This window comes from Rhineura floridana, chromosome 3 (assembly GCF_030035675.1).
Source record: "Rhineura floridana isolate rRhiFlo1 chromosome 3, rRhiFlo1.hap2, whole genome shotgun sequence".
NCBI classification, from domain to species: domain Eukaryota; kingdom Metazoa; phylum Chordata; class Lepidosauria; order Squamata; family Rhineuridae; genus Rhineura; species Rhineura floridana.
In genome coordinates, this window is record NC_084482.1 from 91,584,227 (window position 1) to 92,160,942 (window position 576,716).

The 576,716-nt window shown below is 41.7% G+C and overlaps 3 protein-coding genes across 7 annotated transcripts; all 3 read left to right on the forward strand.

The window, feature by feature from the left end:
• The first annotated feature begins 105,011 nt into the window (after nt 1-105,011).
• On the forward strand, nt 105,012-195,150 carry CPEB4 (cytoplasmic polyadenylation element binding protein 4). Of its 3 annotated transcripts, XM_061616921.1 has the most exons (9): nt 105,012-105,504; nt 105,836-107,884; nt 131,905-131,986; nt 181,260-181,433; nt 183,648-183,737; nt 188,102-188,220; nt 189,959-190,073; nt 190,318-190,499; nt 194,112-195,150. In XM_061616921.1, the coding sequence occupies exons 2-9, from the start codon at nt 106,760-106,762 to the stop codon at nt 194,337-194,339; spliced, it is 2,115 nt and encodes a 704-aa protein (XP_061472905.1). In that variant the 5' UTR covers nt 105,012-105,504; nt 105,836-106,759; the 3' UTR covers nt 194,340-195,150. The 3 variants fall into 3 exon arrangements, with proteins under 3 accessions (XP_061472905.1, XP_061472906.1, XP_061472907.1); XM_061616922.1 differs by lacking the exons at nt 105,012-105,504; nt 105,836-107,884 and adding an exon at nt 116,581-116,600; XM_061616923.1 differs by lacking the exons at nt 105,012-105,504; nt 105,836-107,884 and adding an exon at nt 116,671-116,752.
• An 18,402-nt stretch (nt 195,151-213,552) lies between these two features.
• LOC133382221 (uncharacterized) lies at nt 213,553-234,102 on the forward strand. 2 transcript variants are annotated; one of them, XM_061621896.1, is made up of 6 exons: nt 213,553-214,266; nt 218,693-218,781; nt 227,054-227,156; nt 231,129-231,178; nt 232,763-232,795; nt 233,703-234,102. In XM_061621896.1, the coding sequence occupies exons 1-6, from the start codon at nt 213,792-213,794 to the stop codon at nt 233,727-233,729; spliced, it is 777 nt and encodes a 258-aa protein (XP_061477880.1). In that variant the 5' UTR covers nt 213,553-213,791; the 3' UTR covers nt 233,730-234,102. The 2 variants fall into 2 exon arrangements, with proteins under 2 accessions (XP_061477880.1, XP_061477881.1); XM_061621897.1 differs by lacking the exon at nt 232,763-232,795 and having other exon boundaries at nt 213,555-214,266.
• A 16,218-nt stretch (nt 234,103-250,320) lies between these two features.
• On the forward strand, nt 250,321-354,336 carry NSG2 (neuronal vesicle trafficking associated 2). 2 transcript variants are annotated; one of them, XM_061621898.1, is made up of 4 exons: nt 250,321-250,449; nt 297,462-297,581; nt 352,739-352,849; nt 353,670-354,336. In XM_061621898.1, exons 1-4 carry the CDS (start codon nt 250,321-250,323, stop codon nt 353,859-353,861), a joined length of 552 nt encoding a protein of 183 aa, XP_061477882.1. In that variant the 3' UTR covers nt 353,862-354,336. The 2 variants fall into 2 exon arrangements, with proteins under 2 accessions (XP_061477882.1, XP_061477883.1); XM_061621899.1 differs by having other exon boundaries at nt 297,462-297,545.
• Nucleotides 354,337-576,716: the final 222,380 nt, after the last annotated feature.

The window sequence follows — 576,716 nt, forward strand, 5'->3', positions numbered from 1 at the left end:
CAAGTATGCATAAAATTGCACTGTAAATCTCACAAAGTAATTTGTAAGGGCTAGGTAGTTTCATGTATTCTACAATTCCTTAATTTCCTTAGAAAAATGGCTGAAGACCCATCACATCTCATTTTCATTGATCTGTTTTATAGAGACAAAACATATTAAAATAGGGAAGAATTACATTCTTTATTAATTAATTAAAGAATTTATTTATTTATTTATTAAATTAAGGTACAAATGTATAGAATCAATGCAACAAGGTTTTTTCCCTAGGAAAATTGACAAAAACACATTCATATAATTATTGAACATCATTGGTATGAACACTTAACATACCTCTTGCCATTTTGTTCGGTATGTTGCATCTCCAAAAACTGTCATGCCGTCTGGTGAGAGCAGCAGCTTTTTGTTTGTTTTTTAAAAAGTGATGGGCCATCATCACATCTGTAGTTTAAAATGATTGCTCATGACCAGACCAAAAACAGCAAGATATTATATTGGGGTCATATTAAAACCTTTTGTATCATTAGCTTTTGTAACACAATATAGATTTAATTTTTTTGATACGTTCTTTAAGAGTAAATGTTTTCTTTTTCTATTCCACGTTTCATTTGTATACCAGGCAGGGCGTAGTTAGGGGTTTTTTGCACACCAGTACAAACCCTGTGTAAAGAATTTTAGCTGGTCTGCCCTTGCTGGGGGCCCCAAAAAAGTTTTTTCACTGGGGCCCAAACCCGCTCTGGCAGCCCTGGTTATTACTGTATTTTTTACTGCCAGGGACTCAGATAAGCACTTGTAACATTTTCTGCCCAAGGAGCCAAAATAACTTTACAGGCCCTTAAATACTATGCACTTTGTTTTGGGGAGGGAGGAGGTGCCATTTGCTGCTCCACTTCAGGTAGCAAAGTATCTTGGGCTACTGGCCCTGCTAACATTTGTCTAAATGCCCAGTGTATATTGACAAATTTTCCCTTAAGCAAGAAACCTACAAAAGAGAGAGGATAAAGAAAACAAACCAAAGGTCAGATTCTTAGGACTCAGTGGAAAGTAAGTGCTTTATTCTGCATCAGAAGCTGACACATTGAAATAGATGACACAGACATTCCTAGACCTTTCATTGTACAGCCCTGCTCATCTGTTGGATAGGCACCATTGGGTAACAAGTAGTGAAATTGCCAGTCCAATGATCCAGCTAGCTAAAAGGCAACTGTTCACATCTGGGAGCCTGACATAGTCCTGGGCTAAAATCCAACACAATGTTAAGCTCTCTGTATTGAGTAGGCTTTTACTGGCCTGAGGCCCTGATGTTTAGAACTAGCTCTTGTTTTTTTTCTAAATGGAAAATGGCTATATCATTAGAAGAGGCAGTTTACTGATACATTTCAGGTTTTAATTTTGCTCTCTGTTTGGAAATTAATTGTTTTTTCCATTTTAGAATTGTCGCTGAAGGTCTTTATGCTGATCTGCTACTCATGGGGCCAGTAGCCCTCCAAAGAAGTTTGTATACGATGGCTGAAAGCCTTAAATAGTCTGATTTCATGGGATATTTTCTTTACTCTTTTCTCCGATATTGTTGTGCCATTTGTTTTTTGCTGTTGCTTCATAAGCTCGCTGTTGTGTTTGAAAAACTTACAGTACTCTATTTCCACATGTGTAAAGCAGAAGGGGAATAATATAGCAACTTTACTGTTGGAGAAACCTAAATGTTTTGTAATACACCAATTAATTTGCCGTGCTTATAATAATAAGCATTTACAGAGTCTCATGGCCACAGTTAGGCCTGGGGCTGCAGTGATGCTTGCCCTGTGTTACCAGAAGGGGCTGAATAAAGCAGACTGAATCCAGAAGGCAACCTTTACAGAGTCATAAACAGAGAGGCTGACCAGTACTGTAGTCATGCCCAAGTACAGTTCCCTGCTTAAGCAGTCAGACATATTAAAGAGCAGATCATCTCAGAGCAGGCATCTGACAGAATGAAACCACTGCCACTACACATACTGAATATTCTAGTCTTTTTACATACTGAACATGAGAGCCAGTGGTTGGATTAGGGCCTGGGAGATCAGTGTTCAAATATCCACTCTAACATGAAGCTCATGGGATGACCTTGGACTAGTCACTGTCTCTCAGCCTAATCGTCCTCACTGGGTGTTTTGTGACAATCAAATGAGAAGGAGAAGGATCACATATACCACCTTGAACTCCTTGGAGGAAAGCTAGATAATAAATGTTATAAAAATAAATAATTGAGAACATGGTAGCCACTTCACATTCCAGAATCCCAGGCTGAAGGAAACTTCTTTGGCTCCACCTGGTTGTGAAGCTCCACCCTCCCAGTGAGCCCAATTAGCAGCCAGGGATCTTGGGATGCAACCAGAACTCTTAATCAGCTCTACATCCTATGTGACCCTTCTAGCTGCTTTAACACCCTTTGCTTTTACTTTTTGGAGTGATCCCCTGCCAGTTTGATTCCAACACCCCAAACTTCCCTTCTATAAAGTGGCTGGGTCTGGGAGATGCTATTTCAGTTTCCCATAATGCCCCTGACATAGCAACACTATGATGCATTGAGGGAAATTTAAACTGCAGCTTCCATCCACCAGGGACAGCATAATGTTATTCTGGCAAAGGAGGTGCTACAAGTTAAAATACTTTCACTGAAGTAAATTCACTAATAGGCAAAAAACCTTGCGGTTTAAGAATGTACCTATAGCCCACAGATATTTCTATCAAACTTCAAAAAGCAGGGAAATTAGGCAGCTATAGCGAATGCACCAGGGGAGGATCTCCAAAGATGGAGAATTATATTTTTGTATGTTTGTTGGTGTTCTTACTTTGCTTCTTTCATGTGTTACTAATGTTTCTACAGAGAATCTAAACTAGAAAATTTTATTTCCTTCATTATTCCTCCTAGAAATCTGTGTCAAATTTATTTTTATTAATTTCAAAGCCTTTTTATTGGTCAATGTCATATAATGGTGAAGACAGCCTTTTGTATTTTAAATTGTTGGTTATGTTCTATTTCTATTTTGAGTGCATTAACAGTTGAATCTGAAACTGCAGTTTGATGTAAAATCAGACTGATTACAATATGTTGCTACTTCAGCAATGACTCTAGCTGTTGGAAAAAAGAGGATGCATGTTTTCAGCCTGCTATGTTTAAACCACTTCATTTAAGGCAAGGTGGGCACGGTCAATTAAAAACGTACAGCACACCTAGAATTTTGCTAGAATATATTTCACCTCCCACTGTTTTAAGAACATAAGAACATAAGAAGAGCCTGCTGGATCAGGCCAGTGGCCCATCTAGTCCAGCATCCTGTTCTCACAGTGGCTGACCAGGTGCCTGGGGGAAGCCCGCAAGCAGGACCTGAGTGCAAGAACACTCTCCCCTCCTGAGGCTTCTGGCAACTGCTTTTCAGAAACATACTGCCTCTGACTAGGGTGGCAGAGCACAGCCATCATGGCTAGTAGCCATTGATAGCCCTGTCCTCCATGAATTTGTCTAATCTTCTTTTAAAGCCATCCAAGCTGGTGGCCATTACTGCATCTTGTGGGAGCAAATTCCATAGTTTAAATATGCACTGAGTAAAGAAGTACTTCCTTTTGTCTCTCCTGAATCTTTCAACATTCAGCTTCTTTGAATGTCCATGAGTTCTAGTATTATGAGAGAGGGAGAAAAACTTATCTCTATCTACTTTCTCAGTGCCATGCATAATTTTATACACTTCTATCATGTCTCCTCTGACCCGCCTTTTCTCTAAACTAAAAAGCCCCCAATGCTGCAACCTTTCCTTTCCTCATAAGGGAGTCGCTCCATCCCCTTGATCATTCTGTTTGCCCTCTTCTGAACCTTTTCCAACTCTATAATATCGTTTTTGAGATGAGGCAACCAGAACTGTACACAGTATTCCAAATGCGGCCGCACCATAGATTTGTACAACGGCATTATGATATTGGCTGTTTTATTTTCAATACCTTTCCTAATTATCCCTAGCATGGAATTTGCCTTTTTCACAGCTGCCGCACACTGGGTCGACATTTTCATCGTGCTGTCCACCACAACCCCGAGGTCTCTCTCCTGGTCGGTCACCGCCAGTTCAGACCCCATGAGCGTATATGTGAAATTCAGATTTTTTGCTCCAATATGCATAATTTTACACTTGTTTATATTGAATTGCATTTGCCATTTTTCCGCCCATTCACTCAGTTTGGAGAGATCTTTTTGGAGCTCTTTGCAATCCCTTTTTGTTTTAACAACCCTTATCTTGTGCAAATTGAGACACTCCTGAGGTCCACTGGAGACTATTCTGCAAAAGTGCCATTATTACACAGTTATGTTTGGAGTTTTTTTAGTGTAAATTTTGCAAAGTGTTACTGTACTTCACATATTCACAGAAATAGAAACAAAAGAAAATGATTTTCTATAGGAAACTTCACTAAAATTGCAAAGTAAATCAGACATATTTAAACTGACCATCTGAACTATATTAACTGTCTTAATAATGTTGCTTCCTCCCTGCTAAAACAAGATCAGCACAGCACATGTCTTCTTTCTATTATTTGGGCTGATTGCAGGTGTTGCCACCACTCACCATATGCTCAGAGGCACATGTTACCAAATTCTTCCAAGCTACACAGCAAGTGGATTGGACTGTGAAAGACCAACCCAAATTGTGTTTGCATTTTGGCAACTTTGTAGGGCAGTACAATATCTCAGAGAGGAGGTCAGGTCTCCTGCTCCCCTGGTGCATTCACTATAGCTGCCCAATTTCCCTTCTTTTTAAAGTTTGACAGAAATAGCTGTGGGCTATAGGTACATTCTTAAACTGCAAGGTTTTTTGCCTATAAGTGAATTTACCTGCTTTTTAATCTGGGAGGTAAGAAATGGGATCCTGTCCAAGTTTGCTGATAATGGATTGATCAATTGCATGCTTATTGAGTTCAGTGGGATTTACTCCCCTGCAATCATGCTTAGCATAGGTGAAACTGACCACAGGGGATGGGGGGGAGGAGGAGGAAGAGGAGGAGGGAGGGGAGGAAAGGCAGAGGGGAGGACTGGGATGGGAGCAGGGAGGAGGGGGAGGGGGGGACGACAGGTTTGATCATTTGCATGTTTATTGAGTTCAGTGGGATTTACTCCCATGCAATCATGCTTAGGATAGGTAAAACTGACCAGGGGGAAGGAGGGCTGGAGTGGGCAGTGGAGGAGGAAGAAGGAAAAGGGGGGAAGAGGAAGGGAGAGGAGAGGGGAAGGAAGGGAAAAGCAGGTCTGATCATTTGCATGCTTATTGAGTTCAATGGGATTTACTCCTATGCAATCATGCTTAGGATAGGAAAAACTGACCATGGGGGATGAGAAGGGGAAAGGGGAAGGAGCGTATTGGAGGGGGGCAAAGGAAGGGGGAGGGGAGGGCAAGTGTGGTCATTTGCATGCCTATAGAGTTCAATGGTATTTATTTCCGTAGAATCATGCTTAAGAAAGGTAAAACTGACCATGGGGAGGAGGAAGGGGAGGGGGAGGAGGAGGAAGGGGAAGGGGAAGGGGGGATTGGAAGGGGATGGGGATGGAGGGGCAAAAGAAGGGGAAGGGAAGGGGCAAGAGGGAGGGGATAGGAGGGAAAAGGGAGGGTGGGTTTGATCTAGGGTTGCCAGGCTCAGGGCCTGAGAATGATTCTGTATTTTTAAGAGAAGAGAAAATTCAGCCAAGTACAGGTTTTCTTGCAACACTGTAATGGGAAAAACCACAAGGTGAAATTCTCCCTATCCAATGCACAACTTTTAAAGATACAGAAGACCTCTTGGAGGCTGGGCCTGGCAACCCTAGTTTGATCATTTGCATACTTTTTGAGTTCAATGGGATTTATTTCTGTGCAATCATGTTTGAAAATGGAAATGGAGTGCCTTCAAGTCGACCAATCTTATGGCGACCCTTTGAATAGGGTTTTCATGGTAAATGGTATTCAGAGGTGGTTTTACCATTGCCTTCCTCTGAGGCTGAGAGGCAGTGACTGGCCCAAGGTCAGACAGTCAGTTTTATGGCTGTGTGGGGACTCGAACCCTGATCTCCCAAGTCCTAGTCCAACACTGACCTGGGGGAGGGGTGGGGAGGGGAGGAAATTGGGTGGGTGGGCACTGGGCAGAGGGGAAAACCCTTTCCTTTCCAAAAGGAAAAGATTGTGGACAGTATCATTGGTTTCCAGCATTTCCCTCACCTTTTTATTCTACAGCAGGCACATCTAGCTTCCCACCCAAATTTAACCCAAAGCTGTCCCTGGCCACATCCACACCAGGCCTTTATTTCACTTTGGAGAGTCATGGCTTCTCTCAAAGAATCCTGGGAAGTGTAGTTAGTGAAGGGTGCTGAGAGTTGCTAGGAGACGCCCTGTTCCCCTCATAGACCTTCAATCAGAGTGACTGACTGTTAAACCAGTCCGACCACTGGAGCTTTGTCAGTGGAATAGGAGTCTCCTGTCAGCATCTTTCACAAACCACACTTCCCAGGATTCTCTGAGGGAAGCCATGACTGTCTCATGTGAAATCAAAGTTTGGTGTGGGTGTGGCCCCCTGATTAGGCAAGCCCAGCAGCTGTGAGGCTTTTAGAACACTGACAGTTGGTTCTTACTGAGCATGCCCCGCGTTATCATAGGCTTCCAGCCAAAATTACTTAAATTAATTAAAAACAGCCAGGCATTTTTTTAACTTTTAAACTGCAGAAGATGAAGGTCAGAGTATGGGGCAACGTCAGTACTAGGAATACAGGTACTCTGTGAACATGGATGATTTTTAATTAATTTCAACAGATTAAGAGAACTCTCAGAGGAAAAAGTCCAAAAGGGCTCTGTTTTTTCCCCCTCTCTTTTTAGACTTTGAACTCTCAATTCTCTCTGACTGTTTTGTGTATCACCATGGAAATTGAGAGGGTTGTTAAGCAAGCGTTTCTGAGTTCAAGACTGTAAGTTTTGTAAGGTTTTATTTTGAAATGAGCTTCTGGGAAGCATCAGAATGGCATGGGGGTATTTTCAATTTAACATTGTGGAATGTGAAAAATCCACACTGGCTATGGTATACAGCCACTCTTGTGGCTGTATAATGAAAAGACTGCCCTCTCACCTTTTCCTGCTACTAGATGTGCCATGATGATGGAGCTGTGTCTGCTAGGTTGTGTTCTGTCTGTGTGCACTAGGTAAAGTCACACTATTTAATTTTTTTCAAACACATAAACGTTAACTTTTCTTTTTTCTTTTACATGTTCACAGTGGTTTTCACTGGATCATTTAGCTGTTGCCATACCGATTGGTTCCTCCTTCTGGTGGATAGAAGTGGTGTTGCTAAATTGTGTCATTGAAAGTGATATAATTTTGCTGTCAAATTAGTTGCCTGGATTGCATAGTATCCAAGTTATATTGATGTTATGCCATCATTAGTGGCATCTTTAACATTTCTTTAGGAGGGTTGCTATGGGCTATTAACCTTCTATCTTGCTGAGATTTTAGTCTCACTTTTGATGGGTTGGTTATTTGTTTATAACCTCTGCTAATAATTTTATTTTCATATCTTTTGGCTGATTCTGGTGTTTTTATTTATTTATTTTAATAAAAAAGCTGCTGGCTCGATATTGGCTTGGTTTTTAATAATAATAATAGTAATTGTAACAACAACAACAACAACAATCCTACCCTGTACAGAAAAAACAGTTTGCCAAAATGTATTGATAAAGCTCAAGCACATTAGACTGTCCTGGTTTGATTTGGGCAGCTCTGGACATGAAGTTCCATTTTGCTCAGTGGAGCTTGTTCCCTACTACATATGCTTAGGACTGCACTGTTAGACCCTTGAACTCAAACTGCAAAACTTGTTTTGTTCTTCTGGAATGTCTTCACTGAAAAAAGTAAACATCCTAAATGCTATTAGGAAAACAATCTGACCAAAAGATCACTTGTCTTATTTGTAAAGTATATAAGATGAAAATCTGATAGAAATTATAGAGTTAAAAATCAAGGGCTCACCTGTTGTGGCTTGCAACTGTTTTGTATTCAAAGCATGTTTCCAGTGCTAATCAGGTACCAATAAGATTAAACTCATCCATCTGACTGATAACACCTTGCTTTTATGTTCTCCCCCAAAAGGTAATAAAACCCATGATCCTATCTCATAATCAGTTCGGCATATATCCAGGCACCGTCTGCATTGATGTTCTGATACTTTTCTGATAAGAATGCATCCTTTGTTTCCTCTGTGAAGGTTACTGAATATTTCACAGGTGTGTCCGAGCCCTATTGAAGTTAATTATGTCAAAGAGAGTAAGAAAAAATGCCACTCGGGCTGAAGAGTATGATTAATATATTAATGAGCTCAAAAGAGGCATTTTAGTATGTGTAAAAATTGTTTTTTAACTTTTTTAAGAATTTAAAATTTTTAAAGTTGTTTTAAATTGTCTTAATATGTGGTTTATTGTATTTGATGTATGACTGTTGTGAACCGCCCAGAGAGCTTCGGCTATGGGGCGGTATATAAATTTAATAAAATAAATAAATAAAACCACACTATAAAACATCATAAAAACACATTAAAATATGTTAAAACAAAACATCTCTAAAAACAGCTTTTTAAAAAATGCTTTACAAACATCTTAAAAAGCAATTCCAACACAGACGCAGACTGGGATAAGGCTTGTTGAAAGAGGAAGGTCTTCAGTAGGCGCTGGAACAGATAACAGAGATGGTCCCTGTCTAATATTTAAGGGGAGGGAATTCCAAAGGGTAGGTGCCACTACACTAAAGGTCCTCTACCTATGTTGTGCGCAACAGACCTCCTGATAAGATGGTATTGGTAGGAGGCCCTCACCTGCAGAGCATAGTGATCGATTGGTTATATAAGGCGTAAGACAGTCTTTCAGGTATCCTGGTCCTGAACTGTACAGGGCTTTGTACACCAAAACCAGAACCTAGCTAACAGGCATAACATAGGTTTGTGTTAATGTTTAGATTACTTTATATAGTTTTATTACTTATGTATTTTTTAAAACCTTTTTATGTTGCTTCTGTTTAAAACAAAATAAAGCAGACACTGAAATGTGGGACAGATTTTTGTTTTTTATTTAACAGAGCTCCCCCTTTTGCATCAGACCCCCAGATTGTCTTTGGTTAACATTAAATTCTGTACATCCCACATTTCAGTTGTGCTGATTTTTGATATGCCAGATCTAAAATCTTTTCCAACCTAAAATATATATTGGCTGTCACAGTCTGACTGTTAAAAAGACAATCAGCAACTGCCCTGTATGTAGTGTTCCAATAAGTACCTGCAACTGATTCCAAAGAGCTCCAATGATTAAAACTAGTTCTCATAACAGGCAAAGAGGACAATAGCTACAATGGAATAGCAAACCATTTAAAATTACTGCATACAGAGGTCCTGCTGTGTATTTTATATTTTGTTGCTATTTTATTCTGTTCATTTTGTTGTTAATTTGGAAATTACCCTTCAGTCACTCCGTAAGCTCTCATATGTAAGCGGAAACTAGCATTGGATCTATCTGATTGCTGCCAAATTCATGCTTGCTCTTATGAATCAAGGGCTGTTGCTTCTGCTGGGATCTGCCTTCAACTGTAAGTTTTTCCTCTAGTATGTTTCCATAGAGGAAAACTTGCCCCTGGAGATAATTCATGTGATTTTTGTAGACAGTCAGCATGTGGTTCTCTTGATCCACCTCAATGAGTCATGGCACTTGGTTCAACTTGTACTAGCCCATGATCTAAATTAGTGGGAAAAGCTGTTTCCCCATGGGCAAAATTGCAACCTGTAGGTCAAGCTGCTAAAAGGATAAGGTAAATTGGCCCCATATTGTATGTTGCTAAGGCTAGCATCACTTCCACATGGCTCTTACTAAAGAGATCAGGGGTGCTGCTTCAACACATCGAGTTTTACCCAGTCTACTGTGTTTCAATGCCCATGGTGGTCCTTCACTCACCCACATATCTGATGAAGATTATAATGGGCCCAGCAAAAGCTATAAAACAGGGATGGGGAACTTCCAGACGCTGTTGAACTACAACTCCCATTATCCCTGACCATTGGCTTGGGCTGATGGGAGTTAGGGTCCACCAACATCTGAGGGGTCACAAATTCCCCATCCCTGCCATTCAACCCACACGGCTAGTTACCCACAGTCAATAACAGGGCATTTGGGAGCTAAAGGTACCAGATACTTCACAGGATACACCTCTCATGCTTACAGTATATGTAGGCATTGCTATGTCCAACTGGCAATTCTACGGCACTTGCAAAATAAGGATTCCAAGGTGCCATTTCTCTTGGCTGCCCCTTGCTTACTGGTGGTGAGGCAAACTGCCTCACGGTGGTAGTTAGAAGGGAGAGGGACACTTTCTCATGCCTGGCCCTTTCCTGTAGTGTCATACCAGGAGCAGTCCTCAGTCACTGATGCAGCATTTATGATCTTAGACTCCAAAAGATTCAGATGTTCAGATGTGAAAAAGGCAAATTCCATGCTAGGGATCACTAGGAAAGGTTTTGAAAATAAAATTGCTGATATCACAATGCTCTTGTATAAATCAATGGTGTGGTCACATTTGGAATACTGTGTACAGTTCTGGTCACCTCACCTCAAAAAGAATATAGCAGAGTTGGAAAAGGTTCAAAAAAGGGCAACCAGAATGATCAAAGGGATGGAGTGACTCCCCTAAAAGGAAAGGTTGCAGCATTTGGGGCTTTTTAATTTACAGAAAAGGCGAGTCAGAGTCTACATGATAGAAGTGTATAAAATTATGCATGGCATGGAGAAAACGGATAGAGAAAAGTTTTTCTCCCTCTCACATAACACTAGAACTCATGGACCTTCAGTGAAGCTGAATGCTGGAAGATTCAGGACGGATAAAAGAAAATACTTCTTCATGCAGCGCATAGTTAAACTATAGAATTCGCTCCCACAACAGGCAGTGATGACCACCAACTTGGATGGCTTTAAAAGAGGATTAGACAAATTCATGGAGGATAAGGCTATCAATGGCTATTAGCCATGATGGCTGTGCTCTGCCACTGTAGTCAGAGGCAGTATGCTTCTGAAAACCAGTTGCCGGAAGGTGCAGGAGGGAAGAGTGCTCTTGCACTCAGGTTCTGCTTGTGGGCTTCCCATGGGATCTGGTTGACCACTGTGAGAACAGGATGCTGAACTAGATGGGCCACTGGCCTGATCCAGCAGGCTCTTCTTATGTTCTTATTCCATTTTCTCCTCACAACAGTCCTGTGAGGCAGGTTAGTTGGGAAAAGTAGCTCATTGAGTTTCAGAGGCAGCTGAGCAGGAACTTGAACTCAGATCTCAATGGTCTAACACTCTAACCAGGACACCACATAATGTGTGTTTGATATTGGTATTGGCTTCTTTCCACAAAGCATATTCCAGTTGCCTTTGCCTTTATTTGCAGCTAGAGCTTGCTTTGTTCTTTGACTGGCTCTCAGGGCCCAGGACAGACCATCACTTTTTTTTATTATAAGTTTCACAGTCGGAAAAACAAAGAAGAGTGCTCATGATAAAAAATATTAACGTATTATTTATTTATTATTGTCAGGACTATTTTGGTAAAAAAAGAGGTTCTGGTACTCCTATCTTGATAAAAGTGCAGTGGGTGCCAGCACTTTATAGTTGCCATCACGAACCACTCCCCAATTATTATGTATGGCATTTTACAGCAAGGATTGGGAACTGTGGGATTTCAGATGCTATTGGACTCCAACTCCCATTATACCCAGCCAGCATGGCCAATGGTCAGGGATGATGGGAGTTTGAGTTCAACAACATCTGGAGGGCCACAGGTCCCCCACCCTACTTTACAGCATAAGCATAAAAAGGCATGTCCTTTCTGCAAGGAGCTTAAAATACTGAGGTTTGAGACAAGCTAAGAGTAACAAGGAATGAAGGAAAGCAAATGCAATTATATGTTCATTGAGTTCATGCAGTTGGGGACTTTGGAACAGATGTCCACCACCCCCCTCAGCTAAATGAGCAGGAGGGTCCCTAAAGGCAGCAGAGCTAGCTTACCAAATTTTGAAGTAAGTGACATAAATCACATGATCATCTAAAGGGGATGTGGGCACAAGACTATTGAGTTCAAACTGCCTCCCTGCACCATTGAATGTGACTTCTGAAGAGGAATTTTGAAAGAACAGCAGGGGCCACCACTGCCATTAGGCAGAGTGAGTCAGTAACTTCAGGCAGATGATTTTGAGTGTCAGTAAATGGTTAGTTATTTAATTTATTATCATTGTATTTTTACTGCCATGGAAGGGGACATACACTTCTGGGAGTTTCTGCCTTAACGGTGTCAAAATAACTTGACCAACCTTGGGTATAATTCAATTGTCTGGGTGGAGCATTTGCTGTTTCTGAGGAACAGACACTGGTGGTGGTACATGGGTGTTCTGGGAAGGAGTTAGGAAGCTGCTTTTTACAAAATCATATCATTGCGTCATCTAGCTCTGTACTGTCTGCACCAGAGATAGCCAGCACAGTGGCCTCCAGTTGTTGCTGGACAGCAACTCCCATCATCCCTAACCATTGGTCATGCTGGCTGAGCTAATGTGAACTTGAGTCCAGCAACACCTGGAGGGCACCATGTTGGGTACTCCAGCTGACAATGACTTTCAGTCAATCCCCAGGGTTTCAGCCAGGGGCCCTACTCAGCCCTAATTGGAGATGTTGGTATCAATTACCTAGAGAGGTAGTGGGCTGTCCGACACTGGAGGCATTCAAGAGGCAGCTGGACAGCCATCTGTCGGGAATGCTTTGATTTGGATTCCTGCATTGTGCAGGGGGTTGGACTTGATGGCCTTATAGGCCCCTTCCAACTCTACAGTTCTAGTTCTATGATTCTATGTTGTGGATTGAACCTGGGACCCTCTGCATGCAAACCATGTGCTCTACCACTGAGTTAATGGCCATTTGCCTAATTCCAGGTATAATGGGCAGCATGGAAAAATAGGCAGAAAAATTAGTTGCACCTCAGTGTTTCCATTTTTGAATGTACGTTTTCTAGCTAGTCTCTGATCACCCAGCATCACTGGAAAATGTCTGCTTAAATTCTGTAAAGAAATTCCTATGCTTATTAATAGGCATCTCAGCCTCACTTCTAGTACTGGCAGTTTTGCTCCCATTTTCAACACAGTTCTGGAAGTGGCACCCACATAAAATGCTCTGCTTTTAAAGAATTATGATTTTGCACCAAGGGAACAAGGGTCCTTCTCCCCCCACACCCTCACCCTGTTTTCTGGTTCCTCATCCTCCAGCTTATCTGCCTGAGTAATGTTCAGGGAGAAAAAAACCCAAACTCTTCCTTTTAAACTAATTAAAACTGTACGATGTGTCCTTGTATAGTTCTGGATGCTTTTCTGGTTCACTCAGTTTCAATAGCTACATAAAAATTGGAGCCAGGGCTCCTGAATGACTAACTCAGAACAAAAGCAGGTCCCCTGAGTATTCCTGAGCAGTCAGCAAACTGAAGGAAAGTTATTTCGTGTTAATCAATGTACTTCATTTACAATCATAATTAACCCTCACAGTAAAGAGGTCTACAAACGAAAAATTACTAGGCTTGGAAGGTATCATTTGCCAGAAGGCTCTTCTCAAATGCTTTTATACTACACATGCACACACACATAACACACACACACACAAGTTATCATGGCGTTTTCAAGAAACTGGTATTCAAAATCTAAGGAAAAATAATCATGGATATTTGGAAAACCTTCAGCAGGTGTGCTTCATTTTCATGTCATAAGAACATAAGAAAAGCCTGCTGGATCAGGCCAATAGCCCTTCTAGACCAGCATCCTATTCTCACAGTGGCCAGCTAAATGCCTGTGGGAAGCCTGAAAGCAGGACCTGAACAGAAAAGCAACCAGACTTCCTATTTAATCACAGTATTTGGGATATATATTTACACACTTGCCTATACATTATACAGCCACGAGAGTGGCTGTATACTATAGCCAGCGGGGATTTTTCACATTCTGCAATGTTAAATTGAAAATACCCCCCATGCCATTCTGATGCTTCCCATAAGCTCATTTCAAAACAAAACCTTACAAAACTTATAGTCCTGAACTCAGAAACGCTTGCTTAACAACCCTGTCAATTTTCATGGCGATACACAAATCAGTCAGAGAGAATAGACAGTTCAAAGTGTAAAAAGAGAGAGAGAAACCTCAGAGCCCTTTTGAACTTTTTTCTGTGTTCTCATAATCCGTTGAAATTAATTAAAAATCAGCCATGTTCACAGAGTACCTGTAATCCTAATACTGACGTTGCCCCATACTCTGACCTTCATCTGCTGCAGTTTAAAAGTTTAAAAAATGCCTGGCTGATTTTTAATTAATTTAATAAATTTTGGCTGGGATCCAATGACAGCGCGGAGCATGCTTAGTAAGAACCAACTGTCAGTGTTCTAAAAGCCTCACAGCTGCTGGCCTTGCCTAATCAGAGGGCCACACCCACACCAGACTTTGATTTCATGTGAGACAGTCATGGCTTCCCTCAAAGAATCCTGGGAAGTGTAGTTTGTGAAGGGTGCTAAGAGACTCCTATTCCCCTGAGAGAATGGTTAACAGTCAGCCACTCTGATTGAAGGTCTGTGAGGGGAACAGGGCGTCTCCTAGCAACTCTCAGCACCCTTCACTAACACACTTCCCAGGATTCTTTGAGAGAAGCCATGACTGTCCAAAGTGAAATAAAGGCCTGGTGTGGATGTGGCCAGGGACAGCTTTGGTTTAAATTTGGGTGGGAGGCTAGATGTGTCTGCTGTAGAATAAAAAGGTGGGGGAAAACCTGAAAAAGAATGATTTTGTTTACAATGTTTTCCTTTTGTAAAGGAAAGGTGCTTCCCTTCTACCCAGTGCCCACCCACCCAATCTCCTCCCCTCCCATTCCCTGCCCCTTCCCTGGGTCAGTGTTGGACTACGACCTGGGAGACCAGGGTTCGAATCCCCACACAGCCATGAAGCTGACTGGGTGATCTTGGGCCAGTCACTGCCTCTTAGCCTCAGAGGAAGGCAATGATGAAATCACCTCTGAATACCGTTTACCATGAAAACCCTATTCAAAGGGTCGCAATAGGTGGGGATTGACTTGAAGGCAGTCCATTTTCATTTTCAAACATGATTGCATAGAAATAAATGCCACTGAACTCAAAAAATATGCAAATGATCAAACCCACCCTCCCTTCTCTTTCATCCTATCCCCTCCTCTTGCCCCTTCCCTCCCCCTTCCTTTGCCCCTCACTCCACATCCCCTTCCAATCTCCTCTTTCCCCTTCCCCCTCCTCCTCCCCATGGTCAGTTTTACCTATCTTAAACATGATTGCATGGAAGTAAATACCATTGAACTCTATAAGCATGCAAATGATCAAACCTGCTCTCCCCTCCACCTTCCTTTGCCCCCCTCCAATATGCTCCTTCCCACTCCCCCTCCCCCATGGTCAGTGTTTCCTATCCTAACCAAGATTGCATAGGAGTAAATCCCATTGAAAATAAGCATGCAAATGATCAGACCTGCTTTCCCCCTCTCCTCTCCTCTCCTCTCCCTTCCTCCTCCCCTGCCCACTCCAGCCCTCCCTCCCCCGTCAGTTTTACCTATCCTAAGCATGATTGCACGGGAGTAAATCGCACTGAATTTAATTAACATGCAAATGATCAAACCTGTCCTTCTCCTCCCTTCTCCATCCTGCCTCCTCCCCTCCCAGTCCTCCCCTCTGCATTTCCTCCCCTCCCTCCTCCTCCTCCTCCCCTCCCCATCCCCTGTGGTCAGTTTCACCTATCCTAAGCTTGATTGCAGGGGAGTAAATCCCATTGAACTCAATAAGCATGCAAATGATCCATCCATTCTCAGCAAACTTGGACAGGATCCCATTTCTTACCTCCCGGATTAAAAAGCAGGGAAATTCACTAATAGGCAAAAAACCTTGCGGTTTAAGAACATACCTATAGCCCACAGCTATTCTATCAAACTTTAAAAAGCAGGGAAATTGGGCAGCTATAGTGAATGCACCAGGGGAGCAGGAGACCTGAACTCCTCTCTGAGATATTGTACTGCCCTACAAATTGGTCAAAATGCAAACACCATTTGGGTTGGTCTTTCACAGTCCAATCCACTTGCTGTGTAGCTTGGAAGAATTTGGTAACATTTGCCTCTGAGCATATGGTGAGTGGTGGCAACACCTGCAATCAGCCCAAATAATAGAAAGAAGACATGTGCTGTGCTGATCTTGTTTTAGCAGGGAGGAAGCAACATTATTAAGACAGTTGATATAGTTCAGATGGTCACTTTGAATATGTCTGATTTCCTTTGCAATTTTAGTGACGTTTCCTATAGGAAATCATTTTCTTTTGTTTCTATTTCTGTGAATATGTGAAGTACAGCAACATTTTGCAAAATTTATACTAAAAAAACTCCAAACATAATTGTGGAATAATGGCACTGACTTCTGCAGAATAGTCTCCAGTGGACCTCAGGAGTGTGTCAATTTGCACAAGATAAAACAGTGGGAGGTGAAATATATTCTAGCAAAATGCTAGGTGTGCTCTATGTTTTTAATTGACTGTGCCCACCTTGCCTTAAATGAAGTGGTTTAAACATAGCAGGCTGAAAATATGCATCCTCTTTTTTCCAACAGCTAGAGTCATTGCTGAAGTAGCAACATATTGGAATCAGTCTGATTTTTTATCAAACTGCAGGTCCAAATTCCACTGTTAATGCACCCAAAATAATAATAGAACATAACCTCCAATTTGAAACACAAAAGGCTGTCTTCACCATCATATGACACTGACCAGTAAAAAGGCTTTGAAATTAATAAAAATAAATTTGACACAGATTTCTGGGATGAATAATGAGGGAAATAAAATTTTCTAGTGTAGATTCTCTGTAGAAACATTAATAACACAGGAAAGAAGCAAATTAAGAAGAACACCAGCAAACATACAAAAATATAATTCTCTATCTTTGGAGATGGCAAGTGTTGCCACCACTCACCATATGCTCAGAGGCACATGTTACCAAATTCTTCCAAGCTACACAGGAAGTGGATTGGACTGTGAAAGACCAACCCAAATGGTGTTTGCATTTTGACCAATTTGTAGGGCAGTACAATATTTCAGAAAGGAGTTCAGGTCTCCTGCTCCCCTGGTGGATTCACTATAGCTGCCCAATTCCCTGCTTTTAAAAGTTTGATAGAATAGCTGTGGGCTATAGGTATGTTCTTAAACTGCAAGGTTTTTTGTCTATTAGTGAATAGATATCTTTTCAGTGCTGGTCCAAGAAGCAGAGCCTATCCTGCCCTGTGCACACACACCCCAGGAGCCAACACTTCAAAAAGTCTTTGCTGCACCACTCAAACACCAGTCTTTGTTTTTATGTATTCCCCTCCACTTTCTAACCAGATTGCTTTTATCTTATATTTATAATATTTATATTACCTTTATTACATTATATCCTGCTTTTTCTCCAAGGAGTTAATGCAGCCTATATACATCCCTCACCCCCCACCCCACCATCACAACCACACCTGTGAGATAGATTAGCCAGACCCTAGTTACCCACTCAACTTCATGACTGAGCTGGGGTCTTGCCAGTCCTCATCCATTACTCTACTATTATTACACCATGGTGGCCCTGTAATTTTTGCGTCAGGCTCCAAGTAGGCCAATAGGCAGGTTTGGCAGCTGCCTAGGATGACTCAGTTCAAAGAGACTGCCATTCTGTCTTAAGTTTTAGTTCTTACACTGCTTTTCTTGTAGCTTTTTTCCTGTTCCAGGAGCAGGAAACCTGTGGCCCTCCAGATATTGTTGGGCTCCAGCTCCCACCAGTTCCAGCCAGCATGGCCAATGGTCAGGGACGATGGGAGCTGTAGGCCAACAGTATCTGGGGGCTATCATTTCTCACACCTGCACTATGCCATCTATCCCAGAATTCTCTGGGATGCATGTTTCCAGTTCACATAGGGAGCTGTCCACTCCAGGAGCAGCACCTGAGCCTGTATGCAGCTACCAAATACACCATTCTGTGATGATGCAGTGAATACTGAAACATCTCTGATTGCAGAGGAAACCTACTCCACAGAGGCTGGAGAAAATAAACAAAGAAGCAAACATTGAGCCATCCCTGAATGGTGAGCTGATAAGTGCTGCTGAGGTGTTCTAGGCTTATGCTCAAAGAGAAGGCACGTTCATCAAAAGCTGTCTCCAAAGCTATGATACATCTGCTTTAATATATATTTTCCTCTCAGTGAAGATCAGGAGACTGAGCTGGAAACTGGAGTTTCTGCTGTTGCAGTGAACCACACCTAACAAAAGGTGCTGAGTCACAATCCTTCAGTCTTAAGCAGCCAAACTCTCCCTTATTAGTATGGTATCTGCCTCCACTGCTGCTGCTTGTGAGCCAATCAATAGCTCTGCTCTACACCTTCTTTGCTGTTAAACTTGACAGCTTATTTCTGTCAATCTAGTACGCTAGCCCAGCCCCTTGTCCCCACCTTGCCAATCTGTTGTTGCATGCAGCTTCTGTCTAACCACATGTATTTCTTCATATTCATTTCCAGTGTTGGCATTGGCTTGAATGTAGCTTATAGGCATGCCTGGGTAGCTCTGGGTACCTCTCATAGCCATGTTGCAGAGGACCTTGGTGAAATAGAAAAAGGTGTGTGTCATATATGATAAGGTACAGTCAGTAATACTTAGATTCAAACATTTGTAGCCATGTGGGCATATACCACACCCTCTGTTTGCGTGGAAATAAATGATGAAATATGGCATAAATATATATTTAAAATAAAATGAACTGAATACATCAGTAGATCTGAAGTCTGAGTAACATAATGCCTAGTCAGTAAAAAAAAAAGAGAGAGAGAGAGGGAGAGAGAGAGACTGACTGACTGACTGACTACTGGGAAATATATAGAAAGAGACGTCAAGCCTTTTCCACCTATGTTTCCCAGAAACCAAGTCAAAATAATTACCGAGGGATGAATGTGTGTCCGAGGTCTTCAAGCAGAGGTTGGACAGCTGTCTGTTGACCATGTTCTAACTCTGGATAGGAGGAGATTGGACTAGTTCTTCTCTAACTCTATCACTCCTTCTCATAGCAAGCTCAGGTGGTAAGTAAGTGCCAACAGGATGGTTTTGTAGCCAAAATGAGGCCACTGAGAAACAAGAGTGAGGCATCAGTCTGCTCAGGGAAATGCCAAGGTTTGCAGTAGTACAGTAAATCTTTAGGAGAAAAAAAACGTAAGGGAGCCCTCCCCCCATAGGGGATTGAGTGGCTGTTGGAAGGGACCTAGAAAACTGGAGGGGGGAGGGGGAATGGAATGAAGGATCCTGGAAGAAGGCATGTCTGTCTGGAACACTGAATAGGAGCACTCCACAGAGCAATGTTTTGTTGCAGGTCCCACTTGTAAGTCTATGTAGAAGCCTTTCCATTCCGACAGAATATGGATATCATGAAAGTTGCTATGGGTTGGTGATTCCCGAGTTCGGATAATTGGTCAGTTGCCTGCTTTGGATGGGGACGTACTCCCTCTGAAACAGCAGATCCGTAGTCTGGGGTGCTCCTGGATCCATCTTTGCTGCTAGAGGTCCAGGTGACCTCAGTGGCTAGGAGTGCTTTTTACCAGCTTTGGCTGGTAAGACAGCTGTGGCCATTTCTGGACCGGGATAGCCTGACCACTGTTGTCCATGCACTGGTAACCTCCAGGCTGGATTACTGTAATGTGCTCTATGTGGGGCTGCCCTTGAGGTTGGTCCGGAAGCTGCAGCTGGTGCAAAATGCAGCGGTGAGACTGCTCACTGGGGCAGGGTATCACCAACATGTCACCCCGCTGCTGAAAGAATTGCACTGGCTGCCCATTTGCTACTGGGCCAAGTTCAAGGTTCTAGTTTTAGTGTACAAAGCCCTATACAGCTCGGGGCCAGGATACCTGAAAGACTGTCTTACTCCTTATCTTCCCAGTCAATCACTGCACTCTGCAGGGAGGGCCTCCTGCAGATACCATCTTATCAGGAGGTTCGTTCTGCACATAGGAAATGGACCTTTAGTGTGGTGGCACCTACTCTGTGGAATTCCCTCCCCTTGAATACTAGGCAGGCACCATCTCTGCTATCTTTTCGGTGCCTTTTGAAGACTTTCCTCTTTCAACACGCCTTTTAAGTTGAGACCTATCCCAGTCAGAATTGCTTGTTAATATGTTGTTTTTAATAATATGTTTTAACCCTTTTTTAAAAGATGTTTTTAAAGCTTTTTTATGTTTTTAACATTGTTTTGTTTTAATGTATTTTAAAGTCTGTTTTTATGATTTTTAAAGTGTTTTTAGCATTTCTGTTTGCCACCCTGGGCTCCTGCTGGGAGGAAGGGTGGGATATAAATCAAATAATAAATAAATAATAAATAATGAAAGTATGCCAAGAGCAATTTTTTTTGTAACCTCATCTGACCTATGTACAATTTTATTTCCTTGAAAACTCTTATCAGAATAGGCAAATATATCAACAGTTTTGGTGATTGTTCTGCTAAGACCTTTTGGGAAGCAATGGAAGCCTGACTGAGTCAGGCTCTAACACAATATGATAGGAACAAGACCTGTCCTGGTCATATATAAATTGGGGTGAGGTGGAGATTGAGAATCTGTTTTTAGATCAAATGGGTGGGTGGGGTGCAAAAAAGTGATACAGCTTATGATCTGCATGCAAAAGAATCCTGAGATATGCAGACTGGTGGACTGACTTGGTCTACGGTAGCTATCTACGCTCCTTCCTGTATGTAATTAGGGCAGACTTGTGTTGAAACAAAAGAGCCTGCTGCTGTCAAATGTAATTTCAGTTTTAGTTAATGTATATGAGCACCTATTCACACACATTCTAAAGAGGCAACAACATGTTTGTATTGCTAGTGATGCATTTATTGAATTCAGTAGGACTCCTTTCTTATCCTGGGCTCCCATGTAATTGAGCTTGATTGTTGTAAGACTAAACCCAAAGGTAATGTTTCAATGCAGAGTTCACAAACATATTAATGGATTAAATTTCTTCTCTAAGCGCTGTGCATCTCAAGTATTATCATTGACCAGACAGACTTGTGGGTTTGTTTCTCATCATTTGCATGGTCCCAATCCCAGATATTGAAGATCAGTGCAGACAGCTGAAAAGAAATGTGTCTAATATTGCTATCTTCAACCATCTTGAAGTGCCTCTCAGCTCATTAGCAAACTATAATGGAATCTCTCTCAGTCTCTGTTTTCTAAGAGGCCAGTCCCTTCTGACATGACGTTTGTGAAACATATACAGTATTTTGTGTCCTTTAAATATATTGGGAGGGTGGTAATGAACATAGCATTAGCTACAGCTGGTCATTTCTCATTGTCACTGGGCTTTAAACATCCTTAAGTTATTTTCTGTGGGAAAAACAGGCAAAGAATTAGCAACCACTTGGATCTACAAAGTATTTTTAAGAATATAAAAAGAGCCCCACCGGATTTGTCTCAGGGTCTGTATCTAGTCCAGTCTCCTTTTCCCCAGTAATGGTAAGCCAGATGGCTTCTGGAAAACATATAGGCAGGGAATCATCATCATCATCATCAAAATAAATAAATAAATAAAACAATTTAAAAACACATGCTGGCATTTGTGGGTATTTGAGGTCTAAAATTTCCACCTGAGAAAATGTGTTTTTAAAAATGTGTTTTTAATGGGCCGATCAGTTGCCTAGCAATGGAGAATTGGCCAGGAAGACCCCTTTTGTCATTTTAAACTCTGCAAGAGAGCCTCCCCCCCACTCCTGGCAGCTAGCAGAAGTTGTGCTTGTAGTTTGAGTGTGTCTAGAGAATTGCTGGGAACTGGAAGGCAGGCAGAGAGACTGGCTCTCTGCACCATGGCCTTTGGGGCGCCTCCTGCAACCCAAATGAAAAAGCTAGATATTGGACTGCTGATGCATTGAATCCCTCCATTCTTAAGCTCAGGTTGGAATGTGTGTAAATAAATAAACCATATTTCACAAAGACACCACAGTCTCCGCTGACCTTCTTCCCAAAGGAAACCAAACCCTGGATGGGCGCAGGGACTCCGGAAATCTCACCGCTCGGAGATTGGCAGAGGCGCACAACAGTATATTTGTTTTTAATGTTTTTAATTGTCGTAAACCGCCCAGAGAGCTTCAGCTATGGAGTGGTATACAAATGTAATAAATAATACATTAATAGTAAAATGCTAGGGCTGCTTAGGAGTTTGCCTTGAGCATCCTGCTCTAGTTTTTGATGCCTCATCCACCTGGAAGATATATTGAAATATTTACCTGCTTCATTGCTGGTATAAATAAAGGATATTTGAGTAAGGAAAGAGAGGTTTCCATGTAGCAATATCTTTTGATTTTGGGGGGTGTCCATATTAACATGTGGAAAGACTTATATCTTTAAAGAACATGAAAGTGTTTCTCAATAAAGTCACCAAAAAGAAATATAAAAAATCTCCCCCTGAGAGTAGTTGAATTCAGGCATTGTTCAAGTCACTTGACCACTGGCAATGGTTCTCGGAGCATACTTTGTTTCAATGCATTAAGAATATGGGTAATACATAGCACATCTTTAGCAGTGATGTTGCTTGTACAGTATTCAGCTGCAACCTTAAATGAAGAAGAAGTTCTGAGTAATCAATAGAACAGCAAATGTTGCCATACTAGGTTGTAGGCAGGGTTCAACAGGTTGATGCAAACCTTAAAGGTTTGAGTTTCACTGAATTAAATGAACACTGAATCATGTTCTTTATGGAATAAGCATAAATTCTACAAACTCTGCATATGGGAGACATTCTATGTGAAATATTCTGTATGTAGTGATTTGAAAAATATTTCAAATTTAAACCTAACCAAAGTTGCACCAATGCATATATTAAGAGTAATGTAAGTTGATCAGCTCATGTGCATAACAACCAGTCTTTGTGCACATTCACTAGGCTTCATAAAAAAAGTGCAATAATCTGTCCATGAAGGGGGAACTGTACATTTCCCATTTAATGTACATAATCTCCAACAGGCCTTGGGAAATGGGCATATTGACTTCATTTGGTACATTCTCTGGACATTATACATAATCTCCTACAGACCTTGGGGAATATGCGTATCTCAACTGCATTTTATATATTCTCCAGCCAGTGTGAATATTCTCTGGACACATTTCTGATACATTGCTTATGCAATGCCATCTCCCCACTTAACAATAAAATATGCATGATAGTTCTGAATAATAGGTGACAGAGTGTTGTGGTTATTGGCTATGTCTCCAGTTCTTCATTGATGTGGTATGTTGAACAGATAAGGTTTGACAATTGGGATGCCTCTGTTTGATGAAGCTTTGGAGATTATGAAGATACTATACAAGAATACTATAAGGTTTTCAATTTTTTTAAATAGTCCACACAGGTGTTTATTTAAAGAACTTTCCATGAAGCATTATCTACTAGCATTTTTTAATTCAGATCAGGCTTTCTTTGTCCCTCTGATTCTTAAAACAATGAGCTCTTTATCCCAGTAAGAAGCTCTAGTTAGATTAATGTTTCTGCAACTAACAGTTCAGATGTCTCCACTGAAATAGATGTCTGCATTCTTATTGTGTCTTTATTATTGGATTAAATTTTGATCCCGGCAGGGATACTCATCTTTCCTGGCTCATGTTGAGAGAGGGGTGGAGAGGAGGATCACCGTATGTGAAGGTAAGATATAGAGTCATTGGCCACATTCACATGTCATCCTAAGGCAAACTATGGCTTAGCACCAATATGCAAATGTGCTGGCTCCTATGGAGGAGACTTCAGCCACTTTGTTCCTCCTTGGGATTTTTAGGTCACTGCAGCAGCTAAGACAAAGATTGGCTTAGCATGTCATCTGAACTTGGAATTGTGATGAAGGTCTCTTTTCTAACCATGATCTGTAGCCAAAAGTTGTCCCATGGTTACAGGTCATGGTTAAGGAGGAGAGACTTTAACCATGATCCTGGGTTTGGATGACATGCTAAACCAAACCCTGGCTTAGCTGCTATCGCATGCTGAACTAGAGAGGAGGCACCATGCAGGAGTTAGCTCCTCACTGGGAGCCAGCACATTCACATGGTCACAGTAAGCCATACTCTGGTTTACTGTGATACTCTGCCATACTTTGGTTTACTGTGATGTGCAAACCAGACTAGTGTGATGCAATGGATAGAGTGTGGGCTAGAACCATGAATATGTGGGTTCAAATCCCAATTCAGACTTTAAGCCCACAGGGTGACTGGATACCAATTCTTCTCTCAGCCTAATCCAGAGATAAGTAATTTGTGGCTCTCCAGATGTTGCTGAACTAGAATTCCCACATCCCTGACCTCTGGCTTTACTAGGCTGACTGATGGGAGTTGGAATACAACATCTGGGCTATATGCTCTCATCCCTGGCCTAACCTCTTTCATGGGTTTGTGATTATAATATGGAATAATATGTTCCTTCTGCTCTTCTTTGTATTCCTTGGAAGAAGGACAGGATATAAATGTGATCAATATTAACAGCTACTACTGTTAGCTAATACTTGCTGTGTGGCTAATACTAGCTTCTGAGTGAAAATTTTATAATCATCACCATCATCATCATCATTTATATCCCACCCTTCCCTCCTGTTGCCAGATGATATACGAGTTCCTATGGTCTAGTACTATGGGGTTCTGGCCTCCATAGTACTCATGCACAGCACAAACATGAATGAATATAATCTCACTGATCCACCCATAGTTGTTAGTAACTAGAAGATAATCTAGGGAGAGTGAATGTGAAGGCCTCTTGGAGGCCCAGATATGTTTCTTTAGAGCCAAGTCTTGCAGGTGATCAAGACTATGATCAGGATTGGGAGACAGAAAAATCTGGCCCACATACAGCACAAATTACTACAAAGTATTCATGTACTGTATAGCTCTCAGTTAAATGAATGGAAGTTGTTAAAGAGCACATTTTCCATTGTTGTGGAACTCCTGCTCATTTCATTGAGGATTGTGTGGGAGAATTTCCATCTTGATTGGTGGCAGGCGGTACAATGTGTATTTTCTGTCACAAGCATCTAAATATCATGGCTTCCTTCCATCCTCCTTTCCAGCTCCTCCTATCTCTAGTTCCTACATCAGTGAGGGTTGTTTTCCCACCAAGCAAAGTGAATTTCTCTCATATGAAGCTGGTTTACACCTGGTCAGACTATTTGCCCATCTAGCCCAGTATTGTCTACTCTGACTTGTAGCAGCTCTTCAAGATCTCAAGCAGAGGTCTTTCACATTACCTGCTGCCAAATCCTTCTTTGTACATGGCACTGGTTAAACCTACAACCTTATGCATACAAAGCATATGCTGTGCCATTGAGCTATGGCCCCTCTCTCTTGTGGTCACTGAACTGTTCACAGATATATATATTGCTGTTTTCATTCCTTCCTCATCCATGCTTTCTCTGGACAGTAGTAGCTGGTGTGGTGGGACAGAGCCATGGAGCCACACTCCAAACACCAGTGTCACTACAGCTTACCTGGATGGCGCTAGGGCAGGGCAGTGAGGCTGAGGCTGTGTGGAGCCAATGTAGCACTCCCACTAGTATATCCCTACAGCCCCAACCTCACTACCACCTGCCCTGCCCCAGCACCATCTAGGTAAGTTGTAGCAACACGAGTGTTGGGAGGGTGGCTCTGTGCCTCTGCCCCACCACACCAGCCACTTGTTTTGGATGTTCCAAGAATTCACTGTTTTTCAGCTAAAGGCATCCCATTTTGGTACAAGACTTTATCATATAGATGGGCCTCTGAGAAATAGTTGGAAAATAAAACAATTGTTTTTATTTATTCATTTATTTATTAAAAAACTTATGTCCCTTCGTTTATTGGAAAACCTCGGGGCATTTTACAACAAATACATTTTGGTAAGCTAGTATCAACCTGTTTTTTAAAGTAATGTCATTTGTTCGATGTTGACAATCCCCATGATATCTCTACAGCACTGCCAGTTTTTATTGTATTCACTTTTGAAAATATCTGGAAAACTTTGCCAGGTTTCCTTCTACACCACATCCTCACCAGTGATGTGTATGTGCGTGCGTGCGTGTTTAAAAAGTGTGTTTTGGACACAAATCTAATTTCGGGTTCTCCAAGTAATTTTGCAGGAATGTAAGCAGGAGCTTCTCCATACCCACCCCCAATACCTTTGTTAATTTGGGTTGATTTACTGTTTTTCTTTTGTATCAGTATTTTTACATTGATATTTTTACACATGCACACACACACACACACACACCGATATTGAGGGAAACACCCTTACTAGGGGGGAGTTTACACTGAACTTACACAACTTTTAGTGGTAATTTTAACATTCTAATTCTACCTGTTATATAGATATCTTAAGTTATGTACATCATTTTTGTTGCTTCTGAAATCTGTTGATATAAATGAACTGCAACTATCTAGTTAATACTTTCATTATAGTGGTGTTGGTGGTTCTAGTACAATTATTTATTTTTATTATTTTATTTTATTACATTTCTAGACCGCCCTATAGCAGAAAGCTCTCAGGGCGGTGTACAACAAATAAAATCACAATTAAAATATGAGCAAGTGTGAAAAATATAACATGATAAAAATCCGAAATAGAATTGCCATGAGTTTATAAATTAAAATCCGTATTAGGTTTAAAATTAAATTTAAAATGTTTAAAAAGCCTGGGCGAAAAGGTAGGTTTTTACCTGGCGCCGAAAAGATAACAAAGAAGGCGCCAGGCGTAGCTCGTCTGGGAGGGCATTCCATAGTTCGGGGGCCACCACCGAGAAGGCCCTAGATCTAGTTGTTGATCTCCGGGCCTCTTTATGAGTTGGGACCCGGAGAAGGGCCTTCGACGTCGAGCGTAGTGAACGGGTAGGTACATAGCGAGAGAGGCGTTCCACCAGGTATTGCGGTCCGATGCCATTTAGGGCTTTATAGGTAAGAACCAACACTTTGAATCTGGCCCGGAAACATATCGGTAGCCAGTGCAGCTGCGCCAGGACAGGTGTTATATGGTCAAATTTCTTTGTCCCAGTGAGAACTCTGGCCGCAGCATTTTGCACTAGCTGAAGTTTCCGAACCGTCTTCACAGGTAGCCCCACGTAGAGTGCATTACAGTAGTCCAATCTAGAGGTTACCATAGCATGGATAACTGAGGCGAGATTCTCCCTGTCCAGATAGGGTCGTAGTTGGGCTACCAGCCGAAGCTGGTAGAATGCATTCCGTGCCACCGAGGCTACCTGAGCCTCAAGTGACAGGAGCGGATCTAATAAGACCCCCAAACTACGTACCTGCTCCTTTAGGGGGAGTGTAACCCCATCTAGGGCAGGAATTATTAGGAATTGTGTTTTGATCTCTGACTGCTAGTTTTGTTTGTAAGCATTTTTGTAAGGAAGGGCTCCTCCAGATGACCTTTTTGTTGTTTAGAAAAGGGGAAAAGGGGGGAACCCCAAAATACTAGAAAAATATGTATTTTATTTGTAATCCAAATAGGGCTTGGATTACAAATAAAATACATATTTTTCTAGCATTTTGAGGTTCCCCTCTTCTTTTTCCCTTTTCTGGTTTTATATGCTAGCCACTTTTAGCTGTTGCTTTTTATTGTTCATTCATCCTGATTTGTTTGCACAAAGCTTACACTGAGGTTGGACTATGTCTGGCCTTTATTAAGCATTCATTCTGATTTGTTTGCAGGGAGGTTTTATGAAAATGAGCAATTCATCCTGATTGGTTTGCGAAGTGGTGATATAACTTCCAGTTCATCATTCATTTATTCATCCCACACCTTTTAGTGCATTTCCTGGTCATTTTCTGAACCACAAAAAGGTTTTTTTAAGGTTGATTTGTTGTACTAGAGAGAGAGAGCATTTTAATCCACTTTAATTGCGCAAACCTAAACTTCTGGTATGTGCTTGAACCCCTTCCACACAACACTGCTAGTTTGGAGGCAACCAAACTTAATTTTTCTATCACTGTTGTGAAGCCTCTTAGGGTGCCTCCACGCTGTCACTATTTTGCAGGAGAGATTTGAATGCATTTTGAAACTTTAGGTCTGCACAATTTTGTTTATTTATATATTTATTAAATGTACATCCTGCTCTTCCTCCCAAAGGTGACAAGTAGATTAAAAGGTTCTGTAGCCCTAGCACTGAATAATACACTTTAAAAAAAGAATCAAACTTTTTGTAGATTGGACAATGATGGGGAAATGCATTAAAAAGTCAGGGATGAATGAATGACTAATGGGAAGATGTGTAAACACTCTGCAAACAGGATAATGCTTATTGTCATGATGACATGGACAAGGTGCTTGTGACAATGCAGCCAGCAACATGTCCTCTTGACCCTTGCCCTTCTTGGTTTATTAAAGCTTGCCAAAGGGGTATAACCAAGTGGATCCAGGGTGTGGTCAACGCATCTTTGTGGGAAGGAGTGGTCCCAGCTGTCTTAAAAGAGGCGGTGATCTGACCCCTCCTGAAAAAGCCCACCCTGGATCCATTTGTTGTGACAACTACCCCCGGTCACAAATACCCCCTTTTTAGGGATGGTGTTTGAGAGGGTTGTGGAGCAGCAATTGCAAGTACTCCTGTATGAAACAAATTATCTGGACCCATTCTAATCTGGGTTTGGGCAGGGTCATGGGACTGAATTGGCCTATCCACTCTGTTGGATAACTTTTATCTGGAGAAGGCCAAGGAGAGTGTGACCTTCTTATTCTTACTTGATCTCTCAGCAGCTTTTGATACCATTGACCATAGCATCCTTCCGAGACAACTTGGTTAGATGGGTATTGGAAGCACTGTTTTACGGTGGTTCTGCTCCTATCTCCAGGGCTCGTTTCAGAGAACAGCACTGGGTGATTGTCTTTCAGCCATTGTGTTGTGGGATGCTGCAGGGTACCATCTTGTCTCCAATGCTGTTTAACATGTATATGAACCTGTGGGAGCAGTGATCAGGAGATTTGGGGCAAGGTGTTAGCAGTATGCTAATGATACCCAGCTCTATTCATCTGTAACATCTGAATCAGAAGAGGCCGTGCAAGCCTGGACCAGTGCCTGGACTCAGTCATAGGCTGGATGAGGGCCAATTAACTTACTCTGAATCCTACTAAGATGTAGGTGCTGTGGGTAGGTTGTTCCTGAGTACAAATAACTGGTTAATTGCCTGCTTTGGATGAGGTTGTACTCCCTCTGAAAGAGCAGGTTCATAGACAGGTGGTACTCCTGGATCCATCTTTGTCACTAGAGGCCCAGGTGACCTCAGTAGCTAGGAGTGCCTTTTACTAGCTTCGGCTGGTAAGATAGTTTCTGGACTGAGATAGCCTGAGCACTGTTGTCCTGATAACCTCCAGGCTGGATGATGATGATGATGATTTGATTTATATCCCGCCGTTCCTCCCAACAGGAGCCCAGGGCGGCAAACAAAAGTACTAAAAACATTAAAACATCATAAAAACAAACTTTATAACACATCAAAACAAAACAGCTTCAAAAATGTTACTTAAAAAAAGCTATGAAAACATCTAAGAGTAAAAACATTTTTAAAAAGAAAGTTTAAGAACATATTAAAAAGCAATTCCAACACAGAAGCAGACTGGGTTAGGTCTCAACTTAAAAGGCTTGTTGAAAGAGGAAAGTCTTCAATAGGCGCCGAAAAGATATGGCGCCTGTCTAATATTTAAGGGGAGGGAATTCCACAGGGTAGGTGCCGCAACATTAAGGTCTGTTTCCTATATTGTGCAGAATGGACCTCCTGATAAGATGGTATCTGCAGGAGGCCCTCACCTGCAGAGCGCTGTGATCGATCGGATATATAAGGGATATAAGGTATCTTGGTCCCAAGCTGTATAGGGCTTTGTACACCAAAACTAGAACCTTGAACTTGGCCTGGTAGCAAATGGGCAGCCAATGTAATTCCTTCAGCAGCAGGGTGACATGTTGGTGATACCCTGCCCCAATGAGCAGTCTCGCCGCTGCATTTTGCACCAGCTGCAGCTTCCAGACCAACCTCAAGGGCAGCCCCACATAGGGCGCATTACAGTAATCCAGCTTGGAGGTTACCAGTGCTTGGACAACAGTGGTCAGGCTATCCCAGTCCAGAAACGGCCGCAGTTGTCTTACCAGCCGAAGGTGGTAAAAGGCACTCCTAGCCACTGTGGTCACCTGGGCCTCTAGTGACAAAGATGGATCCAGGAGCATCCCCAGACTATGAACCTGCTCTTTCAGAGGGAGTACAACCCATCCAAAGCAGGCAACTGGCTAATTATCCGAACTCGGGAACCACCAACCCACAGTGCCTCTGTCTTGCTAGGATTCAGACTCAGTTTATTGGCCCTTATCCAGCCCACCACTGAAACCAGGCAGTGGTCAAGGGCTTGCATGGCCTCTCCCGATTCAGATGTTACAGAGAAATAGAGCTGGGTATCATCAGCATACTGCTGACACCTTGCCCCAAATCTCCTGATGACCACTCCCAAGGGCTTCATATAGATGTTAAACAGCATGGGGGAGAAGATGGTACCCTGTGGCACCCCACAGCACAACTGTCAGGGGGCCAAAAGACAGTAACCCAATGCTATTCTCTGAGAACGACCTTGGAGATAGGATTGGAACCACTGTAAAACAGTGCCTGCATTACCCATCTCACTAAGTCGGCCCAGAAGGATACCATGGTCAATGGTATCAAAAGCTGCTGAGAGATCAAGTAAGAATAACAGGGTCACACTCCCCCTGTCCTTCTCCTGATAAAGGTCATCCATCAGGGTGACCAAGGCCAATTCAGTCTCATAACCAGGCCGGAACCCAGACTGGGATGGGTCAAAATCAGGGCTGTGGAGACTTCCGGGAAGGGTGACTTAGCCTGTGCCTGCTTTTGAGACGGGCTCCTGCCTCAAAAGAAGCTTATTCAGATATATCAGTCAGTTTTTTCTTTTTTTTTGACTGATTAAACTTCTCCCGGGTAGGGAGAAACGAAGAGATTAACCTCAAAGCCTATTTTTGTTGGGACGACCAGATCTCATTAATTTATGGGACGAGGTCCAGCCGACGAAGGTGGGACGGATTTTTAACAGCAAGCTCTATCTGATAAAGCGAACGTTCACCTTATCTTCTAAGAGAGAACGCACTAACAGGCAAGCACCCTTCTTTCTATATTTTTCTTTTACTTGACTTAAATTGTTGCTGTTTAAAAGAGATTTGCCAGATTGATCAGTTTTTGACATCTCACTGGGGAGCCGTAACTTCTCTCTGCTACGCACTAATTAATAGCTTATCTCTGTTTTTGTTGCAAAAAGCTGTCCTGGATTTGCATTCTAAAGATATACACAGAAGAGGGATTTCTATTCCAGATTTTTATTTTGAAAAATATTATACTGTTTTGAGACTACTCTCTTTTTGGTCTATTTTATTTTGACGAATCTGTTTCTTGACGATTGCCATTAATTGTTTCGATCCTGGGAACTGCATTTTGTTTACTTAACTATTGGAGAGATAAGGCTGTCTGCTCTGTTTATACTGTGATGTCACCAAGTTTGGAGTATTAACCCAATTGTTGCTGAAATAAGAAGTGGTTTTCCTATATTTTTCTTTTAAAATGGCAATTAAGAAAGTGGCTGAAAATCTGGAAATAACTATGTTTCAGAAAATAATGGATGAGATTGAGATAATGAAAATTGAATTGAGTAAAATGAAGCAGGAGATTAAAGATATAAGGGTCCCTGTGAGAGAGGTGACCCTGGAAGGGGTCCCTGTGAGAGAGGAGACCCCGGAGATTGGAACAGGGGTCCCTGTGAGAGAGGTGACCCTGGAGACTGGAATAGGGGTCCCTGTGAGAGAGGAGATCCCGGAGATTGGAACCAACGTGGAACAGGAACAAGATTTGGAGTCTATGGACTTTAGAAATAAAATCTATTGTTTGGAACTCAATGTTATCTCTGAAGAAATGAATGAAGATTCTAGAGATAAAGTTATCAATGGCATGGATAATCTTCTGGACTGGAATGATGTGATGGAGCCCAATATAGAGAAAATCTATGGAATTAACTGCAGCCATGTGACAATGGAAAAACTTTTAAGAGATGACCCAGTGTATTTTGAAAAAAAGAACAGAGATATGATTTTACAGCAGTATTTCAGCAACCTATTCAGAATGGATGGCAAGAAAATATTTGGGATAGAGGTAATCCCCATCAGACTCTTACTATATGACTATGGCTTTGACAGCAAGATTATTATGGAATACTGATAATGGAAGATTGGATATTGAAATTACTGGACTTAACAAGACTACTGAAGATGGAAGATGGAAAATGGAACTAATAGAGATAATAGAACAATGGCTACTGAAATTATTGAACCTAACAGATTCTGATGTGATGGATTAATTGAAATGTTTATTTTGACTATGGTTATGACAATAAGATTATCATAATTAGTAATGAGATGGATTAATCGATATGCTTATCTGGAAAAAAAAATTGATAGATATATTTCTTAAAGAATTGAAACCTCTCTTTGACTTTTTGTGGAAAGAATAAAGTAATGTTTATGAGATTTGATGATTAAGTAAGATAACTACTGGAGGAAAGTGATTTTATAATATGACTTAAGAGACAGGATTGTTATATATTATAGACTTATAACTGATTTGATCTTTGACAAATGGGAAGTCAATATTTTACTCTTTATTTTTTATTTTTGTTTTTTTTTTTTCTCTTTTTTTCTTTTTGTTTAACTATTTTTGATTTTGTTTTTTGTCTTTGAATGTTTTATGATTTTGTCTTGTATGTTTTATGAAAATCTGAATAAAAATTATTGAAAAAAAAAAAAAAAATCAGGGCTGTGGAGTCAGAGTCGTGGAATTGGAAGCAAGTCTGGGTGGAGTCGGAGTCGGTAGAAATGTACCGACTCCGACTCTGGCTTCAAAAAAAAAACTTTCATAGGAATTTAGGAAAGTTTTCTTGTTCAGAAATTTTAATCAAATAAATATATTTTATGTTCTGTCAATCTAGCCTCATGATTCACGTGGTGGTGATGAAATGCCTTGTGCTACCATTTTACTACAGTAAATTTGTTATTACTAGTTAATATACATTTGCCATTTATGAAGGAGTCGGACAGTAGAAAAATAGAGGAGTCGGAGTCGAAGGTTTGGTGTACCGACTCCACAGCCCTGGTCCAGATAATCTGTTTCATCCAAGAGTACCTGCAACTGCCGTGCCACAACCCTCTCAATCATCTTCCCTAAAAAGGGGGTACAGCAGGGCCCCACTCATACAGAGGGTTACATTCTAGACCGCCGCCTAAAAGTGAAACCAGCCAAAAAGCGGAACTCCATCAATAAAATGGCACCCGACGCCCAAAAAACACTGTAAAAGCAGAACAAGCGTCATATGAATGGGGCCTTACTCTAATTGAAAGCCGCTGTATTAGTGGAACACTGAAAAGCGGGCTGCCGAAAAGCGGGGCCCTACGGTATTTGCGAGCGGTCAGTAGTTGTCACAAACCAGGGTGGGCTTTTTCAGGAGTGGTTGGATCACCACCTCTTTCAAGGTAGCTGGAACCACTCCTTCCCGCAATGATGCGTTGACCACACCCTGGATCCACTTGGTCAAACCCCCTTGGCAAGCTTTAAGCCAAGAAGGACAAGGGTCGAGAGGACATGTTGCTGGCTGCATCAACGGAAGCACTTTGTCTACGTTTAGACAAAGGATTAATTTAATGTGTTCTTGAGGTTGGTCCAGAAGCTGCAGCTGGTGCAAAATGCAGCAGTGCAACTGCTCACTTGGGCAGGATATTGCCAACATGTTGGTGCTACTGAAAGAATAGTACTGGCTGCCCAGTAGTTACTGGATCAAGTGCAAGGTGCTGGTTTTGGTATATAAAGCCCTATATAGCTTGGGCCTAGTATACCTAAAAGATCATTTTACCACTTTATCACTGCAGGTGAGGGCCTCCTGCAGATACCATCTTATCAGAAGGTCCATTCTGCACAACAAGGGAAGAGGACCTTTAGTGTTGTGGCATTGACACTTTGGAATTCCCTTCCCTTAAATATTAGGCAGGCACATCTCTGTTATCTTTTTGGCAGAGCTTGGAAAAGTTACTTTTTTGAACCACAACTCCCATCAGCCCCAGCCAGCATGGCCACTGGATTGGGCTGATGGGAGTTATAGTTCAAAAAAGTAACTTTTCCAAGCTCTGCTTTTTGGTGCCTACTGAAGACCCTCCTCTTTCAACAAGTCTGTTAAGTAGAGACCTTATTCCAGTCTGCATCTGTTTTGGAACTATTTTTTAAGATTTTTAAAAAAAAACATTCTAAAAAAGATGTTTTGTTTTTAAGATTGTTTTAGTGTTTTGTCCCTTGTTTGCCTCCCTGGGCTTCTTCAGGGAGGAAGGGCAATATAGACATATAATAAATAATAATATAACTGCACCACAAGCAAATTAGAACAAATTCTCAATAAAGCTCAGATATAATCTAACCTCCGTATAAACTTTGTGCAAGCAAATCAGGATGAATGCTCAATACATAGGTTGTGTGGAGGACCCCTTGGAGTGCAGAAACCACAGAAAAGGGGGATATAAATACATTTTACTTGAGCAAGCATGCTTAGTAAGTGTGCTGCATATCTTTTGTATATGTGTGGGTGGGTCTTAGTGCAAGGTAGTGTGTTTCAGAATATGATCCACAAACTAACATACACCTGCAAGTATAATTGGCAGCAAGCAACCATAACATTATTCTCTGCTGAAATAAGCACCAGATAGCGATGATTACTGATCCATCAGATGGTGTTTTACAGCAGTTGATCTAATGACATGTTATCTCTGATCAGAATCACTCACAAAAAGCAAAGCTAACTGAACTTTAACACAATAGAAGGAGAATGAATCACAGTTATTACTGGAAATAAGAGGTTCTATGACTGTACTTGCAGTGAGAACAATGCAAAGATAACTTCTCAACACTTGCAAAATATGATCAGGTGGCTGACCAGACAGAAGACGTCACTTTTTCCTACTCATGACTAGAGTTGTCAACATGCCAGAAAAATAAAAAATACAATCACCCCCCCAAAAATGGCCTTTTTTGTTTTACTTTTGTTTTTAAGTCAAACTGGTTACCAGAAATGCAAGAAGCAAGCCTGTTTGATTCCTCCTCTCTCACACTTGTCTTGCTATGGAATCCCCTCGCTGGATCGTCACCTTGATGTGGTGAGTGGGCTTGCGTGTTCCAATGAACCCTATGATCAATGCTGTCGGGAGTCATGTACTCCCAGCAGGGTCACCCATGGCGGTAAGGTCAAGGGAGAGGAACCAGACAAAGAATGATCCAATAATGTCCTCAACGGCAGAACAGGTGGAGGATAACAATGTGTGTTACAACGGCTGTGAAGGTGGATGAAGGCTGCAGCAGATAAAGGACTTCCAATCATCGTGGTACCCATGCCATTGGATCAAAGCCTTTTTCTGTCAAGATTGTGTGTTGATCGTGGTGTGCCAATCTCCCCACGTAAAACAAAATCACACACAGGTGTCTTCCATAACAAAAGTCCCAAGGAAAGACTTCATTTTGTTTTTGTTTTTTTACAATAATTTTTATTCAAATTTTCATAAAACATACAAAACAAAATCATAAAACATTCAAAGACAAAAAACAAAACAAAACAAAAATGATTAAACAAAAAAATAAAATGTTGACTTCCCATTTGTCGCAGATCAAATCAGTTGTAGGTCTACAATATATAACAATCCTGTCTCTTAAATTATATTATAAAATCACTTTCCTCCAGTAGTTATCTTAATTAATCATCAAATCTCATAAACATTACTTTATTCTTTCCACAAAAAGTCAAAGAGAGGTTTCAATTCTTTAAGAAATATATCTATCAATTTTTCTCCAAATAAACACGTCGATTAATCCATCTCGTTAATAATAATAATAATCTTATTGTCATAACCATAGTCCAAATAAACATATCGATTAATCCATCTCATCAAAATCTGTTAGGTCCAATAATTTCAATAGCCATTATTCCATTATCCATATTAATTCCATCTTCCATCTTCAATAGTCCTGTTAAGTCCAGTAATTTCAGTGTCCAATCTTCCATTATCAGTATTCCATAATAATCTTGCTGTCATAGCCATAGTCATATAATAAGAGTCTGATGGGAATTTCCTCTATCCCAAATATTTTCTTGCCATCAATTCTGAATAAGTTGCTGAAATATTGTTGTAAAGTCATATCTGTGTTCTTCTTTTTTACAAAATGCACTGGCTCATCTCTTGAGAGTTTTTCCATTGTCACATGGCTGCAGTTAATTCCATAGATTTTCTCTATATCAAGCTCCATCACGTCATTCCAGTCCAGAAGATTATCCAAGCCATTGATAACTTTATCTCTAATATCTTCATTAATTTCTTTTTTTTTTTTTTTTTTTTCAATAATTTTTATTCAGATTTTCATAAAACATACAAGACAAAATCATAAAACATTCAAAGACAAAAAACAAAATCAAAAATAGTTAAACAAAAAGAAAAAAAGAAAAAAAAAAAAACAAAAATAAAAAATAAAGAGTAAAATATTGACTTCCCATTTGTCAAAGATCAAATCAGTTAAACTCCAGATCTTTTTCCAATTCCACATTTGTTCCAATCTCCAGGGCTTGTATCTTCCCTTTATTTTTTCTTTTCTCATCTCTGATCTCATTCTCCTCTCTCACAGGATCCCCTATTTCTTTAAGCTCCTGCGTCATTTTGCTCAGTTCAATTTTCAGCTCCTTACTGCCCTGTCGCAGGGTTTGTTTCGTTATCTCAATCTCATCCATTATTTTCTGAAACATAATTACTTCCAGATTCTCAGCCACTTTCTTGATTGCCATTTTTAAAACCACGAAAACAAAACAAAACAAAAATAAAGAAGAACCACTTCTTATTTCAGCAACAATTGGGTTAATATTCCAGGCTTGATGACATCACAGTATAAACAGAGCAGCCTGCCTTATCTCTCTATGTTCAAGAACACAAAACAAATTTAGTTCCCAGCATCAAAACAGTTAGTGGCGTCGTGAAGAAGCAGATTCGTCAAAATAAAATAGACCAAAAAGAGAATAGTCCCAGACAATATAATGTTCCTCGGAATAGAAATCCCTCTTCTGTTTATATCTTTAGAATGCACTTCCAGGACAGCTTTTTGCAATAGAAACAGAGATAAGCTGTTAATTTCGTGAATAACAGAGAAGAGTTATAGCTCACCCAGAAGTTCTTTAAAGCTGATTCATTTGACAAATCTCTTTTTGCTGCAACAATCTAAACCAAGTAAAAAAAATAATAGAAAGAAGGGTGCTTGCCTGTTAGTCCGTTTTCTCTTTGAAGAAAAGATAAACGTATTGCATTAATCAGATAGAGCTTGTTTGGAAGTCCGTCCGGCATTGCTGGCTGGACCTTTTCTCATAAATTAATGAAATCCAGTCCTCCCAACAAAAACAGGCTTTTGAGGTTGATCTCTACGTTTCTCCCTGCCCGGGAGAAATTTCATCAGTCAAAAAAAAATGTTCTGACTGATTTATATCTGAATAAGCTTCTTTTGAGGCGGGAGCCCGTCTCAAAAGCAGGCACAAGCGAAGTCACCCTTCCCGGAAGTCGGAAAGACTTCATTCTGGAAGACAATCTTACTCGGTCACAAGTGATCGCCAAGCTAAGCAAGCTATGGAATGGCCATTTGTAGTCTCCATGGGCTCTAACTTGATGTTGCTGACCTGGAGTAAAGCTGAAGACTGACCAATGAATACTCTGGATGAGGGTTACCAGGTCAGAAGCATCCCAAACCCTGAGATTTCAGGGGCAGGCCCTAGTGATGTCATGAGGGCATGCATCAACCACAGTTGCTTGGAACATACCACTCACACAAAAACAATTCTCTGATTGGAAATTAAGATAGAAATCTTAGCTAAATAATGGTGCTTCTAGGTCCAGCTGAAGTGATGAGATCATTCCTTCTCATCTGCTTAGACAGCTTGGGTAAGAAACATTTAGTCTAGCCTACTTGCTTCTGGCAAGAAGGGTTTAAGTGCCCTCAGGTCAGGCCAGTCACCGGAAAGCCACTGTAGGAAGAAGGGAGTCTAATGTTGTGGAGATATTAGATGGGAGCACTCAGTAGTAAAGATGGATGCCCCTGATGACTGCCATTCTAAACACACTTACTAAGGGACTAAGCCCCATAGAACTCAATAGGACTTACTTCTGTGTAGATATTAGGGTTGCCAGGTAAGAAGCATCCCAAAACTGAGATTTTGGGGGTGGGTCCAAGTGATGCCACAGGGTGGGTCCAAGTGACATCATGGGGCAGGTCCAAGTGATGTCATTAAGCATGATACATTAAGCACCAATCACAGTTGCTTGGCACATATAATTCATAAAAAAAATATCTAATTGGAAATTAAGACAGAAATCTTAGCTAAAAGATGGAGCTTGGGCAGGGAACATTTAATCTAGCCAATTCGCTTCTGGCCAAAAGGGTTCAAGTTTCTTCAGGCCAGGCCAGGCCAGACCGGCCACCAGAAGGCCATTGTAGGAAGAAAGGAGCCTAGTGTTGTGGAGATGTTAGATGGGAGCACTCAGGAGTAAAGATGGATGCCCCCAAAGAGCTGCAATTCTATATACATGCACTTGCTAAGAGACTAACCCCCATAGAGCTCAATAGGACTTACTTCTCAGTAGATATGGTTTGGATTGTGTTGTTAGTAAAACTTGACTAGGGATCCTCTGCAAAGATATCCATATCCAAGTAGGGTTGGCAAGCACCTGCCTTTTAACATCCAAATTTCTTTACAGATTTGACCCTTCACTTCAGAAAGAGATCTGGGTAATGAGTAAGAAGATTTTCTACCCTTTTCTGTCTCCCCTGTGGGCTGCTATAAACTCACTTTATCAGCCAACCCAATTCCAGTGAATATAATTGACAGAGAGAAAGCACACATGATTTGGTCTAGGCAGCAGGTTGGGAAAAACAATTGCAGCCACACTGCCCAGTATGTGAATTCTCTTTTACCACTATTGGACAAGAAACAAACAACAAGGTGCATCATCAGTGGGTTTAAGAAGGTTGAGCGGAGTGCATGGAACCACTGTTGTTGCTTCTATGGATGAAAGGGAGTGAGGATAAAGGTAAATGAAATGCAAATAGAAAAAGAAAAAAGACAGTGATGATTTCTTAAATGCAATACCATACCAACCACAAGACGATTCCTATGAGTAAGGCAGAAAACTAAGCATCCCACAACCAGTCAGGATTCCTAACCAAAAATATGAAAAATAAAGAAATATTTGTATAAGCCTGACTATCAAATATGTTTATTATTTACACAACCTGTAAAGATATTTATAGTGCAATCCCATGTTTATTTGTTCAGAAGCAAGTCCCAATGTATAACACTGCGGCATGTACACTTATTAAAACTTCTGTTCCAAAATTAATTGAAAGATAAAAAGTATCATATGCCATTTTTGCAAGTAATTAAAAAAAACCCTGCACATACACTTTTATGCCTACCAAGATCCTGCTGTGATCTTCTATTGTGATGCAACCCTATGCATGTTTACTCAGAAGCAAGTCCAAATCCTGTACAGAGAAAGTACTCTTCATGCTGCTGAAAGCTATATATTTACTGAATTCCTAATGTGAGACAGGCAGGAAAAGGAAACTCTTCTCAGAACTTGAAATGGAATTTAGCTATTGTTATTGTCAATCACAACTCTGACTTCACTTATTGGCTAAAAATCTGAAAGGGGAGGGATTAAAGCAGCAAGTACAAACAGAAATTGGGGGGGCGCTGACATTTTGGTTTATATGATTTGAACCAGACCACCTAGAAACTTAATTTCTTTTTAAATGAAAGCTAAGAGTCCAGAGATTAAGGTGACTCACCTGGAGACCTGCAGAGGACCCCCAAAATCCAGAGTCTCTGGACAAAAACCAGAAACCTGGCAACCCTACTCTGGACTAGAGTTACCAGGTCTCTGGTTTTCGGCCAGAGCCTCTGGTTTTTTGGGGGGCCCTCCGGCTCTCCATCAAGCACCCCTTAATCTCCGGACTCTCAGCTTCAATTTTAAAAAAATTAAGTTTCTAGGTGGTCTGGTTCCCGAGATATACACCAAAACGTCAGCCCCCCCGCAACTGTTTAATCCATTTAACTGATATGACGCTGAAGTTGGTTCCTAGTTCCCAGTTCCTTATTTGCTTGAAAGTTCAAAACTTTCAAAAAGTTCAAAAGAAGAAGAGTTGACAACTACAGCAACTTCAAACCAAACTTAACATGTCTCTGGACCCCAAAATATATGTTGGGGTACCCTGTGTTATATATAACTGTGATCAGGGGATGCTCCCCATCAAGAATAACAATACATTTATGCAATCAAAATCATCAGGCGTCTGATATTATCATAAATACATAATGATGTCATAAAATCATAAAAAATAAGTAACTGGGGGTGCCCACCCCAAACTCTGCTCTAGGACAGGACAAATCATATACCCCAGGAAAGGGGAGGATGTCCTCTACGAGATGCCAGTGTGTCCCGCCTGGCCCAGAGCTTCTGCTGGGCGCAGGGCACAGAGGAGGGCATCTATGCAAAATCAAAGCAGACCAAAACATACAGGAAAAAATAAGTAACTGGGGGTGCCCACCCCAAAATCTGCTCTGGGACAGGACAAATCATATACCCAAGGAAAGGGGAGGGTGTCCTCTATGAGATGCCACTGCGTCCCTCCTGGTCCAGAGCTTCTGCTGGGCGCAGGGCATGGAAGACGGCATCTATGCTAAATCAAAGCAGACCAAAACATACAGGAAAAAATAACTAACTGGGGGTATCCACCCCAAAATCTGCTCTGGGCCAGGACAAATCATATACCCCAGGAAAGGGGAGGGTGTCCTCTACGAGATGCCACTGCATCCCACCTGGCCTAGAGCTTCTGCTGGGCGCAGGGCACAGAGGAGGGCATCTATGCAAAATCAAAGCAGACCAAAACATACAGGAAAAATAAGTAACTGGGGGTGCCCACCCCAAAATCTGCTCTGGGACAGGACAAATCATATACCCCAGGAAAGGGGAGGGTGTCCTCTACAAGATGCCAGTGCATCCCGCCTGGCCCAGAGCTTCTGCTGGGTGCAGGGCACGGAGGAGGGCATCTATGCAAAATCGAAGCAGACCAAAACATACAGGAAAAAATAAGTAACTGGGGGTGCCCACCCCAAAATCTGCTCTGGGACAGGACAAATCATATACCCAAGGAAAGGGGAGGGTGTCCTCTATGAGATGCCACTGCGTCCCTCCTGGTCCAGAGCTTCTGCTGGGCGCAGGGCATGGAAGACGGCATCTATGCTAAATCAAAGCAGACCAAAACATACAGGAAAAAATAACTAACTGGGGGTATCCACCCCAAAATCTGCTCTGGGCCAGGACAAATCATATACCCCAGGAAAGGGGAGGGTGTCCTCTACGAGATGCCAGTGCATCCCGTCTGGCTCAGAGCTTCTGCTGGGTACTGGGCACGCACGGGTGCATCAATGCAAAATCAAAATGGACAAAAACACATAGAAAAAAATAAGTAACTGGCGATACCCACCCCAAAATCTGCTCTGGGACAGCACAAATCATATACCCCAGGAAAGGAGAAGGTGTCCTCTACAAGATGCCACTGTGTCCCGCCTGGCCCAGAGCTTTTGCTGGGTGCAGGGCACAGAAGAGGGCATCTATACAAAACCAAAGCAGAAAAAGACATACAGGAAAAATAAGTAATTGGGATGCTCCCTGTCAAGAATAACAATACATTTATGCAATCAAGATCATCAGGCTTCTGATATTATCATAAATACATAATGATGTCATAAAATCATAAAAAATAAGTAATTGGGGGTGCCCACCCCAAACTCTGCACTGGGCCAGGACAAAGCATACACCCCATGAAAGGGGAGGGTGTCCTCTATGAGATGCCACTGCATCCTGCAGTGGCAGGGGAAGGATGAGGGCATCTATGCAGACAGAAAGGGTAGAGAATCTTCTTACTCTTACTCATTTCTCAGACCTCTTTCTGAAGTGAAGGGTCAAATCCGTAAAGAAGTTTGGAGCAGTCACATTAAAAGATAAGGGCAGGGCATTCCAGGCAGAGGATCCCTAGTCAAGCTTTACCAACAGCACAATCCAAACTATATCTACTCAGAAGTAAGTCCTGTTGAGTTCTATGGGGCTTAGTCCCTTAGTACGTCTGTTTAGAATTGCAGCCTTCAGGGGCATCCATCTTTACTCCCCAATGCTCCCATCTAACATCTCCACAACACTAGGCTCCTTTCTTACTACAGTGGCCTTCTGGTGACTGGCCTGGCCTGGCCTGAAGGCACTTAAACCCTTCTTGCCAAAAGCAAGTAGGCTAGATTAAATGTTCCCTACCCAGGCTCCATCTTTTAGCTAAGATGTCTAGCTCAATTTCCAGTCAGATTTTTTTTAATTGTACGCTCCAAGCAACTGTGGTTGATGCTTAATGTATCATGCTTAATGATATCACTTGGGCCCGCCCCGTGACATCACTCGGGCCCACCCCGTGACATCACTCGGGCCTGCCCCTAAAATCTCAGGTTTTGGGATGCTTCTGACCTGGCAACCCTACTCTGGACCCAAGAGAGAAGGGATCTCCTTTTTAAAAGTTTCCATAGGGTAGCAGTTCATAGAGCTGTGGGAGAAAATGTCTGCTGTGGTTCTTTTCAGTCACCACTGTGGCACTTTATTCTCCTCTTTTCTGCCATTTGTAGGTTTCCTTCTACTACCCTGCAGCCTTCCTTTATTTCCTGACTCTGTTTCTCATATGAAGGTTCTTGGTATGTATGTACATGAGGGTGTAGGGCAAGGATGAAGAATCTGTGGGCTTCCAGTTGTTGGTGGACTCAAACTCCCATCACCATCAGCCATCAAGGCCGATGTTCAAGGATAATGACAGCTGAAGTCTAACAACATCTGGAAGGCCACAGCTTACCCACCCCTGGTGTAGGAGGTTCTGGATGATTCACAACTGTACAACACTTAATTTCCTTTTATGTAAATAGGCTGAGGACATCTCCTGAATGCTCTGAGGCTAAAAGGTGTGGTGAGGAAGATTTGCTTCCTCTTTGGCACCGCAATGCATTTTGGATTCATTGTGGCAGTAATAGGTGGAGGAGTTGACTATTCTGCTATTAACGAACAGGCTTACCTGGATTTTTATTGCACAGCATGCTCTTGGGGATGTTACACACATTGCTGCATCTTTGTGTAGGGTGCCAACTATAGGCTTTTTCTGAGTTTGTCATAATAAGAATCACCAGTGATTATTTGGGTGGGGTGTGTGTCAGTAGGAGGATTAGTTTAACACAACAAAAGCCCATATACAAGAACATGGCATCACAGGAAAATATTGGGAGAGGGGGAAATCTGTGGTTGCTGGTCAAGCTCATTGTGTACAAAACACCCTTTGTTCCTCTTTCAGTAGAAAGCTTCCTACATTATAAATGTAAACTAGTTTCAAACTGGATCAGCTGTTAGCACTGTGCATTGGAATGCTGGTAACTGGTTCATTGATAGGCTAGGGATTTCTAACAAACAACACTAAGAGCATTGACAAAGTGACTCTCCATACAGGTGTTTCATTGTGGGTATATTCTGCAACATGTTCGTGGCAAAATAATAGTGTATTAAAGGTAAAGGTGTCCCCGCACTTATAGTGCGAGTCGTTTCCGACTCTTAGGGAGACATCTTGCGACGTTTACTAGGCAGACCGTATATATGGGGTGGGATTGCCAATTCCTTCCCCAGCCTTTCTTTACCCCCCAGCATATGCCGGGTACTCATTTTACCGACCACGGATGGATGGAAGGCTGAGTGGACCTCGACCCCTTTTACCGGAGATTCGACTTCGTCCTTCCATTGGAATCAAACTCCGGCCGTGAGCAGAGCTTCGGCTGCGTCACCACCGCTTACCACTCTGCGCCACGGTGTATTAGTGGTGGATTTATTCTGCTTTATTAGTTGTTCCGCTATGCTTCCCCATTGCTTCCCCATTATTGCTGTCTGGAGGAGGTATAGCACAACAAAAGCAGGACAAAAAACAAGAATATTTGTGGTATGGAAAGTTACAGGATTCCAGCAGAAAGGTACAGGATATACACTGCTTGGAAATGAAGCGGTATGACAGTCCCCAAAATTTTGCAGGCACAAATAGTACTGAAAGTGGGAATGACTGCTGCAATCGCATTGTGAGCACTAATCATCATGAATGCACAATAAAAAGAAGGAGGCCAAAATGAAAGTCCTCAAAGGTGCTTAATGTGAAAGACGCATAACATGTAAAACTGTTTCAGACTGGTTTAAATATGTAGTGCAGATGCCATGGTTGTAACTTTAATGGATGATGTGCTGGGGTAATTTTATGTTTTTGTTTGCGTACTCTGGTTTCTGTACAATCTTTATTTTATAAATAAACAAAACAAATGGGGAGAATTGTAGTGTACATCTTTTTATTTTCTTGCTTATTTTGGGATAATTATCAATGACTAAACATTTCAAAATACAGTAGGGCCCCACTCATAGAGCGGGTTACGTTTTGGACCCCCGCTGTAAAGCAAAAACCGCTGTAAAGCGGAACTCATTGAATAGAATGGCACGCGATGCCCGAAAACCTCTGTAAAAGCAGAACAAGCACCATATGAGTGGGGCTTTAGTCTAATTGCATCTAATTGAGACAGCTGTATTAGCGAAGCGCTGTAAAGTGAAGCGCTGTAAAGCGGGGCCCTACTGTACCATAGCAGCGTACAACAACAAAAGCAATAAAAAGTGCAATGTGTAAAAACAGATAAAACAGTTTTCAAAAAGAAAAAATCAGATCCTGTCCATGAGTCAACTTATTCTTCTGGGAAAGCCTGTAAAAATGAAGTTTTTAACATCCGTCAAAATGTGTACAGTGTCAGAGGCTGCCTAACTTCAGTGGGCGAGTGGAATGAAAAAGCTGGGCACTGGGGCTCAGTGGAGAATAAAAGGCTTTAAGCCTCCATTGTCACTAACCTTCCACATTTTCTGGTCCATGCTGAGCTCTGGAGAGCAGAATTAAGTTCACTGCTTAGCCGTGCTTCTGTCTGCTGGTTGTCTGAACTGGCTCTGAGTGAGGTAATGTGGGATGTTTTGCTTAAAGAGAAATGTCGGGTGCAAGAAAACATGCCACTCTTTGATACAGGCTCTAACACAGAAAATAATACCCTGGTACAGTTTGCAATATCTGTAAATAAAATCAAAGCTATCCTTGTGTGGAAAGGACTTTCATTACCTCAGATGGCTATTCTAGTCAGTTTGGAGGCTAATCAGTGTTTTCCTTAAATGGTGAGTACTGTTGTGACTTTGCATAATTATGTCTGGACCAGTGCTCTGTAATTTTAGTTGCACTAAAGCAGGAAGAATTCTACCACACCGCATTCTCATTCAGAGTCTTTTTCTAGTGTCAGCTTAGGCTTCCTTGATTTTCCTCTAACTTTCATGAATAATAATAATAATAATTATTATTATTTATTGCATTTATATACTGCCCGATAGTTGAAGCTCTCTGTTATATTAAAAACAAATATACACATTTTAAAAACACATTTTTAAAAAGCAATTTAAAAACACATACTAAAATGCCTGGGAGAAGATCCATACAAAGTTGAAATGGTATCTTAATTGCCTTTTCAACAGAATCTCAGGTGGCCAGCCAATAACCTCAGTTGCCCAGGAGGGATGGAAATATCCGTCAAGTCTAGGTCTCTCAGTTTCTCATTTTTCCAGTCTAAAATTCAGTTCTGTATATTCTGCAGCAATTTGCAATTAAAAAAAAAATCCTAATGAAAGTTGTCTAGTATTTTAATATGAATTTATTCTAATAAAAACATTTTTTGCATGCAGGTTTGACCAATGTATTTTTGTATGTTATTTTCACTATTATATTCATTTTTATGCAAACTTTCCCCTAATATATGCATTTTGTAAACACTGCTTGGTTGGAGAACTGCAACACAAAATTCAGATAAGTGTGAATTTCAAAGCATGGCTGTGTTTCAGTTCTCATATTGTTTCGGAAAGTAGAGATTTGATAGATCTAGCTTTAAATGCAAACTGAATCAAATTTCTTCCCCATTCCTATTTTAAATATCCAGCCATTTTTCTGCTACTGTCATTGCCAGATCAACCATTAAGTGACAGAAGCTTTCAGAAGATACCTTTGAACTCATTCAACCATTTGTGATAAGGGCATGGTCTGAAGACACTTGGTGTTCTTCAGGCATTCTAAAGAACATGTGTGGGCTTAAAGTGGGAGGGGTCATGCAGGCAACACCTGCCCTCAACATCCCTGCATGTGCCAACTCCTCTCCCAGCATTTACACATTGAGTACAAAGATATGAAGGAGGATTCTAACAGCAGCCATTATTAGAATCTGCCTTGTGTTTGGGAACCTTGTACAATCAGATGATAAGGAGGATTCTGTGTTCAGCTGAATGGTTAGAATCTCCCTGTAGACCTACAGGGAAAGGCCATAGCTCAGTGGCAGAACATCTGCCTTGCATACCAAAGGTGCCAAGTTCAATCCCTGGCATCTCCCTGTAGGGCTGGGAAAGACTCCTGCCTGAAACCCTAGACACTCCCAGTCAGTGTAGACGATACTGAGTTAGATGGACCAATAGTCTGACTCAGTGTAAGGCAGCTTCTTATGTTCCTATGTTCCTTTACACTGGACACACAAAGATCAGATGAGGAAGGGGTGGGGCGGCATGCACACCTACCCTGAGGGATGGGTGGGGGTAGCATCCATGCCTTTGTACCTCTTGCTCAGTTTGAGCCCTCATTTGTTTGTCTGAACATTTGAAGAGGTCTCTTACTGAAGCTAAGCAGGTTTGGATCTCGTCACTGTCTGGATGAGAGATCACTGGCAAACCCCATGTTACCCCATCTTAACTTCCATATTATTTTATGAAGCAGAGAGCCACAGACAGTTTGGGATTACTTTTCATTAATAGATGCCAAGATTACATTCGGTAAACAGGAGTCTGAAATCCTAGACTACTTTCTTGGAAGCAACTTCCACAGACATCAAATGAAATGATTTCCATGTAAGATGCTTAGGGCTGGAATGTTTCCCTCTGGTGTTTCTATTCTGAAATTATTACTCTCAAATCTTAAAATGTGTGTCATCTGTTTCTTTGACAAGTCTGCATATTTGAAATATATGAAACCATTTCAGTTTCTTTTTATGTTTCCAGCCTTTTAATAAATATTTTGTCTATCACTGTCAAATGTGAGTTGTATTCAACTAAATCCTACTCAGAGTAATCCCATTGAAATTAATGAACCTAACTTAGTCATGTCTATTAACTTTAATGGGTCTACTCTGCGTAGGGCTAGCATTGAATATCACCCTGTATGTCTGCAACCATGAAACTTTCCATTGCTTGGGTTATGCCTTTGTAGCTTCTGTCATCCACATATCATCCTTTAGAAGGGAAAGTCTAGAATTGTCTTGATATGGAAGGCTAAAATAGCATGGTGTTTGCTCTCTTTAATTCTAATTTTTATTAAATAAATGTTGTGGTAGTAATAGCAGAATGGGCCTTTTGATGTCTGGGAAATGGGCGTGTCAGCTGCCAACTTGAGGAGCAACAAGGGATCCATTGAAATACTTTGATGGTTCAAGAGAGGTATAATATTTGATATTAGGTGTCTGAAGCCTTTTATTAGTTCATTTTGACCCAGGATTTCAAAAGAGCTCCCTGTTTAATTAAAGATCGCCCACTTTGTAATAGTCAAGGTCTTCTTGAGAGGCAAGGTGCACATTGTTGCTGCTGTGCCATTTATGTAACTGGTTTGGCTGTTGTAATGGAAATTTAACTTTATATAAGCATGAGGTGTCTGTCTGTCTTCCAAATGGCTTTGAACAGGGCCCTTTGCAAAGAATAAGAGAACAGGTTCCCTACCCCAATGGTCTTACATTTTAAAATTCAACACAGTGGGGGCAACAGAAGAATGGGATAGAAGTGGAGACAGAAGTAAATATGGGAAGAAGCTATAACTATTTCATGTACTTCTGCTCAGTTTGTGTAGTGGGCATTGAGGCTAAACGTGAGTTATTCCAAAGGCTTCAAGGAAAAAAGCATTTGAAGTAAGTGAGAGAGATAAGTGTCATGCAGGTGTTCTGGGAGACAATTCCTAGCATAAGAAGAAGCAAAGGAGACAGGGTGAAATCTTTTGAGGGAGCAGGAGATCCTCAAGTGGCTGAGGGTGGTGGCGCTGCAGGAGTGAAGGTTAGGGCCTGCCCACATTGAGTTTAAAAAGTGGCACGATGGAGGAGGGGCAAGGAAGATTTTGAAAGTAAAGAAAAGGTGTTTGTTCAGGATCTGTGAGGGATTAAAATATTTATTATTATGAGTAAATATACAGCCACAGGAGTGGCTGTATACGATAAGCATGGATTTTTCGAATTCCTCAGTGTTAAATTGAAAATACCCCCATGCCATTCTGATGTTTCCTATAAGCTCATTTCAAAACAAAACCTTACAAAATGTATAGTCCTGAATGCAGAAACGCTTGCTTAACAACCCTCTAAATTTTCATGGCGATACACAAAACAGTCAGAGAGAATCGAGAGTTCAAAGTCTAAAAACAGAGGGGGGGAAACAGACCACTTTTGGACTTTTTTCTGTCAGAGTTCTCACAGTTTGTTGAAATGAATTAAAAATCAGCCATGTTCACAGAGTACCAGTAAGCCTATTACTGACCTTGCCCCATACCCTGACCTTCATCTTCTGCAGTTTAAAAGTTAAAAATAAAATGCCTGGCTGATTTTTAATTAATTTAAGAAATTTTGCATTGAACTCAATGATAAGGCCAGGCATGCTCAGTAAGAACCAACTGTCAGTGTTCTGAAAGCCAGACTCACCGCTGCTGGACTTGCCTAATCAGGTGGCCACACCCACACCAGAACTTTATTTCACTTTAGACAGTCATGGGCAGCCATAGTGAATGCACCAGGGGAGCAGGAGACCTGACCTCCTCTCTGAGATTTTGTACTGCCCTACAAATTTGTAAAAATGCAAACACAATTTGGGTTGGTCTTTCATAGTCCAATCTACTTCCTGTGTAGCTTGGAAGAATTTGGTAACACTCTTGCACTCTCTCTCTCTCTCCCCCTCCTCCACCCTGCCAGCTGAGATGCATAAGATCGAAGGCTGGTCAAGTTACTTTGGTACCTGATGCAAAAACCTCCACAAGCACCTCTCCCTCCCTGGCAGTAAAAATACAACAAGAATAAACTGCATAACTAACAATTTGCTGCCTTTTAATGACATCCAAAGTCATCTGCCTCACTCTGCCTAATGGTAGGGCTGACCCCGAATAGCACTGTCTTGTAAATGCTACTAGGTAGCACACATTCACAATCTAAATCTAACAGCCATTTGTGACAATTAATGGTAATTTGTGGCTGCAGATGATAATATAGAAATATTTTGGGCAGTACAGCTCAGATATCCTTAAATCCGTTTTGTTTTCATGTCTTAGTAAGGGGTAGCTAAATTAGTGAGGAGGCACAGATCATTTTGTACTGACTGGGACAATAGTTTTAATCATACAAGAACATCTGTTGCCATCCTCTCCAGCAATGATTTAATCTTTCATCCATGCAAACATTATGGTCTATTTCTCTACATGTAAGCCAAGGGAGGGAGACAATGCTGAGATAGTAACACCTAGAAAGCAATCATATTTTCTTTGTAAGGAATTTCACTTTCTGTATACGCTGGCAGAGCACCCAAAGACATTCATGCTTTTCAAACTGTCAGAAGGTTTTGACAGAATCCATGTTTTGCAACAGAAAAGTTAAAAAGCAAACAATAGAAATCAAATGGACTCTTGTTGTATGGAACACTTGCTTTGGAATGTGAGCAACAAATGCAAGGAGCACTCATGCTAATTTTAGTTATTTATTACATTTTGTCCCACTGTTCCTCCAAGGATCTCAGTCAGAGCAGCTGCATGATTTTATTTTCACAAATCCCCTCTGAGGTAGGTTAGTCTGAGAGACAGTGGCTGCATTTGCATATCTCAGTAAACCTCAAATGCAGAGGGCTCCTTCACTTCTTCCCTAGCAGGAGCAGGAGCAACAAGCCATGATCCTTGCTTCATGTTTGTCCGAACCAGAGATCATTTTTTTGCTCTAAACTAGCCATGATGTGAAGCCCAGATTTATTCTTGGCCTCCCAATTGTAGTTTGATCCACAGTTTGGACCAGATATAATGCTAAGCCAGAGATTGTAGTTTTGTTGCTTGTCTAGGGCAAGAATGAAATGGGAGCCATTTGTGCATTTATGGTAAGCCATTAAGTATGGTTTACAGTAGGGCCCCGCTAATATGGTGGGTTAGGGACCAGGCCTCCACCGTAAAGCGGAAATCGCCGTAAAGCGGGGGCCCATAGACTATAATGGGCCGCGTCACGCGAAATGACGTCAAAATGGTGCGCGATGGAAAAAACCCGCCATATTAGCGGAACAAGTGCTGTAAGAGCGGGGCCTTTCCCTAATTGAAAAATGCCACATGAACGAAGCGCCATAAAGTGGAACGCCGTAAAGCGGGGCCCTACTGTACTGTGATATGTGACTGTGGCCAGTGAATGGCCTGCTCCAGGGTCACCCAGTGACCTTCTTGGTGAGGGTGGATTTGGACCCAGGTCTCCTCAGTCCTACTCTGACACCATGCCATCTTTCATAAAAGGTGTCCAAGTGTAAATTATATGGAGAATCTAGCTTCCTTTATACAATATACCTAGCTTGATTTAAAAAATAATAATTTACAAACATTCACAGAGTAGAAGATGCCCATTTTATAGATAGCTCTTTGCCAGAAAAACTCAATAAAACTTCCACTCACAAATTGGGATAACCAGGCAAACGGGAACCTTTCTCTGGGGATGTCAGGCTTGCAGAGATGTAAAAATCTGTTATTCTTTCTGTTGCTGAAAGGAGGGGCAGGGAAAATGAACTCTATTTAAAGCAAATTGGTTGAATAACAGTAATTCCATTTGTTTACATTGGCATTTTCAAGCTCAATTTTACCAGATCAAGATTCTTATTGTGGTATCCATTTCATAAAAAATGAGCAAAATGCCCATCTTCATGATGGGTGCTGAGAGTACACATATACACAGAGGATCACAAATAGAAAGTAAGCAGGGTTGTTGTGTTGGTGCCCTTGACCCTGCTTCCTAGCCTCATCCCCATGAAATATGTGCATTGAGAGTGAGGGCTTATCCACACAGCGATTTACTGTGTGTGGTGCTATTTGAATCCCCTTTTGATTTGCATGGTTCACATGACATTACTGGCAAACAGAAGCTATTACATAGTTACCCCCTGTAAATCCATACTAACCCAATCCTCTGATAATCTGAAAAGGGAAGGAAAAAAGTCTCCAATCCATATATCTAAGGCTTGCAGATGCTTTGCTCCGATGCTTTTAGGTGGGTGTGTCAATTGTTCCCCTCTCTACGCCCACTCCCTCCTCCTCCCTTCTTTCATTTCATTTCCTGTAAGCTAAAGAGAAACTCAGTTTCTCTACCCTGTTCTGTAAGCTTCTTTTATGTTGCTGCAAATGGTGCCCTTATTTTCTCCCCCCCCTTAACTTGTGCACAAAAGCATAACACTGCTCAAACAAAGATTTGCATTTCATCTCTGTTTTATCAGTGAAAATACAAATAATTGCACTTCCGGGTTGTTGTTGTTTTAAATGAAACTTACTGGTAGAACAAACTGAGCATACTCAGTTGCCAGGTAACGAGAGGGAGTGGGAATATTAAATTAGAGGGTATGGTCTTTAGGAAACTGTGTGATTGATGCTTCCCCTCAAGTGTGACTAGAAAACACTGTGCTTGCAGTTGGCATTGATCCCTTACTGTAGACTGTGCAAACAGAAAACGGAGGTAAAAACAGCATGAAGTTATGCTCCCATGTGAGTAAGCCCTGAGACAGGGGTTTATATCTTAGTGCCCCATCATTTCCTTATAAGAGCCCTAATCATGTCCTTTCTGGATGTTCTGGGTTCTGGGGTGCTATACAGAAGAAGCAAATCCACCTATTGTATGAACCAAAGTTTAGTTTCAGGAAGCCATGATGATGATTATGCCTAGCTGAAGACTGGAGGAGCAGAAAAGGTGCTGGTTAAACATCCTTGAATACATGGATCATACAAACTTTGAGATACAGCAATGAGCCCTATATCTTCCTTTGAAGATTGATGTCTGGATGGTTGACAGTTCTTTGATAGCAGCACAAATGGGACCTATGTCTCTTTTTGATTAAACTGGGAAACAGCTGTTCAAGAAAAAATGTCCCACTTATAAACTAAGGGGGATAATAAGATATGACTGGCATGGGCACTCTTAAGGTTGTGGTGAATGATATCTTCTCTTCTTGTCGCCCAGGTATTTGCTGTTATATTATATGTTTGTTACATTAGAATATTATATTTCTTTTAACCAACATTTTTATCCCTGTTTAGAGATAGAAGCCTTTGTTCTGGGGCAATTCGTTTGAGAAAGTAGGGTACAATCTTAGCCAGAAACCAGGTGGTTTCAAAGTTCTTTGTCCAGGCTTGGGCAGAATTTATGACTTTGTTTTGATAAGCAAAGCTGAAACACTCAGACTTGCAACTAAAGAGGCACAGAATTGTGAAAGTCAAAAATTAATGAAGGACTAATTTTAACGAGTAGTCAAATTACTCAGGGGTGTTAGTAGAGAGAACCAATCAGAGTGTGGCTGGATATTTGAAATGAGAAATGGTTTGTGTTAGGGAAAACACTCAAATAAATGACACTTAGGGGCAGGGCTGTGGAGTCAGTATGCCAGACCTTCGACTCCGACTCCTCTATTTTTCTACTGTCCGACTCCGACTCCTTCATAAATGGCAAATGTATATTAACTAGTAATAACAAATTTACTGTAGTAAAATGGTAGCACAAGGCATTTCATCACCACCACATGAATCTAGAGCTTGGAAAAGTTCCTTTTTTGAACTACAACTCCCACGAGCCCAATCCCTGGGGCTGATGGGAGTTGTAGTTTAAAAAAGTAACTTTTCCAAGCTCTGGATTCACATGGTGGTGATGAAATGCCTTGTGCTTCCATTTTACCACAGTAAATTTGTTATTACTAGTTAATATACATTTGCCATTTATGAAGGAGTCAGAGTCGGAATCGGTACATTTCTACCGACTCCGACTCCACCCAGAATTGCTCCCGACTCCGACTCCACAGCCCTGCTTAGGGGGCACTTTTTTCTCTCTGGGTGTGTCTTACCACTTTTCGCTTACACTGATGCCCATCCATGGATATGCTTCTCCTTCCTTCAGCAGCACCTTCCTTGAAGAAATGCTGGCTTGGTGTCTTTGGGAGATGGGGAGCAGGTCTGTGCTTTTTGTATTTCTTTGGGGAAATGTGTCTGTCTGCTAAGAGGAGACTTGTATTTCCAGTTAAGGTTTCATAGATAATTTTTTCTTACCCCCCCTTTCTCATTATATATTTCATTTTTTCCTAATCCTCATGTTTTATTTTTGCTGAGGAATCTTCCAGTGGAAACCAGTAGATCTCAGCACAGCAAGTCCGGTAGAGATAGACCTTTGACTCATTATTTCACAAAGCCCCACTTAAGCTTAAGTAACTTTTCCTATATTTTTTTAGAATGCCTTTCTTCTTGATTTTGCTTTTAAATTAGCTGGATTAGAGGGGAGTGCTAGGAAAATAACTGCTTTCACATATTTAATCATTTTTGTATCATGCTTTCACTGTTTTAAATAAATATTTACAATTTTTCACAATTTGTTAATTATTTTAATACCATTTAAATTCACTTTCTTTTTGGTGCAGTTCTGGCTCTTTGATCACTATCCATATGATTACTGGAGCAAATTAGTATAGACTGAATTTAGAACTCATTTTGCACATGACTGCACCAAATAGCCCTTCCCCTGAAGCCCACGCATACAGCATAAATGTTGAAAGGGAGGGAGGGAACCCCTCCCACACACAAATGATAAGGGTTCCAGATTGCATGAAAGCCTGTACACATAATGGCTCTTTTCTTTCGTCAGATGTTTTGCAATGTAAGCATTGCATGGATGCTAGGGGGAGGAGCTACTAGGCACAGGTCCACTTCCCACTCATATGAGCTCCTTGACCATGAGTAAAGCTATCTGAATGGGCTAACATCTATCATCTATGTTGGCCTGGCATAGGCTAATAATGCTTGAAGAAACCTGTTACAGATGGCTACTACTACTACTACTACTACTACTACTACTACTACTACTACTACTACTACTACTACTACTGCCTGGGAGAAGAGGGAAATCTTGACCTAGTGCCAAAAAGATAACAGTGTTGGCACCAGGTGCACCTCCTCAGTAGAATCTTTCCATAATTTGGGGGCCACCACTGAGAAGGCCCTCTCCCTTGTTGCCAGACTCCCAGCTTCCCTCCGAGTAAGCACCCAGAGAAGGGCTTTTGATGTTGAGAGCAGTGTATGTGTGGGTTCGTGTCGGGAGAGGCGTTCCATCAGGTATTGTGGTCCTAAGCCATGTAAGGCTTTATAGGTTAAAACCAGCACCTTGAATCGAGCTCAGAAACATACAGGCAGCCAATGCAAGCAGGTCAGAATCGGTTTTATATGTTCGAACCATCTGGTCCCTGTTACCAATCTGGCCGCTGCATTTTGCACAAGCTGCAGTTCCCAAACCATCTTCAAAAGCAGCCCCTCATAGAGTGCATTGCAGTTATCTAACTTGGAGGTTACCAGAGCATGGACAACTGAAGCCAGGTTATCCCTGTCCAGATAGGGGTGTAGCTGGGCCACCAACCAAAGTTGGTAGAAGGCACTCCGTGCCACCAAGGCTACCTGAGCCTCAAGTGACAGAGATGGTTCTAGGACAGCCTTTCCCACCTAGTGGGCCACCAGATGTTGTTGGACCACAATTCCCATCTTTCCTGACCATTGGCAATGCTGGCTGAGGCTGATGGGAGTTGTGGTCCAGCAACACCTGGTGGCCCACTAGTTGGGAAAGGCTGTTCTAGGAGAACCCACAAGCTATGACCCTGCTCCTTCAGTGGGAGTGCAACACCATCCAGGACAGGTTGGACATCCACCATTCAGTCAGAAGAACCATCCACTAGCAGCATCTCAGTCTTGTCTGGGTTGAGCCTCAATTTATTAGCCCTCATCCAGTCCATTGTCGCATGGATGATGATGATGATGATGATGATTAATAATAATAATAATAATAATACTTTAATTTGTCAGTTGCCTCATACCCAGTGTTCCCTAGCTGACTTACAACACAAACATGACTAGGGATTTATTTATTTATTTAGTTTCATTTATAAACCGCCCATAACCAATGGCTCCCTGGGCGGTGTACAACAAACAATAGTACAATAATACAATAAATCAGCAAAATCACTCAATATAAAATACAGATGCACTAAACAATATTAGAAACAACAAAGCAATTAACACATTGGAATACATAAAAATATATTAAATATATTTAAAATGTATTTAAAATGCATTTAAAATGCCTGGGAGAATAGGAAGGTTTTAGCCTGGCGCCGAAAGGATAACAACGTAGATGCCAGGCATACCTCCTCGGGGAGACTGTTCCACAATTCGGGGGCCACCACAGAAAAGGCCCTGGATCTTGTCATTACCCTCCGAGCTTCTCGATGACTCGGTACTCAGAGGAGGGCCTTAGATGTCGAATGAAGTGCACGGGTAGGTTCATAGCGGGAGAGGCGTTCCATCAGGTATTGCGGGCCCACACCGTGTAGGGCTTTGTAGGTCAATACCAGCACCTTGAATCTGGCCCAGAAACAAATTGGCAACCAGTGCAAACGGGCCAGAACAGGTGTAATATGTGAGGACCGACTGGTCCTTGTCAATAATCTGGCTGCTGCGTTTTGCACTAGCTGCAGCTTCCGAACCGTCTTCAAGGGCAGCCCCACGTAGAGTGCATTACAGTAATCCAATCTAGAGGTCACTAGAGCATGAACAACTGAGGCGAGGTCGTCACCGCCAAGATAGGGGCGTAGTTGGGCTACCAAACGAAGATGGTAGAATGCATTCCGAGCCACCGAGGCTACCTGAGCCTCAAGTGACAAGGAAGGATCGAAAAGAACCCCCAAACTACGAACCTGTTCCTTCAGGGGGAGTGTAACCCCATCCAGAACAGGATGAACATCCTCCATCTGTGCGGAAAAGGCCCTCACCAACAGCGTCTCAGTCTTATCTGGATTGAGTTTCAGTTTATTAGCTCCCATCCAGTCCATTATCACGGCTAGGCAGCGGTTCAGCACATCAACAGACTCACCTGAAGAAGATGAAAAGGAGTAATAGAGCTGCGTGTCATCAGCGTACTGATGGCAACACACTCCAAAACTCCGGATGACCATACCCAGAGGCTTCATGTAGATGTTGAAAAGCATGGGGGACAGAACCGATCCCTGTGGGACTCCACAATGGAGAGTCCAGGGTATCGAGCAATGCTCCCCAAGCACTACCTTCTGGAGACGATCCGCCAAGTAGGAGCGAAGCCACTGCCAAGCAGTACCCCCAACTCCCAACTCCACGAGTCTCTCCAGAAGGATACCATGGTCGATGGTATCAAAAGCCGCTGAGAGATCAAGGAGAATCAACAGAGTTGCACTCCCCCTGTCCCTCTCCCGACAGAGGTCATCATACAGGGCGACCAAGGCTGTTTCTGTGCCAAAACCGGGCCTAAAACCGGATTGAAACGGATCTAGATAATCGGTTTCATCCAAGAGCGCCTGGAGCTGGCTGGCAACCACCCGTTCCAAGACCTTGCCCAGAAATGGAACATTCGCTACCGGTCGATAGTTGTTCAAATTATCTGGGTCCAAGGACGACCTCTTCAAAAGAGGTCTCACTACAGCCTCCTTAAGACAGCGAGGGACAACTCCCTCACTTAAGGAGGCATTGATCACTTCCTTGGCCCAGCCGGCAGTTCCAGCCCGGCTAGCTTTAACTAGCCAAGAGGGGCAAGGGTCTAGTACCGATGTGGTTGCACGCACCATTCCAAGCATCTTGTCAACTTCCTCAAGCTGCACCAACTGAAACTCATCCAATAAATGCGGACAAGACCGTGATCTAGGTACCTCAATGGATCCAACTGTCCTAACATTAGAGTCGAGGTCCCTACGGATGCATGCGATTTTATTTTGGAAGTGCCCTGCAAACTCGTTGCAGCGGGCTTCGGATGACTCTATGATATCGTGAGGGCCAGAGTGTAAAAGCCCACGTACTATCTTAAAAAGCTCCGCTGGGCAGCATAGAGATGATCTAATAGTGGCAGCAAAATAACACTTTTTTGCTGCTCTTACCGCTTCTATGTACAACTTAGTGGAGGCACTTACCAAAGCATAATTGCATCTGTCGGGAGTTCGCCTCCATCTACACTCAAGCCTCCTCCTCTCTTGTTTCATCACTCTCAGCTCCGGGGTATACCACGGAGCTGTATGAGCTCTACATCGAAGGGGGCGTGTGGGAGCGATCGTCATTTCTGTATTCCACAGTTCGACCAGGGCCTTGACAGGAGCACTAGTCTTATCAGCCGGAAAATCTCCCAGAGCCTTCTGAAAACCCAAAGGATCCATTAGTCTCCGGGAGCGGACCAACTTAATAGGTCCCCCACCTTTGCAGAGGGAAAGGGACGCTGTAAGCCTAAATCTCAGCAGGCGGTGATCTGTCCATGACAATGGGGTAGATGAAAAACACCCCACCTGCAGATCACTATCTCCATGTCCAGTGGCGAAGATCAGATCAAGAGTGTGTCCCGACACATGCGTTGGACCAGCAGAAACTTGAGACAGCCCCATTGTTGTCATGGCAGCAATGAAGTCCTGAGCTGCTCCAGATAAGACAGCCTCGGCATGGATGTTGAAATCCCCCAGTACCAAAAGTCTAGGGGATCCCAACAGCACCTCCGAGACTATCTCAGTCAGCTCAGTTAGGGAAGCTGTTGGGCAGCAAGGTGGGCGGTACACCAACAGAATTCCCAATCTGTCTCGCTGGCCCAGCACAAGGTGGAGGCACTCCAATCCAGTCACCGTCTGGACAGGATGCCTGGTGAGAAGAAAAGAACTCTTATAAACCACAGCGACCCCCCCTCCCCGGCCCTCGGATCAACCACAGTGCTGAACCTCATACCCGGGTGGGCAAAGCTGGGAAAGGGCAACTCCTCCCTGCTCCCCCACGCAGGTCTCGGTTATACATGCCAGGTCGGCGCCCTTTTCCACAATTATATAGGATGGGGTTCACTGCCTAGTTCCAATCCATTTGTAAGCGTTATTCCATCCCAATCTACCCTTTTTTTGTTCCCTCTTGCTTTGGTGCTTGCCGATTCGATCACTGTTTGGGTTTTGTTTGGTTGTGAAAAAAAATTCTTAATGTAATTCTTAATGTAAATGATTACGGTGTTCCACATGGTTTATTTTTTCCTATTTATTACACCTACACACTGTTACGAATGCATCATCTTAGATGAAGTTACTAAGATAATTATGTAAAATAGGGAAAAAGTTAAGGAAAAAAAATCTGTGCCTATTACTGCCGCAGTCTGCCGCAAGAAATCAGTGCTGGTCTGAAAAGATAGCGGACTGTCAAATTCAGTTGGAATCCGGTACTAAGTACAATTTAGTGGATATTCTCCCCCATCCCTAATTGTGACCTTTTTTCTTTCTATTTTCCACCTTTATTTTTAAAAACATCATTTAGTTATCACAGTGCTGCTGCAACAGTCTGAATTTTGCTATGAAGGACGATTTAAAAACAAAATGAAACAAAGAAGGGCAAAATTATGAAAGGGGAATTCATAGTTTCTACATAAGTGTGGCTATTTTTAATGAAGGGGAGGAAATTATATCATTCGTTTTTGTTTCAAAAGGTGTTTGCTATTTTATAACAGTCAATCACAAGACATATACATATACTATACATATACGTTTTTCTTTTTAACCATGCCTGCTAAACTGCCACTGCTCTCTCTCCCTCTCTCTCACATGCACACACACACACACACACACACTCACTCGGCTATTCTGCTGAGTCACTTCCAGGTTCTTGTTCACTTATTTCAGTCTGCGTCTCTCGGTGTCACGGAGTTAATCTTCCTGCCTGCTTTTCTGACTGAATTAAGTTCTGCTCATCCCTAAGGCTATCTTAATCAAAATTAAATTAAATTAAAAAGAAATGTAAATTGTGTGTAAAACCTTCTGCTCAGTATCACTAAGAAAATGTTACTGTCTGGATTTGTTTTGATTCTTTGCCATTCAGTGGTCAGAAGTAGAGGTAGGGAAATCACATCCTCGATGAATGAGTGAAGCTTTGGATTTTGAATTCAACTGGCACGTCTGAGTCACTGCTTCTTTCTCCAGTTTAAGCCCGCCAGTTACCCATGCCATAAATTCAGGAGCATTGGAGACATGTTATAGAAAAAAGATAATTCCCTGTTTTAATGATAGCCCAGAGACCATACTATAAATATCAACTAGAATACTGCATGACGTTGAGCAAGAGAATATAGTCTTTACTTAATGACCACATTTAAATAGAAGATCATTACTAGCATTATTATAATGTTTCACTGTAGTATACTGTACATGTATGCTATTAAGGGTCATTTTCAGATGTGATATTGAGAAACCCATGGGTTCATACATGGATCTGCCCCAGTCATATAGGCTGGGATCCATTTTAACAGAAAAGGAAGTACATGGGTGAGGAATATTAAAGTCTCTCCCTGCCTGCAGCTTAACCCTACAGCTCCTTCCCAACAAATGCAATTGGTTTTCCTAGGCGATTTTTCTCCTTAGTTGAGTCTGAGCTCCAATACAGGAAAGGTGCTTTGCTCGAAGATCTCTAGGAAAGAGATGTGGGGAGACAAACTATGAGCAGCAGAAGGGTTCTGCATTCCTCACCTACACCCCCTGTTAAGATCCTCTCCATTTTCCACATATTTGGGGCAGATCCAGATTTAAACCCTGTATACAGTACTGTTATCATGTCTCGCTTGGTCTCTAAGCAATATGCCCTCTACTTTAGGAACGTAGCACTCTGCCTTATACTGAGACAGATTATTGGTTCATCTAGCTCAGTATTGTTTACCCTGGTTGGCAAAGGCTCTCCAGGACTTTCAGCCCTACCTGGAGACATTGGGGATTGAATCTTGGACCCTCTTCATGCAAAGCAGATGCTCTACCACTGAGCTACAGCCCTTCCCCAGACTATCTTCTCTGCCCTTGGTTTCAGTTCTCTTTCTCCCTTTCTATTAATTTCCGTTCCCTCTTCTATTTCCAGGAGACCAAGCAGAGGTAAGAGGGGTTCAGCAGAGATAAGAGTGACAGATGATGGAAGAAAAAAGGAGAATGGGGAACTGTTGATGGAAAGGCCAACATGAATAACAGGAGTGTTGTGAGACAATTTTCATTGGGTGGGCAGAGACAAAAATTGGGGGGGCAGAAGGGTTGGGCAATTGGTCGCTACAAAAGAGGTTTCTGGGGAAAAGGCTTTCTTAGATAATGGCAAAAATAAACCCCAATTTATGCATTTAATTAGGAACCATGATTTGTGAAATTTACAAAAAAGCAAATCAAATTAAAATACTATATTTTCAACATGCAAAATAGTTATGTAAACTGAGTAACAGGGAACTAGGAAGAAAATGTATATTGTGCAAGTCATGATGTGTATATTGTGCAAGATCTGAACTATTAATAAAGTCTAATCCGCTATGATTTCTCTGAACTTGCAGAGGAACTGTTCACTTGAAATTCCTTCAAATATGTTACTTTCAAAAGCCAAGGTTACTAAGTTTGCTGCCTGGAGACAGCAGAAGAAGCCAATGCGGCTTCACAAAAAGCTTAGGGATAACCTAAAAACAAAAAGGACACACAGAAAATAGAATGATGGCCAGGCCACAAAGGAAGAGTACATACATGAAGCACGGAATTGCAGGGATGGCAGCAGGAAGACAAAAGCTGAGAATGAGTTGAGGTTAGCAAGAGGTGCTAAAAGCAAGAAAAAAGCTTTCTTCAGGTGCATCCATAGTAAAAGGGAGAGAAAAGAAATGGTGGTACAGCTACTCAATGAGGATGGCAAAGTGATAACATATGACAAAGAAAAGGCAGAAGTTCTCAATACCTACTTTGGCTCAGTCTTCTCCTAAAAGAGGGTCTATGACCCTCCTAGCAAATGTTAAGTTGAAGGGGCACGATTGCAGCTTGAGACTGATAGACAAACGGTCAAGGAATATCTAATCGCTTTGAATAAGTTCATATCTGCAGGGCCCGATGAACTGCATCGTAGGCACTGGCCGAAAAACTCTCGGAATCACCATCTATTATCTTTGCAAAATTGTTGAGGATGAATGAAGTGCCAGATGACTGGAGGAGGGCTAATGTTGTCCCTGTCTTCAAAAAGGGCAAAAAAGAGGAACCTGGGGACTATAGACTAGTCAGTATGACATCAATCCCTGGGAAAATTCTGAAGCAGATTATAAAGCGGTCCATCTGTAAGCACCTTGAAAACAATGCTGTGATTACTAAAAGCCAACATGGATTTGTCAAGAACAAATCCTGTCAGACTAATATTATTTCATGTTTTGATCAGGTAACCTCCCTCGTAGACTGTGGAAATGCTGTGGACGTAATGTATCTTGATTTCAGCAAAGCTTTTCACAGAGTGCCCCATGATATTCTGATTAGCAAGCTAAAGTGTCAAAGTTGAGAATGAATTTTCACACACAGTTGTAGAGGCACCAAAGGTGAGTCCTGCTGAATACAAAGTGTACCTGTGTGGAAAGGCTTCCTTGTACAGGTACAATGTTTTAGTAAGCTTGTGAACTGTGAGTTCAGTTCTCTTGAGGCAGTTGCTTCCTGGAACTAATATGCTGGTCTCCTTTGCCATGCCAAGAGAGCAATTAAGAAAGGTTAAACTTTAAAAATTAAATTACTACCTATAAACATCAGGAAATGCTTGACAGCATGTCACATAGGAACTATATGTCTCTCTGAACTACAGGTGCTAGAACCAACTGTACAAGCACACAATCTCTGTTCTACAGAAAGGCCCTGAATCTGCTTCTGATGACTACCAGCAAATCTCACACACCCTGTTCTGGTAATACATGTTCACATGAGAAAAGATAAATAAGGTGCATTATTATTTTTCAACTTTTTTAACAAACTAAGAAAGAAATGCCTCCCAACATGCACACACACGATATTCCAGTTCCCCATTACCTGAGATAAGTTAGTAAGGTCTTGTTAGGCTTCCTGGGCCTTGGAGAGCCAGCCTCGCTCACCTCTCTGCTTCTTCTTCGGTCTTGCCCTGGACTAGGCTAGGCTCCTGCACAGTCTAGGCCCAAAAGGCCAGACACACCCAGCAGATGCACTAATTACACCCACTACCTCCAGAGGCTGGTTGAGCATTACAGGGGGAAGGAAGATGCTCTGCAGTGCGTAACAATGTTGTCCTTCCCACCTTTTCTTCCTCCAATTGCAAATAAGTTTGCCAATTCCCTCCCACATTCATCAAGACTTGTGTTCACTTCACACTGTGTTCGCATTCCCTTGTAACTTTGCCCTGCCCCTCTCTTTGGATGTCTAAACTGTATTTCCACAAGCTCAACTTAAGTTTTAAGTTATTGCAACGCTAGAAATTTGGGGACTGAAGAAATTTTCATTGGGTGGGCAGAATGATCATTTGGGGGGCAATGTCCTCATTCCCTCACCCCGTCACTACCCCCCTGATGAATAAGATGTCTGAAGGCAGCTTTGCATGTGGTGATGCAGGTGGAAAAGTGAGAGTAATGTGGAAGTAGCAGGCAATCTGGGAAAAGGCTTCATGAAAGCAGAAAGAAAAGAAAGCTGCCCTCCAAGGGATAGAAAGTGAGCAAAAATGCAAGGTACGGTAGCAAGTAGTAAACAAAAAGCAAGCAGTAAACAGCAGGGTTTTAGGCATATCAAGGAATATATATTTATAAAGGAAGGGAGATTGCTTCCACATCAGAGTCCTTTAGCACTGTTGATGTATGCGTCTCTGCAGTCAGAAGTAGAATTGAAATCCAGGGTACCCACAGCACTTGATCTAATGCTGCATTGTCCAGCACTATCTTTCCCCCGTGAGCAAGATCTTTCTATAATGTTTAATGAGAGAAAACCAGTGAGAACAGAAATTGGAATTTGAGAAACTGAGATGCTATTAATAACTAATACATGTCCCACCCCACCCCCAGCCTCAATCAGCATGAAACAATCAAAAGGGCAGACTTTGTAAACAGGATTTTTAAAAATTTAAACGAACAGAAGCCCTCAATAATGTTTTGTCTGTTCACACAGCAAAGTTGGTGATGAAATTGGATTTTATTGCCATTTTTTAAACAAGTGAAAAGTCATGAGTGCACAACACAGAAAATACTGGATTGCAATAATTTTACAACAATGCCATTGGATTCTCCATAAAAAGTGAATGACCAAAGAGTGGAAGTTCTAGAGGAGAGGGTTAGCGTAGCAGCTACCTTGGTCTTAATTTGTGGTGTACCTGTCCTGAGCTGAGTCAAATTCCCTTATCAGAGGCATTAAATAGCTGAAAACAGAAGCTTGGTTTCAAAATCATATTACTGCCTGTGAAAAGCTTATCCATAATAGAATCAATCTTGTAAATGGGTACTTATCCTGAAACATAATGATGACTAATTAAATATTAACTTGGTCAATGTGGCTGGGCTTTGATACTTCTTACAAGGTGGCTTCTACTTGCTATGCTATTATGGCATGATAGAAGAAGAAGAAGAAGAAGAAGAAGAAGAAACTACAGTATATTTTTCTTATGGATCCTTGATAAGCCATAGAATAATACTGTAAAACAGTTTGATTGGGATAAAAAAACTAAGAGGATTGAAATTGCCCCAAGCCTTAAAATACAATGTAGCATGTAGACTAAAGGCTATGCCAGTGGTTCCCAAACTTTTTTCCCCATGGACCACATGAAAATTCCTGTGGGTGTTGGTGGACCACTTAGCAATTTTTCTACCTGTTGTATCAATTGTAATTCCATAGAACTCAGATAGTAATACAATAAAATGCAATATAAGAAATATGTAACAGAATTAAATACAATATAAAACATAAAAGCAGCAATACAGTGAAAAATCAATAAGAATATTCAATAAAGTGGATGTGTCACCTCTCATCTTCAGCCAAAAATCTGCAGACCACCTGGATGAAGCTCGTAGACCACATTCTGGGAACCCCTGGGCTATGCTGATCCTGTTGTGTTACATTTGTCAGACATGCCGAGCAAGACTGAAACAACTATCTATGCCCCTCATTTTGAACCACAGTCAGTAGAAGGACATCATTAGTTTGCAGTGTACCCCTTGGCTGTTACTGACCCCATCTCAGATCTAGATGTCTCAGATCAGCCACCCCTATAGGAATGAATAAATACACCAATACAGCTATGGCGCTGCATGTAAAACTATTCCATATATTATCTCTCTGTATTGGCTGCATCACTATGTCTGTTTTTGTGTTAGCTGCTGGATTTTAACCATGGCTGCTTTCGTGTGTTAGAGTGCGTAGGCAGAATGCTCTGTACCAGATGCAGCAAAATGACAGCCTTTGGATATACAATGCCTGCAGCTTAGAGTAATGGCTCCATAAAGCCTCATGGAAGAGCAGCCTTTCCTGGAACATCATCATATCAGTTCAGTGCCACGGCTTGGCTTGGGCTCAAGTGTCTCCTTTCCGGGAAAAACTGTTCAATGATTAATCAGGGTCCTACTGCTGTCACTGGTGGACAATGGAAGCTTTTGCTTCCTTATATTTAATCCTCTTATTCAGCAGACCTCTCTCACTCACTCTTTTTTTTTTACAGCTCAGCAGATTCATCAATGCAGAGGCATCAGCTGATAATACAGCATGCATGCCTTAGAGAGTTAAAAGGGAAATACAACTTAACTTCTATGTACTGAAATATTCAGGAGGAAATACACACATTTTACTGCTTTCCTTACATTCATTCCACCACATCAGGTTTCCTTTGCTGCTAAAAACATATTGGGGACTGGTGGCAAGTGGGGCTGTTGCAAAATGCTGCCACCATATTCGCAGGAGGGGAATTAGGGATGGGAATTTCATTAGTTTTCAGGGGTGGGAAATTGTGTGTGTGTGTGTGTGTGTGTGTGTGTATGTGTGGCAGGGGTGGGGAGGCTGTGTGCTTACCATAGATGCATGTGGTGTGACAAGCAGTGGTAGGTGACAGCTTTCTATTTCTCCAGGGTGGCCATATCTTCTATTATACAGGGGACAGTCCTCTGTTTGAAGGTATCCTCTGTTAGAGGGCTGTCAGTGTGGCAAAGTGGTTAGAGTGTTGGACTGCGTCCTGAGAGACCAAGGTTCAAATCCACACTCAGCCATGAAACTGGGTGACCTTGGGCCAGTCGCTGCCTCTCAGCCTAACCTACCTTACATGGCTATTGTGTGGATAAAATGAGGAAACATGCATGCTACCTTGAGCTCCTAAAGGAGGGATATAAATGCAATCAGTCAACAAGTCTGGGTAAAAGACAACCCTAAGAGGGGAGAACAGCAGGGGCCTTGCAGTTGCCTGTCAACAGTTAGCACCTGGTCAGTAGATGGAGTAGGCACACAAGTTAGCTAATGCCATCCCTGCTATGGTAGGATGTATTATATTTCTATTTAAATCATAGCAATTATTTCTAAATGTGTGCCCATTTATGCAAATTTATCCTCTTTTTTTGGTGATGCAAATCCTCTCTCAAATCTTTCACCCTATACTTTGTGTCCTCCCTCCCACTTCCTTGTCCTGGCAGGGGTAGGAGGGTGGAAAAGCGAGGTAGCTTACCCAGACAAGAAAAGCAAGAGCTCTTTTGACTGCTAGCCACCATTTCCCAGATCCAGAAAGCTGCTTTACATCAGGCTTAATAGTTGTGACATGGCAGCCTCCCCAAGTGCTATCCTTGCCTCTAAGCACAAGAGAAGCAAATGACTGGACTAGATGTGATATCAGAGCACCACCATTTCTGTCATGGGTGTTTCCCAGAGACCCATAAAAAAGCCAGAGACTCTAGACTCGGGTAAAATGTGAATGCTTCTGTTCCAAGGCTGTGCATTGTGCCATCTCCCAACATCCTCTGTGACAGATGTTGAGAACCTTTGGTCTACTAGATGTTGCCAAACTACAACTTCCATCAACCCTGGACATTGGCCATGCTTGCTTGGGCTGATGGGAGTTGTAGTCCAATCTAGAGAGGCAAACGTTCATCACACTTGCTGTATGGCCACTGCATGATTGGGTTTCTTGGAGTAAGGCAGAAGCTTTTCTAGAACAGCAGCAGACCCTTTGATAGGGAATCCCATAGTTGTCATCAGGAAGTGTTGGCAATCCAGTCAGATTGGAACAGGGCTTCCCTGGTCTTGGACAAATCCTTTGTGGCCCACACCAGCAGATAACAGGCTTCAGAGGGCTCCTACTCAAAGTTTACAGTGGCTGGCCTCCTGAGCCAAGCCTCAGGTGATAAAGGCCCCTAGACTAGAGTCACACAAGTGGAGGAATGTTTGTATTTAAAGAATTTGTATACTGTTCAAATAGTAAAAAGAAACAGTTTCTCCTAAAGCTATTACACCACTTATGTAGCTGGAGGTAAATAGAAGGTTGCTATTACTACAGGGGTCACAGATGCATAGGTTATTCAGCTGGCCATTAAGAAGCATTGTGTCCTGAAAGTAGCAACCCCAGGATGCTACTCTTACAATTAGCAACAAGCAAGTGCAAACACAACCAACACCAATTACATACCAGGTGGTTTCAGAAATGTGTAAGCAGCAACAGTTTTTCTGCTTAAAGTACTAGCTGTCGAGAAGGATGAGCATGAAAAAAGGAAATAGACTGCTTTCAAGTCGATCCTGACTTATGGCGACCGTTTTCATGGTAAGCGGTATTCAGAGGGTGTTTACCATTGCCTCCCTCTGAGGCTAGTCCTCCCCAGCTGGCTAGGGCCTGCTCAGCTTGCCACAGCTGTACAAGCCAGCCCCTTCCTGGTCTGTAACTGCCAACTGGGGGCAACTGGGCTCCTTGGGACTATGCAGCTTGCCCAGGGCTGCACAGGTGGCAGGGCACGTAACCCCTGAGCCACTCACTGTGGGGGTGATCTTTAGCTGGCTCTTGACATCCAAGAGACACGAGCGGGGATTTGAACTCACAGACTCTGGACTCCCAGCGAGGCTCGCCTCTCCATTGTGCTATACCAGCTGTTAGGAGGAGCATAAATACCTTTTAGGTTTATATCACATGACCTTGACAAGATTGTTTTCTTCTGTCACCCTCAGACAAATGGCAGATTTAATAACAAGCAAGCCTGCTTTTCTTTGTTCTGTGACATTACTTTATGGTGGCTTCCTTCAGGGCTGAGGACCTTTCTTCAGGGCTGAGATGGATTTTCATCCTCCAATCCATTTGACACCTCTCCTTTCAGTATTTCCAGGGCCCACAGAACTTCCTATTTCCCCACAAACAGTGCAGCCCTAACATTTAGGCTCCAATCCTATGTAGACTCATTTGGGAGCTGAACTAAGTGGGACTTGCTTCTATGTAAACATGCAGGGATCAAGCATGTTCACAATGTAGTTTCTCTATTCCACACTGATTTTCAAGCCTTCTTGATTCCTTTCTTTAGTTCTACCTTTTTAAATTTAATTTAATTTTAATTTATTCCATTTATATCCCACCCATCCTCCCAAGGGAGACCCCTCACGCCATTGTCTGTCTCAAACTGCATACCTTCTTGACACTTCTGGATCACTGATAACTCCCTCCTCTCTGCCATATCTTTGTACACAGTTGCTCTGTTTCTGGACTTGATGGTCCTTCCCTCTCCACTATTAGGCATTGGCCTCCCTTAACTCAGCTGTTATGTCAGCTTGCCCTTCTCCTCAAGATGATTCCCAGCTATTGTGTCTCATTGCCCCTATACCTCCTTCCCTCACAAATACACATGGTTTCCTCATAGCTTCTTGTTCCTCACCCCAGCTTTTTCTCATTACCCCTTCAATTGTGTCCACACTCAGGCATGGCTCACAACATGTTTTGTCAATTCTAACAATCTGTAAAGTCACTGACAAGTTGCCCATGCTGTAAAAGAGGGTAAGCTTAGAATTACTGGCTCAGTTCAGATGTCACAGCCAAGGGTGTCAGGAATGTGCTCTCAGCTATTCCTTCACCCCTCAGATGTTCTGATTCCATCTTCTGCTTACTGTATTCCAAAGTTTGCCTCCCAACAAGAATCAGAAAGCATGATTTTGAAGTGGGTTTCCAATTCTGATTTGGACAGATAGAGTATGGGTAGCAGGTCCCATAGTTTGCCTCTGGATATCATGGCAAACTATGGTGACAGCAAACCAAGAAGGGGCAGAGAAATACAGAGGAGGGAGCACATGAGTCCGCTGCCCATTCCTGATGGCCAAACTATTATCATCCCCATGATCACCCAGACTTGAACCTAGAACTCCAGCACTCTACACAACCAACACTGTGTGGTGGGAGTCCTGGTTCTATAGATAAAAACAGTGAGTCTTATTAGAGATGTATCTCACTGTGCTATTATTCATCATAATCGTCTCGATTATATTATTATCCTACTCTTCCTTCTAGGAAATTAGGGCAGCATACAAGGTCCCTGCCATTTTGTCCTTACAATATGTCCAAGTAGATAATCCTGGGCTAGATGGACAAACAGTTTGACCTAGTAAAAGGCAGCTATCTGACAACCTTCTGAGATAGATTTAATTTAATTTTTAATTTCAATATTTATATACCACTCAATAAAAAAGTTCTCTGGGTGGTTTACATGTAAAAAGAAAATCAAAACTATAAAATGTAAAAATACAACATGAAAATAAAATCTACAACAGAATAAAACTAGCAAGAGAATACAACTAGCAGGAGAAAAATAAATCTGTACCAAAGATCTAAAATGAAGGTTTGGATCCAATATCCACTGCTTACAATCTTCCTTAACAAAATGCTACATTTTTCTTTACCAAAACTTTACCATAAAGCTTCTATAAATTACTTTCAAGTAATACCTGAACTCAGGAATTAACTCAGCTGACTCTACCCCCTGATGTGCACAGCATCCTCCCTTAGCTCCCAGGACCCTCCCCCTGTGCCTCAGAACTTTGGAAGATTTGGTCATATGGCTAGTGGCAAAAAGAAACACGGATAATCAATAAGATTCTGATCCTTAACAGCTCAGAGTTGGCTCCAAGATAACACCATGCAAAACTATTGCCAAGGAAATGACAAAGACTTGAACTTTGCCAAGATAACAATCATTCTAACATCAGATTAGTAAAGCCTTAGAATTAAAACCACCTCTGTACCATGTGTTCATGAGATGAAGTTTCAAGTCACAAACTACAAAAGCTGGCATGAAGAAAAATGAAGGTGAGTGGAAAACAAATGCCATGTCTTGTGGCCTTCTTATGTTCTCTGGCATTATGCTTTTTGAATTGACCACCTCAGTCGTCTGTCTTCTCCACCTCACTTTTCACTTTCTGATTTCTTCCTTTCATCACCTTGTAATGTTTTATCTTTCTGGGAGGAAGCCCTTCTGAATTCAACAGGGCTTACTTCTGAGCAATTAGAATAGACATGAGGCTTTTTCAGCATCTTCCTCCCCTCAGCATTGCTATAGATCAAGTAGCAGCAAGTGGTGAGAGATTGTGGGTGGCCTGGAGTGGACCAGGGAGAAGGGAGGAAAAAGAGACAAGTAGTTTCGTGCCCCTGGAGTGAGAGTCTAACCCAGCATTGAACTATGTCCTTCCTGGGTGGGAGGTGGGGGGAGAAGAGTGATGAGTTGTATCCCAGTGAGAGCTGAGGTGTGAGTTGCTTCTGATATTTTTACATTGTATGTATCTCCTAGTTTGAAGTCCCCTGACGTTATTTACTTGCTGTACTCTTGTGGGTAAGTGCTATATTCTAGAAGTGGGCCAGGGGAGCGATGTGTCTCGGCCAGGGACCAGATGAAAAAGGAGCAAGAGATTGCCACCCCTATGATGGTAGTTAGTGGGAGGAACGGAGGTGGGTGGAGGTACACAGAGGAGGGCTTGTTATGCCATCAAAGCTCTTCCTCCCTCACTTTGCCTGCTGTATTGCAGAATCTGGCGGTGCCAGTTAGTCAACTCCCTGTTCTTGCATTGATGTTAAACACTAGGTCCGTATAATGAAGACCTGGTGGATAAGCTGGATGGCCCTCTGTTAGCCCAGATATGTCTGCCTAGATACTCAGTGCAACACCATTCCAAGTCATTGAGGTGGGAATCACGATCACCCATAAAAATTCCATCTCCCCTTACCAGGAAACCAATCAGCACTGTGTCTGGGTTTGAGGAATTGTTCATGGTGTCAGGTCAGAGAGAAAGATTGGGGGTGTTGTTAGTGTACTGTCTACCCTGCTGCACTAAACCTCCCTGGATGAACTGGTCGAAGTAATTTCAGACATGGTGTTGAAGAATCCCTTCACAGTGCTGCTGGGGGACTTCAACAGCCACATCAAAGTTACTTCAAAAGAATCAGATTGGAACTTCATTGCCTCCATAACCATGGGGTTGTCTCAATATAATGTTGGTCCGACACATGTCGCTGGACATACCCTCAACTTTTTTTTTTTTTTTGCCACAGAGTGGAATGGAATGCTCTTTTGGCCAAATGACAAAAGCCCATCCACCACTTGTAAAAGATACTTGCAGGCGCAGTGGCGGTGAAGTAAGATTCCTTCATTCCCATCACTGCCACGATAGCCACAGTAATGGACCCTCATTTGTATTTGGTCAGGTTTGGATCAGGATTTACACACTTTTATGAGACTATGCTCTAGACTTCCATTTCACTGCAGCGAAAGATTATAAGGAATCTTATAATTCCTTATAATTAGGGGGAATTATAAGATTTAAATGTACTGATAAGCAAAATTAAAAATTTGGCCACTGAAAGACTTATACAGTAGGGCCCCACTCATACAGCAGGTTACGTTCCGGAACCCCGCTGTAAAGCAAAAACTGCTGTAAAGCGGAACCCATTGACTAACATTGACCAAAATGGCACCGATGGCAAAAAAATGCTGTAAAAGCGGAACAAGCGCTGTAAGAGCGGGGCCTTTCTGCAATTGACAACCACTGCATTAGTGGAACACTGTAAAGCGAAGCGCTGTAAAGCAGGGCCCTACTGTATCTGAAAGCCCTTTACTTGGCACTTTAGAACTTGACAGGCAGGAGTCAGTGTCAGCCCCTTTCCTTTGACCTCTGATCCCTCCAGAAGTGTTCGACAAAATCAATTTTTTTTGTGTTTTTTGTTTGTTTTAGACAGTAAAAACATACTATAGCATAGGTAGAAACCCGAGGAAAGCAATTCCCACCAACAAACATCCATAAACAAAGTATGAATGATAGCATTTAAATGGGAAAACCTAGCTTGATATGCACAGAAGTTTCCAGTAATGAATGCAGCAGAAAATAGCAAATGTAGAGCTCTGCTCAAAGAGCCACTTCTGGCATTAGTGGAAGTGGCACTGCAGATAATTGCATATGGCATTCATTACAGATGTGTGTTATTGTTTGCATATTCTGGCATCTGTGAGAATACAAAACTGAAGGAAGGACAAAACCTGTAGTTTTTGTGCAAATATGATCATTTGAATGGATTTTTTAAATTAGCATGTTTGATATTATCACCCAATACTGCCAAGAAAACTAAATTACTAAACCCAAGGGGGCTACCAGAATCTGTTAGGCTTAAGGGGACAACATCTTCATGAGGCTGGCTTCTTATGCTGAAGTGGTGTCTTGTGAGATTTTTGTGCATATCACCCTTTCTCTAAAATCCTCTTTTTTTGTTTATTTATTTATTATTACACTGATGTCCCACCTTTCTTTCAAGGAGCTCAAGGTGACATGCATAGCTTTCCCTTTTCCCATCTGTGAGGTAGGTTAGATTAAAGAGACAGTGACTGGCCCAAGGTCATCCACTGAGCTTCATGACTGACTTGAGATTTTAACTCTGGTCTTCCAGGTCCTAGTCTGTCACTCTAACCACTACACCACACTGGTTCACACCAGCTTTTGAGATGCTAATGGGTTGAAACCTGTGTCTTCCTGCCACAACCCACACAGTGTGCATGACTGCTTCAAAGTTCAACTGTTCATGTTAAGAGAAATACAAAAACAAAAATATGTGGGAGACCTCCTGTGATCCTGAGAAGAGCAAACACTCAGAACAAACAAGTTGTGGTGTGTTTTCTGACATCTCTTTTCTTCAAGTTGGCTAACATGTATAGTCTGTGTCTGGTCTTGCATGGGAATCTGGGACCAGATGAGAGTTTTGGTGGAGAGAAACTGCCGTGGAGCCTCTGGAGAACTTATCCTTTAAGGAAAGCCCAATGAGCTTGGGCATGAGAAGGCTGTCAATGGTTATGTTCTATGAAGGAACTCAATCCTTCCTAGAACATACCTGATCAGGGGGACTAGCTGTGGTGAATTAGTAGTAGGGAAAAGACTTTTAGCACATTGTATTATTTAGATTCTCCTAGAATGAGCTCTGACCTTAAGGCCTGAGTTTCTGAGTCAACTTAAGCCTGAAAGGCAGGAATTTACTATGGTCATTTGTTCCAGCCCCTTTCCCCTTTCCAGTGATGGCCGCAGGGGGCTTGGGGGGGCCTGGGCAAGGTGTCCTCAGTGTCCCCCTCCTCTTCAAGGACCTGTTCCCTACTTTCTTATTCTTTCCTTCTGTACAAATGCCCAGAGGGAGTGGCTGCTTAATCTTCTAACTTTAGTCATTGTTTGCATACTTGGGGAGGGCAGGTGAACAGGCACTGATAGCAATGAGAGGGAACTGCAGGACCCAGAGGCTCCAGACTCAGAGAATGATAGTTCACTTTTTATAATAAGAAATATTTTCCCCGTATAAGAATACCTCTCATTTATACAAGTGCTTTTCACCAGATGTGGGGAACCTGTGGCCCTTCCGATGTTGCTGAACTCCAACGCCCAGCAGCCCCAGCCACCATGTCTGTGGGAGTGTGGGCTTTGGCGGGTGCCCAGTAATGTCTGTCTCTAAATACTGATCCAGCCCCTTTCTGCCTCCCCACTTCTACTACCAGCTTCTTGTCCCCAATCTTTTACAAATACAAGACAAGTAAAATCCAGCTGGAAGTTTTGGCACAGTGCTAGCTTCTACATCAATCCTCGTCACTTCCTGCCTCTCTGCCCTGTCTCCGTAAGCTTCTATGCTGCTATCAAATGTACCTTGGAAAGAAGAGAAGTAAGACTACCAATCCATGCTGGTGTCATCTCAAAATGGATACAGAATCAGAGGTCTGTGTGGGTTGCATTTGCACAATGGGAGGGAGGTGGTCATGCAACATGCAAGTACCCTCCTGCCCCCCCCCCGTTCTGCCATCCTTCTCATTTTCCCCTTAGGTGGGAACTTGTGGCTCTCAATATGTTGCTAGTCTGATCATTGGCCATGCTGGGTGGTGGGGCAAAGGCTGATGGGAGTCCACCAGGTTGGGGAAGGCTGCCCTGTAATGACCCGACCAATGTTCCTTGTCTAGAATGGTCAGAAATGAATCCTGATTTCTGACAAATCTAGAGGGAACACACTGAAGAGACTATGAACCTAGGAAACAACCACATTAAATCTTCTGACATTCTTTGTTGACACATCATGACAGTCACCAGAAACCTTCCTGGTGCCCCCTCCCCTTCATAATGTTTAACAGTAAACAAAGTGTAGAGAATATTTGCTTTGTCATTTCAGCAAATGCAGAGCTGGATCAAGATGGACAGTTCTAACTCACCTAATGTAATCTGCTCCATCAGATATTGAAGGTACGCCCTGTTACAATGCATACACAGAGTTTGAAAGACAGTAAGTTATGGCAAACCAGCAGGGCAAGCTAATGTATTCAAAAGGGAAGCTAACACCTAGTTGTTGCTCTTGTTGTTGTTTTTTCTCCTCACATTATTCATAGACTCATGCCCATAGATGTTCAAATTTTCTTAATCATTGTAGAAGGGCAAGTAAAGCTGCATTCTGATTTAACATAGCAACTAAGCAACCTCATTGAGTTGGTGTTCAAAACAAACCTCTTCACATGTGACTTTTTTCTTATGCATGTAGGAAAATATGTCTATGCACACGACCACCATTGTGTATGCTGTGGTTACATGTATTTGGAAATCACTGTCTTGTGTGGATTCCAAATAAATGTGATGAATACAGCACAATTGACATTTGCACATTCTTTACATATGTTCATGGCTATTTCACCCTATTTTTCCCCTTCAAGGTGAGAGATGCATCATTACATTTTGTGCATGGTTAGTTTCAAAAGTGAGGTGAGAGATGTGGGAGGAACATTATGGGAATGATAAAACATCTATTGTTTACCTCACTAATAAAACAGGATCCAAACCAGTTTCCAGTCTCTGGCAACAGTGTTGTTGTAACAAATAATGTTGCTCTTCAAGTACATCTGGTCTAGTGATTTCAGCAACAATTTCCTTCCCGCATCTGACCTGTGTACCATTTGCACTTTAAACTGATGTGTTACTTATACTCATTGAACATCTGACAGTAGTCTTCTGATCTCTTGACCTCCAAGACACATAGATCCTCCCAGATTCACTCAGTTTCCATTTGCTTAAGCATTCTGTCACTTGAAAAACAGAACTCGGTGTTCAGGATAATGGATTGAAACATTACCTTATTTTAATACATCCTAGGTTTGTCTTGTTGCTTTAAATGTTGTTACCATATTTTATGCTTTGGCAATAAAGCAGTTAGAAATGTAATTATAATATTTTAAAAATATATTTTTCAAAGTTGGTGTAAATTTTTTAAAAAGAAAGAAAAGAAAAGAAAAACAAGATAGAAACACAAAAATAAGTGAGGAGGGACTGTAGCTCAGTGGCAGAGTGCATCCTTTGCAAGAAAAAGGCCACTAGTTCAGTCCCTGGCATCTCCAAGTAGGGCTGGGAAATACCCCCATCTAAAACCCTAGAGAGCTGCTGCACAGTCAGTGTAGACAATACTGAGTTAGATTATCTGACTCAGTATAAGGCAACTTCTTATATTCTTAAAAAAATGAATGAATCAATGGAAGTGAATGAATGACTTATGGTCAAATCCTAAGGTTTTTCACATTGCACCAATGTTACAGGCAAAAGTATCTACATGAATCAAAATCTATCAAGGAACCAAGATGGTATACATGTGGTTCCCAGGCAGTCACCCAACCAGGCACTGAGCTGATCCATACCTGCTCAGCTTCAAGAAGGTAGTAGTCTCAAGTGTCTTCAGACCATGCCCTGGAATTTTTATATTCTTTATCAGCCTTCTGTGATTTGAACAATAATTTTTTTACTCAGCTTTTGGAGATTGGAAGCAAACTGGAAACAGAATAGCAGTTGGATAGATAAAAAACTAGGAAAATGGTGGGACAGAGGGAAGAATATTCAACAAATAAGTTCTTTCACATGCAAAGACTATAGTTTGCTTCAGAAATGTTTGCACCTAATAAGTACAAAACATCAATGTATTATTTATTACACAAATTATGCATACAGTCCCTAGAAATTGAGCATAGCGCTCAGCAAAGTATTTGCTGTAGTTGTTATTAGATGCAGACATTTCTGAAACAAACCAGAGTATAAACAGCTCACATCCCTCCCTCTCTCCTCTTCCTCCTCCTTGTAATGTGAGTAGGAACTCAAGTGAATTAGAAGTAATTGTATGGGGGAATCAGTTGGGGGTGGGACCAATATAGGAAAACAAAAGTAGAGTTTTTTGGTTATGCAACAACACACTGTGAAGTAAAGTTTGTTCCTTCTAACCAGTATTTGTGGTTCATTTCAACACTTGCAAATATTACATGGTGTCAGAAGACTACCTAAAAACATAAGGCAGTGAAAAATGGACCAGCTAAGGCCTCCAGGAACGTTGGTGTTTGAAGGAAATGCAGCAGAGAACTGGAGAAGATGGAAGCAAGGGTTTGAATTGTACTTAGGGTTGCCATATTCCAGTTCCACAAATCCGGGCAGGTTAATTTGCATATTATGCAAATTATTTGCATATTATGCAAATATTTGCATATTAATATTTGGATTGTCCAGTTTTATTTTTGTGCCTAGGAATTACCACCAAAAACTGGGGAAAGATGTGAGAAATCTTTTTTTTAAAAGCAACATTTTCAGCCTTAAATGCCTAGACTCTAGTGTCCAACACTATGGAGTATTTATTGATTGATTAAGAGAATTTATATCCTGCCCTTTTGCTGTTAAAAACAGAGCTCAGCACAGCTTACAAATATAATAAAAACAATAAAAATACACAATCAATATAAAAATATAATAAAAACACAAAATAGCAACAAACATAAAGTAAGTCAGGGCAGCAGCACGGTTAACCATAACATATACAATATATTTCAGAGATGGGGTGGGTGGAGAAAAACAAGCCAAAATGTTAGGAAAAGGAGTCTTTCACACCACATGCTCAGTTCTAAATACTGTTGCAGCAAGTTTTACAAGTTCCTCCAGTATTCCACTGGTGCAGGCACTCAGACATTCAAAGTATCTTTATGTTTCTTAGGTTTTATAAAAGCAGAGCTTTGCTTAACTCAAAATTTCTCAACCACATCTACACAGGTTCCACTTCCATACTCAAAATGAAACTGGGCCTGGAAGTGTGCAACAACCCCACACATACCTTGCTAATTAGATTACCAATGCCAGGATGTCTGTCTTATCGACTACTCTCCTGCTCCCCCACACACACCGGGCATCATGAAAGACCCAGTCCTGGGCTCAGAAACAAAATAAATATCTGGTCCTCTTCAAAGTATTGATAAGCCTCTTGTTTTAATTGAAATAATAATTATAAATTCTTGTTCTTATCACTAATGGGAGTTAATTATCTTGCATATGCTGCTGTTGCTTCTATGGCTGTAACGGAGTGAGGTTAAAGATAAGTGAAATGCAAATAGGAAAAAAAAAACAGAAGGCAGTAACACTTTCCTAAATGTAATACCATACCAACCACAACAAGATTCCTATGAGTAAGGCAAAAAACTAAGAATCTCACAACCAGTCAGGATTCCTAACCAAAAACCAAAAATATGATAAATGAAGAAATATTTATATAAGCATGACTATCAAATATAACAACCCCTTTAAGACAGCTGTTGGCCCAAGATGTTGAATTTTGCTGGATGTCAGTTCATGAAACAGCATTCACACAGTTGAAAGAACTATGAACAAAAACTCCTGTTTTGAAATATTATAATGTTAAAGAACCTGTAACTCTGTCAGTGGATGCTAGTTCTGCAGGCTTAGGTGCTGTACTGTTGCAAAGAGGTACACCTGTTGCATATGCTTCTAAAGCAATGACTGCGGCCCAACAGAACGATGCTCAAATAGAAAAGGAAATGTTGGCAATAGTGTTTGGATGCACAAGATTCCATCAATTTCTCTATGGCAAAAAGTGACTGTGGAAACAGACCACAAACCATTGGAAGCAATTTTCAGAAAACCTTTGCATAATGCACCTCCAAGAATCCAAAGATGGCAGTTAACACTGCAGAAATATCAATTACAAGTGCACTATATACCAGGTAAAGAATTAATAATTGCTGATACCCTGTCCAGGGCATATCTTGAACAGGGTAAAGGAATAAGTTCTGAAGAAGCTGAGGTTGCTGTTAACCTCATGTTATCTTATTTACCAATCTCTGAATCAAAACTGAAAGAATTTCAGGTGGCTACTGAAAATGATAGCATTTTGCAAATCCTGAAAAATGCCATTTTGCAGGGGTGGCCAGATAGAAGAGTAGAAGTTCCAGAGTGTATACGTGTTTATTGGAATTACAGAGAGGAATTAAGTGTTCATGATGGACTCATTTTTAAAAGTGACAGAATCGTAGTACCACAAGATCTGAGGAAAGAGATATTGAATATTATACACAAGAGTCATCTGGGTGTTGAATTATGTAAAAAGCGGGCATGAGAAGCTGTATATTGGCCAGGTATGTGTGCCCACATTGAAGAATTGGTACTGTCATGTACCACATGTCACACCTTCAGAAATAAAAACCAAAAAGAACCCAATGTTACCTCATGAAATTCCAAGAAGACCTTGGCAGAAGCTAGGAATGGACTTGTTTGAATTTCAAAGAAAGGACTATCTACTTTTGGTTGATTATTATTCAAAATATGTGGAAATATGTTTGCTTTCTTTGAGAGTGTCAACAAGCATATAGATAGAGGTGACCTAGTGGACATAGTGTACTTAGACATTCAAAAAGCGTTTGACAAGGTACCTCACCAAAGACTTCTGAGGAAGCTTAGCAGTCATGGAATAAGAGGAGAGGTCCTCTTGTGGATAAGGGATTGGTTAAGAAGCAGAAAACAGAGAGTAGGAATAAATGGACAGTTCTCCCAATGGAGGGCTGTAGAAAGTGGAGTCCCTCAAGGATCGGTATTGGGACCTGTACTTTTCAACTTGTTCATTAATGACCTAGAATTAGGAGTGAGCAGTGAAGTGGCCAAGTTTGCTGACGACACTAAATTGTTCAGGGTTGTTAAAACAAAAAGGGATTGCGAAGAGCTCCAAAAAGACCTCTCCAAACTGAGTGAATGGGCGGAAAAATGGCAAATGCAATTCAATATAAACAAGTGTAAAATTATGCATATTGCAGCAAAAAATCTGAATTTCACATATACGCTCATGGGGTTTGAACTGGCGGTGACTGACCAGGAGAGAGACCTCGGGGTTGTAGTGGAGAACACGATGAAAATGCCGACCCAGTGTGCGGCAGCTGTGAAAAAGGCAAATTCCATGCTAGCGATAATTAGGAAAGGTATTGAAAATAAAACAGCCGATATCATAATGCCGTTGTATAAATCTATGGTGCGGCCGCATTTGGAATACTGTGTACAGTTCTGGTCGCCTCATCTCAAAAAGGATATTATAGAGTTGGAAAAGGTTCAGAAGAGGGCAACCAGAATGATCAAGGGGATGGAGCGACTCCCTTACGAGGAAAGGTTGTAGCATTTGGGGCTTTTTAGTTTAGAGAAAAGGCGGGTCAGAGGAGACATGATAGAAGCGTATAAAATTATGCATGGCATTGAGAAAGTGGATAGAGATAAGTTCTTCTCCCTCTCTCATAATACAAGAACTCGTGGACATTCAAAGAAGCTGAATGTTGGAAGATTCAGGAGAGACAAAAGGAAGTACTTCTTTACTCAGCGCATAGTTAAACTATGGAATTTGCTCCCACAAGATGCAGTAATGGCCACCAGCTTGGATGGCTTTAAAAGAAGATTAGACAAATTCATGGAGGACAGGGCTATCAATGGCTACTAGCCGTGATGGCTGTGCTCTGCCACCCTAGTCAGAGGCAGCATGCTTCTGAAAACCAGTTGCCGGAAGCCTCAGGAGGGGAGAGTGTTCTTGCACTCGGGTCCTGCTTGTGGGCTTCCCCCAGGCACCTGGTTGGCCACTGTGAGAACAGGATGCTGGACTAGATGGGCCACTGGCCTGATCCAGCAGGCTCTTCTTATGTTCTTATGTTCTTGAAGACACTACAAGTAGATCAGTAATTTTACACTGCAAATCTATATTTTCAAGACATGGTATACGTGAAGAGGTTGTCAGTGATAATGGCCCTCAGTTTTGCTCTAGAGACTTTAAAATGTTTGCCAAAGATTGGGACTTTGTTCACACAACATCCAGTCCACTGTTTCCTCAATCAAATGGAATGGCAGAAAGAGTGATCCAAACAGTAAAGAGGATTCTTAAGAAATCTAGTCTGAATAACACAGATCCTTATCTTAGTTTATTGGATTACAGAAATACGCCTACAGTAGATACAGCCTCACCTGCACAACTGTTAATGGGGAGATGTTTAAGAACCAGGTTGCCTACCTCAGCACCGTTGTTACTACCTCAGCAGGTAAAAGGTGACATACAGACACATCTGAAGAAAAGTTTTTGGACTCTGAGTTACCTGTTACTACATCAAGAGGCAGAGTGATCAGAAAACCAATTCGATATAGACAGTAGTTTCTATCTTTTTCTTTTTTTAAAAAAAGGGAGATGTAATGTGAGTAGGAACTCAAGTGAATTAGATATAGTTGATGGGGGAATCAGTTGGGAGAGGGACGAGTAGGAAAACGAAAGCAGAGCTCTTGGTTATGCTGCAACAGACTGTTCAATAAAGTTTGTTCCTTCTACACAGTGTTTGGAGTTCATTTCAGCACTTGCAAATATTACACTCCTCCTCTGGGGGAAGACTGGAGCTAAGTATCTTGGTCTGACTCTACGGGCCCCGGGAAGGGAGTGAAGAATATAGTCTCAGGGGACATAGATCTTGACACATCCTCATATGCCCTGAGAGTTCTTGGACAATGATAATATGGACAACACAAATATTTCTGATACTGAATCAAAAGACTCCCATATGACTAAGAAAGAAAGAAAGTAGAGAGAAAGCATGATGATGTCAGGGGTTTTGTATTCTAGGTCTTGTTTATTTGACCAAGCCACACACATACATGTATGGAGATTGGATTGTCTGAATGGCTGCTGGAAAATGATAAGTACAGAATTGCACTTATACTCTGTCACCTATTGTATTTTATTATCACAGAGACTATAGCGGCCCTCCAGTTTGACTGACTTCCCTGTTGTCAAAAATGAACATGTTATCAGCATTTTTCATCTATTTATTAGGCCCAAAATTACTAAAGTCTATTTTATAATGCTGAGTTTCATGAAAACCATGCACAACTCTCACTCCGGAGCCAGGACAAACACACAGACTTGCACAATCAATTCATAGTAAAATCCTATACATGCTTACCTGGCTGCATTCCACTGTGGGCAATGGAGCTTAATCCTTAGTAAGTATGTTTAGGATTGCATATGGGGCCCACTGAATTCAGTGAGACTTAACTTGAAATATACATTTGTAGGATCTGGCTTCCAGAAAATATAATTTTAAGGCCATATTTCATACACTTTGGTTGTAATCCTAATGTCACGTGGGAGTGGAAGTGGAGAAAGATATTAAATTCAGTTCTCATTTAAAGTTGAATTAATCAAATTTCAACAATCTTTCTTTGAAATATGCACACATCCAAATTTTGCAGTTCTCCAACCAAAAAACATTTACAAAAATGCATATATTAGAGGAAAGTGTGCATAAAAATGAATATATATGGGGAAACAACATATAAAATGTTATATTAGGAGAAATCGCTTACAAACATGTTTATTTGTTGTTATGTGCCTTCAAGTTGATTATGACTTATGGAGACCCTTTGAATCAGTGACCTCCAAGAGCATCTGTCGTGAACTGCCCTGTTCAGATCTTGTAACTTCAGGTCTGTGGCTTCCTTCATGGAATCAATCCATCCCTTGTTTGGCCTTCCTCTTTTTCTACTCCCTTCTGTTTTTCCCAGCATTATGGTCTTTTCTAGTGAATCATGTCTTCTCATTATGTGTCCAAAGTATGATAACCTCAGTTTCATCATTTTAGCTTCTAGTGACAGTTCTGGTTTAATTTGTTCTAGCACCCAATTATTTGTCTTTTTCGCAGTCCATGGTATGCACAAAGCTCTCCTCCAACACCACATTTCAAATGAGTTGATTTTTCTCTTATCTGCTTTTTTTTACTGTCCAACTTTCACATCCATACATAGAGATTGGGAATACCATGATCTGAATGATCCTGACTTTAGTGTTCAGTGAGACATCTTTGCATTTCAGGACCTTTTCTAGTTCTGTCATAGCTGCCCTTCCCAGTCCTAGCCTTCTTCTAATTTCTTGACTATTGCCTCCATTTTGGTTAATGACTGTGCCAAGGTATTGATAATCCTTGACAAGTTCAATGTCCTCGTTGTCAACTTTAAAGTTACAAAAATCTTCTGTTGTCTTTACTTTAATCTTCTTGACGTTCAGCTGTAGTCCTGCTTTTGTGCTTTCCTCTTTAACTTTCATCAGCATTCGTTTCAAATCATTCCTGGTTTCTGCTAGTAGTATGGTATCATCTGCATATCTTAAATTATTGATATTTCTCCTTCCAATGTTCACACTTCCTTCATCTTGGTCCAACCCACTTTCCGTATGATATGTTCTGCGTATAGATTAAACAAATAGGATGATAAAATATACCCCTGTCTCACACCCTTTCCAATTGGGAACCAATCAGTTTCTCCATATTCTGTCCTTACAGTAGCCTCTTGTCCAGAGTATAGGTTGCGCATCAGGACAATGAGATACTGTGGCACCCTCATTTCTTTTAATGCATTCCATAGTTTTTCATGATCTACACAATCAAAGGCTTTGCTGTAATCTATAAAGCACAGGGTCTGAAATTCCTTTGTCCATTCCATTATTTATTATTATTATTATTATTTTAAAAGTTTATATCCCGCTTCAGTTCCAAAGAATTCTAAGCGGCAAAAACAATAACATAATATAAACACCTTATACAATATACAATATATAAAATCAATTATCTCTCACATTATAAATTAAAAGCTAACCGAAATAAAAAGGTCTTAACTTGGCGGCGAAAACTAATCAAAGAAGGGGAAAAACGAATTTCCTGCGGAAGAGAATTCCAAAGGGTTGGAGCTACCACTGAAAAAGATTTGTTCCTAATGCCAATCCGATGAATTTGGGAGAAAGGAGGAATATTAAAACTGGGGTCTAATGAAGATCTTAAAGGACGAGTAGGCTCATAAAACGAAATATGATTAGATAGATAGCTAGGGCCTGAACCAGATAACGCTCTGAACGTTAACACCAAAATTTTAAACTGGACTCGATAAGAGATTGGGAGCCAGTGTAGCTGTTTTAGAAGCGGAGTGGTGTGGACTCGCCAACCCGCTCCTGTTAGCATCCTGGCGGCTGCTCTTTGGACTAATTTTAATTGATGGAGTGTTTTTAAAGGAAGTCCTGTGTAAAGCAAATTACAATAGTCCAGCTTAGACATAACCAGGGCATGGGTAACTGTGGTTAGGTCAGAAAGCTCCAGAAAAGGGCGCAATTGGCGAACAAGTTTTAGGCGGGCCAAGGCGCTTCTGGACGTTGCTAAGACATGGGCCTCCAAAGTCAAGGCCGAATCCAGGAGGACACCCAGACTACGGACCTGGGTCTTTAAAGGGAGTAAAGTTCCATCTAATAACGGTACATTCCCTATTTCCAATTTGGTTCGGTCCCCAATCACCAACACCTCTGTTTTATCTGGGTTCAGTTTCAGCTTGTTCTGCGTCATCCAGATCTTAACTGCTGTTAGACATTTATTTAAAGGGAGAATGGCATCTCTCATATCCGGAGGGAAGGAAAAGTAAAGCTGGGTGCCATCAGCATATTGGTGAAATCGAATTCCAAAACTCCGGATAATCCCACCCAGCGGCTTCATGTAAATATTAAACAGCATCGGTGAAAGCACCGAACCTTGTGGTACTCCGCATGACAACAGCCAGGGGTTAGAGCTAAAGTCCCCAAACAGTACTCTCTGTGATCTGCCCTCCAAGAAAGAGGCGAGCCACTGAAAAACAGCGCCTCGTAAGCCCATCTCAGAGAGGCGTCCCAAGAGAATATCATGGTCAATCGTGTCAAACGCCGCAGAAAGATCAAGAAGGACTAACAGAGACATTCTCCCCATGTCCAACTCCCTCCGGAGATCATCTACTAAGGCCACCAATATGGTCTCAGTTCTATGACCCAGCCTAAATCCGGACTGAGATGAGTCATAGTAATCTGTCAGCTCCAGAAAACTCTGGAGCTGAGAGGCCACAACTGTCTCAATAATCTTACTTAAAAAAGGTAAGTTGGACACAGGGCGAAAATTGTCCAAGCAAGAAGGGTTCAAAGAAGGCTTTTTAAATAAGGGAATGATAATTGCTTCCTTTAGGCTTCCTGGGAGGCGGCCTTGCTGGAGGGAAGCATTAATCACCTCGCAGATCCGATTTGCAAGTCCCTTCCTGGACTGTTTTATAATCCATGAGGGGCATGGATCCAATAAACACGTAGTGGGTCTCATCCCTTCCAGGAGATTGTCTATATCAGCAGGAAGGACAAGCTGAAAAGAGTCTAAAGTGGAGGAACAAACAGTCACCGTAGTCGGGGGCATAACATCGGTTAAAGTGTTATTAGAGTCAAGGTTAGAACGAATCTGGGTAATTTTAGTACTAAAATATGTGGCTAATTCTTGGTAACGGGAAGCTGAATATTCAAAATTCGGTTTATGTTGGTCTTGGTTAAGTAAATTCTTAACCACCCGGAAGAGTTCTTTAGGTCAGTTGTCAGCAGACAAGATGGCAGCCGAGAAAAAGGCTTTTTGTGACGTTAGTCTAGATGTCATATAATACTTCAAAAAATTCCTAGCTTGAAGTTGGTCAGAAAGACTCCGAGTCTTCAGCCATCGGCGCTCTAAGCCTCTATAAGTCCGTTTCATATCTGCCAATTCCTTGGAAAACCATGGGGCAACTTTAGAACAAGAATGAGTGAGTGGACGTAGAGGGGCAATAGCATCTATGGTCCTGGACATTGTATTATTCCAAGAATCGACTAAGTCGACAATAGAGTCACTGGTTCGGGGAACAAATAATTTTTCAACAGTTGATAAGAAGACGGTTGAATTTAACAATCTTTTTGGGCGAATCATTTTTAAAGGCTTCTTTCCTTTAACAGGAATATGTAATGGTGGTATTTTGAATTTAATCAAATAGTGATCTGTCCAAAGTAATGGACGAATAGATAGATCACTAATTGCGGAATCCTCTGTGTCAGAGCCAGTATAGAAAACAAGATCAAGAGTATGGCCAGCTCTATGTGTAGGTTTGTTAATTAATTGAGATAATCCCAAAGTGGTCATAGTCGTCACAAAATCACGAGCCGTTCCATATAAAGAAGAATTAATATGGATGTTAAAGTCTCCCAATATTAACAATTTAGGGGACACCAGCATTAATTCTAATATCAAATCTGATAGCTCTTGCAAGGTGGTCATAGAGCAACATGGGGAGCGATAAATCAGTAAGATTACCAAGCCATCCTGACTACCAGATTTTAAACTAAGGGCTTCAAATCCTGACAGAGGTGGAAACGGTATTCTAGTCAGAGAGATAGTCTCTCTCTATATAATTGCTACTCCACCTCCAGGGGCTCCAAGCCTGGGTTGATGTAAAGCCAAGAAGCCAGGCGGGCAAAGGCTAAACAAATTCACTCCACCAGCTTCATCTAACCAGGTTTCAGTAATGCATAATAAATCAGCTTGTTCATCCAAAATAAGATCTTGGATAATCGCAGATTTCCTATTCACAGATCTTGCATTAAGAAGCAGGATCTTAGATCCGAAGAAATTAATTGGAGAAATAGTCTGTCTCTCTTTTTGAGCTCATTGTGCGGGGGTTATTAAATAGCGGTATGCTCTGTCCTCCTTGTGGCGAACATATGGTGTCGACTGATTATAGTTCCCTCTGCCTGATATCGTGAAAATAGGGTTTCTATCAAGGATCCTCAATGAACATCCCCCCGATTCTCTGGGCAGGTGTATGAACAGAAAGGGGACAGATCTGATTGTGATGAAACTCAAAAGGAGACGGCATCAGGTTCTAATAAAGATCTGCGTCTAGGGGAGTCCATATGAAATTGATCCCCAGGGGTTGTGGGAAGTGCCGAATCCATCGTAACGTTTTTTTTTTATAGGGGAACCACAGGCAGTTTCAGCTACTAGGTGAAGATTAGAATTTTTGTATTCTGTGACAGTCTATTATTTTGCAATAGCTTAAGAAGATTATACAGATCATCAATGATATCTTGTTGAGCCATGTCAGAGAAACTAGGGAATTTATTCACTAGTTCATCAACATGAAGCCCTAGGGGTATATGAAGCTGACCAACTGACTCTATTCGTTTAGGGTACTCAATTAAAGATGGAGAAACAGAAAGAGAAGACGCCGATACTTTATGATTATTACAATTAATTAAAGGGTCCCTAGGACTCATCAGAACATCTGGGTTAAAAGGGGGGTAGCGATTATCCAATGTATGTTTGCGATATGATTTCTGGTGCCTCTTCCCTTTCTGAATCCAGTTTGGACATCTGGCATTTCTCATGCCATATATGGTAAGAGCCTTTGGTTATGTATACATAACCAAACAAAATTTTCAGCCACTAACGAGAAACAGAAGTTAATTGCAGAGAAGGTCAAGGAAACACTTTTAGCATTTTTAATTTCCTTTTCCTCCTTCCACTAGAGAAGTATGCTGTTTTTACTTCTGTGAATTACTATTGATATTGTTCTGCAACTGGTAATTAAGGATTTTTTTCATTAAATCTATCATTCTATTGCAGTTAACTATGGCAGTCCTCCATCAAACTATGGCAGTCCTCCATCACCAAAAGAGTTGGCATTGTAGCATGCCCCAAGGTGATTAAAGAGGTACTTCAAAGGTTACATTTGGGAATAAGATTTCTTGCAGCAATCAAACTATCAGGTATTAAAAAGTTAAATCACATCAGGAAAAGCCACTGGGTTTATGATTCCTGCCTTCCCTGTCAATCCTATATGACTCTGCTAGCATATCTACACAAATGGCTTGCACAACATTCTTGCAATAGTTATATTTTGTTGTGCTAGTGCAGAAATAGGCACACCCAATTCTAAATGTGCACAAACTGGCATAGCAGGTCCTGGGATCAGGCCACAAAACTCGTGATTTAGTTGCTAAATAAGGAAGAAGCAGTTCTGGAAAGATCTATTGTCAACCATCCTTAGTATCCAATGGGCACATTCCCTTCTCTTTGCTACTGATTCACTTAGATTACATTTGCCCTCTATCAGTCATATTTTAGTCCCAAATGCATTACTTATATTATTGTATAAGAAAGATCTGGCACAATCTAGATTTGCTTCATTTTACCTGGTTCTAAAAATAACCTTAAATTTAATATCAAACAGTAGAGAGGCGGTGTGTGTGTGTGAATCCCATGACACACTAACTTATCTCTCTAGATCATTTTGATGCTTCCATTTAAAATAATAATCTGCAAATGACTTATTATCAAGAAAAAGTTATTTGTTTGCACTAATCAAGCCTTAAATTTGGAGCGTAATGCAGAACTAATTCCTTTTAACTAACTAATCAACATGTTTCATTCATAAGTTGGGATTTATCAATATAGCACATGAAAGGAGGGAACATATTATTATTTCAATTTAGATAATATGCAAAAAGCACTGTGTTTGTAATGACCTGCTTTCACTGAATATAATCAAGTTGCAAAGCTCTATTACAGGCTGGAAATAGCAGCAGCTTACTTTAATGAGATTGCTGGCTCTGGGCCCCAGCTGTTCTGAGCAGGGCTGTCCCCTTGCTCTATGACCTACCAATATGCGCTGGCACCAGTAATGAGACAGACCTGGTTCTCTAACATGGGGAAAACTATTAGGCATGTGCACTTTCTACCACCTCAAATCTTTTTTTCCCATTTTACTGAAGGGAAAAGTGGAATATTAACGTGCAACATTCCTACCGCAGCCTTGCCTTTGTTTCCTGAAGTAAACACTGGAAACCAGAAGATTCAGAATCTTAAGCCCAAGATTTTCATTTTGCTGCTCCAAAGTGCATTTAGGAATTGCTGCTTACTGGGTATTATGTGCCATTATATGCCAATATAACACAGTTTTATATGGCTTTGTCCCCATAGGCTCCTGAACTGCAGCGCTCTGATATTTAGCAAGGCATGGCAAAATGAGTGATTATACAAATTTTAGACTAGAATTTGCATTCTATGAATTTTTTGGGTTTATGATAGATCAAAAGCTGCAATGGGAATGTGCCAGGAGCTGAAAAATATGCACCTGATCTGCATAAAACACAGCAGATTGCAGATCCTCTAGTTGTTAATACAAAGATACAGCCTAGAGATTACCAGTCCCAACAAGCAATTATCCATCTTCATCACAGCAACCATCTCAGCATGATCAAGAGAGAATCTAGGATTTTCTTATATATAGCCTCTGAATGCTCCAGTGTTGAAATCTGACATTTGAGCATCTTTAAAGTCTTTGCTGGAAAACACCGAGATAAATCGGCCATAATTTATATGGAATTCATGGGACCTTCATTCATCTGATGAGATGCAACCTTTTGTCTCCTATGTCACACGAGGGGGTATTTGGAGAAAAATCAAATCCAATGTTATATTTGTTTGCTGTTTCAATTACTGCATATTTGCAGAAAGTTATAGGCTCCCATCCGACACACACAGGTTGCAATCCTACACACTTACTTGGAAGTAAGTGCCATTCAGCTCAATGCAATGTACTTCTGAGTAGACATGCACTGTTAGATATCACTGGTATATAAAATCAACAGCATTCCCTAATTTTCTCCAAGATATATTTGCTAAGGCTGAGTGAGATGGGTGGCTTCCGTGGAATTAATCGCCAGACTTTTATGTACATCGGTGTGAGTACCACCACTCTTCAAATGCTACCTATTTCTGGGCCTAAATTATTCATACATTTGTTATATATTACATGAGCTGTTAAACCTGGGGCATTTTTGCAGCATTAGGCCATTCTCAAGAAGCACATTACGTACAATGAATCTCTTCCACTACATTAAAGGACTGGCAAATACAACTGCATGTGATACCGTTCATTAATATTACATAATTACTACATCTGAAACAGTTCTTTGGGCACTGATGTCTTTTTTAAAAAACAGAGAGAGAGAGAGAGAGAGAGAGAGGGCTCCAAGGCAGTAAATTCTATTAAACGCTTGTTTAACATTTGAGGGCATATCAATACATAGTACCTTAATGCTATGCAACCATAGAAAAATAGCAAAGACGGCTTTATTAAATGATGCTATTAACACATATAATGTGCTCTATGCAGAGTTTAAATGGTTTACTGAACTTATAGAATCAGCCTTTGGTAGGTCAGAGGATGATCAGAGACACAACACAATGTAGGAATCCAGAACTGTCTTTGCAGTTTACTTCAGAGAAAAGGCTCTGTGTATTCAAAAGAGATAATATATAGTGTTACTGCAGTCCTACACACGACACACACTTAGCTGGGACTGGGAGTAAGACCCCATGGATAAAAATATACCTTATGTGGTATTTTGAAACAAAAATATACTCCTTAAATTTGGTCTATTTTACATTAGCTACTGCTAATAACTCAAGCAGAGATGGCTGAAGAGGACAAAGCAAAATATGAGTCTTCTATCAGTTGTCCTTTCTGCCATTGTACACAAAGACCCCTTGTCATATGTGATACGTTAAGTGATGTCACTCAGAAATATGAATCATTAACATAGTGGCCTCCCAGTCAAAGCTACACTGTATTACTTGTATTCTAATAATTTATTCTCCCCTATTTATATTATTATTTATATTATTATATTATTTTATATTATTTATTTTGTAGTTTTATTTTCACTGGTCACAAGTAGATCTCGCAGGACAAAAAATATTGATTTTAGGTAAAAGAATGTCATGCCACTGTTATCTGAATTTTATTTGTTTGTTTGTTACATATGTACCCACCATTCCAGAAATGTTCAAGGCAGTTAACAGCGATAAAAACAGAAGATAAGAAATAATATGTTTAAATGTCTTAGTAAATGATCAAGGACAAATATCAGGACAATTTGGATTTGTAAAAAGGTTACTAATGATGTAAGTGATCGAGGTAAGTGACCCACAGCATTTTGGTAAATTATGTTACCAGACTTTAGTTAACAGTATATATACTTTTAAAAGATCTGGAAAGATGGGCTACAATGAATTTGTGATGGCTCCCAAAAATATCAACTATTGAGATGGTGGCTGTTCCCAAATTTCTATTTTTGTTTATGTCTTTACTTTTGTTAGCAGATTATAGGGAGATTAACAGATGAGAAAATATACTTACAACATTTGGAATAAGAAGCCTTCTAGAGTTTAAGTGGATACTTTGCAGGCTTCTTACACAGACGGTGGACTGGCTTTTCTTAGGCTTTTGTCATATTATGAAGCACTTCAGCTTTCCTGGATGAAACTTTGGTTTTCAGAAGATATGTGCAGTAAGGAATATCTATTGGAACAAGAATTAAATTAAAAGATATAGGGATAAACATTGTAAGATCAAAATCAACACCAGGATAAATAACGAAAATATGGCTGAAACTGGATTAGAAAATAAGCCTTAATGTGTGTCCATTTCCCCAGGTCAAGAAGACTGGAGCTTCAGCAGTGAAGCAGCTCAGACTAGGGATTTGTATAGGAACTGGAGCTCTATCCCTGATCCATACCAAGATCTGCTGGAGGGTCCAGTTCTTATTGCTCCTCTCTGAGGAGACCTCAGGTTTGAGGTCTGGGCAGGTTACACTATGAATATATTTCACCTTTAGGCTACTGCTAGGCAAAATAAGTTTGTAATAAGACAAGATTAAAGATTATGAGCAGTGGAGAAAAATAATTGTCACAGATGTAGGGAGCTGATCTCAGGATCAGAACTGACCTCAAGAGAGCAACTCACAAATAACTTGAGTGAGTACCCCTGTGATATCAATATTTCCAGATTAGGCATTTTATTGCACAGGCTTTGGGAATAAGACAATTTAGGAAGTTCTCCCCTTGAAACAATTTTGGCAACAAAATCGGAAGATAACTGTATATACTCTCACATATATAAAATGGTAAGATGTTTTAGCAAATTGAGAGAGATTTAAAAGATGTTATAGAAAAGAAACCTCGGAATTTATATTATAGAGAGGGTATGGTAGATAATATACTGTATGTCAAGCATTTTTCTATAACTACCATGAAAGAGACTCAGTTTAAAATTCTGGCATAGTGGTTAAGGTGTTGGACTATGACCTGGGAGACCAGGGTTCGAATCCCCTCATAGCCATAGCCATGAAGCTCACTGCGTGACCTTGGGCCAGTCACTGCCTCTCAGCCTCATGAAAAACCTATTCATAAGGTCGCCATAAGTCGGAATCGACTTGAAAGCAGTACATTTACATTTTTACGTCGACAAATGAACAGAATGTATCAGACTAATAGTTTCAGATGTTGGACATACCATATTTCTTGGACCTGTCCAAATGTTCAGAACTGCTGGATTCAAGTTTTGTATACAATCAATTAAATAACAAGAATCATGATGAAATTTGATTCTTTAACCATGTTACTAAACTAATAGATGGGCCGAACACAGCATGTCTGATTGTGAACTTGTTGGTTCCATGCAGCAAGGATTGTTCTTGGTTGACTACCAAAAAATAGTTACACAATTCCACCTACCAAAGGATGACTACTTAAAACATTGGAAATTTCAGGTATAGAAAAACTAACTGATTTGGCCTACAAAATAAATTATACTGATCCCCCACTGTAATATGGCATTCCTTTGTATCTAGGCTAAGGAGATGGAATCCTTTCATATTTATGGAATATTAGAATCTACGTGGATATGTGTGTAAATATGTAAAATAAATAAAACTGATAAAAATAGCAATGAGTAAAATTATTTCAGCAAAACAAATAAATAATCGTATGTGGTCATCATCAGAAATTAAGAAGTCACAGGTTTTTTTAAAATGCTCTGTGGTGACTGACAAGGCTGAGGGCTCAGCTTTCCTCTAGCCAGATGATACTCTGACAGTTGTAATCCACAAAGGTATCTCAAGTTGCCTCCCCCCTGGCTTGAAAGGAAAGGCATCTTCTGGGAGACAGTCTTCATCTTTAAGGGATATGATATTAGAAGTTTACAGTGGAAGTGGAACAATGGCAGACATGGATATCAAAAGAGAGGTCTGGGAAAGGCCTATATACCAAACATAACTATAATGCGGATTTTTGTGGGCACATTTTATCTTTTGTTTTAAAGTTCCTGAGGCAACATGTCAGACATAACTGTGCTTGCACTGCCTTTTATCTCACTGAATCTTATTCACAGTAGCTGCCAGCAAGAACAAACCCCCTTGTCTTGCACTGATACCAGATGGCACCTAGTAACTATGTGTGATAGCTCCTGAACCAAAGCCTAGTTTGGCAGGTCAGGGTGTTATGGTGGTGGCCATTTTTCTGGGTGAGTGCATTGAATGGAGTGTGCTCTGTGACCTCACTTGAGGAAGCTAGTTGGTGCTGCATAATATGATTCTTATAAAATGTCATGCTGTTGGGCAGCATTCCAAAGAGAACTGAAACAGCATTTGACTCTAAGAAAACCTGCCTGATAACATTCGAGATCCAGACATTTTGATGCAAATAGAGTTGCTGGGCAAGGCAATAGGACTGATGGAAAGGACTACTTTCAAAATAGGGAGAAAGGGCTAAAGAGCTTGGAGGCAAGATGGGCCTCTAGTGCTTTCCATCTTGTCCTCCACTTCAGGGTTGGGAAGAATGCCAGTTGTGGTCCACTGATGAATTTCTGTTGGACTATACTGTTGGGATTCTTGGAAAGAATTCTGGACAGGTGAGCCTTACCTGTTCCAGGAAGGCACCTCTTATGTTCTTAAGTGAGATTGCATCCTTAGGACCATTGAAATAGATACATTACATTTGAGGTCCTGCGTATGCACTCTTGCTTTTTTACTAGAATTCTTTTTAAAAATAAAAATCTAGCACAAGACTGTCCAGCACACCCTTTTTCTAAACTAAAGCCAAAGCACTTCTTTAGGCGTGCTTCTGGGGAGTTGTCAGATGAGAGAGACAATGAAGTACAGTGACACTGTGGGAATGTTGGGATTGGATATGGGAATACCAGGCACAAATGATCTCTTAAATTGTTACACTCACTGAGTGGCTTTGGGCTATCCACTGATCCACAGCTTACCCTCTCTCACAAAGAGAGGGTTGTTGTAAATCATAAGTCATTCACACCATACATTTAAAGCACACTCATGGCTTCCCCCAAAGAATCCTGGGTACTGTAATTTACTCCTCACAGAGCTACAATTCCCAGCACCCTTAAACGAAGGTTTCCAGGATTCTTTGAGGGAAGCCATGTGCTTTATGTGCTTTAAATGTATGGTATGAATGTGACCTGACAAAGTTGGGTATTAATGTAACACATAGATCTTGGAGTAGGCAATTTCCTGACCTTCTTAGTTGTTACGTTAGGTCTCCTGTTAAGGACCATATAGGGAGGGGCCATAGCTCAGTGGCAGAACACATGCTTTGCATGCAGAAGGTGCCTGGTTCAATCCCTGAAATTGCCTGCAAAAAAAATAATCAGGTAGCAGTCAATATGAAAGATCAATATGAAATACTGTATGAAATATCTCTATGCAGAACATAGGAAGCTGCCATCCTATGGTTGTGAACACACTAGTCGCCTACCCCAAGCATTTCCATTAGCCACACCTGAAGGAGGAACGGGTTGATCTCCCAATCAGTTGCAAAATCTCTTTGAAGCTGAATAATAATAAAAAAATGCACTCAAGCTGCTCCCACCAGGTTTTATAATAATACAGGGCAGGGTTTGATTAGCGTCGTGTGCCCGCATTTTCAGAAGAGGGAGGTGGAGACGCAGTAGAACCAGAAGAACAGTGAGTGTGTTTCTACCCTTATACTGAGTCAGACCATCTAGCCCAGTAGTGTTTACATTGACTGGAAGCAGCTCTCCAGGGTTTCAGATGGGATTCTTTTCCCAGCCTCTGCTGGAGATGGGATCTTCTGTGTGCAAAGCAAATGCTCTACCACTGGGCTACATCGCTTTCCCCAATGGGCAGCCATTGCTAGTCAGAGTAGCAAAACTAGGCTAGATGGGCCAGTTGTCTGATCTAGGTTACTGCTGCTTCATATGCTCCTGGGACAAACCTGGGATTGGCTTCAGCCACCCAGAATTGCTGTTTCCAGTCAGCATCCCACCTCCATTTTAGAACTCTCACGGCCATATAATACATGGCATATTTCTTACATGGGAATCACTTGTGTGTGGGAAAGTACATGTTATAACCATCACATGCCATTAACACATGTACATAGTCATTGAGTGTACACATTATGGTCATCTCCTGCATATCATGATGTCTCAATGGGAATGCACTTCAGATGTAATAGTGAACATGAAGCATACACACAATTTCCTGTATGAAAGTTATAGTTATGTAGGAAATTTGTCACATACTTCAAAGGTTTGCTGAGTGGTTTATGTCAGAGGGAAGAAAGTATGACTCCAGAAAAATGTTTACAATATTAAATTAATTTTGAGTTACTGAACATTCATAGTGGACACTAAAATCACCCAGGTACATCATCCATCTGTTTCACCATCATTCTTTGGAAAAATATGGAATGTCTGGTTTGAATAAACATTCAAGAATTGGATCTAGGATTTCTGGCAAGACAATGCAAAAAATGCATGAACATATATATATATATAAGACAGTTTAGAAAGCAACAAACAGAACTATATATTAAAAACCCTATTTGTGTGCTTTCTGTCACAGAATTATGAACAGAATATTTGAAGAATAATTTGAGGGATGTTGTGATATGTATGCAGGTGCTGGTGGGAATGGAGAAGAAAAGCAGGAAAGCTGAAGTAGGCTGGAGCAGGTAGGAATGAAGAAAAATGGAACAAGGATAAAAATGCATCTGACACAGCATCAGGGTACAAAGGTTTGCTTCAGCTTTGCAAATTCACTTTGCATAATAGAACCCTGTTTCCAAATTTCCTGGTATACTGCAGTATTCTTCTACACTTACGAGCTCTTTGGGATGGGCTGAGAAAAGGCTTTAAGGATTATTGGTTATGCTTGTGAATTGTTAAAATAGCTTCTTTTTTTTACAATTGCCATGTAAGCAGTTTCTCCCCCTCTTTTTCAGCAGTATTCAAGGGCTACAGGTTTCTGCACTATAAACACACCCCAACAACCAAATCTGAAACCAGAAAATCCAAATGTCCATGTTTCATGTTCCTAATTTATACTAGTTATAATATCTGGGGATCTGTACAATAGTGCTGTTATTTGCTTCCCCAAATGGTGAGCAGTTCTAAGTGCAATCTAAACCACAAGGTCTAGTTCCCTTTGGAAGAGAAAGACTTGTGGAGACCTATGGCGCATTTGTAATATTTGTTTGTAGATGTACAAGCAGAGCATAAGTGGAGATAAGCAGGCACTTCAACAGCAGGCAGCAAATACGCTGGCCTCTGCATCAGATTTCCAAAGAGCAGCTGCTGTATCCTCTTCTCTAAGGGTTCACCACAGTTTAACTAGTTCCAGCTAAAGCTTCAGTGATTTCTGTTCACCAAATCTGCACTGCAATCCTATGTGTGTCTAGAAGTAAGACCCAATGGGTTAAGAGAGCCTTACTCCCCAGGTGAGTGTATATAGGATTGCAGCCTCAGACACTTTAGTCATAGTGATGGACCAATTCAAAGTAATCAAGACAATCTATTATTTTTAGCAATGGCTAAGATGGTGCAAATGTGGTGACGAAACGAGCAAAGGGATTGTGAACATTCTATTTGGATTGGCACAGTGAAGGAGGATGGAGAATTCTAGGAAATATAGGTGGCCTTGGGAAAATATAGGTGGCCTAATGTAACACACTGTTGTTGTTGTTGTTGTTGTTGTTGTTGTTGTTGTTATTATTATTATTATTATTATTATTATTATTTCAATTTATATACCGCCCTTAGCAAAATAGCTCTCAGGGCGGTGATCAAACAAGATAAAATACAATATATCATAATAAAAATACAAAAACATATACAAACAAACAACAAAAAGCACAGCAAAAACAATAAATACTACAAAAATTAAAAATACAGATTAAAAGATTAAAAAAGATTAAGAAGATTAAAATGCCTGGGAGCATAAAAAGGTCTTTACCTGGCGCCGAAAAGATGGAAGTGTAGGCGTCAGGCGTACCTCTTCGGGGAGGCTGTTCCACAGAAAAGGCCCTAGATCTCGTAACCACCCTCCGGGCTTCCCGATGGGTTGGTACCCGGAGGAGGGCCTTAGATTCTGAACGAAGTGAGCGGGTAGGTTCATAGCGAGAGAGGCGTTCTCCCCCTCTTCCTTTCAGCAGTATTCAAGGGCTACAGGTTTCTGCACTATAAACACACCCCAACAACCAAATCTGAAACCAGAAAATCCAAATGTCCTGTTCATAGGTACCTGTTCATAGGATTTTAGGTGGTTTACCATTGCCTTCCTCTGAGTTTGGATGTACCTTAGTCTGGTGTTTCAGCTTTGACCATTCTGCCTTGGGTGCCCCTGCTAGGAGTCTAGCCTCTTGGTCTAGACTCCTGACGGCATTGCTCTCAGCTTCTTCAACACTCAAACCCCCTCACCACGTTAAGGTGTGCATCTGAAAAGGGTAGTTCACGACAGATGCTCTTGGAGGTCACTGATTCATAGGGTCGCTATAAGTCATAGTCTACTTGGAGGCACATAATAACAACAACAATGTAACACACAATGAAATTTATACTCCTGTTGCCCTGCTGAGACCTGTGAGTTGTCATGTTCTGAAAAGATGATGAAAGAGAGACTGACCCAATTCTACATATGATTTAAAGTCTCCTTATGTGGCAGAGCTTAGTAAGGATGCTTCCAGACTGTCACTACTTTCAATTAGGATTCAGTCACCTACTGGCAAATTCGGGTTGTGCAATTATAGTTGATTGGGAGGTCATGCACAATAATCCCACTTCCACCTAAGATGGGACTTTTTGCCATAAGGAAAGTGTCAGAAAATACACAGGAAAGTGTGGGATAACATCTGCTTTGACCTCCCCACAAACAAAAGCATGAATCCTCGTTAAATAGCCAATGTCATCTAATATCCCTACAAAAACAAATCAGGCTAATGCTCACTTTAAACAGGTGGTGTGGAAGCACCCTAACTATACAGGCCAGGCAAGACCCTTTGAAAATGGAACAATAATAAACTGCACATCGTTGGCAAAGGGTGGGGGGAGAAGGGAGCAGATTTTCTGGACAAGTGAGTGGAACTGCTTAGTGCAAAATGGCTGTTTGTAAAACACACTGTTACACATACTATGGATGTGGGATACTATAAGTGATCCATATGATGCCTTATATTCACATCATTGTCTGATAGTTTATTTATTTATTTATTGCATTTGTATACCGCCCCATAGCTGAAGCTCTTTGGGCGGTTTACAACAATTAAAAACATTAAAAACAAACATACAAATTTAAAAACACATTTAAAAAAAGCAATTTAAAGACACATGCTAAAATGCCTGGGAGAAGAGGAAAGTCTTGACCTGGTGCCAAAAAGATAACAGTGTTGGTGCCAGGCGCACCTCATCAGAGAGATAATTCCATAATTTGAGGGCCACCACTGAGAAGGCCCTTGCCCTTATTGCCACACTCCCAGCTTCCCTCCGAGTAGGCACCCGGAGGAGGGCCTTGGATGTTGAGCATAGTGTATGGGTGGGTTCATGTCTGCAGAGGTGTTCCATCAGGTATTGTGGTCCTAACCCTTGTAAGGCTTTATAGGTTAAAACCAGCACCTTGAATCGAGCTCGGAAACATACAGGCATACTGTCAGAGTTGCTTATGCTGGACAACAACAAATTGGGATTGACAACAACAAATTTCTCTTTTGGAAGGAAGGGTAGGATATACATTTAAATTAGGATAGAGGTATACTTATTGTTGCATTGGTTCCAGTGCATCTTCACTCTGTTTTTTGAAAATGGGGGCAAAGATGCTGGTCAAACCCTGCCCCTTTTCACTCTAAAACTTGGTTGGATGTGAGTGCATTTTTAAAAAAACAGCTTCAGACAGATATTGCAACTGATTGGTTGATCAACCCATTGCTCTTCCAGGTGTGGCCAATGGAAAGTTTTCTGTAAGCTCAGGCAGAGACAGTGATTGGCCCAACGCTATACTGTGGACAGTCCTGAAAGATCTGAAGCCAGCAGTGGGGAAGAGAGGTGTGTCCAGCCAAGGGTAAAGTTGCTTCAAAACACAGCCAGAAAACCATTCTTGCTGCTTTTGAAGCAACTAGTGTGCCCACAGCCTTAATAACTACAACAGATACTGTCATTAATTGCGATGATGTGCAGCCTAAGCCAACGCATGCTTTCATGGAATTAAATCCCAGTGAGGTCAATGGGACCTACTCTCAAGTAAGTTTGCATAGGATTGTAGTGCAAGCATGCTTGTTGTAGGCAAAATGAATTTGTACCAATGTTTCTGGATTATGAGAGTGCACTGTGGTCTGGTTTTATAATTTTTAGAAATCAGAGCATATGAAAATCACATTCTTACATGACACTCCTACAAAACATACTGCTTGGAACTCAGTTATGTGTTGCAACAGCAGTAGAAAGACTTGATTCTATATCTGTTAATTTTTGTATGCAAGTATAGCCACTTTATGTAAGAATATTTATTTAAATGAATCTGAATATATTGCCACTATTTGAATAACTGAATGATTGCTGGGTTAAAAATACCAGTGCCATAAAATGCAGAGAATGAATTATCATCTAGTAAATGTCCACATCAACAGTCACTGCAGTGATGTCTTCTTGCAGCAGGATTTTGAACTGGATAGTGGAGTTTTGTTCCAGGAAAATTCTGTTTTTGAATGTTCAGGAATGGAAGACATTTTCAAAACTGCTTTTGAGGAGATTAAATGTTTAATCTTTGTATATGTATGATGTTTAAATTAGCATCTTAAACGGGGGAGGGGGAATCCACTGCCCTGCTGTATATAGTTGGGCTTACTTCCAAATAACTGCATAGGATTCATTGTCTTTACCATAACCTCTACTACCTTCTTTGGAGACTAAAGATTGAACTTGGAACCTTCTGCATGCAGTGCATCTAATGTCCATGCTTCTACGCTACCACTGAACTACTTTCCCTTAGAAAAACTGCAACCGTAAATGCTCCAATTTCTTTATGCAGTGCAAACGGAGATAGCTATCCTCAAAATCTTTTGTTTGTTTGTTAATATAATAAGAATGGTAGTTTTATTGAAGAATGCCCTTCACTGAAGATGCTTCTAATTTCTCTTGAGGATGCAATTAGACGTAGCAGTGAGTAAAATCACATTTATTTACTTTTTGGCACTCTGTCCTGACAAGAACATCTACAAAAAAAGCCTCCCTTTTGTGATGTCACGCAGGCCTGTAAGCAGAGAAGCGCCAGAAAACTATATTTTGTCCTTGTGATCGAATCAGGGGGAAGGGACGTGTTGGGTCCACGGGCCTCACGGGGAGAAGCAATTAGCGATGCTTTTGCCAACTTTATTTTTCCACCCGTTACATTCACGCGACGGCTTCTGTTTGTGCGCTCCCCCGTTTAGTTAGTTTCACTAGGGAGCTTCTGCACCCTTCTTCCGAGGAGGGGCTACCTCGGGAAGCTACGCTACCCTTAGGGAAGTGGGCCTCTGCGAACCGCCTTGGCTGAGTTCAGTCCATCACTCACTGTTCCCGAGAGCTGCCAGGAGCAGACTCGTCCTTTCTCCAGGCTCCGAGGTCCATCTCCCAGCAGCCCTCGTGGCTGCTGCGCCCACCCTCGGCCAAGAGAGCTGCTCCGAAGGGTTGTCAGGGATGCTCTGCTACCCCTCTCTGGTCTCTCAGTAAGAGCCGGTAGGTAAGGCACATCCTGCCCTTTCGAGGCTCTCTTCTCGTTCCTTCCTCTCTCCTCCCTGCCCCTTTCCTATTGTCAGTCCTGCTTCTCCTTTTCTTCAGGGTCAGCATTAGAGTCTCCCGTCAGCTTTCCTGGCGACAGGGTCGCCTTGCCTCCCAGGGATTTGGGGAGCAGCAGGACTTGGACCCCCTGGGTCCCAAACCGAGGGCTCTCTTGGCACCTTCTGGTGGTACCTCATCCCTTGCCTACCTCCTTGTAACCCCAGGCTAGTGGGACCACTCCCTCCCTGCTCCCTTTGTGGATCCCAGCCAGTCACCTTCGTGCTTGCCTCTTTATCCCCGCCGCCCAGCCTGCTGCCTGCTTCCGTGGATTTCTGCCGCGGCAAATGCTCTCACAGGCAAAAGCCTTGGCTAAGGCAGAAAGCTAGGCTGCCACTGGTCCCCTCAAGTTCAGCCTCCCTTACGTCCCTCCTGGAGGACCACCCATCCCTCTTGTAGCAGCAGAGCCCTTATTAGGCTCAGATGCATCCCAGAGTGGTCCGAGCCAGCTGCTGTCGTGGATTCCGTCAAACGGGAACAGCAGCGGGATCAGCTTTCAGCTGCTGTTAGATCAAGCGAGGGCGCAGCGCCCGCCCCGGCGGCTGACAGTCATGTGAACACGTTTGAAGGTTCTGTTATCACCCTTGCTAATCTTTGATTATCTTAACAAACACGCTGTAAAAGGTTTCAAACCATTTCTTCAGCAACTGCATAGAGGTCTTAATTCAGAATATGATTCATTAATAATAATGGATTGCCTTCAAGTCGATTCCGACTTATGGGTGACCCTATGAACAGGGTTTTCATGGTAAGTGGTATTCAGAGGTGGTTTACTATTGCCTTCCTCTGAGGCCGAGAGGCAGTGCCCAAGGTCACCCAGTGAGCTGGGGTGTGGGGATTCGAACCCTAGTCCAACACCTTAACCACTACGATACTACTGATGATTCATTAGTAATTGTTAAACTACCAATGGTGATTTCTATCACTGGTATGTAAACAGGTAAATTTTCATATGTGGAAACAGATGTACATGAGTGTAAGCCAAAGAGGTTGGTCCATAATAGAGCATTTTGTTAACTGGGAAAATATTATCACTGTCATACGATAACTGTCTGGGACAAAACACACCCAAGCTCCTGGCTCACACAAAATAGCAAAGGAAATGCTTTTTGGTTTTCTGGTGGTGCAACGTTATTTATTTATTTATTTATTATTTCAATTTATATACCGCCCTTAGCGAAATAGCTCTCAGGGCGGTGAACAAACAAAATAAAATACAATATATCATAATAAAAATACAAAACATATACAAACAAACAACGAAAAGCACAGCAAAAACAAAATAAATACTACAAAAATTAAAATACAGATTAAAAGATTAAAAAAGTTAAGAAGATTAAAATGCCTGGGAGCATAAAAAGGTCTTTACCTGGCGCCGAAAAGATGGAAGTGCAGGCGTCAGGCGTACCTCTTCGGGGAGGCTGTTCCACAACTCAGGGGCCACCACAGAAAAGGCCCTAGATCTCGTAACCACCCTCCGGGCTTCCCGATGGGTTGGTACCTGGAGGAGGGCCTTAGATTCTGAACGAAGTGAATGGGTAGGTGCATAGCGAGAGAGGCGTTCCACAAGGTATTGAGGTCCCACGCCGTGTAAGGCTTTATAGGTCAAAACCAGCACCTTGAATCTCGCCCGGAAGCAAATAGGAAGCCAGTGCAGACGCGCCAGGACAGGTGTTATATGCGAAGACCGACTGGTCCTCGTCAATAATCTGGCAGCTGCGTTCTGCACCAGCTGAAGCTTCCGAACTGTCTTCAAGGGCAGCCCTACGTAGAGCGCATTACAGTAATCCAATCTTGAAGTTACCAGAGCGTGGACAACGGAGGCAAGGTCGTCCCTGTCCAGATAGGGGCGTAGTTGGGCTACCAGACGAAGATGGTAAAACGCATTCCGTGCCACCGAGGCCACTTGGGCCTCGAGAGACAAGGAAGAGTCGAGAAGAACCCCCAAACTACGTACCTGTTCTTTCAGGGGGAGTGTAACCCCATCCAGAACAGGGTAAGCATCCACCATCTGAGCAGGGAAGGCGTTCACCAACAATGGCTCGGTCTTGTCTGGATTGAGTCTCAGTTTATCAGCTCTCATCCAGTCCATTATCGCGGTCAGGCAACGGTTCAGCACATCAACAGACTCACCTGAGGAAGATGAAAAGGAGAAATAGAGCTGCGTGTCATCAGCGTACTGATGGCAACGCACTCCAAAACTCCTGATGACCGCACCCAGCGGCTGCATGTAGATGTTGAAAAGCATGGGGGACAAGGCCGATCCCTGGGGGACTCCACAATGGAGAGTCCATGGTGTCGAGTGATGTTCCCCAAGCACTACCTTCTGGTGACGATCCGCGAAGTAGGAGCGGAACCACTGCCAAGCAGTGCCCCCGACACCCAACTCCGCGAGTCTCCCCAGAAGGATACCATGGTCGATGGTATCAAACGCCGCTGAGAGATCAAGGAGAATCAACAGAGTCACACTCCCCCTGTCCCTCTCCCGACAAAGGTCATCATACAGGGCGACCAAGGCTGTTTCGGTGCCAAAACCGGGCCTGAAACCGGATTGAAACGGATCTAGATAATCGGTTTCATCCAAGAGCGCCTGGAGTTGGCTGGCAACCACCCGCTCCAAAACCTTGCCCAAAAAAGGGACATTCGCCACCGGTCTATAGTTATTCAGATTATCTGGGTCCAAGGAGGGTTTCTTTAAAAGAGGTCTCACTACTGCCTCCTTGAGGCTACCAGGGACTACTCCCTCCCTCAAGGAGGCGTTAACCACTTCCTTGGCCCAACCGGTGGTCCCAGCCCTGCTAGCTTTCACTAGCCAAGATGGGCAAGGATCCAGAACAGACGTGGTTGCCCGAACCATTCCAAGCACCTTGTCCACTTCCTCGAGCTGCACCAACTGAAACTCATCCAATAAAGAAGGACAAGGCCGTGCTCCGGACACTTCAATGGATTCATCTGTCACAACATCAGAGTCAAGGTCCCTGCGGATACATGCGATCTTATCTTGAAAGTGTCCAGCAATTTCGTTGCAGCGGGTCTCAGATGTTTCCATAGTATCGTGGGGGCCAGAGTGTAAGAGCCCTCGCACGACTTTAAAAAGCTCCGCTGGGCGGCATAAAGATGATCTAATAGAGGCAGCAAAATAGAGCTTCTTTGCTGTCCTTACCGCTTTTGTATACAACTTATTGGTGGCACTTACCAAAGCATAGTTGTATCCACTGGGAGTTTTCCTCCATCTGCACTCCAGCCTCCTCCTCTCTTGTTTCATCGCTCTCAGCTCCGGAGTATACCACGGAGCGGTATGAGCTCTACACCGGAGGGGGCGCGCGGGAGCGATCATGTCAATAGCCCGGGTCATTTCCGTATTCCACAGTGCGACCAGGGCCTCGACAGGAGCACCGGTCCTATCAGCCGGAAAATCTCCCAGAGCCCTCTGAAAACCTACGGGATCCATCCGGCTCCGGGAGCGGATCAACTTAATAGATCTTCCACCTTTGCAGAGGGAAAGAGCCGCTGTGAGTCTAAATCTCAACAAGCGGTGATCTGTCCATGACAATGGGGTAGATGAAAAACACCCCACCGCCAGATCACCATCTCCATGTCCAGTGGCGAAGATCAGATCAAGAGTATGTCCCGACACATGCGTTGGGCCAGTAGAAAATTGAGACAGCCCCATTGTTGTCATGGAGGCAATGAAGTCCTGAGCTGCGCCAGGTAAGACAGCCTCGGCATGGACGTTGAAATCCCCCAGTACCAAAAGTCTAGGGGATCTCAAGAGCACCTCCGAGACTATCTCTGTCAGCTCAGCTAAGGAAGCTGTTGGGCAGCAAGGTGGACGGTACACCAACAGTATTCCTAGTCTGTCTCCCTGGCCCAATACAAGGTGGAGACATTCCAGACCAGTTGCCGTCTGGACAGGGTGCTTGGTGAGAGGAAAAGAACTCCTATAGACCACGGCGACCCCCCCTCCCCGGCCCTCAGATCTACCACAGTGCTGAACCAAATACCCGGGTGGACAAAGCTAAAGACATATTTTATCGGTTTGGGGAGTTTGCCGAAGATTAGCCAAACAGTTCATGTCTACGTAGGGTTGCACCTTCTCACAGTGAAATATGTCCCATAAAAGAGATACAAAGTCTCCCTGCCAAAAATATTTTTCTGGGACTGAGGGCGGAATATATATATATTAATTAATTAATTAAATATCAAGTTAGAGTGTTTTCTTTACCTTTTCCGCCCTCTCCCCAAAGTCGCTGTAGGACGGAAAGTTTAATATTCTAGCAAAACAGTTTTATCAAGGTATCCTCAAGGCCTTCGCTGAACGGCGTACAAATCAATGTCTGCGGTTTAAACCGCCCCCCTTTTCCTTCGAGTAGAGGTCGAGTTAAAGGAAAAATAAACTGTCATGGAAAGCGAAACATTCAAAATGCTAGTTCAAAGTGACCTGAAAACAAATGAAAGGGTTATTCTTAAAAAGCGTTTTGTGTCAGTCTCGTGATGACTTCAATGAAGTAGTTTTATTTGGGCAAAGTTCTCTCTGACTTCGACGGAGAGCTTTCCTTAGGATAGGTCGCTTAAAAATATACGATGCAAAATAGTAATATGCCTATATCTATACACACACGATGCAACTTTAATTTCCAACATAGCAAACTAATCTTCAGGGAGACTATTAACCAATGAAAAGCTTACATCTGCCATATTCAAATATGGCTGTTTTAAGCGAGACCAACCACAATCTCACCTGTCATTGCAGTTTATTGACCTAAACCAACATGTCTGCTTGGGTTGCTGTGAGGAAAAGAACACTACCCAAAGCAAAAATGGCGAATGCACTAACCAAAGTGCCCTCATTCAAAAGGGCCACCCACTCCCGCAGTCTCTCTTCTGGCTAGGAAGAGGCGGTCTAGCGGCCGTGGAAGAGAGGGAGGGGCGTGGTGACTGCTAAAGAAGGGAGAGAGGGGGGAGGCGTGGCTTCTCTGAACCGGAAGTGCCGCGCTGCCTCTCTCCAGCTGGTTGTCATTTCGATCGGAGGCTCGGTCTTGTGGAGACGACGACGGTGGCGGCTGAGGCGGCCGGGCCGGAGTGGCGAACCGGCGGATCGACGGAGTAGTCCAGAGCCTCGTGACTATACACAGGACCCACCCCCTCCTCCCGCCAGAAAAACGATTGTTTTACATGAGGGGAAAAGAACGACGCCGGGAGGAGCCAAGGCGGAGGAGAAGCAGCAGCCGCCGCCGCAGCAGCAGCCCCGGAGCATCGGCAACGGGAGGAAAGGCAGGACCCCTGGGAACCGCCACCGCCGCCTTCCTCGCCTCTTCTTTAGGAGCCAGGATTGATACCGCCCCTCCCTGCTCTTTCGCCAGTAAGCGATCCTCGTGACCCTCCTCCCTTGAGAAACCGGCTCCCATGGGGGAGAGAGGAGTCCGACCCACCGCCAGAGTTATCCCTTCCCCGCCGGAGACTGCTTCCCTCCTGAGGTAAAAGTCCTTCTGCGGGGGTGGGGGTGAAATCCCTGCTCTTTTTATGCTCCCCTACCTTCCGAGAGAGCAAGGGCGACATCAGACATATTTCCCTCCCCACTTCCCTTCTGTTTTGAAAGAGGCTCATCAGAAGAAAGCGTCTCCCCCCCTTCTAAATATTCCCAGTCCAAGGCTGTGAGCCCGGTCCCCTCCCTCGCTGTCGCACAATAAATCATCTTGTTGATGGCTTTAAAAAAGTCTAATCTCTGCTCTTCATGTATTATTGCTCCCCCTCCACCCCCCAACACTTGACTGCTGATTTTTCTGAGGTGAAAATTTTCCTCTGCAGGCAGCCAGGATTCATCTGAAGGACACACAAATATCGGATCATAATAGGAGGCGAGCTCGGAAAAGCAGCAACCAGGAACCCACCCAACCACCACCACCAGCAGCAAGAATCCACCCTCCTGCACAACTCAATCCCTACACATACACATAGCACACACTGAATGCTGATATCTAGAGATTAAAAAGGAACAAATCTTCACACCCTTCCCCCTCCTTTATATGGAAAAGACTTGTCAGAAGGGTATCCGCATAGAGCATATTATACATATAGTCCTACAAGGCAAAAGCAGTAGCAGCACAGGTGGGGGAGGGGGGGAGCTCTCCTATATAACTTGCTTCTCCATTGAAAACGTGAGGTAAAATCTTTACATTTTTAGCAGCAAAGACTGTTAGAATAGGACACAGATATATATTAGATTATATAGAATGTATTAAATTATTCCAGATTTAAATATATTTTTGGAGCTGTGAAGGAGTGAGGCATACCAGATGTTATGGTATCTTTTCCATTAATGTGTACATGGGCAGGTTGAAGCGGCTGATAAGGCAAAAAAGGTTTTTTTGAAATCTTTTATTTTTTAATTCCCAGGAGCTTTCTTTCATCCCCACTTCATTCTTGTGCATTTCCTTTTAGGAAAAGGAAACCTCTTGTTTTGTTAACCAAAGATTTACTTTCTATTCCTTCTGGATTGTGGAAGGAAGTCAATACAAGTTGACCCATGTCAATATTTTAAGTGATCTCATTAGTAAGTATCCAGGAATAATATCCAGATTGGATATCTCAAGTAGGTAGTTGGGAAAGAAAGGGTGAAAGATCTATAGTAAAAGATAGTTTCAATTATCTTGCTTTATTAGACAAACAAAAACATTTCAAGGTTTTGGTTTTTCTTCATTCCAGGTGGAATTAAAATCCTAATTAAAATAAATGGGGGATTACGGGTTTGGCGTGTTAGTGCAAAACAACACTGGGAATAAGTCAGCTTTTCCAGTCAGATTTCATCCACATCTGCAGCCTCCACACCACCATCAAAATGCAGCCCCCAGCCCTGCTGCTTTTATAAATAACACAGCTGCCAATGGCAGTAGTGCTGGGTCAGCTTGGCTCTTTCCTGCTCCAGCTGCCCGTAACATTCAGGATGAGATTCTGGGGTCAGAAAAATCTAAAACTCAGCAACAGGAAAAGCAAGACTCCCTAGAAAAACAGCAGCTTTCCCCTAATCAAAGTCAGGAAGCAGGCATGCTGCCTGAATCAGAGAAAGCTAAATCTGAAGAAAGCCAGGGGGATAATTCTTCTGAAAATGGCAATGGGAAAGAGAAAATAAGAATAGAATCGCCAGTGTTAACAGGATTTGATTATCAAGAGGCTACAGGGCTGGGTACTTCAAGCCAGCCCTTGACATCTTCTGCATCTTCTCTGACTGGTTTCAGTAACTGGTCAGCAGCTATAGCTCCTTCTTCTTCAACAATAATCAATGAAGATGCGAGTTTCTTTCACCAGGGAGGGGTTCCTCCTGCTTCAGCTAATAATGGTGCTCTGCTGTTTCAGAATTTTCCACATCATGTCAGTCCTGGTTTTGGGGGTAGTTTTTCCCCTCAGATTGGACCCCTCTCTCAGCACCACCCTCATCACCCTCATTTTCAGCATCATCACAATCAGCATCAACAACAGAGAAGGTCTCCTGCAAGCCCTCATCCACCTCCATTTACGCATAGAAATGCTGCTTTTAATCAACTGCCTCATCTTGCTAATAATCTTAACAAACCACCTTCTCCATGGAGCAGCTACCAAAGCCCATCACCTACACCATCTTCTTCATGGAGTCCTGGTGGAGGTGGTGGATATGGTGGGTGGGGAGGGTCCCAGGGGCGAGACCACCGGAGGGGACTGAATGGAGGAATAACACCCCTGAACTCCATCTCACCCCTGAAGAAGAATTTCCCAAGTAATCATATCCAGTTGCAGAAGTATGCACGGCCCAGCTCCGCTTTTGCTCCAAAATCTTGGATGGAAGACAGTTTGAACAGAGCTGACAATATCTTTCCTTTTCAGGTGAGATTATTCTGCTAATACTAGATAGAATAAACATAAATATGCTAAATAGTGTATGTGCTAAAGTCTCATTTTTGCTTGGTTTCTATGATTAGAGCTATGCAACTGAGGACTTAATTTTAAACATACATCTCTAATATGTAGTTTATTCTATGACATTTCAAGCTTCTGTGAATCACAGATGTTCTGTATAGTGTTTATCAGAGAAATAACTATAGCCAAAGAGCACATCTATTATGTAGTTAGTTTGTTGTCAAGTAAATGCACCTGATCAACAAAACAGTTGCAAGAGTGATTATTGGAATCATTCTTTTGTGGAGTGAATAAGTCTTAAAATACTGAGCAGCCTTTTTTTAAACCATATGGCAACAATATACTGTTTTTTATGTGTGATTATTGGGTCCTAAAACTGATCTATCAGAAAATGTGTCTATGGCTTTGTATTGTAAAATTTCTCTTTGGTTCAATTGGAATGCATCTATACATTTGTTTTAAGCCCATTTGAATTTAGTTTTTCTTACAAAATGTTGAGCTGGTTTCCTTTAGCAAGGGCAATAGATTTTGGTAGATTATAAGTCATTAATAAAAATAGATGTGGACACTTCAGACATTGGCCTAAACTGTTCAAATGAGGCCATATGCTGTTAGGAAATACGCAGCGTGTGCTTGAAATGTATTGGTATTTTTTCTCCAGTTTGTGAAGATTAATTGCTATTAAAAACAGCAACCAGGTAATCAGTGAAAGTCTGGACAATTACATTTTTTAATTTGTCTATTATCTGATTAAGTTTGGTGTTTTTAATGGTTTATAGATGGGACTTCACCTAAGAATTCATGGGTGGGATGTGAAAAAGCAAAGATTGCAAAATTATTGCTGTATTTCTAGGCATGATATAAGTAAAAACATGATGTGACCTACTTCTGTTGTAATTTGGGATGGAAAAACTGGTAGATCAGAAGTAACCTATACAGCCTTAAATATCAAAATTTATTTTATACTCTAGTTATAGCATGTAGAGAATGGATATTTCTCTCATGTCTGGCCTATGCATTTCTCTGGTAAGCACGCGTTCATTAGTGAGGCTTTTTTAGTTCATGCTGTATAGCCGGCAGTCTTGAAATAATTTTAAAGACTGGAAGCAGTGTTAAGGGCTCGTGTAGAAGACCAAATTTAACCTTGGAAACCATTAGGACAAGGAATCAGCTGGAATAGGGAGGGGACTGGCGAGTCTCACTGCAGCAAGATTTGGTTCCCTGTATAATTCATTCTGTGTCGGTAATGTAGCTACACTGTGACAGAATAAGACTGTGTCTTTACTCCTATAGTTGAGCCCTCAAAGCTATGAATGTTGGAAGCTGGTATTTTCTGTACTGGCTCACTGTTCCTTGGTTGTTACATTTGGAGTTATGTTTCCAATCTTGATACATGCTTCTCTGGTATTTTTTTGTGATCAAAAATAATTTGGTGTCTGTTTACTTAATCAGTATACTGCAGGCTGTGGCAAGACCAAGTCTAATGTTTCCTTGTGCCTAGCAAAAGAAAGGTATTTTAATGAAATGGTTTCCAGTTTGTCAATGTTGCATGTGTTCTGTGATGAGCAAGATAAGTGCAAAGCTTCAGAAAGAAGATCCCAGCACTGCAGATCTGGCAAATCCTCCTGTGAATTTCAAAATAATCTTGGACGTTTGCCTTTTCCAGTATAAAATCCATAAGCATTTTCTTTTCATAGAACCTTTTGGGGATGGTTGCTTTACAAATAACAAAAAATAAATGATTTAGCCCCCGCTATTTAAGCAAGCATGCAAAGTATATATGTAACTCAAAGCAAAATGTGTGCCATGTAAGGTGTGTTTACAAAGCTTTACAGAAATGAAGGGCCTAAATACAGCAATTCAGTTCTGTCTCTGAAACAGCAATTGCCTGAATCTCCTTGCCCCCATGTTTATTATCACTGCACAAACTATCTTGGCTGCTGTAACAAAATGGCTTAAGTAGATGGCAATGTTACTAGTTCTTAACTAACCCCCTTCACTGGGTGACCTCTTGCTATTTTAACATGTCTATTTATTTATTTATTATTTGCTTTATATCCTGCCCTTCCTCCCAGCAGGAGCCCAGGGCGGTGTATATCCATACACAAGATCCCTAAAGAGGGATTTTGCAATTTTTATATAAATATAATAATTGTAGAATCCCTTGTTAGAGAAGCTGTTATCTGAATGCCTTATGAAATATAGAAGCCCATATCCTTGAGAGATTGTTTCTTATGACAAAAGATCCTCTGCTAGAGATAACAAATTGCCTTTCTTTCTGAAATAGGTTGGCTAAGGTTTATGTAGATATTTTGAAGGACCTAAGTTTAAATATATGTATACCCCTGTACATATCATGATGCATAAATCTAGAGTATTGTAAAAAAGAGAGTGGTCATTGACTATTATGATGCACTCTTGATAAAAGTACGGTAGTCAGAGTGTTGGACTTGCATCTCTGAACTATCAGTGCCTAGGCCTAGGTTCGTCTGTCACAAAACAGAAGGATTTCATGCTCAAGGGTACTAGAGAACAAAAAATTCTACCCACCCTGAACCTTAGCCTTGGCATGGCAGTATGTAAGACAACTGCTTGACAACTGATCTTGATGTGATGCCAGAATGGATGTCCAGTGACAGAACTTAGTCCTGCCCCTAGTAGCAGCTGCTGGCACTGCTGCATCACCGTTTTTTTCTGGATGGGATGCTGCAGTGCTGTGTGAAAGTTCATGTACTGTGGTGGTGGGGAGGAGATGGTACAATAATGCAGCATTTGCTGGGCTTTTTGGGACACCTGGAAGCCCTTACAATGTTTACCATAAATTAAGAGTCCTGAGGATATCCCTGGCAGGATATTGAGAATAGCCCTAGTGCTAGCTTATTAGGTAGGACACCACTATATCTGCAGCGATGCAACTGAAGCAGACCTATCGACTTGGATAGGAAATAAGTGCATGCACACACTTTAAAGCAGTTATGCAGGTTACTTCTCGTCTATATCCAGAACCAGTTGCCCCCTAGTGAACAGATAAGGGGTAAGAAGCAATTGCTCTCTGATGGTTGGTTTTCCTTCCTATCCATCTGCCCACATTAAAGGTGTGTATAAACATGTGGATTGTCCTGCTGTGGTTTCCAAACCAGAAAAACAACACAGAGCAATGTGAGCTGTGCTTGTGCCTCTCTAGTACCCTTGTACTGGTCTCTTAAGGACACAAAGGGAGAGAAAACTGCATACAGAGCCAATGTAGCCTGCAGTACATTTCCAATCCAGAAATGCAGCACAGAGCAATGGGGCTGTGCATGTGGCTAGCTCTCCCTTTTGCCTTAAAAGGGCCCCCATTCTTTTTAAGATATGGAGAGCATACATACATCCGGCAGGGCAGGACACTTCTGGCTTTATAGTGGCAGTGGCTACACATACTGGGGCTTGGTCTTGGGGTAGCACTGATGGATAATGGCTGGAAAGATAGGTGACCACTCCATATTTATTTGCAAGCCTGTTGGAAAAGTAAAACCAACATTCCAGTTGCAGAAATAATGCCCAGTATGGGAGTATAACTGACTAGATTCTGTAATATGACCTTGCTTGTAATTCTCAAAATACAATACAATATTCTCAATACAATACAATATTCTCAATGCAATATGCTTTTACTGAGAAGATGTATGCAAAACACTTTGAACATTTGAAAAGCAGGATATTGATGATATAAGAAGTATTGTTTCTTTGCAATATTTCCATTTTTTGAAGGGCACATCAGAACAAACCACTTAGCAGAAAATGAAGGCTTACTGCTTCGACTGAAAATATTGGTTTCACTTCACAATAATTTTTTTAAAAGTTTAAATGTTCACCCTTCAGCTTAGTGTAATATTTTGCTAATAATTAATTGAAGAATAGAAAGCTGCTCTTAAAAAAGAACTGTATATTTCATAACGATGATACTATTTGAACTTCTAAGGAAAAAGTTGGAATTGCTATGATACTTTCCTGAAAGTATGTTCCATTGAACTCCGGAGGTTTTATTTCTGAGTAGACATGGATAGGATTGCACTCCTGGTGTTTTCTTTTAAAGATCTCACTGTCTTATTTTCCATTGCATCACTGTTTTAAACCAGCTGTATAATGGGCTTGGTCATAGCAACTGTTTTTTGCTGATGCAGTGCCTTCAAGTTTACAAATACTTTCTTCTGTGTACTTCCTTGTAGAAGTGGGACACCTTGCCTTTTCCACAGTCAAGAAGGTTAAGGTTGAGATAGGAAAATATATTCTTGATGGTAGGTAGAAGACTAAAATTCTAAAAGTAGCAGTCATATACTTATTTCAATAGTCTACTGTAATGTGAGCTATCCTGGAGGAATCCATTAACTGAAAATATGTATCTGTTAAACATACTCGCAGACCTCTTGCTGTTAAAGCAACATTTCAAGCAAAAATTCACTCCATCCAGATTCTGATCTTTTTTCTGCATAATCCCACTGAAATCAGTAGGGCTGTTTTCTTGTAAATATTTTCTCAATAGCAAAGTGTTAATGATGCTGTTGGTAAGGCCTTTGAGAATCTGCTTGAAAGGCTTTTTAAGCTTCTGGTGCATTACACAATTGAATTTTTACTGGATATTTCAAAATATATGTTTAAAACTCTTGTTTATTTGTCCCATGCCCCTGGTATAATACCATACATTCGAAGAAATACAAAATGGAGTTATATTTTCATCAATTATGAATAAGCAGCAGGTGGTTAGAAAAAACAATTTGGTTTGCACTTCTACCAAAGTCCTATCTATCCAACTATTAGGAAATGTTATCAGGATAGCAGATCTTGTTCTTTTCTCCTGCTCTACCTATTTATTATAAAATATAATTTGGATTAAGATATATGAAAACAACTTTAGAATTTTTATCTCATCTGATTGTAATTTTCCTGTTCTTGAACACATTCCTGAAATTTTGAAATGGCCTTTATAAGGAAGCTTTTGGAATGATTATCATATGTAAATAAATCATCCATTCAGATGGATAGTGTTGAGCTAGGAGCACAGCAGGGAACAGCATTTGTTTTATATGCTTCCCAAGTAGGCCCAGTTTTGGTTTGGTGCATTTTTAAAAAAACTGACTGTACCGCTGCAACATATGTCTAGAACCAGACTGTGGCTACATGGACATGTCACTCCAACCCACAGAACTCGACCCTTTGCCTGGGTTGGTAGAAACGCAAATTTGTTCAACAAGAATGAGATGTATTTTATTTAAGCAGTATAGGCTTTTCCAATGTTTTCCCTCTCTCTTTAATATAGTGCATTGTTTCAACTCATGTCATTGAAGGAGTTGTAGAAGGAAGATAGAACATAATACTAGACACAAAGTACCATTGGGAGAGTGGCTGAAGCAGTATTGCTGCTCTATAAAAAGACATGTTTATTCTCCCTCAGGCGTTCTAACTCCTGCTCCTTTCCCTATCCTGCATTTTTTCTGAGTGGTACACCTGAGTGAGGAAGAACCACTTATCTAGGGGGTGCCTGTCAGGTGATAAGGATTCTTTAATAGTTTTTAGATAAGTTTCAGGACTTCAGAACTCATTCTTTAGTATTCAGGTGATAATGTGTAGAAGATCACCATGTCATGCAGTGCATAAAACATGATGCATGACCATATGCTAATTCTCTCAACAATGCTTCAGTTAAATTGCTTGCATCATCAGTAAACATTCTTACCAATGCCTTAATCTTCAAAGAACTCTCAGTTTAAAAGATGCAGCGCAGCCTTTGCTACAAGCAAGTTTGTCACACCTAGACAGGCTTTTGATTCTACCGTGTTTGGCGTTCATGTTGGCAATTTATGCACTAGATTGCCTCACCTTGGGAAGCACAGTATAGAAACATTCAACAATAAATGTTCAGGTGATATGGATGCAAACTGTCACACACCCAAATCCTTAGTCTGAGTGTATTTAGGGTCTGTCTAGGTAGGAGTAGAAGCATAGGAATACAAAAGGTAGATGTCATAGTCTTATGCCCTTCCTTCTTGCACCACACTGAATTTGTATACAACTGCAAAACCTAATGCCAAGTGTTTTTGCTCTGCTTCTTCACTATGCTGTCAGAGGGGATGGGGCCAGTGCTTGAATTACAGTGGTCAAGAACCTTTACTTTAAGTGACATCCTCTTAGTTTACTGTTTTTTTAAACATACAAGGACATGATTTGGCTAAAAATCAGAGGGTGGAGTTTGGATTTCATTAACATTCTCCCCATCTTCTCTCTGCTATCATTTGAGCACTGGAAGGGGCTTTCCATTTTAGATATTTTTTGTGCTTGTGGAACACCAATATGAAGATGACAGTTTTGAAAGTGCAGCAGGAGCACATGCCATTTTCAAGCACTTTGTCTGTACAGACAAGCCAGAACAAGATATGGTTGCAAAAATTGCTGATGTTCCAAAGTTGTATTTACACCAAAGCTTTTGAAATCAAAGGTGGGCCATAATTATTTGTGCATCTTATTTCTAATATGTTCAAGAGTATGGCGGTGCATGCTCTGCATCCTGCAAACCTCAGGAGTATGCAATCTTGAGTAGTCCCTTTGGTCTTTTTCTCTTTTGAAGAGTCTTTATGAAGTTTAAACTATGATTCAAGCTGATGTATCTTCAATGAATTTAAAAATGAAATTATATTATGGATTGGTACCACTGAGTAGAACATGAACTCATGCAAACGGGAGACAGTTGTGCAATCTATGAGTTAAAATATGTCCCCTTGTCCTTCTGGACACTCAGATAAGCAATGGTACATGTTTCAAAACGATTTCTAAGCAACCTTGAGGAAAAACACCAACTGTTTCATTTCTCTTTCAAATGGAGCTTTCAAACTGAAGTGCAGAATAGTAACTGAAACTTTTTGGTATATGTTAAAAGAATAACTGGTGATTATAACCATCAATTTTTCCTTTTCCAAAAATAGTTTTTAAACCTGTGATGTTTAATTAATTTTTTAGAGCTTCTTGTGGACTAAATGTACAAAGTAGCATTATGACACCGGTATGTTTCTGAGAAACAGCTGCTATTTCCTTATATGTTGACAGCCTTCTATTCTTTAATAGTATTTAAATAGCAGTTATTTAGTAATGCAATCTTTATTAGCCAGGTTCTTATTAGCACAATTACTTGCTTATTCTTTGCAGACTTTCCAGTTCAGTATCCTTTGAACCATTGTTACTGTGCTCCTGGTCACCTGTTTACTTATTTACTATGTCCATTTAATCACCAGACTTGATGAATTCATTTGTGTAGGTATTCTGGGGTCAGAACAAGGACTGTTCGACTTGGTGCTGTGTTTCATGAATTGTTTGTGGGGGGAATGGTGCCATGATTACTAAAGTACACAATATCTGTCAATGAAGGGTGTTTTCATTCCCACTCCCAACAGAGACAATCCATGTGTATTTTAAAGGGAAGCACATTTAAAAAGTGCAAATACTCCTCATAGTTGACACAATGCATCTGTTTTTATACTTTGTTGTCCATACTAGAGTACAAACAATCCCATAGAAATGGCCCTTTGAATGGGAAAACCTGGCTCAGCTTCCTGGGGACCTAACAAGAACACACTGTTCCTGTCTATATTAAAGAGAAATAAGAGCCAAACTGAGCATTCAGGTGTGTTGTGTGGTAGCCCTCCTGTACTGTACTGCTTCAGAATGAACACGTGAAGCTCCTCATTGGTGTATTGAGCACAGTTCTGCAACCTCCAGCTAGGAGCAGCTGTCCAAGGTCTCATCCAGAGTTACCTAATCTTCTTTTAACTGGAGATGCTGGAAATGGAAGAAAAGCATGTGCTGTGATCCCTCCTGTGATGAAGCAAACATTTGCTTCACAGAGATAAATGAGTTTACTTTCTGAATGTTAAAACATGAGACAGAAAGTAGAATTTCAACTGACTTGTACATCTGCTGTTTACTGTGTGTTATAATGTGTGAAGTCACCCTAAGGTTACTCCTGGACACCCAGTTTTATGAGAACAATACTTACAGGATAATACAGGACAAAAGGTCTCAAAGCAAAAGCCTACTTCTATTTAAGACTTGGGGTTAATTCCTTCCTTGTACCTCTAGCAAAATTGCTTGATAGCCAGTTCTCATGGTTAACTGTGTATTTGCCAAAGCACAAATGAGTTAAAAGTATAATAGTAGATTTATTAACCAGATTTGCTGACCTCTTAAGGCTGCTTCACATGACAGCAAAGTTACATACCCAGATTTCTACCACTGTGGGCTGTATTCACTTAACTTGTTGTGCTAGCGGAAGCCAGCACAAGGATTCCCACTAGCGTAACAGGTCCCCCCTTCCTCAAATCTGTTCCAGAAGATTGAGAGAACCCCTAGAACAGTGCATGGTGGAAGAGAGGGGCGATTGTTTTTTTGGGCAAGCAGAAATGCTTGCACTGATGGAACAATCTCCTTAGCTCTACATTGAATACAACCCAATGTCTTTCTGTGATGCTTGAAGGGACCATTGATGTGTTGGAAAAGTTGCAGGAAACACAGCCCTGGGGCTGGTAGCTGGCTTAGGCTTCTGGGTACATGTTTACTACATGTCTTCAGACTTATCCCTTCTTTACTTGCAGAACGTATGATGGCCTGCTGTAGAGATGAATGGACTCATGTGTAAAGCAGCTCTTCTTGAGTAGGGGTAGGAGAGACACACTGTATCCCATTTCTTCTTGGCCACAAAACATGTTTTATTTTAGAGCTACAGTATGCATATGACAGCTTTTCCTATGAAGCTATCCAGGCTTTAATTTCAAGATATTGTTTAAATATGAAGAATCCACCTGGAAAGATGTGAGTTATTTATTTATCTATTTGATTTATATCCCACCCTTCTTCCCAGCAGGAGCCCAGGGTGGCAATGTGATCTGTCTATCGAGCATGTTTAGAAATTATTATGGAAGGATATAAATAGCTATGACCGTGTCAGCCTCCCTGAGATAAGAAAATTGGTTGAAACTTTCCTGTTGGTGGGCAGAATAGTTTTGAATATGAGGAGATTAAAGTTGAAATGAATGGGAACAGATCTACTCTGGTTCAATGTGCTCTAAACTCAGAAAGAAGGAACTGTGTGAAGTTAAAAGTCTGTCAAAATCGACAAATGACCTAACAGTATCTAGTTTCTGTAAGTCAGATAGAGAGAACCTGCACAGCATCCATCTTCTCAGGCAATCATTGTATGCATGTGTAAGTTAAGTTTGGTGAGAGACTGGTTTTAAGACCAGCCTGCTGTGTGCTAAGAGTGATCAGACTCCCATTGAGCACATTGGCTTTTAAGAATATGTCTCCTGTAACAAGATTTAAGAAATGGACCATCCATTATGCATCATCACCTGTGTTGTCACGGGTCTTCTTGTGTTCTTAGACACGGACTGTGACTGAACGACTACAGAACCTGTCTGGATACATCAATGCAGATACTGTTGCCAGATGTGGCAGGACTAAAACTAGCACCACACCTACCTGATGTAGACAACTCTAATTATGACAACTGGATGGCTAATTCCAAAGAGTTTCAAACCTTTTCTTGATGGTCTGATTTAATGCTTGATGTTTTAATATTCAAAATTAAATAAGTATTTTTTTTCAACTACATGTGAGTTTTGGCTGGAGCAGGAATTTGTAAATGCTATCAGTTGGAAGAGAAGTCGGCACCCTGCTTTTGCTAAATGGGAGCATGATAATGCCTATCAGTAGTAGCACAGACATGAGTATTGCCGACCCACAGAATTAATTTGAGTTCTTCACTGATAATACTTGGCATATGTGAGAAAATAGCATTCTAAATAAAGTGAAGTGTAAAATGAGAATTAAAATAGTACTTAAAACTTAGTTATGTATTGCATTGGAATACAGACCATGCTTTTACAGTCTTTTTGTTATCCTGTCAGACAGATAACTTGTTTCCTTTTTTCCTGATGGGGAACTGACACTGCATTGCCTAGGGTTACCCATTAAGTCTATGCCTGGTTTAGAAGATGGAACCTGTATAGTATGCTCCACTTGACTGACAGGTAGTGGACATCAATAAAGTTCTCCCCTACTTTTTGCAAGCCTTTGACTTCTCCCTTTTTCCTGAATTTTGAGCATACTGATCACATTCTGGTGAAAGTCCAAAATTGTCTATCAGGCTACATTACCTTCTCTAATGGAAATACAAGAGCTGATGTCTATTGACTTGCTTTCCAACAATGCATTCACCTTTAAGTGTGAACATCTTTAAAGGAAATGACCCCTTCATAGGATCCTGTAATGCTAAAAATATGTTCAGCTCTGCTCACCCTTGGACTTTTCCAAAACTTTGCAATTGTAGTATATTGTTCCATATGCGTGTTTCTTCCATGGCCATAAAAAGCATTTGGCGACTTTGAACTTGCTTATAAAGTCCCCAGGTGTGTGCAAAACAAATTTAATCTCTGTACATAATATATTAAATATTTTTTAACTCAGGAAACTGTTACTGTGAGATGATACGAACAAAAAGTATGCGTGTATAAAATAGGACAATCTTATTACTTTAAGGTAGGCTCTTTCAGTCTGGTTTTCAGCCTGGCTTTGGAATGGAACCTGTCTTTGTCACTCTTATGAATGAATTTGCACTAGAAGATGGATGGGGGAGTGTGGCCCTGTTTGTTCTACTGGACTTCTCAGTTGCATTCAACACCATTGACCAAAGAGATAGGGCTTGGGGGTGCTGTAAGTAGGCTCTGCACATTCCTTCTGAGACAGGGCCCAGATGATGGTGCTGGGCAACTACTTATGTTCTCCTTGGACAGTTTCCTTTGTGGTTCTTTTTTTTTCTCCCATACTCTTTAAACATCTACATAAAACTTCTGGGTGAACAGACAACGTTGATAAAATCTCCCATTTGGAGATCTGGGCTGTGTAGTTATCAAGATGCAGATGATACCTGACCCAATTTCTCATTTTCATCTGATCCTGAAAATGGACTGCCTTCAAGTCGATCCCAACTTATGGTGACCCTATGAATAGGGTTTTTATGGTAAGCAGTATTCAGAGGTGGTTTACCATTGCCTTCCTCTGAGGCTGAGAGGCAGTGACTGGCCCAAGGTCACCCAGTGAGCTTCATGGCTGTGTGGGGATTCGAACCCTGGTCTCCCAGGTCGTAGTCCAAGACTCTAAGCAGTACACCACACTAGCTCTCTCATCTGATCCTAGGGAGGCAGTAAAAACATAAGAGCCTGCTGCATCAGGCCAAAGGCCTATCTACTCCCAGTGGTCAACCTGATGCCTATGGGCAGCCTGCAAGCAGACATGAGTGCAATAGCACTTTCCTTACTTGTGATTCCTAGCATCTGGTATTCAGAGGCATATCGTCTCTTGCAGCGGAGGTCACAGTCATTGTAGCTAGTAGCCATTAATAGCTTTATCCTCCATTAGTTTGTCAAACCCTGTTTTAAAGTCATCCAAGTTGGTGGCCACTACTGCATCTTGTGGAAGTAAATTCCATAGTTTAGCGATGAACTGTGCGAAGAAGTACTTCCTCTTAGCCATGCTGAATCCTCCAATATTCAGTTTTATTGGGTTCTAGTGGCACGAGGGGGTAATTTCTCTTTATCTACTTTCTCTACACATGCACAGTTTTATACTCCTTTGTTCTGTTCCCCCCTTACTTGCTTTTTTTGAACTAAGTAGTTGCCCTTTTCTGAAACTTTTTCAGCTCTACCAATATCTTTTTTGAGGGAAGGTGATCAGAACTGTAAACAGTATTCCAAGTGCAGCTGCAGCATAGATTTGTATAATGGCATTATGATATAGTTTTATTTTTAATACCTTCCCTAATAATCCTTAACATGGAATTAGCCTTTTTCATATTTGCCACATACTGGGTCGACATCTTCATCGAGCTATCCACTATGACCTCAGGGTCTCTTTCCTGGTCATTTACTGCAAGTTCAGTCCCCGTAAGCATATATGCAAAACTAGGATATTTTGCTCTGATGAGTACCACTTTATACTTGCTTTCACTGAACATATTTGTCATTTTACTGCCTATTCATCCCAATTTGGAGAGATCCTTTTGAAGCTTGTCACAATCTCTTTTAGGTCTTGCTGTCCCAAGTGATTTGGTGTAATCAGCAAATGTGGTCACCTAACTACAATTCTAGGTCATTGATGAACAAATTGCAAAGTACAAGTCCCAATACTGATCCCCTGTTGATGCCAGCTCAGACTACTGTAATACAATCCTACGTAAGGCTGCCCTAAAAAAAAAGAAAAAAGTAACTGCAACTGGCACAAAATGCTGTGCCAAGAGAGCTGACTGGAGCTAAGCGTTTTGACCACATTACACCTCGTTGTTTGGCTGTGTTTATTGATTTATTTTTGAGCCCAATTCAAGTTGCTGGTGTTAATCTTAAAAGACCTAAATGGCTTGGGACCAGGGTCCTTTATGGACTGCCTTACTCACATGTTCCTCCCTGTTTGCCATCTGATGTATTACTGCATATCTCTTGACCCTGTCAAGTATGGTGGGTAGCTACAAGGGATAGCCCTTTTCCTATAGTGGTACCCTCCCAGCTGGATACACTGCCAACTGAGATCTGTTGGTCTTTGACCCTCAGTGTTAGATGACTGGCAAAAACATGGGTATTCAAAGAGAATTTTGGCTGAATGCCCTCTTGGTTTATTGCTGCTTAACATTGCTCCCATTTTTGGCTATTCCTAGAAGTTGTTGTTGGTTTATTATGTTCATACTAGTGTTTTTTTGGGGTGTCATATCCACTCAAACATCGTATTATGATTTCTGCTTTGTTAGCTGCCTCTTTGTTAGCAGATAGCAAGGTCTTATTCTTTCCCACATGTTGAAATGCTACTTCTGTTTTGATTTAAATTGGCCTCTTCCTTTTCTGTGTATGTATAGGATACAATTTTGAGGAGCAAACAGGCATGTTTATGTGCCTAGTGGATTTCACATATGGTGTTCAGGACCTCCAAATGTGTATCAATACTTCCAGAGTACAAAATAAAATTTGGGAATTTGGTGTAAAAGGTTTCAAAAGAAGATATGGAGAAAATAGCATGCATGTGTTAGCAGTATGTTTTTGTGCTCAACCCCATCCTGCTTTTTGGAACTTGGACATTTTTAAAGAGTAGATTGAGGAGTTTGGGAGAGGTGAGGGCAAGCAGCTTTTGCAAAGACAATAAGAATATGCATGATCATAATGGATCATGGCCAGATCATAATACCGAAATTACTTATGTTATATTAGGTTTCAATGAATGAGAATCTTTAGATCTTATTGAGCATTTTGAGCACTTCACTCAAATGCACATGGGTTGTAGAAAGTAACTTTCTCAGAAACCTCCTGGTTCATGCCTTGCAGACAATGGCAGCTGAAGGATCAGCTAAGCGTTTAAGATTTTGGGTTCTTCACATTCTCTGTGACTTTACGCAGCTATCATGCAAGGTAGTGCTGCACTGATGAAGCCTGAACTCCAGAGTTCTGTTTGTCAGAGGTGCAGAGAGGACTGTGTTATCTGGCTGCTTTCATAGTTGTGCAGTTGGGGGATATTAAGTAAATGTGGCTTTTCATCACAGGAGGACAGCAGTGACAGTAAAAGTTCTGCTTGGTAACTTTTGCCCTGCCACTTTAAAGCATCACTGAAGGCCAGGTATGCAGCATTTATATAGCTAATTTCCTAAGTGCTCAACATTTATAAGGTAGGGCAATATTGTTAACCCCCTATTATGAAGCAGAGAGATATAAGACACGGCTAATGTGTTTGCGACTGGTTTAAGATGTGAATTGAGGAGTTCTAGACTCAAGGCTCATGTTTTTCATCATTAGGTTAGCATAAAAAAGTTTGCATTCATAAAGAAGTAGTATACAAGAACTAAAATTCACTAATAGGCAAAAAACCTTGCGGTTTAAGAATGTACCTATAGCCCACAGATATTTCTACCAAACTTTAAAAATCGGGGAAATTGGGCAGCTATAGTGAATGCACCAGGGGAGCAGGAGACCTGACCTCCTCTCTGAGATATTGTACTGCCCTACAAAGTTGTCAAAATGCAAACACAATTTGGGTTGGTCTTTCACAGTCCAATCCACTTGCTGTGTAGCTTGGAAGAATTTGGTAACGTGCCTCTGAGCATATGGTGAGTGGTGGCAACACCTGCCATCTCCAAAGTTGGAGAATTATATTTTTCTCTGTTTGTTGGTGTTCTTCTTACTTTGCTTCTTTCCTGTGTTACTAATGTTTCTACAGAGAATCTAAACTAGAAAAATTTATTTCCCTCATTATTCATCCTAGAAATCTGTGTCAAATTTATTTTTATTAATTTCAAAGCCTTTTTATTGGTCAATGTCATGTGATGGTGAAGATAGCCTTTTTTGTTTCAAACTGGAGGTTATGGTCTATTTCTATTTTGGGTGCATTAACAGTTGAATCTGAAACTGCAGTTTAATGTAAAATCAGACTGATTACAATATGCTGCTACTTTAGCAACGACTCTAGTTGTTGGAAAAAAGAGGATGCATGTTTTCAGCCTGCTATGTTTAAACCACTTTATTTAAGGCAAGGTGTTCACGATCAATTAAAAACATAGAGCACACCTAGAATTTTGCTAGAATATATTTCACCTCCCACTGTTTTATCTTGTGCAAACTGAGACACTTCTGAGGTCCACTGGAGACTATTTTGCAGAAGTCAGTGCCATTATTCCACAATTATGTTTGAAGTTTTTTTAGTATAAATTTTGCAAAGTGTTGCTGTACTTCACATATTCATAGAAACAAAAGCAAAAGAAAATGATTTCCTATAGGAAACTTCACTAAAATTGCAAAGTAAATCAGACATATTCAAAGTGACCATCTGAACTATATCAACTGTCTTAATAATGTTGCTTCCTCCCTGCTAAAACAAGATCAGCACAGCACATGTCTTCTTTCTATTATTTGGGCTGATTGCAGGTGTTGCCACCACTCACCATATGCTCAGAGGCAAATGTTACCAAATTCTTCCAAGCTACACAGCAAGTGGATTGGACTGTGAAAGACCAACCCAAATGGTGTTTGCATTTTGACCAATTTGTAGGGCAGTACAATATCTCAGAGAGGAGTTCAGGTCTCCTGCTCCCCTGGTGCATTCACTATAGCTGCCCAATTTCCCTGCTTTTTAAAGTTTGGTAGAAATATCTGTGGGCTATAGGTACATTCTTAAACCACAAGGGTTTTTTTGCCTATTAGTGAATTTCCCTGCTTTTTAATCCGGGAGGTAAGAAATGGGATCCTGTGCAAGTTTGCTGAGAATGGATTGATCATTTGCATGCTTATTGAGTTAAGTGGGATTTATGCACACACACCAGGCAATCATGCTTAGGATAGGTGAAACTGACCACAGGGGATGGGGAAGGGAGGAGGGAGGGGAGGAAAGGCAGAGGGGAGGACTGGGATGGGAGCAGGCAGGAGGGGGAGGGGAGAAGAAGGACAGATGTGGTCGTTTGCATGTTTATTGAGTTCAGTGGGATTTACTCTCGTGCAATCATGCTTAGGATAGGTAAAACTGACTGGGGGGAAGGGACGGAGGGCTGGAGTGGGCAGGGAAAGCGGAAGAAGGAAGAGGGAAGGAGAAAGGGAGAGGAAAGGGGAAGGAGGGAAAAGGCAGGTCTGATCATTTGTATGATTGAGTTGAATCGGATATACTCCTATGCTATCATGATTAGGATAGGTAAAACTGACCAGGCTGGGCCTGCCAACCAAGACGTCTTCTGTATCTTTTACAGTTGGGCAGGGGGAAGGGACAATTCTACCTTGTGGTTTTTCCCATTACAATGTTGCAAGAACACCGGCACTTGGCTGACTTTCTCCTAAAGATACAGGATCAGTCTCAGGCCCTGAACCTGGCAACCCTACCTCCCACCCAAATTTAAAACAAAGCTCTCCCTGGCCACATCCACAGCAGGCCTCTATTACACTTTGGACAATCATTATTTATTTATCTATTTATTTAGTGTATTTATATACCGCCCCATAGCCCAAGCTCTCTGGGCGGTTTACAATAACTAAAAACATTAAAAACAAATATACAAATTTAAAAACACATATTTTAAAAACAATTTAAAACAATTTATCATGGCTTCTCTCAAAGAATCCTGGGAAGTGTAGTTAGTGAAGGGTGCTGAGAGTTGCTAGGAGATGCCCTGTTCCTCTCACAGACCTTCAATCAGAGTGGCTGACTGTTAACCATTCTCTCAGGGGAATAGGAGTCTCAGCACCCTTCACAAACTACACTTCCCAGGAGTCTTTGAGGGAAGCCATGACTGTCTCAAGTGAAATCAAGTCTGGTGTGGGTGTGGCCCTCTTATTAGCCAAGCCCAGCAGCTGTGAGGCTTTTAGAACTCTTGACAGTTGGTCCTTACTGAGCATGCTCCGTGTTTTAATAGGCTTCCAGCCAAAATTTCTTAAATTAATTAAAAATCAACCAGGCCTTTTTTTAACTTTTAAACTGCAGCAGATGAAGGTCAGAGTATGGGGCAACGTCAGTATTAGGATTACAGGTACTCTGTGAACATGGCTGATTTTTAATGAATTTCAACAGATTATGAGAACTCAGAAAAAAGTCCAAAAGGGCTCTGAGGTTTTTCTCTCTCTTTCTAGACTTTGAACTCTTGATTCTCTCTGACTGTTTTGTGTATCGCCATGAAAATTGACAGGGTTGTTAAGCAAGCGTTTCTGAGTTCAGAACTATAAGTTTTGTAAGGTTTTGTTTTGAAATGAGCTTATGGGAAGCCTCAGAATGGCATGGGGGGATATTTTCCATTTAACATTGCGGAATGTGAAAAATCCCCGCTGACTATAGTATACAGCCACTCTTGTTGCTGTATAATGCAGCATTAATGATTTGTCTTTGATGCTGTGGAAATTCATCATGCACAAAATCGCTAGTAATTACTGCTGGTCTTGACCATGCAAATATTATTTTAAAGAAGAGTACCATTATTGAAAACCATCAAGAAATTGTAAAATATTTGTCCCAAGCTGTTGCCCAGACTGGACCCACAGCACTTATTCCAAAACTGTATTTGTAGGAGTTGGCAGCCAAAGATTTCTGCAGGTGGAAGCTGCATTATTCTGAGTCGGGCCATTGGTCCATTTAGCTCAGTATTGTCTATGCTGACTGATAGCAACTCTCCAGGGTTTGAAACAGGAGTTTCCTAACTGGATAGAGACTGAATCTCTGGAGTCTTTTGCATGAAAAGCGTGTGCTTTACCATTGAGCTGTGGCCCTTCTGCCAGTGTTTTATAATACTAGCCATTCAGTACTGAGAAACTGCTGCATTTCAAAGTGTGGCAGAATAATAATTTCCAGTTCTTAACTGTTCAGTAGTAATAAGTTGCCTAATTCTTTTTAAAACTGTGTGTGTGTGTGAATGACAGTCCATGCTTGCACGCTCTTAGTTAATAGACATGATACAAAAGGAAAAAGGAATTGGGAGGGAGGAGGAAAGCAAGTTGCTCCTTCACTGGCTGTTGGATGAGGTAAGATTGGGCTTGCCATTGCTGTGATGATATTCCTGGGAGATGGTATGCTCTCAATGACCCTTGGTGCTCTGGCCAGGGTATGCCTCGTTTTGGTTCTGCAGTCCCAGGGCAACTGACAGCTGAAGCAGAGTGTTCTTTCTTGCAAGGATGGAAAGCTAATTCCCTGCAGCTCCTTCTCTGGCTGATGGATGGAGTCAGGTTGGTCTGCCTCCTACTTAGGTAGATATTATAATGAAGCTAGAAGGCTAGAGAGAAATAACAGGATTTGTCTAAAATAGGATTCTCGAATGGAATCAATGCCAATGGTTTGAAGCATGCAAATACTTCTTAGTATACAAGTTAAAATTGTAGTGACCATGCCTAACATTATATTTCATTTGGATTATTAGTATGCTCTCCCCGAGGAAAAGGAAAGAAGGCGGTTAAGAAATGAGATGTATATGCTTTTTAAACCAATACTCTGAGCTCAGTGTCAGAGAGGCCTGTAGCTTCAGATATTGCCTTTACAATTTACTTTCCATACTCTCCCTTATTGTGCCGGCCTGTAGCGGGGGGGGAGAATGCCCCCCCAAGGACCCCAAGGATTTTTTTGGGGAAATTGTCTTTTTAATTTGTGACATGATAGACAGTGACAATCTCCATTTAAAGAATAACAGAACAGGAGCCATTTCAGAATAGGTCCCTCTGAAAAATTCAGTGCATAAGGCAGGGCGAATGCACAACAAAAGCCTCATCTGGAAGAGCCCCCCCCAAAGTCTGCTCCCTCAAGATTTTCCCTTATTGAAAGTGTATTTTTCTTGATTACAGTCACCCTATAATTACTTAAGTGATCCTGGAAAAAGCAGCCAGTGTAGTAACATGACGGTTGAAGAGTTTAATATTAGAACTTTGTCTTATGGGCTACAGACACCATCCCTCATACTTTGCTTTGCTCTGCTTTTCATTTCAAGTTGTGTTCTCTACCCAGTCAGCAAAGAAGAAGCATGTTTGTTTGCCTGCAGTAATAAGAGTTTGTTTATATAATAAATAGAGCAGGATTAGGTGCTTATTGCTAAAGAGTGAAATAAATAACTTAAAGTGATCAGAAAAAAATGGCTACCCTTTACTCTTTTAAAGCACTCGCTGTACTCATAATCATAGTGGCTGTTTTTTCTTTTTCTTGAGTACTTGATGGCTAAAGATGAAAACACCTCTAGAGGAATAGAAATACGGCTGTGTACACTACAGTTAGCTAACTAGCTGGCGGGCTGGCCAGCCACCTAGACTGTAACTTGGGCCTAATTTTCTGATTTTCCCAATATGTGCAGCTCAGCATGATGCCTTTTCAGGGTTTGTGGACAGGCAAATCAACCCAGCAGTCAGTAAAAAAAAAATTCCAATTGCTTTCCATAATTACTTTACAATTGCATAGTTAATCCTTTATACAGTGGCCAGTTAAGAAGCTTTCCCTTGTTTGGCCAACAGGAAGAAAAGCCTACAGGTGAGGAACAAAACTAGAAGGAGGGTCTCTCAAGGAGGAGTTAATAAACACACCCTAAAGTATTCATTTTCTCTCTGCCGTCCCCTAAACTTGTAGTATGGACAAGCAAGGTGGAATCTAAAACAGATACCTCAGAAGCTCACTGTCATTATCAAAGTAATTCAGTTCATGAAGAATCAGAACACAGGGACAGATCACAGGTGAAAGAGGACTGTATCTATAGGCAAAGTCAAGCTTTTGAGTCTGGTATTCCTGGGGATCTCTCAAAAAAGCGTGAGGCAGTTCAACCAATTGAACGTCGTTCATGTAAGTTAACACACACTCTGGATGGAGGAGGAGTGATGGGGAAGGTCACTTTACCTTTCCTTTCCACCAGTGGGTGGCGGGATTGGTTGGCACTGTGCATCCCCCCCTGCAAAAATGTCACACCTAGAAATGTGGTTGGCCCACCTAATAAGGATGGCTGGCTACAGGGCTGTTATTGTGGGAGTTACACAGATGTTTGATGGAGAACTGTATATATATATATATAAAATTTTCATTTGAGTATCTCAAATATTGGAGCACCATGTTTTAATTACTTTTATTACCTAGCCCCTTGAAAATGGGTATTAGAGTTGAGCTGGTATTCAGACTTCTAATGTAGCATGGTGTCCTAAATACATGCACCACATTTTATTCTGTCTTGGTGTTGAAGAGTTCCATGATACAAACAAATGGAATCTTCTTCTGCCCTTCTTGGTAACTCTGGTCACTGAAATTTAGTCTGAATATTGTTGTACATCACTTCTGAAAGTGGGGTTTGGAGAGCCTCCAAGGAAGTGACTTTGATAATTTTGGAGCTGACGCATGCTGTTCAAATTGGGTACATTTGTGACATTGGCAAGATGATGTGCTTTGACTTTTGATTATACATTATATAAGGCAGAGGTGACTTTTAAGCAATATAGATACCACCGTCCTAAGGGAACCCTTAGTACCACAAATATTATACATCCAGTATAAATACACATCAGTAGTAGAGCACATGCTTTGCATGCAAAAGGTTCCAGTTCTATCCTTTGTAGGTAGGGCAAGGAAAGACTCTTCTCTTAAACCTCAGCAGCTGAGTCGGTGTCAACAAAACTCAGCTAGATTTGATGTAAGACAGCTTACTATGTTCCTAGTAGTAAAATAATGAAACTGGGGCTGAAAGAGGTTTATATCTTGATCTTGTTTTTACTTAGAGCAGTTTGCATCAGAAACACATAAAATGCATAATACATAATGCTTTTAAGTTTTGTGACTTAAATAATTTTGTATACTGAAACCTTTAATACTTTTGGTAGCTAACAAAAGACTGCATCTGTACCGATCACTTCTAATCTAGCAGACAGAGTTTTACATTCAGTTACCAACAGTATTTCCTACTGTACCTTTTTTTAAAAAAATCCTATTTAATAAACAAGCACGTCTCTACTAATCCTGGAAAATTACAGCTTGACCTCAAGAGTACAGAGGCAAGAATTGCAAGGAAGACTTGTGTATAGTTAATCAAAGTTTTGTTGCTAATCCCATGTTCTGAGTAAGTTCATTATGCTTTCCTTTAGGGCAGAAACATGTTTCTTTTAATTTTAGGGAGGTGAGCTATAGAATAACTGTTGCTAATGTTACATTCATTTAAAAAAAGAGAAATTGTAAATATAAATCAGTGAGTGCAGCTTGGAAATGTGCTCTTGGAATTTGGGGAGCTGCTTTTAGGGGTTACTCAACAGGACAGTTAGGCTTGATTACTGGACTGTTTTTCCCCTGAAAAATATGTTAATGTATGTGTGCATTGTGACATTTAAATAAAGTAGGTATAATTTTTTATATCATATTATGTGCCCTGATGGAAGGATCTTTGCTCTTGCGTAGGCTTCTGTGAACAGACGGGGAAGGGATGTGATTTTTGCAAAGTCCCCCTTTTTTCTGCACATCCCCACATCACCTTCTGTACTGCTTCAAAGGGTCCTCCAACTCTCTTGAGCAGATTTGAGGAGGTTGGGCGCAGGGGGCTGCAGAAGGAACAGGGAATCAGCCAAAATTGCTGCTTCTCCTCCTTTTTTCTAATGGAAGCTTCCACTTCATCAAAGAGCCTTCTATTAGCAGAGGGGCACAATTGGGTACAAACCAGTAATTCTTTATTGTTAATTATCAATCCAAGCTACATACCAATAATGAAACTTAAAACATATCTGAATTTGAATAACCAGAAAGGGTGAACTTGGAAGATGTGTAGTCTTTGATCTTTTTCTTTAGTTGGGTATTAGTTGTGGTCTAGAAAGAGTGAACCATGAAAAGATGTGCTACAGTTGGTTTTGGCTATTCTATGATTCTTTGTGAGAAACACTTGGGAAGTGTGTTACCGATGGACTAAGATGACGAGATGGTAATGTCGATAATGCAAATAATCTTGCCTCAGTTAAATATTTATGTAAATTCCAATGTTCTCACTACACTGAGTGGAATTTCAATGTGTGCAGTGTAATTTTGTTATCTGGAACACCAGGCAATTTGGCATACCTATATTTGAAGTAAATAGAATTCCAAGACTTGCAGTTTTTATTGTGCAGGATCTGAACTGAAACTACTGATAACTGTATAGCACAGAGTAAATGACATTTTGTACTGCATTGCTGCATTAAGGTTAGTCACTTTTTCAAATAAATGGATAAGCTCTGGGCTTTGAATGTTAAGAGGACAGTTTTGCGGCTGCAGTCATAAAGAGTTGTTTAAACATGCTTCTGATTTAAAAAGCATTCTTTATACGTTTGTATAGCATGGGAAAAAGTACAAACCTGAATATATCCTGTTAGTGGAATGGGGGGGGGAAAGGGGGGGAAGACATCAGCCAGCAAGATAAGAAATGTGGTAGGGTAGAAATGTAGTCCAGTGAGGACGTTGCCTACTTAGCTTTGGCTCTTTCACTGCTTAATTTATATAAATATTAGTACTTGGAAATGTATAACTGATTATGTTTTCCTCTTACTGTATAAAGAACTAAGTTTAATTCTTCTATGAAACTTCTTTCACTGAGGGTTTTAAGTCTGTGGTTTTAAATCAGGATTTGAAGGGTTAAGCTGATTAAATTTGGCAAACAAGGCCGTGGATCAGATATGCTCACATTGTGATTCTGCTTTCCAGTCAAGACTGCCATGGCTCTTGAGCACCTTATAATATTTTAAGCTACATTTCTATAGTGAATATGCTTAAGGTAGCGTATAACAACCTAACAAAACACATAGCAAAAAATCCATGCAAAATGTCAGTATATTAAGATACGATGGCAATAAAACTATCCATACTGGCACTGCAGAACTAAAATGTCTTTTATAATAAATAGGTTTTCATTTGGCATCCAAAACTACATGACATAACTGAGCAGGCCTCCTGGGAAAGTATTGCAGGGCTGCCACACTACCATAGGAAAATCTGCATTATTGGGTACTTGTATCTTATTCTCCATAGAAAGGGAATAGATCCCCAAAAGTGGTGGGATTTATATGGCAGAAAGTGTTGTCGAAAGCACACAAAACATATTTAAGACTATCCATTTAGTGATGGTACATTTTGAAATACTTTTTGGTAGGTCTTGATTTACCTTAATTAAAAGTAATAGTTTATTTTTGAATTATAGTAGGGCCCCGCTTTGCGGCACTCCACTTTGCAGCGTTCCACCGATACAGTGGTTGTCAATTGCAGAAAGGCCATGCTCCTATGGCGCTTGTTCCACTTTTATGGCATTTTTTGGGCGTCAGGCACCATTTTAGACAATGTTAGTCAATGTGTTCTGTTTTATGGCGGATTTCGCTTTGTGGCGGCGGTCGGGAACGGAACCTGCCGTATGAGCGGGGCCCTACTGTATTGTGAGGTTGTATTGAACTGCATTAATTCTTTACTGAATTGTTTGTTTTATTTATATACTATTGTTTTTGATATGATTATATTGATTGAAATGTATGATTATTTTTAATGCTTTTTTGTTATTTTATTGTTGTAAAGTGGCATGCAAATATGAAATCAAATTTAGTCAAACTAAATTGCACTGTAGTCAGCAGGGCCGGCTCCAGGAATGCAGGGGCCCTTGGGCATTAGCCTGCCCTGGGCCCCTCTGCTTCCCTTCCGCTATCCCGCGGATCGCAAGACGAGCTTCTGAACCGCCCGCCATCCCCAGCACTTCACCTACCTTTCTCTGCTGTTTGTGCAGGGTTGCCATCAATAAAGATGGCAGCCGAGGTTTCCGTAAGGGACTGAAGCCTTTGCCGCCATCTTGGTTGATGGCATGCAGCATGCGCATTGCTGCCATCAACCAAGATGGCGGCAGAGGCTTCAGTCCCTTACGGAAACCTCGGCCGCCATCTTTATTGATGGCAACCCTACGCGAACAGCAGAGAAAGGTAGGTGAAGCGCGGGGGATGGCGGGCGGCTCAGAAGCTCGTCTTGCGATCCACGGGATTGCGGAAGGGGAACGGAGGGCCCCTCAGGGGCCCCCCAGGGGCTCCTAGAGCTGCGGGGCCCTCAGGCCAGTGCCCAACCTGGCCGCCCTTTGGAACCGGCCCTGGTAGTCAGTCTAATGCCACATGTGAATAATAATTACCTAAATGATGCAGACGTGTTTGTTTTGAAATTATTATGGTACTGTACTTCCTTTGCTTTGTTAACATCTTGTTTCTATAAAATGTTATATTTACAATCGTACACAGGGTTACCTGTGGTCTCTCATCCAAAAGACTGATGAGATATATACCCGCTTAACTTCAGCAAATGCTGCAGACTCTAGTATGACAGACACCCCCCCAAGCATTAATCGTTTCCTTTGATCTAATTAATACAAACTGCTTCAGAGAGACTTTTTTATTGCTGCTTTAATTAAAAAAGCTTTTTGGGTAGTTGTGGGTAGCATTCTGTCTCTAAACTGGTATTTGTTTTATTTGCAGGATCGTACCAGAACTTTTGACATGCATTCACTGGAGAACTCGCTAATTGACATAATGAGAGCTGAAAGTGATTCACTGAAAGGTAAACCTGGATTAAATAAACCTGCAGTAAATAATTAGGCTGACATACTTGCACAAAGTATGAAGTTGAAGTATTTATAGAATAGCTGAAGCAGTTACTTCCCCCTCCTAATAGTTAGTTTGTCCAGACTCCGGACCTCCTTTTTCTTTTACCTCAATAGGAAGCCATCAGTAAAACATTTGTGTGTGCCTAATCTCCTCTTTGGCATAATAACACTTTGAAACACAAACCATGTTTTCCACTGTTCAAGTGGCTTCAGATTATTAAGATTTTTAAAGCATGTGATTTCAAACTGAAGCCTTGAGATACGTAAAATGCACCTATCCAGTTGCTCTGTTTTTCTCCATATCATACCTTATATAATCTCGGCAATTCGTTCCTTCTAATATAGCACAGATATAATGTACAAACGGTGTTTGCGTATTAGAGGTTTTGTTGGAGTACAAGGAGACCAAATGAACTAGCCCTAGAGCTGTGTAGGTGTTATCTGTCTGGTAAACTGGAGGAATATGTGGGCTAGGCATTTATCTGTTACAGAAGTAACCCATTTTGGTTTGGATGAAGATTCCACTCAGTGTTGTTTCATTGTTAATTATCAATCCAAGCTACATACCAATAATGAAACTTAAAGCATATCTGAATTTGAATAACCAGAAAGGTTTATATTGTGATACTGCTGAAGTACAATATGATGCAGATTTTGCCACTGAATAGAAGTTTCAGGTTCAGATAACTAGGGACAGGTCATATGTACTGGTTCCACTCCATAAGCAACCTGTTTTCAGTGCCTCTTGGAATAATGTGAAATGTAATTCCTATGTGCTGTCTCTGCTGCAAGGCCGAGTGATATGGATGGCTACCTTGCCCTTGGTAACCATATTTCCTGTGAGGTTGATTGGCCAAAGCATTCCTTAGAATACCCAGGCCCCAGAATAGGCTGAGGCCTGCACTGTGGGGAACTATGCTTCTTCTGTTTAGTCATCTGGAGTGCAGAGGTGGCAGTAGGAGGGTCTGATTCCCCACTGTTCAGGCTTGGACCTGGTCAGATGTTTTTTATCCGCTGGCACATATAATGACAACATTGGCGTTTGTTGGTGTGCATCTTATATTCCTGTAGAGTCCATTTAGTCTTGGTTTTATCTGGAATGGATGATGACCTCCTAGCCCCAAATTCCGTGCTGAAATCTGGTAAACCCTGATATTGGCACCATTCCTATCGAAAACCTTATCAGAAACATCTCAGTGGGTATGCATTCTGCCTACACTGGATGTAGAAAATGAATTAATAAATGTCTGCTGTCTGACAAAATGTACCATGTTTCTTTCAGCTGAAAATGTAAGCCAGAGGGATTGATGAAGTCACATAAATAACCATTCTTCTGATTTGAAAAGGGTTTGAATCAAAACATACCTGAAAGATATTAATGTACAACCGCCTAGAAGCAGCATGTTATGCAAGACATTTGTCTTGTTTGGGGTCAGTGCTTAAGCAATAATCTTAACTTACATGTCTTGGGGGTTTATGTGGCTGACTCTCTATCTACTTTGTCCAAGACTTTTGCTCTAGTTCATCACTGACCTTGGGATGGCTAGAGCAGATTTATGGCCTTCCTTGAAAGTAAATTTCTTCTATTGTCGAGGTTGCTGGTAGTATTACCTTTTAATAGTGCTTCTTGTCTCAAAGAATCCCAAAATGCTTGACAGACTGGCTAGCCAAAGTTACTTCCACCCACTTCTGAGGTGAAAGCAGTAGTTATTATTGTCACCAAACTCACATAGTGATTTAGGGTGGGAAATAAATTATTCAGGTGAAACATGTGGGGAGACCAAAGAGAAGAGCCAGATCCAGGTTCAGCTAGCTTCCCTTGCCTTGGGCCTTAAAACATGTGAAATGGAATATTAATATATGACATGTTGCTTTGTGCGCAAGAACAAAATCATCCTATCTTTTCCATTAACTACTCTGCAGGCATGTACTGAAATCAAGAATATAACTTAAATTATGCTAGGTGGAACAAGCTTACAGAAAAGGTAACTTATCAAGTAGTGTAATGTAACCATGGCTTGAACAATAACAATGTACATAAGTTATTGTTTAATTTCACCTGGGTATTACTGGGGTTGGCTTCCAGAACCTTTCCAAAGACTCAAGGCCCTAGAACTTCATTCTCCCATATTATGTGTTTGTTGAAACTAAACCTTTTGAATCTAATTTCTTTGGAGGAGTGCCTCTGCATAGGTTCAGACAATTGGCACCTCCTCTCTTGAGTATGCACAACTAGCTCCCGTGGTCAGTGGGTTGGTATTCCTGCTGATGTATAGTTTTCCAGACAGGTGCAGAATCATAGGGTGTGCAGAGATGCCAGTTAATCCCAGTTCTTCCCGTTCTGCAAATGACACTTCTCTTCTGGTGTCAGTGTTAAAGCTAATATATATTTAATAATTAAAATGATGGAATAACACCTCCTTGGGTATGTTAGTACTTAAGGGTTTGGCTTGGCATTACATCTGAACCCAGGCTTATGATTTGTCTTCCTCCAGACAAACCATGAGCCAAGGTTTATTCTTGGTTTACTGTTCCTGGTTTGTCTTGTGGAGACAAACCATGAACCCAAGTTTAGATGTGATGCTAGACCAAACCATGGCTTCGCTGTAGGTAGCATGGCAGCAGGAAGACCACAGGAAGAGGCAGGCTGCTGAGCTCTTTACTACGAGTACTTGGACGCTTGCACATTTATGTTTAGCCATGGTTTGGCTTAATGTCACATGCAGACTGTGACAATATTGTAACAATCTGTGTAGGAATAAACGAAAATAATGCTCATCTGTGTCACTATTGGAGCCACCTTAGAGATATTCCCTCTTCTCTCATTAGTTACCTTAAGGTAGCGCCTGCCATTCATGTGAATGAATTAAAAAAAATTGAATTAAAAATAATTGTGTTTATCGGCTGTCTCATGATTTGATCAGTTGAGTGAAGCTTGGTTCATACATTGCAGCAGACTATGAACTTGCAGTTCTCCCTCCTCCTTCCAGGCACTGCAGTTATCTTCTTCCCCGATTTACAGCAAACCATATTTGTCATTGCATCCAAACATTTTTTTGCCCTGCAGACTAGCATTACAACCTGATATACCATTTTGATTTCAGGGCAAATGCAAACCATAATTTTAAAAAAGTTGTTGAGTCTTCATACTTTGAGAAATAGGGTTCTTTGGTAAAAGCAATTCTGCTCTTAGTACCATTTAATAATAATTATATGGATTAATTTGGTTTTTACTTGGTAAAGAAGTAAAAAATACTGTAGTTAAAGCAATGCAAATTGTATAGCTAACACAAGGTAGCTTTCACCTGAGTTGGAAGATTAATCTAGTATGGATTTATTTTTTGTTTAAATAAGTATAGCCCCATGCAGGGGTTCACAAATTACAAGCTTGCCATTAGCTATGGCTGCTACTAACCCTTCCCTTCACCTTCCCTTGACACCCTTAGAGTGAGGCAGAATCTTGTCTCATTCATGCAAGAGTTATGGAGAAGGTAAGCTGGAGTCTCTGCCACTGCTCAGAAGGGAGTCCTATTTAATATCACTTAGATTGCTCAGTGCCAGTGGCCCAGTTTATATGTAGCATGAAACCATGGCCAATCTTTAACTGAGAATCTCGAAAGTCCCTCCTTCACTCCTGTCCCATTTTGCCACACTGAGGAAGCAAATCTGAGGTTGTCTTCACGTTACATGTGAACTTGTCCTTGTGGTTTGTTTCTCTTCAAACACAACAATGAGTGGTAAGCCTAGAACAAACCAGGACACTGCTTGATGTATTAAACCAGTGGTTCTCAAACTTTTTTGGTTTGCGGCACACTGTAAAACATAAATATTTTCTGGCGTACTTCGTGTACAAAATTATATATAAATATATATATATAAATCTCTTTACAAATGGGTTTCTTCTCATTTTTAAAACATACTTTCATAATATTCGCGGCACACCTAGTCACCTCTTGCAGCGCACCAGTGTGCCGCGGTGCACCGTTTGAGAATCACTGTATTAAACCATAGTTAAAAATTAACTGTGGTTTAATGTTACAGGCGAACTAAGCTAATGAAAGGAGAATGTAGCTGTTAACCATGGTTAAGAATGAAGGTTCCTATTGTCCCTGGGATTTGCAAAAGTGGTTCATAATCTTGATTTCATCAGATTTGCTTGTTCTGGGAAATATTCTGATTGGTATGACAAAAAATGGAAATGGACTGCCTTCAAGTTGATTCTGACTTATGGCAACCCTGTGAATAGGGTTTTCATGGTAAGCGGTGTTCAGAGGGGGTTTACCATTGCCTTCCTCTGAGACTGAGAGGCAGTGACTGGCCCAAGGTCATCCAGTGAGCTTCCTGGCTGTGGTCATGGCTTCATGGCCAGGTTGTAGTCCAACACCTTAACCACTACACCACACTGGCTCTCAAATGGAATTGGACTGCCTTCAAGTCAATTCTGACTTACGGCGACCCTATGAATAGGGTTTTCATGGTAAGCGGTATTCAGAGGGGGTTTACCATTGCTTTCCTCTGAGGCTGAGAGGCAGTGACTGGCCCAAGGTCACCCAGTGACTGCAAATCCATTCACCAGCTCATAATGGGTGAGAGCTCCTGGACATGTGGAATGCAGGGTGCTTTGCAGAAATGAAGATCTCAGAAGAGAGCATGTGGCTCTGTAGCCTGTTCAAATGTCTTAGCTAAGATTACCTATACTCATTGTAACCAGAAGTGTTACAATGAGTTCTCATGACTGCTTCTCCTTTGGTGTGTATTGGAGTAAGTAAACATATATACCCCTACTCTCTCAAATGTGTTTGCTCAGCAAGAAGGGACAGTAGCCTAAGTTCAGCTTTTAAAACGCATAACCAATGGATTAATTGAAAGCTGAAGAAAACAAAAAAGCTTGTATGAAACGGTGATGTGGGTTCACCTCTTGTTGGTCTTGGGGGTAAGTCACCATTAAGTGTTAGCAGTGAAAGAGTATGTTTTGCTATGTATGGGTGGTGACATCTGAAAAGCAATGGGAGTGACTTCCCTCTTAATACTTTAAAAGCGTTGTTGTTGTTGTTATATGCCTTTAAGTCGATTTCAACTTATGGCGACCCTATGAATCAGCAACCTCCAAGAGCATCTGCCATGAACTACCCTGTTCAGATCTTGTAAGTTCAGGTCTGTGGCTTCCTTTATGGAATCAATCCATCTCTTGTTTGGCCTTCCTCTTTTTCTACTCCCTTCTGTTTTTCCCAGCATTATTGTCTTTTCTAGGGAATCATGTCTTCTCATGATGTGTCCAAAGTATGATAACCTCACTTTCATCATTTTGGCTTCTAGTGATAGTTCTGGTTTAATTTGTTCTAACACCCAATTATTTGTCTTTTTTGCAGTCCGTGGTATGCACAAAGCGCTCCTCCAACACCACATTTCAAATGAGTTGATTTTTCTCTTATCTGCTTTTTTCACTGTCCAACTTTCATATCCATACATAGAGATTGGGAATACCATGGTCTGAATGATCCTGACTTTAGTGTTCAGTGATACATCTTTGCATTTGAGGACCTTTTCTAGTTCTCTCATAGCTGCCCTCCCCAGTCCTAGCCTTCTTCTAATTTCTTGACTATTGCCTCCATTTTGGTTAACGACTGTGCCGAGGTATTGATAATCCTTGACAAGTTCAATGTCCTCATTGTCAACTTTAAAGTTACATAAATCTTCTGTTATTATTTTAGTCTTTCTGACGTTCAGCTGTAGTCCTGCTTTTGTGCTTTCCTCTTTAACTTTCATCAGCATTCATTTCAAATCATTACTGGTTTCTGCTAGCAGTATAGTATCATCTGCATATCTTAAATTATTGATATTTCTCCCTCCAATTTTCACACCTAAAGATCACACATTTCTTGGTCTGTGTAGATAGTGTGATGTTTTTTGTTGTAAACAAACATGTTTGTGTGTTCTGTTTTGTTAAGTATTGCAGTTTTATGTTTCGACAGAAGCAGAAGAGGTACAATGCCCAAACAATTGTCCACTAAACTATTGTCAAATATTAAGGGATGTTGTTTTTGTAGACCATCTTCCTGAATCCTCCCTTATTTGTCTGTCTTGAGCAGCTGTCATTCTCAGTATGATATATATATCCACAAGAGTGTCTGCAGAACTCTTTCTCTAGAGACTTGATTGCATTTCCTTTATGAGAGCTTTGACTTTCATGGACTGAGCTTCTCACAGAGAGACCTGTTTTCTCTCCTCCTAACTCAAGTTATTTGACATGGCAATTTGAGCATTGCCAATGCTAATGATGAATCAGACCATATACTTTCTTGTTTCTCCATAATAAAATACACTGTGTAGTCTGGACTGGTCATCAGTTTGCCTGGAAGTTGTGCAGAAAGAAGCTGATTAATTGAAGGAGGATAGTGGCATAATGAAAAACAAAGAGCCCTGCTAGATCAGATCAAGACTTTATTTATTCAGCATCCTGTTTTCCAGAGGCCAACCAGATGCCTTCAGAAAGCCCTCAAGCAAGTTGTGGAACCAATAGCCCTCCACTGCATCCATTTCTCCTAACTGGTATTCAGTGTCATACTGTTTGTGAAAGTGGAATTTTCACTTCGCCATCCTAGCTAATAGCCACAGATAGATTTATAGTGAATGATTTTATAAAATTCCTGTTTAAAATTATCTAAAGCAACTGTTGGTAACAACATCTTGTGGAAGCGAATCCATCAATTTATGCATTGTGTAAACAAGAACTTTCTCTTGTCTGTCATGAATCCATTGGGTGACTTCAAGTTCTAGCATTATGAGAGAGGGAGAACACTTTCTTCAGGCTGTGCATAATTTTATAAACCTGTTCCATAAAAACCCTTTAGATATTATTAAAGTCCCAAGTGTGTTAGTCATTCATTATAGAGAAGGTACTCTGACCACTTGATCACTTTGGTTGCCCTTTTCTGCATTGTACCCAAGTATATAGGATGGGGTGATCAGAATATATTCAATATTCCAAATGCAGTCATACCAGATATTTTATATAAAGGCATTACTGTACCAATAGTATTATTGTCAGTGCCTTCCCTTAAAATCCATAGCATGGAGTTTTTCTTTTTTGCCACCAGTGCACATAGAATTAATGTTTTCACTGAGCTCTCCATCACAATATTGCTAAGTTACTAACTATCATTTCAGGCCTGATTGTGAATTTGGGATTAAGTCATCAGTGCTAGAAAGCTCTTACATTGTTGCATTTTATTTATTTATTTATTGTATTTGTATACTGCCCCATAGCCGAAGCTTTCTGGGTGGTTTACAGTAACTAAAAACATTAAAAACAAATATACAAATTTAAAACATATCTTTTAAAAACAATTTAAAACACAATTGAAAAATTTAAAACAATTTGCATGAGGTTTATTAGAACAAAGCAACCAAAACAAAGTCATGAAGTGCTCTTAAAATGGTAAAATGTTTAGGATAATGATGCTGGAAAAGAATAAAACAATTCCCTTTTAGATGAAATAATTTTTTATATTTTAAATTATGTGTATATACATATAAATATACACATACATTTAACTGGATATTTTGGGTTTCCTTTTCCATTCATAAATGTGTGCACTTGAGTATTAGAGATGAAGAAAGTGGCAATAGTATTAATGGAAGCAAATTAGGTTAAGAACATAAGATGGGCCTGCTGGATCAGGCCAGTGGCCCATCTAGTCCAGCATCCTGTTCTCACAGTGGCCAACCAGGTGCCTGGGGGAAGCCCGCAAGCAGGACCTGAGTGCAAGAACACTCTCCCCTCCTGAGGCTTCCGGCAACTGGTTTTCAGAAGCATACTGCCTCTGACTAGGATGGCAGAGCACAGCCATCATGGCTAGTAGCCATTGATAGCCCTGTCCTCCATGAATTTGTCTAATATTCTTTTAAAGCCATCGAAGCTGGTGGCCATTACTGCATCTTGTGGGAGCAAATTCCATAGTTTAACTATGTGCTGAGTAAAGAAGTACTTCCTTTTGTCTCTCCTGAATCTTCCAACATTCAGCTTCTTTGAATGTCCACGAGTTCTAGTATTATGAGGGAGGGAGAAGAACTTTTCTCTATCCACTTTCTCAGTGCCATGCATAATTTTATACACTTCTATCATGTCTCCTCTGACCCGCCTTTTCTCTAAACTAAAAAGCCCCAAATGCTGCAACCTTTCCTCATAAGGGAGTCACCCCATCCCCTTGATCATTCTGGTTGCCCTCTTCTGAACCTTTTCCAACTCTATAATATCCTTTTTGAGATGAGGCGACCAGAACTGTACACAGTATTCCAAATGCGGCCGCACCATAGATTTATACAATGGCATTATGATATCGGCTGTTTTAGTTTCAATACATTTCATAATTATCGCTAGCATGGAATTTGCCTTTTTCACAGCTGCCGCACACTGGGTTGACATTTTCATCGTGCTGTCCACTACAACTCCGAGGTCTCTCTCCTGGTCAGTCAGCGCCAGTTCAGACCCCATGAGCGTAGTATATGTGAAATTCAGATTTTTTGCTCCAATATGCATAATTTTACACTTGTTTATATTGAATTGCGTTTGCCATTTTTCCGCCCATTCACTCAGTTTGGAGAGGTCTTTTTGGAGCTCTTCGCAATCCCTTTTCGTTTTAACAACCCTGAACAATTTAGTGTCGTCAGCAAACTTGGCCACTTCACTGCTCACTCCTAATTCTAGGTCATTAATGAACAAGTTGAAAAGTACAGGTCCCAATACCGATCCTTGAGGGACTCCACTTTCTACAGCCCTCCATTGGGAGAACTGTCTGTTTATTCCTACTCTCTGCTTCTTAACCAATTCCTTATCCACAAGAGGACCTCTCCTCTTATTCCATGACTGCTAAGCTTCCTCAGAAGTCTTTGGTGAGGTACCTTGTCAAAAGCTTTTTGAAAGTCTAAGTACACTATGTCCACTGACTCACCTCTATCTATATGCTTGTTGATACTCTCAAAGAATTCTAATAGGTTACTGAGACAGGACTTTCCCTTGCAGAAGCCATGCTGGCTCTGCTTCAGCAAGGCTTGTTCTTCTATGTGCTTAGTTAATCTAGCTTTAATAATACTTTCTACCAGTTTTCCAGGGACAGAAGTTAAGCTAACTGGCCTGTAATTTCCAGGATCCCCCCTGGATCGCTTTTTGAATATTGGCATTACATTTGCCATTTTCCAGTCCTCAGGCACGGAGGAGGACCTGAGGGACAAGTTACATATTTTAGTTAGCAGATCAGCAATTTCACATTTGAATTCTTTGAGAACTCTCGGGTGAATGCCATCCGGGCCTGGTGATTTGTCAGTTTTTATATTGTCCATTAAGCCTAGAACTTCCTCTCTCGTTACCACTATTTGTTTCAGTTCCTCAGAATCCCTTCCTGCAAATGTTAGTTCGGGTTCAGGGATCTGCCCTATATCTTCCACTGTGAAGACAGATGCAAAGAATTCATTTAGCTTCTCTGCAATCTCCTTATCATTCTTTAGTACACCTTTGACTCCCTTATCATCCAAGGGTCCAATCGCCTCTCTAGATGGTCTCCTGCTTTGAATGTATTTATAGAATTTTTTGTTGTTGGTTTTTATGTTCTGAGCAATGTGCTCCTCAAATTCTTTTTTAGCATCCCTTATTGTCTTCTTGCATTTCTTTTGCCAGAGTTTGTGTTCTTTTTTATTTTCTTCATTCGGACAAGACTTCCATTTTCTGAAGGAAGACTTTTTGCCTCTAAGAGCTTCCTTGACTTTGCTTGTTAACCATGCTGGCATCTTCTTGGCCCTGGCGGTACCTTTTCTGATCTGTGGTATGCACTCCAGTTGAGCTTCTAATATAGTGTTTTTACACAACTTCCAAGCATTTTCGAGTGATGTGACCCTCTGGACTTTGTTTTTCTTTTTACCAATCACCTCATTTTTGTTAAGTTTCCTCTTTTGAAGTCAAATGTGACCGTGTTGGATTTTCTTGGCAATTGGCCATTTACCTGTATGTTTAATTTAATAGCACTATGGTCACTGCTCCCAATTGGTTCCACAACACTTACATATCGCACCAGGTCCCGGTCCCCACTGAGGATTAAGTCCAGGGTTGCTGTCTCTCTGGTCGGTTCCATGACCAACTGGTCTAGGGAATAGTCATTTAGAATAGGTTATTAGGGGAGATACATTTAATGTATTGAACTCAGTTACTTGTATCATACTAAACGGATGAGACAAGTAACGTGTTTTGTTATACATTGATTTCTCATTGAGGATAAGATTCCTATAACACTTTATTTTCCAGCATGAAAGTAAAAAGATGCCACGTAGCAGGAACAGTGAAGTAGCAGCAGACTATGGAATAGTGTATGTTAAATAACAGTGGTAGCTTTCTTGAAACAGCAAGCAAAGTCCATAAATGGGGATATACAGAAATGTTCTGCTTATGTTTTTCTTGGTTCACCTCTATACAGGGAAGAGCAAGAATGCAGTATAGTGAAGTTCAAAGCTCCAAGGTGTCCTATGTCTTCTCAGCCTGTCTTTCTGGAATTATAAAATGCTGACTCGAAAGCTGGTTGGGTGACATTAAGTGCTGTGTGTAGCAAGCTACAGCACATTATTTTCTGCATGAATTAGGGAGGCTGTTGCAAGTATTGCAACACATCTACCTTAATATAATTTTGTAATATGGAGAAATTTTAGATTTTTATAAGGACCCTATTTGGACAGAGTAGGGGAAGTTAAGTAAATGAATGCTTTAAACTTCCCCTTCAGTTACTGCTGTGATGGGCCCATTACTCTTTCAGATGCTTTTGAGTTGCTGCTGATTTTTCTGAAGTGCTTATTATACTTGGAACAATTAATCCACGTGTGAAGGTTTTGTGGTCCAAGGACTTGTCTCTTGAGGTTGAGGTCACATGTGTTCATTTGCAGTAACACAGCAACCACTGACTAGTTGAACATCTTTTGATGGGGCTTTCAGAAAGCCACAGCCACTAGTGTGCAAGATGGAAAGCAAAGGAGTGGCTTATTTTGGTATCTTGGGCAAATAACAAAAAGCTCACTGAAACTCTGCTTAAAATAGAGCCTTGTTCAAGATGGTTGTTCTAATGTGACTTAAAATAGCTGTCTTCTTTTCAAATAAGGCACAATGCTAGCTAATTACCATTTGAGCTTGGTTTGAGAGAGATTACAGAGGCAGATGATCTCTTCTGTTGGAGAGGCTGTGAACCTCCCAACTGTTTGCTTAAGATGCTAATGTCTAATCAGAAGCCAAGTTTTTAAAGTTCAAAATGTAACCTTACTGTGGTAAGTGGTTACCAGCTTTGTTCATTTTCAGGAATTATACGATAGCTGAGTGTCAAAATCTTTATTTTGGAGCTCTCTCCCCTCACTGGTGATACTTGAAGATAAGCACACCCATGGAAGTGAGTGCACTAGCTCCACAACTAACCTTGTCATCCTTTTGATTTCTTGCCATGAGTTGGAAAACCAGGTTTATAAAATGTGTAGGAGCCTCCATGAGTAGAGAAGGCTCCCTCTTCAGAAGATTGCCTCCAACCCATGGAGCGAGATCAGAAGAGCTGGTGGTGATGGAGCTAGCATAGTTGTCCCTGTGCCTCTCTCTCATGTGTTTACTAAACACACACAGAGAATGCCTGAAGGAGATTTTAGTGTCTTCTGCATTTTCTGCCCATCTTAATCTCTTCCAGGGGTAGGTAGTTCCTCTTGGGAAGCAAAAAGGAAAGTGGAGCACTTTTGGGAAAAGTCCATGTAGGAGGGGTGTGTGTTTATATTGCAGGGGTAAGAAGGGTGCTGGGGAGCTTCTGCAATGTGTGAGCAGAGAAACAAGAAAATGGCTTTGGCAATGGCGTAACTGTAGAAGGCGGATGGGGTAGCTTGCCTTTCCCACTGGGGGAAAACTGTACTGGAAAGGGGAACTTAGAACGAGGATTTGGCAGGGGGTTAACTCATAAAAGCTTTCCCGAGAGTGAAGAAGTAGTCTGATAATGGAGTTGATACACGTGATTGTAGCTGTTCTGAAAATAGAGATGTAACATTTCTGGAATTTTTGAAGCCATGGACTCTCTTCTAGGGAAAAATGGAAATATAGGCAATACTTTTATATACCAAAGTATATTTTTTGTTTTGCCGGTTGTTCAAATAAGAATAAAATAAAAGTTGACAATGGAAACATTTGCTATTGTAGTAAACAGAAGGGAGGTTTATTATCTGGGCTTAGTGAGGGTGGCTTGTATCCAAAGAACTATGCAATTAGTTCTGCATACCAAGGAAGCTTTGCCCTTGTTTTTTTCAAACAGTAGTTCCCCTCTCTTGATTAGGACAAACCTCTTTTGAACCAGAGGAATTTTAAACATAGTTTATGATTTGGCATTGTAGTTTCCCACTTTAAAGGGAAAAGGTGTGTGTGGGATAAAATCCCAGTTTGCACTGGTCAGTATGTAAGCATTATCTTGTAGAAATGGAACTGTAATTTTGTTATAGGGATGTTTATTTTCTAACCTTTTCCTCTAAAAATAAAGGTGTAGCAAAAAAATTGGATATCCTTTTAAACTTTGTAATATTGTGCTCTTTAATAATACATCATCCTCATACACAGGCTGCAATGTTATGCATACTTACCTGGGAATAAGCCCCCTTGGACATAGTAGGACTTGTTTTTGAGTAAACATGCTGTTGAGGTGTAAGTGTCATAGTAACAAATGAGCTATTCTGAACCTATATTTATATCAGCCTTGTATTTAGCCACTCTCCTGGTATCCATAGGCAACAAGGTAATGTACACAGGCAAGTGAACAGCCTGGTGGAGGAGGGACAGAGCTCTCAATTTCTCCTCTATGTCTAGCATAGAAACCAAGTGAGCTGCAAGAAGAGGTAAACCCTCTCCTCTGCCCCCAGCACAAATGCAACAGGGTGCTGGGTGAGGGACTGTGCCTTTGCAAACCCCATCAAGTTAGTAAAACTTTTTTTTGGTAGGCTTATTTACAAGGTTGACTTTACTTGAGTAAGTAATACATATCGATTCTAGATGATCAGAATCGGTGTCTGAAAGATCCATAACTTCTGATTCTGAACTTTCACTTTGAGTTTCATGGAGTCCTGGAAATGTAAGTTAGTATAAATTAAAATAAGCTTCCCAGCCCTTTCACATGTTTGTTTCTTGGTTGATTGTGTGTATTTTCAAACATTTATCAATTGATGCAGAAAAAAGAGGAATCTGTGGCAAGTGAAAAGCAAGAGGAGTGAGATGCTGTGTTGCATAAAGGTATTGCCATCAGTTGCAGGAACAATATGTGCAGTAGACTCATAGATCTTACCAAATACTTGAAGATGTTCTGCATTCTTCTGTACTGGCTAGTACTCTTTGAATACTATTCTAAGAATGTTCTTTGTCTAAAAATCCAGTCAAATATAAAAGTAATACTATCATCTCGAATATACCTCTGAATCTTGGATCTAAGAAATTTGAATTGGCTGTAATGTTAAAATACTGCCTTAAGTATTTTACTTATCATTTCAGATATCCTTTCAGTTCCTCCCTTCCCCCAGTTTTTTTTAATGTGTCCATTTCAGGACCTGCATGGGATGGAGAGAAGGAGTTTTAAGATTTTCTCATCACTTTCAGCCAAAAGTGCTGGCCCAAAGCATTTTGCTGTCTTGAGCAGAGCATACCCCCTAGAGCCAACACTTAAAACAGGAGCGAGGAACATGGTGTTCTCCAGATATTGTTGGATTTCAATTTCCATTAGCCCCACCCTGCACACCCAATTATGGAGGGCCACATGTTCCCATCCCCAGTTTAAAGTCTTGCTGCGCCAATCTGACATCCTACTTTCACAGCGCCACCTGAAACACCCAGCCTTGCCCCAGGCCTTCACACGTCAACTTGGAACAGGCAAGATTCATGGTATTGCCAGCTCAAAAATATCAGTAATTAAAAACCCTGAAGTTTCAAGGTAGTGCTGCTCATCAAATTTAATGAAATTATAAGAATGTTCAATCTCTGTTCGATATAGTTAAAAAAAATCATGCTCATTTTCACTTTCATTGGTTAATGCTATAAGACCTGTAACATGCTGGACAGAAATTTAAACAATAGCTAGCTCATGTACATATAGTGTGGGTATATATATGTAGCACGACTAATGTGTAACTTACCCATATATAATTTAGGAATGTTCCGGTATTTATACACGTCTGCAAGTTTTGTGGGTATAACTATTTTATCTTGAGCTGACCCTTGTTTAGTTATAGCCCAGCAGAATACATAATTTAAGAAACAGTGAAAAAAGACCAAAGTCGTCTTCTCTAACCTGGCACCCTCCAGATGTTGCTGGATTCCAACTCTCATCAGGCCCAAATGGCATAGGCAGAGATCAGCAATGATGAAATTCTAGCCCAAAACAACTGGAGGGCAGCAGGTTAGTGAGTGGTGAACATTTGTTCAACCCAGTGACTGCATTCTGTACTGGGCAACCTGCGAAGGGCCACATGCCAGTGGTGGGTGCGGCCAGAGGCAAAAGTAGGTGGAGCAGCACAAGTAAATTTACCTTTGCACAGTTGCCTAGTTTCTGCACATACCTTTCTATCCTCCATCCAGGCAAGCAAATGGCATTATTAGAGTTCAAGGACATATCCCAGCCAGGCAATAATATTTAAGGAGGTACACAGCAGGGCCAGTGAGGGGCATGGCCTGTGGAGAAAGGGTGTGACTGGCGAGTAGGTGTGGTGTGAGGAAAGTCTGGAAGGCCATATAGAGAGGCTTGAAGTGCTGCATTTGACCCCTGGGCCTAAGGTTCCCTACCCATGAGCTTACCTGAGGCAACGTAGTTGTGAACAATTAGCCCTTTCACTGAATCCTATGTTCTGTAGTTGAGGCATCACTTTCAACTGTAAGATAGCATTCTGTGAAATGGCAATTTGGTTTTCAAATGGGTTTGCTTCCTGACAGTAGCATATCTCAATATTTTGGATAACTTCTTAATGAATGTTATTATTGAATTGATGTTTGGCCACAAACCTAGCTTGCGGGAGTTCACTTTAATGTGACTTATGTAGAGGACTCTGGATAAAGGGACATGGGAGGTGCTGTACTTCACTTCAGTGAAACAAAAGATAATAATGCAAGTACAGAACCAAAATAGCCACAAGAATCCTTCAGAGTTGTTGAGCAATAACCACTGTACAATAGTTTGTGAAGAAAGAAACTGCTGATGTGATGAAACCTACTTCTCATTTCTAGTGTCTGAAGAATTTCGAAGTCTCTGCCAGAGGATGCCACTGTGTAACAAACTTCATTCTGAGGTGTTTAGAAATGGTGGATGAGAAATGACATAGTTAAGACAACTGTTTTTCGTTGTGTCTCTTTTTCATTATTAATTTCATTTAGTTTTCAATCTGGTCTAGCTGATGTACCTTTCTGGACAGCAATTAAAACTAACAGAAATATGTCGATTGTGTTTCTGCTGCTGATTTCCTGATCCAGCTTGCTATGATTTTGCTTGATATAATTTGATGTTTGTGTAGTTGCAAGCCGCTGACTGCTCCTTTCTTATAAAACAACTTTGTTTTTTACAATGGAACATGGGAAGCTGCCTTTATACTGAGTCAGACCATTGGTCCATCTAGTTCAGTATTGACTGCACATACTGGCAGCAGCTTTCCAGAGTTTCAGGCAGGGGACATTCCCAGCCCTGCCTGGAGATGCCGAGGATTAAACGTGGGACCTTCTGCACCCAAAGCAGATGATCTACCACAGAGCTGTGGGTCTTCCCAAAGGTCTGCTGAAAGGTTCCCAAAATGGAATGGGAGAGATTGCAAAGGTCTGAACAGAAACCAGACAAATTAGTCAAAGTCACCTCAATGCGAAATATAACTTACAGAGACCCTGCAAAGCTCTCGTTATCTCAAGCTAGTTGCTTTTCCCCCAGTGCCTGATACAGGCAGAAAGGGGACTTTGGATGGTCTTCCCTTATGCTAAATTATTAGTTCATTGCTTGTGCAGTTCTGATCAGTTTGTTGCTCATTAACAGCAGTGTTTTCTTTGTGGAAAGGCCTCTGTTCCAGCAGTGTTTCCTTTTCTCAGAACTTACTCAGCATGTGCTATATCATCCTTCCCTAACCAAGTGCCCTCCAGATGTTTTGGGGTGTAAAACTGCTATGCTGGCTGAGCTGAAGAGGGCACCAGGTTGGCAGAGGATATGTTATATTTCATTTTGGCTTGTTTTTCTCCATCTGTTGCTATTGCAATGGCCGTGTGGAACGTATTGGAATGTCTGACACTGCTTGTTGATTGACACCATGAGTGACAAAGCAACACAAGCCCTGCCTACACGCTAATGCCATTTTGTGGTCATCTATATTTATGGCTTCTTGCTGACTGCCAGCTGCACTGCTCTGCAACCACTGCTTGATTGCTCAAGCAGCAGTATTGAAGCTATTCGGCTATTCTTTCTTTACACGCTGTCATTGCAGAACTTTTTTAGTTTCTATTTTCCCCCTATTTCTTTGGCTGTGCACAAAGTACAAAGCTGGAGTGCTAATCATTTAAAAAGTGAACCATAGCAAGCGTTATCTTCCTCTCAGTTACCCACCCATGGCATGATGAAGACAAGATAATCACATTGTAAGTACTGGCCTAGGTCATGTGAATACAGTCCACTAAAGATGAAGCTAAGTTAAAATACACTTGTTTATTTGACTAATGCAGAAAGACCCTGTTGTTTCCCACACTGATATTCCTGATGCAACTTTTGAAAAAGTGTGGAAGAGCAGGTGTTGAAGGAAGCTTCCTCAGAGAATGTATGCTTTCAAAAAGAAGCAGTGGGGAAAAAGTGTTATGGTACCGGAAGAACCTCTCCCTGCCTCCTGGCTACGATACACACGTACAGAGCATGCCTTCTGTAGGCTGTCCTTGGCCCAGATTTGTGGGAAACAGTCAAAAGCTTCACCTTGAACTGTGGAATTCCACCGTGCTGCTGTTTTTAACCTTTCTTGTTGTCTGGCTGAAGAACTTCACAGGAACTGTAAGCAAGGAACTGTAGTACAATCTGTTCCCACATGCATGATCAAAATAAGACAATGTAGATGATTTGATGATGGCAAAATTCTTTGATAGAAGTCTTGCTGTCAACTGTAGCCAATTCTGTGAATCTGTTGCAGCTGTTGGATTTTGGCACTGAAATGTTCTTCAGGATAATTTTGCCTTATGAGGGAGTCATTTTATAGGATACCTATAGGATCTTGTTGAAATCCAGTTCAAAGAAGCTGGGTTAAGACAATGTTGAAAATGAAAAGTGCTAAAATGTGAGAAGTGTCTGCTACCAGGAACAATCAATTTTCCTGGAATGCCTAACACTGAATGTGAGTTAAGACTCTTTTTAACCCAGGTTTAATGTCATGCAAAAAAAAAGCAATTTCTTTCTGAGTACGAAAATTCTGCTGAATTTGGATTTAGTACCAGATTTTTCAAGGTCTGTATATTCTCCATCTTTGCAGAGCTATCCTGTTTGTTCTGAACTTCAGTGGCTGACACTGGATTTCCCCCCATCAAATTTTCCCTCAAATATATAGTTTCATTGATTTTACTCACAGCACAGCAGTACATCTCTCTCTCTCTCTGCCACCCTTCTCAACTTGAATAATCCAAGCTCAAAGTGGAAGGAAGAAAGCCAAGTCTTGCCCATGTTAAGGACTCAGGGCTTGCCCAGGTAGGAGGAGGGGGGGCACTGGAAGCTGCTTTCCTCCTTTCCAAAAGGGAAACAGTTGATTGCTGCTTGCTAACATAAAACAGCCTCAGTCACAGCAGAGGAGATGGAGGAGGCAGTGGCAAACCAGCTTTTCGTTTTAGATATTTTATTTCAAAATATCAATATGGGGGGGGATCAGACTGGTAAAAGCAGCAGATAGTGGGCAAAAAACGAATTCAAATTGATACTGCCTCTTAGGTTGACGGAATGTTTTTGAAGCAGCACTGGCCAACAGATCCCAACTTTAATATGTAAAAACCCTGTTAATGCAAATAAAGTTTATCATTAATGCATCATATTGGAGGGGAAGCATTGTGACTGAGACAACATGGGTTATGCCAGTCCTGCAAGGTAGCCCACTGTTGTTCTTAATGTGCTGGGAGAGAGTAGTGTATGACAACCCTCCAGTGTAGTCCTTTTTAGAGAAGTGCAAGTGGAGGTGAGATGAAGCTGTATCAGCAACATTTGAGGAGGGGTATTTAATTGGTTTCCCACCCATGGGGGGAGGTATCAGAGGATTCTTATAGGTTGGTAGCTACAGTTGGTGTAAACACTGAAATGAGTATATTTTTACCAAAGGCTCAAACTTTTTTTGCTCAGGCAAAGAAAAGGGTGACTATAAAGGTGAGGTATAAACAAACAAGCACAACATATGCTTTTAGAATACACTGCTTACTTTTTAACAATTTAATATTTAATTTATCCAAGCATGTGCATTTGAACCTTGTTTTCTGTAAATCCCTTTTGCCCATCCACCCCGCTCTTCTGAAATAACAGGCCTGGTGTTGCATTGAATTCATAATTGCCATCCTGAGATAAATTGAAGAAAGACCTACAGTGAGCAAAGTGAACCTCAGACTAGGGGGAGACCTAGATCTCCCTCACTCATGATTTGATTGTGGATGAGGCAGCCGATCTGGCATGTATAACCGAGACCTGGGTGGGTGAGCAGGGAGCAGTCAGTCTCTCCCAGCTATGTCCGCCAGGATACGTGGTTCAGCATCAGGGTAGACCTGAGGGTTGGGGAGGGGCAGTTGCTGTGGTCTATAGGAGCTCCATCTCCCTGTGCAAGCACCCTGTCCATGTCACTACTAGTCTGGAGTGTTTGCACCTTGTGTTGGGTCAGCGGGACAGATTAGGGATTCTGTTGGTGTAATGCCCACCCCGCTGCCCAACAGACTCCCTAGCTGAGCTGACGGAGGTGGTCTCGGATGTACTGTTGAGATCCCCCAGATTGTCGGTTCTGGGGGATGTCAACATCCATGCCGAGGCCACCTTATCTGGGGCGGCTCAGGATTTCATGGTTTCCATGACAACCATGGGACTATTCCAACATGCCATTGGCCCAACACATGTAGCAGGGCATACTCTAGACTTGATTTTTGCAACTGGACATGGATATGGTGATCTGAATGTGGGGGGCCTTACATCAGTCCCTCTGTCATGGACGGATCACTGCTTGCTGAAGTTTAGACTTACAGTGACTTTTCCCCTCTGCAAGGGTGGGGGACCTATTAAGCTGGTGCACCCCCAGAGACTAATGGATCTGGATCGTTTCCAAAGGGCTCTGGGGAGTTTTCCGGCTGATAGGGCTGGTGCTCCTGTCGAAACCCTGGCTGAACTGTGGAATACAGAAATGACCCGGGCGGTTGACATGATTGCTCCTGAGCACCCTCTCCTATGTAGAGCTCCTATGGCTCCATGGTATACCCAAGAGCTGAGAGCGATGAAACAATGTAGGAGACGGCTTGAGTGCAGATGGAGACAAACTCTTGGTGGATGCAGTTACACACTGTTAAGTGCCTATGGTAAGCTGCATTTAGGGGCAGTGAGGGCAGCAAAAAAACCATATTTTGCTGCCACTATCAAATCATCAATTTGCCGCCCAGCGGAGCTCTTCAGAATTGTCCAGGGGCTATTACACGCTGGCCCTAAGGACATGGTAGATCCATCTGAGGCCCACTGTAATGAATTTGCTAGGCACTTCCAGGATAAAATCTTTAACATCCCCAGGACTTAGATTCCAGTGTTATAGCAGGTAAATCAAGTGGGGTATCCAGAGCACAGCCTTGTCCCGATTTCTTGGATGAGTTCCAACAGCCTGAGGACATTGACAAGGTGCTTGGACAGGTTCGTGCAACCACTTCTGTGCTGGATCCTTGCCCTTCTTGGCTAATAAAAGCTAGCAGGAATGGAACAGCCGGCTGGGCCAGGCAAGTGATTAATGCCTCTCTGTGAGAGGGGGTGGTCCCTGGCTGCCTGAAAGAGGCGGTAGTGAGACCACTCCTGAAGAGACCCTCCCTGGACCCAGAAAATCTTAATAACTATAGGCTGGTAGCAAATGTTCCATTCCTGGGCAAGGTCCTTGAACAAGTGGTGGCAGGCCAGCTCCAGACACTCTTGGATGTGACCGATTATCTGGATCCATTTCAGTCGGGTTTCAGGCCTGGTTTTGGCACGGAAACAGCCTTGGTCGCCCTGTATGATGACCTTTGTCGGGAGAGAGACAGGGGGAGTGTGACTCTGTTGATTCTCCCTGATCTCTCAGCGACTTTCGATACCATCGACCATGGTATCCTGGGGAGACTGGCTGAGTTGGGAGTGGGAGGTACTGCATGGCGGTGGTTCCACTCCTACTTGGCAGGTGGGCTCCAGAAGGTGGTGCTTGGGGAACATTGCTCGGCACCCTGGACTCTCCAGTATGGGGTTCCACAAGGGTCAGTTCTGTCCCCCATACTGTTCAACATCTACATGAAACCATTGGGTACGGTCATCCTGAGCTTTGGAGTGCGTTGCCATCAGTATGCTGATGACACGCAGCTCTATTTCTCCTTTTCATCTTCTTCAGGTGAGGCTGCCAATGTGCAGAACCAGTGCCTGGCTGCGACAGTGGACTGGATGAAGGCTAATAAACTGAGACTCAATCCAGACAAGACTGAGATGCTGCTAGTGGGTGGTTCTTCTGACTGGATGGTGGATGTCCAACCTGTCCTGGATGGGGTTGCACTCCCCCTGAAGGAACAGGTTTGTAGCTTGGGGGCTCTCCTAGAACCATCTCTGTCACTTGACATGGTTTCATGAGGCTCAGGTAGCCTTGGTGACACAGAGTGCCTTTTACCAACTTTGGCTGGTGGCCCAGCTACACCCCTATCTGGACAGGGATAACCTGGCTTCAGTTGTCCATGCTCTGATAACCTCCAAGCTAGATTACTGCAATGCGCTCTACGTGGGGCTGCCTTTGAAGACGGTTCGGAAACTGCAGCTTGTGCAAAATGCAGTGGCCAGATTGGTAACAGGGACCAAACGGTTTGAACACATAAAACCGATTCTGGCCCACTTGCATTGGCTGCCTGTATGTTTCCGAGTTCGATTCAAGGTGCTGGTTTTAACCTATAAAGCCTTACCCAGCTTAGGACCACAATCTGATGGTCCGCCTCTCCCGACATGAACCCACCCATACACTACTCGGAGGGAAGCTGGGAGGGTGGCAACAAGGGAGAGGGTCTTCTCAGTGGTGGCCTCCAAATTATGGAAAGATTCCAGTGACGAGGTGTGCCTGGCGCCAACACTGTTATCTTTTTGGCGCCAGGTCAAGACTTTCCTCTTCTCCCAGGCATTTTAACATGTGTTTTTAAATTGTTTTTAATTTTTTTAAAAAATTGTGTTTTAAAATTTGTATATTTGTTTTTATTGTTTTTAATTGCTGTAAACCGCCGAAAGAGCTTTGGCTATGGGGCGGTATATAAATGTAATAAATAAATAAATTAAATAGGGGCCCAGTGAAGCCCTCTAGGTATCTCTGGCTCCCAGGACTCTCCCTGGGCCATACCCTTCACTAGCCCTGCTCCCACCCCAAGTGCTTTTGCATGGCTGGAATTTGTCCTTGAACTGTGATAATGTTGCTTGCTTGAATGGATGGAGGTTGGAGAGACGTGTTTATGTGGGGTGTGCATGTCAAAACATCTCATTTTGTACATTCCATTCACTCAGAATGAAGAGTCACATTAATCGCATGCAGCCTTTGGAAGATTGCTCATGTGGGAATGAAAAAGATTCCCCAGTCCTGGCCTCCAGTAACAGAAATATTTTACCACTCATGAAACTCAGGGTTTTTTTGTATGATTTAGGTTGGTATTGGGGGAAGAGCAGGGTTCTTCTGTTTTTAACTGCTGTGTGTCAGGTAGAAATTCAACTGGTTAACTCTTTTCAGTATGGAAATACAATCATGGGGAGAATGTCACCTGTTCAACTTCTGTCTTTCAGACATCATACTATTTATGCCTGGCCCTTGGTTTATTTTTTTTCTGTAGGTCATGGTCTTTTATAGAAAAATGTTTTCCCACCCCTGGCTTATATGTACCAAAGCCAAGGGGTTCAAGTGGGCAAAAGGTCACAGACCTGGTCATGTTCTTCCACATTATTATGAAGTGTATTTCTAAAGTTGCATCTGTATGTATAAATTAGCACATAAACATTTTTATACAAATTTGTGCTCTTTTTTATGGGTGAGGTGGCAGCACTCATCCACGTGCAGTGTACTTGGCCCTGAAAATCCTGTTGGCATCCCTGGCTGCCACTCTCCTTTATGTGTTTGCTTTTAATCTGGGCCAGTATTCTCCATAGAAATGCTTATTTGCATAGCATGCATACTGTATTTGGCCAAATCCACCTGCTGAGCACTGCAAGCCATTTATTTCTTTTGCTTCCCATTTATTTTCCTGAAAACGGTTCATTCAGAATCCTAAGTTCCTGCCTCCTGCACTAAACCTGGAATTGTAGCAGTGCTGAGCTGTTGGTTTAGACCAGGCATGGGGAACAGAGTATAACTCCATCATTACTGACCAGTAGCCATGCTGGCTGGGGCTGATGAGAGTTGGAGTCCAACAATACCTGGCCACTGATTTAGACAGGGCAAGAGGCCCATTCTCTTGAAACTGCCCTAAAAGTCACTTGGATGCCTTCATTTGGATAGGTCACATTTCATGTTGTATTCAAGTTCACACACTTCTAGTGATCACACACTTCTAGCTTTGTGGTTTGCCTCTTGGGAGAGTTTGTAGATCTTTTCTAATTAAGCTGATAACCTGTAGTTAAAGACACAATCCCTTTTTTATGATGGGATTTTCAGTATTCCTTAATTCTATGGCAAATCAAGTTCAAACTTGGAAACTCAATATTTAGAATTTCTGAACTGTAAGCTCAGCTCTCTCATGTCCCCTTTAAGCTAAATGTCAGATCACTATTAGCATTATAAACTATAAATACATTTCAATTCTTGTTTCAAAGCTGTCTGGTTTTTATTAAATAAGTATTAAGTACAATAAAAATACTAAGTAGGCATTAGTTTATGAAATAAACCATAGTGTAAGCTGATTATTTGTAAAGCTGTATATTGAACATTCCATCTGAAGTTTAGTTTTCCAAATAGTAAGCAACACTGAGGCGTCTCATTCAAATCAGCAAAAGGTGAAGTGATTCTGGACGACTTTGTTTAGAATAATATGTTGTGAAATGTTCAGATATACAGGTGCATTCAAAACAGCTGTGAATGCTCTGCCTAGAACTGTGAGGTAGTGGCAGCTCTACATCAAAGTGAGCAAAGAGATGGGGATGACAGGCAGGAGACCGCAAAAGTTCTGAAGCTGAGCTTATAAGAGGCTCCCATCCCCTTCATCTGCTATGGTTGTCCCTTTTTGGATTTGCTCCCACTCTCTTCTTTGCATTCCAGCTCCACCTTGGTTCTCGTTCACCACGTTATGCACTGGAACAAGGGTAGGGCTAGGTGTGCACAGTGCAGGCAGGGGGAACAGTGCAGGAGCAGGGAGCACTGAGCTACAGGAGCATCACCCCTTTGAATGGCAAGTACTTTGTCCTGCTTTCTGGGGAAAAGACAGTATGTTCAGTACATTTATTTAAAGTGTTGCAGAGCTTGGAAAAGTTACTTTTTTAAAACTACAACTCCCATCAACCCCAGCCAGCATGGCCACTGGATTGGGCTGATGGGAGTTGTAGTTCAAAAAAGTAACTTTTCCAAGCTCTGTGTTACTGTTCACCCTTGCATCTCTTTATCACTATATGATAGACAATGCTAGATATGGCAAACTATTCTTTACTGCAGACAAAAGGAATTTATAGGAACATTGCATAAGGGGTTGGAATTTGGTGCTGCGATACTGGACCATCCTACAAATCAAGGAACCAATATCTGCAGCAAATCCCATGAGCAGATTGGTCAGTTTTGGTTCTCTCAGTTTCTCATTTTTCAATCTTAAATTCATTTCTTACATTTCTGCAGCATTTTTTTAAAAAAAAATCCTCATGAAAATTCTTCAGAACTTTAGAGGGAATATATCCTATTACATATTTTGTATGCATTTTTGTATGTTATTGTTAGCAATATATTCACTTCCCTGATACATGCATTTTTGTAAACATTGTTTGGTTGGAGTACTGCATTGTAATATTCAGATAAGTGTGGATTTTGAAGGATGGCTGTGTTTTGGTTCTCATATTGTTTTGGAAAATGTGAACTTGATAGATTCATCTTTAAATGCAAACTGAATCTAATTTCTCTCCCATCCCTACTAGCGTCTCTCTCCATCTGTCTATTCTGGCCACAATGTTGTTGGACAGTAATGTTGACTATTCTACCACTTTTCTTGTTCTGCTGCATGTCCAGTCCCATTGTACATGCGATCCTGTGCCTGTGGTGCCCTAGAGCAGTCTCTGGGTGAGCAGGTGAACAAAGAGAACTGGAAACAGAAACACCAATCAACAAATATTTCATTTATTGTTGATGCTCCATTTCTTACCAGAGTCTCAATATTCACAGCTCATGAATCAGAAATAACTTTCTTCAGAGTTTGGGGGCGACTCTTCTGCTCAGGCAGTAGCCAAATGGCCTCTTATCCCCTTATGCATGTTGTTCAGTGCATCACTGTCACATGTGTTTTACCTTTGCTTTTTACCTTAAGCTTAGTTTTCAGCCTGTATTCATATATACTTCAACCCTTCAAAACTTACCTTTGCTCATCTTTATTGGGATGGGGCAACATTTCCCAACCTGGTGTCTTCTAAATATTTTGGAGTTCAACTCCCATTATCCCTGACCATTGGCCATTTTGGTTGGGGTTCACATCTGGAGTGGTGAATTACAAATGTCTCCTGTTGAATTCTTGCCTGTGCCATAATCTTACTGGGTGCCTTTAAGGATTTGTAGACTTCTCCAGCAAGCTGGCTGCATTAGGGGACATGTAGCGCTGAGCAGAATTTTTATATGTGTTGGTTTTCATGCTGAAATTTGCATGAGGGGAGCCTTTTGCTAACAGGTAAGCAAATCATATGAAAATAAGCATTCTTCAGCTTGTCATCCAAGGCCTGGACATTAATCACAGCTGAGATAGATGTATAAAAAGCCTCAAAGACTTTTTTAAAAAAGGCTCTGCGGAACTTGCAATCCCTGACTGCCCCACAGTGCATAGTTGAAAGGAGCTTCCAAACACTGACATAAAGCAGTTATATAAGCACTGCACATATGGCCAAACTCAGCAAAGCTACCTGACCACAACTGAACTAAAGTTTATGCAGAGAATCCCTTTTCATGGTCCTCCAGATGCTGCTGGACTACAACTTCCATCAGCCCCAACCAGCATAGCCAGGAGAAGTGGCTCACCCAGTAGGATGAAGCCACAATGCTGGCTTCCTTTCAGTGGGAGGTGCAAGATGGCAGAGAGATTAGTGCAGCGTGCAAGCATGCTTGACTGGCTCTCCTGGTGTACCTGCACTGTTGTAAATCTCCTTGCCTCTCACCCTCTCTCTCCTCGTAAATGGCAGTGACCCTGTGCTGGGAAGCTAGTGTCGCAGCTCAGCCCCACCAGCTGAGCTGCTTCTAATAGCCAGTGGTTAGGAGTGCTGGGAGTTGTAGTCCCAACAACATCTGAAGGGCTATTGGTTAGCCACTTGTGCTTTATATAATATTTGTAAGCTCTCCGCCCATCATGTGACTGTGATTAGACCATGGTATGGGCTTTGGGCGGGATTATCATCAGTCACATGGACTGGGGAGGGCTTGGGGTATATATAACTTTTTGCCATAATTTTGGGATGTGTGCTGTCTGTTGAACCTTGTTTGGCGATATCAGGCTTTACCCAAGGAGTTGTATATCACCTTGTGAATAATTTAGCCAAGTTACCAACATCTATGTTGATAGCAAAGGGAGTTCTCCACGGTGAAGGAAATGCTATATTTTTTGCAATCTGCTATCATTGCGGTCTGTGAATTTACTGCACAACCTTCATTCCGAAGTAAGTCTTATGTGGCTTACTCCTGGGTGTGTGTGCCTAGGATTGGAGTCATGGACCACAACTTTATGCATGCTTACTTGGAAGTACATCCCACTATGTTCAACAGGGCTCATTCCTAGGAAAGTATGCAAAGGATTTTAGTTTTAGTTCTTCATTTTTAGTGCAATACTTCTGACATTCAAGCTCATAAGAAATATTTGGACCAGTACTAGCAAAGCAATTGTCTTAAACTGCTGATTTTGGTGAAATCGGTTTGGTCAGAAAAAATAATCCTTGTATGCTCAGTCTTAGCTAATTTTTAGAATTTAATTTTTGTCAAACAAGATACTGTCTTTTACAGCTTTTTCTGAAAACCAGTAAGCTAGACTCTTACTTAAATCTATGGTAGTGCATCCTAAAGTTTTTCTCCCATGGACCACATGAAAATTGCTGACAGTCTTGGTGGACCACTTAACGATTTTTCTACCTGTTGTAGCAATTGTAATTCCACGTAGAATTCAAATGGTAATACAATAAAATACAATATAAGAAATAAAAGAAACAATACAAATACAATAAAAAATCAATATGAATATTCAGTGTGATGGATGTGCTGTCTCCCATCTTTAACCACAAATTCACAGGTATGCTGCAGACCACTTAATGAAGCTCATGGACCACTGGTGGTGTATGGACCACAATTTGGGAACCCCTGATTTATAGAATGGTCAGATATAGCAAGCCTTTGTTCTTGTATGAACCTACTGAAAACCTTAACAATTACATTTTTGCTTGAATTAGAGGGGTGCATGTTTTTTTATATGGTTTCCCATCATGATATAATAACCCTATTATCGTACTATAACAGGGCCTTTAGCTGCAAAATGGTGAACATTTGACTCTGATACCTCAAAATAAGAGGATTGTTCCTTTCCAAGCAAGTGAGTTGAAGGACTTAATAGCATTCCTAACGCTGTGTGATCATTTTTTCCAGAGACAAAAAAACACAAGAGATTTCCTTGAATGTATTGGCATTTTCCAAATGAAATTCACACTAGTTTATATCTTGTGGCATGCTTGTACATACCGGTATAAATCTAGCAACAACCTTTGTGAATGAATCATGTGTAGGAACTGAGTTTCCACTTATTATCAACACTTCTGAAGGGCATTGTCTTCCCATGCATTTAAATGGCTGAGTTCTAGTATGGGAAGAGACCTGCACCTGCTGGAGGGGAAATGCTCACATTATCCATATCCAAGAATGGTTGATGTTTGTGAAGCAACTTGAAAGCTTTTCTAAATGCATTTTCTTAGGTTCCTCAAACATGCCAGGCTGAGTTCAAGCTAGCTGACATTTCAAATAGAAACACTTCCTGTTCAAAGCTTTCTTTTTTTCTTTACTTATCTATTGACGTATGGCCAAAACTTAATTTCTGTTCTATAGTATATTTAGAAAGGTCAGTAGCTGGTTAATTGAACTGAAGTGCACCCAATGTTTAAAACTCAGTTTTAACTAATATGCAGCTCTCGCTGTTGTTTTCTTACTGAGAATTGAGTGTTTGAAGAACTTTTCTTTCCTCTGACCAATATGAAATTGAAGGGTGGTGAACAAAAGTCCTAGCTGTCTTCTTAGGGACCATTATGAACATGTGAAGCTTGAGTCAGATTGATACATCTACTCTGACTGGCATCATATCTCCAATGTTTCAGGGCTGCTTTTTAAAATACTTCAACTGAAGATGCCAAGGACTGATGTAGAGACCTTTTGTGTGCAAAAACATGTACTCTGCCATTAGCTATCACCCCTCTCTCCCATGTCTACCTGATTTTAGTGATTCCACTCTATTACCAAACTGGTATAGCACAGTGGGGAGGAGAGCCTGGCTGGGAGTCCAGAGTCTGTAAGTTCAAATCCCTGCTCATGACCCCTGAGTATAAAGGGGCAGCTAAAGATCACCCCCACAGTGAGTGGCTCAGGGGTTACGTGCCCTGCCACCTGTGCAGCCCTGGGCAAGCTGCATAGTCCCAAGGAGCCCAGTTGCTCCCCAGCTGGCAGTTGCGGACAAGGAAGGGGCTGGCTTGTGCAGCTGTGGCAAGCTGAGCAGACCCTAGCCAGCTGGGGAGAACTAGCCTCAGAGGGAGGCAATGATAAATGCCCTCTGAATACCGCTTACTATGAACACCCTATTCATAGGGTAGCCATAAGTCGGGATCGACTTGAAGGCAGTCCATTTCCATTTTCACCCTATTACCAATTTATTCCATGGCAGTGTCTTGAAGTCAGTGATTTTAGCTGAATTGACCATAATCCTTGCCTAGGTAAAAGCTTGTTGTATGCAAATGTTCAACCGGGGTACGTGGATTCATTAACAAAATGAACACAATGCCTCTGTCCGTAAGTGCTACATATTTATTCAAGCAACTTCTAGAAATTACTGATTTATCGTTCCACACTACAGAAACAGGAAATAATTGTTAGCTAATATTTGAGATGTTATTCCAGAGTAGTCCACTGGCTTCTTAGGAATTGCTTAGAGGTAAATGGATTGATGATAATTGATTGAGAAGGGCTGCTGATGTCTTCACAAAGATAAAAGATTGAATGTTTGGGCAAGTTTTGGTTTGTGTTCTGACATTTTGAAATGAGAGTGCATGTTGCAACAGTTTTAGTTTTAAAATAACTTTGATATTGCACAGTGACTGTTTCTATTTATTGCCAAAGTGTTTCTTGCAAGGTCCTGTGTGCTTGCTTTTTATACACAAATTTTAGTCCTTAATACAAAAAAGGAGTGTGTGTTTGTAGTCTAGATCAATTGTAAACTATCAATATGTATAATAGGATTAGTTGTTAAAACTGCCTGCTGACCTTCCCAGTGTTAGCTTTGACACTTTTTAATATGTCCTCATATCTGCTGGAGATTTTTCCTTAGTGAATTGAATGTAGGGCCAATTATTCTGTATAAGGAAAGTTGCACAGTGGAAATAAAATGCAGTAATCCATCAAATTCATTCTGATGCCTTATCTTCAAGCAGTGATGTGACATTTAAGGGGACAAATAGGAAAACGATAGTTGGAAGACAGAACTATGGAACATAATTGGCTCGGAAATATGAACATATGACTCCTAATTCCTTAACCAAAGGTTCTTGGGTTTGTATAGCCTGTGGCAGCCTTCCCTAACCTGCTGCCCTTCAGATGTTTTGGATTACAATCCCATCATCCCAGACCATTGGCAATGATGGCCAGAACTGATGGAAGCTGGAGTCTAAAACATCTGGAAGAGACAAGTTGGGGATGGCTCGGCTATGTTCATTAAGTTGATGTGGCACATAACAGACTAAGGATAGGAGGGTTCAAGACACAAGGATAGGATAATGTTCACCACATTGTTCAAATGAAATAGTTATATAATTCATGATTATATTATTCAGATAATATAGGGCTGTCTCCATATCAGCTGTATGGACAAGTTTAACAATAAAACACTTTAGGGACACCATGGGTTGGATCTGGAGAAGTGCAAGTACAACTCGATTTGTGCAGTAGGGCTTTTTTTGGCTTCTCATCACACCACCTGTATCCCCTCCCAAAAGCCACTCTTGAGGGTTGGAGGACCCCCTAGAATGGTATAGGGACTGCAGCGGGACAGAGAATCAGCAGAATACCCTGCACTTACACAGTGCACCTTTTGCATGCATTCTTAGATCGTAATCCTATGCACACTTACCTGGGCATAAGTGCCATGGCACTTACTGGGACTTCTGTCTGAGCAGACATGTATATGAGAGCACTGTTAGTGCCTAAGTAGCAGATGAGGATTCCTATTGCAGGAAGTTCTTTCCCAACCATGCAGTGCAATAACACTAAGATGCAGTTTTTTTTAAAATCCTAAGGTTACTGGTGTTTTCTCTAGTTGTAATGCATTATAGGTTCTGTTGCTGTTACTGTTGTTATTAATTATTCAATTTATTACCCACCTTTCACCAGCAGGTCCCAGGACAGATTACAACAAAAGTACTTAAAGTTACTAAGTTCAGAAACATGCATCATTGTAATATTTAAGTCAGCATATGACCCTTGCTTCCATGTGAATGGACAGTGTTGTCTGTTTGACAAGCCATGTGCTGCAGAAGACTCATCTAATTAGCTAGTAGTGTAGTCAGTCCCTGGGGAAAATGTCCCTAATATCTTTATCCTCAAACTTGCCAGAACTGGGTACAAACTGTAACTACCATGTTTTTCTCTTCTCAAGGTATCATCCACAGATGTCAGAGCACACCAAATACATGTGTGGGTTGGCACTATACTCAATAGGGGTGGAATTTTCTATAAATGTCAAGCTGATTATTCACAGCAATTTCTTCAAATTCCTGTCTTGCTCCGTGATCTCGACAAGAAGTGTTATTTTTTTACCCATTTCACTAAAACTGCAAACAGTTTTACTATTATTGCAGGGGGGCATGAAGGAAGGGAGAATCTTGGAGGTAAATATTGTCCATTCCACTGGCAGACTGTCACAGTTGAATATCGCCCAATAAAAATAATTTCTGTCATGCATTGCATTCATTCAATTCAATTTTTGAAGCCCCTAATCAACCCCTAATAAATTCCACAATTGAAAGTACTCTGCATGTTTGTTGATCTATAACTTTAATTATTAAATTTCTGCTCTGGCGTATCCTTTGGCCTCGGGGTTCCTTATGTGCACATGTTTAATCTGGCTGTTAAATGCCAGCCCCAAGAGGAAAATTTTACAGTGTTTCTGGAGAGTATTTTACTTTGCTGTTCAACAAAATTTCTTGTCTTCTTTTTTAAAAAAAAAAAGTAATGGAAGTGGCTTTTCTTATTGCATTATCGTTAGGGTTGCCAGGTCTTCAGTTTTGCCCGGATACTCTGGTTTTGGGGGGTCCTCTCCAGGTCTCTGGGTGAGTCACCCCAATCTCTAGACTTTCAGCTTTCATAAAAAAAAGTTTCTAGGTGGTCTGGTTCAAGAGATATACACCAAAATGTCAGCCACCCCCCAACTGCAACTTCTGTTAGTACTGTCTTCTCTAATCCCCACCCTTTCAGGTTTTTAGCCAACAAGTGAAGTCAGGGTTGTGATTGACAAGGGATTTGCTGACCTCCAGGCAATAGCTAAACCCCATTGCAAGTTCGGAAAACAGTTTCCTTTTCCTGCTTGTCTGAACATCAGGAAGTTAGTAAATTTGTAGCTTTCAGCAGCTTAAAGAGTACTTTCCCTGTGCAGGAGATTTGAATACATTGGGACTTGCTTCTGAGCAAACATGCATAGGATTGCGGTAGAACAGAAGATCACAGCACGAAACAATGCACAGTAACCAATTTCAGTTATGATGATAATAAAAGTGTATATGCCTTAGTTGCTGTGCATTCATTAGTGCATTGAAAAGAACAATTTTAAAAGATACTTCTTTAAACAGGGGAAATGCTGAAGCTCGGTGGTAGGGCACATGTTTTGCATGCAAAGGTTCAAAATTCAATCTCTGGAAAAGACTATTGCCTAGAATCCTGGAGAGCCAGTGCTAGTCCATGTCATCAGTACTGAACTAGATGGTACCAAATGGCCTGAGCTGGTATTAGGCAGATTCTTTGGTCCTAAAAGAGGAAAGAGACCAAGGGCCACAGTGACTCTGAAATTTATTTATGTAATTTAGTTACATTTATATACTGCTTTATTGTAAAAAAAAAAACCCTCAAAGCAGTTTACAGAAGAAATTTAAACAATAAAATTATTGACAAAATTGTAACAAATCGTCAATCAGTACGGATTTCAGAGCAGAGTTATTATGTGCTGACAGGCTCTTACTCATGTCAACAATCGTGTCACAATATTCTGCACTAACTGAGGCCCTCGGGTCAGGTTGTACTGCATGGGGATTTCTGTGACCATGGCTGACTGGCTGCGAGGATTTTTTTTGTTTTGGTTTCTGGTTAGGAATCCTGACTGGTTTTAGGATGGTGAGTTTTCTGCCTTACTCATAGGAATCTTCTTGTGGTTCGTATGATATTTAGGAAATCATCACTGTCTTTTGTTTTCCTTGTTCTATTTGCATTTCATTTACCTCTGACCTCATTCCCTTACATCCATAGAAGCAGCAACAGTGGTTCCATGTGCTCAGTTCAACCCCCTTAAACCCACTGATGATGCATCTTGTTGGTTGCATGATGGTTTGTTTCTTGCCCAATAGTGATAAATGGGAATTCACATACTGGGAACTGCGGCTTCAATTGCTGTTGTTCCCAAGCTACTGCCTATGAAAGTAGATCAAACCATGCGTGTTTTCTCTCTGTCATTTATTACTCATTGGAATTGTGTTGCCTGTCAAAGTGAGTTTATAGCAATCCACTTGGTAGACAGGAAAGGGTAGAGAATTTTCTTAAGTCTTATTCCTTAAACCACTCTGCAGTGAAGGGCCAAGACTGTAAAGAAGTCTGGAGCAGCCATTTTAAAAGGCAGGGACAGGGCATTCCAGGCAGGGTGTTGCCAACCCTGCTTTGATATGGATATCTTTGCAGAGGATCCCTAGTCAAGCCTTAACAACAGCACAATCCTAACAATATCTACTGAGAAGTAAGTCCTGTTGAGTTCTATGGGGCTTAGTCCCTTAGTAAATGTGTTTAAAATTGCAGCCTTTGGAGCATCCATCTTTACTCCTGAGTGCTCCCATCTAACATCTCCACAACACTAGGCTCTCTTCTTCCTACAATGGCTTTCTGGTGACTGGCCTGGCCTGATGGCACTTAAACCCTTTTTGCCAGAAGCAAGTAGGCTAGATTAAATGTTCTCTACTCAGGCTCCCTGAACACGTGAGAAGGAATGAACCCGTCACTTCAGCTGGACCTGGGAACACCCTCATTTAGCTAAGATTTCTGTCTTAATTTCCAATCAGAGAATTTTTTTGTTTGAGTGGTATGCTCCAAGCAACTGTAGTTGATGCTTAACATATCATGCTTAATGACATCACTGGGGCCCACCTCTGAAATTTCAGGGTTTTGGATGCTTGTGACCTGGCAATACTAATTATAGCCCAAATGAATGAGAATCAGCCATCTTAGAAGTTAACTGTGCCATAATGTCTGATATTGTGAAAGTCTATGTAAATTTGTGTGCAGCATACAAACTTTAGCTTGTATGTATATAAGTCAATATTTTCAGTACTTAACAATGTTTTTATAGCCATTTTGCATACATTTATTTCTCTTGTGAGTAAAGTTTATTTATTTTATTATTTGATTTATATCCTACCCTTCCTCCCAGTAGGCGCCCATTAAATTCCCTAAAGAGATTGCTATCCAGTGATTGCAAACATGTTACCAAAAGGTTGTAGCTGTGGCTTCATTTTTTGTGTTTGTACAAAACTTTCAGATCGTATTTAGTACAATACCTCAAACCTGAGGTATTTTAAAGTGTGGCACCTCCAACTGCTTTGTGGTTGCTGTTTCTCACATTAGTTTCATGGGAGCTAATCACATTCACATTAGCTACACCTGAGCCACTTTCTCACGGTAGTGTCACATGAACTAACTGATCTTCCCATTCTGATACTGTCAGTTTAAAGGAGGGCATTGGAGTATTTGTCATGCATGAGTTTAAGGGGTTAGAACCTTTTTTGCTGTTCTCAAATGTGGCAACCGGGTTAAGAGAATTTGGGTCAGATATTTTATGTTATAGCATATATATTTCTATAACACAAATCAGAGGTTGATAATAAAAGGAGGATAGGGGAGAAGACAGTGATGCCAACAAATTCCTAATTGCTTGAACTATTCTTTATTTTTCGTCATTCTAGCTTCACCAGGAACAATTTTGCAAATTGACTATTGAGCTCAGAGGCTTATTCAGTTCCATCATGATTCTTGGTACTTGTGGTTGATTGTTGGCTCAGTCTCTATCAGGATGACTTTCTAGTACAGTGTACATTCAAAATTTGGAGTTGAGAAGCACATTGAAAATCTTAGCTCAGTCGACTGAGCCAGTGAAAAAGGAAAAATCAACCACTGGGAACCTATGCCAACTTTAAAACATCCATTGGGTTCCAGTTTTTTTCTGGGTTTAATCAAAGTGTTGGCAGACGTATAGAAGCTTGGCTTACTTTGTCTCATATGAAGCTACATATACTTTAAGATCTTCCCCAGGGGGCCTGCTCTAGGTAGATCTGGAATACAGTGCTTGTGGGGGTTTACCTGGGACAGGACCTTTTCAACAGTGGCACCATGACTGTGAAACTATCTCCCTGAGGACGTTTGTTCCATCCAGGCCTGTAGCCAGAGGGGGGCAAGTGGCGGTGCTGACTTCCTTAGAGTTGTGCTTCTCCCCCCCCAAGGATTTTTTTGTAATGTTGATACATTCCATTCCTTGCTTGACAATTTCTAACTTTCCCTGGTTCTTGCTTCTCACATTCCATGTTCCTATTGTATGCGTCACACAACTCCAGATTCTCCTTTTGCATCTGTGCACATCAGCCTCTGGGCTTCCTTTCGGCTTTGACCCAGCTGCGTCATTAGTCACAGCGCTACTCGTACTTGTCCTTTGTTCTTCCCCAGTAGCTTGGTGAGTGCCTTCTGACCTGGGGGTCTCATCTTCCAGCACTATCTCATGTTGCATTTTGAATACTCTGTTCATAGGGTTTTTGTGGTAAGAGATATATTCAGAGGTGGTTTACCATTGCCTTCCTCTGAGTTTAGATGCATCTTAGTCTGGTGTCTCAGCTTTGACCATTCCGCCATGGGTGCCCCTGCTAGGAGTCTAGCCTCTTGGTCTAGATTCCTGACGCATTGCTCTCAGCTTCTTCAACACTCTCAAACCCCCTCTCCACGTTAAGGTGTGCATCCTATTAACATAACCATCATCCAAGTCTATGCTGCAACGACAAATGCAGAAGAAGAGGAATTGGAGAGATTTTACGCAGAAGTACAGGAAGAAATTGATCACACACCAAACAAGATGTGCTGATAATCATGGGGGACTGGAATGCAAAAGCAGGGAACAGAGAAGAACTAGGAATTGTGGGGAAATGGGGCTTAGGTGACAGAAATGAAGCAGGAGAAAGACTTATTGAATTCTGTGAAGCCAATGATTTGTTCCTTGCAAACACATTTTTTGAGCAGCCAAAAAGACGACTGTACACGTGGACATCACCCAATGGTCAATATAGGAATCAAATTGATTATATAATTGGTAACAGAAGATGGAGAAGTTCCATACTTTCTGCAAAAACAAGACCAGGAGAAGACTGCGGTACAGAGCATGAACTGGTCGTATCGAAAATCAGAGTAAAGCTAAAGAAGACCAACAAAGCAATCATAATGCCAAAATACAATTTAAATAACATGCCAGAAAAATATAAAGACCAAATAAGGAACAGGTTTGAGGCTTTCAACTTAGTTGAAAGAGAACCAGAAGAACTATGGAGTGAAGTCAGAGATGTTACCGGGAAAGAATGTAAAAAGACAATACCTCTTGTTAAAAAGAGAGAAAGACCTCAATGGATGACTGACAAAACTTTTAAAATGGTTAAAGAAAGAAGGAAAGCAAAAGCAAAGGGAGATAGAAACACGGTCAGAACCCTAAATGCAATAAATAATACAGCGACTAGTACATAGGGACAAAGAGAACTATTACAGTAGTTATTGTAAAGAAATAGAAGAGGACAACAAAAAGGGTACAACAAGAGCCCTATTCCAAAAGATTAGAGAAATGAAAGCGAAATTTAAACCAAGAGTAGGGTTGTTGAATAATCAACAGGGGAACACACTGACTGACCGAGATGAAATAAAAGGAAGATGGAAGCACTACACTGAAGAACTCTATAAAAGAGATGCCAGGATGACAGACTCATTCATGGAGGAACTGTATGATGAAGAACGAGAAATTTTAGAATGTGAGGTGAAAGCTGCTCTTAAAATACTAGGAAGAAACAAATCACCAGGAATAGATGGCATACCAATAGAGCTGCTACAAGCCACTGAGACTGAATCTGTTCAAACTTCAACAAAAATCTGTCAAGGAATATGGAAGACTAAACAATGGCCCACAGACTGGAAGCGTTCCATATACATCCCAATTCCGAAGAAAGGGGATCCCAGGGAATGCAGTAATATCGAACTATTGCCTTAATATCCCATGCAAGTAAAGTAATGCTCAAAATTCTACAACAAAGGCTCTTACCTTATATGGAGCAAGAAATGCCAGACGCCCAAGCTAGATTTAGAAAGGGAAGAGGCACCAGAGATCATATCCCAAACATATGTTGGATAATGGAATGGACCAAGGAATGTCAGAAGAAAATCACCCTGTGCTTTATAGATTACAGCAAAACCTTTGACTGTGTAGTTCATGAAAAACTATGGAATGCTTTAAAAGAAATGGAGGTGCCACAGCATCTGATTGTCCTGATGCGCAACCTATACTCTGGACAAGAGGCTACTGTAAGGACAGAATATGGAGAAACCGACTGGTTCCCCATCGGAAAGGGTGTGAGACAGGGGTGTATTTTATCACCCTATTTGTTTAATCTATATGCAGAACATATCATACGGAAAGCAGGATTGGACCAAGATGAAGGAGGTGTGAAAATTAGAGGGAGAAATAGCAATCATTTAAGATATGCAGACAATACCATACTACTAGCAGAAACCAGTAATGATTTGAAACAAATGCTGATGAAAGTTAAAGAGGAAAGCACAAAAGCAGGACTACAGCTGAACGTCAAGAAGACTAAAGTAATGACAGCAGAAGATTTATGTAACTTTAAAGTTGACAATGAGGACATTGAACTTGTCAAGGATTATCAATACCTCGGCACAGTCATTAACCAAAATGGAGGCAATAGTCAAGAAATTAGAAGAAGGCTAGGACTGGGGATGGCAGCTATGAGAGAACTAGAAAAGGTCCTCAAATGCAAAGATTTATCACTGAACACTAAAGTCAGGATCATTCAGACCATGATATTCCCTATCTCTATGTATGGATGTGAAAGTTGGACAGTGAAAAAAGTGGATTAAGAGAAAAATCAACTAATTTGAAATGTGGTGTTGGAGGAGAGCTTTGTGGATATGATGGACTGCAAAAAAGACAAATAATTGGGTGTTAGAACAAATTAAACCAGAACTGTCACTAGAAGCCAAAATGATGAAACTGAGGATATCATACTTTGGACACATCATGAGAAGACCTGATTCACTAGAGAAGACAATAATGCTGGGAAAAACAGAAGCGAGTAGAAAAACAGGAAGCCCAAACAAGAGGTGGATTGATTCCATAAAGGAAGCCACAGACCTGAACTTACAAGATCTGAACAGGGTGGTTCATGACATATGCTTTTGGAGGTCGCTGCTTCATAGGGTCTCCATAAGTCATAATCGACTTGAAGGAACATAACAACAAGGCAAAGACTGTGTTCCCCCTGAGGGGTTCTCTGAGTTTGAGAAGATTTATTTGTCTGGCTGTTTTTACAGTTTGTTTAAAAATATTATTGTTTAATTAAGAAGTTACTCGTTTTGCTTCTAATCTGCTGTTTTGCTTAATCTTGTCTGTCATTTTAACATGTGCTTCAATTTTACATGTGAGCTACATTATAGATCTTCCTAGTTCAAAATACAGTGTCAATTTATGAATAGGCAAAAAACCTTGCGGTTTAAGAATGTAGCTATAGCCAACAGATATTTCTATTAAACTTTAAAAAGCAGGAAAATTGGGCAGATATAGTGAATGCACCAGGGGGGCAGGAGACCTGACCTCCTCTCTGAGATCTTGTTCTGCCCTACAAATTTGTCAAAATGCAAACACAATTTGGGTTGGTCTTTCACAGTGCAATCCACTTGTTTTATAGCTTGGAAGAATTTGGTAATATGTGCCTCTGAGCATGTGGTGAGTGGTGGCAACACCTGCAATCAGCCCAAATAGCTGAGCATGTCCAGCCTTATCATTGAGTTCCATGCTAAATTTCTTTAATTAATTAAAAATCATCCAGGCATTTTTTAACTTTTAAACTGCAGAAGATGAAGGTCAGAGTCTGGGGCAAGGCAGTAATAAGATTACAGGTACTCTGAACATGGCTGATTTTTTATTAATTTCAACAAACTATGAAAATTGACAGAAAAAAGTTGAAAAGGGGTCCGGTATTTTCCTCTCTCTTTTTACACTTTGAACTCTCTATTCTCTATGTCTGTTATGTATCACCATGAAAATTTAGAGGGTTGTTAAGCAAGCATTTCTGAGTTCAGGATTATAAATTGTGTAAGGTTTTCTTTTGAAATGAGCTTATGGGAAGCGTCAGAATGGCCTGGGGGGTATTTTCACTTTAACATTGTGGAATGTGAAAAATCCATGCTATAGTATACAGTCACTCTTGTGGCTGTATAACTAAAGAGAAAAAGTAAAATACAAATAAAAATCATATTCACCAGTCCATCTGTTAAATATTACATACAAGACCAGGTTGCTCTGTTCACAACATGCATATACACACACAGCCAATCAGAAGGCCTGGTGGAAGAGGAAGGTCTACACCTGGTGCCAAAAGATAAACTAGATAAATTCATGGAGAGGACTAGATAGATACATGGAGATTAGACCCGTCAGTAATTAATAGCAATAGTAGCTAATGAAATGTGGGTAGTCTATCTGTTTAACAAATAGGAGCTTGCTGTCTTCATCATGCTGTGCTTGTGAACTTCCTGTGGCATCTGACCAGTTACTGTTAGAAACAAAGTGCTGGATTAGATGGATCTTAGCTACTATGATCCAGTTAGGCCATTCTTATGAGAAACTTAATGAGAATCAGTAAACTTTTAATGGAGAAATATGGGACCCTGTAACATTTTGCTTGATTGAATGCTGCTTGGTGCTTTTATAGCTTCTTTTGTCCATTTAATAATTGTGCCCTTGACCCAGGAATCATCTTTACTATGGGTACACAAGTGTTTCCTGCAGGGTTTCCTATAGGCATCTGGTTGGCCGCTGTGAGAACAGAATGCCGCACTAGGGGAGCCTTTGGTCTGATCCAGCAAGGCTCTTCTTTTGTTCTTGTATTGTGAATTACTAACATGTCTTTAAATGTTTGTGAAAAAATGAAGCTGCCTTACTGAGGCAGACCATTGACCAAACTAACTCGGTATTTGTTGTTCCAGCAGCACTGGCTTCCTGAGGTCTGAGGCAGACATTTCACCCAGCCCTGCTGATATCTGGAATTCTTTTTAACTGTGTATGCCAAAATCGAATCTGGGAACCTATGTATGCAAAACGCTTACTCTAAATGTCTTGGAAAGTTGTGGTCCAATTGGGGCTCCCCTGCATGTTGATACAGGTGTTTTATGACACATGTCGTTGCTTTCACACTTTATGTGTTTGCTGCAGGAAATATTGATGTAACACAGTGTACTCCTGGCAAACATGATGGCTGTGGTAAGTGTGGAGCTGCTCAAAGTTATAGGTGGGTGCAATATTACATAATGTTTCAGGTAATGTTTCAGCAAGGTGAGCTCCAGCTGCCTTAGGGAAGCATTTGCCTTCTTTCAAAGTTTTCTCCTCAGAACTTGCTTCTCCTGCAAACCTTTTCTTGCACCATCATAACAACAACAATGGTTTATTACGGACAGTGACCAGAAAAGAAAAGCATAAAAATAACATGTATATTGCATATCTAAAATATATAATTGGCTATACAGACAATATTTAAAAGGGGCAAATATAAAATGATTTAACAAATAACATAAAATGTAACCATCCCTAGTTTACAAATATTTTACAGAGATCCATAGCAGCAGCAAAAAATTGTGCAACTCTGTACGTGATAGAAGGATCTAAGTCTGCAAATAAAAAACGCATAGAGGAGGTTACATCCCTACCTGGCAGTTTCTGAAGCAGAGGAGAAATAAAGCGATTGGGGAGCTCATTGTAAAATATGCAATCTAACAATACATGAGTTGCCGTCTCAATGGCACCCGAGTCACAAGGGCAATAATGATCAGATCGTGGAATTTTATAATATCTACCCTCCAAAAGGGAAGATGGAAGAACATTGTATTTAGCCAGTGTAAATGCCTTTCTCAATCTTGGGTAATGGAGAGAGATTAAATACTGCGCTAAGGAAAAAGGCTTTAAACTTAAAGTGCAAACAGAATTATTATCAACAAGAGATAAATGCTGTTGGAATTCCATATCAAGGATTCTCTGCTTGATACCCGTCATGGCCTTTGATGGACCTGAGGCTAGGATAGATGGAGGGGAAAAACCTAGGTGTGCCAGTTTATAAAATAGAGATTTCTTCCATTTTGATTGGTGAGAATCCAGCAACACAAGGGGGGCCAATCCAACTGGAGCATAAACCAATTTAAACCAGTACCTGAATTTAAGTATCCAGATACGAGCCACAATAGAAGGGAGGCCAGCCTCTAGACGGAGCTTCACATTAGAAACACATGGGGGAGTACCAAAAATGCTCCTAAGAAATTTAGACTGCACGGTTTCTAGGGGAGCATAGGAGCCATAAGTGCTGACCTGTGTGCCGTATAATAATTGGGAAATCACCTTGGCAGTGAACACTTGAAGCGCAGAGGGCACATATTGCCCCCCATTCGAATAAAAAAATGATAAGAGGGCCTTGGAAGTCCTGTTAGCAGTCGCGCTGGACATTTCTGCCTGACGTGCACCATCATAACCTCACTTTTTCCTGTATTGTTTGCTGCCACCAATTTATCCCTTTTGGGGGGTTGGTCAGACCCTGTTAACTTCTTTGATCTCTCTCCTATCTGGGTTACCCAGAGCCCTATAAACAGGGACCATGCCACTCCTTCCTTCCATATAGGCCTTTAATTGCTGGTCCTTGATAAATGAAGAATAGCAGCTGAAGTGGACATTATCAGGCCTGGCGCCAAAGGGCAGCCAGTTCAGGCCCTGGCCGAGGCCCCCGTGACCCACAGGGGGCCCTGAAGGGCCCCTTGTTAGGGTGGGGGAGTAGCGCTCCACTGCCGTGGATAGCAGGGAGGGAGCTTCTAGGCCACCCGCCCATTCGCTTACTCCACCTACCTGTCTCCCGTCTTCTGCCGCTGCATGTGCTGTGCGCACAGGGCTACCATCAACCAAGATGGTGGCGGAAGCTTCTTTAAGGTGCTCATGCACCTGCCGCCATCTTGGTTGATGGCAGGCATGTGTGTGCATGTAGCATATCGCACATGCGTGCCATCAACTAAGGTGGCGGCATGGGTATCAGCCCCTTAGAGAAGCCTTCACCACCATCTTGGTTGATGGCAGCCCTGCACAAGCAGCACATGCAGCAGCAGGACACAGGAGAGACATGTAGGTGGAACAGGCAGGAGTGGCACGCCTGGGGCAGGCTGGCGCCCAAGGGCCTAGTTATGCCTGGCTGCATGCGTGGGGGTACTGGGGCCTTGGACAGGCTGGTGCCCAAGGGACTTAGCATGCCTGGTGCCGGCCCTGGGCGTTATCACTAATTTTGGAATGCTCAGTAGAAACTAATTTTTCAGAATCCATCTTTGAACTCTGTACCCATTTCAGTTAATACCTGAACCTATCTGTCGCATGAACTTAATGTAGCTTGTAATATTTTTCTTTCAAAGTTCTTCTTATTCTAGGTTTGATTGGTTTTAAACTGGGTTTCTTATTTTTGACATCCAGCCATTATTTTTAGCTCATTTTTGTGGCAGAGATGTGTGGAAATTACTCTTTCTGTTGGAATGGTGGCCACCTTGACTTACTAACAAATATGCTTATATGTCTACAAATATGCTTCTGTGGTCCTGGTGACTGTTGAAACTAATAGATGTGGAAATGTGTTTGGATTGTGTGGGTGGATATTTACACGTTGCGGGTTTATTGCAGGAGTAAAATAATTCAAATTACTTTAATGGCATACTAAACAGGTAACAGGGACAAAGAAAAACATATATGTTGAGATTGCTAAGCCCCCAGTTCTATAATGTGGTGTTTAGTAGAAAATTAGAATATTTGTACATGAGAACTTTAACAGTCAAAAATTCACTAAAATTTGGACACCTCCCCTTTAAATCTGAATTGTGCCAAATGTTTCTTAGAGTGGTTCTGCTTCCACAGGTTGTACATTCCGTATAAGAGGGTTGCAATTTGCTGACACAATGAATTTACAGACCATTTCCCCAGCTGTGATCCATTCATGAAGTTTCAAATTAGGATTGGGGGAAATTTAGGAATGAAAGTTTTATCAGCAAAAGCTGCTCTAGGTGGTGCTAAAATGGCCTGATTTTCATCCAGACATAATTTTTCTCCGTGGATTTTAGAACCAATCTTTCTTCACTTTTAGGCTACTTCTTTGATGAAAGACATATTTTAATGTAATCTGAACTGGGGCACTTCTAAAGGAGTAGACCTCTCAAATATATAACAAAAGTACTGGAAAATGCTTCAGTAAATAGGGTGGATATTCTTTTAGCCCAGGATAGAGATGCCAGGCTCAGTCTAGAACTGGCTCACATTCCACAGGTCACTTTAGACAGGTGAGCGTGTCCACCCATGTGTCGCTCAATTCCAAAGGAAGAGCTGGGAGAGCACTTTTAAGTGTGTTCCTGATTCTTCCTTTGAAGCCCCACTGTGAATTCAAGCCATAGCTGCAAATATCCCTGATGAAAGCAGGGCTTGCAGTCAGTGCTGAATTAAAATACAGTGCTGAATACAGGCCCCACTTTCAACAGCGATCTGCTGCACTTGAGAGTTCCAATTGGGAACTCTTGAGTGGAACTGATCCCACTGGGCTTGCATTTGGTGCCAAATTTAAAAGGTGCTGGCAGAGGAACAACTGGGAGTGCCTTCTAAGGCTGCTGATTATCCCTCTGTAGCTCTGGCTTTATCAGCCCCACATCTCACACAGGTGGGTGTGGTGGTGGTGAGGGAATGGCTTTGCAGGCCAGATTTGCTCCGCAGGCTAGAGCTTTCCCATCCCTATCTTAATCTGTTAAACATCTTTGTTAAGCATCCTACAAAGATTACCATTGGAACAAGACTGCATTTGAGCCCACCCACTAGTTGAAACTTCAGTCTGTACTTGAGTTGGAAACACCTACAACTTTTGAAATATTTCAGACAGGGATAATGCTCCTTCAGACCAGGAATGCTTGGAAACAGCACTTATAGCATGGTCCAGAGATTATATAAATGTAGATGACGAAGATGTCACTGTATTTCAATACTTGCATAAATAAGTCATAATACATTTAAAGCCATTTTTAAAGTTGTAATGTTTGGCTGAAGTTTCTCTGAGAAATCTAGGTTAAAGACATCTTCAAAAACTAGTAGGAAAGCCCACTGCAAGTCTGCATTATTTTATTGGTACCGTTTATGTGAAAACCAGAAACTTAGTGACACATAAGTGACAGAACAGGGAGTCTGCCAATTCAACATCACTCTCATGGGCCTCGCTAGGAATTGCAGCTATGTTGACCAGCTTGTCAGTTCACCAAACAAGGAAAGTTGTGTTGTATATTTGGTTTTGTTAGCCAGTTATAGACCACAAGCTGGATTTTATAGCTTTTTAGGCACTCTGAAAACACTTGAGGCTGTGTCAGGCAAACACAAGGCAGAGTAGTGTAGCTAGACATTTTACTCCAGGAATTACAGAAACACCCTAGGCCCTTCTGGATTCATAAACAATGAAATAGTTGATGTTTCACAGGAACTATTGTCAAGGGCTCCCTTCCAGTTCCTGAAATTTGAACTTTCCTGTCTGCCAAACAGTTATCAGTTGTCTCTAGCTCCTGCTCCTCTGACAGTGCTGCTGGATTTGCCTGATCAGCCCCTGATTGTGTGAGTGAGAAGCATTCTAGGTTGTTTGAAAGGAGGAGAAAGGAGGGAAGAGCTGTTTCCAAAAGTTGTTGTCCTGTGGGAAGTTGGTCAATTAAATGTGTTGGGATTGGGGATGTTGGAAACAAAGGCAACAAATATTTTAGAAGAAAACAAATGTTTTGCAAGGTTCATTTTTTTTGTTGCTGAAATGCTTGAACTTTCAGGGTTAATGCAAATGGTTCTTAAATAGTGGCTTGTAACCTTTGTTGGATGGTCCTGGTAGTGAGCAAGTGGTGAAGACAATATAATGTAAGGCAGTCACTGCGTGGTTGGCTATCCCATGTTTGGGAAATGGGTGGGGGGATCCTGTTTGTGGGTTTAATAGGTTAAAAAACATTGTTGGTTGTTGCTTTGTGCATGAGACGTGTGCTGATGTGTGAAAGGTTTTTAACTCAAAAGCCATAGCATAGCAGTAATTTCTTCTTTGTTTCCATTATTGAATGTGTACCCATTTGTCAGGGACACAAGCTCATTGGAGCAGTTTATTCACCATGGCCAAAGCTGAGGAATAGCAAACTAGAGGGAGTGCCAGCGATGTAGGTAGAAATCAGCCAGTTTTCATACATCATGCCTAATCTACAGAGCCCTTCATTGGTTTAGCTCACTGGATAATGTGCTTATGAAATACTCTGTAGATGCTGGGCTAAATTGGATGTTGTAGGCCCCTAGACATTAACAGTCCTATGTTTGGCTTCGTGGTAATTGTACAGTCCTGTCAGTTTTTCCTGTGTAAACCTTTAACTGGGGAAGCTGGTGCATTGTAACCAAACATCATGACACTTAGGAAATGCATGGAATGCTTGAATTGAAGTAGACGGATGCAGTGTCTTAGCAACGTGAGAGGAACAGTCGCTGCTAATAAAGTTGCAGGTCTGTAGGGTGCCCTAGCGAGCACAAAGCAGCTAAAGATAGAATTTTCAGAATTAGATCTCTTTGCTAGCCTCTGTCATGTTGTTGTGTACCCAATAACAAAAGATGTGGATATGGGTGGAAGGTTTCTTATGTGGTCTGCAGTGCACTAAAGCCTAAGAACCACTGAGCAACCATAAGGGAGATGAAACAGTATATCTTTTTTAAAAACAATGTTTGAAAGGCTGTTTTTCTTCTCATTTGACATGCAGCAAGGACATATGGGAGAAGGCGAGGTAACAACATTCCTCTTTAATTTTCTGATGTTTAAAATGTCTCATGGCACAGCTAATGCACAAGATGCTTCTGTAAGGAGGACTGGAAGCAGTTAAAAAAAAATTCCAGGCTTCCTCAATTTGCATGCTGTGGTAACCTTTAATAATTGAATGTAGTTCTCCCAAAATAAGACTGCCTAAGCAGAATTAGTATAATTATATCAAGTCATGGGGGTGAGGGGTTGTCAGGTTGAGTTTCTACAATGTAGAGCTGAATATATATTTATTAAATGATAGGTTTGACTGTATGTGTGGTGGTGGTGGGGTTGTTACCTAGAGAAGCACCTAAATGACTTGGACTCCAGGTCTTTTTTTTTTTTCAAACGTGACTTTGGCCATTATCCATGGCAGTTGGGGGAAGACAATGGTTATATGCATTGGATCGCTGAGTGTGACATGGGTGGTTGCATAATTCCTCTACTTCTTAAGTAGTGTGTTCCTGTGGAATCAGATTGCTAATCTGGTTTTTTTCTGTAGGGATGGAAGATTCATTCAGTTTTGGTTTTCTCAGTTTCTCATTTTTCAAATCTTAAATTCAGTTCTCCACATTTCTACAGGAATCTGTTTTTTTTAATCTTGATGAAAATTCCTCATCATTTTAGTACAAATTTCTCCTAATAAACACATTTTTGTATGCAGTTTTGACTTATACACTTTTGCAAACATTTCCTCCTAATATAATGCATTTTTGTATGTTAGTTTCACTAATACATACATTTTCATGCACATTTTTCCCTAATATATGCATTTTTGTGAACATTGGTTGGATCACAAAACATCACAAAACTCAGAATAAGTGCAAATTTTGAAGGATGGCTGTGTTTCAGTTCTCACATTGTTTCAGAAAGTGCAAATTTGATATATTCAGCTTTAAATGTGAACTGAATTGAATTTCTCAACCAACCCTTCCCTTCTGTGACCAAGCTAAAGCTGTCTGCGCTTGGGAGGTTCCTGAAGGTTCAGAACTGTATTTGTTTGTTTTGAAGAGCTCATCAGCATCACAAGAGCTGGCTTGGGAGGGGGCGGTTCTAGCAAGATAGTTGAGGTTTGGGGGAGTTTGTCATTTATGAAAATGGGACCTGGCAATTAAGTCACTTAGGTGCTTTTTAAGAATATATGGAATGAGTGAACTGCATCCTCAATATGCATGCTGAGTCAATAATCTTAGACATATGCCACTTTGCTAGCTTCTTCAACACTTTCTGGTTTAGGATAGCAGAAACATTACTATTTAAAACCTTTCTACAATAAGATTAGAATAGTAAGAGGACTTAATAAAAAGGAGGGGCTCTGCATAGTGCAGAAAAATGGGTCTGCAGCTGCAATATTTTCAGAGAATTGATCCCTCTCAGTGGCTTTCAGATCATTCCATTAGAAAGCAAGTGTTATAGAATGCAGGTAATGAAAATGTGATTAGAAGATAGTACTAAACAGGAGCTGTATTTTTTTGATACATTGTAAAGTGTTTATTAGTGACTAGAATTTTGTTGCCACTTCCCATGTGGAAAGAAGCCTGTGCCATTTATGTTGCTGTCTTGTTGCTCACAGTGTGTGTGTGTGCGCTGGAATTCAGAGATGGAAGTGTCACAATGCCATTGCTAATGTCTGAATTTCAGAGCTCTTCATACCTACTTGCAGTACTTGTTGATAACATGTACGCCTTTCTGTATTAAATCTATAGAAATGATTTCCGAAGCTATATTTAAAAAGATTTTATGCTGATATATTTTTAACAGTCTTGGTGTACTTTAAACAAAACTGCATTGTGATGATTCTTCAAAAGAGAATTTTTAACACATTTTTAACATTTTTTTTCTTCAGTGTGAACATTAGTCTAAAATGAACTAGAAAACTAGTCAGAAAACACAAGTTGTTTTCAGCCTATCTTGAAATGATATAGGAAGGCATGGACTAAAGTGATCAGTTTTGTCCACATGTATGTTAAGTGGGTATAAAACAAAGTGGCGCATTCCCAGTAATATGCACAGTGAGTACTATAGTAAGGGGAACCTTACATAATTACTAGCAGAAGAGTACTTGCTTTCCTAGAGAATCCATTAATCTTATTTAACATCAGATAATGGTTACTGCAAGAGACAAAACCACATAAGGTCTCATTCTCTCTGCGCTGATAAATCTGTCTGGGCTATACCGCTTCAGTTTGTAAGAGGTGGGGGTCACGTGACCAAACTGCTTCCTCTGCAAAAACATCCTTGCACGTAGAAAGCTAGCATGTCAGGGGTGAGGCTAGGCTAGAACCTTTCGCCCTGTCAATACTAATCTTGTATGTGTGGGGACTTTTTTTATATGGAGCAGAGCTTGGAAAAGTTACTTTTTTGAACCACAACTCCCATCAGCCCAATCCAGTGGCCATGCTGGCTGGGGCTGATGGGAGTTGTAGTTCAAAAAAAGTAACTATTCCAAGCTCTGATATGGAGGAACATACAATTATGTAAGACCTCACCTCTAGCCCATAGTGGCACAGGAAACATTAGTGATAGTGAGCCCCCTAGCTTGTTTCCAGTTAGCTAGGAAATAGAGTGAAGTATTTCCCAACAAATTGAGAAGTAGTTGGCTCATTTCTGACCCAACTGCCCCTCATTTACTGGATGTTACTCATTTACCAGTGGTGGTCTGGCTCTTGCAGTAGTGGCAGCAAGTTATAGGGAGAGGCAAGGGAGGGAGGGCTCCCTCTGCATTTCTTTTCCTTTGGCAATGTCTGGCCAGGCCAAAGTAGCTCCCGGGAAATGTAGTTTTCCCAACCACAATTTTTGGAGATCCTGGGAAATTTGTTTTCCAGGAGCTACTTGTGGTCCAGATACGAAAGAAGACAGATGAGGGAAACCTCCTTTCCTTGCTCTCCCTATAGCTTGTCGACACGCACTAGTGGGTTTGAAGGGAAGGACCTCAATACTGTTTGTATTTCTGTGTTTTAAGCAAATAAATTTTAAGCAAATACATTTGACTGACTGACTGGAAGAAATTTGAGGGATCGGAAAGGGGTAGAAAGGAGTGAGTGGGTGGAGGTTTGGGTGCTGATTGGAGGGGAGGGGAATTCTTCTGTGGATAAGAATAAAATCTGAGCTGAAGAAGAATTACGGCTTATATTAACATTTGCTTCATGGTTGAGGCAAGTATTAAACTTCTGTCCTGCATTCCTCCAGGAAGTCAATGAGGCATATATTGTTATTACTCCCCCATTTTATCTTCACAACAACCTTGTAGGTTAGGTTGGGAGATATTGACTGTTCCAAGGTCTCCCAGTGAGCTTCATGGCAGAGTGAGGACTGGAATATAAATCTCCCCAGTATTAGTCCAGTAAGCTAATAACTGTGCCATGCTGACTGCCCAGTATTAAGAGACCTATAAAACTCATACTTCCAGGAAGAATTATAGCAACATCACTAGTTGATTCACTACCTCAGTAAAAACTAGGCTTAAAGAATTTCAGTGTGTGTGTGTGTGTCTTTGGTAGGATGTTTTATTACTTTTATCACATTGTGACTGTGATTTCAAGCGTCTGTGAGACTGAAGCGTAAATTATGCATAAGATATTTCATTTCATTTGAACTACATAGTCATATGGGGGTGACTAAAATCTTGTAACTTGCAATGCCACAGCATTTTTTTTTCATATGACACTGGGGAAAGATACTGGGAATGATTCTTAATATAGTTTATATAGTATTTCTCTGGCATATATTTAGAAAAGATCTTGGTGTTTGTTGAGAAGGAAATTGGGGGATACTTGACTGTAGAGCTTTTGGAATAGTTGGCCATTTAATTATTTTGATTGTGTTTGTATTATTATGGTTGTACTCCACTTTGAATTGGCCCCATAACAGATGGTGAAGAGATATTTTAATAAATAAAATAAAAATGACATTTTCCTATACAGTACGTATGTTTTCCTGTTTAGTTTATATCAGATAATGTTAACTCGGGATCTTTGTGTACCAAGGTGTCAGGCTGTAGGAGTAAGGAAAACATGTAGCTAATGTTAATTTTATTTATGATTGTAGAAGAAAAAAGCACTGACATTTCTCACGTTGAAGTAAATATTAATGAAACAGTTATTATTGTTATAAATAGATTTTTCTTCTGTTAGTATGTTTTGCATTTTTTTTGTCTTTTCCATTGTAGGCCAGTCTTCACTGTTCCCAATGGAAGATGGGTTTCTGGATGATGGACGTGGGGATCAGACTCTCCATAGTGGTTTAGGATCACCACACTGCTTTTCCCACCAGAATGGCGAGCGAGTGGAACGGTACTCCCGCAAGGTGTTTGTAGGTGGTTTGCCACCCGATATTGATGAAGGTATACTTGGATATCAGTATAGCCAAGAATACCCACAATAACCACTGTCTAACACTTAATTGTGACATGGGGAAGGAGTGGAATAAGTATACCAGATTGCATCATTCTCATGTCTTGACTATTGGACAGCTTTTTTAGGCTGTGAAAACAATTATCTAAACTATGAGCTGCCAAACATGCAAGCTGCTGGGTTATGAACTGTGAGAATAAGGAGTTATGAGCTGCAGAACTCATGTGATAGGTTTTCTTTCCATATGGTTCAGTTAGTTGCATATTATATGGAATGACATCATAAAACTCTTTATCAAGGTCTTTTATTTTTGAGATGGCCGTGCTCAAGACTTCATGTTAAAGGCATTAATATCAGTACAAATTTAGATGTAGAATGCAGTGCTTTAGTTGCTTTAGGGAGCAATACGTAAAGTACTGCCTCTGTGCAACCTCCATATATTTCATTGGGGGAATGAAATATATGTATTCCTATATGATTACACCCCCCCCCAAAAAAAACTGGTTTAAGCATAATGAACAGGGTCAGCAGCAGAAGGCGGCCAGGTCAGGCCCTAGCCGAGGGTCCCTGTGGCCCGAGGGACCCCTGAAGGGCCCCTCTTTAGGGTGGGGGGTAGCACTTCTGTTCTGCAATCTGCAACAGCATCAGGTCCCAACCCTGCCACAGATTGTGGAGAGGGAGTTGCCAGTCACCTCCAATACAGTCAGTGTGGGCTTCAGTAAGCCCGCACCCATGCCCCACCTACCTTTGCAGTCCCTGAGAATGATGTGCATGTTGTGCATGCCTGCCTGCCATCAACTAAGATGGCTGCAGGGTTTTTTCTAAGGGGCTGATGCCTCTGCCGCCATCTTGGTTAATGCCAGGCATGCATGCTATGTGTGCATGTCATTCATGTGACAATGCGAGACAAGGTAGGTGGGATGCGCAGGTGGTGCCGACCCTGATAATGAACACTGCTGGGGGTATGACTGATAGGTGAGAGTTATGGCAGTATATGCCTTTTTTGAGAACAGTGTTAAGTAGATGGATTATCATAAGATCCATCAAGGTAGCTAGTTGGAACAATAAAACAAGGCTTCCTTTTTTACAAGAATGTTAAAGGAATTTCTTGAGTATATCTAACCTAAAATCTTATTTTCAAATTTTGTTAATCTGGAAAACAGTTTCCAGTAAGCTGCAAGCATATCCCAGTATCTCTCACACCTCTTTTCTCCCCCGAGCACTTTGGTGGCTTGCATGCACATGAAAGGATCTGGGTGGCTTGTGACTAGGTCAGAGACCACTGCCTTGTAAATGCTTTGGGGAAAGAAATCCTGACACAGGAGTGTGAAAATCCAGAGGCTAGCTTTGGAGTGATTTAAGGAAAATAGTAAAAGAATGAAAGTGGGTAGATCATGTATTTTTAATTGTTCAGGGACTGTGTTATATATAAGCACTAAATTTTCTTATTCTTAAAATAGCTTTAATTCTGAGTTTCTTTTAAAATTAGTCTGACTGTAAGAATTCCATTCTGCTCTTTTTAACAAGAACTGTGTAGTAATTAGATTTTTGTAACGTTAGCGTGTCAGTCACCAGATCTGAATTTTGAAATGGAAGGAGGCTTTGAAATGGCTGCAGCAATTGCTTTCTGCTAATGTGCTGTATGCATACTGTCTGCCTCCTTGTCTCTATGGCTATTACATAACCACTTTCTGCAAGCACTGCTGAAATTAGTCTGAGGTCAAGCTCCGATAATGTGCACAGATGTGGCATAGCATGTGATGTGAGCAGGCACAACTAGACCGTGTGATATTCTTTTCCCTTTCTCACAGCCTTTAGCAAGGTAGCTTGCAGAGCAGATTGCTCAGCATCCTGATTCAGACTCTGCACACTATCTGTAGCGGAATGCCTGAAGCTAGGATGTGGTAGGTGTTTAGGTTCAGTGATTTCACTCCTTTGAGTGGGCTGCTGCAAATCTTTATTTGTAACCTAAAAGACACAGCTTTGATATCTGAACTGTTTTCTTCATTATTAAACATATGTTTTGATTTGTCAAGCCTTTCCTTTCAACAATAAAAACATTATCAGCTGTCTCAGTCTGTTAGGGTTCCAGTAGAGATTTGAAGGCTAGACCAAAAGTATTGTTACCAACTTACATGAAATTGCTTTACTCTGGGTGGTGTGTTAATGCTTTTTCTGTTTGATTCCCCCTCCCTGATCTGCAGATGAGATCACAGCTAGCTTTCGCCGCTTTGGCCCGTTGATTGTGGATTGGCCTCACAAGGCTGAAAGCAAGTCCTATTTTCCTCCTAAAGGTAACCATTATTATTTTGTTACATTTTGAGTCCTGCCCTTCCTCAAAACAGCTTGTGGCAGGTAACTATCACCCTGTGATCTAGGCTAAGCTGAGTTATGATGACATCTCATTTCACCCAGTGAGCTTCATGGCTGAGTTGGGAATCTAGCATACTTGGTTTGTGCCCAACACAGTGCCCACTACACACACAGGATTTTCCTATCATGCAGACATTATCTTAGTAATGTTGCAAATTATGAAGTATTTTTGAGTATTATTTTTTCCACCTCCTTTGTTTGAAATTGTTCTCCATTGTTGTACTTTGGACCCTCCAGCGGGACTGCAGATAGAATGATCTATTTAGTCAAGAGTTTAAAATTATTTTCCATTGTGTTCCCTTTCTCCCCCACCCTTTTTTCTTTCTGTTCCATTTCAATAACTAATTTAGTTTCTTTAACCCAGAGTTAAGGAACCCGTGGACCTCCAGATGTTGTTGGACTCCAACTCTCATAGTCTTAACCAGCATAGCCAGTGATAGTTGATAGTTGTAGTCTAACAACATCTAGAAAGCCACAGGTTCTTCATCTTTGCTTTATCTTTGCTTTAACCTCTCTCTCCCCACACCCTTGTTCCACTTAAATCATTCACAATGACTGATTAAAAACTTATGGGTTACAACACACGCTATCTAGGAAGTTCACCAATGAAGTTGCAGTCTTCAGATTAAGCTCCATTATGGGCAAGAAATGGAGGCAGCTTTGACTGTTGTAGTTTATTCCTTATCTCATTACTTTATTTTAAATTAGTAAATACTGCTGCTATAGGGTACGGAGGCGGGTCTCCGGACTAATTTTATTAGGGTGGGTGGCCTGCTGATAAGCAGATAGGGATTGAGGCATGTGCAAGCCGGAGAGGGAGGTGGGGGGCCAAGTTATAGGAAGTTTGGGCGGCAGGCGCTGGAAGGGTGCTGCTAGCAGACCACGCCGGAATAGGGGAACACGGGACAGATGCATTATATCCATCCCATGTTCCGGGTCTGCTCAGAACCAGATGGAAACTGGGGGACGCAAGGTTCCTACCGACCTTCGACTGCTGTTATGTAATGCCAGGTCTGTGGCTCAGAAAACCTCGCTCATCCATGATATGATCTTGGATGGGTGCGCAGACCTGGCATGTATTACGGAGACTTGGCTGGACGAAGCCTCTGCTCCAATTCTAGAGGCCATGTGTCCGCCAGGTTTCCGTTACGCACAGCAGCCGAGGGTGGGAAGGCGGGGAGGGGGTGTGGCAGTCATCTATCGAGAGTCCTTGGTTTTTGCCAGACCTCCCCTCCATAGGACTCAATTTGTTGATTGTATGTACTGGAGGTTGGGCCCGAAGGGCAGTTTAGGGATCTTGCTGGTGTACCGCCCACCCCGCTGCACGGCAGATTCCCTGGCCGAGGTGCTGGAGGTGGTCTCGGCTGTACGGGCATTGTCCCCAGAGCTGTTAGTTCTGGGTGACTTTAACTTGCATGCCGAGGCTGCTCTCATAGGAGCCCCTCAGGATTTCCTGGAAACCATGGCTTCCTGGGAACTGTACCTAAGTAATACTGGGCCCACCCATGTATCCGGTCATGCTCTCGACCTAGTATTTGTCCTGGGAGAGGAGAGAAGTGGTCTGAAGTTGGGAGTGATTCTTGCCACTCCTGTGTCATGGTCAGACCACTACCTGGTAAATATGGACTTCTCGTTGCCATGCCCCCTCCGCAGGGGTGAAGGACTTATTAAAATGGTCCGCCCCAGATGCCTGATGGATCCGGATGGATTCCTGACTGTGCTTGGGGAATTGGAACCTGCTGAAGGTCGCCTGGTCAAAACCCTGGTGAAGGAGTGGAACGTGGGGATCATCAGGGCATTAGACCGGGTGGCTCCGAAACGTCCTCTCCCCCTGAATAGAACTCAGCTAGCACCATGGTATACACCGTGGTTGCGTAGTCTGAGACAGGAGGTGAGACGACTAGAGCGCCGGTGGCGGAAATCCCGCTCCGAAGATGTCCGGACACAGGTTAGAGCAGCAGTAGCTGCCTACCAAGTGGCAATAAAGGTAGGAAAGAAGGCTTTCTTTGCTGCCTCTATTGCGTCTGCGCAGTGCTGTCCCAGGAGGCTGTCCCAAGAGGCTGTTCCAGGTGGTCCGAAGCCTGGTCGGTCCAGTTGCTCAGGAACCCTTGGAACAGTCAAAGGCCTCCTGTGACTTATTAGCAAAACACTTCGCCGATAAAATCGAACACTTACGGAGCTCGATCCCGTGCGCCGTGGACACAGTGGATGAACCAGAGTTGGCCAGTTGCATGCCGGTAAATTGGGATCGGTTTCGGCTTCTCCCTTCTGAGGAAGTGGACAAGGTGCTTTCATCTGTGAAGCCAACCACTTGTCTTACTGATCCTTGCCCTTCGTGGCTCTTTGTGAGCTGCAGAGAGAAATTGGGCAAGGGGATCAAAGCGGTGGTAAACGCATCCTTGAAAGAGGGTGTGATGCCATCAGCCTTCAAGGAGGCAATTGTAAAGCCCATCTTAAAGAAGCCCTCCTTGGATCCCCAAGTATTCGATAACTTCCGCCCAATTTCGAATCTACCATTTCTGGGCAAGGTCATTGAGCGAGTGGTGGCCAACCAGTTGTCAGCACACTTGGATGAAACGGATTATTTGGATCCATACCAATCGGGTTTCAGGACTGGTCACGGAACTGAAACAGCCTTGGTCGCTCTGGTAGATGATTTGAGGAGGGCATTAGATAGGGGAGAATCCACCTTTCTTGTCCTCCTCGATCTCTCAGCGGCTTTTGATACTGTCGACCACAGTATCCTTCTGCTTCGCCTGGAGGGATTGGGAATTGGAGGCACTGTATTACAGTGGTTCCATTCCTTTCTCTCCGACAGGTACCAACAGGTAGCGTTGGGGGAGGAGGTATCAGACCCTTGGCCTCTCAATTGTGGTGTGCCACAGGGCTCTATCCTCTCTCCCATGCTATTTAACATCTATATGAAGCCGCTGGGGGCAATCATCAGGAGATTTGGGCTGCAGTGTCATCAATATGCGGATGACACTCAGCTCTATCTCTCGTTTAAATCTTCACCAGAGTTGGCTGTGGAGACCTTGTCCAAGTGCCTGGAATCCGTGAGTGGATGGATGGGAAGGAACAAGCTGAAGTTGAACCCTGATAAGACCGAGGTACTACTTGTGGGGGACAAGAGAAGGTTGGGCGACATTGACCTGAAGTTCAACGGGGTGAGTCTACCCCTAAAGGACCAGGTCCGTAGCCTTGGGGTTGTGCTTGATTCCAGGCTGTCCATGGAGGCTCAGATTTCGGCAGTGAGCCGGGCAGCCTGGTACCAACTACACCTCATACGAAGGCTGCAACCCTACCTTCCTGTTCACCAGCTCCCACTAGTGGTACACGCCCTGGTCACCTCTCGTTTGGACTACTGTAATGCGCTCTACGTGGGGTTACCCTTGAAAATGATCCGGAAATTACAACTGATACAAAATGCGGCGGCTCGACTACTTACGAATAGTCGCCGCCGAGATCACATCACACCAGTGTTGTTCGACCTACACTGGCTACCAGTTGTTTTCCGAGCCCAATTCAAGGTGTTGGTATTGACCTTTAAATCCCTACACGGTTTCGGCCCAGTTTATCTCACGGAGCGCCTTCAACGCCACCAATTATGCCGCCCGACAAGATCGGCCACACAGGGCCTTCTCTCAATCCCACCAACAAAAACAGCCAGATTGGCGGGTACAAGAGAGAGGGCATTCTCAGTGGCGGCCCCCACTCTTTGGAACTCCCTCCCACAAGATCTCTGGCACGCCTCTTCCCTAAATGTGTTTCGGAAAGCCTTAAAGACCTGGCTCTTTCAGCAGGCCTTCGGGGTATCTGGGGAGGGTTAATTGTTATAACTGTAATGCCTCCTGCCCAGTTTTAATATTGTTGCTGCAGATGTATTGTTTTTATATTGTATTATTATATTTTATCAATTGTATTCTAACAAATTTGTAAGTCGCCTAGAGTGGTCATCGGCCAGATAGGCGACGAAGAAATTAAATTATTATTATTATTATTATTATTATTATTATTATTATTATTATTATTATTATTATTATTATTATTATTATTATTATTATCATCATCATCATCATCATCATCATCATCATCATCATCATTAGTAAAAGCAATTTGACAGCTTCTCCAAAAAGACTCCAGACCCCTCAAATATGTGCTACGGATTTTTTTTTCTTGGTTATTTGGAGCCTAGGTGCAAAGATTTTTATAAACAAAATAGATAACTTCAACTCTCAGTAACTCACAGAATTTTTGCAAGGCTTGTCTCTGTTTCTTTATCTAGGGTATGCATTTTTGCTGTTCCAAGATGAAAGCTCTGTACAGGCTCTGATTGACGCATGTATTGAAGAGGATGGAAAACTTTACCTGTGTGTTTCCAGTCCCACAATTAAAGACAAACCAGTAGGTGGAATTGTTAGGTATAGCTAATTTGGTAGAAAGTGTACACACAAAAATTGGATGCTTAGGAGATACATTTTCTAGAGGCAAAGGTTGGCATTACTTGCTTTCTTTCTACATGAGCACATAGGTCCATTGTTTTTCACTAAATGTGCATGGACACCTGTTTTGTTTGGGATGAAGTAAAGGTTATTCTTCCATAGTGTATGATGTCAGTCATTAGTCCAAACTTGGCTAGCCTCTACTAATCTAATTCAGATACAAGGGCCAAATCCCAAAGGGTTCATATCTGATCTCCAGCATAGCCCCTGTTCGCAAAGAGACCCTCCTGTGCACATTATTATCCACTTTCTCTCAAGATGAGATCAACTCCCATCCAGGGTGAACAACAGCAAAGGGTCTTCTGAAGATCTCACCTTAGCAGCTCACTTCCATGCATTAGTGAAGACCTAGATTAATATTGGGAGAGGCTTGCCAACAGATATTGGGGTCTTAAGCCATAAAGAGCTTTATAAGTCAAAACTAGCACTTTGAATTGGATTTGGAAGCATACAGAGTACCACTGCGCTATGGCCCTTTCCTGTTTCCTCTTCAAAGTGGCTAATTATTACTGTTAATCAGCTGATAGGAGGTTACAGAAAGACCCTTTAAAGTTGTCATAATGACATCAGATGATTGACATGTCCCACACCTGTCAATGTTGGCCTATGGGGTGGAGAGGAAATGTCACGGCCTGCCGAGCAGATGCAGTTCTCCATCCCTACTTTAGGGAAATGCTGAGGACTAGCCCGCTTTCCCCATGGAATACACTCATGTGAAAGTGTGTGTGTGCATGCATGCACTCACATTCACAGACACACATGTATACACCACATGCACTCCCAAGGCACTTGGGGGTGGGCCCTGTTGACTAATGTAAACCACTTCTATGGCTCCTGCTGGGACTTCTAATCCTGCACTTCTTGATAATTTAGTGTATGGACAGAGGTTTGTTGATGGCTGAGGCATATTTGAGTAAAGATCTCTGAAACAAAAACAGTTGGTGGAGAAGACTGCTTGGTGGGTTACAAACACACACATAAACAAGTAATATAAACCCACTTTAACAAGCTTTATTAGATGGGAATGTTACAGCACTGTTACTAATCTGATTTAACCAACTGCAAGTGCTTTGTCCCCACTGCTGTCTTTCCTGTTATTGTTGATTAATCTAGGCTGATCAGCAGAAGCATCATAGCCTGGTTCTGTAAAGAACTTCTGAATGAGGTCCTCATGGCACTGATGAAGCATTAACTATTGAGGAACCAAGTTCCTGGGCTGATTCCAAGTGCCCTTTTCCTTTGCTTAACAGCTGATCAGTGAGAGGCATTCCTCAGAAACTCCTTGCAATCCTCTTCTTGCTGTTTAGGAATGAACAATGTGGAGGCTTCACGTCTCCTAGACAGATGTGTCAGCAGTTGGTTAATGACTGCCCTCTCCCCACTCCAGTAGCCTGTTATGCACCTGCTTCTGATATTTTGCATGTGGAAACCTGGCAATGATATTGCTTGATAAGATTAGAATGATTGCTAGGAGAGCAGGCTCTAAAATCCCGTGGATGTGCCATACATGAATATAGTTTCTGTCTTCCATGGGAAACACTGTGTTGTTTTAACATGTTAATGATGTGTGTGCTGGGGGGTGGAAAATAATTTTCAAATGCTTGAATTGTGAGTGGTAAAGTCTTGTCTTCTACTTGTAGGTTCAGATCCGGCCTTGGAATCTTAGCGACAGTGACTTTGTGATGGATGGCTCCCAGCCTCTAGATCCACGGAAAACCATTTTTGTAGGAGGAGTTCCACGACCCTTACGAGCAGGTGTGGTATGCAAAAAGCAAGGGAAATGGCTTGTTGATTCTGCCTGACTGCTGTGAGGGAACATTATGTCCTTATTTCTATTGCAGAAGTATGCCAGGGCTTGCTAAATTTAACTTTGCTGACACTCCAATTATTTCCAGATACAAGACTACAAATAAACATGCCTTTGCCCAGGGCCTAGAAAGAGAGAGGATTTGTGTGTGTAAAATATCTAGGTAAATTATTTGTTGCTACTTTATTTTAGTGGAGCTTGCAATGATAATGGACCGGCTGTACGGAGGAGTTTGCTATGCTGGAATTGACACAGATCCTGAGCTGAAGTACCCCAAAGGAGCTGGGCGTGTTGCATTTTCTAATCAACAGAGTTATATAGCTGCTATCAGTGCCCGCTTTGTTCAGCTGCAACATGGAGAAATTGATAAACGGGTAAGGGCTAGAGTACATTCTGTGTATTACTCAGCATTCTTTCACTGGCTTATTTCCATATAAGTGCCCATGTGCAGCAGAAGATTATGCTTTATTAAATGAAAAGTGTTTTCTTCCCCATATATTTAGCATATTTTTTAAAAACCCACAAAAAACCTTCAGTCATCCCAGAGATTGAAGGGCATCTGATTTAACACTGGCTTTTTTCATGCCTTCTGGCACCTTTTAAACCAGTTGTTCCCTCCAGAGAAAGTTCCTGTAGCACAGCATAAGCCTGTCTTCCTAATGTTATCCTATTACATCTGCATGACTTGCTTTACTGTTGGTCTCTTTTTCACCCTGCCTGTGTGCTGGAAGTAGAATAGTGAATTGGTTTATGAAAGTAGAGTGCACACTGCTGCACTGTCTCCATTCATTTCTACAGGATTTGTGCGAGTCTCTTCTGCAAGTCCTCTTTCAATTCAGTGCAGGTTACATAGCAACAACACCTAATAATCATTTTATGTTGACGTTACAGCAAGCTGCTTAATAGCGTATTTTTGCAGCCCAAGCCAACAAAAGCAAAAATACCTTTGCCACAAATGTTCCTATTTCCCTGTAGGTCACTGTCATACTGGTGATGGTGGGGATTAAGAAACTGGCCTTATTTTGTCATTGTGCAAGATCTTCTGAGCCAGCTCTGTTACTGTTACATTGTTTTGCCCTTTCTTAGCCATTTGGCAACTTGTCCTCAGGAGTTCTGTGACTCAGCAATTTGAATGTCATGGTTTACCTGATTAGATTTTTAGGGAGGAAAATGAACTGAGCAAGTGGTGAATATTTATTTATTTATTTATTTATTATTTGATTTATATCCCACCGTTCCTCCCAACAGGAGCCCAGGGCAGCGACTTGTGGTGGTTGATCCTTCTCTGGGTTTGGAAGAGCAGTTCTGTTTTAATTCTTGATACACAATACTGATGTACAAGTTAGATTTACTGTTGCTAGCAGACCTTACTTAAAATTGGAGTGAGAAATGAAAATAGGTCTGTATATGTCCTCCAGCAAGATTTAGCCATGTGCAGATCCTTTCTGGAATGAGCCCCCTTGGAAGAGAAGTCTGATGCATAGGCAGTTTCCCTTGCTGGATTTCCATGTTCTGAACTTGCCCCTGTATGTATGTTTCCCCATGGAGAATAGAGCCAAAGATTCAAGTCAAGCAGACTGCTTTTGCACAATCACATGTTCACTGGCCACGTTTGCACAATCAAATTCTGGCTTAATAAACCAGGGTATGTCCCTTGTTGCCACTTTGTGCCTCCTTTCACATGAGCAGCCAAAACAAACCATGGTCACCTGTTACATGTGAAGCAGGAAATATGACCATTGACTTGCAAACAAGCCAGATTTGCAAGGCAACTTTAGATGCAGCCACTGTCAGTTTTAACAATACCAACAATACCAATAAAATCGGTTTTAATGCTACCAGGTGGTTTTTGGTTTTGTTGGAGGGGGAAAGGCTAACTTTAGCCCTTATTCAGTGAGGGTTGTCACACTTAAAGCTGAGAGTAGCAGCCATTTGTTTGACACTTGTGCATCCAGAGAATCTTGCTCAAGGTAGTATATGTGCTCTGGTACATGAAGATCTCTGCACCAGGATGTGCTCTCACTTATGTAGAAATCTAGACTTTTTTGACATGTTTAAGCATTTAATGCTCACACACATTATAAAATTGCATTCATAGCAAATACTGTGGCAGCCTCTGAAATATATTCCTCCACAAAGCATATGAAGTGAAATAAGGAGTTGTTGACTCCATCTTCTTGTACTGGACTCTTCTTGCATTGGTTAAAAAATGGTTGAACTTTCAGCTTTAAAAAAAAAAATACTTGATACAGCGTGCAAGGTGATGTGAGATTCATGTTTACAAACATAGGAAGCTGCCTTATACCAAATCAGACCATTGGTCTGTCTAGTTCATTATTGTCTACACTGACTGGCAGCGGCTCTCCAGGATTTCAGACAGGGGTCTCTCCCAGCCCTGCCTGGAGAGTTCTGAACCTGGGACGTTCTGCATGCAAAGCAGATGCTTTACCACTGAACCATGACTGTTCCCTTATAAATTTCCCAAGTTTTAAAAGGCAAATTTAGTTGGGGGATGGGCTTAAATCAGGCAGTGGTGGGAGGGTGTTTTGAAAAATCTCTCTCCCCTCCCCATAGTCCGGATTCAGATTGTTCCCCTAGAACTGGTATTAGCCTGACATGTGGCAACTGTATGTTTTGCTCTGCATGGCAAATAATTACGGCAGGGACGGGCAATTTGGGTTAAGAAAATGACATGGCAGAGGAGGGGGGAATTAAAGCCTTCTCTCCCTGTGCTGCATTCCTGATCCAATTCATGCCTGTTAAACAATAACAACCAGCCTGAAGATATCCAATCACAGATCTCTCTCCATCTTGTGTAGTTGTTTCCCTAGTCTCTTCCCAGTAGTAAGGTGTAAGCAAATTGTAAATGGTTTTATTTCAGAAAAAAATCTCTCTCCTGTTCTTATGAGGCATCTCAGTAACTTTAATTTAAAAATATTTTCACATGATCAAAATTTATTTGACATGCTGCCAATCCAGGTCAAATACGTGTGTGTGTGTGTGTGTGTGTGTGTGTGTGTGTGTGTGTGTGTGTGTGTGTGTGTGTGTGTGTGTGTGTGTGTGTGTGTGTGTGTGTGTGTGTGTGTGTGTGTGTGTGTGTGTGTGTGTGTGTGTGTGTGTGTGTGTGTGTGTGTGTGTGTGTGTGTGTGTGTGTGTGTGTGTGTGTGTGTGTGTGTGTGTGTGTGTGTGTGTGTGTGTGTGTGTGTGTGTGTGTGTGTGTGTGTGTGTGTGTGTGTGTGTGTGTGTGTGTGTGTGTGTGTGAGTTACTAGGAACATAGAACTCCCTGATTATAATTAAATGTTTTGGCACAATCAAAATTTCACTCTGCTAAACTGGGAAGCAAATCCTCTTAGTTTTCTCCCTTGCCAAATGTTTGCCTTACACATACCTTCCTAAGCTGTGTGTCTTGCATAAGCTGAAACCAATTCTTAACATGTGCAAGCACCCTAAGAAGTATTGGGAAAATATGTTCTATAGACGTGTGGTGTCTCCTAGCACGTTTCCACAGGATATGGTAATGACCATTACAGCTTTAAATGAAAATCAGGCAAATTTATTGGTAAGTCTAAGCATCTATTAGTAATAGGAATTGTTGTTGTAGTAGTAGTAGTAATGATGATGATTGTAATAAGGGATGATCATCATCATTCTGTTCTTCCTCCATAGAGCTCAGGACAGTACTATATGGTTTCTCTCTGTCCTCCACCCCCTTTTTATGCTCACAGCAACCCTGTGAGCTAGGTTAGACATGGAGAAGGTGACTGGCACAGTAACTCAGTAAGCTTTGTGTCTGAGTGAGAATTTGAACCCAGGTCTCCTTAGTCCTTGTTGGGCTAGTTGGACCCTCCATCTGATTCAGCAGGGTTGTTCTTATAGCACAGCGGAGAATCAGTTGAGGCATCTGTATAAAGAGTTGGATTGCACTAATAGGTAAAGAGGAAAAGCTTTAGGAGTGTAAACTTTTTCTCTCCTTCTTTCAACACAGGTGGAAGTTAAGCCATATGTCTTGGATGATCAGCTGTGTGATGAATGTCAGGGGGCCCGTTGTGGTGGAAAATTTGCTCCATTTTTCTGTGCTAACGTTACCTGTCTGCAGTATTACTGTGAATATTGCTGGGCTGCTATCCATTCACGCGCTGGCAGGGAATTCCACAAGCCCCTGGTGAAAGAGGGAGGAGATCGCCCGAGACATATTTCATTCCGGTGGAACTAAGTGGTTACTGCAGCGTGTTCATATGCAGGCCTCAAAATAAGTGCACTCTTCTGTTATCCTGATTCCCATGCCCTCCCTTCCTCGTCTCTCTTAATCAAGATAGCATGTCCTACTGTTGTAGTCTGTAACTTAACAATAGTGTAACAAAAGAATGACCTATAATCATATAGGTATTTTGTAGAAACTTGTCATTAAACTGTATTGGGAACTCCTATTCAAATGGATAACACAGTGCATGGAAGCCAGGTTCTCTTACCTTTAGTTACCCAGAGGACACTGCTTTCCTGCTCTCTTTTCTTGAAGGAAGAGAGAACAATTTTAAGAGAAGATAAATGAAACAATAGAGTATTTTGTTTTTTAATTAAATTATTGCTAATAACAAAATCAATAGAATACTTTTATTAAAGTAATCATGAGATAGGAACACTATGAATCTATTCTGACACTTTGTCCAACCCACCCTTCCCTTCTCCTCTTTCCCTACCCAAACCTCTGGGAAGCCTGTTTTCTTGCCGCCTATGATTTTATAGCAATGGAAACAGTTAGCCGTTAACCTAGTAACAGGAAAGAGCATGTTTAAAGCAACAAAAATGCATGAACAAGGTTTAAAGCAGCGTTAAGTTAAAATTTTTATTTAAGGGATCCGAAGCTATTTTTTTAGCACAGTACGTGTGTCTCACCGTGCCTCCAACTTCCCACCACATTCAAACTTTTACTAATTGAGTAGGCAGAGCTTAGATCTGTGTTCTTCATCCAAGCAATCACATTTTAAAAGTTCCCGAATGTAAATCCTGGGTCAATTTATTACTAGGGTGGGTGGGTGGGGAGTGCACTTATTATTTGTTGTTGTTGTTATTATTATTATTGTTATATATTATTTTTAAAGAAGAAACTTCATTATCAGAATACAGCCCTAGAAATCCTACCAAAGCTAAAGTAATGACAACTAGTGAACTGGCATGTCCTCTCCTGAAGAACAAATATATAGATTTTATTTTTGATGGTTATATAGAACTCTATATCCTAATTTACTAATGTTAATCAGGGGCCAGCCTTTGCTCTCCATTTTGACATGAAATACAAGAACCTAAAGATATACCTCAAGTTTATGATTTTGATTTCCCCTCTCTAAAACACTAGTAATTCACTCTTAATACCACAAGTCAAAATTTGGCTGCTTGTTGGGCTTACTCTAGGATGTAAATGAATTTTAATCTCCTAATGAAACTGTATCATAGAAAGTATAAGAGGGACAAAGTGAAGTTTGTTTCCAGGGAAGTTTTGCGTTGTTGGCTGAATGAATATGCATGCATATTTGCAAAGAAGAGTATGCTTGCCTTTCAGCAGAGAGCAAGTGAATAAGGAAATCTCAACAAATAATTCTTTTTGGAACTCAGCACAGAAAATAAAGAATTACAGGGCTTTAAAGTACCAACTTGCTGAGAAATGCACGGGTTGTTTTAACCATATAAGTGGGAACACTGTACATGTTAAAGCTAAAGTGTAAGGTGGTATTGGTTAGCTTGAAATAGTCACTTGATGCTCTGGAAAATTGATAGGAGTGAATAAATTCAGCTCTTAAGAAATGATTTTGTAGCAGCGTGCAACACAACCCAGTCCATTGGCAATCTGAACTGGCATGGTACCACCTTAGACTCTTAAACCAAAGATTTGCCTTAGCACAGCTACAGAAAAAAAGGCCTCTTCCGTAAGCCCTCTCCCTCCCCATTCCTTCCCTCCCAATTATCTTTGAGAAGCAGTTTTGATTTTCAATACATAAAACATACCTTGTTATTTTCCAAAGGTCAAAATGGAGACATTTGCTGTCTACTCGTCAAAGTAGAGAAAGGGAGCTGCTTTTAATGAAATCCCTGCAAATATTGACAACAGTAAATGCAAATGGAGAGTGCTCTTTTGTAGACTGTCAGGGACCTTTTTCTCTGAAGTACATAATTATAGTTGGAATATTCGTTTTAATTTTTTAAAATGCTTGTAGGTGGCTTGGGGTGTCTTATTGTGCCGATCCTACCCAGTGAACAGGTGAGATGGGTTACCATTACAAGAAATAACACTGTTTGAGAAGTAGCTTTGAATAATAATTTTTTCCCTTTGTACATGACCTGCTGAATTTCGGTACAGTGTTTTTGTAGCTAACTTATTTTGTCATGCACATAATGTATATTTGTTATGCACTACTTTTGTATATCTTGTTTTTCCAACAGTGAGCATTTTTAGGCACACTTTTCACTGACGGGATATCTCTTTATGCAATACCTCAATTTTTCATATTGCAAAGAGTAGCTTTTTGTACTTTTATTACTGAGAGATCTTCATATACTTCATTTTTTAATATAAATAATTTTAATAAATTTTATTTTCTTATATTCTGCTTTTTATACATTTCAGTGCTCTGCATACATTTTGAATTATGGATGTTGTGCACTGGCAATGCTATTTTAGAATTTGCAGAGAAAAGAAAGCATGTTGCTTAAACATCTTTAGCCCAGCACCAGGTATTTGGTGTACATATAATTTAAAAAAAAATACTTATATGTAAAGTTGAGACTTAAAAAAGAAATTTTTAAAAAGCATGAAAGTGACAAATGAGAGTTTGTCTTTAGACCCTTGAAATTTAATGCATAAGCATAGAGTAGAAGTTTAAAAGTAACATCCCAAATTGTCTACCGCTTCTTAATAGGTTTTTAAAAGTAATACACAAATGCAGATGTTTTTTGGTGAATGTTTAGCCATTTTTAATCTTAACAAATTGATGTTAGGTGTTTGCAGAGATGTGTCTGCTCTTTTAAATCATATGTAAGGAAATAAACCCAAGCCTGCCCAGTGGTGGGCATGTAATGTTAGTATGCATGACTAATATTAAAAAAGAAATAATGTTATTCTACTAATATTCACTTGTGGTGATTGTGTGAAAAGCTTGTTTACAGATTATTTGGTTACACTTCAATTTACAGGGCATAAATGATTATCTATATTACTCTGTACTCTAAATAGTGCTAATATAATATGTCCTTCTGATTACATGGGAGTGGAGTTGCCATGTCACTCGAAGCATAACTAACATGCAATTAGTTTAAAAATCTTAGGGTATCACATTATTTAAAGGGGTGTAAACAAGCATGCCATTTTCTCTCACAAGCATGGCACTGGCCATGTACTTACAATGTAGTTACAGAGTAATTACATGGTTATTTTTGCAATGTAAAATAAAGTGTTTCTGATTATTTTATATGTAAAGGAATCCCCACTGCCCCGTGCTTTTTTGGTATATAGTATCTACTTCTCCATACACAGACCTCTGCAGAAAGCAAATCTAAAACTTGCAGTGAATGACTTTAGTGTTTTATAAGGATGCTGTTGGAAAGACTTGATAATTCACCCCTTTTTGTTTCTTGAAGAGTTAAAGCCTTCTGTTTTAAAAGGTGATTTAAAACTTGAATGTGATGAATTGTGGCAAGTTAACTTCAAGTTATGTGCAATACTTATTTCAGACTTCTGGAAGATCTTTGCAGTGTAATTCTTTGTTTTTAATTGCAGACATTTAAAAATGTCATTTTCTACTGTTCTAGTAAATCCTCTTTCTTGCTGGTGTTTCTAAAGAAAAGAATCAGAAATCAATCTTTCTACTAATGTAAATTTGAGATTATTTTTTAAAAAAAGGAATAAAAGAGGTTTTGGTCATTTGCTTTATTTTATTATCTTATTTTAAAGCTACTGTGATTGATAGCATTGTAAGAATTGGGACAATATTGTATTCAACTGTTTTATTTTTTATATTTTTAAATTTTAAAGTATAATTAGTTTTTATAATTTTCATCAGATTCTTTTGTTATATTTTTTGGAAGTGAAACTTTTAGCAAGTGGGTGTCTAGTTTTTACTAATCCCTAATATGTTTTCCCCCAATGTAATTCTCATATTATCAGAAGGAAACGTTATTTAAGTATGTCAGTTACTTGTACTACTTGGCTGAATTTCCATATAGTTTTTACTGTGTATGGGGAGGTTGTAGTATTTATTATAGCATTTTAAATAAGGGTAATTCATTTTTTATTAAAGTCATTTTCACATTTTAAGTTCATATTTTTGTATGTTCTACTCTAAGTTATAACACAAGTTTCTTTTTTAAGAGTTCATTTGTTGAAGTGCTAGTGGAAAATTAATGTTATTAAATAGTTTGCAAATGACTATTTATACCAGTATGCATATAATTTTTAAATATTTGTAATGTGAGATGTTGAATGAATAAAACTTTTAACTCAATGACTACTCCATCTGTTATTTTGTTTATTTATTATTGGATATATATATCCCGCCCTTCCTCCCAGTAGGAGTCCAGGGCAGCATTTTGAATTCTTCAGTATCAGAACATAACAACTACTCTTTTTTTGACTGGGTCAAGAATCTGTCTAGCCCATTATTTTATGAAGGACCAATGTGGCAGAGTGGAATGGGGGGAGTTGTAACAGCAGGAGTCTCAAATTCAAATCTGCTCAGCCATGAAATGCAGTGGTTGACCTTAAGGAACAGTCATGTCTCAGCATTATTCATAGTTACATGATTGGTGTTAATGAGAACAGTTGTAAAACACTTTGTATATTATGAGTGGTATTAATCACTAGGTCTACTCAGAGTAGAACTACTGAAGTTAACAGACATGAACTTAGATTCATTGATTTCAATGGGTCTATTCTGAGTAGGCCTTAGCTGAATACAGCCTTATGTTCCAGAAACTATTAACATCTGGCCTTTGACAATGATCCACTCTCAGCTTTAAAATGAGTATAAAAATTAGGCAAGAATTCTTTCTTCTGTCTAGTTTAACTTTGTGATCTGAAGTGCCAGTGCAGCATAGCGGACAGAGATTTGGACTTAGGCCAAAAAGGCCAAGATCTAACTATCTGGTTAAGGAAGGAAATGAGAGGAGACCTGAAAGATGCACTGGGTTTATTCAGCCCAGTGAGTTTCAAGTCTTAAGACTCTTCTTCAGGCGCTGAGTTATTCAAAGCTATCTTCTGTACTATCTTAGATTAATCCGCTTTTTTATCTGTGAATTTCCTGAGTCATTCTTGAATTCCACAATATTAACTGGTGTTGATTTTTATTTGTGTCATAAGCAAATCTGCCATTTTCACTCATGCCAGAACCCTTGTGGTATTGTCCTGGGGTGGTTTTGAGGTTTTAACTTCCTAGTGATGTCAGCTTTGGTGGGACAATATATAAGTCCTAGGCATAGTCAAGCCCAACAATAGGGGATAGTCCTAAAGGACTTTGTTTTCAGACATCATGGAACATGAATAGTGTGCTGTGAGGATAAGCCTTCAGCTGTCTGCTCAAATGTCACGCTGGGGGAAGAGCCAAATACTGACTATTTATATTTTGTAAATTTGGTACTTGGGGAAGATCTGCTGTCTCTGATCGGAGTCTCATGTGACTTTGGCATGAATCTTCAGCAAACTCAGCATCTTAGCATCTATTTTTAAATATACAGCCTACCGTATGTCAGCTAGGCCAAAAAACAAACAGCCAAGTGTTCAGTCACCTGCTTCCACTTACTGCTCTTCTGCTACTTAATCATTAAGACAAAGGGAAGCCCAGTGTGTGATGCTCAAATTATGGAATGTTGGATGAGTGGTAGGACTACTGGGGTGGCAACATCTCTGAAGGCAAGAATGCAAAGCATTAGAAAGCAGAGCGACTTGGCAGACGGTGTAGAAAAAGTTTGGCCAGCTTTGCCAAGCCTGGGTGGGGCAGGCCTGGGTTCTTGTGGTTTTCTCCCTCATTCCCCAAGCACACTTAGAATCTACTCTAGGGAGAAAGTGGAAAGCTTTTATGGAATGTTCACAGCTGAGGCTTTGAGCTACAGGGTGTTCTATATTACAATGTCAGTCAGTCAATCACTCTGTATTTATAACTAATGCCCATTACAAACTAAATAGAAAAAGATGATAAATGTAAACAAAGCAATCAAAACTTTGAAAATGTTAATCATTAAAACTAATGGTGTAAAAGTCTCTTGTTTGTTGTTTTTAGAAACATTTGGCAATCAATACTGTTCCTTGCTGCTGGTTCATGTAAAACTACCCTACAGATAATCAGCATACCTATAGCAATCATTTCGTTTTTAAATTATCTGGTTGACTTAAGAAACTAAAAATTGATATAAATAACAATACAAATTACTGTGCATGATGTAATCACTCTGACTTGGCCTGCATACACAAAGGTGATAATTTGTTGGCCTGTTAAAAAAAAAATACTAGCCAGTAAGCACACATCTAACAGGCGGGGGAGGGGGATATTAATTCCCACAAACAACTGCCCTTTTAAGATTAGATCTAATCTCTCCACCAATTTAATTTCATTTATGAATCACTTCCCATTAAATATCCCAGAGCAATTAACAATAAAACATTTAAAAAACTTTTCAATCCAATACAGATACAGACTGAGATAAGAATCTGCACTTAAAAGGCTTGAGAAAGTTCCAGAAAGACAATAGTGAAGGCACTTGTCTGATATGTAATAGAGGGGAGTTCCAAAGGGTAGTGTCACCACACTAAATGCCTGATTCCTACATCATACAGAACAGACATCCTGACCAGATGGTACTAAAAGAGTCCCTCTCCTGCAGAGCGCAATGATCACTTGGGCATATAATGGGTGAGACCATCTTCTAAGTAATTTTCATATACCAAACTGTGGACTTGGAATTCTGCCCATATTCAAAATCTATTTTGGCATCTTCAGCAAAACTACCACATTTTGAGATTATGTTACAGGGGAAATTGAATAATCCCACTCTAAACAATTCCAAAATGGTGTGTGCCTTCTCAATTCTGCAGACCTAAAAAACATAATTTGTTACATGTTGACCTGACACTAGTAAATGTTTTCCCAGTTTAGGATCATAGATTTATGAATGTGTGCTTTTAAAGAAGGAAGACCTGCTTCTATTCTAAATAATGTACCAGGTACACTACGTGAGACTACCAGTAACGCATGCAAAAACAGAACTACCCCAGATTACTGCACAGATGAGATGCAATTTTAGCAACAAAAAACTTCACATCAGTTCTAGCAGACAATGTGCCTTGCTGAAATAAAGTGTTATTATAGCCCCAATGAATGGGCAGATAAAACATTTATTGCTTCAAAATGAGTGTGTCATAAATTGTTTTTTGCAAAAATAAAGTCCTAAATACTTAAATGAATGCTACTGTTTGACTATATGACTATACAAGAACCATTTATGCTGTTTACGCCTTTTGGCAAACTGCACCACTTCGATCTTACTATGACATATAAATAAACCTTACTGCATGCAGTAAGTCCCACACGTAGAAAGCAGCCTTTTTATACATACTTGGGATAATGAAATAAAAGCCCTATCAGTTGCATAAAGAAGCACTGGGATTTTTTGATCACCAATTGGGGGGGGGAGGAGAAGAAGCTTTTGAACTGTGTAATTTATGTTAAGCTTAAATAATAGAGGTGTCAAAAATGCAACCTTGTTTTCTTTCCTTGATAGGAACATTGAATCTGAAAGCCACAAGATCACTTCAAGATTTAGCATCAGCATTTAGTACAGAGTTGCTGTGTAAGAAACAATAAATCTAGCAAGATGTTTCATGTTTGCATTCTCCACTTCCCAAAGTGTATCAGATGATATTACTGATGCACAGCATTCTGTCTGAAGATCTGAAGTTGAAAGAATGTAACTGGTTGATGTAGGAGCAGTTTTTCCCCTAGTTTTTTAGAATAGAAAAAACTTTTCCCAAATAGCTGAAGTTAAATTTAATAGACAAGTTCATGTGTGGGTGTGTGCCACATACACTCTTCTTTTAGGCATATGCTTAAAAGAATTGTATGTGTACACCTTTAAAACAATAGTGAAGTGGCCTTTATTCTATCTGCGAAGGGAACTGACGTGTTCTTTCAAATGCATCTATTTCCTGTGAACCTCAACTATGAATTTCTTATGAATGGCTAGTACACATCTGAGTTGTTCCCTACCTCATCACCTCTATAAAATACCTAGGATGAGGGCCTATCATGACAAGGGCTACACACCTTCAGTAGGTTCTTGAGGGTTTTGCAACTCAATTGGCAGCAGAAATTGCTCAACCGTTTACTGAATCACATGGTATTGCTGATTTGCAACATACTAGCTATCTTGCAATAGGCTTCCTACCTCACAACCTGTGATAAATATGCAGTCCAATATATTGTCCACCTCCCATATTTAACTCAGAAGATATGGTTGCCATCTCTCAACTTGGGCACCATTTTCAACCCCCTGATGGAGCAGGCAACAATACAAAACCAATACAATACTAAACCACCCTGGTCCTCCCACTCATTCACTCCATTATTTTCTTCTTGTGGCAAACAGGGTACAGTAGGGCCCTGCTTTACGGCGCTTTGCTTTACGGCGCTTCGCTAATGTGGCAGTCTCAATTAGACGCAATTAAGACTAAAGCCCCACACATACGGTGCTTGTTCCACTTTTATGGCAGTTTTTGGGCATCGTGCGCCATTCTATTCAATGAGTTCCGCTTTTCAGCAGGGGTCCGAAACATAACCCGCTGTATGAGTGGGGGGCTACTGTACTGCACAGCAAGTGAGGGACTGTGGAGGGAAGAAGGATGAGCCACTTTCCTGCTGCATTGGGATTTTACAGGTACGTATCCCAGTTGAGCGGCAACTCTGTCTTCCAAATTAAATGTGAGGTATGAATATGCTTGCTCTCTGAAGTCATCTGGTGCTGAGGTCTTTCTGAACTGCCTTCTGAGCTACAGCTGGTGAGGGGACATGTGCCAGAACAGGCTTTTTTGCTGTGGAGCTCCCTGTCCCGGTCTGTCAGGTGACCTCCCATTCTGCCAGTGCTTGAAGATAGCACTTTTCCAACTGGCCTTTAATTTACTTGCTGCATGAATTCCCCTCCTTTTTTTTGTTTACCCCTGGTTCTTTCATATTTTTAATGTTATTTGTGTTTTTGATATTTTTATTAATTTGTTTTATCTTTTTATGATATTTTTATTGGCTGTTTTGGAGTAAGCGGCTATGTTTTGATTGAGTGCTTCCCTGTTGGAGTGGGGTAAACAGGACAAATGCTTACATATATATCTTGGCAGTGTGCTAGACTGCAACTCCATTGCAGCCTGGTTTGGCAAAAAAAATCTATAATGAACATGCCTCTTCTAGGATTCAGTAGTTTTGGACTATTCTGAGCTAAATTATGGACTGCAGCTTCTTTCTGCAAGTCCCTACAATATTTCTTTTCTGCCATGGTGAGATTAGAACAACTGCATCAAAATACTGGGTGGTATGTTAGGAGAGTTTGTGCAAACATGGTAGTGCTCTAACTGTCCTTCCAAACTAAATCCTTCCAGACACTATCAAAACAAGATTTCACAGCCCATGCAGGTTGTTTATTTTGGCCTGAAAAGCCTTGATGTGAGAATCTACTTCTCCCTCCATTGTGGGGGCAAAAGATGCATGGTTAATCTTGAAAGGATAGTTTAGGGTGCCCAAAAAGGAAAAAGGATGAAAAAGCAAAGAAGAACAATGTCAACACTGATTTTGAAAAAAATTATTGCTGTTGAAGTCATGTGGATTTAGTGGCTGGCAATATGGTTTCTCCTGAATTTCCTGATGCTTCAACATATATAACCTCAGCAAGAAGCGGTAGGCATCCCAACACTGTGGTTTAAGTTCCTCAAAAAGTAAGGCTGCAATCCTAGATGCATTTACCTGGAAGTAAGGTCCACTGAGCTCAATGGGACTTACTTCTGAGTAGACACACCTACAGGATTTCACGGATACCTCTACTGTCTTTTTGGTTGTTGTTCCCTGTCTTCAATCACAAAATGTGCTAAACTCTGGCCAAATAATAGTATGTGCGAGCACAATAAAGCTTGTTCAGAGATGGTATCTAATGCCATTAAGGCTAGCACAGACTTCTAAGTCAGATAGGTCATTCTGTCGGAGGCACTGCAAAAACAGGGGAACATGTTGACTACATATGTTACCATATGGTCTGGGAATGCAGACCAGAGGCTCAGTGCTGGGAGATACCGAATGAGATTGGTAAAATAATGAACCAGACTATACAAATTACACCAATGTTGGCCCTTTTGAACATTTTGGGGCACAGTAATGAGGAGGTCATGCATAATTTTTATATTAATTGCAGCCAGATTAGAATTGGCTAAAAAAAATGGAAGACAGCACTCCACCTGACATTGGACAATTTGTAAACATGACTTTGGCTGATTGCTATGGCTGAAAACTGACACACTGAAAGTGGCAAGAGGGATTGGAGGTGTGTTGGACTTTTATTCAAAATGGTTGTGTTTTATCCAATTTAGTAAACAACATGGTTTGGACTTGCAATTAATACTGGCATTTCAAAGTCTTTAGGAGATGGCATGGGGGATTTTTATACTGTCTGGTTTCTTTTGTAGAGGAAGGGGGTTATGAAGACAAAACTGAGAGTGAGTGCCCGTGTGATTAAGATATGACTTTGAGGCTTAATAATTCTTGAACCTTGTGGTGTTTGATTGCATATGATGATAAGCCTAACTTGAACACTTTTATTCCTCTGGTTGCTGTTCAATATTGTTCTTTTGTGTTATGATTTATTTTTGTTTCTGTATGTTGACTTAAAATAAAATAAAAAATATTGCTTCTAGCGATTTACAAAATGCCATGTGTATTGTCAGCAGATCAAAACTACCAGTGATCTAGCCAGTTCTTCAATATAATTAAAATGACATCTTAAAAATAAAGTATAACCCTTAGTAAGCTTGCTTCTGTTCCTTTATACTATTTCTGAGGGTACTATTAAGCAGCCTGGTGACTTCTTGGTGATACCTCCCATTTGGAAATTACCAATTAAAGATGTTGGGTGTAGTCAAGTGTGGCATGATTCTAGGGTATGATCTGAAGGCACATGATGCAGCACTTTGGTGAAGTTAATTACATTTCATCTAGTCAGTACTTGGAGAGGAGACTTTTACATGGAGGCTAAGGCTATCAATGGCTACTGGCCATGATGGCTATGCTTTACCACAGTCAGAGAGAGTATATCTCTGAATACCAGTTGCTGGAAATCACAGAAAGGGAGAATGCTCTTGAGCTCAGATCCTGCTTGTAGGCTCCCAACATTGAGCCACTGGTCTGCATTCCCAGATCATATGGTAATATCTTCTATTTTTTGCAGTGCCTCTGATTGGCCGCTGTGGGAACAGGATGCTGGACTAAGTGGGCCATTGGCCTGATCCACCAAGCTCTTCTTATGTTCTTATTCAGGAACTCTGTGTATGCTGCTTTCCATCATGGAAGAAATGAGGGATATTATTATTTTATTGTTAATAATAGTAATAATAATAATAATAATAATAACTAATGTTGCATTTGTTTTTATTTTGCCTACAAAAGTGGATTGTCAGGTGGGGTGTCCTCTCTTCCCCTATTCCTCCAGGTAAGCAACAGTGACTCACCTGTCAGGAAGTTAGCATAATTGTCCATGTGGCGAGCTGTTTCTGTTTGTATCCCCTCCTAAGGTAACTTGGGGAAAAGGTGCCTCAGAAAGAGAGAGCATCACATGGCCCTATTGTTGCCCTGTGAACTATCAGGATTGTTGCCCCATCTGCATGATGCATTTAAAGCACTTTATACCATTTTAAATGGTCATGGCTTCCTCCAAAGAATCCTGGGGAGTGTAGTTTGTTAAGGATACTGAGAATTGTTAGGAGGCTCCTATTCCCCTCACAGAGCTACAATTTCCATAGTTCCATGACAGACAGATTGATTGTTAAACCACTCTTGAGAACTGCTTTAAGTGTATAGTGCAGATGGGGCCTGTAGTTTGTACAAAGGCTTTCAACAGGAGTTGTTTTTCCAGCAGGTTGAAGCTTGTCTTTTTATCAGGTTTGGAAAGGATACTGAAAACAAATTCTGTTTAGGCTGCCTTTTAAAAAAGTACAGTTTAGGTAGTGGGGACATAGGTTAGAACACTGTGCCATTCTATTCATAGCACATTCCACATTGAACATTTCCCATTTTGTACAAACTGTTAGAATGCATGAAAACCATCCTTTTTTTCATTTGGTTTTTAGTTAGCGAACTGTCCATTTTATTCCTGACTGTGCATGCCTGCTCTCTTTTTGGGAATGGAAGCAGAATAGATCTAAATGGAATGCTGTCTCCTCATTGCTTTAAAACGGATTGGTTGATAGGCATTTGCTGGGCAGCCAATATTCTATGAGGCAATTCCTCAGCTGCTCTTTATTCAGTGTCATGAAAGCCGGCTAAGACAAGAGTCCAAAAGGCCCACTGCCTGCTTACAGGAAATCGGGAGACAAATAATGGCCTCAGAAGGGATAGCCGAGCAGGAAACATTGACATCTCTTCTTCTCAGTAAAATAAGCCGATTCAGTCCGTCAGCATGAAAAACACTGTCTGAGATGAGGTTCTGTATGCAGCTGCTTTTCAGGAGATAAAAATGAATCCCCCCCCCAAAAAAGACACACATTCAAGTGGCTTAGGTAGATACCTTTCAGCTTGAATCACCACAATGTGATAAAATGATTGTTTACATAATCAAAGTAGTATTGCCTTTTTAAAAAAAAGCAATTTGTTGAAGTGAACATTTTTACCTATCACACAGTCAGCTGTTTTTTCTGCCTTTTGGTACCAAAAGGAAACCACCCACCTTCTCTCTGTGTATAAAATTAACAGTGTTGTACTCCCTCTGCTGGGCCTCCTGCACAATTCTATCAATACTTTTTCAGGAGGTATGTGTGGAACATGGGACACTGCCTTACACTTCTTTGTTCATCTAGCCGAGTATTATCTACTCTGACTAGTGGTGCCTCAATCCTTTTTAACTGGAGATGCCAGGGATTGAACCTGAGACCTTCTGGAAGCAACCCACATACTCTGGCACTGAGCTATGGTTCTCCCTGGCTGTCCTCCTAAAGTAGTAGGTGAGATGGCTGAAGGAGGCATGGTATGATGTACTCGTTCAATATAACCTACCCAACAGACGTGCAACTGTGTTTGATACATGCCAGCACAATTGTCTGTTACTAGGAAGGTAACTTTTCTCCCCTCACATAATCAACTGGATATTGTTCTCTTTTAACTGATGTTTTGATTATTTTGTAGTTTACAAGGTGACTGTTAGCCACTTTGAGCACCATTTGTCAAAGAGGTGTTACAAATTTAACAAAATGAATGGTGGAAAAGTATTGCAGACCAAAATATGTTAATGGGACAGAAGAACACATTATGAATGGTAATGAATGGACTATTCACTGCAGGACCCTATGCTGTCCTCAGGCAATGTTTATATATGATATCTGAATAATAAGTTTTTATTAAAGATTTAGTGGGAATAGTAAGAGGATGCAAGGGACCTCTTAATAATATGGGTTTTTTAGTTTTGGACATCCTTGTGCTCTTTTGAAATCTGCCACCAGTTTCAAAGACCAAAAATCAGTCAAAGGATAAGACTCCCCTTCCTTTTTTAAACATTCCTCCATGAAGTTTGGGTTCCTAGTTTCTGCTTTTTGAAGAGGATAAGACTGAAGCATTGCAGTGTTTTTGCATGTGCATTGATCAATATCATCTACTAAGTAAGGTCTGTCCAAATATTGTCATTAGCACTTTTACATAATAGCTTGTGAGTGGGTGTCGGTACCTTAGTAGGGCATCTGGTTATTCACAGCACTGTTGTTGGCCACTTCATGTACAACGAGGTTTCACAAGCTAATTCCCACTATTTGTGTCCTGGTGATCAGATCCATGTTTTATATGACAACTATCATCAAACCAGTAGGAGTCAAGGAAGCATCACCAGAGAAGAGAAACAATCCTGTTGTGGGCAAGTTTAAAAGGCAAGTTCTTCCCTGTGATCATGTATGTGGGTACAAGACCTCAAAAGGCCATTGTGAACTTGATTGTACATGTGCGGAGCTGGCAAATGTGGCTGAATTTTCTCCAGAATGTGGGATCACAGTAATAGCTTCCCAGCACCTTGTGTGTACGTCCTGCTAAATTCACACTCATCTTGCTTCATCAAGTACTTGTGAGCCCCACATACATGCTTGCATTAAGGAATTCAGTACCACAAACTGGCTCTTAGTCCCATTTTGTTATACAAATGCTTCTGGAACAACTGAGCAATGTGCTGGATATAAGCATACATGTGCCTTCATGACTGATAGTGAATCTCGCTTTGTAGGATATCTGTTCCTATTGAGAGGAGAATGACACATAACCTTTACTGGAAATAAAATATACCTTGCTGGAATGCTTGGGGCACTTCTAGATGGCCCCAAACTGGGGAGATAGAAGAGCTAAGGAATCACTTTCTCCAACAACTCCTCAAGAGTCTGGATCCAAAGGACACTTTCTGAGTGCCCAAGTATTGATGTGTGCCCTAGTGCAATCCTGATTTCCTGCTTTAATTGCAGTATCTCACACTATATTGGAGGCTACTCCCATATATCACCTCCATTTGGGGAGCAGCTTGTTGAGCAAGGTGAGGACCGTCATAGAACAACAGGGCCTCTGAAATTTTCTGCGCAAGCAGGCACTCTCTGTGTGGCACTTTAGATCCTATTCTAGATGAGCATATCTCAAAGATGTGTATAGAATTTTGTCACTAAAGAGGGTGGCCTAAATTGCTATCAAGGTGTCTCAAAGTGCTAGCCCTGAAGGTGGATAATCTGTTCTGTCTTGGTATTATAGCAGACTGAAGAAATTCTGCTGTGCCTCAACTGCCGATTTTCCTTCCTATGTACTCTTTGCCTTCCTCTTTGCCCAGGCATTTTAATATTTTTAACATTTTAGTATTTTAGTATTTGTATTTAATGTTGTATTTGTTAGTTATATGTTTTATTTGTTTGTTTAATTGTTGATTTGAGAATTAGATGGTTCTTTAATATTGAAATGTAAAGATATATTTTTATTTGTTGTACACCGCCCTGAGAGCTTTGCTATGGGCAGTATAAAAATTGAATTAAATAAATAAATAAAATAAATAATAAATACTCACAAATATAAACTAGAGAGGTCCATTTGTAACTGGTTTAGAGCCATGCGTTAAAAAAAATCTCCACTAAGGGACAATAAAAGTTCCATGGTCGTTACGCAGGCTGAAATTACAACTTGGCTCCTCTGTGCTTATCAAATACTGGACATATTATTATTACAGACTTCTATCAAACTAGACAAGGCAAGTGAGCTTGCTCCAAGGCTGTTAGATTTGTAGGAAAATCTCATAGGACAATAGCATCACTTGAGCAGTTGCAAATTAATTAATACATTTGCAAGCAAAAGTATTTCTGTAATACCTAATATCTTCACTGAGGTACTTAACATATTTTGATAATAAATTGATGGTTGCTCTGAGCTGCTTTGGGCACAGCACATAAATAAACTAAAAAGTAAATTTAATTGTTCCTTCCCATTGCTGTGAACTGGTCACCCATCTCCAGGAGATTCTCCATGGACTTTCTGCCACACTCCACAGCAACATGGAGCTTCTCATTTTTATTTTAAAGCAGAGATGGGGAAAACTGTGGCCCTCCATGTTCTGCTGGACTGCAACTTCCATCAGACCTGATCATTGGTCATGCTGGCTGACGGGAACTGAAGACCAACAATATCTGGAGGGTCTCACAGTTTCCCCATCTCTGTTTTTAAGGCATCTATCTCTCTGTCCTGCAAGTAGATGTCTTCCTTTGCATTGCTTCTCACTGTTTCTATTCTACACAGACTCATCTGCTATTACCTTTCCTGCTCATTCTGTATCTGTTCCAGTTATAGGAACAGTTCTAGCAAGACAGAAGCATAACCTCCCTTCTGCCATTAAGCCACTTCTCTCTCCTCCTGTAAATTATTTGCCATGCTCTTTAACTTTCTGAGCTATTCTAGTCTTTCCATGTGACTCTTGCTCTCTGACCTTACTCCATACCAGCCTGATACTCATTTGCAGCTGATTTGTTTTTTGTCCCACACATTTTGCCTGCCTAATGTACACTCTGAACCCCCAAGGATGCCATTGTCAGTTGTATGTTCTCACTGTGTATCATACTGTTGCCATTAAGCATTGTAATGGCTAAGCTATATCAGTCATGAAAAATGTAAGAAAACCACAGTTTTCTTTGAGAATACGTAGGAACATAGGAAGCTGCCTTATACTAAGTCAGACCCATTGGTCCGTCTGGCTCGATATTGTCTACGTTGACTGGTAGTGCCTCTCCACTCTCAGGCAGGGTTCTCTCCCAGCCCTCTCTGGAGATGCTGGGAGAGAACCTGGGACTTTCTGCATGCAAAGCAGATGCTTTAACACTGCGGCCCTTCCCTAGAGTAAAAGTGACTGGCTAATGTGGACATTGATTCAATGGCAAATTAATAGGCACAAGACACTCTTGCATGACCACCTGGAATGCAGAAGTGAACCAGAACTGTAGCTGGGGACATTGTTTCTAGGACTGTGGTACCTTTCCCATTTGTATAGTATACTGGCCAGTAAAAAGAGCATAGTATCATCAGATGTGATTAACTGCTTTCTTCTCTCACTTAAGCTGAATTACAGTCTTGTTAACCTGCAGAACAGTTAGCTTGTTTGGTTTCACTCCCCTCCCCACTCTTTTGTTTCTCACAGACACACATTTTCCTTGGAGGGGAAAGGTTGTTCTGAACATATTTAAATATACTGACAAGTAATTTTATTCTTAATCATTCACTGGTTGTTATGCTCTTTGTATGTGATCTCATTTTTTATTGAATAAGTATCTCAAGGTTGCAATAGGTCCAACTTAAGTCTGTAAATGATCTATCACTCATGGCAAACCATCCTGCTTTGTGTGTGCAAGTTGCTCATGCCAGCAAGCCGTTTTACCTGCAACATAAACATACATTACTATTCTGGAATGCCTTAGGGATGGGTTTGTTATAATGATTTTTCCCCAGATTCTTATTGTGATGCTTTATTTAAACAGAAAAGGTATGTGTGTGCGTGTGTCTTTGTATTTTGACAGCTAAGACTGCCATCTTATGGTTTATCTTTGAACAACAGCTTGTATCCTTTAATGCGGTGACTTTTTTAACAGTGAAAACTACATTATATTTAAAGAAGCTTTTTAACCTGAAGAAAACACTATGCAAGCATAAGCACATGCAGATGGTATTGTTTTTTAAACATTTAAATAAATAAATGCTATCCCTATTTCTAGGAAATGCTGTGACAGAGCCAGGAGTGTAGTCAGGGACTTGGGGTTCTTAGACCCCTTAGTTTTTTGGGAACAGGGCCCAATGTTTCCACCATCTTATGAGCCAATCATCATGAAAGGGGAGTTTGTTAGCCACTGGGAAGTATCTTCTGTGTCCTTGTCCTTTCCTGCTGATTGGAGCTAATCAGAGTGAAAGGAAGTGACCAGCCACTGAGAAGACTCTTCTTGGTAGCTAAGACTCTTCTTGGTAGCTAACACTCTTCCCTTTCATGCTGATTGGCTTCTAGAGATGTCTGTTGCTGTGGGAAAAGAATTAACAAGGATCTAATTCTCAACCCAGCAGCAAAAAAGGGGGGGTGATGGGAGTGGGCATGGATATAACTATCATGAAGGGACCCTGCACTTCTGAATTTGCCACTACACTACTGGATGGAGCCCATTCTGATGTCATGAAATGCTCAATGTGAAAAGCACTTAAAAACATGCTTGGTTATTGGACAGGTACTTAGGTTTGCTTAGCAGAATTCACTGTTGAAAAATGCTATCTGCCACTTTTTTGTTTTGCTCCTCTTTTAAATCTGAATTAAATACTGAATAATGAGTATTAAGGAGATGTCTGATTTGTACATTATGAGCCCATGATTTGTAGAAGGTAGCAAAACTCCAATGTGCTCCAGTAAGAATGTTTTCCATGTGATTTTATGAACTGGCTTCCTCCCGCCGGTCTTTTGTGGCAATTTAATAGGCATGTTGTAATTCCTCAGTGGCCCAGCGCATTGTTCATTCCGTTCCTGGTAATCCTCAATCATGATATGCTTGAAGGGCAAACTAGACAATTACAGAGAGCTGCATATAACCCTCTACAGTTCAAGGACCTTTCACAAGTCATATGGTCCCAGTACCCTGGCTGATGATGAAGCTTACATGTCAGGGGCTTGATTAGAATAAGAAAACTAATGTGTCAGTGTAAGTCTTGATGGCTGACAGAGTGAGTATGAATGAGAAGACGGTGATGATGCTTTTGTAAGGAAGGTGTTTGTTTTGTAGTGGGATTTTCTATAGAAAGATGGTTTGAAGCTGTGTAGGTGATTTGAAGATCCTGTCTTGTGCATCTGATATGTGGGTTTCTGTGTGTCTGGTGATTTGCGTGTTCCCTGGAGGGTGAAATACCATTTCTATCAGGCCCTTCAGGCTGCTGGTGCAGCAGCTACAAGCCCTTCTGCCTTCCCACTGCCTATGAACCTGAGAAACTGAAAATCTCTTGTGCAAAACTGTTTCAGTCTCAAGTTATCCTGTAAATTATGAGAGATCAATTAAGAGTTTATTTTGCCTTCTGATTTTCATACAAGGCAGCAGCAGAATAAAAGCATGTCGTATTTATTTGAACATGAAATGGCTGGCCGACAGCAGCCAAAACTCTCCCTGAATATGATCAATTGGGCACTGCTCCCATTGTCTCCCCTTCCATCCTGGCTCCCCTTCCTTGTAATAAATCTTATCCCTTGAGCATCTACAGAGATGCTCAGGAGATTTTTACAGCAAGACACTGAAGTTGTTGTTTGCAAGTTTACCAGATTGGACCAGGAAAAAAAAGAAAAGAAAAACCTTTACTGCAGTCTAGATGTCTCTACTTAGTGCATGGTCTCTGTGTTGCTCGGATAACACTGAGATGATGCTCTAAATATAAATACAGTATGTGTTTTCTTCACTGCAAGAAACGGAAATATTTTGACGTTAAGTCCCGTCTCTCCTTTCTTCTCCCCCTCCCTAGAAACAAGTTGCTCACTCACTGCAGCCTGCAGTATGAGTCACTTATGGATATTCTTAATGCAGCCTTCTGCAGCCTCCCAACTCCCATCAGCCCCAGCAAGCATGGCTCTATGCTCAGGGATGATGGGAACTGTAGTCCAAAACTTTTGGAGGGTATCATCTTGGGGAAAGCTGTCTTATGATAAGTGTATTCATTCCTCCCCCCCCATGCACCTAATGCTGAAGTCAGTGTAATTTTCAGGAAGCCCCCTTTCTGTCTCTCTCTCACACCCCACTTCATTTTCCTCTCTTCCAGAGCTGTCCCCTATTCTTCAATGGTTCAGTCCAGACTCCTTCCTGTTGTATTCAAGAGGAAAGAGGTATCTTAGTCAAGTGTAAGGTTCCACCTGCAGGGCTTGGCAGACGGCTATCAATATGAAGCCCAGTTCTGGCTCCAGACGGGGGAGATTCCGAATTGTTTATGTGAACAGATTTGGAAGCCACCGTTCTGGTACTGTGATTCATTATGGCAGCGGCGGCAGCCTCCTGAGGCATCATGAGAAAGTGGCTCGGGCAGACACCCACTTCTGCCTTGTGGACAAGTCTCCCCCTACCATTCCTGACAGGAAAGGTTCGGAGGGTGCGGCCAGTCTTTCACCTAGGGAAGGAACGAGCCCGTCCTTTATCCCTGAAGCCCCTCCTAAGAGGGGAACTAAAGAGATTGGAGGGTGTGGTAACCAGCCACGGAACCAAGGAGTTGAGACCAAGGGGTCCAAGACCAGAAAGGTTGCCAAAGCCAAGAAAGCCCCCAAAGTCAGGAAGGCTGTGACGGAGTCACCATTATCACTAAAGTGGAGCAGCAAGATGGTAGCTGTAAACCCTACAGTCGCCAGCAGTCAGAAACAAATTGGTATGAGCAGAGAACTGAGGCTACCGTGTATTATTGCTATTCTTGTGGTTAATTACGAATATGTACATATCCACTACCATATCGGTTCTCTCTGGAGGTGGTGGTCAACTCTGACTAATGTGGATGAATGAACTGGGTGGAAGATTTTATTTTCTTTGCAAATTTTGAATTGGAGAAGGTGTGGAATTTTCCCTTCATAGTTGCAAAGGGTTGTACTATCTCAAGTAATGTAAAACAATTCTGCTGACTAAGAAGTAGGAGATTATACAGCCATGAGAGTGGCTGTATATTATAGTCAGCATGGATTTTTCACATTCTGCAGTGTTAAATTGAAAATACCCCCCCATGCCATTCTGATGCTTCCCATAAGCTCATTTCAAAACAAAACCTTACAAAACTTATAGTCCTGAACTCAGAAACGCTTGCTTAACAACCCTGTAAATTTTCATGGCGATACACAAAACAGTCAGAGAGAATAGAGTTCAAAGTCTAAAAAGAGAGACCCCCCCCCCCGAGAGCCCTTTTGGACTTTTTTTCTGTCAGAGTTCTCATAATCTGTTGAAATTCGTTGAACATCTTCCATGTTCACAGAGTACCTGTAATCCTGTTACTGACCTTGCCGCATACTCTGACCTTCATCTTCTGCAGTTTAAAAGTTTAAAAAAATGCCTGGCTGATTCTTAATTAATTTAATAAATTTTGGCTTGAACCCAGTCATAACTTCGGGCATGCTCAGTAAGAACCAACCGTCAATGCTCTAAAAGCCAGACTCCCAGCTGCTGGGCTTGGCTAATCGGGGCGATACCCACACCAGACTTTGATTTCACTTGAGACCGTCATGGCTTCCCTCAGAGAATCCTGGGAAGTGTAGTTTGGGAAGGGTGCTGAGAGGAGACTCCTATTCCACTGACAGAGCTCCAGTGGCCAGACTGGTTTAACAGTCAGCCATTCTGATTGAAGGTCTGTGAGGGGAACAGGGCGTCTCCTAGCAACTCTCAGCACCTTTCACTAACTACACTTCCCAGGATTCTTTGAGAGAAGCCTTGACTGTCCAAAGTGAAATAAAGGCCTGGTGTGGATGTGGTCAGGGACAGCTTTGGTTCAAATTTTGGTGGGAGGCTACATGTGCCTGCTGTAGAATAAAAAGGTGGGGGAAACACTGAAAAGCAATGATACCGTTTACAATGTTTTCCTTTTGGAAAGGAATGGGGCTTCCCTTTTGCCCAGTGCCCACCCACCCAATCTCCTCCCCTCCCCCTCATCCTACCCTCCCTGCCCTTCCCCCGGGTCAGTGTTGGACTACGAACTGGGAGACTAGGGGTCGAATCACCACATAGCCATGAAGCTGACTGGGTGACCTTGGGCCAGTCACTGCCTCTCAGCCTCAGAGGAAGGCAATGGTAAAATCACCTCTGAATACCATTTACCATGAAACCCCTGTTCAAAGGGTTGCCATAAGTTGGAATTGACTTGAAGGTAGTCCATTTCCATTTTCAAACATGATTGCACAGAAATAAATCCCATTGAACTCAAAAAGTATGCAAATGACCAAACCCACCCTCTTCCCTTCTATCCCCTCCCTCTTGCCCCTTCCCTCCCCCTTCCTTTGCCCCTCTCTCCCCGTCCCCATTCCCTTTCAATTCTCTCCTTCCCCTTCCCCCTCCCCATGGTCAGTTTTACCTATCTTAAGCATGAGTGCACGGAAGTAAATACCATTGAACTCTAAGCATGCAAATGATCAAACCTGCCCTCCCCTCCCCCTTCCTTTGCCTCCCTCCAATGTGCTCCTTTCTCTTCCCCCTCCCCCTCCTTCTCCCGCATGGTCAGTTTTTCCTATCCTAACCATGATTCTATAGGAGTGAACTCAATAAGAATGCAAAAGATCAATCCATTCTCAGCAAACTTGCACAGGATCCCATTACTTACCTCCCGGATTAAAAAGTAGGGAAATTCACTAATAGGGAAAAAACCTTGCAGTTTAAGAATGTGCCTATAGCCAACAGATATTTCTATCATCTTTAAAAAGCAGGGAAATTGGGCAGCCATAGTGAATGCACCAGGGGAGCAGGAGACCTGACCTCCTCTGAGAGTGCCCTACAGGGGATTTCCCAAGATGGGAAGGGGAGGAGGAAGATGGGCAGAGGGGAAGAGGGGGATGGGAGCAGGCAGGAGGGGGAGGGGAGGAGGAGGACAGGTTTGATCATTTGCATGCTTATTGAGTTCAGTGGGATTTACTCCTGTGTAATCATGCTTAGGATAGGTAAAATTGACAATTGGCGGGGGAAGAGGAGGGCGAGTGGGCAGGGGAGGAGGAAGAAGAAAGAGGGGAGAGGCAGAAGAAGGGAGGAGGAAGGGAGAGGAGAGGGGAAGGAGGTGAAAGGCAGGTCTGATCATTTGCATGCTTTTTGAGTTCAATGGTATTTACTCCTGTGCAATCATGGTTAGGATAGGTAAAACTGACCATGGCGGAGAAGGAGGAAGGGAGGGGAGAGGGGAGCTGAAAGAGGGGGAGGAGGAAGGATGGAATTGGAAGAGGGGGGAGGGGCAAAGCAAGGGGAAGGGAAGGGGCAAAAGGGAGGTGATGGGAGGAAGGAGGAAGGGAGAGCAGGTCTGATTATTTGCATGCTTATTGAGTTCATTGGGATTTCTGTGCAATCATGCTTAAGATAGGTAAAACTGACCGAGGGAGGGGAGGGGAGAGGAGGAGATTGGAAGGGGAGGGGGGAGGGGCAAAGGAAGGGAGGGGATAGGAAGGAGGAGAAGGTGAGGGCAGGTTTGATCATTTGCATGCTTTTTTGAGTTTAGTGGGATTTACTTCTGTGCAATCATGCTTAGGATGGGTGAAACTGACCTGGGGGAGGGGCAGGGAGGGGAGGAGAAGGGCAGGAAGCGGAGGGAGGAGATTGGGTGGGTGGGCACTGGGCAGAGGTGAAGCCCCTTTCCTTTCCAAAAGGAAAACATTGTGAACAGTATCATTCTTTTTCAGGGTTCCTCTACCTTTTTATTCTACAGCAGACACATATAGTCTCTCCCCCCCCCAATGTAAACCAAAGGTGTCCCTGGCCACATCCACAACAGACCTTTATTTCACTTTAGACAGTCATGGCTTCTCCCAAAGAATCCTGGGAAGTGTAGTTAGTGAAGGGTGCTGAGAGTTGCTAGGAGATGCCCTGATCCCTTCACAGACCTTCAATTAGAGCGGCTGACTGTTAAACCACTCTGTCCGCTGGAGCTCTGTCAAGGGAATAGGAGTCTCCTCTCATCACCTTTCATAAACTACACTTCCCAGGATTCTTTGGGGGAAGCCATGTTTCTCTAAAGTGAAATAGATGTCTGGCGTGGGTGTGGCTCCCTGATTAGGCAAGCCCAGCACCTGTGAGTCTGGCTTTTAGAACACTGACAGTTGGTTCTTACTGAGCATGCCCATGCTTATCATTGACTCCAATGCTAAATTTCTTAAATTAATTAAAAATCGGCCAGGCATTTTTTTAACTTTTAAACTGCAGAAGATGAATGTCAGAGTATGTGGCAAGGTCAGTAGTAGGATTACAGGTACTCTGAACATGGAAGATTTTTAATTAATTTCAACAAATTATGAGAATTCTGACAAAAAAAGTCCAAAAGGGGTCTGTTTTTTCTCACTCTCTTTTTACACTTTGAACTCTCGTTTCTCTCTGTTTTGTGCATTGCCATGAAAATTTTGAGGGTTGTTAAGCAAGCATTTCTGAGTTCAGGACTATAAGTTTTGTAATGTTTTGTTTTGAAATGATCTGATGGGAAGCATCAGAATGGCGTGAGGGAGTATTTCAATTTAACATTGCGAAATACAAAAAATCCATGCTGGCTATAGTATAATTCAATCTAAAACAGGATATATATTTTCGTACTAGTTACTAGTTCTGATCAAGTACTAATTCAGATATACGTTTAAATCACCAAGATGTTCCCAAGGGTATGGATGACACTGAGATCATTACAAAAAATTATTTTGGGCATATTTTAAAAGCACATTTTTTAAAAACCTCATTTGTACTGCCGTCAAAAGGCCTTATCACACCAGCAACAGGCAAGATATTGGATTTTACTCTCCAACTCCCCCCTTGTTAGTTCTGATTGCCATCTTGCCTTCAGTTCCAGCTACTGTCTGAAGGAAGATGAGCTACATAAGGCAGCATTATACTGTGCCCTCTGGAAGGCTGACATTCATGCTTTCAAGTGATATGAAATATTGATCTTTCAAAGTGGCTTGTGAGAGATCAGCTCCTAAATTTGTGCCATGATTGCAATGGTGGGGGGAAAATAAGACTTTAATTAGAGCTGTGATGTCTAATTTAACTCTGTGATCTTTCACAGCCACATGGTAGCAGTTTGATATCAGTAGCTTAAATGGGAACCCAAAGTAAAAAAAATCCAATTGTTTTAATAGGTGGCTGCCAAGAAACTCAAAGAGGTACATTTGAATTCCCTTCTTCCTTGGAAGATGCTAATAATGTGATCGGACAAAGAAAGAAAAAGGTAAAAAGAAAAAGGAACTACAGCATAATAGCACTAGAACTAAAACATGAAGATGCTTTGGATTCTCATTTTCTATGCAGCGTGCTGCTTCAGAACAGGATAATATCTTAAGGAAACAGTTCATGTTTTCACTTGTGGGCAAATGTACATACTGCTAGGTACAACGGTGAGATGATGAAATTCCAGGGTTTAAGCTTGCCTAGAAATAATTTTGGTGATCTGGAAGCTCCTTCCCTTAATCCCAAATCTGATTAATTGATGATAAAGGGAAAATACTCTGTACATGCTCAAAGGCACACACATTTCATTTCTCATGTTGCAGAATTACATCCAGGCATTGAAAACAGCTTCTAGGGGGCTTTATAATAACAGGCCTGGAATATTAACTCTTTTGTTGGTGGAGGAAAAAAAAAAGAAATAGACTGCCTCTAGGTTTTGGAACAGTGGTTAATATCAGAAATTAAAGGCTTCTTTTGAAAATGACAACTAAAAAAGCAACTAGGGCCCAGGAGCGAAGAGGTTCTATTGACCCACAGGAAGGGGCTATACCCCCAGATATGTTTCAAAAAATAATGGAAGGGATTAATGCTATAAAACAGGAAATGAAAACTGAATTGATAGATATAAAAGACTATATTAAAACACAAGTGGATGAGATTAAAGGGACAATTGGGCAAATAAAGGAGGATGCAAAAAATACTAAAGAAAAGGTACAAATCTTGGAGAATAGAACAGATATATTAAATCTGGAATTAGAAAAAAACTTGGACTATTTGGCTGTGACTGAAATGAGAAATAAAGAGCATTGTTTGAGATTCCGTGCAATCCCTGAGGAAATAGGTGAAGACATCAGAGATAAAATTGTTAATGCTTTAGTAAAATTTCTGGATTTGAATGAAGATCGGATGGAATTTGAAATAGACAAAGTTTATAGAATTAATTCCAGATATGCAACAATGAAAAAAATTCCAAGAGATGTGCTTGTTCATTTTATAAAAAAGACGACCAGAGATATGGTATTACAGCAACACTTTAAAAATACCTTTAAAATTGATGGTAAGGAAATACTGGTGATGAAAGAAATTCCTATTAGACTTCTACGTAAGAGAAAAGAATATGCTTTCCTTACAGAAAAACTTAAGCAATGCAAAATTCAATTTAGATGGGATGTTCCAGAAGGAGTGATCTTTACATTCAGACAACAGAAATATAGATTGAATACTGTTCAAAAAGCAAGGGACTTCTTGAGAAAAGCTTTAAAAGATATGGAAGAAGATAAACTCAAAGATATGGATATAATTCCTGGGAAACAAAGTCAACAAGGATACGCAGAGGAGGGGAAGGAAGATGATGGATTAAAAGGAGCATCAGGCACATTTTAAAATACACGCTTAAAGATGGATTACAAATATCTAACTTGGAATATAAATGGAGCCAACACGGCGCAGAAGAGAAAGAAAGTGTTTCATTATTTGAAAAAATTAAAATTGGATATAATTTGTTTACAAGAAACTCATATTAAGAAGAAAGATTCCAAATATTTGATTTGTAAAAATTTGGGTGAAGAATTTATTTCAGCTGGACCAAAAAAAAAAAATGGAGTTGTTCTTTACATTAACCCACAATTGCTTCCTAAATTGGTATTACTGGATGATAGTGGTAGATTTGTGGGGGTTGAAATTACTTTACAGGGTACAAACATTTTGATAGTGGGTATTTATGCTCCCAATGAAGATAAAACAAGGTTTTACACAGGACTTATGGAAAAATTGTCAGAGTTTTCATATGATCATTGGTGCGTCATGGGTGATTGGAATGGGGTAATCTCACCAAAAATTGATAGGCTTTCTGAAAAAAATATCAAAGAGACACAGGGTAAATTACCGAAGATTTGCTTTGAACTGATGGAACATTTAGAATTGGTGGATACCTGGAGATATATAAATGATAACGCAAAGGAATTTACTTATTTTTCAGAAAGACACAAAACATTCTCGAGGATTGATATGATTTGGATGTCTAAAATTTTAGCGAAGGATATTTTTAAAATGGATATATTACCAAAAACTTTTTCGGACCACAATCCTGTGATATTAACCTTAAAAAAGAAAAATCTTGGATTTAGATGGAGACTAAATGAATCTTTACTTCAGAATGACAAAGTAGTACAAGAATGTAAGAAGAAATTAAAAGAGTTTTTTGAACATAATTTACATAAAGGAACAAGTGAAAATATCGTTTGGGATACAAGTAAGGCATTTATGAGGGGATATTTTATTAAATGTAACTCTGAATTAAAAAAAAAGAAACAACAGAAAATGCAATTAATTTTGGAAGAAATAAAACAAAAAGAGGAAGAATTGAAAAAGAATCCAACTAAAGTTTCTATTGTAAATCAAATTAAAATGTTACAGAAACAAGTGTCAATGTTGACAGTTAGAGAAATTGAAAGGAAACTAAATTTTGCTAAACAAAGGACTTTTGAATTTGCAAATAAACCTGGGAAATGGTTAGCATATAAATTAAGAAAAGAACGTCAAAAAAATATTATTTTAAAGATACAAGAAGGAGATGAGACGCTGACAGATAATGTAAAAATCAAAAAGATTTTTCATCAATATTATTCAACATTGTACAAGTGTCAGGAAATTCCATCTGAAAAAATAGAAGAGTATATATCTAAACAGAATTTGCCTAAAATTACAGATTTTCAGAGACAAGCTATTAATGGCCCTATTACGTCAAGAGAGATATCTGAAGCTATAAACAAAATTAAATTAGGAAAGGCGCCAGGACCAGATGGGTTATCTGCAATGTATTATAAATGTTTGGAGGAAGAACTCTTGCTACCTTTACAGTCTACAATGAATTTTATTCTGCAAGAGGGAAAGATACCGGATAGTTGGAAAAATGCTAATATAACATCAATACCTAAAGAGGAGCAAGATTTAACTAAAACAAAAAATTATCGGCCAATATCTCTATTGAATAATGACTATAAAATTTTTACAATGATCTTGGCAGAAAGATTGAAAATAATATTGCAACAATTTATTCAGGAAGATCAATCAGGGTTTTTACCTAAAAGACAATTACGTGACAACGTCAGGAATGTCTTGAATGTGTTGGAATATTTAGAACAACGAAATGATAAACAAGCAGCTTTGATTTTTTTAGATGCTGAAAAAGCATTTGATAATTTGAATTGGAAATTTATGTTTCAGGTTTTGGAGCAAATGGATTTTGGAGACAATTTTATAAAATGGATTAGATCGATTTATACATCTCAGAAGGCCCAGATAATTGTTAACGGAGACTTAACGGATTCATGTGAAATACAAAAGGGTACAAGACAGGGATGTCCATTATCTCCCCTTTTATTTATTCTGGTCTTAAAAGTGCTGCTTAGAGATATAAGGCAAGATAAAAGGATTTCGGGATTAAAGATAAAAAAAGAAGAATATAAATTGAGAGCATTTGCTGATGATTTGATAATTGTACTAGAAAACCCTTTGGAAGGAATTCATATATTGATGGACAAATTAAAAGAATTTGGACCGTTAGCAGGATTTAAGATCAACAATCAAAAAACAAAGATGTTGGTGAAAAATTTAACTTTAAGGGAACAGAAAGAGTTAATGGACAAGACAGATTTTACAATAGAAAAAAAGTTGAAATATTTAGGTATCATTATGACAAATAAAAACTCAAAGTTGTTTCATAATAATTATGAAAAATTATGGACAGAGATTAAGAAAGACTTGCTAAAATGGGATAAACTACAACTGTCATTAATGGGTAGAATATCTGTGATAAAAATGAATGTATTACCGAGAATGATGTTTTTGTTTCAAACAATACCTGTAATATCCTCTGATTTACCTTTTAAACAATGGCAAAAAGATATCTCTAAATTTGTATGGCAAGGAAAAAAACCAAGAGTTAAATTTAAACTACTACAAGATGCCAAAGAAAGAGGAGGACTGGGATTACCAAATCTGAGACTTTATTTTGCTGCCTGCTGTTTAGTCTGGATAAAGGAATGGATTTTATTGAGGAATAAAAGACTATTGGATTTGGAGGGCCATAATTTGAAGTGGGGATGGCATGGATATCTATGGTATGACAAAGTAAAAGTAAATGTAGACTTTAACAATCATTTTATAAGACGTCCTCTGTTGAAAATATGGAATAGATACAAACCAAGGTTTTATTCGAAAATACCATTATGTGTCTCAAGTCAAGAAGCGTTTTATAGAAGAGAAATGACTGGAAAAGAGAAATGGTTAACTTATCAAGAACTATTAGAAAATGTACATGGAGAATATACAATGAAAGAGAGAGAACAACTGACAAAGGAAGGATATAGTTTTCAATGGTTTGCCTATTTACAATTGTTAGAAAGATATAAAATGGACAAGAAAATGTATGGGTTTGAAATAAGTAAATCTGATTTTGAAATAGGATTGTGTACAAATGATGAAAATATAATTGCGAAAATGTATAAACTCTTATTGAAAATGGATATGGAGGAAGAACAAGTAAAAGAGTGTATGGTAAAGTGGGCAAAAAATTTTGGTCATAACATACAAATGGATCAATGGGAAAATATGTGGAAAAAAGGTTTGAAATTTACACTATGCTATAATCTTAAAGAAAATTTTTATAAAATGATGTACCGTTGGTACATGACTCCAGAAAAGTTGTCAAAAATGTATAGTAATGTTTCTAATGTTTGTTGGAAATGTAAACAACAAGAAGGATCATTTTATCATATGTGGTGGTTATGTAAAAAGGCAAAATCATTTTGGGCACAGATAGGTAGGAAGATGCAAAAAATTCTAAAGATAAATATTCAGTCAAAACCAGAATTTTTTTTATTGGGTTTTATGGATAAACAAATAGAAAAGAAATATGGAAGAATAATATTATATATGATTACGGCAGCAAGATTATTATATGCACAAAAGTGGAAAATGGAATCAACGCCAACAACGGAAGAATGGCTATTGAAATTAATGGACTTAGTAGAGATGGATAAATTGACATGTCTACTTAGAGAAAAATCGACAGATACATTTCTTAAGGAATGGAAGCCTCTCTTAGACTTTTTGTTGAAAGATCAAAATAAAATGATGATACTGGGATTTGACGATTAATCAAGACAGCCTATGGAGAAAAGGGATTCTGTATGTATACATTAAGGGACAGGTTTGATGTATATTATATACTTATAGCTGATCTGCGACAAATCGGAAGTCAACTATTTTATTTTCATTTTTTGTTGATGTATTGTTATGTTTTTTTGACTTTGTTTTGTTTGTCTTTTGAAAAATTTGAATAAAAATTATTAAAAAAAGAAAAAGAAAACAGCTTCTAGGGGGCTAAGTTCAGGCAAAGTTCAAGTTCAGGCAAAGATGTGTGTGATGAGCCAAGATACTGTGGAATTAAGATCAGAACTACACATTATGGGATACCTGGGGATGCAATGAAACATCCCCATGCCAAGTTTTCCCTCTTTCTTCTGCAGTTATGTAAGAATATTTATCCCTTTTTGTAAAAATCATCATATGTGTTTCCCATTCACATCATTTGCTGTTGGTGGTGAAGTGGGGGGGGGATGCACAGTATGATGCTACTAGAACACAGTAAGCGTTCCTTCATGCTATTTGGGAAGAAGCATAGCTGAATTCCTAATCTTAACCATTCATTTCAAGAATTTTTTAAGGCTCCCTCGTGTGTAAATAAATGTGTTTGTGGTATGAGTTGTATGTTTGTGGAGCATGATATGTTTGTGTGAGAGAGTGTGGCCATACCCATTTTTGTTCTTACTCTGCCCACCACTAGCATGTGGCCCCTGTGTTGAGAAAGGTTCTCTCTCTGCCCCTGGAGTAAAGAGGGAAGATGTAGAAGCTGGATTAAACGGCAATTAAATGCAAAATGTATAGTCTGTGGCTTTTCAATTGGGTCTAAATATGTGCAGAATAAGCACAATGACAATTCATGGCAGCAGTAACTACTGATTACACAGTCCATTCACCCTGACCCACAGATTCTCACATGTAACAGTGGGATGCCTGTCTATGCGTGAGAATCTCCACATGCTCACCTGCTAGAAAGACAGTTGATGCAGTTTTAATGGGGAGGAGATCTTAGGAGCTCCAGTATGTTTAGAAGAGGTCTCTGTTCAAAAAGTTTGGGAAATCCATTGAATATACCTTAAAAAAAAGGTTAAAATTGTTTGTTTTTTAAAAAAGAAGACTAGAGACTATATTAGTAGAAATACACATTTCATTCTGTATCATAAATATGATTCTGTGCTCTCTGAAAAGTTCACCTAGTGCTTGAGGGTAAAACCAGACACGTTTATTGAATTGACAACTGATTAATAGTTTTATTATGTGTAAAGTAATCAACTCAAATTTAATTTATTCAAATGTCACCAATCCATGATTTTAATTAAGGAGGAAAACTACTGCCTTCAGAGGAATATTTTAACATCTTGTTATATGGCATCTATTCAACATTTTGCAAAGAATTTGCCTTGTAATTCAGCATCAAAAGTGGGACAAACTTGTAGTGTCTCTTACTATCATAAGGCTTCTGCCAGTTTCGCTGATGGCATTTCAAACTGTGTAATTGAATGTATCACAGAGCAGAAATTTTGATTGTGTTAACATCCAGTTTTTGCGTTTTCAGATTTGATGTCAGTGTCAGTTTTCATTTTAGTTGCATTGGTTATAAGGAATTTTGTGTATTTACCACTAAGGGCTGCTTTAAGAGCTATACTGTTAACATGTACACACAATACACGTGTTAAACTGTTACATATGAGGAGACATGTACATGTCATTTGCAACATATCCCCATGCACCTAGAAGCACTATGGGATGTTTGCCAAGCATATGCCTATGTTAAAATAAACAGTTGCCTGTGATAACGTGTGAAGTAACTGAGAATATGTCTGGTTGTTCCTGCTTTTTAAGCAATCTGCTGCTTCATGTGAGAAGATGCTGCAGTCCACAATACCTTCTACAGTCTTTTTGCACTGACTTTTTTCATGCAAATGCTTGCATCTCATTAAAGTACAAAAATATGCTGTTAAAGGAATACAAGTTCTGGCATAATTTGACTAGATATAAGACTTTTAGTGGATGCTTCAGTAATCATTGACATGGCATGTGTTCTTCATTATTCATACCTTTCCCTTTTGTTCCACTGTCCCCATGTAGCTAAACACTGATAATTTTGTATGTTGTTTTAGCAAAAGTCAGGCTTGGCTATGTCATTCTGTCTATGTATCTTCCTTCAGAAAGTTCAGGGTGGTGTAAATGGGATACATTTTATCCTTGCAACAACCTGGTGAAGCAGGCTAGGTTAGCTGGAGAGTGACTAGCCCAAGTTCATTCCTCAGTAAGGAGTTGAACTTGAGTCCCACCCATCAATAAGATCACAACAGGATGACTATTACACTGTCTCTTTTCACAGTCCTGGAGCCCAGCTATTGCACATCCTGTTTCATTGTTCCCTTTACCCCTTTTTTGACCAAAATGCATCACATGTATCCTGATGTGCATGCATGCAAGGAATGCAATTAAACCAATCCGACATTTACTAAGGGGAAAAATACTTAGAAAAACAGCATATACTGCTGCAATTCTGAAAAGATGAAGCAAATATGAATGGGTAATATACAAAGATTGCTACTGGAACAAAAGGGAAGAAGTGAAATGGAAACAAGAATGCTGACCAGCAAGGTTAGCAGACAACACAGTAACCATCAATAGTGACATATCAATACTGGCTGTGCTATTGCTAATCCATGATGTGAAAACTGGTTCTAAATAGCTCTGAAAAATATTGTTAGGAAGGAGGGTTTGCCTCAAAGAGAGAGAGAAACAGAGATATCTTTTATCACTTTTATACTAAACAAGTTACCACCCCAGAAGATAGTATCCCTATTGATCAGCATCTAGCTTGACTTCACCTACTGAAGAAACAGATTCAGAGATGCTAGTGCATAAGAAACAGTGTGTGTGTGTGTGTGTGTGTGTGTGTGTGTGTGTGTGTGTGGGAAGATTATTAAAAACAATGGTGACATAATTCATTAGTGGGATTAGATCTTTTAACATAAGTTTAAAGACTAGTCATTTAAGCAAAGTTGTAAATAAACACGAGCTTGTTTGCTCTCTAATCTCACATCTCAAAAATTCTCGGTAATAGATAAGGCAAAGTGGTTTTGTTGACATACCTCACATATATTTATTTCTAGTCTGCAGTGTGGCTTGGAGTTTGTAAAGTAATTTCTAAAATGGTAGAAGAAAATGGACACTTTAGAAGCAGACTGATGTCATGTAGCCAACTTTCAAGTGAAGGTAGGTAGCAAGCAACTTTCCTGTGGTGTTCCTGGCTCTGTTGCTGTACCTGGAGTATAAGGCTGTGGTGGTAACTGGACATACATTTCACCAACATCATTGGATAAAGTGACTTTGGGTAAACAGCATTTGCTCCTTTGTTTCCTCGGGACCTGAAAGCTGTGGCTGTAATCCAACTAAAGTTTGTTGTGCTTAATCCCACTAAAATCAAAAGGACAGGGAAGTCATGAATAATTGAATCCTCGTTTATTTGAATGGGACTTAAAGCAAAGATAACTTTAGTTGGATTGGATCCTAATCTGAATTGTTCCATGAGGGATCCTTATGAAAACTGTTCTGATGCTTCAGTGCAGTAAATACCTCTCTTCTAGGAAGAAGAGATCACAGTGAAGAACCTTTGGGAGTAGTTTGCACAGGTGCTTCAAAATCTTCCTAGGCTTCCTCTAGTCTTGCAGGCAGAACTCAAATTAACTAGTTTGGACCATGAATGTCTTAACTGCTTCAGGCTTCCACAGTCACTAAGCCTGACTCAATGCTTCTAATGCCATCCATAAATTATATTTGAGTATAAGGGATACATATTCCTTATTCTTGGTACCTACACCACATTTATAGAACTCTTCCTTTTGACATTTATCAGAATAATTGTCTGGAAGCAGAATAGTATTTATGTATGTGTTTTGACATGTATTTATTTATAAAAGTATTTATATACTTTCCTCTTGCAAAACAGGGCAGAGTACAGCAGCATAAAACATTTAAAAGAAATACAAAACAATCATTAGTGTGGCGGCACCTACCCTGTGGAATTCCCTCCCTTTGAATATTAGGCAGGCGCCAGGTCTCTGCTATCTTTCTGGCGCCTTTTGAAGACTTTCCTCTTTCAACTAGCGTTTTAAGTTGAGACCTATCCCAGTCTGCATCTGTGTCAGAATTGTTTAATAAGTTTTTTAATAATGTTTTTAACCCTTTTTTAAAGTTGTTTTTTTAAAAAAATGTTTTTAATGCTGTTTTGTTTTAATGTATTTTAAGATCTGTTTTTATGACATTTTAAAGTTTTTTAGTGCTTTGTTTGCCGCCCTGGGCTCCTGCTGGGAGGAAGGGTGAGATACAAATCAATCAATTAATTAATTAATTAAATAATAAATAAAAAAATATCTGGCTACTAAAAAAACATTTTAAACAGCTGCATAGGCGTGTTGGTACAAAAAAAAAGACTTCAAGAGATGCCTGAAAGTCAGTGTAGTGACTGAGGTTTATCTATTTTTTAATTGTTTTTAATAACAATGCCACTCCTTTTCTCTGGAGCTTCTGGGATGCAGTGGAGGGCACAATTTATAGTTAAATTTGCCTAACAAAGGGAATGCTTGTTACCTTTCCAGAGTCATTAAGGCAGTCATCATCTCTGATACCATTAACTCTCTTCTATCCAAACTTTCAATCTTACAACACTATGAATAAGAGATACACAAAGGGCCTACCACGCTCCTGTTTGATAAAAATTCTAACATGAAAATGAGTTTCTTCTGTAAAATTAGAAGATTACTTCCTGTAATATGTGTGTACTACATAAATAAATGAGATTCCCATGTATGCTGGCTGTGACTTACAGTAATATAATTTTAGAATATTTGCTGCCCAATTGTGGACTGGGTGCAGCAATTTCATTACATGAAAATGAAGCATGAATTAAAACTGACACTCTATTGATGCAGTTTCCATTAGAGCTTTGTAGTTGCTGCACAATTCAAAGTAACACAATATTATGTTTACAAGCATAATTGGAATTTCTGGCTTTCACAGTTTAATTCGTTTTAGGAAACAGATTTGGCAATCCATTAAGTGTTGTCTGTTAAATTTAAAGTGACACATTATCTCCCTCAGTTTGTCTGGCTAGCTCACATTAATGTTAATACAGGTCTGCAGACTGTGTGAGTATAGAATATATATTGGGTATTTGCAAATAATTGTTGGTGGATCTTGTTAGAAATATTTTGTATTTCTCTTCATTACTCATATGCTGTTTAAACCCAAATACCCAAATTTAAATTAACTAAAATTTCTAATTATCTGTTAGAGAAGGCTAATATTGTAGATTGGTTTTAACTTTAACTTGTAGATTGGTGTGACACGAACCCACCCGTACACTACACTCAACATCAAAGGTCCTCCTCTGGGTGCCTACTCCGAGGGAAGCTCGGAGGATGGCAACAAGAGAGAGGACCTTCTCAGTGGTGGCCCCCAAATTATGGAATGATCTTCCTGATGAGGTGTGCCTGGCACCAACACTGTTATCTTTTCGGCGCCATATCAAGACTTTCCTCTTCTCACAGGCATTTTTAACAGCATTTGAATAGCATGTGTTTTAACTTGCCTGTCAGTTTTTATGGGTTTTAATTTGGTTTGGTTTAAATATACTTGTTTTTAATGTTTTTAATTGTTGTAAACCTCCCAGAGAGCTTCGGCTATGAGGTGGTATGTAAGTGCAATCAATAAATAAACTCTACTAAGATAAACTATGACTGCACCATTATATTCATGTTATGCCAGTGCAAACGCTTGCAATAAAATTTTATTTATTTATTTATTTTATTTATTTGTTAGATTTATATCCCGCCCTTCCTCCCAGTAGGAGCCCAGGGCAGCATGTTTACTTATGTATGTTTACTTGGAAGTAAGTCCCTCTGTGTTTAATGGTGCTTGTTCTAGGTAAGCGTGTATAGGATTGCAGTCTCACAATAAGAATAGGGTATTAAACCTACATCTAACATAACTCAATAAGCCCAGAAAAGTAGACATCTAAATAGTCAAAAATCAGCAAAAGTTAATTTGTAAATCACTGGGTACTTGTATCCAAATCCTAATCATATCTACTTGATTGAAAGTAAATCCCATGGTTGTGAGTGGTCCTTACTTCCAGTTCCTATTCATGTTTACTCAGAAGTGAACCCGACTGAGTTCAATGGGAATAGCTCTAGGTAAGTGTGTATAGAATTGAACTATGTCAAATAGGGCTTAGTCTTGCTAGATTTCATCCTCTTAGTATTACTCTGATTTAGTATTACTTACACACCTACCCTGTTATTGATATTCCCATACCACTGCAACACCTCTATATGTAATTGTGGCCTTTGTAACTGAGGTTTTGTTTACCCAGTCTACAGCTGCTGCAGCTGTGATTCATGAGAGATTTCCCTACAGCCTTTTCCTGTCTTTCTTTTTCACTAAATTATAGAAAGACATAGGAGTTTTCAGAGCATTTATGTTTTATTTAAAAACAAAAACAAACCCCAAAGCTAAAATTCTGTCTTGATGGATACAAAGCACTTAAAAATGCATCCCTCTTCCAGGGGCTTTGATAATGGTAAGCACTGCCTTGTGAAGAGTTTTGTTTGTACATCAGGAGGAAGAAATGGGCAAGAATATTTTCCCCTCATGTGCTTTCTGATGCCCATTTCTGTTATCATCCATTAGGAATTACATAGTGGCAATTACCTATGGCTATAAATTGCTTCTTTTTGAAAGGCACCATTATGTTACCCTCAGTGCTAATTGTAGCTCATTTTTTCAGAGCTTTAATTGTAGTTCACTTATTAAACTCTATTTAGCTGAAAGCACTTGATTCTAATGCCTTCTTTCTAATTAGCAGATTTTGCACAATATTGCACCAAGGAGATAAGTCTCCTATTGATCTGAATTCTTTATCAGATAAGTAGTAAAAATACATTGGAGAAATCATAGTAGAGCTGCAAATACAGAACAACAAATCTGAACCAACAAACCTCTGTTTTGCACCAAAGCTGTTTATAAAAGCAAGATTATTAATGCCATGCTTTGTTATTTCTGTAAAGTGTTTTCTTTAAAGTTGATGGCTGCAATTTCAATAATATACATTGCTTCTCATGAAATGTAATGAGAGTCCCTGTGCAAATGAAAGTTTCATTTGTTCCCTCTCATGAAATTGTTCCACAGGCAAAGATGTAAACTGGAATGTACAAACTGAGATTTCCTCAGCTGACATTGTAAGTAAAACACAGTTTCAATTGAAAAATTGAGATGTAAAATTATTATTACATAATGCATGATACAATATATGTTGTGTCCAGTTTTGTTGAAGTACTATAGGGGTCTTAGGCTTCCACTACTAGTGGAATCCATATCTTATATAAAGAGGCTTCATATGACTCTGCTTCTTTAGAGTGGAGTTACCTGGCACTGATGTCATGTAGGCAAATATTAGCAGTTAGGGATCTGGAGCTCTTCTAGGGCAAATAACAGCAACATAGTGGTGGTGGTGGGGAGCTTTGGTCAGATCATATTGTGTGGACAGGTTAGAATTTAGCCTCTCAAGGCCCCTACTGTAATTCCACTGCAGCTTCCTCCCTGTGTGACATATATGTGCATGTGTGCATGTGCATGCACACATACACACTTATCTATTTATTTATTTATTTTAAAAAATGAAGCAAGTGCAAGCCATGCATTTCACATATGGCCCTGAATCATAGCATCTATGAAAGCAGTCTACATGTCTGTTAGAGATGTTTCTCTTCTTAAGCTAACACATTTGTTTAATAAGAGCTAAAAGTTTCACAGAGAGGTAAAAAAAGGTTGTGGAATCAACGATGGCAATAGATACTCCATGTATTGTATTGCAGAAGTTGATGCTTCTCCTGAAATGCTCCAGAATTTGTTGAACAGTTGAGTGATTGTTACAGCTGTGGTGAAATTCTATGGGAGCTAATTTATCATTTCAGCTGACACACAGGCATCATCAAATTATCTCAGATATAACAGAGGCACTTTTGATGGTGAATTATGCTGTAGGCATTTTATGAAGGTGCCCCATAGGAAGCTTTGCTTATTGGTAGGAAAGACATTTTTTGTTTCGTAAACCACCTGAGTCATAGACATACCTATGCAATGGAACTGCAGATGCCAAAACCATACAGAGTTGGGACTTATATTTATACCATACTTCAATTCTTTGACTGTCAAGCCAAATAGTTTCTCACAGTGATATTTTATAGGTATAGGAGCTCAATATTTTCAGATATTGCAGTGTACGTTTTTAAAAATAACAGAGTTAGGTGCAGTTAGTACATTTTCTGGATGACAGGGTTTCTAAACAAGGAATGTAGTCCCTTGTGATAGACTTCAGTGGCGGTTAAGCATTTCTGGTAGGGTCAAGCTGTAACATGTAGGAAATCTAGGATGCGAGAAGAACACCACTTCTATCCTCCATCTAAGCTATGGATGTGCCACAGTTTGACTATGCTTGTGTTTGCAGTTTATTACAATTTCATCCTAAGAGCTGATGGTTGACAAAACCAAGCAGACTTCTGTCCATATGCCCATCTCCTCCTGGCAGGCAACTGCTGTAAACTGTACTGTGAACTAGGAACCACAGTACAGAAACTCAGTTTACAGGCCTGCTGAAGGACATAGGCATTGAGGAAATAAGCAGCTGCTTTGCAAAGCAGGCTTCTTCTACAAACATTTTCCCAAAAAGAGTCATCCTGTAATTCTTCTGCACTTATTCATTCTTATAGTTGTGCCTCCACATAGTGAAACAGAAAAACAGTGATGCATTGTTTTTTCCTCAGGCAGATAAGGTGAAGCTTTTTCCTGCTGTGGAGGTAAGTGGTGGGAAGAGCTTCACCTGTTTAAATGTTGTATGTCATACTGCTGTGAAAAGTACAGGAGTGTTGAAAAGGATGAAGCTATAAAAATGCTCACTGATAAACAGTCCACAGTTTCAGTAACAATAATAGGGAAGAACTAGGATTTATTTCACCACCTGGGTGACATTCACTTGGAAAAAGTGAATTGTATAAACTCACCCTCTGGCCTACATATGTATAAACACATACCTTATTCTTCTTCCAAGGAACTCTTTCCCCGCATTATATCTTCACAACCTTATGAGGTAGGTTAGGCTAAGAGATAGTGACTGGTTCATGGTCGCCATGTAAACTTCATGACTGACAGCCAAACTAAATGTGAAGCTAAACATATCGCTGGGAAGTATGGCAGGGTTTTAAAAAAATGGTGTGGGAGAATCCAGTTTTCCCTGGGCAGGAGGGGAAGTTTAACATTTCCCTTCTCAGTCATGAGCCAGATCAAAATTCTCTCCCCTACTGCTATTAGTGCCAGTGGGAGCCTTTTTCCAGGGAAGAATAGCAACATGGGGTGGGGGTGGGATTGTGGCTGGAGATGAAGGAGTTTAACCTCCTCATGGGCTGTGATATGATGGAAATTGGGACCTTCTATTCCTGCCATGAGTTTAAAAATACACTTCAGGGTGATGTAACATATTTAGGGTCATGCTTTGTTTGGCCCTCAGTGGGCCTTTGAACTGAGCTTTCCATAGTTCAAGTCTAATCATTAGAGCACTTTGGCAGTTATATACACATGCACACACACATTATATAAAATATAGAACTTTGCAAATGGATAAAGTTAAAATAAAATCTTTTGCTTTTGACATGTAGTGAAAGTAACGAGATTAATAACCAAGATATATTAAACTTCTTTTTCCATTAGGATGAAGCCATTTTTGGATGGGTGTAGACAACAAAGCAACAAGTAAATGAAGATTTAATTCAGGCTTTGCGTTAGATTGTTTTTTAATTCTAGTTGTTATCTTTAACCTTGGAGGAGAACCAGATTGTTGGTGTCAGAGGTGCTGTAGTACAAGCACTATACATATTACGTGAAACATATTTCTTTTTTGTGTTTCTAATCTAATAATTGTAATGCAAGTTTGATTTTGTTTAAGTGCTGATTAAGCAAATCAGCATTGCACTTGTTACTATTTGCTGTAGGTGCTCACAAAGGAATACAATGTAGTATAATTATAACACAATAACATTATTTTTATGTTGCTTGTATGTGTACTGTACTAATTAGCTTTTCAGAATAAAGGATGGATCTGTGAAATAAATGTACAAGCCTAGGGATTTACATCTCCAAACTTTATTCCTGTTGCAATGAAATGATATATTTGAATCTCTGCATGTCTTTCAAAAAAATACAGGATAGCCATCCTCAAGCACAGCTGACTATGGGTAATACTTGCAGGATCATAAAAACAATGCATTATGAATTCATGATGGTGATGAAGTTAAGATGCAGTGTCAATGTTTTATTAGTGGAGACAGAACTATTCAGCTTAATGAAGCCTACTGGGAGTTAGAGGAAAGCTTCACCTCCTCCAAACATTCATTCTTCCATAACATAGGGCCTCCTTCCTTCTTCAGTTTGCATGCGTCTCTTTGTCCTTTGCAGATCCTGGTAAGCCTCCCCCCCCCATTTCCAGATGTACTGGTTGCCTGTTTGGAATCATGTGTTCCCAGCATTCTTTGCCTCTGGCATTGGCAATTCCATTGGATAGAGAGGCATTTTACTTGCTCTCTTGCATAATGCTAGAGTCCAGGCTCATCCAACAAAGCTGAATGGTGAGAGATTCAGGACAAGAAAAGAAAATGCTTCTTTATACAACACATGTGAATTCCAAAACTATTGAATTCACTACCATAAGATGTAGTGATGGCCACCAACTTGGACAGCTTTAAGAGTGTGTGTTATGTGCCTTCCAGTAGATTACGACTTTGTGCTTTCCTTTTTAACTTTCATCAGCATTTGTTTCAAATCATTACTGGCTTCTGCTAGTAGTATGGTATCGTCTGCATATCTTAAATTATTGATATTTCTCCCTCCAGTTTTCACACCTCCTTCATCTTGGTCCAATTCCCCTTTCCTTATGATATATTCTGCATATAGATAAAACAAATAAGGTGATAAAATACATCCCTGTCTCACATCCCTTCCGATTGGGAACTAATCGGTTTCTCCATATTCTGTCCTTACAGTAGCATCTTGTCCAGAGTATAGGTTACGCATCAGAACAATCAGACACTGTGGCACCCCATTTATTTTAAAGCATTCCATAGTTTTTCATACACAATCAAAGGTTTGCTGTAATCTATAAAGCACAGGGTGATTTTCTTCTGAAATTCCTTGGTCCGTTCCATTATCCAATGTATTTTTGCTATATGATCTCTGGTACCCCTGAATACCAGTTGCTAGGGAGCACAAGCAGAAGAGTGCTATTGCCCTTGTGTTCTGTTCTCTTTCTATAGGCAACTAGTGGACCACAGTGGGACCAGAATACTTGGTTAGAAATGCCTTTGGTCTGATCCAGCAGGGCTCTTCTTATAATGTTCTTAATGCCCACTCATTAGTTATCTCAGTATCTTGTAGATCTCTGGTTCTCCCACTTCATACTCTGATACATTTCTCAGCTCCTTGCAGTCTGTCTTTGCAAGGTTTGTGGGAGAGACAGGATGTAATCTCTGTAACAAAGTGACAATTTAAATAGAAGTGGAGTTTGTACCCACCAAGAGAAATGTTTGTTCTTTTTAAAATACATATTATAAAATAAACTAGGATTAATCAATTAAACTCTAGGGCAGTAGTTCATAGTACTGACAGTTAAGGAGGAAACTTTCCCTGAAGTTTTTTGAGTAGGTGGTGTCTAGCCAGCTCCAGGTTCTCTTGGATGCCACTGTTTTTTTTTTAAAAAAGATCCATTTCAATCAGGCTTTAGGTCTGGTTTTGAAACAGAAACTGCCTTTGCCCCCCTATGAGATTACCTTTCCCAAGAGAGAGCATAGGGGCTGTTGATCCTCTTGAACCTCTGGCTAGGCTGTCAGGGTTGGGGGCTGAAGTCATTGCATTGCAGTGGTACTGCTCCTACCTGAATGATCAATTCCAGAAGGTGGTGTTGGGGGAATATTGCTCTGCCCATTAGTGGTTACATTATGAGGTTCCACAGGGCTCTATTTTTGTCCCCCATGCTATTTAATATTTTACATGAAACTGCTGGGTGAGGTTATCCAAGGATGTGGGCTGAGGTGTCACTAATATGCAGATGACATCCAGCTTTAAATCTCCTGTTCATCTCATCAAGGTGAGGAAGTGGATATTCTCAAGAGGGTGTTCCTGGACTTTGCAGTAGACTGGATGAAGATCAATAAACTGAAACTTGATTCAGCAAGACAGAAATGCTGTTAGTGTGTGGTTTACCTGGCTAGTTAGGGAGTGTTCAACCTACTTTGAATGGGGCTACTCTCCCTAAAAGAGAAGGCTCATAGTTTGGAGGTGCTTCTAGATCTAGCATGGTTGCTTGAGGCTCAGGTTGCCTTGGTAGTTGGGAGTGCCTTTTATTGGCTTTGGCTGATCCACCAACTGCAGCCCTATCTGGGCAGAGGTAGCTTTGCTACAGTTATCCATGCTCTGGTAACTTCTTGGTTGGATTACTGTTTTATGTGGTCTAGAGACTCCAGTTGGTCCAAAACAGAGTAGCTACATTACTGATATGGTCAGACAAGTATGATCACCAATGCTTTGTCACCCACATTGGTTTTCAGTCTGTTTCTGAGCCCAATTTAAGTGCTGGCCTTAACCTTGAAAGCCATAGAAGGCTTGGGGCTAGGTTACCAGAAGGACTATCTTCTCCCATATATTCTCGCCAGATGTTAAGATCTTCATTAGAGGCTCTTCTACAAATTCCCCCACCTAGTGTGTGTGGCTGCTAGAAAGAGGGCCTTTGTGGTGATGTCATCCTGTCTATGGAATGCCCTTCCTAGAGAGGCTCACCTGGTGCTGATTGTCTTTTAGGTGCTAGGTTAAGACCTTTCTGTTTTCCTAGGCTTTTAAAAATCTTTTAACTGTACTCGCCCACCCCTTCTTTGGATCTTGTGTTAAAGTTGCTGTTGTTGACTTGTGCTGGTGCAAAACCTTTAGCTGTTGTTTCATACTGTTTGAAATGTTTTGCATTGTTGGGTTTTTTATGATGGGGTTTTACTGTTTTTAGCATGCTGTGCACTGCCTAAAGAACACTGTTGGATTGAATTGAATTGAAACTTTATTTTTACCCCGCCCTTTTTCCAAACTGGAACTCAGGGTGGCTTACAGATAGAACTACATGTAGTTAAAAACATAGAAAAACATACAATTAAAATACAATTAAACTATGCACAACCTTAAAATCATAAAAGGCACTTAAAAATCTAAAAACAATTTAAAATAATACAAATAATAATATAAAACAATAAAACAAGCCTTGTAAAGCCCAATCCTAAACACCTTCTATCCCAAAAGCCTGTCGGAATAAAAAAGGAGGTATAAACAAACAAATAATCTTTCAGCAGGAATAATTACTAACCATGCTTTAGAGAGGATAACATTTTGCAGTTTCTCTCTAGAAACTGGGTTAGTGAGTCAGTTAAGTGGAATTTTGATTTAAAATGTAGAGTGATGTATAAACAGTACTAAAATACAAAAGAACAAAACCCAAAGGTATGTATCAAGCCTGTGAGATTAATATTGAAAGCAATGGCAGAGTAAATATAGTTATATTTAAAATAGTAGCTGTGAATTGGGTTTTACAATCTTAGGTTTATTTTGCCTATTTAAAAGTATATGGCTGTATTTTAGTATAAAAGAGATTTTTTGGTTTCAGAAATGAATTTTTGCTAGCATATAAAAACCAAAATGTGTGTGTGTATTTACTTTTGATCGTACAATTTCTAATCAAGTTCCATTCTGGCAGCTTCATTATGAACAGTCTAGCCTAGCTATATGGAATCAATTTCAGTTGATGTGGTCTAAGGGCATGGACACGTGCTTAGCTTGGAGGAGTTTGGCGTTACCTCATGCTGGAGGGGATTAATTGTGTGGGCCCATGAGGTGATTACTAAGAGAGAGGATATCCTGCCACCTTAAAAGATGTGGTGATGAGTCCATGTGATAGGACTGGGTGGGGGCTTATCCCTACTGGCTGACCACTTTTTTGGGTATTATAAGTGTTACCCCAAAAAGAATTACTATAGTCTGTCACCAGATAGGATGAACCATCTGCTACACCCTATTACAAGGGGAATCTTTTTTTCTGAGGGCCACATTCCCTTGTGGACAACCTCTAAACTAGTTTTATGGCCTCTGCTTTATAGTTTTTCCAGTTTGTTGCATCTTTGTTCTTAGTGGTATATGAAGGAAATTGTTATTTTGGTTTTATTGCACTGCATTGCATTATTTTACTTATTTTTGGCATTTGTATGCCACCCCATTACAAAGTTTTCCAGCCAGCTTACAGGTGGTGGTGGTGGTAGTAGTAGTAGTAGTAGTAACTCTATATAAAAAAATCAAAAGATTATATAACTACTACCCAATACTACATAAATACTACCCAAGCAAAGTTCATCACAGCCCCCAAATTAAAACACAGATTTGAAAACTGGGAGACCCAGTAGTGGCACATGGAGGGGGGAGTAATGGAGCAGCAACACTGCTGCCCACTTGGAGCTCTCCTGACCATGCTGCTTCCTTGCCCTTTCCCATCCCTGTCCTGGTAAATGTAGCACTGCCATTGCTCTGTTCCCCTTCATGTGCCACTGACTACCTTGCATGCTACTGCCCAGACAAGGTTGAGAAGGTCTAGATGAACAGAAAGGTCTTGTCACCTGGTGCTGAAAATGTACTTCTGTATACTGCCCTGGATGTGTATTTCTGTACACTGCCCTGGAATCTGCAGAGATGAAGGCCAGTTTAGAATGTGCACTTGGCACATTTGGGATTAGGAGTAGCAAGGCTCTTTCAGCATATATTCTGGCTAGAAGACTCATAATCATGCCTTATGCAATGACCAAGCATCCAGAAGGACAGCTGTCGGTATGTGAGGGCAACCAGCAGAAACTTTGGGAACAGCATTATGTTGTTAAGCTTCTAGCACAGAACTAAGGAACAAAGAAGTCTCTGTGTTGAAATATTGCCTGTTCTATTTGCTATCCTGCTGTGCTGATGATACTCCCTGCACTGATTTGTAGAAATTTATACTATGGAGAAACCGATTGGTTCCCAATCGGAAAGGGTGCGAGGCAGGGGTGTATTTTATCAACGTATTTGTTTAATGTGTACACAGAACATATCACACAGAAAGTGGAGGTGTGAAAATTGGAGGGAGAAATATCAATAATTTAAGATATGCAGACGATACCATACTACTAGCAGAAGCCAGTAATGATTTGAAACAAATGCTGATGAAAATTCAAGATGAAAGCACAAAAGCAGGACTATAGCTGAACATCAAAAAGACTAAAGTAATGTCAACAGAAGATTTATGTAACTTTAAAGTTGACAATGAGGACATTGAACTTGTCAAGGATTATCAACACCTCGGGACAGTCATTAACCAAAGTGGAGACAATAGTCAAGAAATCAGAAGAAGTCTAGGACTGGGGAGGGCAGCAATGAGAGAACTAGAAAAGGTCCTCAAATGCAAAGATGTATCACTTAACACCAAAGTCGGGATCATTCAGACCATGGTATTCCCAATCTCTATGGATGGATGTGAAAGTTGGACAGTGAAAAAAGCAGATAAGAGAAAAATCAACTCATTTGAAATGTGGTGTTGGAGGAGAGCTTTGCGGATACCATGGACCATGAAAAAGACAAATAATTGGGTGTTAGAACAAATTAAACCAGAACTATCACTAGAAGCTAAAATGATGAAACTGAGGTTATCATACTTTGGGTACATCATGAGAAGACATGATTCACTAGAAAAGACCATAATGCTGGGAAAAACAGCAGAGAGTAGAAAAAGAGGAAGGCCAAATGAGATGGATTGATTCCATAAAGGAAGCCACCGACCTGAACTTACAGGATCTGAACAGGGTGGTTCATGACATATGCTCTTGGAGGTCACTGATTCATAGGGTCGCCATAAGTCGTAATCAACTTGGAGGTACATAACAGCAACAATTCTATAAGTCCCCCCATGTTAATTATTACATTTTTTGATTGTGTTTAAAAAATCTATATCAAATTATCTTTCGCCTTTCAGCTTCCCCAGTCCCTCAATAAACCCTTCATTGTCTGTTGAGACAGTGTGTTAGGTCTACCTGTGATGGTGATATGTTGCATGAGAAGCAGAAACAGATAAAAAACAGACACTATATAGGGAAAACAATTTTTACTTGTTTGCATTCTCACTTTTGTTAAAAATATAATGTAGTAGTTCTTTTCAAACTGTGTATGGATCAGTTCACAGTCTGATTGATTATTTGTAGGACATGCTAAGTCTCACATTTCCAACTTTCAGGTTATCAAATGTCAAACTTAATTCACAATTGTCTCAAATTATTATTATTATTATTATTATTATTATTATCATTATCATTATTATTATCTTTATTCATACCCCGCCATTTTTCCAAAACTGGAACTCATGGCGGCTTCCAGATAAAAAATACATATAATTAAAAACATACAAAGTCTACATTAAAATAAGATTAAACTATTTCCAATATTAAAACCATACACACATATAGCTAAAAGAGTTCAAACTAGTTTAAAAATGATATAATAGACATTAGCAATGCAGCACCCTTCACGCCCTACCCTTAGCCTTCAATTCCAAAGGCTTGTTGGAATAGGAAGGTCTTTGCTTGTCGGCGGAAGGACTGCAAAGAGGGGGTCATTCTTACCTCCCTAGGAAGGGAATTCCAAAGCCTAGGGGCAGCCACCGAGAAGGCCCTCTCACGTGTCCCCACTAGTCATACTTGAGAAGATGTGGGTATTGAGAGAAGGGCCTGTCCTGAGGATCTCAGGGCCCGGGCAGGCTCATACAGGGAGATACGGTCTGATAAATAGCCTGGACCTAAGCCATATAGGGCTTTATAGGTCATCACCAGCACTTTGAATTGTGTCTGGAAACAGACTGGCAACCAATGGAGCTTTTTTAACAGGGGGTTAGTACGGTCCCTGTAACCAGCCCCAGTTAGTATTCTGGCTGCAGCACGTTGTAACAACTGAAGTTTCTGAACAGTCTTCAGAGGCAGCCCCACGTAGAGCGCGTTACAGTAATCTAAACAGGATGTAACTAAGGCATGTGTCACCGTGGCCAGATCAGACAGCTCAAGGAACGGGTGCAGTTGGCGCACTAATCTTAATTGTGCAAAAGCACTCCTGGCCACTGCAGAAACCTGGGACTCCAAATTTAACGCTGAGTCCAGGAGCACACCCAAACTGCGAACCTGTGTCTTCAGGGGGAGTGTAACCTCATCCAGCACAGGCTGTATCCCTATTCCCTGATTTGCCTTACGACTGACCAGGAGCACCCCTGTCTTGTCTGGATTAAGCTTCAATTTGTTCACCCTCATCCAGTCCACCACTGATGCCAGACACTGGTTTAAAACCGAGACAGCTTCCTTGGAATTAGGTGGAAAGGAGACATAGAGTTGGGTGTCATCAGCATACTGATGGTACCAAACCCCAAACCCCCGGACAACCTCTCCCAGCGGTTTCATGTAGATGTTAAATAGCATAGGGGATAAAACTGAGCCCTGAGGGACCCCGCAGGTCAATGGCCAAGGGGTCAAACAGGAATCCCCCAGCACCACTTTCTGGGTTTGTCCCTCCAGGAAGGAATGGAGCCACTGCAAAACAGTGCACCTAAGTCCCATCCCAGCAAGGCGGCCCAGAAGAATACCATGGTCGATGGTATCAAAAGCCACTGAGAGGTCCAGCAGAACCAACAGGGATACACTCTCTCTGTCCAGTTCTCTGTGTAGGTCGTCCACCAAGGCGACCAAAGCCGTCTCCGTCCCATAACCAGGCCTGAAACCAGATTGAAATGGATCCAGATAATCTGTTTCATCCAAGAATCCCTGGAGCTTGGATTTGTAGACATGGACATCAGTTGAACCTGTCTGAAAGAGCAACATATCCCTTCAGTCCAGGCCTTTGAGAGGTCAGGCTAATATTTGAAGGGAATGTCAGCAATGCCTTAAGCAATGTCTATGAAAATAATAAAAAGTGGTGATGGCATCTGACTAGCCCATGCTGTGAAGAATATTCTTTGAGAGATATGTTTAATATGTCTTCCAATTTTGATGGATCTTTCACCATAAAGAATCAATCCTATGCACATTAAATTGTGAGCTAACTTCCATATGAATGTGACATCCACCTACAATATTCAACTGACATCCAAAAGTGAAATGTAAAATTGAGAGTATGGCTGTTTCTTTCTTCCAGGCTCTAGTCTAGTCCAGTGAACTCTAGTCCAGTGAACTCTAGTCCAGTGAACACATAACACTCATTGGCTGTTCACTTCAATAGAAGGAGTATCTCTGGGCATGGAGGGAGATGCGAATGCACAAAACTGCCACCTAAAGTGAATTGGAAAGCTCATATGTGCAAAAGTTCTGTTTGTGGCATAGCTCACAAGGACCTCTGACATGGGACAATTGTGGCTTGCAATAATCAGTACATTTAGATTTTCATTAGGAAGTTGTAACTGATGAGAAAAAAACAAAATTAGATTAGCTACTGAGAAATTTAGATATACTTTGTAAGAGATGCTGATTGCTTTTGTCACTCCTTGATTTCAGCATCTCTCAGGACTGGAACCTTTTACTTATTATGCCTTGTATATAGCATGTAAATGAGTGTCTGCTTAGAACCAGCATTTTAAATCTGTATCTGGAGGAGTGGGGAGTATTTTCTGTAGCAAGGATGTTATGGAGTTGATTATTTGCCTGATTTGTATGGTAGGGATGAACCATGATGGAATGGATAACTTTTGTTCTGGGCACGTTTGGAATTATTGAACAGTGAAATAACAGAGAGAGCACAAAACTGAGCCAATATTCAAAGTTTGATGGGGAAACAGTCTATACTTAGTCTGAATTTTCTCTCTAATTTATGTTGGAAAAAAACCCATTTAAACATTTTCTTGCATTTTTCCTTTCAGTCCTTTTAATCTTATTTGGATGTAGCAATCTTTGTATCTCAGTCACCAGATGAAATCTGGGATACTTGCTTCTTTGGATTGTGTTGAGGATTGGAGGGCTCCTTGTATTTACTCCTACAATTTGGTTTCCCCTGTGGGAACCCTGAACATGCTAGGATTTTTTTTTTAGACTTAGTTACAGTGTGCACCTTCCTTTGTAATTATTATCTCTTACCCCTACCTAAGATGGCAGTTCAGTGCAATTTTCTTCAATCATAATCCATTGTTGAGAGGTTCAAGGTGACACCAGTTCTGTTCCAATTACACTGGCTGTCTGTATGCTTCTGAATCCAATTCAAAATGCTGGTCTTGACCTATAAAACTTTTTACTGTTCAGGACTCCAATATCTTCTGGAACATCTCTTTCAATATAAACCTACCCAGATCCTTAGATCTTCTTCTCAAGCCGTTCTCCAGGAGCCTCCTCTGAGGGAGGCTCGGAGGGCAGTTATAAGGGATAGGGCCTTTTCAGTTGTGGTTCCCCATCTGTGGAATGCGCTCCCCAGTGAGGTCTGCCTGGTGCCTTCATTGACATCTTTTTAGTGCCAGGTAAGAACACATCTTTTCCCCCAGGAATTTAATAGACTGAGAGGATGATTGCATTAGTGTGCTGCCAAAGCTTTCTGTGGCTGTATGGGTTTTTGTTGTTGTTTCATTGTCTTGTTTTTTATGGTATGGTATATTTACTTTTGTTTTTAACAATGTTGTAAGTCACTTGGAGACCTTTGGATAACAAGTGACTAATACATCTAAATAACAACAATAATAATTTATGTTTGATAAGGGATATCAGAGTTTAAAGATATAAATAATTATAAAGAAAGGAAGGGCTGAAGAGGGGAGCAGAGCTGACGAATGCTCATGTGCATCTTTTGGAGCTGGAGCAATGTTACGTACACTATGTGGAGGCTGTTGGAAGTGGCCTCTGTGATGTCAACCTCTGCTGTAGCCACAGGATGTGAGCTGTTTTGCTACAATCATCTACACCTGGCCACAGTGAATGTGTCTCAGCTTAACCTCAGCAACCCTTTTGTTTGTTCCTTTGTGGCACAAACCTTAGTATACTAAGAAGTTTCTGACTGCACATAGCTTCCCAATTTGTCTGAATCATAAAACTATGCTTAATTAGAAACGTCCTGATGTATAGGTTTAGGCTTATTGAATTTAAAGTGACATAAATTTATACATCACTTTCCATTACAAAGCAATTTACACCAGAATAAAAATACATAACATATTAAAAAACACAATCAGAATAAAAACATAAAATAACTGGTGCTGTGCAAATGCCTGGGAAGCAAAAATATCTTTGCCTGGCACCAAAACAATGGCAAAGTTAGCACCAGGTAGGCCACCCTGGAGAGAGCATTCCACAGATGGGGAAACGGAGAACCAAAGGTGCTGAATGCACAGGCAGAGTGTGCATGCATATCTTAGCTTATTAAGATGAGATATGATTGTCTGAATTGGGCTAGTGAGTATCAGCAACACTTTCATGAGTCTGTCACATTTAGTACAACTCACTGCATGAGTTTGACCCATCATGTATTGAATTTTCCCAAGCCTCATCCATATCAATCACATTTGCCCTTTGGGACACTACATTGTGGTTATTGTTCAGTGGCAGAGCACATCCTTTGTATACAGAAGTGTCTAGATTCAATCTCGAGCCGCTATAGTTAGGGCTGGGAAATATCCTTGTCTAAAACCCAGGAGATCCACTGCTGGTCAGTGTAGACCACAGATGGGGAAATTTTTTTCAGCCTGAGGGACACATTACCTCATGGGGAACCTTCCAGAGGCTGCATACCTGAGGTGAATGAGGCCAGAGTCAGAAGTGAGGAGAGCAATGGATGTGACTCTTACCGTTGTGCAACATTCCACCCATGCGGAAGTCAGGTTGCTACTCTTTCTCCTTCCTCCCCCACATCTCTCCATTCTTCATGCAGGGAAGCAAGAAGCATTGTCATCCGGGAAAGACACATTCCAGACACACCAAAGCACTCAGTAGCCAATGAGGGATGTGGTCTGGGGAGAGGAGGGGCCCAGAGACAGTCCCAAGGTCCTATCAGAGAAACCTAAAGAGCTGTATTCAGCCCCCAGGCTTGAGGTTTTTAAACTAGTATTCAATGATACAATGTGAATATGCGCTGTGTGGATGCCAACTTCTGTGGTGAGTAAAATGTCTAGGTTGGCTTATAGTTTTGGTGATTACATATGTCTCAATCCTGTTATGGACAGTTCCCATGCCAATATGGCATTGCCTGCCTCCTTGAACCAGCAGGGCAGCATGGGAACTCATTACAGCCATAACAAGACTAAGCCATCATGTAAAGCAGGGATGGGGAATTTCCTGCCTGTAGGCCAAAGTGTCGCCATCCTCCAAGTGTTAGTGTTGTACCAGAAAAACATTGTTGCAATGTATGTGATTATTAGTATTTCTAGAGAGGACAGAGAGTCTCAGAATTGTGCTAAGCTATAGCAGGACTGAGCTGCTTGTGCTTTTGCTGGCATAAACACAAGCATATTGCCAGTGTAGGCATTTTAGATGTATACTTTACATATGCTTCAATTAAATAATGTTTTGTTTTCTGTAAATGTGCACAAGAAGGAAAAGACTTATTTGGAGTCCTAAATGCATTCACAAGAAGCAAGAGAATGTGTTTGCTTATCCATACTTCAGTCATGGCTGGGAAAGCTAGGGACATAAACATAATATTCAAGGTAATATATTTGTCATCCATGCTAATACTGGACATTAAAATTAGGCAGAAGATGAGGTTCTTGGTTGCTCTGACCATTTGCTCACATGTATCACAGACAATGAAGATTCAAGGCAAATGTCACCTCATATGGGGGCCCAGACCCCTAAGCATATGGGACCATCGGAAGTGATAGTGAAAACAGCAATTTTCCTTTGATTTGTTTAGCCTGAAAAGAAAAATTATACACAAACACGTATTAAAAGACTTAAAACACAGACACACTTTTCTGTTAGTAGAACAAGTCTTGGCTCTGTGTGGGTGGATATGTCAGATTATATCTAATATGCAATAAAATCTCCCAAGTGATTTATTTATTGTTTCCAACTTGATTTGCCTTCTGCTGTCTTAACAGTGTCCCTACTGAGATTTCAGTTGTTCTAAGTCTCTGGCCACTGCTGACAGCTTTAAACATGAAGCACACAGTTTATACAACTCATTAGTGCTACTTCATATAAATGTGCAAAGAATTGATTTGGCAAGTTTCAACGAGAAGGTTTTTCAACTCTATAATCAACCTTTTAAACTTTCTACAACAGCTACAGGGGTTGCTACCGCCTTAAGAAGAAAACCCCCGGTTATTTTTCTTATGGAATTGTCATGCTTTCCCTTCTCTCTGTCTGAAATTATGGAAATAAGGGATATTGCTACATGTATAGTTCCGGCCTCTGAGTAATAATTTTAGCCCACAAGATACATGCTGGCTGGAACGGCTGTTTTGTCCTGTGTTAAGTACCTGAGAGATGTCTCTGTTCTTCTCTTTGCTTATTGTTTCCTCTTACATGCATTCAGATATCAGGAGAGTATGAAAGAAAGAGGCAGGCTCATATCCTTTTGTCCTCTCTTGCTTTGCTCCTTCTTTCACTGCTATTCCCTTGCTTCTTAATTTTCAAATCTTCACAAAAGGCAGCAACATCAAAGCTATGACTAAGGGGGAGCCATGCCTCTTCAGATATGTTTCTGGATATCGAGTCTAGGCTGAATATCTAGATATTGTACCTTCAATATAATAGCTGAAGATATCTTCAGTCACCACTCATCAATCAGTTCACCTCAAGCTGTGAGGGCCCCTTTACCAGCCATGTCAGCCCACTCCCTCTATTCCTCTACAGCATGCATGGGGAGCCTTAGGCCGAGGGGCTGAATGTGATCCTCCAGACATCTCCTTGTAGTCCTTGTGGCTTGCCCCAGCGCACCACGTCCTTCATCGACCCTGCTCTGCACCCTCTCACATACTTTTGCCTGGCTAGAATGTGTCCTTGAACCATGATATTCCCTTTTGCTCACCTGGATGGGGAGGAGAAAGGTGTGTGTGTGTGTATGTATGTATAAATATAAACTTTTGACTTTGGCATGGCTGGAATGTAGTCTCCTGTACAAAGGCAAGAGCCATTGCTGTTGCTCAGCCCACTTGCCTCTGGATCTGCCCATCACTGGCATGTGGCCCTCGGAAGCTTGCCCATGGGAGAATGCAGCGCTTGGACTGGAAAAGGCTCCCCACCTCTCCTCCACAGATTAATTAGCCAAATGGAGCCACCTTTCTTTAAAGTGTTCTGTACATGGCAGTGATAGCTTACCTATCCAGTGTGAGTGAAGCTTTGTTTCCTATAGAACTCTCGGGGTATTCCATGCTCTGTATAACAATGTACCCAGGCTTACCATCAGGTTTACCATCATCAGGGAATTACCAACCCAAGCTCTTTGGTTATGGTGGTACCCTGAGGATATACATGTATTCAAACACCTGCCTACCACATTCACACTTTACACAGTTAGGTATATACTTTAATTCACAAAACAAAACAAGAAACCTTAGGTGTGCTACTAAAAATGCAATGTGCGACCAATAGTGTAGTTGCAAATTCAGATGGGCAGAGTCCCTTCATGATAGTCACACCACACCCCCTCACAGCAACTTTCCCTTCTATGATTATATGACCTTCTAAGATGATACAATAAAATAAGCTTTCATTATTTGGAGCACTTTCCCTTAGTGATGCATTGCAACAATCAATGCAGATCTCCCTGTGTTGCCTTTCAGCTAGATCTACTATTTTCTTTACTTGTACATGGCCAAATGTATTACGATGCTGTAAGGTAAGGAACTTTCTTTACTGTGTTTGCCTTTTTGGTTGCCATACTAAGAATAAAGGGAAGTATGTTAGCTATTGAGAAGAGTCTTCTCAGTGGCTGACATGCCTTCTTTCACTCTGATTGACTCCGATCAGCAGGAAATGACCCTGATGACATAGGGGCCCTGCTGGGACCCTGCTCCTGAAAAAGAGGTCTAAGATCCCCTGGGATCCTGGAAGCCTACCTCCCTGTGTGCAACTGGAGGGTCCCAAAGTAGAGGAAAGTAAACTAATGATTTTTTTTACACAAAGCCTTTAATTGCCTTTTTTCATACGACACTCCATTGCAAATATGAAACCTACACTGGCAAAAATGTACATGCAATTTTTCTTCTTGTCCTGCATCAAAAATATTTACATTTGGTGCAATTAGCATGACAGAGACTCAAAGGAGATGTTTGGTGTTACAAATAAAAACAACATCAGTTTGTCAGTACTGTGGGACTCTTAGCAGAAGTGGGGAAATGGACTGGCTCCTTTGTCACATTTTTCCCTTCAAGGAAATGGGCGTGAGATTCAACACTGAGGTCCAGGTCAATGGTTAAAAGCCCCTGCTACATTGTTCAATTATGAAACATAACTGCATTTGGGGTTAGGATGAAATGTGGTGCAGTAAGATAGATGACCGGCTGGCAAGAGCAATTAAGTCGGAGCAAATATACTCCTTGACATCCTTATGTCTGTGCCCTTATCTAATTTTACAGGAAAGCCAACTTCTTCATCTTATACTCTGAGCATGTTTACGTGGAAGTGCGTCCCCGTCAGTTCAACTGATGTCCTAGTATGTGTGTTTAGGATTACATCAACACATGCCTTGTGTTACAGCAGGAATCCACATCCCCCACACCCATCAAAACATATTGTTTGAGAGGCTAAATGCTAAATTACTTCACATTTACTCATTGTTTTCCAATAGATATTGTCTTCCGTTTATTTCTTGAGATTTGGCCCTAGTTTGCCTATTGCTCACGATCAGTAAAATAGCAAACTATCACTCTTCACCGTTTCATTATTCGCCACGGAGAGGGCGCTCTGATGGAAATTTCTGCTTTATTTGGCGATAAGGCTCGCCCCTCTACAGCTACGGATATTGTATGTTGTCTTGTTTAATCTTGGAGCCGTGCCCCTTTGAAAATGACATCATCGCAGACAAATACACACCCAAGGCGGCCACAAAACGACTGTATTGTTGGGAACACGCATGCGATGCCGAATAGAAATCTAGTCTAGCGTTCTCTGAGCAGCCTCTAGGTGGCGTTGTGCATAAATGCCTTGCAAGCGCTTGCGGTGATGCTCTGCAAACAGCAGGTGGTGCCAGATCTCGTCTAGAAGCCGCCGCCCCAGTTTGAGAGTGCGTGCCGCAGGCTCGAGCTGCTCTCTGCACTCGGTCCCTGATTCGCTTTCAGTAGCATTTGGAACCTGCTGGCTGAGGAGCGAAGCGCTGTCCATTCAGCACCACCAAGGACAATAAAAACCCCCAGCCCTTTTCCGCAATCCGGCTTGAGACTCCCTTCTTAGAGCGTGGTGTGCCCTGCAGTAAGTACACAGCGCAGAAGACTGATGAGTTGGGAGGTGGGGTGGGGTGGGGTGGGGTGGGGTCGGGCTTGCGTGGGCTTTTTGTTTGGTCCTTCTGGTTGTGAAGCCTGTGTGTACTTGTGTCTTCCCGTCCATTACTACTGGTACAGATTTGTCAGCATTCAGAGAAAAGGAGGCTCTTCAGTTACCATCCTCAATGTGACTATGAAAAATATAGCCCTAGACTAGCATATAACAGTATCCATCCTTTCATGACAGACATCTGGTTTCTGGTTTCTCTGTATATTCCAGTTGCTATGGCTTGTGGCTAATGCTGATAAAGGACTTTGACTTTGACACTATTAGAGCAGAGTGTTGCTAAATAATGATTCTTATTTAGCACCCCACTCCAAAGGTGAAGGCAGCAGTTGTGATTAAAACAAGAAGAGGCACAACACACACAACCCCTACCCAAGTCTCAGGCCAAAAGCATCCCTTGTACAGGTCTACTGGTTTCCTTGGCTTTACAACTAAGCGCTCAGGTGGAGGTCGCTCATATGACATGATCTTGATTTATAACATTGCTTGTTATGTTTGGATCTAAACAAGGGGAGACTTGATCTGAACTCTCTTGGAGGGTGGTTTCAAAGCTTATATTATAATTTTAAATTGTGACTAGAAATGAAGTGCTCCAAAATGTCAGATGCTCCCCCCCGCTCCCCAGAAATCTAGCAGAGACATTCAAATGGGAAGGAAAATATGACCTGCAAGGCTGATTGAAGCACAGCAAGGAAACATATGTTGGTCTTGATTTCCAGTCTTCTGACTCTCTGTCCATTCTCTTAACACTGGTTGTCTCTGTATGTTTTAGGTCTGGAAAGTGAGGTCTAAGGATGGTGAAACTGGGGAGCAATTTGAATGATAAGAACAAGCAGCAGCCGTCCAGTGAGGATGGTTTTCAGACGGTTCCCTTGATAACACCCTTGGAAGTAAATCATTTGCAGTTCCCAGCTCCGGAAAAGGTAAACGGAACAGTACAAAACAAAATGGGAGCAGACAAAAATGTTTTCCCATGGTTTTGTTCTGTTGTCACCCAGAAGCATTTTTTAAAAAAATGTCCATTGTTCCAATTTAATGCTATCTTATAAAAAGGGGTCGACTTTTTCTGTGTGTTTGTGTGTGTTTTAAAGCACAACAGATTCCATCACATAAACATGATGAGAATCTGTTCAATTGATTATTCCCTAAAATCTAGTGGGAGAAGAAATTAAGCTGCAACTGAACCACTAAAATGATTTTATGAATCATTGTGTTCTCTGCCTGCACTGAGATTGTGATGTTTTGGGTATCTTATTTTACAGTTCTCAAGAGTGTGGTTTATATCTGAAATCCATACTGGTTATTTGATATTAAACTAGCCTTCTATAGATAAGCAGAAGAATTGTCTTCTAGGTAAAATGATGCATAGGGACATTCTGTGCCTTCATCTCCTCCCTCCTCCATAAATGGGCTTATGGGAAGTGATAGCTTTTGTAGAACTCATAATCAAAGCCCACAGCTTTCAACTGGCATGCTCAAAGTGGGTATCATTGATTAGCTTTTCATTGATCTGTTATCTTTTCCATACACATGGTTAACTCCCATCAATATTGTCACTGGGAAAAGTAATGTGATGCCATAAACACATCTCATCTCAAGGCTATGTGCCCAGAACATCTGTGTGATATTAATTCTTATGGGAAAATTAGAGTTACTGCAGCACTGCATCTGTGTATTTCAATGTTATATATACAATACACAGACGGTGTAGCTCTCTTGGAATAACAACAAAGTAAGTACATTTGACTCTCAAATTGCACATGTCATAAATATGCAGAAAAACACACTGGTGTGGATGATATAATGCTAATATATCTATAGGCTCAATTATTAGTTCACCTCAGTAAAATCAGACTTGTGCCAAAACAGAAGACTTTATCATTTTTCTAGTGCATCTTTATAATGAATTAGAGGAATTTTATTAATGTAATTTGGGGCAATGGTTAGTGAGGGTTGAGATTGGTATGAACGAGAAGAGACAAAGACAAGCTGAACACCCATATTTCTGGTTGCAAGGATATAATTCAAAGTGATTTCTCAGAAGCAAAGAATGCACAATTTGCAAGATGGGTGTTCCTTATGTGATGTTAAATTTCTGGAAATAGATCTAGTGCTGGGATTTTGAAATGAATATTTTCCCTCATTTAAAACAATAACAACAAGGTAAAGGATTGTTTCCTAAGTGCTAGTATTCTGGAGTTCATTTTCCCTCCTAAAGCATTTTAAACAGGAGTGCAATTCTTCCTCTTTCTTCTGTCTCCCAAACTGTACACACCAAGACAAATAAGATTCACATATTTTGCCAAGAAGATTAAACATTTCAGGAAAAATAAAATAACATTTGGAAATGCAAATCTGCTCCCACCCCAGTCTTTCCTTTTCTAAATGAAAATAGGCCTCCTGAGATCCACAAAAGTAGCCTAGTGACTAACATATTGTAGCATGAAGGGGAACCTTGCCTACCAAATCAATTTGCAGTAGTTTCAAATAAACCTAACTTGTTGGCCCAGTAAATAGCATGTTTTGCCTGGGAGTTGGAGATCTTATGAGTAGCATTAAACAAATTATCACCCTCATATCTCCATGTGTCAAAATGGGAGCAGCAGTCACTGGCTGTTAGGTTAGGCCTGGTTCTATTTGGGCAAAGAGCTCTTAGGGCAAGTGAATGAATGGCTGGGGCAAACAAGATCTCAGAAGAGCAGTCTGCTGTAGGTTGTGCAGTCCTAAGATCTGGCAGGCAAGTGCTTAAGCAGGTATATGAAAAAAATCTTCAAGGTCAGCATGGAAGACAGGAGCTTAACTAGAGTTCAGGGACCTAAGCTAAAATAAGTTGTCGCACAAGCAAGTGCTATGTTCATACTGATTGCCTTTATAGTGCTGCAGCTCAGCTGTGTGCTGTGCTTTTCTCACTGGTGATTGATGACAAAATGAGTGAGAGCTGAATCAGAGCAATCATTTACCAATTGTTGCCTCATGGATAGATCAGATTCACTTGGCCTCCAGGGCATGTAAGACATAACATCCTGGTTCTTTTTTTGGAGGGGGAGGAACAGGATTTTCTGTGGCAGAATCTGAAGGTTGGAGAAGAAATGTTTTTTGAGGAAGTCCTGCACCACACTGCACCTCAGTATTCATTATGTGAGGACTCGGTGTCTGTTGTGGAAGCAACAAGCCGAATATTGCAGGAGGGTGTTTTGGAAGAGGATGTTTTGTAAATCAAATAATTTCTCAGATAGAGGCAATCATTTTATTATTACTTTCCAAAACACTGGTTAACCCTCTTTTGTCTCACTCTAATGATTCAGGGCATGAAAGCATCGGCACGTATACACAGCTCAACCATTGATAAGGACACTACACCTTCCATTCAGTGGGCATGGGGGGGGACACTGTATGAACAAAAGGATAACACATAAAGCTAGCTCACCCGCTAGGATGAACACAGCACTTCATTTACCTTGGAGCTCTGTATGCACGTGCGGAGCTCTGGATTGAGAACTGAGCAATCATGAGCAATCATGATGGTCATGTGTATAACAAGCAGCATTATGTTGCTGTTATATTTTGATATGAAAATTTAAACTTCTTCTAAGAAGTGCTTAGGGAAGGAAACCTTTATTTCTTTTGATGGCACTAGAAAACAAAATAAGGTATTAGATACATCACATTTTAAAAACAGATTAGCAGGTGCTGCTGCTTGAAAATGGAAGAAAAGGCCCTACTCTGTGCAATCAGGCCACTGAAATTTCTTACGCCTTTGACAAGAAACTACTGAAAAAGGATACTGCTGGAAAATTCTTTGAATAATATGGATCTCTCATCTGATTCCCCACTCAATTTGACTTAAAAAAATAAATGTGTCATTCTTATGTTACCTTTCCCATGGATGTGTAGTTAATCAGTTTATATTTCTTACAGCTAGTAGAGAACGCTTTCATATGCAGTGTACTAGAGAAAGAGCTATAAATAAGAGGTCAGCTCTTAAAATATTAACCAATTAAAAATAGAATGTGGGATGCATTATCCTGGCCCACACAATAACTTAGTTAAAATGGATTAAATTGATCAAAGAAGACAGGCAAATGAATGGTGACCAACCGAAGACTGAAATTATGATGGAGCAATCACTGTACATTCCTCTAGTTTCCTTTTCTTCTGAAAGATCTGAAATTGGTCATTGAAGAAGGCATGGTACTAGTAGGCAAGACAGACTTAGCTTAGTATAGCTCTTATCTTTCTTACAAATGGAAATCCTGGAACTGTTTGAATGTAGATTGGATTGTTTTATATTGAGGGCTGAATAGTATCAGTTACCCAGGAGACAGATAGTAAACAAGTTTCTATTAATTAACTGAGGTTTTGTTCAAGAAGAGGTCAGGTGATGAGGGAAAAGTTCTCTAATTCACAAATCAGTACATCCTCCAGCAACCTCTTGATGTCAATGAGAGCTTCCCTAGGGTTGAGCTAAAATGGCCTCCCCAAATTCTCCATGGATGGCACAGATTGTATGCATGTGGAGAACAAATTCTTATGAGACATTTGGCATGCTTAATATTGAATGAAATTATGCAATTTCAGGTAGATGAGGAAATGATGACCCAACAGAGAGGACTAAAAGGAGTTGAGGCCAAGTCCATTGCCTCCTTCAGTGATATCAAAATAATATCCAGCAATATTAAAACAGATCTGTAGTTGTGCCTAAAATTCACAGACGGCAAGATTAGGGACACCATTTTGCTGAATATTCTCTGAGGGGGAGTGTAAGGAAATAAAATGAGTAAGAAAATTATTTTAATGAGAAATTTCAGCTCTGATGTCTCACTGAGAAAGGATTGGATATGAGACCCAAGAGCAGTTCCTTTATTAATTCAGGCTTCACTCAGATAGATCTCAAATATGCCTATTATGGATTCCTGAAAATGCCTCAAAAATAATAGATTCCATGAATTTAGGTTACTCAATACATCCTTTTAGTATTGCTTTGTGAAGACCATCCAGTTTGTCTGATAGTTTGTCTCACACAGTCTGTAAAGTTTAAGGGCCGGAGGGCACATGAGACTGCCACCGTGCTGAAGCTAAGGAGGTCTGGGACTGGTCAGTGCCTGGATGGGTGACCACCTGGGAACTACATGTATGCTGCCTTGGGTTCCAAAATGGAAGCAAGGTGGAATATAAATGTAAGACAACAAATAAATAAAGTTCTCCATTCACCTTTGAAAATGTTCAGTACTGAAGATCATCCTTCCCCAATGCTCTCCTGATGTTGTTAAGACTCAAGTTTGTTTATACATTTATTTTATTTATTTATTAGATCTATATCCTGCCTTTCCTGCCCAGGGTGGCAGTTCCCATCAGCCCCAGCCAATGATCAGGGGTGTAATTGAATTGCTGTCCAAAATATCAGGGGGGCCCTAGGTTGGGGAAGGCTGCTATTCATAGATAAAACCCTATACAGTGAACAAAGCGTCTTTTTTATTTATGGAATGAAAGGAGAGCAGCCTGCTGTTCAGCAAAGGAAGCATGTGTCCATGACAGTAGCGAAACATGAGCACACAAATGAGCAGGATCTTCTTCTTCTTTGGGGACTTTGCATCATGGAAATCATAGTAAGGGTCTGGTTTTGCTCTGAGTGGGAAGCTAGGCAATAAGTAGATCAGGGCAAATGCCCATGACATCTTTGCAAGCTTAGCATCACTTTTTTTTTAGAAAGGATGTCCATCATTATATTGCTATAAAAGCATGCAATATTGTATGGAAAGGAGAATTCTCTGTTGAGTGATTGCTTGGATTTTCTCTGCTTTCTAGTCTTTAGGACTATGCAGAAGAGCATGCTAATGTGTGTGCAGTGATTAGTGAAATTATAGAAAATGGAGGAATCTTGGGTTGGAGATCCAGTGGTCAAGGGATGCAGTTTAAGAAACCTGCACACTTTGTTTTTTTTGGGGGGGGCATGACTCAGTGGCAAAGTACTTGCCTTGCATGCAAGATGTCTCAGGTTCAGTCTGTGACATCACCAGTTCAGGGGTGTAGCTGTCCAAGGTCTTAGACCCTTTACCTTTTTGGGAGCTGGGCCCCAATGTCTCCAAGGAAAAAGGGGGGCAAAAACCAAGATGCTAGAAAAGTAGGAATTATATTGTATGTTTAAACCCAATGCGTTTCAGCCTAATGTTCTGTTCTTTGAGGCGTTTATACTGTTGCAAGCGGTCTGCTCATTTGAACTTCTCATTAGCCTGCATTGTAAGTCATAGACTGATTTATAGATTTTATATGTATGATTTTATATGTTCATGTAAGTAAGTGTGTCCTTGCTGTTTTATTTATAGCCCCTGATGAAGGCCTGAAAATCAACAGGCTGAAAGGTGTTCGGTTTAAACATACAATAAATTCCTACTTTTCTAGCATCTTGGTTTTTGCCCCCCTTTTTTCCTTGGTTTAGATGCTAGCCACTTCCTACTGTTGTTCCCCAATCTCTCTAGCATCCTGGGAGCACTTCAACATGAAAAGATAGTGTGTTAGCCACTGAGAAGAGTCTTCTACCATGCTTCCTTGTCCTTTCCTGCTGATTGGAGGCAAGCAGAGTGAAAAAAGATGAGACAGCCACTGAGAAGACTCTTCTGAGAAGACTCTCACCCCTTTCATGCTAATTGGCTCCTAGGGATGTCTGTTTTTGTGGGAGAAGGCATTACCAAGGATCTCATTTGTAGCTCAGCAGCAAAAAAGGGGGAGGGGGCATGGCTGTGACTAACATGAAGCGACCCTGCGCTTCTGAATTTGCCACTACACTATTGCACCAGTTAAAAAGATTGAGGAACAAGGAGTGGGAAAGACCTTCTCCCAAGACCCCGGGGAGCCACTGCTAGTCAAAGTAGTTAACACAGGACTAGACAAAATAAATAATCTGACCTGATCATAGTCTTATGCTCTTGCTTCTCCCCATTGTTACTATCACTGGGCCTCTGGTCTGCAGACCTATGACCCATCTATTTCCTTCTTTTGTTCGGACAAATCATTCCATATTTTTTAGAAAACTTTGGTCTCATGAACAGAATGAGTAAAATAAAAATAAGCCGATGCATGCATGTTTTTAAAATTTGCATAATTGATTGCAGTGGCTGATGCAAAATGTTTGCAGTCTTGGAGGAGCTCTGTATGCATGCAGGTGGACTCTACGCACCCCCCACCTTTTAAAGCAGTGTGCTGAGGGCTGCTTGCGCCACCCTGTGATGCATGTGTGTAACTGAGCAGGAGGCTTGGGTGGACTTTTTGTGAGCAGTTTGACATGATCATGTGAACAAACATGTGGCAGCCAGTGAAGGAATGGAAAAATGAAGAGAAAATTTGAGCATGAAGTGGGGAAAAGAGATTGAGGAAAAGGAAAAAGAATGAGAGAAATACAGTGGCTTGTTTAGGGTTTTGTTTTCTCTTTTTACTTTCCCCATGCAACCTCTACTTTCCTGGGAGTAACTCAATGGGGCTTATTTTTGAATAGATCTGTATAGGATTGTGCTGTTAGAGTACTTTTTGAGGTTTCATAATCTCACTACCCCCCTGACAATGTGAGTACTTTGTAAGCTTTTCTTTTTTAAAATCCATATAATTTTCCCAGGGTATCAGGCTGTTGTAAATGCATGCAATAAATTGGACACAGCATTATCCCCAGGGCATTTCTGAATGTGGATTTTAGCTGATGCATTAATTTTTCATCTTGTCTTAGTGGGGATTGTTTCCTGCAACCCCCTTCATGTATCCAAGCAAAATGATGACAATCCAAAAACATTTCTTTCCTCAAACAACTTCAAGAGTTTTGTTATGAAGCCAGTGCCACTTGATACATTTTGATGCAGGCTGTAATCTGCTGGGTTTGCTTGTGGGCCTTTCTGCTGGGCTTGTTTATGTGTTAATGCATGGGCAGGGAAACCTCTGGCCCATGGGCCAAAGTAACTTGGTATGGGTCCCAATTTTGCCCATGAGGCCATTTTCCCCAAACCATGCCCACCTGCCCCACGCCTGACTTCATAGATGATGCCACACTGGGGCAGATAGAGATGTAGCCAATCCCTGCAGAAAGCAGGGTTGAAGTCACCACCCATCAGTTGATATATGTTTAAAACAAATGACATGCACACTGGAGAGGATCCTAATATATATATATATATATATATATCAGTGTCAAAGGCCAGGGTGAAGAGGTGCAACTTCAGCATATAACAAAAGCTATACATCGAAGGTGCCAGACATACTTCTTTGGGGAGGGAATTCCACAACTTAGGGCTGCCACAGAGAATGCCCTTTCCTGGGCCACCACCATCCTCTGCTGTTCTCAACACCTAAGAGAGTCTGTAGGGAAGGAGGCAGTCTTTCAGATATTTGGGACCTAAGTCATTTAGGGCTTTAAACACAAATGTGAGCACCTTGAATTGGGCCCAGAAACAAACTGGCAACCAATGCAGCTTTTTAAAATAGTGGTTATATGAGATCTAAAGGGAATCCCAGCCAGTAATCTAGGCACTGCATTTTGTTCAAGTTTCTGAGTCATCTTCATGGGCAGCCCCACATAGAGTGCCCTGCAATAATCCAATCTGGAAATTAAATGTAAGAAAATAATCTGAATCAGAAAGCAGCTTTGCCAACCCAATGGTTTGGTGCTTGGGAAGTACCAGGCATAGGACTGGCAAAGCCTCTTGTGTTGGAGCTGCCAAGTGCCCAACAACCCACTGCACAAGATACTTTGACAGGTGGCTGGGACAACCCACATGACAATCATAATGATGTCAGTTGATTGACAGGTAGATTGTCCTAACCACCTGTCAAAGTTGGCCTGTGATGGTGGGGACAGATAATGAACTGCCAGGCTAAAAAGGTATCCCTAGGTTATTGGAATGGTTTTATTGAAATGCATACTTTTATATATTATGCCATTCTGGCTTGTAACCTTCTTGTAGGTCATTTAGAGACTTTTTTGTACTGAGACTAATAAGTGAACAAGCAAACAAACAAACAAACAAACAGACTTAGTTCAGAAATCAGACCAGTTGAAATCAGTGGAACTTCATATATCCAGCTAACCACTTTTAAATCTCTTCCATTTCAATAGAAGAGATTTAAGTATGTGCTTAACGTTGACTAAGTCTCACCCATTGTTAGAACTGGGCTCTTAAACTGCAAGATTTTCAGTGGCAGATAGCGCAGATATATAGGGAACCAATGTGGTGGTTAGGGTACTAGACTAGGACCTGGGAGACTGGAGCTCAAATCTCATCCCAGCTGTGAAACTTTCTGGCAATTTTGGGCCAGTCACTGTCGTGTCTCTCAGTCTAATCTACCACACAAGGCTGTGAGGATAAAATGGAGAAGGGAAGAACAATGTTCACTACCCTGATCTCCTTCGAGGAAAGGTGGAATAGAAATGTAATAAATAAATAATAGGGAAAGTCTCAAATAAATGATTCCAATGTTCTGCTTGTTTGAAGCGAGAATTAATGAGAGCAGTGCCTGATGAATTTTGTCTCCTGGTTTAGTATGTTTGGGGATAGTGCCCTTTGTTTTGGTGGCATTAAATGCTAATATGGCATGATAAACGACCAGTTCACAGCTAATGTGCAACATACCAGCAGGCCTGTGTAGGCAGTATTTGACACTGGTTGGTCACCTGTGGAATACAGACAACTGCATGACAGAGAGAGGGGAAACTGAGCCTGCCCTCAAAAGCTTTGCATACCTACCAGCAGCCAGTTCCAGGTTTTGCTGGATGGGTGCTGGGGCAATGTGCTCTCGCCCCACTCCCTGAGTGCTCCCATCTCCTCATCCTCACTACCAGTGGTGGCTGGTGGCTCCATGTCAGTGGGGCAGTGAAGTCTGCTTCGGCTTTTAGCAGGTGAAGTGTAGCCAGCAAAAGCAAGTGACTTCACTTTCGATACAGTGTGTGTAAGCAGTGCAAGATTTTCATTCGGCTGGGGTTGGTCTGAAGCAGAAGATGCACCTGGAATGGCTTTGTATTCACTGTGGACATACGAAGGGTGGGATATGCAGCACCTGACAGCAGCTCCGCCTTTGATGCAACTCCCGGGGAATAAGAATTCTGCTTCAAAGAGGACTGTCTGACTTCAAAGAGCACTGTCTACCAGGTGCTGCTATTTATATCTTCACTTTGTTTAAGATGCAGGGATGTGTGTGTGTTTTCAGGATAATACTGTTCTTGGGATGTTCTGCACATGTTCAGATACACCCCACCCCTTTGTATGCTTCAGGTATTTAAGTTGCTTTCTGTCAGATGAGGAGGGCTCCCTGCACATGTTTAGAGACATTTCTTTTTTTAACCTAACTGGGTTCCTTTCACAATGGAGAAGCACTCTGTTCATTTTTTAAAGAAACCTTTATATTCCCTATGGGGAAAATATTCTGTGCATGCCCAGAGGCATTCAGCTTGAGATATTAATTGGTAACATGGGTTGGCAAGCCTATTCAGCCAAAGGCACATGCCTTCCCATGGTGAGAAAGGGATGTGCGCTCGATTCCCTTGAAAGCAAGAGATTAGCAGGCATAGAGGGCCAGGTAAGATGTTAACTAAGCTGCATCTCAAAGCTCATAAAAAGGGCTTAATTTCCCACCTGACCCTTGTATGCTCTCAGTAGAGAGAGTGTGTGTACTTCAGATTTGCAGAAAGTGGAAGAACAGGTCTCAAAATGTTAAATAAATCCAATGCTAAAAAGTACAAAGTACTTGAGAAAAAAAGAAAAAGACTGCCTGCAACCTAGTTACATATCAATGATGATTGCCCATAAATTAGCTGTTGCCCCTCAAAAATAGGCCTTAAACAACTCACTGAATGTGTTAGCTCAGCGTGTTGCAGTCACCAGAAACCTGAACAAGCTGTTAGGGACAGCTGGAAAAAGTGACATAAAAATGACCAGATCAGAAAAGCACCTGAGTATCTATTACCTAGAGTAGGAATGGGGAACCTAGTGCCTTCCAGATGTTGCTGGGCTACATAAGAACATAAGAAGAGCCTGCTGGATCAGGCCAGTGGCCCATCTAGTCCAGCATCCTGTTCTCACAGTGGCCAACCAGGTGCCTGGGGGAAGCCTGCAAGCAGGACCTGAGTGCAAGAACACTCTCCCCTCCTGAGGCTTCCAGCAACTGGTTTTCAGAAGCATGCTGCCTCTGACTAGGGTGGCAGAGCACAGCCATCATGGCTAGTAGCCATTGATAGCCCCGTCCTCCATGAATTTGTCTAATCTTCTTTTAAAGCCATCCAAGCTGGTGGCCATTACTGCATCTTGTGGGAGCAAATTCCATAGTTTAACTATGCGCTGAGTAAAGAAGTACTTCCTTTTGTCTGTCCTGAATCTTCCAACATTCAGCTTCTTTGAATGTCCACGAGTTCTAGTATTATGAGAGAAGGAGAAGAACTTTTCTCTATCCACTTTCTCAATGCCATGCATAATTTTATACACTTCTATCATGTCTCCTCTGACCCGCCTTTTCTCTAAACTAAAAAGCCCCAAATGCTGCAACCTTTCCTCGTAAGGGAGTCGCTCCATCCCCTTGATCATTCTGGTTGCCCTCTTCTGAACCTTTTCCAACTCTATAATATCCTTTTTGAGATGAGGCGACCAGAACTGTACACAGTATTCCAAATGCGGCCGCACCATAGATTTATACAACGGCATTATGATATCGGCTGTTTTATTTTCAATACCTTTCCTAATTATGGCTAGCATGGAATTTGCCTTTTTCACAGCTGCCGCACACTGGGTCGACATTTTCATCGTGCTGTCCACTACAACCCCGAGGTCTCTCTCCTGGTCGGTCACCACCAGTTCAGACCCCATGAGCGTATATGTGAAATTAAGATTTTTTGCTCCAATATGCATAATTTTACACTTGTTTATATTGAATTGCATTTGCCATTTTTCTGCCCATTCACTCAGTTTGGAGAGGTCTTTTTGGAGCTCTTCGCAATCCCTTTTTGTTTTAACAACCCTGAACAATTTAGTGTCATCAGCAAACTTGGCCACTTCACTGCTCACTCCTAGTTCTAGGTCATTAATGAACAAATTGAAAAGTACAGGTCCCAATACCGATCCTTGAGGGACTCCACTTTCTACAGCCCTCCATTGGGAGAACTGTCCGTTTATTCCTACTCTCTGCTTTCTGCTTCTTAACCAATTCCTTATCCACAAGAGGACCTCTCCTCTTATTCCATGACTGCTAAGCTTCCTCAGAAGCCTTTGGTGAGGTACCTTGTCAAATGCTTTTTGAAAGTCTAAGTACACTATGTCCACTGGATCACCTCTATATGCTTGTTGACACTCTCAAAGAATTCTAATAAGTTACTGAGACAGGACTTTCCCTTGCAGAAGCCATGCTGGCTCTGCTTCAGCAAGGCTTGTTCTTCTATGTGGTTAGTTAATCTAGCTTTAATAATACTTTCTACCAGTTTTCCAGGGACAGAAGTTAAGCTAACTGGCCTGTAATTTCCGGGATCCCCTCTGGATCCCCTTTTGAAGATTGGCGTTACATTTGCCACTTTCCAGTCCTCAGGCACGGAGGAGGACCCAAGGGACAAGTTACATATTTTAGTTAGCAGATCAGCAATTTCACATTTGAGTTCTTCGAGAACTCTCGGGTGGATGCCATCCGGGCCCGGTGATTTGTCAGTTTTTATATTGTCCATTAAGCTTAGAACTTCCTCTCTCGTTACCACTATTTGTCTCAGTTCCTCAGAAACCCTTCCTGCAAATGTTAGTTCAGGTTCAGGGATCTGCCCTATATTTTCCACTGTGAAGACAGATGCAAAGAATTCATTTAGCTTCTCTGCAATCTCCTTATCGTTCTTTAGTACATCTTTGACTCCCTTATCATCCAAGGGTCCAATCGTCTCCCTAGATGGTCTCCTGCTTTGAATGTATTTATAGAATTTTTTGTTGTTGGTTTTTATGTTCTTAGCAATGTGCTCCTCAAATTCTTTTTTAGCATCCCTTATTGTCTTCTTGCATTTCTTTTGCCACAGCTCCCATCGTCCCTGACCACAGCCACATGCACCATACCACATAGACTGGTGTGCAACTCATTACTACAGGGGCAGCCAAAAGCAAACTGGATGGGTGAAAATAAGTCTTAATAAATTCATTGGGAATAGGAATAGTTAGCCTGGGTGACCATTCTTGTGCTTAAAGTGTCTCTGCATTTTAGAAAATCCTATCAGAATTTTGGAGTGTTCTTCTGCGGTCTCTCTATCCCTGCTCTCTTATATCTGGTGGTGGTTCCTCTTAGACTCTAACAGCTGACTGTTGGTGTAGGCAAAAGTGGGTCCCCTGATGTCATTGTCATGATGGGTGACTGGCCTATGGGGGAGGGGATCCAGTTGGATCCAATTTCCCAACACTTTGTTATGGAGTGGTAATTGGCATGGAGGGACCAATATGTTCTTCATCTGACTTTGCAGTGCTGTCTGTACATTGTTATCATGTGGGAAACATTTTAAAAAGTGTTTTTTTCCCAGCATACAAATGTTCCAGCTGGCATGAAGTTGCATTTAAAAATATGGGAGTATGGATTTTAAAATGGCAGTATTGCTTGAGGTGATGTCTTTTCATATGAATAATTTCTAACTGTGGGTGTACGGGGTTGTTTGGGTCCTGCTTTAGATATGCAGTAGAATGACTTGGTGGGATGTCAAAGGGATAGAGTGCACTTTACCACTTCTGTTGATAATGGGGGGCCTTTTTTAATGCTTCCCCCATGTACAAGACACACACACCACTCCTTCCTGCACATAGCACATCAAGGAGAAAGGTTCTAGCCTAGCCCACTCCTTTCTGTGTCTGTCTAACAGCAGGACTCAAAAAATTGATCCCCTCCCCCCAGTAGCAATCTGAAGAGTAGTCCATCACCTTAGGACTCCATACCATACCACCTCATTCTCTTGCATGCTTAGACCAGTTCTGAGTCTCTATAGGCGAGTCATGAATATTAATGCCAGGGCCAGCTCCAAAGGGCAATGAGGTGGGGCCCTGGCTGAGGGCCACATGGCCCACAGGGGCCCCTGAAGGGCCCCTTGTTATAGTGGGGGGAGTAGTGCTCCTCTTCTGTGGCAGGCTCCCTGCCGCGGATCACAGGAAGGGAGCTGCCCGCTCCCTCGCGGGCACACCCCTGCCCCCTCACTTGCCCTCTCCTGCCCCCTCACTCCCCCTCCCCCTCACGTGCCCTCTCCCCCCTGCCTGCTTACTTGCCCTCTCCCCCCACTCACTCGCTTTCTCCCACTCCACCGCTTGCTTGCTCGCCCGCCCTCGCTATGGTGGGGGAGTAGTGCTCCCCTTCCACGGCAGGGAGGATCTCGGGGAGGGAGCTACCCGCCTGCTCACCAGTATACCCATGCCCCCTCATTCGTTCGCCCTCCCTCTCCCCCACTCCCTTGCTTGCCCGCCCTCCCCCCCACTCACTCACCCTCCCCCCACCCCTGGCTCGTTCCCTCACCCTCTTTATGGTGCTCCCCTTCCGCTGCAGCCTGCCACCGATTGTAGGGAGGGAGCCGTCCTCCCGTGACCGCTTGCCCAACCTCCTGCCCCCACAACCTTTCACCATCACCTGCCTGGTAGGTAGGTGGGGTGTGCGTGCATGTGTGTGAGTGCCAGGGCCCAGGGCAGGCTGATGCCGGCCCTGATTAATGCAGCCACTATGTGCTATCACCCAGATAAGAACATAAGAAGCTGCCTTATACTGAGGGAGATCTTTGGTCCATCTAGTTCAGTGTTCTCCCCTTCCCTGGAAGACAAATGTATTTCAGCAAAACTATGACTCTTCATCAATAGCCACACTCAACAGTCCTGTAGCATTCTGCTCCATAGATAGTTTACAGAAATGAAGGGGAAGAAAATAAAGCAGTATGGAATTATGTTCAAGGAAGACTACAGTATCTGAAGCCACATTTTAACTCACTTCTGTTTGCCACTGTACTGTGTTGTTACAAAAAAATCCTATCTGGTTGTGAGCATTTTCTAATGCTGCTGTAACATAATACATGTCCTGTGGCTATAAAGGGTTGGATTATTCTGGAGTTGCTGCTGCTCAGGGTAATTTAGGGATGTGTGATTTGTCTCATTCCCTTCACTGAGGCAACATTTGCTAGACCTAAACATACTGTATCTGCAAAATAAGAAGTATAGTTTCCAAATCACGTGAAGTACTAGTGAAGTACTAGGCCTCATCTTGAATACTGCATCCAGTTCTGGTCTCCACACTTCAAGAAGGATGCAGACAAACTGGAACAGGTTCAGAGGAGGGCAATGAGGGTGATCAGGGGACTGGAAACAAAGCCCTATAAGGAGAGACTGAAAGAACTGGCCCTTTTTAGCCTGGAGAAGAGAAGACTGAGGGGAGATATGATAGTACTGTTCAAGTACATGAAAGGTTGTCACATAGAGGAGGGCCGGGATCTCTTCTCGATTGTCCCAGAGCGCAGGACACAGAATAATGGGCTCAAGTTACAGGAAGCCAGATTTCAGCTGAATATCAGGAAAAATGTCCTAACTGTTAGAGTGATTCGACAATGGAACCAATTACCTAGGGAAGTGGTGGGGTCTCCAACACTGAAGGCATTCAAGAGGCAGCTGGACAGCCACCTGTCATGTATGCTCTAAGTTGGATTCCTGCATTGAGCAGGGGGTTGGACTCGATGGCCTTATAGGCCCCTTCCAACTCTACTATTCTATGATTCAGAAACTAGTATCAATATTCTGAATGTTAACATAGCACTGAGGGTGCACTGGTGCTGATGTTCATTACATGGAAATGCCTACAGTCTCTTTCTAGAAAGCATAGCATCTACATTGGTTGGACAAGACTGAAGGAGAGGTTAGGGAGCATCAGATGGCAAAGAGAAGGCAGGCAAGATAAAGCAAGGGTGATGCAGGTATGGAGTTAAAGAAGTGGTCTCTAGAGAAGGAACATGGAGGAGAAAAAAAGAGTGTGTGAGTGAGAAAGTGCCTGATGAAGAGAGACAAAGAGGTTGCTCCAACCATAGGAGTACACATGCCAGATGACGTGGTCATGGAGATGGAGAAAAAGGGGCTCAAAGATATGAGCTTGAGAGCAGAAGAGTGTGAGAAGGGCAGGGCCACCCCAGTTACTTTTGCTGCCTGAGGTGGAACACTCCTCCACCCTGCAAGTTAAGATACAAAGTACCCAAGGCCAGCCAAGATACTCTGGCATCCAACAAACACCTTTCATACTCCCTGACAACAGCAAAACAACAACAATAATAAATTTACTGCCCTTTCAGGACACCCCAAATTGGCTGCTTTGAGGTATCTGCATCACTCTGCCTAACGATAGGGCTGGCCCTGGAGAAACGATGTAAGAAGAAGTAGGAAAGAAGATGTAGAACTGACCCACTATACACCTTCAGACTGCAGATGGTCTACTCCTACAGGTCTGAATGTTCTCCTGTTATCCAAAACATACTGCCTGTGGGAAGCTTGCATGTCAAAGGATCAGGTATTTCTACAGGCAAGGATAGCCTGATGTAGGAAAGCATTTCAAATACGCAGTCCATCATTTGCAGTATGAAGTGATGTACTCTCAGGAGGGGCTGTTCTTTGTGACATTTCTGAATGTATAGTTCAGTCCATAGCAAGGGCCTGAGAAGTGGAGATTTATTTATTTATTTATTATTTGATTTTTATCCCGCCCTTACTCCCAATAGGAGCCCTTGTCAAATTATAAGACTTGAATGTTCATAAGGTTACAAGAAGCCCGTGAAAGGACTTAAGAAGTTGAGTGACATGGTCATAGTAAGTGGAGGAAAAAAAGATGAATAGCAACATTATGAACCAGCTGGAGTGGGGATATCTGGCAGCAGAAAAGGACTAGGAGATGTAGTAGGAAGCTCTAGGAGATTTGGTAGGCAACCAGATCTTGAACATAGGCTTTAGTGACCAATATTAAGAGAGAAGTGTAGTTCTTAGAGATGCTTGAAATTGCAAATTTGGTGAATGATTGGATATGGAAAAAGGGAGAAGAGGGGGTTCAAAGAAGACTCACAGGTTGTTTAAATCAAAGAAAATAGAGATGACAGTATCTTATTGATAGAGAAGTGTGGGAGAAGGGAGGGTTTTGTGGAAGGAAACTATCAGCCCTGTTTTAATCATGTTATTTATTATTTATTATTATTTATTATTTCAATTTATATACCGCCCTTAGCGAAATAGCTCTCAGGGCGGTGAACAAACAAAATAAAATACAATATATCATAATAAAAATACAAAAACATATACAAACAAACAACGAAAAGCACAGCAAAAACAAAATAAATACTACAAAAATTAAAATACAGATTAAAAGATTAAAAAAGTTAAGAAGATTAAAATGCCTGGGAGCATAAAAAGGTCTTTACCTGGCGCTGAAAAGATGGAAGTGTAGGCGCCAGGCGTACCTCTTCGGGGAGGCTGTTCCACAACTCAGGGGCCACCACAGAAAAGGCCCTAGATCTCGTAACCACCCTCCGGGCTTCCCGATGGGTTGGTACCCGGAGGAGGGCCTTAGATTCTGAACGAAGTGAACAGGTAGGTTCATAGCGAGAGAGGCGTTCCACAAGGTATTGAGGTCCCACGCCGTGTAAGGCTTTATAGGTCAAAACCAGCACCTTGAATCTCACCCGGAAGCAAATAGGAAGCCAGTGCAGACGCGCCAGGACAGGCGTTATATGCGAAGACCGACTGGTCCTCCTCAATAATCTGGCAGCTGCGTTCTGCACCAGCTGAAGCTTCCGAACTGTCTTCAAGGGCAGCCCTACGTAGAGCGCATTACAGTAATCCAATCTTGAAGTTACCAGAGCGTGGACAACGGAGGCGAGGTCGTCCCTGTCCAGATAGGGGCGTAGTTGGGCTACCAGACGAAGATGGTAAAACGCATTCCGTGCCACCGAGGCCACTTGGGCCTCGAGAGACAAGGAAGAGTCGAGAAGAACCCCCAAACTACGTACCTGTTCTTTTAGGGGAAGTGTAACCCCATCCAGAACAGGGTAAGCATCCACCATCTGAGCAGGGAAGGCGTTCACCAACAATGTCTCGGTCTTGTCTGGATTGAATCTCAGTTTATCAGCTCTCATCCAGTCCATTATCGCGGTCAGGCAACGGTTCAGCACATCAACAGACTCACCTGAGGAAGATGAAAAGGAGAAATAGAGCTGCGTGTCATCAGCGTACTGATGGCAACGCACTCCAAAACTCCTGATGACCGCACCCAGCGGCTGCATGTAGATGTTGAAAAGCATGGGGGACAAGGCCGATCCCTGGGGGACCCCACAATGGAGAGTCCATGGTGTCGAGTGATGTTCCCCAAGCACTACCTTCTGGTGACGATCCGCGAAGTAGGAGTGGAACCACTGCCAAGCAGTGCCCCCGACACCCAACTCCGCGAGTCTCCCCAGAAGGATACCATGGTCGATGGTATCAAACGCCGCTGAGAGATCAAGGAGAATCAACAGAGTCACACTCCCCCTGTCCCTCTCCCGACAAAGGTCATCATACAGGGCGACCAAGGCTGTTTCGGTGCCAAAACCGGGCCTGAAACCGGATTGAAACGGATCTAGATAATCGGTTTCATCCAAGAGCGCCTGGAGTTGGCTGGCAACCACCCGCTCCAAAACCTTGCCCAAAAAAGGGACATTCGCCACCGGTCTATAGTTATTCAGATTATCTGGGTCCAAGGAGGGTTTTTTTAAAAGAGGTCTCACTACTGCCTTCTTGAGGCTACCAGGGACTACTCCCTCCCTCAAGGAGGCGTTAACCACTTCCTTGGCCCAACCGGTGGTCCCAGCCCTGCTAGCTTTCACTAGCCAAGATGGGCAAGGATCCAGAACAGACGTGGTTGCCCGAACCATTCCAAGCACCTTGTCCACTTCCTCGAGCTGCATGTTTAGCATGTGACATTGATAGAATATGCAAAAGGATTTTTTTTTAATAAGAAAGTTCTCTGCATGGTCTGTGAAATATTCACAGAATCAAGTTCTCTCAAAATTATTCAAAAGCTGGAGCCCACATTTCCTCTTTTTCAGCTTCTAGTGCAATATGCCATGTGGATCTCATGTGTCTCCCATTTGGTATGAGTTGTACTCACGTCAGACAGGAGATAAAGGAATTTCAGCTTCAGATGTCTTACTTGGAGCATACAAAAGAGGAAGCCCAAGACATTTGTGCTTCCCTGATCCTGCTTCGGAGGTAATGTCCACTTTCTTTAGAAGCAAAAATGAAGACTGGACAAAAAGTCCAAAATGAGAGTAGAGAAATAAGTTTAGGAATAATCAGTGTAACAATACACGAAAGCCATTGCAAAGAGTCAGGTCATGTAGAGTTGTGAAGGGGGGAAAGCCAGGGACCAACAGTGGGCCTTGTGGGGGCTCTTTGAGGAGGGAGAGAGATGAGGAGCAGAAGCTGTCAAGGGGGACAAAGATTAGTGATCAGTAGAATGGGAGGAGAGGAGAAGATAGTGGCCCAGAAGACCAAGAAGAGGGAGAAGACAAAGTGAGGAAGATGGTACATCCAACATAGGCACATAAGAAGCTGCCTTATATTGAATCAGACCATTGACTCATCTAGCTTAGTATTGCCTATAGCAACTGGAGTGGCTCTCCAGAGTTTCAGACAGAGTTCTCTCCCAGGCCAGCCCTACGTGGAGATGCTGGGGATTGAAACTGGGACCTTCTGCATTGAAAGCAGATGCTCTATCATCAAGCTGCAGCTCTTCACCATCAATGAGTATTAAGAAGCTGCTCGGTTTGGCTAAAGGAAAGTTGCTGAAAACTGCAAGAGAATAAGAATGGCAAAAACTTGCCACCCTGGGCTCCTACTGGGAGAAAGGGGGGATATAAATCTAATAAATAAATAAATAAATAAAGGAGAGGGTCAAGACATGAGTTGGAAGATAACATATGAAGGCATTTAGACATCATGTGTGAAGGTCTTCAAGGTGAAATGAATGATGATGCTGGTCATTTATTTATATGCCACTTTTTGGTCCTGTGGTTCCCAAAGTGGTGAAGGTGGAGACAGTGTGGTAGCAGCAGACACAGTCCGTTGTTTCTTTATTCCAGAATGAGGAAGACTGAAGCATGCTTAAAAGCAGAGGGAAAGGCGGCAGCAAACAGGAGAAGATGAGGGTGAGATGGATGGAGAGACAGAGGTGGAAGCAAAGAGAAAAGACATTGCATTTTAATATAATATTTTGTAATTTTATGTTTCTTTTTTTTGTAATAATTTTTATTATTCAAATTTTCATAAAACAAACACAAACAAAATCAAACAACAAAAACAATACAAAAAAAACTTGACTTCCGATTTGTTACAGATCAGCTATAAGTATATAATATATATCAAACCTGTCTCCTAAAACATACGAAATTCACTTTTTTCCATAGTCTATCTTAATTAATCGTCAAATCCCATTATCATCATTTCATTTTTTTCTTTCAACCAAAAGTCCAAAAGAGGCTTCCATTCCTTAAGAAATGTATCTGTCATTTTTCTCTGAGAAGGCGTCAATTTGTCCATCTCAACTAAATCCATTAATTTCAATAGCCATTCTTCCATTGTTGGTATTGATTCCATTTTCCACTTTTGTGCATATAATAATCTTGCTGCCGTAATCATATATAATATTATTCTTCCATATTTCTTTTCCTTTTGTTTATCCATAAAACCCAATAAAAAAAATTCTGGCTTTGACTGAATATTTATCTTTAAGATTTTTTGCATCATCCTACCTATCTGTGCCCAAAATAATTTTGCCTGTTTACACGACCACCACATATGATAAAAAGATCCTTCTTGTTGTTTACATTTCCAACATACATTAGAAACATTACTATACATTGTTGACAACTTTTCTGGAGTCATGTACCAACGATACATCATCTTATAAAAATTTTCTTTAAGATTATAGCATAATGTAAATTTCAAACCTTTTTTCCACATATTTTCCCATTGATCCATTTGTATATTATAACCAAAATTTTTTGCCCACTTGACCATACATTCTTTTACTTGTTCTTCTTCCATGTCCATTTTCAATAAAAATTTATACATTTTTGCAATTATACATTCATCATTTGTACACAAACCTATTTCAAAATCACATTGGTTTATTTCAAACCCATACATTTTCTTATCCAATTTGTATCTTTCTAACAATTGTAAATAGGCAAACCATTGAGAACTATATCCTTCCTTTATTAGTTGTTCTCTCTCTTTCATTATATATTCTCCATGCACATTTTCTAATAGTTCTTGGTAAGTTAACCATTTCTCTTTTCCAGCCATTTCTCTTCTATAAAATGCTTCTTGACTTGAAACACATAATGGTATTTTTGAAAAAAAACTTGTTTTGTATTTATTCCATATTTTCAACAAAGGACATCTTATAAAATGATTATTAAAATCCACATTAACTTTTACTTTATCATACCATAGATATCCATGCCATCCCCACTTCAGGTTGTGACCCTCCAAATCCAATAATCTTTTGTTCCTCAATACAATCCATTCCTTTATCCAGACTAAGCAACAAGCAGCAAAATAAAGTCTCAAATTAGGTAATCCCAGTCCTCCTCTTTCTTTGGCATCTTGTAATAATTTAAATTTAATTCTTGGTTTTTTCCCCTGCCAAACAAATTTAGAAATATCTTTTTGCCATTGTTTAAAAGGTAAATCAGAGGATATTACAGGTATTGTTTGAAATAGAAACATCATTCTCGGCAATACATTCATTTTTATTACAGATATTCTACCCATTAATGACAACTGTAATTTATCCCATTTTAACAAATCTTTCTTAATCTCTGTCCATAATTTTTCATAATTATTATGAAACAACTTTGAATTTTTATTAGTCATAATAATACCTAAATATTTCACCTTTTCTTCTATTTTAAAATCTGTCTTCTCCATTAACTCTTTATGATCCCTTAAAGATAAATTTTTCACCAACATCTTTGTTTTTTGGTTGTTAATCTTAAATCCTGCTAATGGTCCAAATTCTTTTAACTTATCCATCAATACTTTGATTCCTTCCAAGGGATTTTCTAATACAATTATCAAGTCGTCAGCAAATGCTCTCAGTTTATATTCCTCTTTTTTTATCTTTATTCCCGAAATTCTTTTGTCATGCCTTATGTCTCTAAGCAGCACTTCTAGAACCAAAATAAATAAAAGAGGGGACAGTGGACATCCCTGTCTTGTACCCTTTTGTATTTCACATGAGTCCGTTAAATCCCCATTGACAATTATCTGTGCCTTCTGTGATGTATAAATCGATCTGATCCATTTTATAAAATTATCTCCAAAGTCCATTTGCTCTAGAACCTTAAACATAAATTTCCAATTCAAATTATCAAATGCTTTCTCAGCATCCAAGAAAATCAAAGCTGCTTGTATATCATTTCGTTGTTCTAGATATTCCAACACATTCAAAACATTCCTGACGTTATCACATAATTGTCTTTTAGGTAAAAACCCCGCTTGATCTTCCTGAATAAATTGTTGCAATATTATTTTCATTCTTTCAGCCAAAATCATTGTAAAAATTTTGTAGTCATTATTCAATAAAGATATTGGTCGATAATTTCTTGTTTTGGTTAAATCCTGCTCCTCTTTAGGTATTAATGTTTTATTGGCATTTTTCCAACTATCCGGTATCTTCCCCTCTTGCAAAATAGAATTCATTGTATACTGTAAAGGTAATAAGAGTTCCTCCTCCAAACATTTGTAATACATTGCTGATAGTCCATCCGGTCCTGGCGCCTTTCCTAATTTAATTTTACTTATAGCCTCAGATATTTCTCTTGACGTAATAGGACCATTAATAGCTTGTCTCTGAAAATCTGTAATTTTAGGTAAATTCTGTTTAGATATATACTCTTCTATTTTTTCAGAGGGAATTTCCTGACACTTGCACAAAGTTGAATAATATTGATGAAAAACCCTTTGGATTTTTACATTATCTGTCAACATCTCATCTCCTTCTTGTGTCTTTAAAATAAGATTTTTTTGTCGTTCTTTTCTTAATTTATATGCTAATAATTTCCCTGGTTTATTTACAAATTCAAAAGTCCTTTGTTTGGCAAAGTTTAATTTCCTTTCAATTTCTCTAACTGTCAACATTGACACTTGTTTCTGTAACATTTTAATTTGATTTACAGTAGAAGCTTTAGTTGGATTCTTTTTCAATTCTTCCTCTTTTTGTTTTATTTCTTCCAAGATTAATTGCATTTTCTGTTGTTTCTTCTTTTTTAATTCAGAATTACATTTAATAAAATATCCCCTCATAAATGCTTTACTTGTATCCCAAACAATATTTTCATCTGTTCCTTTATATAAATTGTGTCCAAAAAACTCTTTTAATTTCTTCTTACATTCCTGCACTATTTTATCATTCTGTAATATAGATTCATTTAGTCTCCATCTAAATCCAAGATTTTTTTTTTTTAAAGTCAATATCACTGGATTATGATCTGAAAAAGTTTTTGGTGATACATCCATCTTGGAAATGTCTTTCACTAAATTTTTAGACATCCAAATCATATCAATCCTCGAGAATGTTTTGTGTCTTTCTGAAAAATAAGTAAATTCCTTTGCGTTATCATTTATATATCTCCAGGTATCCACCAATTCTAAATTTTCCATCAATTCAAAGCAGATCTTCGGCAATTTGCCCTGTGTCTCTTTAATATTTTTCTCAGAAAGTCTATCCATTTTTGGTGAAATTACCCCATTCCAATCACCCAGAACACACCAATGATCATATGCAAACTCTGATAATTTTTCCATGAGTCCAGTATAAAACCTTGTTTTATCTTCATTAGGGGCATAAATGCCCACTATCAAAATTTTTGTACCCTGTATGGTGATTTCAACTCCCACAAATCTGCCACTATCATCCAATAGTATAAATTTAGGAGACAATTGTGAGTTAATATAAAGAACAACACCATTTTTTTTTTAGATCCTGCAGAAATAAATTCTTCACCCAAATTTTTACAAATTAAATATTTAGAATCTTTCTTCTTAATATGAGTTTCTTGTAAACAAATTATATCCAATTTTAATTTTTTCAAATAATGAAATACTTTTTTTCTCTTCTGCGACGAATTAGCTCCATTTATATTCCAAGTTAGATATTTGTAATCCATTTTTAAGCATGTATTTTAGAAAAGTCTGTGCCTGTTGCTCCCTTTAATTCATCCTCATCCTTTTCTTCCTCTACCTGTTTCTGTTGACTTTGTTTCCCGGGAATTATATCCATGTCTTTAAGTTTATCTTCTTCCATGTCTTTTGAAGCTTTTCTCAAGAAATCCCTTGCTTTTTGAACAGTATTTAATCGATACTTCTGTTGTCTAAATGTAAAAATCACTCCCTCTGGAACATCCCATCTAAATTGAATTTTACATTGTTTGAGTTTTTCTGTGAAGAAAGCATATTCTTTTCTCTTACGTAGAAGTCTAATAGGAATTTCCTTCATCACCAGTATTTCTTTACCGTCAATTTTGAACACATTGTTAAAATGATGTTGCAAAACCATATCTCTGGTCCTCTTTTTAAAAAAATAAACAAGCACATCTCTTGGAATTTTTTTCATTGTTGCGTATCTGGAATTAATTCTATAAACTTTATCTATTTCAAATTCCATCCGATCTTCATCCCAGTCCAAGGATTTTACCAAGGCATTAACAATTTTCTCTCTGATGTCTTCACCTGTTTCCTCAGGAATTGCACGGAATCTCAAACAATGTTCTTTATCTCTAAGTTCCATGGCAGCAATATAGTCCAAATTTTTTTCCAATTCCACATTTGTAATATCTATTCTATTCTCTAAGGTTTGCACCTTATCTTTAACATTTTTTACTTCCTGTGTTAGTTGCCCAATGTTATTTTTAATCTCTCCCACTTCTGTTTTGATATGATCTTGTAAATCTTTAAAATCCTTTTTCATATTACGAAATTCATCTTTAAATTGTTGTCTGTCCTGTTTCATCTCTTGTTTCATATCTTGTTTAAAATCATTAATCCCTTCCATAATTTTCTGGAACATGTCTAACCCTTCCTGTGTATCAGTTGAACCTCTTCGCTCTAAAACTTTGGCTACTTTCCTGGTTGTCATTCTTGGGAAAAAAAACACCCTTTTCTATTATTAGCCAATGTTCCCAAACTTAGAGGCAAACTGTTTCTTTTTTTCCCCCAACAACAAAAGAGTTAATATTCCAGGCCTGTTAATATGATCTGACCAGCACAGTTCTTATCTCCAGCACGTTCAGGAATGTAGAACAAATCCAGTTCTCAGCATCCAGCAGTTAGTAACATACACGAACAGCAGATTCATTAAAAAAGAATAATAATCCAAAATAAAAAGGAATAAAAAATAGTCTCATCTAATGAGTTGCCTCTTATCCGTTTTAATCTTTGTAATTCCAAATTTAAGCCAGCTTTTTGTCATAAAAAAATAAAACAAGTTCTTTGAATTGCTCCCTTCTTTAACTTTATAGTAAGAGAAAAAAAGTGTGACTCACCCAAGTTTCTGAGTTGCTGAGTTGTAAACAAGTCTCTTTTACGGTAGTAATTTAAGTCAAATGATAAGATTTAGACAGAAGGAGGCTAGCTCGTTAAAAACGTTTTTTAACAGAGAAAAAAAATGTCTCGCTTATTTTCAGCACAGCTTGTTGGAAATCCAGACTCCGTCTTCCGCTGCTAGAAATGCCTTCTTATCTCAGGGAATTCCTGATCAAATCCAGCTATCTACAGCTCAACGAAGTTTCGTGGATAATCTCTTTGGTTCCCCTTTATCTTGGAGAACATTTACGCCAGTCAAAGATTCCTCTTGACTGACTTTTAACTGAAAAAAGCTTCCTCTGCGAGAAAGCTCCCTCAGAGACAACCACCAGCCAGCACTCCTTCCGGGAAGTCCCGTTATTTTATGTTTCTGAACTGCCCAGAGAAGAGTGCTACTGGGTGGCCTATATAAATGCCATAAACAAATAAATAATAAATACAAGCTTCAAGGCTAAACTAAACTATGTATCTAAGTTCCAAAAGATAGATGCAATCCTATCTATGCTTGTCTTCTCAGGAGTAATTCCACTGTGTTCAATGGGGCTTTTCCCCAGGAAAGTGTGTGTGTAGGATTGCAGCCTTGAGGAATGTATAGTGGAAGGTTGTGAAGATGCCTCTTTACGTCCTTCTGCAGAATTCTGAAGGTGAAATCCAGGTGGCTGCCAGTTGGGCATGTGAAAATCTAGAGCCCAGTTTGGCCACAGTAATTCTTATTACCCAAGGGATTATAGCTGCAGAATGATACAAGCACCTGGCCCTTTGTGAAAGCAACATGAGCTTAAAATACAGATTTAGATGACTCAGGAATTCGCCTTCTGAAAGCAAATGTATGAAAATCCTCTTGCTTTTCTTGTTCCCTCTAACTCGGGGAATGTCCCAACTGTGAGCTTTGTAAGAGTGCAAAGGCTAACCCCGAACCTGGAAGCAATCATTCTCCTTGGTAGGAACAACATGTTTTATTTATCAGTCTTGCCAATCCCTGGGACTCCTGCAGCGAGCGAGTCTTTCTATTATTAATAATCCTGAGGAGCTGTATTTTAAAATTTCATGATCTTCACTTTTTGCACCACCTGATCTGCAATATATTGTATGCTCCTTGGCGGCAAAGTGAAAATTACATCAGGGCTGCATGTCCTTTCCTTAAATGAATAATTTTAAGAGCATTCACAATGCCCAGTTCTGTTAAATGTTATCACTCTATTCTTGGTGAAGAATGAAGGGAAGAGCTTTAAGTGTAAGCATAAAATACCAGTAAATTATACTGGATTTCCTTGATGGATGCACTTTGAATAAATGCAAGTTGGGGTACTGGGTCTTCTTATTATTCAGCATGAATAGCAGGTGCTTTTAAAAATGTCTCATACCTTTTACTTGTTTGGTTTTTCATTAAGGGGATATAAGAAACTGCCTTGTATTGACCTAGATCATTGGTCCACCTTGCTTAGTACTGTTGCATTTTGGTTGCTAGCATTCTGCAAAGTCTCAGAGATCTTTACCAGCCCTGCTAGGTGAGCTCCATCAAGTGGAGAGTTCTAAGCTTGTGATCTACTATTAGCTATCGGGCAAACTACCCCTGTCAGACCTGGGCTTAGAAAACTCAACTGCCTCACCCTCTGCAAACTTGGGAAATACCTTATTTTATTCTGAGCCAAACACTCTTAGGCCTCTGCTGTTCTGTTGTGGCTGTATGCAGCAACATATCATTGACGCATTGCTAATGCATTTGAAGTGGATTTATACTGGATTGTCCACACATCATCCTGCTTCTTCAGTGTCCCTGCATTACTGCAACAACAGTTTAACTCTGCCCATTTCATTGTCCACATTCCCATGACCCCCAGTTTCCCTTTCCTGAGCGTAATTAGTTGTGCTATGCCACCATACCTTCATTTGTATACTCTTAACAGTTTTTATGTTTATTGCTCATTTCCACGACACCCGCAGTGTCAATGGTATCAACAGGCAGCATGTAGGAATGGCTATCTCACAAAGAAGTGGATATATTTTGGCGCATTGTTAAGCTGCTTTTGTGCTATGGGACATTAACAGCAGGACTAAAAAAAAAAAGAACTGGGACATTTGTAGTAACAATAGTTAAGGGATATTAGCAGGAAACTACAGGGCATTCACAGATGGCAGCTGAAGCAGTTTAGCTACCTTGAAACTTCTGCAAGTGCAAATGGTACTGAAAGTGGATTCGCTTATAGCCACCCCTATAGCATCATGAGCACAATTCATGATGAATCCACAATAAAAAGGATATCTGCAGGGCTCCGTAATGCCATTGAAGACACAGTTGAGTCTGATCCCTCCCCTTCGGTGTGCCTCTAAATGCCTTTCTCCTTTCTCTTACCCTCCCTCACTTGAAATGCCACTCAATCTCGTCTCACCTGTTCACCTGGCTAAGGCTTGCTGCTCTTGTGGCAATGGTGATGGAAGGCATGGAGACCTTTCTCTCCTACGTTTAGCTCACAGCCCTAGCAGAATGCCAGGTGCCAGAAAGAGAGTGGGAGACAGGGACCTTTTGTCTATCCTACCAACACTGTCACCAGAGCACCAAGGAAGGTAAGTGGGTGGGTGGGACAGAGAGTAGAAGGCAGGAAGAGGCATTAAGATATGAGCTACAGAAGAATGTGTAAGGCAGTAATGTTCATATCTGAAGCAGCATTAGGAGCCACAGGTCATTTTTCTGAGCTAGGAGATGCAAAACCTGAAGACATCACTGTCAAGCAGTCAGCTACAACTGTTCCCTTATTCCTGCTCTTCACAATCTTTTTTATTTATTTAAATGAATTTATATGGTGCTCTTTATCTAAATAGTATCAGATGCAGCATACAAACAAAATACGAGACAACATGCATATCAAAACATTAAACCACTATAAAATTCCACCCACTGTAGCCAGCAATGCATCATTTCCAAGCTGGGAATTAGTAGCCAGCAAAGGCCTGGGTAAACAGGTGTAAAGCAGATGTAAAATGCTTATCACAGTTGGCACTCTGCCATGCAGAAGATATTGTTCTGAATCCATGAAATGAGGTATAGTCTTGCACGTCCTAATAGGAAGGGCTGTAGCTCAGTGGTAGAGCATCTGTCTGGCATGCAGAAGGTCCCAGTTTCAATCCTCAGCATCTCCTGGTAGGGCTGGGAGAGACTTCTACCTGAAACCCAGGAGAGCCAATGCCAGTAAGTGTAGATAATACTGAGCTAAATGGACCATTGGTCTGATTCAATATAAAGCAGCTTCCTCTGTTCCTATGTTATATGTGGAGAGAGGGAAACAGGTTGCCAGTAAAACATCCAGGATTGTGTGAGACCCGCAAATCACTCTGTGATTGTTGGTGGGCGGGCAGAGGAATGAAGCTTCAGAATCAGATTGGTGTATGTGCCTTTGGACCTCATTGCAATCAGCTAATTAGCAGATGCTTACCTGGAACTGGGGGCTGGACCTGCAGGTGGGACTACCTGATGAAACACAGACTTGCTCTCTGGGAGTCCTGCAAAGTATTTGTGAGAACTGTGAGGATGCCAGACTCCTGTTTGGTCATCACACAGTACTGACACCTTTAATTAAGACAACATAGAAATGAGGTCCAGAGCTGGAGTCCAGTGTGAACGTGCCAGTTAAGTCTTATTTCTCCCATTGGTGAATATGATTTGCAGATAGCACCATTTTGACCCAGTGGGCATGAACACTGGGCCTTCATACCCACAGACCAGGCTAAATTGAAATCATGCTCAGTTGCAGGCTCCTTGATGACCATAGGTAAGTCACTGTCTGAACCTCCATTCCTTGCAGGTAAGAAGGGAACAGTGACCATATATATGAATGAAGTGTTCATGTATCATGCTGACAGTCATATTAACACCTTGGACAGCAAAACTAATAGACCACGGTTAGAGTAAAAGTAGTTAATGTTCTTACATTTAAAAGGAGCAGAAAGTCTCTTTGATAACGGTCCTTAATTTATCCTGGTCTGTTTTTAAAACTAAATCAAACCAAATTTATTTTTGTGAATGGCACGTTCTTTACACTCGCTCTATGGGTGTATAAAGACCATTTTGCAAAGCATTCTGAAGAGGTTGCACTATTTTTAAAATGCCTAAAACATGCATGCAGATGTCTATGTGCCCTATGAAGTATTCTGAGAGCTGAGTTCTGCCAAATGTTACTTAGAGGCAGAGACCCACATTTCTTTTCAGCTTCTAATGTAATATGCCATGTGGTTCTCAGGTGTCTCCCATTTGCTATGAGTTGTACTCACGTCAGATAAGAGATAAAGGAGTTTCAGCTTCAGAGGTCACTCTAGGAGCCTGCTTCTGTAGTAATATTCAAGACCTCCTCCTGTGAGCTGGGACACTCTTTAAAATCATAACTCTTCCATTATATGTGAGGTTAACATAAGCACACAAGAAGAGTCTGCTGGATCAAGCCAATAGCCCATCTAGTCCAACATCCTGTTCTCATAGTGGTCAACCAGATGCCTTCTGGAGGCCTGCAAGCAAGACCTGACTTGAGGCTCTCTCCTTCAAGTCTCATGATGAGTGATTTGTTATGTTCTGAGGCTCCTTGTGTGTATGTTAGCTTTAATTTTCCCCCAGTACATAATTTTGTTTTTATCAGGTTCTTTCAGGGAACTTTTTAGTCATTTAAGCTATATCCCTCACAGCCTTCTGCCTCAAGGGTGTTGCAGTGTTTGCATAGTCTGGGTATTATCTTTCAGAAATCACCAGAGTGTGCATATATAATGTTATGTTCTATCCACTGGGCTCTGTCTTTGAATGGGCACCTGCTGTGGGATAAAACTATGGTATTGCCTACTGGATGAAGTATGGGAGCCAGGGATGCAAAGCATGTGGTGGATAAACGGAGTGGGACCAGTAGTATAGTGGCAAATTCAGAAGGGCAGGGTCCCTTCATGTTAATCACAACCAAGCCCCCTCCCCATTTTTTTTGCTGTGGGGCTGAGAATGAGATCCTTGACAATGCCTAGTAACCAATAAGCATGAAAAAGAATGTTAGCTACTGAGAAGAGTGTTTCACTCACCTCCTTTCACTCTGATTGGCTCCAATCTACAGGAAAGGACAAGGAAGCATGTTAGAAGAGTCTTCTCAGTGGCTAACGCACTCCCCTTTCTTGCTGATTGCTTCATAGGATGCTGGAGAAATAGAGACTCTGCTGGGACCCTGATCCCCAAAACGTAAAGGGTCTAAGATCCCCCCAGACCCTGCATGACTACACCCCTGAGTGGGACATAAGAGGATCTCCAGGTTGTCACTTGGCATTTTCATGCTAGTTACTGGTGAAATATTGAATGCCACAAATGGAGCCGTCACCAAATGTCATATTAAACACCTCCCCCAAGAGAGTACACATGTGGTCTAATTGTGGGATGATGAACGGTTTGAATGAAAGAGGGAGAAAACATCTCTTTAAGATTTATTACATTTGGTTTTTCTTAAAGGGAATTCTTTTGCACTGCTTAACGAAGAGCTTTTCAGAAGTGAGTGAGTGAGTGAGTGAGAGAGAGAGAGAGAGAGAGAGAGAGAGAGAGAATGTATGTTTCCTTATTGAAGATTTTACACATAGAAGAAACTGGGTCTTTAATAATCTGAGGGAAGGATTTGAAAATAGTTTAATTTTGCAAATGTATGTGTACATTTTATATATATGGGTTGAGAGGAATATGATCTGAATATATAGGAGAAAACAGTAGCCAGATGGTATTTTATTTATTTAGTTAATTTCAAAACTTCCTAGTCCACATTTCTATAAAATATTCAAAGTGTATCTTACAGAAATAGAACATTTACAATGTATGACCAAACAGCAGACAGAAAAAAATAAAACTACAATGAATAAAACCCATCTTAAGTTCTTAAAAGGTGGAGGAGAGCTGTAAAATCTGTAGAACAGCAGTAAAACAATGTATAAAAACTGACAAAAACTGCTAAGAACCTTGGAGAACAAAGAAGTCTTGATAGCAGCAACAGCCTAAAAGTGCCAGTGCTTCCATAGTCTGTTGGGATGGTGGCATTCTGTAGGCAAGGTGTCACCACTGAGAAGCCCCTCTTCCCAGTTCCCGCTTCCCAGAGCTTGGAAGTAACTAGTTACAAGTAACAAATTACTTGTAATTCATCAATTTTTTGAGTAACGACTGGGTAATTCCTTTACATTTTGATTGTAATAGAACTAGGAGTAATTTTACTACTTTTGTGGAGTAATTGTAACGTTTCCAGAATTACTTTTGGGCATTACTTGGGGGGGGAAGCAGGGGAAGTCTTCTGCTGCTCTGATTTGTGGATGAAAATCATGTGCCTCAAACTGGGCTTCTGTGCAGTGTTGCTCTTTCCTCATGCTCTGTGGATGGGTAGGAGGCGACGAGGGAGGAGGCGGAGAGTGAGACGGGGTGGAGTGAAGAAAACAATTATTTAAAAAAACGGATAGTGATGGTGAAGAGTGGAGTGGAGGGAAAAAGGATCCGGAGGTCAAGAACATGGATAAAGGAGGAGAAGGAGGCAGCAGCAGAATGGAGATCAAGGACTGTGGAGGTGAAAGATGAAAGTGTGTGTGTGTGTGTGTGTGTGTGTGTGTGTGTGAGAGAGAGAGAGAGAGAGAGAGAGAGAGAGAGAGAGTACTGTGTTTGCACTTGGCACACAAAGTGGCCTCCACCACCCTCTCTGGCTACTGTGCTGCATTTGCAGTATTTTAACTTTTTTGCATATCGGGAAAATGTTTGCTTGAGTGAGTGTCCCTTAGTTGGTGGCAGGGCAGGGTCTGGGAGGTGGTTAAGTGAGAGAGATTATGCTGGCTGGCTGAGTGGGGGTGGCAGCACTTGGTTTGACATGCAAAGATCTGAGTAGTGGCCTCGGCCTCCCTCCCCACCACCCTTACCAGGAGAGAGAGACCACCATTGCTATCTTATGAATAAAAATAATTATTCTACTACCTCTGTATGTGTTTGTTTATTTGTAATGTTGTTTTAGGCTACTTAGATGTGCAGCAGCCAAGGCCAGCACCTTGCCGGCGTTTTTTAAAAAAGTAACTGAAATGTAATTGTAGTGATTACTCTGGAGGAAAAGTAAAGTAATCAGTTACTTTCAGAGCAATTGTAATTGTAACAGTAATTACTACTTTTTTGGGCCATGCAACTGTAACTGTAATTTATTACTTTAAAAAAGTAATCTTCCAAGCTCTGCCGCTTCCTAGCTCATAGCTGTCCTTAACTGTAAATTAATTTATTTGAAATATTTTTATTTTTTTTCCAATTCATTTTTATTCAGATTTTCAAAACCAAAACAATACAAAAAGAAAAAAAACACAAATCAATAACTAATACAATAAAAAAAATAAAAATAAAAATATTGACTTCCGATTTGTCGTAGTTCAGCTATAAATCTATAATATATAACAAGCCTGTCTCTTAATAGATTATAAAATCACCTTTCTCCAGCGGTTATCTTAATTGGTTTCAAATCTCATTAACATCATATCATTTCATTCTTCCACAAAAAGTCAAAGAGAAGTTTCCAATCTTTGAGATATATGTCCATCAATTTTTTTCTAAATAAACATGTCAATTAATCCAACTCATCAAGTCTACTAAGTCCAGTAATTTCAAATCGCTCTTCTTCCATTATCCATATTGGTTCCATCTTCCATCGTTACGCACCCAATAATCTTGCTGTCATAGTCATATAATAAAAGTCTGATAGGAATTTCCTTTATCACAGATATTTTCTTGCCATCAATTCCGAACGTATCACTGAAGTATTGTTGCAAAGCCGCATCTCTGTTCCTCTTTTTTACATGATACACTAGCACATCTCTTGAAGATTTTTCCATTAACACAAAACAGGGATTAATTCTGTTAACTTTCTCCATTTCAAGTTCCATCAAATCCTTCCAGTCCAGGAATTTTTTTGAACCGATAATATCTTTATCTCCAATCTCTTCAATTCCTTCAGGGACAGCGCTGATTTCCAAACCATAATATTTGTCTCCAGGATCCATCACAACCAGGAAATCCAAATCTTTTTCCATGTCCATATTTAATCCAATCTCCATAGTTTGAACCTTGGCTTTAATTTCTCTTTCATCCTTTTTTGGTTTTCCAGATCTATCTTTATTCTCCTTTCTCATAGAATCCTGAATTTCTTTCAGCTCCTGTCTCATTTCATCAAATTCAATTCTCCACGCTTGTCTATTATTTCTCAATTCTTGTTTTATTGACTTAATCCCATTCATTATTTTCTGAAACATGTCTAAAGATAAAGTCCCTTCTTGTACACCCATGATCTTCTTAATTGTCATTCTTAAAGCCAAAGGAACTAAACTCCTTCAATTTTCAATGTCCCAAGCAAAGAGCAGTTTATTTCTTTATCCAGTTATAAAGGAGTTAATCTTTCAAACCAACTGGCGTCACACTCTAGACAGCCCTTATCTCTTATATGCCCAGAAGTGCAAAAACAGCTTTAGTTCACAGCGTCCTAATGACTAGTAGCAACGAGAATGAGCAGATTCGTCAAAAAAAAGAAAAGAAAAAGTAGATCAGAAAAAATAGTCCCAGACATATATTACACAAAAGTCTTATAAATCAAAAAGATTTTTCTTTTCTCTTCCAATCAGAAACCCCTCATCCGTTGTAATCTTTACAATGCCATTTTCCATGTCAGCTTTTTGCAATAGGAAAAAGATAGGCTATTTTTATTTTCCTCCCCCTTAGTTCCGTGAGTAAAAAAGAAGGAAAGTTTTGGCTCACCCAGATTTTCTTAATTGCTGATCCTTTGACAAATCTCTTTAGCTGTATAGATAAGAAAGTGATAAGCATAGACAGGAGGATGCTTGCCTGTTAGTCCGTTTTTTTAAAAAAGGAAAAAAAAACGGGTCACTTATTCAGCTGAGCTGGCTATAAATCCTCGCTCTGTCCGAGCTGCTGGAAGACCTTCTTTCACAGACGATTCTGATGAATTCCAGTCTCCCACAACCACAACAAAGCTGTGTGGGAAATCTCACGTTTCTTCCTTATCCGGAAGAAATTATCCCCAGTCAAAAAAAACCCTTCTGACTGGATTTAAGGCTGAAAAAGTTTCATCCAAGACGGGAGCCCGTCTCAGAGCTGCACAGGCGGAGGGATCCTCCTGGGAAGTCCTATTTATTTGAAATATTTTTATACCTCCCTTCATTAATACTGATCCCAAGACAATTTAAAACAATATAAGAACCCCCCCAAATATAATACATCCACAGATAAAAGCAGTATATTCTATTTTTTCCTATATAGAAGCCTTTCAAGCTTCTGATCAAACACCAGTGAAGTCTAGGTACCTGTATATATTTTTCTGAATATGATGTACATGTCATGTATAACTTACATCTTATGCGTTTAGTGAGATCGTTATCCCATAAGCATAATATACAAAGGATTGCTATCAGTGAGTTTATTTCGTTAGTGATCTTGATATATTATTGTTGTTGTTATTGTTACTATTATTGTAGTGTTATTATTTATATTTTTCACCTCATTTCAAAATAAAAAAATCCATGATAAAAGCAGCAGATAAGATCAGAAAAAATACTTAAAATTCTTGAGTGAATAAAAAGGGTTTTGTTTTGTATTTTTGCACAGATTCTAAAAGGTAGCAATGGTGCCAGGTGGGCCTCATTTGGGAGGAAATTCCCTAACTGGGGCTCCAAAACCATAAAAACCTAGTTGATGTGAGCCTTCTCTCTGATGAAGGAGGTGCTCAGAGAGGGGCATCAGCAGATGACCTTACTTAAAGGTCAGTAGGGGAATACTTGAGTCCCAAGACATTTAGGACTTTGAAGATAAACACCAGCAGTTTGAATTGGGCTTGGAAATGAAGTAGTAGTCAGTGAAGCTCTTTTAAATGCAGTGAGATGTGATCCAAACAAACTTCTGGTAGCTGCATTATGCTGGAGTTTCTGAACTGTTTTCAGAGGCAGCCCCAAGTACATTGCAGTAATCTATTGAATGTGCAGTTCAGCAATCCAGCTGAGAGGAAGGTAGCAGCAATCTTATTATTTATTAAATTTACATCCTGCCCTTCATCCCAGAAGGAGCTCAGGTTGGCAAACAAATGACAAAACACTAAAAATATCTATAAAACATCTTAAAAAAAACCCTTAAAAACAAAACATATTTAAAAACGTCTTAAAAATAATTCCTACACAAATGCAGACTAGCATAAAGTCTCTACATAAAAGGCTTGTTGAAATCTAGACGAAGTCAGTGTGAAGTATTTCTTTCCAATCATGGCACCCCCTTTAAGAGCTGCTACAGCTGTATCCATGTGCTGCTGGTTCATATTGCTTTTCCTCATTGGGAGTGCATACTTGAGGATGGTTCTGAGCTACTTGCATGTAGGGAAAAGCAACTAAATGAGATGGACTGCTGCGTCTGTTCATTGATGGGAAATGGAAACAAGTAAACTGACAGCTGTTTGAAGCTGAATCTATACAAACCTGAAGTAGTCACAATCAGAAAACATTGTGGGTTCGCAATGTTGCATAAATGTCCATTAGCCATACAGTTTGGTGTGCTTCTCCATCCATTGCTATGTTTTATAATAGTCAGGGCTGGATTAATAATGATGGGGAACGACATTCTTAGGCTCCATGAAAAATATATTTTCCACATTGCACTCTTTTGCTGGTCAGCACTCAATGACATTGCATGCAATGACAGAGTCTTTCCACTGACTTGATGACCCCATAGTTGAAATTTACCACAAGTTATATTTTATTTATTTATTTATTTATTTGATTTATATCCCGCCCTTCCTCCCAGCAGGAGCCCTTATATGCTAATAGCAAACCCACTTTTTGGTAGTAGCTGGAAACATGTCACGTGAGGAACCAGAAAGATGCTATGCCTTTCCTACATTTCTTCCCATACCTTTATGGTGCAGATGTTGCTGTGTCTCAAATGGGTAGTCAATAGAACACAACATGATTTAACTATCATTCCGAGTACATGTGAAATATCAATATAAAATTCTCTGTTCTAGTTTTCAAGAAGAAGAAATATATTAATTAGGAGGAAAGTTCAATAATTAGATTCTGTTTTGACACTTGGATTATGAGCATAATATTAACACCCGGTACGATGATGGATGAGGCAACTTCCCTGTGTTCTCTTGTAAGTGACACTCAATCTGGAGTAGGGAACAGGACTTGGCTGGTGAGCTGGATTCTGAGCTCCCACATCCCTCTGGTGCACTTTGGCAGGTGGGCAGGGACCCCCAACTGTTAATCAACTGACATCACCAAGAACAGGCAGGTTTCCGGGTAGGACGCTCGATTTATGATCAGGCCTTGGTACTACACCATTTGTGTGAAAAATATTCAACAAAATCTGGTGGTTCCTTGTATTCGGCATTTATAGATCTAAAAAATGCTTTTGATTCAATATCTAGAAATAAACTTTGGGAAAAACTGCACAATTCTAATATTGATGGTCGCTTGCTGGCCTTAATACGAGGACTTCATGAAAATACACACTTGCAGGTTAGATGTAATAATAAAGGACATTTGACTAAACCTATACCAACCTTTAAGGGTGTAAAGCAAGGATGCATACTAGCACCAATATTGTTTAATATTTATATAAATGAAGTTGCTACAACTTTAGCTTCAGTTTCTTCTCACCCTCCAAGATTAATGGCTACCCCAAGATCTATCCTTATGTACGCGGATGACCTGGTACTATTTTCAAGAACCCCTATAGGCCTAAAGCGATTATTGGCTAATTTGGCGATAATATGTACAAAGGAACAACTCATAATAAATAATGAGAAATAAAAAATTATGATTTTTAGATCTAAGAGGAAAAGGTCAAGTCATCTCTGGCGACTCAATGGGCAGTTTATAGAACAAGTTCATGTGTTTAAATATTTGGGGATAACTTTTCAGTCTAATAAATCATGGCAGTCACATACGAAAATGCTAATAACGAATGCAAAGAGAACATCGAAAGCGATATTATCCTTTTTTTATAATAAAGGAGGCCAGCTCATACCAGCAGCTATTAAATTATTTGTAGTGAAAGTTATACCGCAGTTAATATTCGGTACTCAAATTAGCACATGTACAAATTTCACAGAGCTCGAGGTGGTTCAAAACACCTTTATAAGATCGATCTTAGCTGTCCCGTCTTGTGTACCAAACTGCATAATTAGACTAGAAATGGGATTGCCATCCATAGAATCTCGGATCTGGAGCTTAAGAATCTCATATTGGCTAAAGCTAGTTTTCAACCCGGTTGGATTAGCACCCCACACCTTAAAGGATAATTTTGAGTCACCGTGGAAAAAACTAATCATAGAAAAAATTTTAACAATAGGTTTTTCACCAACAACAATATTAGCTATGGGACATGAAAAGGCTAAACAGAGTATTCTTCAGAGAATTAGAGATATTGATTATCAGCATCAATTAATGCTAGTGAAAAAGACAAGATATAATAGTAAACCATTGACATCTATGGCTTATTTATCGAATCTCACCCAACCAAAAAGGCGAAGAGCTTTTACTCTAGCAAGATTTAATGTCCTGCCATCGGCTTTACTTGCTGGCAAATTCAATAAAGTCCCATATCAGGACAGAAAATGCCCATGTGATAAGGAGGAGGTCGAAACAGTTATACATGTTTTATTATATTGCCCATTTTACTCTGATCTTAGACAGCAGATAATTGTTCCCATTATAGATCAAATACCAGGTAGAAAGGATATTTTTTATGCAGAATTTTTACTGGATGATCACTCTCCTGATGTAACCGAAAAAGTTGCGAAATACTGCGATCTAGCCATTCGTCGCAGGAAACAATGTGTCGACAAAAGGGGTACTCAACCAGTAATTTTAACTTAAAAGAATCTTTTAAATATTTGGTGTTGGATTTTGTTAAATATATGTTGTAATACTGTATGTTTTTTATTGGTCAATGACCTCAATAAATTATCTATCTATCTATCACCATGATGTGAAATGACCCACTGTCAGAAGATCCTTTGCATTCAGAAATGTGCCACATTTTTAAAAAAGATTTTTTTTAATGCAAAGGAAGAATTAGTCCTCAATTTAATTGCCGCTTGAAGTTTCCCATGCCTGACATAATATACAATGTAAGGGATGGGAAAGGTGGATGTGGGTGACCCCAGAACAGCCTGGCAGGCCAAATAGGAAGGCCTGGTGGGCCTAATTAGGCCCACAGGCTGGAGACTCCCCACTGGTGCAGTACATATTAGAAAGTGTTCAAATGGTAATGTATCTGCATAACTCTCCATTATAAATTCAGTCAGTGAAGTGTACTCTTCTCCACAAATGTTTACGTAGCTCAGACTTTGTTGTAATTAGGAATTTCCTTCACTCAGGATGTTAAAGCATTAGTTAAAGAACCTGAATGAATGACAGTGGATAAAAGCAGGACTCAGTTTGAGCAGACGTTCAGCCTTATAATCTGTTTTTAATGTCAGTGCCAAGCTCTGAAACCTGAGAAACAATTTTAAAAAAAATTGTAACATGTGCAAAGTGCATTCCCCTCATTGTTCAGTAACTTACATGTGGAGTCTGGATTTCCAGGTCAGAGGATGTGATATAGAGGCAGGCTTTCATTCTGGCCACTCCTTCCTGACAAATTATTTTCTGGCTATATGATCTTTGAGCATACTTACAGAGTAATCTTATGCGTGAGCATTCAGAAGTAAGTCCCATTGAGTTCAATGTGACATGCACCTGGGCAAATGTGTATAGGATTGCCGCCTTAATACATATTCACTATAGGCAAAAAACCTTGCAGTTTAAGAATGTACCTGTAGCCCACAGATATTTCTATCAGACTTCAAAAAGCAGGGAAATTGGGTAGCTAGAGTGGATGCACAAGGGGAGCAGGAGACCTGACCTCCTCTCTGAGATATTATACTGCCCTACAAATTTGTCAAAATGCAAACACAATTTGAGTTGGTCTTTCACAGTCCAATCCATTTGCTGTGTAGCTTGGAAGAATTTGGTAACATGTGCCTCTGAGCATATGGTGAGTGGTGGCAATAAGGTTTTGTTTTGAAATGAGCTTATGGGAAGCATCAGAATGCATGGGGGTATTTTCAATTTAACATTGCGGAATGTGAAAAATCCACGCTGGCTATAGTATACAGCCACTCTCGTGGCTTTATAATTGTATCTTGCAGATTTTCAAAGTCTATAACTGATGCTTAATGTGCTATTGTATGGGAGGGAAGCCTTCCTGTATAGACTTCAAGAGGTTATCTGCACACCACATATAAATTAAACAAGAAGGATTTAAATAGAGACAAAGGGATTAAAAGTGGAAAGAAGTCAGACACTGTGGAGAGAAAATAATGCTCTGTCAGAGCTTCTGCATTGCATTTCATGATTAGATAGTGGGAAACGTACAACTACACACTGTAAAGCTGAAAGGGGATGGGTGCTATGCCTGATTGGTTTATAAATAGAACGCAGATGCATTTTCTGAAGAACGTTACTCAGCAGATGCTAATGGGCAACTTCTATAATTAATGGTCCAGGCTGCACAAAGGGCATTGAGAAATTCTCTTGTTCTTAATAAACTGTATTTCAAGTCACTTCATGGAGTTTGCTGCCATAGTTATTTTTATATAAAAAATAATGTGCCAGTGCCAGAACCTCACTCCGTGCCGTTTAGGAGATATTGGACACAATCCAACTACAGTTCTTTTAAGTCACATTGATTTAAATGGGAGATACTGTAGTGCATACTTCACTTTCTCCTATTAGTCAATAGGGCTCAAAGAGGCACAGCAAACTTTAGTTGGATCATACACATTGCTTTGATCAAAAAGCAACTGCAGTGCTTTTTATCAGGGCCAACTAAAATGACACAAAGCAATGAATAAAAGCAAGGATACAAGGATGGTGCAGTATTCATCTCAGAGGGGAGGTCATTCCATAACCTGGAGGCCACCACAGAGAAGGCTCTCTCTCATATGTCACCATTCCTCAGACCACAGGCTGGTGACACTGCCAACATGATTTTAACGCCCTGGCTGCGTCTCCAGATATTTGGATCCATTATCTTCATGTTTGCTTTCAGATTATACCTTGTCATGCCGATTATGCTTCTGCAGTAATATTGTATGGCCTTTGTTTATCTGGAAGAAACTGTGTTCTCCACTTCCTAACAGCTGATTTCACATATAAGGCTGTCTGATCTGCAGAACTGGAGACATCTTGACATAAGCTAGCAAAAATGAAGTCAAAAGCATGTCATGAAGACATTTGAGGCAGTCTATGTATTTAGAGTCAATCAGAGACATGCTGGAGTCAGGCTTAGCATGAGGGTTGCCAGGTCAGAAGCATCCCAAACCCTGAAATTTCAGGGGTAGACCTTAGTGATGTCATGGAGTGGGCCCTACTGATGTTATGGAGGCAGACCCTAGTGATGTCATGGGGTGAGCCCTAGTGAAGTCACAGGGTGGGCCCTAGTGATGTCATTAAGCATGATACATTAAACATCAACCACAGTTGCTTGGAGCATACCACTCAAACAAAAAAAAATCTCTGATTGGAAATTAAGATAGAAATCTTAGCTAAATGAAGATGTTCCCAGGTCCAGCTAGAGCGACAGGAACATCCCTTCTCACCTGCTTAGGGAGCCTGGGTAGGGAATATTTAATCTAGCCCATTTGCTTTCAGCAAGAAGGGTTTAAATGCCCTCAGGCCAAGGCAGTCACCAGAAGGCCACTGTAGGAAGAAGGGAGTCTAGTGTTGTGGAGGTGTTAGATGGGAGCACTCAGGAGTAAAGATGGATGCCCCTGAAGGCTGCAATTCTAAACACACTTACTAAGGGACTAAACCCCATAGAACTCAACAGGACTTACTTCTGAGTAGATATGGTTAGGATTGTGCTGTTGGTAAAGCTTGACTAGGGATCCTCTGCAAAGATATCCATATCTAAGCAAGGTTGGCCAACCCCCTGCCTGGAATGCCCTTTCTGCCTATTAACGTGGCTGCTCAAAACTTCTTTACATGCTTGACCCTTCACTGCAGAAAGAGGTTTGAGAAATGAGTAAGAGTTAAGAAGATTCTCTACCATTTTCTACCTACCCTGTGGGCTGCTATAAACTCACTTTGACAGCCCACCCAATTCCAGTGAGTAATAATTGACAGATAGAAAACACACATGGTTTGGTCAATCTTCAAGGAGCTCAAAGTAGTGTACATGGTTCTCCTCCCTCCATTTTATCCCCGCAACAGCCCTGTGAGGTTAGGCTGAGAGACAGTGACTGGCCCAAGGTCACCCAGCAAGCTTCATGGCTGAGTGGGGATTTGAACCCTGATCTCTCAGGTCCTAGTCCAACACTCTAACCACTACACCACACTGATTTGCTACCAGGCCAAGTTCAAGGTGTGCTTTCCATGTTACTGGTGCCACATAGTACGTCCTGCTGTTGTAAGAAATCAATCCTTTAGTGTGGCAGCACCGACCCTTTGGAACTCCCTGCCTATTGACATTAGGCAGGCACCTTCATTATACTCTTTTTGGCACCTGCTAAAAAAGTTTTTGTTTAGGCAAGCCTACCAGGCATATAGAAGCTATTATTTTTTAAATCTGTTTTTTATTTAACTTGTTGGTTTTGTTATTTTGAATGTTTTTGAATACCTGTCTTTGTTTTTGCTAATAATTTCATTGTTTTAATTCCTTCTGTAAACTGCTTTGAGGGTTTTTTTTACAATAAAGCAGTATATAAATGTTGTAAACAAAATACATAAATAAATTTCAGAGTCACTGTGGCCCTTGGGTCTCTCCTCTTTTAGGAACAAAGGAATCTGCCTTCTGCCGAGTCAGGCCATTTGGTATCATCTAGCTCAGTACTGATGACATGGACTAGCATTGGCTCTCCAGGATTCCAGGCAATAGTCTTTTTCAGAGATTGAATTATGGACCTTTGCATGCAAAGTATATGCCCTACCATTGTGCTACAGTCTTTCCCCTGTTTAAAAAAGTATCTTTTAAAATTGTTCTTTTCAATTTACTAATGAATGCAGAGCATACCTAGGGCAGATCTACACCATTCATTTAAAGCAGATTCAATACACATTTGAAGCACATGAATTCCACCACAGAATAATGGCAACTGTAGTTTGTTAAGGGTGGTGGGAACTATAATTGCGACAGTTCCCAAGATTCTTTGGGGGAAGTCATGTGCTTTAAATGCAAGTTGGATGTACTTTAAATGTATTGTGGAGATCTACTTAATAAACTTTGTCTGCATGTAAATCATTTTAATTAATTTTTTTAAAATGAAAACCAGCTACAAAGTTTACTGGGTGACCATGGGCTATTCACTATCTCTCAGCCTAATCTGCCCCTCAGAGTGAAAACAACAGAGGGGGACCATGACCACCCCAAGGATGAAGGGCACACTTAAAATGTAGAGGAAATAATAATATACAACCATAGTGTAAAATCAGATATATATCAAGATATAGCACGAAGAAATATTTATGTAAGTATGAATGTCAATGATGTTTTTTATTTACACAACCTGTGAAGATATTCATAGTGCAATCCTATGCATATTTACTCAGAAGCAAATCCCAACGTATTCAGTGGGGCTTACTCAAACAGGGAAGCATGCACAGGATTGCAACTTCAAGTGATAAGGAACTTCACTCACACAACCCAAAATTCAGAATCATGCCACTTTAAGCTGTTTTGCAACTGTTTTATGTTATGGTTATTGGATTTTAAATGGATTTATTTCTTGTTGTGAACTGTCTTGGTTTCCAGTCAGCAACCCTATGTCACAGGGTTGTTGGAAAGACTCTATATACACGCACACACTGGAGATGTAAAAATACACACACTGCATATAATAGTTTATTGTCAAAACCAGTGTGTCATTGCAGAACATTTTAAAAAATAAAATAAAATCAGTATTAGTTTCCTACCAAATAAAAGGAGTGACACCTAAATCAGCCTTGCCTAATTGCTTTCAAAATAGGATTGGAGAGGGAGAGAAAGATTTACAGCACAAACACAATCCTTTCCTATATTTACTCAAAACTCCCATTGATTTACAGCACAATCCTAACCATGTCTACTCAAAAGTAAAAGTAAAAGTAAAAGGGATTAGCATTATTTATTTATTTATTTATTTATTCGATTTATTAGTCGCTCATCTGGCTGGTACCCAGCCACTCTGAGCGACGTACAAAGCAAAAACATATAAAACATCAAGAACATCAAAAACTCAGCAATAAAACTAAACAAAAACATAGAAACAACTCAGTTACAATATGTTGAAGATGCCTTGGCCTTTGACACTTGAGATATGTGTTTTCAGGGCCCTTCCTATTCCTGTGATCGTAATTTGTTTTAAACGGTTTTGAATATTGAATTTTTAATCTGTTGTAACCTGCCCTGGGTCTCTGGGTGGGTGAGAAGTCACATAATTCATCATTATCGGCAACAGCAACAGAGGCGGAGAACCTTTTTCAGGCCGCCAACGACCACATTCTCCTTGGGGGGACACATGTCAGTGGTGGGCGTAGCCAGAGGCAAAAGCAGCTACTTTTGCACCATCACCAGCGTGACAACGCATTGAGGTTTCGAGGGCTCAGGCTCGGAGAGGAAAAAACACAGGATGAAGATCAATCTGACAAGGGAGGGTTCTCTCGCCCAGAGCCAAACACCGCAAGCTGGTGCCAAGTCAAATCGCAGAGAGCTGATCAGGAGGAGGAAACGATGTCTCAACTTGTTGGGAAGAGTTAAGGGAGTTGACCGGCTCCTAAGTTGCCGTTTGGGGCTTGCACCATTTCAGTCCGAGGAAAAAATGGCCTGGCTTGCTAGAGGGGTCAGCTTGCAGCCTCTCTCCTCCTCCTCCTCCTCTCCATCCATTCCCGCCTGAGGGGACAAGAGCACAGCCCCAGCCAGCCAGCCGAGGCAGGCAGCAGGCATCCGGGGCCGGGCTGGGCGCACAGCGGTGGCGGCGGCAGCAGCGGAGCCAGCATGGGCCAGAGCGAACGGCAGGCCGGCGGGCGCGGCGAGGGCGCAGGGCCGCCGGGCAGGCGTAGCGACCCTGGCCGGGGGATGGAGCGCGGCGGCGGCGAGGGGCGCCCAGAGGCGGCTCGTTGAGGTGCGCCAGGCGGCGAGTAGGGTTGCTAGGTCAGAACCATCCAAAAACCTTTATTCTCAGAAAAGCAAGTATAGGATTAAAGCTTCACACTAGGAAGGTTTTCAAAACAGGCTATGAATTAGACAAATAAACTGGCCTCTTCAACAGCCCAGAAAAATATACACTTGTTTGACTTCTCATACCATCATGGGTGGGGTGTTTCCAGCTGCTCCACCACCCGCTGCCTCTGGAGGGCTTGTAAGAGAAGTGGCTGCAGGAGTAAGTCTGCGAGCAACATCATGCATGCAAAGTTGAAACTGTCTAATTTCCTTTTAATTTTTCTATATTGCCCAGAAGTGTAATGTTGCCTACTAACGGATGTAATGTTGTTATATTTATAGTGTTGAAAAGGTTTTTTTGTGTTTGCTGTGATATTTGTTATGTTTTATTACTGTTGTTTTGTTATTTTTATTATTATGAAATTGGTTTTGTAGTTGTTTACTTTATTGTAAGTCACTTTGAGCGCAATCTTTTTGTGGAAAGGCGGCATACAAATAAAAAGGATGATGATGATAATTAGAAAAGTTTAACAGATTGTAATGACAGCATAAGCTGCACTTTTAAATTTCTATTAAAATTAATAAAATTATTAAAATTATTTGAAATTTATAATATGCTATTTTGCCAGTAATTTAAAAAAACTTGCATGTATACTTTTATTACAAGCATAACTGACATTGTTTACAGTAAACAATTGCCTACCAAGATCCTTCTGTGATTTTTTGTTTTACATCATCTTACCTGCACACAGAGACAAGGGACTTTTGCTACTGCTGAAAGCTATAAACTTACTCAGTTTATGAGGTTTTCAGACAAGCAGAAAAAGGCAACAGTTTTTTAGACTTACAATGGGTTCTACCTATTGCCTGGAGGTCAACAAATCCCTTGTCAATCACATCCCTGATTTCACTTATTGGCTACAAACCTGAAAGGGTGGGTTTAGAGCAGCCAGGTATGAGCTCATTTAACAGAAGTTGTGGGGGCAGCTGCTGACGTTCTGGTGTATATCTCTTGAACCACACCACCTAGGAACTTAATTTTTTTAAAAAAATGAAAGCTGATAGTCCGGAGATTGGGGTGAGTTATCCAGAGATCCAGAGAGGACCCCCAAAATCCAGAATCTCTGGGCAAAAACTGGAGACCTGGCAACCCTACTTACCACACTAATTCAGAATGCCCAAGTCAGCGGTTGGTGAGACAAATGAGAATCAAGGAAGTACAGGAATGTTATTACTGAGATGAGAACAGATCAAGCTGATGCAAGTTTTCAGGATCCACATGAGTACCCGCTCAGTGGCTCAGCATGGAAGCTTGGAGTTTGTGATGGATCAGGGCCTGCGGGTGGTGGTTCCTTACTGGCAGACACTCTTTGCGTAGAAGAGTTCACTCCAAAAGAATTTCAGTAGACTGCCTGCCATGAGACAAGGTAAACTTGTTGCCACTTCTGGTCTGTATAGCTGTCTGGGGACATTCTGAGCCCTTTTCCCCTGGTCCAGAGGTAAACATAGGTGGAGCATCAAATGGAAGTGTTGCCTTTGTACAGTAGGCTAGTTTCTACACAGAAATACCCCTCTCTATCCATCTGGATAAGCATGAGGCATTATCAGAGTTCAAGGACACTTTCCAGCCAGGCAAGAATACTTGAGGGCCCGTGAGGGGGGTTACCTGCAGAGAGGGGATGTGGCCTGGGAAGAGTTCTGAGGGCTAGATATAAAGGCCTGGATTCTTCGAGCCCTGATCTATATGGAAATGGACTGCCTTCAAGTCAATCCTGACCTATGGCGACCCTATGAATAGGGTTTTTATGGTAAGCGGTATTCAGAGGGGGTTTACCATTGCCTCCCTCTGAGGCTAGTCCTCCCCAGCTGGCTAGGGCTTGCTCAGCTTGCCACAGCTGCACAAGCCAGCCCCTTCCTTGTCCGCAACTGCCCGCTGGGGGGCAACTGGGCTCCTTGGGACTATGCAGCTTGCCCACAGCTGCACAGGTGGCAGGGCACGTAACCCCTGAGCCACTCACTGTGGGGCTGATCTTTAGCTGGCCCTTGACACCCAGGAGACACAAGCGGGGATTTGAACTCACAGACTCGGGACTCCCAGCCAGGCTCTCCTCCCCACTGTGCTATACCAGCTCCTCCCTGATCTATATGGAGCCTTAAAGTTTACAACAGGAGATCCCTGTGTCCTGACATTGCTAATCACTGCATTTTGGCACCTGATGGAGGTGGGGAAGGCACAGAGTAAAGTTGCCAGGATATGTTTTAGTTGCACTTCAGGATATGAAGGGAAAGGAGGGACCCAGCTAAGGACTGCAATTGCCGGCAGTAGCTCCTTGTAATGATTCCACCCTTAATTGGACTATAAATTGTTAATGTCAGTCAGGATTCCAATTGCTAAAATGTCCATAGAAGGCAGAGCAGTAAATGAAAAATGCATGCACTTCCAGTACTTATTTGCCCTCTGAGGCAGGATGTAGTTTATTATAAAAGGAAAGCTGGAGATGTATTGGTTGATTATTTAGTCATTGATTATTACATTTCTATCTCACTTTTTCTCTAAAGAGCACAAGGTGGTGTACATGGTTGTCCCCTCCCCATTTTATCCTCACAACAACCCTGAGAGGTAGGTTAGGCTGAGATAGCGACTGGCTCAAGATCACCCAGTGGGTTTCAATGAGATTGCTTTTGAGAGCATGCTAGGTATGAAGAGACAGTTGAAAGCATGTTTGCTAGTACTGCCAAGGGTCGGAAGGCTAATGCCACAATCTGGATCATGAGTAACTTGAACAGCACCAGGTGTATGGAGGCATATGAAGTGCACCCACAGCTTCCATTCCTCAAATTGCCCTGGCATACTGGTTTTGCATATCTAACTTGGAGAAGAGGAGCAGCAGACTATTGAGCCTTAAGCAGATCTACCATATGATTATTCACTTAAAAGTTGAGCCTCTCAACAGTCTGAGCTTTTAATGACACACTTATTTGAACACGTTCTCATTGCTTTTGTCAAAATTATGACAACTGCAGTATACATGAGGTTGCTTGAGGAGAGGAGAGGGCTTATGGGAAAGTAACATTTAAGACAGCAAAATTATGCTTGCTTTGTTCTCAAAAGTTAAAAGATGTCAACATTTGCTCCTAGGTGATTGTGAAAACAAGAACAGAATATCAGCCAGACCAGAAGAACAAAGGAAAACTCAGAGTGCCCAAAATTGCTGAATTCACAGTCAGTTTCACTGATGGTGTAACAGAAAGATTAAAGGTAAGAAATACTCATTGCTAACTGGCTACGTTCAGTGCTAATTATGATGGAAAAATTAATAGACAACAGCTGCCTTGCTTCTGATTTTAAAATAGCACAACTTGGGCCAAACGATGTTAGGTTGGAGTTCTGAGGTTAGAAGTCTCAACCTTATTCTGTTCTTCACACTTATTTTTATTTTAAATTTTCTTACATTTAGATCTTGCCTTTCTTCTGTTGTGATGGTGTACGTGGAAGGTTCCCAGGCAGAATCATGGATCATGACATCACCATTATCATTATCATTTTGCTTTCCTTGCAAAGCAACCCAAAGCAACTTACAACAACCATTTGGCCCCAGCATAGCTCCCCCCAAGCTGCTGTTAGTCACAGAAGGGGAAGCACACGAGCACAGAAATTGATTGAAGTCAGGGGGCAAAGAATTTACTCTCTCCTCCCACTGCACTGCACCCCTGACCAAATTGCCTCTCAGCTCCGTGGCTGCCTTTGGGAGAACAAAATTTCGTTAATAACAGCAAAGCCGAGGATGTGGACAAGATCCTTGGAGAGGCGAGAGCCACCACATGTCTGCTGGATCCTTGCCCTTCCTGGCTCATCAAAAGTGCCAGAGGGGGACTGGCCGAGTGGGTGAGGGAAGTGGTTAATGCATCTTTACAACAAGGCAGAATTCCATCATGCCTAAAAGAGGCAGTTGTACAGCCTTGGTTGAAAAAGCCCTCCCTGGATCCCTCTATAATGGGAAATTATCGGCCAGTCTCCAACATTCCATTTTTGGGCAAGGTAATAGAGCGTGTGGTGGCCGCCCAGCTCCAGAGATTCTTGGATGAAACGGATTATCTGGATCCATTTCAGTCTGGTTTCAGGCCTGGTTACGGGACAGAGACAGCTTTGGTCGCCTTGGTGGATGACCTTCGCAGAGTGCTGGACAGGGGGAGTGTGTCCCTGTTAGTTCTGTTGGACCTCTCAGCAGCTTTTGATACCATCGACCATGGTATCCTTTTGGACCGCCTTGCTGGGATGGGACTTGGGGGCACTGTGTTACGATGGCTCCATTCCTTTCTGGAAGGATGAACTCAGAAGGTGGTTGTGGGGGACTCCTGTTCGACTCCTTGGCCGTTGACCTATGGGGTCCCTCAGGGTTCAGTTTTGTCTCCCATGTTATTTAACATCTATATGAAACCGCTGGGAGAGGTTGTCCGGGGGTTTGGGGTTCGGTGCCATCAGTATGCGGATGACACCCAACTCTATTTCTCCTTTCCACCTAAAGCCAAGGAAGCTGTCCTGGTCCTGAACCAGTGCCTGGCATCAGTGATGGACTGGATGAGGGTGAACAAATTGAAACTACATCCAGACAAGACAGAGGTGCTCCTGGTCAGTCGAAGGGCAGATCAGGGAATAGGGATTCAGCCTGTGCTGGATGGGGTTACACTCCCCCTGAAGACACAGGTTCACAGTTTGGGTGTGCTCCTGGACTCAGCTCTGAACTTGGAGGCCGTGGCCAGGAGTGCTTTTGCCCAGTTAAGACTAGTGCGCCAGCTGCGCCCGTTCCTGGAAATGCCTGATTTGACTATGGTGATGCATGCCTTAGTTACATCCCGTTTAGACTACTGTAACGTGCTCTACGTGGCGCTGCCTTTGAAGACTGTTCGGAAACTTAAACTGGTACAAAGAGCTGCAGCCAGAGTATTAACAGGGGCTGGTTACAGGGACCATACAACTCCCTTGTTACAACAGCTCCACTGGCTGCCAGTTTGTTTCTGGTCACAATTCAAAGTGCTGGTTTTGGCCCTATACGGCCCAGGTCCAGGCTATTTGTCAGACCGTATCTCCCTATATGAGCCTGCCCAGGCCCTGAGATCTTCAGGAGAGTCCCTTCTCTCAGTCCCAACACCCTCACAAGTGTGATTGGTGGGAACGCGAGATAGGGCCTTCTCGGTGGCTGCTCCTAGGTTCTGGAACTCCCTTCCTAGGGAGGCACAAATGGCCCCCTCCTTGCCATCCTTCCGTCGCCAAGTAAAGACTTTTTTATTCCGACAGGCTTTTGGGATAGAAGGTGTTTAGGATTGGGCTTTACAAGGCTTGTTTTATTGTTTTATATTATTATTTGTATTATTTTAAATTGTTTTTAGATTTTTAAGTGCCTTTCACGATTTTAAGGTTGTGCATAGTTTAATTGTATTTTAATTGTATGTTTTTCTATGTTTTTAACTACATGTAGTTCTATTTGTAAGCCGCCCTGAGTTCCAGTTTGGAAAAAGGGTGAGGTAAAAATAAAGTTTCAATTCAATTCAATTCAATTCAAAAGCTTCTTGTGGCCAGTGGAGGCAAATAGGGCACTACACCACCAATCTCAGGCTTGATTCACCCAAGCCCACCTGTCTTCTTACTTACAACCAGGCCTACTGTTGGCCTCCTTGCATTCAATCTACCTGTCCTAATGGTGATCAGCCACCACTGCTTATGGCATCTGAAAGACTAACCAATTTATGATGCCATAAGTTTTTGTGGCGATCCAATCGCAGAACTCCAACATAATGTGAAATTTGGCCCTTAGTGCTGGTCCAGGCTGACTGATTCTGCAGCCCTTCCCAACCATGGAAGCTGAAAGTAACATGGCATTAGCTCTGAGTACTTTCAACTGCAATCCACACCAGGGTGCAGTCATCCAGGCTCTCAGGAGGTCTTAGACCCCTACATTTTGGGAAGCCATGTCCCAGCAGGGTCCCTATGTCTCTGGAATCTATGAGCCAATCAGCATGAAAGGGGAGTGTATTAGCCACTCAGAAGAATCTTCTAACTTGCTCCTTGTTGTTTCCTGCTGATTGTAGCCAATCAGAGTGAAAGGATTTCCTATTCCTACTTCAAAAAGCCAAGTTGTGCTGAGTGAGAATTCTGTAACTGCAGAAGACGGGACAGTGAATCTTGATGATAGCATCCCATCCACATAATCAAGCAGTTTGGTAGCAGTAGGAGATGTGTAGACCCTTAATTCAGTAATCCAATCAATATTTCTGACAGTGAGAAAGGACAGTGATAGAGAAGAAGAAAACAATATTCAAGCCTGGCCAGATTTTTCTATAATCTTAGAAGGTTCTATAATTTTAGCAGGGGGCGTAACTGTGACTATCATGAAGGGACCCTACACTTCTGAATTTGCCACTATACTGCTCCACACAAGCACAGAAAATGCATTTCACTCCCAGTAGTGTAGTGGTAAATTTAGAACTGCAGGAACCCTTCATGAGAGTCAGAGCCACGCCCCTCCCATCCTTTTTTCCCCTGCTGGGTTGAGAATGAGATTTGTGTTAGTGCCTTCTCCCACAATAACAGATGTCCCAAGGAGCCAATTAGCATGAAAGGGGAGAGCATTAACTACTAAGAAGAGTCTTCTCAGTGGTTGAGTAACTTCCTTTCACACTGTTGGCTCCAATCAGCAGGGCAGGACAAGGAAGCATGTTAGAAGGTTCTTCTCAGTGGCTAACACACTCCCCTTTCATGCAGATTGCCTTGTAGGATGCTGGAGACAAAGGGACCCTGCTGGGACCCTGCTCCCAAAAAAGTAAAGGGTATAAGAGCCCGTGAGACCCTGGATGACTACACCCCTCTTCACTTTTTTCAAGGATCTAAAGATAAGGTGGTACAGCATTTATTTTCAGAAAGCAGAATTTTAAATCAAACCAATGTCCTGTTGCATCCATTTCTTATTGGTGTAGCAGTTTTGGTGAACACATTCTGTTGAACTAGTTGCAAAGGCTACATTTAACCAAAGGAAGTGGAACTGTATATGTGACAGATTGATCCTGTGCCCAATTGCATAATTATGACAATGGTACAAGGGTGTCCGATGAAAGGGATGCTTTATCTCCCTGTTACAGGTTCTTGTTGCAAGAACCAGAGGTGTAGTCAGCCAGGGTCTCAGGAGCTCTTAGACCCCTTACTTTTTTGGGACCAGGATCCCTGCAGGACCCTATGTCTTCAGCATCCTGTGAACCAATCAGCATGAAAAGAAGACTGAGAAGTCTTCTAACATGCTTCCTTACCATTTTCTGTTATTTGGAGCCAATCAGAGCAAAGGAAGGTGAGTCAGCCACTGAGAAGACTCTTCTCAGTAGCTAATACTCTTCTTTTAAATGCTTACTGGCTCCTAGGGACATCTGTTGCTGCTAGAGAAGGCATCAACAAGGATCTCATTCTCAACCCGACAGCAAAAAAAGGTGGGGGGTGGCTGTGACTATCATGAAGAGACCTTGAAATTCTGGATTTGCCCCTATACTACTTCTCCTAGCCTTTTCTCTCCAGTCACTGGGCTTCTCTCAATTTGAGGGACCAGGGGGCGGGCTTCTTTCTCTCCCTCCTCCCTTTCCTCCCTTGCATCTTCCACTCACCCACCCCTATAGTTCTGTAGCCAGCTGAGCAAAAGTTGGCAACATTTCAGCTCCTTGTTCAATGGCTGCTCTGGGTAGAAATGGGAGCCAGCTTTGCAATAACTTCTTTGCTCCCTCCATGCATCAGACTCCAGCTTCTCTGTAAGGAGCGCTCAGAAAGCAGGATGGGGAGGGGGACATTGCTCTGGAGGACCCCTCCTCTCCTTTTCAGTTTTCCTTCGCCTCTCTGTGATTTAACGCTTACAGAAAATCAAGGAGCAAGATCTCTGCAAACTGAAGGCTGCCTGCAATCCAATGCACGTTCCTGTCCCAGGATTGTAGGAACAGAGGAAGCTGCCTTATACGGAGTTAAACCTCTGGTCCATCCAGTGTCTTGTACTCTGACTGGCAGCAGCTCTCCATGGTTTCAGACAAGAAGTCTTTCTCAGTTCTACCTGGAGATGCCTTTGGGGATTGAATTGGGGAAGATCAGACGAAGCTCAGGCATATTTTGGTTAGACTGTAAAAACAAAAAATCAAAGACATTTTAGATTGAAATCATAAGGAAGATGGGTAAGATGACAGGTTCTAAATATACGGATGAAATTTCTAAAATCAGTAATTATGATCTCAGTGATACAGAATGATGTTTTAGCATCAAGCAGATGTGACAAACAATGATAGAATTAATGTTCTGCACCAAATGCGTTTGACCTCCCAAGGGATCTTTCTCAGTGGTGTGAGTGTGCAACACATAACGTTGTCACCAGAAGTTAGTCATTTGGCTGATCTATATGGAAGATAAAATGAGTTGACCTGCAATGGAGGCATAGTGCATAATTAATGTACCTTTCTAGCAAAACTGAAAATCTTAGTCTAATTTATATTTAAAAATGGAGATGTATAAGTTATTATGAAAAGGTGGTACTTTTCTGTTAGTGCTTAATCTGCAGATATGAATAACACCAGATTCAAACAAATTGAATCTTAATGAAGAATAAGAACACAATACCGTAGGGCACTCACCATGTATGTTTTAAGGGCATCTTCCAGCTCACCTCACTGACCACTGAGGAAGACCCCTTGGAGATGGAAATATGTGTGATCTTTTATCATTAATCTAATTGTTACTTCTCACATCAGCTTGATGTTAAGGCATCATTCTGTACTGCTGAGACCATAATGATTGATTTTAGAAATTCAATTCACTTGTTTAATATACAGTAGGGGCCCCGATTTCCGGCGCTTCGCTTCCCGGCGTTCCGCTAATGTGGCGGCTTTCATTTTCCATTTTAAAACCGATTTTTGCCAATTTTTGCTCTTTTGCGATGTTTTGCGATGCTTTCACGTCATTTTTGCACGACGGCCCCATTATAGTCAATGGGGTTCTGCTTTACGGCGATTTCCACTTTATGGTGGGGGCCTGGTCCCTAACCCACCGTATAAGCGGGGCCCTACTGTATGTTCTTTTTGTAAGATTGAAGGATCTCTCTCCTCTTCCCTTCTTTGTGAATGACGACAGTTTCTCTTTATGATTCATGTAGGGTAAGGCTATCCATGGCAACTATGAGCAGTGGCTATGCTCCGCCTTCACTGGTAGAGGCAGTGTGCTTCTGAATACCAATTGCTGGAACACCGCAGGAGGGGGCAGGAGTGCTCTTGCGCTCAGGTCCTGCTTGCGGGTTTCCCATTGGGGCGTCTGGCCAGCCACTGTGAGAACAGGATGCTGGACTGGATGGGCCACTGGCCTGATGTAGCAGCTGGGCTCTTAAGTTCAGTTCGTATGTTCTTATGTTAAGAGACCATCACTGTTTTGGCCTCCAGGATGCCAATTCTGTGAGGAGTCTTTGAGAGATTAACAAGGAAGAAAAGTGGGCACTTACCTAGTGGGTTCCCCTTACCATAGTTGCTGGCTGGCAATGGAATAATGTGTTGAGAGTTTTTGGCAGATGTATACTATAGCAGAGTGCAGAAATAACTGTTCTGTTAGGACTGGTTGTTGAAAGAATAAAGAAGGTTAAGGTTTATTACTTCAACAGAAGGTCCCTCCAGTGGAGGCTGCAACGTGGCAGACAGAGTTGCTGGAACTCCCATGTGCAGGTGTTCCCCATGCTCTGTTGCTGAGGGGCATTATTGTGGAATGTGGCCTGCTAGCCCCTGTGCTGTGTCAGGAAAAGTAAGCTCTGCCTGTGGACTCAATGACTGCAGAAAGTAGGAGCAGAGTGCTGCATGTGGAGGGCTTGGAGAGGCCTCCTTGCTATCCCAGGGCCGTAGCTCAGTGGAAGAGCATCTGTCTTGCAAGTTCAATCTCTGGTATTTCCAGGTAGGTCTGGGAGAGAACCCTGCCTGAAATCTTGGAGAGCCGCTGCCGTACTGAGCTAGCACCTAATGGTCTGATTTGGTGTAAAGCATCTTCCTACACCAAAGGTCGAATTGCATGAATTGTTTGGAAAGGTCTCCTCACTACCCCAGGCAACTTTTGCCCCTTACTGGAGGAGCAGAGTGATGTGCAAGGGAAACTCAAGAGATTATCTCCTTGCTAACACAAGCAGCTGACTTGAGATCATACAGTGTTAGGCCACCACCATCCTCTCTCATTTCCATCTCAGTGGTTCCCAACCTTTCCCCCACCCCCCCATGGACCACCTGAAAATGGCTGAGGGCCTTGGCAGATCACCTAATGGTTTTTTGGCCTGCTGGAACCATTGTAATGCTCTATGCTAGGTGCGTATGACTTTTAAATGTATTTTTATTGCTTCTTTTATTTCTTATAAGCAATGAAATGCAATTAAAAATCAATATGAATATTTAATGCGGACATGCTGTGGACCACCTGAATGAACCTTGCAGACGACTGGTGGTCAATGGACCACCGTTTGGTAGCCCCTGACTTACAAGCAACAACAAAGCAGTAGCTTAGGAGCAACAGAGCTACACCACTCTTCTCTAGAACACAGAGCCAAACCCTGGGAAGTTCTTTCTTTCCAGAAAGGGTAGATTTATTCTGATTGGCCCTGCCTTCTTCTCGGAAAAGAAGTTAACTGTTTGCTCTCTGCTGCACTACCCTGTGTGACTTTTCCAGAAGTTCTTTACAGGCGGGCCCCACTTATACGACAGGTTCCATTCTGGACCCCCGCCGTAAAGCGGAAATCGCCGTAAAGCAGAACCCCATTGAGTATAATGGGGCGCGTCGCGCGAAAATGCTGCGAAAATGCCGCAAAAGTGGCAAAATTGGCTTTAAAATGGGGAATGCAAGCCGCCGCATTAGCGGAATGCTGGGAAGCGAAGCGGGGCCCTACTGTACTTATGATTTGGTACCACCACCCATCAATATACACTTGAACAGGAATGTAGTCATCCGGGATCTTGGAGTGTGTGTCTTAGACCCCTTAATTTTTTGGGAGCAGGTTCCCAGCAGGTTCCCTATGTCTTCAGTGTCCTACAAGCCAATCAGCATGAAAGGGGAGTGTGTTAGGCGCTGAGAAAAGTCTTCTAACATGTTTCCTTGTCCTTTCCTGTTGATTGAAGCCAATCAGAGTGAAAGGAGGTGAGTGAGCTACTGAGAAGACTGTTCTCAGTAGCTTACACACTCCCCTTTCATGCTGATTGGCTCCTAGGGACATCTGTTGTTGTGACAGAAGGCGCACGGGGGAAGGACTGAGGAGTGTGGAAATGGCAAAGAAGAGCAAGCGAGTGAAGGGGCATGGCTGTGTGTGTGCGCGTGTGGTGATTATCATGAAGGGACCCTGCACTTCTGGATTTGCCACTACACTACTGGCAAGAACAGGCTGCAGCAGTGTTTGGGTTTGTGCACACCAGCACTTCCAGGTGTCTGGGTTTCACCCAGAGACTGCTCTTTTGTGGTCCTTCCCAGGTCTCCAGGTGATGCATTCCAATCTCTAGTTTCTGGTCAGTGGGGATGAGACAACAGGTCCAAATCACCCTTCCCCAGGGAGATTTAGGCTTGTTGATGCATGGCACGGTGAGAAGGAATTTCCTCCTAGCCACCCCTATCGAATGCAGCTGGTATCAGCCAGCTTCGAGGCTGGGAGGTGTGTCAATGGACCTGAACCTCCCTTCCTTGGGGCGACATAGGCCTGTTGATGTCCTCCCAACTTCACAGCTGGCTGTATTCAATGTGAGGGAGTGAGGAGGAACTGCAGCCAGCTCTGAGGCTGGGGGACATGACAACCAGCCCAAATCTCCCTTCCCTGGAGAAATTTAGGCCCATTGTTGTACCACCCAGCTTTGGAACTGGCTGCATCCCATCAGGAGGGTAAGGAGGAGGAGGTTCCTTCTCACACCTCCAATGGGATACAGTCAACTCCAGTGCCTGCCCTGTGACATTACTAGGGCCTGCCTCGTGACATCACTAGGGCCCAGCCCTGAAACCTCAGGGTTTGGGATGCTTCTGACCTGGCAACCCTAGTGCACACCCCCTCCCATCTCTTCCAGTTTTGTGCTCCCAGTGAGGAGATCACTGGGAGCACAAAATTTTCCCAAATTTTGTTAGTTTAAAACTGAAAGGATCTCCTCCTCATGGGAGGAGGGAGTAATGCGTGGTTTACCACAGCTTATTCTTGTAGGGAAAAATCCTGGTTTCCTCCTGCATCTTAAACCTGAGGATACAGTACTTCCAATTTTCAGCCTCTGCAATTCTGGGAACTGCAAATTCAGAAGCAAACCAGGAAGTAGCTCAAAGTGTGTAATTCCTTTACATTTTGATTGTAATAGAACTAGGAGTAATGTTTCCAGCATTACTTTTGGGCATTACTTGGGGGGGGGAAAGCAGGGGAAGTCTGATTTGTGGATTTGTCTGATTTGTGGATGAAAATCATGTGCCTCAAACTGGGCTTCTGTTCTGTGCTGCCTCACTCTTTCCTTGTGCTCTGTGGGTTGGTAGGAGGCGACAAGGGCGGAGGTGGAGAGTGAGACGGGGTGGAGTGGAGAAAACAATTGTTTTAAAAAATGGATGGTGGTGGTGAAGAATGGAGTGGAGGGAAAAAGGAGCCGGAGGTCAAGAACATGGATAAAGGGGGAGAAGGAGGCAGCAGTAGAATGGAAATAAAGAACTGTGGAGGTGTAAGATGACAACGTCTGTGTGTGTGTGAATACTGTGTTTGCACATGGCATACAAAGTGGCCTCCACCACCCTCTCTGGCTACTGTGCTGCATTTGCAGTATTTTAACTTTTTTTGCATTTCAGGGAAATGTTTGCTTAGGTGAATGTCCCTTAGTTGGTGGCAGGGCAGGGTCTGGGAGGTGGTTAAGTGAGAGAGACTATGCTTACCGGCTGACGGGGGTGGCGGCGGCATGTGGTTTGACGTGCGAAGATCTGAGTAGTGGCCTCAGCCTCCCTCCCCATCTCCCTTACCAGCAGAGAGACCACCATTGCTATCTTATGGATAAAAAGAATTGTTCTACTACCTCTGTATGTGTTTGTTTATTTTTAATGTTGTTTTAGGCTACTTAGATGTGCAGCAGCCAAGGCCAGCACCTTTTAGGCGTTTTTTTAAAGTAACTGGAATGTAATTGTAGTGATTACTTTTGAGAAAAAATAATCAGTTACTTTCAGAGCAGTTGTAATTGTAATGGTAATTACTACTTTTTGGGCCATGTAATTGTAACTGTAATTTATTACTTTTTAAAAGTAATCTTCCAAACTCTGTCTGTTATCATGGTAGCTTCGCAAAGCCACTGTTGGCTTTGCTTGAACATTTTCACCTCATGGTCACATCCTGCCAGTTGATTTGGGCCACGCATGATCAGCAGTTTATATTTATTCACTTTGCATTGTTGTAAAACTGTAAATATTTACCTACTTTACAATGTTTTATTTTTTATTTTATTTGTTTAGTCCATTTATATACCACTTATATTTAAATAAAACTCTAAACACTCTACAACATAAGTCAAAACATGTTACAACAGCAGATACAAAAAACCCGTAATCAATAAAATACAAAACATACTCTTTAGTATCAGCATATAGTATAAACATTGCATATAAAATTAAGTACAAGAAATACAAGGAAAACATAACATAGTAGACTAAAGAAAATATCCCCTAGGCTTCAAGAAAAAAATAATAAAAATCAAGTTTTTTAAAAAGCTTATTTTTAAACATACTAGATTAAACAAAATCAGCTCATTTCTTAATCACAATGTAATAAAAAGCAAAACAATTGGAACAGTCAGCCCCCTTAAAAACATAATTTTATCTAACTACAGTTGAAAATAAATATAGTTTAGTCTACCCAAACACACCCTTACAGAATCAACACACTCGTGTTCAGACATATCAACATTCTAAACCAAGACACTCAAGCTTACTATTTTAGCACACCTCAAATCACACTCTACAAGCAATCACATAATTCAACCTGACATCCCAAAAAGAACACACACACATATTCATACCATGAGACCACCATGAGAACCAGTCAGATCTACATACATACAACCAAATAATGCACACACACACTAAATAAAACATTTATATCAAACACTCCCTCTTGTCTCTCACTCAAGGGAGCAGAAACTATTCCCGCCAGGCTCTCCCTGGGGGTATAGAAACTACTTTTTACAACATAGTAGGCAGTAACACTTGCCTCATCTCTCAACTGAGTAACAAAAACCATTCAAGTATCAAATTTTCACCCTAAAGAGGGGCAGGCTTTCAATTACAACTTGTTGGTTTGCCGGTCTCTCCCCAGCACTTGCGGGAATGATTTTTCTTGGCGGGAGGATGGATTCCAAACTGACTCCAAGTGCGATGCTCACTGCACATTTAGTGTCGTGCTTTGCGCAACACTGAGGTGCTGCCTCAGGCAACCCCTCCCCTTTATATACCAGAAGCCGAAGAAAATATGGCAAAGTTGTGGGCAAATGGCAAGCAGCAGCTGCAGCAGCACACAGAGTCCTTCCAAACCTACACAGATGATGAATTTAAAATGAAATGTAATCTGGACAGAAGAAGTCTGTTCTGATTTGCATTAGTACAACACAGAAGAACCCTTTGGGTTGCTGTCCATAATGATTTTATATAAACATTTGAAGACTGGACACTGAGGTGGAAAATGATTTTGCTATATATTTCAATTTTTTGTGGTAGGGGAATTCAAATCCAAATCTATATTTTTAAAGTTCTAACTTTATTTGGAAGGTAACATTAATTTGGTATAATGCCCAAATTCCAGGAGTGTCCTGTGTTGAGCAAATACATTTCATTATTACAGATAGATTTACCATCATGTTTTTAATGATGTTGTGGCAGAGGCTCCTGTTAGAATTACTGATACAATAATGAGGGAGGAAGGACTTAAAATCCACCATGCCGGTTAAAGAAACTACGATTTAATATATAGCTCTGTATTAACAGAAGTGGAATAAATAGATAACATAACAAAAATAAATAAATGCACATACCATTCATGGTAACTAAACTGACAGATGAGAAAATTACATATTCTCATAAATACCTGAATGAGGCAAGCCTAAGAAATGGAAGTAGGATCATCACCACTATAGTAATAATAGTGTGTCATCCATTTCAGATCTGTAGTCAGCTCCATGGTGCTCCGACTGCAGGATTAGGATGAATTCCAGTCAAAACGCCAGTTCTGTGCCCAGTTCTTCAAGAACCCACCTTTTTAAAAGGGGCCAAGAATAACTGAGAACAGAACTTCCCATTTACTTAATCAGGGGAACTGTTTTGATTTTAGGTCTTTACCGTTCTGAAATGTGGGAGGCATGTTCTTTGTAAAATACTGGCTAAGGGTATAGATTCTCCACTGTCTTGTTTCATTTCTTGTAACTATGGTTTGCAGCCCAGGGGTGAAATAAGACACAGACACAATATATATTTGGGTTAAATAACGGGCCACTTTATTAACCAAATTCACATTGTATAATGAACCTGCAGAGGGGAACATAAGTGCGGGATTCTCCTGGTGAGTCAGGCAAAGCCTGCTTGCAGCTATTGGGCCGATTCAACCCCTGCCAGGCAAGGGGCTGCCAATCTGCCAACCCCTTGCCCTGACCACACCCATAGGGTGTGTAGGAAGGCCAACCTGCGTCACTGCCTGCCCCCGGTGCCCTGAAACTCCAAGTGGATGAGACATGTTGGCCCCAAAGGCGACCCGTATCCTGCCCTCAGGCCGTATAACCCGGAGCTGCAGGCCTCCGGAACCGCCAATCACCTCTAAAGGTGCCTAAAGGTGTCACCTAGCTGCCCTTCACCTTTAACCTTTCCCGCACTTCCTTGCCACCAAAGAGGGGACAAACCTCAGTTTAGTCCCAACTTACCCCACAGCTGATCAACTCACGTAAACCCCCCTGCAGGTCCCCCAAAAGGATGTCATTACCCATATTATTATTATTATTATTATTATTATTATTATTATTATTATTATTATTATTATTATTATTATTATTATTATTATTATTAAGTTTATATACCTCCCGACTAGCAATAGCTCTCTGGGCGGTGAACATGGCAATACAATAACATAAGAAATACAATAAATGACACAATATAGTACAAAAACAATGCAATCTAAAATCAATACAATAACATTTTTTAAAATTAAATCAATTTAAAATGCTTCAGAGAATAAGAAGGTTTTAACCTGGCGCCGAAAAGAAAGCAGAGTCGGCGCCAGGCGCACTTCCTCGGGGAGACTATTCCATAGTTCGGGGGCCACCACTGAGAAGGCCCTAGATCTTGTCACCACCCTCTGGGCCTCCCTATGAGTTGGAACCCGGAGGAGGGCCTTCGTAGTAGAACGTAGTGTACGGGCCGGTTCATATCGGAAGAGGCGTTCCGCAAGGTAACATGGTCCCGCACCGTATAAGGCTTTATAGGTTAATACCAACACTTTGAATGTGGCCCGGAAACGTATTGGCAGCCAGTGCAAGCGGGCCAGAACAGGTGTTATATGCTTGGACCGCTTGGTCCTTGTTAGCAGTCTGGCTGCCGCGTTATGCACTAGCTGTAGCTTCCGAACTGTCTTCAGAGGTAGCCCTACGTAGAGCGCATTGCAGTAATCCAAACGCGAGGTTACCAGAGCATGTACCACTGATGTAAGGTCCTCTTTACTCAAATAGGGACGTAGCTGGGCTACCAACCGAAGTTGGTAAAACGCATTCCTTGCCACCGAGGCTACTTGAGCCTCAAGTGAGAGGGAAGAGTCTAAAAAGACTCCCAGACTACGAACCCGCTCCTTCAGGGGGAGTGTAACCCCGTCCAGGACAGGGTATATATCCACCATCCGATCAGAGAACCCATCCACCAACAGCATCTCAGTCTTGTCTGGATTGAGCTTCAGTTTGTTAACTCTCATCCAGTCCATTGTCGTGGCCAGGCAACGGTTCAGCACATCGACAGCCTCACCTGAGGAAGATGAAAAGGAGAAGTAGAGCTGCGTGTCATCAGCATACTGATGACAACGCACTCCAAAACTCCTGATGACCTCTCCCAACGGCTTCATGTAGATATTAAAAAGCAGGGGGGACAAAACTGACCCCTGCGGGACCCCATATTGGAAAACCCACGGTGTCGAGCAATGTTCCCCGAGCACTACCTTCTGGAGACGACCCGCCACGTAAGAGCGGAACCACTGCCAAGCAGTACCTCCAACTCCCAACTCCGCGAGCCTCTCCAGAAGGATACCATGGTCGATGGTATCAAAAGCCGCTGAGAGATCAAGGAGAATCAACAGAGTTACACTCCCTCTGTCTCTCTCCTGACATAGGTCATCATACAGGGCGACCAAGGCTGTAATCGGTTTCATCCAATAGCGCCTAGAGCTGGCCAGCAACCACTCATTCCAAGACCTTGCCCAGGAATGGAACATTCGCCACTGGCCTGTAGCTGTTCAAATTGTCTGGGTCCAAGGAAGGCTTTTTAAGAAGCGGTCTCACCACTGCCTCTTTCAGACAGCCAGGGACCACTCCCTCTCGTAAAGAGGCATTTATCACTTCCTTGGCCCAGCTATCTGTTCCATCCCTGCTAGTTTTTATTAGCCAAGAGGGGCAAGGATCTAGTACTGAAGTGGTTGCCCGTACCTGTCCAAGCACCTTGTCCACGTCCTCGAGCTGAACCAACTGGAACTCATCCAGCAAAACATGACAAGACTGTGCTCCGGACACCTCACTAGGATCAACTGCTATAACTTGAGAGTCTAAGTCCCGGCGGATACATGAGATCTTATCCTGGAAGTGATCAGCAAACTGATTGCAGCGGGCCTCCGATGATTCCACCGTATCTGGAGGGTTTGAATGAAGAAGCCCCCGGACAACTCGAAAAAGCTCCGCTGGGCGGCAGAGAGATGATTTAATAGTGGCAGCAAAATGATGTTTTTTAGCTGCCTTCACCGCTCCTACATACAGCTTAGTCGAAGCACTAACCAGCGCATAATTGTATCCGTCGGGAGTTCGCCTCCATTGCCGCTCAAGCCGCCTCCTATCTTGCTTCATTGCTCTCAGCTCCGGAGTATACCATGGAGCTGTATGAGCTCTACACAGGAGAGGGCGTGCAGGAGCGATCGTGTCAACCGCCCGGGTCATCTCCGTATTCCACAGAGCGACCAGGGCTTCAACAGGAGCGCCAGTCCTATCAGCTGGAAAATCCCCCAGAGCCCTTTGAAAACCTTCAGGATCCATCTGACCTATATAGTTCTAACCTACTGTGTCTTATCTCTGGATGGTGTATGACTGACCCACCAGAGCCCAAAAGAGCCAGCCTGAGCTGCCTATTGACTTTCTTATGGGTCCTATTTATGCCCCTAGGGTCACCTATGCAATTCCACTGCCTACGGGGTAAAATATCAGACCACACCAAGCGCACTCCCAGCCAGCGTCCTTCGATGGCCCGGAAGTCAGCACACGCCTGCTCAATAAGGGCCCTGCCTCTCAGCATCCCCAGGTCATTACCGCCCAGGTGAATGACCAAAAACTGTGGTACCTCACGAACCACTGCAGAACGGAAGAGCGTAGAAAGGAGCCCGTCCCATCGCATCCCTGGGTGGCCCAGCCCCTGCACTGTGGCCCACTGGCTAAGCCCCAGCTGTGTGCCAACACGTGAGTTCGCTGCCCTGCGGCCTGCCCAAAAGACCATACTATGGCCGCAAAGAAGGATGCGCGCTCTTCCGTCTCCCCTCCAGTGGCCTGCCAAAACAAACAGTAGAACTTGTAAAAACAATAACAAAACTTCAAGGCTGAGTGTTTCGAATCCCTTGGAATGGCCTAACATAAGACCTATAAGCATTGGAACGCCACCTCCCCAGTGCCTGCAGTTGCTCTTGTGAAAAGCCCAGGCATGCGGCTGTAGAAGCCGCACCAATACGGAAGGAGTGAGTCCCGAATAACCAAGGGTCAAGCCCCAAATTAACAAGGGCCATCCTAGTCAATGCCCAGAATTGGAATTTAGAGAGGGGTGTGCCATCCTGATGAACGAAAAGATATCCAGGTTGTTGGCCCCTCATGGCCACGAAAATCCGCAAGGCAGCCACTGGGCAAATGCCACTATTCAGTGTCGAAGAAAGCAAAACCACCCGTCCCTTCCTACGCTGGTCAGTCTTTGTCCATCGTAGTTGTAGTAGGGCCTGCTCATTCCGCCAACTGAGGTCAGATATCAACAGAGCCCGGAAGGAAGAATCAGCCTTGGACCCGGCCACCACCTCGCTGATCCGGAATGCTCCAAAGAAAAGTGTGAGTGTGGTAGCATGGAATAACCACGCCTCAAAAATGGAAGCGCATAGAACCTCCCACTGCAGCTGAAGTCCCTGAAGAACTTCTGGGTGAATAGGGGAGCGGGCATCCGGAGCCACAGTGTGCCCCCGGGTCCAACCTTCCAACATCCTACGTATGTGGAAGTCATTCGAGAAATCCTGAAATCCCTGAGACTTGGCTAAAAAGGAAATGCCGGAAAGCTTACCTCTAATAGTCTTGACTGCAAGGCCCTTCCTCCTGCCTTCTACACAAAACTCAATGAGGTGTTCCACTGGGACTGGCCGTTGCTGTACATATCCCCTTTCAGCCCTGAAAGCTAAAAGCTCCCTACCTGATCTTTGGTAGCTGGCCATAGTGCTGGGCGCAGTGGATAGGCTTATTGCCTGTTCAGATTCAAGACGCCAATCTCCCATAGTTCTGGCAGTACCACGTCTGGCTGAGCCCTGGCCCACGGTGCCAGCTGTCGAAATCTCTCCATCTGGTTCCGTGACAGAGCATCAGCAATACTATTATCAATACCAGGGACGTGGCGTGCCAGGAACAATATATTAAATCGGAGACAGTGTAAAACAAAGGCGCGCACTAGGTGCATGACCTTAGGATTCCTTGATGACAACGAATTGATAACATGCACCGTGGCCAAGTTATCGCACCAAAAATGGACTGTGGTATCCTGAAACCTATCCAGCCAAAGATACACTGCTGCCACTATTGGAAAGAATTCCAGGAGGGTCAAATCCCTAACTAAACCCTCTTGTACCCAGGTCTGTGGCCAGCTACCACGGCACCATAATTCATTTAAAATAACCCCAAATCCAAAAGACCCAGAAGCGCCTGAGTGCACCTGCAGTTCAGCCTCCAGGAGGCGGTCCTGCCTCCAAAAAGAAACCCCATTAAACTCCTGCAAAAATGTAGACCAGACTGTCAGGTCCGCTTTGAGGGCTGCTGAAACCCTAACATGGTGACGGGGATGAGATAGTCCTGACATAGCCTCATATACCCGTCGAAGGAAGGTGCGCCCAGGTGCTACTACTCTGCAAGCAAAGTTCAATGAACCGGCTAGCTCTTGAAGAGAAAGCAGGGTTGCCTTTCTGGAGGCAAGAACTTGTGCTACCTTTCTTTTTAACAAGTCTAACTTCTCCAGTGGGAGCCTGCAGCATTGGGCCAAAGTATCTATTTCAATGCCTAAAAAAGTAATAACAGGGGATGGGCCCTCAGTTTTTTCTTCCGCCAGCGGGACTCCTAGGTCTTCAGATAACCCAGCGAAGTGATCCATAAGATCCTTACAATCGCCAGTGTATGCACGGCCAGCAAACAGAAAATCATCTAAATAATGAATCACTGATTTAGAACCAGACCGCCTCCTGACAGCCCATTCCAGGAAAGAACTGAAACGCTCAAATACTGAGCAAGAAATCGAACAGCCCATGGGAATGCTCGGTCCACATAAAATTTGTTCACAAAAGCAAACCCTAACAATTCAAAATCCTCAGGATGGACAGGGAGGAGGCGGAATGCTGATTTTATATCACATTTCCCCATCAGGGCACCGATCCCACAGCCCCTGACCATGGTAACTGCACAGTCAAATGGGGTGTAGCGCACCGAACAGAGGTGATGTGGGATAAAATCATTTACTGACCGGCCGTGGGGATAGGAGAGATGATGGATTAGACGGAACTCACCAGGTGTTTTCTTTGGAACAATGCCCAGAGGAGAGACACGTAGGGAGGCAGTGGGTGGTAAAGGGAAGGGGCCTAAAACCCTGCCAGCCTTCCTTTCCTTGTCTATCTTCTCCTGGACTACCTGTTCCATGCCCAAGACAGACTTAAGGTTCTTGGACCGGAATGCGCGCCTAGGTCCAGTGTAAGGGATCCGAAACCCCAAAGTAAAACCTTCCAAGAGAAACTGACCATCTTTAACTGAGGGGTAAAACTCCAACAAACGCCATAACTCTGGCAACTTAACTGGGCTGGGGCCCTTTTCCGTGAGTTGCCCCTTGAGGCCCTTGCCTCCTGGGGCCAGGGGGATCTCTATTCCCACCCCTAAAGAAACGTCTCCTGGGGCAGGCAGTGCAGGCATGTTGTCCGCCACACATAGAACACTCGTGCCTAAACCGGCATGAGCTGCGACTGCAGGAACCACGGGAGCTGAACTCCCAGCAGAGCAGGTGGGATTGAACCCCCTGGCCCACGGTCCTGCAGGCAGGGGGGAATGGTGATTGCCTGGTCAGAAGGTGGCCGCTATCGGTTCTGTCACCGGGTGATGGCCTCGAATGAGACATGAACTGTAACCACAGGTCAGCCTCCTTCTTGTCCTGGGGAGAAAAGTGTCATATGCAGCCCTCATACGAAAAACTTCATCGTATGAAAGCCAAGCCACACCCTGGAACTCTGTGTATGCTGTATAAATGATGTCAAGATATTTAATCATGACAGAGCACTTCTGTGGCTGCTTTTGCAAGACTACCGCCAGATAAGTCAAGAAAGCAGGAGGCCAGCTGGCCCAATTACGTTCTACTCTGCGCCTTTTAGGCTTGTCCCCTTCCGTGTCTTCCCCTTTCTCCTTTTCTTTCCTCACAGGCTCCCTATACAACAGGGAAAATAGATCGATGTAGTCACCTGTCCATATCCTTTCCCTGGTTGCCGGCAGCAAGTGAAACCCTAAGGGGGCAGAAGTCTCTCCAAAAGGAAGAGCTCCTTCACTAATATGCTCCAGGGAGTCAGTTGAAGTCGCCATTGGGTTAACACCAGATGGAGGAGTGGGACGCGGGAAAACTGATTCCCCTGCCACAGTTTCAATCGGTGAGGATCCCCACACCTGGTCACAAGCCTGTAGTGAGGTGGGTTGCTGGCCTTGATAGCCCACCCCGTGGGTTCCGATACAGCCTGTCCCTCATCCACAGCCCCAACCGGTGCTGAGAAGGGCCAAGCCTGCCCTGGCCCCCAATATGGGTAACCCCATGTAGGCCAACCCCACACGGGACCTGGTCCTTGTGAGCTGGCCTTGGCACACTCACCCGAGCTATCCCCAGATTCAGCATCCTGTGACGACTGTTGAGTCGTAGCCCCTGCTTGGTCAGAATTAGTCGCCACCCCAGCCAGCCTGCTGGGCCCCGCCTCGAGGGCATCCAAACGAGCTAGAATCAAATTCAAAGCATGGTTAGTGTCATCTGCAGCAGAAACCGAATGGTCACTGACTCCTGAGTTCGGCTGTTGTTGACCCTTCCCCCTAACCCGCTTAGCAAGGGGATTAGCTGGAATAGCAGCCACCTGATCAAGGGTGGCTCGCGGAGAGGAAGATACCAGGGGTGTGTGGACGGTAACAGCGGGGGTCGCATTCTGCTGGCGCCTGCCCGTAAACTGTTTAGCATAGGGGTTGTGGGCCGCGGTAGCAGCCACCCGAATGGCGGTGGTTTGGTGAGAGGAAGAGGCCGTGGCAGTATGGGCATTAGATTCCACGCCGGACATCTGTGGACCCCTCCCCCTAGCCCGCTTTGCAGGGAGGATGTGAGCTGTGGCAGCAACTAAATGATCAGTGGCAGGACGCCGTGAGGGATCCCCTTCCAATGCTTCCAGGCGTGCCAGGATAGCAGCTGAAGGTGGCTCTTCATCCCCTGCACTGGCAGCCCTGGGAGGGGGCACCATGACATCCCCTCTAGGGGCCCTGCCCTTTCCCTTTGGCCCCCCCTGCCCTTTTTTAGGTGGCATTATTGCGAAAGCGCTCTGCCTAGGCCCGATGCAGCCACGCAAGGCTACCAAGCCCAACCGAGGGGGGGGGAACTGACCAAGAGGCCCAGAAAGAGGCCTACTCGAGGCCAGGCTATCTGTTGAACGCTCCCTAGTGGGGAGAAACAGCCGATAACCCCCCCCACTAGGTATGGGGACGGGCTGAAAGGCCCGGTAGATGGGCCTCATGAAGGAGCAGGCGGGCCTCGTAAGAGGAAGGCCCGAGGCCGCAGCCTCCGCCTGGCTAACGGCCCGAAAACTGGGCCACGTGAAGGAGCGGGCATCGTAAGGGAAGGCTAGGCTGCAGCCTCCGCCTGGCTAAAGGGCCCGAAAAACTCCTTCAGAAGATCCTCCCTGCTGAAATAAGTCCTGGAGCTGCAAAAACAAAATGGCGCCCGCCATGCCGCAATCGCGCCGTCTAAAATGGCGCCCGTCGATCCGCAGCCTGATGCTCTCCAACGAAGCTCAGGCTGCCGAAGAAGAGAAGGGGTGGCTGAGGGGCCGGTGCGAGCTTAAATAGGCTTGGCCGCCCGTCATCCGCGGCGCGCCTTGATGGCGTCACGCCAGTCCTGGCGCGCCTACCCTTCCTTAACATGGCAGCTAGGGCTTCAATCCCGGGCCGCAAATCTCGCCCTGCGATGGTAAGTACCTTGCAGAGCGGGAGTTGTCTAAACTTACCTTGTGTTGGTCTCTCAATGCGCATCTGGTTCCAGATCCTCTAGCTCTTGAGTTGTGCTCTAATTTCTTCCCTTACCCCCACCACTTTCTTTTCCATTAAGAACATAAGAACATAAGAAGAGCCTGCTGGATCAGGCCAGTGGCCCATCTAGTCCAGCATCCTGTTCTCACAGTGGCCAACCAGGTGCCTGGGGGAAGCCCGCAAGCAGGACCCGAGTGCAAGAACACTCTCCCCTCCTGAGGCTTCCGGCAACTGGTTTTCAGAAGCATGCTGCCTCTGACTAGGGTGGCAGAGCACAGCCATCATGGCTAGTAGCCATTGATAGCCCTGTCCTCCATGAATTTGTCTAATCTTCTTTTAAAGCCATCGAAGCTGGTGGCCATTACTGCATCTTGTGGGAGCAAATTCCATAATTTAACTATGCGCTGAGTAAAGAAGTACTTCCTTTTGTCTGTCCTGAATCTTCCAACATTCAGCTTCTTTGAATGTCCACGTGTTCTAGTATTATGAGAGAGGGAGAAGAACTTTCTTCCAACACACATTGTCGGAAGCCCTGGGAGGGGCACCATGACATCCCCTCTAGGGGCCGCCCGTCATCCGCGGAGAGTCATGTCGGAGTTCTAGTATTATGAGAGAGGGAGAAGAACATTCTTCTGACACACATTGTATCTGGGGCTACAAACAGAAGCAGATCCAGTGGTGCAACGATTAATTTCAAAGTGCAGCAAGAACTCACCATGACAGTAGCCACACCACATGGAGTATCAACAGCTTAACTTCCAAGGACAGTCCAAACCTGCAGACAGCTTTATTGCTTTATTATGCAATTGTGAGACAAAGTGTCACTATTTAAACTGCAAGCTTGAAGCAGAAACCCAATCAAAGAAAAGGAAAGTAATATCCATCCTCTGCATAATTATTTCCCTCCTTTGCTGACTTCCTCTATGCTAGTCTGCCATAAACAACAGCCAAACTTTAAAGCCTCGTTATTACCTCATTCACTTGCCAGAGCAAGGAATGTTCTTCAATTACTCTTGCACTCCTGCAGATGATATCATAATTCCTGTTCTGGAAAAAAAGTCCTGGAGCTGCCCTTCCCTCAATTCCCTGGCCACTACACCACTGCTGAGATCAATGGTGCATCACATTGACTGCGGAAACTAGCCCTGCCTTCTCTCACTTCTCAGTGGTGCTGTGGGATCAACTGCTTTTCCTTCTAAACCTGACAGTTTCATTTTCAAGCCCTTTTCTTTCTCCATAGTCCATATGATTTCTATTCCAGGCGTCTCAGTGTCACTTATTTATCACCCATCACTGCAACTGCACGTAGATAAGGTTGCAAGCATCTTGCCTGTTTTTCATCAGGCTCACATGAATCGTATTAACTTTGCGGTATTGTTTCCTGACCAAAATGAGCTAATAGATTATATTTTATTGCCTTCTGCACCCTTTTTTAAAAAACTACTTGTCATTTTGATTCCAGTGCATATTTTAGGGAAGTTATTAAATATATTTCCCTCTGGTTGTGTGCATATCTATTATCTAGAGCTGATGAAATCATCTTTGCATTTGTGTTTTTGTAACGGGAAGGAAAAAAGTAAAATGCTTAAGTTTTATTAGCCCAGTGTTTGACAATGTAAAAAAAAAAAGCTGAGGGACATTATAAATGAGATTACCATATTTTCTGTCGTTAGAGGGATGCTCTGTCTACAGCTCTCCAGTGAGCAATGCACTAGAAATTTCATTTTCACCTTCCTGTAATATTACAGTAAAATATGAAGTGCTTGTACATACACAGAGGCCATATCTTCATCTTCTCTAAATTGGTGTATGATTTGACTCTATAGATATATTCTAGGCCACATGATGAGTCGTCATCTCATTGATCGAAATATGAGCAGTAATAATCCAAGCTGTCTGGAGAGATCCTCGAGGAAGAAAAAGAGGAGGTTTCTCTCTTAATGTTTGCATGGCTGTGATTTTGAATAGGGACATGCAGTATAATTCTGGACATATTTTACTGAGTAATATTTTCCTCTATGCTCAGCTGCTGACGTTCCATGCCATTATTATGCTTCACCTCTTCCTGATGAGGTGCTGAAGCCTTTCTTCTCTGTCTTGAGAAAATAATTGTCAGGGTTCTGTGCACTCTGAAAAATATTCTGCACCAAGAAAAGCTGTATTCAAGCCCGTCTGGAATATGCAAATCATGACAACTATTCAAAGTCACTTATTTTGCATATTGTATTATGGCATTGCTATTGTGGTGGAAGGGCAGGAGCTCTGCAGGGCACTGATGCTCTCCTGACTCCTGGAGATCTTTTTCAACCTTCTCCATTCCTGGGCCTTTTGAAATTTCAGCTGAAAGTGTACATTCATTGTCAAGTGTATCTTTGCTGTGATAAGAACTAGAAACTTGGTTTTTCTTTTAAAAAATGAAAGCTGAGGCTTTTTTGCAACCACTATTACATTCTGTGCTTTATATGGGCTTCTTCTTCTTCTTCATGCATAGAGGACAGCTCTAAATATTGCCTCCAAACAGCCTGGCTTTCAAGAATGGCAACACCTGTTATTTTGAAAACCCTAAAGGTAAAGGTGTCCCCACACTTATAGTGTGAGTCGTTTCTGACTCTTAGGGTGATGTCTTGCGACGTTTACTAGGCAGACCGTATATATGGGATGGAATTGCCTGTTCCTTCCCTGGCCTTTCTTTACCCTCCAGCATATGCCGGGTGCTCATTTTACTGACCACGGATGGATGGAAGGCTGAGTAGACCTCAACCCCTTTTACTGGAGATTCGACTTCCTCCTTCCGTTGGAATCGAACTCCGGCCGTGAGCAGAGCTTTGGCTGCGTTACCGCTGCTTACCACTCTGCGCCATCCTAACCTTCACAAAAATAGAGGGACCCCAAGAAATACTCCAAAAGCAGTAGCATGAAAGTCAAGAGTCTGAGAATCCACCCAAAACTGGGAAGAGAAGGAGCTTGTTGGATCTCTCCAGCACTACTGAGAAGCCCCCCCTCCCCCAACACCACAGAGCAGGGACTCTGATTCTAATCTTAATACTATGCTGGTTCATAGGGGCAAAGGTGTTCCTTAAAATAACCTAGTCTCAGGCAGTTTAAGGCTTTAATGGTTAAAACTCAATGTCAGTGTTTACACTGAGCCTGGAAACAAAGTGATAACCAGTGTAATTGGTGCAAGATGGATGTGGTGCTCTCGGACTGTCTTGTTCCTGCCACCATTCTGGTGGCTTCCTTTTGCATCAGTTGCACTTTCTGAACCTGCAAACATTGCAATAGTCCAGTGAATGTAAGTAGTGCATGGGCAGAATGAAACAGTAAAAGAAGCATGGGACTGCTGCTGAAACAGGTAGCTCTGTGTCAAATCCTTTCCTCCTGCTCCGTAACATCCAGCACGGGGGGGGGGGGACCTGCAGCCTCTGAGCCAATCATAGCCCCCAAGGGGTCCAGTTTGGCCCATGAGGCCATTTCCCCCAAGCCACACCCACCATGCCCACTAGTGACATGGCAGCGAACAAGATTGAGTGGGGATTAAAGCCCTGAGAGGAGTTCTCTTGCACACCCGAATTCAGGGGAGCTAAGCAGGATTGACCCCTCCCCCCACATTGGTTGATACAAAGAGAGAGCAATCCAAGCAAGTGCTGTTTGAACCAGTCTCTTTCCCTTTAAAGATTGCTGCAGTGATATTTAAAGGGGCAGGAGAGATTGGTTCAAACAGCTGCAAAGCGCTTTAAGAGAGTCCTTGCATGGAGGCTATCTTAAAGCAAGTGCTCTTTGAAGCAGTCACCCACCCTTTAAAGATAGCTCCTTTAAATGGGGGGGGGGAGACTGCTTCAAAGAGAACCGCAAAACAAGCTCCTGGTTCTTCATTGCTGCGTGATGGAGCAGTACCTACCAGAGCCAATGTCTGGAAGCAGGCATTGGCTCTAGCAGGGTCAGGACTGTTTTGTTGCTCAGCAGTGAAGAAAAAAACTGGATCTGCTTGCTTTGGAAAGCCTGCCCCATGCCAATCCTTTTCAGAGGTTGAAGGGATCAACACAGGGTGGGCTTTCCAAGGCTCCCTGTCCCCCCCCCCCAAACTCTGATAGCGGAGTTTGAAAGGAGGGGCACAGGGCAGAGTTGGCAAGTGTAAAGGATTATGATTGGTGATTGGGGCAACCCTCCTGTCAATCATGTGATGTCATGGTGATGCCAAGTGATTGAAGCTGTATTGCCCCACCCACCCCTGATCTTGTACAACTTGTCTGTGCCTTGATGTCATGATGTTATGTGCTTTCTTGTCTCTGCTTTGCATTCTTAGCTGCCCCTGCTGGGGGCTAGGAAAAAAGCAGGGTCATAACATGAGGACGTGGGTTAATCTGTAATATAAGTTATGATGAGAGAGAGGGGAAACTGGCAAAGGGTAGTTTTCAGTGGCAGCCTTTTTTTTGTTCCAGTGTTCAGTTCTGCCCTCAGCCCTGCAAGTGCTAGAAAGATAATATGGCAATAAGGAAGTTTTGCTTTCACAAGGAGACTTATCCCTGCAGGAAATTTCAGAACTGTATGTGCTTCATAGGTGGCGCTAAAGATGACCCCTATTCTGTGCTCATTGGTCATCATTTACTGAACAAGCTAAAATGATGAGACATCCTCATATCATCTACAGTCTACCGTAGAAGACAAGCTTATGTAACTGCATCTGTCATCCACCTAGGATAGCACTGATACGATCCACCTGTGGTAACATCTAACAGGAACTGTTGTCCCTAGGCAACTGCTGTTCGTTCACTCTTCCTCTTGCTGAATTCTTGTGTAATTTTTGTAGCTTGTCACTTTTGAAATATGATACTATATTTTCTTGTAGTTCAGCTCAATTACAGAGCATCCCAGATCTTTGACCAATTATTCTTCAGCTGCGTGACTCATCCTGTACATGCATTATGACAAACATCTTTGCTCCTCTGTGTAGGTGGAGTACAAGAAAATGATGTTAAAACGACGTTAAGGCCCAGCCACCAATGCCCCAAAGTAATTTCTTTCATTGTTGAGTTCGCCCCACAGAAATGCTTAATTTAGAAGTTTTACTCCTGTGCTAGAAAAATACATTTAAAGAGGGCCCTCTAGAACATGGATGGGAAAGTGGACAGAGAGTAGTTTTTCTCCCTCTCTCATAATACTCAAAATTCTGACAGTCCAATGAAGCTGAATGTTGGAAGATTCAGGGCAGACAAAAGAAAGCACTCCTTCACTCAGACAGCACATAATTAAACTTTGGATTTTGCTCCCACAAGATACAGTGATGGACAACAAATTGGATGGCTTTGAAAGAGGATTAGATAAATTCATGGAGGATAAGGCTATCAGTGGCTATTAGCCGTGATGGCTATATTCTACCTCCATTGTTGGATGCAGTGTGCCCCTATGTGCTAGCTGCTGGGAATCACAGGTGGGGAGAATAGGCCTTTCTTCTGGGCTTCCCAGAGGCATCTGACTGACTACTGTGAGAACAGGATGCTGGACTAGACGGGCCTTTGGTCTGATCCAGAAGGGTGTGTATGTTGGATTCCATCTCCCATCAGCCTCAGTCACCATGGCCAATGGATGGGGGTGATTAGTGCTATAGTCCAACAACAGCTAGAGCAGTGGTTCTTAACCTTTTCCGGGTCATGGACCTCTTTGAGAATATGATGAAAGCTATGGCCCCCAATAAATAAATAAATAAATTTTATTGTAGTGGATTTTTTTTTGCACCTGGTTTAAGGACACTTAGGGGTCCATAGACCACAGGTTAAGAACACTTGATCTGGAGGGTCACAGCTTCCCCATCACTGCTGTAGAAGGATTTTGTTCCTCAAAGTGTTAGATGAAGTAAAACACAGTTTTGAAGTCAACTAAGCCAACCAGCATAATCTTTCCTGTTCTTTTCTTCTTTCAACATACTTGTTAATGAATGTCAGTCATTGGTAATAAAGACAGAGTCAGTGGCTCCTTTGTATAGAAACCAAGTGGGATCTGCAACAAAAATGTTGCAGTATGATGTGCTCCCTGTTCAGGACTCCCCCCCCCGATAATGCTTAGACCTCACTGGGCCATTTTTGCCCCTTTGGGGTGTTATCGTTGTTGCTTTTATTAAACCTTGGGATTCCTCGAGGTTGCTAATATATCTCACTTGTGCATGGGTGGTGCTGTTTTGGCTTCATAAGCACTGGCACTCATAGCCTGAACACTGGAAATTGAGGAAATTAATTGCCTAGGTTTTTGTTCAAACTTGATACCCTGCAGACTTCTTTGTTGCAAGATATCTCAGTTTTTAAAATAGACATTTTTCCCAACCTCCTTGTATGTCTGGAAAATATTTCTTTTGTAGAATCATATTGAGTGTGTTTTAGGTAGGATTGTGCACCAACCACAAGATTTGGCTTGGACCCCAATTTGGCACTTCAAACAACAGTGATTTGGAGGCTGCCTACTTTGTAAAAACAAGGCTTTTGGCCTCCCTCATTCACTATTATTGAGAAATAAAAATGCTACCATTTTCCCCCCTTTTGACAGACTTGGATGAAATTTGCAGGTGTTGTAGCCCCTCCTGAGTTAAAATCTGCCAAAAGTTACAGACAAATTGGTATTTTTGTTTTGTACACCTTCAATTGTTAAATAGTTTTTAAAGAAATTGTCTGTAACTCCCCCCCTCCCTACCCCCTAGAATTAGGATGACATCTTCAGACTTGTCAGTCCCTTCAGAGAGGATGAATTCTGCCAAATTTCAGAAAGACAGCTATGGTGGTTTTCTTGCAAGGGCAGCCTGTATGATTTTGGGGTTGTTAAGAACAATTAGGATGGTCCGTCCCAGACGCCTGATGGAGCCAAAGGGATTCCTGAATGCGCTGGGAGATTTGGAGCCGTCAGAAGGTCGCCCGGTCGAAACCCTGGTGACAGAGTGGAATAGGGAGATCACCAGGGCAATAGACCGGGTGGCTCCGAAACGTCCTCTCCCCCTGAATAGAACTCAGATTGCGCCCTGGTATACACCACGCTTACGGGGTCTGAGGCAGGAGGTGAGATGACTAGAGCGCCGGTGGCGGAAATCTCGCTCCGAAGACGAACGGACACTGGTTAGAGCAGCAATAGCTCCCTATCAAGTGGAAACAAAGGCAACAAAGAGGGATTTCTTTGCTGCCTGTATTGCATCCGCAGAGTGTTGTCCCAGGAGGTTGTTCCAAGTGGTCCAAAGCCTGGTCGGTCCAGTTGCGCAGGAACCCTTGGAACATTCTAAAGCCTCCTGTGACTCATTTGCCAAACACTTTGCTGATAAAATCGAGCGCCTGAAGAACACGATTCCATACGCCGTGGATACAGGAAGTGGGCCAGAGTCGGCCAGTTGCATCCCGGTCCAGTGGGATCGGATTCAGCCTCTTCCCTCTGAGGAAGTGGACAAGGTGCTCTCTACTGTGAGGCCGACCACCTGTCTGTTTGACCCTTGCCCTATGTGGCTCATTATGGGCTGCAAAGAGAGACTGAGCGAAGGGATCAAGGCAGTGGTAAATGCTTCCTTGGAAGAGGGAGCAATGCCATTAGCCCTTAAGGAGGCGGTAATAAAGCCCATTCTGAAAAAGTCCTCCTTGGATCCCCAAGAGTTGAACAACTTTCGCCCAGTCTCTAATCTACCATTTTTGGGCAAGGTGATCGAGTGAGTGGTGGCCACACAGTTACAGAAACACTTGGATGAAGCAGATTATTTAGATCCATTCCAATCGGGCTTCAGGACTGGACATGGAACTGAAACAGCCTTCGTCGCTCTGGTGGATGATTTGAGGAGGGTGTTGGATAGGGGAGAACATGCATTCCTCATCCTCCTGGATCTCTCAGCGGCTTTCGATACCGTTGACCACGGTATCCTCTTGGATCGCCTGGAGGGAATGGGAATAGGGGACACTGTTTTACGGTGGTTCCGTTCCTATCTCTCGGACAGGCACCAACGGGTGGCATTGGGAGATGAGGTTTCAGACCCTTGGCCTCTCAATTGTGGTGTGCCACAGGGTTCTATCCTCTCTCCCATGCTATTTAACATCTATGTAAAGCCGCTGGGGGCCATCATCAGGAGATTTGGGTTGCAGTGCCACCAATATGCAGATGACACTCAGCTCTATCTCTCATTTCAGTCCTCACCAGAGTTGGCTGTGGATACCATTTCCAAGTGCCTGGAGTCCGTAAGTGAATGGATGGGAGGCAATAGGCTGAAACTGAACCCCGACAAGACCGAGGTACTGCTTGTGGGAGACAAGAGAAGGTTGGGAGATATTGACCTGGTGTTGAATGGGGTAAGATTGCCCCTGAAGGACCAGGTTCGCAGCCTCGGGGTCATTCTTGACTCCCAGCTGTCCATGGAGGCTCAGGTTTTGGCAGTGAGCCGGGCAGCTTGGTATCAATTACATCTAATACAGAGGCTGCGACCCTACCTTCCTGTCCATCTGCTCCCATGGGTGGTACATGCCCTGGTCTCCTCTTGCTTAGACTACTGTAATGCGCTCTATGTTGGGTTACCCTTGAAGACGGTCCGGAAACTACAGCTGGTTCAGAATGCGGTGGCACGTTTGATTAAGAACAGCCGCCACCGTGATCATATCACTCCAGTGCTAGAAGATCTGCACTGGTTACCAGTTGTTTACCGGGCCCAATTCAAGGTGTTTGTATTAACCTTTAAAGCCCTACACAGTTTCAGTCCAGTTTATCTAAAGGAGTGCCTCCAGCATCATCAAATATGCCGCCTGACGAGATCAGCCTCACAAGACCTTCTCTCGGTCCCGCCAGTTAAAACAGCTAGGCTGGTGCAGACCAGAGAGAGGGCATTTTCGATTGTGGCCCCCACCCTCTGGAATTCTCTGCCCTATGACATCCGCCATGCCTCCTCCCTGGCAGGTTTCTGCCGAGAATTGAAAATCTGGCTGTTTCGGCGGGCCTATGGGACTTTTCGGTAATCTTGTTTTATTCTGTAAAGATGTGGGTGGGTTTTGATTATGTAGAGTTGCTGTTCATTTGTATTTATATGTTATTTTATTCTTTTGTACGTCGCCTAGAGTGGCTGTTCATACGGCCAGATAGGCGACTTAGAAATAAAATTTATTATTATTATTATTAATTCACTTAATCTCTTCTATTGCTTTGTGGGTAATTGCACAAAAATGGCATACACCAGAGAGGTGTGCCTAAGTAAGAAAACTGCCAAATTACTGACAAACTGACTGGGAAGAGGGGGAGAACAAAAAGGGATTTGTTCCCTACCTGTGGTGTTGTGGTCAGTTAAATTATTATGAAAATGGCATGGTCTGTGAAATTTCAGAAGGTTGGGCCTGGGGAGTTCTCTTCAGTTTGCACCAAAAGTCACAGAAAGTGCAACACTGATATTACAGGAGTAGATGTGTAGGCATGTGGCACAGAGGCAGAAGGACTTGACATTATGTAAGCAAGCACTACTAGGATAACTAGCAAAGAACACAGAATAGACAAGAACAAGGTGCTATATTAATTCAGCATCCATTCCCCTAAACATCAATTCCCCACAGCATCTGTGATTGCAGAGCCCTGATAAATAATTCCTTCTGATTAGAAGCTAGACCTGTCAGTCATAAAATAGTTCTCCCTCCCTCCTCTCCCCACCCTGGCATTTTTCTTTTATGGAAAGCTTGGAGAGAAATGCTCCATCATCATCATCATCATCATTTTGTGGACACACTGTCTGCAGTGGTTTTTTAAAAAATGTATAAATCTTTGAATAATCGCAAATCGCTGTGGAAGTCCTGTGGAATTCCTTGGTTCAGGGTGCTGCAAGGTGATTTGGTTCCTCTGAAAGAGCAGCTTCCTTGGGTTCCCTGATCAACAGTGTGGTTAACACAGAAGCCACCAAAAGCCTTTGATTCTCTTGTCTTGAACACATGGGCAATTTACCTGTGCTGCTAGCATGACCTAAGAGATCAGTAAACCCACTCAGGTGTTCGATCAGCCTTGGCCTGCCCAGCTCCATGGTTTCTTGAATCATTTGGGATGACAGCCTGCAGATTTCAGCCTTCACAAGACCTCCTGAGGTCTTTGCATCTCCTGGATCTTTCTTTCACAGAAGCCAAATGATTAATCAGCCTCCAGAACGTGATGTCATTAAGTCACACCCGATACAGATGGGAGAAGTTGACCGGAAGAGAAATCTGGAACATAGAAAGTTGCCTTACACTGAGTCAGACCCATTGTTTTATCTAACTCCATATTGTCTGCACTGACTGGCAGCAGCTGTCCAGGATTTCAGACTGGGTTATCTTCAATGTATCTTTTCAGTGCAACTCATTTAAACAAATTGTTACAGGCTCAGGCATCAACCAGTTCATGATAAGAAAATAAGATGATACCATGACAGCCATCACATCTTGTGCCAGTTATCTTTGGGATGTAGCAATACTGCTGAAAAATCCTGTTATGCCTTGTATAAATCCAGTGCTGCTTCAGGAAGAGAACATAATCAAACACACACAGGTTTTTTCCTCTCACTTAGTAATGCAATTGTTAAGCGCAGCTGGGTCAATTAAGCACAGGGTTGTATGCATCATCATCATCATCATCATCGAAAAGCTAGGGACAAGGTAAAGGGTGGTGAATGATGTTGATAGGGCAGTGAGGCTGCTGTACAATAAAAAATGATAGTCCAGCTGAAACGGCACACTATTCTTACTCTGGAATAAAGGACCAAGAGCAAGTTGAGGCAAGACCAGGGAGGGAGGGAGGTTCTAAAAGTTTTGGTTCTCCGTTTCTCATCTTTCCAATCTTAAATTCATTTCTCCAGGTTTCTGCAGGAATTTGAGAACTTTTTTTTTAAAAAAACTTGAATATTCTTAAACATTTTAGTGCAAATTTCTTCTAATGCATATTTTTTGTATGCAGTTTTGACTTACATATTTTTGCAAGCAATTCCTCCTAATGTCGTGAATTTTTGTGTTTTTTCACTACTATATTAATGCACACTTTTCCTTAATATATGCATTTTTGTAAATATTCTTGGTTGTACAATGGCATTGCAAAATTTGGATCCATGTGAATTTTGAAGGAAGGCTGTGTTTCAGTTCTAATATTGTTTCAGAAAGTGTGAATTTGATAGATTTGGCTTTAAATACAAACTTAATCAAATTCCCCCCCCCCATCCCTAGATGGATGAAAGACCTCTCGACTTTCTTCTAGCCCTGCTGAAGACCCAGTTAGAGCCAGCTCTTTTGATGGGCACATTTGATCAGTGTTGCTCGTGCCATACAAAGGAGGAAGGCAAGACTCAGGAAGGCAGTCATCCTACCTCCCAAGTGGAGATGGGTGATGTCAGTGCCAGCAGCACTGAATATGTGTTCTGTACGTGCAGTTCCCAATTTGGGTATGTGCATTCCCAAATAGGAACAGCGGATGCTGCACCCACAGATGCTGAATGCAAAACTCCAGGCACAAAAAACATGTCTGCAGCAGAATCCTTTTTCTTATGTGGTTCCCGATCTGGCAGGGCATCATCCTTGCCAAATCAAGGGCATTTATTTTTAGCATCTAGAAGTCGTTTCCCTTTTACTCTTAGATATAACCTTTGTTTTAGTAATTTATAATCAGCAGTGTAGTGGCAAATTTAGAAGGCCAGGGTCCCTTCATGAGTCATCAAGAAGGGCCTCATAGGCCAAATTTGTCAGGTGACTGGGGGCACCCACCTGTCAATCACATGATATCATTATCTAACCGACTTACCAAAACCCCTTGCAGGGGGTTCCTAAGCCACAACACCCTGCTGGCAATCAGGTGCTTGGAAACTGCTTCACATGGGGCACTGCTGGTCCTGTGGTCGGCGCTTCCCAAAGCAGCAAATACAGCTAGCAAAGTGGTTGTTTCTCCCCTCCCCATGGGGGGTCGGGACGAAGAAGCTGGCCTTTTTACAGGCATTGCTGCCTGCAAGAAGGTCCCTCTCACAGCTGATCTGCAAAAAACAGGTTTCTTTCCCCTGTGTTTTGCATATCAGCTGAGAAAAGGACTTCTCTCTTGCACATGATGCTTGTAAAATACAAGGGGAAGACAAAACAGAGGGGGGAGAGAAAACAAGGGCTAAGAAGAATGGGTGGAGAGTGCGGTGAGGTGGCATTTTCTCACAAAGAAGGGGGCAAAGGAAGGCGGAAGAAAGGAAGAAAGAAGGCTGCCTGTAAAATACAAGGGGAATTACTTGTAAAGCAGTTCTTTTCCCCTGGATTGTGCATTTTGCAGATTGTCTGTGAGAAAGTGGGGGGGGGAGAGCAAAGGGTTAAGAAGAATGAGGCTGTCTGTATTTTACAAGGGGAACAAACCTGCTTTTCATAGATCAGCTGTGAGAAAGAGTTCTGTCTCACACAGTGATGTCTGTAAAATACCCTCACTCTTCTTAGCCCTTTGTCTCTCTCCTCCCACCCTCCACTTTCTCCCAGACAATCTGCAAAAAACACAACTGAGGGAAAAATGCTTTACAAGTAATGCACCTTGTATTTTACAAGCAGCCTTCTTTCTTTAGGCCTTCCTTCCTTCGTTCCCCTTCTCTGTGAGAAAATGCTGCTTTGCCTCACTCTTAACCCCATCCTCCCTCCCCTCTTCCCGCAGTGTGGCTGTCTTCACCTACTCTCTGTGTTGGCTGCTATGGGTCTGTGTGGGACTGTTTGAAAGCCCTTTGTCTTAGTAAGTTTCTGATGCAAACCCCATCTTAAATCAGACTGTCCCTCTTGTCAGTAAACTTCCCTCTCTTAACTCCTGTTGACTGTCTCCCTCCTCGACTCCTGACCTTGCTGGATTCTCCGGCTCTCGTAAGGCAAGAGGAAAGGCCGTAGCTTTGTTCACCGCCCAGAGAGCTATTCGCTATGGGCGGTTTAAAAATGAAATAAATAAATAAATAAATAAACGCAAGCATACACTCGACATCCGGGAACTGCAGTGGCTTGATTGTCTGACAGAGGGACTCAGGGAGGGGGCTGGCTGCAAAAAAAGTAATGGGTCTGCTGCCCGGAGCGTCCCCCCAGGAAAACATACCTGTTTATAATGAAGGCTGAAACACTTTTATATATCACTGTAGAATCTAACCTGGAGCTGGTCTGGATCTCAAGGCCTGCTACTTTATTTTTCTGGAAATCCAGTGAACATCCAGAAATAATTTCAGAGGTCATGGATTTTTTTCTGGACCACTTTGTTAGGCCAGAGGTGAAGCCTAACAAGCAAACGATTCAAGGAAATAATATACCCATGCCAATACAAAATACATTGGCCTGGATGAAGAGACTATCTGGATAATTGCTGGACCATTTATAGAATCCAGTAAGTCTTCCCCTGTCCTGCTGTCCAGGGCAGACTCTTTCTGGAGTTCAGCAATATCACTGTGAAAATAAATGTGCATAAGAGACAAGCTAGTCCTACTGAAGGGAAGTCAAGGTAACGTTTATCTGTGCTTATGAAGCATCTTTCAAGCACTGTTGGGAAATCACAAAATGTAAATGTACTGCCTTCAAGTAGATTCCGACTTATGGCAACCCTATGAATAGGGTTTTCATGAGGCAGTGACTGGCCCAAGGTCACCTAGTGAGCTTCATGGCTATGTGGGGATTCCAACCCTGGTCTCCCGGGTCGTAGTCCAACACCTTAACCACTACGCCACACTGTCTCTCGGGAAATCACAAAGCTATTCAAATGCTGACAACTTTAAATGCTTTATCCTATCCCCTCTATCTCTTCAGAATATTTAATTATATTTCTTACAAAGAAACACAACCAGCCAGTTGAGCACCAGACAGGACTGAGCTTGCTTCTGTGAATATTCTCAGAGAGGCTAGGTTTTCAAAGCATTAATTTGCAAAGTATACTATGCTGTTATGAAAATCTGGCCATGGGATCAGCAGGAGAGGTGGTGCTTTTATGCACTAGATATTTCGCAGTGTTTAAATGGGAGCCACTGAACTCTTCTGTAGAAACTCATCTGGATTTCTGGATTATTTTCTTTTTAAACACAATCCTTGCCAGTGTAACTTGATAATTCTGAACATTTGGGCTACGCTGAGAAGGCTTGTCAGTAGGAGGTGCTGCAGGTGTGTGCATGTAAGCATGAATGGGAATCAGAGGTTGAGGGAAATTGCTTTCTTTGTAGCTCCACATGGGACCTGAACAGAGGCTTCTGCTGCTGCTGCCTGTTGCTGTTTTCCCCAGACATTCACTTAGAACTTAGCGCATTGCACCCATTGCATAGGTATGCTTGGTAAAGAGTAGCTATGGTAGTCTGACATGGCTATATACAGCTGAGCCACTTGCGCTTCATCCTCCTCTCCCTGGTCCTTCGTTTGGGAGATAGAAAAGGGGAGCCCAAAGGGAAAGAGGGGAACACACAGCAGTGGAAGCCCTGCCAAGCACTAGACCTGTATGTGGTTGTGACTGTGGGGCAGGAAGGCCTTGCTTATTTATTTCTTGCATTTATATACCGCCTCATAGCCGAAGCTCTCTGGCAGTTGTTAGTTTTGAATCATGGTAATGACGGAGGCTTATGAAGTTATGCATAATACGGAGAAAGTAAATAAAGGGAACTTTTCCTCCCTCTCCCACAGCACTAGCACCTGAGACTACCTAATGACACTGGCAGTAGATTTAGGACAAAGGGCTTCTTCACACATGTCATTGACGGCATTTGCTGCCACAATTTAGGTGACTTTCAAAGGGGATTAGGCAGGATTAGACTAGCTGTGATGACTAATAAAAATCTCCATGTTCAGAGGCATTATTCCACTGAACACCCATTTCTGTGGGGTGGGGGGGGTTGCTACCTTCATGCTCTTCCTGTGGGATTCCCAGAAACATCTGGTTCAGAAACAAGGCACTGGATTAGATGGATGTTTAGTTTGATCCAGCAGGGCTCTTCTCATGTTCTTAAAATCTGATGGGGTTAGAGATGGTAGACGAGAGGTAACAGGAGGATTCCTCTCTTCTTCAGAAGAAGCTCCTGTGAATGCTTCTTGGCACATTTTCATGCCATTTTATTTCATGCAAATTTAAAACGGCCCATTTGGAAGCATGTCCTCTAAAACAGAGTGAAGGAATGGGCTGAATATGCCTCTGCAGCCCTCTCTGTCCAAACGTTGGTGCTCTCCCCAGGTCATGCCTCTTGCTGGCCTTGCTCTATGCCCTCTTGGAGTGCTCCACACCCTCCTTGCCTGGCTGGAATGCATCCCTGCAATATAATGATGCCTCTTGCTTGCCTGGATGAAAGATGAGGAGAGGGGTATTCACACGTTACTCTGTACCCAGGTAGAAGCCCCCTGTACCTGGGTACAGCTGCTCATGAGAAAGAGTGTACACTTGGTGACTTCAAAAATCACCAAGTGTACAGGTACCTTGAAAAAAGCCGTCTTCTGCTCACGTGGTGATTCTCCCTGCATGCTATCCCCGTGGAGCTGATCGTGAGCAATCAGTTCTTCTCCCTGGGGACAGCCTGAGCCTTGTATCAGCAGCAGCAGCAGCAACAGCCAATCAGAAATGGGCTGAAGAAAAACGTCAGTTGCTGGAGCCACGGAGAGGGAAAGAAGAATAAAACTAGAATGGAGGCAAGTGCAAGGAAGAGGAAAGGGAGACCAGCCTGAAGCAACGAAAGAGCTTGAGGGAAGGGAAGAGGCAAAAAACGGAGGGAGGGAGGGGCTTTGAAGGACTCACTGCAATTTTTAAAAGGTCTACTCAGAAGCAAGTCCCATTGAGTGCAGTGCTTCTGTGTGCTGGCAATGAGTGAGTTTGAAGAAAGGACAGAGGAAAAAATGGAGAGGAGGGAGCTTTGCAGGATTCACATTTGAATTTTAAAAATGTCTACTCAGAAGTAAATCCCACTGAGTTCAGTGGGGCTTACTCCCAGGTAAGTGGAGTGGAGCTTGTTTGTGCTAGCAATGTGCTTGAGGGAAAGAAGGAGGGAAAATGTCTACTCAGAAGTAAATCCCACTGAGTTCAATGGGATTTACTCACAGGTAAGTGGAGTTAGGATTGACTAAAAAAAAGCAAGTGTTCTGCCAGAGAAGCTAGAGCTAGGCAAGGACTGCTTACATTGTTAAAGTACAATCCTAACCCCATGCCTACTCTAAAGTAAATTCCATTCAGTTTGGTGGGACTTACTCTCAGGTAAGAAGCATTAGGATTCCAGCCTCTTAAAATAATCAGGGGGGGCAGAGAAAGGGAGGGGAGTTTGCCTCTGTGTCTGCTCACAGTCCAGTCTAGTCCTACCCATGTTTACCCAGAAGTGAGTCCCACTGAGTTTAATGGGGCTTACTCCTGAAGTGAATGTGAATATAGAATTACAGCCTTTAATGTCTAAATTCAATCCTTTCCTTTAAATATTAGGTGATTTATCAATAAATATTATAATTTATAATGTCTGTTAAATGTTCAGTGTGTCATCACATGACTCTTATTGTTGCTTGTTACGAGTAGTACACCTACTATTCAGGATAGTGCCACAAATAGGTTCCAAAACTTGCTCCAACCCCCCTGTGCAGGTAATGAATAATAGCTGCTATCACAACTGCAATAATAAAATAACTTAATGGTTAGGTAACACATTGCTCAGAAATGATAGTTATCAATAAATAATAGAAATTTTGGGTAATAGCTATCCCTTGTATCTTAACAACATAATCCCAAGCAGGTTTATCGAAAATAACTTTCACAGTTCAATGGAGCTTACTCTCAAGTAATTGTGCAAAGGATTGTAGCCTTAATCTTATTTAATGTCTTATTTCCTTTACGTCTCAACTTTCTTGCAAAGAGCTCAGTGTGGAATATGTAGTCCTGCACCTCTCAAATATATCCTCAGAACAGCCCTATGAGGTAGTTTAGGCTGAGAAGGTGATTAGCCCAGAAGTCACCCAGTGAGTTTCATGGCTGAATTAGGGTTTGAATCCAGGTCTCCCAGGCCTTAGCCCAGTACTCTTATCACTACACCACACTGGCTTTTGCAGAACTTGTACACTACAGTACCTCTGGCAGTGGCACAGAGATGGCAAGGTTGGGGGTACTTTGGTGGAACGCAGCACAAGCTTGCAGGTGTGTGCCCACGTGCTGCAGGATGGTGGTGCCACCAGCCCTGAACTTGCAGGCACCTTGTCTCATTTAGTGAGTGGCAATGTTGCCATTACTGAGAGAGCACTGCTATTGCAGAGTCAAGGATCCACCCTGCATTTTACTAGAACCTCAAGAACCACCAACTGCAGCCAGCTGCAAAAGACATACATCTAGTATGAAAGAACATGGCGTCTCTGCGAAGCTGCTGAGCACAGGGTTATCAGAACTGAGATGAGCTCACAGTCTTTCCACACATAGATCTATTCCTACTTTCCACAAATATTCTTAATTTCAGTTGTCAAATTTCAAAACGGATGTGTGTCCTTTTGTTGCTATTAAACAACTGGAAGCCAGAAGCGCTTGCCAATTAACTACAAATCTCCCAGGGATCTACCAATAGATTACAGTCTATCTTCTGGCCATCCCTGCACTAAATCATTTGTATGGGCACAGACCTACCTTGCAGGGTTGTTGTAGCATGGTTCAAAGGAGTGCTTGCAAGAATGAAACTACAGTAGCAAAGGTAAGACTCTTCAAAACATTGCCAAAGAAGCAATGTCACCTTTCTACTGTGTATCCAGAAATTGAGAAGAAAAAAATTGTGAATTTGCTCATCTCTCTGCAGCTCTTACCTTTTATGTCAAGTGTCGTGCATCAAGCTTAGACACACCTGATGGTCAAACACATGTTAATGGCTGCCTCCATTAGAAACTGCTGTCAGGTGTAGCTGTATCACATGGTTTTATGGTAACACAAACCTGCCTTGTAGGCTTGTAATGTTTTGATTTTTTATTTATTAATTTATTCATTTGATTTATATCCTGCCCTTTCAGCAGGAGCCCAGGGTGGTAAATACTCTATGGTTCGGATGGTTAGACTTCATGGTTAGACTAGATCAGGATCTATACTCTAGATCAGGATGGTTAGACTTCAGGTTTTTTGTATTGATTTTTTTATTATTATTATTACAAAAACCCAAGATCCACCAACCAGAGCAAGCCACAAAATATAATAATAAATAATTCTTAGCCCAGGAATTTGTTTGGAGTTCCAAAATTGAAATGAGCTCACAGTATTTCCACACAAAAATCCACTCAGATTACCCCCCCACTTTCTTCATTTCAGCAGTATAATGGTGGGGTGGTCATTTTCTTGTTTTCATTGTGAAACAGGAGTCTGAAATCCTCACTGATCTTCTGTGAGTCATCCTGAGATACACCAATACATTTTGATCTATGTTCTGCCCACCCTGCATTTAAAGTGCTATCCAAAAGCTAAATATTATAACATAGATCAGTGGTTCCCAACCTGTGTGTGTGTGAAGTAATCCGGAAGGGGCTGCGAACAGTAAAGAAATTAATTATTATTTTTAAAAAGTCTTCACTCCTTGGACACTGTCTGCTCCCCATTGCCGCTGCAGATGACACCTCCTCCTTGCTCCAAATGAGAGGTATAAAATACATGGCAGACACCAAAGGAGGCTGAGGGTGAAGCTACCAGAAACAAGAGGGAATTACTACCACTGACTTCCGTCTCCTCACACTATCACTGCTGCTGATGCCCTTACTCAGAATGAGAGGGCTTTTGTGAAGCAAAAAGAAGCAAGGCTGCAAGCAAAGGCTGCTTTCCCCCTTCCTTCCTGGCAGCCAAGCTGCCTTCCTGGATGGAGGAGGTCACAGGGGACAGAGTATGTTACAGTGGGAGCAGTAGGCTGGAAAGCCCAACTGATAAATAATTTTCCCCACATTTATATTTTGAGTGTAGTTTTGTGTATTAAAACGCATGATATCCTCAAGAAAGAATCAGGTGTACCATGTTGGAAGGATAGTTTCCGTTTATACTCTTTTAAGCAGCTTGTTTTTGTTGCAGCCCCCTCAAAATATTTTCATATATAAATATTCAATATATTTAGGTCTGCACTTTCACAGATTTATCTATGAGTAAGTCCTATTGATCTCTATAGAACTGTATAGACATGTATAGGATTGTTTCATGAAAGCCTACATCAAAAACCATACATACTCTAATAACAGGCAATGAAAAATGCAATATTTTAATAACTATAATTATGATAGTTATTTCCTTTTTAAAAGTTGGGGGTTTGATTTTAAAAACTTAAGAATCTGCAGGAAAAATGAAAAGAGTAAAACTACATTCCTGTTTCTGCCAAAACTCTTTCTATTGAATGTACCCCTTGACAGGAAACAGTTCCAGGAAGTATAACAGACCCAGCATGCCTTGCCTTGTTGCCAGTAAAAGGGAATTGCTTCAATGGCACATTTAAAAAGTGTCATTGAAGCCATTTTCTTTCCCTGGCAGCAAATGTGTATATAACAGACTGTACACTCGTTGAATGTTACATGTGAATAACTGTACGAGTGTACAGCCCAGCTACTTCTGCACCGAGGTACACAGACTGTACACTCGTTGACTGTAACGTGTGAACAGGGCCATTGTGTGTTAGGTATGGGGGAGAAATCTGCCAAATGTGATTCCAGAATGGACTTACCTGATTTGATCCAGGCAGATCATGACCCGGATCAGCTCATGGTCCACTTCAGAAGCCGCAGTCCTAGGGATCCTTTTATGAGGTTGTCTGAGGGCTGCAGTGATTTTAAAAAATGCTGGACGTACAGTATTTAGAGGGTTAACACTGCAGAGATTTAAAAGGGAAACCTAGAAAATCTTGAGGGTGAGACTCTCTAGGCTTGCATTTCAAACTTTGTAGGCTTGGTTTGTTCCCTCCCTGCTTGGAGCTAATCCAGTGTTGGGGAAAGCTGCTGGCATTCAGAGCAAAGCATTCCCCCTCAAAGGTTGGGATTAAGTGGGCTCTTTCAAAATTCAGAAGAATTCTAGCCTATTCCTAGAGTGTGTACAAACCTCTGGCTTTGCATAGCTTTAATTTTAGCCTACTGTACAAAGCAGAAGCACCAGAGATCATATCGCAAACATACGTTGGATAATGGAACGGACCAAGGAATTTCAGAAGAAAATCACCCTGTGCTTTATAGCCTACAGCAAAGCCTTTGACTGTGTAGATCATGAAAAACTATGGAATGCTTTAAAAGAAATGGCGGTGCCACAGCATCTGATTGTCCTGATGCGCAACCTATACTCTGGACAAGAGGCTACTGTAAGGACAGAATATGGAGAAACCGACTGGTTCCCCATCGGAAAGGGTGTGAGACAGGGGTGTATTTTATCACCCTATTTGTTTAATCTATATGCAGAACATATCATACGGAAAGCAGGATTGGACCAAGATGAAGGAGGTGTGAAAATTAGAGGGAGAAATAGCAATCATTTAAGATATGCAGACAATACCATACTACTAGCAGAAACCAGTAATGATTTGAAACAAATGCTGATGAAAGTTAAAGAGGAAAGCACAAAAGCAGGACTACAGCTGAACGTCAAGAAGACTAAAGTAATGACAACAGAAGATTTATGTAACTTTACAGTTGACAATGAGGACATTGAATTTGTCAAGGATTATTAATACCTTGACACAGTCATTTACCAAAATGAAGACAATAGTCAAGAAATCAGAAGAAGGCTAGGACTGGGGATGGCAGCTGTGAGAGAACTATAAAAGGTCCTCAAATGCAAAGATGTATCACTGAACACCAAAGTCAGGATCATTCAGACCATGGTATTCCCCATCTCTATGTATGGATGTGAAAGTTGGACAGTGAAAAAGGCGGATAAGAGAAAAATCAACTCATTTGAAATGTGGTGCTGGAGGAGAGCTTTGCTCATACCATGGACTGTGAAAAAGACAAATAATTGGGTGTTAGAACAAATTAAACCAGAACTATCACTTGAAGCTAAAATGATGAAAGTGAGGTTATCATACTTTGGACACATCATGAGAAGACATGATTCTCTAGAAAAGACAATAATGCTGGGAAAAACAGCAGGGAGTAGAAAAAGAGGAAGGCCAAACAAGAGATGGACTGATTCCATAAAGGAAGCCACTGACCTGAACTTACAAGATCTGAACAGGGCAGTTCATGACAGATGCTCTTGGAGGTCACTGATTCATAGGGTCTCCATAAGTCGTAGTCGACTTGAAGGCACATAACAACAAACAACAAGTACAAAGATCAGGGTCACATCTGTTGCGCATCATGCACTTGTGGCTCGCAGGCTGAAAAATGTTTCCTATCCTTGCTCTAAAAAGGGGCCAGAAAGCAAAAAATTAAATATACCAGTTTAAAACTGGGTAGGTGTCAGTCCTAAAATGGGATCCAGTGCTGTTCTTAAACAGGTATAGTATATTAAAATCAAGGACTGATGCCAGCTGAGGCTGTCACCAAAGTAATTGTTCTTTTTGCTCCTTTTCAGGAACGTAACATTTGTAGCTTTATTATTCAGGGGATTTAATGCTCATCAATATTTTGTTTGAATGATTGCAAACTAGGGATGGGTGAATCCATCAGTTTTTATTTTCCCCAGATTCTCATTTTCTTCAGTTTTAAGTTGAGTTCTCCACATTTTGCTATTTTTTAAAAAGAAAGTCCTTATGAACATTCATTAGCATTTTAGTGTGAATTTCTCCTAATATACACATTTTAATCAATTTTGATTATATACATATTTTTAAGAAACAATGTTCACTAATATAATGCATTTTTGTACATAATTTTCACTTATACATGCACTTTATCCACCCTTTATAAACATTTTTGGTATACATTGGTTGGCTGGAGAACGACACTGCAAATTTTGGTGAAAGTGTGAATTTTGAAAGATGGCTACATTTTGCTCTGCATACTGTTTTGGGAAGTGCAAATTAGTTAGGTTCACCTTTAAATGTGAACTGAATTGATTTTCTCCTCCATCTTTAATGGTAATGGAGGCTGCCAGCACAATAGAATGTACTGAATGACCTTTAGGGGCTTCCACCCACCTAAGAGGAACCGGTGTACCATATGCAAATGCAGTTTTTAAAGTTTTATTTCATGATCCATGATGGCATATATATCTACCTAAGTGTATTTCATTACTTCAGCTTTTGCAAAAGAATTTAAAAAATCTAAAACATACTTTAAAATGCACAAGTGCTGTCTTTGATTTCATTCCAAGTGAAAAGTTCAATGGCTTGGAGTGGAGAAATGATTTCTCTGCATTTATTTGTATACAAGTTTCTGTCTTTACAGGGCTCTTGATAATGAGGCCCTACTTCTGAGGGGTGTTGTACTAAATGTCAGAGCCACATGAAAAACTGAAATGTTAAAAAGTGATCTGAGGACGATAAACTCACAATTCCAGAAAATTACTCTCAGGTGCATATATTTGCTTCATTGTTCAGTCTAGTAGAAGTGCAAAAGCAATTTATGTTTAGATTAGCCTTTCCTAACCTTTGGGTCCCCAGATGTTGTTGGACTACAACTCCCATCAGCACCAGCCAGCATTGACAGTGGTCAGGAATTATGGGACTTGTAGTCCAGCAACATTTGGGATTGGCTGGTTTAGATAATTTTATAATTTGTGTGTGTATAAAAAGGTGAGGTATGGAGTAGCAAAGGAGCTATGTCAGACATTTGTGAATTAGCATTCATTCATTTAACCTGTATGTCTGATTTAGTGCTGTGAAGTTTCTTTTCCCCTGCTTTCCATTTTAAATTGATCTTTTGATTTTATAGCTGTGCTTTATTTGTCACATTTTATTGTTTTATTGATGTTGTATTTATTTAATTTCCCCCCTAATTGTAAGGCACACAGAGAACTAGTGTTATGGGGTGATCTATTAATTTTAGAAATTTAATTTTAGCATCCCGTCTACATCATCAAGCAGTCGGGTAGCATCAGGAGATAAACAAGCAGACACTGAATCCAGTAATTCAAGTAATATCTCTGACAGTGAGAAAGGACAGTTAAATAATGACAGTGACAGAGAAGCAGAAAGCAGTATTCAAGCGTGGCCAGATTGTTCTATAATCTTAGAAGGTTACATAATCTACATGAATGGTGTAGTGGTCAGAGGGCTGGACTTGGACCTGGGAGGCCAGGGTTCAAATCCTCACTCTGTCGTGAGCTTGCTGGGTGACCTTGGACCAGTCACAGCCTCTCAGCCTAACCTACATCACAGGGTTGTTATGAGGATAAAATGGAGAGGGAGGAGAACCATATGCACCACCTTGAGCTCCTTGGAGGAAAGGTGATATAACTGTAATAAACAAACAAACAATAATCTTAGAAGAGGGTGTGGTTGTGAGGGGGCATGTCTGTGACTACTATGAAGGGACCCTGCACTTCTGAATATGCCACTCTACTACTGCTCTGCGATTTCATCATGTATCAGCGGTGATGCTGTTAGCAATTGACTTGGGGACAGAGGTATGCAGTTCTGTAGCTTGCCCCCAGAGTCCCCAGAGTGAGCAGCAAAAGTTCAGGGGCAGCTGCAAGATGTAGTGCAGCTAGATACTATTCAGAAAGATGGAAATTTATACAGAAGGAGAAAGGGAAGAAACAGGTGATGACATGAATGCGGCCAACATGAGATGGAATGGCTCCACCTTTGCCTAGCTTGCGCCTCCATGTACCCCCACCCAGTGGGTCTGCTGTCCCCTTGTGTCCAGAGGAGGGAGGGTGATGCTACAGGCTCTCATCAGCCAGGGCCAGCACTAGGGATGGGATCCATTGGCCGGTGCCAGTTCAAAAGCATTCCATTGACCTAAGTCCATTCTTTGTCCACCGGCCACTGCTTTTACTGATCCATTTTTCCCTCACAAAAAGCATTGATATTAATACTGATATTTTGAAAGGAAATATCAAAAAAGGAAATTATTGTATAATTATCATTCTTAATATCAATGTTTTAGAGGCAGTTTTTTTTAAAAGATCCATTTTTGAAAATAGCTGTGGAAAATCGCTAAATAAAAATCTGATCCACAATGAAAGAGAATAAGTGAATTAATGGAAAATTCTGTTCTAAATCTGAGTTAGGCAGAATTCTGGCACTTCCCTAGGCAGCACAAAACGTTTTGCTGTCTGAGGCAAAGGACAAGATAGTGCCCACTCCTCATTCCATGTGCAGAAGCTGACCCACAGTTGAATCTTACTTCAGCATCGGTAATGGCATGGCACCCGAGGGCAACAGGCTAAGTTAGGGGATGAATGACAGCTGTGTGGCACACACAGCGCAGATCTCCAATAGAGAGGAATGGCCAGTGAGTCAGAAGGAATGGCTGGGGATATTGCCCTCGCCCGCCCAGTATATGCTGCCTGAGGCAATTGCCTCATTCTGCCTAATGATAGAGCTGGCCCTGTCATCAGCCTTCCACATGGCTGCCCTATGAGCTTTGACTTTGCCAGCTATGCTGTCTCAGCCTGAAGCCACTGTCTGCCTTTCATTTCGCAGTGCAGGTGTTGAGCTGCACTGTGGGAGTAAGAGGTGGAGCCCAGGCAGGAAGCAACTATGAGCTGCTTCTGCTGCTGTTTCTTGCTTTGTACATGCTCCTTACTTCTACCTGGTCTGTCATGCCAATGCCCCAGCGAAGACATGGCACCAGGCCTACAGACCTACCTGCCGCCTGGTCAAGAGGCCTGGGGCCAGAGCAGCAGCATCAGTAGCAGCAATGAGTCAGCGCTGTTATGAGCCAGAATAAGAAGGACTCTGCGCCAAAGCTGAAGAAAGCAGCAGAAAGGTGGTAGCAACAGTGCAAGGGGCGAAAGTGGGGCTTAGCTTTCTTTCCTTGGCAGTAGCCAGTACCTCTGACCTCCCCATAGCCAGGCTGGTGGTGTGATCCCCCCCCAACTGTTGCTTCTGATTCAACAACCTGGGATGTGTACACATCATAAATTTAAAGCATAGTTAAAGCATAATTAAAATCCTGGAGACTGTAGTTTGTTATGGGAGCTGGGAATTGTAGTTCTGTGAGGGGTAAACTACAGTTCCAAGGAATCCGGGGGGGGATGTGCTTTCATGTATGGTAGAGGAAGACAACTGTATGACTAGAGCTCTGAGGAGGTGGATGAGGTAGAGGGAATGCTTCATAATTTAAGTTTCAAAAGCTTTCCTTCTCTGTTTCTGTTTTTGTTAGCTGCTTCTGTACCATGAACAGGGTTCCTCATTAAAATAACAGAGGTGTCATTCCCTTCCCTGTGAACAATATCCTCCCCACTCTCACAAGGTTGCGCTGCTTTCAGTATAGAGCCTTTAAAAGTAACTTACAGTACAATCATATGCATATCTCATTATATTGTTGATAGCTCCAGAATGCCTCATTGGAAATGATTCATAAATGGAATATATGATATTAAATAAGTAATATCTACTCAGTATTCTCTCATCCTCTCATTGAGTTCAGTGGATTTACTCCTCGGAACGTGGGTACAGGATTGCAGTCTTATTGGGGTAAATGAGTTCTTAGATCTGAACAGAGTCCTGGGCTCCTAACTGACCTTCCCCCAAAATAAATGTTCTCCTCTGCCATCTCCTACCCATGCTATGGCATCCATCAGCGGAGAGACTCAAAAATCATCCAAGCTCAGGAATGGGAAAATCCAAGCTACTAAAAAAACAAATGCAAGTTAAATGAGTTTAGTTTAAAATGTGGAAGTGTGCATGCACAGAATATTTGTATTATTTATAATGGTTGGCCTACTCTGCTTGTTTGGTTTTCTGTGGGGTTTTTTTTTTCCTGTAAAGTGTCAGGAGTGAATGGAATGTAATCATCAATGCATGGAAGTGGTGGGGGAAGGTAAAAAAAGTAGTTTTCCTAAGAAAAGGACGTGTCCAGGAAAGAATATTTGCAGTCATTCTGGTCCCATTAACCTTTTGCCCAAGACCCCAACCTTACAACAATGCAATAGCAGATTGCAGGAAGGAAAAAAAACCAGTTATTAAATCTGCTAAAACTCAAATACTCTAGATCCTTGTTTGCTTGAATGATGAGGATGAATATCCCAAGGCGTTCAGTGGCAAGAGGACAAGATGTAAGCAAAACATAAAGCTGTTAACATTAAGAACATTAAAGCATCCATCTAGAAACGGCATTTTAGGACTTCTCAGGTGCTTGCAAAGTGAGCTGTCATTTTTGTTTGTTTATAGGACTTGGGAATGAAATATGTCATATGGCTGCAGCTTGGCACTGCAAACCTGTAAAGACATCAAATCCATTTGGACTGAAACAGCCGCTAGAAATTATCTTGTGTGATGGGAGATTGGCCAGTCTAATTGAGCCAACTAGTTATTGCCCAGGCAATTTAATTATTTGACAAATTGCTCAGAAAAATGGTGTGCTTGTTTGTTCTGTGCTCTCACTGCACTCATAGGATATCAGGGCAGGGGAATTAGCAGCAGGGATGTCACCTCAGTTGATGAGCTCTTTCTTGATTACAAAATGTGCAGAAAAGGTAGGGCAGTTGTGTCATGGGATAGCAGGCAGGGAGAAAAGTTAGACGGGACCTGTTTTTGAGGGTGAAAAAATGGTTTCAAAGAATAAGAGTTTGATGTTTCTTATTGAGAGCTTGACTTGCTAGTGCAAAATACATTATGTCTGCCCTTAAATTTAAGCCTGTACTGAATCTGATGACCAGCTTAGAAATTATCACAAGATGTAGTAATGACCACCAACCTGGATGGCTTTGAAAGGGGATTAGACAAATTCATGGAGGATAAGGCTATCAACGGCTACTAGTCATGATGGCTGTGTACTTCCTCCAGTAGCAGAGATGGTATGTCTCTGAATACCAGTTACTGGGGAACATGAGTGTTGTGGCACTCAGGATTGGAAAAGATGTGTCTTTGTGAAGGGAAATAAGATCAAAAAGGTATTCAAGCACCCTTTTTGAATTTTTAAAAATTAAAAATAGTATTCCCAAAATTGCTAGAGCCAATAATATAAATGAGCTAATTTATGCTCAATTCCAATTGAGCCCAGGTAAGTTTGCCCATCTCCAACCATCTCCAACCATTTATTGGGGCCCCTACCAGTAGCAGCCAATGATGTGCAACAGCGATGGGGAAACATGGAATGCTGTGGCAATGTTCTAACAGACATTACAGGGAGAGTTAACATGGCTGCTGTTTTCAGTGACAGCCGCACATTTAGTGTAATGTCTAGTGTATCCCTGACAGAAAAACATATCAATCAAAAGTAAACCATCCAGCTTCTGATCGTTTCACGTGTATGTGCTAAACCCCCGATTTCATGAAATGCGATAAAATGGTCTTATAGAGGAACATCGATAGCACATTAGCAAAGAGGAAAATATTGTAAATTGTTAAAAGTACATCTTGCTGTATAAATCAAGGAACTTGTCAGGAAGGTTCCTTTTGAGCAAGGATTCTGCTAAAGTTGGAGTGGGACAATGGTTTGATCAAATGTAAACAATTGAATTAGACAACAGCGTGAGGGGCACTTAGTACCTTGGTACTAATATCATCTAAGCAGCTTTGTTTCATAAATCTACAGGTCTATTAAATCTACACTATGTATTAAGATTTATTTATTTAGTAGATTCGTATAAACTCCCAGGACAGGTCACAGTAATAACATAAAGCAAAAACAAATCCAGTAAAATTCAGTCTAAAGTCCCAGAGAGCAGCACTAATCAAAGTGCAAGCTAAAATAGGAGTGTGTGATGAAGATTGGCCTGCAATCAAAGTATTAAACAAGGTTGCCAAGTGCATGATGTGATTTTGTTTTGGAAAAGAGCATGATAAAATTAAGGCTAGGAGTGGTTCCCCCCTCCTCAATTAAGAGACATGGAATGAGGACATTTGTTTCCATAGCAATCCAATGTAGCAACTAACTACTATTTTTGATAATTCTTTGAGGATAGGGTATAAGGACAGTGTCTGTATGTACTGGATTGCTGTCTACAGTGTCTGTAAGTTTTATCTCCCTCAATTTTTTATTTTCCTTTTGTGGGGATTTATATTGCTTTGAGACTTGCCAAGGTTCATGTTGTTCTTTGTTTTTTTAAAGAACCCCGGGTTTTATTAGGTAGTTCAGCTGTCTGATCATGTGGAATTTGAATGTTAATGAAGTCCTGTATTTTCTTGAGAAATGTAACTCACCCCTTGTCATCCTACAGTCCATGGATAGCCTTTTATTTTCTTTCTGGTCTTAAATGCCTGCTGACAGTTTAGCCCAGATCAATTTTGTATTATGCTTTTTCATGCTGTGCCATGGAATGTTTCTGTGAGTGCAGGGAACTGAAAGAGGAAGGAGAATAGTCTTGTGTGCCTTGAGGGGAAGGAGAATACGGATGGGAGGAAGGGTGGGTTTGAATCTGGTATATAAAAGTCGATGTTCACAGACAGATACACCAGTGCTAAAGAGAATGTTTAAAACCACAGTTATGGTGTGTGTGTGTGTGTTGATTGAATGCATATGCTGATATGCCAAAATCAGTCCACACATGCAACATATGTTCATTAGGGATGCAATGAGAATTTGCTCTTTTTTTGCACTCGTTTGGGGTCTGAGAAAATCCAGGAGACAGAAGTCTGATATGCAGGAGGATGGAGGAAGATAGAGCCAGGTGGGACAGAGAAACAGGGACTGGAGGTTGGGATGATGTGGAGTAGTGGAGGAGGGAGGAATAGCAGAGAAGCTGAGAAATAGGCAAAAGGTGGCTCAGTTCTGGAGGTTGTAGTAGGGACTCAGAGGAAGGGAGAAAATCAGTATCATTGGGGGTATTGGGGACAGAGTAATAGCAGCAGGAATTGTGGCCCTTGACTATTTGAAGCTTTGGCCATGTGATTTGTTGGCTGGCCTCTAGACAATGCACCTAATATTCTCTGTGTTTGGATTGCACTGCATCCAGTGACCATCTTTCTGCTACTTTGACTGTTCCAGAAGGTCATACCTTCCCCTTGATCAATTCCCAGAACAATTGCTTTTAAGCTCTGTCAGGGATCACTTTTCATGTTGACCCTCAGCTTTCCAGGTGCTGTAATGGCCTAGATACAAAATTACAGTACATCCTGGTAATATTTAGCAGTCAGCGGTGTTTTTTTTTTTTTTTTAATGGATGGTATATTCACCCAAGTGCTGAAATGTGCATTTTTTGCCTACATACTAGATGTCAGCTGTGATCAGCTTGCTCACTTTATATGCACTAGAGATTCAAGGAGTTCATAACTTCAAAATGTTAATAAGTCTGACATTTCTCCTTGCATATTTGCCTGTTATTGTAACTCTTTCCAGTTCAGCTTTTTACAGCAACTTCTCTATATTTCATTGTTAATTCTGCATTCTTACAGCAGATCTACATGTTCAGAAAAAGCATGTAGGGCAGGGACAGTTCTCTTGAGAATGTACCACTTTGGAATGGAGATGAAGGAATCACATGAGTTTACGGTCTTTCATACGTACTGCAGAAATCCTCCCTGTTGTTGAAAGAAAGCATGCCAAGGCCCTAGCCTACCACTTTTTCTGAGATTCTACCAGTTATAATTGTGCAGGGAGGTTTTTTGTTTTGTTTTTACAATTTACTCTCAGAGAATGTCCTAAAAGGTACACTTACAAGATGCTGCTATACCTTTGATTGGGGGGCTGGCCCATTAGGGCAAATGGGGCACTGCCCCACCACCTCAGTCTACCCTCAGTCAGACTCCACCTGCCTGCCTTCTTATAAACAGTCCAGAAGATGGCACTGACTCCTCCTTAGTCTCAGGTTTGCCTTTTTACAGCTCAGCAGGGAGGAGGAGGCAGTGAATAAAGCCTGACCTAGTTGTCTCTGACTAATATTGGCTCTGTCTCTGCCTGTTGTCATTGGCTCTGGCTTCACCTCCTGTTGACCTCCGTGCCTTCTTCCCTGTCAGTCCTAATAAGCACCAACTTCCACTGCCTTTGAATATGCTTTTGGTGCATTATCTTCCGTGACTGTCTCTCAGGTACCTAAATTGGAAAGACCTAGTATGGGTCAAGTGGTTAAATTTAGCTTGCTCTCTGAATGTGCACTACAGTCCTTACCCAAACACTTTGTAGAGTTATGTATGCTCCTTTAAAAAGGTGTGCATAATCCCATACCTTCTTGTGCTCTTGTGAATATGTATGTGAGCAACTGTTATTTTGATTTAGGGTAAAGGAAGAGTAGCTTACAAGCCCACATGTTTACAAGCGCATAATCACAATTCTTACTGTTAGACTTTGGCATTTATTTCAGTGAATTGATTTGCAGTGATTTGATTACTTGGGGTAGCCTGATGATGGACTACAGCTCCCATAATCCCTAACCCGTAGCCATGCTGGCTGGAGCTGATGGGAGCTGTTGTCCAACAACACCTTGAGGGCATCATGTTGGCTGTCGCTGGATTACATCATCAATCACAGCTGTCAGATCTTGGGTCAGTCACTGCACTGGATTGTAATGGAATTGGGTCACGTTGGCCAAACAGATACCTCTGAGGAAGGCACTACACAGGGGCGTCATTACTGGGGTTCGGAGGGTGCGGCCCGCACCCGGGTGTCACCATGAGAGGGGTGACACCCAGAGCCGCCCCGCCCCACGCTGTTGCCCGGCAAGGCTGCTCCAACTCCTCGAAGGTGGGTGGGCGGGCAAGACCGGGAGCAGTGTCAGCGGGGTGAGGGAGGCGCACCGGCGTTCCCAGGCCTTCTCCGGCTGGGTGTACCTCCGGTGTGCGCCCTCCCAGAGGCATGGATGGAGTGGCTGGTCTTGAGTGTGCGTGCACTTGCACATGCAAACCCAGCCACCTCGTCCATGCCTCTGGGAGGGTGCGCACCAGAGGTCTGCACCCCCCCGCACTCCCGCTAGTGACGCCGCTGGCACTACACAATCCAATTCAGTCTGAGAGGCACAGAGCAAGAGTACAAAGACTTAACACAATCACTCTGATAATATCCTCAGATTTGTTCAACTTTCCCTGATCACAGCACTAACCAGGTAGTGATAGGTCAGGGTTTTTTTGTATGCCTTGTACTGTAATGTACACTTATTTTTTCCTGATTTTATGTTACACTTTATGCTCTTAAAATTTTGTACGTTTCTTGAAAACTCCATATGTGGCAAGTGACTAATAAACAGAATCACTACTGCTACTGCTACTGCTAAATGAATAGCTTGTTAGTTGCCCTTTGAATAGCTTTTCTTAGTTGTCCAAATGCCATTTCTGTTTCTTCAGGGAGTGTGGGAAGTTTTAGTTGGGGGATTCCCTGTATTATTATTTTTTCTTTTCAATTTTTAAAGAGATCTGGGAGATCAGGTTTCAGATTCCTGCTCAGCCATGAGGCCAGTTTCTGTCTCTCTGCTTAACCTACCTCACAGTGTTGTAAGTACGAAAATGAGGGGGGGGGGAGAACCATGTTTGTGCATCACCTTGAACTCCTTGGAGGAAAGGTGGGATATACAGTACATGTACTATTAAATAACATAAAAAAGTCTCCCCCCACTGCACTAGCAGCAAGCATGGTGGGGCAGAGTTACCCTCCTGACACTGGTGTCACTATTGCCTCAGAAACGACACCAGGAACTCAGTATTGGAAACTAGACAGGGAGAGTGTATTCCTGTTGGTTCTCTTCGACCTCTCCGCAGCTTCTAGTTCCATTGACTGCAGTATCTTTCGAGTCTGCCTGGCTGGGCTGGGGCTATGGGCGATGGTTGTGCATTGGTTCTAGAGGGGCAGTGCCAGAAGGGGGTGCTGGGAAACTACTACTTATCACATGGCTGTTGGCTTATGGTGCCCCATACTTTTTAGCATCTATATGAAATCACTGTATGGGATTTGGAGATTGTAGTGTGATGTCACTGGTATGCTGTCGACATCCAACACTATCTCTCCTAGTCATAAAAATTTGGAGAGGCTGTTGGGATTCTGAATCGGTGCTTGAGGTGAGTAATGGATTGGATGTGGGCCAACTATTTAGACAAGACAAAGGTGAGCTTCTAAACAAGGATTCTTGAACTCATCTTTGTGCTAGATGGGCAGCATTCCCCTTGAATTCTCTCCTGGAACTGGCTTTGCCCCAAGATGCATAGAGGACTGGAGCCAGTTATCAAACTGCACTATCTTCTGGTCTATTTCTGAGCTCAATTCAGAGTGCTGGTTATTACCTTTAAAGCCCTAATGATTATCTGGACCCATTCCAGTCTGGTTCAGGCCTGGTTATGGGACTGAATCAGCCTTCCTCTATTGGGAGAAGGACAAGGGGAGTGCGACTACTATCCTTACTTGATCTGTTGGCGGCTTTTGATACCATTTACCATGGTATCCTTCTGGGCCAACTTCGTGAGATGGGTATCAGAGGCACTGTTTTATATTGGTACTGATCTTATCTCCAGGGTTGCTTTCACAGAATAGCATTGGGTGATTGTCTTTTGGCTCCCTGGCAGTTGAGCTGTGGGTGCCGCAGGGTACCATCTTGTCCCCCATGCTGTTTAACATCTATATGAAGCCCTTGAGAGCTGTCATCAGGAGATTTGGGGTGAGGTGCCAGCAGTATGCTGACAATACCTAGCTCTGTTTCTCTGTAACATTTGAATCAGGAGAGGCCATGAAAGCCCTGGACCGGTGCCTGGATTCAGTGGTGGGCTGGATGAGGGTGAGTAAACTGAGTCTGAATCCTAGCAAGACAGAGGTGCAGGTTGGTGGTTCCTGAATTTGGATAATTGGACAGTTGCCTGGTTTGGATGGGGTCGTACTCCCTCTGAAAGAGCAGGGCCATAGTCTAGGAGTGCTCCTGGATCCATCTTTGTCCCTAGAGGCCCAGGTGACCTCCGTGGCTTGGAGTGCCTTTTACCAGCTTCGGCTTGTAAGACAGCTGCAGCTGTTTCTGGACCGGGATAGCCTGACCACTGTTGTCCATGCACTGGTAACCTCTAGGCTGGATTACTGTAGTGCGCTCTATGTGGGCTGCCCTTGAGGTTGGTTTGGAAGCAGCAGCTGGTGCAAAATGTGGTAGCAAGACTGCTCACTGGGGCAGGGTATCGCCAACATGTCACCCCGCTGCTGAATGAATTGCACTGGCTACCTGTTAGCTTCTGGGGGAAGTTCAAGGTGCTGTTTTCGTGTACAAAGCCCTATACAGCTTGGGACTAGGATACCTGAAAGACTGTCTTACCCCTTATATACCCAGTTGATTACTATGCTCTGTAGGTGAGGGCCTCCTGCAGACACCATCTGATCAGGAGATTCGTTCCGCACAATGTAGGAAGTGGACCTTTAGTGTAGTGGCACCTACCTTTTGGAATTCCCTCCCCTTAAATATTAGACAGGCACCATCTCTGTCATCTTTTCGGCACCTACTGAAGACCTTCCTCTTCAAGAAGCCTTTTAAATAGAGAGCCTTAAGGCCTTATCCCAGTCTGCGTCTATGTTGGAATTGCTTTTTCATGCATTTTAAAAGCTGTTTTTACAAAAATGTTTTTAAAATGTTTTGTTTTAATATGTTTTTAAGGATATGTTTTAATATATTTTAAAGTCTGTTTTTATGATGTATTAGAGTGTTTTTAGTGCTTTTGTTTGCCACCCTGGGCTCCTACTGGGACAAAGTGTGGGATATAAATCAAATAAATAAATAATAAATAATAATGGTTTAGGACCAGGATATAAAAGGACAGTTTCCTCACATACAAATCTGACTGTTCATTAAGATCTTCTGGAGAGGATCTCCTCTATATTTCTTCAACATCTTTGACAAAGACATTGGAGAGGAACTCTCTGCCAAGGGAAGCCCACCTTGCCCCTACTCCCAATGACCTTCTGCAAACTAGGAAAGACCTTTTCATTTTGAAAGGCATTTGGTATGCCAAGGTATCGATTGCTTTTATGTTCCCTGCAATTTTTAGGAATTTTTCATCTGGTGTCCCTGTCTCTTTTAAATCCTCTGTTGTTAGTATGCCTATTGTTCATTTACTCTTTTTAATGCTGTAAGCTACTGTGAGTTTAAAAAACAACACCACAAATGTGGGGTACAAATGCTCTTGAGAAGGAGATAAAAATCCTAATTGAATCCCAAGGAAAGTCTAGAAATATTCACTTTGGCTAAATCCAAAAACATGAAATCTTTTTTCTTGGTCTGTAACAGAAGGCATAAGAAAAAGCAATGAAGGCTTACAAGATGCACTTGGTTGCTTCTGAACGAACAATACATTGCCTCTTCCTTCCCATAATACCACTCACCATTACATGCTTGGTAACAAACAGGTTCTTACCACCAAATGCCAAAAGATGAGAAGTGAAGTTCCATGTTGGAATACATAAGGCAAAACCTTCAAAATACTATTCCAATGTGCAAGTTGAAGTTAAAGGAGATGGAGTAGCAGCAATTTGATTTCTAATAAGAAAGCCATTTCACCATTAATATGGGGGGGGGGAGGGAAGAGAGAGCAGTCCAGGTATTACAGAAAATGCATATAGAAAAATTCACATTATCAGGGTTTTAATTTAGGGGGGGAATGGAAATAAAAATCTAGGGTTATTGGATCTGGTTGTCATTTAATTTCCATGCTTAGTTAAACACTGCAAAGTGTGATAAAGCCTGCAGTCTATTAGACTGATTGCTAATATAAGTCATTTAATTGTGAGATGGTACATATGTCAGTAGACTAATGTTAGCCCTCTTTTGCAGGTCACTATTCTCATAAGTTTGGCTCTTGCGTTTCTTGCCTGCATAGTATTTCTTGTGGTATACAAAGCTTTTACCTACGACCACAGTTGCCCAGATGGATTTGTTTATAAGGTAAGAAGTCTGAGATGGATGGACTGTCTCTGCTAATGATAGAATCTAGTTGACTGCATGGCTGCAATTTAGTCCTGCATTTTTCCATCACTATCAAAGTCATCATTTGTCAACAATATGCTGAAAAGCGGTTAGTGAGTTAGGAAATAGGGGTTTGTAGCACCCGCCACCAGCCACAATTATTTTGAACTTGACAGGTTTAAATCTGCATGAAGCCAATCCCACATATTTCTAAATGAGCTCACAGAAACTGGGCTTTTGAGTTACCTCAGTATCAATATTAGCCACTGAACATTTTGGATACAGACTGTGTACAGTCTATTTTAGAAGTTTCCAGATGACACTCCACAGATGCTGAATTTGTGTCCTTAGGGAGAAGGGGGGAAACCTTTGCTGATTTGTAAAAGGTTGGTTACCAGGTCAGTCCCCTAAAATGAAAGAGATTGAGCAGGATGAGGTGATTAATTTTGTTGGATCAGCTCATGGATGAAGTAAAATGGAAGAGCAAATTTCAAAGTCTAATCATGCTGGGGGGGAAATAGGGGCAGAGGAGTGAAACTCAGGAAGATGAAGTTTGGACAAGTGTGAGATGTGACATTACCTGTTGAGCTTCATGGTTGACTAGAGATTCAAACCTGTGTTCCACATCTTAACGAAATGCTCTGTCACTTGCCCCCATACTGGATATATTGATGGGTGGGGAAATGTTCAAAATTTCACAGATTGATGCAGTATGAGTCGTGTGTGTGTGTATGTGTGTTTAAAGGTGCTGTAACTGGAATTGCTACTTACTGATCCTGCTTGTCTTCCTTATCTTTAGCATAAGCGGTGCATCCCAGCCTCCCTGGATGCTTACTATTCTGCTCAGGATTCCAACTCCAGGGGCAGATTCTACACTGTCATCAGCCATTATAGCATGGCCAAGCAAACCAGCTCACGGTCCGTATCTCCTTGGCTTTCTTCAGGATCAGTAAATCATGAAGCCAAGGCCACCAAGACAGAAGGCCATTAAAGCCAGTTGGTGTCCTAGGGATGGAGGGGAATGGGGAAAACAACATCATGTCTCTAAAGCATTGCTCTAGTTCAGCGAGAACACCGTGCAATGAGTGCAACAAGAATAAACCAACTCTTAAGTGCAGGTGTCATCCTAATGGATCTCTCTCTCTCTCTCTCCCCCCCTTCCTACTTTGGTGCATTGTTCTCATTGATTTGTAACTACATCAGAATCTTGTACAAAGGCATGTTAGGTGTTGACTATATCTTACAATGTACAAATATTTTTAAAATCATTGCTTAATATTTGTTAGAAAAATACAAAAAAATAAAAAACATACACAAACAAAAACAAGTTATAAAAAAGTGGAAGAAATTGCAAACAGAATTTCTCAGGTCTTACTTGTCTGAGAAAATAGAGCCCCCCCCCAAGGGAAAACAACAACTCAATATTGTGGGATTTGTTTGTCAGAATGAAAGGGAAACTCATATTGATGGAGGTACACTATACAATGTTAAAATGGGCTGAACAAAAGCCCAGTGTTAAAGAAGGGTAGGAGTCCCTAGCCTAACTTTGTGCTCTGTACAACACCGTCCATAAAATTAAAATGGACGGATGGGAAAGCCCTTGCATGCAAGGAAGCTCATGGCTGCATTCAACCCCCCTGTCCATGCAATGTTCTGTTGGATCATGGCTACTATTTCAGGGATCACTCCCTCTCTCAGAGGAGTGGCATCGCAATCGCTTTGCACCCAGGAGGTTCCAGCTTCAATCCCTGGTATTTGCAGGTAGGGCTGGGAGAGAATCCTGCCTGAAACCATGGAGAGCTGCTGCCAGTCAGTGTGGACAATACTGAGCTAGAAGAATCAGTAGTCTGACTTGGTGTAAGGCAGCATCCTATGTCCGTGCAAACTCAATTGTACCTGTGGGCTACAAACTGGATTTGAAATAGAACCACCCTCCCCCCTAAAGAAAACCCCCAAACGTAAATGCCCCCAGATGACAGACCAAATTAGAGCCGAGTCTGGTGGCAGAGCTGTCGCTTTCTAAAGTACACGTTCCATTAGATGGCGCCAAAGCTGACAGAGGGGTATCTGAAATAACTTCTTTCTGCTCCAGAGGCAGAGTGATTCTCCTGTGCAGTGGGCAGAACTTGGAGGGAAATAAGCCACTGAAATCAACATATTCTGTAGATAAGTAGTAGCTTACAAGAAAGATTCTGTGAACGCAACCCAGAGTTGAATGCCTGCCAGACTTGCATATTCTAAATGGGATTTTCCTGCCATTTCTTCTTCAGCTGTTTCTCACCCCATTCAGCGTCCAATCTTTTTCTTTTAAATGCAAAGTGATTTGTAAAAGGTAGTCTGTGGATTACTTTGGAGCTGCTGTGGAAGGAATTGGCAGACAAACTCATGGGTATTGTGTGCACTCTTATGTATATGTGCAATATTCATCCTGCTGGATTACAGCTGGATTCCTTAGGATGAATTTTTAACTCACTTTATTTTTTCACCATGACCTACGAAGTCCAGATTTAATAACCCCAGTATCACCATGCAGGCAGGAAAGAGATAAAGGGCCCCTTTACATGTGTTTTTTCCCCCCTACAAAGAAATAAACTGTGTGTAAGGAAAAAACAAGTATATACCCTGTCACTTGTGAAATATGCCGCAAGTGCTTATTTTGCCATGAGCACTTAGGTGTTACCTCAAGGAATCTGCTTTACACCAGGTCAAACTATTGGTTCACCTAGCTCATTATGGTCTGCTCCGGATGGCAGCATCTCTAGGGTCTCAGGCAGAGACAGCTATTTCCCATCATCTGGTAACTGACCCTTTAACTGGAGAAGTTAGAGACTGAACAGGAGATCTCCTGCATGCAAAGCATGTCCTACCACTGAGCTATGGTCCCTCCATTTTCTGAATAAAAATCTATTTTGAATTTGTGAAACTTTAGGAAAGGACATTCATTTCTCAGAAATGAGCCTTGCTAGACTTGGGATTGGTGGGACACAGATATTTTGACCCAACCAAAAGAATGGATTCCATGCCAATCTCAGCCACTATCTGACTGCAGGGTGGAGCAGGGTAGGAAGGCATTGCTCACCTGACTTCCCAATGTAGTGGTTGCTACCAGTAACTAAGAGGGAGAGGGGTTGAGGCAGCAGGGAGGCTAGCATGGATTCAGCCAGTGACGACTGGTGGCTCCATGTCAGTGGGACAGTGGAATCCACGCTGGGTTTTAATCCAGATTTTTAAGGAGCTGTCCAAGGTGCTCAGCAGGCAGAATTGGGAGCGTTGGATTGGCTCCACTGCTGTGCCCACACCACACCAACCTTACTGTCACCTCCTCTATCCCCCCTCCTTCTTGGCCTCCACATTGGGAAGACAGGCAAGCAACACCACTCCCCCCCTCCCTGCTGGATGCTACTGCTTGTAATAGAGTGAACTGTGTCAATTAAATGTAATGGCTTACTCACACCACATAAGATGCCCAGATCACATGGGCACTTCCATGCTAGTGGCCACAATGGAAGTTTGGTGCTACCGCAGGAAGTCTCAGAGCATGGTTTGAGGGCATGCAATTCAGTCACCTTGTTGAAGCTAAGCAGGTCTGGCCAGTGCCTGGATGGGAGATGGCCTGGGAACTCCATGACCATTACCTTGTGTTTGATCACGGAAAAAGGCAGGGTACAAATGTATGAAATAGATATTACAGCTGCTTTGAGTGATGTGCTGGAATTTGCTTGGAAGTGGTCAATGGGAGCGATGCTTGGCTGATTATGGCCAAATTAAGCAAATTAAATTAAACCGAATTAAATTCAAAGGAAAAGTAAACAAAGCTGAACTGGATTAAACTGAATCAAAGTATTACTGACTGGAAGTGAGAGTCTTGAAAGATGAACTCTAAAGTCAGATATCTTATTTAAGTCAAATATGTATATTTTGTTTGGGGGGGAAAGTCCATTGAGTTGGAGTTGGAGTACAAATGGAGTTATGATAAATGGTTGTATAATGTAGCCAAAACTGTAGTGCCAAATCTCATTGTCTGATTTTTTATCCTGCCCTCTCTCCCCCTTCCCCCTTCATACTTCATCTGTAAATCCATTTCTCACCTGAAATGTACAAATCCATGGGGGGAAAACCCCAACAACAACAATGCCCAGAACAACTACTGGACAATTTATAATTTTGTGGTGTATTGTATGTCAGTAGGTAGAAGAGACTGAAGTATTTTTGGTGTAGTTCTTGACCTTTTCTGACAGGACAAATAAAGCTAGATGTGTCTGAGAGTCTCAGCTATTGTGGTACAGTTATTTTTCTTCTCTTTAAAGATGTGGGGGAAGTAAAATATGGAAGAATTAGTGTGCTTGGGACTGCAAAGCACTGATTTCTCACATTTACCTCACTTGAACAAGATATCTGAACACACACCTGCATTACAGAGAAAAATATGAGGGACAGGCGTAGCACATAGGAAGCTGCTTAGTACCATTGGGCCATATATCTCAGTATAGTCAGCACTGACTGGTGGTGACTCTCCAGGGTTTCAGATAGTAGTCTTTGCTTGTCCTACCTGGAGATGCTGAACCTGGGACCTTCTGCATGCAAAACATGTATTCTGCCACTGAGCTATGACCCTTCTTCAACCCAGGAAAATGTAGTGAGTCAGATCGCTGTATGGTTTTGGTCTGTCTAGGACAAACTTGCCTACTCTGAGTCGCTGTGGCTCTCAGGCACTGAGCAGAAGTGTTTCCTGCTGTGTGAGAAACCTTTGAGTGGAAAATCTTGGACCTGAGTCATACAGAGAAAGCAAGTGGTCTACCAGTCAACTAGGAACCCTCCTCAGGAAGGGCAGCTTTGAGTTTTAGGTCTTCCCATATTTTAGTATGTCAGACCAGAAGGAATGCTCAGGGTCTTGCTACTATGTTGGTTCCACCACTGCAATGTTTGTTTCTCCACATTGTAGTCACAGGGTGGGGCCTGCTTGAACACAGTGGCTGGGATCCCAAGGTAAATGAATGGAAGGGAGCCCATGAAAGGACTCCTCCTTGCAGTAATGGGAAGGCTATAGCTCAGTGCTAGAAGATTTGCGTTGCTTGCAGATGGTGCCTGGTTCAATCCCTAGCATCTCTGGGTAGTTGAGACCTCTATCAGAAACCCTGGAGAGCTGATTCCAACCACTGCACTGCAGACAATACTGAGCTAGATAGAGCAATGGTTTGATGCAGTATAAGGCACCTTTGTATGTGTCTATTTCCCTACCACTTCAAAAGCCACTATGGAGTGTTGGAGGGTGTTCCAGAAAAATATAGGATGGGTCATGGGGGGCTCCAACAGTTGCCCTCTGTGCCCCATCCCACATAGTTCAGGATGATCCCCTGTCCTTTCAGAAGGCTTTTCAAGGAATGCAAGTGGGGGGCTCCTTTTGTGAACTTCTCTTCCCCATTCACTCATCTTTGGATCCATGCCAGTGATGTCAATGGGCTTAAGCATACATAACTGTCTGTTAAATTGTACCTTTTGGGAGGCAATATTACTAAAATGTTTTTCAAGTCTAGTATTTGATCCACTAAACCAGTGGTTCCCAACATTTATGAGTACAGGATCCCCTTTGTCAGCTCAAAACATTTCATGACCCCCTCCTCATGCTAATTTCAATTTTAGTCTCTGTTAATTGAAAAAAATTGTATGTGGCAAAATCACATCTCCAAATGTCCCTTTCCATTAAAAGTTCCCAGCAGACAGGGAGGTGTTGCTTTCTTTTCTTAATGCAAAGGTCAAATCAAATTGGTATCCCCTCCCCCCCCCAGTCTGAAGATGTACAGTCCTGTCTCCCAACACCAGTGGGTTTAAATGTTGGGGCTAAGATCCAGGTTCAAATCCCCACCCAGCCATGAAGCCCACTGGGTGACCTTGGGCCAGACACAGTCTCTCAGCCTGGCCTATCTCACAGGGTTGGTGTAAGGATAAAATGGAAGAGGGCAACCATGTATACCACCTTGAGCAACTTGCAGGAAAGGTGGGATATAAATGCAATAATAATTAAATGAACAAATACTTTTCAGCTGAAGTGTGTGGACCCAGCCATCCTGCTGAGCTTTTTAACAACAACAATAAAAGAAGCAGCACTGTGGTAGTGGTGGGGATGCTAGACTGTGAAGACAAAAGGGAGGATAGATTGAGGTGGGGGGTAGTGCTTTCACCTCTGTACCTGACTATCTTCCCTCTTTATGACTTCCTACTAGCACTTTTGATTTTCAGTCTTGCCTTTTCCTGAAGTCATCCTACATTCTCTGAGCCTTCTTTAGTTTTTCTTATGTTTTCTGCTAAGATTTGTTTTTATGCTCAGTTCTGAAGTGATAGAAATTGAGTGAATTCCTTCAGATGGTGCATGGCAAAATCACATCTCCAAATGTCCCTTTCCATTAAAATGCTCCTTGCAGACAGAAACCCAGAATCATGAGCTGCTTAGAAACTCCCTGTTTCTTCTGTTTTCAGGGAGGTGTTGCTTTATTTCTTTTTAATGCAAGGGCCCAATCATATTGGTATCCCCCTCCCCCTCACACACAGTCTGAAGATGTACCATCCTGTCTCCCAATACCAAGTGAGTTACAGTGTTGGACTAAGATCCATGTTCAAATCCCCACTCAGCCATGAAGCCCAGTGGGTGTCCTTGGACCCATCACAGTCTCTCAGCCTGAACTGCCACACAGGGTTGGTGTAAGGATAAAATGGAAAGATGGAAACCACGTGTGTCACTTTGAACTCCTTGGAGGAAAGGTGGGATATAAATGCAATAACAATTAAATAAATATATATATTTCTACTGTGATGCCAGGACCCCACCCTCAGCCAACCTGCTGAGCTTTATTATTATTATTGTTGTTGTTGTTGTTGTAATCAAGAAGCAGCAATGTGTTGGTGATGGAGATGCTAGATTGTGCACTGCAGACCACAGGGTGGATAGATTGAGGAGGGGGATACGGCATTTAGGCCTTGGGATGATCATCAGAACTGATGACTTGGTAAGCGTGCACTTGGGGAATGACAGCAGAGCAGAAGACAGATCAGTGCACGCACACATACAAACACACCTGCCCCTCCTGCAAGCATCTGCAGGCATGCAGGCATTCAGGCACGTGGGAGGAGAGAAGCCCTCAACTACCACAGTGTCTTGGAGAGAGAGATTAGGGGGCAGAGTGTAGGTGGAAGAAAGGGGGGGCATTGGCACACACATTTAGCCTCGTAGATGGGGGGCGAGTAAGTCCTGAGCTTCGTCACTGCTCCTGGGCTCCGTCTGGGCCAAAGGCGAGATCGGGGCGGCCTCACAAATAATTTTTAAAAGGAGATGGTAGCGAATCAGGAGCCAAGAAAGGCAGGCAGGCTGGCTGCCAGGAAGGATGGGGGGAAACAGCCTTTCCTTGTAGCTTTGCTTCTTTTTGCTTCATGAAAACCCCTTCCTCTCATTCTGACCATGGGCGTCATCAGCAGCAGCTGCGTGAGGAGACAGGAGTCGGAGATAGTAACCCCCTCTTCTTCTTGGTAGCTCCACCTCAGCCTCCTTCGGCATCTGCCACGTGTCTTATAAGCAGACGGCGGCCCTTGGGGCTCCTGCAAGATGCTCTGCTGCTTGCTCATTTGGAGCAAGGGAGACGTGTCATCAGCAGTGGCAGTAGGAAGCAGACAGCCGCCAGGGAGGGAAGACTTTAAAAAAAAAATTAATAAATGATTTATTTCTTTACTGTTTGCAGTCCCCTGGATTACTTTGCAGCCCCCCTGGGAGTCATGGCCCCCAGGTTGGGAACCACTGCACTAAACCACAGTGGCTTCACTACAGCATACTGAGCCTGCAATCTTATGCACATTTACCTGGGAGGAGGGATGGAAGGATCTGTTAATTATGGTCCTCTCAGTTTCTCTTTTTTCAAATCTTAAATTCAGTTCTCCACATTTCTGCATCTATTTGCATTTTATATAAAAAAAATCTTCATGAAACTTCATAAGCATTTTAATGTGCATTTCTCCAAATTAACACTTTTTTCTTTGCAGCTTTGACTAATATACACATTTTTCAAGCAACTTCCTCTAATGCAGGTTTTTAATTTTATTTTCACTAATATATTCATTTTTATGCACACAATTCTCTAATATAAGCATTTTTGTAAACATTGTTTGAACTCTGTCACAAAATTTGGGTAAATGTGAATTTTGAAGGATAGCTGTGTTTCATTTCCCACTGTTTTGGAAAGTGAAATTTTGTTTTTAAGATGTTTTGTTTTTTAGATGTTTAACATTTTTAATGCTTTATCATTTGTTTGTTTGATGATGATGATAATATTATTGACAGATTTGCCTTTAAATGTGAACTGAACTGAATTTCTCCCCCATCCCTCCCTGGGAGTGAGCACAATTAAATATAGTAGGACTTACTTCTGAGTAAATATGCATAGGATGGTGCTGCACATTACAGCAGGCATATGAAACTGAGTTCACACACATTTCCTGCTTATGCATTGCCTTCTCCAGCATGAGCCTGGTGACACTTGTGTACAGGAATTGTTCTGCTTCTGCTGCATTCATGGGACAGTCCATAGTCAAGTTATCACACCATGATGTGACCTTTTCAGTTTTATATTGTGAACTTTCTTTGTGAATTTGGTCCCTGTGTGATGAAAGCTAGTATTTACTGCACCAGGTAGCCTGCTAGTTCTCAAGTCTGTCTTTCCCATGCCATGCAAAATATGCGGGGGTACATTCCTAAGAAATTATCCCTCTGTGAAACGGCTAAGTTGTAATTACTTTACCATGTCAAAAGCGAATGTCAGAATGGACCTTAGCAAAAAATATCATTCACTGAAAGATATCACAGTCTTATCGGTGTTACTTAATTCCAGGATGATTAACAGAAATGTAGAACCAAGCTAAAAGTTTGTAATACAATGCGGTTTTGATGAATGACTTGAGTGACAATTAAATTGGTGCTTTGACTCAAATGAGTGTCTTATGAAAACAGAGTTATATAAATCAAAGAGAGTTCTATAAATCAAGGAAGTTAGATTTTAAAATTAAACATGCTGGCCTATCAGTTGAGAAGGTCATTCTCTATGGTGTTGTTTTCACTTTCATAGAGAAGATTACTTCCTGTGAACTCTAGAATGATATCAGCCTGAAAGCAGCTTGCATTTTTCTAGAGCTCCAGTGGAACTGACCTGAGGTGGCTACAGCTAGGTTTGGGGAGGGCACGTCTACCCACTCTCTGGTGACCAGGAGGACTCAAATTCAAAAAGTAAAAACCCATTCACATGTACAAATGAGTGGGTTGTGTCCAGCTGTGTCACTCTGCTCACAGAAGGCTCTTCAATCCAATGGAGGCTTCTTTGAACAGAAGGGGGGGAGGCAATTTCTGCCGAATCTATTCTAGAGGATTAGGGAGCTCTCTGGAACACACTCTGGGTAGTATCACAGAGAAAGGGAGGGGGATTTGTGAAAATCACCACCCTTTGCTTTCTATTCATGGAAGCCTCTGCTGGAGGCACACATTGGGATACAACTCATGCTGATTATGGAAAGTTAGAAGGTGATGCTGCAAACGCCGCATATGTTTTTGCAGGCAAAACCCAATAGATTTGCAGAGGTGTAATTCTTAATGTATGGAAGGGAAATGGAACTGCTTTCAAAGCGGCACAGTGACTCACTGGTTTGAAAACTAATAAGCCAGCTATGAATATGGTTGTCATGGAAGTTAATGTGGGGAAGAGTCTTTTTAAATCTGAATAAAAGCCCTTAAATAGCTGGCTATTCAATCTACCTTATTTAAAGAAGCTGCATTTCACCTCTGTTCTGTGCAAATCCATCTTTACAAAGGTTGCTTAGGGCAGAGCTATAAAGGAAAGGTGGTAGTTCAGTGGTAAAGCACATGTTTGGTATGTAAAAGGTCCCAGGTTCAATTCCTGGCATATCTCGGTAGGGCTGGGAGCCTTGTCTGAAACCCTGGAGAGCTTCTGCCAGTTAGTGTTGACAATACTTAGCTTGGTATAACACACTTCCCTAAGTTTCTATATGGGGGTTTCCAATCCTGTGCTCCCCTTTCAACACAGATTCAGGAACAGATCGTAGAGTGACCACGTACACAGGACAGTCCTCTGTTTGAAGGAGTTTTCTCAATGAACTGGTCTAAGTCTAGTTTAAAGCTATTGATCCATAAAATGGGAGAGCAGGGCTCATCAATACTTACCACTTGGACAGCAGGCTGAATAGGCATATGGACCACCGTGTCACTCTTCCCCACTAGGGTGAGAGTGAGAAGCATTGCATTTCTATTTAAATTCAGATCAAATTATAGTACTGATTTCTAAATGTGCCTCTCTAAAAATCAGCATGTGCACATTTTCTACAGATTGGTGCCTCCTTCTCTTGCCCTCTTTTTTGGTGATGCAGAAGTGGCTGACCTACTGGATGGGGAGAAGGAGGGTGCTTCACCTTTAGGCTGCCGGCCAGTTCTTCCCTGAAGATGTCCTGCACTGTTTGGGTGTTTGAAACTATTTCCCGCTGCGCTGGCCTTTGAGATCAGAAAGATTCCTGCTGCAAGAAAGACTGCTTGTGAGGATATTTGTAGGGGAGTTGTGGTGAAATCTAGTGATGGGGGGACAGGAGCAGGGCTTAATTTATGCCAAGATTCTCCAGGGCTTACCTCTGATATCTCTTTTCAGTGCCAGCATTGGTTGTTTCATTTTTAAAGTATGATGGGAAGGGAACATAAACCTATGTTGAAATTATGGGATATAAATTATGTAAATAAAGAAATCAAATAAACACAGCCCTACAGGAATTGATTTTTTTGGGGGGGTGCATACACATAGAAACACATAAAAAATAAACATCCACTACAAGTAAAATAAAACAAGAGAACACAAAGATTAACTAAAAAACAAAATTAGCCCTGAAAAAAACCAGGAATGGATGCCCTCAAGCAGTGGAGGCTGGTGGCACCGATGTTGATGGGACAGTGAATCTGCACTGGCCTTCAGTCTGAACTTTCAAGGAGCTGTCCAGGGTGAGTATCTTGGACAGCTCCTTGAGAGCTTGGACTAAAACTCAGAGTAGATTCACTGCTCCACTGACATCATAGGCATCAGACTCCACTGCCCTCAGTCAGGTACAGCGGGTGTTTCCTTTATTTACTGTAAAGGAGGGGTGGGAAACCTGTGTCCCTTCCGATGTTGCTGTACCACTTCACCCCTGGTCATTGGCTACTGATGAGTGGGAATGGGGGGAGCTGGAATCCAGCCACTTGTGGAAGGCCACAGGTTCCCTATTCCCCAGCTATAGAAGGTCTTCTTCATATATCAGGAATTAGGGGAAACCCCCCTTCCCAGCATATCCTTTCCCGGCCTAGAAATGAAATACTGATCAGGATAGCAGTGGTGCCTGGGAATGGGAAACAGAAACACTGCATTTGCTGGGATGGGTAAGGGTGAGGCAATTGCAAGGTGGGCGGGAGGTCTGTATTGACAGCGTCAGTGTTCTGCAGGTGCCACTCCACCTTTCCATGCACTCCTGCTGGGTTGGGAGTTTACAAATGACTGACATGCCATCCCTACGTAGATGCATATATTCAAAGTCTGGATTCTGCCTTTGCTGTGAGAGGCTCTAACAACTCAATCTCTTGCATGTCCACTCAACGTTACTTTCCGTGGGATTTACTCCTAAACAAGTGTGCACAGGATTATAGCCTAAACTGTGTTAACTGAAAGCTTTGTGGCACTTCAAACCCAAATGTCTTTTCTGCAAGATGCCCAATGACTTTCAATGGAACTTATTTCTAGTTTCCAAAATAAGGACGCTTAGGGCTACAGCTAACGATCCTAACTCCCAATGAGTGTCAGAAGCCAAGTTTCTCAAATGCTAATGAAATCACATCTCATATTAAACAACATCAAAATGCATTCTTTATTATTCTCATGTTTGAAATTTGCTTTTTAAATGCAGGATGACTTGAAGAGTATAAATATCTTGTCAGTAAGAGAATAAATATCTTGTCAACATTAATATAGTATCCCAGTCACCTCACCAGATGCTCAATAAAAGTCCAACATGAATACAGAGTATTCAAAATTTTAGATCTGATTTGCAAGTAGAACATGGATGAATATTTTTTTAAAAAGTGTTAAAATGCAACTTTGTCAGGTTTTCCCTTCCCCAACCCCATTGCTGAATAACTAGGGGGAGGATTGCTCCCTAATTTTTATTCTGCTGCACATTTCTATGGACTCAGAGTCTCTTACCATCCCCAGCAACTCTCTGCGGCCCAGTGGTGACTCTCTCTGACATTATTAAGAGGGAACATTTTTCTATTTTCAGTAACACTTGGGATTCTATAAGTGCAGTGCTTTTGACTTGCATCCTGAGCATTCATAACTTGGCAAAAAGACATTGGGACCATGGAGGGACTCAGGCCTTTGAAATAACTGATATTACTCCCAGGGGCTATTTCTGTGATAGGTGTAGTTCATTTAAAATGCAGACTAACTGGGATCCCTTGAGTCAAAGCAACCACGGCTGAATTTCTGGGAATCAAATTTCTTTGTAGCGACAAACTGCCAGGACAGTCTGTTCTTCATTGATTGGTCCTGGATAAATATTTGCATACCAAATGATGGAACATTTACCAAACACACACACACACACTCACTCACTCTCTGTCACACACACACACGTAATCATTTTTCCAAAATGACAGACCCAAAGTCATGACTCATTAAAGCAAGAGACTTTTTGTCTTCAAGGTATGTTCCTAATGCTAGTGAGTTGCCTGTGGCTTATTGGGCTAGAAGGGGTTATGTCCATTCTGCCCTACTGTCAAGTGACAAAGACGTTGCATTTTCCTTCCTTCTTCTGGTAAACAGACTCAGCTTTCAGCACTTCATCGCCATCTTTGTTCCACGCTTGTCTGTAGTAGCTGGATGAAAGCTGGCACTGGATACAATTAACTGAGTGACCAAAACCTAAGATCCAGTATGTAAAGGATTTCCCCATGATTGGCATCAAGGCAGGAAAAGTTACACCAGTCAGGATGCTAGGCAAGAACCTGATCTTTTCTTTCAAACAAAAAAAGAACAGCAACAACAAACTTCTGACGCCACCCAGATAAAGCTATGTCTAGTGCTTCCCAGTGACTAAACTATATAATTCACTAAGAGTAAAAAAAACCCCTTGTGGTTTAAGAATGTACCTATTGCCAATAGATATTTCTATCAAGCTTTGAAAAGCAGGGAAACTGGGCAGCTATAGTGAATGCACCAGGGGAGCAGGAGACCTGACCTCCTCTCTGAGATATTATACTGCCCTACAATTTGGTTAAAATGCAAACACAATTTGGATTGGTCTTTCATAGACCAGAGGCGCATTTAACCAAATTCTTCCAAGCTGCACAGGAAGTGAATTGGACTGTGAAAGATCAATCCTCCATCTTTACTATAGCAAGCAGAGCCTTTATGAAAAGCAAATCAGAGGAAAGGGGAAGGCCAAAGCAAGGCTGTTACTAAGTCCCTGAAGCGAGCCCTGAAAATGAAAATTTGCAACAACTGAATAGAACCTTGAGCTGTGGAGGCAAACGATATTAAGAAAGCAGATAATTTGGTCTACTCTCGTTGATTCCTCTTCCTGCTATTACCCAACTCCGTTAGAGTAGGCGGAATGTAATTAATCATAACAATTTGGCTATGTGTATGAAAATAAATATAAAAGAGGGGGAACAGCTCAGATGGAGAAGACTGTTAATTGGTTCTGAATTGCAGGGAATTGGTTTGGACAATGCAATCCAACTTGCATGAACATGCGGTGCTTTAATTCCCCATGGTCATTCAGGACTGGTGCTTGTCTTAAACATCAAACATCATTTCCCTGGTTTCACAAATGAAATCAGAAGTGGAATCTAAACAAACATAATTGTGGTGTTTTGTTTTTTTTAAAATGATTTGTACTGGGGTGGGGGGGAAATCAGTCAAAACAAATAACAAATCACCCCTTGATTTATTATGGATTCAGCCCAAGTCAAATTATTCTAACTCTGATTAGAGGTAACTTCACATGCCTTGCCAGCAGTTTCTACCTAATCAGAAATCTGTAAAGCAGATAAATCCCCCTTTTAGACTGTAGCCTTCTTCAGGTGTTATTCCATATTGTCTGGAAATGACAGGTGAAGAGGGCCCCAAGGCCACACATGCTGGCCCTGCCCTCAACAACTTTGTGTGTGCTGGCCTAGCTTGCTATATCTCCAACTTTCCAGCATTCAGCTTCTCAGGTGGCTTTTATGTATGAGATGATCATCTTCACAATCATGGGAAGGATTCTAAGTGCTTTCAGGTGAACACACTTAGAAGCCCCCTTCAGACTTTTCCATTTTGGGAGAGATGTGGAGCATGTGCTTGCAGGCACATTGCAGCACTCTCTTTGTGCATTATTTCCACACAGTTAGGAAGAACACCAGAATAGATGTTGAGTGTCTACATTTTTTCATCATGCGATGGGTATGATTGGTCCTGGTTCCCCAAAGCACATATCTGCTCTTCACATATTGTGTAGAGAAGTGAGTGCATGTTCATAGATACTTCATCAGGACACCTTTATAAAAATTCGTACCGGTTTAAATGGCTCACTCTCCCAAAAGATCTCTGTATCGAGAGGAGTCAAACAAGGATGCATTTTGGCGCCTTTTCTTTTTAATTTCTTCATTAATGACATTGTCTCTAGTATGGCCTCTCCAGCTTTCTTTCCGCCATGGATCAAAGACAGGAAAATCCCAGTGCTCTTATATGTTGATGACCTTGTCCTGATATCTCAAAATAGGATAGGAATTAAACGCATGCTGCTTTCTCTCCTAGAATTCAGCAACCAGCACAGGTTGCATATTAACTACGCCAAATCAAAAATAATGATATGTGGTAAAAACAGCAGAACCAAATCTACCTGGTACCTTAACGGTCACCACCTAGAACAGGTAAATACTTTTAAATACCTAGGTATCCATATCAACAATAACCTGGCTTGGTCTCATCAATTAGCACATATTAAAATTCTGGCAATCAAGATCTTAGGCCAACTGAAATTTTTTTTCTATACTAGGGGAGGGCAATTAATAAGACCTTTCCTTAAACTTTGTTACAATATTTATTCCGTCAATTTTATATGGTGCCGAAATTTGGGGTCCAGCTTTACGGCACGCCCTAGACCAGATTCAAAACACCTTATTCAAACAAATTTGGGGCTACCCAAGGCTACTCCAGCAGCTCACGTTAGAGCAGAACTTAGTGTTCCCTCCTTAAAGGCTAGATCAGACTTGGCATTTCTCCGGTACCGTAAGAAACTAATTACATCTGATCCCCGACCTCTGATTAGACTCTGTCGAGAGGAACAGTCGCAAAATGGAGCCTGGGAGACAAATTTTTCTAGCGTAGCTAAAACTTATGATTTATCTGATAATCTCCTCACTAATCTTGATTCGAGAGCATTGCGTATCCATATTTTTGAACACGAGGCACAACAAGACAAAGCAGTCATTACCGCAGCTCCATTCTCTCTCTGGTTTCCACGCATTAAAACCACCCATGAATGGCCACTTTATCTTGATATCCTAACTAAGGCCGCTCTTCGTAGAGCGTACATGGAACTAAGATTTCAGGTCATGCCCTCTGCGTATTTATACGGTAGATACCTTGGTACTCCATATGCAGAGCGCCTATGTCCTGCAGGGTGCAAGGCCCCCAAGGATTTAATTCATTACATGTTAGTTTGTTCCTTATTTGATGGCCCTAGAAAAAAATTTCTGGATCCGTTGATTCAAAAGAATAAAGATTTAAATGAAGCTCAGATAGTAGTATTTCTTTTATCCTCAGATCAACCTTACACATGATGTCTACCGCTAATTTTGCTCTGGCGGCAAAGAATCTCAGAGCCAGGCATATTAAAGCTTCCAATTAATTTAGGCGCTAAGATTATAGAATTTTTAAAGTAAATACGCGTGTATAGTACTACTAAATGTTTTTGTATTTTATTGATGTTTTTTAATGATTGTGTTCCTTCTGTAACAGCCAATGGCTATACACAGATTTAATAAACAAACAAACAAACAAACAAACAAACAGAGTGCATGTTCAATAACATTTCCCTGCTTCTATTATCATGCACACAGACATCTCAGGACAGGGGTTGGGAACCCCAGGCCCAGGGGCCAGATGTGGCCCTCAAAGCCTCTGAGCTGTCTTTGAATATTTTTGCCTTGCTGGAATTTGCCTTTGAGCTGTGGCCATGTCTCTTGCTTCCCTGGAAGGAGAATGAAGAGATATGAGTGGGGTGTGGCTGTATGGAGACATACAGTTTTGTGTGGTTGGAATCAGTGGCGGCTGGTGCTCCAAGTCAGTGGGGCAGCGGAATCCACTTTGGGCTTTCAGCTGAACGTTCAAGGAGCTGTCGAAGGTACCAACCCAGAATGTCCAAGGGGCTGTCCAAGGTGCTGAAACAGGTTCCTAAAATAGGTTCAGCACCTTGAACAGCTCATTGAAAGTCTGGACTAAAACCCACAGTGGATTCCACTGCCCCATTGACATTGAGCCACCAGCCACCACTGGTTAGAATGTACCCTACATCTGTTGCTCTGCCCACTTTTGCCACTGGACCCACCCACCACTGGCACACAGTCTTTGTAAGGTTGTTCAGGAGGGAATGTCCCTCATTCTGAAAAAAACTAACTTAATACCTTTCTTCTTTCTTTATTTCCTCTGCAAGTCCAGTGCACAGCATTTAGCTTGAACCAGACGAGCTCCGCCACTGAACATATTTAAAGCCATGTGCTTTAAATGTACAGGATAGATGTGACCAGAGTCTAAGGTAGGCACTTTAAAGTTCCATTAATGAGAGAGAGTTTAGAATGTATTCAGTTCTCCACTGTTAAATCCATAGTTCTTAGAAATGCCAACTCCTGTTCCACATTTATAGTGAATGTACTTAAGCCACACAGATATGTCACAGTTGTATGCAGTTGTCTGGAAAGCTGAATGGTGTGTTGGTGAAGAAAGCATATTCCGAAGAATTGCTTTGACCTAATAGACGCTTAGTGAGCAAGTAAAAAAGCATCTTCTTAATGAATATCGATGCCTCATAATTTATTACACTTTCTTGAAGAAGTGGCATACCAGCGCCAGAAGGAAAAATTAACTAGATGGTGAGGAAGCTGGATGTGCCTATACAAAGCATTGGGTGTGTCCAGCAGCGGGAGAATCCAGAGAAAGTGGCTTGTGTAAGGCTGCCCAAGACGCTGCCTTAATTTACAACAGCATCTTTTCTTGCTCTGTTGCCAGTGGGGAGTCAGTAAATGGTATGTAAAAAAATCAATTTAAGTTCCCAGCAATGTACTTCCTAAAAAGCCCGAGATTCAGCATCTGCTCAAATACAGTGCATCATAATTGAGTTGAAATGCTCCTGCGCTTCCCCTCAGATTGAATGTCTTCATTTTCCTTTCTAGGAACCATTTTGTTGGCTTACCCCAACCATGCACTTTGAATAGAACAGCCGCAATATCCTAAGCAGAGAGGCAAAAACCAAACAAAAAACATCACCTGCATCACTGATGTTGAAATGTATAGGGAAACAAGAGACAAAAGGCTTAGGGATATGTAGGGGGGAAATCCTCGCTGCTAAAGATTCTCTTTGGGCGAATTGATGTAACTGTTTTTCCTAGCAGGTGACTCTCCATGGAAACTGTTGAGCTATGCAGAGTTTGCTAAGCTGATGCCTCGGCTCAGAATATTGTGAGAAGAAGAGGAGGAAACGTTCTCTCAAAGCCGCTTCTTGCATGACGACTGAGCTAAACAAAGGGAAAAGGCTGCTACCTTTAGACAAAATCACTGTTGCAGTCCTGGAAGTGTATACATGGTAGGAGATATAGCCCTGAAACAAAATGTTCCCCCTTCGGCATCCTAACATCCAGGATGTGATTTGGGTAGGGGGGTTGGCAATGCTGGGGATGGGGAGTGTTACAATTAGGGTGAAGTATGAGGTAAATTTAGAGTCAGGGATCGGTTATGAGCAGTAGTTTGGAATAAACCAGTACCGAGGAGTCCAGGTCAAAGAGTGAAAAGAGAAAAGAAACCAGGAGGCACGAGAGGATAAGCTAGGAACTAGGAGTGAAGGACAATCAGGAGCACAGGACAAATTAGGAGGTAGGACCAGAAAACAAGCCAGGAGTCAAGAGGACCAAAGGAAAGAGGCCTCAGAGCTCAGGCAGACCTTGTTCCCCAAAAAGTTCCACTGAGACAAGAAACATACATGCAGTATTCCAGTCACCCCTCTAGTGATGCCGTTTCCATCATGGTGCCCTTTAGGGGATGATGAGGGAGGTGATGAGAAAGCAATGGCTCCAATAAGAGCCCTCATGAAATCCATCCATCCATCCTGAGGACAAAACCCAACTGGTTGTGCAAGTCACACATGAAGAAGATATGCACGACAATGCAGTAAATCAACATGCAGGTGGCAAAGGATGAGTAGTCAGGCGCTCTTGTGGTCCCATAGCAGATCAGGATGAGGATACATATAATTATTCACACAAGGAGGATCCCTCCTTTGTGAGTGTGCACACAGGTGAGAAACTCCCCTATCCACTCACTGGAGGTGTGGGGCATCTCATGGAAGTGCAGGACCCTTTTTTGGCGGGGGAGGTGTCAATTTCTCCCCTCCCTGACTCTTCTTCTTATAGTCTCCTGTTGAACCTGGGTTCTGCAAGCGAGGAAGGCATGTAAACCTGTTGATGGCATGGAGCAGAGCTTCTTGGGTAATCATTTATGACAGATGGAAGAAGGGGGCTGGCCTGACATTTTCTACCCACTGCCCAGCCAGGGTGGAATCAGAGTGCAATGCCTCTTACCCTCACCCTAGAGAGTCTTGTGAGGGGGAAACATAGAATTCAGCAGCAACCAGCTCATGCTACTGAAGCTTTGGAAAACACTAGAATTTGAATTTCATGGTGTGTAAGCAACTTTTGCTCAATTAAGCAAAAATTAAGCAGTCAACACTTATAGCATATGATATGTGATATTCACATTTTTTTCATTCATCATTTATTAGCTACATCAGGTGAAGCCGGCATGGTACCCTTCAGCTGTTGTTGGAGTCCAACTCCCATCAGCTCCAGCCAGCGTGGCCAATGGTCAGGGATGATGGGAGCTGGAGTCCAGCAACATCTGGAGGGTACCCCCTTTCCTTAAATCAGTGTTGCACACACATATGTTTGAAACAGTATGAAACTATCTCCAGAGTTTTTCACCTGGAGAAAATGAAGTCCTCCTTTGGGTCAGAAGGAACCATCTTCCACTAGTCTCTGCTGCTATTCTGATTTCCATCAGTATTTGATGAGTCTGGTTTACATTTCTAGCTTGGATGGGGGAAATTCAAAGCTGATTTAGGGGTTTGCTGAATAGTATTTGAGCTGGAATTCAGATCTTGCAAGTTCAGACATCCCTTAAAATATATAGCTGCATCCAGGTATTTCAGAACAGGACAAAAATGTGAATATTCAAGCTAGCATGGGGACTACATTTAATCCCCACCTGTCTTTTGCTTTTGGTGCGTTAAATAAAATTCTACAGATCTCTTGCTCTGGTACTGCCTCACTGAAAACCCATTAGTGTGTCAGTAGAATTACTTCAGAGAACTATTCTCTGTAGACAAGATTGCCTATTATTAGTCTTAAATAGTTACTAGAGTGCCTTTTCATAAAGCACCCATACCATCTAGTTGTGCAGGTATCCTCAAATTCTAATGCTCCCATTTAATGAAAAGGAACAAAAGAGTGAGTAAGAGCGTCTGTTTTGTCCTTCCTGAGCATGAATCTCTCACTTCTATGTGTCCTTAGGGCTGCTCCCAAGATTACATACAGAGAGGTCAGAGGTGTGTTTGACATGCAGATATTGGCAGAGCCGCTTTGGGAGCCCTGCAAGATCAGTGTCATAATCAGCTCAAGCTGGCCAAGATATTTTGTTGCCTGAGGCAAAGGCAATGAACAAGATGACTCCCACCCTGTTCCATGTACAGAAGCTGACTGGACTGGCATCTGAATCTTATTTTAAAACTGGTGATGGGATAGTGTCCTTCACCATACCTAAGGGCATCAGACTAACTTAGGGAGTGCAGTGCAGGTCTTGTAGCATACATACTCTGCACCCCACCTTGTCAGCAACTGCGGCCTGAGGCAGCCACCTCACTTTGCCTGATAGGGATGCCCAATCATGGATGATCTTTCTGAGCTCTTGAAGACAATGGGGCTTGTTTTTCACCTCATTGTGTACTTGTATTTTAATAACAATGTTACACACCACAAATTGTCCTTCTAGCTTCATTCTGTCCAAAGAAACTATCCAAAGGGTGCCTTTGGGAATCGTCAAAGGTGAAATGAAACAACCATTTGCTAAAGCTAAGCTACTGGGATCGGTCGGTGTCTGGATGGAGACCACCTGGGAACCTCATGGCATGTATGCAACCTTGAATTCGTTGATGGAACAAAGGTGGGAGACAGTAAGTTTCAGTATTCACTGAAATAGCCACCTCATCTTTACTTTAAATCCATGTAAGAGTTGCTGGCTGCTAGGTGGAGGTCAATGAAACCTATGGCAGAATAAAGGAATTCACTTTTGAGTATCATTGAAGGCAGGGGAATAAAATGAATTATAGAGCTATTACTGGTTGAATGACCATGGAATTGTGTCATATGCTAGAGTAGATACTACAGGAGTGCAATCCTATGGTTCCATGAAGGGCATCCCAGGGGCCATAGGGTAGATGAAATATACCATTCTCATTTTGGTGACAGAGCTCCAGTGTTTGGAAGGGAGATCTGATGTTGGAGCCTCCCTTTATTATGGTGCTGGCTGAAATGGTATCAGAGATTCAACATTGAAAGGGCCCAAAAGAGAATGTTAGGGCATTCTGGAAAGAGCCTTCAGGTTTTTTTCTCCATACTCACCTACAGATTGCTGCCTAAGTGGCTGCCTGTGAGCAGTAGTGGACATTTGAGCCATTCCCAAACAATCTTATCCACTTAATGTAGAGGAAATCACAGCAACCTACACCTGAGGAGGCCACAGTTCTAAATTAGCAGGGGGCGGGGCGGTGGGGAGTGACTGGTGAAATGTCAAGACAAGGATGGAATTGTGAAAGGGATAAGAGTTTGTGTCACATGAAATGGCCTACCTGGATGTGGGTTTTTTTTGGGGGGGAGGGAGGGGTCACTTTTCTGTTATTTTGTTATGGCCTGGTAAGTACCTGGAGGTGACTGAGGCTTAACAGAAGGGAACAGCTTCCTGTAGCTGCCCAGAGTTTCAGTAGAATGAACAAAGGCAGTTGCTGAAGAAAAGCCTGCACTGCAGTTCTGTTCCGTCTTCATTTCACACTCAGTAAAATTCAATTTCCACCAGCGCTACCTTCATTGCTGTAATGAACACACAAGCAGGCAGAGTAAATATCAGAGCCAGTGGAACACAGATCTTTGAAAATGTTGACCCTGCTCTTTTTACATTCTCTTCTAGCTCTTCCTCCAACCCATTGGGAGACTTCAGATTATGTCCCCTCTACCATTTAATTGTTAATTACATGTATTTAATGTTTCTTGTAAACCCTTAGATTTTTTTTAATGATCACGCAGCATATAAATGTTGTTAAACAAAATAAATATATGAATAAATGCAAATAAATGCAAATAATGTTTCATATGTAATAATTGCCTTGTTTAAAATTTACAGAAGACAGAGTACAGAATTTAAGTACATGCATTCTCTTGGATCCTGACTTTCCTTCTGTAAATGAAACAGAACTGGTATTCAAAGAAAAGGGTTTTCTTTCCTCTCTCTTCTCCTGGCACTCTCTGCGCCACTCTGCACCCAATCCTGCTCTACTGATTGCCAGTTAGTTTCTGGGCTCAATTGAAGGTGCTCAAAAGGTGTTTAAAGCCCTTAAAGACCTAGGTCCAAATGTCTGAAAGACCCTCTCAGGTGTTGAGTTCAGCAGGTGGGGCTTTTGGTAATTCCGCCACCCTCAGAAGCTCGGGGTGGTGGTGGCCTGGGAGAGGGCATCCTGTGTGACAGCCCCTAAGTTGTGAAACTCCCTCCTCACCAAGGTACATCTAGCAGCTTTGCTGTATAGTTTTAGGTGAATAGTGAAGACACACCTTGTTACCCTGGCCTTTGACCCTTGAGATAGGGCGCCAGGTATTACTGGGCCCTTGGGCAACAGCCTTTCCCAGGTGCACAGCTCCTGCCTGTTCCACCTACCTCTCTCCTGTCTCCTACTGCTGTGTGCGCTGCATGCACAAGGCTGCCATCAACCAAGATGGTGGTGGAAGCTTCTATAAGGGGTTGATGTGACGCCCTTCCCTGGTTCTCCCTGTCAGGTTCCCACCTGCTTGTGGCTACTGCCTTTCACTAGGCACCACCAGGGATACCACCAGTCCAGACCGTCCTTTATATGGTTTCTCACTCCGCTCTAGCACAGATCTCACTAGATCCCCCTGCTAGGCAGCACCACCAGTCATGTCCTATAGCCAATACTTCCAGAGACTTTGCCTGAGTCTCTCTCTAGCTGGTTACTTTTGTGACTGCATGCTTATGCTGTTCCCAACCCCCTTGTATCTTTATAGATAACGCATACAACTCTCGGTTGCTCTGGATACTTGAATTGTTATTATTCCTCCCTTCACCGCTGCCACCATTAGATACTGTTTCTGTTCAGCCTTGGTAATTACCTTGCCCTCCCTTCTCCCCAGCCAAGGATCAGGCCTTTGGTAAACCAAATAAGTATTTATTAAATATCAGAAATAACAAGATTAGTTTTAGAATGTTTCACAAGCGTATGGTTTCATCTATTCCTGCTTTGTACTTGACTTATTATTAATCAGAACTCCAACTCCCTCTTTCTCCACACTCCTGACCTCCACCCTCAAATACCTCTTTCTCCACACTCCCAACATCCACCCAGATTCAACTGTCATTCTTCCATTTATACTCCCAGCCATTCAAACGCTCAGCCAATCATCCAGCATTCTACTGCTCATGTACTCCTCCCTCCTCTTTCACTCCACTTACCATATGTCTTCTATATAAACAGCACTTACCATATTTACACTATAAGCAGGAACATCACAGTTGATGCCCCTGCTGCCATCTTGGTTGATGGCACGCATGCACGGTACCCTACATGCGTGCACATGCCTGCCATCAACCAAGATGGCGGTAGGGGCATCAGCCCCTTAAAGAAGCCTCCGCTGCCATCTTGGTTGATGGCAGCCCTATGCGTGCAGCGCATGCAGCAGCAGAAGATGGGAGAGAGAGGTAGGTGGAGCAAGCAAATGGGCAGACAGCCTGGAAGCTCCCTCCCTGTGATCCACAGCAGGGACTCTGCTGCAGATCGCAGCAGGAGAGTGCTACTCTCCCACCCGAATGAGGGGCCCTACAGGGTCCCCTGTGGGCCACAGGGGCCCTTGGCCAGGGTCCGACCTGGCCGTCCTTTGGTACCGGCCCTGACTTGAGACATGTATTCTTGGAACTCACCCTATTTTGAGATTTTAGGTTGTTTTAAAATTGCTTTTAATGTTTTATTTTAAAATTGTTGTAACCCACCCTGGGACCTTTGAATGAAGGGCGGGTGATAAATAATGTTGTTGTTGATGATGATAATACTCATAATAACTGCTGAACAAAAAACTCTTACTTCTTACTGCAGGCAAATGCTTCTTTTTTTTGTTGGCTGGGTACAGAACACAACTGAACTTGAAACTGAAAAGTAGAGCAAGGAAAGTGCAAGGAGTAGAGTCTAACTTTAGTCCATAATACAAAGTTCTAATATTTAACTCTTCAAGGGTCATGTTACTATACAGCCTACTTTTTTTCAGGATCACTTAAATAATTACAGGGTGATTGTGATCATGAAAAATCCACCTTCAGTAAGGGAAAGTCTTGTGTGAACAAACTTCTGGGGGTTCTTCCAGATGAGGTTTTTGTTGTGCACTAGTCATGCCTTATTCATTGAATTTGTCAGAGAATCCTGTTCTTAAATTGCTCCTGTTCTTAAAACAAGCTATCATTCTTTAAATGGAGGCTGTCATTATCTCTCATAGCAAATTAAAAAGACAATTTCCTCCAAAAAATCCTGTGAGGGAATGAAGCACAGGTATGGGAGAGGGCCCCACCTGCCTACAGGGCTGCTTCTCCCATCACATTTCTCAAGTCCTTCCCAGTGGTTGCTCCCAGTTTTAGAACTGTCTGCCTGCCCAGGGAAGCCCATCTAACCCTCAACTCCAAGGGCCTTCTGCCAGATGGCAAAGTCTTATTGATTCTGGCAGACTTTTTACCTGCTGGGTTGATCTGTCCCAAGAAGGGCTGGCCCTACAATTAGGCAGAGTGAGAATGCCGCCTCCAGCAGTTGATTTGGGGTATCATGAAAGGGCAGCAAATTGTTACTTATTTCATTTATTAGAATTGTGGTTTACAAGAGGTCCTTCTTGGATATTCTGCCTCAGATGCCAAAATAATTTGACCACTTGTGGGTACTATTACTACATATTCCACCTCAGGGAGCCAAATGTCTTGGGCCAGCTGTACCCCCGAGGTATGATTTGATTAATACATTGACCGTTATTTTTGTTTTTTAGCTATCTGCTCTTTTTTGGCTGTGAGAGAAATAGATATTTGTTTTAATCTTTTTTCTTATGATGAAGTAGGATATACATTTAACAAAACAAAATAAATACAGAAGCCATACTTTCTTCCTAACCATCAGAATTTTTTTATAATCTGGGTCATCGCCAAGAAGCTATGTATAATTTGGAGGTCATGAATGTTATTATTTAATTATTTATGTACATCAGAGAGTCATAAAAATATCAAAGTGGTTTGCCACAATTACATATTGCCCATTTGCTACCGGGCCAAGTTCAAGGTTCTAAGTTAGGGTTCCAGTTTTGGTGTACAAAGCCCTATACAGCTTGAGACCAGGATACATGAAAGACCCTCTTACCCCTTATATACCCAGTCGATCACTGCACTCTGCAGGTGAGGGCCTCCTGCAGATACCATCTTATCAGGAGGTCCGTTCTGCACAACATAGGAAACGGACCTTTAGTGTGGTGTCACCTACCCTGTGGAATTCCCTACCCTTAAATATTAGACAGGCACTATCTCTGTTATCTTTTCAGCACCTACTGAAGACTTTCCTCTTTCAACAAGCCTGAGACCTATCCCAGTCTGCATCTGTGTTAGAATTGCTTTTAATATGTTTTCTTTAATATGTTTTTAACCCTTTTTTTTTAAAAAAAGATGTTTTTAAAACTTTTAAAAATGTTTTTAACTTTGTTTTGTTTTAATGTATTTTAAGGTCTTTTATGATCTTTTAAAGTGTTTTTAGCGTTTCTGTTTGCCGCCCTGGGCTCCTGCTGGGAGGAAGGGAGGGATATAAATCAAACAATTAATAATTAATAAAGAAATAAATTGAATAATAAATAAATAAATATACACAATAACATTCACTTTTTCAAAAAAAAAGAAGAAAATTGTTAGCATCAGAAACATGTACGTTGAAAAAGAACTGCTGACCTACTGGGTTCCTACTGGGAGGAAAGGTGGGATATAAATTTAATAAATAAATAAATAAAACATCCAAGTAAAAAGGGTAGTTAGTTAGTTGAATTTATATTGTGCCCATCCTCCCAAAAGAGAGCCTAGGGCACCTAACAATATATTAAAAAATACATAATAAAACTGTTAAAATACCACTTACAACAACATTAAAAGATGGATGTTAATTCCTTCAGTGCAAAAAACCTCACACCCAACTACAGATTTACAGACAGGTTTATGTTGGTTGTCTGAAAATTGAGAATAGAATATATAATATAATAGAAAATAATGGCAAACACCTTGGACTAAATGACAGCTTTTGTTTGTTTTATAAAGATTAAGTATTATTATCACACAGTGAAGAAGTGGGATTAAAAATGTAGAATTAAATAGTTTACATCAGTGATAGCCAACATGGTCCCCTCCAGAAGTTGTTAAGACTCCAATTCCCATCAGCTCCACCAGCCAGCATGGCCAATCGTCAGGGAAGATGGGAGTTGTAGTTGGTGACATCTTGTTTATGCTCTAAGAAGCAAAAAAATTCAAAACAGGTCAAGCTCATTTTCACAAACCTTATGGGTGGTATTTAATGGTAGCCCTACTCAGAATAGATCCATTGAAGTTAATAGAGCTTAGGTTCATTAATATGAAATTAGGTTCATTAATATCAGTGGGTCTTCTCTGAGTAGGACTTAGTTGAATACAATCCTCAGTTTTAATCTTATGTTGCACACCAATATAAAAAGAACTGCCAAAAAACAATAAGGGCACAAAACAGCCAAAGTTTTTTCAGATGGTGTTTGTTTTCAGTAGATGAGTAGTGTGCTGAGCACGTTTCACTTTCCCACTAAAATCAATGAGCCATTTTCTTATTGATTTCTGGACAGATTTTTTTCAGTCCAACAACTCAGAAGAGGCCTTAGCAATGCTGTGCACATGTTCCAGAGGATAATCAGAGACAACAGGGGAAGTGGCTCATGTCTAGGGCATTAAGGAAGTGGAAAAGGAGAAAAAAACAGGTTTGCCAGCCCTGGAAAGGAAGGGGAGAAGTTGCTGTATCTCCAACAGGGTTATACAACTCAAATCACTCCCAGGACCCTGTTTGATAGGGTAATTATTCTCTGTTTATGCAATGGCATGGAGACACCTCAACTAACATACATATAATAAGAGACGTACAGACTGCTATCTTAAGTACTCTAAGAACTCTCATTCAGGAGTGAGTGTAGTTTTCTTGTCAAAATGGGGGAGAGAAGAGGGACATGTCTGCTCCCACCCAAACTGTTGGGATATCCAGGTGGCAAATATATTGGCAACCAGCAGCCAGAGAGTCCCAGGAAGTCTTGACAGAGGGAACAGTGAGAGCAAGCGCACTGAAACTCCACCTCCATTGGGCATTGCACTTGCAACCATGAGTGATGTAGTCAACCTTTCAGAAGAGGACTGCTTCTCCTCTCCCCACCACTCAGGGTGGACCTCCACTCTAGGTCCACTTGCCATCTGCAGCTGGAGAGTCTCAGGACAACTTGGTAAAAGAAGGAAAGCACTGAAAAGAAATGAGGGAACCACTACAAGATTTCTTCTTCTATTTGATATGCCTCATGGTGGCTGATTTAAGCCTTAATTTCTCCCAGCTGTTAATCAAAAATGATTCCCAGGATATTAAAGAGCATGTGTGCTGCTGCTGACTACAGTAGGTTCCAAATATGCTCGGACTGTCTGTTTTCTCCAATTGGGGTCAATGGGAACTATGTACATGGTTCATTCTTGGCGTGATCAGTTGATACAGTAGGCCACGAGGGCTTAGAAGGAAGCAGCCCATTACACTGAGGATGGGGCTGCTTCCTTGGATCAAGAAAGGGATAGAAGAGGCAGTCAGGCTGTATTATTCACACTCCCTTGAAGGCAAAAGAAAGCCTTTCCCAGCACAGGCTCTGCCTAAAGGTGGACAAAATTCCTTTTATAAAGTGTTCCAAAGAGGTCATGAGGTTGACGGTCAAGGGCAAAAATGACATTTGAGTGCTTTGATTGCCCTTGGTGCACTGCAACTCTGGACTTCATCCCTTTGGCAAAGTGAGTGCATGGACAGCCTGGACTCTTTGGCTTTGGCTCTTGGCTGATTTCTCTTCATGCCTCAAGTCCAAGCTTCTAACATTTAATGTTCTCTGCAGATAAGAACTGGGTGAGAAGGTTTCCCTACACACCTAATAAAGTTGTTATTCCTGCCATTCCCATCAAGGCTGTAACAATACAACACACACATTTTTACTCATTGGCAAAAGCACCCAACAGTTTCAGTGCCTCCCAAATAACAGAGGGTAGAGCATTCCCAAGGGTAGGTGTTAAGACAGAGAAGGCCTGCTTCTGTACTCAGGTTAGGTTGAGGGACCCATTCACAGCACACACATGCTCACTCTGGCAGTGAGCCACAGGTACTGGAAACAACCATGTACCAAACTGTGCACTCCACTTAATATTCTGGGATCTGGCAGCCCCACACAGAGAGCATTAAAGCAGTCTAAATTGAATATTACCAAGGCATGAATACACTGAGAGTTCTGCATGAGACATCCCCCCCACACACTACCACCACTCTGGTAATGGTGGCTTACCCACAGCATGAGTAAGTGGCTGCCACATTTGGGATGGTCATGATGAGCTTTGGGAGAGAGTTTGGTTTGCTTGAGACTCTTTCCCACAGAATTCATGGCTAAGCAGGAACTGAATCCCAGCCTTCGAAATCAATGCACTACCCTGGTTTCCAGTTAGGATGTGTTAGTGCCACTCCTGTCATTCACCTGGTCTAGAGTGGTTGGCCTATCTGGGAGTGGCTAGTGCCTCAGATCTCCCGTGTTAATAATAATGATGGTGGTGGTGATGATGGTGAAAAGGGTCTGTTTAATTAAATGGGCTTCTTTTCTGTCTGGCTCCTTGGAAACTGATTTAGCCTAATCATTATGATTCGTAATGACTGCTGCTCCTCTGGGACAAAAGATTCTAATTTACAGAGGAATCATCTGGGCAGCACTATGTTAAGCGATGCTTAGCCAAGTGTTAAATAAGTCTGTGAATCTGAGCTTTAGTCCTTTTAATACTTAATCGGCATCCCATCTATTTTACATCTTCATACTGTGCTTACGGAAACCACCATTCGCTAAATGAGAAGACCGAAACAGATGCCTGTAGAGTGGCTACATAGACATGTCCCCATTAGCAGCTCCAAACCTACATGAATTGCTGGTGATCTGTAGAGTCCATCCTTGTAGTATGTTAGCAAAGCGCTGTAGCGCAGAGGCAGAAATTTGCTTTGCAATCAAAAGATCCAAGGATCAGTTCCTGGTATCTCCAGGTAGTGCTGGGAAATACTTTTACCTGACACCCTGAAGAGCCATTGCCAGTCAGTGGAGATAACACTGAGCTAGAGGGACTCTGACTTGGTATAAGCCAGGCAGCTTCCTATGTCCCCATGACTTCCAGAATTTCCAAGTAGTTGCAGGAGCCTGGCATTGCTTGGTTTGTCAGCAAGCAAGCCAAAGGCTACAAAAAGCTATCTCTCCACATGGCTACAACCACAATGGTGTAATAATTGCCTGCATCCACCTATAGAAAAGCATTTTACGGATGGAAATCACACAATTCAACTTGATGATTGCTGCACTGAGACAAGACTCTACATCATCAGTGGTCCACATACACCCACAGATTTAGCCACATTATTCAGACTAGTATTTAACTACATGCAGAAACGGGCTGGTGCCTGCTGGTTCAGGCATAGGCTGCGTGCCATAGATGGGCAGGGGTGGGGAGAAGGGTTGTTGTTGTGGTAGACTCTGCCTTCAGACTGCCCCTGGATACTGCCCCTGTGCTGCCCTCACTTGTGTTTCTGCTGGGAAGCCTCTTGCCTCTTTAGGAGCCTGGTGAGAACAGGACAGGCAGTGGTGCTCACCTCCAGTTGGTTACATCGCTACTGCTTACTGAGAAGGAGAGGGGCAAGACAGAGGTGAGGCTGGCATGGTGCAAATGTGCCAACAGGGCCAATCTAGTGCTCCCACTGACATGTTTGCCCTGTGTATTTTGTTAATGAAATCTACTGAATCTCTTACATAGGAAGGAATTTCTTGTACAACATCTACATGTGGAACCTGAAGACCTGCTAGTCACCATGGACGTTTGCTCTTTATATACCAATATCCCACAAGAATCAGCAATAAAGATCATAAGAGAAACTTTGGAAAAAAGATCAGATAAACATCCACCATCACATTTTTTATGTACTTTGGCTGAAATAGCTTTAGAAAAGAATTATTTTACTTTCAATGAAAAATTTTATTGGCAAATAACAGGTGTAGCCATGGGTTGTTTATGGGAGATTATGAAAGGGAAATAACTAATTCTAGTCCATTCAAATCTAACATAAAATGCTGGCTTAGATACATAGATGATGTATTTCTTATTTGGACAGGAGCAAAAGAACAACTATCAGACTTTTTGGTATGGGTAAATAATAAACATCCCAGTATAAAATTTGATTCAGTATATAGTGAAACAACTGTACATTTTTTAGATCTAAAAGTGATTAAATGTGGTCAACAACTTTCCACAACATTATACAAAAAGTCTACTGATAGAAATACGTATCTTCATTATGAAAGTTCACACCCAAAAATCATAAAAAATAATCTGCCCTATGGACAATTTCTTAGAATTAGAAGGAATTGTAGTTCCAATAAAGAATTTATAGATCATTCATAGTCTTTAAAACAACAATTAATAAACAGAGGATATCCATCATCAAGAGTAGAAGAGAGCTTTAGATCAGCTTCACAACAAGATCGTACCACCCTTCTAGCATCTAAACCCAAGAAAACTTCTAACCGAATGCATTGCAGCTTAACATTTAATCATATTACAAATAGATTACAAAATAGTATTAAAAATACTGGTATATTTTGAAACATATTCCAGGGTGTGCAGAAAAGCCAATTATTTCTTTTAAAAGGACAAAAAATATAAAAGAATGCATAATTAAAAGTACATATAGAGAGCAACAGGATACACAAAGAACAATAATGGAAATTACTAAACCAGCAGGTCATCACCCATGTGGACATTGTACATATTGTAAATATACAAGTAAGAAAACATTCTTTAAAAATCCCCAGAATCAACAAGAATTTTCTTTACAAAATTACATTACATGTGCAACTTCATATGTCATTTATGCCATAGAATGTAGCTGTTCAAAATTATATATAGGACAGACAACTAGACCCTTGAAAGTAAGAATAGGAGAACATCTTAGCAATATGAGGTGCAGCAGAAAGGGTTCACCATTAGTAGACCATTTTCTTGAATGCAAACACACTATGAAAGATTTCCATTTTTGGGGTGTAGAAAAAGTGTGGGGACAAAATAACAGTAGACTCCTAAAAAGAGAAATATGGTGGATTTTGGCTTTGAATACTATGTCTCCTTCAGGATTAAATGGAGAACTGGATTTTCTTCCTCTTTTGTAGTGACACAGAGTTTTTAGAGGATCCCTTACAGGCAATTTCTGAATAGATAATGAAATACACATCTCAGCTGAGTACCACTCTACATATAAAAGTACGTCATTTAGTTTTAACAAATACACAGAAGCTATAAACAGTTTAGAGAAACAAATAGACAAAGAAGAATGTAAGTAATTTTTTTTTTTTATAAATGTGTGTTTTCCTATTGTATTAAGAATTTCAAATGTAATACAAATGAAGTATTAATGATGTAAACGTATATATGTTGTTTGTATTGTAGCCCCTGACGAAGGCTGATATATAATAGAGCCGAAACGCGTTGGGCATTTTTAAAGAAGACAAAATAGAATAAACAACTTCAGAACGTTAATGGTCATTTGGGTTTTATACCCCCTTTCCTGATTTTGCTGCTGCCTCAGCTCTCCCACTTTATCTCCTGGTAAGCAGCAGCAACCCAACTGTCACCTCATCATGTCATCCACTACTGCTCATCCCCTTGTTCACATTAAGAACCAGCTTTGGGGCACTAGATGTGGCTGTTAGAGCTGGGTTGTGAGCAACAGACTAAGATGAGCCAGGACGTGGGAACCAGGAGTCATGGGACAAGCTGATAGTCAAGATCAAGGCAGGTCAGGACTAAAGAATACCCAAGGTCTAAAGAACACCCAATGGATAAAGGAACACACCAGAATTTAGTATGACCTTGTTGCTCAAACAAGACTCAACTGGAACAGGAAATCCTCTTATACTCCTTCCTGTCCAGAAGTATCCAATGGCCAGTCTGAGTGGGCAGAGTCAGTTCAGAGGCTGAGGCTACTTCACTGAGAAGCTGCCACCTGCAGTTCAATGGCTTGCCACATGGGGCAGTTGTTCATGGATCCCAGCAGTTCTTAATGGCTTCTAATGAATTCTATGCTTCATTTGGTTCTACACACTTAAAAGTATCATCTGGCCATGCTTCCGTTTACATAGTCACCTGTAATGGGCCAGCCTACATATTGCCTTGAAATATGGATAAAATGTGCTGAAATCATTTACATTTGCTTATATTTGCTTAAATGGCTCAGTTTATAAGCACAGAGGCACACAGAGGGAAAATGGTCTCTTTTGAAAATGGCCTTCGCCCTCCCTTCTGAACAAAGTAGTGTTTTGCATGAGAATGTTGACGTACATTATAAGATAAGATGTCTTGGCAGCCAGCCAACACTCTGGCTCTTTAAAAGGAAGTTCTTTATATGGTGTGGTTAACACCACAACATTCAACTAGTTGTTGCCACTGGTCATACTAGCCATCTTTAGGAGAAGGCACAGAGAGGCAACTAGTGCTGCTTCTAGCAGGCAGCATAACTGATAATGGGCTATAGGAATGGACCTCCTCTTTGATAAGAAAGTGTATAAAAGGCCAGGTTTCATAGCACTCACTACCCCTCAGCTCTGCTGGAAGAAAGCAGTGTAACTTTCAGGAAAAACTTCCTAACTGTTAGAGCCATACGACAATGGAACCAATTACCTAGAGAGGTAGTGGACTCTCCTACACTGGAGGCATTCAAGAGGCAGCTGGACAGCAATCTGTCAGGAATGCTTTGATTTGGATTCCTGGATTGAGCAGGGGGTTGGACTTGATGGCCTTATAGGCCCCATCCAACTCTACTATTCTATGATTCTATGAACCATCCATCTGTTCCATCCATGACATCTGACCAGTGATGTATCACAACATGTATTTCCATGTACTTTGCAACTTTGGCTCTGTAATATGACATAGAGTTTAACTCAGTCCTTCATCTATTGGAACCTGTTTTAATGAAGATGTACCTTCAGAATCCTATACTTTGATGTTAAATGGATATCCAGCAACTTCTTTCATGTCGATACGTATTCTTATTTTTCTGTTTCTGCAATGTTGGCTAAGGCCACCTAGCATGCATTTTATTAGTTGTAGTGTGCCAGGTATGAATAAACAGCATATATTATAAAGACTATTCTGCTGTCTGAGGTCTGACTCCCAAATAGAAAATTTCTAGTACCTCCCAGTGGGGTCTCCTTTATCCTCTGCCTGCACTGAATGATTGTTGTTGATAACCTGTGAGCTTAGGTGAACTAAAGTTTGACATACAAGGACTCTATGTAGGTATGGAGGAAGAGAGAAAGCAAGGACCCTTAACCCTGTGCATTCACTGGCAAGGGGGATGGCCTTACTGGTATCACAATGGCACCCAACGGGGACCAGATGGGACAGCAACAGCATCCTGAAGAGGAAATTTGATAAACTGCAGCAAATCTGGTTGTCTTTTGAGAAGTGGGTGGAAGGGAGCCTGCAGACAGAGAATACATAGTCTTTGAGATGTCAAATGGAGCCTGGTTGACAGGATATTAATATGCTATCATTAGGTGAACTAATGTTCGACATACAAGGACTCTATGTAGATATGGAGGAAGGGAGAAAACAAGACCCCTTGACCCTGTGCATTCACTGGCAAAGGGGCCAACCCTTCTGGTATCACACCTATCCCAAGATATTTTACTAACTGCTTCCAGTGTTCTCCACCACTTACTTTTTGCTGTTATGTTGCTGGCATGTATCTTTTCCCACTGTCCTGTGCTGGAACGATGAGCCAACATATCTGGAAATCAGCATAAGGCTGACAAAAGTCAGGATGAGGTGGAGGTGACAAAACAAAAGGAGGCACACAGTACTGGATCTACAACCTGCCCACATAATTGATAAACTCTGGTTCCCTTTTTGTGCTTGCAATACTCTGACATAAAGATGCAGTACAACATCACAATGTGAAATGGCATTTTTCTCCCTTGACACATGTATTTCATTGCTCAGGCAATGAAATGTTCATATAAAAAGAAAGGTTCTTCATGAAATATGTGTGCAGTGTAATATATAACTGAGGTCTGTACATAGCTCAAGGCTGGTCCACACATGCTCATTCATCACTGATGCCTTCCACATGAATCAACCATCACAGCTTAATTGCTGCAGACAGAACTGGCATGTCAGCTAATGCCATCTCAGAAAAAAATGTGTGCAGGTTTCAGTAAAGTAAGTGCATACATTAGCTACTTCCTTCCAATCATAGAAAGAGATATCAAGCACACAACTGCAAACACCTGGCCTTACTGATAACACTTTGGACACATCTCACTAACATTACTTGGCTGTTTTTTTTCATGAGTATTTCATGTGCTCCAACAAAATGGTGCAAGGATAAAGTGAAAAATTATATCAGACCCAGCAGAACATTTATCAGCTACTTAGTAAGCTTTCAGTTATTATTATTATTATTATTATTATTATTGTCTTTATTTATACCCCGCCATTTTTCCAAAACTGGAACTCATGGCGGCTTCCAGATAAAAAATACATGTAATTAAAAACATACAAAGTCTACATTAAAATAAGATTAAACTATTTCCAATATTAAAATCATACACACATATAGCTAAAAGAGTTCAAACTAGTTTAAAAATAATATAATAGACATTAGCAATGCAGCACCCTTCACGCCCTACCCTTAGCCTTCAATTCCAAAGGCTTGTTGGAATAGGAAGGTCTTTGCTTGTCAGCGGAAGGACTGCAAGGAGGGGGTCATTCTTACCTCCCTAGGAAGGGAATTCCAAAGCCTAGGGGCAGCCACCGAGAAGGCCCTCTCACGCGTCCCCACTAGTCGTGCTTGAGAAGATGTGGGTATTCAGAGAAGGGCCTGTCCTGAGGATCTCAGGGCCCGGGCAGACTCATACAGGGAGATACGGTCTGATAAATAGCCTGGACCTAAGCCGTATAGGGCTTTATAGGTCATCACCAGCACTTTGAATTGTCCAGAAACAGACTGGCAACCAGTGCAGCTTTTTTAACAGGGGGGTAGTATGGTCCCTGTAACCAGCCCCAGTTAGTATTCTGGCTGCAGCACGTTGTACCAACTGAAGTTTCCAAACAGTCTTCAGAGGTAGCCCCACGTAGAGCGCGTTACAGTAATCTAAACGGGATGTAACTAAGGCATGTGTCACCTTGGCCAGATCAGACGGCTCAAGGAACGGGTGCAGTTGGCACACTAATCTTAACTGTGCAAAAGCACTCCTGGCCACTGCAGAAACCTGGGACTCCAAATTTAGCGCCGAGTCCAGGAGCACACCCAAACTGCGAACCTGTGTCTTCAGGGGGAGTGTAACCTCATCCAGCACAGGCTGTATCCCTATTCCCTGATTCGCCTTACGACTGACCAGGAGCACCCCTGTCTTGTCTGGATTAAGCTTCAATTTGTTCACCCTCATCCAGTCCACCACTGACATCAGACACTGGTTTAAAACCGAGACAGCTTCCTTGGAATTAGGTGGAAAGGAGAAATAGAGTTGGGTGTCATCAGCATACTGATGGCACTGAACCCCAAACCCCCGGACAACCTCTCCCAACGGTTTCATGTAGATGTTAAATAGCATAGGGGACAAAACTGAGCCCTGAGGGACCCCACAGGCCAACAGCCAAGGGGTCGAACGGGAATCCCCCAGCACAACTTTCTGGGTTCGTCCCTCCAGGAAGGAATGGAGCCACTGCAAAGCAGTGCCCCCAAGTCCCATCCCAGCTAGGCAACCCAGGAGGATACCATGGTCGATGGTATCGAAAGCCACTGAGAGGTCCAGCAGAACCAACAGGGACACAGTTCCCCTGTCCAGTTCTCTGTGTAGGTGGTCCACCAAGGCGACCAAAGCCGTCTCCGTCCCATAACCAGGCCTGAAACCAGACTGAAATGGATCCAGATAATCAGTTTCATCCAAGAATCCCTGGAGCTGGGAGGCCACCACACACTCTATTACCCTACAGTAAGCAGTTGACTCTCTGGCATATGAGTAGGGGAAGCAAAGGAGGCAAGTTCTAGACCAAGGATGGGCAAACTGTGGCCTGAAGGCCACCGGTGGGCAATGAGCTAATTTCATGCAAAGGTGGAGGAGTCCCTAGGGAGCAAACAAAGGCAGGAGATGAAAAACCACAGGGGAAAAGCCAAAATGGATGGAGCGATGGAAGGGGGAAGGGAAAAAAGTCCTTTGCAATTGAGACCTCTGGCAAAAGGAATCTGTTTCTTCCCTAGCAGTCCACTGGACAGAGGGAGAGCTGGGGGGAGAGAGGGTGTGCTAGCTCTAGCCATGTGTGGCCCGACAGATCGCCCTCAAGGAAATGTGGCCTTCGGCAGTAAAAGGTTCCTGTCACTTGTCTAGACAAACAGCTCACTACATGGCAAACCTTTTCCTAAACTGTATCACTCCAGTCTGCAAATGAAGGGCTTGGAAATGACTGAATGCTGCCCAAAGACTCTCTGTTGCAGACTAGATTTCAGTGTTTGTCAGGACCAGGTCAGAAGCATTATCTACCTACAGAGCAATGTGATCCTTGTAGCTAATGCTGTTTTCAACCTGCCTTTTTTAAATCAACATAGGAAATAGCAAAATATAAGGGCCTTGGGACCCAAGACACTGGTTTATAAAGAAAGTTACAGCAGCAGCAGCAGCCAGCAGCAGCAGCAACAACCCAGCCCTGCTTGGCACTTACCCTCTATTGGTGCCTGCACAGGTAGCACCAGAAGGGTAAAGGGGATCAGGGAGAATCTCCAGATAAGTATCTGGTCCACTGCCTATTTACTGCCAGTGCTAGATCCATGTGGACAACGGTGGCTGGTGGACTCTGGACTTGGTAGGGCTGCATGGACAGGGCCCAAGAGGTCGCATGGGCCCCAATAATGACTCTCTTGCTATTAAAGATGCAAGGAAGTGCAACAGTACAGGTGTCTTAATTTATGTCTGGTGTGGTCATTTTGTTCCTGGAGAAAACCTGGAACATGGCGGGTAAATTATTTATGATCACAACATTATGTTACCTCCCATTACTTCAGATAAGTATCTGGGAATTTTTCCAATTACGATTTATCTTTATATAGAGGGCTGGAAAGAAATCCCAGGTGCCTAAAACTTGAGTGCTTGACTGTTTTCCCATCCCTGCATAAGATTTTGTACGTGAGACCTGATCTTCAGTCTTTAAGGTGGTGTGATAAATCCATTGCTGCCTATGGAACACAGTCTTTCTCCTCTGCCCCCCCCCTCCAATGCTATGGTCTCAGAGCAAATTGGTTTTGTAGGTTTTGAAGCACTACATAAACCTGAAAAATTCATTTGACCAGAAACCATAGCAAGAAGTATGACCACTCCCTTCCATCTGCTGCCTACAAAGAACATGGTTCAAGTTTGGCCTTCAGCATGCTCATAACCAATGTATGATTCTGATATAGGCAAAAGCTACCAAATGGAGTTCTTCTTGAATCAGTCCAGACTCCTCCTTAATTTGCTATAGCAGCTGTATTAGACAGGCCTCATAACAACAGATGGAGTAGGAGCCTGCCTTAGGAGAGAAGACAAGCAGGCAAACCAAGGGGAGGGACCTCTTCGCCATAGCTACACTTTTGGATTAGGATTGGCTGAGTGGTGCAGAGAGCTGATTGACCATAGAACAAGAAATTGATTGGCCAGAGAACAGTAGATTGACAGAAATGTTTGCAGAGCTCTCAGTTCAAATAGAAGTACTGTATTACTGTATAAAATGTGTGTGGAACAAGAAAGAATGTGTGGCTTTGAAATTTTGGGGAGATTTTAAAAAATGCTTGAGGTTCTCAGTGGTAGGGCTGTGCCCCAGTAGTCCCAGCTGCCCAGCCTCTATTGCATTGCCTGTGGTTACTTGAAAGAAAGACTGTTTTTACATACAAATGAAATCATAAACTGCAAATTAAAATTAGACTGCAACCTTAAGTGTGTTTCCTTGAAAGTTAACTCCCTCAAAATCAATAGGATGTACCTCTGAGAAAATATGTATAGGATGGAACTGTTAATGTGAAATATACCATGATATTTCTTTCAGAAATCTAACATTGTGGGACAACATGTTCCCCAAAATACTGTTTGCCCTTCTGTGCCTCTGCCAATGCTGGTGGCACGACGGTATACCAGCAGCATTTTGGTTTTTCAGAACAGATAGTGTGGTGCATATTTAATTTGCTAAGTAATACAGCTGTACAGTTTCATTCTGCAAATGCCAGTTATGGCCCTGGCCTTTGATATTTCATGTTCAGAGGAATATTTCTCTCCTTATTCCCCTTGCCCCCTTCCCTGAGCTTTCTCCACCTCTGTATAAATAATCCCTCCTGTAGGGAATCCTCATGGAGGATCATGCATCTGAAGAAACAAAGAGAGACTAAGCCTTCATGTTGGCTGAATAATCCCTGGTTTATTGATGGGGACAGGCATATTCCAATAGGATAATTCCCCTTGCTCACTGCTGATTAGATGGTGATAAATACTGACATTCAGTGATGGACTCAATATGGTTGGTTACATACAACTGTTATTTAAAATGCATTCATCCAATTATTTTTTCATATGCTGGCGGAATTTGAAGGATAATGTAGAGGTTAGGAAACAAATTGAACACAGAAATTTCTAAGCTGGTGTGGCAGATGAAGGTGTTATTTGCACATTCTCAAACCATTTGTGTATGATTTGTCACCTTGCTCCATCTGAGGGGAGGGATTGATTACAAAAAAACTGAAACACCAGTGGAGACTGAGACTGAGACATGAATTGTGACTGGTTCTGGTTGTAGGTTGCGGCTCCAAATATACTCACTCCAAGAATCTTATCAGCTTCAATCAAACTACCCTGCAGCCGTGTGGGGTTCCAAATGGTGGGGGAGCACTATCAGAACCCTTCTAGCTGGTAACCAATTTTTTTAAAAAACAGGACCATACATTGCCTCAATTCTGATTGATATCCAGCTAAGTTATATTCAGACTGGACCCATTAAAATCAATGGACTTAACTTACTTTGTTACTTTAGTCCATTGATTTCAGTGGGTCAACTCTGAGTATGAGTAACATTGGATACCACCGTATGACACACTCCGATACTAGTTAAGTCTTCAGGCAAAGGACCCTATAGCCCTTCACTCCATGTGCAGGTCTTGATGAAGTGTTCCCTTTATGTCCCTCAGAGGTGTGCCTTCCATGGAGGACCTGTTTTTGCCTAGATCTCAGGTCAGGGATGGGGTGTCTTATTCAGCCTAAAGGCTGAATTCCCTTGTGGGAAACTTTTCGAGGACCACATGCCAGTGGAGGGCAGGGCCAGAGGCAAAACTGAATGAAGCAATTAATGTAAAACTTCCTTTTGTACAGTTCTGTAGTTTCCACACACGCACACTCCTATCTAGCCTCCATCCAGACAAGCAAGAGGCATGATCTTGCTTTCACCTTCCAGGAGGGCGCAATGCTGGGCCAGTGAGGGGTGTGGTCTGGGAAGAGTCCTGAGGACCAAACAGAGAGGTCTGGAGGGCGGCCCTTGGTTCCCAGCCCTGAGGTTCTCCTTTGGTGGCTGAGAGGTCCATAACGGGAAAGATCTGACAAAGGGTCCTTTGTTTCTATATTGGTTTTGCATGTGAGAAAGTCACTGGATGAAGGTAATGATGCTGACACTTCAGTGCTGCTTTCCCAGTTCAAAATGTGGCCATTGTCAAGGGAATACAGTGGGATGGCTCTGACATTAGGAAGACTGATGCAGCTGCCACAGGTGGGAAGCAGTGACAAAGTTTTGGAGGAAACAGCTGCGTGTCCTCCAGATATTTAAATATTCCTTAACTTCTGATTTCTGCTGGAAACAAAAGGCAATGCTGGCAGCTTTTGATGACTTTCACTTGATTTATTGGGGTTCTCTCCACTAAGAAAAATTTAAATCCAAGTAGTCTGATTTAATCAGTACCTCTTTGGTCCACCTCTGCTATGAGTCTATAGATCCTACATAACGAGGGCCAAAGGGAATGATCCTCAGCAGTATGAAATCATCTATCCAGGGGGAAGCCATAATTAGACTTGACGTCAAAAGGGTCAGAAGCTATTGCTCCTATCTCTATGCTCTGAAGCATTTAGCACAACCAGAAATGTTTAACTCTTCAGAGAGGAGAGCATTGCAGCCAATATTGAATGCTGCTACTTTTATTTTGCTTCACGTTCTTTGGTATTTTTTTCCCATTGTGCTCCTGGAATTCTTGTGTTTAATTTGTGCCACGTTTTCAGAATCTGCAGTATCCTGGAGAACCTGGATCCTTTCACCAGTTTCCTAGCATCTGCAGCCAGCTTCCCATTCAGTGGGAGCAGCCATCACACTTTGGGGAAGAGAGCTGTAGCTTGGTGGTAGAATACCTCCTTTGCATGAAGAAGGTCCCCGATCCATTCCTTGGCATCTCCAGGCAGAGCTGGGAATGTCCCCTGTGTGAAACCCTGGAGTGTTGCTGCCAGTCAGTGTGGACAGTACAGAGCTAGATGGACCAAAGGCCTGACTCAATGTAAGGCAGCTTCCTATGTTCATACTAAGACTCTGAAGAGGTGTGTGTATGCGCGTCACACATTGTTTCTAATGGAGCAGATGCCCTGCTGGTAAGGTGTCGATCCACAGGGCTGAAGCTGCTGCATTGCTACCTAGCCAGATTTCTGTCTCAATGGTGAGCACTCAAGAAGTCCCAATGCGGTGGACCATGGAATGACTGTTGTGGTTTCTGGCAAGTCTCAGCAGCCATTTCCATCCTATCTGCAACTATTTCATCACAGCGACCAGTTCAGATACTTTCCTCCCTACTAATTGATTTTCCACTCTGTAATCCTTGGCAACAGATGGCGGTGAAAGCTATAGATACATTTAGGTCCAAGTTTAATATCTGATGAGCCAGAACAATGGCACGCTGGAGAGATTAGAAGAGAAAAATGGATCTTCTCATAGTAGGCTAGAAACAAACCTGAGAAATTCAGCAACTGACTTTAAATACTTCCCGCTTTGTTGTGCATGAGTCAGTGAAGGGAAATGGCTGAAGGCAGAGTTTTGGCATCCGCCTCTAGGTGACTCTCTCAAGATGCATTGACTTTGGCTTTTTTCTTTAAGGCATGTGAGCAGAAGAGCAATCCTGCATGGGAAGGCTTGCACAGAGAGTGGATTTTGTGGCTACACCTCCCTCCCCAAGTTAGGAAGCTTCCTACCCCTCTCCAGTCACTACTTGCATGGAGAGAGGGAGTAGAAAAGGGCTGAGAGGCAGGGCTTTTAGCCCCACCCCCTCATCACACTGCTTATGCCGCCAGCTCACAGGGATGGCCCAAAGTATTTTGCTTGCTAAAGGACAACATGATGCCCCCCTTACATTACAGAAGCCAGCCAGACGGGAGGTTGTATTTTTCTGCAGTACTGGTGATGGGACAGTGTCATGCACTGCAGCTGAGGGCAGAAGGCTCAGCAGGCAGCTGGCTCAGCTCACACAGATCCTTCCTCCACTACCTTAACGCTGTTCCTCATCCCCCCCCCCCCAATCTGCTGCCTGAGGCAGCCGCTTCCCTCTGTCTCACGGTCCTGGCCGCTCACAAGCTCAGCAGGTAACATTTCAATGCTTCAGCTGTCACCTTGAGCTCCCAGCCTTCCCAATCATGTGGGGGTAAGGCTGAGGAAGGAGCTGGGTTCTGTTCGCATTCCTATGTGAAACGGCCTAATTCACACTGCCTGGAATAATGCAGGAACCCAAATGCAGTTGTCCTTTGAAATGTACACTCCTACAAACTGAACACTGCAGTCCTCTAAGTAAATAATGGATGAAAAAATGAGTATATTTGGTGCAAATGTGTGTATATATATATATATATATATATAGGTGAAAATAACATGTATGTATTTGGAGACATGCACACTAAGAGGCTGATGCTCAGTTCATCAGCGGAACAATAGGGGGCAGGTCTAAAAGAGTAGCTCCTCTGCCCCTTGAGTAATGACTGGAAAGGGCTTCTGTTTACATTTGTTGCTTACTTCTGAGAATGGGGGACACCACCAGTTGTCAGCTGGAGTAGGAAAACAAGCTCAAAGCAGTAATGTCTCACCCCCAGCCTGTCGGCAGTAATCCACACCTTGGTAATGAGACCTGACTGAACTCTCTTTGATGATCTTGCTGGATTCCATGCATACCTACCTGCTTGTTATCCAGGTGTGAGCCTTCTGTTTTTTGGATCTAGAGTCTGATGCCCCATTTTCCCTGCCTTGGCATGCCTGTGTAGAAGAGCAGAGCTGCCTTCTCAACACGGGAGTCGCTGCCAGCTTACATTGGCACGCTGGGGGTGAGGCAAGCTGTGGCAGCAAGATCAGGGCTGCGTGGAGGCACTAGCAGAGCCAACCTGATGCTTCTGTGGGTGCGTCCATGCAGCCCACACTTGGAAGCTCCCCTGCCCTGCCCTAGCCCCACCTAGGTAAGCTGCAGTGATGCTGGTGCTGGAAGGGTAGCTCTGCCCCACCACACTTGCTGCTACTGCATGCGTGATAATTTCAAAGAAACGGATCTGGGAATACAAGGTAGAAGCTACAGACATACAAGGGGTACATTTGCTTGGCCTGACATTCCACACACACTGCAGCTTGCTGAGATACTGAAGTAAAATTATATTTTTCTACTTTGATCATTGCCTGGTTAGCTTTTAAATTAGTAGATAACAGGGCTATTGTAGAATCAATGAATACAACATACAGCAACAGGCAGAGAGGACAACCTTCAACAATATGTGACAGTGATGGGGGTGGAGCCGAAGACAAGGATGTGATCAGCTATATATACATTTGTGTAAACGGGGTCCAATTAAGTCAGGGTTGAGCACAGTGAGTTAGAGGGACCAGTGGTTTGGTTCAGTAGAATGCAGCTCCTTCTCATATACCTTCCCAGAAGGTGACTCAAAATGGCTTAAGTGAATGTTCAAATTCATATTTGTTACAGCATCCAAACAAGGTGAAGGGTTTTTAAGAGGGAAAAATGGCCTTAGGGATCGAGACAAGTAATCCATTTTTTGATTACTGACTGAAACATTTTAGGGAGTTGGTGATCCATGTCCCATCTCACCTTGTTTACAGATCCATGATCCATGTAAGCAGGCAGTTATGACAAAGAAGCCGCAAGCCAAGAGGTGCTGGAAATGAAGGCTGAAATCCTAGCTATACTTTCTTGAGAGTAGGACACATTAAGCACAGTGGGACTTACCAAGTAAATGTGTAAAATGTGACCTTTCTATGGTCATAGTAAGAAACACTGGGTGATATCCAATGTTCGTCATATTCAGAGTAGGTCCATTGAAATAGATGGACTTAAGTCCATTAATTTCAGTGGGTCTACTCTGAGTATGACTGAGTTGGCTATCACAAATTGTTCCTGTTCCTATACCATGGTAAACTATAGTTAATGGTTTACACACCTATTTGGGCTGTTTGCATTATGTGCCTGGGATCATGGTTTGTTTCATTCTGACAAACCACAATCAGCAACCATGAAGAAACCTTGGCTACAGATCATGTTTATTGAGAGTAAACAAAACATGATCTCAGATTCAGACATAACACCACACCAGGGATTGTGATCCCTCCAGCACTAGTGGAGAGGAGCAAAGTGGGTGCAATCAGCCCATTCATGGTAAGCCACAGTTTCCTGCAATCAGGAGTATTGTGGATAGCACAACTCTTTTCCAATGAGTTTTGATACTTTGTTAATATTTTTTATAAGAATGCATATTGTCACCTGTATTTAGTACTATTTAGTACTAAAAAGTATATTTAGTATTTAGTACTATTTAGTACTAAATAGTATATATTTAGTATACATAGATTTCCCCATCCCAAGTACCCATCCAGGACTTTTTCTTTGCAGCACTGCCGTCTAGTTTCAAGGAACCATCAGTTAATTACAACCATCTCTCTCGGTTGCATCACCTGTACTTGCCTGACCTTCATTCTAGCACCTGGAAGTTCTTCTTTTAGTCTCCTTTTGGTAGGACCTGCCCAAGTTTCCAACAGTGCAAATGTCCTCAAATCACCTTAGCTCAAAACTTCCCTGAAACACATTCTGTTCACAGCTGGTTTAAACTCAGTTCACACAACAGACATCCTGTTATGAAGGTAGTCTGGCTTTCCCCTCTAAGTCTCCAAGTTGTTGTCCTTACTCTGTTTCTGTCAGTGTTGCACACACATTTTAAATACCTGCTGCCTCTAAAAACAATTTTATCCTTAGGGTTGTTCAGAGAAGATACAACTGATATGCTAATCAACTCCTGCTGAGCAAACACATTGCCCTTTTTAACCATCAGTAGGCTCAAAATCCCCCCAAGATAACAATGTAACAAAAAAAATATGACAGGAGACAAGCAGAGCAGGAAACTCAGGAGAAGGTTTTACAGGGAGGGATTCAAAACTATGCGAATATTGCTCCCTAAGGGCTTATCCGCATGGGAGCATAACTTCATACTAAAGATGCTGTTTTTACCTCCATTTTCTGTTTGCACCATCCACAGTAAAGGTTCAATGCCAGTTGCAAACACTGTTTTCTATTCCCACTGAGGGGAAGGATCATTCACCCAGTTTCCTAATGGCCATGCCCTCTAATTTAACATTTCCACTCCCTCTGGTTACTTGGCAACCGAGCATGCTCAGTTTGTTCTACCAGTAAGTTTCATTTATAAAGAACAACAACACAGAAGCGTGATTTTTTATATTTTCACTGGTACAATACAGCTGAAATACAAATCTTTGTTTGAGCAGTGTTATGCTTTTGCGCACAATTCAGGGGAAAAAAATAAGGCACCGTTTGCAGCAACATTAAAAAGGCTAGCAGAATGGGGGAGAACAGCCAGAAGTTACTTGTCAGCCTAGAGGAAATAAAATAAATGAAGAGAGGAGGGAGTAGGTGTGGAGAGGGGAACAACAACCCAGCTAAAAGCATCAGAGCAAAGCATCCGCAGGCACTAGAGATATGGAGTGAAGGCTTTTTTCCTTCCCTTTTCATATTATCAGAGGATTGGGTTAGTATGGATTTACAGGGGGAAAACTGTGTGATAGTTTCTGTTTGCCAGTAACATCATGTGAACTATGCACATTTAAAGGAGATGTGAGTAGCACAAAACACACATTAAACCACTGTGTAGATGAGCCCTATTCTCAGCTAATTTAACACATGCCCAGGAAAAGTAATGAGTAAAAAGAAGACAGCAGTTTCGGGTCTTACATTCAGAATATTGTCATGGCTGAATCTTTGTGCCCAGGCCACTGAATACAATGTTCTAAGGAACAAGCATGGCAGTTTTGTACTGGACTGATCCAGAACTTGGTTTTGTCTTCTTGATTGCAGAGACTGTCTTTACTACAAGGAACAGCAACAGCTGTTGCTAAATTCCAAAATGCATACATCGTGGTTTTTAAAATTTATAGATTTTATAGATCTATATTCCCAGATGGACCGTAGATCTATAGAATCTATGTATTGTATAGATCAGCAGTCACAATAAGACTAGAATGATAGATTTTATCATTGTATAGGTACAGCAGGATTGGACTAGTGGGGCCCCTTTTGAGGTCCTCAACACATGCCTGGCTTGGCCAACTGCTGGCACCAGGCCTCAATAAATCACTAGATAATGTTGTGGAGCTGAGTCCCACAACCAACTCTTTCACTGCACAATGAAACCAAATGGTAAAAGCTTTGTGCCAGTTTCTTTCTGTCTCTCTCACATACAGAGCAAACAAGAAGCCTATTGATTCATTTTCAAGCTGCCTTTGTTTGTTATAAATACTCTTTGTCCTATTAGATTGAAACTAAGGGACAGAATGGAAGAGCTGTATTAGCTTCTTACCAAGATCAATGGCCTGGCATGGTGCAGCATGGGTAACTCAGAGATTAATTCAGTGTCAATTTGGTTGAACACTAATATCTGCAGGTAGCCATATGGGCTAAACAATGTATGCCTTCAGTTTTAGCAGAGACTTCTAGAACTGAACAGTAATATATTCTGTTGTTTGACTTCATGACAGCAAGAAAATGGTGGCCATGGTTTTGCGGGGAGTGTAGACACTGGAAATTTGAATAGCTTTTCGGTATCTCTTCTGAAACGGAAAGCATCCTTTTTATGTACAAGATTTCACATTAGTATGAGCTTCTGACATTCAGGAAGAAGGAAAACGTGAAGTTCTACAGTCTCTCATCTGTAGCTTGCAACTAGCCTTGTGTCTGAACATGATAATGGTAGTGAGTAGACTATTGACAGAGATTTGTTCGGGCTCTTTGGATGTAGCTGTGTTAGGGATTTGGAAATGGAGTCTACAAGACAAATCTCCAGTGAAAGAACAACAACAAATTCATACACAATTTTACCTGGTAAAGGCTATTCAAAACCAGTCATTCCTACGCAGACTTCATTTAACATGGGAGCTTCTTTAAAAGTATGTTTTGGGTAAAACAGATCCAACTGTAGGGATGGACTAATCTGTCAATTCTGGTTTCTTTCCGTTTCTCATTTTTCCATTATGAAGTTTGGTTTGCCCCATTTCCACATACATTTGTGTGTGCATTTTAAGTCTTCATTAAATTCATATGCATTTTGCATGTATTTCTCCTACTATATGGACTTTGGTGCAATTTTGCTTAGTGTATATGTAACCCACAAATATCCCTACGTTAAATAGGAGACGTGGGCAGGTTCAGTCTTTTCTAACAGTGTGATTCCCATCCACAGTTGCAGTGACAAGGAAAGGAAACAACAGCAAAGATCAAACATAAAGGTATATTGAAAAGAAATTGTTCTCATATATGATCAAATGAATACTCTTCATAGTTTTAACAATTTGGTTCCTGTTGCTTCATAGCAGTGAAGACATTACAATTTTTCTTTTTTCAGCAATTAACAGGGTGCACAGAGAAAACAATGAGCTCACAGTCCTTTTATAGTCCTTTGCTGCTATGTTCTTGTGCAGGAAATAAAATCTTCTTTCTTTGTTGTTTGGATCCTAAAACAATCAAAGCAGGCCTGTGAATAATATACGGTTTGCTGGCCTTCCCATCTCCTCTGCGGCAACTTCCTCTTCTTCATCTAGGGTGGACTGCTGGAATCATATCAGAGCATCAGTCCACCTTACAGGGGACTTACTGAGCATGCTTCAATAGCTAGTTCTAGAAAGAGAGGGGGAGAGTAATACCCACACCCAATGTATGCTGGATTTACCATTCTTTTTAACAATGCTGGTAGCAACAACTGAAGCCAGGGTTACATACTCATTTTTGCAAACTATTTTCCCTTAAGAGAATGCATTTGTGTAGATTATTTTCACTAACATATGCGTCTGTGTGTGTGTGCACTTTTAACTAATATGCAAATTTTCATTTGCATTGCGATATTCAGAGAAATGTGAATTACAACTGAGAGCTGTGTCTTGGTTCACATACTGGCTTGGGAAGTGCAGATTTGTTGAGTTCACATTAAAATGCAAACTGAATGAATTTCTTTATGATTCCTAACCAGTTGTGACAGATTAGAAAAATCTAGAGCCTATATACCTTATGTAGTGAATTGGGTTGCAGCAACTATTCAAATGCTAATCATTCACATAGTAGAGGGAATGCTGAGAACAATTATTGATTGGAACTAAGCCTGTGACCAAGCCTGAAACTACACATGATAAGTAAGGCATGTGTAACTGAAGCAATCACATCTTTTTCTTCCTGTTTAAACCTACTTCCACTTCATTCCTCTGTTGTTTCTCCTGTAAAACTTTGTTTGTAAGCTCTTCAGGGTGGGGACCTGGCCTCATGTACTCTGTAAAGTGCCATGCATTATGACTTTTACCCCCATTCATCTGTCTTTTTATAGATACATATATATAATAAATTTATGGATTTGAGAAAGAATAGGTTTAATGAAAATGCATGCAATTCTAGAGTTCTGCAGTGAATTCAGTTTTGGACTGATCCCAATTATTTTCAAAAAACTTACTTCTGAAAGAACTAAACTTCATGCTTCCATCTTGAGAATAAGCACATTTTACTTTTGCCCATTTCATAGAAAAGATTAACACAAAGGGATGCCAATTCTTTTATCATTAGGTATTGTATTTCATCTGAGTCCAGTGTGGGTGCAGTGCGCATCTGTGAGTTTTGACAGTGAAAGTAAAATTCCTATGTGTAAGTCTGCACTGGAAAGAGTTCAATGCCCTAGACTAGGGTTGGGGAACTGGATATGACCAGCAGGCTGGATCCCTAAGGATTATCAATACCTTGGTACAGTCATTAACCAAAATGGAGACAATAGTCAAGAAATCAGAAGATGGTTAGGACTGGGGAGGGCAGCTATGACAGAACTAGAAAAGGTCCTCAAATGCAAAGAACTATCACTGAACACTAAAGTCAGGATCATTCAGTCCATGGTATTCCTGATCTCTATGTATGGATGTGAAAGTTGGACAGTGAAAAAAGTGGATAAGAAAAAAATTAACCTTTGAAATGTGGTGTTGGAGGAGAGCTTTACAGATACCATGGACTATGAAAAAGACAAATAATTGGGTGTTAGAACAAATTAAACCAGAACTATCACTAGAAGCTAAAATGATGAAACTGAGGTTATCATACTTTGGACACATCATGGGAAGACATGATTCACTAGAAAAGACAATGATGCTGGGAAAAACAGAAGGGAGTAGAAAAAGAAGACCAAACAAGAGATGGACTGATTCCATAAAGGAAGCCACAGACCTGAACTTACAATATCTGAACAAGGTGGTTCACGACAGATGCTATTGGAGGTCACTGATTCATAGGGTCGCCATAAGTCGTAATCGACTTGAAGGCACATAACAACAACAAATATTGCCCACCTGTCAATCACCTGAGACCATCTTTTTCTTTTTTGGTGGGGAGATTTTGAGCATACAAATCGCAGGAAGGGAAAGGTTGAATAGCTGTTCTTCTACAGTACCCAGCTTCACATTGTTGCAGCCTCCATTGTTGTTTTTGATTTTAAAAACCCAAACCCTTGGGAGAAAGAATAAGAGATTTAAATATCTTGTATAGTGTTTGAGCTGTAAGTGCAGCTGCGTCTAGTGCAGACCTGTTACTACAGCTTGCTCACATCTCTGTGTTTCTCTCCATAAGTTTCGGTGCCCAGGACATGTACATAATACTGGGGTTTTATGCCTGTTTTGTATGCAATACTTCACTTTTAAAAATAAATAAATCAGTTAATTGCGGACCTGAGGAAATTGCAGCCGAGGGTCTAGACAGGAAACAATGGGTGTGTGCTTATCAGACACATGATTCTTCCCTCAGTTACAAAGACAGATTTGCATCAAGTTCCTAGCCTGTTATTAAAGCTACCAAAAAAGCATTTGTTGTGAAGCTGCATTTGGACTGTGATAAAAAGAAGGCTCAGGAATAAGGCTTGCTGTAGCAGAATTTGGATTACATGTGAGACTAATGCCCAGCCACTAAACCTGCTTTCACACTGCACTTAATTCTGTTATTCCAACAATTTCTTACCTGGTAATTTGTGCATTTTATTTGATCTTTCACATGATGTAAAAGCTAGTTTTGGAAATCTAGTGGAATATAGTGGAAGTTTAGAGCTCATTTCCGTAATAAATGATGCCAGAAATAATCTGTTTGCAAGCTTGGAAACCCAGAAAATCATGAGACTTTTGTGCTAGCTGCAGCCGCTCATGTGGCAGGCATCCCAGCATGCAATGTATCCCTGCCCTTTAGGAGCACATCTTTTTTCTTTTTCTTTTGCCTGACAAAAATTGTACTGGTATTCTGACAGGCCCAGGTGGCAGCTTCTCCTTCCTCTGTTCCTGCCTTCTCAGGTGCATTAATATGTTTTGGACAGTTGTTTTTAAAACAACAGTCAAAGCCTGGAGATAGAGCTGAGGTTTAATAAAACTATAAACTCCATTTTTTTGAAAGAAGCTCAACCACACTCTGTAGCTGAGGAACTACCAGTATATCAGCATACATCAGCGGGAAAAAAAAGCCAGCACTTACTCAGGAAGTGAATTATGGGGCAGGGGCATCGCTACCGGGGTGCAGAGGGTGCGGCCCGCACCCGGGTGTCACCATGAGGGGGGTGACACCCAGAGCTGCCCCGCCCCGTGCCGTTGCCCGGCAAGGCTGCTCCAACTCCTCCTCGGAGGCGGGCAGGCAGAAGCAGCATCGGCGAGGCGAGGGAGGTGCGCCGGTGTTCCTAGGCCTTCTCCGGCTGGGTGTCCCTCCGGTGTGCGCCCTCCCAGGGGCATGGATGGGGTGGCTGGCCTCCAGTGCGCGTGCATGCGTGTGCACACGCAAGCCCAGCCACCTCATCCATGCCCCTGGGAGGGCACACAGCAGAGGTCCACACCCCCCCGCACTCCCGCTAGTGACGCCGCTGTTATGGGGGAACTACAATGTGCATGTGTATCATGGGTGAGGAATGAAAACAAAATGTTGCTCATTGCAGCAGTGTGAAAGACATTTATATGAAATGCCAAAAAAGCTACTATTCCTTAATGCAAAACATAACTACAGTGTGAAAGGAATTTTAGAAATTAGGACAGAAGCACTACCATTTTAATCTGCAAAACTGATGCAATAAGCCTCATGTGTGAAAGCAGTCCCACAGTTTTACGGCTACAATCTTAAATCTACTTACAGGAAAACTAGTCCAATTGAAACTGACTAGAGTGAATTCTGGGGGGGGGGAGCAAATTTACAGTTCTGATACAAATTTTTCACACCACCTTTTTTAAATCTAGTATGTAATTTATTTATTTAATAGATTTATATTCCACTGTTTTTCCAGCATGGAGCACAGTGCAACATACAAAAATAGAAATGAAATGTCATTATACAATTAAAAAAAACTTTAAAATCAAGAGATAACTATTAAAGATACAGTCACTGGCCTCAGAATTATGCTAGCTCTATTAAAGCCTTCGAAGGCCACTGAATCTGAGTCACCTTTTCTTCACATTGTGGTCACCTACTAGCCTTTTATAGTTTGAATAGTGCTGTCACTCTGCTTCCCCCCCCTTGTTATTTATTTATTATTTATTTATTTATTAGATTTATATCCTGCCCCTTCTCCCAGTAGGAGCCCAGGGTGGCAAATAAAAGCACCAAAAACACTTTAACACATCATAAAAACAGACTTTAAAACATATTAAAACAACCATTAACAACATATTAAAACAAAACATCTTTAAAAACATTTTTAAAAAGCTTTAAAAACATCTATTTTTTAAAAAAGGTTTAAAAACATTAAAAAGCAATTCCAACACAGACACAGACTGAGTTAAGGTCTCTACTTAAAAAGCTTGTTAAAAGAGGAAGGTCTTCAGAAGGCGCCAAAAAGGTAATAGAGATTATGCCTGTCTAATATTTTTAAGGGGAGGGAATTCCAAAGGGTAGGTGCCACTACACTAAAGGTCCATTTCCTATGTTGTGCAGAATGCACTTCCTGATAAGATGGTATCTTCTTGTGTTTCTTGTTGTGTCTTAGGCTGAAATTGTAAGGGGGTATGTGTGTGTGGAAACTGAAGGTGGTTCAGCCACTGTATGCAAAGCCCTTCCATGCTTGAGCCAGCAGGGTTATAGTGAGGGTACAGGAATATGATCTTTCATTCCTTCCCCCCCTTTCCCCCTCTCATTGAAGGGAAATGCTCAGGAGCATGTCTTAATTTCTCTTCTGTTTGGGGGCATGTCAGGGGATCAGGATAGCTTTGGATCGTTTGGATACAAGCTGTTTCCATCCACCCCCTTGGCCCTACTGATGCTGGTAGCTCTGAATTCAGTTTGGGCTGATTGTTGGAGACTTTATAGTAGCTGCAAGGGGGGATCCAACAATACATCTCCATCCCTGATGTCAGAGCTGTCTCTGACATTGAGAAAGGATGTCTGAAGTCTGATAAATCCTAGGGCCCCTGGGATGCCCTTCTAGGGGCCAAAGGATGACATCCTTGCTGCCCTTTTTACCTTTTTGATGCAAGTCATCCTGGAAATGTTTACATTGAAGGATGGGGTATAACTTTGTAAAATAATATATGTAGTTTCACTTTTGCCTAACTTTTCAAACAATGCATCAATACCCACTGGTTCACATTATTTGTTGTTGTTATGTGCCTTCAAGTCGATTACGACTTATGGCGACCCTATGAATCAGTGATCTCCAATAGCATCTGTCGTGAACCACCTTGTTCAGATATTGTAAGTTCAGGTCTGTGGCTTCCTTTATGGAATCAGTCCATCTCTTGTTTGGTCTTCTTTTTCTACTCCCTTCTGTTTTTCCCAGCATCATTGTCTTTTCTAGTGAATCATGTCTTCCCATGATGTGTCCAAAGTATGATAACCTCAGTTTCATCATTTTAGCTTCTAGTGATAGTTCTGGTTTAATTTGTTCTAACACCCAATTATTTGTCTTTTTTGTAGTCCATGGTATCTGTAAAGCTCTCCTCCAACACCACATTTCAAAGGTTAATTTTTTTCTTATCCACTTTTTTCACTGTCCAACTTTCACATCCATACATAGAGATCAGGAATACCATGGTCTGAATGATCCTGACTTTAGTGTTCAGTGATAGTTCTTTGCATTTGAGGACCTTTTCTAGTTCTGTCATAGCTGCCCTCCCCAGTCCTAGCCATCTTCTGATTTCTTGACTATTGTCTCCATTTTGGTTAATGACTGTACCAAGGTATTGATAATCCTTAGGGATCCAGCCTGCTGGTCATATCCAGTTCCCCAACCCTAGTCTAGGGCATTGAACTCTTTCCAGTGCAGACTTACACATAGGAATTTTACTTTCACTGTCAAAACTCACAGATGCGCACTGCACCCACACTGGACTCAGATGAAATACAATACCTAATGATAAAAGAATTGGCATCCCTTTGTGTTAATCTTTTCTATGAAATGGGCAAAAGTAAAATGTGCTTATTCTCAAGATGGAAGCATGAAGTTTAGTTCTTTCAGAAGTAAGTTTTTTGAAAATAATTGGGATCAGTCCAAAACTGAATTCACTGCAGAACTCTAGAATTGCATGCATTTTTATTAAACCTATTCTTTCTCAAATCCATAAATTTATTATATATATGTATCTATAAATAGACAGATGAATGGGGGTAAAAGTCATAATGCATGGCACTTTACAGAGTACATGAGGCCAGGTCCCCGCCCTGAAGAGCTTGCAAACAAAGTTTTACAGGAGAAACAACAGAGGAATGAAGTGGAAGTAGGTTTAAACAGGAAGAAAAAGATGTGATTGCTTCAGTTACACATGCCTTACTTATCATGTGTATCATCTCCATTTTGGTTAATGACTGTGTGAAGGTATTGATAATCCTTGACAAGTTCAACGTCCTTGTCAATTGTAAAGTTACATAAATCTTCTGTTGTCATTACTTTAGTAATTCACAGTATATATTTTGTTTAATTGTGAGTTCCTTTCTATGTATTCTCATGGCCAAGTACAGTGTGTGAATCACTTTAGTCATGGATATGGCTAGCAGCAATTACAATAATGGCAGCTAGAAAAACCGCAGCTGCATTCATGGCCACTGTCGTCTACCACTGTGGTGAACTGTAGGTAAGATATTCACTCGTATATTGTTTTTCAGGTTTTAAGTTAGATGGATGACCTCAGTGGAACATGAGGCATGGTATGCATGGAAACAACATTTTTTTCTCAGTGAAGCATGGGGAATGACAAGATATCTGTTGATAGACAACAAAATGGCACAGTGGAGTTTTGTCTTGGATAAGAAACAAGATTCACCACTGTCTGATGAGCTGACATTGCCTCTAATGAGAACAAAATGAAGAAGGTTCTGTAAACCTCTCTCTAGGGAAAATGAAATTCCGCTTTGCAGTTCTAAACTAAGTACCAGAGACAAAGGGATAAAGTCTCAAGTATTATTTTTGTCACCCCATAAAGTTCAGTATTTACTCCATGATATTTGTCCTGATACAACCTTGCTCTTACTATTGATGAGCTAAGTCAGGCAAAGTCATGGAACCGTGTCTGAGATAAAAAAAAGGACTGTTGAGTGTCCAGCAGAAGGAGAGTCTGACTGAATTTCACTCAGAGAAATGAGAAATGTAAAGGAAATATGGAGAGTTTTTCCTTTCCCTGAATTAGATTGATTAGCTTCTCCAAATGTGAAAAAGTTTTAAGACGCCTTTTCCAAGCAAGATCAGTCTCCTTCAAAATACAGAATGCAATGGAGATTTTCTTTGTGTGAGACCTTAATACAGACAGTAATAGGTAGAGAAGAATGAGTGGGGGACAGTAATGTCTCCCTCAAGGCAAAAAAAAAAAAAAAAGATCACTGTAATCCTCGGGCTTCAGCAACCTCTGTCTACCCCAGACGTTCAGTATTGCTTTCTAGCTTCCAAGGCACCCAGATCTTTCTCTCTGCTGACTGCATATTCAGTCCCAAACAATCCCCCATCTATGGCCACTACTTTTCTTGTCTTGTCTTTCTTAATGGCTAGGTATAATGGTGTCCAAAGCGTCAACCCTCTTTCTCCTTAAGAGTTTCTATATCTGCCAACGTGGCTGATGCACATAGGCCTGAGCTTGAGCTTTGCATAAATCCACAAGACATTGGTTTTGCTGGGTTAATCCCATCTACCTGGAAGGGGAGGGAGACATCTCTGCCCAGGGCACCTCTCAAAGTTGCTTTCATGAACTAAATGACATATTAAAAATCACCACCCATGCTTAAGTATGAAACTTGAAAAACCCAAGATTCTATAAACATATTTTTTCCTGATTTTATTTTAATCAGCACATGGCAGACAATCACATTCTAGAAATGCTGCTCTTCTGGAAAAGAAAGATCTTTCCTAATTTCCCCCTATTAATTAATTTTAAAATATACTCATTTTAAATGGCCCTTTGTTGTTGCTATTGTTCTGGAATTAAGGTAGAAAATTAGGCAGGCTGTTGCGGTCCTGAATTCCTGTTGGAAAGAAAGATGGTCAGAGTAGCATTCTGTATTTAGCAGCAGACTGACTGAGATCAGACAAGGATTTTTTGCCAGATGAAGAAAAAATCTTTAACTTATCAAGTACTAACTTGGAGCATAGGACTGTGCACCATTCTATTCTATTTCGTTTCTAGTTAACCAGATTAATTTGAAATTTCCTTCCCAGGTAGCTAGCTGAACATCTTTTGAGATATTATTTATGCAAAATCTGCCCTAGAATATGAGATTCTGCGAAGAAGCCACTAAATAATTAATTTTCTTGTAAAATATTTTCCCCATATAGAAAAAGGACAGAGCAAAGTGAATAAAGAGTGAAAGCAACAAAAGATATTGAATAAAGGATGCATGAGCAATAACCTAGCAAAGGTAAGCAATCACCTAAGCAACTCAAATGGTCACTTGGGACTTAACAGGAGCATAAAGATGTTCCCAATTTTCTTCCTTTTTTCAGAGCCCCTCTGCAATTGCAATATTCTCTGAACACAATGCTTCAGCATAATGCTAAGGGGCAATGTGAGGGGTACAAAATGGTGGCTGGGCTGCCAACAGATAAACTCTGAAGTTGCTTGTGGTGAAGAAAATGAGAGAGAGAGAGAGAGAGAGAGAGAGAGAGAACGGTGGGCCACTGTTCCTTCTAATGATGAATTCCCTCCTCTCAAATAAACTGCTGAAGAACTTAGCCCTCTCTGGAGAATATTTGATGAAATGTCCTCTCAGCTTAATTTCACTGCCTAGGCAATAGGGTGGAGAATGTTGACAGGCTGTTTCTCTATCTGCACATACAAAAGAGTGCTATTGTGGAAGGAAAACCTAGCATCTGGCATCCATAAGAAGCACAGGAAGCTGCCTGATGGTAGGTCCAGTCATTGCACCTTTTAGCCCGATATCATCTGCTCTGACTTGCAATGTCAGGCAGAGACCTTCCACACAACCCACTACCAGATTCTTTTAATCGGAGATGCCAGTGATTGAATCTGGGACCTTCTCTGTGTGAAGCATGTGCTCTACCACTGAGATACGGGTGCTCTGTGTATGCATGCGCAGTGCTTCTGCCCTGTGATTGCATTACAGAAAAGCTGGTTGATGCTGTCAGCTTTGACACATCTTGGGATGCTGAAATATCTTTCACCATCCCTGGTTGTTGCAGCTGCTGCTGAGTAGCATTTCGTATTTTCTTACTTCAAATACATGGGTCATCTGTTATAGCTTGGTGGGACAGGCGTATTAGCGTATATGTCCTGAGACATAATTCCCAGGTTGAATTCATCATTGCTATGCATTAAAAAGTGCTGGTTTCATACTAGCAAGACGTTACTTGTAGTTCATCCTGAGGTCATAAATATAATGAATCTAGCAGATTGAGCTCTGTCACCAGGGAAGCGGAGCTGCTGCTGTGAAACTATCACACTTCATTATGGGTGGAGAGCAGCCTGAGTGTTACAAGACAGCTTGATTTCAGCTTGTGCCAGAAATTGAATTCTCTTTCCCTTAAAAGAGATGTCCCTTAAAACCCTCTCTTTCTTAATGGAAATGTCCCCTCCCCAACAATCTAAAACAAATATGGTATTTCAAAATAAAGATAGCATGTGTAAATGGAAGGAGAACTGCTTTTCGTATATGCACCAATCTTCAATCTCCAAGTAACCCCAAATGCTAAAGAATGACTTTGGGAAATTAGACAAAAATGGAATAGAAAATAGTAGTAATTGTCATCTCTGTATCAGACTTAAATCGACAAAGAGTCTGGTGGCCTCTTCTAAATCACATTATGTTCAGATCTGCTTAAAAATAAGGGTCAATACTCTAGTGGCACTGATATGGCATAACATCGGGGGAGTAACTGGGCACTATAAATCTCTTGGAGAAGGATTTTTGTCTTGCTAATTTTCATGTGAGCACCATTGCACCATCTTTCTGTTATTAGTTCTGGCATCTATGTACAGTAGTGATGTAAACTGAATACATTAATGAATACATTAATGTCACTGAAGAATACAAAGTGAAAACTGAATGCCAGTAAGCATAAAGGAAATGCAACAATGGTTCTCTCATTCAGTCCTCTATAGAGTAGAGATAATGGATTATTCATAGACTTTCAGCTCATAACCAGGGCTCCATTTGTGCCTCAACTATTTTTTTCCTCTTAAACGATGATCATGTTTAGCTGCTATTACTTCCTCCCAAAGCGTCTCTCTCTCCCCGGGATTTGATATGCACAATTAGAACATCAGCATTTTGGCAGAGCTGAGTTTGCCTGTTCAAGCTCAGATGGACATTTACATTGCAGGCAGTAAAAAGGCCTGAATCTGAAGAGTGTTGGAATCATTCACATATTGGATCCCTTTCACCTGTTTTCATATGAAAATTCAGATTGGGAGCAGAGTAAAGCAATCCCAGGGAGCACATGGATTCTGCTGTGGCAACTTTTATTATCTCTGAATTACATTTTGGAACTTTGCTGATTGTGGGAACTAAGTAACAGCAGCTAAAATCTGTGAGTTCCATTACCCTGTCCATTTGAGTAGACACATGTCGATCTGAGAAAGTTTCCTGACAATAATAGACAAACAATTTTTTAGCTGAAATGGTTTCTCAGGTATTCAGTTTTGAAATTCATTAAAATGATACCATTGTAAAATCTCTGGGTTTTGCCACAGCATGGGCTCCTTCTGGGAGGAAAGGAGGGATATAAATTTAATAGATAAATAATAATAATTTCACTGTGACCAAATCTTTATAGATCATCTCTACTCCAGTGAAGGAGAGGGTAGGATCCAGGTCTATTACCTGCATGGTCTGCATAGAGGATCTTCCCAGTACCGCTGAGCGCCCATTCTTCCAGTCAGAAACATTAGGCAAGTAGGTGTATTATTCAGCTTTTAGAATACCAATTCAGAACATTTAAAATAAAAAGTGTTTTTTTAAAAAACTGATGAATCCTGAGACCTAAAAGCATCAACAAATACTGTCAAGAAATAAACCAAAAGAAAAAAAATCTAATTTCTCTACTCTTGCTCTGCATTGGTAGAAATTGCTGAGCTAGCCTTAAGACTTACAAAACTGCTAGGTTAAAAATTAATACCCACATGCTCACATCTGAATATGAAGCTTGGAGGAACACCATCTTCCTTGTATGGGTGATTTCTTATACTGCCCACAGACAGTCCCCTCTATATGTGTGTGTGCCTTTTTTATCCATTTGGATTCAGAATTTTGCATTGGGAGCCCATTGGCTATTGTGATTTATATGAAAAGGTAGGAAGAGGCCATAATCATTGAGGTAAGAAGCAACTGAAGGGGAAAGGGAGTTTTTGCATTTGTATCACTGGAGCATGTGAGGTGGTGTGTGCTTGCTGACTGGCCAAGAGCACTCCGCCTGCACTGGGCATTTAAAGCTAGTCACCAGCCACACACATGCACAGTGCTGACTTGAGCCACTCCTTGACTTGATTGTCATCTTACATCTTCTTCTGGAAAGGATGTGGGGGCACCTCTTGATTGAGGCTATCAGACATTTCTGCACCTTCCTAGTAATCATTCCATTTGATTAGCCACCACTTTTTACTTCCCAGTTAATAAAAGTCATGCCTGATTTAGTTACATCAATACTGGACTAATGAAATACACTCAGCCTTGGACTGCCTTTGAAAAGCACCCAGAAACTTCAATTGGTGCAAAATACAGAAGCACATGTTTTTTTTATCACAGGTATTTTATTTGAAATGTAACAGTACAATAAAAGGAATTGTATTCCAGTTTGGTCCACATTAAATTTAGTCCACATTAAATTTAACCTTACCCTTTCCTAACATTTTCTCATAAAACTATAGGCCCCCATTAAGTGTATTCACACCTTCCTAAAGGTTAACATGCATTGTATTTTATCTTTGCTGTTATTATCCACCTTGAGCATCTTTCGAAGATGGAAGAACTGGAAATAATTTCGGTAGATTCCAGATAGATAATATTGGTCTTACTCACTTTCTTTTCCTAAGAGATTACTTAGGCAGCTAAAATCTTTCTTAATTGCCTTGAAATTTCACTTCCTTGATAGAGAAAGGCTGTTGAATTGTTCAACAACACAATTTACATAATTCAGCATCATCCCTCTTGACATGATACCCAAATTTAGACATTGTCTTTCCTAAATAAAATGTGCTTTCATCTCATTCTATGTTTTATTCATTCATTATTTATTTAGTTTCTTTTAGAAGCAAATCAGTATGCTTGATAGGGTTTCTTTTAAATATTATATTGATATTACCCAAAGTATTGAAATGTTCAGTTTTGGATTGCATGAAACATTGGAGAATGTAATTAATTTTTCATAGGTAATAGAATAGTCTGTATGAATAATCCACAATTCTATTTCTCCTTTCACAAACCTTTCCCACCATTTTAATTTGCAGTTCTTGAAATGATTTCGTATTTCTATCCTATGATTTCTTTCTAAGTCTGTTTGTTTATAGATAGCTCTGGCCTTCAGCATTCTGCTAGTAGGGTGTTGGAGAGGGATAGAGGAGTCAATGCTAGGGATGCTCAAGGATTTTGTTCAGCCTGCATTTTTGAGTGAACCAACCTGATTTGCACTTCCTGAGAAGTTGGGGGAGTTAAATTGTAGGTAATGCATATAAATATGTAAGTGTAATATTTGTTTCACTCAGACTCCAACTTTTCTTCTTTCACAACATTTGGCAATCAGGGTTGACCTTTGTTCCAGTCTTGCCCCATATCCTGAAGTAAGGCTTGTCATTCTGTCAGTTTCATAGGCATGTTCCTATATGTAGGGAACACAACTGGCCTACAGGGTCATTCATTACTCACATATGTAGTGCAATAGATCTGGAAGACCATTGTATTTCAAGGAGGTTTACGTTGGTGCGCCACACTTGCTCCTTTCATGCCTGGGCTCCTACTGGGAGGAAGGGCAGGATATAGATAGATAGATAGATAGATAGATAGATAGATAGATAGATAGATAGATAGATAGATAGATAGATAGATAGATAGATCCTTTCTGGGCCAGAAGGCATATAATTGGCTAATGCCTGCTTATAATACTCATTATTTTGTAGAATACTCTCTGACTGGTTGTATTGCCTAATAAGTGATGTATGCAATGTGCCCTATAACATGCCTAGTTTGGTATATTTAGGAGCTTGAAATCATGCTTATTAGAAGCCCTTATATGAGGCTTATAGTGGTAACCAGAGCTAGTAAGTAGAAGGCCTTCCTTCAGGAGCTAAATTACCTTGCTTGCAGTTCTGATGATGCTAGGCTGTGAACTGCCAGATCAACACTCAGCATGAGAAGGCTGTGCCAAGGAGCAGGAGGCCTTATCATTATGTGGCCACAGTAGCATGAGAACTGTGTTGTACAGTAAAAACAACCAGGGAATATCTCCCTCTAATGCACTTCACATGAGATGAGCTCACCGTCTCATGCTCTGCACCTGTTGTTTAGAACTAGGGAAACTAACTAGTCAACTATAGACCTCAGCTATTTCTCACAAGTTCTGCCAATAAGTGCCATCTAAGCTTTGTGAAAAACATAAACATGCTTACAATAATCCAAGAACAGCATCCAAGAGTGTAAAAAGCCCTGCAAAACCATCCCATGTGGGAACTCAGCATAAACCTAAGATCCTAGGAGGTGTGCTATGTACCAAAACCACTACAGGGGTTCTTTCATTGTTGTTCTGAAGGATTACCCAACAAGAGAAGGGTTCCTCAACAACAGCTTTGTTTGCTGTATCTCTATACTTTTCTTAGTTGTTAATAAACCTGTGGCTTTTCATCCCATCTGTGTTGTTACTATGTCCAAATTTGCAAAGAACATTAGCTTTTGACTCTATAAATTGTCTTTGGCAATACATCATGATACTAATCACATGAGTGGGAGAGTGTGACCATGCTTGCTGGCATAACTCCTCACATGATTTAGAATCCTGATTGGAGAAGAGCCATAGCTCAGTAGTATAACATTTGCTTTGAATGCAAAAAGTCCCAGGTTCAATTCCTGGCTTCTCCAGGTAGTGCTGGGAATGTCACCTCTTTGAAACACCAGAAAGCTACTGTCAGTTGGTGTAGACCAGGGATATTGTACTTTTTTTGCTCCATGGGTCAAATCCTTATCAGAATTGGCCTTGCCACCCATCTGTCAATCACATAGCACCATGGTGATGTCACATGATTGACAGGTGGCTTGTCCCACCCATTGGTCAAAATCCCCTGCATGGGGTTCTCAAGTGCCGGACAGCCAACTTGCTGTTGGGAGCTTGAGAACTGTAGCACAAGAGGCGCTGTTAGCTCTACGTTCAGCACTTTGGGAAGTGCCAACCATAGAACGAACAAAGTGGTTCTTTCTCCCCTTCCCATGGGGGGTGGGGGTGGGGGTGGGGGTGGGGAGAAAGAAGCCAGTATTTTATAGGCATTGCTGCCTGCAAGAGCAGTCGCTCTTTTACCACTTTGCTAGCCTTCTGCTTGGCATTTTTGGGAAGTGGATGAAGCAAATGACATTGACAAATGGCACACCACAGTCTCCTCCTCCTCCTCCTCCCTTGAGTCCATTCTCTTACCCTGAACGCCTTCCTTCCTTCCTTTCCCCCTTCTCTGTGAGGAAACAGGGCTTTGCCTCACTCTCTCTCCCCCCCATTCTTCTTTGGCTTCCCTCATCATCCCCACCCTTCTCTCTCTCTCTCTCTCTCTCTTCACCCTCCTCATTGGTATTTGTTTGGCTGCTGTGAGTCTGTGTGGGGCTGATTGAAAGCCCTTCATCTAAGAAGATTTTGATGCAAACATCCTCCTGAATCGGGAAGGGTTTGTATCAGAATTATCTGCTAAAATGGAGGAAAAAGCATTTCCTTCTATCAGGGATTATCAGATGATGATCAGGGATTAAATTCTGCTGGCTTGGCTATGTGTACCTCTTCCCTCCTGGGAACAGGTGCTCACAGCCAATGCGAGGTTTTACCCTGTCCTCCCGCCCATTGCTGATGTCACCATGAAGTCAGATGCTGGGCTGATGGGCATGGGTTGCGGGAAATGGTCTCACGTGGCAGGTTGGCCTGCAGGCTGGAGGTTCCCTACCCCTCATGTAGACAGTATTGAGCTGGATGGACCAATGGTCCAACTCACTACCAGGCAGCTTCCTCTGTTCCTCTGTTCCTGTAGAGCAGGCTCATCATTTCAGATCTTTGTCACAATGTGTGGACAGGGCTGGTGAGGATGCAATGCCAGAGGTGAGGGAAAGTGATTAGGGCCTCACTCTCCTGTTCACATGTTTAGAATTGCATGAATAATGAACACCCAAATAGGACTCTGGTCTTTCAGTTACTAAGATCTCCTGTCTTCAGTTGGTGCTTGCTAACTATGCTCCTGAAATCCATTCAGTTCCTCTGCTGGCAAGATGGATTTTTTTTTATTCTGGGTTTTGATTTTTTTATTGTTTCTAGAATGGAACACAACACATAAGGGAGAAAGTACCTGTATATTTACATAAACGATCACAGCGATTTTCAAGTCTTAGGAGTTAGAAACAACTTTTTGTTTATTTCATTGACTGCAATGTTATGTACTGTACAGTAGGGCCCCACTTTTCGGCAGCCTGCTTTTCGGCATTCCGCTAATACGGCAGTTTTCAATTAGAGTAAGGCCCCACTCATACGGCGCTTGTTTGCTTTTATGGCATTTTTTGGGCATCGGGTGCCATTTTATTGATGGAGTTCCGCTTTTCGGCGGGTTTCGCTTTTTGGCAGGGGTTTGGAATGTAACCCACCGTATGAGTGGGGCCCTACTGTATTAATAACTCTATTTTTTAGTTTGAGTAATCCAATATATTCTGATCTGGGTAAATTTCAACTGAGTCTACTGTTTCTTATCCAGTCTACTGAAGAGGTATATGTTAACCCTTTAGGGCCAGGGCCGGCATGACACGGTAAGCAAGGTAAGCACGGCAGGAGGGCGCAACACTTGAGGGGCGCCGGAGGCGCTCCTCGGCTACCAAGGGAGGCCAGCCTCACTGCAAGAGGATGCTGCCATTGAGGAGGACGTTCGCCAGCAGGGCGCATGTGGTACCCTCCAGGAGTTATTGGAGGGCAACACCGTCATCCCTGGCCGGCCACTTGGCTATGCTGGCTGGGTCCAAGGGGATCTGGAGGGTGGGAGGCCTCCCGGGGACTTGCATGAAAGCACCCTGCTCCCTCCACATGGGAGTGCTACAGCCCAGACTTCCAGGTCAGGCCTCTACCACTGCGCATGGAGGTTGCCAGAGTGGAGCACATGGCTCCATGGCAGGACGCGCCGACGCGATGCTTGGAGCTGTTGGCCTGCAGCCCCCATCATCACTGGCTGTGATGGGCTGATTCTGGGAGGCCAACAAGATGCACAGGGCCAGAAGCTCCCCACCAGAGGCCAGGGAGGATTCCTCTCCCCCTCAAAAAAGACGGTGGAGAAGCCTGTGCAACCCCACTGACGTGGCTGTAAAGGAAGGCTGCCCGGGGGCCTTTTTGCGCGGTGAGCAAAAGCACAAAGACTTTGAGGAAGGGCGCCGCAGGTCGGAGGGACCTCCAGGGCCGCTCCATCCGGTACAGAGGTGAGCAGCACCACGGCCGGAGGCCTTGCCTGGTTCCTGCCGAGCAGCTAGAGGTCTTGGGTGAGTAGCAAGCAGGTGGAGAAAGGGGGTGCGGGAGGCACCCTGAAGGCGTGCCCCCTTTTTTTGCACTCCCAGAATCGTGTGCTGCCTCTGGCTCTCCCCAAAGATGGAGCTTCCTTCGCTGCCAGGCCAGGCTGCTGCACCCCGAAGCGGACCTGCCCTGGTCAAGGATTGGCCCTGGTAGGGAGTGGGTGCCGTGGAGAATGGCCTTCGCTGGCCGTGCCCAGAGAATGTGGCTGACACGGGCCCAGACTGCTGCGCTGGAAGAAATACTGCACGCCCGGTGGAGGACCAGAAGGCGGCCTAGGCCTTGAGAACAGCCTGACCATGAGGCCGATGTGGTTGCCAGCCTTTTTTTCTGTAGTAAATTTAATTATTTATTTGGGGGGATGGGGAATTAGGGGGGAGAAAGACAGTAGCCCTCCCCCAGCAAGGGGCCTGCTTTGGAGCCCAGGAAGGGCCATAGGTTCCCCCTCTCCTAGTTTTATTGGGGGGACACTACAGGCTGGAGCCTTCTTTACCAGCATCTCAGCAGCAGAGCATCAGAGGGTCGCAGGGCCAATCCCCTGCATCGGTAGTGAGGCCTGGAAAAGATTCTCTGCCTGAAGCTCTGGACAACCACTGCCAGTCAGTGTTGGCAGTACTAGCCTTGATGACCCTATAAGGTAGCTTAATATGCTTCTGTTGTAGCTTCTGGTAACTAAGCCAACCGTAGGGGAAATCTTTTTCCTGGACTCCAACTCTCCAGGTGGCAATATGTGTTCAACCGGTGTGTGTGTGTGTGTGTGTGTTACACCTGTGGCCTTCCTAATGTTGTTGGGCTCTAGTGCCCATCAGCTCCAAACACCATGGCCAATGGTCAGGGATGATGGGGGTTGGAGTCTGACACCATATCTGGAAGGCCATCCCTTCATGGAATTAGTCACAACTGGGCGAGAGGAATCCTGCATGTTAAAAACTAGCCTATCAGGGTGAAGGCTCAGCTGACTTTTTCTGCCTGGCAGCTTAATGTTTCACATGCGCATGTTAATGTTTTGCATGTACCGCCCCTGTCATCTCTCTCTCTCTCTCTCTCTCTCTCTCTTTCTCTCTCTCTCTCTCTCTCTCTCTCTCTCTCTCTCTCTCTCTCACACACACACACACACACACACACACTCTGAGCATTTAGCGACCCACGCACAACCACTGCTAGCAGTTCTCTGCTCCAAGTCAAGAGGTCTATCGCATATGCCTTTGTTCTGAGTGTCCAAAGCTGTGGGGGGGGGAGGCATATCCACCCTCATCTTCCTCCAGTGGCAGCTGGAAGGAAGCTGCCTCCTGCTTGGACTGAAGGGAGGGATCTCTCTGGCTGGCCAGCTGTGACTAAGAATAGAAGCCAGAGGGATGGCTTGGTCAGTGCTGCTTGAGGACCAGGCAGGGGACACAAATGGCTGCCCAGACATGATGTGTGTTCCCAATTAAACATTAGTGAACTAATTCATAAGTTCACAAACATGAAAGTACGTAAGGCTAAATTCGTGTAACTACGTATCCTTTTGCTAAATAAAGGCAATACAAAAAGGTCGTTTTCTTTTTACTTTATTTATTTTACTGTTCACACAAAACATTTTCTTACTCCATAATGATTTTCTTATTTGTCCTTATTTGCCTTGTTACATTTTTTTTATAACATTTGAATTGAAAAATGAACAAAAAAAATTCTAAAAGGTAAGGGCGCCGATTTATAATTTGCAGGGGGGGGGGCAAACACACCAGCTCCAGCCCTGTTTACAGCAGTAAATTGCAAGCTGACAGAGTGGTGACTCAGTATCCCAGTTAGATCTTTCCCTTGATAATTCTTAAGACTCCTAATACTCTGTTAATTCAGAAGCTGATGTCAGCTATTAATCTGATAAGATACCTATTTAAATGGGTTTACCTAGTGATCCCTTGGGGTGTCAGCTTGAGGAGTAAATACTCTGTAAGAGATTTTGGAATACATCATTACATTGAGTATCTCTTTATTTGTAATATTATGGCAGAGTACTAAGAGTACAAGTGTATCTATTTCTATGGAGAAATAAAACATACTGTGTTCAATGGGACTTAATCCCAGGGAACTATGTAAGGATTCCAACCACAATCTGCCAAGGAATAAGGATTGCTGTCTATTTTATTTTTGTCTATAATAAAATTGTGGAGAAAAGCAGTGGAAACCTAGCACTCATCCCTTTTGCACTGAGCTGTATCTTGGCAAGTAGGCAATATAATAAACTTTAACAAACTTGTTACTGTGAACATTATGGTCTAGATTTCAACCTTTTGGGGCCAGTGAGCACATTTGGAATTTTGAGTAAGTGTCAGTCACAAAATGACTTTGGGGCATAAGGCAACACAAAGTAGCTGCCGTGGGGGCATGGCATAACTCAAAATGGCTGCTACATCTCAAATAGCACAAAAAGAGACAGGGCCACAAAATGGTGTGGGCATACTTTGCACTTCTCTTTGCACACAATCTCTTTGCACTCCTCTTCCGTTGAGAATGGAAGGGAAGGTGGGTTTCCAGTGCTGGTGTCCCATGAAGTACAGGCATGTAGGGGAGGCCTAAGCCAGTGCAAAAAGGAAATGAGCAGGAACAGCAAACAGTTTCTCGTGCATTGTGAATTTTTTTGAAGGGATTTAATGTGACATTTCACAGATGCCATCGCAGGCACACAGGTACCATGTTGGCAGCCTCTGGCCTAGATTCAGCATAAAGGCACATTAATCAATCTCCCTAGCAATCCTATGCATGTTTACTCAGATGTAGGTCCCACTATGTTCAATGGGGCTTCCTCCTGGGAAAGTATGTCCAGCCTGTTTTTTTTGTATGGTGCATTTTTAGCGATGCAACATAGCAATACTTATAGCCATTTTTTTTAGGAAAGACTGGCCTGGAGAGAAATTGCATGTGATAATTGGAATGAAGATCATTCCCACCTTCATTCCCTTCGACACATCTACGCCACTGCAGAATGCTTCATACAGGCCTGGTATGATGCTTTATATAGGCCTGGTATGATGCTTCATATAGGCCTGGAATATCAGCTGGGGTGAGAGGATAAAAAGTACTATAGAAGGGGCAGAGATGATAAAAATGAATTCCATCATTAAAATATAAAAATGCCTTTACACCATTCAGAGTAGGAAATTTGAATACTTGGGCATGATCCAGCCAAAACGAACTTTTTATTCCTATTGATTACTATGGGAAAGGTAAGTACACGCTTGCACCTCTCTCATTTCAATTAATGGGATGAAAAAATGCTTAACATTTGGTTATATTGTTGGTCCGTTGTGATAGTCTGATACAGTCAACCCACTACAAATGTTTTTATGAGGGTAATGAATAGTGATCAAACCATAGTGATGGGGCTCCTACTGGGAGGAAGGGCAGGAAATAAATCTAATAAATAAGTAAATAAAAATACACTCTTACTCTGAGAGCACCATCTTATTGTGCTGGAAAACTGTATTGCAAGATAAGTGACCTTGGAACTATAAAGTGCTGTTGAGTTGGACTTTACAGCTGTGGTCAATTAAAGAGCTTGTGTGAAATAGAATATTTAATTCAAGGTATCAAAGGGTGGAGACATGCTTGGAAAGTCAAGATCATTCCAGCTGCAATGAAAGAGACCCATTTTTCCTGTGTGGTGATGGGAGGCTAGCATTCATTGCTTGTATATTGTAAAGGAGTATTGGAACTGACTAGCCCAGCCTCCTGTCTGAGCCAAAGATGGATGAGAATTTCGATTCAGTTCACATTTCAAGCCAAATCTATCAAATTTGCACATTTTGAAACAACATGAGAACTGAAACACTGCCATTCTTCAAAGTTTGCACATATTTGAACTTTGCAATGCAGTTCACCAAATAATGGTTACAAAAATGCATATATATGGGAAATGTGTGCTTAAAAATGAATATATGAGTGAAAGCAACATGCAAAAATGCATTATATTATGAGAAATGGTTTGTAAAAATGTGTACATTAGTCAAAGCTGCCCACAAAAATGTGACGATTAGGAGAAATTCACACTAAAATTCTGGCGAATCTTCGTGAGGATTTTTTTTAAAAAAATTGCAAATTGCCACAGAAATGTGGATAACTGAATTTAAGATTAGAAAAATGAGAAATTGAAAGAACCAAGACAGATATTTCCATCCCTAGTATGAGCCAATCAAAATCCCCAGATAGGACAAGTCTAATTATAACTTATTTCCAGGTATGTTTTGGAGGTGGGATGCATTGGGACTTCGTCCAGTTACTTTTTCTGCAGCTGGCCCCCTCCAATCTGCTACCTACACACACACACACACCAGGGTGAAGGAGGAGGCAGGAGAGGAGGGGACTCTCCAGCCAAATCATACAGCAGAGGCTTCTGCAAAGCTTCTCAGGCAGAGGAGGAAAAGGAAGAGGAGGTGAAACACCAAGGGGGCGAGAGACAGGCTGCCGGTAGAAACCGGCAAAAAACAGATATTTGCCCATCCCAGCCTACAGCTTGTCTCTTGCCCCACAGTGTGGCTCTTCCTCTTCCTCCTCCCTGGGCAGGATATTGCTGCGGCCCCTGCGGGGGTGGTGGCAGTTTCAGATCCGTAGCGGCACAGTGTGAGTATGTGTGAGGGAGGTGGCGTGAAGGGACTCTGCACTTGAGAGAAGTTTACACGGGAGAACAGTGGCGAGGATGACAGAGGGTGAGAGAAAGAGTTTATACAGAGGTAAGGTGGAAGGCAATTGAGACCCCAGGAATGACTATTTTGATTTCAAATAACCCACCCTAGGAAGGAATTGGGTGTTGTGCTGGCTTCCTATTTATTTATTTATTTATTTATTTATTTATTTATTTACCCACCCCCTCCCAGTGGTGATGGATCAGTTCAGGTTTCAGAAGAGGAGGAGGGGCACATTAGTTGCAAAGCATTAAAAGGGATGAAGAATTGTGCCCCCTTTCTCTCTCTCTCTCTCTCAAAAAAGAAGGTTTAGAAGTTTGTGAGATCTTCCCACTTTCTCCCCCCTCTGATTCCCTTCTCCCCCCATGCATCTGAAAGTATTTCTGACACAAAGCATTATAATTTGCAAATGCTGAAGGAAAATAGGTACTTCTTGCCTCCGTTTGTTGTATGAGCAACAGATTATTCAAAGCAACGTCTTCTCTGTCAAACTCTGCCCAGACAAAATTCTCTCTCTCTATCTCTCATTAACAAACTTAGGCTGCAATCCAATACACTCTTACCTGGGAGAAAGTTCTATTGAACCCAATGGAGTTTACTTCTGAGTAGACATGTATTGAATTGCAGCCTTAATCTGCTCCTGGTTGGGAATGGATGCTGCTGCTGTGGGAGGAGCGAACTAGGAAGCAATCTTCTCAGCTAAGAAGGAGCAACACTAACATGTTAAAGTTAACTTGGTTTACTTGGGAGTAAACTTTATTGATCACAGTGGGGCTTGCTTATGGGTAAACATGCAAATGATTGGGTTGCATGACACTATAGCATATTTTGATAAAACACTTTGTTAATTTCTTTCTTTGGCTGGATTGTATGACAAGATTAGAGATTAGAAGAAGGATAGTTAAAGAATGATAGTTAAATAATTCATGTGATTTAAGGTCATTTTATTATTCTAGGTACATAACCTTGGGGTGGAGAAGGCATCGAAGGATCTTTCTTTTTTTTTTTTTTTACAATAATTTTTATTCAAATTTTCATAAAACATAGAAAACAAAATCATAAAACATTCAAAGACAAAAAACAAAACAAAACAAAACAAAAATGATTAAACAAAAAAATAAAATAAAATAAAATGTTGACTTCCCATTTGTCACATATCAAATCAGTTATAGGTCTACAATATATAACAATCCTGTCTCTTAAATCATATTATAAAATCACTTTCCTCCAGTAGTTATCTTAATTAATCATCAAATCTCATAAACATTACTTTATTCTTTCCACAAAAAGTCAAAGAGAGGTTTCAATTCTTTAAGAAATATATCTATCAATTTTTCTCCAAATAAACATGTCAATTAATCCATCTCGTTAATAATTATAATAATCTTATTGTCATAACCATAGTCCAAATAAACATTTCGATTAATCCATCTCATCAGAATCTGTTAGGTCCAATAATTTCAATAGCCATTATTCCATTATCCCTATTAGTTCCATCTTCCATCTTCAATAGTCCTGTTAAGTCCAGTAATTTCAGTGTCCAATCTTCCATTATCAGTATTCCATAATAATCTTGCTGTTGTAGCCATAGTCATATAATAAGAGTCTGATGGGAATTTCCTCTATCCCAAATATTTTCTTGCCATCCATTCTGAATAAGTTGCTGAAATACTGTTGTAAAGTCATATCTGTGTTCTTCTTTTTTACAAAATGCACTGGCTCATCTCTTAAGAGTTTTTCCATTGTCACATGGCTGCAGTTAATTCCATAGATTTTCTCTATATCAAGCTCCATCACATCATTCCAGTCCAGAAGATTATCCAAGCCATTGATAACTTTATCTCTAATATCTTCATTAATTTCTTCAGAGATAACGTTAAATTCCAAACAGTAGATTTTATTTCTAAAATCCATAAACTCCAGATCTTTTTCCAATTCCACATTTGTTCCAATCTCCAGGGCTTGTATCTTCCCTTTATTTTTTCTTTTCTCATCTCTGATCTCATTCTCCTCTCTCACAGGGTCCCCTATTTCTTTAAGCTCCTGCGTCATTTTGCTCAGTTCAATTTTCAGCTCCTTACTTCCCTGTCGCAGGGTTTGTTTCGTTATCTCAATCTCATCCATTATTTTCTGAAACATAATTACTTCCAGATTCTCAGCCACTTTCTTGATTGCCATTTTTAAAACCAGGAAAACAAAGCAAAACAAAAATAAAGAAGAACCACTTCTTATTTCAGCAACAATTGGGTTAATATTCCAGGCTTGATGACATCACAGTATAAACAGAGCAACCTGCCTTATCTCTCTTGTGCAAGAATGCAAAACAAATTTAGTTCCCAGCATCAAAACAGTTAGTGGCGTCGTGAAGAAGCAGATTCGTCAAAATAAAATAGACCAAAAAGAGAATAGTCCCAGACAATATAATATTCCTCGGAATAGAAATCAGGAATAGAAATCCCTCTTCTGTTTATTATCTTTAGAATGCACTTCCAGGACAGCTTTTTGCGACAGAAACAGAGATAAGCTGTTAATTTCGTGAATAACAGAGAAGAGCTATATCTCACCCAGAAGTTGTCCAAAGCCGATCAATCTGACAAATCTCCTTTTGCAACAATTTAAACCAAGTAAAAAAAATAATAGAAAGAAGGGTGCTTGCCTGTTAGTCCGTTCTCTCTTTGAAGAAAAGATAAACGTATCGCTTAAGCAGATAGAGCTTGTTAGAAAGTCCGTCCGGCATTGTTGGCTGGACCTTATCTCATAAATTAATGAAATCCAGTCCTCCCAACAAAAACAGGCTTTGAGGTTGATCTCTACGTTTCTCCCTGCCCGGGAGAAATTTCATCAGTCAAAAAAAAAAATGTTCTGACTGATTTATATCTGAATAAGCTTCTTTTGAGGCGGGAGCCCGTCCCAAAAGCAGGCACAAGCGAAGTCACCCTTCCCGGAAGTCTCCGGCATCGAAGGATCTTTCAACAAATAAGCTTCTAAAACCACAATATGGTTTTTTAAAAAAATTCCTTGATGAAAATAGGCTTTAAATGGGAAGGGCTGTAGCTCAGTGGCAGAACATCTGCTTTCCATGTAGAAGATCCAGGTTGAATTCCTGGCATCTCCACGTAGGGCTGCCTGAATCCTGCCTGAAACCCTGGACTGCTGCTGCCAGTCAGTGTAGACAATACTGAGTAAGATGGAGTCAGTATAAGGTAGTTTCCTGTCTTCCTATCTACCTTCCTAGACTTGCTTGATTTCTTTCTTTTAATATGCTGAGAAAGAATTGTCTCCAAAAAAGGAAAAATAAAAGTTAGCTGTAGTAGTCTCATCTGACAAGGGCCAGCCAGCCTATGAAGTCTGTGACCAAAAAAAGCCTATCAGCATGCAGGGTGGTTTGTCCAGAGCTTGGAAGTAACTAGTTACAAGTAACGAATTACTTGTAATTCATTACTTTTTTGAGTAATGAGTGGGTAATTCCTTTACATTTTGATTGTAATAGAACTAGGAGTAATTTTACTGCTTTTGTGGAGTAATTGTAACGTTTCCAGAATTACTTTTGGGCATTTCTTGGGGGGGGAGCAGGGGAAGTCTTCTGCTCCTCTGATTTGTGGATGAAAATCATGTGCCTCAAACTGGGCTTCTGTGCAGTGTTGCTCTTTCCTCATGCTCTGTGGATGGGTAGGAGGCGACGAGGGAGGAGGCGGAGAGTGAAACAGGGTGAAGTGGAGAAAACAATTATTTTTAAAAAACGGATAGTGGTGGTGAAGAATGGAGTGGAGGGGAAAAGGATCCGGAGGTCAAGAACATGGATAAAGGAGGAGAAGGAGGCAGCAGCAGAATGGAGATAAAGAACTGTGGAGGTGAAAGATGACAACATGTGTGTGTGTGAGAATACTGTGTTTGCACTTGGCACACAAAGTGGCCTCCACCACCCTCTCTGGCTACTGTGCTGCATTTGCAGTATTTTAACTTTTTTGCATCTCAGGGGAAAATGTTTGCTTGAGTGAGTGTCCCTTAGTTAATGGCAGGGCAGGGTCCGGGAGGTGGTTAAGAGACAGAGATTATGCTGGCTGGCAGAGGGGGGGGGTTGCACTTGGTTTAACATGCAGAGATCTGAGTAGTGGCCTCAGCCTCCCTCCCCACCACCCTTACCAGGAGAGAGAGACCACCATTGCTATCTTATGAATAAAAATAATTATTCTACTACCTCTGTATGTGTTTGTTTATTTGTAATGTTGTTTTAGGCTACTTAGATGTGCAGCAGCCAAGGCCAGCACCTTGTAGGCGTTTTTTTTTTTTAAGTAACTGAAATGTAATTGTAGTGATTACTTTGGAGGAAAAATAAAGTAATCAGTTACTTTCAGAGCAATTGCAATTGTAATGGTAATTACTACCTTTTTGGGGCCATGTAACTGTAACTGTATTTTATTACTTTTTAAAAGTAATCTTCCAAGCTCTGGGTTTGTCAGAGACTAGACAAAACTCCGATTTGCTGTCTATATGAAATTATAAAAATGCAGGTTGTGAAATACTTGCAGGCCACAGTACTTGGCTGGTGAGTGTTGTTTCGGGGGGCAGGGGGAGATGATTTTCTTGTGGAAGGCCGACAGGTATTTTTGGGGCTAAGGGAGTGTGTAAGGGGGTTGGTTAATCTATGTGTGCTGGTGAATCAAATGGGAAGGGATTCATCCATGAGGACTGGGATGAGAGGGTAAAGCTTCCATACAACATCACGGGGTTTTTTTCTTTATTGCTGTAGCTTGCCAAGGCGATTATGCAGGCCCCAATAGTGTCAGTGGTATAACCTTAGCAAGGGTGGTAGTGGGAGGGGTGGCATGACTCACAAAGGGACCCTGCACTTCTCAGTTTGCCACTACACTACTGATTATTTAACTATCTTTTTAGATCTATCTTAGATCTATATTAGAGATCAAGACAACAAAAAAATCCTGAATGATCCAGCTTTGTTTATTCTAGGCCACATTTAATCTACAATGTTTGTAGGCAACAAAAATGAATTCAGCTCATCAATTTAGGGACCTAGAAGCTTTTAACAATCTACTAAACTATGACTGCAAACTTAACCATGTCTACTCATGGTTAAGTGGGGTTAGGGTTGCATTCTAAAGCTGTGGCCCTAAACATATTTACTAGTAGGGAGTAAGCTCCACTGAATACAGTGGGGCTTACTTCCAAGTAAAACATGCATAGAATTGTGTGGCCAGGCAGTCATCCATCTGGCTGCTGTGGAAAACAAGAGCTGTCATTCAGATGTGCCATAGATCTTGGCTGCTACATGTACAGCAGGCTTCCTTGTCTTGATTTTACTGACTCTTGACAGCCCCTCCATTGACCACGTCAACAGCATTTAGCAGGAGTGGGGGGAAATTTAATCAGATGTCCCAACTCCCCTAGTGAATGAAATGAAAAAATACAGCTGACAATAAAGTGCAGAGAGCGAGTGGAAGGGAATTCATGACCAAAATGATAAAAATCAAGAAAATCATTATAAATGTAACAGTCAAGATGCACATCAGAAATGAATTATGAAAGTGATGCTATATATAAGCACAGCAATTTCATGGAACAATTTTGCTAAGAATGAATGCATCAGTGGTTCACAGAAATAACAGTAGCCAGGATTCCCCCCCTCCCAAGCTGATAGCTATTTTAAGGAGTACAGTCTTAATTCTCTTATTGCAATCTCTGAACTGTCTGATAATTGATCAGTCTGAAGTATTGCACTTTGCTACAACTCTTCACTTTCCTGCAGCAGGCTTAAGATATTGTTTACAACTGAATGGTATATTACCTTGGACCCATTGGGGCATAATTTGAACAGAACAGAAGAGAGGAGGAATATGCTGGATTTCATGGTAGAGAAAGTTTTATTATTAGGTATAGGCTCATAAGAAGGTTACATTAAACCATAATAGCCATTCATTGTAGAATGGGCCTTATACAAGTTAGTTTACCATATTATAAGTGGCAGCAATGCGCATATGTCTCTGCTATAACACAGCAGTGGAAAGAGAGAGGAGCAGAAAGATTAAAAAACAGATTCTAAAACTCCCTAGAATCTGGCATAACTGGCTTTAATCCAAGCCTCCTGTGCAGGAGCTTCATTCTGCAATCCTGTTAACTTCATACTATCAACAGGCATGGAGACAGAGACCGGAAATGTGAAAGGAGCTGGAGAACCACAAGCAGCTGCATGTTCGGCCACTTCGTCTGCTCGTCTGTTACCTAAAGAGATGGAATCAGTTTTGTTAGAATGAGCTTCACAGTGAATAACAGAAATGCCAGATGAAAGGAGAATAGCATCCAAAAGAGCATGAATCAAAGGTCCATGAGACACGGAGGGACCAGAAGAGGCCAGGAAACCTCCGTGTTCCCATATTTGTCCAGTGGAATGACAGACACCAAACGCATATTTAGAATCAGTATAGATAATTGCAGTTTGGCCAGAAGCAATGGTACAGGCTCAAGTTTGGCTGCTTGAGCGCTTCGGATACCTGGAAGAGAGTGGGCTTCAACAACAGCGTGACAGGAGACAACAGCATAACCAGCAATCAAATTTCCAATCTCATCACATTTACAAGAACTATCAGTGTAAAGTACCAATTCAGGACTAGGGAACAGAACGCCAGAAAGGTCAGGACTGGGTGCAATTGTCATTTCTATCAAGGCAATGCAATCATGGGGGTCCAACTCATGGGGTTCACCATCGGTGGGAAGGGGAAGCAATGTAGCAGGGTTAAGGGAGGTGCAGCACACAATGGTGACAACAGGGAACCCTAAAAGAATTTTCTCATAGTTAGTCTGTCTCTGGTTATAAATGTGCTGAGTATGATGTCGACTAAGCAAGGCCTGGACAGCACGGGGCATGGCTAAAGTGAGCTCACGCCCTAACACAATGTCTTGTGCCTTATCCAGTAAGAGCGCTGTGTGATGTTCCTATATATTAGTGTATATATGGTAAGTGCTGGTTGTTTAGAGTATACATGGTAAGTAGTGAAAGAGGAGGGGGAGTGAATGGGCAATAGAATGCTTGATGATTGGCTGAATGTTTAAAATGGCTGACAGTATAAATGAAAGGATGACAGGTAAATCTGGGTGGATGTGAGGTGGTGAATTGTGGAATCTGGGGGGGAGAAGAGAAAGAGTGGATTGCTTGGTGGGGTTTAGAGAGTTGTTTACCAGGAGGGAGGTGGAGTTTGGATTAGTATTGAGTAAAACCATATGCTTATGTGCCTTAAGAAGAAATCTTGTTAATCTTGTTAGCTTTGTTATCTGTAATAAATACTTAATTTGGTTTACCAAAGGCCTGATCCTTGGCTGGGGTTTCACAGACCAGAAGGGAGGGTAAGGTAATGACCAAGGCTGAAGGGGAACTGTAACAAATGGTGGCAGCGGTGAAGAGAATAACAATACCAGTATTCAGAGTCTCTGGGAATACTAGTATTGGGACGTTACTGGTGGTTGCCTAGCAGGGGGATCTGTTGAGATCTGTGCTATAGCGGGGAGAGAAATCATGAGAGAGAGCGGTCCGGACTGGTGGAGTCCCTGGTGGTGCCTAGAGACAGGCAGTAACCACGAGCAGGTAGGAACCTGACAGGGAGAGCCAGGGAAGGACGCCTCACACGCTGCAACAGCTACCACACGAAGACAGGGCAGAAATCCTAAAGCCACGGCATCAGGCTGGCAGCTGAAGTAGGCGACAGGCCTATTTCCCCCCAAAAGGTGTGTGCTGGTCACACTGTTTTGTTAATGACAAAAAAGAACAAAACGTTTTTCATAGGGAGATGCAAGGCAGGGGCTTAGAAAGGGCAGCTTTAAAGTTCAGAAATGTGAATTCACAATCTGCATCCCATGGAACTGGAGTAGACACTTCGTTGCATGTCAGAGCAGTAAGTGGTTTGACAAGAGCTGAAAAGCTACGAATCCATTGCCTGCAATACCCCGCAGCCCCCAGCAGGGCACGCACATGTTTCTTAGTAGTTGGGCTGGGGAGAGACAATAGTGAATTAATTCTGTCATTAGTAATTTCTCTACCCTTGCTGGAAATCTTATGACCTACGTACAACACCTCAGGTTGACAAAATTGCAATTTTTTCTTAGAAACCTTATGACCCCGATTTGCAAGTTCACACAAAAGGTGAACAGTATCCTTTTTACAGGTGGGGAAATCAGGAGATGCAATTAAAAGGTCATCAATGTACTGTACCAGCTTTGAGCCACCCAGGAGGGCTATGGAGTCCAAGTCTTGCTTCAAACACTGGCTAAACACAGTAGGACTTTCTGTGAATCCCATCGGGAGGCGGATCCAAGTAAATTGTTGATTTTTGTAGGAAAAGGGGAACAAAAATTGTGAATCAGGATGAACTGGGATAGAAAAAAACCAGAACATAAATCAATCAGAAAAACAAGTAGCATTGGCAGATACAGAAAACGGAATGGTAGCAGGGTTGGGCACAACTGGGAATCTCGGAATAACAAAAGAGTTAATGGCTTGGAGGTCTTGAACGAACCTGTAGACTTGTTGACCATTTTCAAATTCCCCATTAGTAGTAGTTCCCCTCTATTCGGCATTGGTTAAGCCTCATCTTGAGGACTGTGCCCAGTTCTGGATACCACACTTTAAGGAGGATGCAGACAAACTGGAACAGGTTCAGAAGAGGGCAACAAGGATGATCAGGGACCGGAAACGAAACCCTGTGATGAGAGATTGAGGCATGTTTAGCCTTGAGAAGACTGAGGGATGATATGACAGCACTCTTCAAGTACTTAAATGGTTATCATACAGAGGAGGGCCAGGATCTCTTCTTGATCATCTCACAGTGCAGGACATGGAATAATGGTCTCAAGTTCCAGGATGCCAGATTTCAACTGAACATCAGGAAGAACCTCGTAACTGTTACAGCGGTATGACAATGGAACCAATTACCTAGGGAGGTGGTGGGCTGTCCAGCACAAGAGGCAGCTAGACAGCCATATGTCGGGTATGCTTTAACTTGGATTCCTGTCTTGAGCAGGGGGTTGGACTCAATGCCCTTATAGGCCCCTTCTAACTCTATTTCCAACTCTACTATTATATGACTCTATGATTCTAGGAATAAGAGCTTGGCTGTTAAATTACCTTAATTAGTGATTACCTAATACTAAAATTATCCTATAAAATCATGTAACATATTGGGTTACTAAATTCCATCTGGGTTTTAATTCTGTATACATTTGATTTATTACCAAATCAAAATATCCATAAATTGTTTGATATTTTCTGTTGCATATATCAATTCCATTATTAAAATAATGAATACATTTATTATTTCTCTGATATTGCAGATTTTATAATATTCTATAGATTTTTGTGAACATTTTTATCTTGATCTTAATAAATTTTGAATTATTTTCCCTCTGTTTAGTGACTGTCTACATTGTAATCTGTTCAGACACATTCTTATCTCGATATATTGAAAAGGAGGCAATTGACACTGCATTTTTCTTACCACATGTTCACTTGTGTTAATTTATTATTTATTTATTTATTATTTGATTTATATCCCGCCCTTCCTCCCAGCAGGAGCCCAGGCAAACAAAAGCACTAAACACACTTTAAAACAGCATAAAAACAGACTTTACAAATAAAACAATACAACTTTAAAAACATTTTAAAAAAAAGCTTCCAAGACATAAAAAGGTTAAAAATATATATTGTTTTTTTAAAAAAGTTTAAAAACATGTGAAAAAGCAATGGAGGCAGAGAAGTAGGCCTTCTTCGCTGCCCTCACCACCACACAGTAGGCATGGGTATGATGTTTTACTCGTGCCCGATCAGCCTCACAGCACATCTTTCACCATTTGCGTTCTAGCCGTTGTCCAGCCTGTTTCATTGCCCTTAACTCACTGGTGTACCAAGGTGCAAACTGGGCTCCACAAAGCTGGAGAGGGTGCTCGGGGGCAACCCTGTCAAGAGCCCGATATGCCTCGCTGTTCCCCAGCATGACAAGGGCTTCAACAGGGTCACCTGCTCTATCTACTGGGAACTCCCCCAGGGCATTTAGGAATCCAGTGGATTCCATTAGTCTCCGGGGGCGGACCATCTTAATCTGTCCACCACCCCTTCAGGGAAGGATCGGAGCCATAAATCTAAACTTCACCGGGAAGTGGTCTGATCATGGCAATGGGGTGACATCCCCTGCATCTCAGGCCACCCCTTCCTTCTTCTGGAGTAAAAACCAAGCTGAGAGTGTGCCCTGCCCTATGCGTAGGGCTGGTGTCAACTTGAGAAAGCCCCATGGTTGTCATGGAGGTCATGAAGTCCCAAGCTGGAACAATAGAGGCAGCCTCAGTGTGGACATTGAAATCACCCAGAAATATCGTACTGGACTCCTCCAATACCGCATCCGAGCTGGCCTCTGCCAGCTCAGTCAGAGAAGCTGCCAGGCAGCAGGGTGGACGGTATACTGGCTGCAACCCTAGTTTCCTGTCTGCTTGGCCTGACACCAGGTGCAGGCCCTCACAGCCAGCTCCAAGACAGAGTGGTTTCCTGGTGACAGAGATGGAAGTTCTGTAGACCACAGCAACTCCTCCCCCCCCCATCCCCACAGCCTGTGCTGGTGTTGCACTGAGTATCCAGGTGGGCAAAGCTGGGTCAGATAAACTCCTCCCTGCTCACCCACCCAGGTCTTGATAATGCACACCATATCGGCACCTTCATCCACAATCAAATCATGGATGAGTGTGGTCTTATTGTGTACCTATCTGGCGTTAAACAACAACATATACAGGCCAGTTGGCACAACAGATGAGCAACGAGGAACCCATCCATGAGAGGAGTGGCAGCAAGGTACAAGGCATTTTTCCTCATTATTTATATGAATCTAATCCTTTACTTCTCCATGTCTGAAAGTTTCCCAATTGTTCATCTAAATTGAGTTTTACATCCCATCAATACTTTTCATGATTCTTGATTGGCTAGGATGATCCATGACCACTCCAGAGAGCATTCTCACTCATATTCATTTGCTCTCAGTAATATCATCTCATAGTCAATCCAACTGGCTACATAATGATGCAATAGCATCCGATTCTCTATATGATTCCTGACAGGCTGGAATCAGTGCAGGAAGGAGAAAGACACCCCCGCCCCTGGTACAGCAACAGCAGATAGAGGAAACAAACAACAGCACACTGGACTGAAAAATGGTGCATATTTGTATATCTAAATGATTTTTAAGGAAATAATTTAGCCTTTTGCAGCACTATTTTTGCCCCCCCAAATGAAAATGGGTGGACATTTGTGCAGCTAACACAATAGGAATGAAATAACAATGTACTGAAATCGAGATTATATAATGTATTCTTAACTGAATATCAGTTTCAACATTTTATAAAAATAAATAAAAAATTTAAGTGAGAGCATTCTGACACAATATTATTAGTAAAGACTCAGAAGATCACATACCTGAAAATAGGTTATATGCTTTCAACTCACGTTCAGAACACAAAAGTCTGAAATGGAAATTACAGTGTCAGTTTGTAATCCGTATTGCTGACATCAGCTATAACACTTCAGGTGGCGAAAGTGTGAAATACAGAACCAGATGTGTGTCATGGAGATATCTGGATACCTGAATCTGAAATAAAGGTGCCAAGTAGCTATTTGTATGTAGCACCCTCAACAGCAGACATGAAAAAGCAAGAGTTTATGTTGATTTGAAGGGGAGCTGCATGGGGTGATGGAACTGGCTTTTCAAGATACTATTTCTGCAAGCCCTTAATATATCTACAACAGTACTAGAAATACAATCCCAGAAAGCTTGAGTTATTTGCTTTAATGGGTGCCTAGGGCTGCCGTCCTAAACATACTTACCAGGGAGTTAATGCCATTGAACATAGTGGAGCTTATGCCCGAGTCAACATGTGTAAGATTGCACTGCACTGCACATTGCTTACAATTTATAGAGCAGGCCACCATCCTCTTTTTGATCATTCTGCTTCTTTTCTAGGCTGATTCACACCAGTGACTCTAGCCTGATTCACACCAGTTTTCAGGACTAGGGAAGACATTTTGTCAGGCCTTCTAATTCTGTTCAGAATGCTGCTTTTATTTAGTTTACTGTTTCATTGTTTAAACTGTATTGCTACACAAGACTGTATTGTTTGGAAATATTTACTATTGAAAGATGGCATATGCTTCAGTGTCACCTAGGAGCAAGCAATCAAACATGTGTAGGGTCATTATATGGTTGATTTCCCAGATAAAAGCTTGTGATCATTCATGAGATCTGGGTCTTTATGCATAGGATTGCATGTATGCAGGTGGCATTCCACCATTATGGCCCCAGATGGATGTCAGGGAATTTCTGAGGCAGAACACCCTGTGTGAAGGGAAAACAAGTGTGTTGTTAATGATCTCTACACATATCAGGGAGAGGTATCATCCAATCACATCAAAGGGGGTGATATGAAGTGACATTAAAAATCTGTCTATGATCTGTATTGATTCATTCACATGGAACCTCCCAGCCTCTTGATGAACATTGTTGAGTAAACCTGCTCAAATGTCTGACAAAGTTTTTCTAGCAAAAAACAGCTTTAATGTAATTTTGATTTAAAAGTTTTGGCAAATAAAAAAAGTTGTCTTCATCCTGTTAAGTACCAGCAGCATGTGTTTGACTAAGATGTGATGTTAGAGAGTTTGGGGGGTGAGATTGGTAGAATAAGAACGTAAGAAGAGCCCCCCTGCTGGATCAGACCAAAGACCCATCTAGTTCAGCATCCTGTTCTCTCAGTGGCCAACCAGATGCCTATGGGAAGCTTACAAACTGGACCTGAGCACCGCAGCATTCTCCCCTCTTGTGATTTCCAACAACTGGCAGATAGAGGTATACTGCCTCAGGCACTAGAGGTAATACAGAGCTTTTGTCTTCCATTAATTTGTTTAGACCACTTTTAAAGCCATCCAAGTTGGTTGCTGTCGCTACATTTATGGTAGTTAATTCTAGAGTTTTAGCTGTACAGTGTCTGACTTCCTTTTATCTGTCTTGAATTTTCCTACATTCAGCTTCATTGGATGGCCTTGGTGTCTAGTAGATAGAGGAAGACAATCTTGTCTCTATCCATTGCTTTCTGTCCACTTTCTCCACACCATGCTTTACCTTATACACCTCTATAACATCCCCCCTTACTCATCTTTTTTCTAAACTAAAAACCCCAAATGTTGTAACATTTCTTCATAGGGGAGTTGCTCCGCCCCCCTGATAATTTTGGTTGCCCTTTCTGAATCGTTTTCAGCTCTACAAGTTCCTTTTTGAGGTGTAGCAAGCAGAATAGTACACAGTATTCCAAGTACAGTTGCACCTTAGATTTGTATAATGGTATTATGATACTGGCAGTTTTATTTTCAGTCCCTTTCCTAATGATCCCTAAACCTAACCTTTGTTCTTTTCTGCAGCTGCTGCACACTGGGCTGCCATCTTCATTCACATTCCCATAATTTATTCCCTGTTCGACTGCTAGTTCAAACCCCATTACTGTATATGAAAAGTTAAGGATTTGTTGCCCCAATGTGCATCACTTTATACTTGCTTACACTGAACCATATTTGCCATTTTAATGCTGATTTACCCAGTTTACAGAAATCTGTTTGGAGCTCCTTGCAATCCTATTTTTGTTTTTACCATCCTCAAAAAGTTGGTGTCATCAGCAAACCTGGCCACCTTGTTGCTTACGCCTAACTCCAGACCATAAATGATCTGAACTGCACATTAAAAAGCACAGGATCTTGGAGGATCCCACTTCTTAGACCTCTCCATTTTGAGAACGATTCATTTATCCCTACTCTGCTTCCTGTTCTTTAACCATTTACCAAGCCATAAGAGGGCCTCTCCTCTTATTCCATAACTTCTAAACTTACAGATCTTTGGTGAGATACTTTATCAAAATATATTTGAAAGTCCAAGCACACAACATCTGCTGAATCTCTATCCATGTGATTGTTGACATTCTCAAATAACTCTAAAAGGTTAGCAAGACAGGACTTACCCTTGCAGAAGGCATGCTGCTTCTATGTCAGCAAGACTAGTTATTCAACTTAGTAATTTTCCATAAACCAGTTCATTGAGTACATTTAGTGTGCAGCATTATTATGATATCCTACCTGCAAGTACAAAGTGGAGAAGGTCACTATCCCATTTTTTAACTAGCCTGTCTTAAATAGATATTAGTAAGCAGACCTCTTACACCCCAGTTCCAAAGAAAGGGGATACCAGGGAATGCAGTAATTATTGAACTATTGCCTTAATATCCCATGCAAGTAAAGTAATGCTCAAGATTCTACAACAAAGGCTCTCACCATATGTGGAGTGAGAAATGCCAGACATCCAAGCTGGATTTAGAAAGGGAAGAGATACTGGAGATCATATCGCAAACATACGTTGGATAATGGAACGGACCAAGGAATTTCAGAAGGAAATCACCCTGTACTTTATAGATTACAGCAAAGCGTTTGACCGTGTAGTTCATGAAAAACTATGGAATGCTTTAAAAGAAATGGGGGTGCCAGAGCATCTGATTGTCCTGAAGCGCAACCTACACTCTGCACAAGAGGCTACTGTAAGGACAGAGTATGGAGAAACTGATTGGTTCCCCATCGGAAACGGTGTGATGCAGGGGTGTATTTTATCACCCTTTTTGTTTAATCTATATGCAGAACATATCATACGGAAAGCAGGATTGGACCAAGATGAAGGTGGTGTGAAAATTGGAGGGAGAAATATCAATAATGTAAGTTATGGAGACGATACCATACTAGCAGAAACCAGTAATGATTTGAAACGAATGCTGATGAAAGTTAAAGAGGAAAGCACAAAAGCAGGACTACAGTTGAACATCAAGAAGACTAAAGTAATGACAACATAAGAGTTATGTAACTTTAAAGTTGACAACGAGAACGTTGAATTTGTCAAGGTTTATCAATACCTTGGTATAGTCATTAACCAAAATGGAGACAATAGTCAAGAAATCAGAAAAAGGCCAGGACTGGGGAGGGCAGCTATGAGAGAACTAGAAAAGGTCCTCAAATGCAAAGAGGCATCACTGAACACTAAAGTCAGGATCATTCTGACCATGGTATTTCCGATCTCTATGTATGGATATGAAAGTTGGACAGTGAAAAAAGCAGGTAAGAGAAAAATCAACTCATTTGAAATGTGGTGTTGGAGGAGAGCTTTGTGCGTACCATGGACCGTGAAAAAGACAAATAATTGGGTGTTAGAACAAATTAAACCAGAACTATCACTAGAAGCTAAAATGATGAAACTGAGGTTATCATACTTTGGACACATAAGGAGAAGACATGATTCAGTAGAAAAGACCATAATGCTGGGAAAAACAGAAGGGAGTAGAAAAAGAGGAAGGCCAAACAAGTGATGGATTGATTCCATAAAGGAAGCCACAGACCTGAACTTATAAGATCTGAACAGGGTGGTTTAAGACAGATGCTCTTGGTGGTCATTGATTCATAGGGTTGCCATAGGTTGTAATCAACTTGAAGGCACATAACAACAACAAACAAACAGAGCTGTCCCCAAATCTAGCTAGAGGGGATATCTCCTTACCTCTGTACTAAAGCATACAAGCTTGCTTATTCCCAACACTTAATGCCCTCTCATCCACACCCTGTACACTTGCCTCTTGCTTTACAAGTCTGCTCTAGAGATGGCTGCCATACATGGATATATTTATTTATTTAAAATATTTCTAGCCTGCTCTATTTTTTACCCAGAAACTCAGAGCAGTAAACAACCTAAAGCCAATACATAAAAAAGAATAAAACTGTAAAATGCCAAATGTACATAAATCAAATACAGTTAAAAAGATACAGTAATTATATACTCACTACCATAATTTATTAAAATTCCTATTCTACGTATAGTTAAACGCAACCCGAAAAAGGAATGTCTTCACCTGGCGGCGAAATGCCGCAAGTGAAGGAGCCAGCCGAGTCTCACTCGGTAAAGCATTCCAGAGACTAGGAGCTATAATCGAGAACGCCCTATTTCTGGTTCCTGACAAGTGAACTTGTGAAATTGGAGGGATCGTAAGAAGTATTTCTTCCGAGGACCTCAACGAACGGGAAGGTTCATAACGAGACAACCGGTCAGACAAATAGACAGGGCCCAAGCCATGTAGGGCTTTAAAGGTTAATACCAGCACTTTGAATTGAGACCGGAAGTGAAGCGGCAGCCCTGTTGTGACTCTTCTATGCCTGATCATCACCTCCAGGAAACAAACACACTCTTGCTTCTATAATTACAACATGTTTGAGGGACTTAGGCAGAATATGTAGAGGGAGTGGACACTCTATGCTATTTACTAGTTTCACTGGGACTGGGTTTTAAAAGATTCACTAAGCCAATCAAGACAGGTTTTTGTGGAGTAGTGGGACATTTCTGAAGTATGCCCCCAGTCAATCCGGTGTTACTGCTGAAGTTCAAGCCTGCAGAATCTTGTCATGATTCAGGGCTTAGCCTCCTTATTCTTGGAGGAAAGAGACTATGGATTTAGAGGATATTTTGGAATAGGAGGAGAATGTGCCCTCTGAACCAGCTTTTGATGTCCCTGTTTTCTCAGAAGTTCCATCACTGGAGGAGCCCTTGATGTCAATGCCTCTCTGACCTGAAGAGGTTATATTACTATGCCTCCCTGGGCACCTGCTGGGAGGAAGGGTAGGATATTAATCGAATAATAAATAAATAAATAACATGTTCTGATTCTGAGGTCTCTGTGTTAGAGGCCAAAGAAGGACCACAATCTCTCCCATGCTGCTGGAGTCCATAGATCCTTAAATAGGCTGGGCCCCTTTAAGAGTAGAGGCTCCGCTTGTCAGGGATGGAGCTAGCTGCTCAAAGGAGGCTGCAGGCCTATTTAAGTCTCAGTCTGATGATGTTGGAGCAACATTCAAGCCTGCTTTGCGGCTTAACCTCCGCTTGAAGCTATCCAGTGTGTCACCCACCCACCTTCCCTTTTGGTCTTTGACCTCTGTTTTGCCTTACCTTGGTTATCCTGACTGATCCCTCTACAGAGTTTGACCTTGCCTTGCTGGAACCTAACCTGCACTTGACCCAGTTCTGCTTCTTGGATTTTGCACTAGTGCTGGAGGTGCATGATCCAGTATCCCTGGGTGCTATTTGCAGAACAAGCCCCCACTTAGCTAGAACCCCATCACCAAGGTAGGGCCACTGCTTGGGACAGAACACACCTCACCTGCCTGGGCCAACCAACCCAGGGGGTATGGAAGGAAGGAGGGAGGTATGGTTCCTTGACTCAGCACACCTTGAAATAGCCTAGCCAGTGATGTTGAGCAAGGAATTGCCCTCTTTTCAGAATCTTCGCTCCCTCCCTCTGGAGACAGAACATATTGCCTCATCCAGTATTAGGCCAGCATGTGAAAGAACAGCCCCAGCTGAAGCAGGAGATGTGCTTCATTATCATTCAGAACACAGCTGGACTATAGACTGCACCAAATTAATTTCAAATAAGAATTACAATAGGAAAGGCAGAGAGAATGAGAGAGAACTTGAGAGCATTTATCAGCGGCACTGCTTGAGGGAGAGTGGGCAATGCCTCAGCTCTTAATGCAATTCAGTAGCAGCATTTGGAATCCTGAAACAAAAGAGATGGTGGGAGGGGACTCGGGGGGGGGGGCTGTCCAGCCAGATCCTTCTGCAGACATTTAATTTAAAGAAGCCTTTCATTTCTGAAATTGGAAGTCGGCTTCATCTTAAGATACCCGAGTATTCATAAAAGCGCAACACCAAAGCTACTGAGCCCACATGAGTCAGTTGAGAAGGGAAAAACCTGGGCATTCTTTTAATGTAAGAATACAGAGAGAGAGAGAGAGGAGAGAGGAGAGAGGAGAGAGAGGAGAGAGGAGAGAGAGAGAGAGATGCAGCTATGATGTCTTTTCATCCTGGTAATGACTGCTAGTGAACAGACAGATGTGAGGTTTAAATAAGCCAAATCTGTCTGCCCTGACCCAGGAGTCTGATCTTCATAAAATTCTATTCATTGCAAAATAAATAATGCATGGTAGGTCATGCATTTTTCATGCTAAGGCTTTTAAAGGCCATTGTAGTGAGTGGTGTAAATTTAATTCCCTCCCCCTTCTCTCTCCCCACTTGCCTTCCACATGCTCAGCTACCAAATAATTATTAATGTCTGATTTGCAGTAGCTTGGTACCGGTGGTGCACCACACTGCAAAATCAGCTGTTGCTTGATTCCTCATCCTGGACCAAAGCAGAAAAGGACAAAGACTCTGATGCAATGGAGCAGTCATCTTCTGTTCTTGGCTGTGAAAAATGCAAGTGCCTAATGTGATGTTCCTATATATTAAAGTATATATGGTAAGTGCTGGTTGTTTAGAGTATACATGGTAAGTAGTGAAAGAGGAGGGGGTGTGAATGGGCAATAGAATGCTTGATGATTGGCTGAATGTTTAAAATGGCTGACAGTATAAATGAAAGGATGACAGGTAAATCTGGGGGAATGTGAGGTGGTAAATTGTGGAATAGGGGGGAGAAGAGAAAGAGTGGATTGCTTGGTGGGGTTTGAGAGAGTTGTTTGTCAGGAGAGAGTGAAGAAGGAGGGAGGTGGAGTTCGGATTAGTATTGAGTAAAACCATATGCTTATGTGCCTTAAGAAGAAATCTTGTTAATCTTGTTAGCTTTGTTATCTGTAATAAATACTTAATTTGGTTTACCAAAGGCCTGATCCTTGGCTGGGGTTTCACAGACCAGAAGGGAGGGTAAGGTAATGACCAAGGCTGAAGGGGAACTGTAACAAATGGTGGCAGCGGTGAAGAGAATAACAATACCAGTATTCAGAGTCTCTGGGAATACTAGTATTGGGACGTTACTGGTGGTTGCCTAGCAGGGGGATCTGTTGAGATCTGTGCTAGAGCGGATAGGTAAACCATAAGAGAGTGCGGTCCGGACTGGTGGAGTCCCTGGTGGTGCCTAGAGACAGGCAGTAACCACAAGCAGGTAGGAACCTGTCAGGGAGAGCCAGGGAAGGACGCATCACACCTAAGCAGAAGAAAGTTTATGGGTTTGAAAATCCTTTGGAAGCCTGACTCTTCAGAACAGCAAAGTCCAGGGACCTTTTATTTATAGCCATTGACTAATCTGGATGTCAGAGGATGGGTAGAGAGATGGCTTTGCCAGGCTGATGAGTGAAGGGTTTTAAATGAAGGAACGAGCATCTGTGCTGCTGAACAAGAGCTAGAGTATGAGGAGAGAAAACAAATCCTGAAAGATGGCACCAAAAGGGGCTGACCTTTCAAACCTCTCATGTTAAATCCCTGTATTTCTGAACTCCTCGAGCAAGTGTTCTAGACAAAGACAGGGATTTAGATAGGGCTCTGCCATAAAGCGAAATACTGCTTCAGTGTAACTTAAAGATATATTCTGTAGCTCTGGGAAGATGTGATAGTTAACTTGAAATGTAGGCCACATTGCCAATATGAGGCTTGCTGATGTGACCTTTTGAACATGTGCTAGGCATGGTTTTTAATAACTGTGGGCAGACTTTTCCTTGCACTGCCACAGGCTCCAAGCCTGCGTAAAACTCAATTGCTGTTATTATGAACTTAACTCAGTCTAATTCAGCTCTTTGTATGCTGTTGCAATGACAACAGTTGCTATCTAGTACAAGTAGCTGATCTCGGTTATGCTCAGCATGAAGTCATCTGCATCATCCAAGTTACACGTGACCTTGTGGCAATGCATATGCAAAAGATGAAGTGAATGAGCAGCCCTGTGGTGTCTATCATTGCAGCTACCTGTCTAGAGGTGCAATAAATCACTAGGTATAAAACACTAAGAGCACACCACTGATTTAAATTTGATTGTTTTTTATGCTAGGAAGCCTAGGGATTCTGTGGGAGCAAAAGCCACCGTTAAATATATATTGATAGTATTGATGTGTGGTGTAGTGGTTAAGGTATTGGACTGCGACCTGGGAGAGCAGGGTCGAATCCCCACACAGTCATGAAGCTCACTGGGTGACCTTGGGCCAGTCACTGCCTCTCAGCCTCAGAGGAAGGCAATGGTAAACCCCCTCTGAATACCACTTGCCATGAAAACCCTATTTATCGGGTCACCATAAGTCAGAATTGACTTGAAGGCAGTACATTTTATAAATTCACATCTAATCTGCTCCTGAAAGGCTGCATTTTCACTCCATGATAAACTTATGCTGAAGTTGTTCTGTGCACCATACTAAGAAACTAGCATCTCACTAGAACTTATGGATAGCCAATGAAGCTGGATGTTGGGAGATTCAGGACAGACAAAAGAAAGTACTGCTTCACACAGTGCATAGTTAAACTATGGAATTTGCTCCCACTAGAGGCAGTGACGGCCACTCACTTGAATGGATTTAAGAGGTTAGACAAATTCATGGGACAAAATGCTATCAGTGGCTACTCATCATGATTGCTATTCTCTGCCTCCATAGGCGAAGGCAGTATGCTTCCAAATACCAGTTGCTGGAAACTGCAAGCTGGAGAGTGCTCTTTGCACTCAGGTCCTGCTTGTGGGTTTCCCATGGGCAACTGGTTGGCCACTGTGAAAACAGGATGCTGGACTAGATGGGCCATTGGCCTGATCCAGCAGGCTCTTCTTCTGTTCTTATGTACTGGGGCAGATGTTTGTAGAGTAAATGTTTGTATTCAGCGTAGTGCTAAGGTGAAAGTTCTATCAGCTCAAGGATAACAGAACATTCTCCCCTTCTCCTCCCCCCACCTCCAAATCTGTTCTGGGGTTTCCCCAAACTCTAAAGCATATTTGAGGACACCACAGGGTGCACATGGGGGGAACGTTCTGTTGTGCAAGCCTTAGCTGAATACCACCATAAGAAATCATGAGATCTGATGACTTGGACTGAATTGCATTGTTTATAGAGTCACTTTCTCTATCTCAGAAAATTTAAAAGGATGTGAAAAAGAGACAAAATAGAAACTAGTCAGCCATTTTTTATTGCTTGTTAGGAAACCGAACAATTGGGAAAGAAGCAGTCCACTCCAATAGTGTAACTCCACTGCTCAGGCCATGCTGTCACAGCCAAACCTTGGAGGAGAATGATGACCTGCATGCATACTTCAACATCCTTCTCCAGAATCACTGTGATTAGAGTGCACTGTAAAAACAATTCACTGCCATTAAAAGCTAGACTTGTTCACCAAAATGAAAGATCCTCCACCCCTCCCTTCTGCAGCTCTAGGTATTTACCCAGCCAGCTTGGTTTCATTTCTCATAAAATAAATGAGGGGAGGTTGTGCATGTAACATTCTGGAAAAACTGAGGCAACTTAGAAGGTTTGGGATGCCATGATCTTCCTTGATACACCTTGTTCGCAGCAAACTCCAGCTCAGGAACATGAAATTCTGTCCCAAATGACCATACTTAGCCTAGGTATTCAGGGTACACAAAGAGCAATGTACACCCCTAGAAAACACTCTAGCAAGTTTCAAAATACATGGGTACCAATAATTGATTGGTCAGTCAACATTGGACTCAGAAGAACCCGCAACTACCCTGAGATTTACTGTGCAATATTGTCACTCTTGATAAATGCCCTTAAAGCGTTTATTTCCAGTAGCCTACATGAAAGTTTTGGTTTGCACAGTACAAACTGGCTTGACTGAATAGCCATGTGCATGTGTGAAAAGGACTTTATCCAGAGCAACAACGAATGAATGAAAAATTAAAGCCTGACAAGGGCATTGAGTACTATGTTAACAGCAGGAGCAAAATGAATGGAACTAATGAAATGACTGCAGGGTAACACAGGGTAATTTTATATTTAAGCTGTGTCTCGATTTGCATGTCAGTAATTAAGCCTTCCACAAAGTCCTTTTGTAGCAAAACACTGAACTTACTTAATATACAATAAGTTTCATTTGAAGACAGTGGAATTGCTTCCATGATTAGAGAGTAAATAGGCACTTAAAGTTGCAATCCTATGCACACTTGTTACTTTGCAAAAAAACATACACAAAATTACTATAAACACTTAGTTTATAGCAAGTGCTTAACTTTAAATGTGGCATTTCCCCTACAGCATAGTCCTTCCTTGCAGAGGAAAAACCCAAATTGTAAGTAGGGTATTAGTTGTGACAATCAATTGTATGTAGGATGCTGCATAGTCACTCATACATCTATTTTGCTATGCGTCAGGTGCTGGAAAGTCAGTCACAGATGATTCCTAGCATGTCATCCTAGCGTGTGTACACACAGTAATGTACATATGCAATCTGTGTGACTTTTTCCTTAAGTGAAGTAATGTTTGTTACTGAGGGGTTGGTGGTGGTGGTAAGACAGCTTTGCTGAATGAAATTTCAGCTGCTACATGTACACTTGAAAAGTCATGCAGCTTTTGATGGCTGCAGTCCTTGCTAGGCCTTTCATGGGATGTGAAACGCATCAGCGAACCCATCCTACAGGGCAGTCAAAATGATGGTTTCTTTTCATAAGGTGACAGCTATTGTCAGGGAAAAGATTTGTGGCTATCCAATTACAGGAGAGAAAATGTCTCCACTAATTCACATATAGGTAGTTTTGCAGTTCAGTTGCTGTCATTATTCATGGTGTGAGGAACTGGAAATAAAAAAAAGTACATGCCCAGCATTCTCATTTGCTACTAATTTGAATTGTATGCAATTTTATCTTGTCACTGAAAAGACGAAATTAATCCAGCTATTAGCATTCACCCTTATAAGAGCAGACCACGTTTAGCAATTCTAGACAAGTTTTAAGAAGCTTCATTTAAATTCACCTGTCCGTGCCAAAAAAACAATGGAATCAGTGAGTTGTGCTGGATGAATGCAAGCACATTTACAGGGCTCAGAGAGCAAAGCAGAAAATAAATTATGGGAATGAATTATGTAAAAATCAATGAAAGGGTATCCCTGAGTGAATAGCCCATAGCTTATTTTAAATGCAGCAACTTACTATCCCTACATTCAATAGGTTTGCTGATTATGGTGGAACACTCTTGATCATTTTGGCATCAGGGATGGAATACTTTCCATACACTGCACTTCCTCACCTCCTTTTCTTTGGAGACTGAAACTGAGATTGCAAAAAGGGTGCATGTAGATGAGTTTCAGAGATGTTGGGCCAAGTATAGGGAAACTGCTATTTATTGATCATGACAATATTGTTCTTCCTTTCAGCTGGATGTTTGAATGGGCAATTAACATGATAAATAACCTACCTGGGGTACTAACTCTCCCAGTGTTTTGATGCCCTTAGCTTTCTGCCAGTCAGGTTGTTTTCTGCTGCTCTAAAGATACTGGTAAAGCTGCAGCCCTGCTTAGATGGGAACTGCTGTATTTAATTTATATATATATGATGAGAATGCATTTACACAACTATGCCCTCTTGTCCCCGGTTGGTTTCACAATGCATAGGGAAAGGCCATGGGCTCATAATAGGAGGGGCAGGCCACATAGGCCTGTGGTTAGTGGGAAGCTGTCATGTAAATGCATCATAAAACTTCTTCATGTATTGACTATTGCAGCATACTCTGAAAGGGTTAACACAAACAAGTGTTAGTTTTGTATTTTTATGTACAAATCTATTACAACCACCAGCCACATCTCCCAGATATATATTCAAAAAGACCCCGTGTACCTAGAGTTTATTTGCGATTTGAGGGCAGTACATCTACATCTTCTTCCCCCGCATTTGTTTCTTCCGGCAAAGAAAGAGAATGTCCCTCCTTATCCCAAGCAATTCCCAAACCCCTTCTACCAATGACAGTCTCAGGCCCTCCGTTCATCTCCAAGGATGCAGGTTTTTTCCAGCCACCTTTTCAATATAACAGTTTATTTATACGTGACCCTTGAATTTATACATTCTTAAGGAATTAACACAGCAAAATCACAGTGGAGTAACTCAAATCAATCGACACAATAAAATGCTATTTATATCTTGATTATATTTTGAACAATAAAAAAGCAAGGAACTTTAAGAGCCACAGAAACAATAAAATAATTGAGATTTAAAACCAGAAGAACAATAAAACACTGATAAGTAAGAAATAAATCCGCTTAAATAACATGCTAGAAGGCCTGGGCAAATAAAAACATATCTGAACAGAGAAGAAATTGGAGCTTTCCAGGTGACAGGTGATCCTCCCTCAGGGGAGCATTCCACTACTAGGGTTGAGCTACGGGCAACAATCTGAGGCAAGGCAGGAGTCAAGGGACAAGCCAGAATCCTCCAGTAGTCAGAACCAAAGGATAGAGACAGGGGCAAGGCAGAAAAGAGCTCCAAAGGCTAATCTAAGATACAGGACCACCCCAGAGCTCAGGAAGACTTTGTTGCTCAAAGTGGTAACAAGAAGTTATCTCTTATACCCCGTCCCGTCCAGAAGGATCCAGTTACCAATGTGGGTGGATGAGAAATTGCCATCAGCAATTCAGTGGCTCATGACATGAGGTTGCTGTCTACAGATCCTATCAGCTCCTGACATCCAGCAGGTGGGATGCCACCACTAAGAAGACCCTCTCTCTGGTCACAACCTGTCTAACTTCAAAAAGTGGGAGAGGGTGGGGTTTTGGCTAGAGAAATTGTGACAAAGGGGTTGGTGATAGTAAAAAGGCCATGGTTGCTTCAGAAGGGAAAGGCTTGTTCAGCCTCCTTTTGTCCCAAATACAAGTTTTGAGGGAAATAATTTCTAGCTCCTTGCAACACAAGTCATGCCCTGTCCCTGTTCATTTGTATCTTGCCTTCTGCCACCGGGGATATTTATCTGTGAGTCAGTGACAGAGGGGAGTGTCCATTCATCACCCATGGCCAGAGGTGATTTTGAGGGAGGCAGGGGGTGTCATTTAGACTTCTAGATATTCTCCTGCATACTGAGGTGTAGACAGAATAGGGTTAATCATATCTTCCTTTCTTTCTTTCTTTCTTTCTTTCTTTCTTTCTTTCTTTCTTTCTTTCTTTCGGGACTGCTTCAAATAGCTGCACCCTGTTGCTAGGCTACCAATCTGTGTTCCACAAACCACCATGTAGCTTAGAGTAAGCTAACATTAAATTGCAGATCCCATTTTGTACTATTCTTAGATGGGTGGATGACGTAGTCTCCATTTTGAATGTCAAGATTTTTTTGCCCATAGATGGTTGTGTGTGAGCATGTGTGGACTTGAGTGTATATATGAATGCAATCTTTAGTATGCTCATTAGCATCAGATAACAGCATTTTGTAGCTGGATCCTGGATAAAACATGTCTTTTGTCTTTGCAAAGAGGTGACAAGAAAATTTTATTACTTGTCGGGAATGACCTGGCTCAGGGGGTTGTGTTTATATAGGCCTCTTGGTGAGATACAGAGAAAAGAGAGTATAAAAATGGCTGCATAATATGTTCATTTATCTAGTGTGATCTTACGGAAGTTTCCTTGCTCGTTGCAGAGTCTGCTACAGTATTTAAGAGACATGACTACAGACAGAATAATACAATAAAGATAACCAAATATCTGCTAGCTACATTTATTGCCAATAATACCCTGCATTTTAAAAATTCTATGCTTAGTTTATTAAAGATAATTGTAAACATGATTTAACTATATAGCCACATCGGTGCACATAGCTATTTAAAAGGGTAACATGGGCACAAATAGCTTACAATGTGAATTTTCACTGAGGGGAAGATTACAAGGGAGGGGAGCAAAGGAAAAAGCCAGGATAGCAAGTTATGTGTATTTAGATTTTAATAAGCTGCCTTTTACCAAGTTGGAATTTTTGCTCATCCAGGCCAGTATTGTCTACTCTGACTGGCAGCAGCTCTTCAGTGTCTTGTCTGCACTGCTATTAGTCCCTGATCCTTTTAGTTGCAGATGCCAGATACTGAATCTGGGGCCTTCTGCATGCCAAACATTCTCTACTACTGAGCTATATCCCCTCCCCAAAACTTGTGTTTCAGTTTGGGACTGTTATGTGTGGCCATGGAGGGAGCATACTAGCAGGAATGCATACTCATCCGATAACTGCTGTCATATATGACATCAGGTGGGGGCAGGTAAAGATGTGGCTGGACCAAAGGGGGTTTGCAGGCACTGCTGATTAGCTAATCGGAAGCACCTGAAAAGCCCTGTGCATGGTGCATTGTAAACCTTGATGATGAGCAGATTGTCTGCATGGGACAAAATGAGTTAAACTTGGCCTGCAGGGATAGGGGAGTTAAGGATCTGAGTTGCCAGCTGGTTCCAGTTCCTCACCCTGCTTTAAGAGATTAAGCCATAAGGCTTCAAGCAAGGTATGTTTTGAGGAGGGAGAGGCATACAGGAATTCTGGGAGAGCACTAGAGACCTAATTGGTCACAGGCAGACTGGCTGACATGCTAAGAAAAGGTTCTCTTTGCACACATTTTCTTTGATTAAAAAGTCTTGTTCCAGACAGAATAAAAGGGGAGGACCACTCACTGACCTTCCATATTTTGTAAGCAGAAAATGCTCCTGTTTTTGAACATAATCCCACTATGCACAGCAAAGCCAGTAAAAACATTCACGGACATGAATTTGGATCAGTTGGACTGGATGTGCATCTGGGATTGCATTAACTGCAACCCATCCAATGCGTTCTGCCAGCCATTTGAAAAAGAGGACCACATTTACCATACGGTACTGAGAATTAATCCTGTTGGTGTTAATCTGCTGATTGTTGAAGATTTAGATTTAATTGGAGTCATTGCTTTGAATGAATTCTTTGTTTTGGGGTTGTTGCGTTTTTGAAACATTGTGAGCCTCTTTGGAATTGGATAAATTGCAAAGCAGTATAAAAGCATAGCAGATAGACAGATAATGTATGTGTCTCTGTTTGTAAACCACCCATAGAGCTAGGCACAATAATTTAACAAACAATATGGTAATACAACCGCATGAATATTTTCTTGTGTACCGTACGAGTGTGCAACCCTTTGTTGTGCACGGCAGTCTCTGGATCAGAATTTTTTATTCATCTTTTAACTTGCCAATCTGACTGTTCAAGCTTTTGGTTTCCTTCCTGGTTTTTTATGGGCTTTATTAACAACATAATTCAGGTAATATGGGTAATACTTAAACCAAACAGCAGTCACTGTGTTACAAATTTAATATTTATATGAGAAACACAAAAAGAGCCATAATCAGCATACTATTTTTGTTTCCTCAGTAGTGTAGTTTCTTCAAGGAAATAAGTGTAGAAATGCCTAATAAATTAGAGTTATGGATGGTTTCAGAACTAATGAGAAGAAAAGCCTCCAAAAGGAAGAAAGGCCTACACTGATTCTTGCACAGTGTTCAAAGAAACAGGCTCTTTTATTGGATCTTTCTCCCTTTGGACTTTCAAAAGCCTTTATAGAATAATAATAAAATAAAATTAAAATGGAAATGTATTTCCAGGCAGACTGAAGAACTGCACAATTACATTTTGTGCGGAATTCTTATTAATCTTTGTTGTCTTGTCTACGCTTAGGGAATACTCAAGCTTTATAATGAGATTTCCCACAAGAGATTACTAAACAGTTGGGGAATATTCCCTCTCCTTCCCTGTATTGGTCCCAAACATATCACTGGATATGCACCCTTTTTTAGATATTGTGTGTGTGTGTATTTATATGTGTATGGTAGGCAGAGGCACTATGTTTAAAGGCAATCTTGTTCTTCAATGCCTTCAATACTTTCAAGACTTTCCTCTTTCAACAAGCCTTTTAAGTAAAAACCTTATCCCAGTCTGCATCTGTGTTGGAATTGCTTTTTAAGATGTTTTAAACCTTTTTTAAAAAGATGTTTTTAACTATGTTTTGTTTAAAATATAGTTAAAGTCTGTTTTTATGATATTTTAGAGTGTTTTTAGTGTTTTTGTTTGTTGCCCTGGGCTCCTACTAGGAGGAAGGGTGGGATATAAATTTAATAAATAATAAATACCCACCATCACCTACAACCCAATTACAGGTGATGATTTCTGGAAAAGGTCCTCAAGGTTGCAGGTCTATCCTAAGTAGGGTAGCTAGTTATGCATTACTAAAAAAGAGGATATGCATAATCAAAAAAGAGGACACCAATTTGGCATAAAAATGCACATGTAATTTGTATGAAGAGATGCAAATTTAGAAATAATTACTATAATTTAAATAGGAACACAGTACACCTCAACATAGTGAGGAAGACACCAGATGACTTGTGCCTCCTCAGTCTGCAGGCTATAGGTTTTCCTTACTGCTGATGAGCAACTTCAATGCTCCTGCTCTCCCCTTTTATGGTTAGTTACCTTTAAACGAGACATGACCCAGACAGCTCTCAAACAGAGGACTGTCTGACAGCCTTTCAAAATCAAGGGCTGAATCACAAGGATGTGGGCCTACCACTGATCTTTCTTCAGGATAGGTCTACAAAATGCACATAGGCAAGCACTCTGAGAAATCAGACTACTTAAATCTGCTAGCTTTTGTTGTGTAACAACTTCTTTCCCAGACAGCCAGGTCTCGCTCACAAGTTAAAACCACCACTATTTCTCTGCCTTTTCTTGCTCTTTGTTAAATGCTTTCCTTTATTTCTCCATCTTCATTACCATTCTTTGCTTCTGAAATCCTTAATAGCTGGAGATCAGAGGGCAAACTGAGAACACCTGCATGCAGCTGCAATTGCATTTGCCCTTGTACTCTAGGCTGGGAGTGGAGCTCCACTGACCTGTGAGCTAGATTAGGCCTTCAAAGCCTTCTGATGTGACCTCCACAGCAAGTCATTTTTAAAGGAATTGTTACTGGGTATCCATTCTATCATTCAAATGGCTTGGATGTGGAATCCTCTCTACCATCCATAAACCTTGACATTTGGATTGAGGCAAAAGAGTTTCAGACTGGAAAACAAACAAACAAACAACAAACAAACATCAGGGAGTGAATACAGCCTTGCAAATGGATTTACACAAGTTACTATCCTAGCAAAATTCTTACTAGCCTGCCCACCCACTCACCAGTAAATAAAAAAATAAAAGCAGATTAAAATTAAAAATTACTGTTCATGGTCCACGACATGCTGTAGCAGAATTCTTGTGGAAAAGAAGAACGAAGGTGCAGAGAACCAGACATCACAGTGTACAAAGGGAGAGATTTTGTTAAGATGTTTTTCAGTACCCTTGAGGGTTCATTGCTGTACCCAGTCTCTCGACAGCTGAACAGATTTTCAGCCTGTTCATAGCACTATTCTGCTCTCTGGTTTCCTCAAGCCTCCTCTTGCCTCTCAGACCACCCTTCCCTCTTCCCATTGGTGTGTGTGTATGTGTGTGTGTGTTTGTGAAAGAGAGAGAAGTGCTTAGAGTATTGCAACAAGGTCATCCCAGAGACATTGCAACACTGTGAGCTGAGAGAAGGGGTGGGGGGACCAGGAGAAAAAGGGAAAAGGTACAGAGATCAGGCTAAAGAAAATGGAGTCTAAATTGGATCCATTTTGGTACATCTGAAAAAGTGGCTTAAAGTGCATAGAGCACCAAAGGCTAGCTAGGTTATGTTGGCATCTGAAACAGAAAACTCCACAAGTGCGTCTCCCTGGCAGTAAAAATACAGTTATAATAAATTAAATGAGTAACAGTTTGTTGCCCTTTCATGATACCCCATTCCAGCTGCCTGAGGCAGTTGCCTAACTCTGCCTCATGACAGGGCTGCCCTGCTTGAGTTTTCACTTAATTACCACAGTGGATTTTCACTAATCTTGCTTATGGTCATTTGTAAGTTCCCACTTACAGTTTATTTATTATTATTAATAAATGAAAAACAATCACCCAATGCTATTCTCTGAAAACGACCTTGGTGATAGGATTGGAACCACTCTAAAACAGTGCCTCCGATACCCATCTCACCAAGTTGGCCCCAAAGGATACCATGGTTAATAGTATCAAAAGCCACTGAGAGATCAAGTAAGAATAACAGGGTCGCACTCCCCCTGTCCTCCCGATAAAGGTCATCCATCAGGGCGACCAAGGCTGATTCAGTCCCATAACCAGGCCTGAACTCAGACTGGAATGTGTCAAGAGAATCTGTTTCATCCAAGAGAACTTGCAATTGCTGCGCCAAAACTCTCTCAATCACCTTCTGTAAGAAGGGGGTATTTGCGACTGGTCAGTAATTGTCGCAGACCAATGGTTCCAGGGTGAGCTTTTTCAGGAGTGGTCAGATCACCCCCTAGTTCAGGGTGGCTGGGACCACTCCCTCCTACAATGATGCTTTGTCCACACCCTGGATCCACTTGGTCAACCCCCCTTGGCAAGTTTTAATAAGCCAAGAAGGGCAAGGGTCGAGGGGACACATTGCTGGCTGCATCATCGCAAGCACCTTGTCTATGTCATCAGGCTGCAGCAACTGAAACCATTCCCAAGAAGTCGCAGCAAATGTTGCACTGGACACCTCATTGGGGACTACAGTAGATGTGGATGGGGCATCAAGACTGCTACGGAGGTGAGCAACTTTACCCTCAAAGTGCCTTGCAAACAATTCACAGTGGGCCTCTGAGGGGTCTATAATTCAATTTCCTGAAGTTGATGTCAGCAGACCCCTGACAATATGAAAAAGCTCTACTGGATGGCTACTCGAGGATGCGATGGAGGCAGAGAAGTGGGCCTTCTTCACTGCCCTCACCATCACACATTAGGCACGGTTATGATGTTTTGGTCATGCCCGATCAGCCTCACAGCACGTCTTTCACCACTTGCACTCTAGCCATTGTTTCATTGCCATCTGGGGGCAGACTATCTTAATCTGTCCACCACCCCTGCAGGGAAGGATCAGAGCCGTAAGTCTAAACTTTACCAAGAATTTTGAACAAGTAAAATAAATACAAATTATGTAAAATACAGAGCCTACAACAGTCATTTCAGGCCCACTGATGGTCTCTTCAGAAGCTGATGTCAAGAACTTCCTGGTCTGGACTTCCTTCTGCTTTCTCTTGGGGCACAGGGCTCTTAAATAGCCCCAGGGAAGGTGGAGGAGGGGCTGTTGATGGATCTCATAGCACCTGCTCCCTGGCCTAGGCTCCTTCTCTTCTGCTGTGACAAAAGCTGCAGTCATGCAATGCCACTTTGTTGTTATGCTGTTATGTGCCTCCAAGTCGACTACGACTTATGGTGACCCTATGAATCAGTGACCTCCAAGAGCATCTGTCATGAACCACCCTGTTCAGATCTTGTAAGTTCAGGTCTGTGGCTTCCTTTATGGAATCAATCCATCTCTTGTTTGGTCTTCCTCTTTTTCTACTCCCTTCTGTTTTTCCCAGCATTATTATCTTTTCTAATGAATCATGTCTTCTCATTATGCGTCCAAAGCAATGTCACTGCTTGCCCATTAATAAACTTAGTAAACATATAAATGGGTGAAGAGACAGCAGCAGATAAGAGAATGACACATTTGTTTTAATAGCTTTTAATCATACCCTTTAACTTACAGTTGTGTGGAAAATAAACACTACTAAACCTACAGAGAGTTCTCTTCCTTCTGCGGGCTCATTCCAAAATTTTGATCTATGTTCCTTCCATCTGTGAATGGATGATGATGTGTATACAAGTGTGGGGAGAAGATGAAGAGAATGCACCCAGGAAAACAACCCCCCCTAAACCAACCCATTTTTACTTTCACAGCCTTTCGTAGCTGACTTTTGCACCACCCACTGAGAAAACCAATGACACCATGCTGTGCTCCAAAGCCTTGGATATTAATTTGACTTTCTCCACCTCATCAAATCAAAGCATTGCCAATCAGTATTTAAAAGGCTTTGCTAATATTCCAGCTTCAGCTCCTCAGAGACCTGCACATCATTTCCTCCATTTTCATCTCCTCAGAACTAGGCTGCAGTTAGCTGGTGGTAAGACAGAGCAAATTCTCAGGTCGACTCCTTCCTTCTCCCTTCACTGCTCACCTTCCATTTCAGTCATCGTAAAGAAAATGTTTTGCAGAAGGTCCTTGCTTCGCCAACAGTCTTCTGTGACAGATGGAGGAAGAAAGACAAAAGAAGCGCTGTATTCCCCATCTTCTCTTTTAATCTGCAATGATTTTTTTTAAAAAAACATTTCTGGTCCTGTTCTGTGCATTCGTATGTGTGTGTAGTAATTTGCGGCTGTGTCGTAGGAAATGGGAAATCGATATTGTGCAATTTGTTGGCTTATTGTACACTAACAGAAAGCAAAACAAATGGAGCTTGTGGGGGTTGGGGAGAGATTTAAAAAGTGATTCCAAACTGGAATGAATCAGGCATTGGTAAAACGTAATTGCCTCTCTGTGAGATGGAGTGAGTGACTGCACAGCGTGATCCAATGGAAGTAAAGTTCTAGAGCAGGGATGGGGAGCCTGAGGCCCTTCAGGTATTGCTGAACTACAACTCCCATCACCTCTGAGCATTGGTCAAAATGGCTGGGCCTGAGGGAAGGTGGGGTTGAATAACATCTGGAGGGCCATAGCTTTCCCACTGTATTCTAGAGGCAGGGCTGGTCCGATCACTAGGCAGAATGAGGTGACCACCCCCGGCAGCAAAAGCTGTTCCTTCTGAGCTTCCTGGCTGTTGGACGACAGAGCTGTATATAACACAATGTATCCTGCACTCCAGTTACTAGGCTGTTGCCCTCAGGTGCAGTGGAGAACACTACTATCCTATTGCCTGTATTTAAGTAAGATTTAACTTCCAGTCCAGTTGGCTTTGGATGTGGAATTGGGGGAGGTGCCATCCTTTTCTTTGCTTGAGGAAGCAAAATGTCTTGGTTAGCTCTGAGAAGAAGGGTAGGATGGAAGTTGCCCCCTCTTCTGGTGAGTGCACAGTAAGATGAAGTTCAGCACTTGCTCCTCTTTTTCCCCTCCAAACAGCAATAATAGCAGAAGCCTAGGATGCAGATGGGTACATGTTATGTACATCAGGTGTGGTGTGAGTATGCACTCACCATTCACAGTATAAATGGAGCTTTGTCTGTAGCAGCACAACCTTCCATAAAATGTTTATTTCACCAAAAAATGAGTTGGCCACAGTTTTACTAAGCATGGACATTCCCTGCTAATCCAGGGGTTGTTTCAAAGCTGCAAATTCCATCACGGCTGCATTTCCCACCCCCTACTCAGGTAACAACTCCTCTGCATTTCATTCCTTGTGCTTTTGGGCAGTATTGAACGAACATGTCCCATCAGTGCAAGGATTACCGCTAGTGCAACAGTTTTCCCCCTCTCATTCCCCCCCGTCCGCACCCTCCCCAAAACTGTTCTGGAGGGTTAAAGGAACAGATTTTGGGTGTGTGCGTGTGGGAGGAAGGAGAGGCAGGGAAAGTCCCATTGCACTAGCAGTAATCCTTATGCTGATGGGATGCTTACTTAGCACGACATTGGATACAACTCTTTATTTTCTGTTGTTCAAGGGCACCATTTTCTAACATTTCGTCTTAGCATTTTTGACAGGATTTAGCATTTTATTGTACATCCCCTTCCTCTTAATGATGACAACATTTAATCACAAACACTACTTATTTCTTTGCCCCCATCATTTTTCTAAAGGACCAATTTTGTGCACGGAGTAAAAAAGGAACAACAACAACAGTTATTTCACCTTCCACACAAACGTCAAGGTAATATACAAGCTACAATAAAAACTGCTAAAAAAAAACAGTTAAAAACAGCACAGAAAATAACAGCAAATAAATTTAAAAACAATACCAAGTAGAAACTATGGCAGAGATCTATTCACCCACCTGGGAAAGCTTGTCAGAACAAAAAATGTCTTCAGTTGTTTCTGGAAAGTGCAAAGAGTGTGCTCTTTCTCAACAGGAATGCTGTCCCACAGTGCAGGGGCAGCTACACTGAAAGCCCTGCTCTCAGTTTCTGTAGAGTGGGTTTCTGATACCTTTGGAACCTGAAGGTTCCAAAGTGAACCCCCCAGCAACCAGTATTGGGACCTGTGCTTCTTAACTTGTTCATAAACAATCTAAAGTTAGACGTGAGCAGTGAGATGGCCAAGTTTTCTGATGATACCAAATTGTTCAGAGTTGTTAAAACAAAAAGGGATTGCAAAGAACTCCAAAAAGATCTCTCCAAACTGATTGAATGGGTGGAAAAATGACAAATGCAATTTGATGTAAACAAGTGTAAAGTTATGCATATTGGATCAAAAAAATCTTCATTTCACATATATGCTCATGGGGTCTGAACAGGTGGTGACTGACTAGGAACGAGACCTTGGGGCTTTAGTGGATAGCTCGATGAACATGTCTACTCATTGTGCAGCAGCTGTGAAAAAGGGAAATTCCATGCTAGGGATTATTAGGGAAGGTATTGAAAATAAAACTGTTGATATCATAATGCCGTTGTACAAATCTGTAGTGCAGCCTCATTTGGAATACTGTGTACAGTTCTGGTCACCTCACCTCCAAAATGATATTGTAGAGCTGGAAAAGGTTGAGCAAAGGGCAACCTAAATGATCAAGGGGATGGAGCGACTCCCCTATAAGGAATGGTTGCAGCATTTGGGGCTTTTTAGCTTGGAGAAAAGGTGAACAAGAGGTAACACGATAGAAGTGTATAAAATTATGCTTGGTATGGAGAAAGTGGACAGAGAGATGTTTTTCTCTCTCATAACACTAGAACTCATGGACATCCAATGAAGCTGAATGTTGGAAGATTCAGGACAGACAAAAGAAAGTACTTCTTCACACAGTGCATAGTGCAACTATGGAATTCATTCCCACAAGGGAACTTGGATGGCTTTAAAAGAAGATTAGACCAATTCAGGGAGTATTAGGCTATGAGCGGCTATTAGCCATGATGGCTATGGTCTGCCTCCATTGTTGAAGATGGTATGCTTCTAAATACCAGTTGGTAGAAACCACTCTGGTCCTGCTTGCAGGCTTTCCATGGGCAAGTGGTTGACCACGGTGAAAACAGGATGCTGGACTAGATGGGCCACTGGCCTGACCTATGTTCTTATCTGTTATTGGACTACATCATCCCTGACCATTGGCCATGCTGGCTCAAGCTGATGGGAACTGTAATTGAACAACATCTGGAGGACCATGTTGACTACCCTTGATATATAGGTTGAAGAACTGAAACATGCCTTCCATTATGGATGGATGGAAAGAGAATGTGATCATGAAGGTTGATCTTGTGCAACACCAGCCAACACATTCACCCAGCATAAAGCATGCTTGTCAGGAGCTGGGAAGTCAATTAGCTTATAGTGCTACAAGGCAAACAAAAGGACACTAGAAAAAAGTGAAGACTGAGTGGAGTTGTGATAGAGGTAAGCTTGAAAATGAACTTTGGTTAAGGGAGAAGGGGAGTAAGAGGAACTGGAAGCAATTTGGCAAGCTTTCTTTAAGGAGGTCTGAGCAATTTGGTGAGCCTCATTTATGGAGGTCTGAGCATAAAGCTCAGTGGTGAGCCAGAACATATTCTCTGTAAAAAGAATCAGCTAGGGAACCCTGTGATGAAATGGACCTTTAGTTCTGTATAGTTATGCGGGGGAGGACTAAAGGCCTGCCTGGCAAACCTGAAGGACAGGGAATGCTTTGGGGCCTTGAGGACTTCTTTAATAAAATTCCATGTTGTTGTTGTTTTAAAAAAGCATTTGCAAGAACAGCTCAGAAGTAGCTCTTGTCTATAGCATCGACTTGTTTTCTGTCCCCTCACTGCACAACTTGGGATGGGTTTGTGAAAGTTTGGTGTGGGGGAGGAGAGAAAATGGTAGAGAAGAGGGCTGGTACCCAAGCCACATTCCATAAAAGTGCAGGAAAAAATACTTTCCATTTTCACCGTCCAAAACGGCAGCATGCTTGTTGACCACAAAAATATTACGGAAAAAATCTTTATGGGTGAATGTATAAATAAAAGTACATGCCATGAGAAGTCGAAAGAAAGAACTACCTACCTGAATAATGAAGGGAAGATCAATTTTGGAGTACCTGGTTTGCATAGAGAAGGTCCCAGGTTCAATCCCTGGCATCTCCAGGTAGTACTGGGAATGTCCACTGTCTGAAACCCTGGAGAGTTGTGCTCATCAGTGAATACCAGATGTGAGGAACCTTTGGCTCTCCAGATGTTGCTGAACCACAACTCCCATCATCCCTAGCCATTGGCCATGCTTGCTGAGGCTGATGGGAGTTGTTCTGAGCTAGACGGAACCAGGATCTGGCTCCAATGTTCCCAATGAAAAGGGAAACAAGAACTACAGCATCTCTCATAGACATTTAGGAGTTCCAGTTCCCCAGTAAAACAAGCCTTTGAGCATGTAAACCACAACTCTTTGGGGGCAGGAGAAGCATGCTGCTCCTTCCTGCATTCTGCCCAATGGTGTGGATAGAGGATGTGGTTGGAACATGACTTCACAATGTGGGTTCAGGTATGTCTCTTATACACACTGTGAAGCTGATGTTCTGCTGGGATGGGAAAAACTGTACCAGCTTCTCAAAGGATTTACAGCTATATGCCCTTTTAGCTCCCAATTTGTTTGGACCCCAATTGGATGGGAATTGCCCCTCAGATCTCTCCCTTCTCTTTGTGGAGAAGGCTGTAGATAGATATATAGATGTCGCTCTGGGCTCCTGCTGGGAGGAAGGGCGGGATATAAAGCAAATAAAGTTTGGACTACTGCAACGCGCTCTACGTAGGGCTACCTCTGAAGATGGTTCGGAAGCTACAGCTAGTGCAAAATACGGCGGCCAGACTGCTAACAAGAACTAAGCAGTCTGAGCATATAACACCTGTTCTGGCTCACCTGCACTGGCTTCCAATATGCTACCGGGCCAGATTCAAAGTGTTGGTATTAACCTATAAAGCCTTATATGGCGCGGGACCACGATACCTGCAGGAACGCCTCTCCGGTTATGAACCGGCTCGTACACTACGGTCTACTACGAAGGCCCTCCTCCGGGTTCCGACCCATAGGGAGGCCCGGAGGGTAGTAACAAGATCTAGGGCCTTCTCAGTGGTGGCCCCCGAATTGTGCAATAGTCTCCCCGAGGAGGTACGCCTGGCGCCGACACTATTATCTTTTCGGCGCCAGGTTAAAACCTTTCTCTTCTCTGAGGCATTTTAATCTAAGTTATTTATGTAAGTGTTGTAATTGGTATTTTAGATGATATACTTTTATATTTGTTATATTGATCTTGTAATTTTATTATTGTATATGTTTCTATGTTTGCCGCCCAGAGAGCTGTTTGCTAGTCGGGCGGGATATAAGCTGAATAAAATAAATAAAATAAATACATAATAATAAATAAATAAATAAATACAGTGTATTTAATACCCAGCCAAAAGATGCTCAAATTGCACATGAATTTGCATGTAATATGTAGCAACACCACAGCATTTGTCTAGCACTTTTCAAAGTGCTTGACATACATAGTTTGGTTGTAATCCTTGCGACAATCATGTAAGGTCCTGTAGGCTTCATTTTCTAACCATGCGTATGTGGGCTGAAAATAAAATGCTTGTAACACAATGACATTGTATTAAATCTGGATTTGATTTAGGTAAGGGCATTTTTGAAGAGAATGTGATACTCATGCCATTCTCTAAAACTGTGCTTGTTATTTTACAGTGCAATGATCTTTATATTTTTGTTTGTCATACTGGTGTGGAGAATGTCAAGACTGCCTATGTAATATCTGTGCATGTGTGGGAGATCTAATAGAAAACAAGAAGAAAAAAAGATAAATAATGCCACAGATAATTGTGCAAGACACCCCCAGAGAATAGAAACAAACATTTATGCTTAGAAAATGGCTTATCGGAACAACTGCAGATTTCCCAGATATTTGGATCACATATTGAATTTATTATACAACATATACCTATTGATTGGCACTTCCTTCCTGCTCTTAGATGCATTTTCACCTGTGTTTGAAAACTCAGCCATGAGCGTTATCGTGGTTCAGTCATCTGTACCTGCAGAGGGGAGAAATGTCAAGTTAAAGCAGGAGGGGTGGGAAGCAAGGTGACTGGCTGACTGGAAACATAAGTAGCCAAATCCTTTATTTGAAATTATGTGTGATAAGTATTGTTTTAATTATTGTAAACTGCCCTGGGCTCATTTAATGAAGAGTGGTGTAAAAAAAATATCTTAAATAAAATCCTTATTCATCATCCAGTGAGATCACGTAATCTCTATTTTACTGAATAAAGATTTATTATATTTAATAGCTGACGATTATACCACACTTTCTCAGTTAAGGCCAGTGTAAACAAGGACAGGACTTTTAAAGGCTGCATTGATCTATAAGGGTGGACTACATGTCATGTCCCTGCAAGCTGGTATAGTGTGGTGGTTAGAGTACTGGACTAAGACCTGGGAGAGACCAGGGTTCAAATCCCCACATGGCCATGAGGCTTACTGGATGAAGTCAGGCCAATCACTGTCTCTCAGCCTAACCTACCTCTAAAGGTTTTTTAAGGATACAATTGAGGGGGGCAGAACCACATAAACTACCTTGAGCTCCTTGGTGGAAAGGTGGGATAAAACCGAAATAAGTAAAATAAAATATTTTTCCCCAAAGACCTCCTCCTCCACTGTCCCCTGCTTTCCTATCCACAAACACCTGACATGGCTTAGATAAAATAAAACAAAAAAACATGCTTTTAAAATGCAGATTTTTATGCAGATTAATGCAGAAGTGGTCTAGAATAGTCTAATGGATGAACACCTGTGAAAGTGACATGAACTGGAAACAGAATGATTTGTCCATCCCTAGTTTGTAGCCAGGGAATATATTTGTGCAGGTTTTCTGCAGCCCTGAATATTAATATATGTGACAGAACAGAGAGGTAGGAATTTGAATGGGACTATGTTTTTTGTTAACTCACATACTACTCAAAGAACTCTTGGCAACAATAACTTAATAAATGAGTCATATCAAAATGGAAATTATAATCCGAACTAATCTCTAGACACCAGATCAAAAGGTTTAGACAACCAACCACTCCCTGCCCCCTGCTGCTATTAATAGGTAGGAAGAGCAGGGTTGAAGCACCTTCTGGAAATAATGCAAATGAAGCATGCTGATTTAGCATGCTTGATTTGCATAATTAGCTCCTGAATTTGCATGCAATATAAATGAGGTTGCCTGGGAGGGGAAGGAAAAAGGCGAGCCTACTCTTGAAAGATCCTAGTGTATGCGTGAATGTACCCTGCATAAAATGATTGTGCTGTGAGTCCCATCGGAGCACAATCTTGATTGTTAGAACAGCAGTGAATTCATTCAGTTTTGGTATATGAATGAAGGATCATTATCTCAAAAAGAGAGGAAACACCATCTCTCACTTTTTTCCTCTGTTTTAATAGGGCTGTCTGCTACTCCCTCCTGCACAATTGCTCTTTGTTGACCAAGGATAACTGGTCTCTCAGGTCAACTTTCACAATGTATTGTTCAGTTGCAATGCCTTTCAAGAGAGGAGCAAATCTTAAGACAAGGCCACACCTGGTATCTAGCTCCAAAGGGAGACTGAAAAGGTTCTCTTGAGGTCCTGTGCTTTTGTGAACTTTTGTGCCAGTTACAGATCTGTAAGAGACCTGACTTCCTGGCCTTTTGTGTTAATTTCAGACTTGTTGAAGTTTTTTTTTTAAAGTTCCTTCAGTCTGGCAACCCTAGGAACTACTGTACTGAATTTTATACAAAGACACCTCTACAAAAGTGAGAATTTGAACAGATGCAGCAACTCATCACTATTTGCCTTTGTTTTAATTAGCATTATATAAAGGGCAACACACATTTTTTTCATGAAAGTTTCCTAAGAGTGCAATCCTGCATGCCAATATACTCAAAAGTAAATTCTACTGAGTTCAATGAATCTTACTTTCAGGTAAATTTGTGTAGGGCTGCAGGCTCAAAAGAGATCTTAGCCAGACTTGCATGCTACCTAGAGTAAAACAAAAAATGGAGTTGAAAGAACTCTAAAAGTAAAAATTACAATGTTTGCAAGAGCTAAGTTGCTATATCAAAATCCCTTGCTAGAGCTCCGTTTTACACTTTATAAGAAGTGAGTTGCAGTAAAATATGCAAATAGAACAGACAAAAGCAATGAAAGAAATCTTTAAAATGCTTTTCTGTTCCATACATACTGTATGTGAGAATTCAGATCATTATTAGAAATATTAAAATACTTCCTAGGCATTTCCTGTACTATTAAAGTATCTGATCATATTTATTAGCTTTAATTTCAATACGGAGGGCAAAATGGAACTAAGAGCGTGAGAACATTTCTCAGTCAAGCAGTAATGCCTCTAGGACAAGACTTTGGAGCAGAAGTCCAGGGTTCCATTCAGCAGCCTAAGCAGGAGGGTCCCCAAATGTAACAGGGCTGGCCTCACATATTTTCAAGTAGATGAAGTAATGCACATTACCATCTAAAGAGGGAGAGCCCCTCTCTAAGCCTATTCATCCCAGAGTCTAAAATTAACAAACTGTGCCACTCCAATCAAGTGTAATGGGTTGAGGTTGACAGGATAAATCTAAATTTTCCAGTCCTAGATCATTTATTTAGAAATAAGTTCCAATGAAATTTAGGAGACCGTTGCTACCTAACAAAAGTACTTAGGATCAGAGTGCTAATCTACTACTTTATTATGATTCACTGAGTATAGTATTCACAGCATGAGCTCAGTTCTCGTCTTGAAATGGTTCAAAAGCCCACTGAAGCAAAATGAAACATTTTTATTGACTATAATGGGCCTTGAATCTGTTTCTCCATGGCGGTCTACAGAGATTTCATTTTAGTGCTGTGCTAAGAAATCAGCTTTGATGACACTGAACTAGTTACTAGACTCCCCCAAATCTGTATTCTCTTAATTTGAATGCAGATAATTTTAAACTTGAGCATACAATAAAATCTTACACAACTGAATCTGCAGTCCAGAGTCCAGAGGGAAACACTTAGAAGAAAGCTCAAGGAAAAAAATGCTAATAAGAAGTGTTTTTGACCCCTAGGCCCATAAATTTTATATAAATGAGGCCACAACTTAATCTGATGATTTGCAATGAATGTCCTGGTTATCAACATTGCAAACAAAGAGGAAATGTAATACTAAAAAAAGTGGACACATGATTTGCATATGCCAATTTACATGTAAAGATGCAAATTTAGAAATTAATGCTAGTATTTAAATATATATTTTTTTATTTTTTATTATTTGATTTATATCCCGCCCTTCCTCCCAGCAGGAGCCCAGGGCGGCAAACAGAAACGCTAAAAACACTTTAAAACATCATAAAAAGACCTTAAAATACATTAAAACAAAACGTTAAAAACATTTTTTTAAAAAAGCTTTAAAAACATCTTTAAAAAAAAGGGTTAAAACATATTATAAAAAACATATTAAAAGCAATTCTAACACAGACGCAGACTGGGATAGGTCTCAACTTAAAAGGCTTGTTGAAAGAGGAAAGTCTTCAAAAGGCACCAAAAAGACAGCAGAGATGGTGCCTGCCTAATATTTAAGGGGAGGGAATTCCACAGGGTAGGTACATCTCACCATAGCAAGGAAAGCTATGACCAGGTGACCTGTGTGCCAGCTCAGTCTGCTGTCCAGGTGCTGATGCTTGATGGGCAACTTCAAGGCCTCTGCTGTCCCTTCTAGTAGTTCTTTCTCTTTAAACCTGATTTTGACCAGACAACCCTTCAAATAGAGGACTCCTTCAAATAGAGGACTGTTTTCTGATAGCCCTTCAAATAGAGGATTATCCTCTGTAAAGTAGGATGCATGGCCACACTACTGGGAATACTCAAAGGCTAGCCTACATGGTGGATCTGCAGTATGAGAAATTGAATCCTTAATGCTAGAAATGTGTAGGTTATTTCAAACAAGAGAAGATTAAATTTCCCCAAGCTGGCCACAGAGAGGAGCACAGACCTATCTCCGTGCCACAGCTAGATCTGTAGATCTTCATGGCCCAGTTCAGGTGTGTCAAACTCCCACTGCCTCCAAAACTCGTGCTTCAGTTTGTTGGCCTCCCATTGTTTTATTGCATCTGGTGCCTTCTAGATGTTTGACTACAGCTGCCACCATTTTGAGCATTGACCATGCTGGCCACAGCTGATAGGAACTGGAGTCCAAGAACATCTGAAGGGCCATGTTCTCCATCCTTACTTCACTGGAACAAAATGATTTGAAGGTCAATGTTTGAACAAGGAGAATTTGAGACAATTGGTTATGTGTACATTCAGTTTTAGGGTCCTCCAGGTAGAAGCCCATTACATGACTGGACATTCCATGTGATCGACTGCCTCTGCGCTAAATAGTTCTTCCCCTGGTATTTACATCCATCACATACTGCTTTTTCTAGCCAAGCTCATAACTCTCTCCTTCCCACATTTCCATCTGGTGGGACAGGAGCCAACTCTGATCAGTAATTGTGTGCAAATTGATTCATTTGACTGTTGAGCCTCTGGAGACTCAGTTTTAATTTATTGTATGTATTTCCTGCTTGCTCACATCTAATTGCCTCCCTGACCCTAGATGAGAAGGGCTTTTGTTGGCTTTGCTTAACGGCATGATCTGAATTTTTTAAAAAACACCTTTTTAAAAAAATCCAAAATGATTGTTTTCTTTTGGAGAGGTGTTATCTGCAACTTGAGAAATCCTTTTCTTCTTTTTGTTTTATTCTGTGCTGTGCTAATGAAATTCCTGAAAACATGATGGGTTGCTGTTGCCATAGAAACCTAGTGCTGGCAGAAATTGTTACCGTTTAAGGCTTCAGATTTATTCATGTGCCCTGTTAGTCAAACATCATACAATGAAATCAAATTAATATTTCTGTCTCATCAGGTTTTTGCAGTGTTGCTTTTCTCCTTTCCCCTCCCCCTACCCCATATTTGGGAAGAAATAAATGTCATCTGCAGATGACTATAAGTAACTAGATTCTCCAAATCTTCTTCATGACAAATAGCCTAACATGTATGTATATCACACAATCTGTGTTTGATGGAGATGCTACAAAAGTGCAAACCTTATAGATTTGTGGATCTCAAAATGTACTTAGTATTTTTATGATTCATCAGTTTAACAGCTTAAATGAACCCTACCTAAAATGAGTAGGGAGCACTGGATAGTCAGGGACATTTCTTTTACGTCAGTTCTTCGCGACCTACCATCATGGTGCAAAATACAGTGTTCAGTTCTGCACTCTGTACAAAGACAGCACTGTACGGATAACCTTTACCTCATTCACCATTGATGAATTGCTGTTACTGTTCCATGTACACTTCCATGCAGCCAGGCATGGAAAAATTGTGGCTAAAGCTTTCAGATGCCATGTCCAACTTGGGGTAGCAGAATCCATGCCCTTTTAAATAGGTATATAATATGAATCTATGCATGTTTATTCAGAAGTAAGTCCTATAGGTTGCAGCCATAGCATCTACTTTTCCACTATATTAAGCATTTGCTGAATTGTACCTAATGCCAGAGAATAACATCAATCTATTGTGCTGGTAGAATGTCCATCTTATTGCTCTACTGAAAAAGTAGGCTGTTTGCTGGTCCATACTGATATTAAGGAGACAGTAGCGTCTGGATTCAAGATCCAGCAATTCCTCCTGTATTGTTTTCATAGCCTGCTTATTACTGTAAATGCTGGCCATCTTTGGGCTAGACAGGAGTAGAATGTCCCAGCTGCGTTCATGTTCCATCATGTTCCAATTTCGAATCTACCATTTCTGGGCAAGGTCATTGAGCGAGTGGTGGCCAACCAGTTGTCAGCACACTTGGATGAATCGGATTATTTGGATCCATACCAATCGGGTTTCAGGACTGGTCACGGAACTGAAACAGCCTTGGTCGCTCTGGTAGATGATTTGAGGAGGGCATTAGATAGGGGAGAATCCACCTTTCTTGTCCTCCTCGATCTCTCAGCGGCTTTTGATACTGTCGACCACAGTATCCTTCTGCTTCGCCTGGAGGGATTGGGAATTGGAGGCACTGTATTACAGTGGTTCCATTCCTTTCTTTCCGACAGGTGCCAACAGGTAGCGTTGGGGAGGAGGTATCAGACCCTTGGCCTCTCAATTGTGGTGTGCCACAGGGCTCTATCCTCTCTCCCATGCTATTTAACATCTATATGAAGCCGCTGAGGGCAATCATCAGGAGATTTGGGCTGCAGTGTCATCAATATGCGGATGACACTCAGCTCTATCTCTCGTTTAAATCTTCACCAGAGTTGGCTGTGGAGACCTTGTCGAAGTGCCTGGAATCCGTGAGTGGATGGATGGGAAGGAACAAGCTGAAGTTGAACCCTGATAAGACCAAGGTACTACTTGTGGGGGACAAGAGAAGGTTGGGCGACATTGACCTGAAGTTCAACGGGGTGAGTCTACCCCTAAAGGACCAGGTCCGCAGCCTTGGGGTTGTGCTTGATTCCAGGCTGTCCATGGAGGCTCAGATTTCGGCAGTGAGCCGGGCAGCCTGGTACCAACTACACCTCATACGAAGGCTGCAACCCTACCTTCCTGTTCACCAGCTCCCACTAGTGGTACACGCCCTGGTCACCTCTCGTTTGGACTACTGTAATGCGCTCTACGTGGGGTTACCCTTGAAAACGGTCCGGAAATTACAACTGATACAAAATGTGGTGGCTCGACTACTTACGAATAGTCGCCGCCGAGATCACATCACACCAGTGTTGTTCGACCTACACTGGCTACCAGTTGTTTTCCGAGCCCAATTCAAGGTGTTGGTATTGACCTTTAAATCCCTACACGGTTTCGGCCCAGTTTATCTCACGGAGCGCCTTCAACGCCACCAATTATGCCGCCCGACAAGATCGGCCACACAGGGCCTTCTCTCAATCCCGCCAACAAAAACAGCCAGATTAGCGGGTACTAGAGAGAGGGCATTCTCAGTGGCGGCCCCCACTCTTTGGAACTCCCTCCCATAAGATCTCCGGCACGCCTCTTCCCTAAATGTGTTTCGGAAAGCCTTAAAGACCTGGCTCTTTCAGCAGGCCTTCGGGGTATCCAGGGAGGGTTAATTGTTATAACTGTAATGCCTCCTGCCCAGTTTTAATATTGTTGCTGCAGATGTATTGTTTTTATATTGTATTACTGTATTTTATTAATTGTATTCTAACAATTTTGTAAGTCGCCTAGAGTGGCCATTGGCCAGATAGGCGATGAAGAAATTAAATTTATTATTATTATTATTATTATTATTATTATTATTTGGTGACTGGAACAATTCCACAGTGGGGATTTCCTCCTCCTTTGAACCCTTATGCAAATAAATATAGATATAATCAAATGTAGAGATTTGTTCTCTCACTTGCAATTCAGGGCAGCTTGGAAATGAAGTTCCAAACTAACTTTCTGTTTGTCTTCCTGATTCTTTTTGGCTTCTTTACATTTCACACAGTGTAGCTTGCTTATAAATGTTGGCTCTGATCACTGCTTAGCATGACAGCTTTCCCCATACAATTTCAGCAGTACTAATTTCTCGAGTTAGGAACATTGAAAGTTGCCTTATACTGAGGGCTCATCCAGACGACTGCAAAATGTGTGACATGACCGCTTTGTGTTCTCATTATTTTTCAGTCGTCCTGATGACGCTGAGTGCAAAAGCGCGTTTTCGCGCGGTTAAATCCACTTTCGCACAACCGCGAAAAATGCGATACACTTTTTAAAAGCGTGAATCATCCGCAGTTCCTTCGGCCGCTTGGACGCAATACCGCGGATTTAAGAGATGACGCTGTTGCATGGGCGGTCCTGGGGTGGTTCCCCAGTCCCCCTCCTCTTTTCCAGCCAATCCCGTCCTTTGCACGTTTGCGCTTGTGTGGAAACGTCACCTGGGAAAACGTGGCCAATCAGTGCTGTTGGATATACTGCGCAGGTGCGGAAATGCAGGTTTGTGCAGAAGCAGGAAGTCACATGTGAAGGGAACCGCTGCTGCATTGCTTTCCAAAGTATATGGGAATTGAGACGTTCGTGTATATAAAAAGGAGTGTAACAGGGCTGTTTAACCGTTTTGGATTAACGTGATTGCAGAAATGCAAGAAAGCATATTTGTGAAAGCAGCAGAAGGAAGGGGAAACTGGAAGGGGAAACACAAATCACTTTTGCGCCCAAATTATGATGTACTTGCTGGGGCCTATAAATGGCTGCAATAGGGAGTGTTTGGCAAGCCGAAAAGGGAAATATCCAAGAAGCCGCTTGCTAAATGGAGTAACTTTTCTGCTTTACCACGAATGCGCATTTCTGCGAGACTTGCCAAGCAGATATGCTGCTATAGGTGCTCTGTCACAGAGCTATAGCCTTTCGCCCATAGCAACGGAATTAGCTGCGATCCTGACTTATGGCTAACTGTAACCAGAGGGAGTGTTTGGCAAGCTGAAACGGGAAATATCCAAGAACTCGCTTGCCAAACGGAATAACTATTTTGGTTTACCACGAATGCGCAGTTCTGCAAGACTTGCCAAGCAGACATGGTGTTGTAAAGTGGGGGACACCGTAACCATAGGTGTTGTTTGTGTGCGATGAGAAGCTGGGTGGGATGTGGCGTGTTTTTCTCCTTTGTAGCCGTGCAGCCTCGTAAGCCGCTTCCCGCTCTTGGGGCATCCCCCATCCCCAGATGAGTGGCTGGACAGCTTCCCCCCTCTCTGCTCATCAGCTGTGAATTGGGTTTGTGTGAGGTACTTTGTCGGGAGGTTTGAATCCCCTGAGTGAATTCCTTGTGCTGCCCGATTCCGGCTCATCAGCTGTGAAGCAGGCGTGCTCACGGCTTTTAGGGGGGAGGTGCGAATCCCCTGCCTGAGTGGGTTCTTTGTGCTGCCCGCTGCCCTTTCATCAGCCACCTATGATTTTGCCCAGGGCCCCACAGGCTACGGGAGGACTCGTGGCCCCCTCCTCCAAAGTCGGTTTGGGCCATGACCGCCAGCTTATGCAAACGGGAGCCCCCTCACCTCCGCTAACTCCATTGCGCCCACAGGAAATTCAAACTTTCGCGCTTCCGCGTTCAAGCACGCATGTGCAGAACTGATAGCAGTGGAAGGGGAGAGGGGAGCAGACGTCATATTTTCCCAACGAATCGGATGTGTCGTGGGCATGGATAGGAAAAAAGTGAGAAGATGCCGCATGTTTGGGCTGCGTGTGCGGCCGGTAAAAAAACGTGTTTTTAATATCAGCAAAAAGCGGGAAAGGAGCGGGAAAAGGGCCAAGTGAGGACTCTCAGCTGACAGAGCGGGTATGGAAAACCTGGATTATCCTGCTCTGTCTGGATGAGCCCTGAGTTAGACAATTGTTCCATTTAGCTCAGTATTGTTTACTGTGACTGGTAGCAGCTCTCCAGGGTACCAGGCAGACTAGGACTGGGGAGATCTGGCTTCAAATCTCCATTCAGCAGCAAATCAAAGCTGAGGTTGGCCCATTTATTGTCTATTTGCGTAACCCATTTCTCAGGGTTATTGTGAATATGACCATGAATTGTGCCTTGAGCTTCTTAGAGGAAAAGCAAGATATACACAAAGAACAATTTAAATTATGAAAGCATGGAATCCATTTTCTAACATAACATTTATGATAGAAACTCCAGCAGTTCTTGAGAATCCTAATATTTCTCAAAGTTGGCTTAACTTGAATGCTATATCGACTCACGGCAGCTCAGTAGATTGCCAGCTGTTGGCTTTTTTTCATCTTGGCACCTTTTTGTGAACTTTTCAGAAAAAATATGATGAAGCAAAATGGAAGCATGGGCCACACATTCCTATGAGAGAGAGAGCACAAATTCTCTAGGTCAGCATGGTATTGAAGCTGCCTCTTTGTACAATTCAACAATTGTATTAATTTAAAGCTAAAGCCAAAGCTCAGGCTGCAGAGCATAGCATGTATGAAATCCCACTAAAATGATTAAATCGAATAAATGTACTAAGGGTGTGTGTGTAATTTGCAAGTATGTATGTGTAATGGTGCACATCCGGTGAACACGTGCACCCATTCAGCAAAGAAAAATACTTTGATAATCAAAAGGAAAGTATGGAACCCATGGCCAAGAGAGACTATGCAAGGCCTCTCTGTTCAGATCAATCACGGAAAGCTTTGTATCCCGCTAATGTAGCCAAATGCACCTCAGATTAAGATTATTTTATTTATTAAAATTGAATCCAGATTTTCACCTCGTCTGGGTCTCAAATTGGTTTACAAAAAATACAGATGAATAAAAAAGATTTTTAAACAGAATTTAAAATATGAACTACAACACCGGAGAATAAAACAAGAGAACAGCATTCATGGTACAAACGTCTCCTAAAATCAAACTGTTTTAATGAGGCATGTGATGGTACCTGCCTTATTTTGAATGGGAGGGAGTTCAGTAGAGTTGGGCCCACTACACTAAAGTCCACAACACTCTTAATTGACATGAGACATTCTTCTGGTCTGTCGGGACCACTAATACTGTTTTTCTAGATAATCTTGGTGATTGACCTGGGGCATATAGGATAAGATGGTCCTTAAGGTATCTTGGGCCTAAGTTATTCAGGGCTTTGTACACCAGTTCAAGAACCTTGAACCTGGTCCAGTAGCAGATGAAAAGCCACTGCTGGTCTTTGAATACTGGTGTCATTTGTTAGCAATAGTCTGTTCTCATCACCAGTCTGGCCACAACATTCAGTTGAAGCTTTCAGACCAGACCCAATGGCAGCCCCACATAGAGCATGTTGCAGTAATCCAATCTTGAGGTTTCCAATACTTGGACTACAGTGGTAACGTCACTATCCAGGCACAACAGTAGCTGATGTACCAGCTGAAGTTGATAAAAGACACTCCTGGCCAATGAGGTCACCTGTGCCTCAAGTAACAAAGATGGTTCCAGGAGTACCCCCTCACTATGTACCTGCTTCTTCAGAGGGAATGCTACCCAATCCAGGGCAGGCAACTGGCCAATCTCCCTGATTTAGAAACTATCCACTCATAAAGCCTTCATCTTCCCAGGCCTCAGATTCAGTTTATTGACCTTCATCCAGTATACCACTATGTTCAGGCACTAGTGCAGGTCTTTCATAGCATCTCTTGATTCAGATGTGATGTGGAAAAAGAGCTGGGCATTATCAGCATGCTGATAATATCTTGCCCTGAAACTCCTAAAGGTTGCTCCCAGTGGCTTCATATCGATGTTGAATAGCACTGGGGACAAAATAGGTGCCTTGTGGACCTCATAACATAACTGCATTGGCTCCTGATAGTACTCTTTGGGCATGATCAAGTAGGAATGGAACCACTGTAACACAGTGCCTCTGATACCCATCCCACAGAGTTGCTCCAATAGCACACCATAGTTAGTGGTATGAAACACCACCAAGAGATTGAGCAGAAAAAGCAGGGTCGCATTCCCCCATCTCTTTCCCAATAACGGTCATCCATCAGGGCAGCCAAAGATGGTTCAGTTCCAAACCCAGGCCTGAGCCCAGATTGAAATGGATTTAGATAATCTGTTTCCTACAGAAACATCTGTAGTTGCTCTACCATGACCCACTCCACCACCTTACCAAAACATGGGGTATTCGTTACTGGTCAGTAGTTTTTACATACTATTGGGTCCAGGACTGATTTTTAAGAAGTTAATGCACTACCACCTCTTTCAAGATGGCGGACACCACCCATCTCACAGTGATGTGTTTTCCACACTCTGAACTCAAGAGTGAGTTGCATCCTCCCCTCGCTTTCACCAACCAGGATTGACAGGGTTTTAGAGGGCACATGGTCTGCCTACATCATCCTGTCTACATGATCAGACTGCATAAACTGAAATGATCCCACAATATTTACTTTGGAAGTGGCACATTTGATACAGCTGAACAGATTACTATACCCCTTCCTTTACCAAGCATTCATACTGCTTTGAAGTTGTTTAATGCTCTTAGGAACACAGGAAGCTGGTCAGATCATTGCTCTGTCTAGCTGAGTACTATCCACATTGACTGGCAGCAGCTCTCCAGGGTTTCAGGATGGAGTCTTTCCCAGACCTACCTTGAGATGCCGGGGATTGAACCAGGAACCTTCTGTATGCAAAGCAGATGCTCTACCACTGACCTACAGTTCTTCGCCCCCTACACCTTCTACTGCTCCTCAGTGCCATTTTTCTATGGTTCTGATGATTCTTCTCTTTTGTTCTCACTTGCTCTCCTTTGCCTTCTCATGCTCATTTTTGACCGCCAACATGATTGTGTTTTTGAACATCTGTGATGTCATCCCATCAGATGTACCATTGTTATCAAAATCACACAGGGCTCCACAGCTAATAGGATTCAATGCCCATGCAGACAAAAGAAACAGATGAATGTGAGAGCAAACAAGATGGAGAGGAATGACACAAAGAACAGCAGCAGAATAACTATGTGAATGTGTTTACAAGTGCCAATAAGAATAAGACTTTTATTTAATAATCACTTTTCATAAAACAAAGTACTGAAGTGACTTACAAAAATCTCCAAAAATAGGATGCATGTTTTTTAAAACATGGAAATCTTTTGAAATGACGTTAAGCAGTTTTGGCTCAGCCCTATTTAAATATGCAAGTCTTTGTGCCAGAAAATGAGATGGAGTTTTCAGTGCAGTCAAATGTCATAGAATGGGGTGCAGACGGCATCATCTTTTTTGTATACTTTTCTGCAGCACATTGGGTGAAGAAGTGCTCATCTGCCTGGATGCCATCCTAGAGGAAGGAATGGCAGACAGTTCCATGCAAGGCTAGAGCTGGAGGTGGTTCCTGGAGTAACATTGTTTTCAGTGATTTCACCTGCCACTGGAATGATAATAAATCTGCTGCTTCTGAGAAATGATTTAAAGCACTTTTGACATCACCATCATCATAAGAAGTGTCTTTGAAGCACATTGGTAGTGAATCCAGCTTCAATTCATCAGTTTAAAAAAAGAAATTAAAATGCTTGGGAGAAGAAGCTTATTAGGAAGTGAAGTGATCACCAGCAAACATTGTCAATTTTGCTTGATTTGTTCCACTTAAGTGACTGTAATGAGAGAGGATAATTTTAAATGGGTATCTTTACTTTATTGATTTGTTTGCAGGACCAAAGGCCAACGCAAATTAAAACAATACATATACAATACTTTAAAATCAAATGGAGACATTTAAAAGGGAAGCATTTAAGCGGGGATCTCATGTAAGAGAACTTGCCTATGTAATATCTCGAAGGGCAATGTAATTGACCCTAAGTTTTCTTGCTGCTATTACAAAAAGAGCTACTTTGTGGGTTACTTCCAAGTTATGATCTGCCATTAAAAAAATGATTTTTCCATCAAGTGAATCAAGCTGAGGGATTTCTAACCATTTACTAAGAAATCTATTTCTGGGCTGAGTATAAATTGGGCAGTAGAGCAAAATGTGGGGAAGGTCTTCCGCCGAGGGTGAGCCACAGACACAATACCTTTGGTCCTTAGGGACACCGGCTAGTCGACCTTCCCTGTCTGCATTTGGTAAGGAGAAAAAACGTAGGGCTGTAAATGCCCGTCTAAGGACAAGGGGTATTGGTTGAAGGAGATAAGTAGAGCAGTGGGGGTCAAGCTTAAATCGCCAGTACCAGGGAGATACCTTTGAGTTGATGGAGGATAGCCTATCCTGGTTCATAGAGTGGAGGAATATGTATTCACGTAGAGATTATTTGCATTGCGTTGAAATCCTGCTCTAAAAGGTGGTAAGTTGATAGCAGTTTAGTTAATTTAGAGCGCCATAAGATAGAAGCGAATGGGTGGTCAAAACATAATTGTAATAATGTCCCGGACTGGGGCCCATTGAGTGTTCTCAAAAATTTCAGAAGGGTAAAATGTATGAGAGCCATCAGTGGGGGGGAGCCCGTCTCAATTCGAGTCATCGCTGCAGAGGTTCCCACAGGGAGAGATAACAAGCGCCTGAGAAAACTATTTTGTATAGTTTCCAGGGCTGTTACGATATTATAATCCCAGCCCCATACGGCTACTCCATATAGGATTTGTGGGATCACCTTTGCTTTAAAAATCTTTAAAGTAGGGTGAATCTGACCGCCCCCGACAGAACGAGAAAATTTTAAAATTGTCCCTATTGTCTTAACTGCGTGCGATTTAATATATTGTCAGTGATATTGCCAGGAAAGGGTATCTGAAAAATAAATACCCAGGTACTTAAATTCTCGAGGTTGTTCTAACTGATGATCAGCTATATGCCAGCGATGTCCTTTGAATCTTTTCCCAAAAACTAAAACTTTGGTTTTATCATAATTAATGTTGAGTTTTTCCTTATAACAATAGGACTGTAGGGATCTCAACATCTTTCTAAGTCCAATTGGAACTAGGGAAAGAAGGACCATATCGTCGGCATAGAGAAGTGTCGGTATTTTCCTTTGGCCGATAGAGGGGGAGAAAAATTGAGGTCCGGATAAAAAAGGAATGATATCATTTAGAAACAAATTAAAGAGCAGGGGAGCTAAGAGGCATCCTTGTTTGACGCCTCTGTCCACAGGTATCGGATCAGATAGGACTCCAGAATGGGGAGCTCTAACTATAGTAAAGGTGTTAGTGTATAAAATACGAATAAGGTATAGCAAGCGGGGGTCGATGTTCAGATGATACAGTTTGTGCCATAAAGCATTCCTATCGATCGAGTCGAACGCTGCGGCCAAATCTACAAATGCTACATACAGATGTCGGGTAGGACCGGCGATGGACTGTTTTGCCAGGAAATGGAGTGTTAGGCAATGATCGATTGGAGAGGAGCCTTTACGGAAGCCGACTTGCTCAGGGTATAAAATCTGTTGTGTCTGTACCCAATCTTCTAGTTTATTAAGAAGGAATTTAGCGTAAAGTTTGGATACAACGTTCAACAGGCTGATTGGACGGAAGTTAGCGGGGTTGGAGGAGTCACCCTTTTTGTAGATGGGGATGATTATGTTACATCTCCAACCGTCAGGGATAATGCCAGAGTCATTTATTCTGGTGAATAAATGAGCCAAAAAAGGGGCCCACCATTCGGGAAATTGTTTAATAGCTTCTGGTAAAAGGAAGTCCTCTCCTGGGGATTTCCCATTTTTAAGTGAATCAATTAGAGATTTAATTTCTTGGGGTGAAACTGGGGGCCATGACGGCAAGTTGGTAATATCTGACATGGGTAAAATGCTACGGGGAGACAAAATTGAGGAATAGAGGTGTAAAAAATGTGAATACCAGGTTGAGATTGGGATCAAAACTTGGTTGGAGGTGTTGCTAAGGCCAAGTCCCGACTGTACTAAAGACCAAAACTGGCGTTCTTGGTTTTCAGTAATCATCTTTGTTAATAGCTGCCAACGAGAATCGGCAAAGGCTGGTTTTTTTTCCCTCAGGAGGGATCTATAAAGGGCCTTATTTGATTTAAAGGCAAAAAGGGATTGAGGGGACGGGAACTTGAGAGACAAGTGTAGAAGTTTCTTAAGCTTTTTTTTTGCTTCTCTGCATTCTTTATCAAACCAGGCGCATATGTGGGGTTTTTTTTGGATGCCATTGCTTTTGTGGGTCATATGGGGCCTAAGTAAGGATAGGACTGTTTGAAATGCCGATATGGGGTCCTGGGTTTCATTCAGGACCTCCAGGTGGATTAGTTGGAATGTGTCGCTCTGGAATAGGAGTGCGAGAGATGCACGCCTCCTATCTGTCCAATAGATTCTTTTTTCAGTATCCACTGACTCCATTGGAGAGGGATAGTAAATTCTGGTCGTGGGAGCTCTAATTCTAAGTAAGAGAGGAAAGTGGTCACTCTCAATCCTGGGATTAACATTAAAATCAATGATGTCCTTCAGCAGCATCTGAGAGACCAAAATGTAGTCAATCAGACTTGCACCGCGTGATGTCCGGAAAGTAAATGAGCCCATAGATAGATCGTATATAGAGCCATTTAAAATTTCCAACAGATGTGCTGAAGCAAATTCTATTAGGAAGGGGCCTTGTTTATTCGATTTTGAGTCTTGAAGGGGCTTATGTGGAAACAGGGAGTAAGTAAAAGGGTCCTGATCGGAAGTATTGGTATTAAATGGCCAGGAGTTACCTATTCTGGCATTGAAGTCTCCACATAGGAGAATTTTATCATTTGGAAACCGTGTCTCTATGTGGGAGAGGGCCTCATCTAACCTAACCCATTGATTGGATAGGTGATATGAGGGGGGTAAATAGATATTGATACATATCACTGGACCGACCCATAGTCCCTGTAGCCTTAGGGCCTGCATAAAGCTTGGAAGTGTTAGCGGGAGCTGGGTAATTACCGCTGCCAAGGCAGAGGAGGCAAAGATAGTTAGGCCACCACTGGGTCGGCCGATCCTGGAATGCTTGGTCGCCGGGTTTGAGTAGGATACATATCCTGGTAAATTCATTTTGTCTGTGTTGGTGACCCAAGTTTCCTGAAGACAGATAATCATGAAGTTATTTAGGAATTCTGTAAAGTCAGTATCTTGGTATTTATTTTCCCAACCGCTGACGTTCCAGGAGAGGAAAGAAATGGGTCATATAGAAGTGATCTCATTAAAAAGAGAAGACTGTACGATACAGCCGTTCAGTGTTGATGGTCGCAAAAGAGGTGGTGCTTGTGATTCAGGAATATTCACAATTGGGGCTGAAAAGTTGTTAGAAGTAAGAGTATTTCGGGGGTTCAGAAGGGGTAGGGTCTCACAAGATCCCATTTCCTCTGGAGCCAAAAAACGCATATTTGTCCAGAACCCAGGGGGGTCAATTTTTGCACGCTTAGCCAACTGGTAAGAGAAATTTTCACAGCTAGGGTGTGCCATATCTGGGGCAGGGGGATCTTTCTCCAACTTGCCCTGAGCGGGTTTCTGGTAGGAGATCTGGGGGATCAAGGGGATATTTTCCAAATTTAACGTTGGATCGCCTATATCGCAGGTGTTAGGTGCTTGTATGGGTTCTGAGGTTTTTCTAGATGTATCCTTTGTGACAGGAGTTTTAAGGCTCTCTGTGAGTTTATGAGTTAAGTCTCTTTTCTTAAGCGTAATGAGATGGATTTTCAGTTGTTCAAGGCGCTCTAATATCTCATTCTGATTTGGGCCCGGCAAAGAGTTAAAAGTTTCAATAAGTAGTAACTCTTCTTCGGTGAACAGATTAGGTGGTGCCGGCGGCAAAGGGGGTGTGCTTGGAGGCGGCATTCCATTGGAAGTAGATACCAGGGATGTCGAGGCAGGGACAAAAGTAATAAGAGGGTCGGGTATCTGCAAGTAATTAGGGTGTGAAAGGGGAGAGAATCTAGTGATAATTAAAGGTTCTGGAGATGCTTTATTTTCGAAGTATCTATGGATAGTTATTCCTAAATCAACTAGTGATGGTCTAATGGAGAGAAATTTGCTAAGTACATCACAAGAGGAAAAGCGAACTAAGGCGCGTGCTTTATGGCCGTTGAAAAATAAGTATTTAACTTTAGATATGTCAGTTATTGATAGAGGCAATTTTGATCTGAATAAGTTACAAAATTGATGAATTCGTGCAGATTGGGGGAGTAATCCTGGAGGTTTTGGGAAGTTTTCAAATATTAGCTGTAGAGGGTCCAGAACTAAATTCCAATGGTCAGTCTTATTTGTAAGATCTCTTTTGGGTCTTAGAAGAACTTCAGCCCATGGATCTTGAGGAAGATCGATGGAAAAGTTTGCTTTCTTCTGAAAAGATGATGATGGGTCGAAGGCAGCTGGAGATAAGGAACAGTTTTCTGGGAGCGAATTATTGCATCGTTGTGGAGAGAAGGTATCAGCATTGGACGAACTCGCGGGGATGTTCCATGGCGCGTTGGTACAGTGGGTAGGTTCCGGGGTTATTGCCTTAGGTACATTTTTGTTTGTTTTCCCTATAGGCTTTTTGGCTTCACTTTGCTCCAAAAGGGTGAATAACTTGTTAAAGTTCATTTTTCTGCCAGGTAGATGTTTATAATTCTTCACATTGCTGGATTTTTTTTTTTTGGGTGGCAGCGGTATATGGTGTCTTCGTTTGCATTTCTTGGATTTTGTGCCACAGTTATTATTTCCTAGAGTCACTTGTTTAGAATCTGGTGAAGAAATTGAGAGAGAGGGCAAATGAGCGTCTGGAGGGGTGTATTCCTGATTAAGAGAGGGTTTGGCCAGCAAGGATAGCAGGCGGTTAGATTCAGATAAGGATGAATTAATAGAGTCCAAGTCGAGGGCAATCATAAAGAGACAGCCTAGCAGGGTTGGGATGTATTCATTTAAAAGTCCGGCTGCGCCCGTTGGATCGGGGGGCGACATATTTTCTGTCTCCCCAGGTAAGGGGTCCGTCTTCGGCATGTCGTGACTTGCCGGCTTCTCCAAGGTGCGTGGAGATTTCAGCGTGATGTTCAGGGGCGGGCTATCAAAAGCACGTAACAGAGGTTCCGCCAATTTCTGCATAAGATGCTTAGGGACTGCCATTCCGGTGTCCAAAAATGCATTGCAGGGGTGGCTGAGTTCGTCCTGAAAGGCGTAATTTTTCCCAGCCGAAGATTCCGCTATAGCAATTTCTTCTGCGAGGGTTAAAGGAGTTGAAGCATTTGTATTAGAGTCAGCAGGGACTTTGAAAGAGTAATGTGAGATGGACCAGTCGTGGTTCGCTGTGGGTTCAGGAGAAGTGTTCTTTGATAGATTCTCAGGTGTTAAAGAGGCAAAGAACTGAGTAATATGTTGTTGTCCCTTTAAATTTGGGAAGGTTTGCTGTGAGCATTGAATGTCTGATTGGGAGTGTGGATGCATCGATGCTGGAGTCAAAGGTTTGGCTTTAATTTTTTCCTTTTTCTTGTGATTTGTTTTCTTTGCTTTATTTTCGTATCCCTGGGTTGTAGGGGGGCTCCTAATGTTTTCCTTTGGCTTCTCGTCACTGCCATTTTAATTTAGTTTAGGCAGTAAATTATCTCCTAAGTTTCGGCAGATAATGTTTGGAATCCCCATTAATTGCGTTCTGTCTGCTGCTAAAAAAGATAGCGTACGGAGTGTAAAGTATATAACGGGTCAAAAGAAAAACTGTCTCAAAGTTGTTCAAAAGGCTTGTGGCAGCGACAGCTGTTAAAATGAGGTTTAAACTTCGTAGAGAGCAGCATTAGATAAAGGAACTAAAAAACAGCCCAATTATCTCAGATGACTCCCCATGCAAATAGTAATGCTTATCCTCTTCTCAATCCCATGAAAAAATAAGAAAGAATTGCATTAAAAATATTCAAAAGAGTCACCTAACTGTACAAACAATCCATTTGGGCTTCTCTTATAATCTTGCTGTGCTGAACATTCCTTTTGATTTATAGAATTTCTTTGTTAGCTTGGTTTTAAATGAAAGATTCTATTTCTACGGATCATTGCAAAATGATGTCTATAAATGTGGTAGATGCATTTAAACCATAATTGATTGAATCACTTCAGCAGACCCATAATTTTAAGCATAAGCTTAAACTATGCCCCATTCAATGATGCAGTGAAGCATGTATTGAATGCCTACTGAAATCAGTATTCAAAATATACTATATGCTAGGGAGCACAGTATTTACTATAAGTCTTCCCAGCACAACTCGGTGGGAAGAAATATCTACTGACTGGAGGCTTACCCCAAGTTGAGATCTAACAGCAGCTGGAGGAGAATAAATGGAAAATTTTGAGTAAGACTCCAAACCATTCTTCCTTATAGCTGCTGTCTACCTCAGAGCCAAATCTCCATCCCATCCAGAGAGCCAGTAGAGGGCAGGCTGCTTGGGCTGTGTATACATGCAGCCTTTGAAATGCACTGGGGTTGTTTTTTTCACAGTGCACCTTTGTACATAGCAGTTTGCAATTGTACACAACTTCACACAATAACGTCATCTAAAAGCGCCAGCTACTATCTGTGTTGTCTGTATGCACATTTGGGTGTGTTTTCAAACTCCCCTCCCCTCAATTAGTGTTTCCACAGATCTTTTTTTAAAAAAATATGTTTTGCTGTGACTGCGTTTGTTATACTGATATCCAGGGATATATATCGGTATACCGAGGTGGCTAAGTTACTGTACTGCTTCCTCTTTTGCCTATTTCATTCATAGACTAGTTAAATGTGGTGAGGGGGAGTGGCACAGCCCTGCAACGTCAGTAGGTCTACCCCAATAGGAGGGGACCTGAGAAAGCGCTCTCTGTGGACACTACACACGTATGCTGCAAGCACTTGAGAAGTGCATTCTCAGGACAAAATGGATTATAGCCGTTCCAGCAAAAAGCACTTTACATCAGCAAACAGTGTGGGACTTTCCTGGGACCCTTCTGTGATGGCCCTCTTAAAACCCTGGATGAGGGAAACCAAGGCACTCCCTTAGTTCAATTTCTTCTCACTAGAGCTATCTGTCACTTCCCCTGCCTTTTGTAACCCTTGCTAAATTACTGACAGCCCAGGAGGTGACTGCCCAAAAAGGAACTGTAAAATAAATAAGGGTGCCTCAGTTTTTCCCTAAGTGCGTGACCAGTACCAGATGGATTCCAGGAATAATACACCATGTATTCCCTCAGCATTCAAGAGGTCCAGGCAGTATAACTCAAAGGAAGATTTTTATTTTAAACCAAAATCATTTCACAAACAACATGCATAGCTGGTTGATAGGCTCGAATGGCACATTGTTACATCTTAACCTTTCCCCAAACCTTCTCTGTATTAGTGTCTTTTGCTTAACCACATCCTTTACTAACACCACAGACCATCTCTTATTTCTGCTCTATAGCCTTTCTAACATATAACCCTCTATGTTGCTAACTACCAATGATATGAACTTCTTTTGCAGACTAGACTGATTTGAGATTTCGGCCTGTTTTGTGATATTTTGTGGTGTTATTTATTCATACTGTTGTAGTTTTTTATTATTATTTTCTCAATTGTTTTTATTATATTGTTTTGTTCTTGCTATGGAAGCTGCTTTGAGGTCACCTGGTGATGAAAAGCGGCATACAAATATACTAAATAATAAATAAATAAACTCAACTAATCCAACCCCCTAACTGACAAAACAGTTTTCTCCTTTCCCCCCCTACTCTCCCCCTTCTCAACATTCCACATACAGGATTGGCTGTAAACAGAGAGGGCGGATCCCAGGCCTGTCCATCACTCCTTCTTCTGCTGGTTTTCTGTCACAGCTGATGGGTATCCTGAAGCCTTCTGGTTCCATGCTAGAGCTCACTGGATCCCAATAAATCTCAAGTCCACTCCAGCATAATACTACGATGAGCACAATATCAAGTTTGCTGCCAAATTTGATATTTTTCCAGAATTTGGCAGCAACCCTACGGCATTAGGGGAAAACCCAATAAAGCAGTTTTGAAATAACTAAATGGAGAATATAAATGCAGGATTAAGAGCCATCAAAGTGCTAATAGTCTAGATGGCACATTGGGAAGGCCATAATATTTTCATGACATTAAAAAAGGTTTGTGGCATAAGGTTTTATAGTGAATCTCCTAATCTGCTGAGAATCCAAGAAAACCAATGAGTTTGGAATTAGAATTATACCTGTCAAAAGATATGGTTATTGCCAATTTTGTAAAAAAAATCTTGGTTTGAAATGGCAAAATAGAATATACAAATATTTTAGTACGTAGAGTTGGCATTATATCATGTTGGCACATTGGCAGTATATTAATATGGCTAAGTACTATTATTAAAAAAGATACTGAGGGGAAGACAAAGGTTTTCTTAAAGACTGCATTCAGTGCTAATTTATGCCCCTTTCAGATGTTCAGATGATGGGACTCCAATCACTTATAGTGGTGGAGGTCAGCAGTCTCCACCCTCCACATATCTGTCATGTTTCCAATATTCATTGGCATGTCGCAAGTCTGTGACAGAATGTGCTGATGGAATGTGGCAGCCACAAACCCACCCCTGCCCTCCACATGATCACTGAATTCAGGAGCTCCTACCAAATGCCTGCAAGGGTCTTTCAGACTTTATATTAAATATAATAGAGTCAGCAATTAAAGTGTGGATTACAGATTTGGGAAGATATTTGATGCACATATACCTTGTGGATGAAGGAGACCAAAGCATCAGCTGTTATAAGCAGCCATTTTCTTCATTACCTTGCATCCAGAATTTGTCATGTGTGATACATGGGTCTGTCTTAATTCCATTTGCAACTGAGGATGCTGAATATGAATTCACTTTCCCCCCTAATTTATATGGTCACCTGAGCAGAAAGCACTCCAGTACATAGTTGAGGTCACATCTGTGCCTTACATTTAAAGCACTGTTATACCACTTTAAACAGTCATGGCTTTTTCCAAAGAATCCTGCGAACTGGGCTCCTGCTGGGAGGAAGGGTGGGATATAAATAAAATAATAATAAATAAATAAATAGTTTGCTAAGGATACCCAGAGTTGTTAGGAGACTGCTGTTCCCCTCACAGAGCTACAGTTCTCAGTTTCCTGGGAAGAGTGATTTATTGTTAAACCACTCAGGGATTTGTAGCTCTATGTGAGGAGAATAGGAATCTCCTGACAACTCTCAGCATCCTTAGCAAAGTACACTTCCCAGGATTCTTCGGAGGAAGCCATTACTGTTTAAAGTAGTATAATACACAACAATATAATATGATATATATGATGTAATGCTGCCCTGGGCTGCTACTGGGAGTAAGGGTGGGATATAAATCAAATAAATAATACTGCTTTAAATGTAAGGTGTGGATGTGGCCACAAGTAGCCACACATCTAGAGAAGAAAGAATCATTTAGCCTAGAGCAATAAATAGTCTGAAAAGCCTATGTAGGGAGTTTCACTATATATATATTTATTTTTAAAAAGTAACTTTATTAATCCTTCATTACATTATACTTAATGATACATAATAAAAACATTCATGTACAGAAATTATTAATGAAAGCATAATCTAAACATGTAAAAAAACTAAATTAATAAAGAGAAACATTGTAATATGTGCAAATCATTTCCAAGTAAATTTTAAATGTATTTACTGAATCTAAGGACAGATACATATTGGGGAGAAAGAAAAAAAACCTTGGTCTGGATTCCTCTACTAACCTCTTATTCTTTCTCACATTTACCACAAATACTTTTCTCCTCACCAAACTTCAAAATAGACTGGAGAAACTATACCTGTGTGCCTCTTCATTTGTATAAGAAATAAAGTCAAACTATATTGCTAGAAATCGATCATAAGTGGTTTGTCCTCTGGATATTTTTAATTTATGAGATATCTTTTCCAAAAGGGTATTTGCCAAACTTTCAAATTCCAATACTCTAAATTTTGAAGATTAAATGTCTTTCAGAATTTTGCTGTTCTTGCCCAGGATGCTGTTTGAAAGTGCGTAACCAATTCTTTATTTTTTATATCTCTGCCCAAACCAATGAACAGATTCAAAAGAGCTACATATGGAAAGGGGGGATCATTTGTTTAGTTTCACTATATTAATATGGCATTCAATAGCCTGAGAAGCTGCAGTTATATCACTTTCATTACCACAGTAGTCATTGATCTGGGAGACTCATGTACAGTGATGACCTTTCAGTTCATTACCCCTGGAAAGTTAGGCCAGAATTTTATGATCATTAGAATTCCATCCATAAACTTCACCATGATATTTACTACAATGATTATTTTAATAACTAATAACTAATAAAAGCAGTTTCCCAAATTATTAAAACTGTGTCTTTAGAAACGAAATTATTTAAAGAGCAGCAAGTCTAACCTGTACTCCAACAGACCACTCAGTTTCACAGAGAACTAGGTCCTTATACTTCATTATTTCTCTCTTCCACTTGTATATTATACCCATGGGGCTTTTGTAAGTGTGTTTGTTTGCTTCCTAGTTCCGCATGAAGCTCCTTAAAGTCTTCCAGCCAATACTTTTCTAGCATGAAAATGATCCAGGAACAGGAGGAAAAGATTATTAAATGGTCTGCACTGTTTATGACACACTGTCTAGATGACTAGATAACCTCTAAGGTACTTTCCAACTCTATGTTCTATGATGATTTTATTATTTATTTATTTATTTATTTATTGCATTTGTATACCGCCCCATAGCCGAAGCTCTCTGGGCAGTTTACAACAATTATAAGATATGGAAATGGCCCTGATCATGAAAATTACAACAAGCACAACAGGCTTAGGTATACTTCCAAAATTCTACTCACCTGAATTTCCACTTGAATTTTGGAGATCAAAATTACCTGGTCTTATTTCCAAAGTGGAACCAATGCATTAGGAATTCTCCATTGTTCTCATTTTTATTTCCAATTTTTATACCTGCATTTTTTTAGTTCCTCTTATTTGTTTGTGCATTGCTCCCCTTCTATATTAGCAATGCACTTGAGCACATTGTGACGCAGACACAGGATGCCCCCCCCCATCAACCACAGGAAATAAAACAGCCAAGAAAGATTTGATGGGCGAATCAGGCCACAACTTGATTGATTACAGCTAGTAAGTGTGTTTCACAGGACAGTAGGGCTAGGATCAACTTTCATTCCAACAGCCCTTGCCGAGGGAATGTTTGAAGAACCACCCTTGGGTGTTGGCAGCATTAGACCCCAGTGTGTTGCAAGCCAAATGCACTTGGGATTCTGTGGGCAACCTATGAGGATGGATGCCTTCTTGATGAGGCATGGCTGTTTCTACACCAGGTTGTGGCCCACATATAACCCACTAGAGCCCTTGTGGGTCCTGCATATGCTTGATCCTGTCCAATACCATTTCCACCTTAAGTTGTGACAGAAGCAAATGTATGCCTAACATTTAAGAAGCAATCACTGAGGCATAGGCAAAAACCCTCCACAACTGAGGGTTAATTTGATTGAGAAGAAAATTCCTATCCAGACCCATCAACCAGTGACCCTTCTAAGAAAAGCTCAGTGACACACTAAAGCTGAGGAAGAGTGGGTGGGGAAGCTAGCATGTGAAGGCCAGTGCACAGCGTGGCCAGGGACATTTAAAGACCTAGGCCCACCTCACACCAGGATTGCCCGGGACTACAGGCAGTCCTGACAGAGCTGGAACATGAGTAGGATGGCAATCCCCCACCCATTGCCTCCTGGGGCTGTGTGCCCACAGCAACACCCCATCCTTATAGTGCAGGGCTAGGATTTGAGAAAACATTACAAAAAAGGGGGCACGAGGGCCATTTGGCCTGCACCACAAGCTCAAATGAGGTCCCTCAAATTGTTATTTTTTTGGCATTTGCTAAGTTTTGCAACATTTTTATGTGCATTGGACCAAAACGTGACATGCACACTCGTTCTCAGCTTCAAGCTACACATTTAAGCAAATAAGAGATGTTTTACATCTAGTTGACTACAGGATGAGAGTATTTGAATGGACTCACCATACTTAACATGGGCTGTGCCTTGCACAAAAGCTGTATTTTCCCCTCAATAATCTATGCATTTGCACAGAAAAAGGACAAAATTTGTTTTTAAAAATGATTCAAATTATGTCTCATCTATTTTTGTGCCCTAATTTATTTTTATGTGTCTTATTTTTTTAAAAAAATATGTCTAAAGGCCTCAAAAGCTGGATGTGGTCTGAGCCTCTCTGGATCTCTGAGAGGGCTTGCATATATGGTTGCATCAACATTCTTTTTGTGATGGTGTTTTACAAGCAGTAGGAATGCATAGGCACATCAGTAAAACACAGCACAGTAAGAACCTGTTCGGTATTATAAAAATACCAGAGAGAAACAGGAACTAATTTGGTTGGTCCTATTTCTTAGCAGAGATATAAAAACAAAAGCAGCAGAGTGAGAATGTAACCAGCCCCACCTTTCTCTATATAAATAACAACAGACACAATCTTCTTAGGTAAAAGATAAAAACATTTACTCACGACCTCCTCATATGTTAGAAACATAGGCTGTAGCTTAGATGAAAGAAAATAGAAGTCTCAGTCCATGTTTGGTGTTTGGTTTTGATGCTCTCAGCAGAGAGCATCATTTGCCATGCGGCCTCTCTCAATGGTGGATTGATCAGCAATGGAGAATATTCAAAAAATCCTCCAGGACAAAGGAAGGAGGAAACCAGGTAACTAACCCCACCCATAAGGAAGTTACATCATGGTGAACAGGTACATGGGATATTTCCCAAATATCCCCCCCCAAGTGAACATGCAACATTTGTCTATTCCAACACTCCTCCTTAAATTTGCATGCATTAATCTAACAAGCCCATTTTGACACGAACTCTCTGGAAACAGTCTCTTGGTAATGGCTTTGTCAAGATGTCAGCTGTCATCTCTGCAGTTGGACAGTAGTTCATCTTGATGAATCCTTTCTCTGTCAACTCACGTACAATATGGTATTTTATAGCTATATGTTTAGTCCGTGGAGTGATTCTCCCAGTCTGAGAAAGTCTAATACAACTTTGGTTGTCTTCCATCATCTGGATAGGTCTCTGCACCCTTATTCCAAGGTCCTTTAGTAGTCTGTTGAGCCAAATGGCTTCTTTGCAGGCTTCTGCAGCAGCTATATACTCGGATTCTGTGGAAGAAAATGCTATTATGTCTTGCTTGTGACTAGCCCAGGAGATAGGTCCATCTCCATACATAAACAGAAAGCCACTAGTTGACTTGGAGTCTGAGCTATCTCCAGCCCAGTCAGCATCAGTGTAACACACAAGCTTTGGATTGCTATTAGCTGGCAATCTCAGCTTAAAGTCCATAGTCCCTTTCAAGTATCTAGCCACCCTTTTGACAGTCCTTTTGTGTGGGTGTGCTAGTTTTCCTACATAGGATCCCTACTGCACTTGCTATGTCAGGTCTGGTGTTTGTGATCAAGTACAAAAGCTTCCCTATTGCTGTTCTGTACTTATTATTTGGTAAAGGTTCACCTACATCACTGTCTTTAAGAAAGTCTGTTGCCATAGGCGTTGCTACAAGATAGGCATCCTTGAGTTCTAGAGTCTCTAAAAGATCAACAATCTTTTGTTTTTGGTTGAGTAGGTAGGAGCCATCTGCTTCCCTTTCAATTTGGATGCCTAGGTAGTATGTTGCAGTGCCTAGCTCTTTGATTTCAACTTCTTTGTTTAAATGATGTACAACTTCTCTGTAATCTTGATCTCTTTGAGTCGCCACGATCAAGTCATCAACATAAATCAGAATATATGTCAAATGTCCATCTTTGCTTCTGGTGTACAGACATTGGTCTACCTCACCTTGCTTGAAGCCTAGCTCCTTGAGCATTTTATCCAGTTTCTCGTTCCAGGCCCTTGCAGCTTGCTTGAGTCCATACAGGCCCTTTTTAAGTTTGCATACAAGATGTGCTTGCTTCTGGTTCACGAAACCTGGAGGTTGTTGCATGTACAACTCCTCTGTTATTTCTCCATGCAGAAAGGCAGTCTTGACATCGAGGTGTCTGACGTGCATCTGTTTGGAGGCTGCCACACTTAGTAGCATTCTTATTGTGCTGTGTCGGACAACAGGAGCAAAAGTAGCATCATAGTCCTCTCCATATTTCTGCAGGAAACCTTTGGCAACTAGTCTTGCCTTGTAGTGTTCAATTTCTCCTCCTGCATCTTGCTTCACCTTGAACACCCATCTGCATCCTATGGCTTTCTTTCCTGGTGGAAGTTCTGTCAGGGTCCAAGTCTTATTCTTGTGCAGTGCATCCATCTCCTCCTGAGCAGCTTTTCTCCACTGAGCCCCCTCGGATGCTGGCACCTGCTTGATCTCCTCCCAAGTCGATGGTTCTCTGGGTAGCACTGACTTTGTGAGGTAGGACAGGCATAGAGGTGGTAAACCTTTGTTGGTTCGCGATGAGGATCTGGGAGCTTGTTCTGGGATCTGGTCTGGCTCTGCAGCATCTTCCAGTCCAGTCATCTCATCATTCTCATCTGCGTCTGTACCTCTCTCAGCCTCATCATCACTTTCTGCAATCTCTGACTCTTCCTCTTGTTCAAGGCCTGGGTCAGGTTGTGCAGATATCTGTGATGTCACTGGTATTTCGTATGTGGGTACTGGCATATCTATAAGAGATTGGACGTGGTGTCCTTGCTCTTCTGAGAAATCTAGCACAGTCCCTCTTTTGTCAGCTCTGCTTCGTTCATCGAAGTAGACAACGTGTCTTGTGCTGACTTCACCTGTCTTTAGGTTCATAACTCTGTAGCCTTTGCTACCAGGAGCATATCCTATCAAAATAATCTGTTCTGTTCTGGCATCTAGCTTCTGCCTCTTTTGTTTTGCTATGTAGGCAAAAGCAATGCTTCCAAACACTCTGATATGTGCTAGGTTTGGAATTCTGCCATGCCACAACTGGAATGGTGTCTGTGTGGCGTCCTTGGTTGGCAATCTGTTCTGGATATACGTTGCAGCCATGATAGCGTCACCCCACAGCCTTTTGGGTAGATCAGCGTCAGCAAGCATGCATTGTGTCATTTCCAGAAGAGATCTAAGTCTCCTTTCAGAAACCCCATTCTGCTCTGGAGTATGACTGACAGTCCTCCTTGTTCGTCCAGGAAATGCCTTGTTCCTCCAGGAAACTTTGTGTTTGGTGCGATATAAACTCACCACCATTGTCACTTGGTAGAGCTTTCGGCTTCCTTTCAAATTTTGTGGACACCATGGAGATGTATTTCTTCAGCATCTCATGCGTTTGACTCTTGTCCTTCAATAAGTAAGTCACACAGTACCTTGAAAAATCATCCACAAAAATTAGAACATATCTATTCTTCCCAAGTGAGGGTACATTAAATGGTCCACAGAGGTCACTGTGTATGAGATCTAGCACCTTGGTGCTTCTCTTTTCAGTCCTTGGTGGAAATGAGGGCCTAACACCCTTTTCCTCAATGCAATTTACTCACCTGCTTGCTTTATCATGGTTCTGTTGGTTTACCTTGATACCTGTGGCAAGGTTCTGCTTTTGTAGCTGTAGGATCGCCTTTGGATCGTGATGTCCCAGTCGTCTGTGCCAAAGTTCTAGGCTGGTCTCTTCCTTGTCCACCATGGCTGTGTTTGTTTGTTCAGCTGTAAGACTCAGTTCATAAACACCATCATTTTCATAAGCTAGTGCAAGCAATGTATCATCTTTGGTCACTGTACACTTTCCATCCTGGAAATGTACTGCAAATCCTTTCTTATCTAAAGCTGAAATGCTAAGCATATTGCAGTTTAAATCCGGGACATATAAAACACAATCTGCTACATTTACTATGGTTTGATCGGATACCTTGCACCTTAGAGCAATGGATCCAGATCCATCAATATTCATATATTGACCATTGGCAGTCTGGATTCTTCCTTCAGTATCACTGCTTATTTCATCAAATAAATCTTCATTATAACAACAGAACCACTGTCTAAAATCCAATTGTTTGATTTTTGCTTATAATTATTAGCCACAAAACCTTTATGCATTAAAAGGAAATTTCTTCCTCTCTGACGTTCCTGCTTTTCCTTTGAGAAAGCATGCTGCCTTTGTTCTCTTGGTTTAAAACTTGGAGAGCTGCAATTGGCTGTTGAACTTTTGGGTGAGTCACAGTCCCTAGCCAGGTGACCGCGCCTCCCACATGAAGAACAGCATTGTGATTGGCTCATGGGAGGGGCTTTTCCCTTCCCTTTATCTCTGCTAGCCATGTAATTTGACCCATTATCATTTGAGTCTCTTTGAATCACACATTCCTCTCTTAGTTTCGCAAGGGCTTGTTCAAACTGAATCTCAGGATTGTGGTTTAAAAGAGAAATAAAAGGATCAAATTTCTTTCCAAGAGATCCCATTAGAAAACCCAATTTCTGTTGATGATTAAAATCAAGTCCAGCCAATTTCAATTTGTTGAAAATAGGCAACAAGGAAGTGATATGTTTTTCACAATTTTCCTTTGTCTGCAATTTTAAATTCACTATCTCTCAAATCAACATTGTTTGACATCTAAAGCTTTGAAATCCAGAATATTTGAATTTTCTGTAGCATCTCTCTGGCACTTCTACACTCATTCACATAAACAAGCTGATCATCCCGCAGGGATCCAAAGATTATAGCTTTAGCCAGATTATCTCTGTCTTCCCAAATGCTTGCTTCTTGATCATTCCCTTCTGGTTTAGGATTTTCAATACAGCACAGAATTTTCTCTGCTGCTAGGATAATTCTGATTCTACTTTTCCACTGGTCAACAGCAGATAGTTCAGGCATTCTTCTTGAAAAACCTCTATTGCTTTGCTGATACATTCTTCCTGGTCTTGAGAAGAGCTTTTGTTATGCTAAACAACTCAAGGAAGTAACAGCAGCAAAAAATAGTCTCTTTTAAAACTAGTGCCTGATATAGAGCAGGGGAAAATAAAATCCGAAAAAATCTGGTTTAATTCTCAACTATTTCTGGGCCCATAACCTGTTTGGTATTATAAAAACTAACCCCACCCATAAGGAAGTTACATCATGGTGAACAGGTACATGGGATATTTCCCAAATATCCCCCCAGAAGTGAACATGCAACATTTGCCTATTCCAACAGAACCTTGATGCAATCTTATGTACAATCATGTCAAGACTGCTATTTTTGCAGCATTTTTGTCCACACGTGCACCAGTAGGCAGTGGACAGAACTTGGTACTGAAGACACTGACAGCTGAGGCTAATGAAACATTCTCTGATTTTGGAATTAATTTTAGAAATTCTCCTCCTATACAAGCCTATGAATATTTACTCAGAAGCATGTCCTACTATGTTCAATGGGGCTTATTCTCAAGAAAATGTGTCTAGGATCACAGCTCCAGTCAAACTGGAATTCAGAAGGATTGGAACACAGGACAGAGGAAACTGACAAAAAATAGGCAAATGAAATAGGTGAATGAAATAATCCTCTCTTCTACTTAGTCTTGACAGTTCCAGTCACTGGCACTTGGACTGAGCCTGTGGCCTACTGTAGGTGGGTAATAAATGTTCAGCACTGATAGCTCTGACAGTGCTGACTGTTAATGCTGTTAACATATTAGAGTCCATTTACACATTACTAGTCCAGAATGGTCAGCTCCCAAGTCATGCAAGTAACATAGGGATGTTTGGATCACATAGATTGCTCCCAGCCTACCATGGCTTTCTATGCCAGCACTGGTAAAATCTATTATCAGTTGGAGGTGGTGATGGGCTAGATGTGAGCAAATAAAGTGAGGCTGAATCCTGAAAAGACAAAGATATTATGTGTCCAGAGTTCTTATGTCCAGGAGGTGGGGAGATGACCTGTTCTGGATAAGGTTGTACTCTTGTGGAATGGGCAGGTTCGTAGCTTGGGGATACTCCAACATTAGAGGCTCAGGTGGCCTCAGTGGCTAGGAGTCCCTATTTCTGCTCTGGCTGGTTCACCAGTAATGGCCCCTTTTGGACAGAGATGACTTGGCCACAATACTCCATGCTCTTGTAAATTCCAGATTAGATTATTGCAATGTGCTATATGTGGGGCTGCCATTGAAGACAACCTGGAAACTTCACCTGGTACGAAATGCAGTGGCCAGATTATTGGCTGGGGAACCCTTTAACCCCTGTTTTAAAATAGCTGTATTGGTTGCCGGTTTGTTTCCAGGTGCTCACACTACTGTTTAAAGCCCTAAATGACTTGGGTCCCAAATATCTGAAAGACCACCTCCATCCCTACGGATGCCCCTATAGACCCTTTCAGGTGTTGAGATCAGCAGAGGGGGCCATTTTGGTAGTTCCATCACCCTTGGGCTGGTGATGGCCTGGGAGAAGGCAGCCCCTAAGTTGTGGAACTCCCTCCCCACAGAGAGATGTCTGGCAACTTCATTATATAGTTTTCAGTGAAGGCTGGTCTCACCCCTTTACCCTGGCCTTTGACACCTCAGATGTATATTTTTAGGACCTTATTTTTTGTGATGTTGTGATATTAGGTCATTTTTAACTGTTTATAATAATGATTTTTAAAACTGTTGTAACTCACCCTGGGACCTTTGGGTGAAGAGCAGGTAACAACAACAACAACAGTAATAATAATGGCTGGCTTCTCTTGGCTCAAATGTATGAGCATAAATTAGGGATGATGCAAGGAACTGAGTAGAGGCACTTACAAAAGCAAACACCTCTATTTGATTCCTTGACACTAGATTGGCCCAAGCAAGGCCCTGCTTGAAGTTTGCCATGAACAGGATTTGAGCCGGGCTGCTTGGCCTAACCCTTGGGCACCTGCCACTGTCATCTCACCTTTGCCTTCCCAGGGCCCACAAGCCTTATCCAATACAGGAGAATGGGAGGCAGCAGCAGTGGAGGCTGTGGCATAGATGCACAGGGTACCCATTTTTCACATGGGAAAGGGACTGGAACTACCCATCCCAGCACACACACACCCAGGAAAATGTTGCTATTCCCTGCAGGTGAGCTCTGGTAGTGGGGCTTTCAATATCCATAAATGTTTTGCATGTGCTCTGCTGGAGTGTATGCAAAACACTGATTCTGTGTGTGGACGTGCACACACACTTGTAATGCGGCTTTCATGAGTTTTATGCCCTTTTAGAACATTTCACTGGAAACGAATTTCAGTCATACCAGCTGTCAGTTACCCTACAAAAAAAAAAGAAAAAGACAAAAAGACATTAGGTGAAATCCAGAAAAGGTTCTACAGTCAATGAAACTTTGTTGTAAAACTTAGGGGCTCAAAGTCCAGTTGAGATCAATATGTTTGTGCGTAAGATCCATTGACTTCGATTTCATTTATTTTCTTGGGAATGTTCTTACTGACTTTGGTTTGTCCCACACTAAAACAGTGATAATAATCAGGTCAGAGGAAGATGGACTAAGTTTATTCAGCAGAAATTACACACTGTTTGCCCTAGGCTGAAATTCTAAAGTCACACTTTTTTGGTAGTTCTTGCATGGAAATCAAGGCCAGTTTTCTGTGTGTGAATATTTTGCACTAGACTCTTCTGACAGAATGCTGGTTGTAATGCTGGTTCTTCTTAATACTGAGTTATGGCAGTCACTGGCTTCACCACTAATAAATGAAGAGGCTAATATGGATTCTGCCTGCATAGTACCAGGACTTGGGGCTTCTAAAACACACACACAGATAAGTACACTGTTTCTATTTGCCAAGATACCTGCTGTTTCTAAGCCTCTTGGCTGCAGTTCCATCTTTCTATTTTCTGCTCCTCTCTCCTGACATATAAAATTACCGGTTGAGGCTGTTCCTACACAACACAGGAATCCATTAGTTTGTGTCTGAGAACAACTAAATTGAATCTACTGGAATTTAAGCACTTTTCCATTTTTTGGCAGGGATGCTGTCCTTTGTAATGTGTGTTAGTTAATCTTAAATATCCTAGAAGAAGAAGGAATGCGTAAGTCTCTATTTCAAGGGTTATCCACTGGCACCTTGATGTTTCAGGTTTCTTGAATTGGATATTATATAAAAATGGAGATTGAATACTACATACCAGATTTCCAGACTCTGCTGTAAAAGTCATTCTCTGCCCCCGCCCTTTGTGACAAGGTGTATATAGGATGCCATTACCAATTTTAGTCATAATAAATAGTTTTATTATTAAGGTCAATAGCACCATCCCGTTTGACAACCCCAATTTATAGCAATAAGAAACAGGTTTTTCTATCTGCTTAGTTGTACGGCAGATTGACCAAGAATGCAGATATCTTTTCCATTTTTGTTTTTGCAGAGAGAAGTCTTCAGGGGATATAAATCTCTCTGTGTAGCAGATAGAGTAGTACAAAGAGTAAGTAAGCTGAGGGAAACATTATTTTCAGTTTTTACAATATATCATTTTATGAAGGTCAATGTGGTTGCAGTGGATAGAATGCGAGATTTGGAGTCCTAAAGTTGAACTGATTCAGGACTAAGTTTATTCCATGCAGGAATGGGAAACCTGTGGCCCTCCATATGTTGATGGTCTACAATATCCATCATCCCTATCCATTGGCTGTACTGCTAGGGCCTGATGGGAGTCTAACATCTGGAGCACCCCAATCTCCCCACCCTTTAAATCTGAATACAAGGTACTTTTTGAATTTAGAAACAAGGTTGCAGTCCCATACAGTAAGTAAGAAGTCCTAGAGGTAAGCCCCACTGAACTCAATGGGGCTTACTTCTGAGTAGACATGTATAGAATTGTACTGTTAATCTCTGAGATTTGTATAGCCATCTATAGATATCACAGATGAAGATGCTGAGGGCCTTCTATTTGTTGTTTAGCAACAAAAACACATTTTTTAAAATAAATTTGCCATTGATAGATAACATATTACACATCACTTTTTTATTTCCTGGCAAAGTTTATGTTGAAGCAACAATTCAAAGAAATCCACAAAAAAAAAAAACAAAGCTAGTGGAATGAACATTAATAAATCTTCATTTTCTCTTTGTGTCTGTATGCGAACAAATGTGTGAGAGAAAAATCTGACTTTTACTATGATAACCTCTCCAATAGCAATAGAGCTGGAGGCTTTGTTTTGCTGTGATTCTCTCCACTGAATTTCTGCTATTTGTTCTGTGAAGTATATAATTCTAGAATAAATGAAATGATAAATATGTTCTTATTATGTAACTAAGGAGAGGACCAAACTAAGATACACATGTCCCATTAAAAGCAGAGAAATAGTGTTTCAAAATCCACAGTTGGCAAATGCCTTTATTAGGACCAACCAAAATATCACAAAATAGAGAGCAACTCTTTATCAGACTACAATTCTCTGAGTTCCCTAGAAAGAGGGCTTGTTAAACTAATCAGCAGCCTTAACAAACTCCAGTTCCTAGGATCCTTTGGGGGAAGAAAAGACTGTTTAAAGTGGTACCATACTGGTATCCAGTACAGATGGGGCCCAGGTCCAAGTGTTGCTGTACATTCGCTGCTAAATCCTATCAAGTCATTTGGACAAGAGCAGTGGGGTTCGGAGAGGGAAAGAACCAAGACATTTTGCATGATAATCATGAGTCAGGGGAAGAACTGGGCACCACCATACTCCCAGCAACATCACTGAAAGCTGTTACACTCTAGCAGGTGCTCTCAGGGGCTGGGATCCCGGTACAGGGAGCTATAAGCCTTCTACCCAAAATACACACCAAGGAGGGTTGGGATGACACAGCAGTGTCCAAAACAAACCAAGATCAAGCACAGGGTACCAATCCAGGTCCAAAACACAATCCAAGAGCAAAGTCCAAGATCAATACCAGAAACTCAGTTCAAGGAGCCAGTGCTTTTTCCAGAAACTAGAAGGCTCAAAGAGGAGACTTAAAGAGATGGGGGTGCCACAGCATTTGATTGTCCTGATGCACAACCTATACTCTGCACAAGAGGCTACTGTAAGGACAGAATATGGAGAAACCCATTAGTTCCCAATAGGAAAGGTTGTGAGACAGGGGTGTATTTTATCACCCTATTTATTTAATCTATACGCAGAACATGTACGGAAAGCAAGATTGGGCCAAGATGAAGGAGGTGTGAAAATTGGAGCGAGAAATATTAATAATTTAAGATATGCAGACGATACCATACTACTAGCAGAAACCAGTAATGATTTAAAACGAATGCTGATGAAAGTTAAAGAAGAAAGCACAAAAGCAGGACTACAGCAGAATGTCAAAAAGACTAAAGTGATGACAACAGAAGATTTATGTAACTTTACAGTTGACAATGAGGACATTGAACTTGTCAAGGATTATCAATACCTCGGCACAGTCATTAACCACAATGGAGACAATAGTCAAGAAATCAGAAGAAAGCTAGGACTGGGGAGGGCAGCTATGACAGAACTGGAAAAGGTCCTCAAATGCAAAGATGTATCACTGAACACTAAAGTCAGGATCATTCAGACCATGGTATTCCCGATCTCTATGTATGGATGTGAAAATTGGACAGTGAAAAAAGCGGATAAGAAAAAAATAAACTCATTTGAAATGTGGTGCTGGAGGAGAGCTTTGTGGATACCATGGACTGCGAAAAAGACCAATAATTGGGTGTCACTAGAAGCTAAAATGATGAAACTAAGGTTATCATACTTTGGACATAATGAGAAGACATGATTCACTAGAAAATATAATAATGCTGGGAAAAACAGAAGGGAGTAGAAAAAGAGGAAGGCCAAAGAAGAGATGGATTGATTCCATAAAGGAAGCCACAGACCTGAACTTACAAGATCTGAACAGGGTGGTTCATGACAGATGCTATTGGAGGTCCCTGATTCATAGGGTTGCCATAAGTCGTAGTTGACTTGGAGGCACATAACAACAACAACAACAAAGCCTCCCAGACCACACCTCCTTTGCAGAGAACCCTGACTTTCAAGGAGTCCTTTAGTCACAAAGAGCCCTTTAGTCTCAAGCCACACAATGACTCTGGCTGCATAGCTACCTGCCATGTCAGGCTGGACCTGGACTTTTTGGTGATGGCATTCTTGAGGACTGGGTGTGGTGGTGGTTCCACCTCCTTCTCTGACAGTACTGAGGGTTCCTCAGTGGCTCTCCCACTCAGGTTCGCAGTCTGTGGGGTGTGTCAGGTTTTTCCTTGAAGGACTGTGTCCAGTATCAGGGCTGTTAGCAAAGTCACTTAAATAATGCAGACACAGTCCAGAGAGAAAAATCCTGATAACACTTTACTGAGCAAACCAAGCAAAACAGCATATAATTTGTGGGGAATGGAACAGAGAGATTTTGTCTTTCATTTCAGGCCTTGCACTTAGCAGGGAGACATTGTTCTTGTCCAAGTTTGAGCATTATTTATCTATTAATCCACCTTTTCATCTACTTCTCCTTTTCATCTTCTTCAGGTGAGGCTGTCGATGCCCTGAACCGATGCATGACCGCAACAATGGACTGGATGAGGGTTAACAAGGTGAAGCTCAATCCAGACAAGACTGAGATGCTGTTGGTGGATGGTTTCTCTGATCGGATGGTGGATATATACCCTGTCCTGGATGGGGTTACACTCCCCCCAAAGGAGTGGGTTCGTAGTCTGGGAGTCCTTTTTGACTCTTCCCTCTCACTTGAGGCTCAAGTAGCCTTGGTGACAAGGAATGCGTTCTACCAACTTTGGTTGGTAGCCCAGCTATGCCCCTATTTGAGTAAAGAGGACCTTACATCAGTCGTACATGCTCTAGTAATCTCATGCTTAGACTACTGCAATGCGCTGTACGTAGGGCTACCTTTGAAGACTGTTCGGAAGCTACAGCTAGTGCAAAATGCGGCAGCCAGACTGCTAACAAGGACCAAGCGGTCCGAGCACATAACACCTGTTCTGAATCGCTTGCACTGGCTGCCAATAAGCTTCCGGGCTAGATTCAAAGTGTTGGTATTAACCTATAAAGCCTTATACGGCGCAGGGCCACAATACCTGTTGGAACGCCTCTCCCGATATGAACCGGCCTGTACACTACATTCCACAACGAAGGCCCTCCTCCGGGCCCCGACTCATAGGGAGGCCCGGAGGGTGGTGACAAGATCTAGGGCCTTCTCGGTGGTGGCCCCCGAATTGTGGAACAGTCTCCCCGTGGAGGTGCGCTTGGCGCCGACGCTGTTTTCTTTTCGGCGCCAAGTGAAAACCTTTCTTTTCACCAAAGCATTTTAATTTAGTTTAATTTAAATTTATACAAATTGTTGTAATTGATTTTTGATAGTTTTTATGTCCTGTGGTATTGTATTATGATTTTACTGTACTTTGTTCACCGCCCAGAGAGCTATTGCTAGTCGGGCGGTTTATAAGCTTAATTAATAAATAATAATAAATATTCCCCATTTGAATTAGACCAGAGTTGTTCACACTTAAACATATTTGAATTTGTATATGAGGAGCAACTTTGGTTTTTCCTGTTCATACCAGCTGGAATTCCCTTTTGTACTTGTTGATACTATTATGCCAATTAAGCGCCACCAGGGCATGTGCATAGATAGCTGGGTACGCACCTGGAAAAGAAGTGAAAACAATTGTAAAGTCTCAGCACTCACTTTTCAGATTGCTGCCCTGGTTATCTGGTTTGCTTGTACAGTTTTCTGGTTTTGATCAAATCTGAGGGATCAAAAGACAAAAAAAAATCCTCCAGGAGTACACTAGAAACAGTTATGAGCTTAGCCAGGAAAGAAGTGAAAGCTTTGAGGAAGTAATGGGCATTGAAAGGAGAGTTTGACCCACCCACCACCCAGAAACACCTAAATAAATAATCTGCAACCCTGAGTGAAGCACTTTGCAGCCCAATTTTCTCCAGTTTATTAGATTATCATATCGAGTAAAGCCAAATTTACAAGAGAAAAGCATCGAGAGTGGTGTTGTTGATTGAGGGTAATGTCATGTGGACTATGCAAATTAAATGGGAATGCAAACAGCTGCTAACACACAGTAAACTCTGGTGCAGACAAGCCCATACCACCAAAATACAGAGGAAAAACTCCCTTAGAGCTATACACAAATCACAGCATGTACTACCTCATTGAAGATCATGCCACTCTTCCTCATCGCTAAACAATACCTCCAATCTCTCTTGGTTAGTTGACCTACTAACCACAGAATTAACCCTTAAGTTACAAACTGAATGATCCCTATTGTTGCCCTTCCATGTCAGGCTAGGCATGACAAAGGCACAATGAGTTCTGATAGGACTGGAATAAACTACTACCCTCTCCATGTTTTGAGGGAAATAGTTTGGTTTGATTTTCTGAGCCTGATCTCAATATTTATTCCGACTCAGGATCAGACAGTCAGAGGGTCAAATTAGATAGGATATTATGTGGGTGCAGTTACTGTGCATGTTTTAAAATATGTAGATAGCAGCTGGGGAGAAGGGATCTTAGCAGCTTCTTGACTCTAGGGAGTGGAAAGGGACAGGTTTTTTATTTATTTATTTATTATGCGATTTGTTAGTCGCCCATCTGGCTGGTAGACCAGCCACTCTGGGCGACGTACACGTTAAAACAGTATATAAAACAGTTAAAAATTTAAAACAACAGTAAAACTAGCCCGTTCCAAAAGCCTGCCTAAAAAACCAGGTCTTCAGGGTCCAGCGGAAGCTCATTATAGACAGGGCATGGCGTAGATCAGTTGGGAGAGAATTCCACAGGGTGGGGGCCACAATTGAGAAGGCCCTCTCTCCTCACCAGTCTAGCTGTTTTGACTGGTGGGATCCAGAGAAGGTCTTCTGAGGCTGATCTTGTTGAGCAGCATCCCTGTCGATGCTGGAGGCGCTCCTTCAGGTAAGCCGGGCCACAACTGTATAGGGTTTTAAAGGTTAAAACCAATACCTTGAATTGGGCTCGGTACACAACCGGTAACCAATGCAACTCCTTCAACACAGGAGTGATGTGATCTCTACGGCGGCCGCCTGTAATCAGACGCGCCGCTGCATTTTGTACCAGTTGTAACTTCCGGACCGTTTTCAAGGGTAACCCCACATAGAGCACATTACAGTAGTCTAGGCGAGTGGTGATCAGGGCATGTACCACCAGTGGGAGTAGATGATTGGGAAGGTAGGGGCGTAGCCTCCGTATCAGATGGAGTTGATACAGAGCTGCCCGGCTCACAGCTGAAACTTGAGCCTCCATGAACAGCTGGGAGTCAAGAATGACCCCCAGGCTACGGACCTGGTCTTTCAGGGGCAGTCGTACCCCGTTGAGCACCAGGTCTATATCTCCCAGCCTTCCCTTGTCTCCCAACAAGGTTGCCTCTTTCAGTGAGTTTTTTTGTCAGGATTCTGGGAAAGGATTAACTTTCCCTCCTCACCCCATGTAGTTCTAAGACTTCTTGAGAGGGGCCTGCATTTTTTATTTTTTTAAAATTATACTCTACTTTTCACCTCCTCTGGGTCTCAAAGCCCTTGCCTCCATCAAAAGGCAGGCTTTCCCTACCTTCTTTGCCCCACCCCTTTGTCTGGACAGCTGCTGTTTGAGAGGTGTAGCTGCAGGGTGAGACTGTGCTGGGACCATCAAGGAGCAAGCTTGTCCTACCTGCCTTGCCCCCCACCCCTGCTCTTTCTGACATCTTTCCGGGGACTATCCTTTGTGAGGAAGATGAGTGCATCTGACTTTTAGGGGTGTGTATATGTGTGTTTCAAATGTTAAGTTTTCATTGTCTTACATTTTAATAATTTGTATTTTTCCCCCTACTTGTATTTTTTATTTGTTGGGAACTGCCTTGGGGACCTTTTTGCTAAAAGGCGGCATAGAAAAAAACTATAATATAAGGTAGCATTACACAGAATAAACACATACAAAATTTAAATACAAATTAAAACATCAAAGGATAAAAACATCAGAACAGCATTCATGGTGCAGAGGCCTCCTGAAATAAAATCATGTTCACCTGGCACCTGAAACCTGCAGGGATGGTGCCTGCAGTGCATCCATGTAATTAATATATCTGGTTTGGCCCAGAGAGGTGGGGCCCCTATGCCTTTTATTTACTTTGACCTAAACCAGCAGTATGGAAATAGCTATAAGATGCAACTGCCATGTATGTTAAGGAAATCCTGGTTCCATTTGCAGTAGTCCACTGTTCTACCAAGAAAGGTCATAAGTACAAAAACAAGGGTCTTCAATAAAAATGCTTTGCTTTTGCTCCTTGAGCAGCACAGTACATAAAAGCTACAAATAATATTTTACCTCTACTGGAACACATTGCTTTTTAGTCGCTGAATATATCGTCCATGTGGGGGAAAATGTAAAGAACAAAAGTGGATAGGTACTAAAATATGGAGCCGAGGTAGGGCAAAAGTCCGGCTTAGCCCCTCTGTTCTTCATTAGTGTTATCAAAATGGCCATGTCTGTTATGTGACTGCCCGGGTCAGTAACAAGACTAAACCATCTGTACTCTGTTAGACTTTTACAGCATTGATACACAGATACATCACCACATCTTGGGCCATTTGGAAATAATGTTACAATGAAAAACAGGGTTTCCCCCCAGCTAGATTCTTGCAAGCTTCATACATGAGACATACTGGATGAAGGTGAGGTGAAGGCAAAATGAGGATAACATAGATGGGGCGGTGTGTGTATGTGCGCGCACATGTGTCTATGGGCAGTAGTGGACTGCACAACAGAAATCTTTGGTTCTTACCTACTGTCTTGTTGTCTAGCAATCAGCAGATGAAAATGTTCTGATCTTTCACCTCCTCCACCCCTGCTTTAATCCAGAAAGCAGGCTCAGTCAGTCACACCAGGTCAGAATATTGGGTTGTAGCCAATGGTGTCCCTCATTCTGATGGGGGCTCTTTGATCCAGTGGAAGCTTCTATATGTCACCAGAACAGGGAGGAAGATGGATTTTGCCATTTCCCCTCACCCCTGTAGTCCCCCTGTGGCAGCACCTCCCATGCTGTTCCAATCTGGAGGGCGTGTGGGGGCTGCAGGAGAGGGAGAATGGGCAAAAATCCCATATTTTGCTGACAGAAGGCTTCTGCTGAATCCAAGATCCTTCCTTCAGCAGGAAGGGCACACCACTGGATACAATCCGTTTATTCTATCAGGTCAGGGAGTCATGTGAAGGCACTGACTGGATCTGAGTTAATTGATGCCAGCCCGTCACCTTTTCCATCTGGTGAGGATGACGTTCTGACTGGCCCTTGCTAATGATACAGCCTGCCACCTCTCACCCTATGAATGACTGATTAACTGGCAATGTCTGTTGTCGTCTCCCATCTCATCCCATTTTGTGTGAGAAATGCCTTTTCCAATCTCCTATGCTTGCATTGGGATGTTCTTCTTCTCCTAAGGAAACCTGAATCCGTCCAGGAACAGTCCATTGTCATGGCTCCTTCTTTTAATGCTGCTACTGTCACTGGCCAGCCATCAGAGGAACAGTGGGGGCCAAAGAGGCAAAAGAAAAGCTTATAATTACAGCCTAGACTCTCTTTCCCCCCCTCTCAAGAGGTATTGGCAAGAATGCAAATAACGTGTGGGGTTGGTTTGTTTTTTGGCAGGATACACATTCGAACAGAATTACTCATCTCCTGAAATCCCCACTGGTTTGGCCATGGTGCAGATCAGCAGTGGCTCTTATAATTATTCCAGTACCTTATTTTGCCAGAGGTAGAACTTTCAGGCAAGGGCAATGAACCAGCAACGCAAAACGGAAGATGATGGCTCGGGATTTTGCTTGATTGTTTTCTAGAATAACTGGAGAGTGGCTAGGCTTTTTAAAATGGCTAGTTTTTGTAATGAAGCAACAAGAATGACAATTCTCAGTTGGCTTGTAAACAAGCCTGCTTGATGAAGATATAGGTAGTGATGACCTTTGAAGCAGTTAGGTGACTGTATAATAGCAGGCTGATTTTCATATGAATTAAGAATTTATAGTTCCTTTGAGAGAGCATCTCTGATACCTCTTCTCTGCCTTCTCTGCCTTCAGTTTCTACTATTGCCAATAACGTAACAGATTATTATATCCTAGACCATTATATTATTTTGCATTCCCCCAGGAAAGAGGAAGTTCAGGGTACACTTTGCAGTGCCAGTTTAGTTTGAAGGGGATTGTGCTAGAGACTTGAGTGTGTTTGTAAAAATCAGTTGATTTACAAATATCCAGGTATTACAGCCGGAATTAGCAAGGATCCTAGATACTGGGAGCAAGTTCTTTTAGCAATTTTGCAGTTTGCTTTAGTTACGGACATGTTCCCCTGCAGTGTTTGAAATGGAGGGGGAGTTTGTGGCCCTCCAGATGTTGTCAGGCTACAATTCCCATCATCCCTGACCATTAGCCATGCTGGCTGGAGTTGATGGGAGATGGAGTCCAATAACATATGGAGGGGCCACAGGTTTTCCACCCCAGTTTAAAAGAAGGCACCAGACCAATAAAAAGTGTAGTACAATAAACATACAGCAACCTTCCATGCACCTGTCTGAACACAAGTGTAAATCCCCTTCATACCTATCCAGTAGGAGCACTGGACAGAGCATTTGAATTCTTGTGATTTATAGTAAGCGTGTATTATATGCAAGTGACATTTCTGTACAAATGCAAAGAAATTGCAGTCCTGCCAGTGGACCTCTCTGCAAGCGGAATGACATCCTACATCCTGTGGCCCCTCTGCTGCCTTCCCAGGAAGCATATGATTGCTCCCTTAATGTACATGGCAACAAATGTTTTTTCCCCATGATGAACTCCATAAGAACATAAGAAGAGCCTGCCGGATTAGGCCAATGGCTCATCTAGCCCAACATCCTGTTCTCACAGTAGCCAGCTAGATAGCCATGGGAAGCCGGCAAGCAGGACCTGACTACGAAAGTACTCTCCCCTCCTGCAGTTTCCAGCAACTGGGATTGGGAAGTATACTGCCTCTGACCATGAACTAAATGCACTAAATAACATTTAAAAAACAAACAAATAAATCAGCAACGTAGAAAGCTGTCTTAGAGTCAGACCATTTAGCTCGGTATTGTCTTCACTGACTAGCAGTGATTAACCAGGATTTGAGACAGAGGACATTCCCAAGTCCATCTGGAGACAGCAGGGATCAAACCTGAGACCTTCTGCATACCCCACATAAAAAGTGAGATGGCATAGTCTACATGTCAGCATTTCATTTTGTTGAAAGAGGAGAGTCTTCAACAAATGCTGACAAGACAACAGCGATGGCATTTCTGGAGGGAGTTCCAAACGGTAGGTGCCACCACACAATTCCGACATTGTGTAGAATGAACTTCCTGATAAGATGGTATCTGCAGGATGTCCTCTCCTGCAGAATACAGTGATTAATTGGATATATAAGGGAATGGAAGTATCCTGGTCCAAAATCGTATCGGGCTTTGTATACCAGTACCAGCACCTTGAACTCACCCCAGTACCTAGCTAATTTAGATAAGGACATGGTTGCTTAGGGAATACTATAATATTGATTGTATTCTTGTTGAACTTTAGACAAATTTGAAAACCATTGGAAGCTGTGGCAATAAAAGTGAACATTAAATTAAAAGCAGATTGTTAGACCTGCAAATGTGAAGTAGTAACTTTTAAATCTGTTAGCAATTGTGAGAAAAGAACTAATATATAGAACAAAAAAATAAGAATCATAAACTTCCCATCTGTTTTCAAAATAATCAGTGTCAATATTAGGGATGGAGTGGAATCTCACTGCCATTTGCAAGTCAGCATGCAAAGATTTCACTTGTGCATCAAAGTACTCAGAAATATCAAAATCTGCATTTTGAATTTGATTCAAGAGAGTGACTTGACTTAAATTCTGTTGAGCTTTGCAGCTAGTGTGCAAATTATGTGTGAATGCTTATGCTTTGGATCTTAAATAGAACAAAAATAAAAATAAAAGCCAGGCACTTTTGAAACGCAAGCATCACATTTTTGCACTATGAAGCACCACCAATTCTTAAGTTCCCAATTTCTCTGCCCTATGCATATACTCAAACTCAGTTTTCTGAATGGTGAATTGCATTGCTGTATAGGAAGGACAATCCCATGTCTACAAAGCAAGACCACAGCTGCTAATTCTTTCTTAGACTGAGCCAAAATTACTCCTGTGCTTTGTTCTTGCTTTACCCAAATATCTTTCTCTTCCTGTTTTTCATTTGTTGTTGTTGTTGTAATGTTAGCCCTATCAATCTGTTTTCCCCTTTTTAGCAAATATTTGAATTCTGCGGCCCTGCACTGCCTCATGGCATCACCTCATTATATAAAGTTATCCCATTTGCAGCCTGGTTTATCATCATATTTACTCAGGCTCTGTAACATCATCATCAATATATAGTAGCACCTCATTGTTGGCTGTTAGAACCACATGGTCACACACAATGTCATGTCATGCCCCTGAAAAAATACAGGATGATGGGAAAAGATGTGATAAAATGGTGCTAAAAGGTTTCAGACAAAAGATGCATGCCCTTTCAAAAGTGCTGAGTTTCAACACGAACATTCAAGACCTCAGAAATTAGTCCAAGTTCTGTCCTCACTTCCATAATATTTGCTTAATATTATTGTTCTTGGGATGATGTTGACAGAAGTCAACGCATAAATCTGTACAGAATGTTTAATTTCTAAAGAAAAAGACAGAGACACAGATAGTTCAGATGATGATATCTCAGCTTTTTACACCAAAATATACACAAGCTTTTTGCTTACACATGGAACACCTTTCCTCCTACTGAATACTGTTGTTTGGAGGCTTCTAATTAACCATAGTTTCCTGTTTCACGCAAACTGGGAAGCCGTGGTTACTACCATCAAAATAAGACAGGGATTAAACCAACTTTACAATGTGGTTTAATATCCTGGTATGTTCCAAAGCTGGCATCAATAGTTCCCCAGTTCAAATGAAATGTGAAACTATAGTCATAGCTGATCAGAGTGGCCAGGTTGGGCCCCTCCTGTTGTGTGGTCTGCGGCAGCGGCAGCTCCCAGGCACCCCCCGATACAGTCAGTGTGGGTATCAATAAGCCTGCACATACTCCCTACCTGCCTCTCCCATCCCTGTGAATGATGTGCGCACTGCATGCACATGTCTACCATCAACCATGATGGCAGCAGAAGCTTCCCTAAGGGGCTGATGCCCCCGCCACCATCTTGATTGATGGGAGGCATGTGCACAGAGTGTGCATGTCATTCACAGGGATGGGAGAGATAGGTGGAATGCATGGGCAGGTTTATTAGCCCTAACTTGTAGGGGGGTTCCGCTATGGTGCCACAGGCCTAGGGCAGACTGCTGCACAAGGGCCCAGTCATACATGGCGCCATCTCTGGCTATGGTTAATTAGAGGCCTTCTTCATCCAATATCAAGGGGGAAAAAATCACATGAACACTTTTTGGGGTGTATTTTGTACCACAATGAAATTTCCAATGTATGGTGGTCTAATAATATTTGTGTTTGGGGTGTCAATATCCATACACCCAGAGCCAAAAAACACTTATTCAGAGGAGGCAAATGTTTCTGTGCACTGGAGTCAGTGCTCTTTGTGTTTACTACCCCAGTCTGCTGACATTGGCTGGGGTAGTACATACACCCCAATGCATTTCTGGGACATTTTATGTCCCAGATGGGTTTTTTTTCCCAGAAGGAAAATGGGAAGTGGTAACTGTCTGAAATTTGGGATGTTGTATGGGTGACAATTTGTGACAATGTCCTAGAAAGATTACTCTGTAGGTTTACATATGTGTAAATTGTACAATGAAAACTGTGTCTGTGTTGGAATTGCTTTTGAAGATGTTTTTAAACCTGTTTTTTAAACCAGTTTTAAAATATGCTTTGTTTTAATATGTTTTAAAGTTTTTTGTTTTTAAGATATTTTAGAGTGTTTTTAGTGTTTTTGTTTGCCATCCTGAGCTTCTTTTGGGAGGAAGGTCAGGATATAAATTTAATAAATAAATAAGTAAATAAATAATAAAACTGTAGATTTTTGCCCCACAAAACTGGATTTAACCATGTCTCATGTCAAAGGGAAGAGCAAAGACCCATACTTATGTCATTGGGCATGTGATATAGTCATGCATATCATCCAAACATGGGCAGAGAGGTGATGGGGCTCATTTGCTTAGAAGTCCGGTTCCTTAATCCCAAGTGTGTGGAGCAGGCTCTGACTTCCTTCTCAGTGACAAGGGAAATGCACTTTGCACATTATCAGAACAACTTGTCTTCACATATTCTAAGACTCTGCTCTGTTGTTGAAAACAGATCATGGGAATGAGCCCTGTTACAAATTACGCCCGGTTTATTTGTAGCACACCCAGAGCCAATCTCTGCTGAAAAGAGAGCTATAACAAATGAGAGCAAGCAAACATGCACTTATTAGTGGCTTATGTGTGCTTTGTGCGTAGACAAATTCACACACGTATATTTGTACACAAATCAGGACTTGTAGGGGAAATTGTTCTCTGTACACCCAACATCTGGTAATGTCACAGTCCAGCAAGCAGCACAGCTGTGTCGCCATTCCGGCTGCGGCAAGAACACATTGCCAGTCCTCAAAAGAATGTCAAAGAGAGATTGATTCCTCAGCTCTTCCTTCCCTGAATTACCAGGCTCTCCAATTAACATTAACTCATCTCTGGGCGCTGGCTCATTATCTGAAATGTTACACTTCTGTAATACCTTCTCTGAAAGGGCTGCTCTTCTGAACAGAAACAGAGTGTGTGGGGCGGGAGGAGGGGGGATGGAAATCTAATAGGATCTAAAGTTCTGTTTCCCCTATCAATCCGGGTCCTTTAATTTGCAGTTTGGTACCTCAAAGAAACCTCAGAAATAAAATTAATTAGCCTCTGGTAATGGGGATTATCACTGTATCTGTGTAATAGAATTTCATCCATACAAATGAGCTGTAGCTTCCCTGCTGCACAGCTGCAGTCTTGAAATCTCTAACAGTGCTTGAAGGATAAAAGTTATCATTGCTGCTCTGCCCATCACAGGGGCCTAGCTGTTGAATTTATTTCCTTTGACAGCCATGACTCTCTCAAGTGATCCCCTCAGCTTGAGTACACTCTAGCCTGCCTCATCTCAGAAAATTGCAGCAAGGACGTGTGTGCGCGTACGTGCGTGCACACGTGAGTCCTTGCATTGCTTCCCTTCTTTAAAAAAATCACAGTAAAAATAATAAAAAAAGACAAATCAAGTAAAAGTGTGTGTGTGGCAGGGGACCACAGCAACAGCATATTAAACAGCTTTGTGGTGACATTTCCTGCCATGTTTGTCTTCAAGCACTCACAGCTGAATATGGAAATTAGGTTTCTTTCTGACTAGCTGTGCATATATGGCTCAACCAAAATGGAGCAGTCTGCTTCAATGCACTGGCTATTCCAGCCCGCTGCAGTACCATTCAAGTCCTGCGAAATCTGTCAGATGCACAGGCATCCCACAACAGAAAATAGGCTCTCCTATAAAACCTCTAAGGCAGTGGTTCCCAACCTTTATGAGTATGGGACCCCCTCTGTAACCTCAACAAATGTTGTGGCCCCCACATGTTAAATGTTGCTCCTCCTGCTGCTGCCAGGTTCCTCTCTCTCTTCTGCCTGTTTCTCTGCCTGCATGGAAATCGTGGCGATGGCCAGAGTAGCATCATTACATTTCCAGAATGTTTGAATGTGTGGCTTATAATAATCATTCTTATTTAGATGCCTATGTGGATATATGGACTGTTTATATTAATTTATATATTTAGATTAGGATTGATTGAACATTGTTATTGTTAATGTCACCTGGTGATGGTCCATTGTAGTTTCCCCTACTCTGTGCAATGAACAAACATCCCAGAATCATGCTTTTACAAATATCCATACTTGCAGTATCTCTTGCTTGCCATGGCGTGCTGTTTGCTCTGGTTGCTAGTCTAGACACTCTGCCCTGGTAATAGTGCTGAAGTTGAAACACAGAGATCCAGGGTCACTTTCCTACTCAGCTGTGGGGTTCTCAGTGGATGAACTCATAGCCTAATCTATCTCACAGGGGTTTTGGAAGGATAAAACCAGAGCTTGGAAGATTACTTTTAAAAAGTAATAAATTACAGTTACCGTTACATGGCCCCCCCAAAAGTAGTAATTACCGTTACAATTACAATTGCTCTGAAAGTAACTGATTACTTTACTTTTACTCAAAAGTAATTGCTACAATTACATTTTAGTTACTTTTTATATAAAAAAAATAATTGCCTACAAGGTGCTGGCCTTGGCTGCTGCACATCTGAGTAGCCTAAAACAACATTAAAAATAAGTACACACACAGAGAGGGTAGTAGAATATCTTTTTTTATTCATAAGATTAACAGAATGGCATAACAGAATCTCACATCCCCTCACCCTACCTCCAGCAATGATGATACCCCAACACACATATTTTTATATATACAGATTGCCTCCAGCTCTTTTCTCCTTCCACTCCTGTCAATTTTTAAACAATTGTTTTCTCCATGCCGTCTAGCTCTCCACCTCCTCCCTCATTGCCTCTTAAGCACCCATAGAGCACGAAGGAAGAACAACGCTGCACAGAAGCCCAATTTGAAGCACATGATTTTTATTCACAAATCAGAGAAGCAGAAGTCTTTCCCTGCTCCCCCCCCAAGTAATGCACAAAAGTAATGCTGGAAACATTACAATTACTCCTCAAAAGTAATGAAGTTACTACTCGTTCTACTACCAGCAAAATGTAATGCCCACTCGTTACTCAAAAAAGTAATAAATTACAAGTAATTCATTACTTGTAACTAGTTACTTCCAAGCTCTGGATAAAATGGGGTGGTGCTGGAGAGAGACCACACGTTTCCTGAGCTCCTTGGAAGAAGAGTGGGTAAGAAAATGAAATGAAAAATAAAATAAACACTTCTCCACTCTCTATCTAGCCTACTCTTAGTATTGACTTCTTTCATTCACCCCTTGCCTTCATAGCATTTTCCTGGCATTTAGGTCCTGAAATTGAATTCTAGAGTTGCTTAAGTCAAGTGCCAATGGTGATTGGTATTTCTTAACCACTGTATTTGTTTTAAAAACCTAACAGAACTTCCTGTGAGCTAGGAAGAGGGGGAAAAGGCATGTAAAGGCATGTGTAGCTCTGGGTTCATGCCCAGCTCATGACATTTTTGTTGCGTTATATTGCTGGCAAGGTTCCCACCATCAAATAGTTGGAATATTGATTGTAGATACATGACTCTAAAGAGGGGCAGTTCCAATATCTACTTCCTGTTCTCATCTGGCAGCATGCTTCTGAAAACCAGTTGCCGGAAGCCTCAAGAGGGGAGAGTGTTCTTGCACTCGGGTCCTGCTTGCGGGCTTCCCCCAAGCACCTGGTTGGCCACTGTGAGAACAGGATGCTGGACTAGATGGGCCACTGGCCTGATCCAGCAGGCTCTTCTTATGTTCTTATGTTCTTACCTCACCTTGCTTTTCTTTGTCACCTGCTTCTCTAGGGTAGCCATCTTTTTATTGACAGGGCTCCCTAGCCTGAAGTGGCTGTAGCTCCGTGGTAGAGCATCTGCTTTGCATGTAGAAGGTCCCAGGTGCAATCCCTAGCATTTCTGGGTAGGGCTGGTAGAGACCCCGTGTCCAAAATATGGAGAGCTATTGCCAGTCTACAGGGAATGGGGAACCTTTGGCCCTCCAGTGGTTGATGGACTCCAGCTCCCATCATCCCTTGTCAGCATAGCCAATTGTCATTGATGGGGTAGACAATACTGAGCTCAATGGTCTGACTTGGCAAAAGGCAGCTTCCTGTATTCCTATGTTCCTAAAAACTGCACAACTGACAGTAACATAACAGATCCAGCTGATACAAAGAACTGATGCCACCATAGTCTGAACATCCAGATAGGTGAGGGGAGAAAGGAAGTGAAATGGACAACTGCCTGTTGCTGTCACAATGGCCTCTTCCTCTGCACTGAGAGAGTTTTTCATCTCCACTGAGGGAAGTAGGGATGGGGAAGCATTCTATTCAGTTTGCACTATCACATTCATATGTCCCTAAATAATATGAAAAATGAAACACAGCCATCCTTGGAAATTTACACAGGTCTAAATGTTGCAATGCAGTTCTCCAGCCAAAGACTGTTTACAAAAATGCAAACGTATGGGGAAAGTGTCCATAAAAATGAATTTATTTGTGAAAACAGTGCATTATATTAGTAGGAATTCCTTGCAGAAATGTGTGCATTAGACAAAACAGCATGCAAATATGTGAGGAGAAATTCACACTAAAATGCTGAAATTTTTTAATGAGGAGTCAAAATATAGCAATTCACAAATTGCTGCAGAGATGTGGAGAACTGAATTTAAGACTGGAAAAATGAGAAATAGGGAGAACTAAAACAGACAGATCCTTCGGGGAAGGATGGTTCAAGCAGAAGCTGCCGCTCAGTAGAAAGGTCACCGATCCCCCATTCTATCACCTTTTTCTCCCTCTCAGCTTTCTGCCTGCGTTGGTAAGGTGATTCAGGGGTCTGTGTGCAGAGAGACATGCATGCAGACATCTGGAAGTTATAGAGAGATTATGCAGTCTACTGAAAAAGAAGTTTTTACTTGAATATGTTTTAGGGGGGCAGTCCTGCACCAATATTCTCTACTGTGGATGGCCCAGACTGGATGCATGTTAAAAATCTCAAACTGACCCTGAAACATGGCAACTAATGAGTGCAGCCAATGCAGTATTGAAGGGTGGCATTGCACCTTTTTTTCTTTCAGTGATACTTTCTAAATAGCATATCTGCATACATACATACACATTATTTTAAACTCTCCCCTCTGTGTTGTTGAAGGAAATAAGCCTTGTTGCTTGGAAGATATTTTTTCAAAAAACTCCTTTCTGCTACAATATTTTAATCTTAGAGGCAATTAGAGTTGCTCTATTTGGAATTTTTTTCACAAGCCATTTCTAACCATTAATCTTCTAAGATCCAAAGTACTCACAAACTGCAACGCAAGGCATGTTAATTAAGATGAATTGCCGTGATGCTTTGACAATCCCCAGGAAATACACTTTGTTGCAAGAAAGCAAAACTCAAATCTGCTTCTCTGAAACACGTTAGGAGGGGAGATTGGTAGCTTCAGTGTCAGCGGAGCAGTGATTCCGGCCTGGGTTTTAGTCTCTGTTGCTTATTAGTGTTTGCTTCTTTCCCATTTCCTAGAATTTCTCCCTCCTTTTCTCTGCCTGTGACTCATCAGTGCAGTTTTGTGAGAAAAGTGAGACTTATTCTTGCAGGAATATTTTTTTAAAGATTACACACCATTGGTGTAGATTAATAATCATGGAGATTGCGCAGAAGAGGATATTTATCCTCCAGTTTTGATATAATTCCACTAGTGATAAGTCAGCCCAGGTTTGGGTGTCATGATTGCTAAACATTAAGATAGATTTAGAACTGATGAGTATGCTCACCTTCAATTAGTCTTCTCAAATCTGCTGCCTTCCAGATCTTGCTGAACTATAGCTCCCATCATCCCTGACTATTGGCCATGCTGACTGGGGTTCATGGGAACTGTAGTGAAAGAATCTGCCTAAAAGCTTGTAAGAATTTTAAATTTATGAGACTATTTTACTGAGCATTGTTTCTTGTTTTTATTGGCCATTTTCTGCTGGGATCTAGGTTGCCATGCCACCTTGGGAATGTCTCTCCTTTGCCACCCACCAAATACCCTCATCTAGCCCTCCAATTCAGCCTCCACCACATACAAGGCTTACATGGAAACACAGTTCCTCCTGAATCAGTCCTAACAGGACCAGAATCTAGTAGTCAGCAAAGGCTGACCACTTCCAGGCCTCTCTCAAAGTAACCTAAGACCTAAGTTAGTTTTCAATATTCATATGATACCACATTTGTATAGGCAAGACATTAATGTAAATAAGAATGCCTGAATGAGGCACGGACCTGCTCTCTGCTGTATCCTTTCCAAGGAAAGCGTACTAACAATCTATTACATCTGCAAAGTGCAAACAACAACAAAACAGTCTGTGTGCATTTTAGCTTCACTCCAGTGCAAGGAAAGGATTTTGTATATCAAAGTAAAAAGGAGGGGAGGAGGTTATTTTCAAATCAAGATTGCCAACACTGGAGGGGGGAGGAGCTTAAATCGACACTTTAAGGAACTGTTGTTAGCTTATCCTTTTCAGACAAATCATTTGTTCCCCCGAATGAAGGCTGCAACAACTCAAATTGAGTGTTACCTCCCAATCACATCCTCCTCCTCCCCCTCCCTCTGCTTCTGTGGTCAAAATGAGAAGAGAGATGTTCATAAATTACAATCAGATGAAATTAATGAATCCTGACTCATGCATAAAAGAACTGTTAAGTTTTGTTTTGTGAATAGGAAAATGAAACACCACCCTTCTCAACATTATGATGTCATTCTGCAGCCTACAAGCAGCAATTATAATCTTATTGAATTCAAGTGAATAAAAGCTTGGTTTCAACCTCCATAGGATAACTGTCTTCTCTTGAACTGTTTACAGTGAAAGGTGAAAAATGTTCAGACTAGCTAAATTAAATGGCTTACTGCTATGGGGAGTATTTTGTAGGTCAACTCCCTGTGGGGATATCTCATACCAAAATGCACATGGATACCTTTCTATGGGTCCAAAATGAGCAGCACATATTTTCACTGGGTCATTCTGGGTAAACATCCGGTATTTGGGATATTTATTGGGCATTCCACATCTTTAGTGTATCATACTGTTTCTCAGCCGGCCTCTCCTACCACTCAAGGAATCATCAGTTAAATCCCTTACTCAAGAAGCTGAACTGTCACTAAAACTTTGTTAAATTGAATTCATGTCACTGTCAAGCATTAGGTTGCAGTCAAAAGAAAAACAGGCATTTGGAGGTATTCTTTGTGGAGTAAACTGGGAACAGAAGATGCTGAAAGGGTGCCAAACCGGTTCTTAGTCCTGTTGATTCCTGGCTCAAAGGTTACAGGTGAATATCTACAGATGCTTCATTTAGTAGGCGTAGGTCCACTTGCAAAGTCCGCAGGATTCTTTGGAGACTTATTCTCAGGCCCAAGCAGATGTGATTGCAGTCTTCAGGGATCCTACATCTGTACATCTGTTTCTGTCAGAATCCTTCACTGTCCTCTCAACAATAATATTTTTCAGGGCAAACTAATATTTAGGTTTACCCAGAGAAATATTATTGTTAATATAATATGTACCATCCAGAGACCCCAGTGAGGGATTTTGAAAAAAACACATTGCTTAAAAAACACATTTCTACTATATTTGTCTACACAAAAATGAATGAAATCTGCATAATTAGGTTGACCAAGGGACATAATTCTTAAACTACAAGCACAAACAGGCAGTGCTGCACTTAGACAATTTTAAACCCTGGACTTAATAGTGTTATGCTCCCCCTTTAGTTGGTAACATGTATTATAATCTTATTTAGTTGTTTATTAACAATGTACCCCCCCAATAATGGGTGAAACCTACTGCTGATAGCAATCTTGCTGTCAGGAGCCAGCAGAATCCCTTAAAATGGGGTGTTTCAGGGGCAGGGCGGGAGCAAGGCTGGGTCAGCACAGGGTTTGCTGAATCCTGTGGTGTTCCTGCTGCCATCATGTGATGGCCACAGACCCCTGTGAGCCTCTTCACTGTGTTTGCTTGGAATTGGCAAAGAGATGTTTTTTCCCCTTCCTCTCCATTTCCCACCCTGGCAGACATGAGCAGTGGATGTGGTAGTGTCCGCAATGCTCCATCAAGCCCCACCCCTGCCAGCCAAGGACTTGGATTGCACTCTAAGATCTTAGGCAGCAGTTCAAGTCACGGTGACTTCAACAAGTATCTCCAAAGAACTTTTTTTGAAAAAATGAGAACTCTAGAATATGTATTCATAAATCATCATTACATTACTTACTTATGCTCCTCCTTTAGATGATAATGTGCATTACTTCACTTGGTAAGTCAGGTCAGCTGTGTGGGGCCCTCCTCCTCATTCTGCTGAGTGGAGGCTTGGACATCTGCCCCAAAGTCCTGCCCTGAGTGCACCATTGCAAACAGAAACCTTTCGTGGAGATAGGGACAGTGCAGGACAGTAGAATGAAGCATTGTGGACCAGTTGAAAAAAAAGTGGTGGACCTAAAAGATGCAAGAGGAAACATCCATGGCATCTTTTTTTTATCATTAATTTTTATTCAAAGTTTCAAAAAAAAAACAAAAAAAACAAATTAATAACTAATACAATAAAATAAAATGTTGACTTCCGATTTGTCGCAGATCAGTTATAGGTCTATAGTATATAACAAACCTGTCTCTTAATATATTACAAAATCACTTTCCTCCAGTAATCTTAATTAATCATCAAATCTCATTAACATCACCTTATTCTTTCTGCAAAAAGTCAAAGAGAGGTTTCCAGTCCTTGAGAAATATATCCATCGATTTTTCTCCAAATAAACATGTCGATTAATCCATCTCATCAAGTCTGCTAGGTCCAGTAGTTTCAATAGCCATTCTTCCATTATCAGTGTTAATTCCATCTTCCATCCTTGCATCCATAATGATCTTGCTGTCATAGTCATAGTCATATAATAAGAGTCTGATGGGAATTTCCTTCCTCACAAATATTTCCTTGCCATCAATTCTGAATGTGTTACTGAAATGTTGTTGTAAAGTCATATCACTGTTCCTCTTTTTTACAAAATGCACTAGCACATCTCTTGAGAGTTTTTCCATTGTCACATATCTGTAATTAATTCTATAGATTTTCTCTATTTCAAGCTCCATCACATCATTCCAGTCCAGAAATTTTTTTGAAACATTGATAGCTTTATTTCTGATATCTTCATCAATTTCTTCAGGGACAATGCTGAATTCCAAACAGTAATCTTTATCTCTAAGGTCCATAAACTCCAAATCTTTTTCCAGTTCCACATTTGACATATCTGTTCCAATCTCCAGGACTTGCATCTTCCCTTTAATTTTTCTTTCTTCTTCTATTGCTTGTCTAATTATATCTTTGATCTCATCAACCTCCTCTCTCATAAAATCCCCTATTTCTTTCAGCTCCTGCTTCATTTTGCCAAATTCAATTTTCATCTCTTGTTTGCCATGTCTCAGTTTTTGTTTCGTTATCTCAATCTCATCCATTATTTTCTGAAACATATTTACTTCCAGGGTCTCAGCCACTTTCTTAATTGTCATTTTTAAAACCAAGAAGAAAAAAACCCTTCAATTTCCAATATAGCACTATTCCCAAGCAAAGAGCAATTTATTTCTTTTTCCAGCAACCAAGGAGTTAATATTCCAAACCTGATGACATCATAATGTAGACAGCACAAACTGCCTTATCTCTTATGTGTCCAAGAATGCAAAACAAATTTAGTTCACAGCATCCAAATAGTTAGTGGCATAAAGAACAAGCAGATTTGTCAAAATGAAGTAGACCAGAAAAAATAGTCCCAGACATATAATACTCAAAAGTTCATATAAATCAAATTTTTTCTCCTCAGATTAGATATCTCTCATCCGTTTGTATCTTTATAATGCTCAATTCCAGGCCAACTTTTTGCAATAAAAACAAAGATAAGCTATTTCGATTTCCTTCCGCCTTAATTCCGTGTATAAAAGAGAAAAGTTATAACTCACCCAGGGATTCTTTACTGCTGATTCTTTTAACAAATCTCTTTTACTGCAGCAATTTAAGCCAAATGATAAGGATAGAAAGAAGAATGCTTGCCTGTTAGAATCTGTTTTTCTTTGAAGAAAAGAAAAATGTCTCGCTTAATCAGTTTGAGCTTGCTTGAAATTCCCTGGCTCCGTCCGACGTTGCTGGCTGGTCCTTCGTTCATAGGCGATCCTAATGAATTCAAGTCCCCCAACAAACACAACGAAGCTTGTGGATGATCTCTTCATTTCTCCCTTGCCTGGGAGAAAGTTTTTACAAGTCAAAAAAACCTTTTGTCTGGTTTTAAAACTGAAAAGGCAGGCACAAGCGAAGCAATCCTTCCCGGAAGTCCGGAAACATCCATGGCATCTTTGAATACCACTTCCCAGGTGAATGAGAGCAGGCTGAGGAACATGATCAGCAGCTGTAGCTCTTGCTGGAGAATACTCCTTACTGCAGGTGGGCAACTGCATGCTCCACCACAAGAAACTTTCTGCACGTCTCAAACTAGCAGGTCAAGGAGGAGGGTTCCTCTAATCTAGACATCTCCCTGACACACTGGGAAAGCATTCAAACACATCCACTGTAAAGTGATGAAATCTGATCAGCAATGGACATATCACATAGGTTTGCCAATATTGTGTTTACCTCTCACATGCTGCTCTGGAATGAAATATTCAAGATTGAACTTGAACATGCAATTCATGTTCCCTCACAATTTTTTTCTCTTGAAGTTTTTAAAAAATATGCTAGGGTACTGAAAGAGGGTGATGGGTTTGTTTTATAAATCCCTCAAAGCTATGTTATCACTTATATGCTAACTTGAAGGCTGAATGACAGCTTTTAATCTGACATTACTCTTTTTGTGACACTTTACCAAATGCCTTTCTCTCATTTGATTAATATCTTTCACTGCCAGGTTTGCTAGATGTGTTCCTTTCCAAGACATTTTGCTAATATTTGGTTGCTATTAACTTCATTACTGAATGGTCTGGTATTCACACACATATTCATTGCATTGCATCATTCATCATTTAGAACCCTCGCTCCTTCCCCTCTTTTTTGAGAGTCACAATAATCCTAGTGTTGCAAGTTCTGACTTGCTTAACTTGCAATAAAGTCTGTGCTATTAAATACAGGGAAAATGTTTTGTAGGAAATGACATGCATTATGTTAGGGGTAGAATTTTCTGAAAAACTTGATGCTGAACTTATTTCCACAGACTTTTTTCTAATTCCCATTTTGCTCCTTAATCTTGATGAGAAGGTTGTCATTCACCCCATCCCATCCGCGGCCCTGCTAAACATAGGAACAATTATTGCATGTTATTTGCATTGTTATATACATAATATTATATGCCTATTATGTGCACATATACTCCCAGTTTCCTAAAGTATACATACAACATTGCATATAACTGTATAAAATATGTGTGCATTAATATACTTATAAAATTATGCTGCAGAAATATAGGGCTTGACTCTTTTATATGTATTATACAATTGCAGTAATTATAATAAATAACAATAATTCTATATAGATTGTTCAATTTAAATGTCACTCTGACCTATGTGATTTATGTTTATGAAGCAGTAAAGCCTGGACTGTATTTGAATGATTACACTGTGTTTCCCCTCCACCCTCTAATTAACAGACCTTCCCTGCCCTCTGCGATATTACAATTAACCCTCTTCTTGCACGAAAGCATTTCTCAATGGTTGTGCTATTTGGATGATTCAGTGCCAAGATTGTATCATTATATGAAGGAAATGAATCTGTCCAGCTTTATCAGTTGGACCAGCCATGGAGACTTTGACCTCCAGGTGGCTGCAAAAGTGAAACTGATAACACTTTGCAAGACCAAAACTGCAAGACCAAATTAACACAGACCCTGCTTCCAGGCTTCTATGTAAGGGTCTGCTACCATGAGGGTGCCACTGGATGCTGGGCAAAGGGAGAGTCTGAATCCAGGAATGTTAATGTGTCCAGGATTACGTTGTAGTGTCAGTGTGCTTCCCACAGAGTTGGATGGTTCCTAGCAGGAAACAAATTAAACGAGACATTAACATAATAGCAACCATTTTGAAACAATTAATCCAGTGTTCAGTTTCCCTGTAAGTCATTAATGAAAAAGAAAAGTAATTTGAGGGGGGGATCTAATATAGCTAGGAAAGGCTTCACAATGGAAGGAAGCTTGCTTCCTTGCTAAAAATAAAGCCATCAGTCTTGCTAGTCTAGGACAGAGATGGACAACCTGTGGTCCTCAGTCTAAAACTACTGAGAGGGCCACAGTTTCACCACTCCTGTCTAGAAAATGCCTTTCATGTGTTCTGCTTTGTATTCACAGCCCAAACTAGACAAAATGGGATTTCTTGTGCATGTTCCTTGTGACCACTTTGAATCAGTCTCAAGAGAGCCGTTTCCTCATACAATCGATCAGAGCTGGGAAGATTACTTTAAAAAAGTAATAAATTACAATTACTGTTACATGACCCCAAAAAGTAATAAATTGCCATTACATTTACAATTGCTCTGAAAGTAACTGATTACTTTACCGTTACTCAAAAGTAATCACTACAATTACACTTAAGTTACTTTTTCAAAAAATGGAGTGCCTTCAAGGTGCTGGCCTTGGCTGCTGCACATTTAAGTAGCCTAAAACAACATTAAAAATAAACACACACCCACACAGAGGTAGCAGAATTTTTTTTTATCCATAAGATTAACAGAATGGCATAACAAAATTTCACATCCACCACCCGCCCCACCACACCCCAGCAATGGTGATACCCCAAGACACGAATACTTTCCCACTCAAAATCAAATTTTACACCTGAAATGCTGCTTTTACAATACATTTCGGTTATGTCTTATCTTTGCTCAAAGAGCACATCAGACAAGGAATGTCTTTTTACAGTCATTACATTGCCACCAGTACTGAACAGGCATTCTGTTGTGGCGCTTGAAGGCATGCCTGTGTTGTGCTGCAAAAAACATCGCAGGACCCCTTTCAACTAAAACACATTTTGATCAATATGGCAATCCCCTATCATCAAAGAAAAATGCAAACTTTAGTACTTTACTAAAGTTGCCTTTATAATTTTTTTTGTCAATAGTATAACTTAGAGCTAACATTCCTGTACATACTTACCTGGGAGTAAGTCCCATTGAACTCATTGGGTAGACATGTATGCATGATTGAACTGTCAGAAGTAGAACTTAAGAGATATAACATAGGTAAACTGAAAGTGCACATATCAAAAGTAATCCACCAGAATAAACTTTATCCCTTCTCCTGCAATTAAAAATGTAGTCTTGCACAGCATATAGTGAAACTATGGAATTTACTACCACAAGAAGTAGTGAAGGGCGCTAAGTTGGATGGCTTTAAAAAAGGATTAGACGAATTCATGGAGGATAAAACTATCAGCGGCACTTAGCAATGATGCAATGATTCTATTGTCAGAGACAGTCTGCTTCTGAATATCAGTTGCTGGGAATACAAGTAAGGAGAGTGCCACTCGTGCACTCAGGTCCTGCCTTTAGGGCATCTGAGTGGCCGCTGTGAGTACAGGATGCTAGACTAGATAGGCCACTGGTTGGATCCAGCAGGTTCTTCTTATTTCTTGTAAGTATTGCAACAAACAATGAAAGTTACTTTGTAACAAAAGTTACTTGTGAGGCCTTTCAGACCAGGGATAGTCAATGTGGTGCCCTCCAGATGTTGTAGGACTACAATTCCATCATTCCTGATAATTGGTTATGTTGTCTGAGACTGATGGGAGTTGTAGTCCAACAACATCTGGAGGACACCATGTTGAAAACCCAGTTAGATTAACAACTCCCTTCCCACCTACCCACCTGTTTCAAACATGTCCAGATAAGTATGTCTCTTAAATTCTATGTCTGACAGCACGTTCCTTTCAGAGGTAAAAATTAATCTGCAGTCCTATATACTTATCCATTTAACTCAATGAGGCTTAATTCGGAATAGATATATATAGGACTGGAACCCACCTGAACACATTTCAGCATTTCAGGTGCTATACTTTAATAATGCTGTACCAACTACAACTACCAACTGCCGCTTATGTACGTATATTGCCTCAGCCTAAGCTACTTCACAGGGTTGTTGCAAAGATAAACAGGGTGAGGGAATGGCAATAGTCATTGCATTCAAAAATCAGAAGTAAATCTGGGGAGGGGGGCACACACAAGTAATAAGATGTCTGACAGACAGAATATTAATAGGTGAAGCTTTCCCCATAATTGTATTTCCATAGTAGAAAAGGCTTACTCCATTTAATTTCTACCTGCCCCACAGCTGTTAAATGCACAAAAGCCTGATCTCCTGCAATGCCAACCCTAAACCACACAAAGAACTCAAGTAAAAAAAACAACACAGAATGTGGGGATTTTTTTTTTTTTAAAAGAACATCTAATAGGGTTGCCAGGTTCCTGGCCTGAGAGTGATTCTGTATCTTTAGGAGAAGAGAAAGTCAGCCAAGTGCATCTCTTTTATAGAGTTCTTCAGTGTATTGCTTCTATCTTCCTCTTATTTCATCTCGGTCAGTCAGCATGTTCCCTTGTTGATTATTCAACATCCCTACCCTTGGTTTAAATTTCCCTTTCATTTCTCTAATCTTTTGGAATAGGGCTCTTGTTGTACCCTTTTTGTTGTTCTCTTCTATTTCTATGCAATAACCATTGTAATAGTTCTCTTTGTCCCTACATACAAGTCGCTGTATTGTTGCATTTAGGGTTCTAACTGGGTTTCTGTCTCCTTTTGCTTTTGCTTTCATTCTCTCTTTAATAATTTTAAGAGTTTTGTCAGTCATCCATTGAGATCATTCTGTCTTTTTAATCAGAGGTATTGACTTTTTGCATTCTTCCCTGATAATGTCTCTGACTTCAGTCCATAGTTCTTCTGGTTCTCTGTCAACTAAGTTTAAAGCCTCAAATCTGTTCTTTATTTGATATTTATATGCTTCTGGGAACAGCTGGTATAGCACAGTGGGGAAGAGAGCCTGGCTGGGAGTCTAGAGTCTATGAGTTCAAATCCCCGCTTGTGTCTCCTGGGTGTAAAGGGCCAGCTAAAGATCACCCCCACAGTGAGTGGCTCAGGGGAGACGTGCCCTGCCACCTATGCAGCCGTGGGCAAGCTGCATAGTCCCAAAGAGCCCAGTTGCTCCCCAGCTGGCAGTTGTGGACAAGGAAGGGGCTGGCTTGTGCAGCTGTGGCAAGCTGAGCAGGTCCTAGCCAGCTGGGGAGGACTAGCCTCTGAGGGAGGCAATGGTAAACCCCCTCTGAATACCGCTTACTATGAAATCCCTACTCATAAGGTTGCCATAAGTTGGGATCAACTTGAAGGCAGTCCATTTCCATTTTGTTCATTCTTCTGGGATGTTATTCAAATTGTATTTTGGCATTACAATTGCTTTGTTGTTATTTAGCTTTACTCTAATTTTCGATATGACCAGTTCATGATCTGTACCGAAGTTTGCTCCTGGTCTTGTTTTCACAGGAAGTATGGAACTTTTCCATCTTCTGCTACCAATTATATAATTATAGTTATAGTTATACAGTCGTCTTTTAGGTTGTTCAAAAAATGTGTTTGCAAGAAACAAATTATTGGCTTTACAGAACTCAGTAAGTCTTTCTCCTGTTTCATTTCTATCTCCTAAGCCCCATTTCTCCACAATTCCTAGTTCTTGTCTGTTCTCTACTTTTGCATTCCAGTCCCCCATGATTATCATCATATCTTGTTTTGGTGTGTGATCAATTTCCTGCTGTACTTCTGCATAAAATCTCTCCAATTCCTCTTCTTCTGTGTTTGCCGTTGGAGCGTAGACTTGGATGATGGTTATATTAATAGGTTTCCCATTTAATCTCATTGATATCACTCGCTCAGACCTTGTGTTATAGCTCCTAATTGCTTTTGCTACATCACTTCTCACTATTAAAGTGACCCCGTTTCTTCTTAATTTCTCATTTCCTGTCCCATTCCCGTCCATTTTAATTCACTCATGCCAAATATTGTAATGTTAATGCGTTCCATTTCTTGCTTGACAATTTCTAACTTTCCCTGGTTCATGCTTCTCACATTCCATGTTCCTATTGTGTATGTTGTACAACTCTTTTGCATCTGTGAGCATCAGCCTCTGGGCTTCCTTTCGGCTTTGATCCAGTGGCATCATTAGTCACAGTGCTACTCATACTTGTCCTTTGTTCTTCCTCAGTAGCTCGGTGAGTGCCTTCTGACCTGGGGGTCTCATCTTCCAGCACTATCTCGTGTTGCATTTTGGATACTCTGTTCATAGGGTTTTCGTGGTAAGAGATGTTCAGAGGTGGTTTGCCATTGCCTTCCTCTGAGTTTGGTTGCATCTTAATCTGGTGTCTCAGCTTTGACCGCCTTGGGTGCCCCTGCTAGGAATCTAGCCTCTTGGTCTAGACTCCTGACAGCATTGCTCTCAGCTTCTTCAACACTCTCAAACCCCTTCACCACGTTAAGGTGTGCATCCTGGAGTAGGCTTGTATTATAGGCATCAAATTTTGCTTGCCTTAACCAGATTGATGCATCTTTGCATTATAGTATCATTTTTTTCTCTCCCCCCCGCAAATTAGTACAGTTTCAAGGCTTCAACCAGTCCTTATCTTGCCTAATTAGTGCAATCCTATACCCAATTTGATTTACCTGGGAGTAGGACAAGGAAGGGGCTGGCTTGTGCAGCTATGGCAAGCTGAGCAGGCCTTAGCCAGCTGGGGAGGACTAACCTCAAAGGGAGGCAATGGTAAACCCCCTCTGAATACTGCTTACCATGAAAACCCTTTTCATAGAGTAGCCATAAGTCGAGATCAACTTGAAGGCAGTCCATTTCCATTTCAAGCTTCACTAAACATAAAGAGACTTACTTCTGAGTAGACTTGTATATATTGTACTGCAAGTTAACTATACAATCATTTTTAACCAGTGCCTGTTTGGAACTCTGGATTTGCCATGGGGAGGGTTTTTTTTAAAAATTGCAAAAAAGAACTTCCAGGGAATACCTTTCTCAGGATGATGAATATGCATGCTGATTGTTAGAAAGAAGGGCAGGAAATTAAACTGGAAGCAGCAGCTCTTTAGTACTGCTGCAACTTCTGCCGCAACTTCTGCTTGCCCCTCATCACCCTGAAGCCGAAGCCATAGCTGTGAGGAGGCTTTTGGCTCTCCTCTCTCCTCTCCGCTCTCCACTGATAAGAGATGAGAGGTGGGGAGGCAGAGGTCGCAGCTCAGAGCTTTGCACGCCACACACACATACACACACACACACCTCATCATCATTATCGTCTCTCACCTTCACAGTTCTTCATCTCCATTCTGCCGCTGCCTCCTTGCCCTCCAGCTCCTTTCTCCCTCCATTCTATTCTTCTCCACCACCGTCCATTTTTTCTCCTCTCCATCCCTGTCTTGCTTTCCACCTCCTCCCTCGTCACCTCCTAAACACTCATATAGCATGAGGGAAGAGTAATGCTGCACAAAAGCACATGATTTTTATCCACGAATCAGAGGAGCAGAATGTTTTCCCTGCTGTCCCCCAAGTAACACCAAAACAATCAAAATGCAAAGCAATTACCCACTCGTTCCTCAAAAAATCAATAACAAGTAATTCATTTTTCCTAACAAATTACTTCCAAGCTCGCAATTGATCCCTTTCAGATTCTCTACCTGTCCAGTTGAACACCCAGTTTGAAACAACTTCTGGATGACAACCAGAAGTAAAAGCTGCACTTAATTTTCACCAAACTTGTAGTCTGCATCACTGAGATATGTGCAGATTTTCATATTACTTCATTTAGGGAGCTCTGAGGCACGCTTTTCTGGGGAATATCAAGGACACTGATGGACACATTAGCACCTGTCATGCTCACAGATTAAGTGTGACAAAATGAAACCAAAAAGATCAGGGTGCCATTCCATCCCATCCATAAATAACCAGCCATTTCTTCAATGGACTGTGGATTCATGTAATGTTTTAGAATGGGGATGGGGAACCTGTCGCCTTCCAAAAGTTGTTGGACTACAACTCCTATCATCCCTAACCATTGGCCATACTACCTGGGGCTGATGGGAGCTGGAGTCCAACAACATCTGGAGGGCAGTAGGTCCCCCATCCTTGTTTGAGAGAAACCAATGAAAAGCAGTTTTGCATCAAGGTGGAGAGATTCTTAATTAAAGAATATGTAACTAACAAGGACATGCCAGTGATATCAGACCCTTATGGAAAGCCTCTCATTCTTGGAAATAAAAGTGGAAAGCACTTCCTGTGGATTAAAAAAGGAGGGCAGTGGAGTATGAGGACGATAAAGTTACATTACTTAACTTACTTCTAATGGTGATATGGGGAAACCCCCCCCTTCTTTAGTTAATAACATGTGTTATTTTGCTTACTTCAAATTGAGGTGAGGCAGTCCTGATGCATTTGGGACCTTTTTCGGTTGGGTGTGTGTATGTGGACATTAGGGGTGTAGTTGTCCAGGGCCATGGGGGTCATACACCGGTAACTTTTTTGGGAACAGGGTCCCAATGTATGAGCCAATCAGCATGAAAGGGGAGTGTGTTAGCCAATGAGAAGATACATTTTCCTTTCATGCTGATTGGAGCCAATCAGAGTGAAAGAAGGTGAGTAAGCCACTGAGAAGACTCTTCTCAGTAGCTAACACACAGCCTCCCCTTCCATGCTGATTGGCTGCTAGGGACATCTGTTGTAGTGGAGTGTGGACAATGACAGGGAGAGCAAGGAAGGCAAGGGAAAGTGGAAAAGGGGATGTGACTATGAAGGGGTGTGGAGTGACTATTATGAAAGGACCCTGCACTTCTAAATTTGCCACTGTACTACTGGTGGACATCTTTCCTGACGGCACCATTGGGCTCTCGCTGTCTCTAAATGTGGTGGGTAGCTTTTATCAGAATGTGAACCATTGATTTGAGGGTGGGGAGATACATAGAATCATAAAGTTGGAAGGGGCTTATAAGGCCATGGAGTCCAACCCCCTATTCAATGCAGGAATCCATCTCAAAGCATACCCGACAGGTGGTTGTCCAGCTGCCTCTTGAATACCTCCAGTGTTAGGCCCACCACTTCCCTAGGTTACTGGTTCCATTGTCATACTGCTTTAACAGTTAGGGAGTTTTTCCTGATGTTCAGCCCAATCTGGCTTCCTGTAACTTGAGCCCATTATTCCGTGTCTTGCACTCTGGGATGATTGAGAAGAGATTCTCTGGACTTCCGGGAAGGGTGACTTCGCTTGTGCCTGCTTTTGGGACGGGCTCCCGCCTCAAAAGAAGCTTATTCAGATATAAATCAGTCAGAACATTTTTTTTTTGACTGATGAAATTTCTCCCGGGCAGGGAGAAACGTAGAGATCAACCTCAAAAGCCTGTTTTTGTTGGGAGGACTGGATTTCATTAATTTATGAGATAAGGTCCAGCCAACAATGCCGGACGGACTTCCTAACAAGCTCTATCTGCTTAAGCGATACGTTTATCTTTTCTTTAAAGAGAGAACGGACTAACAGGCAAGCACCCTTCTTTCTATTATTTTTTTTACTTGGTTTAAATTGTTGCAGCAAAAGGAGATTTGACAGATTGATCGGCTTTGGGCAACTTCTGGGTGAGATATAGCTCTTCTCTGTTATTCACGAAATTAACAGCTTATCTCTGTTTCTGTCGCAAAAAGCTGTCCTGGAAGTGCATTCTAAAGATAATAAACAGAAGAGGGATTTCTATTCCTGATTTCTATTCCGAGGAATATTATATTGTCTGGGACTATTCTCTTTTTGGTCTATTTTATTTTGACGAATCTGCTTCTTCACGACGCCACTAACTGTTTTGATGCTGGGAACTAAATTTGTTTTGCATTCTTGAACATAGAGAGATAAGGCAGGTTGCTCTGTTTATACTGTGATGTCATCAAGCCTGGAATATTAACCCAATTGTTGCTGAAATAAGAAGTGGTTCTTCTTTATTTTTGTTTTGCTTTGTTTTCGTGGTTTTAAAAATGGCAATCAAGAAAGTGGCTGAGAATCTGGAAGTAATTATGTTTCAGAAAATAATGGATGAGATTGAGATAACGAAACAAACCCTGCGACAGGGTAGTAAGGAGCTGAAAATTGAACTGAGCAAAATGACGCAGGAGCTTAAAGAAATAGGGGATCCTGTGAGAGAGGAGAATGAGATCAGAGATGAGAAAAGAAAAAATAAAGGGAAGATACAAGCCCTGGAGATTGGAACAAATGTGGAATTGGAAAAAGATCTGGAGTTTATGGATTTTAGAAATAAAATCTACTGTTTGGAATTTAACGTTATCTCTGAAGAAATTAATGAAGATATTAGAGATAAAGTTATCAATGGCTTGGATAATCTTCTGGACTGGAATGATGTGATGGAGCTTGATATATTTATTTATTTATTTATTTATTTATTAAATTTATATACCGCCCGACTAGCGATAGCTCTCTGGGCGGTGAACATAAAATAGTATAAAAATACAATGAATAACAAAATAATATTAAAATACAATCAACAATACAATAAACATTTTTAAAATTAGATCAATGTAACTTAAAATGCTTCAGAGAATAGGAAGGTTTTGACCTGGCGCCGGAAGGAAAGCAGAGTCGGCGCCAGGCGTACTTCCTCAGGGAGACTGTTCCATAGTTCGGGGGCCACCACTGAGAAGGCCCTAGATCTTGTCATCACCCTCCGGGCCTCCCTGTGAGTTGGAACCCGGAGGAGGGCCTTCGTAGCAGAACGTAGTGCACGGGCCTGTTCATATCGGAAGAGGCGTTCCGCAAGGTATCGTGGTCCCGCACCGTATAAGGCTTTATAGGTTAACACCAACACTTTGAATCTAGCCCGGAAACATATTGGCAACCAGTGCAAGCTGGCCAGAACAGGTGTTATATGCTCGGACCGCTTGGTCCTTGTCAGCAATCTGGCCGCCGCATTTTGCACTAGTTGTAGCTTCCGAACTGTCTTCAAAGGTAGCCCTACGTAAAGCGCATTACAGTAATCCAAACGTGAGGTTACCAGAGCATGTACCACTGATGTAAGGTCCTCTTTACTCAAATAGGGACGTAGCTGGGCTACCAACCGAAGTTGGTAAAACGCATTCCTAACCACCGAGGCTACTTGAGCCTCAAGTGAGAGGGAAGAGTCTAAAAAGACTCCCAGACTACGAACCTGGTCCTTTAGGGGGAGTGTAACCCCATCCAGGACAGGGTATATATCCACCATCCGATCAGAGAACCCGTCCACCGACAGCATCTCAGTCTTGTCTGGATTGAGCTTCAGTTTGTTAACTCTCATCCAGTCCATTGTCGAGGCCAGGCAACGGTTCAGCAAATCGACAGCCTCACCTGAAGAAGATGAAAAGGAGAAGTAGAGCTGCGTGTCATCAGCATACTGATGACAACGCACTCCAAAACTCCTGATGACCTCATCTAATCTATGGAATTAACTGCAGCCATGTGACAATGGAAAAACTCTTAAGAGATGAGCCAGTGCATTTTGTAAAAAAGAAGAACACAGATATGACTTTACAACAGTATTTCAGCAACTTATTCAGAATGGATGGCAAGAAAATATTTGGGATAGAGGAAATTCCCATCAGACTCTTATTATATGACTATGGCTACAACAGCAAGATTATTATGGAATACTGATAATGGAAGATTGGACACTGAAATTACTGGACTTAACAGGACTATTGAAGATGGAAGATGGAACTAATAGGGATAATGGAATAATGGCTATTGAAATTATTGGACCTAACAGATTCTGATGAGATGGATTAATCGAAATGTTTATTTGGACTATGGTTATGACAATAAGATTATTATAATTATTAACGAGATGGATTAATTGACATGTTTATTTGGAGAAAAATTGATAGATATATTTCTTAAAGAATTGAAACCTCTCTTTGACTTTTTGTGGAAAGAATAAAGTAATGTTTATGAGATTTGATGATTAATTAAGATAACTACTGGAGGAAAGTGATTTTATAATATGATTTAAGAGACAGGATTGTTATATATTGTAGACCTATAACTGATTTGATATGTGACAAATGGGAAGTCAACATTTTATTTTTTTTTGTTTAATCATTTTTGTTTTGTTTTGTTTTTTGTCTTTGAATGTTTTATGATTTTGTTTTCTATGTTTTATGAAAATTTGAATAAAAATTATTGTAAAAAAAAAAGAGAAGAGATTCTCTGTGTGACAACCTTTCAAGTGCTTGAAGACTTTTGTCATATCTCTCCTCAGTTCCTTCTTCTTAAGACTAAACATGCCCAGTTCTTTCAGTCTCTCATCACAGGGCTTTTTTCCAGTCCCCTGATCATCCTTGTTGCCCTCTTCTGAACCTGTTCCAGTTTTTTTTGCATCCTTCTTAAAGTGTGGTATCCAGAACTGGATGCAGTACTCAAGATGAGGCCTAACCAGTGCCAAATAGAGGGGAACTAGTACTTCACGCAATTTGGAAGCTATGCTTCTGTTAATGCAGAATTCTGTTACAATAGCATTTGACTTTTGTGTAGCGGCATCACACTGTTGGCTCATATTCAGCTTGTGTTCAACAACAATTCCAAGTATTCCCAGTATTACAACTGTGCATTTGGTTTCCTTTTCCTAGATGTAGAACTTTGCACTTATGTTTCATTCTGTTGTTTTCAGCCCAATGCTCCAGCCTATCAAGATCACTTTGAATTTTGTTTCTGTCTCCCAGGGAGTTAGCTATCCCTCCAATTTTGTATCATCTGCAGATCTGATAAACTTTCCCTGCACCTCCTCATCCAAGTCATATCTGCAGTCAACTGGATTTTTTTTTACCATTTGGGCATTTGCCCCCAACTTAATATGTAGGTGTATGGGTCATCTGTGTAAATGAATGGGTCAGGCTAGTATACCAGGAGTCCAAGCTGTTCTGACTTCTTATAGTGTGCCATACTAATAATACTGTCTTGTGCATCCCAGTCTCCAAATGGTGAGAGATTTTAGCAGTGCCAGGGCATACCCTGGAATTGGTTTCCTTGGAATGAAGGTCACTGGCAACTGATGGCATTTCTGTGGTAAAAGTTTATTTACATCCACATATACATCTATATAGGGTGAACATACAATGGAAGGTTCATAGCAGTAATTTCAACAGATGATCCCAATGGGTTTCTAAGGGAACCCCCAAGCCTGTAGCATTTGATCCTCACAGACATGCCTCTTTTCTTTCACAGACTCTATCCTGTAATCCAACATTAGCAGGCTTAGCTTGCTCCCTTCCCCTGGCCTGATAGAGGACAAAAGCATGAGCCATTCCCCTGCTCTTTATTGTACATTCACAAAGGCCAATAACTGAGGTGAGTGACCATCAGCTAACAAAGACATGGGCAAGGTCTTAGCCAACTAGTTCCCATATATTCTTGCTAATTTTGGATCTTTTACAGCCAGGTCTCATCTACATGGTGGTTTACTGTGTGTTTGGTGCTACTCACTTCTCCTTTAAATTTGCATGGTTCACATGACATTACTGGCAAACAGAAGCTATCATGCAGTTTTCCTCCTGTAAATCTGTGCTAACTAGGGTTGCCAGGTTCATGGCCTGAGGCTGATCCTGTATCCTTAGGAGAAGAGAAAGTCAGCCAAGTGCAGGTGTTCTTGCAACTCTGTAATGGGAAAAACCACAAGGTGGAATTCTGCCTTCCCCCTGCACAAATTTTAAAGATACAGAAGACCTCTTGGTTGCCAGGCCCGGCCTCCAAGAGGTCTTCCGTATCTTTAAAAGTTGTGCAGGGGGAAGGGAGAATGCCATGTTGTGGGTTTTCCCATTACAGAGTTGCAAGAACACCTGCACTTGGCTGACTTTCTCTTCTCCTAAAGATACAGAATCACTCTCAGGCCAGGAACCTGGCAACCCTAGTACTAACCCAATCCACTGATAATACAAAAAGGGTAGAAAAAATATCTGTTGGCTTTGCTTCCCTCCTCCTTGTAGGTGCCTTGCTTCACTGTTTTTAGGTGGGTGTGTCAATCGTTCCCCTCTCCATGTCCACTATCTCCTCCTCTCTTCTTTCATTGTTTCCTGTGAGCTGACAAACAACTTCCGGCTGCTCTCCTCTGTTCTTCTGGCCTTTTTTTATGTTGCTGCAGTTGGTGCCTTCATTTTCTTTCCCCCCCAACTTGTGTGCAAAGCTTAACACTGCTCAAAGATTTGTATTTCAGCTGTATCCTACCAACCATAGGCACAGAAAATACAAATATTTGCACTTCTGGGTTTTTTTAAAGGAACCTACTGCAGCTGGTAGAACAGACTGAGCATGCTTGGTCACCTAACAACCAGAGGGAGTGGAAATGTATAATTAGAGGGCAGGGCCACAAGGAAACAGTGATACTAATCCTTCCCAGAGGAACACCTACTTGTGTGAATGGTAGCTACTATTGAGCAGGAACTGCAGACATTGCAAATCAATAGCAAAGGTAAAAGCAGTGTATTTGCTACAAAGAAATGCTCCCATGTAGATGAGCCCTCAAGAGTAATTGGTGAAGGACTCCCACTCCCCCTGCCATAAATGTAGTCCAACTCCAATCTTATTACAATATACACGGGTTTCTAGAACCCATTGTACATGACAAAGGGATTATCACAAATACTACATCCTATCTCTGGATCATGTATCTGCAGGTGAGCACCCTGCTGGTATCAGTGAAATGCCTTAACTGTCTGGCCCATTCACTTGGTGCATGGCATCATTAAAAGCCTAGCCTGGATTCTTCCTGGTGCTCTTGTGTCACAATTTCTTCCTGAGCCACAGAGGAAGCTAAAGGAGCTGAAATTGTTTCAGAGAACCAGAGGCCTGTAGTGTTTGTCACTTCACAAGAAGTCTTGTCTAGCTGTATACCATTCCTGTCTCCTAACTCATATCCGTAGAAAAGATGGTGAGTTAGCGCAAGGTGATGCTAAGCAATTCCAATTATGTACCCAGCCTGAAGATATGTACTCTAAAAAGTCTAGCTGTTTCATGTGGCTATTTTGTGCTCCTGTTTTTCTCACAGAGATCCCGGCCCTGAAGTTGTGGAATAGCTACATTTCAGGCTACATGAAGGCGCAACCAATTTGGGGAGAGATGACAGAAATGGTGCAGCTTTTAGTGATATGCCATCTTCTCCCAATCATAGCAGTCATGCAGAAAGCTATGCCTGAGGGGCTGAGTGCTGTCTTCTCAAATTTGCCCCAACAGCTCACCAGGATAGCAAAAAACTATAGATTCATCTCTCTCTCCACTTTGGCTCACTGTTGTCTTATGCAATGGGCCTGAGGGTGCACTGCATGGAGTTGAATGCCTGCTTAAGATCTGAAGGACTTACTTCTAAGTAAATGTGCTTGCAACAACTGTGGCACTTATAAGAGCATGCCAGTTTTAAAGGGGTATTCATCAGTTGTTCAAGGTTAGACCTTTGATCCTGAGAATGTTTTCAGAACAAACATTTTAGTATGAAGAACAAATGTCAATTCCTAAAATGCTCATCTTCTCAAAGGCCTACATTTGTTTGATGGAAGCAATCTGAATAAACGGAATAAAAGCACTTGCTCTGTTTTCCTGGGACTCACAAATTACCTCCTGCAATGCAAAAGGTAATTGAACCAAACCAAAATGGAATTGGCTGGATCTTTCTTGATATAAAGACCTTTCTGAATTTGTGAGCTACTTTAGCAAATTTCCCATTAGTATTTTTCAAGCAAAATCCTTCAAATCACTGGATGACTGAAGGATGACTCATAGCACAAAGGCAAGATGGAAAATACCTGTCATGGAAAAATGGCAGATTTTTTTTTTTTCAAGAATGGTTTGAAAATGCAGATCTTAATTTTTAAGGGTATTAAAAACAATGAAAAACTGGCCACTTCTGAACTAATTTGCTTAAAAATGCTGTGTAAGTTGTTGCTGTTATTATGTGCGCAGGATTTTACCAGATTAGCTCTGATCCAAGTAAATGGGGATTCAGTAGATGAGTTGAATGCTAGGGTTGCCAGGGTCCTGGCCTGAGACTGATCCTGTATCTCTAGGAGAAGAGAAAATTCAGCCAAGTGCAGGTGTTCTTGCAACACTGTAATGGGAAAAACCACAAGGTGGAATTCTCCCTTTCCCCTGCACAACTTTTAAAGATACAGAGGACCTCTTGGTTGCCAGGCCCAGCTTCCAAGAGGTCTTCTGTATCTTTAACAGTTGTGCAGGGGAAAGGAAGAATTCCACCTTGCAGTTTTTCTCATTACAGTGTTGCAAGAACACCTGCACTTGGCTGACTTTATCTTCTCCTAAGATACAGGATCAGTCTCAGGCCAGGAACCTGGCAACCCTATAATGCATGCCCATTGCTGGGTTTGCACAACAATCCTCTGCCTTCAGTGTGGTCAGAGGTGTTAGGCACACAAGAGGAAAGAGTGGTCAGACTACGTCTGCTTACTGTTACTTTTGTGCCTAAGATATTTTTGGACTGTAGTTGACGGTGCTGAAGACATCTTTGTTGGAAGAGCCTATTTTCAAAGCCTAGAAGCCATGAATGGTAGATGCTAGCCTTCTCTCTGACAGTAGCCATTTGTGCTGGCAACAGAGTTGATCTGTATGCAGAAAAACCTGTTCTGTCCATGGATTGCCTTATTTAGAGGTTTTTGAATTTTGGGTTTGTGGTATATGTGTGTTTTAAGGGTGCGTCTAATGCTTGCTGGGGCTGTGAGAGTCAGCAGCTCTCAAATTACACATCAGGTTCCTGATGAAGGCTGAATCCTGGGGTCCGCAACATGGTGCCCACAAGCACCATGGCACCGCTAGACATCCTCCCTGGAGCCTGCCAAGTCCCCTTGCCCCTCCAGAGTTTAAATGAATAAATATATTTGAGGGGGAAAGGGTTGAGGAAGAGGGCAGTGGAGGCCCATGCTTTGCCTTGGATCTCCTGATGAAACTTCAGGAAAGAAAAAAAAGGACCCTGATGCTGCCTGGAAACTTTGGGGGTGGGGTGGGGATGCTTTCTTAGTTTTGGGGGGCATGTGTGTATGTGTGATCTGACTGCTGTTTTGTATTTGTTCCTTGGGGGTTGTCTTCTTTTTGATTGGTTGGATGGGGTCTTTGGTTGGTTGTGTGTGTGTGTTGCCTAAGATATTATTGGACTGTCAGAACCAGCTGACAGTGCTGAAGACATCTTTGTTGGAAGAGCCGACTGCTCTATTTGTTTGTGTGTGGGGGGATATGTGGTGTTTTGCCTGTTTTGTGGTGGGTGGGTGTTTCTGAACATTCCCAGTTTTCTTCTGTAAAATAGGTATCTTGTGGTGCCTATAACAGTTCCTTAGATTTCCATATGTGTCCTGGGCCCAAAAACATTAGGGACCCTTGTTTTAATATTTTCAAGGAGAACACAATCCCCATTCCAATAAAATTTCAGAGCCCAAAGTACTCTTTTCTATTGCTAGTATTCAATAAAACGCAGAAATAATTGTAGTTTTCTGATTGATTTCCATATTCCAGCTATCTTAATCTTCCTTGAGGATCATTCTTTTCAAGTGTCCCCAGCCCCCCAGATTTCATGGCTTGTCTTAATCCATGAGACCCTCCTTCCTGCCCCCTTTCTCTATACCAAATTCTTCCCCCAATTCTTATAGACCCTGCTTTTATTTTACAATTTAAATTCTTAATGTATTACCCCCCCCAAGTGTCTTCTCTTTCTGTGCCTTTCTGGTTCCTTTTAATCTGTCCATTTCCCCTCCTGCATTAGTTACCAAGTCAAACCCAGGTAAGAAAAAACGCTTACAAAAATGTTTTACCTTGTGATGCCACCAAACCAAAAACCTTTGATGGGACCTTCTTGGAAGAACTCTTCAGCAAACTAGACTTTTTGCTAAGAAGGCCATATTCCTCAGTGGGACTTCCCGCCCCCCCAGAACTGGGAAATGTGTCTTTATTTATGATCTGGTCATATGTATTGGCACTCAGACAATATAGTTGAAAGGCTGTAAGTGATTTTTTAGCTCTATATGAGATTCATGGCAAAGGCAACTTCGATCTGACTTATACACGTGTGTGAGTTTTGTATGTGAAGCTCCCATATCTAATTGCTCTATTTCTAGTCTGGTACTATATTTGCTTTCTCCTGGTACTTAGATTTCCTTGATAAAAAGGAACAAGTAATCTTAATATTAATACTGCACGAAATATTCAATGAAATTAGCTGCTTTGGTGTCGCAAATGCTTATTTGTTTGCTTCAATCATTATATCACTCTCATTATTACGGTGTTTGAAAATGATGCATTCATTTAAAAAGAGAAGTGAATCAAGCAGTTTTTAAGAACCTGGCTTGTTATTTTCTCTGCTAAGGAAGTATTAAAAATAAAGGAGCAACACAGGCAGTGTAGGTACATGGCTGTGTGGAATGAATTCTGATTTTTATATTCTCAGAAAAGTCATCTCTTGAGTTTATATGGTTTGCAATGGTTGTTAAAATATATTGTTTGAAGTGTTGCTTATAAAAGGGGAAGAATATGCATTTAGATAGTCTCCTAACAGTTTGTGAGAAGAGGCTGTGGTTTGCGGTTAGCATGTTTCCTGAGTCCATTGTCAGGGTAACACGGTACTAAAAAGAGGAACTGATACACAAGAATGTTTTCTTAGGAGAAGCTATATATGTTAATTATATGTTGAGTTAAGGTTTGAAGTTTATCCTGAGCTGTTTTTGTTTGCCTTGTCCTGTATCTTATGACATGTTGAAACATGGGTCAGAAAGGCATAGAAGACCTTCCTCTTTGTTTTGGTATAGACCAAGATAGTTTAAGATGCATGGGCCAAAGCCTGCCCTTGGGGGAGGATACCAGGGTGGGGATTGGCACAAAGGGGTCACAGGGTCCAATGTATGTATGACGTATTGATTATTATAAAAAGCTCTGTATTACCTGGCATTGGCAGAGTGAAGTTCGAGAGAACTTCCTCTCCCACTGGCATATGTATGTTATTGATCAATAAACATCTGTCCTTTGGAGCACAATCTGTGGTCTGGAACGTTTTTCCTTCAACAGCTGTGAGTTGTGTTTGTTCTGAATGGAATGGTATGCTTCTGTATGGATGGAGTAGGCATATATGTAAGTAGTTGTAGCTTTCTGAACAGTTCAACAGTCAAGCAAAATTAGGAGAAGGAAGAGTTGAAGGTAATAGGTGAGTCTTAAAACCATTGAGATGGGGACTCATACAATAACTGAATCTTTGAATGCAGTGTTTCTGAATTTCATATCAACTAGAATTTTCACTGGACTTTGGTCAGTGTAGAATTGGATCTGAACTGAAACCATGACTCAGTGGAATCAGTTGGCAGGTCCCAGCAAATCTGGAAACTGTGCCAAGCCTCACTGCACATGGAAAGGGTCTTCAGTACATCATGAAGCATGATTATGAAATTGGATTCTGTGATGAAATGTTCACTGCACCTGCCCAGAGGACTCTGGTATGGTATATATGCAAGGATGCCATAAATTGCTTAATGTCTCAGAAGCCTCCATAAATGGGTGGCTTAGCAAACTAACCATTTTGAGTTTCATTTCAAAGTCCTGGATAGACACTCAAGAATTCACCAGATTCCAAAATACAACCTGGAAGTATTGATTGGATCTACATTTTAAAAATTTGGTTCCATAAAAACTGTTCTAGAACAGAATCCAAGCCATTCATTTCACATATTATTAAAAGCTTATGAATTCCTTCTCTAACTCTGGCACCGTGTTGAGAAGTTAACCAAAGACTGTTTGACTCCTGCTTTACTCTGTGCAAGTTTTTAATGCCCGTGAGTCTCTGCCCTCAGAATTCCAGTCTACCTGCTGGTTGATTTAGTGTGTGAGAACTTAGCTAGGGGTGGTGGATGGGTGTGTGTGTATGTGTGGGATAGCCCTTTAACTATGCTTTTCCCTTATTCCAGGAAAGTAAATCTTCAGCAGGTGATAAAGGAAGGCAGCTGGAGACTTGTTTATCATCTTTAAGGACTGCAGTGAGATGAGCCTAAACCTTACTTCAAAACCCTTAGGAAGAGCTCTTTCTTCCCAGCGGCCTTTGGATTAAAGGGATACATGTGATAACGGAGAGGGTGCTTATGTGAGGCTTTTGGTATTAGTTCCTTCAAAAACTAGATTCTCTCTTACCCCCACCAAAAACCCTTTAGATTGCTTTAGCTTGCTCTTATAGTCTCATGCCCAAACTGTTATTTCTTGTCTCCCTCTGCAACTTTTTAGATCTTTGATAAAGAGAACACCATTTTTATAAATAAGAACATAAGAACATAAGAAGAGCCTGCTGGATCAGGCCAGTGGCCCATCTAGTCCAGCATCCTGTTCTCACAGTGGCCAACCAGGTGCCTGGGGGAAGCCCGCAAGCAGGACCCGAGTGCAAGAACACTCTCCCCTCCTGAGGCTTCCGGCAACTGGTTTTCAGAAGCATGCTGCCTCTGACTAGGGTGGCAGAGCACAGCCATCATGGCTAGTAGCCATTGATAGCCCTGTCCTCCATGAATTTGTCTAATCTTCTTTTAAAGCCGTCCAAGCTGTTGGCCATTACTGCATCTTGTGGGAGCAAATTCCATAGTTTAACTATGCGCTGAGTAAAGAAGTACTTCCTTTTGTCTGTCCTGAATCTTCCAACATTCAGCTTCTTTGAATGTCCACGAGTTCTAGTATTATGAGAGAAGGAGAAGAACTTTTCTCTATCCACTTTCTCAATGCCATGCATAATTTTATACACTTCTATCATGTCTCCTCTGACCCGCCTTTTCTCTAAACTAAAAAGCCCCAAATGCTGCAACCTTTCCTCGTAAGGGAGTCGCTCCATCCCCTTGATCATTCTGGTTGCCCTCTTCTGAACCTTTTCCAACTCTATAATATCCTTTTTGAGATGAGGCGACCAGAACTGTACACAGTATTCCAAATGCGGCCGCACCATAGATTTATACAACGGCATTATGATATCGGCTGTTTTATTTTCAATACCTTTCCTAATTATTGCTAGCATGGAATTTGCCTTTTTCACAGCTGCCGCACACTGGGTCGACATTTTCATCGTGCTGTCCACTACAACCCCGAGGTCTCTCTCCTGGTCGGTCACCGCCAGTTCAGACCCCATGAGCGTATATGTGAAATTAAGATTTTTTGCTCCAATATGCATAATTTTACACTTGTTTATATTGAATTGCATTTGCCATTTTTCTGCCCATTCACTCAGTTTGGAGAGGTCTTTTTGGAGCTCTTCGCAATCCCTTTTTGTTTTAACAACCCTGAACAATTTAGTGTCGTCCGCAAACTTGGCCACTTCACTGCTCACTCCTAATTCTAGGTCATTAATGAACAAGTTGAAAAGTACAGGTCCCAATACCGATCCTTGAGGGACTCCACTCTCCACAGCCCTCCACTGGGAGAACTGTCCGTTTATTCCTACTCTCTGCTTTCTGCTTCTTAACCAATTTCTTATCCACAAGAGGACCTCTCCTCTTATTCCATGACTGCTAAGCTTCCTCAGAAGCCTTTGGTGAGGTACCTTGTCAAACGCTTTTTGAAAGTCTAAGTACACTATGTCCACTGGATCACCTCTATCTATATGCTTGTTGACACTCTCAAAGAATTCTAATAGGTTACTGAGACAGGACTTTCCCTTGCAGAAGCCATGCAGGCAATGTAAATCAGCAGACCTTGGTCAACTTTAATATAGGGTGGAAATTAAATATTTGCCCACTATACAAAACGAGATAAGATAGCAGCTGCTAGGTACAATTTAACACTCCCCCCCCAATGTGGGGGATGTTTGGATACTGATTTGAATGTTATCAAACATGGATGAAAAAGCTGTGGGGCACAAATGGATCTCTAGGAGATAGGTATGACTTGCCTGTTCTGGATGAATTACCCGTAGCTCTTGTCTTTCACAGAAAGTATCTGCATTGAAATATGGAAAATGTCTTTGATTTCTACCAGTAATCATCCCAATCTTTGGTTGGAGTAAAGCACTGAAAACTATGAGAGGATGTGTCTTTTATCTTTACAGTAGTGGCATATGCACCTGTAGTGCATGCCAGAATTATAAACTGTCCAGCATGCTGTCATTAACCAAGCCAGGGCCACGCAAGCTGGGGACGCATTTGGAAATCTAAGAAACTGTCATTGAAGTATGGTGTAGTGGTTAGTGTGTTTGACTAGAACCTGGTAGACCCCTTAGCCATGAAGCTCACTGTCAATCACTGTTTCTTACCCTAACTGACCTCACAGGGTTGAAGCAAGGATAAATTGGGGAGGGGTAGAACCATGTAGGTGACCTTGAGCACCTTGGAAGAAAGGTGGGATATAAATGTGACTACAAACAAATAAATAAAAGTGTCAATTTCACAGAAGAAAAACCGGTGATGGTCAGACTGGCCTGCAAATAAATAAAATACAAAAGATCAGGCAAAACTCATCCCCCAAGGAACAGGCACCCCACACCTAACAAAAACTTCCCAAACAACTCATTAAAACTCTCTCTCTCTCTCTCTCTCTCTCTCTCTCCTCCATCATCCACAGGCCTGTTTCATATGTTACTTGAGTAAAGTGGCAACTTCATGACTAGATTCCCATGGCTGGATCCTTATATCGTAAGCTGCCTCAAGGAGTCTCAAGTTTTAATGGAAAGGCTATAGATGTTCCTATAAATAAAGAAAATAGAAATGTTGAACAGAAGATATCAAATTTGTGAAATTAAACATATTTTTCATATCTATTCAGCTGGCATTTAAAGATGAAACTACCCGATTCATACTCTTTTTTAAAAACAATACACAAACTAAAATGTTGATTAATTTTCATGAATACTTAAAAAAAAATTCTCAAACTGGTAGGCAAATGTGGAGAACTGAATTTAAGATTGGGAAAAAGAAATTCTGAGAAACCAAAATTGGCAGCTTCGCATATTCCTATATCTAGCTCAGCCCAGAACAGAACCTTCAAATGAGAAATAGCTGTTAAGAGAAAGCCATACCCTTCCAATAAAGCATAATATGTGCATGAAAACCTGGGAAAGCAGGCTGGCTTCTCATGAAATCAACTAAATTCCAGTTTATACATAGTTGGAATAAACAGTCTGTCAAATTCTGGATATTAGCTGAGCAGAATGCATGTGTGTGGGTTTTTCCTCCTGTTTTGCCGTTACTAGTCAAGAAGGTGTCATGTTGTATTTTGATGTAACACGAAGCACCAACTTAATATGAAAGGAGATATGCAATGAGCTAGAAAACATGTCCCTCACTGTACATCCTTCTAATTGGAAACCCCTTCCTTGAAAACAAGTCCTCCTCAAACAAGTGCCTCAAAATGATAACACTGGATCTGCCTGTATTTTTATTCTCCCTTTGAGACTTATACATCATATTTACTCAGCAGACAAGTCAAAACAGGATTTCTCTCAAACTGTTGGCGTTGCAAGAGCTACATGGAGCTAGAACATCAAGCTGTGCTTCTGCTTCATGCTGTTCATCATCTCCTTAGTAATAAAGATTCTGGACTTGGAGGCAACCTGGGAGAGCTCACTAATGATGAGCAAAGCAGACTAGAAATGCATCAGCCGTGCTCTTCCATTGCTGTATCTTTGGCACTACTATAGTGGTCTAGAAAACAAATAACTCCTCTGTTGTTGCATACTCAGAAGACAGGTGAACCACAAGTGCCAATTTCAAAAAGCTACACAGGAAGTGGATTGGACTGTGAAAGACCAGCCCAAATTGTGTTTGCATTTTTACAAATTTGGAGGGCAGTACAATATCTCAGAGAGGAGGTCAGGTCTCCTCTTCCCCTGGTGCATTCACTATAACTGCCCAATTTCCCCGCTTTTAAAAGTTTGACAGAAACATCTGTTGGCTATAGGCATGTTCTTAAACCGCAAGGTTTTGCCTATTAGTGAATTTCTCTGCTTTTTAATCCGGGCAGTAAGAAATGGAATCCTATGCAAGTTTGCTGAGAATGGATTGATTATTTGCATGCTTATTGAGTTCAGTGGGATTTACCTTGAGGGAAGGAGGGCTGGAGTGGGCAGGGAAGGAGGAAGAGGGAAGGGGAAAAAGAAGGGAGGAGGAAGGGAGAGGAGAGGAGAGGGGAAGAAGGGGAAAGAAGGTGTGATCATTTGCATGCTTATTGAGTTCCATGGGATTTATCCCTGTGCAATCATAGTTAGGATAGGTAAAACTGATAACGGGGAAGGAGGAGGAGAGGGAGGGTAGGGGAGAGGAGAGGAGAGGGAAGGAGGAAAGGGAGAAGGGAGTGGAAGGAGGGGGAGGGGGAAGGTGGGAATTGGAAGGGGGAAGGCAAAGGAAGGGGGAGTGAAGGGGCAAAAGGGAGGTGATGGGAGGGCGGAGGGGAGGACAGGTTTGATCATTTGCTTGCTTATTGAGTTCAGTGGAATTTACTCCCATGCAATCATGCTTAAGATAGGTAAAACTGACCAAGCGGGAGGAGAGGGAGGGGAGAGGGGAGAGGGGAGAAGGGAGGAGAAGGAGGAGGGGGCAAAGGAAGGGTGAGGGAAGGGGCAAGAGGGAGGAGATAGGAGGGAGGAGGAGGGCAAGGCAGGTGCTTTTTGAGTTCAGTGGGATTTACTCCTGTGCAATCATGCTTAGGATAGGTGAAACTGATCTGGGGGAGGGGCAAGGAGGGGAGGGGGAAAGGCAGGGAGGAGAAGGGAGGGGAGGAGATTGGGTGGGTGGGCACTGGGCAGAGGTGAAGCCCCTTTCCTTTCCAAAAGGAAAACACTGTGAACAGTATCGTTGTTTTTCAACGTTTCCCCCACCTGTTTATTCTAAGCAGGCACATGTAGTCTCCCACCCAAATTTAAACCAAAGCTGTCACTGGCTATATCCACACCAGGCCTTTATTCCACTTTAGACAGTCATGGCTTCCTCCAAAGAATCCTGGGAAGTGTAGTTAGTGAAGGGTGCTGAGACTTGCTAGGAGATGACCTATTACCCTCACAGAGCTTCAATCAGAGTGACTGACTGTTAAACCTCTTTGGCCACTGGAGCTCTGTCCGGCGAATAGCACTCTCCTCTCAGCGTCCTGCACAAACTACACTTCCCAGGATTCATTTGGGGAAGCCATGACTGTCTGAAGTGAAATAAATGTCTGGTGTGAGTGTGGCCATCTGATTAGGCAAATGAAGCAGCTGTGAGTCTGGCTTTTAGAACACCAACAGTTGGTTCTTACTGAGCATGCCTGACCTTATCATTTACTCCAATGCTAAATTTCTTAAATTAATTAAAAATCAGCCAGGCATTTTTTTAACGTTTAAACTGCAGAAGATGAAGGTCAAAGCATGGGTCAAGGTCAGTAATAGGATTACAGGTGCTCTGTGAACATGGCTGATTTTTAATTAATTTCAACAGATTAAGAGACCACTGACAGAAAAAAGTCCAACAGGGGTCTAGTTTCCCCCCTCTTTTTACACTTTGAACTCTCGATTCTGACAGTTTTGTGTATCACCATGAAAATGTAGAGGGTTGTTAAGCAAGCATTTCTGAGTTCAGGACTATAAGTTTTGTAAGGTTTTGTTTTAAAATGAGCTTATGAGAAGCATCTGAATGGCATGGGAGTATTTTCAGAGCTTGGAAAAGTTATTTTTTTGAACTACAGCTCCCATCAGTTCAATCCAGTGGCCATGCTGGCTGGGGCTGATGGGAGTTGTAGTTTTAAAAAGTAACTTTTCCAAGCTCTGGGTATTTTCAATTTAACATTGTGGAATTCAAAAAATTCATGCTGGCTATAGTATACAGCCACTCTCTTGGCTGTATAATATACAATAAAACACAGCAGATTTATAACTAATCTTCTGCCCTGTTTATTGGGTTCCAATATGTTCCTTGCACTGGTTTGCACTGAACCCATTTGTGTCCAGAGCTATTGGACTTAAGAACCTAAAAACATAAGAAGAAACTGCTGGATCAGGCCAATGGCCCATCCAGTCCCGCATCCTGTTCTCACAGTGACCAACCAGATGCCAATGGGAACCCCACAAGCAGGACCTGAGCACAAGAGCATTCTCTCCGCCCTCCTCACTTTCCAACAACTGGTATTTGGAAGCATACTGCCTCCACCTATGGAGACAGAGCATAGCCAGTGTGGTTACTAGCCTTTGATACCATTATCTTCCATGAATTTGTCTAAACTTCTTTTAAAACCCTCCAAGTTGGTGGCCATCACTGCCTTCTCTGGGAGTGAGTTCCATAGTTTAACTATGCACAGTGTAAAGAAGTACTTTCTTTTACCTGTCCTGAATCTCCTAGCATTCAGTTTCATTGGATGTCCATGAGTTCTAGTGTTACAAGAGAGGGAGAAAAACCTCTCTCTACCCACTTTCTCCATGACATGCATATTTGTATACACTTCTATCATGTCATCTCTGACTCACCATTTCTCTAAACTAAAAAGCTTCAAATGCTGCAACCTTTCTTCATAAGGGAGTCGCTCTATCCCCTTGATCATTTTGGTTGCCCTTTTTTGAACCTTGTCCAACTCTATAATATCCTTTTGGAAGTGAGTCAACCAGAACCACGGAGACCTGGTGGAATGGAGAAAACCAGTGGGATACGGTTATCCCTGGATATAAACTATATCGGAAGGACAGGGAAGGACGTATTGGTGGCGGAGTCGCTCTATACGTGAAAGAAGGCATTGAATCCAGCAAGCTCGAAACCCCAAAAGAGGCAGACTCCTCCACAGAATCATTGTGGGTGGTGATACCATGCCCCAGGAGGGACTTAATACTGGGAACGATCTATCGTCCCCCTGATCAAAATGCTCAGGGAGACCTTGAGATGAGATATGAAATTGAGGAAGCATCCAAACTAGGAAATGTGGTAGTAATGGGTGACTTCAACTACCCGGACATAGACTGGCTGCATATGTGTTCCAGTCATGACAAAGAAGCAAAGTTTCTAGATATTCTAAATGACTATTCCCTAGACCAGTTGGTCATGGAACCGACCAGAGGGACGGCAACCCTGGACTTAATCCTCAGTGGGGACCGGGACCTGGTGCGAGATGTAAGTGTTGTTGAACCGATTGGGAGCAGTGACCACAGTGCTATTAAATTAAACATACATGTAACTGGCCAATTGCCAAGAAAATCCGACACGGTCACATTTGACTTCAAAAGAGGAAACTTCACAAAAATGAGGGGATTGGTAAAAAGAAAGCTGAAAAACAAAGTCCAGAGGGTCACATCACTCGAAAATGCTTGGAAGTTGTTTAAAAACACTATATTAGAAGCTCAACTGGAGTGCATACCGCAGATCAGAAAAGGTACCGCCAGGGCCAAGAAGATGCCAGCATGGTTAACGAGCAAAGTCAAGGAAGCTCTTAGAGGCAAAAAGTCTTCCTTCAAAAAATGGAAGTCTTGTCCGAATGAAGAAAATAAAAAAGAACACAAACTCTGGCAAAAGAAATGCAAGAAGACAATAAGGGATGCTAAAAAAGAATTTGAGGAGCACATTGCTAAGAACATAAAAACCAACAACAAAAAATTCTCTAAATACATTCAAAGCAGGAGACCATGTAGGACCCTTTGATGATAAGGGAGTCAAAGGTGTACTAAAGAACGATAAGGAGATTGCAGAGAAGCTAAATGAATTCTTTGCATCTGTCTTCACAGTGGAAGATATAGGGCAGATCCCTGAACCTGAACTAACATTTGCAGGAAGGGATTCTGAGGAACTGAGACAAATAGTGGTAACGAGAGAGGAAGTTCTAAGCTTAATGGACAATATAAAAACTGACAAATCACCGGGCCCGGATGGCATCCACCCGAGAGTTCTCAAAGAACTCAAAGGTGAAATTGCTGATCTGCTAACTAAAATATGTAACTTGTCCCTTGGGTCCTCCTCCGTGCCTGAGGACTGGAAAGTGGCAAATGTAACGCCAATCTTCAAAAAGGGATCCAGAGGGGATCCCGGAAATTACAGGCCAGTTAGCTTAACTTCTGTCCCTGGAAAACTGGTAGAAAGTATTATTAAAGCTAGATTAACTAAGCACATAGAAGAACAAGCCTTGCTGAAGCAGAGCCAGCATGGCTTCTGCAAGGGAAAGTCCTGTCTCAGTAACCTATTAGAATTCTTTGAGAGTGTCAACAAGCATATAGATAGAGGTGATCCAGTGGACATAGTGTACTTAGACTTTCAAAAAGCGTTTGACAAGGTACCTCACCAAAGGCTTCTGAGGAAGCTTAGCAGTCATGGAATAAGAGGAGAGGTCCTCTTGTGGATAAGGAATTGGTTAAGAAGCAGAAAGCAGAGAGTAGGAATAAACGGACAGTTCTCCCAATGGAGGGCTGTAGAAAGTGGAGTCCCTCAAGGATCGGTATTGGGACCTGTACTTTTCAACTTGTTCATTAATGACCTAGAATTAGGAGTGAGCAGTGAAGTGGCCAAGTTTGCTGATGACACTGAATTGTTCAGGGTTGTTAAAACAAGAAGGGATTGCGAAGAGCTCCAAAAAGACCTCTCCAAACTGAGTGAATGGGCAGAAAAATGGCAAATGCAATTCAATATAAACAAGTGTAAAATTATGCATATTGGAGCAAAAAATCTTAATTTCACATATACGCTCATGGGGTCTGAACTGGCGGTGACCGACCAGGAGAGAGACCTCGGGGTTGTAGTGGACAGCACGATGAAAATGTCGACCCAGTGTGCGGCAGCTGTGAAAAAGGCAAATTCCATGCTAGCGATAATTAGGAAAGGTATGGAAAATAAAACAGCCGATATCATAATGCCGTTGTATAAATCTATGGTGCGGCCGCATTTGGAATACTGTGTACAGTTCTGGTCGCCTCATCTCAAAAAGGATATTATAGAGTTGGAAAAGGTTCAGAAGAGGGCAACCAGAATGATCAAGGGGATGGAGCGACTCCCTTATGAGGAAAGGTTGCAGCATTTGGGGCTTTTTAGTTTAGAGAAAAGGCGGGTCAGAGGAGACATGATAGAAGTGTATAAAATTATGCATGGCATTGAGAAAGTGGATAGAGAAAAGTTCTTCTCCCTCTCTCATAATACTAGAACTCGTGGACATTCAAAGAAGCTGAATGTTGGAAGATTCAGGACAGACAAAAGGAAGTACTTCTTTACTCAGCGCATAGTTAAACTATGGAATTTGCTCCCACAAGATGCAGTAATGGCCACCAGCTTGGACGGCTTTAAAAGAAGATTAGACAAATTCATGGAGGACAGGGCTATCAATGGCTACTAGCTGTGATGGCTGTGCTCTGCCATCCTAGTCAGAGGCAGCATGCTTCTGAAAACCAGTTGCTGGAAGCCTCAGGAGGGGAGAGTGTTCTTGCACTCGGGTCCTGCTTGCGGGCTTCCCCCAGGCACCTGGTTGGCCACTGTGAGAACAGGATGCTGGACTAGATGGGCCACTGGCCTGATCCAGCAGGCTCTTCTTACGTTCTTATGTTCTTAACCGTACATAATATTCCAAATGTGGTCGGACCATATGTTTGTATAACAGCATTATGATACCAGCAGTTTTATTTTCCATACTATTCCTAATTATCCCTAGCATGGAATTTGCCTTTTTCATAGGTGCTGCACACTGGTTCGATATTTTCATTGAGCTCTCCACTCTGACCCCAAGGTCTCATTGCTGGTCAATCGCTGCAAGTTCAGAGTCCTTGAGCAATATGTGAAATTAAGATTTTTTGCCCTGACATGCATCACTTTACACTTTCTCATATTAAATTGCATTTGCCATTTTACCACTCATTGAATCCTTTTGGAGCTCTTCACAACCTCTTTTTGTTTTAATGACCCTGAACAATTTAGTATCATCAGCAAAACGTTCTGTTGAGTTAACTGAAGATGCAATATTGCCTAATATGGCAAACTTTTGTAAGGCATTCTGAATTGTCCCCATGGTGAGAGTGACCCAAAATGGGCATTATAGTGAAGATCACTGGTGTGTGTATGTGTATGAGAGAAACTGGCAAATTAAATGTACTGCATGCAGAAACATAATGGTGCAAAAATGTTCATCTCATTCTCCTAAAGGGTAGGAAGGTCTTCAGGTAGCTTCTTGATAGAGTCTGTTTCCTTGCAATGACAGAGAACACTGGAGATTGATGTTGTCATTGCAACAAATACACAAGTAGAGCATAATGGAAGCAAGCAGACTCCTAAAGCAAGCAGTGCAGCAACTCATTGTCCATCAGATTCCCAAAGAGCAATAGTGGCAGCTCCCCAAGGCTACATGATAGCCCAGCTTAGTCTTGATGCCTAGGTAGCTAACTTGCCCCCCTCCCAAATGTTGGACTACAGCTCCTGTCATTTCCTGACCATTGGCCATGCTGGCTGGGGCTGATGGGAGCTGCAGTTCACAACATTTGGAGGACACTTTGTTAGCTACCCCTACTTTACTCCATCTGAACTTCCATCTCTCTCTCTCTCTGCTCAGAGTTAGCAGAAGGCAACTGCTTCAAGATGTCTGTATGTCCCAAACTCTGATGGATGGGACATTCCAAAGGTTGGAAAGATTTTGCAGCAGGCTTTATTTCTTCCATTAAGCTCTTATTGTCTCCCATCAGGTGCCATGCTATGCAAAACCAATAAGGAGGAAGAGGCTAACAATATACTTCGAATTAAGGCAGTCAGTTCCCTGAAAGATAAAATATTGAAAACGGAAATACACAGGATGGTGGGCCCACACCTCTGGAACTCTCTTCCTGTGGCAATACATCCTCCTCCACCATTGCAGGTCTTGAAGTGGGCCTTAAAGTTCACCTGTTTCCTGATGCTTTCTTCTGAAGGATTTTAACTAGGGTGTTATACTGCAGTGCTGTTTTACTTTTAACTGTTGTTGTTGCTGTTATTTGACTAGACTAGGGTGGCTAAGTTACGTTACTCAGGGCATTATATTATTTGGAGATGTGAGGTCCCAAGTCCACTTTGAAATTGAAGAACCCAAAGAAGGGAAAGCAGCAAGGGCCTTGAAGATAACAGCTGACTGAGCAGACACACAGCTCACCTGGCCACATTCTTCACAACTGTGGTGAGATATACTATATTTCTATTTAAATTATAATAATTATTTCTAAATGTGCATATATATATATATATATATATATATATATATATATACACACACACACACACAAAAAGCAAGCATATGCAAATTAGTGCCCTTTTCTGTCCTCTTTTTTGTTGATGCTTTTTGGTGACAGGCATGTGACCACCCTGGTCTGAGCATTTTAATATTATTGTTGCTTACTGTTGCTTATTCATTATTGTGTTTTCTGGTTTATTATGTTTTATATATTATCTTACATTGTTGGGAGCTGTCTCGGCAGGTCTTGGTCCTAAAAGTCAGCTTATAAATATTTTTAATAAATATAATAAATAACTGAGCCACTTTGCCATAATGAAAATAGAGCTGGAGAAGGAAGATTTCCTCCTTTGTGGCTATCTGGTCAGAACAGGGAATTGAAGGGTGTGTCCCCCTGAGTCTACTTATTTGCTAGGTGGTTAAGCGTGTGGGTGTGGGAGACAATGCTTAGCAAGACTAGAACAGAAGGCATCCTCTATTGCTCTGTTTTTGGCATTATTTAACATGTTTCAAGAAACCAATGGGACCTTTTGCTAAGGCTAACTGCACTGCAGGGTGGTGGCAGTGTGATTTTTGTTGGAATCATGGCTGGGGAAGAAAGGGTTAAGCCTGTCCTCCCTGCATGCTGTGGCCCCACTGAAAATCAGGATGCCCTGCATCTAGGATTAAAATATATGAAACCCTGACATGGCTGCTAGCCATGCAGTTAATGCAGTGTGTAGTTTGGCCCTCAGTCTTGGAACTGAAATGGGACTGGATTATATAGCTACTATAAACACATTGCAACACTTTGATAAATGATTCTTTCTCAGCCCAGCCACTTAACAGGACAATCTCCATAGGTGACTGAGCCACTCTGACAGCCTCAAGACCCTTATTTGCAATATGGGATACAGGAATAACTTACAGGGCTGTTGTAAGGACTTCAACCAAATAATACATGTGAAGCACTTTGAAAACTTGAAGTTCTATAGATATATTAAGTATCTTCTTCTTCTTCATAATCGTTATTAAAACACAGGTGAAAGCATAGACTTGAAGTGATGGGTTAAAATGATGGTGGTGCCTGTCTGTGCATAGAAATCCAGTGATTATCATAATACTTAAGATGTGTATCTGTGGGGACTAAAGAAGAGATGTGCTGTTAAACTTGTTAGTGCCTGGTTTATGTAGCTTTGAAACAGGTCAATACACACTCTAGAGCTTCATATGGATCATTCCAGTTGTATTCATGACCCACCCCCCGCAAATGTAGGTGCATTTCATTTGGCTTCCCTAATATGTTTTCAGTTAGCTGGGTCAATCCAGATGAAGAGATACTCAAATTATATTGATTCCCCACCCCCTGGCTATTATGAATAGCTAATAATTATGCAAATGCTAGGAGGCTGCAGGCATCCCTGAGCTCCTTATCAGGACTGCCCTTTTCCAGATCATTAAAGGCCATCCCTGCACAGAAGAAAGACAGCATATACTAAGGGAGAGATTTGCCTTTCAGACTTCCCTCCACAACTTACCAAGAAAGAACCTGAAAGAAAAGAAGCAAAGTAGATAAGAAAATGGGCCTTGCTTCATGAGTTCAGCATGTCTGAAAGAAGGATGCGATAGCAAACTTTTAAATAAAAATTAGCAGATACAAAAGTAAATGCAAGAAAATCGGAGGCAGCACTGCTAAAGCATCACCCCAAGGAAAGGCAGACTCTTCACAGCCATTTTCCATAAACAGCAACTGCTTGAAAATGCAATTCTATTCTTTTATATGCATCAAATCTGCACCTGTGAGGAAATCCAGACATAAGGCTGGAACGATTGCAATTGGCAGCAGTATCCATGGCAATGAGATCAGTCTCGGAAAGGAGCTTGGGAGGCAGTTCCCTGCTTATGGCTGACCTGTCACGCATGATTGATGTACAAGAAAGAAAGATAAAATGCAGCTAAGTGGGTGCTTTGACATTTCATTACAATGTTTGTCAAAGGGAGGGGGAAGACGCACAATGAAACAGGTGTTAGGTGATTTCCCATCTATTATTACATTTTTAGCCCATCTTTCCTCCATGGAGCTCAGGACAGTGTGTACAGTGCTTCCCCACTTTATACTCACAATAATAATGTGAGGTAGGTTAGGGACAGATGCCATACCACAACAAAACAACAACAAAAAGGAGTCTACCCCCACATTAGAATAGGTGAATTCCAGGAGTGGCTGGTAGGGAGGGCTGATGAGATTGGTCCAGTGAAAACACAGCATCAGGAGCACTGACTCCACTGGTGCAACTGCACAGCGCTAGACTCCTCACCCGCCCCTCCCGGTAAGCAGCAGTGATAGCACTGCTGGGAGGTCAGGTGCACAGTGCTACCCCCTCCCACTGGTGGCTCCTTCTCAATTCATACCAGTCACTAGTATGCTTCCAGACTTTTTATATGAACCTACCCAGACTATTTGGTTCTCATCTGAAGTCCTTCTTCAACTATCTCTCTCTGGGGGAGTTTTGGAGGGTGGTGATAAGAGAGAGGCCTTTTCAGCTATGGCTCCCTGCTTGTGGAATGCTCTCCCTGGTGAGGTCCACCTGGTGCCATCATTAACATCTTTTCAGTTACAACATTTCTTGCTGAAGCTACTGGAAAGTGACAAACCACTGTTCTCCACAGCCATGGCTAAGCAAAAGATTCTCACTAATGATCACTGGGATAGTGCAAACCTAGCATGCGTTCTCAGAAGTAAGACCCGCTCAGTTCAATTGGGCTTCCTCCCAGATAGCAAGGAGCGAGAAATTCATTTCAGTTCACATTTCAAGCTGAATTGAACAAATCTGCACTTTCCAAAACAATATGAGAACCGAACCGCAGCCATCCTTCAAAATTTGCATTTATTGAAATTTTGCAATGCTGTTCTCCAGCCAACCAATATTTACAAAAATGTATATATTAGGGGGAAATGGGCATAAAAATGGATACATGCATGAAAACAATGTACAAAAATGCATTAAATTAGGGGAAATTGATTGAAAAAGTGTATCAATACTGCCTACAAAAATGTGTTTATTAGGAGAAATTCACTCTAAAATGCTAGATAATTTTCATGAGGATTTTTGTTAATAAATTGCAAAATTGTGCAGAAATGTGGAACTGAATATAATATTTGAAAAATGAGAAACTGAGAGAATTGAAATTGACAGACCTTTCCATTCATGCTCCCAGGTAAATGAATATAGGATTGTAATCACAAAGCAACATTAGTTACTGCATCTGTTTCTTTAAAAAATAATACTAGGAATGGAAAACAATTTCTACTGGACCACACTGCACAGGGAGGGGGAGTTTGAGATGTGCCTCCGCAGCCATGAACCAGTTGCAAATCTTGCTAATTAAATTAGACTTGTGGGGGGGAAGGCCCCACTGACAACAATGGGAACTTTTTTCTAAGACTAATCGCAGCATGGGCTTATCGACATGGAAGCATTACTTTGTACTAAAGATGCTGCTTTTACCTCCGATTTTTGTTTGAACCATTTACAGTAAGGTCTTAATGCCAGCTGCAAACACGGTGTTTTCTATTCACACTGAGGGGGAGGATCAATCACACCATTTTCTAATGACCATGCCCTCTAATTTAACATTTCCACTCCCACTGGTTGCTTGGCAACCAAGCATGCTGAGTTTGTTCTACCAGATGCAGTAGGTTTCATTTAAAACAACAACAACCAGAAAGTGTGATTATTTGTATTTTCACTGATACGATGCAGCTGAAATACAAATCTTTGTTTGAGCCGTGCTATGCTTTGGGGCACATGCTAGGGGAAAAAGAAAAATAAGGTATCGTTTGTAGCAACATAAAAAATGCTGGCAGAATGGAGAGCAGCCAGAAGTTGCTTCTCAGCCTACAGGAAACAAAATGAAAGAGCAAAGTGTCTGCAAGCACTAGAGAAAGGGGTTGAAGACGTATTTTTCTTCCCTTTTTGTATTATCAGTGGATTGGGTTAGTACGGATTTACAGGGAGAAAACTGCATGACAGCTTCTGTTTGCTGGTAACGTCATGTGAACCATGCGAGATGTGAGTAACACCAAACACACAGTAAACCTCCATGTAGATGAGCTCAGTGTTTGTTGGGATCATGGCTGTGGTGGGAAAGGTTAAACCTCTCCTCATGCACTGGGGTTCTGATAAAATCCCCCCATGCCTAGATTTTTTTTAAAAAAAAAACCCAGCTATAGTTGCTAATGCCACACTAGCTGAATCCCAGCTCTGTGCCCAACCAGTTTTCTTACTGGCATTTCTTATCTCAGGGAATGTAATGTAACCACCATGATGTCTGTATCACAACCCCATTGGCATAGCTGTTACTGTCAGTTTTTGAGGAGACATGTTCCTTTGAAATGGCCTTCAGCAGAGCAAATTCCTTTCTATAGTAAATTAGTCCTGTCTGTGCCCTGTGATTAGAATGATTTCTTATCTGCATGAGTCATTTTAATGGACACATTTCTTGTCATGAAGCAGTTGCCATCTGTTCTGTTCTCCAAATATTGAGCAACCCCCCCACAACCCCTCAAAAAAGCCACCACCGTTCACATGGCTATTGTACAATGCTGCTGCACAAGCAATTTTGCTGTACAAAATTGGATGTGTTTTCTGTTTGCATTAACAGGTTGCCAAAGTTTTTACTAAGACTAAGATGCATCCAAACTCAGAGGAAGGCAATGGTAAACCACCTCTGAATACCTCTTACCACGAAAACCCTATGAACAGAGTATCCAAAATGCAACACGAGATAGTGCTGGAAGATGAGACCCCCACGTCAGAAGGCACTCACTGAGCTACTGGGAAAGAACAAAGGACAAGTACGAGTAGCGCTGTGACTAATGATGAAGCTGGGTCAAAGCCGAAAGGAAGCCCAGAGGCTGATGCTCACAGATGCAAAAGGAGAATCTGGAGTTGTACGACATACACAATAGGAACATGGAATGTGAGAAGCATGGACCAGGGAAAGTTAGAAATTGCCAAGCAAGAAATGGAATGTATCAACATTACAATATTTGGCATGAGTGCATTAAAATGGATGGGAATGAGACATTTTCAATCATACAACCACAAAATATTTTCAGCAGGAAATGAGAAATTAAGAAGAAACGGGGTCGCTTTAATAGTGAGAAGTGATGTAGCAAAAGCAATTAGAAGCTACAATGCAAGGTCTGAGCGAGTGATATCAGTGAGATTAAACGGGAAACCTATTAACATAACCATCATCCAAGTCTATGCTCCAAAGGCAAATGCAGAAGAAGAGGAATTGGAGAGATTTTATGCAGAAGTACAGGAGGAAATTGATCACACACCAAAACAAGATGTGCTGATAATCATGGAGGACTGGAATGCAAAAGTAGGGAACAGAAAAGAACTAGGAATTGTGGAGAAATGGGGCTTAGGAGACAGAAATGAAGCAGGAGAGAGACTTATTGAATTCTGTGAAGCCAATAATTTGTTTCTTGTGAACACATATTTTGAACAACCAAAAAGAAGACTGTACATGTGGAGATCACCAAATGGTCAATATAGGAATCAAATTGATTATATAATTGGTAGCAAATGATGGAGAAGTTCCATATTTTCTGCAAAAACAAGACCAGGAGCAGACTGCAGTACAGATCATGAACTGGTCATATCGAATATCAGAGTAAAGCTAAAGAGCAACAACAAAGCAATCATAATGCCAAAATACAATTTAAATAACATCCCAGAAGAATATAAAGATCAAATAAGGAACAGCTTTGAGACTTTCAACTTAGTTGACAGAGAACCAGAAGAACTATGGACTGAAGTCAGAGACATGAACAGGGAAGAATGCCAAAAGACAATACCTCCAGTTAAAAAGAGAGAAAGAGCTCAAAGGATGACTGAAGAAACTCCTAAAATGCTTAAAGAGAGAAGGCAACCAAAAGGAGATAGAAACACGGTCAGAACCTTAAATGTAACAATACAGCGACTAGTACGTAGGGACAAAGAGAACTATTACAATTGTTATTGTATAGAAATAGAAGAGGGCAACAAAAAGGGTGGAACAAGAGCCCTATTCCAAAAGATTAAAGAAATGAAAGGGAAATTTAAACCAAGAGTAGGGATGTTGAATAATCAACAGGAAAACATACTGACTGATTGAGATGAAATAAAAGGAAGATGGAAGCAATACACTGAAGAACTCTATAAAAGAGTAGCCAGGATGACAGATTCATTCACGGAGGAACCATATGAGGAAGAACCAGAAATTTTAGAATGTGAGGTGAAAGCTGCTCTTAAAATACTTGGAAGAAACAAATTACCAGGAACAGATGGCATATCAATAGAGTTGCTACAAGCTACTTAGACTGAATCTGTCCAAATCTGACAAAAATTTGTCAAGAAATATGGAAAACTAAACAATGTCCCACAGACTGGAAGTGTTCAATATACATCCCAATTCCAAAGAAAGGGGTTCCCAGGGAATGTAGTAATTATCAAATTATTGCCTTAATATCCCATGCAAGTAAAGTAATGCTCAAGATTCTACAACAAAGGCTCTTACCATATATGGAGTGAGAAATGCCAGACATCCAAGCTGGATTTAGAAAGGGAAGAGGCACCAGAGATCATATCGCAAACATATGTTGGATAATGGAACAGACCAAGGAATTTCAGAAGAAAATCACCCTGTGCTTTATAGATTACAGCAAAGCCTTTGACTGTGTAGATCATGAAAAACTATGGAATGCTTTAAAAGAAATGGAGGTGCCAGAGCATCTGATTGTCCTGATGAGCAACCTATACTTTGCATAAGAGGTTACTGTAAGGACAGAATTTGGAGAAACCCATTGGTTCCACATTGGAAAGGGTGTGCGACGGGTGTATTTTATCACCCTGTTTGTTTAATCTATATGCAGAACATATCATACAAAAAGTGGGATTGGACGAAGATGAAGGTGGTTTGAAAATTGAAGGGAGAGATTTCAATAATTTAAGATATGCAGATGATAGCACACTACTAGCAGAAACCAGTCATGATTTGAAATGAATGCTGATGAAAGTTAAAGAGGAAAGCGCAAAAGCAGGAGTATTGCTGAATGTCAAAAAGACTAAAGTAATGACAACAGAAGATTTATGTAACTTTAAAGCTGACAATGAGGACATTGAACTTGTCAAGGATTATCAATACCTCAGCACAGTCATTAACCAAAATGGAGACAATAGTCAAGAAATCAGAAGAAGGCTAGGACTGGGGAGGGCAGCTATGACAGAACTAGAAAAGGTCCTCAAATGCAAAGATGTATCATTTAACACTAAAGTCAGGATCATTCAGACCATGGTATTTCTGATCTCTATGTATGGATGTGAAAGTTTGACAGTGAAAAAAGCGGATAAGAGAAAAATCAGCTCATTTGAAATGTGGTGTTGGAGGAGAGCTTTGCAGATACCATGGACTGAGAAAAAGACAAATAATTGGGTGTTAGAACAAATTAAACCAGAACTGTCACTAGAAGCTAAAATAATGAAACTGTGGTTATCATACTTTGGACACATCATGAGAAGACCTGATTCAGTAGAAAAGACAATAATGCTGGGAAAAACAGAAGGGAGTAGAAAAAGAGAAAGGCCAAACAAGAGATGGATTGATTCCATAAAGGAAGCCACAGACCTGAATTTACAAGATCTGAACAGGGTGGTCCATGATAGATACTCTTGGAGGTTGCTGATTCATAGGGTCTCCATAAGTCGTAATCGATGTGAAGGCACATAACAACAACAACAAAGGTTTTTACTGTTCCCTACTCCCATGCCTTTAACAGAAACTTGCTCTGCAGACTTTAGCAGGCATCAATATTTATCTCTATGCTGTGAAAACCTGCACCAGCTGTTCTAGTTGTCATTAAAAGCGAAAGAAAATAGGCCTGTTCCCCACCCCATCCCAGTTGACAAGCTCAGTTAGACTGAAGGTAAGGAACTAGGAGCATATCTCCAACTTTGCTAAATAGCGCAAGAGATTGCACTTCCTGAACCAGCACTCCCACTTCACTTCACCGTCCCCCCATCTCTGCTGTCTCTCCTTCTCTTCATTGTTACTGTGGCTCCTCCCTCTCATGTTACTTTTTTTGTTGCTTTCCTTTTCCACCATGCCAGTAGCAGCAGCAGCACCCCTGTCTCCCTCGCTGTCCCAATTTCGATTATATTGCAGCACTAGAGATGGATGAATCTGTCCATTGTGGTTCCTCTCAGCTTCTCATTTTTCCACACTTAAGTTCAATTCTCTGCATTTCATATCAGTTTGCAAAAATTAATCAGCGTTTTAGTGCAGGTTTTTCTAATATGCATATACATAACAAAGAAGAGCATGTTTGCAAAGAAATTTTCTCTAATATAATGCATTTTGGTATGTTATGTTCAGTAATATATGCATTTATTTGCACACTTTACCCTAGCATATGCATTTTTGTACAGAGTCCTTGGCCAGAGAACTGAATAGCAAAATATGGAGAAGTGAAAATTTCAAAGAATGGATCTGGTTCAGTTTGCATCTTGTTTCAGAAAGTGTGGGTTACGTAAGCTCCCCTTTAAATGCAAACTGAATCAAATTTCTCCTCCATTCCTATGAAGCACTAGCAAGACCCTCTGCCTCCTCCCTCCCAGCTTCACTCCAGGGAGGACAAGGGTGGGTTTCCTTCCTGCAGACCAAGGCATTCTGAATGGGATCGCCATGAAAACACCTGTACCGTGGTTTGCAGCAGTGACTAATTATGCCTAAAACTAGGGAGCAAAGTTTAAATTACAGTAACTGCAAATTCCCCCCTTCCATTTTAGGCATCATTAGGCGGTGCAGCAAACTGAAGTGGTAGCGCAGGTACTTTCATGGCTACACTTCCCAGAATGCCTTGCTCTGTGTTAATCTGGTGCAAGCTGGGTTTATATATATATATGGCCTGTACATGGCAGTCAGATTAAAAGTGGATGCACAGACTAGAACAATGTTGAAGCCATGATGAATCAAGACGGATGACACCTTTGTGCTGTGTGTGTCATTTTTGGTTGGAAAATGGCTTTGATGTCTGCAAAGCATTGTCAGTTTCTGCTGTCATCTTGAAATTGTTTCTGATAAGAAGCTGGTATAAAACTGCCTGATAGACAAAACAATATCTAAGTGAAAGAATAACAAAAATGTGTGCTGAGAAGACACTATGCAAAAGGTAACTGCCTGGAAAATCACTGATGCAGGGGTATTAGATGTTCCTTTTTGTCCCCCTCCCAGATGGATTATGATAATTAAAAATCTACAAATAGACTACATATTATAGGGTCCACCCACAATTAATGAATTTAATGAAAATGTATAGGATAATTCATACCTTCTGACTAAGTTTGCTGGTTAGCATAAAAGATGTTTTCAAATTTTGGTGAGTTAAGAGGTTCTTCGGGGTAGGGGGATTGCCTTTGGATTACTTTTTCATCTTTTCTTGTTGCTATCTGCTCTGACCTGCTTTTGTGTGCTTTGTCCAGCTGAAAGCTTCAGGCCTACCCACTCATAGGTAACTATATTCTAGGAAACGTAGAGCTAAAATACACAAGTAGCAGGGCTGGAAGGAGTTAGGGGGAAAACAAATGATTTATTCTGTGAGTTCATATTGTTATTGTTTTACTTAATTAGCTTCTGCAAATATAAATTACAGTGCTTTAAGATATTTTCCAAGTAACTTTAAGCTGCTGTAATGTCAAAAGATTCTTTGTTTTATTTTCTATCCATCCCACAATACCATTAAGTTTTGTACATCAATAAACCTGTGTATTCATTGCAGTTATAATTTTGAGTTTGTGGTTTTGAGTCACGGATTGCGTTTTCCTCCCTGTTTCACTGGGTTGCTGTTGAGCAAATAGAACCAGGGTGATAAATCGAATAAAGGTTGATGCATAGGCCAGAATTTTGCGATGGTATGCATGCACCCTGATTGGGTCCACTAATGAACATTTAGTAGCAAATTAATGTGGGGGAAGGAGCCCTCAGGGAGGGGAGAATGGAGAGCCTCTCCAAGCAGTTGGATGGCAGTGGGGCAGGCCAGGAGAGGCAAGCGGTGGGCCCAGGAGGCATCAATTTGCTGCCCCAGCACCTGAGGCAGTTGCCTCAATTTGCCTAATGGAAGGGCTGGCTTTGCTGCTATTACAAATGAAGCAAAGATTGGGCTCTAATCCATTACCTTGATGCTGCAGCAAAGAATGAAAACCTGTATAAATACTACTCTGACTCAGAGCTTGGAAGTAACTCGTTATTTTTAACGAGTTACTTGTAATTCGTTACAATTTTAAATAACGAGTGGGTAATTCCATTACATTTGGCAAGTAACGGAACGACTAGTAATTTCCCTACTTTTCAGCTGCAACTTTAACATTTCCACGTTAGGTTGCATGTTACTTGGGGGCGGGAACAAGGGGAAGACAGCTCCTGCCTGTGATTGGTTAACACAAGACATGTGCCTCACACTGATTGGACCTCTGCGCAGACTCTCTTCCCTCGTGATCTGTGTTAGGATGCACGAGGGAAGAGGTGAATAGGCAGGGCCTGCTAGCGTCTGAGAGGACAAAATGGACGCCGGAGGAAAAAGCCAGGGCAAGGACAACAGAGGAGAAGGCAGCAGCAGAATGGCGAAGAGCTGTGGAGGTGAGTGACGATGATTTGTGTGTGTGTGTGTGTGTGTGCCCCCCGTGGCACTGTTCTGCCCCCCTGGCCCCCCGTGGCACCATTCTGCCCCCCCACTGCCTCTCCTTGCCTCTGCCACCCCCTCCATCAATCACAAGGCACTTCCAAAACTTCAGCCTACTCAGAGCTTGAAAAAGTTACTTTTTTGAACTACAACTCCCATCAGCCCTAGGCAACATGGCCACTGGATTAGGCTGATGGGAGCTGTAGTTCAAAAAAGTAACTTTTCCAAGCTCTGGCCTACTTCTCTTCCTTCCCCCCCTTTTTGAACTCTCCCCCTTGTTCCCATGTATACCTGTGTGCTGTATTTATCCAGACAGAGCACTCCTGCCTTTAAAATGCCAGCTAGCTTTTTATTGTATATTTATTTGAACTCCATCTTTCTTTTTATTTGTATTTTTGTCCTGTTTAATCACAAGACTGAATTGTATGTGGGACAAAAACTGTCTCAGTAATAATAATAATAATAATAAAAATAAAAAAATCATTAGGCATATAATAAATGTCTTAAGGCTGATTTTTTTGTTCTTGGCAGAGATGAGGTGAGAAGTAGGGTCCTTGCAGCTCCTCCTCTCAGTCCCCCAGCTCTCAAACTCATGTTCTGTGAGAAAGAGAGAGATTCCCAGTCCCAGAGAGAGATAGACTGTTGACAATCTCTGCTAATATCTATACAAATGTACATAACATGCATCACCTGAACTCACATGATCTAGAGTTACCTTAGATCTTGCAAGATTTGCAAATGAGAAGCAATAGGGTTTTATATTAGTTCTGATTGTCTATTGGGCTATCATAGGTTATATGTTTTTTTCATTTTCTATGGCAAAAACTCCAACTTCAGTGGAATTTATGTGATGTGTTCTAATCATTTGAATTTGGCTAATGAATGCTTTATTCTTTCATCAGAACTTTAGCAGTAGTACTAAAATATTAATAAAAAAGAAAAGGGAAAGAAAAAATACTTTACATACATCATTCAGCTGTATTGCTAATTATAGATATAGATATAAAAGATAAACGGCATTTTGTCAAAAGTATTTTTGTCTACATTTTATACCTCATCCTTGGTTTTCCAAGCTTGTCATGGAATGCTTCTCATACAGAATTAATTTGAAATGCTGCATATTTATTATCATAATCATCATATTCAAAATAAAAAATATATGTACTGCCTTCAAGTTGATTCCAACTTATGGTGACCCTATGAATAGGGTTTTCATGAGGCTGAGAGGCAGTGACTGGCCGAAGGTCACCCAGTGAGCTTCATGGCTATGTGGGGATTTGAACCCTAGTCTCATTTTGTTCTCACAACAACCCTGTGAGATAGTAGGTTAGACTGGCGCAGGCAGGGTTATTCAGTGAGCAAAAATGATGCAAATAGGATCTCTTTTAATTGTGCTATCGACCTGCTTACTTCCACTCTGACTGGGGGATCTTGCAGCATGGGGAAGAGATGGGGGCACATCACAGCTGAAGTTCACCCATATAGGAGCATTATCTCTTGTTTATTACAGAGATGCCTGTTGCAGGTTTTGCTGCTGAGAGCAGCAGTCAGTTAGTGCGGCCACCTGAGTCACAGCTTGTTGATCCTGAGGAGGCAAAACTAGAAAGTGAGGTTCAGAAAGGAGGCCTTGTGCACAAGGAGGAGGAGGGCATGAAGCAGTGCCAGTTGCCCACAGCCACATCTGCAGAACAGCAAGTACCATGGTTTGGCTTTGAGAAAGCTTGTACATTTGTGAGCCAGAGTGAGAAAAATGTTGTTGTACGATGCAATTACTGCCTTCCAAGGATCAAAAATCTGAGATCAGCTGTTTCCTCCTCATCCAATGTGAAGAAACATTTTGAGGTAAGCCTTTGTCATGCTGGTCCTCAAAGAGTGTCCATTGTCTATTTATGTTTAAATTGTGAAGTTCCTCTTCCATTTTTTCTTGGATTCATGCTTTGTTCTTCTTCCTCAGAGGGCACACCCTGAGAAGCTGAGAGCAGTTGAAGAAGCAATAAAGGCAAGGAGACGTGGCCTTCCTGAACCAATGCATGATACCCCTCCTCCCAAAATGCTGAAGCAGCAGCAGACAACCCTTGAGAGGTGGGGATCTGGCAGGGAGCCTGTCACCCAGAGCAATCTCGACAGGAGAATCATTGATTTCATTGTAGAGGAGACATTACCACTTCAGACTGTGGACAAACCATCATTCATTAATCTGGTTCGCATTGGACTCCCCAAAGATCTCACCATCATATGTGCCAAGACTCTGAGGGACAGAATTGAGAAGAGAGCATGCCACATGAGAGAAACTCTTGCAAACCGAATGGGTGCTGTGGCATATATAGCAACCACTGCAGATTGTTGGACCAATGGCAAGAAGAGTTACTTTGGGGTAACAGCCCACTGGATCAACCCAACTACCCTGAAACGTGAGGTCGGGGCCTTGGCTTGTAAGCATCTGAAGGGGCGCCATACATACGATGTCCTTTCAAAAGCACTGCATGATGTACATGTGCAGTACAGGATCCACAACAAAGTTATGTGCACTACTACAGACAATGGCTCCAACTTTGTGAAAGTGTTCAGAGTTTTCATGGCCAAAGAACCAGTGGAAGCTGCAGGCACCAGTGACGATGATGGTGATAACCAGGAGGAGGAGGAGGCTGAGGTGGAGTTTGTGCCTATCTGTGAGATCCTGGACACAGGACCTGAGGCAGAGGAAGAAGCTGCAGACTCAGGAGAGGATTTTGTTTTACCACCACACCAGAGATGTGCTAGCCACACCCTCAACCTTGTGGCAACACAAGACATAGAGGCCATGCTTTCTGACTCCTCCAAAAGTAGTCTTCTTGGTCCTTTCAAGAAACAGTTTCGTTCCTTGATGGGAAAGTGCAGCAAGTTGTGGTCCAAGCAGAACCAGTCAGCACAGATTGCTGAGTATATCCATGCGCAATATGGTGTGTATCTGAAGGTACCGAATAAGACCAGGTGGAATTCCATCTTTGATGCGTTGAAGCAACTACATGAGCTCCTGTCAACTGTGCCACTAAAAATGCATGCCATAATGGACCACTGCTCCTTGTCCAGGTTCACAGCTGCTGAGATTGAAGCGGTACAGGAATACACAGAGATTATGGAGCCGCTAGCCCAGTCCCTAGATATCCTGCAACGGGAGAACGGCATGTTCATGGGGTATTTGCTACCAATGCTCTGCAATCTGGACCGCAAGTTAGAAGGACTGGAAAACAAACCTGAGAGGTACACATACTGTTTTCAGCTGCTGAGAGGTGTGCGTGAAGCCCTAAGAAAGCAATTTGCAGCTATCTGGGAGGACAAGAGGCTTCTTCTGGCAGCCTGCCTACACCCTCGCTTCAAACTAGATTGGCTGGAATCATGTCAGGCCACCACCCATACCAACAAGTAAGAACATTAGGGAAGCCCTTTGGGTGGATTACTCCAAGGGAAATGTTGTCTCAAGGGAAGCATCAGAGGGCTTAAGGTGGTAGGCAGGGGCTGGGCCTTTTCTTCCTGGGGCTCCTCATCACAACCTTGGGTTGCTTCAGGTAATCCTTAAGGGTCTGCTGTGCTGCCCCATGAGTGTGGTGACTTGGTCACCTTCCTACCTTCCATGTCATCATCCACAGGCTCAGGCTGGACCCTGAACCAGGGGACATGAGAAGCATCAGGAAATGAAGAGCAGATGATGGTTTCCTAACATATATGTGTTAACATATCCTCTCTCTTTCTTAGATACACAATGGAAGCCTTGTTGAAAGCTGAAATAAAGATGGGTGTACTTAATGAGGACAGTGATCAGTCTTCAGATAAAGACCAGGAAGGAGATGACTTAGAAGATGACTTCTTTAACTTTCTGCCCCAGGGCAAGAAGTCAGCAGTGGACACTGCTGAGGAGGAACTGGTGAGGTACCTGAGGTCTCCCAGCAGGGAAGTGTCATCACTCCATGGCTTTCCACGTGTGCTGCGGTGTTTTTTGCAACACAACACAGGCATGTCTTCAAGCGCCGCAGTAGAACGCCTGTTCAGTACTGGTGGCAACGTAATGACTGTAAAAAGACATTCCTTGTCTGACATGCTCTTTGAGCATCTTGTTCTTTTGAGACATAACAGAAACATATTATAAAAGCATTTCAAGTGTAAAATTTGATTTCAAGAGTTGGGGTATCTTCATTGCTTGGGGGGATGTGAGATTCTGTTATGCCATTATGTTAATCTTATGGATAAATTTTTTTATTCTACTACCCCCTGTGTGTGTGTGTTTATTTTTAATATTGTTTTAGGCTTCTTAGATGTGCAGCAGCCAAGGCCAGCACCTTGTAGGAGTTTTTCTAAAAAAGTAACTGAAATGTAATTGTAGTGATTACTTTTGAGAAAAAGTAATCAGTTACTTTCAGAGCAATTGTCATGGTAACGGTAATTACTACTTTTTTGGGCCAAGTAATTGTAACTGTAATTTATTACTTTTTAAAAGTAGTCTTCCAAGCTCTGCTCTGACTCTGGCCTTGACATAGCTCCAAGGCTGCTGTGAACTGAGCATGCAGCTTAAGTTGTCCTGACAATTTAAAGATTCTTTGTTGTTGTTGTTGTTGTTGTTATTTATTGCATTTGTATACCGCCCCATAGCCAAAGTTCTCTGGGCGGTTTACAACAATTAAAAACATTAAGAACAAATATACAAATTTAAAAACACATTTTAAAAAATCAATTTAAAAACACATGCTAAAATGCCTGAGAGAAGAGGAAAGTCTTGACCTGGCACTGAAAAGATAACAATGTTGGCACCAGGCACACCTTGTCAGGGAGATCATTCCATAATTTTAACTATTATTGTCTTTTTTAACTTTTACTGATTTAATCTATTTTTAATTGTTTTAAACTGTATATTGCTTGTTTTTAATTGATTATGGTTTTTATTTGTAAGCCGCCCTGAGTTCCTTGGAAAAAGGGCGGGGTATAAATATTTTAAATAAATAAATAAAAAATAAAAATTTGGGGACCACCACTGAGAAGGCCCTCTCCCTTGTTGCCAGACTCCCAGCTTCCCTCCGAGTAGGCACCCGGAGGAGGGCCTTTGAAGTTGAGTGTAGTGTATGGGTGGGTTCATGTTGGGAGAGGCTTTCCATCAGGTATTGTGGTCCTAAGCTGTGTAAGGCTTTATAGGTTAAAACCAGCACCTTGAATCGAGCTCGGAAACATACAGGCAGCCAATGCAAGCGGGCCAGAATCGGTTTTATATGTTCAAACCATCTGATCCCTGTTACCAATCTGGCCGCTGCATTTTGCACAAGCGGCAGCTTCTGAACTGTCTTCAAATGCAGCCCCACGTAGAGTGCATTGCAGTAATCTAACTTGGAGGTTACCAGAGCATGGATAACTGAAGCCAGGTTATCCCTGTCCAGATAGGGGCATAGCTGGGCCACCAACCAAAGTTGGTAGAAGGCACTCCATGCCACTGAGGCTACCTGAGCCTCAAGTGACAGAGATGGTTCTAGGAGAACCCCCAAGCTATGAATCTGCTCCTTCAGGCGGAGTGCAACCCCATCCAGGACAGGTTGGACATCCACCATCCGGTCAGAAGAACCACCCACTAGCAGCATCTCAGTCTTGTCTGGATTGAGCCTCAGTTTATTAGCCCTCATCCAGTCCATTGTCGCAGCCAGGCACTGGTTCAGCACATTGACAGCCTCACCTGAAGAAGATGAAAAGGAGAAATAGAGCTGCGTGTCATCAGCATACTGATGGCAACTCACTCCAAAGTTCCGGATGACCGCACCCAACGGTTTCATGTAGATGTTGAACAGTATGGGGGACAGAACTGACCCTTGTGGAACCCCATACTGGAGAATCCAGGGTGCCGAGCAATGTTCCCCAAGCACCACCTTCTGGAGCTGACCCGCCAAGTAGGAGTGGAACCACCACCATGCAGTCCCTCCCATTCCCAACTCAGCCAGTCTCCCCAGAAGGACACCATGGTCAATGGCATCGAAAGCTGCTGAGAGATCAAGGAGAATCAACAGAGTCACACTCCCCCTGTCTCTTTTCCGACAGAGGTCATCATACAGGGCGACCAAGGCTGTTTCAATGCCAAAACCAGGCCTGAAACCCAACTGAAATGGATCCAGATAATCAGTCTCATCCAAGAGTGTCTGGAGCTGGCCTGCCACCACTCATTCAATGACCTTGCCCAGGAATGAAACGGCCTATAAAGATTTTCTGGGTCCAGGGAAGGTCTCTTCAGGAGTGGTCTCACTACCGCCTCTTTCAGACTTATTGACTGCAAGTCAGAACTCCACCACCACCTTACAGGGCAACACTAATTTAGATTTTTTTTTCCTGGTGGGATCAGAATTCTCTTGAAGATAGTTTTTTCATCCATCCTTCCAGTACTTAGAAGAGGAGTAGAAAGGGAAAGAAAAATACTCTGTGTGAATGAATGGCTACGAAGGTGGTGCCGACGGTTTGGATTCTGGGACCACGGGCTATGCTTCCTGGAAGATGGATTTCTGGCAAATGATGGGTTGCATCTCACAAGGACTGGGAAGAAAGTGTTTGGCCACAGCATGGAGAAGTTCATCAGGAGGGCTTTAAACTGAATCCTAAGGTGGAGGTAGATGTAAACTTGGTGGTAACGACTGATGAAGGCTTGTGCAGAGTAACGGGAACAGAGAGATTGGCTGTAAGAGAGACCAGTGACAGTCCTCAGAAAAATGTAGTAAGGAAGCCAAGCCATAAATCACATGGTCTTCGATGCCTGTATACTAATACGCAGAGCATGGGAAACAAGCAGGAAGAACTTGAACTCTTAATACAGGAGGGCAATTACGTCTTGATAGGTATAACTGAAACTTGGTGGGATGACTCCCATGACTGGAATACAGTAATTGAAGGATACAACTTGTTCAAAAAGAACAGAAGAAATAAAAAGGGAGGTGGAGTCACGTTATATGTTAAAAATATATATCCCTGCACAGAAATACAGGAGGCTGAGCTTGGTAGTTCCACTGAGAGTATCTGGATTAAAATTAATGGCGCAGAGTGGTAAGCGGCGGTAACGCAGCAGAAGCACTGCTCACGGCCGGAGTTCGATTCCAATGGAAGAAGGAAGTCTAATCTCTGGTAAAAGGGGTTGAGGTCCACTCAGCCTTCCATCCATCCGTGGTTGGTAAAATGAGTACCGGGCATATGCTGGGGGGTAAAGAAAGACCGGGAAGGAACTGGCAATCCCACCCCATATATACGGTCTGCCTAGTAAACGTCGCAAGACATCATCCTAAGAGTCAGAAACGACTCGCACTATAAGTGCGGGGACACCTTTACCTTTACCTTTAATAAAAGGAATGTGGTGCTTGGAGTCTATTACCAGCCACCAAATCAAGAAGAAGATGAGAATGTAACTTTTGAAAAGCAAATTGCCAATGTTTCAAGGAGGCATGATGTAGTAGTAATGGGGGATTGCAATTATTCTGCCAAATATGGCCCCTCCAAGAAATTTCTGACTTGTGTTGGAGGTAACTTTCTCCTACAGAAAGTGGAGGAAGCAACCAGAGGATCAGCTATCCTGGACTTGATTCTAACCAATAGAGACGATTTGGTAGATGAAGTGGGAGCTCCAGGAACTCTGGGGGAAAGTGACCACACCATACTTGAATTCATGATTTTAACAGAATCAAAAGCTGAGAGTAGCCATACGCGCACCCTGGACTTCAGGAAAGCTGATTTCAATAAACTCAGAACAATTGTAAGTATGGTTCCATGGCAAGCCACCCTAATGAGAAAAGGAGTGCAAGATGGGTGGGAGTTTCTAAAAAAGGAAATTCTAAAAGCGCAATGGCAAGCAATTCCAACAAGGAAAAAAAGGGGAAACAACAGAAGAAGCCAGTGTGGCTTCACATAAAGCTTAGAAAGGACCTGAAAACAAAAAAGGACACATACAGGAAGTAGAAAGAAGGCCAGGCCACAAAGGAAGAGTACAGGCAGGTATCACGGAATTGCAGGGATGCTGTCAGGAAGGCAAAAGCTGAGAATGAGCTGAGGTTAGCGAGAGATACTAAAAGCAACAAAAAAGCTTTCTTCAGGTATGTCCATAGTAAAAGACAGAGAAAAGAAAAGGTGGCACAGCTACTCAATGAGGGTGGCAAAATGATAACAGATGACAAAGAAAAGGCAGAAATGCTCAATTCCTACTTTGGCTCAGTCTTCTCCCAAAAAAGGATCTGTGACCCTCCTGGGAAACAGGAAGTGGAAGGGGCAGGATTGGAGCTTGAAATTGATAGACAAATGGTCAAGGAATACCCAATCACTTTGAAAGAGTTCAAATCTCCAGGGCCCGATAAACTGCATCCTAGAGTATTGAAGGAACTGGCTGAAGAACTCTCAGAACCGCTGTCTACTATCTTTGCGAAATCATGGAGGACTGGTGAAGTGCCGGATGACTGGAGGAGAGCTAATGTTGTCCCTATCTTCAAAAAAGGCAAAAAGGAGGAACCGGGGAATTACAGACCAGTCAGCCTAACATCAATCCCTGGAAAAACTCTGGAGCAGATTATAAAGCAGTCAATCTGTAAGCACCTTGAAAACAATGCAGTGATTATTAGGAGCCAACATGGATTTATGAAGAACAAATCCTGCCAAACTAATCTCATCTCATTTTTTGATCGGGTAACCTCCCTTGTAGACTGTGGGAATGCTGTGGACATAATATACCTCGACTTCAGCAAAGCTTTTGACAAAGTGCCCCATGATATTCTGATTAGCAAGCTAGCTAAATGTGGGCTGGATGGAACAACTATCAGGTGGATCCACAGTTGGCTCCAGAATCGTACTCAAAGAGTGTATATCAATGGTTCCTTCTCAAACTGGGTGGAAGTAACGAGTGGGGTACCACAGGGCTCAGTCCTGGGCCCAGGGCTCTTTAACATTTTTATTAATGACTTGGATGACGAGGTACAGAGTTTGCTTATAAAATTTGCAGATGATACAAAATTGGGGGGCATAGCTAATACTGTGGAAGACAGAAACAAAATTCAAAGGGACCTTGATAGGCTGGAGCATTGGGCTGAAAACAAGAGAAAGAAATTCAACAGGGATAAATGCAAAGTTCTACACTTAGGAAAAAGAAACCAAATGCACAGTTATAAGATGGGGGTACTTTGCTCGGCAGTACAACATGTGAGAAGGATCTTGGAATTGTTGATCACAAGCTGAATATGAGTCAACAGTGTGATGTGGCTGCAAAAAAGGCAAATGCTATTTTAGGCTGCATTAACAGAAGTGTAGTTTCCAAATCGTGTGAAGTACTAGTTTCCCTCTATTCAGCACTGGTTAGGCCTCATCTTGAATACTGCATCCAGTTCTGGTCTCCGCACTTGAATAAGGATGCAGACAAACTGGAACAGATTCAGAGGAGGGCAACAAAGATGATCAGGGGACTGGAAACCAAGCCCTATGAGGAGAGATTGAAAGAACTGGGCATGTTTAGCCTGGAAAAGAGAAGACTCAGGGGAGATATGATAGCACTCTTCAAGCACATGAAAGGTTGTCACATAGAGGAGGGCCGGGATCTCTTCTCGATCGTCCCAGAGTGCAGGACATGGAATAATGGGCTCAAGTTTCAGGAAGCCAGATTTCAACTGGACATCAGGAAAAACTTCCTAACTGTTAGAGCCATATGACAATGGAATCAATTACCTAGAGAGGTAGTGAGCTCTCTGACACTGGAGGCATTCAAGAGGTAGCTGGAAACCATCTGTTAGGAATGCTTTGATTTGGATTCCTGCATTGAGCAGGGGGTTGGACTCGATGGCCTTATAGGCCTCTTCCAACTCTACTATTCTATGATTCTATGAACTTCATAGGAAATCAATGAGAGATTTATAATATGTACAAATAGAAGCTAAAGGAACAGACATGTAAATTAATCATTCATTCATCTGACCAGAGTGGCTCATAGCACGACAAATGAACAAGTAATCATTCAAAAGAAAAGAACAGTTAGAAATAATCATCATGCTAATAAGTAAACACATAAAAAAATCAGTCCATATAAAATAGTATAAAACAATAAGCTAACCTAATTTAATAGCTTACAACTAAACAGAATAATGACAATACACAGTACTGTATATAATGTCACAGTGTTGTATATAATGACAATACATAGAGACAATAATGCCTTACACAGAAATAAATTTATGGTAAAAAGTTGGGGGGGGGACACCATTCCAAAAATAGAGGTTCACCATGGCACCATCTGCACTATACATTTAAAGCACTTTTATACCACTTTAAACAATCATGGCTTCCCCCAAAGAATTCTAGGAACTATAGCTTGTTGAGGGGGTTGAGAGTTATTAGGATACCTCTGTTCCCATTACAGGTACAATTTCTGGCCAGTGCCTGGATGGGAGGCTGCCCATATGTAAGCCGCCTTGGGTTTCTATCATGAAAAGAAAGGTGGGGTATAAATGTAATAAATAAATAAATTTCTGGAGTGGTTTAACAATCAATCCCTCTTCCCAGGGAACTCTGGTAATCGTTAGGGGGATAGGGGTCTCCTAACAACTCTTAGGCTTTTACTATTAAATGGTGTGGATTCCGTTAAATAAATAAATAAATAAATTCCTTAGTGAGGCCATCTAGCTTTAATGATTCTGTGTTCCTAACAGAAAGGTGAAGAACGACTTGAAGACATCAGCACCTAGCATTGTTTTCATTTTATTCTTGCAGATGACATCTCTTATTGCTCCCACCATATCCCCCCACCCCAGCAGATTTGGTCTCTCTCTCTCCCCCCCCCCCTCCAACTACTTCTCTTGAGCAGCTACCTTTTTGTTTTGTGGTTGGCTTCTCTCTCCAGCTTTGTGGCATTTATTTTAATTTTTTCATGTGAACATTGGAGTGTTGTTAATTCCATCCCATCGTATTACCATTTGCCTGATTTTATGTGGCAAGAGGTCCATGTTGCCAACCCATCTTCTCTTTTTTTGGTATGATCACCTCTGGCTGTGGAACAAAATTTGGAACAGCTCACACTGCAGTGGCACAATGCAAAGCACACAAGCACGCAGGAGGACTGGCTTCATCCTTTGGTAAGTCCTTCAAGCATCACAAGTCATTTTGTGCTCAAAGCAAAAAAATAGGAGGAAACAGAGGGAAAAAATGTATTGTCAGAGTGTACTACTTATAAAAAGAAATGAAAACACACACATTTTTTTCTAAAATACAATCAAACCAAAAAGCCTTTTGCAGAACTCTTGTTTACCTTAATAAAAATACCAGGCCATCAGACTTTGTGGGATGTGACTATGCTATTGGACTCAGTAAATGACATTTTTTAATATTTCTGACATTCACAAGCCTGGAGTCTTTTGAGTCAGTGCCGATTTTTAAATAGAAAATGGGGGAAAGTATCACGATGAGTCATGTTTTATGGAACACTTTGTTATCATTTTGAGATTAACAATGCCGCCTTAGGCATGTTTACATGTGCACTCGAAGTAAGTCCCATTGAATTCAGAGGGGGTTACTCCCTAACACGTGTTTGGGGTTGCATCCTAAGTTGTCCTGTTCCAGAAACCAGAGGTTGCATGACTGCCTTAAAAAAACAACAGGTAATAACCAACATATTGAATTATTCCTGCAAATCTATACAGATACAATACAGATAATGAAACATTAGTGCAATGCACATGGGCCACATGAACTTAGTAAATTTCAGGCCACAAGTCTGTTTACTACAGTATTCTGCCTTCTCTGATTGGCAGCTGATCTCTATGGTCTCAGGAAGAAAGATTTCCAGCCATTCTACTAGAGATCCTTTTTACTGAAGTTGCTACTGGATCTTCAACGGGCATATGCATGTACTGTACCTTTAGATATCATATTTATTAATTATGTATTTATCCCTCCCTTCCTCCAAGGAGCTTGGGATAGTATACACAGCTATTCCCTCTTTATCCTCACAATAACTTGGTGAGGTAGACTAAGAGAGAGTGATAATCTCACAGTCACCCAGTTGGCTTCATCGTTGAATAGGGGTTAGAAACTCAGGTCTCTTCTGTCCCTGTCTGGCACTCTCACCACCTCACTACATAGCGTCTCTCTTATGTACTTTAACTAATACTTCTATGATAAAGTGGGCCCTTACATCCTGTCCCAGTTCACTGTGTACAGTGCCATTCTGTAGTGTAGCTTCAAGATTATAAAGGTGTGAATGCTGATCCCTAGATGTAAAAGGCTGCATTCCCCAATGAGTTAGTTTTGGCAGAGGACATGGTTATGTCACAATCTATATCTTTCTAATAATTTATTTAAGTGTGCCAAAGCTATTCCTGGAAATATCTGTGAACTGTTAAGTTCTATGGGGCTGACAAGACAAGTCAGGCTCAAAATAGAATTAGACACTCAAATAAATTACTTTAGCACCTGCACCATTGCTCCGACTAGGGAAAAAAATAAAATGTCTATCAATCCTCATACTTTGGGCATATGCTTCTGCTCACTTGAGATGAGTATGAAATGCTTCTCTGCTTTGATAAAATCCTGCATAACTAGCCAAATGCATTGTGGGAGCATTTTCATTTACCTCAGAGCTCAGTGTAAGCTGGTATTAGGCACAGATGATTATTCTAAATGGGCCATTGGCCTTTTTTTTTGGTGTAGCAAATTGCTATGAGACATGCTAATTCCCTGTTTGTTATTTCCAAATCATTTTAAGTATTTCAGTGACTCAGATTCTAATTAGCAAAGGCTGCCTTAGGAAAGTAATGTCTGAGGCCTGGCAAACAGCATAGTTGAAATGTGGGGAAATTAAACTGGAAACTCTACTACCACCATCTCAATGGAATACTACACAGAAATATGTTCTCTCAGCTGACCACTGCGTAGCAACAATTCAACAGAAGTTACAGCAGCCAGGGATGGAGAACCTCCAGATGTTGTTGGAATACAACCCCCATCATCCCTGACCATTCACCATGCTGGGTGGGTTTTATGGGAGTTGGAGTTTAATAAGATCTGGAGGGTCAAGGAAGAATACTTGTTTCTGCCTGCAAATAGCCCTGAGGAGGCAGGCAATAGGAGAGGAAAAGGTTCTAAGGTTGTGATCCTATGCACATTTACCTGGGAGTAAGTCTCACTGGCTACAGTGGGATTTAGCTCTGAGTAAAGATGCATCAGGTTGTGCTGTAACTGAGTGGTGGGTCTACTGGTGGCTGCCCATGAGCCAGATATGTTCTGCTAGTTGTCACTGAGATAGGTCTAAAAATATTGGTGCTATGAACTTTTCATTGTTCCCATTATTTGCATGAACAGTGTAAATTCTATGACCAACTAAAGGTGGTTAAAGTTATCCATCATCAGGAAGGGATAAACCCAAATGGGAAAAAAGTCATCCACACCACACTAGTGATGATGACAGTGTTGGACTAAGATCTAGGAGACCAGAGCTCAAATCTCCACTCAGCCAGGAAGCTCACTGGGTGAGCTCAGGCCAGTCACTGTCTCCAGCCTAACCAACTGCACAGGGTTGTTGTGAGGATAAATTTAAAAAAACATCCACTTTGAGCTCCTTGGAGGACAGGTGGGATATAAATGTAAGAAATAAAGAATTCACGAGACATTCAATTCATGAGAATTGTGAGAATTCATGAAACATTAAAAAACCCTCATATTTGTTCCATGCCACTCTCCCTGGAATTGAAAGAAGGTGACCAGTGACCTTGAACGCTCACACACACTAGTTCAGTGTCCTCTGGATCTCAGAAGTGGCTCATCAGGTGTGGCAGAGCTGCTACACTTGAAGCAGGTGTGAGTCACTGTTGCTTACTGGGAGGAAGAGGAACAAGGAGGTGGGGAGGTTGGTTTGGTGTAAATTCATTGGCAGAGCCAATCCAGCACTTCTACTGGTGTGTTTTCACCATGTTAGCGTCTCCACTGCCTTGTCCCTCCCCCTGTCCCTCCCAGTAACTAAAAGCGGCCCACTTGCCAGAAAGCTAGCATTAGTGGCTCTGCATGCCAAACTACATGGACTCATGTTCACTTCTCCCTCTCCTCCTCCTGTTTTCCTTAGCATGTGACTGTCACACACAGTCCTGGCTCAATCATTTTGCTTGCCTTGAAAAGATGGTGTAGTGTGGTTGTAGCTGCTAGGCAACAGAATAAGTCAATCCCCAAGCAACTCTATTGACACTTAGGGATGGGAAAGAAATTCGATTCAGTTTGCATTTCAAGCAGAATTTATCAAATGTGCAGTTTCCGAAACAATGAGAACCAAAACACAGCCATCCTTCAAAATTCATACTTATTCAAATTTTACAGTGCAGTTCTCCAACTGAACAAGGTTTGCAAAAATGGGTGTAAGAGGGGAAAATATGCATAAAAATGAATATATTAGTGAAAATAACATACAAAAATGTTTTTGCTTGCAGAATTGCTTACAAAAATGTCTGCATTAGTCAAAACTGCATACAAAAATGTGTTTAGTAGGAGAAATTCACACTAAAATGCTGAAGAATTTTCATGAGATTTTTTTTAAAAAATCGCAAATTGCTGCAAAAATGTAGAGAACTGAATTTAAGATTGGAAAAATGAGGAACTGAAAGAACTGAAATTGACAGATCCTTCCATCACTAAAATGACACTACAGTACGTAGCATATAAGAAGCTCACATGGAAGCCTTGTGCGAAAGTAGCCTTCCACCTGTAATATACACAGCTGGCTATCTCGATATGGCAGTGAGGAGAGGAAATCATTTCTAGCAATTACAGGCAATGAGAGTCAGAGTAAGCGTTGGCCAGCAAAAGCATGCAAAGTCCCCTCCCCTCCCCTCCCTCCCATTCTGTACTTTGTTTATCCCATCACAATCATGCTTTATATACCTTTTTATATTCTAGCTAGGCTCAGCAGAGCTAATTTAGTGAACAGGACCTGTAAATGGCACCGGGATTTCTATATTTCTAAATGTGGAATAATGAAATGCACACTCTGCATGTGTGGGTGTGATACTTCCAAAGCAGCATGCTGATGTGCCACTCCTTCATCAGAGGAAGGGGAGGGGGGAGACTGCCAGTCAGCCATGAGTAATTCATTCCATTTCCTTCTTTCCCCCTTACAGTAAGGAAAACAAGCCTTGTAATAGCCCTAGGGCCAGCAGCATGTTCTTCTCACACGCTCATTTCACTAACAGCATTTGTCCTTCTCTGCTGCCTCCCACATAGCACTGCATTTAACACCCTGAGCCAAGGGAAGCAATGCCACTGAGTCACTAAAACTGCCAGTACATCTGCTCTCTCTTTCCCCACTAAGCACCCTTCCACCTTCTCCGCATATTCTCCAGGCTGTCTTTGTACTTGTAAATTACATGCTAGGATTTCGATCATTTCATCTGTATCTGCATAGAAGAGATTGAGGCTCAAGCCCAGACAATATTGCTTTGCCTGAGTTGTCTCTACAGGCACTGTAGGGAGCCATCTGGATTTTTTTTTAAAAAAGCAACTTGTCTAGAATGAAGGCTTTAAAAATATTGGAGGTGATTATATTTCCATTCAATAGCAGCAGTGCCCCTACTTTTCAAAGAATCCACAAAAATATTTCTCATTTTTAAGGAATGCTTAAATTTCTTTAAATAAATACGTAGCTTTTTTCCCAACCAATTTCTTGGCTCTTCCCCTCCCTCCAATCATGGCTTCCCTGTTGACTTCTCCTTTTGAAGGTTCATTCAAGAAGGCCAGATTTGCTGTCTGTTCACTGCTATTGTACACTTGGTCCAATTCAGGACTGTTTAAGTGACTGTTGCCAACCTCTACCTGGCTATTTGGAGGATATGCTACAGACTTTCCCAAGTGTTTTTTCAAAAAAGAAAAAATTTAGTCTTTATCCACTGCTAGGAAGGAGCACCAGTAGTGGATGGCAGGGTAGGCTGTTGGAACTTACCTGATTTGCCATCATTAGTATCACTGCAGCTTACTGGGAGGGGAGGGGCAAGGCAGCAGCAAGGTCATGGTGCAAAATCTGGCACTGTTCTCACCTCACCTCACCCCAAACATTCTCCCTCCCAGTAAGTCACAGCAGTATCATTGATGGGAGGTCGAGTAAGTACCATTACCCTGCCCTGCTGACTGCTACTGGGAAGCATGGAAAGGAGCTGAATGAAATTGCTGTTTCTGGTTTAAATCTCAAGATCAAGAGAAAGACCAGAAGATGAATTTCTCCAACCCATTGATTGCTTGGTCTATAAGCACCTTTGTTGTTGTTGTTGTTATGTGCCTTCAAGTCGATCACGACTTATGGCGACCCTATGAAGCAGCGACCTCCAATAGTGTCTGTCACCCTGTTCAGATCTTGTAAGTTCAGGTCTGTGGCTTCCTTTATGGAATCAATCCATCTCTTGTTTGGCCTTCTTCTTTTTCTACTCCCTTCTGTTTTCCCCAGCATTATGGTCTTTGCTAGTGAATCCTGTCTTCTCATGATGTGTCCATAGTATGATAACCTCAGTTTCATCATTTTAGCTTCTAGTGACAGTTCTGGTTTAATTTGCTCTAACACCCAATTATTTGTCTTTTTGCAGTCCATGCTTTGCGCAAAGCTCTCCTGCAACACCACATTTCAAAGGAGTTGATTTTTCTCTTATCCACTTTTTTCACTGTCCAATTTTCACATCCATACATAGAGATCGGGAATACCATGGTCTGAATGATCCTGACTTTAGTGTTCCATGATACATCATTGCATTTGAGGACCTTTTCTAGTTCTGTCATAGCTGCCCTCCCCAGTCCTAGCCTTCTTCTGATTTCTTGACTATTGTCTCCATTTTGGTTAATGACTGTGCTGAGGTATTGATAATCCTTGACAAGTTCAATGTCCTCATTGTCAACTTTAAAGTTACATAAATCTTCTGTTGCCATTTTTGTCATTTAGTCTTCTTGACGTTCAGCTGTAGTCCTGCTTTTGTGCTTTCCTCTTTAACTTTCATCAGCATTCGTTTCAAATCATGACTGGTTTCTGCTAGTAGTATGGTATCGTCTGCATATCTTAAATTATTGAAATCTCTCCCTCCAATTTTCACACCTCCTTCATCTTGGTGTAATCCTGCTTTCCGTATGATATGTTCTGCGTATAGATTAAACAAATAGGGTGATAAAATACACCCGTCTCATACCCTTTCCAGTTGTTGTTGTTATTGTTATTATTATTGGATTATCCCGCCGTTCCTCCCAACAGGAGCCCAGGGCGGCAAATTGTTACACACACCCCAATCTCTGAGTGCTGCGAGACTGCCAGGGGTGCCAGTGCTTACTCATGGTTTGGTTTCCTTTGAATGAAGGTCCGCAGTGTTTTATAGGATATATGTTTTTTATTTACACATATATACAGCCTAACCGTAATATATAGGGGTTTACAGTATTAACAGTCCAATAGATCTTGCTTTTCCATCAGGCTTGTAGAGACATACGTGTACCCCAAACCATGGTGCAGAGAGCAGGCCTCTCTGTGTGTCTTCCTAGTTCCCAGCTTCTCCAGACTAGGCTAAAAACACAAACCTCTCTTGGGCTCCAGGATTGGGGGAGTGGGGAGGGCCTCTCTCCAGAAAAGAGCTCCAATAGTAACAGAATCTCTCTGTGCTATATTCTTACACATGCTAATGGAGGCCATTAGCTCACAGGCTAGCTTGACAAAGGAAACTAATCTGACCAGTTAAGTGGATTTCTTCCCTTGCAGATCCCAAATCAGAGGGCAGAAAGGGGATTCATTCAAATTATCCATCTCAACCCACAGTCTCATAACAATATTTACCCACACCACCAGTTAACTTTATAACATGCTATAAGCAGAGAGCTGCTGGAACATGTTATATGATTTAGATGCTAGTGTGGGAAGGAATAAATTTAATAACATATGGGGAAGAGTCATAGCTCAATGACAAAACACACATTTAGCATGCAAAATATCCCAAGAGTTGCAGGGGCATCTCATTTCACTCAAAGGGCTTTTGGTGCATCATCTGTTTCATGATGAGCATCCCAAATAGCTCCGCAAGGGTGTGAAACTGGCAGGATTTTTTCTCTTAATAGCCTTGGGACTTGCATACCAACAAAAAGTCTAGCAACAAAATTTCAGGTTAGGCTTTCTAATGGTGCACAAGTCCTGCTCTGTTATTAATGTTCCATGTACAGAAAGATTGCCATTACCCTTCCTTTCTGACCAAGCCGTAGGTCGAAGCAAAAGCAACAACCTTCCCATGGCTGTTCCTGGAAGTAAAATGGCTCAGCTGTGCCCAGTAGTACCAAATCAGAAACCAAGGAAGTGTAGCAGTTGAAACAGCCATACCTTTGCAGTTTTCACGTCTATACTGGTCTTAATAGTACTGATCAGATTTTTTCCAGTAAAGGAAAATCTGCATTAATAAAAGGGGGGGATTTAGATGTGTACAATTCAAGCATGGTGCTGGATGGATTCCTCCCCCAGCCCCCCAAAAATGAGTGCAAGGGGCGGAAGAACCTGAGCTGAGAGAGAGAGTTGAAAGCTACACTGTAAATGGATGAGGATGAGCTGAAACTGCTTTAATGTTAAGGGAAACAGTCTAGACAAGGTTTAGAATAATGTGTTTTCCTATGTTATTTTCATGTCATATTGCTGTTATGGCTAACTGTTGAACTGTTCTTTAAAGCATTGTTTTAAGTATCTTCACTATAGTTGTTTAAATTGCTGCTTTACAAATACCTTTGAAAAAGTTAAATTTGTTTGTGTGTTTAGCTTTGTCTGAGGCCTTGTCTTTTACCTCATGCTTAGTTGCCTTACCAGACTATCCAGCATGGTCAGTTGTAGAAGTGGCTCCCCAGGTGGGGTGGAGCTGCTATGCTAGCTTCCCAGCAGGTGGGTTGCTATTGCTGATTGGGAGGGAGAGGGGTGGGGTGGCAGAGAGGTGAGTGCAGTGCAAATGCATCAGTGGAGCCAATCTGGTACTCCTGCAGGTGCAATTAAGCTGCGCCAGCCTCCCCATCACCTCACCTCCCCCAATAAGCTGCAGTGACCCACCTGATGGGAAGCTAGTGTAGTGGCTTTGTTCCACCTGGCAAGCTGGCTCTGGTGAGTAATGGTAGCCAAGAAATAAAAATATACCCATTTGATGGCAGTGATGAGGACCACACACAGGGGCAGGTTAGCTACTTTGTTCCCCTCCTCTCCTTCTTTTGGTGCTGGCTGCAGCCTGTGCTGTCAGTTTCCTTCTGAGCAAACATGCAAAGGATCATGGGAGAAAAAAGCAGAGGTCAGAACAAGCTAGGTCTTCGCAATGGAATGAATTAAATACTGGGAGTCCATCCAATAAATAAGCTGAAGTCAGGGGTAAATAATAAGGGAGCCAAGTTTGCTGCTGACACTAAATTGTTTAAGGTGTTAAAATCCAAAGCAGACTGCAAATGACCCAAAATGTTTTTCTCCAAACTTGGTTGAATGGACAACACAAAGGCACATGGAATTCAGTGTGAGTAACTGCAAAATAGTATCCCTCACCCCCAATTTCAGGCAAATGATCTCAGGATCTTATTGTAACACTCATGGGAAATCTGAGCTCAGTGTGTGCTGCAATACTGAGGAGAGATTTATTGAGGCTTATATGACCATTCATTGCATGATGAGAGCAAACTCAGATAAATTATTTCACATTGTTCTGAGGCTTCAAGTTCATCCCATG

Excerpts from the sequence above, each read along its gene's own strand:
- NSG2 (XM_061621898.1), top strand. The coding sequence starts at position 250,321 with ATGGTGAAACTGGGGAGCAATTTGAATGATAAGAACAAGCAGCAGCCG. Across the intron at positions 297,582-352,738 it reads GTGTAACAGAAAGATTAAAG|GTCACTATTCTCATAAGTTT; the intron begins GTAAGAAATACT and ends CCTCTTTTGCAG. Across the intron at positions 352,850-353,669 it reads CAGATGGATTTGTTTATAAG|CATAAGCGGTGCATCCCAGC; the intron begins GTAAGAAGTCTG and ends CCTTATCTTTAG.
- LOC133382221 (XM_061621896.1), top strand. The coding sequence starts at position 213,792 with ATGAAGCCCAGTTCTGGCTCCAGACGGGGGAGATTCCGAATTGTTTAT. Across the intron at positions 218,782-227,053 it reads TCGGACAAAGAAAGAAAAAG|TCTGCAGTGTGGCTTGGAGT; the intron begins GTAAAAAGAAAA and ends ATTTATTTCTAG. Across the intron at positions 232,796-233,702 it reads AGCTTTTTCCTGCTGTGGAG|GATGAAGCCATTTTTGGATG; the intron begins GTAAGTGGTGGG and ends TTTTTCCATTAG.
- CPEB4 (XM_061616921.1), top strand. The coding sequence starts at position 106,760 with ATGGGGGATTACGGGTTTGGCGTGTTAGTGCAAAACAACACTGGGAAT. Across the intron at positions 107,885-131,904 it reads ACAATATCTTTCCTTTTCAG|GATCGTACCAGAACTTTTGA; the intron begins GTGAGATTATTC and ends TTTTATTTGCAG. Across the intron at positions 188,221-189,958 it reads CCACAATTAAAGACAAACCA|GTTCAGATCCGGCCTTGGAA; the intron begins GTAGGTGGAATT and ends TTCTACTTGTAG.